The following is a 521579-nucleotide window of genomic DNA, read 5'->3' as shown; positions in this document are numbered from 1 at the left end:
ATGGAGTGTCCGAGTGACGTCACGGATCCAACAGCCAATCAGAAAGTGGGGGTGAGGGCGGGTGTGGCACTTTTCACTTTCAGTTAAACTTTTTTCCTAATTACCTGTAATTAGATACACCTGTGTCCGAGTGACGTCACAGATCAACCAGCCAATCAGAAAGTGGGGGGTTGTTTGGGTGTGGCACTTTTCACTTTCATTTAAACTTTGACCATGATTTTTCCCTAATAAAGTGGCCTGTGATTAGGTACACCTGAAAATGGCGGTGTACCTAATGGAGTGTCCGAGTGACGTCACGGATCCAACAGCCAATCAGAAAGTGGGGGTGAGGGCGGGTGTGGCACTTTTCACTTTCAGTTAAACTTTTTCCCTAATTACCTGTAATTAGATACACCTGTGTCCGAGTGACGTCACAGAGCAACCAGCCAATCAGAAAGTGGGGGGTTGTTTGGGTGTGGCACTTTTCACTTTCATTTAAACTTTGACCATGATTTTTCCCTAATAAAGTGGCCTGTGATTAGGTACACCTGAAAATGGCGGTGTACCTAATGGAGTGTCCGAGTGACGTCACGGATCCAACAGCCAATCAGAAAGTGGGGGTGAGGGCGGGTGTGGCACTTTTCACTTTCAGTTAAACTTTTTCCCTAATTACCTGTAATTAGATACACCTGTGTCCGAGTGACGTCACAGATCAACCAGCCAATCAGAAAGTGGGGGGTTGTTTGGGTGTGGCACTTTTCACTTTCATTTAAACTTTGACCATGATTTTTCCCTAATAAAGTGGCCTGTGATTAGGTACACCTGAAAATGGCGGTGTACCTAATGGAGTGTCCGAGTGACGTCACGGATCCAACAGCCAATCAGAAAGTGGGGGTGAGGGCGGGTGTGGCACTTTTCACTTTCAGTTAAACTTTTTCCCTAATTACCTGTAATTAGATACACCTGTGTCCGAGTGACGTCACAGAGCAACCAGCCAATCAGAAAGTGGGGGGTTGTTTGGGTGTGGCACTTTTCACTTTCATTTAAACTTTGACCATGATTTTTCCCTAATAAAGTGGCCTGTGCTTAGGTACACCTGAAAATGGCGGTGTACCTAATGGAGTGTCCGAGTGACGTCACGGATCCAACAGCCAATCAGAAAGTGGGGGTGAGGGCGGGTGTGGCACTTTTCACTTTCAGTTAAACTTTTTCCCTAATTACCTGTAATTAGATACACCTGTGTCCGAGTGACGTCACAGAGCAACCAGCCAATCAGAAAGTGGGGGGTTGTTTGGGTGTGGCACTTTTCACTTTCAGTTAAGTTTTGACCATGATTTTTCCCTAATGAAGTGGCCTGTCATTAGGTACACCTGAAAATGCCGGTGTATGAATGTTTGTATGAATGAATGATTGTATGTATGAATGAATGTTTGTATGTATGAATGTATGAATATGAATGAATGACTGTATGAATATTTGAATGAATGAATATATGTATGAATGTATGTATGAATGTATGAATCTATGAATGTATGTATGAAAGAATAAGAATGTATGAATGATTATGAATGAATATGAATGAATGAATATGTATGAATGAATGTACGTATGTATGAACGTATGTATGAATGTGTGTGTATGTATGTGTGTATGTACGTATGTGTGTGTGTTTGGAAAAAAAAAAGCAAAGTCATGTAAAGGATGAACACTTTGCACACATTTTTATATTAGCATCAGTTCGTTTATACAGCACATGGGAGGAAAGACAACGCGGTGGGACAAAGCCTGCTCGGCCTTTTAAAGAAAAACAAACTGTACAGCAGCTTGAGAATTGTAACAAGAAAAAACAAAACAAATGCATGGTAATCATACATACATACATACATGTACTGTACATCCATACAGCTGCGTGTGTATAATAAGGAGAGAATTAGCGTTGTGGCTGACAGGCAGGAAGGCAAAAGCATCAACATGGTCCACACGTCCAACTCCTGTGCTGTGTATTTTAAAACTAAAATAAAAACTATTAGAGGAGAAAAAAAAACCATCAGTGCAACAGGCCTGCGTTCCCAATTGATTGCTACTGTCGTCGCATGACAATTTAGTAGATCATTGCATTGAATTTTCTAGATTAGCATCTGTCTCATGATTACACGGACAGCCTCCGGTGGCATGAAAATACCTGAATCTTTGCAATTTGCGGTCTGAACTGTATTTCTTTCCCTTGGTAGGCTTGGTAGCATCAATAGCGGTTCTGCCTTCTGTATCGTTCACATTTTGGCCCAATTCCAAAGTCATTATTGTGAGAAGATATGACAGCTTTTGTGCAAAAAAATCTTCCTAGATTCTCGTGAAAAGAAATGAACACAATGAAAGGTACTTTACGGGCAAGTGGCTTTGTTGATGCTGCCTATCACCTTTGCTTAAAAAAAAAAGTCACATTTAGATTTGACACATCTGTTACAGGCAACCTTGAATACTATAGACAGGCATTCAAAATGAAGGACAGTGGACAGAATAGCCTTGAAAGAAGTACAAAATCAGCAATCATATGAATGCAAAACTTGCTGCGTAATATCTGAAGGGAGGTGTGAGGGGCGCATTAGTGTGTGTGGGGTGGGGGCACACTAGTGGGGCCCTCTGTTGGCTGACAGGAGAACAGAGTGGCGCGCATTAGACGTCGTCAGAAAGAAATCGGAGATAATAATAAGCGAGGAGGCTGTTTAATTGGCCGTGTGTCTTTCCTGATAGGAGGGGGGAGTCATGTTGCCCACTCAACCCCCCTCCCCGGGTGACGTGGGAGCTTCCCATGCCTTGTGACACCTCTCGGCGGGCAGAGCGTGCGGCAATGTGGCGTGGGCCTCATTACAGCTTCCCTTGTGTGCGCGAGTGTGCGTGTGCCTAATGAAACGACGGTGCGCTCTATCAGTGCTCCTCTGGGGGTGGGAGGTGTGAGGGGCTACCCTTGCTCTGCTGAGCTCTTAATCAGGAAACAGCCCTCATTAGGCAGCCGCCTCCTTTTCATTTACATTCTCTCTCGCTCGCTCTCGGCTTTCGGGTAGAATTTCAGGATGAACCTAGTATGCACTAAGTGCAATTTAATTTCGGAAAAAAAGATGGAATCAAGTTTATTTGCTACATATTGTACGTACTGTAGTATCTATTCAAAATTTGCCTCAGGACAAGAAAGCTAAATGGCAGCCTGTAAACCGAAAAAGTGATTAGCTGGGCAAAGCTGACTTTAGATTCCAATTTTTTGGACACGTTTACTGTTAGTCACTCAAGCAAAGTGCATTTTAGGTTCATCCATAAATCGTGCCTCATCTCCCTTTCGATTTCGGTCTGACTACTCTTGTCTGCTCCACTGCCCATTCTTGTTGTAAAAGTGGAAGCTTCCGTGGTATTATGGGATGAGCGAGCGATTGTCAAGCGGAAGCAGAATCTCAGTAGACTACTTCGTACACCGTGGCCTTCTTGTCCCCCGAGCCGGTCACGATGTACTTGTCGTCCGGGGACACGTCGCAGCTCAGTACCGACGATGACTCCTTGGACTGGATGAGGGCGAGGGACACCCACAAAGAGATGTGACTCATCAAATACTCAAAATGCATTTGCAATTCAATCACATGATAAACACACGCTGTCTCATCACACAAGCTCTCTAGAGGCTCATTAGCCGCTAACTTCAATAGCGGTCGTGCCGTGTAACATGGTGGCTAGCGGCTCCAGCAGAACACTCGTGACCTTCAGGCACAGTACGACCTTTCCATCTTGGCTAAGAATTCAGCTGCAAATCAATAATGTGCTTGTTGTGACACAGAAGGGAACAAAAACAACACCTCCTGTGGAAAGTTTGAAGGACATTCAAGTCAATGGGAAGTTTCTGACAGACGGTTAATGAAGGTGAAAGATTTGCTTGCGGATGTAATTTGGACCTGGTGCCGATATTTTAAACTAAAAAAAAAAGGACTTCAATGAGAAAAGTTACCTGAAAGATGCTGGCTCCGTACGGGGTCCTCCACGCATTCAGCAAGTTGTCTTTGCCTGTGCTTACAAACCATTTGCCTGAAAGCAAACCAAAAACAGAATTTGCATGCTGCTCTCAGGGATCAAGTTTCTTCGGGTTTTGAACTAAAAGCTCAAAGTGCTCACCGCAGTAGGCGAACTTGAGGGAGAGCACGCAGCTCTCGTGAAGGTGCAGCTGGTACTTGTCGGGCTTGGATACGTGCAGGACTTCCACGTTGCTGCTCTCCATCCCCACCGCCAGCCACTCGCCCGTCGGACAGTAACCCAGCGAGAAGATCTGCAGGCGGTTCAAACGCAGCACACGACCTAGCCGTTGACTTTTCCATCCATCATTTCTTATCGCGTTCTGGTCTTATCATTGCACAATCTCCCGTATTTCTCTCCTCCCTGCATTGTTCTCCTGCACGTGTCATGTTGGCCTTCTTTCATGGCGCTTATCTTTGCCTCACCCTCATCCCTCATTTCCTGACATCTTCTCCTGTTTTTGCCCTTTAGCTTTCATATCACCACACTTTGCTTTTTTTTTACGCTGCTATTGTTTGGCACCTGGTAACTGTGTGTTGGAGTTCTGCACATGTACGCGTCTTTTCAGCTCAAGGGACACATTTGGTCATCAAAGTAGAACTTGATGAATCAGCATTTTGCACTCTCTCATCCAAGTAAGTGTCAATAATTATCTGCTCATGTTCACCGGCCGTGTCAAGATATGCATCCTGTATATTAATGTCTGCCCAAGGCAATTTCTTTTCTTCGTGCGCGAATAAAACAACTCTTGATGTCACACCGATAGATGTGATCATTAAAAGGGGTGCCGCGCGATTGCTTCATGTATCCGTGTACTCGGCTACCTGTGAGGTGAAGTCGTGCTGCTGCAGCTGGCGTCCTTCCCTCAGGTCCCAGCAGCGCACCGTGTTGTCCAGTCCTCCCGTCCACAGCTTGGTGCCGTCGTTGGAGATGTCAATGCAGCTCGCTCCGTCCGTGTGGCCCTGGAACTGTCTGTGGCGACAAACAACTTCATCAGCCAGATATTAAAAAGATATGAACAAAAAATGTATCCAAGTGTGTTCACGCTACCTGACGAGCGTCTGGTTGTGCAGGTCCCAGACGACAATGTTCCCGTCGCTGCAGCAGGAGAAGCACACCTTGTTGTCGGGCGAGATGGCCAGCGCGTAGCAGGCGGGCGCCGACGACGTCAGCTCGGCTTTGATGCGAGGGGTGGGCGTGGCCAAGTCCCAGATGGACAGCGTGCTGGCCTCGCCGCCCACGATCAACGTGCGCCCGTCGGGTAGGATCTTACAGGACCGGATGTAGTTATCGCGATTCTGATTGAACGAGAGGAGGAAGGAAATGTGTCACGTGATGACATTTTTGCATTTCTTAATATGTTGGGTTTTGTCAAGAGGACGGACCAGGCAGTCGAGCTGCGCCATGGGACTCTTGCTGCCCGGCTGGCTGATGTCCCAGACCTTGACACAGCCTTTGCCCCCCGTGTAGACGTGGCGCGTGGAGGTGCTGATGGTGACGGCGCACACCACCTCGCCGTGGCTCAGGCTGTGGATCTGCCGCGCGTGGCGAGGGATGCCCGGGCCCAGCAGCGCGTCGGGAGGAAAGGGCACCGGCTGCATCTGACCGTCTGCGCTCACGTGGAACGAATAAGCCCTGTGCCAGTATTTAAAAAAAAAAAAAAATTAAAAATGAAGAAAATTATTTGGGTATGTTTTTATTTTTTTAATTCAACTCTTGAGGACTATGTGGGTGTGAAAAAGAAAAAAAACTCACGGCTTGCCGCCAGATGAGCCAGGCAGAGAGGACGACAGGCCTGGGGCCCTCAGGTGAGATCGAGAGTCATAAGCCACCTGGTGGGTGGCACCGGAAAAACAAACAAACAAACAAACAAACAAACAAACAAACAAACAAACAAACAAACAAACAAACAAAGGGATACTTGAGACATTGTTATCACGTTAGCATTCTGTCAGCAATGGCAAACTTCTTTAACTGTCACAACAGAGTCACTGCCTGATAAACTACACCAGCCTACATTGAGCCTTCCATATCAAACAGCAGGTTATAAATCAAACACGGACGTGGACAGCTCACCATGGGGCTTCGGGCGTAGGCGCTGGCGGCTGCGCTGATTTGGGGCGAGAGCGTCAGAGCCCCACCAAATCCTCCGGGACTGGCCAGCTCCCCGTTGAGCCCTGCGTGGGACACCACGCCAAAGTGAGCTGGGTACGAACCGGCCGGCACAGACATGGGGCTGCGGAGTGCTGGGAAAGTGAGGAGGAGGAGGAGGAGAAGGAGGAGAGAAGAGGAAAGGAAACCAGGGAGGGAGGACATGACAAAACACACAAGCACGGTCACAGCAGGGCTGATAAGAACACAAGCACACAATTTTGATCCGAACAACTGAACTAAGTTCAATTTTCCACCACCATCATCATATTTTCACATTTCAAGCTGCAAGATGCGGTCTCACCGAGGGGGTCCGCAGCAGACGCCGCTTTGCTAACCAGGCGAAGGCAGGAAGTGCTTGGACCGGGCGCTCCCGGGGTGAGGGCCTCGCGGTGTGATGGCGACGGGGTGCTGGACTTGGACAAGGGCGACTGGGACTTGTCCATCTATGGATATTCAGAATTTTTTTGGGAACATCACTTATGGGGAAACTCGTAGTATCTTGAAACTAGATGGAATGGACAGTAAAAAAAATATATATTTACCTGTGAGGGATCCTTGGCCTTGCCCGGAGCGGGACTACACGGGTTCGGGGTGGAGGGTGGCTCTGCGAGGCCCGAGGAACCCGGGAGCTCTTTCCTTAAGGCAGGGGCCCGGTCCAAACCGTTCCCACGGGGAGAATGAGGTGGAGTGCCAACTGGGGAATTGGGCTCCTGATGAAGAAAACAACAAAGACGATTTCATTTCACATGAATACTCTCAGTCAAGCATGGCTTCATTCCAATTGAGGCTGCAGAAGCACATGTTGGCACCGTGGTGACCACAAGGTGATTTTAGGCGACTCAGCATATTTGATGACTCGGCAGTGCACAACAGCACATATCGTCCTGCTGCGGAGAATAGATGATGATGATGTCGGCTATTCCGGGATGCTTTCATCACTTTAGCCGAAAACGCTATTGCCTCCCACCCTCGACAGTCTTCACCCTGTGCTTGACTTAGCACTTCTCACCGGGTCAGCAACTACACAGAGCATGAAGCACAGAAGCCCCTCCCCTCCCTCTCCCTGTTATTACACACAATTGTCTACTTTTGTGCCAACAAGGGAGCACTTGTGTTTTATTGAGTCACATGAAAATACAAAGATTTTAGATGAAGGAAAAACACACACCATAGTGCTCGCTGACTGGGAGATGCATTTTAAGGATTAGTTGAATGAAGCAGACTGTAATGAGCAGCGGAGGAGGAATATCGAAAGAAATATTGAGCTCGTCAAAAGAGAATCAAATGAACTCTCGTTTTCTGGACGAACAATTATCTGGACGCGTCGCTTGTAATTTTATGGAACAATAAATGTGACTTGTGTCATATGAGTTAATTACGGAATTAATCAGTGGTGTCAGAAATGTATTAAAAAAACAATAAGGATGAATAACTAATTCGACAACGCTCAAGAATTCCATTACACCCTAACGAGGCTTATTTGTCAAGCTATTAGAAAATGTGTTTACGCCGTCACGTGACTGGTAAACATTCACATTTCTGAAGGTCAAAGGAAGCGCAAGGCGGCTCGGAAGATTGACACACACGGGTGATTGATGAGAGAGGTTTGATCCAATTAGGGCAGCCATGTTGATTTTCAGCGTTCACGCCATCATCACGCCACGTGTGTATTTCACATATGTGGCTTGTGACACGGTGTCACAAGGTTTATGTGACTTGGGGCCTTGTTAAAGATAAAATGCACACGACACGTGAACGGATCCTCAGAGGACAAAGGGTCGCATCTCAGGGGATAGATTTAAGTGCTCACATTTCCAATTACAACAGAAAATAAGCGCTAACTCGCTAAATGTATAGCTTTTGTCCGGTATGAATGCAGGACTTGGGCACTTTTTTTTTTAAATCTGGTAACCAGTTTACAGTCTTCGTTCCATTTCTAATTACAAGGTGGCTCATGTTTTCTAGTATGATTATTTGCTATAAAATACATTTTTGTTCATATTACAAGGTTCTGGAATGGATTCATTGGGTTATTTTGAATTTGGTTTTAGTCAGATTTTTGGGAACGGATTAATTACAAAAAACACAAAAACTTTAAATGCTGTAAATTAACGACATATGTTGTATTTTTTTTCTTTTTTTAGTCCAATTTTGTTTAGTGGTGTGTCATGAAATTGCTCTTAATGGTGTGACAAGGTTGGTAATAACTGAGACAAGTAAACCAACCTCATTGGACACGTCCACCACCAGATTGTCCTCACTTTTATCACCATCGCTGTCCTGCAAGCAAGAAAAGACAATATTTGCTCGGACTTTTCCTCAGGGACACCCAAGAGATACCTTTATGCTTGACTCACACCCAACGAGTTGGCACGCGCACCGATCGATATGTCAATATCTCTTGGCCGCTGTCAGTCAGTCTAGCACGCAGACTCGGACACAATATCTGCTGCCACACGAGCACTCGATTGATTGTCCTCACACACACAAGTTGCTATTTCTCCATCAGCCGGCATTTTTTTTTTTTGGGTCTACTTCCCCACTAGACATTTTCCTCTCTCACTTTCGCTCCCTACTTTCCAAGGCGAGAATGATGGCACTTAGTTGCCATGGCAACCGAGCTTTGATAGCACCGGGGCCTGAGACTCCTCATTGACATCGGTGATGAGTGACATCGGCAACCTAATTAATGTGCAGACGATTGCTGCAGTCGGGTCCTCAAATTGAAAATCAAAGGGAGGTAAGGGGGAAAAAAAATATATATATCACAATATGAGAAATCAGTCAGAAAAATTAAAAGATGGAGAAGTGATGAAAGGTGAAAGGAGAGAAATGAAGCGAGCACGTACATATGAGTGCGGCGCGAGGGGCTCTTTGTCCTCGCAGCGTCTCCTCTTGGCCTCCGCCCCTCCCTGCGAGGAGGCGTAACCGCCCGACGGCCCCTGACGCTCCTCGGGGGGCTGACTGTCTGTCGACGACGCCGACTTACTCTGTAAAAGAACATCACAACAGGAAATTCAAGTCGTCAAGTTCTTCCCAGCATCGCCGTGCTCGGGGATACTTGCTAATAACAACAATAATTCCAGTCCACTTAGAAAGTAAAGAGTGACGAAAATTCCATTTTTTTGGGGGGGGGATCAGATAGATCAGCAATGTAACATGTAAATGTGAATTGGGCTGCGTGAAAAAAATAAAAAATAAAATAATGAGTTGTGTGTCAGATCTCATGTGAGGTACGGCTCTCATGATGAGACGGCGCAGGCATATTTACAATCCGGCCCTCTCAGAAGAGCCGATCAAAGCGTCGGGTTGTTTGGGCAGCCAGAGTTCATTTCGTTTCTACCTCCCCCCCCTCCCCATCATGACAGCAAAGGAAGGAGGCCACCAGGAGGACAGGAAGGAGGAGAGGAGGAATAATACAGTGGAGCTCAACTCCCCTCCATGTCCAATGCAAATGTTAATTGATCTCACCATTTGCTGCCGCTTTAAAGTCCACACTGTATATTTAGCAATTCACTAATGCAGACGGCGGGGAGCTGAGAGCTTTTCTGTTCCGACATAAAAAGCGGAGCAGAGGCTCGGCGAATGCAATACTTGCGTTCTTGAAATTGATTCATTCTTTTTTTTTTTTTTTCCCCCACTTTAGGGGATTTTACAAACGCAAAAAAACCAACCACACTGGTGCAAGTTTGGCAGGATTTGAACAAATTAAGTGGCCGTCACACAATCACACACAGCAAAAATGAATTTGTTTAACTGTTAATTGATTGATGATTAAATGATCTAAGGAAGACCATCGCTTTGTTTTTGAGACTAAATTTTACAGCTGTGGCAATACACACTTTGGCGTGCACACAAACACACACGAGTACTTACCCTACTGGGTGCTCCCTCTGGGATTGGGCCAGGGGAAACATGAAAAGAAGAGGGGAAAAAAGGAAGATAAGAGGGATGAGCAGAAAAAAGGTTGACGTCAGTGCTGATGTTGGCAGCAGCAGTCAGCCAAGGTTACGACTGCTCCTTTTGTTCAAAATGATATTGTGATGCCCGTTCGGCCATTGGAGAATAGTGATTGGACACAAACAGCTCTTTTTCTCCTCCTTAAAAAACAAATCTTTCCAGCCCTGGTTTTATTCATGAGGCTCTTGGCACGGAGCCGGAAACAGATAAGCAATGGCGGGGAGGTGAAGGAAAGTTCATGCGTACAAGCTTCTGCCCGCACAGTGCCCAGAAATCTAGAATAGTTCAAAGGAGGTTCGCTTTGGGATGATAGCGTTCTCATCAATTTGGATCGGCGGCAGTTGAGGTTCACTGTCAAACCAAACATGAAATGATGACAACGCCAAATACATGCAAGTACCTCGGAGATGTTCCGGGTCAAGGTGGTTGCGCTCGTCCTTGGCGGCGAGGTGGGCGGACACCCCCAAGGCCCCCGTCAGCGCCAGGAGCCCAGAGCCCCCCGCGCCCAGAGACAATCCGGACGGGTGCGGCGTCAGGGGGATACCTGGGGCGTGGTGGGACAGGTGCTGGAGCTGCTGCTGCTGTGGCCACAGGGGAAATACAAGAGGGAGGGAGGGAGGGACGGAATGAGGGGAGCAGGAGATTATTATGGAAGCAAGAAAAGTGCGAGAGAGGAAATCATACCAGAGCAAGTTGATAGGATGGTGGAAGAGATTACGGGATTAAGAGGGCGGCACGGTGGATCAAAAATTAAGACGGGAAAGGAGGAAATTGAATCATCAGCAAGCATTAGGGAAGGAAAAGGATGTGGAGATGACGATCAAGCCAGATTTGAGATCATAAAAGAAGAATAAAATACTCAAAGGGAAAGGTGAGCAGGGGGATAACGTGATGGCGGGGGAACGATAGAAAATAAAAACAACAAAATATGACTCGCTGTGGTGAATGTGGAGGCGACTCACCCCGATGATGGCGTTGAGTTCAGCCATGGTGACCTGCTTGGCCCGCTCCACTGCTTGCACCACCTGTTGCTGGTGCTACACACAAACAACATGACTTACTCAAAAATGCACGAGACTCAAATCCGGCACGTTTATCCAAAGTCCCGATGTAATCGGTCACACCCATGCACGCACGCACACACTGTTGTCAATATTGATCAAAGTGACAGAACCGTGACCTCCCCCCCATCTTCATCAGTGCACGCTCACACTTGGACCAAAAGAAACATGATTTGGATTCTGTGCACGCACACGCAAACACCTTACATTGTTTGCAGCGTCACACACGCGGCCTCAGGCAGATTGCTAAATGCCAACGCTTCCTGACCTGAAAAAGGCTAATTTGTTACAAAAGCGCTTTTTGCTGGCGAGGGCCTGTTGCCCCCTAGTGGTTCTAATGGGCACTTAAGAACTCTTTTCTACACAAGATAAAAAATACAGATTCCAAGAGGTGGTGCTCAGGCTCAATATGTATATATATATATGGTGGGATTTAGTGAAGTGGAGATTTATATGTGTGGACTGGAAAAGTTTTTAATCTTTTTTTTATTTTTTATAATTCAATGTTTTACCAGGTAAGCCAATTGAGAAAACGTTCTCATTTACAATGGCGACCTAGAGGCAAGGTGTGTGAAATGTCTTGCCCATGGACACAATGACATGTGACTGTGACAGAGCTGAGCTCGAACTGCCAACCCTCCGGTTACTACACGACCCACTCTACTGCCTGAGCCACAGCCGCCACAAATTGTTGAACAACAACAATTTTGAACATGTGGACACAATTTTCATTTTGATGCTCAGACACATTTGTTCAAAAGACAATTTTATGATTTCCATCAAAACAACTGTTCAAAAAGTTTGGGAGTCACTTAGAACTGTTTTAAAAGTCTAGACAGGATTTCAAACTACTTTTATTAGGGGAAGAAAAAACAACAACAGCAGTGCTGCACTGTTTAAAAGTTCCACAGTTTGGTATCAATACTGTTAATCTATACTGATTGTTAGACAAAAAAAAAAAGCTCTAATACTAAGACATCAATACTTTTGTTAGTCATCTGAGAATGATGCTCAGCAAAAACGGATGAACTTGCTTCGGGCGGCAACGGAGTCCTCCAAACAGGTTTCTCAAGCCCAACTACCAGCACATCCCGACTTAGAAGCATTATTTTTAAAAAACACAATAAGATGTCTTGTCTGTTTTTCTTATCTTTAAAGAAAAAAAAACATTTCCAAGCAACCAGTTTGAAACTGTGGGGGTGCCCATTGTATAACAATCTCAATGTGGCCATAACAAGGGCACAGAGTTCACCCCGCATAAATCATCATAGCAAACCGTTTTTGTTTAAGGAAGTAAAACCAGAAAAAAAAAAAAGTGGAATCTGTCTCTGATTACATTGCGGCTTTGAGGCCGTTGCCAGCCACCTGTAGTTTTGGACGCCACCAGCCTCCAGAGATGGCTTAGTGGGTGGACCGCGTTCTGAACTTGCGGTCTGAATACGATCCCATCGTTTTCAGGGCCAAAAATACAACAAGAGTTGAATCTCAGCGGGAGAAGTGTTTTCCTTTCTCTGTGAAGGGCAGCAAAGGAGACATTTTCCTTGTCGTTTTTTTTTTTTTGCAACATTGGATTGCCAAGAGCATAGAAAGTTTATGTCGCACCGGGGAACGAGAGCGAGGGTACGCCGCAGAAGTCACTCGAGCGTTGTTAAAGGTTCCAGACCTGCTCTAATTGCACAGAAGCATCCAAAAGAAGCCACAGCTGAAGTGGAAAGGGCTTTTCACGCTACAAAGAGTGCAAATGCGGAAGCAGAGCAGGTGATACGTCGCTACTGGCAAGTGCGAGTCTTAGACCTAAATCCTCACAAAGCCCCTCACAATGTTCTGCAATGTAAACTGTATGCACTTGAAGAAGGCCAAGGAAAAATGTGCTGAACAAGTTGGAGAATGTACAAGTGCATAACAAGCGAGGACTAAAGATTGGTCCGCTATATACTTGACCTTTCTCCAAACCTCTCTATTGTGGTTAGAGAAAGAGAAATATTGAATTCGCTACAGACCTAATTTGAAGGTCAATTGGCTGCGGGGAAAAAAAAAAAAAAGCCAGAAGGACAAATAGTTGGTCTAAAAAATGGCCTAAGATTAAAGCAATGAACACCAAGTTGTTGTATTTCCACTCAATTGCGGTGTGTATTAATACAGTACAATAATGTCAAGTGTAGTTTTTCTCATAAAAATCAAAAACAACTTATTTCGTGGGACCCTGAAACGCATTGAAAGCATTTCCATTCATTTCAATGAGCAATGATGATTTGAGTTGGCTACACAAAGAATTACTAACTTATAATAAAGTCAACTGAAATAAAGAAGTCTTTTTTTGCCCCAAATTGCTGCCTTTGTAATTTAAAAATCGCTTTCTACTACTACTACTACTACTTTCTACTAATCAAAAAATCAAATAAACGTCAACAATGAAACTGATTTGCATATAGCACAGTCCAAAGAAATCCAGGTCAAATGTGCCTGGTTGTGTGGCGAGAATGGCACTCACCTCTTGAGAGAGAAAAGGGATGATCTGAGCGCAGATGGCACTGAGACGCTTCACAATCTCCGCCTGTGATGGGAGGAAATGGCGAGAGTGAGCGAGAGAGCCTACTCGATCACATCACATATGGCAAAGTGCACAATGAACACAGAGCATATGATCTGCATTTACAGCACATTAAGCCTTCGCCGCATCAAAGAAACATGCTTCTAATGAGGTTGTGTCGGTCAGTGCAAGAGTGGAACAGGGACGGCTTGAGTGTGCCTTTCAGCAGCCTCACTCACAAGCCATCATATTTCTTGTAGTCTTGGCCCCCTTATTCACTGACTGGACACTTCAGTAGGTACACCTGCACAAGGCTGAACTTTTTGATCATGAAAAATAAATGTCAGAAAAAGCCTACTAGAAGATCTGAAATGCATTTGCGGTTTATCAGAGGCAGTCTAAATGCGATCTAATATGAATTTGAATGAGATTGGTTCATTCTGCCCACAGCCAAATAAGAGGGTGTGTACACTTATGCAACCACATTCTTAGTTTATTTTCCTCTCAAAAAGTTTGGATTTTGTTCTGAGTTCAAATTGTAGGTCATGATAATAATGGGAAAACTTTTTAAATGATTTATTTTGGCCTCATTTTTTATTTTTATTCTTTAAACCCATCAAAACCTGCGGCGTTGTTTCATTATGCAGGTGCTCCAAAAGAAGTAAATGCCGCTCGCTCGTCAGCTCATTTGGTGACAATATATTTGAGAAAGCATATAAATATGCATTCTGATGTCCTAAAACCATTTTGAGATTGTGTTGCTGCACCTCCACAAAGCTAGTTAGCATCCAGCTGCGCACACGCACACAAAGCCTCTACTGTGTGTCTAATTTGATCTGTCTGAGTGCCCTTAGCCTCATTTTGCTCCCTACCTCACTCAGCCATTCTCTCTTTTCCTACAACAGCTCTCAGAGTCGTGATTACGCCACTCGCCTTCCTTCTCTTCTTCCTCACCCCCCCTATGCTTTGACTCATCCCTCTATTTTACTCACCCCCTCCCATCCCGTTGGCCGCTCTGCTTTTTAATTTTTTCCATTATCGGCCTCTCCGTTCATTACTTTCTGGCTTTAATTTTCTAGATCCGTCTTCTTCTCACCACTGGGGATGACGAAAGGATGAGCAGAGGACATGAAAAGGCAGCGATAAAGAGCGACGAGCCGAGGTTGGGAACACAACACACACTCATCTGCGTGATGAGGCGGCCTGTCAGTCACAGCCGGTGTATTTGTGGCCGCCGCCGCACACAGTTGCAAGGACGCAGACTAATTACATCACACATTTGTTAGTGTGTTTGTGTGTGTGTAGAGAGATTTATGCATAAGTAAATCCAGTATTTAGCAAGCTAACTGGGTTTTACTATAGTGATACCGCAAATATTTTTTTTGATATTTATGACACATTTTAGTGTAACACAGAATCAGTTCCTCTGTGTTCATAGTAAAAATTAAATAGCCCCCCCCAACGAACCATTGTAACTTTTCATCTCACAATATACATCAATAATCACACTCAAAGAAAACATTCTAAAATGAACCCGCAGCCTTTGCTTTGTGTAGGCATAAAAAGCAGGATTAAAGAGGATTTAACATTCAATAATCATCAGCAACAACTAGGCTGAGCACAAAATGGGCTGTCTTCTTGAAGATCTGATGAAAGCATTGTAGCGGCGTCACATGATCAAACTATGGAAGAAACGGATCATGTCGCGATGGATGTGTGGAGAACTGTACGGGGATGTGGAAATTAAACTGGCAGTTTTTCCTCTTTGTGCTTTTGAGGCAACTCTTTTTCGACTACATAACCAGAACTGAAGCAAGGAACGAGGGACTCAATTGGTCGAGAGTGCGTCGAGGCCGCATAGTTTTGCTCTTGATAATCATCTGAACAGAGGCTAACAAAGGCCGTGTGTGTGTTTGAATCAACAAACATCTGCAAACGAGCAAGCGTCTCCTACTTGGCAAACGCTCTCGCAATCTGGAAACAATTCAATCAGCCACTTGCCAAACTGAATGAAGACAATAATGGGGCTGGAGCTACGTCATGTTAGCAATTGGGAAGACTTTAGCTTTGGCAAGTCGAGACGGGCTTTTTTATTTTTATACAATGAGAGGTATGAGTGAAACTTCGATACATAAATGATCTTCAGTAAACATGAAAAGTGTTTGCGGGAGGACAATTGGTTTGGCGCACACACTTCCTTCAAAACAAACCATCTAACGTCGGAGAAATAGCAGCAGCAACAGATAAAACATGTATTTATTATTTTTGTTGGGTATGAATATTGGAGGATCAGCGCTGTGGAGCGAAAGCAGCGAAAAAGCCAGCGGGGCTTTTGCACCATCACAAAAGTGGGCTCGGCCGCAACCGAGTGTGCACCGAGCCAGGTGTCACAAACATGAGCAGTGATGCCCGTCCGCGGGCCTGCCAAGGCACAGCCACCAGGGAGTGCTGGCACAGGTTGGATGGATGGATGGATGGTGGGATGAGCGGATGGAGCTAGGAACAGATACAAAGAAGAGAGAGACATGGGGGGAGAGCGGGGGGTGGGGGTGGGGGTGGGGGTGGGGGGTCGATAAACACCTGAGGGCAGATAAGCTGCCAACAGCGCAGACAGGGAGAGAGACAAGCTTGAAGTCGATTTGAGATTCTCCCCAAAAAAAGTGTGGGTGAGAAAACAATAAGGATGGCAAGTATTCAGTGAACAATTTCCTTTGTGTTATTGTCTCACAAAAGGGAGAAAATAATCTTGTAAGAAAATGATGGATACAAGGAGGACACACTGTTCTTGAGGTTGTGCTACATATTAGCGTGTCACAGCCTGAAAAACAAAAACACACACACACACACACACACACAACAAACACACAATAACTGACTGACAGACAGCACGCTCACACTTGTTATTTTGTTCGATCATCACACCCAGAAAGTGTTCATACCATCAGTGTCTGGTTAATGTCGAATACGACCTGGAATGTGTGTAACACACACGCACACGTGTTACAAAAGTGCAACGTTCAATCACAAAAGGCGCATTCATTGGTTTAAGCTGCGGTTGTAGCTGGAGTGTGGTTGCGTTGAAGAGTAGCGAGGATGTGAAGCAACCTGTCAACATTAAGAATGGAAACTATTCACGCCAGCAGCAATGCAAATTAAAAACAAAAAAAAGGGCTTTGTGCCTGCTCGTTCGAATACAACAGAGTTATATTTGACTTGTTAACCACTTTTTTTGGGCTGTTCCGCCGTCATTCCGATTGTCTTGTTTGTCAATTTCCTTAAGCATACTCGACTTTTCCACACCAGTCGCGGTGCTATTATGCTGTGTTTGAAAGGTCAACCGCAGCTTCAGATTGCTGTGATTTTGTCAAACAAGAAGAGTGAGGAAGTCTGTTTTCACACCAGCACCTGGCCCGGTGGACCAGAATCACACCCAGAGTGGAAAAGCTCTCCAGAGCTTACTTTGCTAGTTCTAATATTTCCCCCCACTTCCTCTCCGCCCGCAATGGCTGTCAAAATGGATTCTAGGAAAAAGTTGGATGGGGGGGAGAAAAGTAAGACAGGTGGGAAGGAAATGTACACTTGTGGGTATATTTGAAAAAGTAAACAACAGCTGCAGAGAATGACGTAGCTTGAACGTTCCGTGTCGGCGACTCGGCGCCCGGCGGGCTTCGGGCTCGCCATCAAGGACAACCCGTCGTCTCTCCCGACGTGGTCGGAAAAGAAAGGCGAGTGTTTCATCCCACTCGCTGACTGAAAAATCGCTAACATCTCTTCTATTTCTGCCACAAGGCGCTCTCCTCCTTGTGATCGACTGCCGCAGCGAACACCGTTGACCCTGCGGGAGCTGAGGCTTGCTCAAAATGGCCACCTTTTACTTGCACTGGAAAGGGAGGGGGGGGGCTATCAAATAAATGCCAGAAAATGTCAAATCAATCTGAGGAACTCACAAAAAGGGTTAGCGTGGAGGTCTTCGGAAGAGATCTTTGCATCCGTGCTTTTACGACGCTGAGCGAAGTTGTGTTTATTGTATTTGATGGCGAACGTTGTGAGGATTTTGAAATCACGTTTGTATTTTTAGAATGGTACTTTTGATAGGCATTCGACGTGTATAAAAAAATGAAAACACGGCCCTTTCGAATGATGTAAATATCCCCGAAACAGTTGTGCGAATAGGCTCTATACAAACACGCAGTGACTCTTACGTAATCCCCCCGCTTGCAAAAGGTCAATATTTGTAGCTGCTAACGCGCTAATCAGACACTGATTGCTGTTGGAGGCTCGCAGCACTTCAGTGACATCATCTTTTTCCTCTCCACCACCTTTCATCCTTCTGTTCATTTTTATCTCTCTCTCGGCCACTTTCTTCCTCTCTCGCTTCCTTGGACTTGCTCCACTCTCCCTCTTTGCCCTCCTTCTCATTCTCTCTCTTCCTTTTCTGCCCCCACCCCTCCCCTGCCTCATTTTTCCAGCCCGTCTTCCCTGGCATGACGCCAGCTTCTCGTCCTCCTCCCTCGCCTCTGATTGATAGCCCATGCTGTTATGGAGGGAGAAGCAGGGAAATAAGAAGTAAAAAAAAAAAAACAAGCACACACATGCACCGAAAGCACGAACAATCAGACACACACACACACACACACACACACGTATAAATACAGCTAAACACACAAAATGAGGCGCACGCACACACGCAGCCAAAAAGGGCGCACACAGAAAAGCAATCCAAACAGAGCAGAGAAGTGCACACATCCAGTACAAAGAGATGTGTGCAGAGCAAGCAAAGCCTCCCAGCATGAAAGCCACCAGCGCACACACACGTACACAAAAAGACAAGATTCATAGTAGAACTACGAGAAGACAGGCAGCCCGAGCAGGCAGGAGAAAGAAACATTTAGAAAAAGATGCAACACCACGCAAGTGTTCAGAGTTGGAAGGAAGTCGAGCGTGTGATGAGCAAAGTTTTTCCCACATATACGTTTCTGCCAGCCGCCGGCGTCCACGAAGAGGAATTTGGTGTCGTCATCAAATACAGCTGCCATGATCCAACCAAACGCAAAATAAAAAAAATGCAGATCACGTAGTTTTCTGCTAGTTGATACGTGCCTCGAAAGTGGCTGGCAACCAATCTAGGATGTCGCCCACCTCTCACCTCAAATAAGTTGGGATAGACTTCAGCTCACAAGCTAAAGTTCTTAAGCGAAAAGCTGGATTGTCTAAAATGGAACAGCGACTATGAAATTAGCCTCAAAATGGCCGACAAAGAGCGAAATCAATTCTAAGATGGCTGCGTGATAATTACTGAATGACAGCTCTTGGAAAAAGACACACATCATATTAACAGTTGCATTAGCCTGATCCCTTCATCCATAAAGTAAGCTAACATTAATTACATTGAGTGCGACCATAAGAACGATGAGAATCCTACGTAGACCACCTCTAAAAATACACACGCATTGTACACACAAGGAATTTTTCTAGGGCAAAGTGAGTGTGAGACCCAAATGTTGCGGTGCTCCAGCGGTGGTGGCAGTCTAACAAGCCTCTCTCGCCCTCTTCCTCTCTCTCTGGCTGTATTATAACTCCAGCTATTAGTCATAGCCGCACGATGGCAGCTCACCAGCTTGCACAGACGGACGGCCTGCATACGTGCAGCACAATGCAATCCAGTGCGAAAATGGGAATCATAACTCAAGAAATGAAATCTTCCTTGGTTAGGTTGGTTTAATTTCTGACAGTGATCTAATTGAATTGAAATAAATGTTACATTCTAGATATTCAAAGTATAATGGAGACTTATTCTCCTGCTCACTCCCGCACCCCCCCACCTTACAGAAAATCTCCTCTATAAGAATGACAAAGCCATTATGTTAAAAGGCTAGCTCGATGGGAATCCCGCTTTCTCTGCAGTTAATTTCTCTCCCATCACATTTTTCGCTTCCCTTTTTCTTTCGCTCATTGCCTTTGCCTACTACGTTAATTTGTGTCACCTCTAAAGAGTTCCATCCTGCTCCATCTCTCTTCGTCTCATTATTCACCAATGAGCTCCTTTACACACACACAGGATAGAGAGAGCTATCAAAGCTGCGGACATCTCGAACACACAGACGTTGCAACATGTGCAAAAAGAGTCATCACACATCAGTGATCAGAGGAGAGTGCAACTAAACGGCAGAAATAGACGCACGCAGTCATCTGACCGCTCCCGAGCTAACGTGACCCACACACGACACAGGAAGTGAGACTGAGGAGGAAAGAGAGAGAGAGAGTCCAATCCTATTATGAAAAGATGAGTTGAAATTGAAGGCATCTCTCTCTCTTTTTATCTTTCACTCTCTCGTTCTCCCTCCTTCCCTCCAAATGAGATGAGGATTCAGGTCACAGCGCAAGCCAAATTCTGCTCAACACACACTCTTGACGGTGGGGGAAAAAAAATTGCAGGCACGCCTGAGTGACTCGGGACACACAGACACACACAGAAAGCGGGAAGCAGGAAGGAAGGACAGTCGGCTGTTCCGTGCGTCCTCGGGAGAGGAAAAAGGCCCGGCCCGCGGAGCATCCCGACTGTCCTGTCCGGTTCTTTGGAGAGCTTTGGGCTTTTGTTGCCGTATTCTAGTACTGGCACATTTGTATTCATCTCGGGAGGTGATAAACGGGTTCAAATTAATAAGCAGGTAAAACAAAGCCAAAGTGATACAACGCCATCGTAATGTGAACCACATTCCTGCTCGTTAAATTGTCCCGGGGGGCATTTGCGGAGGTTTTACAAGGACAGACAGAGAACGGTTTGATCTCAGCAATTCAAATGAAAACAGGAATGACGAGTAAATCACCAGCAAATGACATTAAATCAAACGGCAAACACTTCGCACTTATAAAGCACGCGGAGAACCAGTCCATCTTCATTATGCTGGAACTATCCCCATTAAATCAAATGCGTCATGAAAGAATAGGATCGCTGTAATGCTCATTAGTTCCATCTGCAGGACTGGAGTGGAACAGCATGAGCCATCAGGTTTTTTTTCCAAATTCAATCGTGAGTTATTATCTGTGTGGTTGTTGCTGCTAGTGGCCAGCCGGAGGCGCCCTACTCAAGAGTCCCCACAAAGGCAACTTCTGAAGACGGGGAGGAAATATCTTATTCCCTGTCTTACCACTTCTCTTTTATTTTTTCCAAGACTGCACTGCAGTAGTCTATGAGCACTCTTGACTGGTCCAGCAAAGCCTTCCGCCTCATTCATGCATTCACCACACTCCTCGGGGCGTAACAGCACGCACGGCCCGGCCATTGGTGCAACTTGCTGAGCCACCACCGTATAGAGTGCATGTTTGAATTTCAAAGTGTATAGAAAAGAGGGGGGGGTCTGCTCAAGCTTGTCAGAAGAGTCACATGACCGCAGGCAGAAGCAGCGGCGTATATATCCGCTGCCTTCGTATAGTTAAAATCTAATGTGAAAAGGAGATGAAGGCGAGGAAGAGCACTGAGGGAGCAAAGATGGGGGATGTTACGGCTCAATTAATGCCGGGACACGCAATGGCCGCGCCGCTCATGAGGATGATGATGAGCATGAGGAAGACAGAGCGATAACAGGATGTTAAGCGGGAGGAGGAGAGGAAATAAGAGTAGATAGTATTAAATGTATTCATGATTCATTATTCCTCCGCGCGGGTCCTTGATGTCTCTTTTTGGGCTCCCTCCGCTCCTCCACCCTCCGCTGCTTTCTTTTCTGGCTTCATCTCATTTCATCTCTTCTCAGATGTCTTTATCAATCCGCCCCTTAATCTCCATCTTTCCTGTTTACGCAGCCCTCTTTCATCCCTTCAATTTATCTCGATCATTTCCACGTCTTTAGTAGCGTGTTTATTTCCCCGGATACAAGGTAACGTCAAAGTTTGCCTTTTCTTCCTCTGGGCGCTTACGACGCTAATATGTCAGCCGCACTTTGATTGTTTTATGCTCATGGCCTGTTACTTTTTTGTACACGACCATCCATTTTCTGTACCACTTATTCTCGCTAGGTTGCTATCATTCCTACTCTACTGCTGTGTTAGCGCGGGTTACTGAATCAAAATCTTTTTTAATTTCCTAGGAAGTTCTAATCTAATGAAGTTGTAATTTTGAATTTTTCATGTTGGAGGAAAAGTAATCTAATAGACGTATTCTTGCGAGAATGAATGTTTCCTTTAAGCTGCGGTGCTTTTCTGAGGTTCATTTTCCATTCACAAACACACAATGCCAGATTATTTTTTTTTTTTTTTTTTTTTTAAATGCTCATAACTCAACTCAGCAACAAGATGAACTCAACACACATTATCAATCCCTCGAGTGTTTTTTTTTTTTTTTTTCAAATGTGGTTTTACAATCCAAAGTTATGACCTTGTTGGTTTTCTTCTCCCAAGAGTTTCTTTCCCTTGTGCTTCTCTGTCGATACTCGTGTCTGGTGTCAGATTTTGGAATCGACGTAACCCATCCATCTGTCACCGGAATTATGCATGTGTCTTGCTTTACTTGTGCAACAAATCTGTCATAAGAAGTAATTAATGGCTTTCCTGTTTTCAAACGTGATCTTTGGCTCTGCGCACAAAATGGCAGGCAGCCTTGATCGTTGTGACGGACAAACTGCTGCGTTTAAGTGCGGCAACTATTTCGCCGGAAAGTCAGTTTAGACGTTGGCGCGCTATAATTACCGTAACTGACAAATGACACCGTGATTACGGGGTAATAGCAGACTGCGGGAGCACTCGTTTGACTGCAATGGAAGCTGCTTTTCCAACGTTGAGCAAAGTGGAACATTATTGAGGATTACGCCACCGACGTTCGCCGACAAGCGAGCCTGCCGCGGCAATCCCGATTTGCGCTAACCGCGTTTGCGGTTTTGAAGGTGGTCACCTTTGTTGGTTTATGTTGAAACAAAACCGGCGCTAATTATAACCGACTGCATTTGGTTTTCAAAAAAATAATAATGTGATGGCTAATTTGCTGACCTCGTTTTAAAATATGGAGGCGTACGAGCCATTGAGTGAAAAAAAAACCCACACAAAAGATAAGCATTTTTTGTTTGAGTGTGTAAAAAAAAACAAAAAAACAAGTACCACCTTTTCGCCTACACAGTAAACACACACACACAAATGTAGCAATGTTCAGCAAGCAAACGGTGTTAAAAAGACAAAAAAATCTCTCTTACCTGTTTGTGCATCTCAATGTTGAGTCCGTAGGACATTTCGTAATACTGCGGAAACAAACACAGCACGACGCAAACTCATCAGACTTTTTTCATCAAATAATTTGCAAAGTTATACAAATCTGAAAAAAAAAAAATTTCCATTCAGCTACTCAGACGGGTTTTGTCTATTCAAGTTATTGGCCATATTGTATACACAGTGGATATAAAGTCTACACACCCCTGTTCAAATGGCTGTCAAACTGTCATCCAAACTTTTCCCATTTCCTCTCTCTATCCCCCTTGCCAATTATCATTTCTTTCCTTTTCTGTTGAGTCATCATCCTCGTTTGTTTTTAGCTTTTTTTTTTTCCAATCTTTGTCATCTCTGTCAATTTTCTGTCTCCTTCCCCAGCTTTGAATGCGTTGGCTCTCCTGCTTGCCGAGTGCAGTTGCATACTTAGTGCTCACTTCCTGTCGCTCTCGAAGAGGCGCTCGCATTTTGAAAAAAAAAAAAACCCCAAACGTCTTTCACGTATGGAAACACACACTCGGCATATCGAACGTGACAACTCAAAGCTATTAAAAGCTTTCTTACATAAACGTGTCACTTTGTACGGTCTCTCTCACCCCGGTGACATCTTTCATCAGTCTCTCCTTCACCTTTCCATCATTAGCGCCACCTCTCTCTTAAACTCGATTCCTGTCTGTCTATGCTTATTAATCCTCTGGCCATCTACTCTGTCGGCCTCTTCACTGCTACTATAGTGCTACACTCAACTCTCACTCAGGCCATCTTGTCAGGCATGCTTTCATCTATTTGTCCATTTTTTCTCATGAGGGCCGCCGGTGAGCTGCGACGATTATGAATCGAATAAATTGAATAGTTTCATCATAAGAAACATTTGGAAAATCTCTGCATCAGAGACTCAAAGACAATTAGCTCCCTCATGAAAATAAAAGTTACGGCAAATTTTATTTATCAATTTTTTTTTACCTGAGTACATGAGCATAAATTACAGCGGGTTCAAACTAGGATTGTAAAGAACCAAACATCACATGCATTGAAGTAGCTTCAGTGTCCATTAAGCGCTTAGCATTATCGTGTAAGTGCACTACTTGCAATGGTACTTGCAATATTTGTAATACTAATACTGCAGCTAAAATCACAATGCCGAACTATGCTTTTTTTTTTTTTAATAGCTTCAGAACTGCCACCATCCCCCAGCACGTTCCTTTATATAATACCTGTGGTGAGTTGCTGCACTCTGCACTGCATAAGAGCACTAATATGTATGTGTTAATGTAGACCATTCACGTGTGTGTGTGTGTGTGTGTGTGTGTGTGTGTGTGTGTGTGTGTGTGTGTGTGTGTGTGTGTGCGCATAAAAGACGGTCAATAAACCACCTGGCTGACATCATTAAGCACGAACGACAAACAGTGGCCACCCACAGATCACACAAAACGGTGTGTGTGTTTACGTTCCTCCTACTTATCATTGCACAGGAGCTTTGCCATATGACAGCTGTCTTAGCTTGATGCTAGCATCCAAACAACCAAAACACCAACTACGGGAACACGAATAGCAGTGGCGTCACGGTTGTTACAACCATTTAAGACACCAGTATTTGAATACAAAGGGTGGCGCAACACGTGTAGGCAGACAATACAGCAGTACTCATGGCCATATATCTTTCAACCAAAAATGACTGCAGCTCATTTAGTCCGTCTTGTTGAAGTGAATCAAGAAGCATGGCACAAACTGTTGTTTTTTTCATGGAGGAAACTGTCAGAGAAAAAATATTTTTATCGCTGACTTATGTTACGCAAGGAAAGCTGGCGCTTTAAAAGGAGCTTTCTGAGTGTTAAGGTGGTTTATCTGAAGGGGCGTTGATGTGGGTACACCACAAACCTCTCGTGCAAGTCTGGATTCATAAAACATGGTGTGTGGGAGTGCCATTTAAACACGTGTGAATGTGTGTGTGTGTATTTGTGTGTGTGTGTGTGGGGGGGGGCAAGCATGTGTGTAAAAGCTTTTGCAAATGCATTGTTCTTTGGCGTCTCTTGGGTGAGTTTGTCTCGCTCATCTAGCCGCCCACTTGCAGACGCTGACAGCATGTTAAATCATTTATTAGCGGGTTGGTCGAAAGCGCACCGGAGGTCAGGTTAGTGAGCTGCGATTGAGGACTCCATCAGCAGACAGAGAGAGTCAACACAAGCACTAAACGGAGGAACTCGAAGCGAGACCTCTCTGGGTTTTTTTTCCCCCCTTTAATCCTTTGTACCAGCCTTGTTTTAAGACTGGTCAGACTGTTTTAAGACTCTTAAACATCAATCCCTCCCTTGCATCTGGCCCTCTTAAATCCGGAGAACCTAAATCGCCATCCTTGGAAGACAAAAGCAATCCGCACAAATCTCATCCAAACTGTTGGGAAGCAATTTTACGCTAGCCTTCACCATCATCAGTCTTGAATTAAGTCTTGGTCTACGAGAGCAATTATTTGGAGCGATACTTGCTCCAGGGCTTCCCCTATTGGCCGGGAAAAGATGACTTCCATTCCATAATGGGACAAAAAGGCGCATTTATCCGTATATATCAAACATCATTTGCCATTGAAGAAAATGCACATCTCGGAGCAGTTTAATTTTCCCTGCGGCAACAGCGTGTTTTGAAGATGTATGGAAAACTACAAATTAGCATGAGAAAGAGGAACATACGGATTTCCGAATCATCTTGGCAACAGAATAACGCCTGATGTCATCCTGCTCCTCTGCCGGGTATACAGAGATCCAAAAAGTGATGAACAGTAACGGTGGAAGCAGTGCAGCATGGCGAGAAGAGCAGAAAAAAAATAAGCCAATACCCCAACCACAAAAAAAAACAAAAAAAACACGGATGGGCCTCAGTGTGGATGACAGGCCTAACGAGCTAAATATAGCCTTCTGGGTTATCTCCTCTGTGGGCACAGCCAGTCGGTTGTTGCTTCACATTATTTACGTGTCTGTGCATATAGACTCTTCCACACGCATGACGTCGCTATCTTTCACCATTTCTTCCTGCCTTCATCAGTCCCATCCGTCTTTCAATCCACAATTCAGTTTTTTCTCTCCAGCCTGACACTGAGCCATTTTTCTCTCAAGTTATCTTTTCCTCTGAGCCTCAATTTCCCTCCACTGCCTCCGCCTCCTCTTCACGCTGACTGTCATCTCTGAACTCTGGCTGAGGAGCACAGTGCCATGCACAACGGGTAGAGCCCGCTTTGCAAATAAAAGAGCCTGGAGTGTCGCCGTGCTAACCTGGATGGACAGGAAGTGCACGTACATGATGGAAAAATGCATGTTAGATGACCTAAATTCCAATTCCTCCATGACCCTAACGATAGAAAATGGATTTTGCAACCATATCTTTTTTTATGTCGGCATTATTTGTTTCTTAGCCTGTAAAATTTATCCCACCATCTTTTTCCGTCCTTAAATTCATGCCTTCCCATCTGCGCGTCTATCCAGCTTAAAGTCCTGATCCGGCCTGCCCTCCCAGGTTTATGAAAGGCGAGCAGCTTTGCAGACGGTGCATATCAAATTCTACTCAGCTCTGCGTGGATTTTGTACCACAGACAAAGGCTTACAATACACACGAGCCTTTAGTCACACAGACACCAGCAAAGAGGAGCTCAGCCTGCGAGGCTATGAATAAAAAAAAATATATAAAAAAAAAAAAAAAAAAAAAAAACAACAGGGGGGGAAGAAAAAAATGACTGCAGGGTGGAAGAAAAATATACTACAGAACTTTGAAAGGTGCATTCTGAGGGGCATCCAAGGGAATAAAGCGAGCTCAGATCATGCCGTGAGGCCAACAACCATTGATCATCTTTTTAGTGATTTATAATCAGAGCGGAGCAAACACTTGTTCCATTGCCGAAACAAGTGTTTCCGAACCTTTATTGCACCGACGCACATAAAAGCCCCAAGGCAGAATATTAAACATAAATCTCACAATATACTGAAATAACCATCTTGTTTCAATTGATCAAAACTGAGCCTTTTTAGCCCAACACAAAGCGACTGTTCTGTTGTTTAAATGTTCATAGAAAGATTGGATGGGCAATATTTACATGATGAAGTCACACATTTGATTTCTGACAGTCTTTCTCAACTAACAAATGGATTTGGAACTTTTGATTTGGATTCTCCACAGTGGTCTTAAAGTAAATTCACCAATTTACAACTGTAGGAACCGTGAATCAAAGAATATTGATTGACTAGGTAAAGAAAAACCCAAAAAACCACTGAAACTAACAACGTGAATTAAACTCACCATGATGTAGTGCCGCTGCATCTCGGTCTTCTCGCTGGCCAGCTTCTCGCACTCCAGCTTGAGGCTGCACAAGGACACACAAGGATATGCAAATGAGGTGGTTAGCAGTCACAAAACAGAAAAGAAAATTTGCTTCCACGAGTTAAAAAAACAAAAAATTAATGGGGTATTTCAATTTTTCCCGCCTTTAAAAAAAATATGTTTCTAGGAGAACAAAAGACAACATATCTTCAGCCATTGATTGTTTATACCTGACAGATGTACTGCAATTTATTTTGTAGTCCACATGCCTACCTGTGATACTGGGCCTGGAGGAACTGGAATTCCTCCTTGATGCGGTCCAGAGTTTCCAGGACGGTGAACTTGAAAGACTGGCCAGGTTGCAAGGGGACCTTGGCAGGAGAGAAAGGACAGACGTGAAGACGGGATAAAAGACAGACGTTCAGCTGTGTATGTGTGTCACTTGATGCCATGAAACGGAATAGAACATATAACAGAGTATGTGTGTGCGTGCATGCGTGGCCCGTGCCCTCTGGCGTTATGTGTGAGAGCGCCAAGATGAAAGTGAGGAAAGGTCACTTCCTCTTTCCACACATCATAAAGCAGTGTCCTCCGCTAATGACTCTCCCTCCCTCCTCCTGCTCTTCTGCATTAGCATCCTCCCCACTTTCTTCCACGGCGCGCTAATGTATTCTAGCCTACAAAGAGCTGCGACGGGAGGAAACGTCATTTGAATATCGTAGGGAGAAATCAAGGCACCAGCTAAAAGCTAAACAAAAAGCAACAGAACAAAACAACTCTCGGGGGACCAGTTGCCGTCCTCCATGTTTGTCACCAGCTTGGAAGAACAACAGGGAATGTCGGGAATTAGAACAAATTCATCATTCAGACAATTTTTTTCTTTTAGTCGAAGCTATTGGCACAATGCGAAGGTTTATTATGTCCTTATGGCGATTAGGTCGTTAGCCAAAACAAAAAGTTTAGCGGTTTCAGTGGCGAGCTTCATTAGTCTAGACAAGCACAATTCAATTAGATTTCAATTAGTTCGACGGCGGAGGTCAGAGATGCGCGGGCTTCCCTCAGTAATTAATCCGCCGAGCCGAGCTGAGCCGAGCTAAAGTGAGCCGAGACGAGGCGGAGCGGCGAGGAAGTCGAGACGGACGCAAAGTACATCGTACGAGAGCGAGATGAGAACAGAGGATTCTTGTTGCAGGTCATTTCAGCAAAGTTAAACAGAGATGAAAAGGGCCAATATTGACAAATAATAGAGGCGTAAGTAGGCCATAGCAAACATTTGTTGTTGAAGTTGAGCGCGCTCGGTCCCGTGTTGTGACAGATGGCCACGCAGACTGTTTGGGGGTTCCATAGGCTGTCACCAAGGGCCGAAAAACAGCCTCTCGCCTCCTGTATTTTTGTACAGACGGTGTGTGTGTGTGTGCGTGCGTGTGTGACATGCAGCCGTTGTGGGGAATCAGATACCACAAACTGATCCTGTTAATCTCGAAGGTAGATGTGAACGAAGGGGCGGGGGGTTGAAACACACACACAGACACACACACGCCATGTGGGACAGCAGTCAATCACAATTTGGACGAGCTTGGCACACGCAAAGCAGAGAATTAGGGAGGATTATCTATGGCGAGTAGAGGGAGGGAGGGAGGGTGGTAAACAAGGGGAGGGTGGGGAAGGGACGTCTGTTTTGACTTGATCGCATAACGGGATGGTGGTGGCCGTCCGTCGCCATGGCCATCACCTGTCATCTTAACGGCTCTATATTGGACGGATTCAAAATGGCCGAGTCATGCAAAGGCAAAACAACAAGATTAATCATGACGTGTCACGCTCTCGATGGAAATTTTACGAAGTTGGGTCGGGCAGCAATAAAGTCATTGAGAGTGACACTGCAGCTGACGTCAGCACAAATTGTCTCGCGTTCTACTCGGTCGTCTTGAGCTTTTGTTAGTGTCCCTCGCTTGGGCGTTTTTTTTTTTGTAACGCCAAACTTGGGCTCAAATCAGCTCAAGTGCGGAACAGATGCTCATCTGCGAGCGATTGGGTAAGAAATATTTCGATCCATCTGCTCGTCTTCATCCTCTCCCGCCCGTCGTTTAGCCTCCGGTGCGCTCTAGCAACCAACACGCGTGTGTTAGAGGGCATGCCTGTGCAAGAAGGGATCTTCTCCTTTCAACACAGTCATTCTTCACGCCTCGCTCTTCATTTTGTATGAGGACGTCTCGGAGACAAGCAGAGACGCATTCGGATAGAGCATGAAATAATCATCGCGTGATGAAATATTTAGAGGCAAAAGACACATGAAGAGATGAGAAATGCCAAGTGTTGGCGCCCCACGTGAACACGTCTGCAATTCAGTGGGGTTTTTTTTTTTTTTTTTTTTTTTGCAACCGGAGGACGGATATGCTGTTATTTGAGAAACGGTTTCCCAACGACGGGCGCGTCGATTCACATTGCGTTATGTGCAAACACAGTGGGTGAGTCTGGAAAGGAATTTGAAGATTGGCGGCTCAACAACCTGGCGGTGCAACAACTTTTATTCTGACTGTCGCTGGGGGGCAAATTGTTTGCTGAGAATAGACATGACATCAAAGTCTCAAGGTCAAAAGTGCCTCAACTTACGAGTGACCCCACTTTACCCAAGAGACATTTGAACACAAATGGTGGTGAAACACATGAAGACAGTCAACACAATACTCATTACACACACAAGACAAAGCATCACTGTATTTGGGTTACTCCTAATAATCGGGAAACTAGCACCTCTCGCGTATGGTAATAAGGTCACTTTATTGTTACACACTGGCGCGCTTCGGTAGTAGCATCACAAAAACAAAAGCTAAAGAAAAACTTGCTCAGAAAGCTCAAAATTCAAAACTCACAATTCTATTACACGCAGATTCACATATGCCTGGTTCTCATTAATGGCGGGTGTTTTTTTTCCCCCGCCTTGCCACGAGCAAATCTACTCGGTAATTAAAGTTGGACCGAGACTCCATTTATTGTGATGACACAGCGGCCAGCACCTCTCCTCACATCAGAAACGTGCCTCGACGCTTTCATGGGGACGTAAGGACAGAAGGTAAATGCACACATAAAAACATGAAAAGAAGCTCACGTGGACGCAAACATCCAGCGGAATCAATTACAGGGTTGCAAATGCCATCTAACACGTCAGACACCGAGGTGCAAATGCACACATAAAACATGAAAAGACGCTCACGTGGACACACAAACGTCCAGTGGAATCAATTACAGACTTGCAAATACGCCTTCAATATCCAGCGAGCTGTATGAATAGAAGAATCTCGCCTTTTGCCATTTCGTCTAGAAAAGAAATTTCCTTCCGCAGGGACCCAGAAAGGAAAAGTCACGTTCACTCTGGCCGACGGGAAGTCGGACATTTTCATGCAGGGACGCGTGCGTCTACTTGGAATAACAGCCCTCTGTTGTTTCACACCAAGGTTAACGTCACAATCGATTGAATCGCTAGTCAATCAGAAGGCATAGTGACTAACAATATTTGCTCTTTGATCAACTTTTTGCTCGCTCTTCTACTTGGGCAGCGTTCCACGTGCACTTAGCGCATTTGCATGAGACGGAACAACAGGAAATGAATATTCCAGCTGCACTTGGAAAGGAAGATTGCCTAAACAAGAAACAGGATGAACTGCAGTCGTGTTCGGAATAATATCGCGGTGGTTATTTTCGTCATGCGTAAAGTACATTTTTTTATTTTTTTTCAAACTTGCTGTTGTTATTCACAACTTGTGCTGTCTTTGTGTAGCTGTCGACACAAAACACGTGAAAGCGCCCAGCGTGTTTAGATGGATCACATTTCATTGCCGCACCAGAAATAAATAAATGTGCCGGCGGAGGGGCGGTGGTGGGATGTGTGAGATGGGGGGGGGGGGGGGGGGGGGGTCACAAAGAGATGGTGTGAGAGTGGAAACGGCAGCGAGTTACATTTTGGCCGTCGACCTGTTGGATTGCAACTTTATCCCAAAGTCATTTGGGTGAGCGGAGGAGGCTCGCTCCCACTCGCCCTCCTCTCATTTATTTTCATTTTCAAAACATTCCTGCTTTTTTTTTTTCTTCTTGCCCATCTTTTACTTTGTGCCTTTGTTATTTCTTTTTCAGTTTCTCCCTCTTTAAGTCTTATTAGCATTCTCTGCGCACACATAGTTGATTCCTCATGCTTGACTCTTGTGAAATGTCATTCATAATTCTGTGAGATAGTTATGCGTGCGTGCGTGTGTGTGCGTGTGTAAGTCAGTCGGCAGGCTCACACAGCAAAGTGGCCGCTGACCTATTTGTAGCACAGACATGGAGAATGACAAATAAATCTGATTATAGCAAGCAAGCCTGGAGAAGAAGAAAAAAATACCACACTGAGCCAAAGCTGTCATTCACCCTCTAGCTTTTTTTTATTATTATTATTATTATTATTACTACCCTCTCTGCATATTTAACCTTTATTTCACTTTGTACGACTCTGGCAGCCACATTAACGTCAGAGCCTGATTCCATGGGAGGCGCAGCAGGCTTTTTATACAAGTGACAATGGATATGTGGGAATTTAGTTGCTGGTTAAGTAAGCCTTTGCACGGACAAAGTACACACCGAAGCACGTACACTTACTTACAAAACTGTACGACGCAAAATTAGAATTTTTTTTTTAAGAAAAAAAACTTACCGGATGCCTGCCCTGAGGGTACATGATCCCAGGAGAGGAGAGGCTTCCAGTCCGTTTGATGGCCAGGTTAGTCCCCTGGCCCTCCACTCCTCTGCCCTCCACTGGTTCACAAAGTCCACTTCTTCGTCTTCTTCTTCTTGCAAAGTCAATCCAATGCGGGTGTATCCAACACTGTCATGAGAACACACAAGACTTAGTTTCCACGCTCTCCTCTTATCAAGTCGTCCGCCTGCTGCGATCAGTCAAGATCCAAACGTGACAATTACATCCTCTCTCCTTCTTTTCTTTTTCGTGGTCGTCTCCCCCCCCCCTCTTGTTCCTCACGTCTCTCGGTGGCCCTTTTTCACCCGGCCGTCCACTGACAGAAACATAAACACACAGATGGATGGTCTCCCTCTTCTAGCTTGGGCTTCCTCCTCTGTGACACGCTGCTGCAGAATGGAAGAGGAGGGATGAGGAGGGATGAGGAGGACAGAGAGTGAGTGAGCTTTGTTTTTTTTTAAATATGATAGGAAGTATAAAAAAAAAAATAAAAAAAAAAAGAACGAGAGGGAAAACAGGAAAGAAGAGCAGGTCAGTGGAGGATCCAGCAGGCTTTTCAGCAGCAAGCCCTAGACTGTAATATATTGTGCCTGTTGGCTTCAACACAAACAGGACAGGCTGCTAAAGCTGCTCTTAAGGTGGAACTGAGTAGATAGAAGGAGAGCGAGCAAGAGAGAGAGAGCGACATGGGCTTCTCAGTTATGGTCTCACACACACACACACACACACACACACACACACACACACACACACACACACACACACACACACACACACACACACACACACACACACACACACACAGAGAGAGAGAGAGAGCAATCAGTCATGCACAAAGACCGATAAGGCATTGAGATTCCCAAACAAACGCGCCGACATTCATACAGCGATTCGTGACAGCTATCTGTGAGCGCACACACAGGCGCAATATTACTACTCACGCCGTTTCTCAAGGAGATAACGCCACGCCGGCCCGGTTTTTACAATGTATAGTGACATACATGAAATATTTACACTGCACTGAAAAATGATACTATAGACAATTGGAATCTTCATTTTCATAGAAATTAATTGAATTAGTGTCAAACTGTTGGTTTTGGAACAAAAATTAGGGGGGGATGGATTCGACATTAATAGTGGCCCGATGGCCGGCGGCCATGACGCCGCTCTGATGGGCCGCTACCCAACTTTAGATGTTGGCCCCACCGGGGCAGGCTAAAATTATAAATCAGGACTGCCAAAAATAATGCACGAGTGTAATTTTTATTTCGGGACGAATGTCACACGTGGTCACATGATCGAGGGTCAAAGTCTTGGCGTTCATCTCCCGTGGCTAGCTTCTGCGCTATATTTAAAGGGAGTGAGTCGGCTGTGTTTTCTCCTACAATGTCGCAAACTCCCCTTTTTACCCGCATCGGTTTACAAAAATATTGAAAAGAAAGAAAACGAAGCCTTGCGCCCACATGTTATCAAAAATCACAACCTCAAACATGAAGGCCATTAACACAACAACAGTCTACAAACATCCCACGCGAGGACACATCTGCCTTTCTGTTTCTGTCTTGGCCATTACCTTCTTTGCACATGTTATTTACAGGCTAAGTTGCATTATTTAAAGTCTTTCCATGTTGAGAGCACCGGCCTGGCCCAGACGTCTTTTGGAGTGCTTCATAATGACTTTATCCGGGGCAGCTCCGCCTTTGAACTTGATCAAACAGCCATTAATCCCGCACTGTTGAATTGGATGCAGCCCGTCTTGGCATGTGGGCGCAGGGTTTCCAGTAAGGCGTTTGATAACAAGCGGGTCAGCCAGAGGGTAGTCCACAAGTGTTAATTATGGCCACATACAAAACTATACAATGTGGGACAGTAACAAACTACTTCTGGGGAACGCCCCTCCATTCAAGTTAAGACTTCTTGTCTCATAACAAATCTTATACTTATCATGCTTTAACATTTTTAAGACTTCTGGAGGACATTTTCATACCAGCAAAGGCTTTGATTTGGGATTCATTAATTCAATGCCTTTCAAGACGGGAAGCTTTACTAAAGCGCAACTAATAATTTGAGAAGAATTGTAACCTCAGTATTTCAAAATGCAACATATATTGCCCCCAGGAAAAAAACTGATACTAGATTTGCCGTTGATATCATTGACAATAAACACATAACTTCACCTCAGTAAGTCTTACTTTGTATAGAAATTGTATTGAGCTTGCAAACGGACTTCCCTACCAGATAACAAAACACAAACACATGGTTATCACACACTGTAAAATAACAGTTCCCATGGTACTACACAACAATACGGTAGAATGTAGTTCAAATACAATACAAAAGAGATTTCATTTACATTCTATGTCATGACTATGTTTTTTTGCTGGGACGAATTAACGGCATTTCCATTCAGTTCAATGGGGAAAGATGATTTTTAGATATAATTGTTTTATTTTTAGGAGCATGACTTTAATGAGCATCGTTTTGGACAGAGAGACGAGTAAAAAGAAAAAATAGACTGACATGAAAGCACTCGAAACAAATGGTGGGTGATTGCGTACACTCGTGTTCGCAATTATCGCTCAAATATGACCTGAACATGACAGTAATGTTTATCTTAATCTTAAAAAACAACTTTCCGTCATTTGTTACCACAATTATTTGGTTAGTAAAAAAGTAAACGTATTCAATGTTTGAGCACTTGCCTAAAGAGTGGGTTAGTTCAATATTAAGCGGCATTCTGTTTGACGGTGGGGTGTGGGGTTATATCCTGAGGATATTCACGAATGTAAAGAACTAAATATTCACTTATATTCATGAGAAAATATGACATTTAGAGTAGGTCACCTGTCGTAAAGAGCGCCGCGCTGCCTTCCACTTCCTGGTTCAGTAACAAGCTCGGAAAAGCGCGGGAAGATGCATTTACGTCTCAATTTCGGCTGCCGCCATCTTCTCGTTCCACCTTAAAAATCCAGTTGGCCGGGAGTTCCTCCTCGAGCGCTAATTGGAGAAAGCCGAGCCAATAGTCTTCGCTAGAACCCCACGTTGGGTTCCAACGTCATGGAAGACGCTGGCCAATGGGAGTGAGGAGATGTCTGGGAGCGCGAGAGGAGGGGGGGAGGGAAGGGGAGGGCTGAGGAGTCTTGTGGGGATTGTGGGCATTGAAGTTCCAATTATTCTGCTCGTGCACGCACATACACAAGCGAGCGCGCGCATGAACAACACGCACGCTCACGGTGGGCTGTCAGTCACGCTACAAAAACGCTCACTAAATTCCAGCGTTAATTTCAGCCCCTAAAGAACACACATAAAGAGCCAGTAGGCAAACACACCTTGTCGGTTTGTTTTATATGGGCTACATTGAAGATAACACGTGGAGAAAAGGGAGGAAGAAAAAGAACTCCATTCAAATCCGAGGCTTTAGTATTAATTCGATTATTATATAACATTGTCATTATCCTAATTTATTAGGAGACTTTCTTGAAGGATGTTGCACCATTTATTTATTTGCTACAAGTTTATTAAAAATCTTAATTGAAAGTCGAAGTTCATTATGACAAGTTTATTAACAAGATTTTCAAGGTAAAACATACAGCAAGTAGCATAATACTTTCTACGCATGCTGACAATGGGAATATTCATGAATATTTTTAGTTCATGACATCAGTAAGAAAATTAAAAAGGATTTATCTGGTTCTACCATAAACAGCACAATTATCAAACATCCATAGAATCCAACAAATTGCGATCAAAAAGTCATTTGTCAACAAATGGCTTTTTGATTGGCGATCAATAAAATTAGATTACAGCATTTAACTCCAACAATCAGTCGACCAATGCAAAATTGATCCAGTGGATGGAAGGATCGAAAGTCTGGATAAACTCCACAATATAAGCCTCCATACCTGCAGGGGGTGCAAGTTGACATCCGAGGTAATAACTCCAACCAAAACACCATACAGTAAATTTTGTGGGGGTTGTTGGGTGCCATTTTGTGACAACTTGGGCTGTCATACACAGAGCACAAAAATAAGAGAACAAGTGTGTGTGTGTTTTCTTCCAGGTAAATAGGACAGGTTTGGCAGGAAAACAACATGGATTCAGGTTTGCAGGGTCTGGCTCATCACTTTTGTCATTTAACCCACAATTGTCCACACAATTCCATTGGAATGTCCGGAATGAAGGCGGGAGAGGGGTGTTGCCTTTCCTTTCATGCCAGCAAGCAAATATAATCTCGCAAACATTTAACGATGTGTGCTTGAGTGCGTGTGTGTGTGTTTGCTTTGGGTGTTTTTCCCTTTGTGTGATGTTTTGACACGATATATGTGGGACATATGCAGGGACCACGTGCCAGAATTAGCTGCATCCAACTTATTTCCTGCTCCCCAGCAGCAGGAAAGAACTGTGTCGCTCATATGTGTGTGTGTGTTTGACATTGACATATTTTCACATTGTTTTACTCCTATGATGTTCATGTGCTGATGTATTTACTGGATTTATTATTAATGCCATTGGTGCTTTGATACGAGGCATCATCTGGAATAAATAATGTTTGGCTGACATTCTATCCTAGTTTCCGTTCGCCTGTCAATGTCGTTTCGTATTGTATGCTAGTAGTTAGCTCGTTGAATTACGTTGGATAAAATGATATGGTTTGCATGGTTTCATTTCCATTAGCTTGTTTGGTGTTATTATATATGTTTGCATTACGCTAATGGATTCTCATCAGATGAAATTGGCTGAGTGACGAAGAAATAAAAGCTTTTGGTGTTTTCAAGTGTTTTCATACAAGTCTAAAAAGTACTCTTAGCACCAAGGCTAGTACTAAACAAAACATAAGAAGGTAATGGAATGAGATTTTGTCTGATGTCCTCATGTGAAGTCAAAAGAAGTGACAGTGACTCGTCGCGCTATTAATGAGCTTTAACAAGATCCGACAGTCGGGGAAATGAGGCGAGCCGGCACAATGGCGTCGACATCACTCACTGTCCTGCCCTGACACGCGAGGATGTAAAGAAAGATGAGTGGTGAGGCGGCAGCAAGTAGCTCACTCAAGTCATCATTTTAGCCTGAGATGACTAATAAACGCGGGTGGCACGCTAGCAACGGTTAGCCCCTCCAAATTCTGTAGTTGAGGGTTCCTGTGATTGTCTAGTAAGTGTGTAATATTTAATTTAGCCAGGCATTTTGAAGATGAATGCTGAAGTGCGTATTTGTATTCATGCGTGTACAGGATGCAAATGAGGGTGTGAGAACATATCAATGATATCCCGTAATGTGTCCTGTACGCCACATACTGGTGTAGCGCCTTCGTGTGAATTCCGTGTATGTGCAATTGTACGTGTGAGACAAGGGCGCCCCGAGTTGGAATACGCAAAGTCGTTCTGAGCCAACTTGGCACAACGCAGTTGTGCGACTAATTAGAAGTGAGGCAGGGTGAAAAGAATGGACTCACTGCTTGTGAGTGAGCCACACACACACATACACACATTTATATAGTTTATCATAGGTTGACTTAGAGGCCTGGTTTTTGGTTTTGGCTTGATTTGGAAGTTTCGGTCTAGGAACGACATTTATCGGGTTGCCTTTTTCCTCTCTTTTTCTGTCTTATTGTCAATTTGAAGACACCCAGAGAATGAATGCATTATGTAAGCAGCAGGGCTCCTTACAAGCAGGTGCACAGAGAGAGGATGAGAAAGAGGTGAGAGCGCCGGAAACAAGAGCAGATGCGTGTGAGGAATCATGCCCAGGACATGCGTGGCACATGTGTGTGTGTGTGTGTGTGTGTGTGTGTGTGTGTGTGTGTGTGTGTGTGTGTGTGTGTGTGTGTGTTGGCCTTAGTGCAGATGGCGGATGTCAGCGTTGAAAAATTCATGATGCCATGTTTGGGAGAGTCTTCAGGGGATATTTTGATGTTCAACTGCTGGCCTTAGTCAGGGCGCACACATGCTGGGTTGATATGGGATGCTAGCACAGATACCAGAAGCAGTGTTGCTTTGATTAAAAAAAATAAAATAATGGATTGTGGGTTGGGTTCCATACAGTAAAAGTGTCTCTGGCATGGGAGGGGGTACCGCAATAGCTAGCAAAAACTGATGCAAGGAACACTCTGAACTGGATTCTCCCTAATAACATTCTGGATGACAAGACCCCAATGACCCTCGCATGCACGTCTTTAGAATGCACAAAGGGAGAACATGCAAAGTGAATGAACTGATGGGACGGATGGAGGCGGGCGAGTCACTCTGGAGTGCGAGCGCGGAACGGGGTGACTCGATGTCCGACGACATCCGAAGAACAGTTAGGCAGCGAGCGCTAGCCCAAGGGACGCACACACACACACACACACACACACACACACACACACACACACACACACACACACACACACACACACACACACACACACACACACACACACACACACACACATTGATGACAATGCTCGCTCAATGTCACTTTTGCATTTGTGTCATCAAAAGGATGAATTGCTTGCTCGTTTATGCGCACGCATTTAAAACTACAGCTCAGTTTGAGTAAAAATCTGATTGGGGTTGTAGTAACGTGTGCAAAAATATATATTTTTTCCTATCACGTGCGCTAATAGTCTGCCATGAGTCATCGCATTCATCATTTGGGGCCTTGATGACTGACCGGCTTTCTGCACGTCGCAATTACGGGATGATAAACGAGGCTGGCTGAGACAGCGGGGAGCGCCTGAATTACACGGCAGACGGACAAGCGAGCAAGAAAGGACGAGTGGAAACTCACCGGGAGCTGACCGCACGAAAACCACAAAATAATGCTCATGGGACACCTGCGTAGATGGAGATGGGTCAGATGGATCGGAGAATTCCATTAAAAAAAAAAAAAAACAGTTAGGCACTACAACTACTGGATTTGGATTGGCCACCGGGGGGCAGTATAAGAGGACGACTACTCATTGAGAAATCTCAACTCCTCTCAGCTCACCAGTACAATGCAAATACTTGAAAGAATATATGACTGTAAGTAACTCTCTTTTTGGGGTGAATAAAAGAAGGCTCAAATTAAAAAAAAAAAGAAAACAGGAAGAGGCCTGGCTACAGCTATTGCATGCAGTTAGCCGGAGGTGTTTTCACACTTGGGCTGTGGATGATAGATGAAGGTCGTACAATGTGTGTATGAATTAGTGATGAGGATCGTGATGAAACAAACAACATAGCCCAGAAGGTATACGGACTATCACAAAGGAGACGGGCCCTCACTTTTAGATGCTCGCTCGACGGACAGAACCGGCCTGACCTTGGAGTGAACTTGAAAACCCTCAGCACTAATTCACAACCACCTGTGACGCTTCTTGTTTTAGTATTCCGGGTCCGCTTGGTTTGTTTTGACAGACAGCAGAAGTTTGAAAGCGCACTTCAGATGTCATACGGCACAAAGGTTAGCATGTCTGTCTTGCAGTTTGGGAGGGTTCTTGGTTTTGGGGCTTCATCCTGGCGTACCCGCCTTAGCCACCAATTCCTAAGCAGTAACAATAGCAGCAAGACGAATCATCCTTCCTGGAGGATAAAGAATATATGACTGTTATATTGCCTGTCTACATGTGTTGCTACATCCGACTATGCATATGGATATGGAGACAACCAGAAGCGATGGGAAGACAGTTAAAGGAAGAGAGGCAGATGGTTAGAAGGAGATAAAAACATGAGAATGGGAGGAGCAAGAGTGAGAAAGAGAAGAAGAGAAGGTCAGTTGAGTTGAAGAGGAAAGGACAGAGAAAGAGAGAGAGAGTGTGTGTGTGTGTGTGTGTGTGTGTGTGTGTGCTCTCGCTGCTTCCTGCTGCTGCAGAGAAGCAGCTGCCACACGCACACACACATATACATAAAAACACACACACACACACGGTGCTATGGGGATATGTGTAGAAAGCACAGACTGGGAGATTAGAAAAGCAGGCCAAGAGGACGCTTTCCCATGATGCATTAGCAGGAGCATCCGCATTAGACGAGCTGTGTCAACACTGACTGCTGCTCCAGCTGAGGCCGACGCGCACACACCCGCCCGCAAGGACACACAAACACCTGCACACACAGTCTAATAAGGAGCTCATCATGGCATTTTCCAGATAAAAAGGCCATGCAGTGACAGTTTGGATGTCAAGGTTTGTGTCACACAAAGATATCAAATATGAACATGCACCAATTAAAGCTCACCTGTGCATATTTGTGTTGTGAGAAAATGAAGCAATAAATGTCCACACAATGGCAAGCAAATATAGAAAAACAAGTTTGCAGAAACGCACACACAATCCAAAATGGCAAAAGGAGGTCACTCAAATTTAAAGCAAAATGTCCATTAAAAGTGTGACGGGCTGTATCCCAAACAAAAACAAGAAAACAGACACACACATATGTAAGGGACAATGACAGATGGCCTCCAACGCATCGGTAGAAACGTTTTAGAGTTAAAAAAAAACAAAACAACAACAGAGGGAAGCTTTGAGGTTACAAAGATGAATCATGTACGAGTGAAGGAGCGAGGGAGTGACATGTCAGGAAAGAAAGATGGTATACAAAACATCATATCAAGATGGATGGATAATGAAGGGATGGATGGAAGAATGGAGAAAAGAATGGACGGATGGATGAGAGTGACACCCTCCCACACCCCGGAGGAGGAGGAGGGAAGTCACACAGCGTGGTGATAGATAGACTGCGAGACAGGGTGAGGATGGAAGGTTGAATGGAGAGATGGAGTGGGACTCGGTAATCAAGGAAAGCGTCAGGACGGAGGGATGGATGGATGGATGGAAGACGAGTGCGCTCTCAATGAGTCAATCATGATTAATCAATGCGCTTTTCTCTCGTTGCGCATTGTGGACTAAATCATCTGCATTCATTTGTGCTTTCTTTTGGGTTTCAGAAATAATGGCAACTTGATCGACAACAAACGGGTTGATCAGATGTGGTGAAGGAGCAAGTGATTCATTCCTCAAGGTTATTTTAGGACACTCAAGTCTCAAGTGTCAACAACTAGTTGAGTAAGTGTGACAAGCAGAGAAGTGAGAACAGAGTGGCCAAGGGGACAGCAAGTCAGTGAGAGTTCGTGTGCGTACTACCTTTGGCGATACTTCACGTGAAACAAGAGCTCCCCCTAGTGGACGTGCAGGGAACAACAAGCATCTCACGCAGCAGGAATCTAGAAGGAACAAACAGTTTTTGCTCTCAGATGTCTCGGCTCCCTGTTGTTATCTTAAAATGGCCTTTTCCAAAACAAAACTTACAATTTTATGTTTGGAATAATAACAAGGCATTTTTCAAAACTAATAATACGCTTTTTTCCCCCAATCATTTAAAGCTAGTCTCTTTTTTTATACAATGAAAAGTCAATTTTAAGTGAGATTTTTTGACAAAAAATACTATAATACATTTATTTTTATACACACACATCATATAAATTTGAAGATAAGTAATTTTAGAGCTATATTTTTGGATAAGCTGCTTTTTTTTCAAAGAAAAAAACCATGAACTCACAGTGAAGGTGAAAGAAAAGCGCGAGCAAGGCCAATTATGATTTGATTGACTTTATTTGTAAGGCACCAGAAGTCCTTCCTTACTGCACAACATTTCATATTATTTCACATAAATGTCTGCTGTACTTTTGATAGTTTGCTCTTCCCCCCCTTGTTGTTTAAATGTAGGTATGATGTAGGACACAAAACATTTCCACTTTCAGGTTTTACATTATGCACAAAATAAGTATTAAAAAAAAAAAAAAATCAAAGGACCTTACAAAGCTTACAATGCTTGACGCTATGAGCTAAAAAGTTGCGAGATGAGAAGAGGGGGGAAAAGGGGGGGCAAAGATCACCCGCCTTAAACAGCAACAACCATCCAGATTATACTGTATGTACACATAAAGCTCTCTATGCATGCCCGAGTGTACACTGAGGTCATCACCTCCAGTTATGTCAACTAATACATCAGGGTTTTTTTCTATCAGGAGAGCCACAAGAAATGTATGAAAAATATGATGGTTATTCTTATTATTATTTATGATAATGGGTTGTGAGCTTTTTTTGTTTTCATTTTTGTATGGCAGCTTGTGAAGCCACTAAAATAGACGACAATCCAACAAGTGCACTGATCACAAACAGGTCCCTATAAAAAAAAATCAAAAATCAAATTTGCTTTCCCTGTGGATCATGCGTTTCCATGTGTGTGGTATGGCGACATTAAGCACAGCATGAAAGAGAGACGGGAAGATGATGTGCTGCATTCAACAGCAGAAACACAGATGATGCTAAGTGCTAAGTTTGTGTAAAAGATGTCATCGAATAAAGTTCTGGTTGTACGCTTTTGAGAAAAAGGAAACAGGTGACATGTTTTTTTGGGGGGGGATATTCTAGTCAAAAAATTATAAGTCGCATTATTAGAGATAAAAGTGTGAGAATCAAAAGTTGGAAAAAAAAGAAATCCTCAGTGTGTCCTTAATGTGCCTTGTTACATTTTCATTGTACATGAAGGCTGTAGGTGCTGCTGTTTTGCTTAGCAACCAACTTCAAACAGGACCGCTCTTAACGCTTTAAAGTCCATCAGGGTGGACAATAGTGTCTAGAAATTGAGACAATTATACAACCCAATTCCAGTCCAGGGCTGTTTACACGAATCTATAGGTGCTGCTGTTTTGGTTAGCAGTGGAGGTCCAATGTTCAGACACATGCAATTGTAATAGAAAGAAAATTATGGTGTTTGATGGGTCAGATAAACAATTGCCGCACTTACTATGATTGCTGCGTTCAAGAAAATTGGGAAAAGCTGACATTTCCCAAACGCAACTAAAACAATCAGATTATAGGAACATTAGGAATTGGCTAAATTGGACATCAGCTTTTATCAGAACCAGTTCCGCAGGAAAATTACGGCTGAACAACGAATCAAATTCAAATTGACACTTCAAAGCAGTGGGATGAAAATGAAAATTTCAAATCGGCTGCAATTTGGAGGGGCGCTTCATTTCTGTTGCTTGGCGGGTCTGAAATGATGAATCAATTCAAAAAGATTGATTAACCTATTATCATGCCTAATTCTATTATAATGCTCGATTCCCAGCGGTCTTGAATGCAGCGCCAGTGGTGATAAACGTGGGGAGGAGAAAAGAGGGAGGAGGAGCGAGAGGATATAGGAATAAAGAGCAGGAAGCTTCATCATTAAAACATTCAATAAAAAAGAGACATGAAAATATGGAGAAACCCGCAGTCTGGCGAGGAGCTCAGTGGCCAATTTTTTTTCCCGCGGAGAAGAGCGGAAGTCAGGGTCTCGGCGGTGAAACCTCAAGAGAAAGAGAAATAGATAGATAGATAGATAGATAGACCGGGGGGGGGGGGGGGGGGGGGGGGGCACCGCCTAGTCGGACTTGTCGCCGTCCTCCTCGCGGTGGCTGTCGGCGGCATCCCGCGAGGCCTTCTCCTCCTTGGCCAGCTGAGCCTGGGAGGCCAGCAGGGAGGAGAGGGAAAAGAGGCCGGAGGAGGTGGTGACGGCGGGCAGGCTGGGTTGGCTCAGGCCCAGCGGCAGGGGGGTCATGGGCAGAGCCAGGCCCTGGAGCTGAGACAGCTGGTGGGCCTGGAGCTGCTGCTACACGGAACACAAGCGCACGCCACTTAGACTCCAGATGCCCACAAACGCCAAAGCCGCCCACGCCAAGGTGCTAATGGATCATGCGTAATAGTAAACAGGGCTGGACGACAAGGACCAGTAATCTTGAGAGAAGCTCATTTGGTCAATAGTGAGGAAAGATATTTTGGAGCCAAGTGGCCACCGTACCCTCAAACTGTTAACCGGCAATAAACACTTGGAATGAAAAGAATACAAATGATAATGAAATGCCGCCTCCCAGCGATTACCAAGCGCCGGACCAAGCCCACGGGGCGTGGCGGCGGATCATCGTACCCTTATGATGGAGTTCATCTCCGGGGGGGTGACCTGCTTGGCCCTCTCGATGGCTGCCAGGACCTGCTGCTGGTGCTGCGCATGGGCGGGAGGACACAATGAAAGAATAGAGGGGAGGACGGGTTAGATCAATATCAATCTTACAAACACACACCCTGACACACACACCAGCCTGGTGTGACATCAATGAATGGATGGTGTGAAGTAATGGTGATCGTCAACCCCCTAGTGGTGAGATAGATGAGAACGGCTTATCTGAAGCCCACGGCTATTTATTATTACACGCACACCCTCGTATGGTAGGTGGGGGCAGGAAATTGAGAATGCCGAGGGAAGGGGTCAGCGTGGTGTAGAAGTAACAAGGCTGTGTAACAAGAGTGTGCTCTCACGCCTGGATGTTAAGGGTCTCGGTGTGTGTGTGTGTGTGTGTATATACCTCCTGAGACAGGTATGGGAGGACTTGTGCGCAGATCCCATTTAATCTCTTCACAATCTCAGCCTGTGGAGGAAAGGGTAAACAAAAATGAGGTCCATTTTTTTGCAAGATAAAAAATAATATTATGGCTGGGATAGGCGAGTGCACGCTGGCGACACTGGTCAGGATAAGCAGTTTTTTTTTTTTTTTTCATGGGATGTGCTAAAAAGCGGTGAAAGGGGAAAAAAAAACAGAAGATAACCCAACGTTTAACCTTTAAACCCTCGACACACGAAAACAGCCATTTTGTGATTCCGAGCACACGCTCATTGGTATGAGCAACAGCAGGTATGACCTTCTCAAACTCGCACACACAAAAGCGTTGCTATCCTCCTCACACACGGCTCCATTATCACATTTGGCTGCTAATCACCCAATCCGAGCTAGAGATATGCAAATGAGCCCTAATGGTGTTAAAACGTAATCGTGGCAAGATGAGGCGAGAGTAGCGGTTATTAGGCATGCAGAGCACGACTGCCTCCTCCAATCAGGCGCTCGGCTCGGCTCCCACACGCACGCTCACACGAACGTCTTAAAAACGTCTTTGTGGGGACTCGCCGCAAGCTAACAAATATTCCATTTTTCCCGGCGCTTTTATCTGTGCTCCCTGTCATCTTCCCGAGCTTTGTTCCCCCGCCCCTCCCTTCCTCCACTCGTTCCTCTCCGGCAGACTTCTTCAAGTGTTGTTTCGGCGCCTCATCTCGCTGACAGCAGGAATATCGTACGCGTCGGGAAAGAAGAAAAGTGGACGTCAAAAGGCCGGACGGACGCATCGTTTCAAGGATCATTAATTCGGCTCGGAGACTCCTTTACTGCATTTTTTATGCCAATTTAAACGAGGCACGATTGTAAAAAATGGAGGCAGATGTTCACAAGGGGAGAATCAAAGAGGAACACGTGTTTGAGTATATTCGCGTTACCGTACTTGTGAGGACTGACGTATAGTGCAGCTTATAGAGATTGCCTTGGGCTATTATGCTAACGGGCTCTTGTAAAATTTGCTGCATTCATTTCAGGATTTTCTGGTCTGAGCCAGGATTCAAACCCCGAATCGTAGAACTGCGGGCAGACTTACGACCCACTTGTGACCCTGGGCCTGTATATTTCCATTTCTATCGTTTCATAAGATAAAAGTGGTTGTTTTGACAAACGAAGGGATTGCGGAAAAAGGCTCCATTGCGTGTGCTTTTCATTTCACGGTACAAATCCGATTTTCTCAAAAAGCTTCAAGAAACGGAATAGAAAAGTAAAATCACTCCCAGCTCAACCTTCGACGAGCGGCAGGAGAAATGAGGACGATAGAAAGCGTACGGCCGTGGAGGAGGCTCGGGAGTGAAGTCTTTCTTGAATGAAGGACGATGAAGGGGGATCGAGTGAAGGAGAAAACGTACCAGAGGAGGGAAATAGAGTCAGGGGTGGTGGGGGAAGTGGTGGTGGTGGGGGGCGTACAATGGGCCTCGACATGAACGCTCCCCCATGCTCGTTTCCCCACATCCCTTTCCATTTCAACTCTCTAATGGAACTACTGCCTCTTCGCGTCCTCTCACACAAAGAAATCACACACACACACACACTGACAAACCAATATCTACAGTATATTCACGCACACACTCACAACACAGCCTTCAAAAAAAAGGGAGAACAAAAGAACGCACATGAGCAAGTGAGCACACATATCCAGCAGCAGATGTCTTCTCGGAAGGTCTCAAAGGAGATAGATGGCCCCGGTCTTGTAATTGTGATTTATTAGACAATTATTGCTTTTTTCTATGTATTTTTTAAAAATACACATAAAGTGTATGACATAAAAGCTATATCAGATCTATTGATGTTCACGTGTCCATGAGTCAAAGCCAACATGGTTCTCCTCATATGCCTGCCAGTGTGTGCCGTCAATCACGTGAGTGTGTGTGTGTGTGTGTGTGTGTGTGTGTGTGTGTGTGTGTGTGTGTGTGTGTGTGTGTGTGGATGAGGTCCATAATCGCTCTTCTCCCTCCAGCAGCCGAAGCATAAATTACTGCCCGAGCTTCATCCCAAGCAGCTGACATATGAGCAAGCACAGGGAAGTCCATTCCGTGTTACAACTAGAGATTTTTCTTTGCCTTCCATTTCTGTAAAGCTTGTACAGTTTTGAAACATTTGACGGGCAAAATCTGCCTCAAAATGACTTAAAAAGCAGTGGCAAAAATGAATATAAAAAAAAAAAAAAAAGAAAAACCCAGAGGTAGCTAATCACTCTATTTGCAAAAACAACATGCTATGCTAGCCAACAATATAATGTAGCAGAAGCAATGAGTCACCTGTTTGTGCATCTCAATGTTGAGCCCGTAGGACATCTCATAGTACTGGATGGAAATGAGAGGAGACAGACAGTATTGCATCAAACACATTTTGATATGCAGTCGTTGCTTCATGTACAAGTTGAATTCATTCCAGGACCATACATACTCTTTGTTTTTCTTTTTTTTTTTCTTTTTAACTCAAAATACTCAAGCCATTTATCATTACTTAACAATGTGCTTTTTAGTAAGAAAAGAGAAACAAAAACAGAAGGTAAAAAATTATACAGTTTCAGCTCATATTCTTTATTTATGGTTCAGTTCAATGGAAATTGTGCTGCTCCTTTAGGTGTATGTGCATTGGGCAACAGGGGGCGGTATAATACATGCATACGCAGGGTGTTTTTTTTGTGTGGTGTTTTTTAGTATGTTTTTGTGATTTTTGTTTGACTTTTCATGTGGATTTTTTTTAGACAGTTTGTAGTTTGCAAAACTCTTGAATTAGGTCACTCGTAAATTGAGGTTACGGCTATAGGATATGTGAGGAGGTGACAATTATGTTATATTTTTTTTTCATCAGGACATGATGCAAAAACTCGAAATGTAACCTAACATCCCAAAATGGCCTTCAGCGCTCTGACTTACACAACCGACGTTCTGGTAACGATTTGGTAAACGAGCGGATACAAATGGCAAACAGGAAGTGGGCAGGAAAAGGAACGACAATAGACTGACAATAGAATGTTTTGTTTGTGTGTCTGTGTGTGTGTGTGTGTGTGTGTGTGTTATGTGTGCTGAGTGTTAATGAGAGGGCCACCCTCTAGGCGTAAACCCAGTTAATCACTCACTCAGTCTGCAGGAGGGACTGGCTCTGTGACTGGAAAACAAACACACACACACATGAAAAACACCAAACACACACACACACTCTGTTCAATCTTACACACATACACGATCTCTCGCAGGCACACACATTTTGTCTGTGCTTTGCAGTGTAGCAGCACACCAGCCCATGTGGAAGCTCCCTAAAGTAATTACAGCGCTTGGGAAATGGAGGTGCTGCCTACCGGGGGAGTGGGGGCAACCTGATATCGTATTAGAGAGGGTTTTGTGTGTGTGTGTGTGTGTGTGTGTATGTGTGTGCAAGACCAGGCTTGCTCACAGAAGTGATAGAAAAGGAGGCTTTAAGCATTATTTTGTACATTTCTGCTGAATACAATGTACACAAACCAGGTTCTTTAACTAATTAGTGATCAGGAATGATGCAGTATCTTTAACGCTGCTTAAATTAAAAATGAGCTTTTGGCAAATGTACGACTACGTTTGTAAACAATACACCAAAGCATAGTTCTGGGTGTCATAAAAATGATGGACCTGATTGGAAACAATCCCTGAATTTTGTTGAGTCTTGAGTTCCAGACATGACCCTAATTTTTTTTTTTTTATCATTTCTATTTCCTTTGAAATAAAATAATTGAGATGAACAGTTCAACAGAGACCGTCTTGATTTGGGCTGACATGTGATATTAAAGCGCCGCATTGGCTTTGGGCAAAATAAAATAAAAGTGACCTTTTACTAAATAGCACGTGTTTACATAATTTTGCGTTTGACTGAATATGTGTGTGTACATTTCAGTGTGTGCAGACAGACGGGAGGCCTCCAAGTGTGTGTGTGTGTGTGTGTGTGTGTGTGTGTGTGTGTGTGTGTGTGTGTGTGTGTGTCTCATGGTGGCAGGAGCAGTGTGGCGGCGCAGATTAGATGAGATTAAAGCCAGTCAGCGGATCAATTAGAGGCAAAACATCACAGGGCTACATTGCCAGCAACAATGAGATTAGCCCCGAGGTGGAGCATGTGTGCGTGTGTGGATGAACATGTATGTGGGGAGACAAAAAGGGCGGAGGGGGAGCACAAGAGGGAACAAAGGGCTGCGAGCATTTAAAGGATTATCGTGTACTCCGTTTCAACGGCGGTCTTGTTTTTGGGGGGATTGGGCGATTAGCTCGTTGGATCAACTCATTATTAGCGACGGGCAAAAAAAACATGCTCAAGATGGACAAACATGGCATCGTTTTAGCTATGTTGTTGTTCAACTCACGCTGGATGAAAAATGTGTCACTCTTCAATTTGTACACTTTGACTTGGAGTCGGTTGTTGGACAATGTTTGTGTGCGGCCATGTTTAGTTGTACTTTCTTGACACCGATTAGAGTACTGGTTTTTTTTTGGGTTTTATGACTTAGTCGTCTGTTTATGATACTTGGGAATGTATATATGTGAGCTCAAAAAAACTTTGCCAATCATAAAGATGGCCGGAATTTATACAAAATGGCTTCACTCACCATGATGTAATGACGTTGCATCTCCGACTTCTCACTGGCCAGCTTGTCACATTCCAGCTTCAGGCTGCGGAGGAAACAAGTCGAGCGGAGTCAGCAGCGGTCACTTTATCCCTCGTCACCTTCGTTTTCATCAGCACCTCCTCCTTTGTCTGCCATCTTAACCATCATGACAGTCCTCATCCTGACCTTCCAGATATTATAAGCGCAAACCAGCGTGGAAAAAAAAGAAAAAAAAAAGTCTGCTTTCCAAACCAGAAAGCAGGCAAGTCTAGAAATAGCACAGGCAGTAATCACGTCAGCGTTGATGACACGCGAGGCGACGGGACAAAAAGGAGGACACGTCAACAAGTCAGCCAGATGGTAAAATGAACACGACAGCGAGGATCGAGGGGGGGTTGAAATCACCTCGCGTGCGTTTGATTGAAGGAGCCGGTGCCGACACGCCGGTGTGACAAGGTGTGATACCGAGCGAGGGCGGATAAGGCGGAGATGTTGTAAAGATATGCACAGACGCACGGCAGCTAGATCTAAAACCTGCTTGATGCTCTGCGTACATTGATGCTGTCTGCAACGATGAAAGCCGCCTGACAGTTCACGCGCGGTTAAAGCTGTCACATTGCGTATAGGGTAGTGTATGGAGGAGCTGTGTCAGAAAGGTTCCAGGACTGATTTGCATTACATACGTCATCGTCTTGTTCCCGCTGAGAAGCATCTCATCGACTTCCCGCTTCCCATGTGTGCATTTGTCGGCTTTGTGGTGTGTTGTCATGGCAACACCCCCCCCCCCCCCCCTCCAAGTCTACCTGGAATTGGCTGCGCACCTCCTGCGATTGGCGCTCATCAGCCGGCGGGCATGCACCGCTGCTCTCCAAAGACACTTTGATGGAGTTTTATTGCCGATTCTTCCGTCTCTAAATCGCTTGCGCTGTCATCTTTATTTTGATTGATGTATTCCCTGATCTATTTATGCATGGGACTGAGGGAAAGGGGGAATTAGGAGGAGGAGGAGGAAGGCAACAGATACAAAGGCTGCAACTATACCCAGGGGAACGCCTGTTGTACATTTTGCCTTTTAAAAGCTTCCACGGCACATCACTACAACGTTTCCTCTGTGACTGCCCCATTTTAACCCCAAGTCAACAGCCAACAACAAAAAAGGAGCTTTCTTTCGACTGTGCTCTCTGATAGAGGTTAAATGCTGCTGCTCACAATTGAAGGAATCGTAAAAAAAAAATAAAAAAAAGATGCATGATGTCACTGCTACTTTGCAAAGCTGTTCAAATAAAAGGAAAAAGGATCGTGGTGGCACTGAAAATACGCCGGGCTTTCATCTGTCTTTGTTACGCTAGACACAAAAAAATAAACAAGAACAAACCAGGAAGGAATGCAACCCGCACAAAGATGGTTCATCTTTCAGAACTGCCATCAAACACATCAGTTAGCGTTCTAAACAGCCGCTGTGGGGTGGAGACTTCTTACGATATAACGGCGAGATTAGGAAGCGAAACGGTAGCATGACTTCAAGGGGGAGCTGAATGCAATTATAATAGAAAATCCACTTGGGTTTAAAAGCACCAGTGGCTAAAACCAAACTAGCAGGGTTCTTACTTTCTGGACCTGGTCTTGACACCTCAAATTAATGTCTTGGCCAAAACATTACAGGTCCGAACTGTGACAAATTAAATTAAGGCCACATCATTCGTAGCCGCTTGTTTTTACGTCGTCTCACCTGTGGTATTGTGCTTGGAGGAACTGGAACTCATCCTTGATCCTGTCACAGGAGTCGGATGTTGTGAATTTCAGCTGCTGCGATGAAGCCTGCCAAGGGAGGAAGAATGGTGTGAAAAGGCAGGAGGAAGTGGCGGGCCGAGAGGAGGAAAAAAAAAAAATCATTAAAAACACCAGCGCGAGATAGAGGGCTTTTTCAATGAAAGGTTTCGGGCCAGTGATCAGCAGTAGACGGCATAGCGAGCCAATGTGGATCACATCCAATTACACATTTAAGCACAGAATGGAATGATAAATGGAAGAAAAAGTGCCCAAAACACAAGGTATTAACTATGAAATATTAATAGTTGAACCAAAAAGCTGAGTAAGAGCTGTGTATTATCATTTCCAAATGAAGTCTCAAACTAAACATAGAATTAAAAAAAACAACAACAAAAAAACATTTAGAACCAATTAACGACAATTATATTCATTTCAATGGGGACATGCGACTTGAGATAAGGTTCGTGCTACAACAATGCAAAATGAGTCACACATTTGAGCGGTCACGCCTCGCTCGTACATCGCCACAACGCACAATACAAGTAAACAAGGCAAAGTGGAATTGCTGCCAAATCCGCCACGGCAAGTGCGCTCACACCCTTAATCACATAAAGGCTAGCGGTATTAACTATAAATGTTCCCCGAGCGCCACTTTGGATACCGACGTGCACCAGCTAGCCTTCATGTCAGCGTCCAAAGCAGTTTGTCACAGCCTCATATAGAAACCGAGAACAATCACTCTTTCACCAGGCTTGACTGATGCGGTTTGTCGTCATTGTAAATCCGTCCGCATTTTCACCGCGGCGGCGACCCGCTCGCGTAAAGCCAACTAGGGGCAAAATCTCATTATTCCTCGCTAGCGTGCGTAATGGCTCACGTGGGAGAAGGTGACATTTTCTCACTAAAAACAGCACGGCGCTATTAGGAATGACTTGTCCTCTGCTGGCTGAGAAAACCAGGCCTCGCTGCATTCACGTGAGCGTGGCCGCAAAACACGAGACACCAAAAGGTTGAATAAATGCGCCCAGCTCGCCGCACAAGGCAAACGATTAAATACGGTGAATGACTTTGACACAAACGCTAGAGACACAAAAAGTAGTGCTCAGCTGGTTATGGCATTAAACAGTTCATTATCTGGTCTTATATTAAATTTGAAATACTAGTACACAGCTACTGTAAGGTCAGATATTTAGCTGGCAAAAGAGAAGCTGGCGCTATATACAGAAATAACACACATTTAAAAAAATATATATCACACTGTTGCTTAGAGACTGTAAAAGCAAATAAGCTAATCTATTATCTCTCTGGTCCGTGCTGGCGAGGAACAAACTCATCAAACGGCACCGCGGCTATTTGGTGCTGTGCCACGTTGAGCATGTGTCAACACAAGGCACTTAGCTGCAGGCTGCCTCGCACATCACGCTGCGATAACTGCTGCGTGTGTGCGTGTGTGTGTATTTGCATACAGGTTGGCCCTGGAGCCCAAGGAAGGAGTTGCTGCCCCAGATCTTGTTTCCTCCCAGTGTAGCACAGTGTGTGCAACCGTTTTAAACACCACGTTTTTTTTTGTTTTTTTTTTGTGTGTGCGCGTGTGTGTGTGTGTGTGTGTGTGTGTGTGTGTGTGTGTGTGTGTGTGTGTTTTGCAGTCAACAGCCCCCGGGTAGACCTTCCTGTTGCACGCAAACTAAATTGAGTAAACAGAGTTTGGACAGAATCAGACTATCAGGATTGGCATGGAGATATTGCAGGATGTATGTGCGGACATCACCTTGCAGTTATGAGGGAAAGAAAAAACAGCTGTCTATGTGCTCAACAACAGATGGACGGCCATGATGTGAATGAAATACCGACGTGATACGGCGACGTGTGCCATCTGCTGTGACCAAAAAGGTGGCTGCATTAGTCGGGAGCCAAATTGGGTTTGTGCGTTGCCGTTGCTGGCTGTATTGTTGAGCAACATGGTTGCCAACATCCACGATACAAAGTGTGTGTGTGTGTGTGTGTGTGTGTGTGTGTGTGTGTGTGTGTGTGTGTGTGTGTGTGTGTGTGTGTGTGTGTGTGTGGTGATGAGCTTGTATGAGGGACAAATATTCCCTGCCATGACTCATACAGCCCACATACAGATTCTCCTTTGCATGCACAATTTGCATAACATGCGTGGACACACACACACACACACACACACACACACACACACACACACACACACACACACGCAGCACTTTAAATGTAGGACAACCTCTAATTCGATTCTCCCCCGCTCCTTTGAGACGTAATTAAAGCATTAAAAAGCTTTGTGCGCCGCCGAGGCAATTGAGACAGTCTTCAGCGAATAAATGGGATTCGGCGTTTCAGGAAATGACTGCCCCGCCTTCCTACCCATCCCACCTGAATCTCCACACACACACATGGCCTTCTTCTTGCCTCTTTACCCTGCCCTCATCCGTGTGAAATCTACTGTGAGACCTTGTTTTTACACCACCGAACAGTCAACAAAGAGAATGGAAAGAGATTAGCGCGCGCACACACATAAGGAGAGTACCAGCAGGATACATTGGGAAACATCCTCCCCAATATAAATCCTGCCTAAGGGTGGTGGGATCGTATTTCCTGGAGCACTGTGCCTGGCTGTTTACATCTCACTTGGTGTGTGTGTGTGTTTTCGGGGCCTGACTAATGACTGGATGTTATCTCACTCCTACTCTTTAAAGATCCACGCAAAGTGACTAATAGTTGGCCGTGCGGTGTTTACGAGATTCCAGGCTGTTTTGCGGAGCGCCATAGCAACGATTCAGTCAAGGACGACTTGACTGCGTTCGACAAAAGACTCCAGCTTGGAGGTGGACAATGATAATATTCGTGGAAATATACCAGTTAAACGGCAATGATGTGAATCCACACCTCTGCCAGGGTGAAGCTGGTAATGGATACTTTTTTTTTAAAATTTAATTTCTTCACACTTTGGGCTCGCTGTCCATTAGTACACGGTTAGACAACCAAGTGCGGTGTGAAAAGGTATTTTTGAAGTTGACAAAGTGGCGGCTCAAGACCGCACTAAATCCAAATCGGGCACTCGGACCTCCGGTGTAAATCCGTCGAAAGAATAATTCTAGTGATGTAGAAGTCGCAATATTGTAGCTTTGTTCAAGAACCTGGGTCAACGCAGCTGCTTGGAGTATGTGTGTATTTATGTGTGTGTGTGTGTGTGTGTGTGTGTGTGTGTGTGTTTAGGCTGAGGTAAAGGATTGTGTCTTTAGCCGCTCTGGACAGGGGCTTTGGAGCGCAGAGAGAGCCTAATCCTGTTTGGGCCAGGAATTTGATTTTGATTATTATCTCTCACGGACCGAGCCAAGGCTTAGCCCAATCCCCTCCCCCCCATCACCCTCCTCCCCTCACACCTCCCCTTTGCAGCCTGACAGAGTTGACCTCGTTAAGATGCTTTAAAGAGGATTATTCTACTTTTATCACTTGGAGTGAGGTGCCCTTGCAAACACAGACTTGGCAAGGCTCGGCTCCCAGCTCGGCGCGACTATCTTGACCCCGCATGCAAGGCCAGCCAAGCGTGCGGTAAAAACACACACAAACATGACACTCGTGGCATGCTGCCCTGGAGACACGGATGCACAAAAAAATGCGCACACACACACACACACACTGAAGTGACAATGTGGCTGTGGGGAGGCATTTAATAGCACAACCTACAAACACACACACACACGAAGAAAGAGTGCAGAGATTGCAAAACCAAGGGAAATGGGCAATTTGTCAAGAGAGAGAGAGAGGGGGGGGGGGTACGACCGGGTCGACGGTTTGGAGAGTATGTCTGAGATTAAAACCAGACATGTGGGGTGTTGGAGTGGAGGAGGGTGCGCTAGGGGTTAAGATTACACCCCGTATACTTGGGCAGATGATTGATGTCTGCTTGTAAAAAGCAAGGTTATTACTCACAACAACCCACCGGGGAGGGAAAGCAAAAAGATTAATTCGCAAAGTTTCGAGCAAAGTGGTGATAGGCAGATAGATTCTTGTGCACTAGTAACTTTGGATCATGAGCCACATGCTGCTTCACCAAAGACATCGTTCACATGACGCAGCTTAGACTTCATTTGGTATCACGCGAAGACAGGAAGTACACAAGTGGTGTTATCGTTGGAGCTAACGGGGATGAAGCAACACTGTTCCACTCGGGAACGAACAAACAGAGCAACTAATTCTCTTGTCTGCCGCCATGCTGTATGGCCTTGTGTTCTTGAGGTCTAAGAGGGGCTCCAGCGGGGTTGAGGCCAGCTGGGCCAATCAAGCAACCCCTGTGGAGAGCTTTTTGTTCCTGCCCAGAGCACCGTTCTGCACCGGTGAAGGGTTAGCGCGACGCACCGTTGCCGCCAATCTAGCTTGCCGGCAGTCGCGCTCCCCGCAGGCAACAAGCTGCTGAATACTGATGCAGCAAATACACACTCAACAACGCAAATGATAAGTCTTTTAAATTCAGGTAATTTATATTCTGTGAATACATAGGCTGTCAATTTCTTCGGAATTTGTTCAATCTTCCTCCACATCAACATGCAGATGGATGCAGCTCACACTTTCACACTGTTGGACAACAGCAAGAATGACTGCTTTTATGTACGAGTCGCGGTCCTATATTAGAGGTGCAACGATTAATTGAGATCTAATCGGTTAATTTTCCTTTGACTGTCAGATCTGCAATGAACGATTATTGAAAAAGCGCTCTTTCTGCTACACCTCCTGCGCCACAACTTAGACCTGCTCCAAGCTAGTCAACTTTCGTCATTAAATTAAGAAAACATCATCGGTCCACTAGAACACTCACCCTGTCTCCAAAACTCGGGCTCCGAGTGTTTCAGAATCCATTCATGGGTATGTTTTAGCTCTAATTGAGTCCGGGGCGAGGACGCCCCTCCCATTCAAGCCATCCTTGACAAAAATCAACATCACCTGTGACCCGTGTCGTCAACTTGGCGAGTCAAAAGCAAGCCTGCCCCCCTCACTAGTGGGTGGGGAGGTCCACGTTTGTCATGCTAATCAGCTGGCCTAACCTTAATGACCCAGACATCTGCTGGTCCGTGTGTGTCAAGCACCCCCACCCCAAACATACAAAAAGAAGATAAGACCCTTGAGGCTGCTAAGAATGTGTGCCTGCGTGTGTGTGCGTCTTTGCAAGAATTATCAACAAGAGTCTATTCCTATTCACTGCAAATGAACACAGCTCGGGTTTTGGACGCACACACTGCACACAAATGTGATGGGGAGGATTTGAGGAAGAGTGGTGGGGGTTATTTAATGGGCGAGACAGGGGACCCCCGGGATTGAGACTCCCTTCAACACACACACACACACACACACACACACACACACACACACACACACACACACACACACACACACAGCCAGAGGTTTTAGAGGAAAGGCTGGGGGCTGCTCTGTTAATTCAAGGAGGATTTATAATGCCTCTGACCCTCCCACCACTACACCAGACCTGTGTGTGTGCACACGTGCATGTGAGAGCATGAATCTTTTTATGCTCGTGCGGCACAAGATTGGTCTTTGTGTGCACATTTTTGCCCTGAGTCAAGACAAATGCTCAGACAACAAAGTCGTCACACCTCCGCACGGGTCAGGGAGTACAAAATAGGGATTTTAGCCTAGCTAGTATCGATAATATACCAACTGGGACCAAAGGGCCGGCGGTAAAGAAAAGCGTCTAACCCCCAAATACAACAAAAGCACGAGTGAAATAGGGTTCCACGTTTTTTTTCCACTTGACTTGCATGCCACAAGCAGCTTTGTTGAATCTGCATTAGGATTAATCAAGTCCAAAAAAAAAAAAGACAACAATATGCCAAATGCTATCAAGTGGGTCAGGCATCAAAAGAGGCTTTTTCCATCGCCACCACTATTAATCCAATGAACTGTGCCCGTAACCTGCGACTAGAGCGGATTACTAAACTAATTCATTGAAGAAGAAAAAAAAAAAAAGAGGATTGGCATTTTGTGACTTCTTCCATGAGGACACATCAGCTTTTTTGATACATACCTTAAATTAAAAAGCTGCCAAGTGTCACAAAAAGCAAAATGGTAGCTAATTGGCCAGACAAAAAAAAAAAGACAAAGAAAAAGCTAATGGACATTTCTTCCCCCGCAAATGTCGGTTCAGATGCCAGAGATTCATAAAAGGGGAATAAAATGATGCCTGTGAGAAAGGCTGACTTATCTTGACACGCTTATCTATACGAATGTCACAGATGTAGCTCATCTACAAGCCGTGTGACAGCAAAGGTGGCAGCACGCCATGGCGCTAACGGGGAAGCTAACAGGTGCTTTCAGAGCCAATAACAAATTTGAATTGACTAGAAAATGCGCTTCATTCCTGGCTCTCATTTTTAATCATGTGACTCAAATCGTCAAATGGGTGACTTTAAGATTGACCTTTGGACATTACTTATTATTTTTTATGTAGGGATGACACAGTTTGGGTTGGACTGGCGGATGTTTTGCCTTTTATTCAAAGTTGTTGATTGGTTGTAATGTCACAATTTGATGATCGGTCATTAATTGGACCCTCAAAATAAATCCGGGGATGTTCTCTGCTGCCATTGTTGATAATCCAAGATTTCTCTGCATTTACAGTCATAGTTTCTTGTGCAATTTTCCCCCAATATTTTAAAATAATTTCATTGTGTAATTGTCTGCAATCGACATAACATGGATAATTTTGGAATGTCTAAATGAGCACATGATGGGATTTGAATCCGAGATGTGCTGAGCAGGAAGACACCATGCCACCTGCTTTCAAACAATTGACCCCAATGTCAAATTTTCATTTTCAACTCTGACAATATAGCAAAGGCACTTATGCTTGGCCAATGGTTGAGCGCATGCTGTGGACTGAGTCTTTGTTACCATGGCAACGCAAAATTTCCGGCTCCCATTACTATAAAATACATTTGAATAAAATAACATGCACATGCATTTTAACACACACACACACAACAGCGTTTTTTGGGTAATATGTTTGGTTAAACATTTGATTATATAAGAACAATATTGAGCATTGCTGACAAAGCCAAATAGCAAGTTCACCACAAATGTAAAAAAAGAAAATGACTTACTGAGTGTCTTGATTGTGGAAACATCATGTCAGTTCCTTGTTGTTGTCTTTTCGCCCCTAAATCCAAAAAAGCTCTGTGTTGATATTGTTCCTTTGTGCCTCCCCTCCAAAAAATACTTCCAAGTGGAGCTGTCCAGCGTCAAGCTCACAGCTACCTAGCGAAACCCCCCCGCCCCCCCACTCCCCAAAACGCACTCACCCTAACTCAAATAAAAATCCAAATTATGACTTTGGTTTGGACTTGACGCCGTGCTTGGAGCTAACCAGCGAGCATCTACGCTAAGCTAGCTGTAATTCTTCCACCTCCAAAAGCTGTCACTCAAAAATGATACCTCGCTCGGTCGGACATTTGGAATGACGCTTTTACACTCACTCAGCGTCAGCTGTAATAATAATAATAATAATCATACCCAAAAATCAGCTATCTTGGAAAACGAACCAGGTCAAACAAGTTTGCTGGATGAAAAACGTGTGTGGGGGGGGGGGGGGAGAGAATGCCAAAATGTCTGCTGGTTAGTTCAATCTCGTTTTTTACGTCCCAACTCGCGAGAGGAAAACAAGCTACAAAACACAGCGGCACTGCCTGGAAGGGTCTCTAAAAAAAAATAATAAAACGCTGCCAACTTTCAGGGGGAAAAAAAGCTTTTAAAAAAGTCGCATTGTCTTTCCTTGCTGTGGATGCGAAGTCAAGTCTTGAGCGTCTGTCTTCTCCAAACCACGACGAGCTCGCTATGCCTGCACGCCCCTCATAGAACTACACGGGCTAGTTCAGCCGGGGAAGCACAGAGCTACAAGCATAGACCTATATGACAAAGCGCTATAGCAGCAAGATGCTTTTGCGCATGTCTGAGAAAATGGCGCCACTCTGTGGACAAGTCAGTGTAAAAACATAAAAAGGGAAATGATAAAATAATAATGTCCGTTTACATTTTTTAATAAGTTGTGATGATTCGATATGCTAATTCTTAATTACAAAATACTACCACAAGATATAATTTACAAAATATTTATAACTATATATAACTAATGGTGCAAGTATTGAAGAGTGACATGAATGGAATCGGAAGGTGCATGTGAGAACATGAAAAGGAGGCAAAGAAGTACATGTAGAGTATAGGAATATTTTTTATTCCAATTGAAACATTGAAAAGGAGAAGGTTATGAAAGTTGTTTTCATGTTAAAATGAGGTTCAGGCAACAGTGGTTGAAATGTAAAACAAACACAAAAAACAAAAACAAAATATGGTTAAAATACTGTAAATCAATAAGCACAAGCCTTCCCATGAGAGCATGGCTAGCAGACGCCACCCTCCCTGCCAATCACATGCAGTTAAAAACAGCAGATCAATCATCTTAAATAAAGAATAAAACTGTTAATTAGTCACATATTTAGTGTTTATTTATTTTTAAAAAGTGGACCATGAAAGTTCATGGGCCCTCATCCCTCTCCCCCCCACCCCATCTCTCATGACATTGGCACTTAAGTATTAAGTCAAAAGTTTGGCTTTACAAAGAAAGGGCATTGGCACACTCATGGTACAAAATTTACATTTGGTATATTTAAAAAAAAAAAAAAAAAAAAAAAATACATTACTTTCAATTTGTACACCACTACATAGTTATTGAAAAACAAAGGGGGGAAAAAATGTGGAGTGGTTGCAAAATATACACGTGGTTAAGTGTGTCTGCCTTACAAAAATGATCAGAGCTGAACGTGACAGTTACAAGAAAGGAAGCTGAAGCAAAAAAATAAAAAATAAATGAACGCGAGTATCAAGTCATTTCAGTGCTCTGACCCATGGAGACGACACGATCCAATCAAGAAAGGTGGGGGGGCAGCAGATTCATTCGTTTCAAGAACTAGATGGCCATGAACAGTACCTTGACGTCTCAATCGATACAAACTGTTTAGCTAGGAGCGGAACGGCACAATGCTTTTGTATTTACCAATACGGGACAATTTGGGTACGGCACACGAGCCTACCACCAATATGGAACACAGTAGATCAGTGAAAGAAAGAATACAGACTGTGAACAAACAGTGCAGCTCAGTCTCTGGCCAGTGAGATGCTTCTGGCAGTATGTTAAATTTGTTCACTAATTTGATACAAAGTCATCTGTGAGGAAATTGAAACGATTTCTGTACTTTTTGTGACGTTTTTGGGTCGTGTGCTATGAGATTTTTTCTACTCGAGCAACTTTATTGAATTGGTCCCAAAATAATTGACGACAAATAAAATCGATTCCAGCTAAATGTGAGCGGCAGAACAATTCAATGTTCTTCCACTAGCACCATATACCATCATTATTCCAGTAGATATTTTTTCATTTTATTTTAATGTAGCCTTGGCTCAATATAGGTTGGGGGAAACATTGCTATGCAAAATGAGGGATACCTCAGTGAGCGAAAACAACGGTGATGGAAAAAATGACGAGGAAAGGGCGGTGGGGATAGAGTCAAGATGCTTGCTTTTGTCTTGTTAAAAAAAAAAAAAAAAAAAGGCAAATGTGAAAAAAACAAAACGCCATCACAAATATCATATATAGGCATCTGTGGTTTAGACGCCCCCACCCATCCCACCACCACCTCAAAAATCAAAGCCGCTAATAGTAGCCCTTGTGACGACAAGGTGACGACAACTCACCTGAATTCCGTATTAAGAACCATACCGCAGGGCTTCCTCAACCGGATCAACCCAAGAGCCAAATATGAAAGGTGCTTCCCTCATTGCCCGCTCAATAAAATACATCACTGCCAAATACTGTACACGGAACCAGAGCAGGAAACTCATGACCAAGAATCAAAAAGCCCTTTGCCGGGAAACTACGCGCGAGAAAATATCTGAGCCCAGCCAGCATCAGTTTGGGAGGAACCCTGCTCTAGAGAAAAGAGTAAGAACATCAACAGACACGCACGATATGAGATCGGTAGCAACAGTCGACAACTTCGGCTTTCAAATTACAAAAAAAGGAAAATTCAAGAATGCTCCAACAGTAAATATTCAACCAACCACTAGATGTGTTTTGGAATTTTTTTTTTTTTTGTCTTTTAAAATTTTTGCATAAAGCGTGAACCTGAAAATAGAGCCAATGCTGCCGTTCCACCGTTTTTTTTAAAAAGACGTCACAAAGATAAAACACGTCTTTGCCGTTAAAATAGCTTGGATATCTTACAGCAGTAAAAAAGCCAGTCTCCTTGTTTGAGCATGACAGAGAGGAGACCCCACAGGAAGAGGGGGATGAAAAAAAAAAAAAAAACACTTCGGAGTAGTTCATCAAATGTGCCAGTTGAATAGAAAAAAAAAAAAAAAAACTGACGCAATGCGGTTGAATGAGAAGCAAAAAAATGGGGAGGTCGCTTCCACATTTGGAGCTAAAGAAAGCCACTCGTATGTTAAAGGGCAAGCAAAGTCAAAAATGTTCTTAGCAATATTATCGTCTATGCTCCCCTACTCATCTGAAAACGTTTTCCGATTAATAATAAATTGGTGGAATATGAATTCAACACAAATCCAGAGTGGTGGGGTGAACATCTTGCTTTGTAGCACCACTTGCTATCGATTGACATTACAGTTTCCCAAAAGCTCAGCTTGACAACGTCATGTGACCACGAACAGAAAACTGGTGAGCGATGACGTCGTGACCTAAAAAATAGTAATCTGAATTTGTTTTTGTTTTTTTCCATCCTGGTGAAAATGCACATTTGGTAGGCACGTTTATCTTAAGTGGCGTGACGTCTCGGGAATTCCCACAGTACCTTAACATTTGGGTGGGGCTTATGATTATTTTGCTTTTTTTCCTTCAACCAACTCGTCTTAAGAGTTAATTTGATTCCTTATATTTTAAGCTCGTATACAAGCTTGAAGATTTGCACAATATTCCACAAACGTATTGTTGTTTGTCTATTTATGCCAGTGACATATAGCAACAAGCACAACAACTTTACTATTAGACGGCAGAAGATACAATTAACCTACGCAATCTTTCATACAACAGAATATAAGCTTTTGTGCTCATCACATCAGTTAGTGTACTTTTCGTGACATTTTTCTTTGGCGGTATGCTGTGCGCTTTTTCTAACGTACAATTAAGGTTGGGACGCTGCACTTGATGGAAAGGGAAAAAAGCGAGATTCCAATTTGAGTCAGTGTGTGGTACGTGGAATCGGTATAATAACGTAGAACTCTAATAAATCAATTCCAAGTAACATCTGAAGTCCTCGCCCTTGAGATTAATAGGAAACCACAATTTACGGAAATACAGTGACAACCCCCACCCCCCCCACCCCACCCTCTCCGGCGGTTCTCCTAAATTTGACACATCTCAAGAGCCAGAGAACTGCATGGCGGACCGGATCCCAAGTCCTGCACTCAAGAAATACTGGCAATAGACTGGATTTCTATTTACACCAAAAAAAAAAAAAAAAAAAAAGTGAAAATATGGTGTCAATTTGGCAAAGCGACAGTGGAGTGATTTGCAGTCAACTGAGTGGTAGAGTGCTGTCTTCTTAAAGGGGTGTTAACACTTCAAACGCCGAGGGGGCAGTGTGTGTAAGTGTGTGTGTGTGTGTGTGTGTGTGTGTGTGTGTGTGTGTGTGTGTGTGTGTGTGTGTGTGTGTGTGTGCGTGTGTGCGTGCGGCCGGTTACAATCCTTCCGAGTGTAGCCACTGTAATTACAAAGTAGGCAAAAAGTAGATAAGTCATCAATGTGTAAGCCAAAGTATTTACATTCAACAGAGTGTGTGTACTCTGAATTGGAGCTTTTTTATTTTTTTTAAACATCGACAGATTTATTCCTCACAACTGTCGTCGTGTCCAGCATGCACGGCGTACGCAATTAGGGAGAGGAGCCCTTTAAAGCGTTACGTGTTTGACGTGGGCCACCCCCGCCACACGCGAGCACTGCCGATAAATTTCAAAGGTTCAACTATGGATTTGCGGACACTGTTGGGAGCCCCAAAAAAAGAGATAGCGAGTGTCGAGCGAAACCGATGACTGTGTTCCATGCAGACGTGTGTGTTTGCGGTAGTGGATAATAAAATGTGTGTGTGTGTGTGTGTGTATGTATGTGTGTGTGTGTGTGTGTTGCTCTCTCTCCTCTCTCTTTGTGTCACACAGCACTTCACACCAAGTTGTACTCTTTGAGGTTGAGCTGCAGGATGGTGTCTTTGACGGCGGCAAAGACGAAGCGGATGTTCTCCGTGTCGGTGGCGCACGTGAAGTGCGAGTAGATGATCTTGTCGCTGTCTGGGTTCAAGTCCACAAACATCTTCAGGATGAACTCGCGGCCTGCCAGTGGGTCACGCTGAGGGCCTGGCAGCAAAAACTCAATGTTATCAATTGAGACGTATGGGGCAGGGCTTCAAAAACTTTTGAACTCGGGAGAGATCTTTCCAAGGAACCACAAGGAAACTTCCACCTCTAAATTCCTGATATGTTCAATTTACTCCTTTGAAGCTCCCATTAAAAAAAAAAGGATTTGAAATACAGGGGCCATTGTATTGTAGTTCTCCTTTTAGCCACAAGACGGCACTATATGATAACAAATTCATCTTTTCAGGGTTACCAAATCTTGTTCTATACTTCTAGCTTTTTTTTAAAAAAAATTTTTTTATTAAAACCAAAAACAGCTGACAACTGAAATGAGTAACACAAAATGTCTACAACCACAACTAAACTGCCAACATGATCATTAAATGGAAGAAAGCAGTACCGTCAAACTCCGGGAAGTAGTCCACCAGGTGAGAGTACATGATCTTCTCCTCCAGCAGGTCCCTCTTATTGAGGAAGAGGATGACGGAGGAGTTTTGAAACCAAGGATATGTGATGATGGTTCTGAACAGCGCTTTGCTCTCCTCCATGCGGTTCTGAAAAATATGAGCACATAACGTCACGCGTGGTGTCGTTCAGGCATGTAAAATGTCTCGCACCTCGTTGTCCGACTCCACTAGCACTTGGTCGTACTCGCTGAGCGCCACCAGAAACATGATGGAGGTGACGTTCTCAAAGCAGTGGATCCACTTCCTCCTCTCCGACCGCTGGCCGCCTACGTCCACCATCCTGAATGGGACGCGGCAAACACAGCAGAGAGCAAAATGAACAAAGCTTCCATGGAGGTGACGGATCTTCATAGTAAAGCGGCGCATGCGTTGATCAAACTATGAAGGGTGTCAATCAAAGGAAACATGAAGTGAGTGAAATGAATTTAAACACGTCAAAGGTGACAGCAAGGAATGTGCTTTTCATGCAGGAAATAAAGAGTTGCAAAAAGACATCTATCTGTCAAAAAAGATCTAAGCCATCATCATGTTAATATCACATAAAACGAGGCAAAAAGTAATTTTAAAAAATCATCCAAAAAATATTTGATCAATTTGTTTCTTCCATTTCTTATTTCTCTATCATCATGTAAATATCACATAAAACAAGGCAAAACATTATTTTTTTAATGGTTCTCACCCCAAAAATATTTTACCAATTTGTTTCTTCCAGTTTTTGTTCATTTTAATGCCAGGTACCACTAAGTACTACAATGAACATGACAAGATTGTATTCCCATTGATTTTGCTAACTATCAAAGAAACTTATCAGCTAATTTTGTTATCTTCATCCAAGTTTTTTTTCTTCAGAAATTCAAAAATGAACAACACAAAGGAAGTCTAATAATTTTCTTCTGTGACATGTTTCCGAGAAAAGCTTCACATCTGTGTCGCGGTGGGAATAAAAACATTTGACAAGTGAACCGACACCAAGACGGATCATTTAACGCCAGACAGGTAAAAAAAAGCTCGATGACAACATAAAGGGCAAATCAATGAGAACCAGCAAAGGCAAACTGGCAGCCTCTCGAGAATGAGTGACCCACTTTCACCGTAGACTCTCTGCTTCTTTACTGGATGAGCAAAAAAAAAAAGAAATAATGACATTCTCAAAGCCAATTAAAAGAGCAGGAAGTACGACTGTTTATGAAAGGCTGCCTTGTTAGCGTTGGGGGCGGGTCGTCATCCGAGTATACAACATGTGCTTGTTCCTTACCATCTGGCATTGCGGCTGACACGCTCCACATTAACGCAACTAAACCATCATGCGCTTCAGTGAAAACAGACGCACACCTAAAGCGGCGCCTCCCCAGAGCATGTTTGTATTTTTGGCCTGTTCGCTAAACGCAAAAGCCATTGAGAGCGTGAAGTGAGTCACCGGCAGCGGCAGCCGGGGCCGAGCGGAGCGGAGCCTCTCAGCTTCCCTGCTGCCGAGCGGCCGGGAAGCTCTCGAGTGCGACCACATTGCGGTTATTTCCAGCCTTGCCAAGCGTAGGAGGAGGCTGGCATGATGGCTTCCTATCGATTTGCACTCGACTGTAATCACTCTTGCTTGTTCGCGACGTCCATTTTGAGGTTCTCGCTTTTTCTTGCAGGAGAAGGGATTGGAAGCTGGACCGGTTGTGGGCTAAATCTTGAAAGGATGTCACGAGGGGGGGATGGCTCTCGTGTAAAAATTGCGCATCTTGGGGATATTTAGGAAACACAAAATACAGCTGGGTCTCAATAAATTAGAATATTGCCACTTTTGTGGACACAATACGGCGGTACCTTGATTTACGAGTGCCCCGACAGATGAGCTTTTTCAAAATAAGCGCCGTTGCTTCATCTAATTTTTTTATTTTTTTTTGGGGCTCACAGACACAAACACCAGAGACCTGCTGTTGTCGTGACCCGGGGTAATTCTGTCCTTAAGTTCTGAGCTTCGTCAAGTACTAAATTGAACTCGTAAATCAAGGTACCGGCGTATTTGGACAAGTGTAAAAGGGCTTGCTTGGAGGAGATACGTTAGGCATGCTTTTAGGTGTAACGGAACATGCCGCTCGGACATCACGCGGGAAACACGGGCTGGCTGAAGTTAGTCAAAGCAGTGCAATTCTTTTGTCTACCTGAAGATGATGCTTTGCAAGTCGAAAGGGTATTCTATGATCCCAGTGGTTGGGATTCGAACCCTAAGCACATCCTGTTGGGTGGGTAGATAGGAAGATTCAGCGATACGATCCAGATCGCTAAGATAGCTGGAGACAGGATGGAGAGCGGAAGGCGACACAGAGAGAGGAAAGAGAAAGTGCGGCATAAGAGCAGATACAGCACACAAACCCTCCAAAAAAAAAAAAAAAAAAGCCAGTGGATCAGTTCACATGTCACCAAAGGAAACATTCCCGAGCACCGTCAGGCGATTAGATGAAATTTGGTGCTCCAAAGAAATTTTTTTTTTTTGCTTTATCCGTGATGGCGGCTCCCAAAGACAGAATTCCACTTCTTTTACTTGTGTCCAACTTGAGCAATTTGCGACACAACACTGACACGGACTGTAGACCTGGACCGTAGTCTTTTGGGAGGTCACCATCAGGGAATGCATTGACGTGCAGCCCAAAGCTAGCTCATGGCAATAGCGGCGTCGGCGGCTCACAACCGGGCCGACCGGAGACGTCGTGGGCGGCACACGGGCCACCAGTACCTGAAGATTATATTCTCCAGGTCAAAGGGGTACTCAATGATGCCGGTGGTTGGCACTCGAACCCGCAGCACATCCTGCTGGGTGGGCACGTACCCCGACGTCGCTATTCGTTCTAAATCGCTAAGGTAGCTGTGAAGGGAGGAACATGTGACATCGTGGATACGGACTCATCGCGCACGACATCAGGTACACCTCCAAAGTCAATACAGACTTTTTCTTTTTTTTTTTTTATTTAGTTTCAAGTATCATTCGGACAGACATCAGGACCTCAATCGATTCTACAGGTGTACGTCATGTTGTGGCAGGTGAGTGTCATGCAACAGTCCAAAACATTAAATTTTTCAAATGGAACGATGGGACAGGTCATTTTATAGAGCATTTATAAAGTGTGCAAGTAATATTATCAAATAAATATTAATATATTATAAAATAAAATTCTAATATTTATCAAATGCAACCTGATACAAACCAATGTTGGAAAAGGATTTTTGTTAATATCTTAAAGAGTAATATAATAGTAAAGTAATATAATAATCTTAATATCTTAAGACATTGACGTGTATGAGCTCTTCCAACAGTACGTAAAGATAATATATTAATCATACCGCCATTGATTCAAATTGTATAATACGTCAATCATCATAGCTATGGTGGCTAGCGGCGAGGCCTGCCTTGTTTGGACAGGACCTGGCGGATTCAATGTATTCTTTCAAAATAATCCATTCGTTCCCTTTTAAGCGTTGGATGCACATGTTCTGCGAGTGGATGGTTTTATAAGAGGCAGACGTACTATTTGGTGGAGTCAGAGAGCTGGTACTCTCTCCTGCGGTCGTAGGCCTCCTGGATGCCAGGGTCAGCCCACAGCATCTTGATGGCACCGATGTACGGCTGATCGAAAGACGTCACCATCTCCACGTCCACCTCGCGCACCAGCTGCGCATTGTTCTGGAAGGCAAAAAGCATTTTAGTCAGCACGGGGTCTTTTGATTTTGAGCCGTCAGCAAAATTAAATATCCAAAAAGGTGAGACGTACTTTGTTCTGTTCGAACTTGTACGGTATCTTGAGTGTTTCGGTGGCACGGATCATGGACTGCATGGACGTGAAGATGTTCTGGTAGACCAGTTTGGTGAAGCCCTTCTTGTCCTCATCGGTGTAGCCCGAGCCGTGGATGATTCGCATTTGCTTGATAAAAGTGCTCTTGCCGCTCTCGCCGGTACCTGATGAAGAAGAGTACCACAACCACTCAAACAAGAACTCTTCGATCTACGACGGTATTTCTGAGGACAAGAGCAAACTCGAGAATGTGCGGAGGCTATATTACGCTAAGCTAGCTTTTGTTGCTGATCATAAACATGCTGTTATGGTACATGAATTTGATTTTCCAGAAGGCACATTACACTTCATCTTCTTTTTCCAAGTGTGAAAAGGATTCCAAACTGGACATTCTGTCTTTCACAGACTTGTGCTGGCGCAACGCCATCGCGCCGACTTATTTCCACGTGTAGTGTGGCATCAGTTTGCAGTGTGGTAAAATGAGAATTGGAAGCTTCAATGGAGTGATTTGGCTTCAAATTCTTCCATTTTGTTGAATTATCACAGCCTAAGCAGTAATTTATTAATCTTGCCATGGACATCGCATCCACAATCAATTGATAACTCAATTGATAAGAGTACATGAAAAAAAAAAAAAACCAATCGTCAAAATGCTGTCACACTTAAGCTCGACTAAACAGAACATGAATCGTGTGTGTGTGTGTGTGTGTGTGTGTGTGCGCGCGCACAGGTGTGAAATGGCTTCCAAACAAAAGCTCCATACATACATTGTGTATTCATAACTTTTCATTCCAATTCACCAGAGAAAAGTGAAGATTAAGTAGGCCAACCAAAGTAGGTTTGCCCGTAAAAGCATGTGTGTAGATAATAAGAACGAGAGTAACAATCAATATTTGTTTGGGCTCTCACATGGCCTGAAAGAAGCGTGAGATCACCCGTGCTTGCAGCTCTGTGTACGTATGCGCTTCTGTTTTAAGACTACTTTTGACCCCGATGAACCAAACCGGTAGGCGGGAGGAGAGTAACACATATATCATTTATCCACAGAACAGGTAGAGTCGGTGTGCTATATTCGATCGAGACAGCCCGAGTTGAAATAAAACAAAGTCGCTTAGCGACATGATTCAGTTTGCCAGCGGTGAACAAAAGTATTTTGAATTTCAGAATATCATTTGAATTCCACGATTGACGACACCTCGAGCTTGCTTGTCTGCCAGCTCCATCTCCAACCCAAACCATAAATGTGGAATCTCTTGCAGGCATGTCGAGCTCCGTTCAACAGATCTCATTGTTCCTGCGTGCGAGTGGAAAAGCCAGCGGAAGCATTTCTCACGGCCGGGCTACTGTACGTTCGCTGGAGCTACTCCTTAGGGTTCATGCTAGTTCCCATGGCAACCTCAGCTCCGGACTCATAAATACATGGCAGACAACATTGGATGATAGGCTTCGTCATGTCTCCATGGAGCCAAGGCAAACATGCAAGCTTTTTTTTTTGGGGCCGTCTCCATATTTTGCACGGAGGTCAAAAAGTGTTACGTACATGATAACAGACTCATTCATAAAGCGCTTTATGTCACGACACGGACAATGCGCTCTACTGTATGCTATCGGTACATCCGTGCAGTACTCGGCAGAACTGAGTACACTAGACGACGAGCGCTTTCTCGGAAAAAAAAACAACATACAACCTCCTCTTCATGGACAAATGATTTCTATGGGATCATTTTCAATAAGATGTTTATGTAAAGTCGGCCAAAATGTCAGTTCCTTGCCTGAGGGCAGCAAATCTGATGAGACTTCAGTTGAGAAAGCATCTAAGAAAAATCAAATCCACAGGCATGTTTTGTTCCACTTTATAACATATATATATTTAAAAAAAAAAATCTGGCAAAAATGAGGCTCTCGATTTATCCTGCTGTGAAAATCAAAAGCTACGGTAGCTAATATGAATAAACAGCAACGTAATCAAATTGAAAATATCCAGCAGAGTAAATCCACACGGGGAGCTTAACATTCCCACCAACTATTGTACTAATTATTCAGCCAATGAACTAAGCATTAACTCGCAGGAAAAGAAAATCTCAAAACGGTGAGTGGGCAAGGCTAACTGGAGGGCAAAACTCCAAAACTTTTGGCTTCGGATTTACATGAAGATCAATAACCAGGAGCACGGCGTGAGAGATCCACGTTGAAAAGTCAAGAGAGTGGCGAGGGAGGAGGTGCGAAATGTGTCAAAAAATGGTGCCTTGAGTAAATGATTCCCTAACAAAGCACATCAAACAGGAAGCGATATCCACTCCAGCTCGGCGCTAGCTAGCAATGCCGGCTGGGGGCTTTTCTCACTGTACAGGAACCAAATGGCTGTCAAGTGGCCCATTTCGCTTGCGGGAACTTTTCCAGTGACACTTTTAGGAAGTGAACTTGCCTGAAGGAATCCAGGCTTAGCCACCACATGGAAAAAAAAAAAAAGGCGAGCATTTCAAACTAAAAAAAGTGCTTTTCAGGCAGGCTTGAGCCTGCAGGCTAGTCACAAGTGTGTAAGGATCATCCAGCAGCGACTCATTAACTTTGCTCTAACTAAAAAATGCCTTTGGTTATTTAATATTTACATGAAGCACGCCTATTTATTTGCCCTAGTCCCTATTGGCAAGAATCGTATATTCATGTAATCATATGTGGTGACATAATATTGTCATGTCAAATTGAAGTCTGCAGGTTGTTATACTTACAAGAAAAGATTGACCAAACTTAATTGACCCCCCCCCCCAAAAAAAAAATCCAATCCGCAACTACAACTTTTGAAAATAAAAAAAAAAAACGAGCAAACTATTTACAGTGTCAAATTTTGTTAAAAAAACAACAACTGTGCATGGATTAGGAGGAGGAGGGTTTGAGTAAAAAAATTAATTTCCCAAGTTACCGTGGCCAAGAACGAGAGAAGCTTTTCCACCCCCAAATGTCTTCCCACCAAGCGGGGCGGTAAGACAGCGGAGACGAAACCTTAAGGGACAAATGGAAGAAGAGGAAATGGAGAACTGTGGCTACCAGAATTTAAGAGTGAAGAAAGAACAAACAGATTAAGGCTGTGACAATAAAACACAGACCCCCAAAAATATATTCTACTCAAGTGCAGCAATTACAACTGTCCAAATCCTCAGAATTTCATCTTCAACAAAAAATATTCTCAAATTTCTGCAGTCTTCCATCAAAGTAGTGCGATTACCTTGGTTTTTTTTTTTTCTCCAGATAAGACATCTGTGTAAAAACGGCTCGAGAGTGTGCGAATGGCAAGAGCGCAGCACAGACTGCAGTTTTCACAAAAATTCCTTGCATACTTTTCCTTCTTGAGAACTTACAATTAAATTACGTATCCCATTTTGGTTGCCGTTTAATCCAAATGCCTCACAAATTTCCCCATCCGACATCTCTCCAACAAGCAATAACTTCAATCAAGTGTAACTTTGAAGGTACAATTGAATTTAAACAGCCGTGTCTCCGGTGAGAAAAAGTCTACACACCCCTGTTCAAACAGCAGGTTTTTGTGACATTTAAAGTAATACTAATAAATCAGACCAAAATGAATTTCTGTTTCCCCCCCATAATCTAGCCTTTACCTTTGAGAGGGGAAGAAAATTAAACTTGGATATGGTTGCACAAGTGTGCACACCCTTAAAAGTATGCCTGTGTTCAGCTTTAATTTATCACATTCAGACGCATGCTAAAAGAGAGTCAGCACATTCTTGCCAACATTTAACGTGCCTCCAACTATTTCAAAATAAATCTTAGCTATTCCAGTACAATTTTTCTTCACTTTGTAGTATATTTGGGAAATTTGGATACTGTTCGCTGAACCTCAGGATAAACATTTTGGCTGTAATTGTAAATAAAACTGCTCATGACTAAAAGAGAACAGTGCAAAATAGTGAGTCCTATCACAAAATATTCAGGATTCTGCTAGTAAGAAAAAAAAAAGGTCCAAAAACAACTAGTAGAACACCTGGAATTTATTTTAGGTTGGTCAGAGGCGCTTTAAATGGTGGCAGGTGTTGGTTGAACTCCCATTGAGCGCATTCGTTGTTTTCTATGTGAAAGATTCATGTTAACTGGGATTACTGGCAGCGAACAAGCATGACTTTTGAATTTTGTTCATTTTGAACAAAACCACATCTCAATAATTCAGCAGTTTATTTTATTGATATTTTTATGTGAACTGAGTCAAGGAGGTTATAGGTCTTCAGAACTACGGGGAAAAGGTTTGTAAATGATTAATCGTGGTCTTGTTTTAATCACACAAACTTGACATTTGAAGAGGGGTTTGTCAACATTTTATAACCACTGTAGATAAAAGCAATAGCCATCGAGGCTAGCGGTCTCGCAGTCTGACACATATCTGCTGAAAGTCAGGGTGTGTCAATATGAGTTTGCTCAACCAACAAAACTGCCAGACAAATAGTGCAAGGCTACAAACACGTACCTTATTCCCAAAGTGTGAAATGACATTTTGACGGAATGCAAAAAAAGTAGGGCAGTGAAATTAACTTACGATTACACTCCACGCTTACAAAATTGGCATCGTCGAACACATTAGAAATTTGTGTGAACTTCAGCAGCTGCTAATATTACATTGCCAGCTAACATAGATACATCATATGTCCTGAGCTTGCTGGAAGACTGAAAACCATCATGGGCATAGGTTGGCTTCATTCATTCAACAAAAGTAAAATGTCAGCTCTTCTGACCTCTGTTTGTTGGATCCTCTGCATGAGCACATGTTAGCAACTGAGCCCGTCTTTGTTCCTCCAACTTTAACAAGACCAAATGACAGCTAATTGAAGCCTATGAAGTGAGTTGTGTTTCATTAGCGTCGGCACATATTGATGCGTTTACAGTTCAAAGAAGACGTGACATTGGATGAATAGTTTTACACCCCCCCCCCTCATCCAGCCAACTCTTTATATTGAATGTTAAAATGAATGTCGCTCAAGGCAATTCAAATGCTTCATTGGTGTTACACGGGAAAAGTGGAATGACAAGTTTTCATTGTGAACAAAGTGCCAGCACTGGAATTTTAATCCAAAAGGGTGTCTGGAGTCAAAGGAATACATGTGCTACCTTCAATTTACCAGAGGATTAGTCATCACACTTGAAATATATTTTTCCTCTTTTAGTCAAGTGTAACAGACACCAACTCTAGTACTTTGTAGAAACTTTGGGAATTTTTAAGCAGTCACAGATGGCCGAGAGGACAAATAATGTTGCACTCTGGGAAAACGTTGAATCAAAATGGCAAGACGGACCATAAAATGTCTTCTTGTAAAACTGTAGAAACTAGTTGACTTCATGTAGGGGTCAAGCAGCTGTTAGCAGTGTCACCACGACATACCACAGATTTGCACATTAACAAGCCAGTCAAAAGAGTGTCAATTTGACAAGTGGGTGCAATGTTTTGCATACCACAAGTTGTACTAACATAACATGACATGAAAACTGACCAGTTTGGATTATGCTTACCCAGCAGAAGTAGTTTCAGCTCCCTCCTGGCATCTCGTTTGTCCCGCCGCAGTTGCTTCTCGATCTCCGAGTTGATCCGTTTGGACTCCTTCGCCTCTTCACTCAGGCAACAAGCCATCATGGAGTCAAGAGTCATCACCGCATGAGCCAGAAAAGCCCTGCCTGACGGACGAAGGGGTGGGGTGGGGGGTGGAGGTCGCGTCGGGCTCGGAAAAGGCTTTCCAAGCTCAAGTGTATGGAATCCCGTCCAGTCAAATGGGATTTCGCTACTTTCTTTGCTCGTTGTCGGTGACAAATATTTGACAGCGTAAGCCTTAAGTCGTATGCAAATTCGGAGTTTGCAAGCGGGGGAAAAAAAGACTTACCAGAAGACTTTAAAGCGACAAATTAGAAGTAAAATGCCATTTTTATGGTAGAAGAAAAATTGATCTAGTTAAGGTGGTGAAGGTGTTAAAAATGAGATTCCCACTGTGCCAACACTGTTTTAATCATTCCCAGCGCCGCTGCTCAAGTCGTGGAAGTTTAACTACACCCACACACCCTGAAAAAAAAGCCTATTATTATTAAATACTCGTGTCCCGGAGGCAGCGGGACACTGTTGAGCGCCCCTGCCACATTTGTCGGAGCCCTCCCGCGAGCCTAGCCGCCCCGACGCCGACACTTCACGCCCGCGCAGTGGTTGCAACCGCCGCCCGTCAGCCCGTCCATCTACCGCATACACACGTCGACGAGCTCCGTATGCTAAACACTCGACTTGCACATTAGGGGGAAAAAATTTAAAAAGGGAAAAAATATTAGGGGTTAAGTTTTGCGGGAGTGGTGATGGCTAAATGGACGAGCTAAGCAGTTAGCGAGCTATGTTAGCTTGAGCTAGCCATCCCTGGAATTGCAGCAAGAAAAAAAAGCACAAGCAGCTGAGAGAAACTTCATTGCTTGGAAATGAGCTTTGTCCAAACACTCTCTCCGGGGGACCAAAAATGCCCTCAGTGTTGAATACTGAAAGTCAAATCAGGCAATTCATCGTTCCTGGTGTTTTTTTTTTTTCCTGGTTGGAATAGCGCCCCTCCTCGTCATCCACTCCTCTCCCCGTGACGTCACGAGTCATTTAATCTGACTGACAGTCCTTTTGCGCGAATGGAAAGAAGAGAATACTGTAATATGAAGGCGGGACTTTGCATTAGGTTGACATAGCAAGGTTGTGTGAGAAGTCGCCTTCCTCCCTTTCCTCCCTTCCTTTTTGGAGGCGTGTCAGCCCCCGGCCAGTGCTCACACAGCTGTTTCTTCTGGATGGTTACACTTTAAGCCTGACAACATCGCCTTGAAATTGTTATAACTACATTGTAGGCACGCATGTCTCACAATTCTGGGGTCCCGAGTTCGAATCTCAGATGTAGTGTTTGCATATTGTTGCCGTGCTTATGAGGCTGTTCATCAGGTACTTCCTCCAAGTTCCAGCATCCCAAAATGTGCATGTAATTGAAGTTTCATTTGAAATTGAGGACTCCAAATTGTCTGTTGATTGTGTTCAACTTTGAGATGTTTTCTGAACACTCGGTTACACCGGTAACATGACAGGTAGTGTCAATATTTGAATTAGCTTTTCTTTATTTTAATGACAAATGGCAAGACGGAGGCAAGTTGCCTCACCTTTCCAGTAAAGGTGACGTTGCAATAAATAAATAGAAAAATATGTCATGTTTGCTATTCTAATATGGCAGGTGCTAAGTAAACTGACATTCATGCATCTTATGCTGAACTGGTTTTGAGTTAAGCTTTAACGACAACGCCAAAAATTTGCTGAAGCACGTGAGTAATAATAACAATAATAATAATAATGTACGTAATAGAAATAGAGCTATAGAATAGATAGAAAGATAGTAATTTTAACTTCTGAGTTATATGAAGCAGTTTGAGACTCTCAATTGGCTTTATACTGCATAGCAAAACAGAAATTGATTCTATTGTTGAGCCAACGCGACACCTTGTGGACATTTGTTGTAAATGCAATGAGGAAACTGAGACACACCTTCTATGACGTCACACACTTCAACGCTCTCAACAGTTATCTCCAGTAGTCCCTCAAAGACAAATTTGGCCTAAATTTTTTGTTATATTTGAAGACACATTGACATGAAAGTCTCAGCAAGAGCATCGCGTATGGGAATAGGCGACACTAACTTGAGAAATATTCATTGTCTATTATAGTGTTGAATCATGAGTTTGATGAGTCACAATAAAGCAGTTCAGAGAAATCTAGCTGGAATGAATAAGCGTGAAGCTGAGAAAACTTTCAAGTCAGAAGGTTGTGATCTTAAAATAATGACATCTGAGTGGAGCGTAAGATGTCTTCCTTTATGAGTCCATCCAGTTTAATAATTGATCATGGCCCGTTTCCCACAGCAGCCAGACCAGAGGGGACAAAGTCTCCTCTCTTAAGCTTTCTGTCGGACGGATGTAAAGCTTCATCAGTGAAGATAAGGGAGGAGAGCCACCTGAATCACTGTCGGATCATTTACTGTACATTGGAGGTTGTACATGAGACAGCTTCCAGCCTGATGCATGCTAGGAGGTTGAGGCAGATCATTTCCTCCTATGGTCGAGACCACACCTTCTCAAGATCTTGCATTTTTCTGTCCTTTTTACTTTTTTACTTTCTTTTTGCAGTATCATGACAGCCACACCCTCATTTTCCGGGATGTGTACTGCTTTTCAAACATATTGTTTTCTTCCCATTATATACCAGATTGGATCTCTTAAGGCCTTAGTGACTGTCAGTTTCATGAAGAAATTCAATCCGTTGCGCATGCACTTGACTTCCTTTTACTTCCTTTGCTACACGTTTACCTCACCTCATTTCCATGGCAACCAAGAGCTCAGGTTATCTCCGTATGCGTGAGGCTACGAAAGCCCGGACGGACCGGTCCTGCAGGCATAAAGAAGACAAAAGATTGACATCTAAATAAGCAGACCAGCATTGCGAGGAAGGAGGCGTGACTCCGCATTGCTCTCAAAACATTGTGACAGATGACTCACGAAATAAAGACAAATTTCATCATGATTCCCGCAAACCTCAGAGGGTTTCCTCACATTGTATTAGAAGTTTGAAACAACCTAAATACAGTATGTGTTGCCATAACATAACGGGTGACTTGACTTTTCATTTTCCAATCAGTTCACTTCATAATTAAAACACTGAAAATGAGTTTTAAAAAATACTTCAATACGTTAAATTCCCCCTCCCACTTCAAGTTTACTGCCAAATAAAAAAATAAAGACAATTACACTTTGTCTATTTGGAACAACCACAACGCTTGGCCTTTCAGCAAGAGTCGAGACTTCCTGGCAATGGAAACTTTATCCGTTCTTCCTCCCACGTTGGAAAAACAAGCGTGCTAGTTGAAATGTCTCTCTTTCCTTAGGTGTAAATGTAAGTGTGAATAGTTGTTTGTCTATAATATATGTGACTATCACCCAAAGTTGGGATAGGCTCCATATGACCTGCTATAGAACTATAAAGCAATTACTGGCAATCATCTTATAGGTCAACGGGAAAAGGTCAATGCAGTCACAAAGGGGGGGCCCCTAAATCATCTTTGTTTACATGTCAACCAATGGTGGGAAGTCAAGAAGTACAAATAAACTTTTAATGGGCCTACCTGTATTTTTTGGCACAGGCGACACCTGGCTCTGAATACTTTTACAAAGTCTTTTGTTATCTCTGTACAGTTTCAAAGATACTGCACTGTTATTTAGAAGACCCCCCCCCCTCCTCCTCCTCCCACAGACACACACATTGCGCCTCTTCCGGCATCTCTGCGGTCGCTTATCCGCGCTCCTGTCTCTTTCGAGCCGCGCCGTCGCCTCGAGCGCATTCCATTCGCGGCGCAGAGCGTGGACGCGGAACATTCCTGCTGAGGCGAGGTGCGAGGTAGACTCACCCGAGCAGGAGGTCCGTTTGTGACGAAATAAATGCCACCATTCGGCCGCTCGAGTTGCACTTCGTCCGCAGGTGCATCGCACCGGGCATCTACGCAAACATGGACCGCGTAAAGGAGGCGTTGGAACGGGGACAGTGACGGACTTCAAGGTACTGAACTGTTTTTATTTCTCTCATTTTGGTATGGCTTGACTTGTAAGATTAACTCATAGCAAAGTTACTACAGTAGTAACAGAGATATAACAGAAACTGTGAAATGGTTTCTTATTCATTTACAAGTCGCATGTAGTTGATTTCAATCAAGAATTTTTTTTCAGATTACGCAGAGTATCTAAATGCCGGAGGCTTGTGGTTTTAATGTTAAAATGGTCTTAAAAATGTCTTGGATGAAAAATAATATTTGAAGCCTTTAGATATCAATCAAGATTTTTTGACCTTACATTTTTCTATTGTCTGTTTTTGAATGAAGAATGAAAGTAGTCCAAAAAAGAAAGGTCATGTCGAGGTATTTAAAAATTGACTTAGCAAGATGATGAGGAGGCATGGGAATTGATAAGAATTTAGGAATTTCAATGCTTCATCGATTGTCCTTGAGTGAGGCAATAAATCAACAGGAGAAGTCATCGATGTAGACTGATGAGAAATGAGAAGTCAAGTCTGGAAATGAGGAATCATTGGAGAGTGTGCTTGACTAACTCTGTTATTAATATTAGGCGTGTTCGGGCCATGGCGGGCTGCTGGGGTCATTACCGGCGCACCTGCGTGTGTTTCCTCTCGGAAGAGGAAAAGATGTCCCTCGCTGTGGACAAAGAGATCAAGCGGCAACTCAGGAAGCAGAAGAAGATGGAGCGGCGAGAGGTGAAAGTTCTTCTGTTGGGTGAGTGATGCCAAGTCTCCTTTTATGTTACAAACTTATTTGAAACTTTTTTTGGGCCCTTGGATTTGATGCCAAGTCTCCTTTTATGTTACAAACTTATTAGAAACTTTTTTTGGGCCCTTGGATTTGGCTAGCCAATAATTTGGTTCTGTTGAAGTCGAGAATATGTTGTCTTGGTGGTTCAGTGGGTAATGCGGCTGCCCAAAAAAAAAAAAAGGTGGTTTACGTCGGGAAATGCATTTGGTGTGAAACGTGTACTCAAGATATCATGTTGATATGACACAATGTTACTGTGCCCCATCTGACACAAGGAAGTTGTTGATTTTTCTCAGAAAAAGGCCATGATAAAATCTCGAGTTATTTGGACACACAACTAGGTTGATAACCTGATCTCTTGATAGCTTGAACTCATCAGTGTACCACTTGCTGGATTCAAATTTTGACCCAACCTGCTGATCAAATGTACTGGGTCGAAATAAAATGAGCATTGTAGTAATTTCCATAAATTGCCATTTACTTGTGTGCGTCTTCAACATTCAGATGCACGTGCACACATGAGGAGTGAGCTTGCATGAACGGCGTTGAAGCAAAGAAAGAAAGAAAGGAAAAAAGAAAGAAAGAAAGAAAGAAAGAAAGAAAGAAAGAAAGAAAGAAAGAAAGAAAGAAGCACATACTCAAAGCTGTTCAACAGCTTCACTTCCGCAATTGCCTAAAATTGAGCAGTATGAATGGAATTTGTCCCAAACCCATGACATCATAGTCACACACACGCTAATCATCAACGAGCTAGTTTGTCACAATACAAAAAAAAGCTCAAACTTTTTTTAAAACACAACTAAATTATTCATATAGGTTGTAAACCTTTTGGTTGCATCTACACTTAATTTTTTTTTATTTTTTTTTTGCAAATTGCAGCAGGTCTCATTCCATGTCATTGTGTTTCTCAGGCTACTGTTAGCATTAACAATTATCGTCTTGTGGCAAAAACAAGTTTGGCACTCCTGAGTTATGTCGCGTAGCCTGGCATGTCCGGTGGCCCAATAGGAACCAGAAATATGCTAAGCATGTGGCAATATGTCAAGAATGGTTCAGACTGCAATCACTCATCAAGTCAGCAGAGTGGAGAGGAGCGTTCAACAAACCTACAGGCCTCCTTTGCAGCTTGATTGATGACTTTTATAGCGACTGGATGAGCCTGCAGATAAGGCAGGTGCATCTTTGCCTGCACGGCCATAAATGTTTCTCTTTATTCAGTTTAGGTTACGCACGCTATATTGTCTCCACAGTCACAGTCTGTGCATTCGACGGGCCTGCAGGATAACACGATTAAGGAATCAACAGGAAATTGATTAGATTGTTTAATGATTAATGAGGTTTAATGTGAGACAAATAAGTGGGCGTCGCCGTTGATGATTAACAACTTGAGATTATTGCTTCAGTCCGCCAAGATGAAATATATATATTATCTGCAAGGGCAATGCTTTAAATCAGGCTTGAGCGATGTATTGTTTTGTTTTTTGAATATATGACATCACTCTGACTTGTATGACTTGTTCACCTGCAATGATTTTTTTACAGTGAAGGGATTGAAGTTGATGCACGACTTGGTTATGCTTGCAATGTGTTCACAACAATTATAGTGGTGTCGTGTTTGGAGAGGTGCAATTAAACATCCTTTTACGCGACACTGAATGGTGTTTTCTGGAAATGGGACACACCCTGCCACAAATGCAATGACACATTTCAATATTCCTAGCGATTAGTCTGCTGGTTGGTTCTTCAGCTTAATTAAAGAGGAAATCTAAAACAGATCTTACAAGAATGATATTATTATTTTTGATGAAAATGTTATTATATATATATATATATTTTAAATTATTATTTTACAAGAATAGGAAGTTTTATTTTTTGAAGTAAAAATAAAGAGTTTTATTCAAAGACCAAATCTGAGACTGAGCACAAATCAGAATTCCCTCATACTTGTGTTTAGGACAAGCCTACATTTTATATCATTCATACATATGTGTATCATTTATGCTCTTGTTACCTCAGGAACCGGCGAGAGTGGCAAAACTACCTTCATCCGCCAGATGAGAATCATCCACGGACGGGGCTTCTCAGAGGAAGAAAGGAAAGAATTTGCTAAATGCATCTTCCAGAACATCTTCACGGCCATCAAGGCCATGATAGGAGCCATGACCGTGCTTAAAATTCCCTACTCCAACGCAGAAAACGAGGTAGGCTCAACAGCGTACGCAAACACTTTCCGTATCTGGCCCGTTCTTGTTCCTGAATAGATGTAAAAGAAAGAAAATAAAATCTTCCTTTTCTGGTACCATCTTGTGCCTTCTCACACAGTTCTATGCCAGTAAGATCGAGAATGTTTATCCGGCGCAGATCACCAAGATGGATAGAGATTACGTAGATGCTATCCGCCGCCTCTGGGCCGACTCGGGCATGCGAGTCTGCTACAGCCGACGCTGCGAGTACCAGCTACTGGACTCCACAGAATAGTGAGTCCATTTTAATTCAAATAAATATCAATTACATGGGGAAACAAGTCACTAAATCTGGTGCATCTGCTTTCATCTCAGTCAATTATTATTCATATTGATGGGAAATTCCAGGAAATCCCCTTTTATTTTCTTACTGAAACATTTTGTTGACTCATCACATAAAAAAATTAATAAGTCGGGAAGCTGTTCCTGTTTGTCCATATTTGCCAGTAGAGGGAATTAGTTCCCTTCCAGACTCATTTCACTGCCTACGTTCAGTCTCTAATAAAAATAAAATCATATGATATGCAGAGATAAAGCGACTTTGGATTTTTTTTTCAAATGTAGGACTCGATCAAAGACAAGGTCACAGTTTGCTGCTCGTGTTTGTTGAGCAGTGTGCGTGTGCCATAAAGGCATCGTCAGCTCCCTTCTTGTCATTTTTTTAATCACAGTTAATTTATCACTCGTGTTTGTTTTCCACGCAGGTGGGAGGCCATATCATAGCTGCAGTTTCCTGATTTTACTGTTCTTTTTTTTTTTTTTCCTGTGCTTTCAGCTACATGAGCCAACTCGACCGCATCGCAGAGCCGGACTACATCCCCACGGAACAGGACGTGCTGAGGGTTCGATTCCCCACCACGGGCATCCACGATTATGCCTTTACCATCAACAAGATTACACTCAGGTGTCTTACCGTCACTGAGTTTAATTCCTTCCATGACAATGCTCGTAATTCAAACATCTAAAATCATGTTTCTTCATTGAAATGAAATGAATCATTTCCAGCCCCCAAACTGTGTTTTAAAGAGAAAATTTGTTTTTTTCTAAAAAAAAAGGCCCTGAGAGTTGCCATATACCAAAGTATTTAGTGCCATTCATTTTTTGCTTTTCAGCTTAATTCTTCTCAAATCATCAGTTATCATTGAGTAAACATTTTTCTCACCGTTTGTCATTCCGCCCGCAGGATCGTGGACGTGGGTGGTCAGAAGTCAGAGCGCCGGAAATGGATCCACTGCTTTGAGAACGTCACCTCGCTCATCTTCTTGGCCTCCCTAAGCGAGTACGACCAAGTCCTAGAGGAGAAGGACACAACTGTAAGTATCTTTGCTGAATAAAGCCGCCACAACATAATGATTTTGAACATACAGTATATGTCCCTGTATCTTCTTAGCATCACTTTGCTTATCTACCAGCAGGTGTCACTCTAACACATAAAAAAAAAAACGTATCTGTGCATGTGTTTCAGAACCGCATGGAGGAGAGCCTGGCTTTATTCTACACCACCATCCATTCACCGTGGTTCCACGCCACCTCCATCATACTCTTCCTCAACAAAACCGACATCCTGGCTGACAAAATACTAACCTCTGACCTGAAGAAATACTTCCCTGGCTTCATGGGTAAGCCCCGTTCCTCAGGTCGACAATTAAATTTGGTGGTTTATAATTTTACGACAACAAACTTTATTTTTTACTCAACAAATTGTCAAATTAGTTATCCGACTCCTACATCACTCAACATGCCAGGCCCCACACATTCAAAGTCACAGTGTAGAACGTGCCAATGGCGACCCCAAGTGGACATAAATAATACCTGCTCCTCACTTGGAGATTTTGTATTGATTTTATGCACACGTAATGATTTTAAATGAAGTTAAATTACTATTTGAATCAACTACTTTTACATACTCAAACTATTTGATTGTATCTCATCTATGAATGGTCCATATGTCTGTTTTAAAAATCAAATATGGCCCTTGAGCACAAAAGTATTTCTGCCTGTGCTCTACTGTAAAGTACAATATCCTAGACCTCACTTTGAGGACATTTTCTTGGAAACAGAACCTTTTTTTTTTGCCATAATGACAAATGGCAGGTATTACAGGTTGTCATGTTGATTCACTCTCGTCCACTTTTTTTTCTCCTCAATGTGTGACTCATTCACTCTGTCAGACAAGTCGTTTGCAAAGTGAATTCCGCCACTCCCCCCACTTTTTCATGTCCAAAGTGAACCATAATTGGGGGATCTTTTGTCCATTTCATGATTAGCCTTTAAATGACTCACTTCCTTAAAAAATATATATATATTTCACACGTGGCCTTTGCTGCTGGTGTAAATGTCTGCATGCAGAGCACTGCCTTGACACTTCCCATCTTCTACTTCCAGCACCAGTCCCTCATCCTCCTGTAGCCCATGGCAACAGATAGATCCCCTCCCCCCCCCCAAATCCTGTTATGTGTCTTGTGTGTGCAGAGGTTGTGATAGTTGCATGTCAAATAAACATGATCGATTTTGTGTGTCCGTGCGTGATTTAAGATGGTATGAGAGGACCTCTGCTACATATGAGACGGTGATAATGTCTTTGTTTTGACACAGTGAAGCCACACGGGGCTCATTATCCACGAGATGGAGCCAAAGCAATAATAAACGCCATTATTCGGATTTATTTTATATCACATAAGTTACTGTTCAAACGGTTAATGTTGCTTCACTACAGTTTCACTACATTTACTACAAAGTTAAAATGGTTAAAGGGGGAAAGCAAGCTTTTTTAAATGATCACACCCAAATTAGCCGAGACTTTTCTCCACCTATTCCAATTAAAAAAAAACAAAAAAACTTGAGGGCACTCCTCGTTAGGACTCCCGTGGACGTCAATTTCTGTCGACTGCGTTCATACAGTTAGCAAACATACCATTTTATGAATAGTGTAATCAGGTTAGATTTAATTTTCAGTCTAAACAATGTTGTTGGGACTAACACCTTTGTCCTCTTTCCTTCAGGTAAGACACAGGATGCGGAAGAGGCCAAAAAGTACATCCAGAAGCTGTACCAGCAGCAGACCAAGAATCCCAACAGCAGGGGTGAAGGGAAAAACTTCTACCTGCACCACACCTGCGCCACAGACACGGACAACATTCGCAAGGTGTTCAGCGACATTAAGGACACGGTGCTGCTAAAATCTCTGCGGGAGTTTGGCATCTTCTGAACTTTTAAAGGACTTTTTGTACGACTATTTTTAGAAGGACGGTGAAAATGAAGGCCAGCTTTTTATTGCACACGTGAAAGAGCCCGACACAGATTTCTACAACATGTGAGCTGGATGAAGCCGATCCCAGCCAATCAGAAGGCACATACTGTACAACCGAACAACCATTTGAACCCTCGTTTGTGTGTGTTGTGGTCAGAATTGGGTCACATGGTTTTCTTTGGAAATTTTTATCAGGTTGCCCAAATTGGTTTTTTTTTGTACACAATCCCAGCATAGTCAATTGAGAATTGCATTGCACAATCTTTTATATGTAGTACACATTGACATACCATTTTGAAGTACTCTAATCGCCTTGAAGTTCACGCTCAGGTATCAACGCTTTTTGGTGTCAAAATCATAAGCAGAAAATGCAAATTTGTATCGCCAACACAATTTGTAACATCGGAAATTATGGAAATCTGATGAGTTATATCACCATTAAAGGACATGTTTTGATTTTGTGTGTAAAAAGACACCAAAATGACTAAATACTACCTTAACTTGAAAGCAAAAGTTTGGAGGGAAATGAAAACAAACATTCAATTGTTTACAATTACATAGAACAGGGCACACGTAGGTAACAATAGACAATGACCACTGTTAAAACAATAAACACTCTTAGCTAACTAAAGTGACAACAGTGGTGATGATGAATTAGGGTGAGTCATTGAAAAAATATATATGTCAGAATGTGTGCTTTTAATTTAACAATGTACTATTTATGATATGTTTAAGAAAGGAAACAAATTCCTTATTAGCTTCACAAATGTGTCTATATTGTTTATTACATTTATGTTTTTTGTGAGTCTTTTTACTCTACTCATTACTGCTTTTTGTTTTTTAGGTGTTGAATGTTTTTTTTTTGTCTTTTGTCAGGCACATTGTTCACCACATGCACGTCAACTGGGATGATGCATCAGGAGTTTTTTGTGGGCAGACTTTGGTGAAAGGAAGGGGGGGGGGGGTGCTCTAATATTAAAAAAAAAAATCCCAAACATTTGAAGTTAATTTTCTTTCTCTTATTTGCAGAGATTTATTGTAATAAAGTCAGAAGTAATTAAAAATAATCTGCACAATAGTGACCTTATTCAAACTTTTATTTGTGTAATTTGTCCTTAAATGTAGGTCAGTTAGCTTAATGCTAATATATAATGGGAAATGTCATAGACGAGCTAAAATAAATAACAATATTATAGAGTGCTATTTTTTCTCATTAAAAAAACACAGCAACAATTTTTCTTTTTGATTCGCCAACTAACGGCACAGCATGATAATAAAGCGGTCACATTTTAAATTTTAATCTTTCAGCGGCGCACTGTGTCATCGAAAGAAAGAGTTGGCGGGCACAATAATAAGGTTTACTCTGGGCAAAGACGATAAGAGCGGACAATGTGGGAGTCTGCCCCTTTGCTGATAATGAGGTGCTTGGTTTGAGGGAATTTCTGGCGACTCTTTCGTCAAATAGTCATGCTGCGTCTGCTTTGATAAACGCCGAGCTTCTGGTAAAGGCCAGCTTGTGTGATCTCTGGCACATGTGTGCAAAGGTGAGCCGGACCGCTTTATAAAAACCAAAACAAAACAAAAATAAAAAACGATTGAACTGCCTGTTTTAAAGCTATGCTATGATAAGTGCCTTTCAAGTCTTCTAATGTTCTAATGTTCAGATACTGACCATTTTGGACAAGAGCAAACAAACTATTCATAACTCAAAGGTATGGCTTGACAACTAATCTTTTTTACAAAAAACTCATTTCTGATTTTGCTACTTTGCTTGTAAAATGAGGAATTGACAAAGACAAAAAATATATTTTTTTTTCAACATTAACTCATATTATATTATAATTATTATTCAGGGTGTCACGTCTATCGAGTTATGTATAAAATTGAATGAAAAAGTCTTTGCAATCTTGTTGTCTTTTGCCATTATAACGATTTTAATCAATTGTATTCCATTATTTACATAAACATCATTTTTAATGGTAAAAAAATATGACTCTACGAATCATTTAATCACAGAATCTGCACATCCTTAGGTGTTTTCATTATTATTTTGAGATTTGATGAGATTAGTCAGGTGCACCAAGTGTCATTGCCAATTTAATTTTGCCGTAATTAAAACAAGAGTGATATTACTGTAATATGACCACTGAGGTCAGATCCAAAAAGCTAAACCGCTATAGATGATGGATAAAAAGACAAAGAGGAAGTCATTCATCTCCACTATATGGTGTGGTTTTCGTGGCTGCTGGCTCGACACATGCTAGCCTCACGCTGCACCATGTGTATTAATGAGTTTGTGAAAAATGGCTCCATGGCCTTTGTTTTATTAACGTGGGGAGAAAGGGACAGAGAGAGAGAGGGAGGGAGAGAGAGCGACATACAAAATGTTCCCAATTAAAATGAAGAAGAATTGCGGGTGCCGGGTTCCCCTGTCGCAGCAGTGGCGCTTTCTCGTCTTTCTAAAAAATCAGAGGGGTCCTAGACAGGTCATTAAGGGTCGACGGCGGCTCTTTGTGAGAGCTCGGCTCGCCAAAACGTGTTTACCACAAGCCAGCCAGGAGGGAGAAGAACATCTGCAACAATGCACACTTAGGAGGCACATACATAATGCAGCTAGCTCATGGTGCTTTATGTATCATCTTTAAAGCAGCGGTTCTCAAACTGAGGTCTGTGAGCCGTAACTTGGGAAAAGAAAAGAAGGCGGAAGAGTGAGGTTAAAAAAAAAAAAAGATGACAGGCAGCGTATGAACCGAGGCTTTGAGCTGATGTGGTCGCTTTAGAGCGCCTGGTGGGATATGTTCCAGCTTTCATTTTTGTAGCTCAAAAACATCGTTAAATGTAGAGATAAGAAAGTTGCTAGCCAAAGTAGCATCCATTTTCCCAGGCTGTGGGAAATTCCATATTTCAATCTTTATTTTATTCGATGGTACTTTTTAAAAATTTGGATTTGGCAGTCTTTAAACAGGTCATAAATATTTAATTCGATTTTTTTGGGGAAAAACAAGCAAACAATTCCTAATGGGATCAGTCTCAGAATAAAATCTCCCTTGACCCCAAAAAGCTGAAAAGGCCTGACATGCGTTTCAGACATGACTGTGTGGCTTCCTCTGAAGTGTGTGAAGTACACACTTGAACCCACAAACACACACACTCTCCATTCAAGTCTTCTAACACAACCTTGAAAAAATTTCTTTTTCCATCCGGCCAGACACTCAGTGAGCTCCACACTGGTTACGCATTTATCGCCTGGCTAACCACTTAAGTTCAAATCAAACATCGCTTGTAAACTACGAACCTCAGAATGAACCAACTGTGTTTTTCTTTATTAAATTCCTCTTAGCAGCTCACTTAAAAGAAACAAAGACAAGATCAAATCCAACTTTCTTCATCCAACAACACAGCGGCACAAATAAGCAAACTGTGCTGTCTGGAGGGAAAAGTGCCCAATTTATGACTCCAAAAAAAACAAACCCTACCGTGTTATTCTCTTGTGACACCAAATCAACACTTCAACAGGTGTCGGTCCTGTTAGTGATGGTTGCTATGCAATTTTTAATCAGGCCATTTTGGTTAAGTTTGGAGAAATGCAATCAATGAGACGATTACATGCGAGTGCTATAAACAAGAGTTGAATAATAAAATGAATACACCAACTGTAACAAATTCTTTCCCGCTGCTTCTGACACCTTATGAGTTACCGACGTGCCACTTTGTGTGCCGGCATGACTCTATTACCGAAGCTCCACTCCAATTTTTCTTTGACATTTACGTGTCTTGCGTGCGCTCGTGTGACCGAAGAGCCGAAGCTGTTGAGAAGTGTAAGCTCTCCACATCTGAGTGGCTCAGGCTTGTGATAAAAGTAATTACAACACTCAGCCGAGCATGTCGGAAACTCAGGTAAGCGCCGTCTCTCTGACACAATTATCCTCCCCGGCGACGGCTTTGCCCGTCTGTCGCCGACAATTACAATGTGGTGACGAACGTCGCCGAATGAGCTGCTCTAATGTAAATAAGCACTTGTGCTAAGCTAGGATGGCGGAACACATTCTGGACCGAATGATGTTCACGCCGTGAGTGACATTCTCTCGTTAAATAGCCTGCTAACGTTCACCACTGCCTTGAATATCTGCTATTACTCATCCTTTCATTCAGGCACTTCCAGAAACACTGTGTGCCATCATCTTCATTAGAGATAATTAGCCCAATTAAGCCATTGTCGCTTTGCTTTTAGCTGATGAAGCTGAAAATTGCTTGATTTTCACCATGAGAAGCACTTCAGTTCCAAAGAGACAAGGATGCTGCTTTTGTGTGGTTAAAGATGTACATTTGCACTAGTAGACAATTATTAGGAGTGAATAGCAAAAAAAAATCCTGAAGTTATTTCGACATTTTGGTAGCTCCCCCCCAAAAAAAACTCAATGCACCTACAAAAGAATTCCTCCAGTTAACTGAACAGCTTTTGAGAAGAACAAATAAAAGCAAAGAACTATTATTTTGCCCATTATGGAAGCATGAATCGTCAGTCAGTCTCGATGCTAGCCAGGACGATTACGAATAAATGTTTCCTTCCAGAAGGACATAATGATAATGACAATAATGATGGTGTTGGCGCGCTCGCTTATGTTTTCCAGCACAAAAACATTTCACCTCCTGCGAGCTGCACACACACACGAGCACATGAAATAATTCCAATTATTACGATTTCATCTAATTTTATTTCATCAAGCCGTAAATAACGTACGGTTATTCAAAAAGAGGCTTCAAGCTGTTTAATGCCACTCTAAGTTGAAGTTAATTGTCAAGCTAAAGCTTGATGCTAACACTAGCCAGCCTGCAAATAGCAAAAATCCTCTTAAAATGGACGCCCATCGAAATGCATTGTGTTCACTTTCTTTGAATAGATTACAAAACAGGAAAACATTGCGATCCCAATGTGCTCATGAGATAAAGATAATCTCATGAGATACTTATCACCGTCTGTTTTTTTGGGTTTTTTTGGTCTTTGGCGTCTCACTTCCATTGACGCCTCCGGTGAAATAAAGTTTCACCTACGAGGTCTGTTTTCTTTTGTCTAACATTAGCCGCAAAGTTGTTATGGATTAATGGCATGGCGGCCGCATGCAAAATCACCAGCGCGAGCAGCGGTACAGCATGTTAAATGATGAGCCATTATGGCGATTTTATAATGGAGCTGTAATTGGGCCTCGGCGGTACAGCTGCACCATTTTCACCGCAATTATTACGCTTTTTCTGGCACCCGCCTTTTATCTGGACTTCTTTTCTTTCTCGTTTTCTTTCTTCTTGCTCATCCATCTTAATTTTTCCATCAGGACATCTTCAACTTTATCTTTTGACTGTCATGGATGTGTTGGCTCCATTACATCAATGATGATCAAAAGACCGTCAAAAAAAGGTCATCAAAAAAGTTTGTTGATCTCTGAAAGTTTACAATGGATGAAACTGGAAATTTATTTCTTTTTATGTCACAAAAGCATGCAACAAAATGAGCATTTTTTTTTTTATACATGGACTATTTACTATTTTTTTTAATATTTGTATTTTTTTTGTATATTTTATATTTTTTTCCCTGTGGTATCTTTTGAACTGTAAAAAATTACAGTGGACTCCAACCCAATTTTTTTGAGGGGGCACAAAAGCATGTAATTAAGTTAGTTTTTTGATACATGAACTATTGACATTTCTTTATAATATTTTTATGTTTTCTTAATATTTTTCTCCCTCTGGTATCTTTTCAACTGCAACGGTCGATTATAGTTTTTCATGATAACAATTTCCAAAAATGCATAAATTTGCAAATTTTGGGTTAACAGGGAATGTGCCAACATGTGATTAACTAATCAGCGGGTCCCCACTTGGGCGCTACATGACAGGCCGGATGCTGAGTGTATAATCACAAAAATAGATGAATATCAGGTACGTGCGCTTGTGTGTACGTGGCTGAATTATGAGGTTGCGAATGAGCTGTAACCCCGAGCGCATTGGTGCGGGTGGCCTATATTTGCATAAGTGACGGAATAATGGATGTTTGATTGCACTGAGGTGGATCAGCGTGACCTTTTCGATTTACACGAGGGGCTATATGTAAAGTAGCAAACTCAAACAGATTGATGGTGTTTTGGTAGAAAAATACAAAAAGGTCTCACCTCATGTTTGAAAACGTGAAAACAATATCGAAACCATTCGGATTAAAAGGACAACTTAATTGTAAGATTTTAAATTGAGACTTCTTTGAGGTGAAGTCGACGTGTTTACATTTAAATCTCACCCATGTGGTCACTGTGAGATGACTGATAACTCTTTTAAAACATTACAGAGCACTTACCTGTCCCAAACTAGCATGCTAATCAAATTATACTGGCTCTGCTTGGACTATCCGTGTCAGCTCACGGCAAAAGCTTTCCCGATATTTACTACGATTGTATTACTGCATCTAAAAACACTGGCAGGAGTGTTCTGCGAAACAGCTCGACACAATTTCCATATTATGTGTTTTTCTAGGAGACATATTTGAGCTCATTTCAATTTCATAATAATGACAAACTCAAACCGCCTTGGCCTCGATGGCCCGAGCTACCGGCTGTGTAATTTAATTGACGAGAGAGGTCCCAGGGTGATAAATAATAACACAGCCCAATCTTTCGGAGTTTACTAATGTTAAATAACGAGCCACGGGTCGGGTTTTAACTGCTTATAGGAAAAAATATATATTTGAGTGCGAGTCTGGGGTTCACTGGTCTTAGTCCCTTTTGTTTTGTAAAATAAAATGTGACTCCACAGCAACTCAAATGGAAGCTCCGGCGTTGGGAGCACAGTTAAAAATCTACCCAGGGAGACAGGAAAAATAAAAAGAAGATAATTTACAGTGTAAGCGTCCTAAATCAACGCCCCCCCCCCCCCCCCCACCGATTGTGGCTCGAGCACGCTGGGTCCGCATTTGGCTGAAAGATGATCAGATATTTGGCTCTGTGTGCCGTCTAACCGTCAGAGTTGCGGCTCTAACCTGTAAGAGCCAATTAAGGCAAGTGCACCACATGCAGGGTCGTGGAAGTGAAGAACATGCACTGCCTTAAACTGCTTTTGATTTATTTTGCGTTCACCTTGCTCTCCTGACGGTCCTTGACAATATTTCTGGGATCAGGGAGCCATTTATCATAATGAAAAAGTCTTTCCAGCAGCACTAAAATTCCCTGGACAAAGGTGCCTGGGGAAAGTAAGGTCTTTTCTTTTCATCATAACAACAATCTCATTTTTCTGGGCTTTTTGAGTCAGTCTGTTAAAAGATGACTTGTTTTGGTAAGATCAGAATTGTGACAGCTCATAACTTGAAACAGACTCGCTTGTATCTCAAGGCAAGTGCTGAAATTGGGAATGCCTCTCTCGCCTGCCTATCTGAATGCCTCCTCTCAAGATGAGCATTTTTCCATTTGCCTCCCTCACCCTTTCCTCCTCTCTCTCTCTCTCTCTCTCCATCCACCCCCACCTGCCTCCGCCTATCTCGCCGGCTCTTCTTATCAGATAGCTAGTGAAGCGTAACGAAGATGTCTGCACTGAAGACAACAGTGAGGGAGCAAAAGCTGTGAAATGCAGGCAGACCAGTGAAGTGACGCCAAGGGGCATAATTTAAGGCTGTATGCGGGATTTCAAAAAAAAAAAAAAAAAAAGATTATTGGGTGGCCTGGGCATGATATTAGACATTACGAAACGCTGAACATCTCCTCGGGGTCTACAGTGTTGAGAGGCGGTCAAACTAAGCTCATGATCGCTTTTACAATGTCATAATGGAAGCTGAGATGGAGACGTTAGTTTTTCGACATACTAACGGTGTCTGTAACAAACACAGGGGCGTGTAGAGGTGGGGGGCCGAGTGGGCAGCGGCCCCCTGTATCCGTCATAAAACATTAGTCAAAAAACTGTCAAATAAAAAGAATCATAAGAAGTACATTAACATAATGGAGAATAATGATGGTGGATATCTTGGCTTGCAACCTTCATTACTTCAGTGAACCTTCTCAGCCCGGAGCTTCATATTTTATTAAATAGACTCTTGCAAATATTCATTTTATGCCATATGCTCAGCCGTAAGTTTAACCTTTCATTACCATGGTAACAGCCGACCAGTGAGCAAAGGAAGGTATGTCAATTTTGACACCACTGGAAATATTGAAGAGAGTATTTGCCGTGGATACAAAAGTCTACACACCCCTGTTCAAATGCCAGATTTGTTGGGAACCAGCAAAACCTTCAGGAGAGGAATTAAAAATAAACACTTGAGATCCTGTGATCGTACAACTGTGCACAGCCTCTTATAAATCATCATACACCTGCAAACTTTTTAAGTGCCTCGAATGAAATATGGCCAAAAAAAATCCTTCAAACAGACAAAAATGAAAAAAAATTCACATCCAAAGTTATTTCAAGATGCTTGTCACAGATACTTGATTTTAAAGAAGAGTGACAAAAGTGTGTGTTCGTGATTACTTCTTTAATCTCGCTAAATTGCTTTTCTCTGACACCAAAATTGTTTGTTGGAGGTCCAGTTAGTGGGTCGGATAGGTCTTGATTGCTGTGTTCGAGTAAGTGGACGAACTTATTCTCATTAGGTCCTCACTTTCTTCCTCCGTCATTGAGGATACAAGCCTCCTGCTGATTCGCTTCTTCAAAGACATATTTGGCTCGACGGAGGAACTGTACAACGGAGCGTGTGTTGTTTTTTCATGCGGTCAGGGAGGTCAAAGTCGGGAGTCGCCCAATCCAATTATCGAACAGAGCAGAAAGTTGCTGTTAACTTGATTTGAAAATAACACGAGTTAACTTGAAACATTTCCTTGATGAAGCTTGTTGGCTAAACCAAAGCTACTCATTTTAGTAGTTGAATAAATACTAAGGTTTGGAGTCAATGAATAATCGTTTTTTAATCGTGATTTCAATCGTGTTATATAAATGTTAATTAAACGACTGCAGTAAAGGCTCGTTTGTCCAAGAGGGCGTCGAGCTCAAATGCGGAGACATTTAGCCACTCTTCATTTCGGATGACTTTAATTAACTTCCAAGGGCGGTACAAAATGTGACCTTTCCCAACTGACATTGTGAATACCTGTAATGAGTTTCTTTACAGAGAATGGATTTAAACGCCTCTTCTAAAAAGTGCCGAGTTGATCTGTGTAATTTGTTACTTATATTGTTTGTCATTTAGGAAGTAGCAGCTTTGTTGTCACGTAAATGCTCAGCCTGGGAACTGAGGCAGAGTTAATGTGGCAGATTTATTAAGCCCTCAAGCCAAAGGAGTAGATATACTGCCTTGTTTGTCTGCTACATGGAGCTGTGCAGCTCTCAGACTTACTCACAAAAACAAAACAAAAAAAAAAAGCAAATCTGAAGCTAATCCTCCTGTCACTCTGCTAAATCTTCGACGGGATACCATCCGATGCCAACGGGCTCAAGCAGAGACAAGAGCCATTCAATTTATTATATTTGTAAAGCTAACATTCTAGCTAGCTTGCCCGTTCAATTTAAAAACAAAGTTAGCATTAAGGTAGCGGAGCTTTTAAGTCATGTTGAGTTGGCTACATTTTATATGTGGTCAGTTGTAAATCACCTTTTGAGATCATTTTCTGTGTTATTTGTGTTTTAAAGTGATTCAATAATAAAAGAAAATGTCAGCTTCATATTTATGTTTAGCTATAAGCTTGGAGAGCTTAGCTAGCACATAGCTACTTGAAGTTTAGACTTTTATGTAATTGCATCATTTGTCGGGTAAAAAAGCATGTTCCCAAAAAGAGACCAAAAGTCAGTTTCATATTTTTCAAGTCTGATTTCTCATTTCTCGCTGCAGAATGCCCATTTCAAATGAGGGGGGCGCTTTGGGGATTTCAAATGATGAGATTCCCAAGCGTGCACCGACCGCACTGCATTCTAAACATAGCTCAGAGGAATCGATTATCACGTCGCGGCCATTCTTCCAAGACACGCATCGCAATCACACCACCTTTGATTAATATCTTGATAGGCGCTTCTAACTCAGTGTAAAGTGCACAAGTGAATTAGACGAGGCGATATCGGCACCTTGTTTACTCTACGTCTCTCATCGCGGTCCGGCTGAAACCCGAGCGAGAGCGCTTTGCTTCGTTACTTTGAAACCACGGATCAATACGGAGCCGTCAACAGTGATCTGAACTCTGGCTAAACTAATTGGCTCTCGCGCCGGCTGAAAGCACAATGAGTAGACGGAGGCCTTCTCACCTTCTTTGACAGAAACCTGACTGTAAGAGCAGTTCGCCTCGGGAAAAAACATTCCTGGGGGAGTCGAAAGGTTCTAACGGCGGTCGGGGTATTCTCCTTCAGCATGATCTCCGATCCGAATATGCAGCCTGCTATTCCTAACAATAAGTTTGCCTCGTTACCTCCACCAAAGAGGCCTTCAACACCTGGTGCTTGTTTGCTAGCAGTTTTAGCTTCTAGAAAATTCTCCCTCCTTTTATTGTGACAGACCCAAATCCCAATTTGAAACCCAAAGCTCAGTCATATATTGCCCAGGCGGGCGGCCGTGTATAAATAAACGTATGCTAATATTTTTCCCGCAGTTTACACAATCACGCTCAAGGACCTTTGCTTGTGGGTGTATGAGGAAATGTCCATGTAGTCTTTATGAAGAGGCAATCAAAAACATAAACAATGCGCTGGCTTACTGATTGTGAATGCGTGCGAGCGTGTTTTTCTTTATTCGCCGTTTCCGTTCTTGGTCTTTGTTGTGTTAATCGCACCACTCAGATCCAGGCTTGCTATTATCATCATCGTCACTGGGCCGCATTTGCTCGCTTCATCAGGTCGTTCTTTTCAGCCCGGCCTTGACAATAGAGGCTCTTTTTGTATATGTTAAAAGGTGCGGCTTGTTGTACACTAGGTCCTGACCTATGTAGTTAATAAATATAATCATTAATATCTGAAGTAAAATTCCAATAAGCAAGTATATATTAGGGGTTAAATATTGGAGTGGAGCAGATTATGAACAGGTCCATAAATTACACAAGATTTTCAGAGGTCTGCTGGATTTTATTTTATTTTTATAATAATAGAAAGCCTACCAGGACTTCTGAAATGTATTTCTGTCTAATTAGAAGCACTTTAAATGGCAGCACTTAGGTGGTGACTTATGTGGTGAATCCCAGCACACTTATGTGCAGCACTTATGTGGTACACATTTATGCAACCTCATGACCTCAGTTGTTTGTTTTTACTCCCACTCTTTTTTTTTTTTCTTCCAATTGAGTTATACAGATTATGATTCAATTTATCTTGTTGTCATGTCTAAAATATCACAACAGCTGGAGTTTGAAGGGGTGTGTTGACTTTTTATAACGGGCGTATTTTTTCAGACGCTATTTTTAAACTCTCAAATTTGAAGATACTGACTTGAAGTGTTATGGGAGAGTGTGTTCTTTGTGCAAATGACTCGAACCTTTTAAGTGGAGGCGCATAAAAAAAAAAAAAAAAAAAATCCATTAGAGCTACTCGGATCAATCAAGGCATCAGCAGGACTGCCGGCTGGAAGAAAGCGTGACCTACAATACAACGGGCGTCCATGCAGAGCAGAAAGAGAATCAAAACGACACAAAACAGCTTCTCGTGCTTCCGAAACTCATCAGGGGGAATGTGGTCATGTTATATCCTGAGGCGCAGGAACTAAATGAGACTTTTTTTTTTGGTTCAATTCTAACAACCTTACGACTTTTTAAAATAATCTTGCTCAAGAAGAACAAGTTGACATGATGTCATATCGACTCTCAGCTCATCACAGAGGATCAAGAATACGTGAATGTGAGAACTGTTGTCTAAATATGTTTCTGCACCGTTTGTGTTACAAATATCAATTAAAGTATTTGTATGTGGATTAAATTCAACATTTTTTGGAAAGTTATAGCTTCATCGTGAGTCAAAAGCAGAGCACGGGTTTTATGTGAAGCAACCACAACTTGCTCGGGGGAAAAAAAAAACACTCACACACAAGCTTCTCCACCTCTTCAACTCGAAGCCTATCAGACAGATGTCCTTTTCAACGGCAACTCTTTGATTTTCACGCCTTGAATGGACGCTCGTTCCCACGCTCCTCTAATTAAGATCCCGTTGCCGCGGAGCTGATGTTAATTCACAGGTGTCTGCTCCCCTGCCCAGTCACCATGGCAACCAGAAGGTATGCCGTTTAATCCATAATACACACGCACTCACATTTTGGCCCTCATGTTATCGGGATTGATTAATCTGAGCAAACGTTGCTCATTGTGCTGTCGACTATGTGAAGCTGAGAGGGAACGTAAAGCCTCTAAATGATTCAATATTTTCTCACTATGATATAAAAACAACCCAATATCAAGACACAAAAACAATTCACACACATGAAGACTGTTGGGCGGTATTTCTAATTAAACCTTTCAAATGAAACCTTGCACAATACTCATTCAAAGTACTAAACTGCTGAACCAACATTAAATGCAAGAACTCATTTAGTGCAAAAAAAATAAAAAAATCGACTTCCTCAAATGTTAATACGATATTCGGAAATGTTTTCCAGCAGTGTCACCAGTGACACTCTGATGAAGACAGAAGTACAAGCCGAAACATTACATTGCATTACCTATGCAACCTAAAATACCTTGTTTGAGATAAAAAGAACCAGTGAAGAGAATGTTTTTTCATGCACTTTAAAAAATTTGACAATAACAAGCCACCCAACTAGCAGCCTAATATGCCGGATAAAAAAAGTCTGCATGATGTTGATCAACCCGCTTTCATTTCCGAGTAGCCTTTATTGTTTTGTTATGTGCGTGTGTGTTTTTTTTCCAAACCGCCATGTAGGGAATGTTACAGAGATGGGCAAATAAAAAAATCAAGGTGAATGACTCTCCATCACTCCAGCGGGTTTAGTATAAAAGCCCAGCTCGAAAATCGCTAACAATTAGTGTCTCATTAGTTTCATGCTCAATCAATCACTTTGCCAGTCTGTATTTAAGGTTCCCCCCCCTCCCTCGCTTGGATTAAAGGTTCGCCCTTGTGTTGCCATGGCAACCCATGCCGGATAGTCACCTCCGATAATCTGCACAATGCGGATGCTTTAGGGAGCTCTCATGCTTCTTTTTCAGGTTCTTGTAAAAGTTTGTTACACTCTCACTTTTCGCTGAACTAACCTGAACAAGGAGGTTGCAAAGTACCTCAAAGCTGACACAAGAAAATCAGACATGAAAGAATCTGCAGGAACTGCTGGCAAGTATTGGCTGTGTCTTCTGTGTGACAGCAATCACCCCAATATGCGTTTAACAGTCGACCAGCGCAGGATGAATTACAAACGGATTCCCAAAACGTGTTCAGTTGCTTTCGAGCTTGAAGTAGTCACAGTCAAGTGTTGCAGGTGCAATGCCGGAAGGAGAAACTAAAACACTTCAGAGCAATCATACTGGCTGGCAATTTGAACAGCAATACTGAACCTCTCCCAAACACACACTTATTTCATTCCTTCACTCAGAAGGGAATCTGCTCCCGGGGTTGCCATAGCGATCTCAAAGCCAATAACAGCCATGAACCTTTCCTCCGTGTTGCCAAGAAAGCCAGGGATACAAATTGCCCCAATCAAATTTGCCCTCGGGTGTATAGCTTTCCATTCCGTCAGCGCCGCATCTCAGATGGTCGCTCTGCCGCCTCGCCAGATGACAAAATTACAAATCAATTTGCAAGCTGGGAAAGGGATGGAAATGAGCAATGGTGCCTTTTGGGGAAACCAGTCTTTGTTTCGGTAAATCAAACCAAAAAAAAATAAAAATCCCTTTTCAATGTGTGTGTGTGTGTGTGTGTACCCCAGGTGAACAGGACTTGTGAGTCTTGTAAAACTCTTGAGTGAGGCAGCTTCGCTTGAGCTCACTGGCTTGATGATTCACGATGAATCATGTTCATTCATTGAACTACTACTTCTGCTGTGAAAAGACCTTTGGAGGTGCAGGTGATACACACACATAAAAAAATATGTGTGTGTCACACCCGTGAGGATACTCAGCTAAGGAGAAGACAAGAATAAAGTCTTTGGTATTACGTTTTGATATGACTGAGATAAGAACTATGCAGTCCACTTCAAGTTACTCAAGTGATTTTATTTTAATTCATTTAATTGCTTACTTTTTCTGCTACAACAGTTACACCAATCACTTGTCAAACAGAGGTCCACTTAAAATAAAAATAAAAAAATCACATAAGTAGCGCAAACCCAACATTGGCGTAGACATCAGAGTGCCGACACCTACGCTACCGCAAACGACCAGATTAGAATTCTGTCTGGTTGACCTTGTGACTGTCTTGAAGTCTTTGTACGCAAAACTGAGTCACATCAGCTGTTTCAAATGTTCTATAGAAGCTTGGGAGTGAGCTTTTTTTTTTCTGTTTTAGCTCCAAAACACTTACGGATTTAGTTGCATGCGAGTGAGGCCAAGATGCCGGTGCATCACTAGCACAAGCAGAGAAGAACAGTACATACCTTTTTTTTTTTGTTTTTTTTTTTAACATGCGTACATTACACATAGAGAATGAACAACTTTTGACTGAACGTCATGCTCATCTCAGTCATACACACATACAGGCACTCAGCGGCCAAAACATTAGGTACAGTAACAACCAAGAATGAAGTTGTTTTAGTGATGCTTAGCACATCTGCTAACCTGATTTGAATCACTCTTTTCAGGATTTTGTGTTACGTTATTGTAAGGTATGATCCAACTTTTACTCCGTTCTTAAATAAGTATATAATAATAATAATAATAATAATAATAATAATAAGCCTAAAGCATCACCAAATGATCTGCAGGAATTGCTGGCAAGCACTGGCTGTGAGTGACAACAATCTCCCCTAAATTGTCCTAGCCTCGTTTATGGGGAAGGTCATACAGAAAAAGTCAATCTGCCCATAAGGAGTGTCAGAAAAATTCTAGCTTTGTTTTGCTAAAGGTGTACCTAATGTAGTGTCCAGTACAGAATGGTAAGGCTTTAGGGTTTTGGCGCAATATTTTGAAGCAAGCGTTCATGCCATGCAAAACGCTACACTTGCATTGCCGTTTTATTTATTTATTTATTTAGCTTGTTTGTTCCCCTCCGCCCGGATCAAAGCATCATTTGCACATCAGGTCGTGGAGCTGCATCAAAGCAGAGGAAGGTAGACGAGGGGGGGGTACTCACAAAAGCGTCTTTGTCCACGGACACACACAGCTTGTGGCCGAGGCGTTACACAATTGAAATCAGGGCATGAGACACACATAGTGATGTGCGCAGTGAGGGGCGGGGGGGAAGGTTTGGGGGAAGTCCGTACCCGGCAACCTCATTTGTTTGGCTTGAGGAGACACATTGGCTACAAGGGGGGGGGGGGGGGGGGGGGGGGGGGGGGGGGGGGGGGTTGAGAACCAAGAGACATTAGAACTTGCTACTGAGAAGGAATGCTTGAGAAGCACGCTTCACTTAAGTCGGGTGTTCCATTAGCTCGGCCAGCGACTGACTGCCAAATAAAATGGCCGTGGGATGGAAGCGTACGACCCGGTGGAAAGGCCTCCTAACACACGAAAAAGTTGTGGAGCAGTGCAAAGAACTTATAAAGGTCCATGAGTGGATTCTGGTTGCTTTTTTTTTGGAGCCTAGACCCCCGAGAGCAGCTTGCTCAGCAGGACCTCCCGCTCACCCAGCAGAGTGTTCCTTTTGAGGCTGGTGCCTTTGTTGACTACTTTGAGCTTGAGCGACAGGTTCTTGACCTGCAGCGGTCCGACGCCATCGAAGAAGAAGTCCTCGTTGAAGACAGGGTTGCGACTGTTCTTGATGATGTTGCTGCGTTGCTTTTGCATCTTGCCGGGTTTCAGGTAGACGGACACGCAGCAGTTGATGCTCTTGATGTCAAAGTGTTTGTCGTAGAGATTCTCGGCCGCCAGGACGCGGACGCGCAGGCGGGAGGTGCCGGCGTCGTAATGGGCGCTGATTCGAACGCTGCCGCCCTTGTGTAGGTTGACCGTGTGCTCGCGCTGCGAGCCTTGCTCCGGAGCCGGCGAGCCTCCGTAGTGGAAGGACGGGATGTGTAGCCGGCGCTGGACGCAGGGGCTGGGCTCGGCCGAGCTGCACTCGTCGGTGGAGAGGGAACTGTGGCGAGCGAAGGAGCGCTTGGCTTTCGCCACCTTGGCCTGCGTCTCGTGCGAGAAGATCTTGAGCAGCGAGGCCGAGCGAGATAGTAGCGGCGAGCTGAAGGGCGACGACTCGGCCGAGGAGCAGGTGTCGCTCTCGCCGCCGCTGAAGTAGCGGTACGGGTTCATGTGGGAGGAGTTGCAGTCGGCCGGGTTCAGGTGGTTGCCGGCTCCGCCCCCGGCTCCGTCGCCCTTGCCCGGGGTCTTCCTCTGGCTGTTGGGGGAGGTCATGGGACTAGTGATGTCACAGTGGAAGAGCGATTCCTTGCGACGAGTGTGGGGGCTCTCCTTCAAGGTGGTGAAGCCGTAAGAGGTTTGGGTCTTGGGCACGTAGGGGAGAGACATGGCGGTCTGCGACTGGGGGTCAGCGTTGGTGTCCCCGGCGATGACGTCGTCGGCGCTCTCGATCTGAATGATGTGGCGGTTGGCCGATTTCAGGAGGTTCTTTGTGTCTCCCACCATTTTGACCACCAGACGGGGACTTTTGGGGCCGCTGATCTTCCTCCCGCCGCTAATGGTTTGCTCCGACGTGGAAGGCTGCAAGGCCTCCTTGGGCTTCACCGTCTCGGATTCGGGAGGACAGCTGACTAACTTGGGTGGGATGAAAAAGTCCGGGATCTTATCTGGCGTGAGGACGTTAGAGTAGGGTGTCGCCGCGCCTTTATTGTCATCGTTCTCCCCGTGCCGCAGCACGCCAGTTTCCACCGAGCCGCGGATCTTATCCAAAACCCACATGGTGCCCCACCTCCCGGACGGCGGGCCGCGTGGGCGTGAGCGGCAGTGCAATGAGCTGGAGCTGCAGCTAATAAAACACAAGGGGGTGTAAATCACGAGTCTACTGGGAGCACTGACAAAAAATAACAATGGTTTTGTAGCTTTTAGCCTGCGGCACTTGAAAGACGGCCAATCACTTTTACAGGTGACAAGTAACAGACTGACTGTGTACTCACTGATAACTTTTTTTACTTTTACTCCCTACATTTGATGTCATCCATCACTATTTTTGAATCCTGACAAATTCTAAATGGGGGGGGGGGGGGGGGCTGTGCCTCTTCTACTGGCATAAATGTGTACATGCAAGAACCCTACTTCCTGCCCTTGGCACTTACTCGGGAGCTTTTTTTCCCCAGAAGACATTAGGTATCAATGCATGCATGCATGCAAAAAAAAAATAAGAGCCAGTACATAACGTGAGTGAAAAACTCTGAACTACATCATATAAGACTTACTGATATTTTATTTACATTTTAATTCAATAAAATGGGTTAAAATGTGCATTTTAAAATACTTTTATCGAATTAAATAAACAAAATAAAGAATAGAATAAAGTACTTTGGCTTTACTTTTTTCACTTACAATGTTATCTACATAATATATATATATATATAGTGTATATATATATATATATATATATATATATATATATACACCAAAAAATTAGAGAGCTTATATACTCACAATGTTATGGGGGAAAAACGACAGATGCTTTTGGCTCCTCTCGCTTCTTCCAGCCAGCCACAGGTGTTTCCTTGTGTGATGAGAATGAGCGCTTAGCGCGGAGCTCCGGGTGCGAGCTTTATATATGCAACACCACAGTCGGGGTGACCAATCATCTTGAGCCATGTCTATTTGTGTGACACACACACACACGCGCAACAATACCTATTCTTGGAGCATATCAAGTATTTGCTTCCTGCACACAACACATTGACAGCGTTGATGAGGACAATTAAGACACACATTTTTGGATTTAAATCAACAACTAGTAAATAACCAAATATATATTTTCCAATCTTGCAGGGACATCATTTAGGATTATATAATACACACACACACTGAATGTATGTGAGTGGCAAAGAAAAATAAATATGCAAAGAAATTTGTTAAAGAATGGGAAAATCAGGTGTCATATTGTGGCTGTCAATCAACAAGCATTTCTCACTACTATAGATCCATGACACCCAGTCAGCGTAAACTCCAAGCAGAATAATAAACAAACACATTGTGAAATAAATATTTCACAATATTGAATCGTAGGAGATCATATGAAGTGTTTTGCCAGCGTATCATTGGAATAAGTGTAGATGCACCTGCTGTCTTTCAATTTGAGCAACTTTTCTCCCCCTCCCCTCAGTCCTCCACTGTCCAGCTTCTCTTATTTGGCATGTCCATCCCTGCATTTAAATTGGTTTCCCTGGAGACTTTGCTATGGCAACACTTAGATGTGCGCTGGCTTAAAAAACCTACTGACATGGACGCCGCACTGGCAGGGAATGTTTTCTACGGCCTCAGATGTGGAATTACAAAAGGCCAGTTAATTGTGCAAGCAGTGACCGCACTTGCGCAAAGGTCTCGAGCCTCCACCGGTGAGCCACATGCTGCATCACCTGGTCCAATGACCTTCCTTTACTGTACTAATGCCCAAACTTGTTCAAGTTCAAGCTTTTTTTCATTCATTAATGCGTAAAATGGGTTACGGAAAAGAAAAGTCAGAAAAGTGTGACTCATACAGTGAGATTCTATATAAGGAGAGCCTCAAAGTGGGTCATCTGGGTCGAAGGACAGAAACAGATGACAGAAAAGAGAAGGTCGGACATAAATGTCTGGAATGTAGACGTCGCCAAGGCAACATGAGCACAAGCAGCAGGTTGGGTGTAAGCCGGGTCGACGCGGAAATGGACAAGAGCGGCCATATGACGTACAGAGGCTAAAAATGGATTCTGCGACATGTCAATCATTTCACGGGAAAACACTTAACCTCCGACTGCGTGTACTTTTCGCACTATAATCAACAGTCTCAGCCACTTCCCTTCTACATCCCTTGACAGGTTTCCATCAGGTAGTACAGTGAACCTGTCCACTTAAACAAAAAAAAAATATTGGCTAGTTATGTGCTCAGGCAAAAGCCATGTCTAATATAAAAATCTTGCTTTGGCGCCATCTTGTGGCCATGCAACTATTTTGAAGTAAGGGGAGAAGCTTCATTGCGTTAGGCCTATGTAGTCTTTTGTATTAAAGTTTCTTTCTGTCATTTTGTGGTATTTTTAGGCAATTACAACCTTTTTTTGTACCAATATGCAAGTTTGAAACAATCAGTTGTTCAAGATAGAGTTGAATGGACCGCGGGCGCTGCTATATTAATCCGGCTGGGTTTCAACAGACAGTGTAAAGTTTTAACAATGTCGAAATATGTGGATACATTTTTTAAAAAATGTGCACAATATCAGCTAAGTATACAAAGGGAAAAAACCAGCATGTACTTACCTGCCAATGGAGGCGATTGCAGAACACTCCGAACCTGTCATTCCAACACAGACAAGATTAGATGATCTGATGCTGCACCCTAGCGGCAGGATGTGGTCACACATCTTGTCATGTGAGGAAATCGTCTCTGGTCTCCATCATCAGCTTCATCCTGCAGAGTACCCCTCGCACCATATTGTATACAAAGAAAAAAATATATATCTAATATTTTTTTTATTAATCTTTTTTTAAAATATACAAACTAAGAAAAAAAAAATCAAGTGATCATTGAATATATCCACATGCAATCAAGGTAGATCGTAAACAGTCCAGGAAGTCAAAGTTGAGCCAGAGGCACGTTTGTCTTTTCTTTTTTTTCTGAGTTTATCTTGAATAATATTGCAGCTTGTTTAGGTAACATCAATTAACACATAAAATACCTCTTGACGTGCTCATCAAATATTTGCTTGAGCTCTTGTAGTGGCTCATTGGTGCCTGTGCTCAAGTGGGCTCAATTGGCAGCGACATAAAAACAGGAAGCAGTCAAAACAAGAAAAACAGTGAATGCTAAAAAAGGGAGTGACTTCCATACAGGGCTCAAACGGCATCCTCCATTTTTGTGCAAGAGAGGAGGAAGCTATTTTGCATCAATTGCAGTTGGTTCAATCCCATCGAACCTCGTATTGGGGTGTGGGGGTTAAAAAGAATCTAAAAAGACTTGAACTCCATTGACGCATCACCAACAAACAAAAACAAAAGTAAAAGAAAGCAAAGTTGGCGAGCGCCGGGTTAAATGTAGTAGTACTCGTTGTCCGAGTCGTCGTCGTCGTCCATGCGAATGTCCCTGTAGTTGTCGCATTGGCCGTCGTCGTAGTCATCGAAGTCGTCGTTGTCGTACAGCAGGTTGGATCCGTCGTCGGTGGCCGGCACTTTGGTGCGAATGCAGTACTCCTCCAACGTGACGGGAACTTTGACGCCGTCGAGGTCCGCTTCGCTTTTGGTGGCTTGCACCTGCTTCCTGTCGAGGCAAGGGGGGGGGGGGGGGGGGGGGGAGAAAGACAGAGACGGGGGCTGAACGATTTTTGCCATTTTTTGGACCGATAATGTGATTTTGATTCAATTCAAGATTTTCTTCAATTCACTAATACAAACAGTATAATTGACAAACATAACAGGAAATGACATCACATCATCAAAACCTTAAAAGCATACATGTATAAATATGCAATTATATGAAATAGTGTTTGTAAAATATTTTCCCATTTTGTAGATGCGCATTTCATTGTTTTGCCTTTGGGTTTTTTTCTGAGGTACCTGATGATTTCAATGTACTCCTGGTCCTCACCCTTGCTCTCCCTCCACCTGCGGTACATGACGGAGGCATCGACGTTGGCCGGGGAGAAGGTGTTGGGCTCATTGAGAAGGGAGATGACGCTGAGCAAGATGGTCCTAAACAAGATGCAAATCACAAGCCAAGGATGAGGTGGCAATTTGACCACGATTTGCCCTTTCTGATAAATGATATTAATCCATTCCGGACACCCACCAAAAAATAACTTTTGGATTTTGTCAGCTCACCTGACATTCTGCGTGGGGTTCCACCGCTCTGACGGAAGCTCGCCACTATGGGGGTCGTCCACCGGCGGGTGCAGGATGGAAATGCAGACTTCTCCGTTCTAACCGAGGTCAAGAAGAGTTCAAATGTTACAGTATGATTCCGATGGATTGACGTGACCCAAAAAACGTCGGAGCTACCTCATAAATGTTAGGATGCCACATTTTGGTGAGGAAGCGGAAAGAAGGCGGAGAGTACGGGTAGTCCACCGGGAACTTGAGCAGGGCCTGTTAAAGCAAACATATAGAAATGAACAAAATCACAGAAATATTTCGAGAATAAAAGATGAAAATTGACTGCTGAAGATTTGACAAGATGAAAAGTGATTTGAATGGCATGTTATCCCCCACATAGACGAGGAAATGAGATCGTTTCGTGCATTCAGAGCTATCAATGAAACTCGATCACAAGCATCCCTCAATGACAAACAGCTGCAGCCCACGAAGCATTCGCCAAGCAGCTTTTTGAAAAACTGATCCGAGGGTTACGGTGACCTGACGCCATTCGCAAGATGCTCACGTTGTACGTGTTGTGTGAAATCTGCGCCAGTGTTTTCCTTGCAAATGAGATATTTACAGCCGCCTCCATCTAACTTCTGGTCGCCTTTTGCCTGACAGACCTTTGACATCCTGAAAAAAACATTAGATTTTTTTTTGTGCATTACTAAAATATTTTATCACGAAACAAAGTAACAAAAATGAAATAAAGCGTTGATTGATATTATCTTATCTTGAAAATACATTTGGGACGAACAAAAGGGAAGGGAAAAAAATGTTGGGGGGGTGCCCTTTATTTGTCTGGAGATAGTTGCGCCCCTGATACGTTGCCACAGAACCAACTTAGGTCGCACCTAAAGGAACCTTTGACATGGTCTGAGACGTTATTCACATGTTGACAGTCATGAAAGTCGGTAAAGAAAAGAAAAAGTTCATTTAAAAGCTAGCAAAAGAACAATAGTAGCTGTAGTGCTAGCTGAAGTTAGCCACTCACCTTAAAATAACCGCCTTCGTAGTGCGTGTTCGGTGGACCGAATATCGCCACTTCCCAGTTGTACATGTCAGACTCGTTGACCAGAGTGATTTTGAAGCCTTCCACCGGCTCGTCTTGAAGACTTTTCATCTCCAGCATGAGTGCTTTCTGGGAACTGGCTACAGGATTTCCATGCTGAGCCATATTCCAAACAAACTAACGACTTGGACAAGTCGTGTGAAGCCGCCCCGGCAAACGACCAAAACAAGCCGAGTACCAAAACAAAAAAGTAGCAAATAAACTCCCGGACAAGATGAATGGTTTCAACTCTTCGTTTTTGTGAGAGGAAGAACCGGGGCGGCTTTTAGGAGGAAAGCCGTCTTGGGTTTTGACGAACAAGACCCAGTGAGCGTCACACTCCCAAGGAAGGCACCGACACTTTTTTTTTATTCTTTTTTTAAAAAAATATATATATATAGTCGCACACACTTCCGCTTAAGTTTTCGAAATAAAAGATATATGGGAGGATCTAGTTGGAAAACAATACTAAATATAAAACCAGTTCATACACGTGACTATTGAGCTGTAAAGTGCGCAAGTGTATTTGGCGTGAGCCTTTGTTAAATACACGCGTCACGGCTTTATACCCAAACGAAGGGCGACTCGTAACGCTATGTAAAACGCGTAAATCGCAACACTAACATTGTATTTTTATGAGTAAAATATCAAAACTGATTACATTTACTCTATTTCTACCCGTCGAACCCATTCAACACATTTGGCTAAAATGTAAAAATGGGTGATTATAAATTTTAGATCTATATTTAAAAAAAAAAAGCTTTTTCAAATTCTGAGGTGCTTAGACAAACAAAGAGACTGTAGCATCTTATAATTTTTATTTTCTCTTAAGTAGGGGAATCTTTACAGGGAATGAAGATCATTCACATCCCCTTTTTGAAATGTATGACATTGTACAGCTGGAGAAACAAGACGGTACTTTTGGAAATATGTGGTGTGGCGAGTATACTTTCAATGTCGCGGGTAAAAACAAAAAGAACACTACGGCCAAACCGAGGAAGAAATAATATGTTTTTTTACTGAGAGCTCTCAATGCCCTCACCATCCTAATTTCTATTCAACGCCTTCCTCCCCATCATCTGCGTTTTGATCATTTAAATCATTCAACTATACTGACCCCCCCCCCCCCCCCCCCAAAGAAACTGAATGCATAAAACCAAAACCATTGTGGTCCGTCATAAAAAAAAAAAAGGAAAACATGGAATAAAAATTCTGGTGAAATCATCCATGGAAGAAAAGGTTAATAAAAAAGTGTACATTCCTAAATCATGCAATATTCAAATTGTAATGCAATAATATAATGATCAGAAAAATGTGACAATCAATAAGGGAGAGAAACTCCACTGATAAGTCATTGTCGGGAACAGGTAAACATTTATTACTTTCTATGGACATTCCTGCAATTTACAGCTGACCTCACATGTAGTCAGACTTGTGAAGGAACATTTTCACGTTATGGCTGACAAAACAAACATCCTGACAAATGGGAATGAACGGTTAGTCTTGAGCTTGCTACTTTGGTGATTTAAGGTGAAAGCGCTTAATGCAAAAGGAAAAGCGACACGGGTGCGTGAGGTTAGAGGCAGCGGTGCCTAATACTGATGTTAGCATGGGTTGTTAGCGGTGGAAATTAGTTTAGCTTGGGTTGTTATGGGGAATTTTGCTGCAAGTGCACATACATATGCTAATGGATGAAGAGTTTGCAAATATAGAACCATTTGTAATTATAGTTTCTGGTTTATTTACAGTTGAACTACTACTAGTCAAAGAAATGTGCATTTACATTTGCAGATGGTCACTATCAAACTATCCGATTATAGAATTAAATTATGGACAAATGCAAGTGGGTTGGGTTGGGAGAGAACTGAGTGACCCGTGGTGAAACTAATCCATGCGAGACCGTTATCGTGCTTCAATAGGTGCTGCTAATTTGGTTAGCAATTGGTGAATAGTTTCAGCAGCCAAACTTTTTAATTGCCACACATTAATTACACATATGTGCAAATCTGTAACACCTGAAATAAATGTCCTTCAAAAGGCACAGAGAAATAAATGCCTATTGCAAAAAACCTCCGTAAACTAAAGACCAGCTGAGACTTCAGTGTGCTGCTCTTTTAGTTAGCAACAGAGTTCGACTGGGCTCGATAGTTGTCTGTGCGTGAAAAATTGCAACTATAAAGTGAGACAGTTATAGTTTTTATTTTTCTCATGGGGAAAAAGGAGGCATCTATATGTCTGTAATTTATTTTAACAGCAACTCAACAAATTTGTGGGTCTGATTGGTATTGACTAGCGGTGTTCAACCTTCAAGTGTCTCTCCATTTTGGTCCGTTGGGGAAAAGCAGGCAGGGCAGAAGGGATCGGACATCCCAAGTCTGCTAGTTCTGCCTTTTACGCCACTCACAAAAACTAAAATTAAGTTCACTTAGGAAAGGTAATCCAGAAATGTTATCTGAAATGTGGATATCCTGAACTTTTTGTGAGTAGCGCAAGTCGCTTCGGTGTCTGATCTACTGCAGGCCTCGGGGTCAGAAGAGACAAGGTAGTGAGTACGAGTCCCTCTTTTTTTCATTTGAAAGAGTGTCACTTGCTTCAAGGCTGAAACAGCAGTCAGATGTTCACACGCACACACACACACACAAATAGAAGGCGCAAACAGGCGTTCAGACAAAAAAAAATAATACACCTCAATGACAAAATAGTTCAAAAACAGTAAAAACGCAATTCACCCATCAACAGCAAAAGTCCAGTTGTCAACATTACGTCACACAGGGGGAAGAGGAGGAAGTCCAGGAGAAGGGAAATCCAAGAGCTCAGGAGAGAGGAAATTGAAAAGTGGCTTGCAGGAGGAGACGGAGCGAAAACACTGCGAGTCTGTAAAACGACATCAAGTGAGTTGTGCTCAAGACTGTAAGCGAAGAGACGAGCAAAGGCGAAGAAGAGGGCGGATAGATAAATAAATAGGGCGACGGCAGAAGTGCCGGCCGCAGCATTTTTTAAGGTGGTGATGTGTTTTAGTGAGGAGGGTGGAAATTGGGCTACCCTGGGCACAATCAGCACTGAGAGAAGGTCTGTTTGATCTCATCCAGCACGTTCCCGAGCAGCGCCGGTTCGTCACATTTGGCGTCGATGGACACCGTTTGGTCGGACTGCCGGAGAGGGAGAGTCAAAGAGTCACTTGTCAACACGTAAGAAATATTTTTGAGAAGGTGTCTTTCAGAGTGGGTGTACTTCAAACAAAAGGTTTGATCCACTTACAGTTTTGACGAGCAGACACACATGGTGACCCTGGATTGACCTGCTATACATGGAGGCACAGGAGTCCACCCTCTCCACGACTGGTTGAAAACAACAAATCGTTACTGTCGTAAAAAGCGAACTCTTTCTTCAACGTAATATGAAATGGATTGTGTTTTAAGTGTACCAGAGAAGTGGTGATAGAAGCAAATCCTGGCCAGAAGGTGATGGAAGGGCATGTTGATGCCTTCCAGTTTGACAGAGCTGCCCTTCAGGTCACCAGATTCCAACAGCTTTGCAAATGCGTCGCTAGCCAACGAGAAAGTAAGGGTTAGTTTGACTTTCTATTGTATTTACATTGGCGACATCCAAACAAGACTTCATTTCAGCATAACCTATAAAATAAGACGAGAAGTTGTTTGGCAGATTTTGGGCAAATGACAGAAATGATTGCAGGTTATGTGTCCTCACCTGTAGCATGGAGTGGTGATTAGGTAGGAGGTGCAAGTAAAGTGCAGTTTGAAGTCCAGTTTCTCATGAGTTGAGGAGTCTTCATTCTGATCCAGGGAAATAAATAACATGCATTTCCCATTCCTGGTGCTCAAATTGAGTGCCCACAATATATTTTCTAACCTTGACAATGAAAGTGAGCGTTCCCTTCAGTTTCTGTGGCATGACGATGCTCTGCACGGTGAACACAAAGCGTGCTTCATTGGACACCCCTGAGATATAAGGGAGCAGTTGGTTAGCTTCTGTAGAACATCTTTAATTGAAACTCATTCAAACCTTGGCACAAACACAGACTGGGAAAAAGTTTTGGTATTTGCTGATTCAATAGAAGCCCACAGATTGCATTACAAGCAGGAAATTCCTGGCACTGGAGCAACTGACCAGGAGGGAGCTGAAAGGGGACGGTGAGGCCGTCGTGCGCCCCCGCCCCCTCCGGCCTCTGCAATTTGGAGTTGAGGGAGTCCAGCACGTTGAACTCCATGGATTTCAGGAAGCTATCGCATTTGTTCTCAAAGATGACCGACACCACCACCTGGCTACCATCTTGCAGGTTCCCCTGGATGTCGTAAACCTGAGGAGAAAGGCAAATTCAACACGTGAGAAAAATTGCACATTAAACAATATATTTTGTCGCACACAGCATCAACCACACATGGCTCTTTCCACGAAAGCAAGAAAAAGGCAGCAAGGACAGAAAGATTTTGAAAAAAGGAAGCAGCTCTGTGGCACGGGGAAGGCCAATCGATGCAGGACATAAACACAAAGAAACACATCTAAGACAGAAGTTGTAATAAGGTTCTGCCCGTCACAGAACTTTGCGAGTACCTGATCGGCATCTTCCATCATCTTAAAAGAGAGGGAGATTGGACAATGAGACTTGTTTTAGAGAGCTGATGTCCCATAAAATTTGGATATTGATCACTCATTTAATTTGAGATGTTGCACAACGTTTAATCCACAATCAGATGTATTTGGATTCCTGATTACTCACCATCTTGATGTAAGCGTTCTCTGCGAGGAGGCAGTAGTTGGACATGGGCTGGGAAAAAAAAAAAAAAAAGTATGAATAATTTTTCAAAATAATAAAAAAATAATAAAAAAAGATGAGCTCTCGTCTCAGTTACCGGTAGAGGTTCTTCCTCGTCCACGTTGCCGTTTTGCACAGTCCCTTCTTCACCTCCATCGCTGTGGTGGTGATGGTGCTTCTTCTTCTTTTTCTTGTCCTTCTCCTCCTTCTCCTTTTTCTGCTTCTTCTTCTTGTGCTTAGATGACTTCTGAACATTGGAAGGACACGAGCGGGATAGATTAGGTGTAATAAACGGCCACCGCGGCAGACATTTTATTTTATCTCTCCAAGACATTATGACATCATAGGTAGTGACTCACCGACTCCTCCGTCTCGGCGTCCTTGCTCTCGTCGGGATCGGAGTGTGGCGTCGTGCCAGAAGCTGCCTCGGGCAGGGAAACGGCTTCTGCTGCTACTGTTACTGCTTCCTATAAACACAAACAAAACATCGATTAGCTAGAGGCACACCACATCCTACACTGTTTACCAATTCTCTAGTGAGGTCAGTCATAGCAAAGACAAGGATCAGCCAAAGTGAGTTTGGAGACAAAACTACTCCGGGAAAAGCCAGCCAACAAGAAACAGCAGAAGTCAAGAGTGGAATTACGTGAACATGTGCACTGGTTGTCAATTCTTCATGAGAAAATCGACAGACTCAAGTTTTGTTAAGTGAATCCAAGGCAGATTCCTGTTCAACGTTACAAGACGATATCCGTGCTCTTATCGCCGCCACCAAACAACAATGAAAAATATCCACAAAAATGTGAAGAACAACTTTGACGGAATATAGGAAACAAGAAGAGAAACGTTACAACGTACAGTACAGTCGCTCATGCACACGAAAAAAAAAAAAAAAGGCTGGTAAATGAGAAAGGGAATGCGTTGGGCCACCTGAGAAAAAGAGAGCGACTTGACGAGTGGCTGATGAGAGAGGAAAAAATAAAAAGTCAAATAAGGCGGAGTTATGAGGAAGGATAGACGAGTACAACAAAGTCATGAGGGGAAAGGCAAGAGGGTTGCGACTCCACCTGGGCGTGAGAGGGCGCTGGAGCATTTGAAAGCCAGAAATCCAGATCTGAAACCTAGAAGAGCGAGGAAGGCAGAGGAGGTGAGGGGCGGGGCAAAGGCACTCTGTAAGTTACTACGACCGATCAACACGAGATGATAAACCTTTTTTTAATCAAACAATGATTTGACTACATTCAAAGGAAGCCTCAATTCCAAAACAATCACAACTTGGATTGGCATACCTCAGCAGTTGTGGAGGTGGGAGGATCCGCCACCTCAACGGGTGTTTGGACGACGGGTTCATCCGACGGATTCCCGAGAAGATCCACTCCTTTTTCTTCATGTTTGTGTTTTTTCTTCTTCTTCTCTTCTTTGCTCTTCTGCCAAATGGAAATGAAAGAACAATTTCCAAATGTGACGTCATACTCATGCTTGAGGAGTAGTGTGCATTTATTTTGTTGGAAAAGAATGTGATTTTTTTTAGTAAAAGCCAACCTTACCTTCCTATCCCTGTCTTTATCTTTCTTCTTCTCCTTCTTCTCTTTGCTGCTCCTCTTGACCTCCTGCGAGGTGCTTTCCGTATCGCCGTCCGGGCTTTTCAGGACGTCTGCCGGACGATGAGACCTGACTGGTAGCTTCTCGCTGTCTGCAAGTGGCCTGGATAGAACAATATCATACAACACAATCTTCTATTAGTTTTGTACGACAATCAGAGTGAAGACTATATTTAGTAGCTGAATGAAATCAGAACCAAAGCCTGAGAACGTCAGCAGCATCCAGTAAGTGATTTTATGTGCAGAATTTTCTCAACTGCGGTAAGGTCTCAGGGAATAATGCTGATTTTACCAGGCTTGAGAAGGGCACGCTGAATATCATACCAGGTCAAAAGAATGCTGAGCATTTAAAAAAATCAGTGAGTAAAGCTTTGTTAACGAGCCAGCTAATTATAAAGACAGCGAAAGGGGAGAAAAGATGCAGTCGAAGCGGCAGGTCACGTGGCTGAGATGCTACTCACCTGCGCCCAGCCATTTCCACCAAGCTGCCCGCACAAAGTGGGCAGTGATGGGGGTGTGTGTATGCGTAGAAGAGAGGAAGCAAAAAGGCCGTGAGAGTCAGTGAAAGGAGGAAAAAGGGGGCAGAAAGGCCACGGCACATTGGCAGTGTGGCCAGGAAGACCAAAACACACTCAAATGGATTTTGGATTAAGATTTTTCTGAGCAAGGCCACAGAAGGTGTTGACTTACTTGTCCAGGTCGATATCCAGGGCTTTGTGAGGGTCATTAGGATCTTTGTCATCCTCATCACTGGGTAAGGCATTCTGCAGGCACAACAATCAATACAAGGTCAATTCTCTCGTTTTCAAAGAGTATTTAAGTATGACTTGGCTACTGATTTGCTGTTGATCAATATTACCACAACTAAACAATTGATATTATATATTATTATTATATTTATAGAGCCCTTGTGTGTTTTAAATGAAAGGAAATCATTCTGATAGGCTGTAACGAATAAATTAAAAATAAATAAAGAAAAACAAGACAATTTGATTTTGTCCCTGACTATGCCACCATTGAAACAAAATCAGCACGCCCTGCATGAGATCAACATTGTCACCTCTGGCATCTCCTCGGTGACGATGTCGACCATGTGCGCCGGCGTGATGTCCTCCTCGCTCTCCGGACCCGAGTCGTGTTTTTTCCCACGTCCACTACGCTTCTCTTTCTTTTTCTTCTTCTCCTTCTTTTTCTTGTCGGCTCGCTCCTTCTGCCGACGCTCCTCCTCCAGCTTCACGTACTGGTCGGACATAGGCAGGCCTGAGGAAGAGGCGGAGAAACTTGTTTAATCCTCAAGTTCAAGCAGCGAGGTTATTCGAAGATATACTCGTATTAAGATCACTGGAGTCCCACCTGGTACTTTCAGAGGCACACTCAGATCAATCTGAACGACTGGAATGTGCTCCACTCCAGGTGTGTCCTGGTACATCTGTGAGGAGAAAAAAAAAATCTCCTGGTAGACATACACCCAACAGCTACAGATATTTTGAAGCAACAAAGTGACTACAAAAAAACTGAAACCTTCTGAGAAGATGGCGAGGCCTTGATGTAAAAGGGGTTGTTGGCTTGCTCTTGTTTCCTGGCTTCTCTTCTCTGTGAAGGTTAAAAAAAAACAGCCAGATGCAATTTGGTGATTTTAACAAGCAACATGGGAAAGCTACTTTTTTTCAAAACACATTTGTATGCAATGCTGGTAAAAGGGCTATAAAAGGGCTATAAAACGGAAGCATCGTACCCTCGCCAGCTCCTTCTCGTCCACTTCTGTGTGTCTGGGCCGGGAATGTTTGGGCTCCTCCTTTGTAAAAATAGCCTTGGGCTGCTCGTCCTCTGACTCGCTCTCGGATGGAGGTTCGTTGATCCAGGCATCCAGGTCCAGACTAAACACATCCACATGAAAAAAATCAGCTCATATAACAGTTGACTGACAGAATCTTCCAATGTTAAGGGCGGCTCAGGCGAGTTCAAATGTGAATCTGGCTTGCTACGTACCCCTCAGGGACAGGCACTTTCTTCTGTGCCTTGGGGGCTACAGGGTTGAGTTCTCCGGCAAAAAGTGCAATCACTTCCTCGTCTACCTCAACTTCCTTCTGCTGCAGTTTCTGGATGTATTTCACCAGCTGCAGGATGCAAGACGCCTGTGGAGTGGAAAACGAAAAACCACATTTTGATCAGAATTTTCATCATCAGGTTGCCATGGGAACAACTCATCATTTGGGAGCCATTTCATCTTACCCTCTCCTGCACCTCCAGGTTGGCGCTCTGGACAAAAAGCGGGAGGCGGTCTATCATGAGCTGGTTGGTTTCTTGCACCGTTGTGCCATCCGTGTTGTCCTTTTGGCTCTGTAGCACGGTGGCAAACAGCTTGGCGGCGTTCTGCACGTACACGGCTTGGATGTGGCCCGGCAAGGTGGCCACCTTGGGACGCAGCATGGCTTCTAGCGTCTGCAACGGGTTCTCCAGGTGTCTAAAGAAGATTAACTCGAGTTATTTGCATTCTGAATTTGTCAATTAAGAATATTTTACAAGATTAATGTTATAATGATTCCACAGAAACAAGAACTGGAAGCGTCATACTCTGAGAACTCTCCACAGATCCAAGCTGCCGCATACAAAACTTCACAGATGCCATTTCTCTGCATGTTCCCGGTCAAGAGGTGAGCATTGTCCAGTAGGGTGGCCATCTGGGCTACGGCAAATACCCGGATGGCCTTAACCCGGATGGCCACATCCAGCATCTGAGAGGCAATCAGGTGTCCGTGCCTCGTGCCCTCTAATCGTGTCAGCTCTACAAGGATGCTGATGTACCTGTGAAGCGTGCAGCAATACAGCTGAAAATCATGACAAAAATAGAATGTGTGGGCGACTGCGTGGAGGGAAAACGGACCACTCAAAGTTGGTGATGTACTGGTAGTTGCTCTGGCTACAGATGTCAATGATCTTGGTGAGCAGTTCATCCCTGTATGTGGTTCCCTCTGCTTTGTCCACGTGTAGCATCAGCTTCTTCACAATCTCCATCAAGTTCTTTTTGGAGACCTGCAGAGGAATATAGCTTAGGAGCATGCTACACTTGAGGAATATAGTTTAGGAGCATGCTACACTTAAGATACGTTTGAATGTACTTCAATTCATTTATTCTGCATTTCATAATTTATTCAGCACAAGTAACGTTTGTTTATTTTTCTATCCCAGCGGCAGAGCATTGCGAATGAATAATTAAGTATAAAAAAATATATATCACATACCATGCCATAAAGTAGGTCCAAAGCTCTGAGACGGATGGACTCGTCCTTGTCATCCAGACACTGCAGGATGAGGTCCTTGTGGCTCTGCACTGACTTAGGGTGGGTCTTCAGGATTTTGGACATGGCCAAAAGGCCCAGATACTTCACTGGAGGAACAAATTCACACACGCACTTGCTGAGTATACTTACAGACAGATGACTAACTACTATGCCATGTTAAAAAAAAGTTTTTACCACTATCAATGCCTGAGTTTTAAAAATGCTCTAATTGCATCCCTGCTAATACATAAAGTTAACTGTAGCTATGTCCAATCATGTGAGTTATATGTAAATGACTACCAAGGAAAAGATCATTAAAACACAAAGAACAATGGGAAAGACACACAAACACGTACACACAGGACAAAACATTGGCCGTGCGAAACCTGCTGAGTCGCAAAATTGTGTTGCTATCGGAGGAAAGAAAAGCCTCTCACATTCTAATCAATATGAGTGAGCGGTGGTGACTTTGGCTGCAGTGGCCTCAAAGCGGCCGGATGAGTCGGCGAACGCTCGGAAAGTATTTTGGACTGTACATTTTTAGTTCAAATATTTATGAGAGTAATTTTCTATGTGGCTTTATTTAGTTTTTAGCTGTAAGTGAAAATCACGGATCACGCACAGGTTCACAATCTGCTCTATTCACACCACAGGTTACGGGCTGGACTGATTAACTATTTGGTCCCAGTGGTTTTTAGCATTCAGACTCATTAATCAATGTTTTTTTTTTTTTTTACAAAAATGGAATTGTATTTGAGGAAGTACGGTATAAGAATCAACAAATTTGGGGTGTAAACATGGACATAGTTGCTTGTTCCTTTTTGACGACAACTCAGTTTTTAGTGAGGACCAACCAGTACAGCCCACATAGTCAATTTTCAAACTACTCTAGACAACTATCTATTAGTAGGGAATCGATCCAGATAACTCGAATGGACCCTCAATGTGAGGAAAGGAGTACAGGCCCACAAGCACAAAGGTTACGCAATTCGAGTTATCAAGATTCGGGTGGAGGTTCTGAGGAATCTTCTAAAAAGGAGGTGGGGCTTGTGGTTAACAGTGAGAAACACGCAGACAATGAGAAAATGACACACTGCAGGCATTGACAGAGGGCTCACAGTTCTGGTCAGAGTCTTCAATCAGGATTCGTAGTTTCTGGACACAGAGCTGGAAAACAGAAAGAAAGTGTGACGGCCAAATCGGGACATAATGTTATTTTGTAGCGACGCCTTCAAAGTAAATATGAACAAACAAGACCATCTGAAAGAGAATAGATCAATATGAGTACTTGACAAGAGTTGTGACTGAGAAAAAAAACCCAACATGCACTGTGTAAAATTGACGAGATCGCAGCGTACCTGGATACTAGCACTGTGGTTCGGCATCCCAGACGACAAAGAAATTAACACTGCAAAACAGGACACAGTGGCAATCAGACTTTTGGAGACTAACAGGGTGACAGTATAACCCAAATTTGTGTGCGCTGTAATCGTAATAAATTCGAGAAAAAAAAAAGAAAAACGCCAGAAATGCAAATCAATTAAATGGAAAGCCTGCTCCATGTATTACACAAATTAGTTCACCTTGTACGCTGCTACTGTCATAAACCACGGGACTATTCTAAGTACTCACCTGCAATAACCGTGTTCACACACTCGTACAGCAAAGACATGGCAGATGTACTGCAAATTGGAAAAAAAGAGCATAGATTATAAATGTGTGAGTGATCATTTGAAGCTACTTTATAATTGAGTTTTTTTTTCTTCATCTCACCTGTGAATTAGGTTGGTCAGAGGTTCAATCAGCTTTTTTCCCAAGCGAGGCTCCAGAGGAGTGAGAGCTCCAAACTGTAAAAATAGAGCAAATGTCACAAACAAAAAAAATCCCCGAAAAATATTTCAATCCAACTTTATATGCACATTCATTTATTTGACAAAATAATTAGTTATATGATTAGAATGATAATAAAATAAAATGGGAGTTAATGGAAGATGAACTATTTTACATATTTACATTATGGTTTTATTTTCCCTCAAATGAATTCTATTCACAATAATGATATGATAATGAGTAGATAAACTATTCATACTAAATTGTTATGTCGCTGGAGTTTCACGGCAGTCAGCGGATTACGCGCGTGTGTGAATGTCTTTGTCCTGTTGACTCACCAATTTAATAATCTTAATAAGAACCCAATTGTTGGTGGAGGAGGTCATGAGCTTGAAGAAGAGTGGTGCCAGAGACAGGTAGTTTTTGGGATTCCGGCGGGCCAGCTCACAGATCACGTTGACTGCAGCCGACTGAACGCCTAGTGGGGGGGGGGGGGGGGTACATTAGGGTTACTGCAATTACCGGTAGGCCCTCCTTTAATCAGTGTTATGGACTTCATACAAAAAGATTAACACAATGTAATAATTATTATTTTTAACCTGGATCTGGGTCTTCAAGTTTCTCCTTGAGCCTGGGGAAAGCAGGACGGAGGGACTCTGGGTACTTGAGGAACACCTTGTACATAATCAACACCGCTTTTTTCCGGATGTAAGGTTTAGTGTGAGACATCTAGAGCAGAGGAAAGAATGACAAATATTGAAAATAAGTCACACTTCCACTACGGGGTACTCGAATATAATTGCAATAACTACAGCACATTCATTGAAATAAGGCAAAAAGATCCATAATGTCAATCATAAAGATAGCGATGAGAACTGACGACGTGGCTTTACGGCTCACCAGGGTCATAATGTCGTTGGCCAGGTCCCGAGCCAAGTCGGGGGTGACGAAGCAAGACAAGCCTGTGAGGGCGACGCCTGTGTCGTACTGGTTGGGACTGCTCAGATCCTGCGTGGGCCAGAAACATGTTGTTGATCAGGAAGCTTCTTATTACATTGCATTTTTTTTTAATAAAGTGGATGCTGAATCTGTAGAGGGCCGAAATAAACATACTGAACAAACTCTGAGCAGCGCAGCCGCTTACCTTTCGGATCTGATTAGTGGTCAGCATGATGACGTCTGTGCTCTCGTGAAAGCACTGCGAGGCCGCCAAGTAGCCGATCCTCTGCGAGGGAGCAGAATAGCCATCACAAGTTAGTTCGCCGTCTCGTCACGACAGCCGCGATTATCGCCACAGACGACCCGCCGCTTTACCTTGTAAGTGAACTTGGAGGAGCTCATGACTTCGACGATGTTGAAGGCGGCCCAGCTGACGTCATAGCCGAGCATCTGAAGCTGTTTGGCAAAGAAGAGAGCTTCATTATTCAGTCGTGATGGTGCATAATAAATACATTAAAGTCATCCGTGCGTACTCACGTAGGTGAGCTTGCACACGGCATTGGCTTTGACGGCAATATTATCCTGCTTGAGCTCTTGCTTGATCTCGTCGATGCAAGTGGAGATGTACTTGGCCTGAGGACAAACAAGAAAGGGCAGGCAGCAGATCAGATTAGGCGGAACGATATATAGGACAGGACAACAATAGCAAAGCAGCCTACAACTGTATATGCTGCTTTTTCCATTTAATTATACATATGGACAATCGGATCAAAGTATTTCTTTGCACTTGATCAAGATTTTCCAATAGCAAGTGTGAATAAACTGTAGAAAGTGTTTGTTACAAAATGCGTTTTATTCTAGTATCGTGTTTCCATAAAATTTATAGTCCAACATGTTGCCGTGAGTAAGCTTCACAATTAAAAAGTGATACCACAGGCACAACATTCCATCGACAGTGGGAAGGAGAAGCCCAAGTGAGAGCAACCAATAGCAAATGCTTAAAGCTCCGAAGAGAGTGAGAGTGGTTGCTGGTCATGTGTGTGTAGTCATGAGACAGCAGAGTGACAGGGGAAGGAGTGTGTGCGGTTTCAAAACACACACACTACACACAGACATCAGCAGACGCAGGCCAGGTTTCCACGTCACGCACCGCCATAATGGTTCATTCAGAACCAAGTGAAAGAAGTGAAATAGCTGACATGGAAATGGTGGATGTTCAAGTCACATTTGAGACAACTGCAATGATTTGTTTTTTTACTATAATTATGAAACGAGTGACGACGGCATCCCGAATGGACTGTGTTGACTTTGGAGGTTCCGCTACTATATGAGGAACTTTGAACTGTATTCACACATATCCCAAAACATTAATAATTGAACAATCTGTTCCCTGTTGGCTGGACAACCATCACCTTATCTGGGCCTGCAAGGTTGGGTTACCATTGACAAAAAAAAAAAACTAAGACGAGCACCCAACCCGCATTGCACCGTCAAGCATTGGTGAGCAGACACAATACAGCAAATATAGACGCTTCTCTTCAGACAAACACAAACATTTTTGACCCGCGGAAAACCTGTGAGATTCTTAAACCACTCAGAATTTCACACCTGACCCGCGGCTGGATGTGTGTACACAACCTCGGATGTGAGTTTGTAGGGCACAAAAGTTGACAAGGTCGAGCAATAGGAAAATAAAAGCAGTAAGCTGACGTGGATTTGGAGTGACACGGGGGATTGATTGATTCCCAACCAGCATACCATCAAGTGTTCCAGAGTCAATTATCCAACTTGACTTAACTGATCCGGCAACTATTTACTTGTTACAAATAATATCATTTATGCTAGCAATATATAGTGACAAGCAAAATCAAATACATTCTCTTCCACAAGGTTGCAGAGTGTAGATAATTAATAAAGTCAGACATTTACAGGTCTCTTATGTGACATTCTACAAATTACGAACGGCAAAGGGTAAAATTAGCCTGTATTTGTACAAAAACAAAACAGTATTCGATTGCTGAATGGTTTGGACTGATTGAGTCACCATTCTCATCCTTCCTCTAGCTAACTGTCAATTAGCCGCTACAGTCATTAAGCTTCTGTTTTTAAATTTTAAAAAAACGACCTGAGAGTAAAACATGGGGGTAGTTTAATATTCATACAAGTCATATTTTTTTGCGGTTAATGTTTTACTAGAAACACAAGGTCCTGTTTGGGGACAGAGGCGAGCTAAGCGGCTAATATGACAGTTAGCGGTGACGCTAGCATTTTAGCCAGGTTGCATTAATGTTAATTCAGCTGACACAAGTCGCCAAACATAACGGTCATTTACGTAGGGTAGTGAGATGACGTGAGGTGTAACGCGGGGTACGTTTTGGGTTTTATTTTAGTTACCTCATCTTCCTTGTGGTTCCTGATGCCACGTACTAAATCCTGAAGGTTTTTATCGAACATCCGATCGATGCTCCCTTTGACAATCTTCAAAGCCATGCTCGGTGCTTGGCGGCGGTGTCACTGGTACCGGTGGGTGTCGACCGAGCCCGGAGAGGGTGTCTCATCCACCCAGGGGTGATGATAATGCTGCTGCTAGTGCCGCGAGCCCCTGGGTGAAAGGGGCCGAGGAAGCTGCTGAAAGGCCGGAGAGAAACGGAGCGTCCTCGGCTGCTGCGTGCGCACAGACGCCTGGCTGGCAGTGGCTCAATGGAGGAAATGGCTGACAAAATGGCGTCCGCAAGTCAGCTGACCGGGGTATTAGGCGAGATGTGGGAATTAAAGGTCCACGCACACACGCAATGTGGGCAAACTTTTCTTTATAATTGAACTGGAATTATTTAACAAATTAATATTTATAACCATCCAAGATAGCTGATTTAACTTTTTCTTCCAGGTCATCTTTTTATATTCGTATGAAACAAGAACATCAAGAACATTTTTACATCTCTTCCATGTGAGATGCAAATATACACAAATGATTGATGCATGGAAGAGCAAAACCATGCAGAGGCTTTAAAAACAATTTAAACAGGGAAAAGATGGAAATGCTGACAGCACAGCCACCACCTGCCGTTTGTACTGTTTATTATAGAGGGATTTCATTTAAGTCTGCAGCTACATGAGATCTCCACTTTTTTGGAGGGCAATTATGACATCAACACGCCGATTTATCATAAGCATACATTACAGCGAAACAATGGGTGTGTGTAATGCCACAGATTGTTTTTTTTTTTTAGCAAATGTGTGAAAACAAAGCTATAAAAAGTCAGTGAACCTGTCAACTCATTTCATTGCCTTACACATAAAAACAAAACACAAAACAAGTTTACCACTCTCAAAATGTCCAATACAAACAGGTGCTCTTTGTGATGTTTTGTAGCACACATATATATATATATATATATATATATATATATATATATATATATATATATATATATATATATATAAAATTAAAAAAGGATTCATACGGAAGTAAGTCGACAGATCCATCGGGCAGCTAAGTGAAAATTTCATTAAGATTCAAAATTCTTCATACCTTCGTCAGCTCAAATTGAGTTCACAAGTGCACGTATTAAACCGACGTGTGCAGTATGACAGACAAAGGTTAAAAAAAAAAAAACAGGGCCCAGTCATGGAAGAGAAGACATTTGTGCAACTTAAAGACGGGACGTGCAGCACAAACTATCACAACAGTAATAATTCCTTTTTGCGCTGACAAACGGATCTACCCAGAGTGTTAATGGTTGAAAAGGTCTGTAGCGTGGACAGTGACGTATAGCAGGCGTCGGTGATTGTGTCGCAGTGTTGTTGGCTCTTTGTACATCTTCCATCTTTAGCACTTGGTCCACTGCAGTTGTTGTTAGGAGGGCGTCTTTTGTTTAACTTTCAGCAGGGGATACCTCCATATCTGCAGAAATGTTGTTGTTGTTTTCTTGGGTGTATTCATCAGTCTGCTGAGGGCTGGTTGGGATCCGCCTGTGTAGAAAGTACAATTAAATGGAATCAGAATTGCAATTCTTTAAGTTTTGTTTCAGTGAGTCAATGGGCCACATTTTCGACCCCCCACAAAATAGTCTTTTTTTTTTTTTTTTTAGTTCAAAAAGGGAAACTTTTTTCACTAACCTGATTGGACTTGAATTAGTGTGGTCGTTGCTTTCGGCTGTTTTTTCCTCTTCGTCTTTGTCTTTTTTCTCTTGCGACTCTCCGTTCACAGCAGTAGAATCTGTCGAGAAATAAAGATGGTGGCGACTCTTCATGGTGTCGAATTTAATCTCACTTCTGTTCTTTTTTTCTTTCTTTTTAAACCTGTTTCTTTCGTCTCCTTCGCATCGTCATCTCCTTCCTTGTCCGATTTCACTTTAGCTGCCGTTTCTCCTTTGCCCACAAAGCGAAGTTTTAACTTGTTGTACACCTCACTGGCTTTCTCCATGACGGCGGAGCTGGCCTTATACCGCCGAATCTGCAAGGGGGGGGCATACACAAATCATACTTCTCAAGTTAGTTCTCAAGAATTTTCAAAGGTCGCCGTCAGTGGAGGAGACGCACCTTTTTAAGCGTAGCGATGATGTCGGCGTTCTTGTGGAGGATCTGACTGGTGACAGGCACAGCTTCCAGCTCTTCCAAGGCTTGTAGACACCGCTCGATGTCCTACAGGGTGATTTTATTGTCATCGCACACTGAAAATGTTCGTATCGGGACTGTAGAGATGTTACAGGGTGGCCACTTACGGGGTTGTCCACTTTGAGAGCAAACTTGATGTCCGTGTGGAGTTTCTGAAGTTGTTCCTCTGGTGACGGTTCTGACGGGATGCACAGAACAAGCATTGCTATTCATTTCCGATTCCAGTGTTAAACTAAAAGCTTCGGGAAAAGTGCCTTGACCGTGTTCTGGCCTTACCTTTTTTCTTTTGCGGCGGCCTCTCCGATTTGTGCTTCGGTTTTTCAGGCTTGGACCTAAACGAGAGAAAAAAACGCAAGAATTTATTTGTGGGTTATGATTAGCGGAGAGAATGCAGGAGCTGTCGTGTCAAATGTCGGCTCGCCTGGCTCTGGACTTCTCCTCGGACCGTTTGGCTCTCTTCTCTTTTCGCTCCCGCTCCCGTCGCTCTTCCTTCTTTTGTCGGCTTTTGTTTTGGTTGTCCGTCTTCTTGGCTGATCTCTTCATCTTTTTGACAGATACGAAGATTACATACAACCTTGCGTTATAGTAGTTATCAATAGCTTCCGTTACCTCAGCGGGCGACGCCGAATCAGAGTCAGATGGCGCCGGGATTGGCGGCGGAGGGGGTTTCTTGGACCTCTTGAGCGGGTGATCGTCGACGCCTTCATCCGAGCTGCTGCTGTCGCTGACCTTTTTCATCTCCTTCTCTCTTTTCCGCTTCTCCTCCTCCTCCTTTTCACGCTCCCGTAGCCGCCGAAGCTCCTCGGCCTCCTCTCTTTTCCGCCGCTCCTCCAGCTCCTTCCGCCGCTCCTCGTCTCGTTTCTTCCACTCGCTGATACGGTCCGGCTCGCTGTCACTGTGGGGAAAAAAGTGGTTGAGCGTGTGCGCCGAAAGTAGGCATCTCAGGACAACAAAAATAAACATGACTCGAAAGATTCAAACAGCCTTCTGACCTATCGCTGTCTGATGACGACGATGCTGCTCGCTTTGGAGGCGGAGCTTTAGGTTTCCGTGCACGAGGCTTTGGCGCAGGTTTATCTGTGGAGATGGAACAGCACACAAATTATGTATTAAAGAAAAAAAACAAGAAAAAAAACAGCCACTATCAAACTTGCCTGTAGCTCTTTTGCGTGCTGTTGGAGCCTTCCGTGGAGGCGGGTCGGATTCGGATTCAGACTTGGAACCGGACTGAGACTCAGAACCGGACATAGCTGGTCGGGGCTTCTCGTCCTCAGAGTCGCTGTCCGCCGCTTTCTTCTCAGATCCAGATTCCGAGTCTGAATCTGAGTTGGATGAATTTTTCTGCAAAGGCTAAGAGAGAGGTATTGAATTAGGCTCTGGTTTTATAATCAATTGTAGAATTTAATTGTTTCATTAGTTTGTTTTCTTAATCTTTGTAATAACTGAAATGATCATACAGAAGACAGGAAAATGTTGCATTTCTGTATTTTAGATTTACGAATGATGAAAAGTGCTGCTGATAAATAAATTAAAAAAAAGAGGAAAAATCATTAACCTTTTTCTTCCCTCTGCCTGCTGTTGCCGCTTTCTTTCCGCCTCTCCCAACTGCTTTCTTCTCCAGAGTAAAATCCTATAAAACACAAAACAGCATGAAGCCATGATGTCGTTATTGTTTTATTTAAGTCTAATGACCTGGTCGCTGTTCTTGCCAGACTCCGACTCCGAAGGGGTGGCTTCTGACTCTGACGGTGATCCGCTTTCCACCTCTCTTTCGCTGGATGAGTGACGAGCTTTTTTCGGGGGAGGAGGACGCTAAGAGAGGACACCGACACGATGGAGGAGACGTACTTGCAAATAAATGATTGAAAGTGAAAACACAGAATGGTTTAAAAACCAACTCTGCACATGTGTACCTTAGATGCCGGCGGCTTCCTTTTCACCCCTCCTCCTCGTCCCCTTCCTTTATCTTCACTTGCAGATTCAGAATCTGCCTCACTTGCCGACTCTGCCTTCCTGGGCACAGGAACATCTTCATCGTCGTCTTCGTTGCTTCCTCCGCCGGCATCGTTGCCCTCGCTGTCTGATGAGCTGGCGGGCTAAGAAGAAGAAGAAAAAAAAAAAAACACGAGTCAACAACTGTGAATGTCATCGAACGTATGAAAGACTGTAGAAGGGACAACTTACCACAGGTGGAGCACTGTAAGAGGCATGTGGATTGTTCTGGATCTCCCATAAGCCTTCATTGAAGCCTTTCCTTTTGTTGGGCTTTCCATAGCGATCGTTGTATTTTTCATAAGCAAAAAGGTCCTTGGCTGCCAGAAATGCACTGCGCAACAATGTAAAAAAAAATAAAAATTTTTTTTATAATAGACAACCGTCAATAAAACTGGAATAAATATGATATGATAATGGATAACCAACACAGACAGTGTTACTCTCACAACTGACAGTGGCAATTTTGGTACTCATTCTACTAGCATTAGTACTTTCAGCAAACAGTAGTGTACTTACGTTTCATGAGTTCCAAAGAAGAAAATTGGAATTTTATTAGGTGGAGGCTTCACAGCACCATCAGCCACATCTTCAATCTGAATATAAACAGAAAACTGCAGCATTAACTATCCTAATATCGACATCATATCACTGTCGAGGTGCTCGGCTAGTTCACTTCAGACGATGGCAATCATTTTGGCGTTGAGGTGACGAGGAGTTAGGGCTGACAAGTTGCGATGTTTGTGCAAGATACGTACGTTGTAAGCCAGTCCGAAAGAAAATAACGTTCGCTTCGCTCGTAATGTATGAAGACGAGGCCGATATCATCGCATGCACACCGGGCCTCTTCAACCTGTCGTGCATGCCCATAAAGTGGCCAATTAGAAAATATAAAGCTACATAATAGTGATATTGCATGTGTGTCCATCTTGCACGGTTGCAAGGATGTCTTCGCCTCCCCTCCTCCTCAGCCTCCTCCTACTGCCACTGCTGTTAGCTTGCTTACCCTGGCTGGCCAATGGGGGTAGCCCTTCATTTTAGCGAAGACCAGGTCTCCGGGCTGGAAGTTGTGCGGCATGTTCCCACTCCCTTCGGCGGCCTGGTTTCAAAAGTAGGAGTAAAAGCCGCTCGGCCTCCGGCGTGTCTCTCTCGGTACGCGGGGGCCAGGTCGTCACGAAAAGCTGTAAAACGACAGCGTTAGCTAAGTGAAGCTAATGGTGTACGAAGCTAAGCGTTACCGCGAGAACATACTAGCGCAGATAACAACCACGACTTCCGCTCAGGGGCTTCTTCTTACAGTTTCAGAATAAAACCTTTCCTGTAAATGATCAGTATTGGAAAAAAGACCATTGATAAACTGAGAGGACGAACGCTTTATATATTGTAGTCTGAATAAAGTATATATATGTGAAAAAGAAATGATCACAAACAATATTAACAACACAAAGCAAAATGTATTCTTTCTTTATAAAATACGGAAATAAAAGTCAATAATTATTGCAGTGCGGCCTGAAGCTCCTGAATAATGATATATTTTTTTGTGAATAAATCACCACAACCCAGTAGTTATAATGGTTTTTATTTCAAAAAATCTTAAAAGCGTTTAAAATGTCCAAACACTGGTGGTGTTCTAATAATGTTTCATCTTCGCGTTTAACCGGATACAGTCACTCCGAATTATAAACAGCTTCACCACTTGCTTCCAAGCTCATCTTTTGATTGGCCGCATATGCCGGAAACGGCAACCCCCCTGACTTTCGATTGGTTGTCGAAGGCTCCCGTTCCCATTCGCCCAATGACAGCCTTCCATGCGAAAGGCAGTTTCGCTACGGTGACCTCCTCTGTCTTCACCTCTAATGTGCAGCCATGTTTCGCTCTTTTCAACGTGTCCAGCAGCTGCAGCGCAACTTGCGGACTTTAGAGAGGATCCGCGCCGACTGTAAGATCCTCATAAACCCTTGCAGAATGGCCAGTTCGGACTTCAGGATCGAGCGGGACACGTTCGGTGAGCTCAAGGTCCCGGCCGACAAGTACTACGGAGCCCAGACTGTCAGATCCACCATGAACTTCAAGATCGGGGGACCTTCCGAGCGAATGCCGTTGCAGCTCATCCATGCCTTCGGAATCCTGAAGAAAGCGGCGGCTCAGGTCAATAAAGACTACGGTCTGGACCCCAAGATCGCGGACGCCATTTGTCAGGCGGCGGACGAGGTGGCGGCTGGAAAGTTGGACGATCATTTCCCTCTGGTGGTGTGGCAGACCGGCTCCGGAACCCAAACGAACATGAACGTCAACGAGGTGATCAGCAACCGAGCCATCGAGATCCTGGGAGGACAGTTAGGCTCCAAAGATCCGGTCCATCCCAACGACCATGTCAACAAAAGCCAAAGCTCCAACGACACCTTTCCCACGGCCATGCACATCGCCGCAGCCACGGAGGTCCACCAAGTTGTCATCCCGGGACTGCAGACTTTGCACGACGCATTGCAAGCCAAGGCATGTATATACAATTTTTGTTTTTTTTACTTACATAAAATTGAATAAAGATACACTAGAGTGACGTCAGTACCACGTCTTGACACATCTGTATGCTACATATCCATTCAATAATAAAATACACACAATATACAGAAATAAACATGAATTGGCTGCATTTATCATGCATTTCCTTCTGCTGTGCACACCTTGTCACCATCTATGGCATTTTGCTACCAAAATATTTATTACATAGAGCAGCTGACAAACTACCAAAACAATTCCATACAAATAAAACATTGTGAGCCTCTCGAGAACAATAAGAGTACTGATTCTGACTCAAATCAAATTGTCTTTTTTTTTTTTTTACTTCCCCAGGCGGAGGAGTTTAAGGACATCATCAAGATTGGTCGCACCCACACACAGGATGCCGTGCCGTTGTCGCTGGGCCAGGAGTTCAGCGGGTACGTGCAGCAGGTCAAGTACAGCATAGAACGGGTGAAAGCGGCCATGCCGCGGGTGTATGAGCTGGCGGTCGGCGGCACGGCGGTGGGAACAGGCCTCAACACGCGCGTGGGCTTCGCCGAGAAGGTGGCGTCCACCGTTTCCGCCCTCACCGGGCTACCGTTTGTGACGGCGCCGAACAAGTTTGAGGCGCTGGCAGCCCATGACGCCTTGGTGGAGCTGAGCGGGGCCCTCAACACGGTGGCGGTGAGCATGATGAAGATTGCCAACGATGTGCGCTTCCTGGGATCGGGCCCGCGTTCAGGCCTGGGCGAGCTCATCCTGCCCGAGAACGAGCCGGGCAGCAGCATCATGCCCGGCAAGGTCAACCCCACGCAGTGCGAGGCCATGACCATGGTGGCCGCCCAGGTGATGGGCAACCACGTGGCGGTGACGGTGGGCGGCAGCAACGGCCACTTCGAGCTCAACGTCTTCAAGCCCATGATTGCCAAGAACGTGCTGAACTCGGCGCGCCTGCTGGGTGACTCCGCTGTCTCCTTCAGCGACAACTGCGTGTCGGGCATCCGGGCCAACGTCGAGAGGATCGACAAGCTGATGAACGAGTCGCTCATGCTGGTGACGGCGCTCAACCCGCACATTGGCTACGACAAGGCGGCCACCATCGCCAAGACGGCGCACAAGAAGGGCTCCACGCTCAAGAAGGTGGCCGTCGAGCTCGGCTACCTCACTGAGGAGGAGTTCGACCGTTGGGTCAAGCCCAGTGAGATGCTGGGACCCAAGTGAACCCGCTCAAAGTTCATCACGGACGCTTAATTTAATTGATGGGAATCATGTGGCTGGACTAAGGCAGGGGGAACCAATGCTGCATTGAAACAGCACACAAAGGAATGGGAATTTTTTTACATCATGTGCCATCCTAATTGTTTCCAAATGGCCTGTGGTTGATGCAATGTAGATGTATGAATTAAAAAGACATACTGATGCATCCTTTGCAGTTTTTCTTTAACATACTAAACATTTATGAATGAAAAGGTTTTAGTTTCAGAACAGCAAACATTTTGGGAGGAGTAAAGGCGCACTTTATCTTCAAGATGTTTTTGCGTGCGTATGTATATAATAAGCAAGAAAACTAGCCCGACAAGGACAATGAAATATCAAATTAAAGCCATTAGGTTTCTCATTACTCTTAAAAACAGACACTTGTAACTTTAACAGAAAATGACCAAATGTGATCACAGTAAGCAGCATTTAATTGTAAATAGATAAAATGGCATAACATTACGTTCAAAAAACAAAAATGGAACCTTTCTGCCCATTTATTTGGTCCAGCTGACTTTAGGAATATCGTAATGTTCTGTCAGGTTGTCCAGATGGCGATTGAAGTCCTGCAAAAAAAAAAAAAAAAGTTAAGACTATTCAATGCTGATTTTTTTTATCAAACATAACATTTTGTTTGAACCAAATAAATGCAATTACAAAATTTGGATGCTTGTGTAAGAACGTACCTCCACTCGATGCTTGTGTGTCTTGGAGGCTTTGTTTAGAATTCTTTCCATTTGCTGTCAGGAAAGAATTCAAACTCAGTTATGCGGAACTAATATTTTATGGGCGAAACATACTTCTCATCAGAAAATACAAAAATAAAAGCAGTTTATCCGTCATAGTCTTGCCTCAGTTAAGCAGTAAGATGCCTTTCCCGCAGTGCCACAAGATATACCTACCCTCTTTTCTTGCATCTTGTCAAAGGCGATTTGCGCAGGCGTCCTTTTGTCCATGAACGCCCGATTGGCCTTCGTCTCCTCGTCGTTCTGATTGGTTGTCATCTGCTCCATGCGACGCTTGCTCTCCTTGTCCTTCTTCTTCTTCCTGGAACATAATTATAGACATTTGCATCTGATTGACTGTCTGAGATGGGATTAATTTGGCACTAGCTGCATTACGGTAGACCCTCGTTTATTGTGAGAAATATCAAAATCCAAACCCATCTTGGTAAAGGTTTATGCACATTTTAGATATATTTGAATGCAAAACAAGGCTATAGTAACTGTACAAATTGTATTATCATTGTCCTTCACAATCAACTGTCAGTTGAGAGGACTCACAAATTAACATTACATTTAAACTTTGAACAAATACCTAGCAAATAATGTCAGCTAATATTTGAATATAGAACCCCAAACCAAGCTTAGGGGTTTTTAAATGTACGGTTAAGTGAACAAATATCAAGCAAAATATGTCAGCTAATGTTATTGTTAGCACAAAGGCTAACGCTTGGGCGACATTACCTGAAAACTAGTAAAAGCACCACCTCTACCAGGCAAACGTTGAAATGTTTGTTACTAACTAACCTTTGCACGGTACTTACTTTTTGCCAGAAGAAACGGTTCCAGCCCCCTTTATTTTTAGGGCACTTTTCTGTACATGCTCATACTCCGACATGTTTTCCTGAACGATGTTGTCGAAGTGTCTTCTTCTTCGGCTTTAATAGAAAATTGCAAAGCACCATTAGACCTGATTAGCGCCATCTAGACACTGATGACCAGACAGTAAAACTAACTTTCAATTAATATTGTAATGTTCCAATTTATATTTATATATTTATCTAAATCTATATATAAACGCACAATAAGGAGCTTTTTGGTTTGGAATCAAATATTAGATAAAATAGCATACCTGTAGTGTGTCTTTTTGTCCACAAGAGGCAGTGCAGATTTTAGAAGTAGTGTCAGAGTAGCCGGAAGTACGAGAAGTACCAGTATGAATGTCATGTTGTAGGTACGCTAATGTCGTCTGCAGTAAGCAATTTACTGTAAAAATGACCGGGCACACTTTATTTAGCGTCGCATTGTTAACCAGACACATTGCAAATGCGTCACTACTAACTCTCCGCAGGAATAACGCGTTAAACAAGTTACAAGCGTGTGGGTATGCGAAAAAAGTGGGTAAGTAGCTCTTAAGTAAAAATGTATTTCAGTTCCTTCAATGGCGATGTACTGTTTGCAATAACATTTAAATGTCGCTTGCTCCTGCAGTCGCTAAAGGCAAAGGAAAGGGAATGGTTAAAGAGGAGATGCAAGGACCAGAGGTATGCAAAGATCCAGTCAGACTGACTTCTTATGCAGTGGGTGTCAACATCTACAAACAGGGAGAAGACCCCAAACTCAAACCAGTGGAGGAATATCCAGAGTGGTGAGAACCACATATTTGGTTACCGATACAAATAAAGCTGCAAATAAGGGACAGGCATGATTAGATTTTTTGTTCTTGCTAGTTTTCTTCATACATTGTAGTCTAAATTGACAATTTCTTTTTCAGGCTCTTTCAGTTAAATCTCGAGGCACCACACAAGCTTCACGACCTGGAGGAGCATACCTGGGAGTACTGGAAGCGTCTCCGAAAGGAGAATATCTGGCGTCACAACAGATTACATAAAGGAAAGAAGTTTTAGACAACTGGATCGGACCGGGTTGTTTCTATCATGTCGTTTGCATTCAATGACTAGTTTTCATGTATTTGTATTTTATTTTCTAATATCCATCCCTCATTAAATTTACAGTATATACTTTCACCAATTGTGCATTCTTTTTTGCTCTAGTGTGTCTACTGGTATTATCCATCCTAGTCAATTGTCTTCATTTAGCGAAAACATTTGGCAAATCACACAAAAAATATTGTCTTTTGTCATTTCTCATCTCCCATGTACACTTTACTATGAAATGGACGGATATTTAGATATTTTTATTAAGGGGACATACAATAACATTTTAATATAGTGCCAAACAAAGCAAATAATCAAAAAAGTGTGTGTTTAATGTGAACAATTAGGTGATGTGGAAGGGGTGAAAACAACATCCCTCACCCAGCAGAGACCAGCTCTGACTGAGACCAGACAGTTCATTAGGTACACACGGGCAATCAAATGGTTTCCAATACAAGAGCTATTAAAGGAATCTTTACAACGGTAATCATTAGATATTCACCTATCAAATGTGTTAAAAAGCAACCAGATTTTACCCCTTTAATCATTTTTAATATATTCTAGATAATTTAATTTTGAGTCTTATTTTTAATTCCAGAAAAATCCCTTTTAAATGTATTCATCCGTTTTCAATTGCTTACCTTTTTTTTTTTTTTAATTACATTTTGTAATTATGCCTGTGTACCAAATAAACCGTCCACTAAGTGCATAGCTATCTCTGCCATCCGTCACACATGTGCAATTGCCTCTGCATTCCTCCATCTTCTCGGTCACACAAGTACATCTCGGGCTCCGGTTCTGAGGGGCTGTGGTGAGCCGAGCCGGGTCTGCTCATGGGGGATTGGTCTCGCCCGATGCCATGTAGTGGGGACGAGGCGGGAGAGGATGCATGCTGCTCTGGAGAGCTGCTCTCAGATTTGATGTGCATGCCCAGGAAAGGAGGATGCGATAGGGTAGAGGAGAATGGTGGTGAGGAGAAAGAGCAGACCCCGGTGGACATCCTGGGAACAACAGCAACAGGAGTTACCTAGTTATTGTCACCATGTATGGTAACTCTAGTATAAGAGAAAAAACAAAATTGTAACGCATCCTTACCCTTGACTTAAATGAGGGCCATGGAGCTGGTTTGAAGGCTGCGTTGTTTGCCAGGAGTTCACGGCGCCTCGCTGCAGACTCACAGAGTGATAGAAACTTGGCTGGCTGTAGTCTTCACAAAGAAAACTAAGTTAGAGGTCAAATGAAAAGAAGAGGAAACAAAGTGGAAGCTACCTGAAACCCCGGCGGAGGCGAGACCGTAACCAGCCAGGGTGTGGCCAAACAGCCCGGCTTTGCCCGTGGTGCCATGCAGGCCCGTCTGGTACAGGAGCCCCCGGCTCACGGCGGGATTCGGGCCGGTGCGTGAGCCCTGATTGGCCGGGAGGGTCAGAGGCGACAGAGGAGGGGGAGGAGTCTTCGGATGGAGACTTCGGCTCATGTGGGAGAAGACGGAGTAGCCGATACCTACGGAGGGAAGTGAAAAGGAGGATGTGAGCAACTGTGATACCTGTGCGTAGACACTTGTAATGACATCATCACAAAGACAGGTGCAATAATGATTGTAGATGGAAACCAAAAGATGGCCACAGCTGTAAAAAAAAAAAAAAAAAGTCATGCACCGCACACTTCCGTTTGGGTGATTGACAGCTGCACGCACTATTTCGAGTCTAAGGGAACAACTTCTGTGAGGACAGAAAAATGGAGGCTTCTTCTATACCGGAGTGTGGTGACATGAAGGAGGCATGAGCTGCTGCTGGAGCCGGGCTGGTGCATTTGAAGGCATTGTGGGGGGCTACACCGGGTCCGGATGAGACTGGGAAGCTGCTCTCCGACATTAGGAACTGCGCTTCTGGGGAGCGCAGGGGTGGAGCCTGGAGAGTGATATCATCATATTGACTCATGAGTCACTTAACGCAATTCACTACTGCTATTTTAGAGGACCAATCACCTGCATGCTTTCATCGCCATCAAGCTCAGAGGAATCCAGCTCAAGGCCTTTCCTCTTCAGAGTCTGACGATAAAATGCAAAATGAGATCCCGAGATGGGTTGGGGAACGACAAAGCAAGAAAATGAAAACCAAAGTTGTCGAAATTTCCGTACCTCCAGAATATCGGTGTTGGTGCGGCTTTCGTGCGGCTCACTGTACTCGGTGTACTTGAGGAGGACCTTGTCCATGTCGGTGCTGGCGTATTGGAAGAGTCGGTTGGTGCTGTTGAAGATGATGAGGGCAATCTCGCAGTCGCACAACACGCTCAGCTCGTACGCCTTCTTCATCAGGCCGAACTTGCGCTTGGTGAACGTCACCTGCGATGCAAATCATTCTTAGGTTAATTGCACAATTAGAGAAAAATAAATACCTTATTTGGAGTAAAATGAATAATTTTACAGAGCAAATAAATATAGATGAAAATAAAAATAACTCATTTCTGGTCAGCTCACCTGTCGGTTTCTCTGATCCACAATGCGAGAAATTTGTATTTTCTTTCTTCCCATCTTTCCTGCAGTTAGACACCTCTGTGAAAACACATTAAGGACAAATACAACAAAGTGTCTTTAAAATCCAAATCATTTTATTTGGAGTGTTTTTGAGCCACATGTCTCCCCTTGAGGTTTTCTAGCCAACAAAAAGAAAAACAATAAAATGGTTCTGACTAACGGATGTCATCATGCATACCGCAATCCACCCATGTCATCATGTACGCTCCCTTTCTTCAATTCTCATCAGGGCCACGCATGAGAGAAGAGTGGGTGGCTCGTACCCGTTGACAACACTATTTTCCTTCGACTGCCAGCCTCTCACCATTGGGCGACTAACCTTCGTAAAAAAAATGTCATCCGTCACGTACAGTATTTTTAACCCGGGTCTCTTGGGGACGAGCGGCGCGGTCGGCCGCCGCTGCCGGCCCGGCTCGGCCCGACGAGCCAGACAGTGTGGGTGTTAGACTGTGTGGACTTTAGGGGCCATGCTAACTTTAGCCTACGTCGCCTCATGGGGGTAAAAATACAACATGCTTGGGACTTGAGCCACTTTCGATGAATCGAAATCAGCCTTAAAAAAAATTAAAAAAATCATTCGTATCACTCGGGCCCTAATAGTGGAATTGATTGTCGATTAATTGAGGCGAAATGATAGGCAGGTCAGAGGTGAGATTCAAAACTCAGAACCTCCAAACTCTCGTCTGAACCCGTGACCTGTCTGTCTAGCCCGGAGGAGTTTTCGCTGGTTTCCCTTACTCATTAATGCACTTGTATTTCTATATTTAGTAACGCCCCCTCGACTGATGATGATGATGCCTTGGCGGATACGGCGGCAGCGTTTCCCACGACCCCTGACCTGTGCGCGTACACAAACATCTTGGGCATTTAGGGAAGAGATGCCCATTGTATTACCTTATAAAGTGGCGAGATCATCGTATTCAGATCAAGTCGTATCAAATTTGATTTGCTTCGTGAAAATGTGCTCTAAAATGAAAGCAGAGTTGCGCAATGTTGAATAAGCCCTTCTCTCAAACTGAGCAATATTCGGGCCCATGTAAAGATAGAACCATCTTCTGGCTGACATCATTGCACATGAGAGTGAGGTCAAGCGGTTCAACTATGAGGCCTTTGCCAAGTGCAGCGATGTGCAGGAAATATTTGTCTAATTTTAAACAGGAGTTAATTGAATTGCTTTTGATATTTTTGATCGAGTCGACATGGCAACACAAGTGAATCTGCCCACCTATGAATGCATCTGGACGGGATGCAATTTTGCTCAGTCAGCACGCTTCCAAATAAGTTTTTAAAAAAAGATTTCCGCGCACAAGTTAACCTATTGCACCGCTGACGTCGGTTTAAGAATAGCCTGAAATTGCCGAGCATCTCTTTTTATAATCAAAGACTACGTCTTGCACAGCAACACCAGTTATTTCAGCACAGAAATGAAATGTATTCAAATCTCACCTAATTGTTGATCACACTCGTTTGCACATCAATGAAGGCACAGGAGACGTCCGATCCAGAGGATGAAGTGAGTGTGTGAGATGGTTGGTGTGTGTCTCAACGGAGATGACAACCTGATGAAGAAGGAGAGCACTGCCCTCACACAGCTGGGTTGACTCAAACCGCCCTCCTCCTCCGCCTCTTGTCACCATGCATGCAAGCCAATCCAATGCAGACTCCTTTTTTGTTTTGCCATTTTCGCATCAATGGACCACCTAGTAGAAACACACAGAAGACAAATTGCGGCTAATATTTTTTCTGAAAATAAGATTAGAGGTGGACAAATGTTTGCGCTCAAGGGCTACATTTGATATTTTGACATGTGAGCCAGGTTATTATGAAAAGTAAAATATGTTTGTTGAAAATTTTATTTGTTTAAAACAAATTTGGAAAAAAAAAAATAGGGATTTTTTTTTTTTTTACAATTAACCCACAATTCAATTACTATTGTTTAAGAAAAATGAGCCAGGACTTCCTACTTCAAGCTGGTTATTACTAGCCGCAGCATAACAAAGATGTGTATTTATTCAAAACACAACTTAAAATAGTCTGCAGTATCATATGGACACAAAAAGAAAAAAAATATTAGAAAAAAAATAAAATAAAAATAAAAAGCAAACCAGAACTTCTCAACTGGTACTGACGCAGAATGTTGCCATCAAACTGCTAGATCTTGAATTGAAGTTTGAGATCTGCCATTTATTTCGCTACAATTGGACTTGATCACAAAGAAAATAAAAGAGCCTGTTGCAAAGTCAACAAGGATACATATTAACAGTCAGTTGGGAGCCAGATGATTGACTATTTTGAGGATGTGACAATGCGATGCACTAAAAATAAGAAACATATGCAGTTGGATAACACGCAATCTTACATTGGAAGCGACTGACAAAAAAAGATGTGCACTGATGCAATAGTTAGCAACAAACAACCTCCGGGAAATTGTGCACTCGACTCCCAGTGACCTAAGGGGTCGTTGTTGGCCTTCATGGAGATGTCTGTTCAAAAATGTATTTGTGGCAAACATTAACGGACCTTGACGGAATTTGCTACGTGCGCTTTTGCCATTCAGTGAGCGACTTACTGGCGAGATCTTCCTGCCACTTGACTGAAACTTCTCACTTCTACTTTCGGCAAGTTACAGCATGTGTCTAAGCCACAGTCTTCAGAAATAGCCTTTGTGATTTTAATCATTTGTGCCACCACGTCAACTCTTCTTCCATTTTGGCTTTGACATGATTCATTAACAATACTGATATGCCAAATTTGCCTTTCTGTGACTCTTCCAGTCTCTGTTGCAATTGACTTAATTTGACCTCTAAACTTTTGAATGCACGTTAAAGTACGTTTTTGCACAATTTGCGTGTTCATATTTGTCATCAAGATTAAATGAAATCACCCTGTTTGGTTTTATGGAAGAAAAACATCCATTGTGTCTAAGAAATTAATAATCTGGGGATTCGACGCACATCACATGGGTGAGGAGGAGGAGGGACGTTCACGCGCCCTCGGAAACACCACGCTCGACATGTAGACGCACTTTTTGGACTACTTCAACCCAAGACAACTTTTTACCTCTTTGAATCCAATTAGGAGAAGATGACGTACTCTTATATTCAGCGGTCCGTCGTTGTTCTGTCTCTCCTGGGGATCCTATCGGCCATTATGTCCGTTTTATCGGTCATTCTGATCTTCCAGCTGCAGCAACACACGGCCATGAAGGACCACAGCCCCTCGGTCGTACCGACTCACATTCGAGCCTTTCTGCCTTCGGTATCCACGGTGCTGTCGGCTTTGTCACTCACCCTTAACCTGAGCTCGGTGGTAGTCTGTCTGCTCCATGGCTACTTTTCCACCGAGGTGTGTCGAGGGGAATTGGATAAAGAAAGGTAAAAGTTCTAAAATCCACCTGTCCGTAAAGGCTACATCCGGCTAATTTGCACATCACGGTTGTTTAAATTGGACCAAAAAGTAGTTCCGGTCAAGTTTTAACAATCAGGTTTTAAATCCCCGGCGACCGCATTGTAGCCAAATAATATTCTGTATTCATGCGCGCATTTAGTAAATTAGGGGTTCTGCAGAAATTTTGATATTTATTGATATCATCAACCGAAAAGTGTGAGCCAACGTACACGTTATATATAAATAAAAAAAATTGGCCTGTTTAGTTTGACAAAGTTATTTTTCTGTTTTATATGCACAAATGGCAACAGATGGATAAAGGAAAGGGTTTGTGTTTCTAGTAAAAGCCAGGGATCACATTTTAGCTTCATGTTCATAAAGTTAAATGTAGTTGAGTAGTTAAAAAAAAAAAAAAAAAAAGTTGTGAATAAAAAGTTGACAGTATCATGGCCGGGCCTCTCAATTCCAATAAGCCTTCTTTTCATTCCTTAGTCAACACACAGCCTCGAGCTTGCCCTTTCTTACGTCGACTTACAAATCCAGCGAGCCCCCTCCCTCTGGAATGTGTGAAACAGTCTGAATAATAATGTGCTTTTAAATTTGTTGACAAATATTGTACATGTGCAATTGAAGGCGCTGGTTTGTAAACATAGGGGGGGGGAAAAAAGCACCAGTGGGTCAATCTATGAAATTTGTCTCTACAGAGCAGACTGGTTCTTCTTGGACACCAGAGCCGAGCGACATGTGGCCATCGGGTTGTTCTGCCTCGGAGTTTCAGTCTATTTAGCAGGTATAAACCAAGGGTGGGAATCACACAGTTTGAAAGATTGCTTAACAACTCGAAATGTAGTCTTTCATATTAATTGATGGTTTATTGGCTTTTGTTTTGATCATAAACCTAACCTGACAAAAGAAAATCACATTTAAAGGCATTTGCAATCTTCGAGTTATTCAGCTCTTAAAATGGATATAAAACATTACTGTTAATTTGATTTGCTAACGATACATCACAACATTGATCATTTGTCCCACTGTGGTGTCCTCCAAACAAAACGGCTTCTAATGTCCAAAATGTCGGCAGGGAAGTCAACAGCAGAGAAAGAGCACTGCTTGTTCTTGTCCATTGAGCCCAGGAGAACAATGCAGCCTTTGAGCAGCATCCGTGACTTAAGTGTTTTTTTTTTTTTTTTTTTTTTTTAAGCCGAACCTGGCAGAGCTGGGCTGCTCTGTTCCACTGAGCAGCTTGTGCTTGGTTACGAATTGGGATTAGGGCCTTTACCGCCGCACGTCAATCAAGGAGCACAAAATGACTAAATGCTGGGAAGCGGTCACATTCCAGAGTTGTGCCTCTCGATAGCATCCCTCTGCATACCCGAATCCACCGTCCTCTTTCTGCACATAAAATAAGACCAAAAAAAAACTTCTAAGAGACTTCATTCTAAAACAGACAAACCTTTCCTCATCTCTTTCAGCTATGTCCATTTTTATGCTGCTCATATTTGAGGCCGAGACAGGAATCGCCAGCGCTTGCGTCCTGGCCTCCGGCATCTTGATCCTTCTAGTGGTAGTGATCCACTTCCTTGTCAAGGTTTCGCGAGTGGCTAAACGCAACCGAGAAGACCGTCTCCAAACTCTCTTTCGCAACGAGCACAGAAATAGCAGCAACAGTGCCGTGTCTTGGCCCTGCGAGCTAAAAATCGGTGTGGACAAACTGCGAGTGCCTCGTAGAGAGTCGCACCTCCAGCATCAAATGTCGCTCACACCTTCCGGCAGCCCCAGACACCAACCGCAGGAGGAGTACTGCCCGGTCGGAGAAGAACCGCAAGACCGTTCCAGCAACGTTGACGGCTACAGCGGCGGCGGCGGCTGTCCTCGCTCGCACCGGAGTTTATCTTCAGACTCGGTTTTACTAAAAACTAAACCCTGGAACGGCGTCAACAACGAGATGAGGAGTGTCCTGGCGCGTAAATCTGGCATTTCGGCAAAAGACTCAACCCTGGTGTAATGCGGAAGAGGATTTCATTTCATGTAATAGCTTTAAAGATTCCAGACCACCTGGAAATGGAGCTAAAAATCCACTCTGATGACTCCATCATTAATCAACTGATAAATTAATCCAGTGGTGATCATGTACTGTATATAATTTGTATTCTACAATAATGTCATGATTGACAACCTAGTGTGCTGTGAGAAGTTATCAGATGTGCCACAAGAAATTTTAAAAAACTGGACAGTATACAACAAAGAGCCATATGTATAGTTCTGTATGCAATAGATTGAAACAAGTCAAATAGTTTGACATACTGTGAAAAGCAAACGTGATATCTGCTATCCAGAGGCTGATCTGTACTGAGTTTTTGTATAAAGGAGATGTGCCTTGAGTGCAGTTGTCCTTTGAATGAATGCATTTTACAGCTAAACTTTGTCTTTTTTGTAGGAACCAAAATTTGGATATCTCCGCTTTATTCCTTGCATATGTTTGTACACACATCTTTGTTACGGAATGTTGTCCCAAATGTTCTAGCAGCAATATGAATTAAATCAATCCTTGGAAAAATACACTTCTCTGGTACTTGTTTGCCAATAGGAGGAGCTACTGACCTTGCACAAAGCTCTGTCATGAAGATGACGAGGCTGTTGAGGGATGTGAAGCAGCAACGAGGGGACTGGGAGAAGGGTTGGCAATGGCATCATGCAGAATTTATGCAATGTGGATGAAGGTGGTGGAGGGGGGGAACAAAAACTCATAAAAAATGATATATAAAAGAAAAAACACCCTACCAAATGATTGGGTGATGTATATATAAAGAAATAATGGTTACGTATACATCACCGCTGCTTTCTTACCTGCGTCCTTGAGAGCCGCTGATCTGCTCCTTCAAGCTGATGGCTTGTCGCAAGAGGCTGTCGATGTTTTTGAAATACATGCCGCTGTTGGCCATGCCTCTTACGGCACTGTGCAAACAACAACAAAAGTCTCAGTAGACTCCTTCAAAAGTATAGATACACAAATATCCATAATGACAAACCTGCATGCATATTCAACCGAGTAGATGGCTCCTTGACTCTGCTCCTCCCAGCTCTGCATGTCGGTCTATTGGAGAAATGATGGCAAAAGAATATTAGAATCTGTAGTGGCACTAAACATGATGACGTCTACCAAGTTAAAATCTCTATAATTGTGCCAATTAAGTTATCACGGAAAAGATCTTATATGGGATCTGCGGTATCCAATTTAGAGTTTAAGGACCTTTAATAGTCATTAAATTGGGAGGATTGACACACCTTATGTTGCACCAGCTCTGGCAAGGACCTCCTAACGTGCTCCTGCAGTCTGTACAGCGCCACGGACGGTTCGTTAGCCAGGACGTACATGCTCTCCGTGAACTTGTCACTCACTGTAGGTGTATAAAATAATAATCACAACAATAAAGTAATATGAGTAGTAGAAATTAAAACGGTGGCGGAAATAGAAACGTCTTTGTGGCTAACCCCAGCTAGTAATCGGCTAGCAAAAGTTAAGTTCCACTTGACACTTACCTCGTCTGACTTTGAGCTGCATTTCTTGGTCTTCCATAATGAAATATGTAAATTAAATTCACCAATAAAGTAATAATTATGACAATAACACGTCTTTTGACTCTCTGATAGGCACTACTTCCGTGTTGTGAATGATGCTGTGCATCGCCTAAAGCCACCGGACAGGCAAAACAATAGTTCCGCCTTCACAAAATATGAATTCTCTCGAAAACACAATTAATTCAAACCTGACGTGGTGTAATTGGGGGAAAAAACAATTTTTTAAAATGACCACGGGCTCTTTTAATAATAAAAAAATCACCATGTAAATATATATATATATATATATATATATATATATATATATATATATATATATATATATATATATATATATATATATATAGTAAGGCTTTTTTTTGTAAAAAACAAAACAAAACATGTATAGTAAGGCTTTTTTGTAAAAAAAAAAGACCATGTATAGTAAGGCTTTTTTTTTTAGTTAAAAAAAAAGACCATGTATAGTAAGGCTTTTTTTTTTTAGTTTAAAAAAAAAAGACCATGTATAGTAAGCCTTTTTTTGGGTAAAAATAATGACCATGTATAGTAAGCCTTTTTTTGGGTAAAAATAATAACCATGTATAGTAAGTACCTGCCCACACACAAGTCAGAGGAGTGTACCCCTGTCTGGGACAAAACAAAAACAACACTGTGTACATTAGACAATTCATAGAACTGTTTTATTTCATAATCATTCTGAGTGAGTCCAAAGACACACACACACGCACGCACACATACATACAGCCATCTATTTATACTCAGGTACAAATAGATGAATATACACAGATATACATACATAAATCCACATTTCTGATATGTATTCATTTTTTTAACCATGCTATGTCTCTGTAAAGGACTCTTCCTATTGGATGACACACAACACACACACAACACAGCTTGAACAAGTTGGAAGAATCCCTACCGGCTTGCATGTACAGTAAAATCCACCCAACAGCTGCATGCAGCTCCTTCTCACGACCGAGGAACATTACTCAGCAAATCACGCAGATTGAGATCGTCTCTCGGCCAAGCAGCAAAAATAAAACCAAAGAAAAATAACATTCTCCATTTCCGATGGAAAATATATCTGTATATCTTTCTATATATATTCTTTTTTTTTCTTTATGTACACATTCTCAGGAGCACAATGACGAGAAGGAAAAATAAATAGATAAACCGCAGGAGTGAAAGAAAATCATCTAATAAGGCAAATTGAAAGGAAAGGAGGTGAGGACCAGTACAAAATATTGCTGCTATGCTTTCCAGCCGCGATGACGGTAGATTGAATACACATGGTGAGCAACACGCTGGCGTCTGTTACACACAAAACATAAAAATCAAAGAACATTTGTGACGATGTGTTCAAATACGACTGAACCGCCAAAGTCCACCATTTTTTTTTATTTTTTATTTTCTTACTAGGAATGTAGTTTGACCTCTGAGGCGTATTTTTCCCTAACTGGTTGTTGACCTTTGAGGCGTTGAACTTTGGAGGTTGCATTGGATTCCCATTCACACTGAATCGGATTCATATTCAATAAACTGCATTAACAACACTATGCGCTACTTGGTGGAGGGTGACCATGGTAACGGGGGGAGGGGGTGGGGGTCCTGCTTGTTAAAAACTCCATCGTGATGAGAGACGATTTTTACAATGACACATTACCAGGGTCATTTGATTACTGCAGACCGGACTAGTTATGTAGTATTAGGGGTGATGGCATCGAATTAGAAGGCAGGCTACTCTTTGGGGGGGAAAAAAATATGATATCGAAAAGTGCCGCACTCATTGATGCGCCCAAATGATCAAAGCTCTTTGGCTGAAAAATTGATTTTTAAAATCTCGGAACAATCTTAAATAAATATTAAATAAATAAATACATGTGCAGAGTAATACATTACGTATTAATAATTTTCAAATCAAATATAGCTTGCTGCTTTGAGCTGGTTGGCAATATGCGGCAGCCATGTTGGAGAGGCTCCCGCCCAGCATTCTCAATATTATATATATTTCATGTGTCTCATAAACGTCTCATTAACATGTCCCTTCACATAAGTGACAATGGCAACCCACACCAACATGTCCTGCTCCAACATAGGCGCCTCAGGGGCAACTGAAGGCGAGCCCGATCGATGTTTAAGTGAACTAAGACGTATGCGTGTCACGTCAAAAAACATACAACACACGAGCATACTTGTACTATGCCACGTAAACACAAGTATCACATGTAAATGGCAGGGACCTGTCTGCTACGCCACTGTGTTGATTTCTCTCCCCCCTCTTGAGACAGAAAGATTGCATTCGACCGTTGAGGAGGTTTTGGACTTGGGCTGGACGATCCCCTTCATGCCTTTCAGTCAGTAAGCAGGGTTTACTGCAAGGAAATTGATGAATGAAGACAGTCAATGCATAGAAATATAGTCTGATGACAAGTTAGCATTGTATCAGATAAAGTGCTTTCTTACATTATGCTAACAGTTAGCATGATATTATTATTATTGCAAGATGTGGGATCCTTATCACTCTCTTGTGTGAGCGTTCTTTTGATATAGGATTCATTAGAATTGACATTAATTGCCTACTTTTCCATACAGTAGGCATCCTCTCATGTTAGTTATTTTTCTTATTGGAAAAAAAACTTTGGGGGTTTCGAACAAATGAATGCCATTTCCATTCATTGCAATGGGGAAGGATGATTCTGAAATATTTTGGGCTTTTTGCAAAAGTTTCTCTGGCTTTTGTTTTTAAAATGGCATAGCGATCATCTGAGCAGGCTGATGACGTGGCATGGTGCATGCAGCTTGCTACTGAAGAAACACGGGGTGCACTAAACAGTCACTCGGTGACCGTTTGCACCCGAATGAATGCTGCGATGCACGGGGCGGGGAGGGTTTGATGGACCTGAGAAGCATCAAAACTGCTTCACATGTGGAGGATTCTTCTGTTACGGTGTATTGCTTCTCACTTACTGTCTCTCTTTCCCAATCCCCATCTGGCAGGGCCTTAGACTCTGAGCCATAGTGTAGCGGAGAGTACACCCAGGTCCTGTCCTCTGGAGGCTGGTTTGTTTGTTTGTTTTTTTTACACGCCAAACACAGCAGAGGGTGCCAGGGGGACAGAGGAGAGGGCCAGTGGCACAGAGATAAGCGGCGGCGGCGGCAGTAGCAGGCAGGCAGGCGGGCGGGCGGGAAGAAAGATGCAGGAGGTCGCAGGAGGAGAAAAGACAAGACAGGAAATGAAAGTTAGGGGATGCATAAAGGGGGCGAAATGTTGCCTAGACAAGCTCGTGTTAATCCTTCAAGCCAGAAGCGGCGCTTATTGCACAGTGTGTTCGAGTCCAGGGTCTTCTAGGTCATGTGAGTGATGAAAAAGGGGAAGGGTGATAGATTCGAGGCTTTATCACTGTAAAATGCGAAAGTACCATCATGCAAACATCTTTGTCAGGTGAGGAGCCGGTCATGGAACGAATTACGTTCTACTTTGGAGGTTTCACGCCACCGAGTCTAATCTAAAACTGATATCCGACGCCTGGCTGGGCTCACTTACTGGCCAGCCGGACTGCCACTTGCTCCTCTGACGGAGAGGTGGGACCACCCAAGTCCTTCCGTCGGGGAACTGACCACGACAACGGGGGGGAAGGAGATGACAAATGGACAAACGTGTAAAAAGAAGAATGAGAGGGAAAGACGTGACATGACTAAGGCGGCATGCCGAGATGAGAATGAAAAAACAAAAAAACATCCGCTTCAAAAACATGCTTAAGTGTACGCCTTGGCATTTCTCGCTTAACCCTGAATTTTTATCTTCAAGTCAAAAGCAGCAACATGAGAGCCAGTGCTCACTACTATGCCGCCCCGTCCGTCAACATCTCTGTGGGAGAGCATTAAAAGTGTGCTGTGCGGTCTTACAAAGTAGATATCCGTGACCGGCACGTCGTCCTCGTCGTCCACCGAAGCCTGGCTGGTGCACCCTGAGCCCGACGCGCAGCTGGGTGTCTCCGCCGCCGGCAGTTTGGGACTGGACGGAGTGGCCTCGGCAGATGCGGGAACGACGACGACGGTGGGCGAGGAGGAGGAAGCTTCGGGAGCTTGAGAAGCAGCGGAAGAAGCAGCGGCGGCCTCCTGAGCCTCACTGCTGGAATGAAAGAAGCATTTGGTTGCGTGGCCTTGATCCTTTGTTGTTCCTAAACACAGATGAGGAAAGTCCACACTGCTCCGAGGGAGCTTTGTGCACCTGATTGGCTGAAGGGATAAATGCAGATGTTTGTGTTTCTGATGCTCACAAACCTGCGCCCTGCCATCCTTCCAGACACTTTTCATCACTTTAGATTAATTCTCAGCTAGAGAGATGAGATTAGAGCCGCTTTTTTGTACAGCTGAACAAAAATCAGGTTAAAATGTGCCCAAAATGAGGTCATGGTGGCTTTACGGGAACTGCCTCGGGGCCCCCAGGACCACTGCCCTACTTCTTCTTGCTGGTTACCCCAAATTGGTCTCATAATCTCCCGGCAGCACTTTTAGGGACGTCATTCATATTTAGGCTAAATTGAGGTCACACATGGAAAAAGAGCTTTGTGTCTGGTACCTGGGTTCGGGAGACGGCTGCGGAATGGAGAAGGTGGGCTCGCTGTCGTGTCTCTTTAATTCCACCTCCACTGTGATGGTCTGCTGATCTTCCTCGCGCACACGCAGCTCCTCCTGGGTCCTGCGCCCATGAAAACACAACACACACCGATGTAGTCTAGTCTGAAAACCAGGTTTCCGAAATTTCCAGAGCCATACCTTCCATCGTGGCTGAGAGATTGTGTGTATCTCCTGGGGTCAAATGAAACAGCATCAAATAGAAGCAGGAGTCAAAGGGCAGGTCAGGAGCGTAGGGTGCTAGCTAGCTACCTGTAGCGCGGGTGCTCGACGGTGTCACAGGGAGATCGTTCCGGGATGGACAGAGAGGTGGTGGAGGAGAGGGTGGTGGCGATGGACGCCGTGGTGGCCTCCTCGAACGACGGAGGCGTGCACGGGAGATCGGCCCGCCCTAACGAAAAAAGAACATTGGAACAACCGCGAATAAAGAAACAACGCAACTACCTTCGTCTTCCAGCGTGGGGAAACTGCGAGCGCCTCTCAAGTCGTAGATGTTCTCGTCTCTCTCGGAGGTCAGCTGGCTGGCGGACCAGGCTGCGCCGGGACCGCCGCACTTTGGCACGGTAAGCGACACGCGGCCCTTCTTGGATGGAGACGATTTCAAAGCTGCACATGTTACACAAAGCATCTCTTAGGAGCAGAACTCCTCAATAGCAACAACTTCAGACATTCTCCCTCTTGAATTTTTAACGAAGGAACCGTGTTCTTGTGTTACTATGATGGATGGGAATGGAAGTTGACTCCTACTTTGACTAGAGAGCGTCTGAACTCTCCCACATGATGCCAAGCAGCACCGAATAAGGCAGTTTGAAGACTATCTGCTATTTCCTTCCCACGCAACAGCGCTTTGACTATGTAAGGCAGCGGAATGGACTCACAAGAGCTCTTCCTGAAAACAGTGCTGCTCATGAACTTGAAGAACCTGTCGGCGTAGAATCCGGGCCGGTGGACCGAGACAGTGTCCTGTGGGCAGAGATGAATGAGATTTAAAAAAAAAAATAGAATGCCGGCAGATTAACCGATCAATTAGATCCTCTTGTGTTCCATTTTACTAATGTATGTCTCTGGGTCAAGCCACTCAGCAGAGCAAGGATCATAAACAAACACAGGCAGACATTATTGATTCTCCAGCCGGCTGATGGCGGACATCCTTTGGAGGCAGAATAACGCCGAGGCAGACCAAAATGAGTAAGGGAAGCCCATTTTTAGCGTCAAACGATATTGGCGCGTTATTAAAAGCTCACCCCGTCGTGCACCAACGCCTTCCACGTGTGCTCTAGTTTCTTGATCAACCTGCGCAGACAAAGAAAGGCGGGGCGATATGGCTGACGGCCGTGTGAAGCAAAGAGAGAAGCTAACGGCGCCGCTTACCTGTACGACTGTAAGATGTCAATGATGCCCACGTAGAGCAGAAGTCGTTCTCCTTTGCCATTGACGGCAGGGATGCCGCCCATCCTGAAAGACAAATTCGCAATGAAACCGTTTTAGGAAGCGTCAAACGCGACATTTGGTCGGCTCCTCTCACGTGTCTTCGGTGTCGATAGAGCCTCCGCAGGCGGCCCCGCCCTGGATGGACTCCATGGCGGTGGAATAGAGAGCCTTCTGCTGGGCCATGGGCCGTTTCTCGTCGCTGTCGCCTTGGGAGCCTTCCATCTGCCGCTCCCTCTCCGCCTGGTCCATGTTGTGAACTCCCAGCAGGAGGCTGTAGTCCATGATCTTGAAGCTTTCCAGCACCTGAGCAAAATGCCATGACAGTTAGCTCCTAGCATGCTAGCAAATGCCGCGTTTAAAAGTTACCAAACTTACCAAACAGTCCCTCTGCAGCGTCTTGACCAGCGCGTTGAACGTGTCCTGATCCAGCATGAGTCCATCCTGCAGGTCCTGCATAAAGTCCAGGTCCTTGAAGGTGGGCCGCGCCTTCTCGCGTTCCTTCTTGGATGCTCGCCTCTTGTAGGTGGAGCCCTTCAGGTCATACTTGAGATGCATTCGCACCACGCGGGGCAGCACGTTGTTCATCACCACCACGCGGATGTTCTTGCCGCCCGACTGGACGCAGTAGAGGCCGAAGAACTTGGGCAGCAGAGTACGAGGGTTCTGATTCAAGTTCTGGAGGGGGTAGAAATCATCCATCCATTTTTACTTATCAGATTATTATTACTACGGAGCCACGTTAGAAAACAAGTGTTTTTTTTTTCTGTGTGGACTTCAGAAGAGGAACTGAAAGATCATGTTTTGCCCTCAGCGGCCACGCAGAGATGTCGAACAATGCGACACGTGAGGAGGGCTGGGGGGGGGTATGGGAATGCAGATTAATGCGTGCCAAACATAAAAAGGAAAATAAGCTGCTGAGTGTGAGAACGGCCAAAAGAGCGGTAAGAGCTTGCTCACTCAGCCGTCCACCTGCGACAGACATGGGGAGCTGACTGTGGGTAGCAGCGCTCACTAATTGGCTTCTTGTCTCCTTCAGTGTGTGTGTGTGTGTGTGTGTGTGTGTGTGTCTGTCTTGACCTTGGCATGGGTTTTATCTCTTGAAGCAGACCTCCACCGCCAGGGCCGAAGCATTTGTCATCAAGAGAATTGCTAGTATGACGATCCTAGTCTAATGGAAATGATGGTGTCAAACCCGAGGCTCGAGGGCCAGCTCCGACCGGCCACATCGTTTTAAGTGGCCCACGAAGGCAAATCATGACACTTTCAGGGTTTTGCTGGATGTATGACGCGCACGGCGTATGCTCCCCTACCATGTAGTAGCCCGGCAGCAGCTTCTGTAAGAACTCCGCCTCCTTGTGCATGACCGTCTTGATGATGAACTCGTCGTCCTTGGTAAGATAGAAGACGGAGCCGCTCGCGCCGGGATTGGATAGCTCAATGAGTGGCTCGTTACATAGGGAGTACTGCGGAGGACACGGGAAATATTAAACCTCACACTACTTTGACTTGCAAATTAAAATATACAACAAAAAGGTACAGTCACCCAAAATACACATTTTTGGAAGTGGGAGCTGTAATTATATTATTGGACAGTCCCTAAAAACATCTTCAAAGTGCTTTGTTGTAGTAAAAAAAAAAAAGTCCTGCATTTAATGACAGAACTGGCTGCTTACTGAGGAGCATCATCATCATCATCATCATCAGCAGCAGCAGCAGCAGCAGCAAGCTGTCCATCCTTATTCTGACACCCACACTGCTCAAGAAGACCAACTGCCATTTTCTGAACGTGCACGTGCATCCATCCATCTATCATTTACCAAGTAGTCGTCGGGCCTGATGCCAAACAGTTCCCGGAAGTAGCGGAAGGCCACGGGGGCGTACGTTTTGAAGCGGAAGTCTGGGAAGTGATGAGCTGGAGTGAGGTTGCTCCCTTCGCTGAAGACAAATAAACAAAGCTGATTAAAAATATGACTAGGGAAGAACATATTAAAAAAACAAGGGTTGACAACCTCGGGAAGAAGATGCTCTCCACCACGTAGAAGTCCTGCATCAACACATCCCTCTCGGGCTTGGAGCTCAGGTTGCCTACCGTGTAACCGATTCCGAGCTGGATGGCTCCTTTCAGGGCAGAGGAGGTGGTCTACGAAAGGGGGGGGGGGTATGCTTTTCTCAATATTTATCTACTCTACATGCATATATATATATATAGCAACCTTTTTGTAAGTGGTTTCTCCAGAAGCATCCACCCCTCTGTGGCCAATTTTCTTCCCCTGACCGGGAAGGCCCGAGGAGGACGGCATCTGAGGAGCAAAAGAGACCGTTGATGAATTGTGAGCGAAGAAAATGGAAGGACAAAACATAATTACCTCCGTGATGAACGCTTTCCTCGCAGCATCTAGAATCGAGACAGAGAAGAGTCACATTTAATTACGCCAGTCAAATAGGTGACGGAATGAGTGTTACCAAGTGGGTACAACCTGAAAAATATTTTTTTTTTTTATCTGCTGTATCTTTTGTCCCATCAATTAATCACCATCAATTTACAACTCCAAAACATAAAATCACTACGACAACTTGTTTAGATTATGTGGTAAATCTATAGGTGCTCCTGTTTTGGTTAGCAATAGAGGCTCAGCAGTTAATCCTATAACATATGGACAAGGCAACTTTTGTGCCCTGTTTGAAGTCATCCGAAATGAATGACGCAGTCGGGCAGCGCGGTGGCCTAGTGGTCAAATTGGCGCACGGTGTCTGTTGGTGAAACCATGTGAGGAATTTGAGTGAATCAAATGATGTGAATAATGCGAAGCATAGATGTGTAAGCTCAGGAGCAGCTTGAGTGTGCAGCCTTTCTCTTATCTGCCTCTCGTGGAGCGCTCATGTGACCAGGCAACAGTAAAGCCTGTTTTCCGCCCCTCCTCCCCCTCCTCATGCTCTCCTTCGCTTTCCCGCTGTCACACACGGTCACGCAAGAATGAACACGCCGAGGCACAAGCACGTGCAACGGCAGCCGTGCTGCAATGTGAGAAAATGGAGGAATGAAGAAATGTTTTCAGATCACCAAATGTCCGGATGTTTGTTTGTGTCTGTGTTCGAGCTAGCGTGCAAATTGGCTGCTTCAGGTCAAGCGGCCATGTTGGACTTATGCATCCAACTGAAGGTTGCGCCACCACGCGTGTGTGTGTGTGTGTGTAACAAAATGGAACGTTAATGTGGCACAAAAACAAAATCGATAGGAGATAGTCCCAGAGCGTAAGCTAAGTAAGGAGATGTCACTGAGATGATTGTTAATTATCTTGTCAGAGTGATGGAGCATCTGGCGATCGATTTGTCTTCACTTTTCTTGCCAGGACAAAATATTTGGGGTAATGTGCTCCGAGCATCCAGGATGGACACATCCATTGTGTGTGTGTGTGTGTGTGTGTGTGTGTGTGTGTGTGTGTGTGTGTGTGTGTGTGTGTGTGTGTGTGTGTGTGTAGGATTAGGAATTAAAATATTTTTTCATTCTGATTCGTCGATGAATCGGCAATAATAATCGACATTCTTTCGTTACAGCCCTAGACCGGCTTATGCTGCTATCTGTATTCTCCACTGCAGCGGGCCAAAGCTGTATTGTCCTCTACTGTCAGAGCGGATCTCAACCCTTGGATCATACGACAAGTGTGTGTCTGTCTGTGTGTATGTCTGTGTGTCTGTGCGTATGAGAGAGATTTGAGTGGTTGGCCTTTGGCGACAGGGACGCCAGCAGACCTAATAAAAAGCTTGGCGTCTGCAGCTGGTGGGGAAAGAAATGTATTATATATTAAGATATTTCCCACTTTAAAGCACTCAATCCCTTTTTTTTTTTTTTTTTTGCACTAAATAAGCCAAGAAAGGCCAGAATTAGAGTCTTCTCAACCTGGTCACATGATTGGAACTTGGCGCAGGTCATCAATATCGTCTGAAACTTTAATTGCAATTTGCCCTATTGGCCAAGAGATGGCGGTAGATTTTCCCATGAAAGACAAGTAGCAAGATTTTTTAAATCAGCTATTAATGCTGGTGCGTATGACAGCAACACGCCACCAGGAAGCTTGAGGACATCTTGTACTGTGCCCGTGGGGGACAGACGAACTGACAATTTTGTCAAAGGAAGGAGCTAAAATCAGCTCAGTCCTGGGGGCACACAAGGAACACTCAGTCTGTGCTCCCCCTCTTATGCAATTGCGCAATGTTTTTGTTTCATTCCAGAGCTTTACTGAATCTCCAAAATTGAGACAAATGTCCTTTTACAGACATCAGAGAAGAGTGTGGCTAGATGGACTTGAACCTGACTTATTGCTGAGCTCAGCATCCACAGCCTTAAGTCGGCCAAGTTTAATGTCACTTTATAGCCCAAAAGAAATACAAATAATTGTAGTAATTGTACAAATAATAATACAAATATTTTTGCCAGCGACAGACAATCCAATACTGCACAGAGAAGGATGCTAATTGCTACAAGCTAAACTGTGCAGTGTTTACACCTGTCCAAGTGAGACCCAACTGGAGATCATTTAAAATGGACCAATTTGCTGAGTATGAACACACTTTATTTGTATTCCATTAAAATGTGATCAGAGCTTCTATCATGCACGCAACCTTCACTTGAAGCCAAAATGGTGACGTCAAATAAACCGAGTCATCTGCTACATTCTTTAGTGACGTCAAACATCCCGGCGGATGCTCCAAATGTTACTTATACAATTCGGGAGTGAGTTGGGGAGGGATGGAGGCAGAGTGTGCAAAGCATGCAAAAGGACACATCAGGATAGAGCAGATGGAACCGCCGATTTATGCTTTTGTCAGCAATTTTGACACGCCTCCCACCCTTCAGCGGAACAGGAGGCGAAAAAAAGCAAACGAATAAGGATTTAATCAAGAACTTCATTAACTCCCTTAAAGAGGTTTTCCCAACGTGCATACGAAAAGAGCTCGGCAATCCAAAAACGATTTAAATCCTTCTATATATAAGGTGCTCTTTTAGTAGCTTTATGTTATTTTAGTTTGACCAGTAGTTAGTTAGTTCTTACACTAGAATGTAAAAAAATGCTAGCAGCTGCTCCAAACATACATACACATACAGCCACATGCAAACAGCCAGTTTACACACCGGGGGCAGCTGAACTAGCTCAACAGCGCAGCCTACAATTACATTGCACAAGATGTGACATTAAGAGAGCTCAATGGAGCTCTGCGGGCCGCTGCAGCTGACATTTAAACTCAATTCTACTAAGCACACTCCTGTCAGTGGATGATAACAACCATCATCGCTTACTGCCCCCTGTGTTGAACCTTTGCAGCTGGAAATGGACAATATATGTTCAAAACTTTATTATAAAATTATTCCATACTGAGATGGCAAATCAAGTCCATCCTTTTTTCGTACCACTTGGGGTGTTTTTTGATAATTCTGTATAAATGGTAGGGCACGGGATGACAGGCAGTTTTCCCACTTTTTTTTGTCTCCGACACCCGAGTGAGAATAAGGGCTGCAAAAAATGGGATGGATGGATGGATGGATGGACAAAAACTTTCCTATTGCGTAAAAGCCAGCTTTAGTGCTCTTTTCACCTCTTGTATCCCTCGTTTGTTGCTATTGGCTGCACACAGCACTGACACGGAAGCAGCCCAAATTGACCTGGCAATTTTCTGGCTTATTTTTCTTTTGTCTCTTACACAAAAGAGAATTGAGTGCATCAACTGACAACCAACATACAATTTCATACACACACAAAAAAATGAAGGAAGGATGCATGAATAAAAAAACAGGTGTGACAGAGGGAAGACAGGAAAGAAGACAGGCAGATAAGGAGGTTTCAATGAAGGATGGAAATAAGGATGCATGAATAAAAACTTGCTGTGATGGATGGAAGGCAGGAGGGAAGGAGAAAGGAAAGGAAACCTATAGGTGTATTTTAAAAGTGTATACTACAGTATACACTGCAGTATGTGTCTCTCTTTGGTTTAAGATGCTCACAAATCACCCTCACTTAAACGTGCACGTTCTGCAAGCTCATTTACGTAAAAGCACCTTCTCAAATACCTACGTGTCAATTGCAAGGTGTGGTTTATTGCACGGCCAATAATGTGCTGTTATGTGCTCCGAATGTCTGCTTCACCTGTTCTCCTCATCCACTCCGCTAAGCTAGAAGCTACTAGCACAGCTAAGCAGCTAAAGATGAGTCGGTGCTTTTCTGCTTAAATTCCTCACAGAATCCGATTAAAAAGGCAAATGCATGTAAACGACACACTTAGAAAAAAAAACATGACTGGAATTGGTGAAAACATCTGCAGGTCGAAACCTACCCATGTCTCCGGCGTCCATTCCGAAGCTAACCCCGACGACCGTGTCAGCATCATCGGATGATGCGGCCCCGGATAGAGGACTCCCGTCCCTGGCCTCCGACAGCCCGACTGCTCCCTCGGCTTCCATTCAGCCTCCGGGAGGTGCTGGTCCTTGTGGCGGTAGGAGGGGAGAATCGGGTATGCGACGATGCGTACCGTCGGAATCCTTGCAGAAAAACAATGAAAAAAGGATTGTCTAGTCCTATTTGGTGCAAATAATTACTTGGGAAGACATGTTATTCAGGGACGGTGGCTTCATTTGCACGGGCTATATAGCTCGCTGGGCACAGTCTCTCCAGCTCGACTGCACTGCTGCTCGCTGGCACAGGGTGCTGCTAGTGTTGGCTCGTGAGTGAACGATTCGTTCAAAAGAACGACCGTTTTCAGTGAACGAGAGTGAACGAATCACTTCCTATGCAAACTTTAGCTCAGTCAGCTTCGTGTGGGATCGAACCATGCTCTCCCCATCATCGGTTAAAGTTATAAACCATTCTGCCATTTTGTCGGGGAATTTAGGCTTTTTTTAGGTAGTGTATTGTACATAGAGGACGTCTGGTCGAAAAGGAAAAATGGACATGTTCATTTTACGCTGGGTTACATACAAGTGAATGGGGGCACTGCCATCTTGCGGTATCTTGGCGTCATTACATGAACCGCTTCATAAAGCATGATCCGCAGTCTTACACTACGCAAACTTTAGCTCAAAGTCCGCTTCATGTGGGGCTCGAACCATGCTCTCCCGATCACCGGGTAAAGTTATAAACCAGTCTGCCATTTTCTCGGGGCGTTTTGGCTATTTTTAGGTAGTGTATTGTACATAGAGGACGTCTGGTCGAAAAGGAAAAATCTACATGTTCATTTTACGCTGGGTTACATACAAGTGAATGGGGGCACTGCCATCTTGCGGTAGCTTGGCGTCATTACATGAACCGCTTAATAAAGCATGAACGGCAGTCTTACACTATGCAAAATTTAGCTCAAAATCCGCTTCGTGTGGTGCTCGAACCATGCTCTCCCGATCACCTCGTAAAGTTATAAACCATTCTGCCATTTTCTCGGAGAATTTCGGCTTTTTTTTCGGTAGTGTATTGTACATAGAGGACGTCTGGTCGAAAAGGAAAAATGGACATGGTCATTTTACGCTGGGTTACATACGAGTGAATGGGGGCACTGCTACCTTGCGGTAGCTTGGCGTCATTACATGAACCGCTTCAAAAAGCATGAACGGCAGTCTTACACTATGCAAACTTTAACTCAAAATCTGCTTCGTGTGGGGCTCGAACCGTGCGCTCCCGATCACCGGGTAAAGTTATAAACCATTTTGCCTTTTTGCCGGGGAAATTCAGCATTTTTATTAGGTAGTGATAGTACTTAAAGGACGTCTGGTCGGAAAAAAAAAAATGGACATGTTCATTTTACGCTGGGTTACAGACTAGTGAATGATTTTTCTGATTGGCTGTTTGATCTGTGACGTAACTCGGACACTCGATTAGGTACACCACCATTTTCAGGTGTACCTAATCACAAGCCACTTCATTAGGGAAAAATCATGGCCAAAGCTTAACGGAAAGTGAAAAGTGCCACACCCGCCCTCACCCCCACTTTCTGATTGGCTGGTTGATCTGTGAAGTCACACGGACACTCCATTAGGTACGCCGCCATTTAGGTGAACCTAATAACTTTATGCATTTTTTTAGTAATTCCAAACCAGCAATCTAATGTGAAATTGCAGTAGATATATTTGACAACAATATTTAGGCGTGTATATTAATTATTAAATTATTATATATTGAAGTATTTAAAAAAAAAACGGATCACTATGTGTGTGGGGGGGGGGGGACGATTCGTTGAACGATTCGTTTGAACGAATCTTTTGAGTGAACCAATTCTAAAGATTCAGTTCACTTAAAAGAACTGGAATGCACATCACTAGCTGCTGCGGTGGCTCAACTATCAAGGCGGAATGGCTCAGTGGTTGGATTAGTGACGCCCTCTGGCGGTCAAGAAATAAACTGCTACATGAAAGCTGTTTCCCAACTTTGGATGAACCAAGGCTATTGCTGGAAAGTAAGTAACGTACGTACAAAATATACGTTGTTACTCTGCTCCCAAGCCTCTCTCAAGACCATGGAAAGTGAATTCAGAGGTTTGTTTCTGAATACATTGTACATATTTGAAGATATTTGCTGAAAATCTTACTCCAAAAACTGACAACAAATATTTCATGTTTTTAAATCAGCTTTATAGAAAAAAAAGGCCAAGCAAAATCCAGCAAACAAAAGTGAGATGACCAGATATTTTCCCAAGTGCGACACGGGAAAGTGTATTCATCAAATGAGAAGTAGTTGTCCTTTTTTGTTAATTTTATTAAAGTTGTTAACATCTCTTTACAGTTGAATGACAAAATGAGTGTTTCTATACAGACAATGGTACATTTCATCGAGTTGTTCCGTGTCCCCCTTTCTTTCTGGTCCAGAAGAACCAAAGCTCGATGATTGACCCTGGCAGGTTTGCACGCCAATTGCATCGAGTCTGCCTTTTCCGTCAGGCGGCTTTACGGACAGACTGTCATAGGTCCAGGGACAAACTGAACCCACATCCACCGAGACTCAGAGCGAAAGAGAGGAAACGAAACAACGGCGAGATGGTGATCATCTAGGCGTTCAGATACTGAGGAAGATCCTGCTCTACCACCTGCACAAAAGAGATAGATAAAAATGAATAAAAATCTGAGATTAATCAGAATCTTGTGTATTGAAAAGAAAATGTTGATTTCCTCATTAAAAGAAATTCTAGTTGATAAATAAAGAAAATTCCATGGCCAGTTTTTCAAATGTATTTTTTTTACAAAGGTTTATTTTGTTACATCTTTACAACACATATTTGTTATTAAGTTTATATTTTTTTTAAATGCTCAAGTGAAATAATATAAAGCCACTAAAGCCATTTATGTACATACGCTTGGATCATCCATGGTTCCGTATCGTTTCACCACCTGACCCTCTTTGTTGATCAGAAACTACAAAGAAAGGATATCAAAAATAGTTTCATTTTTTTCATACATTTAAAAAATAAATCCAAACACAGCAATGGTACAACTTGGAGTTTTCTGATAACCATAATATTAGCACCAGCTTTTTTTTTTTTTTTTACCTTGGTGAAATTCCACTTGATGCCACTAAGGAGACAAAAAACAAACAAAAACAAATATAATGCAGAAATAGAACGGTAACAATCAAGTAGGCGATGGAAATGACTCACTTTCCCATGAAGCCTCTCCCGTTGGGCTGCTCCTTCATCCACTTCCACAAGGGGTGAGCGTTGGGCCCGTTGACCTCGATCTTGCTGAACATGTCAAAGTGGGCATTGTACGACTGTGCAAACTGCTTGATCTGGGCGTTTGTGCCTGGCTCCTGTCAGTTGACAGAACAAAATATAAATCAGAGATAAGCACAAATAATCACAGCACAGACAAGAGCAAATCGAGTGTACCTGATTGGCAAACTGGTTGGAAGGGAAGGCCAGAATGCGTAAACCTCTCTCAGCGTACTTGGCGTGCATCTCTGCAAACTGAGAGTAGTTTACGGGCGTTTTGCCTCATTTGGACGCTACGTTGGTGATGATGACCACGTTGCCCCTGGAAAAAGAATAGTCACACTTAAGGTGATGACTTTGGAGACTGAGGCCGCACGTGGAAGTAGAGGCTCACCGGTATTTTTCTAGAGAGACCAAATTGCCATCAATGTCGGTGGCTGAGAAGTCATAAATGGAGGTGGCCAAGTTCCAATCCTCTGCCGGGTCACCCTATGGGATGATATGAAGCCACAAGGGTCATGCGTGGGAGTACACCAAATAAAGCAAATGCATATGTACAACACATTAACATGACAGGACACAAAGAAACGCGAATCACTGTGGACTCATTTGCCAAAAACGCCACACGGTCTGTCTAGCTGCCCGTATTTGAGAGCATCAGATTGTTGCATCCGTCGCCCGACTAATGCTGAATTCTTACCAAAGCCTGCAGCAGGACACTGAACAGGACAGTGGAGCCTAAGAGACGCATGGCTGCCCCTCAGCAAGCTCCTCAGAAGGCAGAAAGGGATCCAACTCCTTCCTTATTTAGTGGAATCCTTCGCTACGCTCTCGGTTTGTCCCTGCAGCCTTTTATAAAGCCTTCGAGGGATCAGTGACTCAACTGATAAGCTCCCGTTACCCAATAGCTGATGTTCTGCAGTCCTGACCTGTAATCCACATCAGCTACGCACGAGTTCGGTGGTCCAGAGTCCACCACATTATCATAAGCTCATAAAAGGATCTTGTAAAATAAGAATTTGGAACAATACGTTCTGAGACTGGTTGAAGGTTTCATAATATTTTGAGGTGCACTGGTCTGATAAGTCATGAGTTGGAATTTTGGCTCGTTTTTAAACCTTAAAATATCTCCAAACCTTGTGATAATGTCTACAATCTTTGTTAAGAGCATCTAAATAACTGTTATTACTCTTTAGCTCCCTCTTGTGGTCGCGTTGCCCTGAGCAGGTGCCGAACTTGCTTGTGCTCTTCTTTCCGTAATATAACGCCTTTAAATTAATATTGCACGACCAATTGTATCTAAAAGATACCAATTAGATAGTTTCAATGTTTCTCTGCAGGCAAACAAATGAAATAAATAATGAATGCTGACAGGAGTGCTGCTGCGCTGAGTGACAGTGTGTCAACATGTCTGCACAGATAACAAAAGCACACATTTCAGGCACAAAGATCAACCCTCAAATAAATATTTTACTTTACCGTAGAAGGAATTAGAAAGTAGAGAAGCACCGCCAACGACAGCCCAATAGTAGATATTGCCGCGCATGTTGTTATTAAGCATAACGGCCTCATTGTGGAGGAGCACATTTTCAGCAAAACAATGAAGCCCCTCCGCCTGTCTTGTGTGTTACATAACCTCAATTTACATATTTAATAGTTTTCTACACAAACATTTCTATTTTGTATGAATATAACATGTTGTCAACGTTCCTTGTTTTCCTTTCATGTTTTTGTTGATTTTATTGAAATTGCGCATCCTGTACTGGACCTTGCTGTGACGTCATCAACCAGCGCCTGTAAGTAAACGATCGCGTGCGTCTCGCGGAAGCTGCGACAAAATCCCCAATTTCTGATTAATAATTGAAATATAACTTAACTTAATCTCTAAGGACTCATTGGATAAAGTATGGACGACGAAGAGGAAACTTACAGATTGTGGAAAATTCGCAAGACCATCATGCAGGTGAGTTTTCCGTGTGGTTGTTTTGAAGCTAACGCGTTAGCTCGCCGATGCTGCCATCCCGTCACTTTGACCATTATTAAAGCCGATTTAGTTAGATATACCTGCAAAGGAGAATTCACTGTTCCGTTAGTGCCCACAGTGGGGAAAAAACTCAAAGAAAAGCAGTAATGCGAAGTACTAACTACCTGATATTGACAAGTGATGAGCGGTAATGTCAACTAAGTTAACTACTTCTACTTTACAGCTATGCCATGACAGAGGCTACCTTGTGACCCAGGACGAGTTGGACCAGACTCTGGACGACTTCAAGAGTCAATTTGGAGACAAACCCAGCGAGAGTCGACCCAGGCGGACGGACCTCACCGTGTTGGTGGCCCACAATGATGATCCCACTGACCAGATGTTTGTTTTCTTTCCCGGTAAGCTTCTAAAGATTCGGAGGCGTTAAAAACGCGGAAATCTGAAGAAATGGCCTCTCTTTTTAGAGGAAACCAAGGTTGGCATCAAGACAATCAAGATGTACTGCCAGAGGATGCAGGAGGAGAACATTACACGGGCCATCATTGTGGTCCAGATGGGCATGACGCCCTCTGCAAAACAGGTTTGATTATAATACAACGGGTTGTCCATACAATACTTTTGTGTTTTTTGTACTCACGAGTGTACGTACCTCTTAGTCTTTAGTGGACATGGCACCTAAGTACATCCTGGAGCAGTTTCTACAGCAGGAGCTTCTCATCAACATCACAGAACACGAGGTGAAAACATTTTTGTTGTGGTTGTAGAAATGCAAACACTCTGAGGAAAATAAATGCTTTATGTTCTGTTGTTCAGCTTGTACCAGAACACATCGTCATGACAAAAGAGGAAGTGACGGAGCTCCTGGCAAGATAGTATCCTCTTAATGTACAACACAGATAGTGTATAAACACATAACCAGTCCAAAGGTTGTTTAAGCATGCTATCAAATGAGAAACGGTCCAAACTTTTGACTGGTAATGTATGCATGCATTTTTTTTTGTTTGCCTTAATGTACTCACTTCAGTAAACTCAAGGAGAGTCAGCTGCCCAGGATCCAGGCTGGAGATCCAGTGGCTCGCTACTTTGGCTTAAAGAGAGGACAGGTAAAAAAAAAAAAAAAGCATAGCTTGGAAACATGAGGGAAAGGTGTCATGAATAACAATTAGAGCATGAAGACTTACTGCAAAATGGAAAAAGGTGCGCTGTAGTTCAGTTCTGTTTTCCCCCTCTTGGACTTGTGATGCACCTTTTTTAAAGTCACCTTTAGGCTAGAATGTTTGACAGACTAAAGCTGTTCACGTTTGCAAAGGTGGTGAAAATCATCAGGCCGAGTGAGACGGCTGGCAGGTACATCACCTACAGACTGGTGCAGTGACAGGTAAGAGTCGTCCATATCAGACACAAGTACAAGATTTGGATTATGACCACTAACAGTGACTAGCAATATTTCCAATCCCAGATGTCACCGTGGAAGACTCGAAAGACGTTCCAGACATGCTCATCCCTCGGTGTCCTGTTTTGATTGTGTTACTTTTTTTATTGCTATTCTAAAATGTGAATTTTGTCAAATAAAAATATATTGAAAATAGAGCCAGAGTTATTTCTTCCGCTTAGATCAGGGCTGTGGACAAACATTTCTGGTGCACATGTAAGTTAAAGCCGCTGAGCATTTAAATACATATGCCACTCCTAAAAGAAAAAAAAAACAAATTTTTATTAATACATGTAAAACAAAGTAATATGAATTTGAAATAGCAACAAATCAAAACAAGTGCTGAAATAAAGCCAGCAGCACTTTCAAGGCAATAAAATCACTGAGTGTGCCAATTAAGTCCAGTTAGAAAAAGTTGACCGCTGCTGAAAGCTGCAAAAAAAGCAAACTATTAAAGAGCATTAAAGTGATCATCACACAAATTCGGGCTCTTTGGCTCGGTTTCTGCTGAGCATCATCTTCTTACTACGCAGGCGGGCCAGAAGCACTCTGGAGCGACCTGGCAGCGGCGAGCAGTAGTAATAATTGTTGGACTGGTTGACGTTTAGCTCAGCCAGAGACTCAATCAGACCGCCCTCAACCTCGCCCCCGTTGGAGTCATCGTCCGGAGGTCCACTGGGTGGCGGCAGAGTGCCGTCCAACTCCGGGCTGTCCTGATAAGTCAGCTGCTGCTCTTCATCCGCAACCTTTGCGCCCTCATCCTGCTCAGAATCTGAGTCAGGGAACTGTTCGCTAGATCCCATGGAGCCTGAGGAGATACCCACGTTAAGTCAATGTGAGACATCTCACAGTAGATCCAATCCAAGTAGACATATGCAGTGCAACAACAAAAATGAAAACCAACAAGCAACTCAAAATTGGTCCTTAACGTAGATTGCGTGCAGCATTTGGAAGAATTGATGAAATGAAACTCACCGCAGCCTTCGTCCATTTTGTCCGACTCCGACTTGCTCTTCCTGTGAGGGCCTCCGTCCTCGCCGTCGGCAGAACTGCTGGTCACATCCTCGACCTGAACCTGCGCCATCTGCACAAATGTCATCAAAAGCTCACATCGGCACACAATATGAAATACTAGTGGTAGGTTGCTCACCAGGAGAGCAGAGCTCGAAGCAGAGCGGCAGGTCTTGTGGCTGTGTGCGATCTTGGACTGAAAGATGGAGGCGTAGAAGACGATAAGCGCCTCCACCACGCGAGCCTGATGGGGATAGTCCACCAGAGACGAGAGAGAAATGGTCGCCCCCGTGGGACGAGGACGCAACAGCGACGGCCCGAACACAATCCCCAAGTTACTGGGATTCATCTTGTTCTCCTCATCCAGCTCGGCGATCCTAAGACAAGCGAGATCGTGGGTCAAGGAAGGTGTCGTGGCGCTACGGGGCGGGAGCCGCGGCGTCCTCCTCCTCACCGCCGAAGATGGCGAATCAGATATCGGAGGGTGGCCATGTTGGCTTTGGGCAGCTCCTGCAGAAGCTCCCTCAACTTGTCCACCAGCACCAGTGTCTCCGGCTCAGTTTCGGGGCCCAGATCCACCAGCTGAGTCCCCCTGCTTACCGGGGGCCCGGCGGGATCCTCGTGGTCGGCGTCGGCCTGCACGCTCTCCTTGGCCAAACCCACCAGACTGTTGTAAAGGTGGAACGGTATGATGGGCTCTGGCAACTGGATAACAAGCAAGCAGGGGTTATTGCGCAATCCCAAAGTCAACATGTAGAAATGTAGCAGCCTTATTTGACTGACCTGTCGCAGGTAGAGCTTGAGCACGTTGCTGATGTCATGCGGCGAACACTGCGACAGCTCCACCAGCTCCTTGCCGTTCTCAAAAGCCTGACACAGCTTCTCCACGCGAGTCTTTACGCCGTTCACCCGGTAGATGCCCTGCGGCCCAGCGCGCACGTACGTACAAGTAAGCGACCGTATTTGATTCATGTGACTCGATTTGACACCGACTTATGGTGATAATAATAAAAAAGAAGTCAGCCGAAGGAGCCAAAACACTCTCTCACCTTCATCTTCAGCGCCCGCCTCTCAATCTCCGAGATGCACTTGGTGACGATGAAAGGGATGCCGTCGCTGGCGCAGCTGGCCACCTGCGAGAACTCCCTGCCGAAGAGCTGCAGACGGCCTCGCAGCTTCTTGTGGCCGCACTGGATGGCCAGTGTCTCCAAGCAGCGCTTATGACAAGCCAGGAAGCACTACGAGCACATTATGAAGGAGACCGCTTGAGGAATTACTTTTCTTTTTGGGGGAGAGTTCCTCTGCGACTTCTTCCCTCACCTCCTCACACTCAGCGCCCTGAAAGTAAACGTAGCTGTCACACTCTCGGCACTTGGCGGGAGTGCGCAGCTTTCTCAGGCGGTGCGTCAGGGCGGCTTTGGACAGGCCCACATTTCGGAAAGGTCTGGTGGAGACCACCACGTCGGGGTCCATGCCGTTCATATCTGCGGAAGGATCAAAGACGCACAGTAAAGCACAGAGACTTGCCATCCTACAATCAGGTGAGCAGATGGGTTTTACCCATAACGGTGACCCAAAATGCCATCTTTGGGACATGACCTCCAAACTAAAAGTCTTACTTGGCGTCTCAAACGAGGCAACGTTCCCGTCTTTGTCGTCAGTGTCCTCGTTGGACGACACGGTTCCGGTGGATGACGTCCGGGCAATTTTGCTGATGTCGGCTGGTGACGTGAAAGGAAGCCGTGTGTCAAAACATTTTTCAGAGAAAGCGAGGAACTCGTGTGATTGGCGCACCTGTGCTGGCGACTGGAGACTCCAGGGCGCCGTCTGCTCCCACGCTGTCGTCACTCACCGTGGAACCCCACGACTTGTGACCCTGCCCTATGTTTGGAATATTGAATATTTTCTAGGTGTTTTTTTTTTAATAAACAACAATGACTTATTGTCATTGGGAGATTTTGGTGATAACGTGAGGCGCGACTCACTGGAATGGCGATCCGTGTCCACACCAGCGGCGACGTTGTCCGCCCGGCTCGTCTGCTCCGCGTTGAAGCTGTCATTCCTCGGTCTGAAGACGGCGCTGCGTTCATCGGACACGATACATGAAAAGTGTCACTTCACCGTGACGACGGGCGCCTCGCTTACTGCGACGTGGCGCCGGTGTAAGGCTCGAAGGCGTAGCAGACGGCGGGCTGGTCGGGCAGCTGCAGGTCTCGCACGTGGGCGGCGTACTGCTGGCCCGGGTCGTACAGCTTGCTGCTCTCGCACAGAGTCTGGTAGCAGACGGGCAGCGCCACCGTCTGCATGTGCATCGACTGGTAGTACGAGATGGTGGCCTGAAAGTTGCGGTGAAAATGACCAGTGAGGGGGAAAACCTTGGTGGAAAAAGACATTAAGGAAGAGACGCGCGTTTCGGGGTCGGACCGAGCGCAGCGTCTGGTCGCTCTGTTTGATGAGGTCCTGCAGCTGCCTCAGCGCCGTGACTTTGCTATGCTCCAGCTCCATCAGCTGAACCGTGGCGTCGGCGATGCAGGTCCTGTAGGTGGCCTCCGCCTCGTCCGCCTACAATCAAAATGGAAGTTGCCAGTTGGCTCTTTAAAACAACCCATAGCATGAAGACTATTGTATCGTTTTTGACCAAAAAAAAAATCTATTTTCTCAGACGACAGAGGAAGCAGCGGCGATCACCTTGTTCCGAGCCTCTTCCTCCAACCTCTTCTTTTTGTCCAACGACTTGGCGGTGGCTCCCGGCCCCTCCTCCTCTGCTCGGCTGGCCGCCGCTTTGGCCATGTAGTCCTCGCAGCGCGCCATGTAGCCTTGCTTGGCCTTGCGCAGGTTAGTCTCACATTCCATCTACGGGATAAGCGGCTCACACTCAAGACGCCGTTCGTCACTTGCTCGCAACGTCTTCAAAGACATACCAGTTTTCTCTTTGCTCGAAGCCAGTGCTCCTTGATTTCCTTGCGACGCTTCTCGTGCTCCTGTTTGCGCTGCATCAGCGGCTGCGCAACGACAAACACGCGGAGATGTTGGAGTTTGGCTTTTGGCGACACAAAAATGTATTCTCACAGCAACCTGAATAAAGGTCTGGTTGTGCAGGGTGGCGCTGGCCTGCTGGAGACCCACGCTCTGTTCCTGGTCCTGCTCCAAAGCGAGGGAGTATATGGAGAAGAGGGGCATGTGGGGCTGCAGGGGGGGGGGGGAAGAAATAGGAGCAGCCTTATTGACTGCATTGAGGTGCACAAAAATGGATGAATCGTTATCTTGCAACTCACATGTGTTATACTGTGTTTGCAAGACTGGTATAATCTCTGAAGACCTTTGGAGAATTCCATCTCTGATGGGAGAAAGACATACTTGGTATGAAGGGACAATTCAAATTTAAGGATTTTGTTTTCATAATCCTACTATCCTTGTGATTGTTTTAGATTCACTAGTAAAGTCGCAAAGCAATCGTAACGCACCAAGCGAGGTTCTCTTCTCCACGTAACTGATGAGATCCTTCATGTACTTGGCGATGGTTTTGGCGTACTGGAGAGCGGAGTCAACGCCGCCCTCACTGCGCTGCAAGATCACGTCCACTCCCTCGATGTTGCCTGCACAATGGAAAGATTATGACTTGTACGTTACAAAACGACAACAAGTAGAAAGGTCCAACGGGACGAGGCCGCCTACCCATGTCGTCAGAGTTGCTCCCCAGTCGACCGCCGCCCTCGTGGCCTGCAGCGCCATACAAGTTCTCCATAGACTGCACAACGCAAACAAAGGGCATAATTGTCCCGCTGCCATTGTGACAAAACAACAACGGAGCTGAATGGAGGAGAACAAGTCCGGCAGGCACTCACCCGGCTCTTCTCTGTGGGCAGCAATGAGAGCAGCGTGCTGCTGTCCACCTCGCCCATCAGCAGCTCGGACACACTGGACACAAGCACATCCAACGTTGTACATCTCTTTTAACGTTTACACTTTTTGTTGTTGTGCAACTATAGTTTGAGACTCTTTTTTGCCGGCTTCACACGGTTTTTAAAAGGAGAAATTAAATAAATACATCAAATTAGAGCTTCTTCTAACATTGGAAACATTTCAATTTAACTTAACACAGCAAGTATACAATCTGTCAGGTGCATGCAGTAAGCCAAATTTCATTCTTTATTGTGGTTGGAAACAGATTAGGCAGACGTATGTGCTCGTTTGTTCTCGCATTTTATTTCGAGAGTGTAAACTTGGGCACAGTTGAGTGGATGAGGAAACGAAGCCATCAGACATTTCAACTGTGCGACAGCTCACTTCCTCTTGCCGCTCTCTGACAGTTGATACAGACATGTGACCAGCTCCGACGACAACAAAGACTACTCGATTTATCACATTATAATAAGACTAATTAAAAAGAAACCAAAAAAAAAACATGATAGCTGCTCTGCGTCATTTGCACCCCAACACGGTGCAAAGAACATCCAATTGATCACTTCCAAGCGTTTTGAGTGGTGGCGTACAAGAAAACCACTTCCTGTTGTCGTTCTTTCAGCCTCATGCAAATGTGTCACCATTTACGCACTTCTCCCCCCCCCCGGCTTCCACGTACACGATTTCCAACACACTTCTGTTTTCAGGCTACTCACTTGCTGCTGAAGGCCACCGCGATGGTCTCAATGGCTTTCTCAAAGTCCTTTTTGTCCGAGTCATTGCACGCCTCATAGTGGAAACCTAAAAGAACACAACATAGGTACACAACCAGAATGGTATCAAACCAAATTAGTGTCAATGCTATGTTGAATGGAAACAAGAGTTTAGTCACCCATCCCGTTGGACTCACCTTTGACTTTAGATATGAGTTTCCCGGCAGCGGTGAGGATCTCCACCGTGTTGAGGAAGGGGTACGTGTTGATGACTTGCCGCAAGACGCGCAGAACCTCTCCCAAGCACTCGTGGGCGACGGGCCGCTGATTCTCCGTACCTGCGTGCCAAGCGACTTTTCGAGTCAGTTTATGACCGACATGTCAAGTCAAATTGACTGCTATGTTAGCTTTTTGCGCATGCTAGGTCCCACACGCTTTTCACTTTCACAGGCCCAAAGAGCCCGGGTTAACCCCGTAATGTGCTGTGCAGACATCTTTTTTGGACGAGGAAGTGCGGGCAGATGAGCGAGCCCTGCTGTTAGACGCAGCAGCTTCCTGTTTAGAAGGATGCGAGAACATGAAACTCGTGGTAACACACAAAAGCACAGTAAGTGTATCCATGTGCGTTGCAGGTGACTTTCGGTATGGTAGGTCGGCCAATTTGGAGGGAGCTCAAAGGAATAAGACACTTGAATGGAAAGGCGTTAGAATATTATGCTTCGTCTTTTAAAAACATCAAATCCATAAATTTGACACTGACACTCTCTCTAGGGAACTACGGGGGCACAGAAAAACAGCAGCATTGGATTCTTTGTATAGCTACCTTCAGCCAGCACCACCACGTCCTTCAGCTTCTCCACAGCCTCAGCAAAACGCGCCACGTCTCTGAGCAGGGCAGGGATGTTCTCTACTTCAATGGCGGCGCTCTCGGGACCTTCGGATGATGGCGGCGTCATGGCTCCTTTGGCCTGGCCTTTGGTGAACACCCACGACTGGAGAGTCAAACCTGGAGAGGGGGGGGGGGGGGTGCAAAGAATTTTGGTTGTAAATGTAGGTCAGGGCTTCTAATAGTGCTTCAGTCAGTGGAAAAGGCTAACTACAAACTACTTGTGTCTACTCACCCGCGGCGCTGGCGTGTCGGCTAAGGGTGGTCGGCCGCCTCAGGGTGGCGGTGGAGGATGCGGTGCCGGGTATTAGCTTGGAGTGCTGGGGGCTCGGGGTACCCGGGCAGGACAGCGAGGGGTCCAGGGGCCCCGTGGAAGTTGGGGTGAGTATGGATGAGGATGAGGAGGAATACGCGGGCGAAGAGGAGAGGGTGACGTCACCGCCATCCTTCCGCGGCTGCTCCTGGAGGATGGACAGCTGAGGGGCACAGAGGAGAGACACGCTCAAAATGGCTCATGTTTTGACATCATCTTGTCAGGAGAATTTCACAAGATCCTGCACAGCAACACTTCCTGATTCCAAGGGTGCGGTGGCAAAGATGTGAGGAAATACATCTCGTCTACAATAATCATTTTTAGCGAACGATCTTATTTTTCATACTCACCTGTTTTAGCCACACGTCCAATCGCTCTTTGCCCTTACGGTCCGCTTTCTTTGCCCTCAGACTGATGTTGTAAGGCTTGTAACTGCGTTTGCACCCCCGCTTCATCGTGGCCATACAACCTCAAAGCAGCCCTGACCACTTCCCCACTACCTATCATGCACACACACTTCACTCCACTCCAGTCCAGCCTAACTTGCAACATCCCCATTCACAATACATCATCATCTGAGCTTCTTCTCTAGGACTGAATGTTATCTGACGCCAAACACACGCACCAAAAGTGACAGTTTCTCAACGCGCGCCTACCGGAAGGGTGTTCACTCAATCACACATAAACATAAAGATGTGGCAGCTTTACAAAGTTTTGATCATCCACAAACTTGGATGTGGTACATTGGGTTAGGGATAACCCTAACTGGTACAGTTTGTTCAACAGCAATCACAAACTAATGTGACACATAGAATGAAATGGTTGACTGTCATGTCGAATGATGATTTGCAGAATCAAAAGCCTGATGCAAGTGATAGATTGGCTCATAAAATGGCAGACGCGAGTACTCGAACACAAACACACAGGAAGTTACTATTACGCACAAACTCGCTCCCAGCGCGCACGTACGCACACACATAAGGCATGACCACAACTCCCCAAAACTCACGCCACAAACAATATGGTGCGAAGTGATGGGTTGACGTTTTTTCATAAGCCCCGTAAAAGCAAGCATGCCACTCACCGTGTTTGGTGGTCCAGGACTCCCGCTCCGACTCTTCTTGGAGATGGACGGCGTCTTGATAAGTTCCCGCTTCTTGCGGGCGAACATTTTGAGGGTGCCTCGGCCGTCCATACCGACGTTCTTGACCTTAACGTACAGACCCCCCACCCACCCCCCCACTCTCCACTTGGGGATTGTGCCACCGCTCTCGCTGCTCAGCGGGTAGGCGTCGTAGGCATTCGTCCGAGTCCACGGAAGGTGTCGATGCGACGTCGGTTTCCTCGCGCCGTCGCACATTGAACCGCATAGGTTCAATGTCAACCAGCTTCCGCGCCGCCTGTTTCCTCAAAGGGGGGGTGGGAGGGAATTTGCCGGAAAGGTGCTACTTTATCGAATTTGACTAACATTCAACATGTGTCCCAGTTGAAACGTTGGTACTTCCCTCCAAGACATAAAAGAGCAACAAACAAGGGTCCAACTTTGAAGTCACATCTGTACAAACAAATCAATGATGGAGTTCCAAAGCAATCAAGTCATCAGAGCGCACGTGTGCATCCACGTCAAGTGTCATGTGGGGTATCCTTCCGCCGACCAGCCTCACCTGCGTTGCGACGCAAGTTAGACCCCTATTATTATTATTATTAAGACGCACAAATTGACTGGTGCGTTACTTAGAGCTGCTCGTCAGGTCTGCTAAAATAGAATATAGGCGTCCGTTTGAGGGTCAAAAAATTATTTGCAATAAATTATGTTGTATTATCTTTAAAAAAACATAGGCCTCCATAATAATCCTTGAATGAGATCAAGGTCAAGTACTCAGTAAAAATTTGAAAAACATTTATTCAAAAATAAAAAAAAACCATACTAAACATAGAATAAAAATACATACAAGGTAAAATGAGAATAAACAAAACCCCTCTATGTCAAAGAATATTATGAGCACATACAGTGCGTGTCACTGTAAAGTTCAGTCTTATGGTGATAAACTAGTTAGTCCTTCTTGGCCATAACATTAAATACATATATATATGCCCAGTTTATGAGAACTACCATTAAACAAATGATTAGTATATATTGGGGGCATTTATAGTGAAAAGATTTCCTTTTTCTTGTTCTTTTTGGCCATAACAGTTCCTTGAGGTTTTATATGCGCTTAGCTCCTGGTCCATAGAAAAAGCCTTTATTCTTTAATACAACATTCAGTTAAGACCAGTTTTTTTTATTTTCAAAGTGTCCTATGGTACTTTTAAAGTAAACCAAGTATGTATGGTAACATTTGTTCAATTGGGGAGAACTAAAAAGTGTCTTGGAGTGTCTTTGTTCGTTAAGACCGGAATGTTGGACACACGGCTTGTCTAGAGTTCTGTCGATGGACCCCATTCAATGTCCTCTGTCTCATCGTCGTCATCTTCATCAGAGCTGTTGATACCCCCTCGGATCTGCGTGCGTCTGACTTGTACCGCTTGGTGATGTGCCACTCTGTGAACACATGAAGGAGGCGGGTGTCAAACATCTGCAGATCTATTTCCCCTCCCCTAAAATTAAGCCACATGAGACTTACACGATGAACTGAAGGGCCTTCTTTTCCTCCGCTTGTGTCTGTGGCTCTGCCTGTCGGGCCTGAAAAGAACGAAAAGTTAACTCAAGCAAAAAATATATATATTTTGAAGCTTGACTAAGCGGTGAGCAACCAAACTCATTTCAATTACCTGCTGTATTTTCTTCTCAATATCAGCCAGGCTGGCTTGCTGAGGGCTCTCTGGCTCGTCCCCATACGATTGATCGCTGACAGAGTACCGCGTGGGCGGGTCGGGGGCGATAAAATCCGGGGGTCCGTCCGACGGAGTAGTGGGTCCGACCGCGTCGAGGTGGTTGAAGTCAGAGTCCGAAAAACTACGGTGTGAAGTAATGTCGTCCGGATGACGCAGAGGCGGGCTGCGGCTCTGGCGGCGGAGCGTGGAGAGTTCCGGCACGTCCATCAGCGGCGGGATTTTTCTACCCGGCGAGTACACCTCGTCATAAAGCTCGGGGTCCATCTCCTCGTTTGGACTGCCCCAGGTGGGCTCGGACGAGCGAGCCAAGGCGGTCCCGGACACCCTGGGGCTCCTGGCCGCGTTCTGACCGGGGTAGGCCTCCTCCGGGTCCTCGTTGTCCGTGTAGGCCTCGCCGTCTGTGTAGGGCTCACCGTCCGTGTCCTCCAGGTCACTGGCGGCGCTGAGGTAGTCCGACTGTGACTGATCCAGTGCATCTAGGTCCTGTTCCCCACCGCTCTCCAACTAAACAAGGGATTGTGCAGAATGGAAATTCAACATACCATGACGGACCATGTACGCAAGGTATCTAACTTCATATGTTTGACTTGCCGTGACTTCGGAAACCCAGACTGGTTTAGACTGTTGGTGGCGAATCTTGTCCTTTAGAGCCTGGTACCAAATATTGGAACCGGGCTGCAGGTCAACACGGGCTGGAGGAATCAAAGAACAAATTACTCAGAAGATGCCAGCAGTTGATTGATTTCAGTTCAATTTTGATTTTATACACCCAAGTTAAAAAAACAATAGAGAAAGGGAAAAATCATACAACTGACGTCCGTCATCTTAATATCTACTGCAAAGAACACACGTGTGACGCCGGTTGTTGACGTACATGAGAAAAGATGACTGTAGTCCTTCCTGAGCTTGAGCGCCTGCGTGTAGAGGCGCCTGGAGCTTTTGTTGGAGTCAGGGCTGTAATGCTGCCTCATGGCCTTAACGTCCTTGCGGCTGTGCGGGTCCAAGTAGATCACCATGGGGTGGTACTGGATGTAGTTGAGCCTCTCCACAGCTGTGGGTGTGATGTCCAACAGGGGGTGCTTGTCCTGGCAAAGCAGCAGAAATCCTGAGTGAGCCACCATTGGAGACATTTGATACTTTGCTGCTATCTAGCGGCACACCACTGTCGAGGATCATTAAAACCAGTTCGGTTTTCATCCAAACAAAAATAACGCCATCTTGTGGACATACTGACCTGTAGGAACAATGTTAACGTGCGTCAAAGGGCTTTAGACAAAATTAGTGCTTTGCCACTATCTTAAATTGTTTTACAATGAGTTGAGACATTAGTTTAAAAAGAAAAAAACAAAACACCATTGAAATATTGAAAATTGCTGGGTACTTCTCCAGCTCACCTTCTCAGCTATCTTCCTCACGGTGTCCAGTTTGATAACCGTTGAGGTGCTGTCATTGCCCCCGCTGCGAGGAACCATCTCTGATGAAAGTAAGTGGAATCAGAATCAATTAACTGAATGCATCAGCGATATACATGAAAACAAATATAAGAAGACACTAACCAGCTATTTCATATTCATCAGGCAACTCCCTGGCCAGCTTCTCCATAGCGATATCGTTCAGAGGACCCATAATGACGATGGGCCGCTTGAAATTTGCTTCTCTGAGCAAGACCCTCTCGTAAGCTGGGAATTTGCCCTGAATGGTGAGCTGTAGGAGGTCATCCCGCGAGCGTCGTGGGGTCTTTTCGTTCTTTTTGTTCCCTCTGAGGCCCCGTAGTTTCCAGAACTCTGCCCTGGGCCCCGACACCGGCCTCTCGCCGCTTGCCCTCTGCGCCTGCTCCTGGCTGGCCAGCACTTGCGCTCTGGTTTGGTTGGGGATGGTACCTTTATCGAGTTCGTGGAGGTCGTTGCCCATGCGGATGGCTAGCCAGTTGCCCAGCTTGCCGCGATGCATGGTGTCCACCACCCGGAACACCTCCCCTCGCATAAAGTTCAGCCCGATGGGGTGATCGGTCTCGTGGTCATAGTGCGTGCGGATGTAAAAGTTGTCCCCCAGGTTGGACTTGATGATCTTCTTATAGACTGAAAAGGAAAAAGCAACGACCATGAAGGCGATGGGATGCAGACTTGAGTGGAGCTCGCTGTGGTTCTACTTGACGTACTGTCCATCTTGTTCTGAGTGCGGATTTCCACCTTCTCTCCTCTCTTGATATTAAGCAGGAAATTTGCTGCCTCCTCTCGAGTGAAATGTCCAAAGTCAGTGTTATTGACCTGTGATGAAGGGAGGAAAAAAAAAATACTTTATGATAATATTCCAAAAATGCATCTGTAAAATGTCTTACCATTCTCAAATTTTTTAAATATTTTAATAGAATAAAAATAATACAAATAATTAAAATAAATACAAATTGTCATCGATAATAAATGATTGATTGTGCAGAAAAAAAATAAAGCCCCCATCCTTCACCTTCAAGATCTGGTCACCCTCTTTCATCCCCCGCTCGTAGGCAGGGCTGTTGGGCTGGACCCCTCCCACAAAGATGCCCACGTCATTTCCGCCCACCAGCCTGAGTCCCACGCTGGCTTCCTTGACGAACGACACCGTGTGCATGTTGGAGCTGTACCTGGGTGAGCGGGAACAGAAGAGCCAGAGGTTGAATACGATGCTGCGCGTTGAGGCCGAGACCCGGTTGGGACTCACCCTGGGTGGGATGTCGGGTACGAGTCTGGGGGTAAGGAGTAGATGGGCTCTTCCTCAGGCTTGGTGGGAGCTGAGGCTCTTGCTGCTGCAGCTGCTGATAATGAAAGCGTGTTAAAAGGGTGATTTGTGAAAAGAACCGAAAGCGGCTCTTACAGCTAACTGGTGGATTGCTCCTCACGGAGATCCCGGACCTCATCGTGCCACTTTTGGGAGTCACACCGGGAGCATTGTTGCTGTTGAACATACAATTATATACATATTATGCAACGTCTGAGTTCTTTTTTTAACTTTCTATCCAGAACGGCCGTACCTGCGTCTGCTATTACTGCGGTCCGAGCTGCCCGACCTCCGCAGGTGTGACAGTTCATCCGAATCGGAGGAATCTGAATGGCGTGAATGGAGATTCTGTCATTACACTCACTTGCTCATACATTCACTCATTCATTCTTAAACGAACCATCAGGAGGCGGTTGGACAGGCAATGGGATTCGGCGAACAGGCGCCGGATTCACATTGACCGAAGAGGGTTTGATCTCAGGAGGGATTCTGCAAGCAGCGGGGTGCAGGAAGTTCAAGATGGTTTGATGAAGATGATGAAAAGTATTGAAATTGCTCACCTGTATCGATCTTTCTCTCTGTTTGACTTCTCGCTGTTCGTCGAGTGCCTGCGAGGGACCGCCGTGTAATTGTCCTCTGAATCCGACTCGGATGGAGCTGTTAGGATTCACACATTTGTTACTGCCTCAAAATTAGATCAAGACTAAACATGTTTCATTTATTCAAGAGCTGGATGCATTTTTTTTTTTTACTGCGTAGTCGGTGTATGCTTACCTCGGTGCGGCGCACCACCAACCGAGACACCGGAGGCGCTGTGGCGCCTCGTTTCCGGCTTCGTGGAAACTTCTGGCAAAGGTCTGCAAGAGACAAGAGGGAGGCGGGAGTGAGGGAGGAGGAAGACAAGTCTCAGTTACATTTGGAAGGACGGGGAGTGGGCTTGTGGCTAACATGATGATTACGGATGAGGCAATATTCACCTTTGCGTCTGAGCGGACTCCTCTCTTTGACCGCTTTGTGATGACTATCGATCAATTTAAAGTATGTATGTCGTCAATATATTTACGGTCAGCACATAGCCACATCACGGAGAGGGAGGTGTTGAGTGAAAGTCACTTTTTTTTTTTATTTCATACAATAATACAGCCCAAAAAACACACACAAATCAAGAAAAGCTACAATGTGATCACACACAGTTGATAAAATAAAAAACAAAACAACAATCACAAGACAGAGGATGTAACTTTTTGTGTAACTTCAAAAATAAAAAAGGGGTAAGTCAAAATATTGTTCTTAAAATAAAAGCCTCAGTGTCCCAGCAGGGTGTTGAAGTAGGGGGAGGAGGGGCCTGCGCCTTCATGTGTACCTGTATCTGCTGCTGCTGTACGAGTCCTGACTGTAGTTGGCGCTCTGCCTCCGAGGAGGTGCCGAGCTGCCTTCTGACTCCGACTCGGAGTCTGTGAAGGAAAGGACGACGTGATCATCGGCAGGCGCTCGACTGCAGTTTGAAAAATGATTGCAATGTACTGACCTGGGGGAGGGACTCTCAATGGAGAGTTGACCCTCCTTGGGGGTTCCTGGCGCACCAGGATAGGGGAAGATCTCAAGCTGGTGAGGGACGGATCGGCAGGAATAACTCTGGGACTGACAAGTGACAAAAAAAAACAAAAACAAAAAACAATCAGAACTAGAACAGCTGACTCTCTGACTGATCTTAGCATGAATCAAAGTTTACTTATATCTGTGGTATGAGGCGCTATGGTCTGAGTCTGAGTCCGACACGGGCCTGTGCGGCCTCGAGGACGACGAGCCGGGCCTGGATGACGACCAGTTGGGTGTGGCGTGGGAAGACCTGGGGTTGGGCAGCGTGGACAAACCAGAAAGGCTTCTGCAATTGGCGGGAAGAAAGATTTCAGCTTCTTAATTATCGTGAGAATTGACTCGCGTGACATAACGATGAGACGACAACATTGGAAGATGACTCGCAAGTCGTGTAAGATGCATTTCGTTCAACTGACTTGTATTTGCTGGAGTGGCTCAGACTGTCCGTCCGGGCAGGAGGCGGCGAGGCGCTGCGTTCCGACTCGGAGTCAGACGCGACTGAGAGAAAACCACATGGTCACATCGGACAAGAACCGGACAAGAACCGGACACGGTGAACGGGCCTTTGCGGGACTGACCTCGGTGAATCCCGTAGCCTCTTGCGGGTTGACGAGTCAAAGTGGAGCGCACGGGGGAAGAATCTCTTGACTTGAGCACTGAAGAAGGAAGTTCAGCTCTGCTCCTGGTGTCAAAACCGGGACAGGAGGAAAGATTAACTGGTTGCCGGGCAATCACAAAACACACACACACACAGACAATAAGCTTGTACCTGTGTGTCCGTTTCTCCCTGGTAGGATGACGTGATGTTCTGTGAGAAGGTGAGTGATCATCCAAGTCGGATATATCTTCCCCCCCCACCCAAAAAAAATTTAAATAAATGTCAGATGTCCGTTATTGTTGATCAAAAGCTGATCTTGTCATCTCACCTTCCATCTCAGAGCTACTGTCTCTCCGCCGTCGTCGTCGCTCATCCTCGCTGTTGGGGGCGCTGTCCTCCACCTCCGGGATGCTGACCAGGAACCTGCGGCTGTCGCGGAGCACTGTCATGGTCAGCTTCCCGCGGCTTTTCTCCACCAGATGCTTGGTCTCCAGCAGAGAGAGGTTCTCAGTGGTCATGCCGTTAATCTGATGGGAGGGAGGGAGCGGCTCGTGTCAAAAATACCCGTACCAGTGAATGTTCTCGCGAGACTTGCCTTCAGGATCAGGTCTCCCTCCTGCAGTGTGCCTTCCTTTGCTGCCAGGCCCGTTTCAGTCATGTGCTTGATGAAGATCTGACTGCCCAGTTTCAAGCCGTACTCTGCAACGAGAGCATGATCACGTTACGGCAAATCTACAGCAAATCTTTTGGTTTAACTTACCATCTGAGATTTTCTTTTTAACCAGAGTCGTTCTTAGGGGCTTGTCATCGAGGTCGTTGTGCGGCAACCTCTTGTAGCCCGACGACATCAAAGGTAGCGCGGCTCCGTAGCCGTTGCGATCCGGCGAGGAGCTGCGAGCTTGCGTGTGGTTGCGGTCAGGCGAGGAGCTACGTGCTCGTATGGGGTACCGACTGCCGTCTCTGTTGTCGCTGGCGTCCGAGAAGCGTCGCGTTCTCCTCGGGGGGTCTTGGTCCAACAAATTGGAGTGGGAGGCGGCCCGAGGCCTGGTCGTAGCAGGGATCTGGATCTTGCGAGGACGTTTCACCGTCTGGACAGAAAACATAGTGAGGAACGTAGCTTTGGCTAATTAAAGAAGTCAAACTTTTCATTGACATCTTCATCACTTACAATATTAGCCGTCCTGCCGCACGTCTTGAGGGTGTGAATAGTGAAGTTGGAGTGAACGTTCTCCATGGAGACCCCGTTGACCATGACGATCTGGTCTTTGTTGCTGGAGAGTGAAAAATATACAATCAGACAAAACTAGATTTCACATCACTGTTATTACTTTAAAAGAAACATTTATTGGTGGTCCACTTACAAGAGGCGTCCCAGGGCCGGTCCATTTGGCAGCACGTCAGACACGATCACTGCCGTATCTCCGCTGTCCCTGCCTCCAGATAGGGCAAAGCCAAATCCCAATTTGGAATCCTGTCATGCAGAGTGATTGGAATGAAGGAGTATGCAGGTGGTTGCACATTCCAGCCCGGCCGGCGCTGGCTGTAGTAGGGTGTGCCTCTTGGAATTCAAGTTGAAGGTTTGTGCAGTCATCAAAATTTCGATATTTTGTCATGTTTCCTTTTGTGTTCTGATACGGTATCGCTACATAATTGTCACACTTGACTAACTTGACCGTGTGAATCACTTTTAGTGTATATTGAATTAACAAGGATACCATTAGCGATAGCTAGCCCAAGTACTTTTTGCGCCACCGTTCTGCCACGTCTACTTTAAGCAGAAACTTACTTTGGTTAGTGTTATTGTATGCTGCTCCCATATCGTGAGCTCCTCCATGCCTGGTTTCTGCAATCACAAAACACACAGTAGTGCTAAGAAAAGAAGACATTTAGCGTGATATGTCCTTACGAGGAGCTCTGCAAAATCCGTGTGTGTGTAAAACGCAGAATGAACACCAGTACAATCTGGAAAGACCGGTATGGCGGTGACGGTGGCGGTGTGTGTGTGTGCACGCTCAAGAAACACCCGAAGCGCAACGGTGAGCACACGACATAGAAAACTCTTGATATTTTCAAAGAATGAGTAGTTTTACTTGTATTTACATTTTTTATAAAATGATCAAAAATAAAATGGTTCCCAATGTAAGTGTGTGTGCATTTATAGAAAAAACATAATTCAATAAAGGAACATTTAAATCTAAGTCATTGCTTCAAAATTAAAGGTATCAAAACCACATGTGCAAATTATTTAGTTCACCTAGTGAAAAAAAAAAAAAAAAAAGGAAAGCAAATGGAGGAAGACACATTCCAGAAGGAACAAGTACAGCCAGCTTCTCTTGTCAAAGTGGAGACTACCGATGTATGCCGATACTGACAAGCTGGAAAAAAAAATGCTGGACTCTTAGTTGCCAATACTCGCACAGCGAACAAGATGTGAACAATGGTGCTGCTAAATGTGAGCAACACAGTAGGCCATTTGTATGTCACTTAGTTAATCATCAACCTAAATACCAATAAAGATGACCTGGCTGCTCAAACAAACATTTAGTTTGACTCTTTCAAGTCTCAATTTATTTTAACAACCACTTCTTGTTATTTGAGAAAATAAAAACTCAATTTGATTTTTTTGATTTTTTTTTAAAACGACACAGTTCCTATCAACATCTAAAGTAGCAAAGTAGAGTATGCAAGATAACACAGTTATTTGCCCTGCCCTCATTTCAGAAGAACAGACTGACTACTCAATTCATATTTTCACTAAAAACATGAGCTCAAACAAAATGTGAATGCATCATTTAGTCCAATTTTCCTCAGCGGCTTTATCAGGTCGTTTGGCTGTACTCACCCCTTGGTCTTTGAACCTCACTTCCATTTCCCACTGGGATCTCCGAGCCCAAAAACACCAACAGCACTAAAGCGCAAGCGGCTGATCATATTCCATACACAAACACAACATTTGTGCAGCTTCTGAAACCTGATCCTTCACGGTGGCGGGCAAAAGAAATGACAGGCGCTGGCTGGCATGGGGAAGGAGGTGGCAGGACTCACCTGGAGAAGCAAGCACACCTCCCCCACTCGTACTTTGACCACTCGTGCCGATTCTCTCACACACTCCATTAAACACTGAACGACCCCTGGAATGAGCACCGGGGTCAAACTAAAGACAATATGGTTAAATTTTAAGTCGCTCTGGCACCAAAACAAAATATACAGCTGAGTGACACTGTCATTCAACTCATCGATTTATTTATCTAATTAGGATAAGCGGAATGAACAGAAAAAAAAATCCTGCAAGCAAATTTTGTTCTGTGGCCCACAAAAAAAATATGTACCAACAATACCAACTTACAGGCACCACCAGGAGAGGTGGCGAGGGCTCGGGCGGCACAGAACCAAAGTGCTTCATTAGTTTGATCCGCTGGGTCGCATTCATGATCAAGACGCCCACCCAAGTGGACCTTCAATGACAACCTTGTTGTCTTAGGGGCAGCAAATCCGCAGGAAGACCACACAAAACTCAAAAATGTTTTGTCATTAGTCGTAAAAACATATTCCAAGCTCAGCCGATCCCATTTGGATTCATCCCTGAGATCAGCAGCTCCAAGTCTCAATGGTATGCGAGCGGCTCGGCCCACTTTGAGACTTTTTCTCATAAGACTGTTTTGAGTGCAGCGGGCACTATGGTTACGACGGTGGAATGAGAGCGCTGGACTGTTAATAATTGAAAAGCTGTTTGCTAGAGTAAAGCTTCCTGGGTGCCTTCACAGTACACAGGAAGTCGTAGTTTGTTTGGACAAATGTTTGCTATTTTACACCAACAATGGATTGCGATATTCTTTGGGGAATAAACAGGCCTCTTGATATTTCCGCATTTCATCTCAATTCTTATTCTTAGTCACCAAGTGGAAGAAATTAATAGCTCCCATACTTTGCTCCTGACAATTCCTTGAAGGCATACCTGGCAAACCTGGAAATTCCTAATCCATTCAAGGGGAATAAACAAATCCAACAAGGACTACTGTTACTAAAATAAACACTTAAATAAATGTATGCCGTCTATCGTTCAAGTCCCTCCTCCTATTTACAGCATAATTTATTGTGGTCAGGTTCGTTTTTGCCGACGGTATCTACCCTGCAATAAAATGCAAGATACATCAAAAAGATAATGCAAGGCACAAAAGAAAAGACACAACACTAAGCATTTACAAACGCATTCAGAAGTACGGCTGAGTAAATTAAAGCAGCACAAAAGACACACATGACGCATTTAATAGCCTAGAGGGGCACTGGCTCAGCGTGATGTCATCTATTTCCCACTTTCGACGAGGGTATCGGTAAGAAGCTATGAGTGGTCATGTTACTAGAAGGCTTCAGAGTTACTTAGTTAGATTTACAAGTGTTTAGATTGTGACGTCATTAAAAAAAAAACATTCCTGATGAATCCTCCACAAAATGATCAAAGTGTTATAAACTCTGCCCACATTACTTTATTTGACCTTTTGACTTTATTTATTTTTATTTATTTATTTGGGTCGTCTGTGTTGCGAACCCTGCATTTGAAATCAGATGAAAGGAATTATGTACTAAAGTGACCTGAGATGAATTGGACCCCACTACTGATTCTGAAGGGCCCTTACTACCCCTGAGATGGATGGACTATGACACAAAATGGAGGATTTCACTGCACAAAATGTCTGTCAATACCATTGTTTTACTTTCAAACTTTAAATTGTGGAGGTGGTGCAGAAAAAGGCTCAGGTATTTAAGGAATACAACTAGACAGCTGTGTAGGAGTCGAAACTATTACGAAATTCAGTTTGAGGCTGGTAGAAACCTGCAAGAGCGTCTGGAGAACCCGAAAGGTGAGAAGAGGAAGAGGATGAGCAAGGCAGTGGGCAAACATCACATGGAGCGCTAACTCGGCAATACCTGGACTAATAACTAAGATAAAAATCAGACAAACAGGGCCTGCTAAACAGAAAAACATGAGAAAATGATGAAAGCTACAATTTCACTAGCACTGTAGCACTTTCGTCAGAACAGATTCCGAGGACAATAAACACTTGATATTATTTGAAGAAATTGACATTTAAAAAAAATAAAAAAGTCCAACATGACTTCTTAGCATTCTTAGCTCAACTTAAAAAAATGTTTATATAAAGAGACGACGGTGGAATATGTCAGACGAAACAAGCTGGCTTTACCTGTAACACTTCCGGATGTACAACGATCCAACTTCAGTCAAAATCGCTCCCCGCCGCACGAAATCCTCGATAAAGTGTCACACGCTCACTGTTGTTGCTTTCTGCGATTAATAATGAGAGTTTCGGCGTGGACGTCTTGGTACGACAACAGTGTGGTTACTTTTAAATCTTACTGGCTTGTTCGGACAGGTAAATTTGACATGGGCCAAAATGGGCGTGGCTCCAGACAAATGCGGAAGTACACACACAGCATGTGAATTCTGTATTTATATTGGGGAAATTCTTCTGACAAGGATTATGATACAAAGTGATTGATTTTGACAGTGAAATATTTATGAAATGTGCTAAACTAATTTCCATTCAGGCTAAGAAATATATTCAGGGGAGACATTCAACTGTAGTGTCACATTGCGTCCAGTAGAGAGCGCTACATGAAAGGTTAAGGCAAGGAGTAGTGTTAAGTGGTGAGCGCCCTCTTGTGGCATCTAAAAAATCTAAAAAAGGCTACTTTTTATCCATCCTTTCATTTAGTTGGTGATCTGGAATTTGAAGGTAATTATGTGCAGATTTATGGCCACCTATTAAACTACGTAGTCATTTATTTATTTATTTATTACATCAGTTGTGTTTTCATGCAGATGAACAGAAGACACTTCTGAGTTTCAGCAATCTTCAAGTTTTTATTTGTTTACAAAGATTGCTATTTCATATAGTCCTTCCTTTAATGAGTAGAAAACCACTTTTTTGTTGTCATTTTGTTTTTGAAAAGAATTAGTCAAAAGGCACAATTTTTTACAATATATACATTTGGATCTAAATTATAAATATATAGAAAACAAAAGCAAAAACCCAGAATAAAAGTGCTGAACACAGTTTCTCTTTTTTCTCGTTTTTTTTATACAGAAAAAATAGAATTTGTTTAAAAATACATACAATCAGTAGCATGTTTTTGTGTTATTTTGTTGTTGTTAGCAATAAATTATTTTGAGTGATTTATAGAATATGCAAAAAGTGGAGAAACATGGATGGTTACAGTATACAAATCCATCAAACAAAGAAGACCAGAAGAAAAACAACACGCCAAAGCTGGACAAAGGGGGACAGTCACATGATGATGCCTTTCTTAGTGCAACGTGACAACAGGAAAATAAAAACGGGGTGCTCAAAATAGGTCCAGATGCAGTTTTGGGGGTTGAGCAAACGCTGTGGTCTAGTTTTTTTTTTTTTTTTTTGAGCAGCCAATTCATGTAGTTTGTATCCTTTTTTTAAATTACATTTGGTACAGTAGATTTCAGCATAGTCTTTAGTGAGAAACCCTTGCGAAAAAGCTTTACGGAATGTTTCTGCTTTGGAATATTTGGGAAAAACTAAACTCTATTTAAAACGGGGGAAAAAAAAGATATGACAAACAAATGTTGAATGATTCCTAACCATGTATAACTGTTAAAATTTTGAAAAAACTAACCAAACACAAAAAACGATGATGCGCTGCCCTAAGAAGGCATAAACATGTCCAATCACAAAACAACAGTGGGATGGGAAATCTACTGTCTGCCGGCGTATTTTCCCACGGCCCGAATCCTGTCATCGACTCATACGTTTTCAGAAATTTAAAACATACTATAAGAAAGATAAATAAGATAGCAGAAAGTTCCCCCCCGCCCTGAAACAAAACACCAATAAGAGCAAACAGTACATACAAGTACAAACACGTTGGTTTCAGCACTGTTACGGTGGCAGGTTTTTTTTTTTTTCTTCTTCTTCTTCTTATGTAACCCTCGCCCGTCCACCAACCTTTTTATTTATTTCTTCCTGAGATTGTTGAATGGTAACTTTAGGGCAACAAAAACACTTTGGTATCTCTGGGGGAAAAAAAACCCAACAACAACCAACCCCATGAAGCAGAAATCAATGGAGACATAAGACAGTGCAAACATATTTGGTGGCAGATTTGAATAGAATTGATCTTCCCTGACCAAACGTTTTGACTCTAACTTAAAGAACAAGCAGAAGAACACGGCTAAAAATCCCTTAAATATAAATAACAATATTCTTATCACACCTACAATATAAAGGTGGTATGTAACCAAACGGCAGCGAGGGGGGGATTTGCACGCCCGGTGAGAGTAAACAATTTGTGGTCTGCCAAACTTTTTACTTTCCTGTTTTTATTGCTTTCGGCCGAGCGCGGCGCACCAGCAGACATCGACGACAAAAGCCGCCAAGCGCGACACCACTCAAACACACGCCGGGTACGAGGAAAAGACGTGAGGATTTGGACGATGGTCTCATTTCATGGCTTTTGTATAGATTGATGAATCATGTTTGTGGATAGAATGAAGAAACATTGACTTGAACAAATCAGGTATTGCCACAATTGTAGCATTGACAAAAATGAGAGGGTCAAGTCTAACTCAAACGCTTCATGGAAAAACAGCTGGTTAATGTCATCAAATTGACTTTTTGAAAATTCAGATTTGTTTTTTGACTTCAGATTTGTTTTTTGACATCAATTAATTAATTTTTATTAAGCCTAGCATAGAGGCGGCAACTGTCCAGACACGGACGTCAATAATTTGCAATGCAAGAACCAATTATGTGTGGCGAGTCTGGATTCGGAAACAGGAAAATTGTACCTTTCATTTCCCATTGAAGGTTTGTTTTCATTTGAGATAACCAAAAAGACATTATTGAATACTTAATGACCCAAACTGACTGACACTAACACACGTGTACAAATGGAATTATACAACAAGACCAAAAGCACTTGAGACTTTCCTGAGAAATTTCAAATCAAATCATACCAGGAGTCAAATCTCTCTGTGTCGTCAATTTAAAAGAAGAAAAAAAAAAAAGTGATATTTTTTGGATACCTTCTGCTCACTATGCTTGTTGGTGTTGTTGCAAGCCACGCACACGCAGACACACACACACACATACAGAGTTGAGGCTTCACGGAGGCCTCCCCTTGGAACCCGCCACCAGCATAGTGTAACACGAAGGGACGAAAAAGGTTAAATACAAATATACCATATTTAAATTAAAATACAAATCTATACATTAGGCTACATGGATTTTTTTGTTTTTGTTTTTAAAGACTGCATTTATAGATTCTCAGAAAGGCACTGTTTGCAGACTGCTGCTTTCCCTCTCCTCTTTCCTCAAACACAAACAAACAAACAAACAAACAAACAAACAAAAGGAGAGAAAGGGAGCACGTCGTGTCGTTTGGGGGGGGAGAGCAAACGGATCAAAAGGAGGCATTTCACGGTTTTGTCAGCTTTGATTTCTTCCTCTTGGATCTTCCAGTTTGTTGCCACCTAGCGCCTCGCTTGAATAAAGCAATAATAACAACAACAACAAAAAACAAAAGATTCCAGCGTCGAATCAGTTAAAGGACTTTTGTTTTGTTTCGACAGCTCCAGAAAGAGTTCCCTAAAGTCAAGTTTGCGTTTCAGCTGCCGTGGAGGAGGACGCACGTTGAGGGTGCGGGAATCCCAAATTGGGAGGAGGCGGCTGGCTAGAGGTGCTTTGAGAGAAGACTGTGAGCAGGACAGGCAGTGATGTTGACTGGAAGGTCCCCGAACAGCAGCGGAGGAATGCGTGCTAAAAAATATGCTTACACACACAAAAACCGAGTGGGGGACGTTAAAGCCTCAGTCTTGCTGGCGGTAGTGAATGACGGACTTGCGGTCGGGCCCCGCCGCCTGGAGCATGCTGTTCAGAGCCTCGCGCACGTCCAGAGCGCCCGAGCTGCAGTGACCGTTGGGCAGGGGGAGCGAGTCCGACTGAGGCAGGAGAAAGTTGGGGAAGCGAGGGGGGGGGAACTGCGAGGAAGAGCACGAAGACGGGGGGTTGGAAAAAAGCGAGCTTTGGACGAGGGAGGACGTGGACGAGGAGCTGGACGAGGCGGAGGACGAAGGGCTGGCTTTCTGCACGGGCATCGGCGGCGAGAGGGGCAGGTCGAAAAGGTCCAGCAAGTCCTGGTGGTTGTTTCTCAGGTGGTTGTGGTTCAGAGGCGGAGGAGGTGGCGCCGGGGGGAGCTGAGTGGACATCTGCGAGATGAGCGACTCCAAGTTAAAGTCGTCGGCGAACGGCGCGGCCGGGCCCGTCAGACCGTCCAGAGCCGTCCCTGCCTCGGTGCTGTCCGGGGAGGGAGACGGTGAGCTGATGGTCAGGTCCAGCACCTCCTCGTGGCCCTTCTGGGAAGACATGCGTGCTGTCTGGTGGATATGTAGGGGCTGCGGGAAGGAGGGTAAGAAGGAATGACGGTAAAACTGGGAGAAGTTGGAGCCGTGGACGACCGCGTTGCGCGCCGCCGCCTGGTTGGAGGCGGCCGACTTTCCGGGCCAGCCGCTTGGAGTCACTTGGGGGTTTGGGGGTAAAGACAGAAGACCTTGACCCTGCGTGTGCTGCTGTTGCTGCAAGACAGCCTGCATCCTCTGCAGCTGAGACATGCCCGCCGCTTGCGTCTTCTGCAGCGGGTTCAGTTTCTGCTTGAGGAGCTGACCGTGAACCAGCGAATGGGCCAGTGACTGGGTGGGCATAGCTTTCTGGCTGAACAGGTTTGCCAGTAGGTGCTTGTTGTCCTGCTCCATCTTGCGCATGCGCTCCTCGGCCAGACGCTGCTCCACGGCTTGCTTCTCGCGCTCCTTGCGTCTCCGCTTTACCTCCTCGTCCATTAGCATAAGCTCTTCGCGCACCCGGGCCACGCAGTTCTCTGGGATCTTGATGCCTGGGACAGTGTGGGTTTGGTTAGTTCAAGCTCGTTTGGGTTAACGAGAGCTCAGCAGCTAATCTAATCACGCTCTTGGACACTGACTGTCTTGTCATTGGCACTCACCGACTTGCTTGTTGTGCTGCTTGGTTTTGAGGCGAACAATCTGCAGGATGTTGGAGTTGGTGATGTCGGACACCACGTCGGACACGCGCTTCCAAACGCGCAGCAGAGCGCCGCACAGCATGTGGTACTGGCGCAGACGCATACCCTGGAAGCACTCCTGGCCTTCCTCCACCTTCTTGCATTTGCCGTTCCTGCGGAGAGGCCACGGTTACGTAAACGCAACTGGCGAGCTGCTCGCCTCTGACCTTTGCATTTGAAATGACAAACAGCAGCTTGCATGACTTGCACGCATTGTTGTTGTTTACAAATCGGGTGAAAGTGCAACAAAGTGTCCTGTGTGTTCCTAGTTACCAGTTGGCATGGCTACACTTCTTTAAGGAGAAGCTGAACCGGCTCTCCCAGTAGTCCTTGGCCTCCTCTGGGGTCACCTGAAGAAGCCAAGTCATCCATATTGTCATCTCACAGGACACCTTTGTCCACCCCTCGTTGTGTCATGATCATGTTGTTCCCTTTTAGCACACATGAAAACCAAACGCACCTTCCGATAGCGTTGCTGTAGGTTTTCAAGGCTTTCAGGATGAGTCTGCTTGCCGATGTTGGGCTTGTAAACAATAAAGTTCTTGCCTCTTCCTTGCTCAGCGAGCAACACGCAAGGCTGGTTTCCTCGAGGCTGGAAAACCAACAAGGAGCAGTCAATTTTTCCAGTCGCCTTCTTTTATGATATGCACACTCACCTTCTGGGACATGTAGAAGCCCTCGCCAGCACCAGTGAGACTGAGAAATCTGTTGCTGGCTTCATCCCAAGGCATACCTCTGTCCACACTGATCTGTGGAGGCAAAATGGAAAAGACTTGTCACCTCCAGGAAACATTCAATGAAGACTCAGGACACATCCGCAATGACAATTTAGTCAGTCCTACCTGGTAAAGAACCACCTGGCCATCTTGAGGGTTCCCCACTGTCATGAAGATTTCCTGCTTCTCCTCATAAATCTCATCGTTACCTGGAGCCAAATCTGTGTGCCACCCAAAAGACAACCAAAATGAGAATAAGGCTTTTTTTTTTTTTGGTAGTTTCAACAGTGAACCTAAAGTGCATACCTAAGATGCCCATGTCATATTTGCCCTCTTTCTTGTCTTTTTCTATTAGGTAGTCAAAATTGTCTGTGAAATACTGGAAGAGATGGTTCTGCTTATGGACCTCCAGCCCCAAGATTCGGTTTAGGAATTTGGTAATGCTGCAATCTGGAATTCAAATTAATAAACAAATCAATCTAAAAGTTGCCAAACGATTGGCCTCCTTGAGCAATTGCACACCACTGACCTTTCTCTGTATTGATGCCAAAGCGAGATTCCCGACAGAAAATGCCCACATCCATCATTCCATGTTTCATATCTGGCGTAAAAGGGGGAAGAAAAAAATAAAAAAAAAATCAACACGTTGCGCTTTGAGCACTCTTGAATGTTGATGAGCACCGAGTACCTACCTCTGAAGAACATGGCGTCACCTCCGGGGTAATCTTTAGGCACGGGCACCTTGTTCTCTATGTGCCCCAAGATTGATTTGGTGATTTTATCCAGAGCCTTGGTACCATACTGCAAAGAAGGAGCACAAATTGATTGAGCCATGTTGTGTTGATGTTGCCGTGATGATAAATAAAAGTTGCACCTGCACCTAAAAAAAAAATATCCGACCTGAGGCACCTTACCTTGTTCTCAAAGTTGTACTTGCTTAAGTCTCTGGTTTCAGTCGCCCGTCTGTCTCCGTGTGTTAACGCGCCCTGCGAAGAGGATGAACGTGAACTTTTTTTTTGCTAGGATTAGCATCATCAAACAAATTACAGGAAGACCAACGTGATGCGGGAGTACAAGAACAGCACAAGATGATCCCAGGCTGCAGTTTTAAGTGAGGTCACCATTTTTATTGTACAGAGTTACCAGAAACATTTTTATTGGGTCATATTAGTTTGTGGTTTACGTCTTATGACATTTACGAGTGTTATGATAGTGGCTACAAATTGTTGTTTTTAGTCGCTATATGGCCACAAAGTATTTCTCTTTTGTTTTAATAGTGTTCATAATATTAAAGATGAAGATCTCTAATGTGCTTTTCCCATCTATGTGGATGAATCTCTTCGCTGCTGATCCGGAGTCGGCAAGGGCGCAAAGGTGGTTGGTTGCACACTTCAAGTGCGTGAGTAAACATTTCATAAACTGAGCACAGGGAACGTGGGATATGACCGACGGATTTACCGAACACGCTTGGCAAACACAGCTGTGGCTTCCTGGAATGGACATCCCCGCCAGCCCACCCCCTTGTGTCTTTTTCTGTTATGCTGTGTCACTCTGGAAATAAATGGCTTGTCGCTTAAGTGCATCATGGAAAGTGACCCTTGGCTTGTCATTTATACAGAAAGTCAGATTAAAATCTGACCTTCACATTTGTTAGAGGCCTGATTTTAACCCAGACAAATCCAATTCCATATCCCAATTGTTGCGCATTGACACAGATGAGTTTATAACGTTACAAACGTACACACAGGCGGACTATTTACCAGGCTTTCCAGTCTTTTTGCAACGATGGAGGCGAAACGTCTCTCGCCGGCGAGCTCCGAGATGAGGAAGATGTACTCTGGAGCTGTCACTTGATTGGACCGATGGGTACGGCCTGAAAAATTAAAAAGTAACTAATTAGATGTCATTAGAATAACAATTTTAGGGTCCACACTTTTTTAAATCTATTATTATTATGATTGTTTTAACATAATATGTAACTTCTGATCATTTGTGGGCTTTTAATGTCAGTTCTTCCAAGGTTTTACTTGTTTTTCGAACTGCATGGTCAAAAGCCATATGGTCCCCATCCCTGTTTTAAACCAAGACCATCTGCTTTATTGATGTTTTCTGGCGCCAGGTTTTCATCACAAGGCTCATCATGCATATGTACGTCATATACATGCACACACTGTCATTTATGCTCAAAGCCAGACAAGCACTGCTAATGGAAATAATTAATTGAGCTGTTAGCACAATGGCTGCAAACAATAAATCCATTAGAGACTACGACATACAATGATGCACAATGGACCGAGCAGGCAGTTCTTCTGTCTGAATAATTGAATACAACTTAGTGTCCATAATAGACAGTCCAATGAAAAATGAACAGTCCCACTGCGTGAGATGAATAAAAGCATTTATCTTGAATTGTTTTAGCCAACACAAATGCAACCGCCTCATGCAGTAGAGCCCAGTTGTGCCCACAAGTGATCCAAACTTGGACTCACCAAACTGCTGAATGGCCCTGTCTGCGCTCCAAGGTAGCTCCAATGTCATGTGGACTCGCCGCCGCTGGTTTTTTATCCTCTTGTCCGCCTGCAGGGAAATTCCAGAGCTGGCCGCTTCGGAGATGATGGCCACCAGCTAGGGTGTGAGAGAAAGACTCGAATTGCATTGTGTGAAGAAAAAAAAAAAGCTTTATCGTTTTATATTTGCTCACACATGGATGGAAAAAGAGTCCATTTGATACCTGTTGCTAACCAAAAACAGCAGTACCCAGCTAAAATTCCAATCATAAGCACAAATAAAACTGACCTTCTCTCCACTCATGAAGCGGTCTTTCTCCTTGATGTTGATGTGGTCAATGGTGAGACCCTGCTCAGCGCGTGACTCGTAACGGACGATACCTTCAGGACGTCGCACCACACGACCCTTACGCCCAGTCATCTGTTTGACAATGATAAAAGAAATATATACATATATTTAAACATGCTAATTTTAATTGTAAAGTTGTTGCATGCTTCAGGCTCGCACCTCAGAGACTTTATCAGGACCTCCAAACTTATCAATAAGCTCGTCCAGGGTGTTGAGAGGTAGTTCTTTTCCCAGTTGTGAGATCTTATTGAGGAGACCCTGCTTCATCTCCTCTATCCTGACTGGAAATCCACGTGAGAGGAATGTCAGACCATATCAACAACAGCAAAAACAAAACAAAACCACACACCAGTGTGGCAGCTCGTGTGGTTGACAAAAATGACATCATCGTTGTCCAGCAGCGAGTCCGGAGACGAGTTGGAATCGGTGTCCATGCCGTCAGAGTCGGTACTGCTGTCGTCACTGTTGATGCTTATGACGCCGACGCTGTCCACCGTGTGCTTGGGTACCTTGGGATGGCGACCTCGAGGCTTGCCTGAAGATGACATGAGCAGTTAAGATGATGTCTAGAGACTAAACGGATACAACAAAACAGTAGACAAATGTGGGCTTACGTTTTCTCTTATTCCCGGGTGCCTTCTCTCTCCTCTGCTTCTCAGAAGGGAAATGTTTGGTAACGAGAGACTGGAATACTCCCCTGAAGGGAAGACGGTGAAGCTGTTAGGGGCTAAACAAAGCAGCTCGAGATTCATTGCGTGTTTGTCAGGTACTGGCAGGTAGATGAAAATGCTGTGTGTGCTTTAATATACTAAATTTGCCCAAGGGGGTGTAAAGTTGGTGAATCTCAAACACAGACAAAAATGTGAATACATTCCAAAGCTTATGGGCTCACTCACTCTGCGGCGGAAACAAATCGGTCAAGGTGACCATCATTCTCGTCCAGAACCTCTCTGGTGCGCGACTCCCCGGTAGACTGCAGGCCAATGACGATGCACTGTGTTGGAGAGTAACAAAGAGGTATGAGCAAACATTTTAAACAACAATCTGCAGGCCAATGACGATGCACTGTGTTGGAGAGTAACAAAGAGGTATGAGCAAACATTTTAAACAACAATCTCATATAGAACAACCTAACATGCATGTTTTCGGAATGTGTAAAGAGGCCAAAATGAGAGAACTATGCAAACAAAAATGAGATTTTTTTTTTTTTTCTTCTCTTATGGCCAGCACCATTATGTGCAATTTCTCCCTTGTCTGAATTTCCGTCTGGTTATTTCCACACAGAGAGGAAACTTGCTGACTCTGCGTTCCAGTGATTTGTGCTGACCTTTCCTGCCTCCAGCTCTTTCTTGGCCAACTCCACCAGGCAGCGGACCTTGGCAGCTATACAGAGGTATTTGAAAAAGCGCTGGTGAGACGACCAGAACTGGCCCCACAGGGACTTCCTGCTGACCAGGCCCAGCTCGTCGGCGGCGCGCATGAAGACCTGCAGTGCCTCTGCCCACTAAAAAAAACAGAAACAACGTTAAGTTAAAAGGCAAATGCGTTCTTCGATGTTGGGTTGCGACGCTCACCAATATGGCGGCTTTATTGTAGACCAGCTTAAAGTCGCTGTCCAGTCCGATCTCTTCAATGCGGAAAGACACCCCTGAGAAGCTCAACTGCCTGGCTATGTACATCCCGCTCACTTTCATATCCATGGCAACAATCTCCATGGCGCCCACGCCTCTGTTTACACATAGCAAATATAGGTGCATCTCAACAAATTGACTGGGCACAATTGACTGAATAAAATAAAAAAAAAATAAAAAAGCCCCGACTTGGCTACGATATGAGGAAATAGATGTTATTTTACAAGAACAGGAAACCCGCATGATTTATGAGTCATTTGAAAACATTAGACACCGCAAACCTTTTCTCGATGGCGTGCAGGAAGTCGTCAAAGGCCCTGAAAGGCGTGCCCTCACCCCAGATACCCAGGCGGCTCATGTAGATCATGTTCTTTGGCTCAGAGGCACCTAGGCGACAAAAAGGGTCTTGAACTGTACCTCAGGCATCATCCCAATTCAAAACTCTGAGAAAGGGTCCCATTTTCAGGAAAATGTGTCTCCTAAGTCACAATATATTTTTAAACCTGGCTGCTACAATTTATTAAATATCAAGGTCATGTACAGTGTGATGTCCACATGGTTGTTTTAATTTTCAATATTACTATCATGAATGTTCATCTAGATACCAAGTCAGCATTCCAACCACAAACCTCATAACTGTGACACAGACGTACTAACCACTAGGACACCGCGCTGTCCACACATTTGTTTTGAAATGACAAACACTGGGATGTGACAGACGTCGTTCCACTTTCACTGTTTGTCCAATCAGTTTATGTACCTGTGGCACTGGCATACACCACTCTGGCCCGTGGCAGCTTGTTCTGCAGATCAAGCACCGCCTTGCCCATCTTTGTTGACGTGGCATTCTTGGCTTTGTGGCATTCATCAAAAATAATCTGTGAGGAGGAGAATTCAGGTCAAGGGCAAACAACACAGAGGACTGTGTGTGCGTGTGTGTTCAAAGCACACTGGAAGTGGAGGAGGAATGTGTGCGTCATTGGGGAAAATGAAAGGATACAACTCCGTCAAAATCCGGCTTGCACCAGTCCAGGATCTGTTTAATCCGCGTGCGGTGCTGCCCACCCGCCTGGCTCTCGCCAATCAGCGCAGAGTAGGTCGCAAAGAGAACTCCTTCTGAGGTAGCTGTGTCTCCATACTTAATCTGCAACACAGTCACACGGTCACCCGGTGTGACTTTGCTCCGTTTCGCATGAGCGCTTAGAAAGCACGGCCTTCTTGGTCAACAACCTGCACTCACTCACTTTGTTTAAGGCATGCACGGGAATAGTCGGTGCATCTATGTCTTTGAGATCTCGCTCTGCATCAAATTTCAGGTCATTGGATATGCTGAACCTGCGGGCAGAGAACAGTAGGATTAGTCATTCGGCGTACGCAGCTGGACAGAAGGAGTATAAGCGCATGCAAATCAGGTGATGTTGGCCCGTGCGCATGAATTTTATGGCTGCCGACCGAAATCTGGGGCTGGCTGAGTGGTGAGTTCACATCCTGTCGGGACGTGCCGCACGCACAGGCTACAATTAAGATGGCATTATCCTGAGTCACTGCTCATCTTTGAAAATTCGCTGCAAGCAAACTGCAGCCTCAAAAAACATCACATATACATGACAAATTGAGACAGTCCTCAAATAGAAGCTGCTCCTTGAAAAAAAAAAAAAAAGCGATTTCATCCGCTTAAGACAAATAAATACCTTTTTCCCAAACATATTGAGTTCAGCTCACCATAGTGATTTTTTTCTTCCCTTAAGGTAGTTTTCCAGGATGATTCCCGCAACAGTACGTCCCTTTCCCACGCCGGCCCCATCTCCAATCAGGAAGCCTGCCCGCTGGTTGTTCTGTAGGATGACCTCGTGTTGCTGGCCGTGCAAACGAGAGAGAGCGGGGTCACTCGTTGCCGTGAAATGGAATGACTGCCGGGAGATGCTTCTGGCGTGTGAATGTGTACCTGACAAGCGTAGATGATGGCTTCTAGCTGCAGGGCGGAGAGCAAGCCGCTGTTAATGGTCGACTCGGGTATTGATAGAGTGTACGTGATGTCCGGAGGAGGGACGCTGGACAGAGTGTTGGTCTCCACCACTATGTCGGGATGGGAAATTCCGATAGTGGCTGACGAGGAGAAAGGGGAAAAATAAAATGAAGTTGTCTGAACGGGGCCTCATTTTGCCATGGTTTCTCGTGACCTACATTTGGAAGGCTTGTACTCAGCATACGTGTCGACATGGCCCAGTTCCTCTGAATCCTCTTCTTCTGCTTCCTCCTCTTCCTCTGGGGGTGATGGGGCTCTCTGAGTCTGGCAATACCAAAGACAACGTTCAACAGAGCCATAAGCGCCGCTTGCGTGCAGTTCTGAATTTTGCCTAGGTGATGTTGGCAAAAGGAATGTTAGTAGCCAGGCAGTAGGCGCGGCACAATTAAGGAACACAAATGACAATGCAGCGATGGAAATAGGAGTTAAGGGGAAATATAAAACAATTTGCTGGAGATCAAAATGTTGGCAGTTAACCTCACAGTATGACACTACATAGTCATTTTAAAAAGGTAATAGGGACACAATGAAAATAAAAATGTAGACATATACATACACAGAAAAAAAATGTCATAAAGTAACGAGGACAAAGTAGATTAAGAAAATGAATCATATGATTTTTCCTTTCTAATGTGGCCTCAATACTGCTTTGTAGTTGTCTGTCTCAGCGTTGTTGCAAATAGGATGCAACGCTTACATCATCTGCGATAATACAGAATGCTACAAAATAATAACGAATGAGCATCTGTCGCAATTTTCAGCTCAAGTCAAACCACTTAAGCTACAACCCATACTTTATCTGCATGGGAGAACATTGGAGAGCAAACCACTCATGGAGGTGCGTAATGAGAGAGACAGACAGAGCGTGTTACTCAAATTGATGCGGCTACCTGAAATCCTCCTAAAGGTGGCACGCTGATTATAGCGGTTATATCATCCAAACTGGCCAAGCCCTGAAACCTGCTGGAGCCTTTAAGCTGTCAACAAAAACATTCAATAAACACAAATGGATGTGGAAAACAGATGAAAAGGGGTGAAAGAAAAAAAAAAAAAGGTCACACATTGTGTATGTGTGTGTGTGTGTGTATTGACCTCCAGCTGGTTCTGCGCTGGTGTAGTGGCGGCGCCGTTGTTGGTGGTGGTGGTACTCGTGTTGATGTCCCAGAGCGTGGGCACCGTGTCCAGGTGATCGGTGCTGATGAAGGACTGGGCGTCGGCATACTCGGACAGCGAGTCGGCCGGAGAGGAGAACAGGGAATTGGTGGAGAGGTCATCGATGCAGGACAGATCCTGTGGGTGGAGAAGAGGAGCATTGAGTTTCACCTTGATATCAGGGATGAGTTGATTTTCCTTTCTAAAATGTTATTGCTTTTTGTTCAAAAAGTATGACTGTCGCATGAATTATTATTTTTCTTTATACAATATGAAAATGCATGTCGCAATTTGACTTTGGGTGTCATGTGCTGCAAATGGCAATTTTGCTTTAATTTAATTTACTATATTACAGAAGTTAACCTTTTATGACAGAAATAACAAAACATTGCCCGCATAGTTAATTAGGGATCTTTCTTTCATGCAAGCAGCTTCTTAAAAGGTTATGCTTGCAGTAAACCCATGTCCTACTTTTCGTTCCGATTACGAGGATGGGTCTCCACAGTCCAGGAAGCCTCAGGATATCATCGTGACTCCTTTTAAACAATATGCCAGACTAATTATCACCGCGCATTACGCCACAGTTCCGCCGAACATGTCTGACCGGCGAGAAAGGACAAGACGCTGGGGGCTGTGGGTATCAACATGACCGCATGGTGTGGGAATGAGGCCTGGGTGTTATTTTTGTGCTCTGATGTTACAGAAGTGACTTGCGAAGGGTCGCGTGAAAACAAGCTTGGACTCTCTTTGTGAGAGTACAGTCACTTCTCGCGGGCAGGATCAGACATGAAAAAGAAGCTTTCTGGATTTGTCTCTGATTGGCTGCCTTAAAAGTGGGATGGAGGGTGAATGTTAGTTTAAAAAAGGGGGAGGGCTGGACGGGGGAGGTACGTGTAACTTTGTAGCGCCTCTTTCATCTGTTGTGAGTCTTTATTATTCTATTTCACCCCCTGAGCTGGTTTGGCTGCGACAGATGAGTAAAGAAGGCCAGAAACAAAGGACCCACCCTTCCCTTTTGCAGAGGCACCATGGTGGAAACACACAGATAAGCAGCATATTGTCGTTTTTAATCGAGGAAAACAGGATGTGTTTTTTTTTCCCCCCTTTTCCAAACAGCAGCAAAAAGGCTTTTGTTTACCTCTGGCGCATTTACTGGAGGGGGTCTTCTGTCAAAGTCATAGGCTGATAAATGGCGGCACACAAAATACAGTTTGACTTCCAAATATGCAGTACGAGAATCTCATTTGAAATTCATCTTACATTTCTCCTAAAATGTAAAATGTGGGTTTGAGCAAAGCGAGTCGGGCCGGTGCTAAGCGAGACACCTCCGAGCTCAGCGCTATGCTAATCGAGTTGTCAAGCGGAGTGGAACAGAGGCAGCAGTGTTACTTGTCCCGCGGCAGACGTGTACTCAGAGCTGGTTCATCTACTATTCCTAAAACCGGGCCCTGCCACACAGAGATAAGGCATGAATTCCAACTGCACTGATGCTAATCTGGCTCCTTTGGCAGCACACAGCCAACGCATCCATGCGACCGCTAATCCTGCCTCACTCTCTTCTTAATCCAAATTTCATTAACAAAAAAAAAAAAACCCAAGCCACACAACATGAATGTTTTTCAAATTGTTTCTTTCCAAAATGATTTCCAGGAGATGATGAACATATTCACAGAAGTGCATGTGAAGTCTCGTGTTGTCATTTCTCCACCCATGTGCTGTTCAACAAAAGTACTCTTTCACATCTTTCACTTTTGCCCCAGTTTCCCAACGCAGTCACACGTCTTCTTTTCCCCCCTCAGCGCCGCTTGGGCAATCTTTTGATCAAATGAACTTAATGTGACAAGCAAGTTGCTGTCCTGCACGCAGAGGCAATAAATTACAGCACTCATGCGCCTTGGGATGAATGATAGCAGGGAGGCGCATATTGCTAAGAAGCAATCCGTTTGACACAGTGGTTCATGGAAAAAAAATAATAACAACAAAGCAAATGTGACAGACACACTGCGACATGAAAATGCAATAATGTGTGACTGTCATGAAGCTTTGCAGCTGCTCTTCATAAAAAAAACAGCAAAGTCATTGCTTATCACATGAGCCTTAAGATAAGTTCCAGCACGACCGTACAAGGAAGTCGATATATAAACATAAAACTAAAAATATGTCTGCAGCCCAAAAATTTTTTTTCCACACGGGGATTCTGCTAAATAGCCATAAGGGTTAGACACTGGCTTTTATTTCACACAGACTCCAGGAAAGGTGAAATATTTCACACAGTGAAACGGCTTTACAAAAAGAGATGATTAGATATGTTAAAAATGTCAACACAACAGTACGAGAGACATGAGAGGTAGTTTTTAAATTCCCACTGCTGCCCCGCCATTTATTCACCAAAGGTCCGCTTGTGTAATATCGGGAGTCGGCAAAGTGTAGGAATGACACCCGTGTGTAAGGAAACGCCAAGAGTAAAATCTAACACCTGTCACGCCCTTCTTTTTTTACGCTTGTGTTGAAAGCAATTTGTCACTGTCCAACAAGAATGCGAGCCGAAGCAAATGCACCGTTGTGTGCATATTTCACCTTTGCTGAGTTCTGTATAAAAAAAAAATATCACGAGAATACATTTTTTTTCCCCGAAGCGATGCAGGGTAAACAAAACAAGGATCTAAATAAAACAAAAACAAGACAAGACAAGTTGAATGAGGGAGGACCGGAAGATTGGTTGGTGTTTGGAGATCTAAAAGATACGTTTGTTGAGCCACCCAAAGTAAATGATCTTTGCGTTCCTGCCAGCTAGATTTTAGAATAACTGCTGCTATGATGAAAATGCAAGTTTGTTCACCGGCCACATTGCGGTGAATTTCAAAACGCATACAAGACAGGCCACGTTCAGGGCTTCCCCCGCCTACACACTGCACTCTCGCTCGCTTGCTTTTCCAAGGCTGAAAAGTCAAACGAGTGACGTCACTATTCCAAAGTCTTCCAATTTTGCCCCCCCCCCCCCCCAAATGCTCACATTTGGGCTTTGTTGATTCTGGATTTGGCTTTCAGCCAGGTTCCTCCGCAAGAGGAGGAGCAAATACTTGAAACGTCGGTGAGAACGATGTCGCTGTTGTTTGCAGTGTAAGCACCGGTCCTCCGTGTCAATATCTAAACGGTGTGCGAGTGAAGCAGACAAACTGCGGGCAGTGACATCACTTTACCCGAGCGAAACAAGCCGTATTTTGTGCTCAGCTGTTGACCTTGTCCAAGCAGTCAACACAACTTGCCCCATAGCGTCTGTGTGAGTTCATGGGGTACATCTGGAGGCCATCATGTCTTCATTATTTTCAGTTTAAATCTCATGTGGAAAAGGTGCCACGTGTCCTAACAAGGACTTGTGAAGAAGGAAATCAATAATAAAGTGTCACTGAGCACGTGGGTATAAACACCTTAAGGGTCACATGACAGGAGAGCCAAAATTGCTCAGACGCTGTGCTGAACGAGGCAGATTAACCGTTGTAATTAGTAAATAATAATTTGAAAGATTTTGTAGCGTCATGACCACTCAGTTTAACAGAAGACTACAAAGGTATACAAAAGCTAACATTCTAATAAATGACACGTGCCACTTATTCACTTCCAGCAAACGACATGCCAAAGGTCACGGTTGACGATTAACCGGACAACCAGGAAGCTGACTGTCTCCAGCTTCCGACAAATTTTCCTCCTAACAAACTCGCATGAAGTACTGCAGATATTACTCAAAGCCAAAGTCCGGGTATTTAATGATGCAAGGACAAAAATGTTGACATTGCAAAAGGGAACCGAACACAACACAGGCGACTTTGAATGACATATCGGGTTCTCGCTTTTCTGGGAATAGAATGCGGGACAGAAGCAGCCGTTTGTCATGAGTGGAACGTTGGGCTACATGTGGGGGTCAGTCTTGAGTCAACGCTCAAAGTGGATTCAATAACAAGCGTGTTACAATTAAGTTTTGAAGTGCTTCTCTATTTTGGAAGACATTAAAGCACCTCACAATGTTCCTCATGGAATCGCAAATGTTCTTGAAACAGCAGGTCTCTTGTGCCAATTTATTATATGAACAAAGAAGTCATGAATCCAAAGGCCAAGTCAAAAGATCAACAAACCATCAATATATTCTTTTTCTATTTTTTTTTTTATTATTTTCTTTTTAAGTTGAGCTGGAACCCATCACAGCTGATTTTGGGCAACTACACTCTGGACTGCTCTCCACACAAGCGCAGGGGGCAACTCGAGATTCATTAATGCCGTTTACCGATAAAACACTCAGGTATGCCGCTAAACTCGTTTTGGGTTCTGACCCACAATTCGGGAAAACTCAGAGTAATTCAAGGCAAAGCAAATAATCGTACCTTGGGGAGTGGCCGTCCCAGCTGTGAATACAATTTAGTCCAGAACTGCATGAGCGACATGGGTCCAGACTTTGCTTGAAGGGGAGGGGGGGGGGGGGGGGTAGACACACGCAAAGAAACTCAAGACAGACTCCTGCTTCACCTTGAAGCCCTGACTACAAGATCCATGAGGCTTCCCTTCCAGCCAGTGGGACCCACTCAGCCCTTTCACGGCTCCTCTCTGGTTGAACGCAACACATCTGCCTTCGTTGGAGGTGACGCTCTAGTGAATGAGCCGAGCAGCACCCAGGTCTAAAATAAGGCCGCTAGGGTATTGGCGCTAAGTGATAAGTCATGGTGGTTATGCACTAATAGTTCCTCAAAGAGGTGGCCTGAGAGAGCGAGAGTGAGCGAGAGCGGAGGAAAGGAGGGGAGAGGGAGGGAGGAGAGGAGGAGGAGCTTTCAGGAAATGATGCTTTTGTTGGTAAGTGACTACAGTTACCGGCAGTCAGACCCATTTTACTGTACATGGTGTAACTCAACCGCATTTGTAGTGTAAACAGAATTGCGCTCTGAACCCGGCCACTCCTATCACGCCACCGTTTACTGCTATATTTAATTGGCATCTTTTTTTTTTTCTTTTGAACGATTATTATATTTAGAAAACTAATGCGCTGCCCGGTTGCTGTTCTAAATACATCCGCTTGCTGGTTATTCCCGTTAAGGCTCACTATTGAGACCTCTACTCTTACCAACAGATCTTCAAAATATTATCAAGCCAAAGTGTGATAACGCCCCAAAAATAACCTTTTGACAGAAAAGGCAGCTCAGTCAAATATGAGCAATGCAATTATTTTGATATAAAATGTATTTTACTGATAGCAGATGGTAACATAATTCCCCCTATTATACAATTATCCAAAACAATATAATTGACCTCTTTTCAATCTGCTCCAACAGTTGAACACATTAAAACGTTCCCTTACACAATACCTGCAGTTATACACATTTATTTGTATATTTGTCCTAACGGGAAAAACTGGTTTGTAGTTTAACTCATTCATTACCAGATTGAAGACGTGAGGCAAATTTGATATATCCTGTTGATCAAAACATTTTTCTCTATGTTTAACTCGCACACTTTTTATCATGAGCAATTTCCATTTACACGAATTCAAGGCCATCATGGCAAGAAACAAAATAATTACACGAGCAGATTAAAAACACCTTCAGGCTTTTCTCCAAACATTACAAAAAAAAACATCCATCAGTCCCATTGCTGTTGAGACAAATGGGTCCATTTGCACCCCCAGCTTCCAGGAATCCATGATATCACGTCAGGATAATATACTGTAATATCCATCTTTGTGCGAGTGAAATGGAGAAAAGACTCTCATAGACAGAGTGGCGCCTGTCCATGGTGTCATCATATAAGTGGGAATACTCTGCCCGATGAGTGTGCGTGTGCGCCTATAGTAAAGAAAATGGCACCAGTGAGGCTTGACTATGAATCATGAGCACAGAAAAAAAAAAAAAAGATAAACACAACCAATATCAGGCCCTGAGCCACATTTAAAACAAAAAAAAACTTGTCACTTCCACATAACGGGCTTATCTTGACACACATCAAACATATGTTTGCATGTGGGTGTACCTCTATTATCAGCGGTGAACTTTAAATAATCATGTTAACGTTGATAAAGATGTTGGCTGTACAGGAAACATTTTATGAATGAATTAATCCGTTTTACACTGACCCACGTACTTTCGGTTTACCATTCACAAATTGTAATGCTTTGCCAACCTTGACCGCCATCCCACAAGATGGCGCAATCCCCGCAGGCTAAATAGTAAAATGAAAATTGGTGCCAAGGAAGTACTAGAAATTCTGTTGCACGTGAAAATGTCGCACGTCACCATCGTGCAAGGGCATCGTATCGATCAAAGCTTGTCAAGCTGACCGCCGCCACTCTGTTCATAAATGAGATCACATTAGACAGTGGCAGACGCTGATGTTTATCAGTAGATATGGAATAAGATGTCAACCATGATGGAGCTCCCAGTTTTTTAAAGCGGAAGGGGGGAATGTTTAAAAAAAAAAAAAAATTATGAACGCAACTCTGAGCTTGAACTGCGCTTGAGTTTCAGTCTTGAAGAATGTCAAATTACAGTGTCGGACTGACGACACGTGTGGACTTGCACTGTGGTTGTCTAGACAACACAAGTCTTTAATCACACGTCTCTACGGTACATTAGAAAAGGTGAATGAATTCACACGCGGGAGGAAAACGGGATGATTCTTCCCGCTGATAGGCGAGAGTGACATTTTTGAACTGCTCGCCGTTCACCAACCTGGGAGAAATCGCCATTTCTGGGCCGGTTGAGGCAAGGGAAATCCATGTCTGAGAACGCAGAGTACATGTCAAGGTGCACATCCGGTGTAGTGGCGGCGGGAGCGCTGCTGCTGTTCAAGTGGTATTGCCTGGAGAGGTAGAGAGAGAAAGAGGTCACGTTTCATTTTTCCGAGAAAAAAAAAAAAAACATCTCTGGGAACAGTATAATTCACATGACATTACTTCCTCTGTGAAAGTTTCTTTTGAAATAAGAAGTCAACCGTTGAAGGTTCACTTATATCATCATTGGCTTGTGAACCAGCCACCAACCAAAAGGAATTCCACTTTAATGCGTGAGAGCGGCTCATTATATCGTTCCATGTCTGCGTGCTTCGAAAAAGGTGGAGAAGGCACACACCCAAGAAACCAAAAGCAAACCTTTGTTCAGGTGGAACTGTTAAAGCGCACCACCACTTTGCGTATCCACCAATCACATGCCAGAGCTCAGGAGGACTAAGTAAGCTCTGCCAAAGCTATTTGCAGGATTTTTCTCGGTGTCCTTAAGCACAGGTCAGAGATCACTGGATGCTTTAAAACACCCAAACAGTAAAAGTAAGATAAAAAATAAAAAAATCTGTCAAATATCGTTCATCTCACCAATGGCCATTGAGTGTGAAAAATGTCGGTGCCGATCAAAAATGTTGAATAGCAACATCAAGCAACCCACAAATGTCCTTTCAAGGAATTAATGCAATGAAATAAATGGAATCATTTTCCCAAATTAGAGATCCCCTTGAAACATTTAATTGATCCTTACATTTTAGTTTATGATGCGTAGACAAACTTTATCACACGTTAAAATGGCCAGACACGCTAAACTGGTTGGGTTGCTGGAACACATATTCACGGAACGGAACGTCTACAGCGACAGTGTTGTCTGATATTATGCAAGTGTGACCAATCTCTTCCTTTCAGTCTGCACAATTATGAAATATGAAACCGGGACATTATCAACACGTTGCTATCATCCGTAAAGTCTGTCTACAGGCGTTGTCAACGAGCGCGCAAAGAGTATCCGGCATACCTTGACTGACTCCCGCCCGGCTGTTACAAATACTTGTTTGGTTTACAAATAAATGGACAAAAAAGTTCATGTTTGGAACCACAAAGAAAAAGAAATGTTAAAAAGATTAAATTCTCATTTTTGGTGATTTCTTTTTTTGTTTTTTTTTGTTCTGCAGTGTCTTTACTTATTATTTTTAAATACTTTTAAATGCGCCATATAAATAAAAATATCTTTCCTTGTCTTCCGGGCGTACGGCTTACTTTCAAATCACCTGTCCAGACAAGACGCTTCCACATTCTCAGCAGAGTTGTGATGCGCATGGAGGGAGACCGACGTACACAGGCTCTCTCGTGCTCACGCTACATACAGCCTTTGACAGTAACCTCTAATTCAGTTATGAGGTCATAAAGTCGAAAGACACTGTCAGATTAAAGGCGGTCTCAAGTAAAACCTGGACGCCTCCCTCTGGCCTTTTGGCTATACCTGGATTGACGCAAATAAATAAGACTAAATTAATGATCTCAAATGTTATGATATTAATGTGGACTTGTGCATCTGTCAGTGAAATACATTTAAATGGTTGGCGGTTGCTAATGAAAAAATGAGAACACTTTTTTTTGGGGGGGGGTATGCTGTGCTTGTGGTAAACACAAACAACTCACTCATTATATATACACAAGATTCATGTGTGAAATGAAATCATGTTTCACTTGGGGGGGGAGGGTTGACACCGGTTGCCACGGCAACAACAACAACATTCACACGATATTCAGATTGATTTAGGTCAGAGCTGTCCAAGGTCCAGTAAACAGCTTGCATTCTGTACTTGTAGGCATATTCGAAAAAAATACAATAATATTAAAGGCCAGCGCACAGCAAAAATTTGTTTACTTTTCTTCATATTTTAAAATGTTTTGAGGAGCATTTTTTTTATTTTTATTGTAGGGTGCAAAAAAAAAAAAAGCAACTTACTGGTTTCCGGATTGCATAGGGCAGTGCACGCTGTATCCGGCCTGCTGAGAGAAGGACCTCCAGGAGCCAGAGGAGCCAAAGAGGGAACTCTAAAAAAACACAAAGTTCACATGCAGAACCAAGAGAAGATGAAGAGGTGAAAATAAAGGAATGCTCTTACCTCCATGTTTGAGGGGGCTACAACGAACAAGCTGGTGTCCAGCTGAGGGCCTTCTGGATGCAGGTAGTTCTCCCCGTCCATGGCCAGCGCTGAGGGGAGGGTGGGCATCAGACTGGAGTTACACACATGACCACGAGATGACCTCTACTATGGCCCAAACTGCCAACCCTGCTGCTGGCGCTGTCCCAGATTGTACCTCTCTCACGGAAAAACACTCTCCATGACCTGTAAAAAGACAAAAGCGGGTTCCTGATATTGTATTTCCAGACATGTTAAGATCCTTTTGGCGGATCCACAAAATATCGTCTTCTGTGACAGTATGAGCACTAGACAGTCTTCTTTCGCCAGAAAAAGTGTTATTCTATCTTTTTCCTTTCTTTCGTAATAAGCAGAACACGAGTTGGTTTCATCAAAAACACTGGTGTCTGACAAAAAAGCAGAGAAAATGAGAGCCATTCAAGCACAACAGTGATTTCAACGTTATTTTTCTTGTGATCACCTCAAATTACAAAATAACCAACCAGAAAAAAACATTATGGAAGGCAAAATAATCTTGACAGAAATTCAATAAATAAAAATACGTTGCGATCAACTCTGACTCCCTGCATGACCGAGATTCACCTGGTTTAGCCTCTTACCTTTATCTTGTGAAGATCCTCAATGCTCATTATGTGTAAATAAATGTGCGTGTGAATGGTTGCGTGCCAATATTGGCTGGTGACTCATCTATGTAGACCGGACAGACACCACAGATAGCTACAAAGAAAATGAAAGCTCAACAACTCAAATTCACTTCAACTCCAAAAGAAATCATGCAGCTTTTGAATAATTCTGGCCTTAAGCGTGCCACAAGTCACAGCAGTCTTCTAGAGTATGTTAATTGTGGACTCTTGAAACAGCCTGAAGCATAACGGACTTTTTTTAATGACCCTCAGCAATAACATGGCACAAATCTCACCCAGTTTGACAGCTAGATCAATCCAATTTCTTCATACTCTACAAATTTTGTGTCACTCCCTCGCCATCACCCTAATCAAGCACGTGACCCTCTGCCCTCCCCCAATCTTGCTAGCTTACTTTGCTCTCGTAACAGTGTGCCCCCGCTTTGCCGGGACATATGCCAGGGTGTTGTTCGCTGGGAACAAAGCTAGGGTGATAAAGCCTAATAGAGTTCACGAGGGTCGGAATAAGAGGGCCTTTGTCTGTCTTGGTGCGTGTGTGTGTGTTTGCATATGAGAGAGACCCAATATGTTCACTGTGCACACAAGGAGGCCATTTTACTTTCAGGCTGATGTTGCTTCGAATCGGCCAAAAAAGGTAACATACCTGAGCAACCAAAATCAAGTGTGTGTGTGTGTGTGTGTGTGTGTGTGTGTGTGTGTGTGTGTGTGTGTGTGTGTGTGTGTGTGTGTGTGTGTTATATACATATATATATATATTTTAACAATATTTTTTTTTAAATTGAAATTTTAGCATTTGAGCTTCAGTGAGCTTTCGTTACAAAATTAACGGCGGTTAATTACGCCGACTCGTTGTGCCTTTGTGCAAACAGCACTGCTTTGCCAGTAAAAACTGTCCTTTTTTTTTCTGCCCTAATTGGTGGAAAAATCTGCAAATGAGGTCACTTTGGGATGCAAAAGCCTGATTTCTCTAGGGACTGTGTATAAAACAGTTGAAATACTGGCTCTTCTGTTTCAACTTGACTTGCTGCGATGTAAACAAACGTGCTGGTAAATTCTATGGCTGTCTTTCCTTATGCTTACCACACTCCAGATAATCAATACTGATTGTTTTAAGACTGATCCCAGATATTCTCATCCAATAAACCTCCAAATGCTCTCACGCACAGAGGAAGAGGGAGGTGGTGTGGAGTGTTATCAGTAGGAGGATGGGCGCTGGAGCCAGGCAGGATAGACCAAACGAAATGAAACATTAATAACTAAAACGCAACCATTGAGGACACAAGAAGTATTCACCCCAAAAAGGAGCAAGCAATTCATTTTAGACCCCGCGTGGCTATTTTTAAACAAAACGACGGAAACCACTTCCAAGTGTTATCTTTCAAATCTGTTTATAACCACAGTTCTTCTGTACAACCTTCTCCGGAGTCTCCCCCACCCTCACCCATCTCTCTCTCTCTGGGTGGCCTAAATTTAAGCTGCGTTCAGGGACACGAGGTTAAATGAACTCCACTGTAAAACTCTTTCTAAACTGTAGTACAAAGCAAACACATTGTTGAGATGAATCCCAGACGCATTTGAGAGCATTCGCTGCATTTCGTTTGTGCATGAAGTCGCTGATGCCACTTGAAAAACACACCACGCATGCTGTTGTTGGCTTTATAGCATCCGACGCGTGCTTGGTGAGGAAATGCGGTTGTGCGCCGGTGGTCTGAGCAAGCGTCAATGGGCGCATGGAGATCATCCAGGAAAGTGTGACTTCCTTAAACTGCTGTATCACGCGGAATACTCACCAGGAAGCAGTATGTGTGTGCAATTAATAAGTACATTATTACCGCATCTTAACTGATAGCCCAGCTAACATTTGAGCCACAAGAAATGCTCCCCCGAAGCTCCATGTCATTTCCTGAGAAATTAAGAGCCAGAGTTCTTCAATGTTCAAAGCCACAAATCACACAACCGCTTCCTCCTCGGGTCGTGATACACATTCAGTCGCGTGAAAACTGAGCCTCTGGTTCTTATGTGATCCAGAGAGACTTGAGAAAGCGATGATGACGAAAAAATGACCCTTGACTGACATAAAGTATTTACTGCTAAACACGCTGGCCATTCTTCGCTAATCTGCATGTCCGTCAGCATCGGCGGTAATCAGGTTAGAATTTATCAGGGCCCCAGCTGTCTTCCTGCGCGCCATCGAGAGGGCCGTTAGCTGGTTATGATGGGCCCACCCGCCCGATTCATTAGCCGCTGTGATGAAATATTCATAAAAGGAACCAGTGACTTCCCAGGAAAACACTGGTCGTGCAAAAACAGTCTACATTATTCATCCACACCTTGGGCATCTATTTGCCTCTGAGCCAAACACGCGCCGATGCGTGTCCGATTAATCAGAACAGCCGTCGCAGTTTGGGTCAAAAAACTCATCTGTTCGGTCCCGGCCACAAATGAGCACATCACACGGTGCGTAATGAATAATTGAGCGCGGGCATGTCTCTCGATCCCCCCCGTTCGATTGTCGTCAATTACGGCAAGTGGCTCTTCTGCCGGGGTTGGGTGATGGATACCGCGGTGCCCGCAAACTCACGGGAAGGAGTGAGAAATTGCAGTGATTCAGACCTTTAACGGGGCTCTTAATTCACCTCTCGCGGTAAATAAAACCGAGGAGCAAGGTGAACCGAGAAGCCGCCGAGCGTTGGGTCAATAGAGACACGGAGGGTGAAGGAGATAAGCAAATAATGCTTTGCAGGGGATCAATGGAACCCCACAACATGTAGATGAAAGACCGGCTGGATCAGAAGGGAGATGCATCCAATTAACGGCCACTTAGCTCTCTTTTTGTTCCACCCAGAAGGTAAACACACTGCGGTTATGGGTCCCGTACAGGTTTAGTAACAACATGTTGGTTTGACAATACAAAATGTGACCTTTTCGCCTCATTGTGGAAAACTGGAATGGAACCACCGGTGCTTGCTGTTGTTCCCTGAGGTTGAAATTAGAAACTCAGTACATTTGATACTTTCAAACATAATCCATTGCCTATGAAGTTAATAGAAGGCTTTTGTGTCAAATTTTACGATCGGTATCTTTGGTGGGTTGAAATGTAAACGGCGTGAAAATGTAAGTTGGGTCAAGTGTTAACGCGAGTCGAAAGCCAGGACAACTTACAAGTATGCGGAGATTGTCTGGCCTACATTTTTTTCACTTGAGTCAGCGTCCATTCACAACTGCATATTGCATTTGTGTTGCATATTATAAGAATTTCCCTTTGCCTGGAACACGTAAAATTATGAACGCAGTCTTCTGTCGGATATTTTGTCATTGTAGGACCGCTCAAGTCTCATCAGAGACTTACATTTCTACTTCATATCTCTACCTCGAGCCATTTGTCTCTATGGAGCCTGCTGAGCTATTATTAGGCTATTTTTACCCCGTCCGTTCCTCTGGAGTTGATTCAGGCGTGTAGCGCTGGTTGTTGCCTCTCATCCTGTGTGACACTAACACCCTCAAGGGCTTTGCCGTTGATTGAAGGTTGGGTGTCTCCCTCACCTTCTATTCACACCTTTCAGCCGTGTGTGTTTTTTTCCAGGACCTCCTTCTTAGCACTATTAGCATAGCAAAAGCGTTAATCCCCTGCTATGGAATGCGTGTCTAGCAGTACAATATGAGCACTACAATTACTTTGTAAATGTAGCGGGACAGGCAGGTAGGTATCTACGTTCAGAACCATATAGAGATCTGCTGACTGGATGGCGGCCATGACACGCTTTTCTCGTCTCCTTGCCGCATTTGTTTATTTCCGAAGCATCAACGTGGGATGTCAATTTGTGCTGAATCGCATCCTGTCATCCAAATTTGACACAGTACAAATGCAGACGGGACTAATTATCCCAAAAGAATCTCATTATTCTGTTTGGCGTCACCACAGGAGCTAACAGCAGGAGTGAGGGGGTTGGGTGAAATTCTCCAGGGTAAGACATCATCATAAGTGGTCTTGACAGATGTCTGTCTGTGTGTGTTACTTAGGCATGCTAAATTCTCATCAATCGCATAGAAGGACACACTGTTCACTCGTCCACTGATGTAGATGTAATATTAATCTATTCTTTCCATTGTAGATGACTCATTGTTATTTTCTTTCACAGAAAGATTTTGACACTTTTGTTCCCAGGAACACATTGAACGCTAATCGGGAAATTCTACAAGGCCATCACATAGACCACTTTGAAGAAGAAAAATAAAATCCATGATCTGCTTGCTTGCTTGCTTGTGAGTTTCCTGGAAAGAAAGGCTGCCTTTCCAACTGCTGTTTTATAATGCTCCACATTTGTTTCACCCTCCCTCTATCAAGCCACAGGCTATCAATGAGATTTATCACTGCAAACAATCGGCTGACGTGGGGAGGAGAATGAAGCCTGAATCACACAAGGCAAAAGGGGGGCATGGGCTTACATGAACTATGAATCTTTGTTCTTCTACATCAGCCCACTACAGATTGTGAGATCCAACATAAACAAATGTGTTTCCTTAGAATTATGTTTGTGTGCAGGATATCACTTGAAAATTAGAATGCTGCAACAATTTGCGCAAGTGACAACACATTAATTTTGATTTTTTTTTTTTTTTATAAACACCTATTCGAAAAATAGGCGGTGGGGGGGCTTCAACTATTCGCGAATTTTCCCCCATTCGCCTCCGGGCTTGCTTACTAAAGCAGCGAAAAGCGAGGGGTTAACTGTACTCCACACTCATTTCACGACTCCAACTATGTTTGAGGTCAACTCGAAAATATTTCAGTAAACGGACGGAAAGCGTTTCTAAATGTACTGCAAGTCCGTCAAAGTCACTTTCCCTCTATCGTTGTCGTAGTGAAGAGAAAATGAAGACATCTGTGAGAAGTGAACCACATCTGTTTCCACACAGCACAAAGGAAAGGCATCTCGAGCTTCATTACAGTGTCACTCTATCACCGCTGCTAGCTTGCCCTACGACAAAACCAGCCATCAAAATATACTTTAATACTCACGACTACGCGTCTCGTCGCTAATGTTTGCTTACGATTGACAGACTAGAGACTTTAAAATGTCGAATGGTGTGTTGTGAATGTGAATACCACAAGCCGTAACAGCGATAATGACTAGCTTGGTTAGCATAGCTTAGTTTTGTGTATTGCGAGGATTAACGCAGTAAAACGACGATTATGCTCTTAATTATATACATCATTTGAATTGTTATGTATTTATTCTTCTTTTTATTTTGGTATTATTAGTCGCTAGAGAAATGGTTGTGCTAAAAATAGCATTTATTTAGCTAATCAGGGTTATGCGTTCCTGTTCCTACGTAGTAAGCGGAGCTAGCGTATTACACAGCGACAGCTCCCAGTCGGCTCACTAGTCACGCGAAGAATGTCAATTCATCCCTGTAATAACACGGATATGACTACGTATTGTCACATGTGATACATCCGCGCTTCACAAGACAACATATTCGCCAAATAACAGGCCAAGCATAAAGCAGGCGGCGTAACTCGATGTCAATAACATGCTGCCGAGAACGCATCTTGATGGCAAAGCTGCCGATGTGTCGCCAGCGCTTTCACGCATATTCTCGCATTCCACTCACCCCTTCGTCGTCTTTGCTTCGTCCCAGTCCGAACTCCGAACACGCGGGCAGATGTCGAGCCGCGGCCGACGTCAAATCGACGAAAATGGGCAATTTTATCCAACTTATTCGCCGCTACTTGTTTTCTCTACTTCCTGATTGAGAGGGTGCCATTTTGAATAGCGAAAAAATATTTCCGCCAGTGACGTCAAGATGCCAAAACTGGGAACAGCCCGGGAGGGGAAAAGTCAAATAAAGTACAAATAATTCATTCATTCATTCATTCATTCCGTAAAAATGTAAACTACATACAATTGATACAAAAGATTTTAAAATAAAACAAAAAAAAAAGGTTTAATTAAAAAACAATGACAAGAGAACACCTTGGGGTTGGGCAAATTTTTTAGTTCTTATATATATAAACCATCAACAGCAAGTGTTTTCCCCCTTTATTTATTGATTGATTTATTCATTCAATTAATTACAAAAGGAAACCCTTCTTTTCACATTTTTTGTTTGTTTGAATTCAATTATTTCAGCAAAAAATAATACAGGTGGGGAAATCGTGTTGGTAAAATAAATGAGATAAATCAATTGAATCCAAGAAAGGGTGAAAAAAAAAGCAAAGCAAGAGTAACTCTGAATATTGTCATTGTTCACTTTTTGAAGGGGGAACTAAGTAATCAGATTTTTGCAGGGGGGGGGGGGGGGGGCATAACTTGAGGTATTAAGGCCAAATCACCCAAATAAATAACACACACACACGATAATCACAGTCATAGCATATCAAAGATGCGGTATAAAATGTCCCGATTTGGCATCCATTGGTCCGTCCCACATTATCGAACAGTGCTGGAAGAGCTCCAGTTGTTTCCAGCAAACACACAAACACACACACATGCGCGCGCGTGCACACATGCGCGCGTGCACAGTTTTCCTGGTAGCCCCCCCACCCCTTTTCGCCAAGAAAAGAGGCTGGTGGGAAGCACACCCACAAACAAATGATGAATGTTTGCGTTTAAAAGAAAAAAAAATAATGTTGTTAGTTGTCATTGTTGCTGATTAAAAATATCTGACATCACTGTATGGGGGCTCAAGCAAAATGAGAGCAGGAAGTTAATCCATTTAAAACATCCTTAATTGCAATTAGTGGAATCAAAAAAGACAATGTGACGTCTGAGTTGAACGAATTAAGTTTGCTTTGACATTTGCTACCATCTCGTGTTATATCTGAGTACTGACTCATATCTAAAAACAGAAATAGGAAACTTGACTTTGGCATTCGGCAAGGTCATTTGCATGCTAATCATTACCATTTTAATGTGTTCCAAAATTTAGCATTTGCGCATATTCCCTATGCAAATGATATCTTACACAGTGACATTCAATTGATGCAAATTTTGACCAAAATGGTTTCATAATTCTATTATAGACTGTGATATGAGAAAAATAAAAGATTATTTGAAATACTAGTACAGTATCTCCAGGCACTGCAGTTCTAAAATCCTCATAAATGTATTTGCCATTATCTTTGCCCTTCTGTGGTGGCATTACATCAAAAAGCCAAAGAATATTTTGATGACTTTGAGAAAGAATCCAATTTTAGCTGATCATTCCACTGTAAGACGCAAAGTATGTATGTAGTCGACCTTTTTGCTGAAAACACTTATGCAAATTTCTGACCGGATCAAAATTGCACAAGCTTTGCTCCCCAAAGCCTCTTTTTGTCTTCTGTTCTGGTTCTCCCGTGAAGGCCAAGCCAGGCTGAAGTTTCATTAATCTTCGACGAGAGCAGCCACGCGGTAAGAGCCTACAGGGTTTGAATTTTTTTTCTTCTATAAATACACACAAATGGATTGGCATTGTTGTCAAATTGGTCAAGTCTTTTTGTCTTTCTATCGACCTCACAGAGTTTATTTCCACACCGCCGCGGGTTCTGCCTGGGAGTCAGGGCCGCGTGGCTTTTTGAACCTGAAGCAATGGAGACGCTTGTCTTTCTGTTTTCCTTTTCCGCCCTCGGCATTCTGTACTGCATGAACGCCGTTCCTGCGCTCCAAGAGTAAGTTGTGACCTTCATTGATTTGCTGCCTGTTATTGGCACAAGCTTTTTTCTTCTTGAACAATCACTGCTAAATATTTACTGTGGAATGTTCTCGCCAATATTTACAGTTGGGACCTTCACAGTCCAAAACCACAAAAAGCAGTGTGATTTGGATTTCAGGCCTCAAAATTCAACCATAATATGAAGCTCAAACCGTGATGACGCCATTAGACTGAAACTACACAAATAAACTCTGCTACACTGAATGAATTAAGTTGATTGAATCTAATTAAATTGAACCCATCCTTGTAATTTAGTCAAATTAACCGTACTCAATTACACTAATTCTACCAAAATACATTGAGATAGACCAATTAAATTGCTTAACACTTACAATTTAATTACGTGGAAATTCTTTCTTTAAAGAACTATTTGTTCACTGAAGTGTAGAATCACAACATATTCGTTAAAAACGAGCCAGTGGATTACTGCTAAATTATATTCCTATTACCAATTAGCTATAGAATTACATGAAATCTATAGGACTAATTTATGAAAATATATTTTACCTCCACTAGAGGTCGCTTTGAGATCAAAACTGAAGCTTTGGAAGAGTCGCTTCTAATGCGTGCGTCAAGTTTTCTGCACCCCCGCCCGTCACTTTTGCAATGTTGTTTGCTCTCCCAAGCTCTCAGTTGATTGATTAGGCTTTTTTTTTTTTTTTATAAATCAAAAGTGTGCTTAACAAGCAGCGCACACAGACAGCGAGCGTAGCAGTGAGAAGCAGGCAGCCATCAAAGGATGAACGCTGCAGAATTTAACGAGGTAGAAGAGACGCTGCGGTAGATGGGAAAGCGCGACAAGGGTCAACTCTGTGAATCGGACGGATTTGTGATGATAGAGAGCTTATATAATGATAAAAGTTTTTCCTTGAACTTTTCCCACTTCTCACTCAACATTCAAAACTCATTATGAACCTATTTCTGCTTCAGCCGTACTCAGAAATACCAGAATTGGAGTCATGTATTCTACTTTGTAATCATATTTGGCTATAAATGTTTGTGTTTCTTCAGGCCATATGTGATCCTGGTGATCGGCATTGCCGTGTTGGTTTTGGTCTTCATCTTTTACCTTCTCATCACTCGTGGGAACCCACCCAAAGATGTTCTGTTCTTTGGTAATCTCATTGTCGATTATCCCCCTCACACACACACATACACACATGTTAAATCTTTCTGCACTTGCAAATGTGTTTGACTGCAGAAGTTAATTAAATCCTCCGCCATGAATTTGGGCCAAGCTCTGACGCCTGCTTAAAGAAAAAGAAAAAACAGAAAAAACAGTAAAGGATTTGGAACTTTCGCAACTTTGTGGGAAAACAACAAATTACATTCAGTGTGATTTCACCTGATACGCTGAAAGCTGCTTACGCTCGTCTGGCTCCGGCAGATTTAGCGTGACTCTCCTGTGACATGGTTGACCCAAACTCTCAGGGAATTCATAAACCACACGTAATGAAAATAATAACGATTCACCCATCATGAATTTCAAATTCTCCTCTAATTGTGATTTTATTAAGCACTGTAGATCTTTCTGGAAATAGAAAAGGCCCAAAAGCAATGTGACAGACGGAGTGTTCTAATAATAATCGAAGCAAAGCCGAGACGGGTTCTCTCTAGTGATAGGGATCCATAATCCCCATATCAGAGCTGTCTGATTGCCAGTGATAAACTCGTTTGCCACAAGGATTATGAGGATGGTTGTACACCCTGGCGATGATGTGTGTGTTTTTGCCATGCGAGGAGGAATGTGTTACAGCCGTTTCGTTGTGTATGACGCTCAATCATTTGGCCTTGGCGCGGCATATAATTGAAACTGGGCCTAGAATTGAACTTTGCGGTACGCCACAAGCAAGGGTAGAAAAGGTTGAGCGGGAATAAAACCAATTTAGTGCACCTGCACTTTATTAATTTAGTGGGGTGAAAACTTTGCACATGCACTCTTCATTATCATTATTATAAACTCTTTCGGTTGTGAATTGAAACTTTTTGGGGGACAGTGCTTATTCAAATTTCATCAATTGCAAGTCATTCCCGATTTGTCCCTCGTTCTTTCACGAGTAGCGCTGCACACTTTTTTTTATGTAACACCAAATGTAGAGAAGGTGCAAGCCATTTGTCATGTTGTGACATATGGGGAAATTGCTTTCACATCACGGGAAGGCATTACGCTTATTCTTGGCCACGGGATGAAACAGACGGTTTGCTCATAAAAAAAAATAAAAAATCTGTTCATGAAAGATTATTAAATGGCCTTTCTTTCGACTCAATCTGGAAGAGAACCCTGTGGCCTTTCCGCGGAAGCAAGCTCTTTAGAATGTTTTGTTTACTGTGTTCAAGATGCAAACACACCTCCAACCCCGTCTCAACACTCAAAGCTTAATTTATAATAAACACCGTTGCATAACACATTCATTAGCTTTCCTGAGATAATAACTAGCTGGAAGGTTAGCACCCCTTGCAAAAAATTGAAGTTCTGTTTTTACTTGTGGGAGCACATAGAACATTTTTCAATTGGTTTTGTCCAAGGGACATTATTATTTTATTTTGCACCGAAGGAGGATAGACCTATACAGGTTAGGGTTATTTACATCTTAAATAACAAATACATTTTATTTTAAAAAAAAAAGTTACAATTATTTTCCATTTACAATTTTGTGCAATACCACCACGGACCACTAGAGGGCCGCGGACCATCGGTTGACAATGGTTGGCATAGAACAGCATTAAGTTAACATACTTGGCTTTTCCATGTTTCTACCCTTTTGCAGTTTTTGCTGAGTTTTCCTTCACGTGCATTATTGACTTGACCAGTGCCTTGGAGTACGATGGTGTCATCTCCGGCTTTATGGAATTCTATCGTAAGACCGTAGGTTTTCTCAGTGCCTTGAAGACTAAAAGGAAATGTATCAATCAAAAATAACAGCAAATATTGTGTGTTTCAGGGGGAGCCTTACCTGGGCACGGCTTACGCCATCATGATGTGTTACTGGGACGGAATAGCTCATTTTCTCATGTACCTTGTCATGATCGGCAGAATGGTGGACAGGTGAGGAATGTTTCACGGAGTGTCCCGTGAGTGACAGAACCCTCATTATCTGTGTGTGTCTCAGAAAAGGCTACCGCACACTGGGCCTGTTCTGGGCCGGCTCCCTGTGCGCCAACATGAGCGTGTTCATCACCGGCATTGTGGCAGGTGAGCCTCAAATGCCACGTTTTCGGTCAGGCTCGACATCCCTCCGCTGTCATGTACCATCAGCGTTGTCGTTATCTCCCGCCAGGGAAATTCGGTGCCGAGATTCGTCCGGCCTTCTGGCTCAACTTTCTATTCCTGGCGATGCCTGCGTGGGGGACGGTCACACTCTTTGCTCGGCCCAAAGACAGGCCGTTGATTGGTGGATATAATGTGAGCGCGGTGAAATAATGGCCGTTGATGATTTTTCCACCCGTTGTGATGCCGGTGTCCCTCAACCCGCAGGCTCAGCAGGCTCAGAGCATGAAGCTCATCTGGCGCCCGCTGGATATGATGCTTGTGCTTCTCCTTCTGGCCGCCATGGCCTTCACGGTGCTCCGAGGCCTGGTGAGAGGTGGCGACGTTTTGTTTTTTTTCTTACGCTGTACTTCAGGAAATACTCATTGGCTGCCAGTGACGCCTATAGACGTCAAAGATCCATTTGAACTGGGCTGGCAGCGAAATACAACTTTGTGGTTCTCCCCTTGTAGGTGGCGCTGGACTCCCCTCTAGGAGTGTGTTCCCACTACGTGAAGTACTACGAGCCCTATTTGCGTGATCCGGCGGGCTACCCGAGAGTGATGGTGTGTTCTAATCACTAAACTAACTTACATACCTAGACTGGACTTACTATTGCAGTCAACACGGCGGCATAATTGTTAGTCCATCAGCCTTTCTGTGCAAAATGTGCATATTATACCCATGATTACGTAGGGGACACATTTGTGTATATACTATAATATACTTCTAAATACACAAGAGCCCTTATCGGTTTTCTGCTCCACTGATTAAAAAGCCCTTTTTATCATTACAGACACTATTGCACATTTGTGTATGCACTGCACCGTTGCTTTGTTTCACACAGATAAGCTTTTATTTACGCCGCCCTCTCCGTTTTTTTGATTTCCTCTCAGTAACCCGCTGTGTTTGTCGATTGTGTGCGCGTATGTGTCAAAAGGTTATCGAAATAAGTCGTCCACACACAATTACGAGTCATTGATCAGATGCATGCTGAGAGCTTGATAAGACAATCTTTTTCATCTGCACCTCGAGGGCCACTACAAAATAGACGGCGGGACAGAAAATGGTCCCTAAGCCGCAGTTTGGACATTGAGTACTCCTGTTTACTTTTAATAGATGCTGCATATGTTCTTCTACGGACTACCGCTTCTGGCAGCGTTTGTTTACGGTCTCCTCAAGCCAGGCTGCACATGGATGCCTGACTGGACGGTGTACTTTTCAGGAGCAATGATCCAGGTACCACCACAAGCTCAATAAGGTCATTCAGATGAGGTGAACTCAACTGTGTCTTCTGCTACTTTTTTTTTTTTTTCCCAGTGCCAGTGGGCTCACATCGGGGGGTCACTCCACAATCACACAAAAACCCCATTTCGTATCCAGAATGATGTCTTCTGGCCCGTGGTGGCGGCCAATTTGCTCTACGCCATTATTCCCCTCCTGGTGGCTTTGCGTGTGCGCAGTAACCCTTATTTCTTTCTGAGGGTCGCTCCCTTCCCTGGGCAAACAGGTCTGCCAAATAGTGAGGAAAAAGATACCAAGTACAAAAACAAATAGTGGGATGACTTGAATGCCAAAATAAATGCTTATTTTTTACATCTTGAATGTCTTGTATCAATAATTAAAAGGTCTACCTCGGCATGTAGCGAGTTAGCTGGCTAGCTCGCTGAAAACAGATTCATTAGCTAGCTAGCTAAATTAATAGCTCGGTAGATAAATGGGCTAATTTGGTATCTTTGGTGGAAATGTTCATATTTTTTAGATAGATATGCAATTCATCTGCTAGCTAGCTGGCCAACTCTAGCAAGCAACTATAGATAGTTTTCCAACAAAAATTCTTTATCTCCAAAGAGTTTTTTTCTTTTTTACGCGAAACACAAAAAAAGCATTTTTTTTTAAAAAAAACTCCCAAAATGTGGAGTTTTTTTCTTGGACATCGATGACTTGCAAAAGCCTAAATACACATTACAATAGCAGCCAATGTCTGGGCCCCCTCCCACTGTGCCTTGTGTCTCATCCAGCGTGTGTGGACATTTCATCTTTTCCTCTACATTTGCTCTTTTCTCCCCCACTCTATGTGGGCGGCTTGCTTAATGATTTCATCATTACTTTTTGAAAAATGCTTCAAACGAACGACAGTGGAGCTCTGGATGCTTTTGTGTGTGCAAACAAACACGCTCAATTGACCAGCAAGTGGAGAGGAAAATGTTGGGTTTGTGTGGTGTTTGGAGTATCGCACACTGTGAGCACTACCGATTGTCGGTATGAAAGGCTAGAAGAAAAAGGAGGAGATTACCAACCACAACCTGAAATGAAAGTGTCAAAGTTTTTCACAAGGGCGTTGTTGTGCTGTGTCTCAAGTTGATACTTCTTTACATTCTTTACCACCCATCAGAAGGCAAGAATATGATGTAAGAGGCCTCGAGGACATTTGGATTTAGATCAGGATGTATTTATTCTACCTTGAGTGGGCCGCTGTCCCATCTTTTTTTTTTCCATCTTCTTTTATTTTTATTCCCAGAGGGTTCCTTTGCACCGCCTGTCACCCTCAGGATAGTTAGATCAAACAAATATGAAATATGAGACGCAAGGATGGTTTTTTTTTTCCACCCACTGTAAAAGTTTTGTGTACTTTCTGCTGCTAACACCAAATAGAAAATTCTAAATATATAAACCCCATAAAAAATCTCCAGCATATATATTTGATATTCTAAAATATAATTTTAAATCATTTTCTCCGCCTCTTTGTGTAAAAGTCTAAAGTAGATGGATTTTCTGTTGGCGCTCTGATGAGGCCATTTTGCTGAAACATCATCAACATTATCAGAGAAGAATAAAAGTCAGCCCTCGCATAAATATGTAAAAATTCAACTCACTGATTGCAAGTGATCTCACCATTAGCGCTAGCGAGCAAACAAACAGATGCCAAATCTAGCCAACATTAGCTTGTGGGGAAATAGCTTTTGAAATTGCCCCATCTCTGTGAATGATCCTGTCTGATGTGTTCTGTAATTGGAGTGGGAATGCTGCTGGTGACACATTTTCTGCATGCAAAGCAGTCCATTTGAGGAGAATGCTAATTGGCTAAATTGTGAATGTTTACCCCAGTGAGGGGGGCGCAAGGACATTTGATGGCGCTATGTCAGTTCAATTGAGGTTGCACTGAAATTCCGTGGTCTGCCAGACTTGGCGCGAGGACGCCAAATCCTTTGTTGCTTCTTCTAATCTATTTGAACTTTGACGCCATCATTAGCAGATAATGCAGAATAATGCGAGCGATCCCACATCGATTGGCAGAAGCTGTCAGAGGAGTCTGCTATCGACTGGAGAACAAGGTTACAAACAAGGAGGCGCGGGAATTATCTGCTCATTCGCATCACCTTATCTTTTTATTGCTTGAGTGCTGAGTTTATTCAGGAATTAACTTTGAAAATTAATTTACAATCTTCATTATGCTGCCTGAATGGCTTTTTCTGCCAACAAAAAGTCTTTGGCTGACAAATGGATTCTTCCTAGCAACAAGAATAAGAATCTGAGAATAATTTTAATACATTTTGATTTTTCTCCATAAATTTATGGCCAATTTGATCTAGAGCATTTTGACTGTTCAGTCTGATTTGTGATATAAGTAAAAAAAAAAAAACCTTGGAAAGAATAACAAAACATTAATGCTAAGTATGAATAGTAAAGACAATTTTAAAAGGCAACGAGAACAATATAGGGCAGATTTGTTTTTTTAAATATACAAAACTCACCACATGCTGATGACGTGAAGCCTGCTAAGGTTACAAATGTAGGCGTCGACTTGCTAATCAAACATTTGTCTAGTCCTTCCTCTCACCTTAAGACCCTGCACCTTCTCGTCCATCGCCGTGGCAACCAGGGAACTTGGCTTCCTTCCTCTCGTCACCTGTCTTTAGGCCTGCGGCCACAACCAACTGGAAGAAAATTGTTTGTATAATTTATATCTTTCTAGCTGAGGATATTTTCAGCTATTCCAAGCACATTCAGCTCAAAATGTGCCTGGGATTGAGACAATGCACCTAAAAATGTTTTTACAGCGCTTCCCAAAAAAAAAAAAACATAGAGCCAAGTGACTGATCCAAACAAGGTTGTTTTTTTTAATGATCGTTTGGCTGGAAAAAAAAGAGAATACAATGATAGGACTGGAATTCATATGAGGACAGATCAATAAATATAAATAAATATACACACACGCACACACACACTTACGAGCTTGTTAAAAAAAAGAGCTGCATGATGATTAGCCAGATACGGAGTTTAAAAAAAACAAAACAAGTATATTTACATGGCAAAGAAGATTTGAAACTGAATTTATTCCTTGTCCTTATTCAAATACCTTTCCTTCGAAATTATTCAAATGAATTCTCTGCACTCTTGCCTTAATATGTCACCCTAATTTGTCACTAATTACAATTAGCATGTCTGTGCATGAGGGCAAAGAAGATGTGAAAAGATATGCGATTTCATCATAATTGTGATCTAATCGTGTCATCTCAGACTCACAATCGGCTCTTTACCAGCAATTGCACGATGAAGGCTTGTTTTCTGCTCACAGATAAACTCGAATCGGAAACACGTGTGCGTGCTTGCGTTGGCCTGACGACGGAAAGTGGCTGGATCGGACCCTTTTCCTGCTGTGCGTCCGTCAAAATGAGCCATGCTGCCCCCGGCTGTGCTGCAGATAATCCATTTTCTTAATTAAACACGAAAAGATTAATTAAAGTGATAGGAGTTGTGGGACAGCAGCTCGGATTTTCCTTCTCATTGTCAAGGTGAGAATTAAGACATGGATTCCCTTCAGCAACCTTTTGCTCATGTCATGACAAATCATGGAGGGTGGAGCTAAACCTGCTGCTGTTAGTTGCTTGGTTGACAGAGAATTGAGGAAAAAAATGGAAAATAAGTATTTCTTGGGACCAAGTTGAAGCACATACTTGTGAGTTTCTTTTTTTTTGTAGACTTCACAGTGTTTAACATTGAAAGCAAAGTGTATTCTTGTATCTGCTGAGCACCCAAGATGAAAAGAAAAGTAAAAGGTGGGTAAAAAGACGAGGGATAAGAAAAACTGCAGTCAGTGATGTGGAGTTAATCCCACGAGCTGGTCTTAACTGCCGAATTTGGAGAGAAAGAGACAAAAGAGAGCAAACTGTCAGGAAAAAGAAGAGAGCAAAACTTCTGCTTGTATCTAGAGTCAACTGAGTGAGCGTCATTTATCTCTGACACACACACACACACACACACACACACACACGCACGCCTTTACTTTCACACAGAAACAAAGTGTAAAATGGCAACGGCAGAGCTTTCACACAGAGACACTGCATCCCGCAAAAAGACAAATCCATGATGTCATCGTCACTGTCTGGTGTGACGTATAAGATACATATCAACTGCTCTTAACACGAGTGCGTAAAACTGTTTCATTATCATGTACGAAATTACATCCCAATGATTACGTAATGTACTGTTTGAAATGATATCGAAGAATTTAACAATCAGAGTTTGCAATATCTTTCCTGCAATTTTCCCGCCTGGGCACATGTGGAATAATGACGTGATGCTTTTCACACACGCACACAAGTAAACACCAAACTAGAAAGTCAAGAAAGCCAAAACGAAAAAGGTCCTATTTACAATTTGTACTCAAGCGAGTGAAAATGGGGAGAAAAGGAAGGTCAAAAGGATTACGAAGGGATCGGCTATCATCCCGGCTATTGTCCCGGAATTTCCTATGATACAGCAGGACTCCAGTGTAGGAACGGGCTGAAGGGGGGGAGAGAGAGGAAGGGATAGAAGAAGAGAGGAGGAGAGGAGAAGAAGATTTTTTTTTTTTCTCCTCTTTTGGTTCAGAAGTGATCTTGCTTAAGGTCCCGATCGGCGTCGCGGCGAGCGCCGTTTCGGTGTCCGTGTCGCTTGTGCTTTCTGCGCTCCCGTCTGCCCTTGTGGTGGTGCTCGTGGTGGTGGTGGCGCCGGTACCGGTGGGCCCGTCGGGCTGCTGCGGGGAGAACACAAACCGCCGGAGCCAACGTCTTAAATGATGCTACCCATTCATAAGCTTTTCTTCGCAGGCCGGACTATATGAAATGTCCTGCCTGTCCCTTCCTGGAAGTTGCCAACAAAGAAATTCTGTCTGCACTCAATGATAAGAACATTACAACTCTGGGCTATAGAATTAAGACGAAGAAAAAAAAGGAGAAGATAAAGTGGCGCAGTAAAAGCAATCTTATTCATTTTTAGACAGAGGCGCCTATTATTCCGTGTTTTTTCATCAGTGAAATGACATTCGGGTAGGAATAGTCACGCATGTATCAAGCCTTTATCTTTCCCTAATAGCAACCGTTATTCGACGAAAAGGTTATGAAGTGAACACTGTCACTTTTTAGAACTGTATTAGGGACAACATCTAAATATGAACAATAGAAACGAATCTTTTGACGGCTGGGACAAGCAATAATTAAAATCCTCAGTAAGAGTTTTGTATTTCATGGTGAGTTCATGGTTGGCATGCTCCATCAAGAAGACAATTCAGCTCATTGTCCACTTGTCTATTGTACGTACTTCATTTACATTTGCTAGCAAGCAGAAGAAAATGCCAGGAGTTGTTGTTTGTCATTGGAGGGCCACAAAATGGCCGCCTCAAACTAGAATAGCAGCCTTGTTAACACATTCATAATGGTCTACTCATGAAAATTTTATGCGGCTAACTAAAACGTTTTTTTTTTTTTCATTTAAGAAACTCAGAAACTGAAAGAAAAAGAAACTCACTCACGAGACACCGACTCAGTCGGACATGTCTGTCACAACAAGATATTTCAAAGAGCCAAAACTAAACAGGGATGTCTGCCATTTTGAATTCCCCCCACTCAGCCCAAGTCAAAAGCGAGTATCGTAGACAGATCTTAAATTGGCTAACTAATGAATGGTTGATTGCTATGAAAGTTTTTTCCTCTCAAATATACTCGATTCTACATAATTTAGTCTAAAAAATATTACAGTTATGGTTTTAAGTCTGAAGTGCTTCAAGGAAACTCCGTCTACTTCGCAGTAAAGCTGCGGGCGGTCCGACCACTGTGATCTTTTTTGCTTTTTTGAAGTTGCGGTGAAGCTGAAATTCCACTTTATGAGCAAGCATATACAAGTAAAAAGAAAAGTGAACGTAAAAAAAACATTCGAGAATAGCCCAAAGAATGGTCGCTTGAATTGCTTGGGAGAATAAAACAACTCACATTTTGTGCAGATGATTTTCGGTTCATCCCACTTGCCATTGGCGCGACACTTTGCTGTTGGCACGTGGCGCTGCTGGAAGCCGTCGGCGCACTGGTAGCGCACGGTGGAGTGGATGTCGTAGCGGGAGCGCTTGCGGCCAACCATGAAGGCATTTTCCACTTGAGGAGGCGCTCCGCAGAGCACTGGGGAAGCAAAATAAAGACAACAGAGAATGAAGACGCCATTTAGCTAGCAGCATTTAGCTAGCAATGAGCATAGGCCGGCTTTTAGTGCGGCTAAACACCGCAACGATACAACTTAGAACCGCAAAGTAGCGGGCAACCTAAAACCAGTTGTATTTTGAATATTTCCTTTAGGTCTCTCTTCTTGCTCTTCATAATTCGAAAAGATGTGCCACTCATTCCAGTTATTCGTAATCATGAATCTCCAGCTGTCCTTGTCTGAAAAACTCATTACGAGCCGTGGCAAGGGGAAAACAATAAGTCTGATGAAATGCGTAGCTCAACGTTTACACTTTGAACGTGTTGCGGCGAGACGACTCAGTCACTTGAAACGCAAATAAAAAGCCCAAGGGTTGCTTTTCTATAAACCTCACCTTGGTGCACTGCTGAAACATTTTCCACAGCGCGGGGGGAAGAGAAAAGTACTGAGGTGAGGATAAGGGAAAATGTCATTAAAATGACTTACGACGGCAAATATGGCCCGAAGGAGGAAGAGCGCTTGAGTGGAACTTGATTCCTTAACACAAGGATCATAACAATGTATTTTGTCAAATACTCAGAGGGCTGCGCTTGATCTCTCTCCAGACAGGCTCACGGTGCACTTTTGGTTTCCTTCGGGGTTTGCCGCTGCTTTTACGCAGACTGCGAATGTCGCTCACATAACGTCATGACAAAGACGGTGACAACACATTTGGTGTTCACAGAAAAATCCCTCTTCCTTCCCCGTGCCCGCGGACAAAACAGAAACGATATCATCAGTTGTCTTATCTGTGTCCTGTTGCTATGATACGACTGCGGCTGGTGAGAGATGGCTACATTTTTCATCAAATATCAAGATTATTTCTCGTATCTTTCCCAAAATGTCCACGCGGCTGTGTGCTTTTCTACACGCCACGTAAACGAGACATTATCGGTTGGAAATCCTTGACGTGATTTCGAGTTTAATCGGCTCAGAGGTGTATTAATCGTTTTTGCAGTCATTGTTCCAACGATCGATTTTCCCATCACTTGTATGTGGAATTCCAAAAAATTCCAATTTTAGCTCCGATCGGCAAAGCAGCTTGTTGCTCGTTACATGAGGTTGTTTACATCTGAAACTGTCAAAAATTCTTCATAAAAAAACATCTAAGGACCTCCGCACTTGCTTTATAAATTAAATAATAATAAAAAAAAAGAAAGCTGGTTTTTCAAGTTGAGGACGGAGAATATGTCCATTGCGCGCTTAACTAGAAGCTGCTCAGCATGGAGCCGGTGAACGCCTCCCATTAAATTCAAGATGCTGGAGCGCCTTGGCGGGAAGATGAAAAGGTTGCCGTGATTGTGAGAGACTGATTAAGGTCGAGGGTGAACGGGAGGGACGCTGGGGACCGAGACGCAACAGCTTGCTTACTATCTCTTCTTTTTGTTTAGAACGAGCAAATGGTAAATGAGCTGTCACTTTTAAAGACAATACAGCCATCCATTTTTTTTTTTTATTGTGCAGGTGAGCTGGAGCCCATCCCGGCTGACTTTGGGCGAGAAGGCAGGAGACGCGGAGACGCATTTACACACGTTTACCTTCTGTTCCTCTCCTTACCTGTTCCCTTTTTGCAAACGTAGGGCAGGTTATAGTTGCACGGCACGTCGTTCCATTTGCCGTTCTCGTGAGCGATCATCACCACGCAGTCCTCGCCGCCCGCAAAGAAGTTGTCGGGCTGGTTTGAGCGCCAGTTCTCGTATTGCTGCGTGAGAGCCGGCAAAGAAATTCACTTTGTCGATTGATTGCGTGGCTAAGATCTTACCAGGTCCATCTTGTCGGTCCACTGGAAGTCATCCTCCACTGTGCGGTCGTTTAAGCCGATCCAGGTGTTTTCGTGACTGATTCCTGAGCGTGAAAAAGATGTCCGATGTTAGCTTAGCATCGCGAGTGCGGTTCATTTGTTGACACTGGCTTGTTACTATGACTACCCATGTTCATCAGTATGTGCTGATTTCAAATTCTTCTTTAAGCTTCCATGGGCCGCCTTCAGTGACGTGGCGGGCCAAATTCGGCCCACGGGCCCCATGTTGGATAGGGCTTCAAGGCAAAACCATGAGACAGCATAGCATAGCGCTCACACGTTTTCTTCTCTTTTCATAATCCCTCCAATGTGATGACTACTTTTTTTTGTTTTTGTGAAATCAAAAATGTCAGCGGGATGAGGGTTAATCCCATCGTGCGCCGTCTCCACATCACGTTACATCTGATTAACATCATCAGCGGGCACATTAATCTTCCTAATGACGCTGATCCCCTTATTGCAGGGGTGGAGACGTCTCGTCTTGAAGCGATTAAACGCTTTTTATTATGTTGTTGTTTGTGTGCAGAAGAAATAGCGAGGGAGCTCCATTGCATATGGGGAGTGGGGATTTTTATTTATTTTTTTCCTGCTCTGCAACGGAGCGAAAAATGTGATGCTTTTGCTCGTATCGTAGCCCGTGCGGACACACCATCGATTTGCTTTGCACAAAAGAAATCAGATCACCTGCTTCCAGACCAATGGCGGTGACACAAAACATGACAGCAGATTACACGCTGTGTCACAGACGCCTCCATCAGAACTCCTCCAGATGTTATTGAACATATGAGTAAAGCAGCTCTCGCTAAATTTCAACACTCACCTCCGATGAAGTTCTGCTCGGCCGGGCTGTGGATGCTGGCCAAGTGGCCGCTGTGCTCTCTGCAGTCTTTCTCAGCATCCTCCCACGTGTGCCGGCGGCTAAAGTAGCGGTAGCAATGGCCGTGGAACTTCCTCCACGCGTGCTCGCAGCCTTCCGTGTCTGTACAATAAAGAAAAAAAAAAAAAAATCAAGGTCACAAAAAGGTCTTAAAAAAGAAATCAATGCTCGTCTGTCACTTCTTGTCATGTTTTGATTTTTATTTATTATTATTTATGAGTATCTATTATTATTTATTATGATTTATTTTTTTATTCATTTTTACTTTACTTTGATATTATTTTGGTTTTAAATTGGCCATAGGTGTTTTGTCTTACTTTCCGCTCGTGGCTTGTTAAGGCAATAAACAAACTTTGGCCACATGACCAAATGGTTTTTGAAAGCGAGTAAATAAAGCAAAAAAAGGAAAGGAAAAAAAAAACATCAAGAAAAGAGGAAAAGGAAGATCAAGCAGCATGTTTCCTTCCCTCTCAGATCTCCGGCTTAGTCTCCGCTGATTTCCTCTCGCTCTCGCTGACAAGAGGCAGCCTCAGAGCTCTACATCACATCAACCTCTTCAAATATTTAGACATTATTCAACTTGTCTTCCTTTTTTTTTTTTTGAAACCCTCTTCTGTCTACTCCGTCACGCCGAGAGAAGACCCTAGCTCAATTAATATTCACACAGAATTTAACTGGCAAAAAAAAGAGTAATGGGCTCATTTAGCCACATCACTTGCACTATTTTTATATAGAAAAAGCAATGTGTGTGTTTTAGAGTATTTTAATTGATATTATGAAAAATATACATCTTTTTTTTTTCATCACTCAAACTGATTTCCCAGCTTCAAAGACATTTGAATGCTTCTTGGAATGAAATTTGGCAGTGTTGATGACTTGGTGTTAAATGTAAATTTGTTATTTGTTTTGCCTTTGTCGTTTTTTTAGGTCACTAAAATTTCCTTTATATGACATGTTTGGTAGTATATGCACCAAAATGTAAAGCTGTACTTTTTACTTGGGTAAAATTTTTAATGATCTTTTCCACCTCTACTAAAGTGGGCTACATAAGAGAAAAAAAATTTGGGAATTCATAAATCCAACCTAAAATCCAACACTAGCACAGTGTAGGCGATCACTTCAATATCCCGAGTCGGCAGAGAAAGTGACAGAAAACAAAAATCCACTTTATATCACATCTTTGCAATTTTTATATTTTTTAGACTTGTGTCTATTTTGAGGAATGGAATGCATTTAAGACTTTGAAGGAACGCTGTCACACAGGATTATCATATTTTTTTCCACCCCACGCTGCATAATTCCCGCTTTATTAAGTCTGTGTGACAGCAAACTTGATGCTTCACTGCCAATTTCGCCGATGGATCGGCATACTCGCTTCAGGCTAGAGTTAAAAGGAAAAAAAAAATCTTTACCTTTCTCACACGTGGCGCCGCTGTAGCTGGGCAGACACAGACACACAAAAGAGTTAATCTCATCGATGCAGGTTCCTCCATTGCGGCAGGGGTCCGACTGGCAGTCATCAACATCTGGAGGACAGAGGGAGAGAAGGAGGAGGTCAAGTTAAGGTGAAACAACACGCTGCATACTAACGCACCAGCACAATCCCGGCAGTGACTTTTCAAACGACCTGCCTACCAGATGAGGGGGAGAAAGAAAAAAAACACCCCAAAAACCTTGAGATAAAGTGTATGAAAGATTAGCGAAAGCGTCCGGAAAGAAACAACTTCTAATTAAAGCCAATTGATTGCACGTCATCAGGAATGCACTGGAGCACATCAGGGTAATTGCAAGAGCAAAGGGAAACGCAATGTGAGGAGAAAGTACAAGAGGAATCGCCAGAGTAGAACGCCAGCAGTCACGTAATTCTGAAGCGGTAAAAGGGAAATAGAGTAAACATCATGCTACAATTAATTGTTGTGCTTTGGTAGTGTGAAGGTCTGGGGCTGCTTTGCTCTTCAAGACCTGGACGAATTGGAAAAAGACAAAATGGAGGTTTTGGAGCGGCTGGTCAAACTTTGGACTTGAATTCGATAAAAATGCGCTGGCATTCGTCTGACAGCTGCTGCTGCTGCTTAGTCAGAAGGCAGACTGCTATATAACAGGACAGCAATATGCAGGCTTCAAAGCATCCAAGCATTGGTGGTTCAGTGGTAGAATTCTCGCCTGCCACGCGGGAGGCCCGGGTTCGATTCCCGGCCAATGCAACCTTTTGCTTTGACTTACTGGGGACCTCAGCGTGGGCTGTTCTGTGCCATGTTTTTTCCTCAGCATGTTGGAGGCTGCTTTATGTGACCACATGATTGCATATGCGAGGAGGTTCGAAGCCATTGGTGGCTGTGTGGTGAAAAAAAATTCCCGGCCAATGCATTTGAATGTCTTCTGTATATCTCTGTATTATATTGGACAAGTTCCAAGGTTAACCAGAAGGAGCTAAATGAACGCCTTATGCCGGGTTGGACCGGATTATCGACATTCCCATCTGTTTCGATGGAGAAAGACGATTTGTGTTACAAGTCATCATAGAGAGCCGGAAGGAGGAGGTAAACGAGTGCTCCGAAATACGCCGAGAAAATGCAACAGCGAGGTGACGCTGTGTGACTTGTGCAAAACTGGCACAATCCCGGCCCGGATTAGGGCGGCTTTGCGTGAGTGTGTTTGGCAAAAAGCAGCGTGACGGCATCATTGCTGGAGCGTCGACTGATATCAAAGGACGGATTGGATGCAGAGGCAGTGAGAGACACACACGCTGCTTACTGTCACTGACTCATGGCTTGGCTGTGAGGAGAAATATATCGGGTTGCACCCGTACTATTTTTTTGGAAAGTAATTTGCCAACACTGAGTCGTGATACTTGACAATTCCATGATGTAGGTATGTTTTTTTTATCCGCCTCTTCCATTCCTTACACCAAACCAGAGGAAGAGTCAAGCTTAGGAGCCTTGCCTCCAGCCAACATGCTTGTAAAAAGAGAGTATAAAATAAAAAGGTAAACAGCTCTTTTCCACTCGCCTTCATAAGTGAGACCTCGACCTTAATCAGCAATTTCACGGCTAGGGCTCCTAGCCAGCACTTTCACGGTCCAGGTACAAGTGCAGTAAACGTTCGAGACAAGCAATCGATGCTTTGGCCGAGTACAGCTGTGCATCATGGTACTTTATTTGGCAGTAATAGTGTGTGTGTTTTTTTTAAAAATACAAACCTGTATGTACAAAAAAAAAAAAAAAAGCATTTAAAGAAAGCAGTGTTGTTGAACATAGATGTTGTTGTCATAAATGTTCCTAGCGACAAAATATAATTCGTCTGTTTTGACACGAAAATAGCCGTAATTTTAACTGTGAATTGTAAGAGGCTCAATTCCGTAAAGCAATGTTTATGCTCGTTTTAAACATCAGAACAATTTATGACATGTCACGGGAAAATTGCAGTCATTTGCTTGTCTCTAGCAAAGACACTTTCATGGCCTTCCCGTTTGATAATTTCAAGATTACATGTTATTTGACAAGGCAATTTAGCAGGAGGTACAGAACATTAGCAGCATTAGCCTCATTAGCCTCTCTGAGTCTGACCGATGAAAAGCTGTTACAGAACTCCAGTCATTATTCCATTTGTATTTTTAATTGCAAAAGTCTCTGCTGTGAGATTAAAACCACCGAGTAAAACTTTTATCAGGCAATGTCTCTAAATGTGTCCATTAGCTAAATGGCAGAAAGCTAGCCAGTTAGCCAGACAGATGTGTAGTTTCGTTGCCGCCATAAGTGAAAATCTAAATCTGCGGGGTTGACGTGTTAACTACTCATCCAGCATGACAACCAGGGGGCGAAATCGGTTCTTTTAAATGAGGAGGACGGCGACGTCTTCAAAGTTCCAACGATTGTCGACATTGACGCGAACGGCAAACCAGCAGCGCCCAAGCGACAGCTAAGTGACAGCACTTAACGTTTGACAGCTCACTAGCCATTTTACAAAGGCCAACGTGTCAGCTTGACATTCCTTTAGACCAATAAAAAAAAGTGAACATTTATATATGAAATCTGATACTGTGAAACCCTGAAAGAAAGAAATGAGTTGAAAGAAACTTCCATCTTGAGTTTTTGAAGGAGACTTCTAAAGGAAGTCTATTTCCGTCCCTGCCGTTAAGTGCTTTGGAAAATAGTGACTAGCTGTCACAAAAGAAAGGAGGACAAAAAAAAAAGGCAATTCATTAGGATGAGGAGCATTAAAGGAGTGGAAAAGGAGATAAAGACGGACATTAATGAGGAAAATGCGGACGTTTAGGCAAGGCCGTACGTTTGCCGACAAGGACAAAGGGATATATGTTAATAGCGGCTCATTATGGTCTCGTAACGAATTTGAATTGTCCTCATTAAGTATTCCGTTTAGTTTGTTTATGAAGTTTGAAGTGGGGAAAATGTACTTTGATACCAGGTATGTTTCTGCCTCAAAGGGGGCATATTACAGAAATTAATAACTTGTATACAAGTGGAGTGCCCTTCCCACTTATCGACCATCCCCAAGTCTTTGAAAACTTTATCACACCGATGCAGCGTGGTCGAGTGTGATCATCCACGGCTTTGAGGGATGCTTTTCATCTTTATTTTTAGCCACTCACTCCCCGTTTGTAATTATTTTTTTTTGGGCTGTTTATTACGCTTCCTCCTCCATTTTGTTCTCGGAAGACGCTCGTACACTTAAAAGTACAACGGCTGCTCACGACCGCTTGAAGTGGAACGCTTCCCTAGAGGTTTGAGCGACAGGCCACCTGTCACCATTGTTGACGTACTTTAAGAGCTCACAGCCTTGGCTGCGTCACAATCGATTAATGGCGACAAAAACTATCCTGATGTTGCTTTCTCGCTTCTATTTCTGGAGACGTTTGTGGAACTTTAGAGGTGGAGTGTTAGTGGATGTTCTTCCAAAGTTCCACTGCACGTTATATGCGGTCCATATTCATACAGTTGTGCGTGTGTGTGTGTGTACGTCCTCGTGTGTGACACTCCTTGTGGACAGCTGATAAGACTCCCCCCCCCCCCACCCGTCTCTGAGTCTTCACAGGAGAATCAATTGAAGCCACTTTCTACGTGCTCAGCTTTTAGAAGGTTCATTTTCAGCTTAACCCATCAACCTAGATAAGAGCGCACACACACACACGAAAATATCTTGGACCGGTAAGGTGACTAACGACAATTCAGACTCATGTACACATTTTGAGACAATTTAGAATCTCCAGTCATATTTTTAGAAGGTGCCAGATGTCATACGCAAGCAAATGAGGAACATGCAAATTCCAATCAAGAAGGTTGTAGATGAGGTTTGAACCCTTAACGAGAGAACCACGAGGCAAATGTTCCTTGACACTTTGGTTTAAAAGGTGAGCTCAATCTGCAGAATGGCTTTTTGCAAAGAGATAATAGCACACACAGATACACAAACACACACACGGGGCATGTTTTTGTGCATCTGTAGCAATAGCGAAGGGCTCAGGTGGTCCCGGCGGAGTTGATTTTTGGCCAGGGTCTGGCTTCTGGTGCGCACTCAATCATATGCTGATTGAGGAGCGCGGTAGCCTGGATGAATTAATGAGGCATGGAGAGGAGGAGGCGGGAGAGTGGGCGAGAGGCAGCCAATCAGAAGGGCTTCTTAAGAGCCTCCTCAGCTGGCGACAAACTGTGACAAAGCGCCGCTCATCAATCACGCCAAAGATGCTCGCTGCCACGGGCGCCCATCCCCACACTGGGTTCACGCGAGGTGGCGAGCTGACTTGTTTGTCTAACCGCTATTCTTGTTGTTATTCTCTGAGTAGAATGCGGAATATTCTACCCATCGACTTTCAGCTTCAAGTTCTTTCATGCTAATACACTGTAGTAAGGCTAACGAGGCACAACGGTGCAGCAACGCTTGTAGACAGACAATTTAACAATACTCATAAATCTGTTACACTTCTTGGAACGTTACACGTTGTTAATATTTGCTTGATTTAACACGACTAGTCACATTTACCCGAGAAAACAATATGTCACAGGGTGGCTGAGGTGACGCGTCGAAGCCCAGCCAGCGAGTTTTATTTCTTGGGTCCATATGAAATGTGTAAATGTAAACATATTTGGAGCAGATCATTTGGGGGGGCAAAACTGTCAACCTGAGCATACGGCTAAAGGAGTGTGTGAGTTTGAAATTGATTTATTTTATGCATGAATAGCATCAGGAATTGGAGTGGGAATATTTCTCGTGCCTTCAGGTGTGTGTATGTGTGTGGAGGATAAGGAAATGAAACGTGTCGGAGAGAAGAGTTGTCGGGAGTCGGTAGACAGCGAGTTAAGAGAAACAAGCAACGCTAACCGATAAACCAAAGAGCCTCAATGACTGATGCGGGACAATTAGAGTGAAAGGACAAATGGGAAAATCATGAAAGAAGTCAGAAAATTCCAAATGTTTTTTTAAAAAAAAGGGCAAGAGCAGGGAGGTGGAAAAATGATAGAGCAGCAGCGAGAGGGGGTGGGGGTGGACTTAGATCTTAATCGTTATGATTGAAAAAGTAGCCAGAGAGAGCGGAGAGGGGAGGAAATCAAATCAGTTTGCTTCCTGTCGAGCACAAAACCAAATGGAGGACATGTGCTGGGGGGCGCCTGATAGGACGGCGAGTCGACTACCGGCGGCCATATTTTCATTTGTGTCGGTTGGTTTACAAATCCTACTCGTCGCTCCGGTCCTCACGTCGAGCACGACGAGATGAATACAAATCGGAAAAAAAAACTTTTTGGACCTTTAATACATACGACATGTTTAACGGTCCGGGGCTCATGTCATCAATAAGCTTGAATGCGTATCCGAAGACAACGAGCGAATTATGCTGACGTATGGATGTGCTTGCGCATTAACACCGGGGGGGAGATCAATCAACTGCATCAATAACTCGTGACAAATGTGCATTAAGGACATGAATTACAGTCACGCGCGCTGTGTCCGTGATGATTTGCTGTGCTGCGGTCAATGTGCGTGCGCGTCGGTCGCAGTGTTAATTGTCCAAGGCCTTTGTGGCGAGAAACCTCAATTGACAACAAAATGGACGCCACAGGGCGAGTTGGTTTGTCGCAGCCAAGACGGGTCATTCGAAAAATTACAGCCTCCATCAATCCAGATATTCTTTTTTTATTATTATTAATGAAGGTCCTCGTTAAAATCGCGCTCTGGATTTCTTCCAAAATGGACATTTTCTCTCCGTTGTGATGTTTGGATTCGAAGGCATGACCGACGTTGACCTTGAATTCACTCGGAAAAAAAAAATCTTTACGGCCTTTTCAAATTCGGACGGGGATGGAACGGCTCGGCCGGGCTGGAGACGACCGCCTGCCTCCGTTGTTGTCTTTTCACAGCGGGAGCCGGAAGGGTCCCTTTTGATATTTGCACAGGCAGCGCCCGCACCGCCTGCCTCCTCTCATGATTCACTGGCAGCCTCTCATCCACAACATCGGGCGTACGCCGCTGCCGCTCCAGCGCTTTCATCAGCGTCTCCGCCCCTCACTGAGTTCCAAGCTCCCCTGTGATCGCCGTGTCCTTGCGAGTGTCTGCCGCACACACGGGCGTCTGACACACTCGTACGGTAAAAAAAAAAAAATGGACGTGTTGTCCTCTCAGTGGAGAGATGAAGCTGCTCCCATGAGGGCATAATATATGATCATGACGGTACACGGGCCTTCAGAGATGATCATTTATTGATTTTGGCTCATTAAAAAAAATGGACTTAATGAAGCGGACTTGATGTCAATTCGTTTGGTCTAATGTAAAAACTTCGATTCACCGTAACGGTGATGTTTTGAGTAAAATTTTTACAGTCTGGTTTTGTAATTATTTGGCAGAGTAAAATTCCAATAACCGATTAATCGGCGATTAATTGAAAAAAAAAGTATTTTGACTGTTTTATTAATGATTTAGCAATTCTTTGACGTTTCTATTTGTTTAACCCTACAACAAATTTACAACCTAAACGATGTTCTTTGTCTTGCATTGCAAAAAAAGCATATTTTTGCCAATTCTTTCCGATTTTAAAAGAGTTAAATATCGGCGGATGAATCATTCAAACATTATCGACTGCGTGTTTCGTTTGTCTTTGTGTAAAAGCCAGTGATGCTCCACTTCAGTTGTGTTCACTTTGTGGTCGGTTCAAAGACGATTCTAAATGTATCCAATGGTGTGAATGTGTGTGTCGATGCTTGTTTGTCTACATGGCGGCCGGGATGGGTTCCAACTCAACCATGAAACAAAGAAAAAACAGGACTGTCGAAAATGGATGCACGTTTGCGCCAATCCATTGTGTACCTTCTCGCCCAAAATCCGCCGGGATCGCTTCCAGCTCACTAATTACCCTAATGAGGACAAGCGCTATAGAAAATAGACACATTGACGGGATGGTTTCGGCTAAAGACGAGCAGCTAGCGTGCAAGTGGTGCCCCCTGCTGGCCTGGCATGGTCATTACAGCATGGATTGATCAGGTGACACCAGCTTTACAAGATGCAAGTTTTTTTGTTTTTTTTTTAATAATCGCTTTAGAAAATGCACGTCAGGTGTCTTCATAACATTGTGATGTGGGTCATGTTTGATTTTATTTTTAGAATATACCGCAGGCCAATAAAAAGCGAGCCCTGGGGCCACTGTGTGCAGCGGCGTACAGCTGCTAAATGTTCTGCCAACATATGCCCGCCTATGACTCCATCTGTTGACCCGACCACGGGGGAGGATTGGACTCACCGATTTCGCAGCTCTCCCCGGAGAATCCCTGCGGGCAGTAGCAGCTATAGCCGTCGCCCTCCTGCAGGCAGCTGCCTCCGTGGAGGCACGGGTTGGTCTGGCACGGGTTGCTCTCCACTGTGAAGCAAAAAAAAAAAAGCCTGCATAATTCATTCCTTGACAAAGAAAGAGCATTACGAGAGCGCCGGGGAATGTTGATAAACTACGGCGGCAAATGAGGCGAACGCCTGACTCTTTTCCGACCAGATGTTTAGTGCGTCACGCCACTTTTTAGCGCGACGACTGTTCATCAAACTCTGAGCGAGGTCACGTCGAACAAATGTGCATTAAAAAAAAGCTGCTCATCACATGTTCATATAAGCAATTTCGATTTTTTATGATACATTACTGCCGCGTGGGCGAAGTAATAAACATCATTTATGGAAACAAGTCCGGGGCTTTCGTTTGCGGGAAAAGTCGTTTAATGGAAGACGGCGTTGTAATTATTGCGCTTTTTGAATGTGCTGCGAGGAAAAGGTGATGATTCACTGTCAGATTACGGTGGAAAGTCTTAAATTGAATGCCGGGATCTCGTTGTAACGCATACTAGAGCTCGACCCAAGTCACATGCTGAATGGCAGAGAGGGTCGTCCATCATTGGAAGGTTAATGACATATGTCGGGAGAAGACAGCGTGATTTTCCGCCGAGGGGCGTAAATGTCAGGCCGTGGCGCCGAGGCCTCAAATGCGGTCGGGAATGGTCGAGGGGCCGCTTCATCTCTCAAATTAGCGAGCGGGAGCGAAGGATGCTTACAAATCACAGAATCGACTCACGCTCGGGGAGCCTCGGGGCGGACATGCAGAAAATGTTTCATTGTCGGAGAAGGCTTAGCGACATCAAAATGCTTTTAATGCAGGTGCTTGCTTTCTCTCCGATCCCGGCGGAATTGCGAGTTCTTCCACGGGAGATTAAAATTGCATGTGTGCGACTAAGTCTTAAAAAACAAAAAAAGGAATAGGAGCTTGCTGAATAAAACCGTTTTTCTCTTAAAGTACAACTAAACTGCGGCCATCACGCTCACCCTCCTAAAAAAAAACAAAAAAACCTTCATTTAAATTGTGCACATCTTTAAAAAGTTTTCCAGAGCATTTTCTGGCACAGTTATCTGCACTGCAGTGCCGTTAAAGCTAAGTGGTGCATCTCAACATGTTTGTGCAGGGGGAAAAAATCTCGACAACACATTTTACTCACAGCTCAACCATATTTAGCTGCATTCTGCACATGAAGCATCTGACAACTGTGAGGCAGAGGCTGCTGAGAACAATCGAAGCAGAAATGGAACTAACTGTGATTTAGGAAAACATGTGGATGATCAGTACGATGAATGAAATATCGATGACACGCACAACGCGTAACAAATGCCATCTGTGGCCCGACTTCTGTACCACTTGTCCACTGTCACGCGTAGATTATCAAAGTGCTGTATTTTTGCACTTTTGTCTTTGGGGACCAAATTCAGTAAGGAAGGAGAGAGGGAGAGCCACACCATCATACATTTCTGCCTCGTAAAGCCTCGAGCCGGTGATTAATTACACGCTGCTCTTAAAATAGGACGGCGGCCAGTCCGTTCCTACTTGGAGCCCCCTTATTGCTTTTTCTCTGTACAGAGGGCACAGAATAGTCGACTTTAACGTTGGAGGTTGAAATCTAAAGTGTGCCTGTACGCCCACAGAAGTGTCAGACAACTCAAAAGAGGTCGCCGTCCTCAGATTCTTTGAAAGCGTTCATTCGGGAAATTAGTGAGCATATGGAAGCTAATGCATGTAATTAGGATTTAGGAGAGAGCGTGAAACTGGAAGTATGGCGACGTCGCAATAATCATCTTGTCGGACTTTGTCAGAACTTTTTCTTTTATTCTTGGGATGACAACAGGACCTTGCTAAAAGTCAAACCAAAGTCAGATAGTGCCTATACATGTTTTTTTTTTTTTTACCAGCGCTTATGTGGCTGTGCTCGAACTCAGCGAACCTTGTAATAGCGTCGGAGAGACTGAGATCATGCCTCAGCCAATTCAAGAGCCCCCCCACCCTCGGTTAGAGCCCGATAACCCGAGTCCAGCATTGAGAAGCTAATCCCGAAGTGCGATGCAGCGGAGCGCAGGGGGAACAGCGGCGAGTCGTTGTCGTTTTAATAGAGCCCTCACGGCAATCGTCATGGCAGCCGTGACTCGGTGGGTGAAAGATTGATGTTGGAACATGCATGGCCGACACGTGTTTGTGCACTCGTGATGAGATAGAAAGGGGTGGGTGACACGATGTGGGGAACAATAAGTACATTGAATGAAATCATTTGAAAAAAATAATCTAAATTACAATCGCTCAAGGTCTCATCAATTTTAGCAATAAGCGATAAATTGGATTTTCAAGTAGCTGTGGTCCATTGTATTTAAAAAAATCCAAGGTTCTTTGGAAAGGATTTCAGTTGGCCACAAAGTCTCCAAATATTGTTGTTGTTTGAGAAGAGATGTCCCTGACAGACTGGGATTGATGAGCACTGCAGGGGGAGAGAGAGCCTCCATTTCTCTTAGTTTGTGTGTGTCTGCATACACACACACCTGCGTGTATGTGTTTGTTCAGGCGTGAAACAACAACATTGCATAGAACATCCAAGATCTCCTGGTCCACGTAGCAAAGCATTACAAGTCAAACACTGGAAGAGAGGAAATGAAGGCCGCGGTCGGTGTTGACGGCGCTCATCACAGTTTACATTCACGGCTGAACGCTTGACTCATCTTGACAGATGGTAATAATAAACAGAAAACAAACATAACTTCCGTGCTTGAATGAAAAAGTGGAGTTTTTTTTTTTTCTTCTTGGTCTGGATGAAAATGTTTCATTTGACTTAAGTGTCACACTGACCTTCAAGAAAACATTGCAGTGTGCATGCCACGCCACTAGGTGGCAACGTATTAAGAATGATGTGGCAATCAATTGTGTGTAATATACAGTGCTATTTTCCTTCTTATTATTTTTTTTCCTCTTAAAAATGAGGATCTTTTTCATCAACTGGTGGCCCATCAATTTGTGGCCCTCGAGATCAGTCGAGCTCTGGCGTAGTCGGAGTCAGGTCGTAAACCTTGCTGCACTTGGCACGGCTCAGCCGTTCGTTGTGAGGCTGGCGGCCACAATTGAAAACCTTTTTTTTCCTTCACTATGTTTAGGTTAGTTCAGGACCTGAACAACCTGTCTGGATGCCAACCACAATCCACAGACTGTTCCTGTGTCACCGAGTTCACGGATGGTTCTGACGAATTTGCTAGCTTTCAATTTTGCTTCTAAAAATACGATTGGCCATTGAAATGGTTAATTACAAGAAAAAATAAGAAAAGAAATAAATGAAATGTACATACAGAAAATGGGGAAAAGTGGTTTCTAGTCTGGAGTTAAACCTGCCAAGTCTCAGGTTGTCCTAAATCGACAGCATTATCTGCGATTTCAAGCCGCCAAGGATATAACCCATCTTGGCTCCTCATCAACTTGCATGCTGTCCAACTTTCAAGGCTGTTGTATTTATAATCAGCACACCAACGCATATTTCTGCCTTGCAGCCGAAATACAGGACTGCATTTTTGTTTTTCAAAATTCAATTAACCGCGGCTGTACGTATTAACGTGGTCGAGCACTGTTGGGATTATCACATCTTATAAATGTAAGCGTTTGGTTTGGAGAAGCAAATAAATTCTTCCCCAAACACAAAACTCATCTTATCCCGCTTTTCGACACATTTGCGCTGTTTATTTGCAGCTTCCACTTTTCTTTCATAAGTAGGATTAACAAAGCTGCTTAAAGGGATGATATCATACAGAGGCAAAAAATTCATCACTTGTTCATTTTATATCTTGCAAACAAAAAGAACACACGGACTCCTTGAACTTGTGCAAATGCATGTTTTCCCCTGATGTAATATATATATATAAAAAAAAAAAAGAGAAAATCCAGCCCTGCATCTGAATAAAAAAAGCACAGATTGGGGATTTCAGTCCCTCGCCTGCCTGCATGTTTCCTCCGCTGTGGATCTTAAAAAAAAAAAAAAAAGTAAAAAAATAAATAAAAATTTAAGCCTTTTCGCTGACAGGCAAGCCGCATTAATAAGAGGAACCGCCTTGCGGGTGTTTGCTTGGAGACCTGCTTTTAAAACTCCACAAAGAACTTCACGCGACCTCTCAGAGACACACACACACACACACACACACACTCTTGGTTTCTCAAAAGTCCCTCGAGGATGCCACGGCAATTTGCAAACATGTCTCTTTCCTCTCCGGGATGTAATTTATACCTGCGCGGCATACACCCCACGGGATTTCACCTCCCACCGGAGACTGATCATGTAGGTATGCGTCCCACGCGACCCGCATGAGGAGGGCCCTCACCCATCGCTGCGTGATGCGCTGTGACGGACGCTGCTGTTTCCCGGCCCGCCGGGAAAGCGCAGCAGGATTTCTATGTGGACGTTTGAAGACATATTTAACACTATGCGAGCATGAGGTACAGAGTCCCGACGAGAGAGAAAGACATAATTAAATAGTATGTTATACGAGGGGGGGGGGGGGGGGGGCAAAACAGCATGCGGCATCTGTTGTGTTGCGGAATTAAACGCTGTTTTTATGCACGTCTTCCCTGAAGATCTTTTCGGGAGCCGCGTGTGATGAAAAAGTGCTCATAAAAGAACAGCGAGAACAAAAAATAAAAGTGTTTTCCCTTTCAAGCGGGAGCAGTAAGGATCAGGAGAGTCAGACATTAGTTTGTTTTAATAGTACGTCTGGGTGGTTCGGTCCGTCTGGTAAAAAGACAAAAAGCTTGTGACGGGACTCCAGAGGCCCGATAATCAAGTTGTGTTGTGACAGAAGAGATAATAAGATCACTTGATGACATCATAAACATACCTGTTGAAGACAGCCTTCCTATCGGCTGCATTTCGTGAGGAAATTTACTTTTTACAGGCTGATTTAGCATTTCCTAAAACTTGCCTGTCCAGTTTTTATCGACTATTCCAGAATAAATGAACATTTACTTTAACTGGAATGTCAATGGACCCGCTGATTACGCTTATTTACGCTGACGAAAATGCCTCGCTGAATTATTTAGTGGTTGGGTGGTTTTGCTTTTATCCTTTTATCGCTCTTTTGTAAATATTTGCCTTGTCCTCGTGAGTTTGTTTCAGCAGATTAGCTTTTGCTGAAGTAGCACATTAGCACAAAAAGTCAAACAGGATTGCTAACGGTTTTGAATTGGAGGAGATGACAAGTTGCTTTTTATCGCACGCGTACGCCAAAGCAAAGTTAGTGTTAGCAGCGTTAGCATTTGAGTGTAATGCAGTCTCAAAGTGAGTCAGTGAGTTCTCCTCTGTGCATTCCAAGCTCGTTCTCGGCACTTTGTCTCGCCTCATTAATTCGCTACTTTGTGCATATATCGAGTCAATGCACAGTCAGCACAGAAGAGTTTGCACTTGTGCTTTATTCCTTTTTGCCAAAGGAGTTCTTTAAATAAGCAGTCATATTGTTAGCCAAAGACTGGAATGCCTACTGGACTTCCTGTCACGATAGAAATGAAAAATGAAATGTTCCAAAAAAAACAAAACAAAAGAAAACACAAATGTAACCGGTAGCCTTTGAGTCAGGCTGTGCGGGGTTCAAGAGGTGGATCAAAACACGATCCACACCAAAGACTCAAAGAGCAAAAGAAAAAAAAAAAAAAAAGACACAGGGTCGTGGCCAACAGACATTGGCGGAAAAAAAGAAAAATATGAGCGTCCGAGAGAGGACGGGGCAGACAAATCAATTGGCTTCCCTGAGCAGGCAGGCAAGCTGGTAATAAGCCACTCTGGCTCACCCCTGATTCCATTTCTCTTCACCCCTTCATGCACATGTCAACCTTTCTCTGCTCCTGAATGTAACTCTCCAATTTGTTTGAGGAGCCGGATGGAGGCCTATTGATGTTGCCCGCCGTCTTGGCCCCTCTTGGAAAGAAATAACAAAGTCAGGAAAACTCTCACTGTGATGGATCCCACAAACGACGAGGGAAAAAAAAAAACTCCCTCCGTCATCGGCCCAAGACTGACTACGGACAAAAACGAGACGAACGAGAAGAAGCTAGGCTAATTCTCATCTCAGCTTTTTTCCCCACTTGGCTTTTTTTTTTTCTCTCCATCTTCCCTTCTGTCCCTCCATGTCAACCCAACCGAGTGAGGCCGACCATCGCTGCAGCATTTCTGCTCAAGCTTTCTTCCGCTGTCATAAACCGTTTGCTGGGGAATTTGAGATACAAGAGCTCTATGGTGGCAGGGAAGTCAAGTGAAAAGATGACAAGCAACATTTTGGCAGATGGAAGAACTCTTTAAAAAGGCTTTAGGCTGTTTGAATTTACTGTTAAAGTTTAAGTCGATTGCAGTTTGTGTATTTAAAAAAAACACAGATTTGAATTCTTAGCTTAATGCAAAACGTATCATGTTTTTGCAGCATATGAAAACACCCGCAGTAGTTGTGAAACTCTTCTTCATTTATATCGACATAATTGTACTACAACCGTCCCCATGTGGCCAAATCATGCACACCAATTTAATTCTCATGTGTGCCAATGATGGAGGCCAGACTGACAAAAATCTGAGAACATATAAAACACGAAAAGAAAAATAAGTAAAGAAGGAAAGATGAGAAGAAATAAAGCAGCCCTTGGTGTAAAAAAGCATAAGACAAGGCAAGTATTATTGATCACTGTGTGAAGTTTATATACTCCCACCTACAGTATAACACCTTAGAGGACACGCTAACCTCTCTCTGTCTCTCTCTCTCTCTCTCTCTCTCTCTCTCTCTCTCTCTAATTCTCTTCCTGTCTTCCATCTCGAGCTGCACGCCCCCGCTGCGCTTCCCCTCCCTCTTGTAATCTCCTCTGCAGTACACCTGACAACTACAAAAGGTTACGCCGACACGGGGTTTTTATTCTTGTAATTGTCCGAAAAGTGTCGTCCATTCAAATGTCATCCTATAAGAGACGGACGGACGGGCGGTGGATTATAGGAGGAAAGGTGCACAGAATGTCACATAGCACTTCAACAAGCCCCGCCTTCTTATTATTTGGATATATATTTACAATGGGTGAGTTTAGAATCGTATTTGCATTTAATTACCAAGTAATGCTTTCACGATTATGTCTTATGCGTGTCGTGATTTTCACCAGCCAATTGACCAAAAAAAAAAAAACCCAGCTCCAGAGTGCCATGTAATGGGCTGAACTCACAAAACAGTGGGCAGAAGGCAATGCTGGAAGGAAGTTTCAATTAAAAACACATTGCGGCTGAATATTACACAGACGGCGCCGTGAGAAATGATTTTAATTTTCTCTCTCTGCTTTGCCGCCCCGGTGGCTCGCCCGTCAGCTATCAGTGAAATCAATGACAACACGCTGTGACAAACAAGTGCGGCCCATGTTTGTTTGGCGGAGGCTCGACAAAAGGCACGGAATGAATGAAAAACCATTAGAAAGGGAGGCAAGAGTGCAGTCAATTATGAGGCCCGTCTTGTAAGATTGCGTCTACATTGATTTGTTGGGCGAGGATCTTTGTTTACGCCCACACTCCACCTAATTGCACTCGCGCGGACCCTCTAATTACTCCACTTAGACCCGAATGCTCTTACCTTGCTATGTCTGGACTGATTTCTGCCTCGCGGGTCTCGAGACTGCACTAATTGCAAACCCAAATGATAACAAGTGTGAAACATACCTGATGGGATGAACCCAAAAGCCCAGCTGGGTACCAAGATGCCAAAAGGGTTTCTTGCGCCTTTGCCCTCCGTCACCGCCGGGGTCTTGGGTTCCTCCGACTTTGGAGCGGAGCCCTTGGAAGGTATCCGATGACTTCCGAACACGAAGGACTCGGACGCTGCCAACCTGGACTCCATTTCTGTAACGGCCTGCTTGGAGGCGGGCCAAGCGCTTGTCATCTGATTGGCGGCTGTTGTTGAGGATTCCATTGAGGAGTTGCTTGTGATCTTCTCCATCCATGAGATAGAAATGGATGGTTCCTGTGTAGAGGAGCTTTTAAAGGAAGGCTCAATGGTGACTGAGATGGTTGCAGGAACTCTGCTCGGAGTGTTGATGGTTGTCAGACGCTGCATGGTGGTGATCTCATTGGTGGTCAGCACATCTATCAAAGACTCCGGTCTGGAAGTGACCACCTTGGCGACACCGCGACCAGGCTTTCTTCCCGCACCTTTCCTTGGCTTCTTAAGAACGGGAGTGGAGCCACCACTAGGGGCGCTCTCTCCTCTTTGTGACAGAGAAGAAGAAAAGAGGTTGTCAGTGGGACGGTGAACGTAGATGATCTCCCCCCTGGCCTCCTCGGCTGTTGGAAGCGAGCTGGTGGTGGTTGGTTGCGCCACCAGCTGCCACTGGGACGATGTCGTGAGTTCCGCCACAGTCACGAATTCACTCTGAGATTCAGATTCCGGATTGGGAACGGTATTAACAAAATCGCCAGGGAAATTATTCCCATCACTGCTCCCCTCCAATTCCTTTTTCTGATCTGCGCCATTTATTTGTGCCTCATCTTCATCCCGGTCCCTCCCCTCACCAGAATAGTCCTGACGAAAGGAGTCGGGCAGGGTAATCATCTCGAGAGGACCCGATTTGGCTTCCAGAGTCTCCCAACTGTGGCTTCTGCCAACATTCCTGGGAAATCCCACTCTGAAGCGCCGTAATGACTTGATGGCCCACGCTGGACCTTCTTTGGGAAACTTGACCTGTTCACTTGGGCTTGATTCGCCTTCAGGGACCACTGCAGTTATCCCTGCGAGGAACACAAAGTCAGAGCATTTCATTTGATTGAATTAACAGTGGGTGGCTAGGCGTGGGTTGCCTTTAATTTCATGGCTGTGGAATTAGCAATTAAAACCATTTTAAACCAGCTCCGCGAGCTGCAACGGAACATGCGACAAACTCTTTTGTGGACCGATCCCAAGCCGTTTTTTTCTACCGATGAGCAAAAAAATCAAACGCAATTGACACCACAGCCTTTTGGGAAGTACTTGAAAGATTTTCCTATTTATTTTGTCTTTACAAATATGTGCAAATTGAGTCTCTAACGGAAGTGGTGAAGAAAAGAAAAACAAAGTTTTGAAAGTCAATTGAGCTCTAACGATGAGAAATGCAAGCGTACGGTCTCAGGTTTCTCTCGGTAATAAAAGAGCTTGTAATATAGTGAGTTGTCTCTCAAGAGCTCTCTGCAGTCTTTAAAAACGTGGCTGTGCGGGAGAGCAGTAAAAAAAATATTAGCGTGCAACTGAGGAGATATTTTTCTCGTATATTTTATCCTAATTCGCAAGCGCCAAGGCGGGCGACTGCTGGAGACGTTTTACTGTACATTCCCACGTCGGGATTGATTGAGCCGTTTGAGCGCCATACCCCCAAAAAAAATAAAAAAAAATAAATCACAAAAAGAGGGACAGTGTAAGATAGATTGAGTCATTTCACACTTCTCGCGCTAAGCGAAATAACTCGGCTCTTGTTTATCTAGTCCTAGTGGTCGGCGCTATCTGGCTTAACTGCGCTAAAAGCAGACACCGTCTCCATCATCAATAATTCATCCTGTCATCATTTGTGACTCATAGCTACTTTATGTTTATATAGGCCGGCGGTGTTATGGAGAGGACCCCGCTTAGTCCAACCCCGACGTCATGGCTTATCGAGTGTGTAAACATCTATAGAACAGATTACCACCAGAGGGAAGAACATATACAAATATCATAGGCATGAAATATTGAAAAGGGAAAAAAATGTATTATTCAAAAGCTATTGCCTGATGCTTACGCAAGGTCCGCAAGCACGGGAATCATTACCATAGGAGGCAGGCAAACCTAATTGCTGCTAATATTTTTCAATAAACCCACTGATGCATAAAAAAAATAAAAATTGGGATTAATTATGCAGCAATGCCCCCCCCCTCCTGTCATTCATTCGACGAGACCGCGAGACATACTGTAAATACAAATCATAAATGCTGCCACGCAAAAAAACCTCCAGCGACTCGTCTTCACTGGACTGAGAATCCCTCGGGAGTCGGGCGGAGGTAATATTAAGCCAACATTCCCGATGTGTGCGTTCATATCTAAAGTCATCTCAAAAAGATGGTTTACCTGTTTCCAAAATGGCCACCGGGGGAGGGTGACAATGTGAGAGACGGACGAGAAAGAGAGACGTGCCACCAACACCGCCGCGACTGCAGGTATGACATTTAATATATAAAGAAAAAAAAAAAGGTAGGAGGAGAAGTTATTGCAAGGCTACGTGATTTCATGTCAGGTGCATCTACGCTGGCTGTCAGATCTTCTGTCACATCAATTTGGTCCTCCCGGGCTGGGTGTGTTTCTTTGACCGACATGTGGGGGAAACCAATGCGGGGTTCAACTGTTTTAGATGCACGTTTTGGTTTTGACGAGCCTGCGTGATCTATTTCAATTGCAGCAGAAGAACACTCAAATCCAAAACGCAAATAAATCTTACCATTATCAGGTCTTTTGCTTTCCCGCTGCGTGGCCGACTCCATTTGTCTTTGGTTTTGGGCTGCGGGCAGTATCGGAAAGAGCGGCGTCTCTTCTTTCTCCTGCTCGGACAGACTGTCGTCAGCACTCAGTAATCCACTGGCATGGACCAGCCCGGAAGGGTAAGCGTCGCTCCCGTGCTCCGCGATGGCGTTGTCGCTGTTGCCCTTGTTGTCACTCAGAGTCTGGTTCCTGTTGGAGGTTTCCGCCATCCCAGTTCCAGCCCAGTACTCGAAAGGCTTCATGAGCGTGTTGACAAAGTCCGCCAGTATGCTTTTACCGCTGTGAGGCTGGGAGGTGGTAGAGGCCACTGATGGGAAAGTGTCAAAGGGAGGATCTTCTTCCTCTTGGGCTGAACCGCCGTGGCTCTCCACGCTGCTTTTGGAGTCGGCGGGTTCTTCTCGTTGGGCTCGGCCGGTCGGGGCGACATCTTGTCGGGTATCCCCACCCCGCTCGGGGCTCAAGTGGATGACCACGTGCTCGCCGGAGATATCGGAGGAATTAGACGTGGCCGCTTCCTTCAGGTCCGTGGTGTCGGTTTTGGGAGATGGGTCGCCCGGGCTGAGCGGGGAGTCGGCCTGTGCAGCCGGGATGGCGGCGTGAGGTAAAGCCAGGGCTGCGGGGGCTCGCACATCTGCAGGCTGGTGGGCTAAAAAAAGAGGACATTTTGACACAAATCTCAATAAAAATAGGAACAACAATCAGTTAATTTGGTTAAAAATGATTCTTTTTTTTGTTTTCCTCTGACTTCACTTCTAGTCTCCATTTTAATTCCCTTCCTCTTTCTCGTCATGAACTATTTTGCATACATAGTGTCGGTGAGCTCCGACAAGGGAGTTAGCTGTGTAGCTTGGCCCGTGCCGGTAAAAAGGGAAGGCCGATATTGACATTTTCATCTCCTCTCAGCTTTTGTGGAGAACATCATTTGTTTCAATCCTTCACCTTGTGAAGATGATGATCTACGAGCATGTGTGGTGACAAATGGACCGCCGCTCCATTCCCAAGCTGCTGTTGTTGTTTTGTTAACTCGAAATGAATTGCTATTCACAAGCTTTATGACGTGACGCCTTGGGATAGAAAATGTCAATCATTCTTACTTGGTGGTGGAATTAAAAATACTCTCATAGGAATGAATGTGCATTTATATGGAAATTCGCCCCCCCACTTCAAATACACACACACACAGTACCTCGGTAGCAGTAAGCGTCAAACATGGCCGTGGTGTCGGGGAAGCCGGTGCGATTGGGATTGCTGTAGACGGTTCGCACGCCGGGCTCGTCCCCGCCGCAGTTCCTCCGCGGGACGTTGATGGGGTAGCGCACGCTGCCGTCGGCCAGCCAGCCCGGGTCGCACTGGTCCAGTCCGGCTTGCCAGGCCAGATACAGTTGGCCCACGGTGGCCAGCTGGGCCCCCAGTGAGTGGCAGTGGGCGGAAGCTGTGGCCAGATTCAGTTTCTCCTCCACTGTGGAGTGAAACACTTCACCTGGGAGGGGAAAAAAAAATGATGATGTCACCACTACAGTGCACCAGAGACAAAAACAGAACCATTGGAAATAATCCACACAGCCTAACCGGGCAACAGATTCTTTAATCCTGGTGGCGCTTACCTCTTAGCCGCTTGGCAAAACAGTAGACATCAAATAGCTCGTCCGGGAACCTATTGCCATAGTTACGGATGCCGGGTGAGTCGTCACGATCGCCATAGCAACCGGGCCGAGGTGACTGGATGGGATACCTGCAGAGCGCGGCAAGAGAAGGTTGACCCAAAACAGTTTGCATTTGAACAGTGAGTAAAGCGATCAATTGAGTAAGATGAAATATTTCAAAATGAAACTAATGATTCATTTGGGCCACTTGTTTTTCAGTTTCAAATTTGGATTTTGCGGTGGATGGATGGATGGATGGATGGATGGATGGATGGATGGATGGATGGATGGATGGATGGATGGATGGATGGATGGATGGATGGATGGATGGATGGATGGATGGATGGATGGATGACGGCTCTATAATACCACTTTATTAAGGTTCCAATGTTAAGACTCCTTCCAAGATAAATGACTTTCATTATCTCCTCAGCTTGAATCATATATTATTTCAAAATTAGCCAGAGAAAGAAAATGAAAAGTTCCCGTGCAAAAAAAAAAAAACATCCCCCAGTGGTGTAATAAAGCGCAAGTGCACCATTCATAATATGTCACAACACGCTGAAGGCAATTAGGAAACAACAAGTCGTTCCCTTTAGTTGTTGAATAATTATACTGAACATCCATCTCGGTTGGCGATTGTTTCTAAACACACTTCACACTCAAGGGAGGCCAAGGTGGGAAGTCAGTGAGAGGTTAAAAGCATTTGCTATTCCTCCGCTGTTTTAGTGATCTGTATTTCGGCGCCAGCTTTAGCTATTGTTTCACACGGGGATGATTAAAAGACTTTGCTTGGGCTCCTCAAAGACATTAGATGAAGCAAAAACACAAACACACACTACAGTCTTTCCCAGACACTGTTTGAAAGGGAGTGGTCTCTCCTCCCAGCCCCCCTCCAGCCGATAAATCAATGGCAGCCTCGCTATTAATTGGCCACATGGCTGATGTTCACTTTGAGCCTTCTCAACGCGGACCAATTAGCCGTGTCCCCAGTGGGATCGTGAGGGGTATGACGGGAGGGAAAAAAAAAACAAAAAAACAACAACCTGCCAGCAAGACAACAGTCGAGTCGGTCTCCTTGACGACGGCAGTAAAGTGTAATTAAAATGTAAATATCGGGCACTAATGCCGACGGGCTGGAACGACTGACGGTGTTGGAATGTGTGCGCAAACACGCCGTTAGGGGCAATCTGACGTTCGTGCTCGCAAAATATCAGGTCAATGGCCGCCATTAGATTTGTTGCCGTTGTTGTAATCATTATATAGCGTTGAATTTACTACTTGCTTGTTCTCTAATGAAGAGCTAAGTCTTTCTGTGCAGATTTGCACGTCGGCTGTGAGTCGGATGAGAAAAGAAGAAAAAAAAAAAACGAGCCTCACCGCACGGTCTGGTCCGACAGCCACCCGGCGTCGCAGTTCTCGTAGCCGTCGGCAAAGGCCGCCTGCAGCTGAGCCGGCGTGGCGATGGCGGCGGAGTTCTCGGCGCACACCCTCTTGGCGTCGGCGAAGGACAGGGCGTAACGGTCGGGGGGAGCGCGGTAATGAAAGAGCACGCCTGGAGCGGAAAGAGACGTTCAAAAGTGAGCACCTACGTCCATCTGTGCAACCGCTGGAGAATATTTGCATCAGACAGCGACTTGAAAAAAAAAACAAAAAACAGATGTTACCTTGCTGCATGGCTCCACTCGCTTTTGTTTTCAATGGCGCACTATGATGCATGCTCGTTAGAGTTTAAATCTGGGGATTGACGACTCGTTATTTGGACGCTACGTTCGGCGCGTGTCGTCCTTGCTGACCGACTTTGACACCTGGCCACACTTGAGCTCGTTAGCCACATCTGCAGCGAGGGTTGTTATCCGGCTCGCCTATCAGCCAAAATGCTCTTCAGGTCACGTCTGAGTCGAGCGTTTGCTTCCAGATTGAGTTAAATCTTAAATGCAGATTGCAATTAGGTGCAATTCCCACAACTGTGAAAAGTCACAAACCGGATATTCCGTTGAAATTAGAACGAAATAGCTTTCCATCACCTCGGATATTCGCTCGCAGCTACGTTCCCGTGACGATCGACATGAAACGGGTGTCCGGGCGATTTTATCAGCAAAGATGACACGGATCCGTGTGAAATGAAGAGTTGGGTTGCTGCGAGGCTATTAGCACCCCGGGCTATCGACATTGGAATTCATAAAGGGCTGTACTTTTGCAGAAATATTGAGGCTGTCCAAATCCAACGGCGTGCTTGAGCGAGCAAAGGTGTGTTCGCACACATCATCGTATTTTTCTCGAGAGAAGAGGGCCATTCCGGGGCGGACCCACGGTGCACTATGAATATACACTATGAAGACTTTTTGGCTCTCCGGAGTATAAATATATTCCTGCAGCTCTCATCGGCCATGTAACTTATGTCCTCGGCAACACAATTGTATTTTTAAGTATTTCTCCAGCTCACTGGAATCTGTGGCTCTGATCTACAGCCTGTATAAAATCTCCTCCAAAGCAACATCCTCTCTATTTGAGCATGAAAACGAAAACTTCGAAGGCCTGTACAATTTCAGGTTTCAGGCACGTTGAGACTAACCGAGTGCATTTGTGGGTAAATTGAGAGACAAGATCAGGATTATTTCCGTATATCCCCGTATCGTGACATTTTTTGTTTAGTGGGGTACCGGGAGAATACAAAATACATTTCTTGGCTCAATAAAGGTTGGAAAACAATGCTCTTGTCAATTAGAACGCTATTTCAGCCGAGGCTGCCTGTTCTCCGGTTAAACCGGATCCCCCTCGCGTCACCACGAGGGACTCGCACGATCAATAGCGTCATGTCTAAGAGACATACAATTGACTCGAAAATACGTGCGCTGAAAAGCTAAGCAGCCAAGAGTGAGTGAGGCGTCGGGTGAGAAATTAAAGCGGCAACGTCCGAGGAAATATGTTATTGATACAGCCAAGCGGTATCAATAACTGCTAATGGTTACATTTGAAAACAAGCATTTGCGTGACGAAGGCTAGCTTGACGGCCAATTAAGAGCGAACCGTGGGGACGGCAATTCTTGGCTAGCGACGTAATTGGCTTCTGTGTCAATCGGTAGCGCTCGAAGCTGGCTAATCGACTGTTGGACGTAAAAAAATGGAACATTGGTTTTTCCTTAGCAACGTACATGGCAGCTAATGTTGAGAAGATGCCATGATGAGATCTTTCTGATTTTTATTTATTTTTTTAACACTTGTCGGCTTTCGATTTCATTTCATGCCCGGACTCGGTCGGCTCAAGAGAATAATTTTTAACGGGTTCGAGCTCCCTGGCCTTTATTTCCCTCATTGTCGTGTTATGCGGACCGTAAACAAGCCCGAGTGTAATAGCCGCATTAGCGCGACGCCTCGTTATTATTCATAGTGGCGGACCTCGGGTGCAAAAGGGTCGGCCGCACACAACCAAAGAGCCAAGTGTTAAATTGCAATAATAATTAGTGGAGGCCGAAAAGAGGCGCACTTGAATGACGGTTAAATGGTGTAATTACTGCGGACGTCACCGCTCATCATATCGTAATGACATAAAACACGATAGAAGATCATAAAAAACAAGCCAGCGCGCTGGGCTGTGTTTTAATACCATCCCATTAAGTGTTATATTTAAGACACGGCCATGATTAAACTCCAAAATCTGCTTTTATAGTAAATCAACTTTTCTCGTAATGTTTTACGTCCATGAAGTCTACCTAGCAACAGGCTCCGCCCACGAGCAAAATGACAAGTACTGAGCAGAATTAGGAGATTGCACTTCATTTTTTACATGCAACTGACCTGTGACCTCCAGCGGGACGGTGTCTCGCTCGTCATTTATGCCCACCACAACCTCGCAGCGGTAAAGGCCCGAGTCGCTGGACCGCAAGCCCGTCAGAGCCAGACTTGCATTGTATCGGTTGCCGCTGTAACCAGGCAGGGAAACCCGACCCTGGAAAGCTTTCTTAACCTGACGGATGAAAAAGAAGATGGATTACTCAAATATCAAGAACCCCATTTGTTTTTGTGTGTAAAAAAATACCTTGATGACGTTGTCTTTAGCCACCAGGACCGATTGCTCCTTCAGCGAGCCGTCCGACCCTCGCTGGCCCCAAACTTTGGTCCACTTAAGGCGGGGCGGCTCGTGGGATGGAGCGGCCCCGGGGCGCAAGGTGAAGAGGCAGGGGAGCAGCACCGTCTTGGAAAGCTCCTCGCTGATGACCTGATGGGTCACCTTATGCATGCTCACCACAGGGTCTGCGTCGCCTGAAGATGAGAGGACGGATACCCTGGACTTAAAAACGGTGAGCATGGAGGAACATCATGAGTGTTTGCTAGATAAATATGGCCCAGTGAATTTGCTCGTCATCGTGAAGAAAGGGTCAATTAAGCAGGGAGTAGAGTTCACAGCGGTGGATGTTTAAGGGAGCACCGGTGTCAAAGCGGATAAAGCTTTAAGTACCTTGAAGGTATTAAAGCTTAAGTGCTTTCCATGTGAAAGTCCATTTTACCAGATGGGACAAGGGACCTTCACAGAGGAAGCAAAGCAACAAAACAAAAGTGAGAGTGGTGCATGGAGATCTGCAAAATTATGAACCTCGTGGAGACGATTTGAAGAATACGCTTTAAAATCAATTTGCTTGGAACGATTTCCGTGATCATTTTGTTCAGTCTTTTCAATTGAGTAAAATGTTTACGTTTCAATTGTTATTCTTGTTATTGTGTGGTAAACGTCAAAATGTATTTGAATTTCATGTGATCCGTGTATTTCGTTTTTTAAAATATGAATGAAATCGCCAGAAATGGTTGTATAATGTTGCCAAATGCCTGCATTGCGTCGTCGGCTGTTTTATTCGAAACGTCCTTCGCCATGTAAGGAGAATCGTGGTGGGGTGCACAAAGCAACATGAGACCTTATCTGAAGCACTGACTAATGACTGATGGGAAAAAAAAGGGATAGGATAAAATAAAAGACATCAATAGGGTAAAGAACAAGAGAAAAGGTTGCACCGTGGGAGGAGAAATGGAGTCGGCTGAATTCTCAGAGCGATTAGATGCGTCTCGCAAACATGCCGGCACAATGGCCGCCGAGCGAGGGGTTGGTTTGAAGAGCGTAAACACGGCGCTGGTTTCTATTTCCTGACGACGCTTCTTCCACAAACCTCAAACCACCAAATCACTTTTCAAAGAAGCGAAGCATCAAAGAGGATTTGTGTTGACAATGACTGCTTGTTCTTTCACGACACGGTGAACTTTGAAGTTCAGTGGAAGCAAGAAAGGGAAATCATACACTCATTAATTTCTTTGGAAAAGTCAACTACTGCATTGTATTGATTTCAGTCATGAATACTTTGTATTGAGAATATTTTAATGCTGTTGCCAAGGAGAGCAAGTAAAGATGAAAAAAAACAGTGGACCTCAAGTGGATCCCTGGGGGACACCATGAATTCCTAAAAAAAGTCCTTTGATTGTACTTAATTTGAACATGCACATGATTGATACGAGCTAAATTAAAATTAAGGAAATGACATCAGGTTACCACATTTTAATCACACAAATCTGATCAGAAAAAATTATAAGCTATAATGAAAACCACTGCAAGGATGAGAAAAGAAATCTAGGACTCGCTCTTATGACTTGTCAGATGGTGTGGACTTTGTGGCAAACTTAACACCCTGGCTTCTGTCTCTCTATTTGCTCGGAGCCCCTCGAGGATGAGGCGCCGATCTTTGTTTACCCCATGCTAACACTTGTGCCCCTCGTCATCTTAAACACAGCCATCGACAAACACGCAATAAAAGAGCAGTCCCCTGGAAGACTGCGGTTTTTGAGGGAAGAAAGACAGGTGTAATTTTTTTTTTCCAGCTGGGCTCCGTCAATATAAATTGAATCCATCTGTCGGCGTCTCTCAACCTTCTCCTCTCAACTTTGTGACGAGTCAAACAAACTTTCCAATGTCACTCACTTGTGCACGCCATGCGGGTGTTTATATCTAGCCTGGCAAGCTGTGAGCGGCGCAGTGAAAATCCAATGAAATTAATTTGCAAATTCCCTCCAGAAATCAGTCAATTAAATGGCGGGCGGATGAGGAGAAAACAAACACACGCAGAAAAAAAAAAATGCATTGCTCTTCCTCAGAGGTGATTAACATAAACAAGCGAGGGCACTTATTGCTAGTGTTCGAAATCGGCATTCAGATAGAAAAGTTATCACGAGCTTTAAGGTCTAGAGAGACATTTGAAATGTTAACGGCAACCCTCCAAGTGCGGCCCGGTTTTTTTTTCGCGAGTTTCTGCGAGTCGTCACCCATCTGTCTCTCTGTTGGAGGTCTTTGGAATTCACAATTGACGCGTGGGAGCCTTTCCACGTCTCGCGCAAGGTGAGTCCAAATGGCATTTTAATTTTAACAGCCGCCAGTGTGCTTTTTTTTTTTTTTTTTTTTTGCCATTTTCACCCCACATCGGTCAACTTCATCCTCTAGCCAAAAACGTTAATCGTGCAAATACAACCCTGCCTCGCGGCTATTGGTGCTTGTCGGGAAATGACAGCCGATCCATACAAACAAACTCTAATGACAGACATTATTAATCGGGTTTGTAATTTAGGAGGTACTTGAACGCATCATATCCGTTAATCACCTGGCTGGTATTCATATGTTAATTATAGAAGATGTTGTGGAAAATTGTATTGGATCACAGTGTCGGATTCCAATTACGGGATTTCAGAAACCACATCGGAATTTACGAAGGGGGGGCACGTTGAAGAAGAAACACGAGCCTATCACACATTCACCCGCCCACATATGTGCATGGTATATAAGAAGGGTGGCCTTTTCAAAAGACAAGATCTGAGGCAGCTCTCTATTTAATGCATGTTGAATGAGAGGAGACGTTTGATCAGCGCTGCAGTGCAGATGCTCTTGCCGCATGTGCGCATTTAACCAAAGCACGCCGACGGTCCATAACCGGTGACCTCGTGTGAAGACGCATCGACGTGTTCTGCCGGGTGGACGTCACTCAAGGTTTGAGTTCAGTCATGCTGACACAGTGTCAAGTAAAAAAAAAAAAAAAAACTTTGGAGTTCACCCCTCACAACCTGCTGAGTAGCACAGGCTCTTTTGGGAGCTTTTCAAGTCCCAGCCACCGAATGATTTAAAGGTCTGTCTGCAGTTCTCTCCGGTGTCGCAGCGACTCAAAGGGAAGTTTGCTGCCACCGTCTGAGGCGAGACGATAAAGTTCGAGTGCGACACAATCACAAACATGCATAAACATTCCAAACATGCCCTCGCGACCTCATTGCAAGTCTGGGAAGTCACATTTTCTCCAAACGGCAATTCTATCGAAGAAATGATTCGGTAAATTTTCGGACATATGAGCAATTTGGTTCCTCAGCCCCCCCCCCCCCCCAAAAAGGAACGGCTTGACTTGGCGCTTCTCTGTTTGTGTGCGGTGGCCTAAAGCGTACCACCTGGCAGATGTAACCGCAGGCTTTCCAAGAGTTGTGTTCTCATCACCCTTCTGCCCGGGACACTGAGCCTCGGCTGGCGGTGCCAGCAAGTCTGTCGCTTTTTCTCACTTCCACCAAAAACATAAACAATACGAGGGAAGAACCAAACGAGTTGGAAGCAACGCAGAACACGGAGGCCCAAAGCAGGTAGTAGTTCAAGGAGACCAACCAAAAGACAGTCTTCAGTAAAAGCAAGTCATCTCAAGATTTACAATCATTATTTAACTAACCGACTGCTTATCGACTATCAAATTAGTTGATAATTATTTTGGGATAAATGTTTGATTGATTTTAGTTCAAAATTGTTTAAATATTCAAAAGTTCAGCTTCTCGCCATTAATTTCGGTTACAACAAAAGAAACATGTGCTTTTATTTTGGTAAATAATGATCAATATTTTTGGTTACTTTCTGACATGTAAGAGATCATAGCTTTAACCGGTTCATAATTAATTCGTGTCAATATGAAATAATTACACGTAGAAAAATGTATAGAAATAAAAACATAACAAATATTCATCGATTAATCAACAAAATAATGGGCAGATGAATCAATAATCAAAATCTTTAATTGCAGCATTAAAAAAGGATTTTTTTTGCATGATTTGAATTATCACTGTATGACAAATTGGTGACACTAAATATAGTTTGTGAGTTTGTACATATCAAGTTTGGGGACTGATCTGAAAAAAGTTTGGTAATCCAGGAATGAATAATAAATGTATAAAACTTGCAAGCAGACAAATAAGCTGACAGGCAGCAAAAATGATCCGACAGCGACGATAAGCATGGCATCTCCCTGTCTTAACTTTATCGAGAGTGCAATAAAAAAAAAAAAAAAAATCTTTGAGTTGCTGACAAAATGAGCGGATTATGATTGGAAATTAAAAAAAGAAATAAAAAAATCAAAGATTAAAAAGATGGATGGTTCTCTCTTTGAAGCGCTAAGCCGTCTAAACTCGCGTCTCGCTGGCGAGAGAGCCGCGATGGCTTTTTATTATTGGAGCAAAATGGACCATAAGACGGAAACGTCGAGATTAACTCGACTTGTTTCCGTGACGCTAATTGCAAAGCCGATGACGGCGACCGAGCGATTACCACTGACGTCTCTGTCGATGGCTCTGACTGATGTTAGTTTGCGCCTTCGTTTAAGGCGGCTAATTCCTTCTTCCGAGACGGACTCATAAACAACCGACTGACCTCGTTGGCGTGAAAAAAAAAAAGACCAGGACTGAAGCTGAGTGATTGTGAGGGTTGGGTTTGGACTCACCTCGGCTGACGACGTGAAGCAGCATCAGCAGGAGGGCCAGAAGGTTCTGCGGTCCACACGAAGGCATCGCGTCACGCATCCCGCCAAGCCTGAAAGAAAGAAAGACAGACTTGTCTTTGGATTGACAACTGTCACGTCATTCGTCATTCTGATTTAGAGCTCTGAAGCCCTTTTCAAGGCTCCATTGGTTATTATTATGAGAAGGCTTTAAAAAAAAAAAAAAGGGGGGGGGGGCAGTGAGAACAGACTCGACTGGCTGCTACTGTCATGTTTCATCTCTCTCAAGTGTCATTTGGACTCGAGGCCATTATCTTTATACTTCAGAGGACAAGTTGCTCCCATTTGGATAGTGGCAGCCGACTCTTAATGACTTTTAAAGGCTCGTTTTGCTTTTGTCTTTTCCCGTGTATTCTTAATCGGGACCAGTGGGTGGATTAAACCCACTCTGGCGTGCACTAGCTTCACTTTGATGGTGTTATTTGTTGAAGAATAAGTTCGAATTGGTGACATGAAAGTTTGAATTATTAGTAGCAAAGAGACAACAGAGATTGTCGTAAAAGGATTAGTTGAAAACGTTTTAGAAAACAAACTTATTTCGTGGGCTGCTATTTGAAGAATGAATGCTTATGAGAGGATGACATAAATAAATACGTAGTGAGATTAGAAGTGCCCCATTCTTTGTTTTTAAATGTAAAATTAGTCGAAAAAAAGTCTTTTGTGGATGAAAATTCAATGGGTCTGAAATCTTGAGAAATTTCAAGTTCAGCAGAATTTCACAAAAATAACTTTGAGACTTTGACTGTGTTCGAGTGAGGTTATTTCAAATTCTTGATGACTTCAATTTGTTTTTGTCATGAATAGAAAACTGTCGTATGTCGGAACGTCAATAAATGATGATGACATTTTAAAAATGTGAAAAATATTTCATGGTCGAAGGCATTTACAAACCTTTTCAGTGCGGGCATTTTCACTATGCACAGCAGGACACATTGGAATTTTTTACCTGGTTGTTTAGTTGCCTGGTGTCGAACTATGCAAGGTAATCTCCAGAGGAACGCGTATTTGCTCGGCAACATTGGAAGCCCTGACGACTTCATTTTATTTGGTGTCCGTACCGTTCCATCAAAACGAACAAGATAAAAACCGCATTTGTTAACCAAACACGGTTTGCACAGACAGCGTGAACGAGAGTAACGAGCAGATAAGGGCGAGGGAGGCAAATCCGACATGATGCCGGGATCCGGCGCACGGAGCAGCCGGGGTACGTATATACTGTCAAATTATACAATAACACTAACATTACATGCAGCAGCTATTTATTTGGCAGGCTGACAGGAGGCAAGGCGGTGGTGAAGGCTCTGAGAAGTTATGTAACTGTCAAATTCAGATCTGAGACACGCGCAGGGTGGCTTGGTGCACTGAAATACTTGGATGGTTTTATATGGAGTATAAAAATATGCTTAACACCCCCCCCCCCCCACAAATAATGTGGACGTCTATACTTTTTTGGGGGGCTTTAGCGGTGAGGACCACAGTTAAAGGCAAAGACATGACAGAAGTGGAATGGAGCATATTCTCATAGCGCTTGCCAATGAAGCTGTCAGTTATAGGCCAGTGATTCACAACCACTTAAGTGAAATTGGATCATTTCCCATGGCAAATTATCCACTTTCAACTAATTGCTGCAGAAATGATTATTTATCAACGACAATGGCGCGCTGAATTTCCTCAATTGTATTCCATCAAATAAAATCATCTGGATCTAGTCGATTTAAAAATGTATTTTAGTCCGTGCAACCACGAAATAAAATGGCGTAGATTCAAAAATACAAAACAGAGACTCCGGAAAACCGGGTGTCTATTGTGCGTCTAAGATGATATACGTGTCTCCGCGTTCACAGGACAGCGACCAAATGAGGTGAAATGAAGTCAGGCTTGGATGGCCGAGAGGGCTCTGAGAGTAAATAATGAATGTGGGCTCTCTCGGGGAAACGCGGTGGGCCCGAAGGCAGGAGGCGAGAGAAGATTTGGATGCGTGGGACGGCGGCCATACTGGACACCGATAGCCTGTGTCAGTTACAGCCGTGCGGGTCGGGTCGTCTTACAGGTTCATGTCAGGTCGCAAATGACCTTGACTAATATTTGAGAGTCAGTTCTGGACGGTCGCCATGTCAACAAAAGACTCACCATGTTCCTCATTACAACTCCTCCAAAATATTTGACTCTTAAATGACTACAAATTGCCACTTCAAGTCTCTAAAAACGATAAGCACGATAAGAGAAGGATCTGGCAGCAGGGTAAAGCTAATGATGTAATTACCCTTAGTTTGTTTTGCTGAGAAATAACCAGAGCAATTTTCCCGACCCGTACTTTGGATTGTTGTTGTTGTTGTTTGGACTACGCTCGCTCATTGAGTTGATGACATGTTGTTGTTTTTTTTAGCCACCTCGCCGCAAAACCCCTCGAATCCCTTCGGAACAAATGAGCTGCAACAAATGAAACTGCACTCCACTGCCACTTAATGATTACTTAAAAGCCCCAGAGGATAATCAAAACTATTGTGGCTCTCAGATAGGACTTGTTCGCTTCAAAAAATAAAAAAAATAAAGAAATAAATAACTCCCTCTTATCTGTGTGGGTTTCTGATAAGAGCATTTAGTTTTGTTATTCTCTTACTATATTACTTTTTTAGGCCCTTGAGCTACAAGCCTGTTTAAAAGAAAATAACATTTTTATTTGTACCTTCCAAGTATTGCTATACATGCTAATGTTTTCACGCCTCCATTGGAGCTGCCTGCGCCATTCCTAAGAGTGCGTCAACATTTTTCGAAAACTCCAGAGTATCGAGAGTCTTGAGGATTGTGAACAAAATAAAAATTTGAAATCGATTTAAAACTTTACACGCCGAGCTCCCAAAGGACAAAACCTTTGTTTGAGTCGCACAAGGTCATTTCCAGGACTAAACATTCGGCACAGGCAAGGCGGCTATTATTATTTTATGATTCGGTTGCTGTCGTGATATCTTTCATGTGAAAATGTCAAAATATTCACAGGGGGGGTCAAAATCATTAAGAGGTGCGAGAACGACTTGTTTACGACACGGCGAGCAGAGCCAATTTCAGATCCAATCACGTGCCAACTCCCAAATGCTCACACCGGCGATGTTTTGTCGCATGAGTGTTCGCTCGGACGGGAAATCGTGATCGGGCTTCCAATTTGAAAAAAAAAAAAACAAAACAGGCATTGGATTCACGTTTTGCCATATGTCATAATGAAGTTTGACATTTAAGAAGAGAACATACAGAATATTGTGCAGTGTGTCTTTTGTTGACGTATCGCTTTCCGAGATGATGTTTACGGGATTTTGAATAGAAGCGAAAAGCCACAATGAGTTGCGAAACAGATAAGAACGCCATGAATGATGGCGAGAGGGCCGCTTCCGACAAAAGCCGCTACGCCGAGCATCCCGAGTAAGTTGAAAAGCTTTGCGGAACTATCCAGAAAGCTATTACTTACAGTTGCATGCCACACGGGTCTCTTTTATTCATTCACACAAGCCCCCCCCCACCGCGAGCCACCTCGCCGACCCTATTAAAGGAGAATCAGCCATTACTTTTCTATAAAACATATTACCTCGCTCTTGTGTCCAAGAAAGGCGAGTTCACCCCCACATGAGACAGAAAGAGAAAAGGTGGAGGATGGTGAATTGATGAGAGGTGAGACGGTGAAAAATGAGAGGAAAGCTTTGCACGACCATTTCAAAAAAAAATCTCGTTTGCACGTTGGCCGATTGGAGACTTTGGTAAACTTTGTCGAGACTCGAACGAAAAATGTCCTGAGTCTGCAGGTGAGTCTTTGATAAATGTCATTTTACTTCAGCTTTTCTCCGTCCTGGCTCTCAGTCTGTACTTTTTATTCTGCCTGTGTCGACAGCATCCAGAGACGTGTAATAAATCGTCCGTGTTGACGGCAGGTCGTATGGACTGAGAAGCTAATCTAATTCCACGGCGTGAGGGGAGGAGGGGGGGGGGGGGGCACGTCACCCTAGGGGCAAAAGGTCCAGAAGCAGTCGATAAACCCGCAGCGTCGAACTGGCAGGTTTTCTCCAGATCAGAAGAATAACAGATGTTTTGACCGGAAGCCACAGAACATGAATTCAGGAGGAAGTGGAAGTCTGAAGCTATATCACATTCCAACTGGGCATTTTGTCAGCGAGTCGTGAAGTTAAGACAAAGACAAAGTAGAAACTGCTCATGGCAAAACTCAAAAGGGAAGGTGTTGCTAAAAAAGTGGAACAGTAATTCCTAGCTATTGGGAATGCGCAAACTAAGCTAGGCTATGATATTTTTATTAATTTCTGTCATGATAGACAGGTATAACATTTTCAATTTTTATCTGTGTGAATTGCTGATTTGATTTTCATTTATATTTTGGTTTTATTTGTCATGTCTGTTGTATTTATGAATGAAATCCAACAACATCCTCCACACACGTCCGCCGAGTTCAGAATGTCTGGCTGCTCTCAAATCCACCAAAATTGCATGACATCGCCTACGCCACAACTTAGACCGGTTTTTAACTTGTCTAAATTTGACTTTTTGTTATGAAAAAAAGCCTTTTAACTGCCGGAATGCCAAACGAAGTGTAACACAGTCTGCCAAATCGCCAAACGCAGCAAACCAGACATGGCCCAGCATAAAAAAAAAACTAACATGCACCAGCGCACTTTTAAAAAGCAGCTTCTCACTTCCTGCGTTATCTATTCCGACATTGGACGGGTGCCACTGCTGAAAGAAAATCAATGCAAATAAATGCGCATCGACGACTTTCTTTCTCTGTATATCTTTATAATGCCGTGGAAAAAAAAAGCACTCAACAATACAGGAGACAACAACCTGAATGGAGGGATGAGAGCCATTTTGATATGTAATGACATCTCCTCATGTATTTCTTAGAGGAGGTTGAGAAGCATCAAGTGACAGGTTGAAGGAGAGTGAGATGGATGGATGGCATGGCATGGATAAAATTGCACATTAGAATTGGAAATAACCCAGTTAGCAGAACCCAGCGTCTTTTACCTCTTTCCAGAACTTTTCGGTTATTTTATCTTACTCGTTAAATAATCTTTGAGTAGCGTGTGTGTGTGTGTGTGTGTGTGTTTCAGTAAAGCCCAGCGCCGTCTGCCACTTTGATGTGGCGCTAAATCAATTTGCATCTCATCAGGAGCCATAGAGAAACATACGTCTAGAAGAGCATGTCACCAGCAGGTGAAGCCGGACTGGTGTAGGTTTCAATTTTTCGTACATTATCATTGAATTTGTAAATAAGATTTGTTTTCTTCAGATATGCATTCAGAAACAAATCTAAGTTTTTTTTTAAAAGAGGACATAAAGTGCATCAAGGTGGGTGAGAAGTGAGACGCAGTGGTGACAAGACACCCCGCGGGAGGAATTGGAATGTGAAGATGAATGATGAGTTGGGAAAAAAAAAATAAAAATCAAACCAAGAAAGCGCCAAGAAAAAAAATGCCCAAGGGGATAAAGCGGAGAGAGGGATAAAAAGTATCATCAAGACAGCAGCACCAGCTTTCTTGTCTTAAATATTCCACTTGAGTGGGGTACACGCATGCAATAATTGGAATCAATTTGATTTTTTGGCTTGCTTACATAATAAAGTCTGTTTGACTCGATTGCAACGTTAGCTTAGCGCACAGTTTAGCATTTGCTTGGGTTTCATGTTGGTTTCCTAACACTCCAGCCCGGCTCTTCCTTCTGGCTTTTTGATTTTTTATTTATTTTTTTTATTTCTGCATCGCAAACCCAAACATGCATCCTTTCTCTGAGACACACTGGGAAACCCCCCCCGGGTGTATCGATTCTCCGGCACTCTCATTTGGGCGAAACGCAATTTATGGGAGCTGCCAGCGCCCAGGTTTATTTACTTATTTACCCAGTGACTGCTGTGGGGCCTGTGTGAGCTAGCCCACATCCAAGTGGGACCATTATTTAAGGGTGTGAGAGCACACATGACCTTCATTCAGAGGGTAAATTGATACTCACCAGAGGGGCTTCAAATGATTGTGTTTGTTTGTCTTTGTGTCTGGTTGTCTCAAAGAAGCTGTCAGCGAGAAACCGCACGGGGATTGATTTGTGTTTTACCCCCCGCTGCAAAGTCGATGGTCTTTAAATTGAACTCTGACATTATTTTAGCTCTTAAGTGACAACGGACAATTTAGTGAGGCATCTTCTCATTTTAAAAGAGGCCCTATGACGTAACATCTGCGGATTGATGCCTGCATAAAATACAAAATGAAATATTACAATTGAAAACGTCAAGAGAACCCCGCAGTGCCCAAACAAGTGTGTTACTTGTTTTCTTACATGGACGTGTGATAAAAGGGTCCTGAAGCAGACGTTGCCGAGTGTCAAGAGCCCCCCCCCTCCCCTCCTTCCAGCCAGCTTCCTCCCGATGCTGCCGGCCCCGGAGGAGAGAAGGAAGACAGAGGCCAGACAACATCAGGCTGAACTTTGATCATCTCTCAGTAATTGACAGCGCTCCAATGCTTCAAGTGGGTGACACACACACACACACACCAGATTGACTCAAGAGAATTTGATTTGCTCACGCAAACATGTGTTGAAGATGCCCAAAAAAAAAAAAAATGGATCTGGAACAAACATACATCCAAATTGATTACAATGGCTGTTTTTGTGTCTTAAACCGCAAACCTGGATGTGAAAAGGAAGGCAGCATAGCAAGGAGGAAATGAAAGCAAGCTGCTGTTTGTTTGCTTCATCCATTTCCAATTCCATCCTTTCAAAATTCATTTTGGGCATGCAGAGCTCTCCTAAATAGTCCATGGTGAGAACTATCAAAGGTGCCCAAAGCAAAACCTTCTTTTGAATAGAACGCTGTCCACTTTAACGCAATTGAACGTTTGTGTTTACAAAATCCAAATGCATGATGAGTCTGTTAAGAGCGCACGGTCATGCAATTTAGTGCCCGCTATTGGGCATTGTAATAAATCAGCCCTAGATTGTTCCGTTATTTATTTAAGATGTGCCATTTTTTATTCATGGAGCCATCAGCAAAACAAGTCCTTGTGGCTGTCCTTGTCAAAAAGTGTGGAGCGAGAGAAGGTCTGTTGTTGTTTTTTTATTTTTTTATTTGTCCAACTCGAATTTCTAAGAAAGGTTAACAAATGGAAAAGAAAATCTATTGGGATTCTGGAAGGAAGGAAGGACGGAAGGAAGGTAGGAAGGAAGGACGGACGGACGACAATAACCAATGCTAGGGAGCTGTAGCCTAAACTTTCCACTCTGCGCTGGTCTAATGGACTGTACATGTGTTAAGCATTACGTGTGTAACCGTCCTATCTTCTCCGCAACGTGACATTTAACCCGGTGGTAGACACTATCATTAATCATGCCCGGTCTTTTCGGATGAGTCAGTCGGCTATATGTTAATTGGTTCAAAACAGCCAGTCATTATATGACAGGTTAATAGCACCGCTCACCCACAATAAGAAGCATTAGCCTCCCAGATAAGACAAGCAAGTGAATGGATTACGTGCGACTGATGATAAATAAGTGACAAAAAAAAAAAAAAACCTTCCTTTAAATTTTCAATGCAAGCTAAAATACCGGGAATCCAGATTTGCAGGCAGTCTCTCTCTGCCGTAAAGCGTGGCTAATTTGCTTCCAATTAACCGGCTAAATCACTTTATTACTTCATACTCGAGGCTGGAGTGCCTTAATGTGGCTTTCCATGATGGTAGACGGCGGTGGAAATGAATAAGCACCCACGCGGCAGGCTGTAATTTTTCCCCGGTCAAGCTCCGGGCTTGCAGGTACTTATCGCTTTCATCACGTTAACTCTAAAGTGAGTAGCGCTCTGCTCAGTCCTCCGGCTTTGCGGCATCTATTTTAGGTTTTCATTTGGTTAATTCCAAAGCGTTTAGTGCGAGAAATAATCTCCCCTAAATATCCGGGGATGTTGCAAGCCTTCGGGGTAATTGTCTAAAATGTTTCGAAAGGATTCCCCACGTTTACACATGTTGCTGTTCTGCAGGGGGGGGGGGTAAGAAAGAGATACATTTTTCAGGGGTGTCCAAAGTAGGGAGCGCAGCCAAATTGGGGACGGGCAGTCAATCAGTTACTCTCTAAGCAAAACATGTAGATTGATATGAAAATCCACTGGCGTAAATTCTTTATCCACTGCGAGGAGCCACATCCTGTAAACCTGAGCCAACCTTTTTGTTACATACGCCATCTATAATTAATGCGTGTGCATTTTAATTTGGATTCCAAAATGTAATCAGCTTTTCCTTGATAGTGATTTCTATTCAAGTTAGTTTTAAGTAAGACTTCACATTTCACATCCAAAAGTGATTGCATCTACCCCGATGAAGATAAAAGCAGCGAGCACAAATGATGAGAAAAGGTTCATTTTAACAGAGGAGGAATTGCTTCACCGTCGCACGAAGCACGAATGAGTTTTGTCTAATGGGCTAATACATCTCAAACTAATGGACCTTTAAAGGGCTGAGCGAGGCGGTATACGTGCAGCCCCCCCCCCCCCACACCCCTTTTTTTTTTTTTGCTATTGAGACAGCAAGAGTGACCTTCTGAAAGGTGCCAAAAAAAAGCAAACAACTCATTTATCCGGCTATCGGCACAAAGAGAAGACGCAGGCAGGGGAGCCAGGCGAGTTGGCGGGAGGCTTCGCACTCCGACGTGGACGCATGGGTTGGCCGTTTTTAAACACTAGGCACAGGTATAAATCCATTCTGGTTGGTTGGGGGGGGGGGGGACTGACAGCTAACAATAGAAGGTATGGAAATCACAATGGCACAGCAAGCAGGAGTTCTCAAACAGGTCGAATTTGTCAACATGGCAACTTTCAGTCTGCAAAAATCGAATTTGAAATTCTTTTCGCGTCTGGGGTCCACGTGAGTTTTTCTTAATTGGCATTAAGATAAGACGATGATCACTTCCTGGACCCGGTTTGAGAAACCCCAGCGCTATAGAGTGCAATCAGAGGGGAAAGAGTGGCCAATTAAGGATTTGTTGTTGTTTTTTTGCAGTGCACTGATTTAAAAAAAAAAAAAACGACTGCGGTGGGGTGGGCTAGGTCTGAAACAATGAATAAGAATAAAAAGCACAATCAAGCTGAGTGATTGCAAAAATGTCCTTGTAAAAAGTGCAGCATGTTCTCAGTTGGGACCTTGAATGGCTGCTTCTCTGACATCTTTGATGATGGATGCATAGAACTGAAACAATTTGTGAGCCACCCAGCTTTTGATTGAGGTCAACAATCATCAGAAAAATTAATTTGGGGGGGTCCGCAATAGTGGTAAGAAATATCAACAAATTTGCTCTTGATATTTAAAAAAGGATGGGCCCTAAGATTGACCCTTGAGGAACACCTCGGTAAAGGGTTTGATAGATTGGTTGTCGTCACGCTTTTTAGGTAAAAAAATACAAATTTTAAGGGCAGTGCCTTGGCCTATAACCTGGGTACAAGGAAGTTGAGTCTCAATGATCCACTGAGAGGCACATGAAGCCACACGAAATCCACTTTCAGCTGCACTACTGCTTCCTCAGCACTATAAGTGTGTGTAAAGCTTTAAATCTATAGCTTCTAAAACAATGGAGTAGAAGGTAGGTGTTTAGGAGATCCGCCTCCCGCCTCCCTCTAATAAACCGCCGAGGAGCTTTTAAAAACCAGAGTGAAGTGCAGTACAGCGTGGAGCATCACTTTCTGAAACTTCCACTGGGAGCAGTTGAAGCATACATGGCTCGACTGTTAACATACCTGCCGAGACCTTCCGGCGGGGGTATCGTAAATTACTGTACAACTCCCAACCACTGGACAGCGGCGGTGGTCGTTACGTTTTCAGCCATTTGTTTTGCGCTGCAGTAGCCAAAAGCAACAAAAGTAAAACGTGTTACATTTCCCAAATTCTAATGTATTTTTTTTTTAGCTTTAACAAGAACTAACTTCGCCCATAAAGCGCGTACCGTTGACACGAGCCGGAGAGAAACAAGGAGCTGCTCATCTTTTCGACGTCTCGCTCTAATTCCCGCCGCTCTGTCAAAACGATGAAGGTCACGCTAAGATGGGGCCCAATTAAGACGGGGCCTCAAATGTTCTGCCCGCAGCCTTGTCTTTCCCCCTTGTTGCATGTGTTTGTGTATGTGGGCCATGAATGATTGCTTTTGCTCGCTTTGTACTCGACAGTATCAAGGAAGCGAGCACAAAGGGGGGCGGGCCATAAGCAACCCGGTCCTACGATGACAGCGGAGTCCATCACTGAACCGTAGACCTCATTTGATTGAGCTGATGAGACATTATTGTAGGCGCCGCATATGGAGAGTGACGCACACGTCGGGGGGGGACGCTCTCACTGGCCTCGGATCAATCCATCAGACTCAGCAATCCCAAGGGGGACGCACACTAACAAATACATTTCATTACTATTGTAACGTTCATCATTATCTTCTCAGAGGATAAAGAATATATTCCGGTGCATGTTGTTGGTCTACGCATATTGATGCACAATTTGTGTTAAGATATATGTTGCTTGAAGCATCAAAATGCTAATCATTAGCCAGTGAAGGGTATTTGCCCATTATCTACTAGCATTAAGCTAACAAAAAGTGATGCAGTTGGTTTGAAAACACAACCAAAGTAATTTTTGCTTGCAAGTCAAAAAAAAAAAAAAATTCCGCTAATCATTTGGCCCATTTTCTCCAGTAAACACACCAAAGTTGTAACAGCTTTGAGCGCCAAATATCACTAAATAGGCCCAAGAGCTCTGTGAGTGCTCCAGAAAGCCCTAATTGAGAGTTATTATCTGGATGTTAATTACAGCTGAACACAAGGACGGCATCCATGTGGTTCAAATCTATAAGGAGGTACCAAAAAAACAAAAACATCCCAGTAGGGAAATAAGCAGATGTTTTCGACAAATAGTATTTTGCATTTCTCCGAATTTCCTTTGACTTCGCTGTGACAGTTAATTATAGAAGTGCTAAACTGTCCCTGCAGTTCATTTGGAAAACAGAACAGAATGGTGATCAGAGGGGAATTCTCCACCGAAAGAATGCTCATTGTTTCCTTTTGAGCATCATGGAGCAGAACAGGTGACCTTCATGTTCGGCAGAGCCGCTGGCGATGGGCGTGGTTCCTCATTTGGAAAGCAAGCGGTTGCGTGTCTTGTCTGGCATTGACAAAATAAAACTCTTAAAGGCTATTTGAATGGAAATAGCTCTCTTTAAATGCAATTTTCTTGTAGAAAGGCCAAAGAGACTCGGCTGGAATAACAACAACAAAAAAAAGTTTGAAGACTTCACACTAGGGTAACAAGTTGTCAGTTGGCAGGACATTTGATTGGCCAGCAGGTTTACAAATCTCCATCTTGAGATGTGTTTGGCATATTGGACGAGGCCTGTAGCAACCCGCAATCAAATTTGCTATAAAAAAAAAAACTGCTGTTAATCGTAAACGAGGTTTGGAAGATGGATGCGTAAACACTGGCCTCAAAATATCGGGTGTGATGCCAATTCCTTTGTTTTTGTTGTATATTTGAATTTTGCTGCATTTCCTCGAATCTCAGTGGGGCGATGCTGTCGTTGGAATTCGAAAAAGCAAAGCCGGTGTTATGACCGTAAAAGGGTAGCAGAGGCTACCTTAAAGTTTCTGCCGTGAGCGACGGGACATCGAGATCGATGGGCCAGTAAAGACGTCGTCCGCGACGTATTGAATGCGCCTGATTTAATGACTCAGCACTTTGCTTCTGACTTTGACGGACATGTTAATTGACTTAATGGGAAAATTCCTTCGACTGGCTCTCTGTGCAGAAAGACAAAGATTGTTTTTTTTTTTTTTTTTTTTTAAATCTGTGATTTATTACGGGTGCATTTAAGGATGATGTGTGCCTTGACGGCGAATGAAAATCATTTCTCGAAATGTATTTTAACCTCTGATCCGAATCATGGAAACACAAATACTTTCATTAGTCAGAAAGTCAAACAAAGCCGGAATCAATTATTTCACTCACTTCACTCTGGTCTCTTACTTGTTACAAGAATGTAAACAAGCAGATAAAGCAGCGCAAATAAATACCAAGTCAAAACTGGTGTTTGTTGAGAACAAAGAATTTTTCTCTTTAAAAGCTCAACTTTGACAAAAAAGATACATGGCAACAAATATTGAGCATCTATGACGACGCTAAATGCTAACATGCTAAACCTGTTCACAGAAGGCTTTTACACGTCACACAAAAGCAAACAGCTATGGTTAACGCCATTTTCCCAGACTCTTACAAAAAGTCTTAGAAGTCATTATGCAATTAAAAAAAAAAACTCATTTTCATGATTGACCAGGTCCTTTTATAACGAAGCATCACGGTAATCCATTTTTCAAACTAAGTCTAACTTAATGAATTTATTTTCCTTCATTTTTGTCCAGTTTTGATCTTGAGGTGACGTAACGCAGTTCTGCTCCCCCACAGTGAGGAGACAATGACACTTTTCAGACACTTCGAGTGAACATGAAATTGCTCTGCTCATTCTAAACAGACGAACAAATCTGCACTATTCAATGAATAATAAATATTTTTTTTGCCAGCAATTAAGTGACTATCGACTACAAACAACACAAACAATAACCCCAACTGTTTCCATTGTTCTCATCCCGCTCTCTCATTTCTTTCCTGAATCGAACGGACGATATTCGATGTGTGGATTCCTTTTGTGTCTCTACAAATTGAACAGTTGCTCACGACAACAAAAGCGCTCGTCCTCTTGGGGTTTCGCGGCGTAAGAGTGGGGAAGCGCTGGCCATCTGTACGCATCTTAACCATCTCAACACTCAAATGGTTCATCTGCATCCCATTATGAAAACAAATATCATATTCGTGATAGTTCTTTGCAGGTTTTAGGTATGTTGACTGTAATTATTCCTTATTGTATTGCTTTTCTTAAGCTTGGTCTTTTAAAAAAAATACACCCAAAGGGACACTTAGTTTTTGAGAAGATTACCTCACAGGGAAGGCCAAAAAAAAAAAAATCTGTCATTATGAACATAGAATAAACGTCATCTCCTGCGGGGGTTTACTTCAAGCAAACCAACAGAGGAGCACCTGACAAAGGGGGGAAAAAAAAAACAACAGCAGGAAGGATGTTGGATGGCTGAATGGGAATATAAAGTATAGCCACCAAGCCGCCATCCATTGTTAGCACCCTCCAATCTTGACTTTGATTAATTCAGCGCACATAACAGTTACCAGATGTCATTATTTATTTAGAGTATTTAATAGGCAAAATGCTTCCTGTGAATAATATATTTGGGTGTGGGGTGGGGGGGAGTTCTCTCTTGATGAATATTCACAAGCTGCGAAGGAGGTAAGAGGGGGGGGAGGATGATATTTGGCCCAGCTGCACCACTCGTTCGCTCGGCTACGGTGGCGACGGCGGGATCAATATGGCTCGAGCCACGTGTGTGTGTGTGTGTGCGTGTGCCATTAGACGAGCCAAAGCTGCTCCGAGCCAGTTAGGCTCCTTTCCCTCTGCTGGGAAAAGGGGGCTGTTTGCTGAGCTGTCAATCACTGGATAGCCGGTGTTGTTTTTATTAAGCCAAAAAGATAAGGTGCATATTTGTATGGATTTTTGACGCAGCGACTCATCAGTAATTCATCAGAGATGAAAATCTTAGGGATGGAATTTGTTTGGGATTTTTTTTTATACTTTGTCTCTATATGGTAATGCACCGATTTTTCATCTTCAATTTTCAGCGCAGACATGATTGAAAAGCAATTGACTAAGTTTCGATGATAGTTTCATCCGAAAGTGACAGCGCCGCCTACAGGCCTGGTGTGCCTATTATAGCATTATCAGCATTTAGGCTTTCGTGAAGATGACTAGATGAGCACTTTCCCTTGCAGAAAATAAAAACTTCTTTGATTTCCGCTCACGTGCTTGGCCACGACTCAAGTGTAAAATTGAATCCCTCTGTCTATGTCCGAACTGCGCTTAGCTCAGCCGGCCAGAACGTGGCATCGTTGAAGAAAAAGGGGGACAACTGCAACCTCATGAGAGGAGTAGATAACAACGCTATAAAGACTCAAGAAGAGGATGGAAAGGGAGGAAGAACAAGTCCTCTTGAGGTGTCACCACAAGACCGAAATCAGTGATTACTCATCCGGAAAATATAGAAACGGTGGGGGGAGAGACTCTACGGCACAAAGGAACAGATTTTGGGGAAAACAAAGACATAAAAGGACAGAGCTTGTGATCCACAGCGTGAACAAAAGGCGAACAAAGGCAAAAGCCGGGACCTTCTATAATATGCATGAGGGCTGAAGAAACGGGACGCAATGATACTGATAGGTCACTAATACACAAAGGCCCTCCACATGGCTGATTCAAGCAGGCACAATTCAAATGAAATCCTGATCGATGGAGCCAGGCGATTTGGAGATTCGGGCTTGGGTCATTAGTAAGGACCCGGGGGGGGGGGGGGGGGGGGTAGACACAAGTAAACAGCACAACCCAAGAGGAAGGGGAATGTTGTGTCAAACTTCACTTTCAATTGATATTCTCAGTCTAATGACATACACACAAAACTAGAATGAAAGAGCTGACGGTGAATTGCAATTCGGTATAAGAAAATGTAGAAAGTGCAACTTGGGAAATGTAAAATTACTTAACCATAGTCATGATATCGCGACAATTAGTGTGGTCGATGAGGTTTGGATTTCTAATGAGAGCTGTTCAAATGCTATCATGCTAACAACAAGGATGCTAATGTGAGAATAAAATGCAAGTGTTGTGAATGAACAGGATATTTTGGATTCGGAAGGTTTTGAATTGGTCAAGAAATTGGCAGGTAAATTTGTGAAAATGTGAAAAAATAGGAATGTTTGGAATGTGACTTTCAAAATAATGGCTGAATGAGCTGAACATTTTGAATTAAATTTGCAAAATATCGACATTCATTTCAGTGGGATTCATTTTTCAGAAAGGAAAAATTGAAAACTCAAAAAATAAAAAAATTAATTGATTGATTAATTAATTGATGGTGGCCCGGATGTCTTAAATGAGCTGGATATTGTTGTTGGACTGGTTTGATTTTGAGGACTATGGAAGGATTCAGCATTTTAAAAAAAAAATCTGCATTGATTTAGGAAAACGTGGAATTCTGAAAATCTCTCAATTTAGGGAATGTGACTTTTCAGTATGTCATAAATGATCTGAATAAGTTTGATTAAATAATCAAAGACATAGAAAAATATGAAATCTGCATATTGTGATGTCAAGTTGAAGAAGGACTTAAAAAAGTGTCATGACAATATTTTCTGGGTGCAGAACAACATACAATCTTCACAAAATGTATAATTCTATCCAAAACATCTTTTGCAGTCACAATGCTCGAAAATACTCTCAGTGGCAAACTCACCTTCCGGCAGAGGTGAGTTCCGGTCCAGAGGAATGCAGCGTGATGCTCGTAGCCTTCCTGAAGCCTTTGGATGCGATGCAAGTGGTAGAGAGCTGCAGGGCATTAAAAAAAAAAAAAAAGTCAATAAGAATGTGTGTGAAGGAAAAAAAAAAAAAAAAAAACACAGCAACACTCGTTGTTGGTCTTTATCCGTAAAGAGGTGTCCGTGCGTGACTCCTGGAGGAGGAAGAGGAGAGTGAGTGGTGATGAGGAGCTCCGGAGCGGTGCTCACCTCTCCAGCAGCTGAGCGCTACTGAACAAAAGAGCGCGCTGCAGTATTCTAATGAGGGGGAGGAGATGGGGGCGGTGTAGGGATGCTTACAAAAAAAAAGGGGAGGGAGGGGGGGGGTTATAGATTACAACTTGCTGCTTTTAAGCTTGAATCATGAAATTTGGTGAAGTCTTATCATGTCTTGTAACGATGAAATTTGCCTGCTGCACTCAGCTTGACGTTCCAATCAAATCGTCAAATTATTGAGTGTACATGGAGTTATTGTTTATCGTAACAACAGAAAGAGATGGAAGAGGGTTAGTTTTAAAAGATCCGGCGGAACGTGATGTCATCTAAAGCCAGGCGGCGCTTTGTAGCATCGCAAGTATAATGATCCCCCAGGAGGGCCCGGCCTCCCGCCCGCGTGTGTGCGTGCGTGCAAGCAGGCGCCGGCTTTTGTTCCTCTCCAAGATTTTGTTCTCATTGCAATTTATCTTCAGCTAACAAAACGCCTGCGTGAACATTTAACATCCAGTTAGGAACCCGGAGCTGTCCGCGGTGCTGATCGAGTGTTGACTTGACTTCAATACATTTAGCGGGGGGATTATTTCGATTCATTTCATTTTAAAAAGGTTCAAGCCATGAAAGTGTAGCTTTGTTTTGAAGCGCTGCCTGAAATGACCTGAACCACGGAAAGTGCTCCAAATAATACATTTTCTATTAATTCCATAGCGTCCCAGTTCTTTGGGTTGATTTTGTGTCGTCAGACCATCACACTGGGATGAAAGGCATATTTGATGCAACGGTTTCAAACTCCACGCGTGGCTTGTAAGCGTCCTTTGGCTGGTGTTGATTACATTTTCGGAATCCTTAATTCGACAAAAACGCAGAGAAGAGGGGCTTATTAAAAATACCGTCTAGTCACCCATGAATCCCACTGGAATAATTAATCAACTTTGTCCCTGAGAGGTTTCATTTTGGAGGAAAGGGAATCCAGTTTACTTTCAGCGTAAAGGCCACGATGGAAAACGACGAGAGATGAGCCGCTGTCGAATACGCCGGCGTCTCGACGCGGCTTGTCTACCGACCGACCAACAAGGTCAATTAAAGAGCAGTAAAATCAAGTCAACCTTGAACAAAGGGAGCGATAAAACCCGCTTTGCTAAGACATGTCATTCCAATCAATTATAGTGGATTACAGGTCAATAACAATGTAATTGTCATTGCAAAAGTGCACCCCCCCCCTCCCCCCAAGGTGCAGGTTGAGCGGGCTAATTGGGCAAAAAGGCGAAAAAAGGATACGCGCTTGGATAATTGCAGGCATATTTTATTAAATCTGCTCGCGGCTAAAAACACAGCTCAGCAACGGCGAGGGGGTCGGGTGTGTTAAAAAAAAAATGTGGTTTGAGGTTTTTGTGGTTAGGAGCGCTGATGGCGACTCCGCAACTGAGTGACCTGCATACGACACACACGAGCACTAAAAGGCAATCGACAAATGCACTCGGCCATTTGTCATCCGTCGCCTGATTGAAGGGCTAGATTACCTGCTGGTGGAGGGTGGGGGCGGAGCTTAGAGGGCAAGACGGAGGCCAGGGGGGGAGAGGACGCTAACGGTTCAACCGCGACGGTGATTGGTCGCGGTCGTGTTTTATGGTTTGTATATTTAATATCTCACAATTGAGCATACTGAATGTTTATTAAATGAGATTCAAATACGGTAGCAGTCAGAGAAAAAAATAAAAATCATGAAAAAGGTCACAAAGACAAGATCGGACCTTGTAAATATGAGTTGCTCAAATTAGTTCTTATAAATGCAGTTGAAAGTGAGCATGGGCAAATTTAGCTCGCTGTCAATTGACGTTCCCAACACAATATTTGCAGTAGACAAAAGCCTTTTTTTTTTTCTTCCTCTCCCCCCCCCCCCTAAATATAATAACTGACATAATGCCTTGTGGCATGTCTAGCAAGCAAAGAGGACAGAAGGGGGAGCTGTAGCGTCAAATCTTATACAGATCAAATTTGATGAACATAATGTGCTTCTAACAAGAACATGAAACGGACTGACATGGCCCCAAATCGACTATCGGGCAATTCTTGCTCGAGTGACTCACCGTCTCGTGATATTACCGCGAGATATCCGATTTTGTTTTGTTGTTTGTTATTTATTTCATGCTAGTTTCACACGTCTTTTGGACAAATCTTGTTTTTATCGCCACGCCGCTACGCCCACTTCTGAAGTAAACAGTGATAACTAATTAAGCCACTGATGGATTAACTGCGCTGCGTTGAGCGAGCGCCTCATTAAGGAAGTGCGCCAAAAAATGACGGTGGGAGCGACAGATGATGGGGAAATTAAAGAATGAAATGTTATGCTTTGGAAGAAGGCCAGCGCTAATGTGACTTGGACATGCTTTTAGAGTTGATGAGATATAGTATCACCCAAAAAAAAAAAGAGATTTCGAGGCGCCGGCTACGTCAATTTTAATGATACAAGCCGAACGCGATTTACGGCTCGTGTTCTACTTTTCCCGAAAGTGGCTCCACCGTGTTAGGTGGAGTAGGTAAAAAGGGATTCGTCACGCTGTCGACATCCCACCGACAATCCCCCCCCCCCCGACTGCCTCTCTCCGCACGCGCTCTTCGTTTATTGTGTGACTTACAGTGCAAATGGCGAGATGAGGGCAGCAAAGTGATGACAGGACGGAGACGTTATGGATGTCCGCAGCGGGCGTTAATGCACTTAATGCACCGCGAGAGGCAGAAATGGACTTTGATGGATGACGCCGATGAAACAGAACACAAGTCGTCTGTTATGTTCAATCCCGTTCCGCCGTTCCGATCCGCAATCCCATTGTAGCCTAGCTGGATGAGACACACACATGGAGTCAATATCATTTAAAGCGTTCTTCCACGACTGACCTCCATTCCTCATCCCCTCCACCACCTCTCGAGGTTGTCTCCCATCAACTCTTACGGCAGATCACAACGTCATCTGCAAACATCATAGTCCGCCGAGACTCCCGTCCGACCTCGTCTGTCAATCTGTCCATCACCTCGGCGAATAAGAACGGGCCCGCATCTTTCATCCTGTCACCCCTTTTACCTTGTCACTCCAGCAGCACACCTCAACTTACACTAGTTCTGTTGTGAAGGAAGCCTTTTTTTTTTTTTTTTTAATGAAATGTTTTATATGATGAAATGAGGTGCTAATGGGCAACTAGAGCAAACTTGGTTGTCTGAGGCTGAGACGTCTTTTAAAATTATGTATCGTACACGCACACAAACTCCGTCAACACACTTATTTAAATTACGGACCGAGGCGAGCAGTCGCGGCGTCCATATGGTTGCCTCCAGCTTTTCCGACTTTAATGATGTCATTGGAGAATAAATGTCAAGATTCGCGGGGGAAGAGAAGAGTCTCACAGTGCTTTCTTTAGGGAGTTGGGGTTTTTTTTGTTCTCTCCCAAAGCTTCTACCAACATTGGAGGTAAATGTAACAAAGCTACTAATTTTCTGCATTGCAAATGAGGTAATTATTCATAATCCTTGAAATGATGCTACGTTCCATACAAGTGGGAAGCTGGAAAATTCTAAAGTCTGACTCAGAGGAAGAACGTTTGAAAGCCACCCAAGTCGCAAATCCCACTGGAGGCAAAAATGATCAAATAAAACTGAGGTTAGAGGACGATTTAACAACAAAAGAAGCAGTCCTTCTTCTTGCTGAGCTCCTCAAGTCAAACACAATTCTATAAAAGAGCATTAGTGCAAATAAGCCATATATATATATATTTTTTTTTCATAAATAATACGTCAGGCTCTCTTGCACTCTCGCAGGTGCACGCCTCCAAACTCAATTACTGGCGAAGTTGCGAGCGAGTGTCGGCCGCCCAAGTAATACATCAATGTCGCGCGGCGGCCATATCTACGGGTGGAATATCATTTTCTCATGTTCTCTTCAAATCAGTTCCCAAACAGGTAAAATGAAAACAAACTGCTATTTCTGCCAGCCACGGCCCATTTAACAGGTTCTGAATGGGAACGCTGATTGAAAAAAAAAAAAAAATGAGAGAAAAAAAAAAGAAAGTGATCCTCAACCTAGATAGAAGTAGAGAAAGTTGATTTTCCCTTCTGTGGCATGCCAAACATTTTGGCGGCCATTTTGCCCCCGTGAACAGGTATTTCCGAGCGCTACCAAGCAGCAGCTTCAAAGTAATAAACGAGACAAAGGGCGATGCCTCCGGACACGTTTTCCTGCCAGAAAAGACGAATAGACTCCTGGCAAAGTTTACGTCTGCAGCCGGCTGCCAGGTTGTGTAAACGTATGCTAATGACGGCTAGCGAGAGCGCTCTAATGAGCCTTTATCCCCGCCCCCTGCCACCTTTCCCTGATTAATTGGCCTCCAGGAAAAAAAAAGGCAGCCAATAGCCTCGCCGTGATAGACTTCTTTTCAACTGAAGAGAGCTATTTTTTGTCTCCACTTAAAAATCCCCTTCATGAAAGCCAGCTAGGAAAAAGCTTTTCCATTTTTGAGCCTACTCACAGCAGGGAATTTTTTTTTTTTTTTTCTTTTTCTCAAGAGCCAATGGTGCTATATTCCACGCTCCTCGGAGCTACAAATGTTGCATTCGTGTACTTAAATGAGGCGGGGAGGATGAAAAAGCATCCGAGCATAAACAACATATTCTTTGGCTCGTTTTAACGCGGCGGAGCAAACACCTCACGCCAGGCTATTATGTGCAGGGAAGGAGGGGGGGGGGGGGGGGGGGGGGGAGAGAAAAAAAATGCTAAATGGGGTGAAACGCACAGTAGAGAGAGTCGGCGTTGCGCATACGCGATTAAAACAATGTTGATTTGACACAAAGTGCCGGAAGGTTGTGTGGAGTTAACAAGGCGGTGCACGCACACACATCCATCCCTCCACTGTACTGGACTACAAAGAGTTCGAAGTAGTCCCGCATGAATTGTGGATTGTCTTGGCCAACGTCTCTTTGTCTTTCACCTTTGCCTCTTCCTCCCCAAACTAAATCAAGAATGCACGTTTTCTTCTTGAACTGGCTTCCAGTTTGAAGCTTTAACGTGAAAAGGTTGACGGGAGGTGGGTTGAGGGAGGGACGGGGGGGCGGGGGGGGGTGTTGTCCAATGTCTGCTGTTGGACTAACTCAATCGCAAAGAACACAACAGAGCCCCAGGCTGATTTCCAAAAGGCAAATTGTCATTCCGAGCGGCGAGGCACCTGTCTGCTGGAGTTCATCTCCGGTGCTGTGTTCTCAAGAGAGGAGGGAGGGGGCGTTGTGTTTCAGAAGACCACATGAGGATGGTGGGGCAGAACAATGAAAGTGAAATAGAATCGAAATGAAAAAAAATCCGGGAAGTTCGTATTGGCTGCCATTCACACAGCCACTCGATATAAAACCTGAGCGAGACCTTTTGGACCCAGGAGGTGCGTTTAAAACGGTTTTTCTCCAGATGCGTCGTAGCCTTCAAGAAGCGGTCCAATTACAAAACTGTCGAGACAGATTAAAGAGGCAGCCCGTTTGACGGAAGCTCAACACACAGTGCGCTACATCTCGCCCCTTCGAGAACGCTGGTGCAGAAAACAACTGAGCTGACACGCAAGTACCTCGGCACATCTGTCAGCAGTACTTGACCCCGTCAGACACCCCCGGCACGCTGATTGTCAGCGTGAGGGGGGGGGGGGGGGGGCGAGCCAACATGAAAGCCATTGACGAGCTCTTTTTAATTGCGGCAGAGTCAAAGTTGTTGGCGCCTGTCAGATTGCAAGAGGTGAAAATGAAGCGTGCAACTCCATCGGAAAATCTTTTTCTGTCATTAAATGCGTTCAAAGCCGAGGTGGTAATCAAAGCGTCTGCGGTTGCATCTCTGTCCAACGGAATTTTACCAACAGATGATGATGATGATGATGCTCAAAAGCTTCACCCGAGACTAATTTGTTTGACGGCCAAACTTATCGAAATGCAATTTCATGCTTGAGTGTTTTGTCGCTGATATTGGCGCGTATCGCTGACATTTCCATTTCATTTTCTGAAAAACATAATGGACGTAATAACAACATCACAGAACTGATAATTAACTGGCAGCAATTTTTGACTGATTGGTGGCTTTCAGAGTTCTTATAAGATACCCGTTTAATCCACCTTGGTAAACATTTAGGGGTTTTCTGTCTCAGTTAGAAACGTTTGCGCCGTAGTGGGTGTGAGCACAGCCGACTTCTTTACTGGCTTTCGTTGCCCTTAAAGTAAAACTCCAGTTCAAGTTGTTTTACTCACCACAAATTCCGGAGGGGAACATCTGCCTCTTTAGCAGCTAAATGTTCGCCAATTAGCCGCTAATATACGCAACATCTGCCTGTTGCGGCTGCTCATGGATAACAATGGGAAAATCATATAAGGTTGTTAATGTCATGCTTTTTTTTTTTTTTTTTTTTACTCCATACAGATTGTTATTTGTGACTCTCTGACTTTTTCTTTGGTGCGTCTGCTACGTAGGAGTCAGCAATATTATGACTTGGAACTACCTTGGGAACTTATGAAAGTCTTGACTTTCGTTGGACTTGAACGACATGAGCTTTGACAAATCCTGTTCCTGTCTGAAAATATTTTCAAGAGCGTCTGCTATTCATTTTGAAAGCAGAGTTATTTTTGTCGAGCGCACTCGAACCTGGCAGCCCACCGCTATGCTATGAAGCGGAGTGCAGAGGCCACTGTGTGAAGCGAGCATCATGGAGGGAGATGTGAAGATTATCCAAATTGGATTCAAACGTTGCATTTGGGCAAGGTAAGAGACACAAGACAAAGACGGCTAAGCTAATTTAGCACACAGATAAAATAGTCAAACTTAAGCTATGCTTTATGTTTTGTGTTTCATTGATAATACATTAAAAGACTTTGCTTTCAGTCATGCTGGAACAGACAAAGAAATCAAAAACAAGATAAAAAAAATTGAAAAAAGTCGTTTAATACCTCGGTGGCGCGCCTGGCCACCTTTTACAAGGCGACAAGAAAGTGATCTCACAGACAGAGAATCACATCCATCCCTCACGGTGAGTGAATAAATTACAAGTGATTGTGCTTTGTAATGAAGGCAGTGGTGCATATTGTGCAAACGTGCTGCTTTTTAATGATTTAATTAAAGAGCCTCACTCAAACTGGAGCGGAAAATTTCAACACGGAGCTGAGCAAGACCGAGAGAGGGAAGAGAAAAAACAAACAAAAAAAAAAACAATCCTGTGTTAATTTCTGCGATGGTTTGACAGATGTGCTTTACGTTTTTGGTTTTTTTTTTTCCTTCTCTCTCTCTCTCTCTCTCTCTCTCTCTCCCTCCATGTCTTCCTTTTCCCCCACTCCACAATTGGCTCATTTACCCATCGGGATGCTCTAATTCTCCCACATACACTTTAGACCAGAATGCCATCTGTGGCTTTAGGCAGCTGAGCTTGTGCTTAATCATTAGACAGATTGACTAAATCCAATTTAAATATGTGTAGTCGTGTTCCAAACAGCAATCCTGAAATTAAACATCTTTTTCTGGTCCATTATACTACTTTTTGGAGCAACGTCACTGGAAATCTCAGTGTGTGTGTGTCTCTGACCACACCCCTCACCAACACACGATTGCCTTAAATAGTATGCCACCATCTTGTGGCCAATAGTGGAATTACACTCAAAACCAACAGCTCACGACAGACGTTATAAATGTAGTGTACAAATAAACGAACCCGAAACCCACAATGGAAGGAGGTAATGACCGTATATTTTTGTTTTTAGCAGTTTGGATAGATTTCACCCGACACCATCCCAAGCCATTTTTGTTGCCTTCCACAATGGTGACTCCACTGTAATAAGTTGTTGAACGACAACAAACTCTTGTATTCACAATGCAGCAGCAGAAAGGTCATCCTGCCAAGGCAAAAATCTAATTAGGTCCAGTCAAGGTCCCAATTTGACTCTGAAAAACTCTTCTCCACCTTGCCAAGCAGAATGTAATGTCATTTCTTCACACTTCAGTAAAGACGACGCTACAAAGAGGAATTTTGATGGAGAAAAAAAAAAAAATCAAGGATCTTGCCATACAAGAGAAGAAAAGTCTCTGAGAACATCAGCAAAAGCTAGAGAGGTCTGAAAAGAAACATTGACCATGAGAAACAAATTCACCCTCCCTCACACACACACACACACACACACACACGATGCAAGCAAATACTTTATATAGTTACGGAATCTAGTCGTAGAAATCCATTTAAAAAGAACAACAACATTGGATTAATTGAATGCTATCATTTCAATCTAAACAATCAATCGAGACAACAGATAAAAATCTATCTGATATCAAAGAATATTTCCAGCAGCCAAAAACAGACATTTTGATAGCGGCTAATCATGCTTGCTATTGAAAGGCACCGTTATTTGAGTTTATATCAATGCTTTGTTGTTTCCGCAACCTTCACAGCAGTCATTCTTAAATTGTATGTCTTAAATAATGACAGAAAATGGCTTTACAGTCTTTGTGGAGGAAATCTTGAAATCCCACCACTATGACAATTAAGAAGAGGGTCATACAACGGGTAAATAGTAAACATCACCATTGGAGACGATCGCAATTATCTGAGAAAAGAGGTCAGGGAGAGTTTAAAGCGTTGCCAGTCAAAAATAATTACAGTAGCTATTTTTCCTTTAAATTGGGCATAAAATAAAACACCTTCTAGAACCTCTATGACTCCTGCTAATATATACCTTATTTCATACATATAATACAGTGGACAGACCTTTTGTTGTTGTTGAAACGGTTGCCTGGCAACTTACCTAGGTTCTGAGTTTCCTATTGATAGCGGGAAAAAATATATATATTGAGAGGAATGCACATGGAGGCTCATCTTCAAACTATTGATGGATCCTTGCCTTTCTACACACACACAGACCTTTGCCTGCAGGGCCATTGGAATATATTAGCAATTTTGTTTCTTTTTGTTATGGAACTTAATTAGCAACATTTCACTTTTCTGGAGAAAAGGCACGGGGGGAATATGCAAACTCCACACAGGAAGGCCAGAGTCGGAATCGATCCAAGCAACTCTGAATTATGAGGCGGACGTGGTAACTGGCCACAGCTTTAATACAATTTAAAGGTATAAGTGTTGTATTATTCATGAGGATTCACTACATAACGGCTTTATGGCTTATTTCAGTGAGGCTGCAATTTTAAAGACGTCACGAAGCTGCTGTGCAAGCGTGTATGCAAAACCAGCTAAATAACCTCTCATAAACATGGGGAAGATTCATTTTAGCAAGAAAAAGTTGTTCACTGGAAATAAAATGCTAAAAAATTAATAATAATAAAAAAAGTGACTACATTAGCGTTTTCAGTCCATGGAGCCTTCATTTATAATACAATACAAAGTACTTGACAAAATAAATATCACTCACCCCAGCCGCTGAATTCAATGAGCCTGTTATTAAAAAAAGAGTAGAAATTACAAAAATAGTTTTTAAATATAGGAAGTAAAAACGTTGTCAAACAATTAAATACTCAGGTAACGTACTCTTTTTCGGTAACGTGGTATTTGTATTGCATTACTTACAGCTGGTTACGTTGTGCTTCATTCCCAAATTTTTAAGGAAGTTACCTTTTTTTTTTCCTTTTTGTTGTTCATTTTGTACCGTTGTTAGTAGTGAAGCAAACATTTTGCGTCCTTAAAATACTCAACTTTTTACACGTAAGCTCACACTCGTCAACGACGCTTTTCCGTATTTTGTAATGACAGCACCTGACACCCATCTAGTGGTTGATAATTGTAACGGCAAGTGACAGTGTCTGTCGTAAAATTTAAAAATACGACACCTTATCGCTTGACGGCAGATAGTGCCACAACCAACATGGCTGATTCATTGATATGCGGCGATACTCAATGCAGGTATGTAAATCAAATCACACGTACGTTCAAAAGTATCAGGATGGAAAAAGAACGTGAAATTGGGATCATTTGCAGGGTGAGTTCAGTCCTAAACAGAGATGTGAAGCAGTTTGGAAAGAAGTTCATGTTTGATAGCAACGAGGAGACGTGCTGGAACTCAGACCAGGCAAGTCTTTCTATCTACATGCTGATCAATCAGTTTGACAGTCTTGCATGTTGATTTTTTTTTTTTTTTTTAATTTTCAATAGGGTGACTGTCAATGGTTGATGTTGAACTTCCCCCAATCGGTTAGATTGTCTGAATTTAAAGTTCAGTTCCAGGGAGGCTTTTCGGCCAAAACATGCAAGTTGGAAGGTAAAGTAGCATCTATGCTCAGATTTTTTTGTTTGTTTGTTTAATCGCCATATATTTGTTTGTACAATGGGAACTATATGCAAAACCTTGCTTTTTTATTTTGTATACCGTTCCCAGCTTGTTTAGATTTCTCTTTCCTGTTGTTCTCTGCAGGTTCTTCAGTAGATGGAGACTTCACAGCGATTAGTCATTTTTACCCTGAGGACAACAATTCTCTTCAGATATCCTTATTTATTTATTTATTTATTTATTTTACATAACGGAGGTTGTAACTTGTAACACTCTGAATTGGTTACCAGCCAATTAGGGCTATAATAAGCGCTTAATCACATTGTTACTGAGTGTTTATCATCACCACAGATGATTCCCCCATTGCATTATGACTAAAAAGCAAAAATGATCTTTCCTTAACTACACACCCACTGCTTTCCCATACAGGAGTCGGCCACCGTGGACAGAATAAAAATAACATTTGAGCACAGCACTGACTTTTTCGGGAGGATTATTGTTTATACTTTGGACATCCTCGGGGACAAATCCACATGACCGAGAAGAAATATGCAGGACATCAGAAGATGAATGTGCTGCCACAGCATAAATGGACTGGAATGCTTTTTTGTATTTTTATGGAATTGACACTGCAACCGGTGCTAATGAATCCCTCTCCGAAAACCTTGACGATACCGATACTATGTATCGATACCACTAGCAGTTTTGATACATAAAATTCCCTCCCCAAAAAGTTGTCGAAGATCATTTTTAAAGTATCTCAATATTTCAATATAGAAATTGAAGATGTAATGAAGACTCATGGAGTGTCCAGCCAGTTAATGTTTTGAATTTCTCTCAAATGCCCACAAGTTTATAATTATTATTCTAGCAAAGCACAGCATAAAAAAATACATTTATTTCAAGTTGTTTATATTCATTCTTGCTGATCTACAGCCAAACTAAATAATCTTGCTTCACAGTTGCCCAAAAAAAAAGTTTTCCATGATACTGCCTTGTATAAAAACAAAAGTCGTCTCTCAGTGTCACTGTAATTTATCGGCATGCTGGCTTGTAGAGTCTTAGAATATGGTCCTCCAAAACCTTCTGAACTACAACACACAAAAAAAAAGAAAATACTGTGTTGAAATAAGCACATAACTCTGAAAAGCTGTCAAGCAGAAAGGTTCGAATTACTCTTTTTGTATCCGAGGGCAACAGCCAAGGCCATTGCGCTGTAGCCAGAATCCGACTCTGTGGTCATGTCGGCTCCTTTGGCTCCAAAAGTACAAAATGATAGCTTAGTGTAAAGAAGAAGATAAATGTATAAAAATGAAATAAACATACCCAAAAGCGCCTCGACGCATTTAACGTGATTTCCTCGAACGGCATACAGAAGCGGAGTTCCTCCATTCTGCAATCAAAGGAGGAAGAGGCGGAGTTTTACAAATTGAGGAAATTGATTTGTTCTCACACTATTTTGAAGACTTTAAACTGGTTCTTTAACAAAAAATAACAACTGACAGGGGGGGGAGGGATCAAATAAAACTCAAAAATATGAAATTTTCCCACCAAGAGCAGCTCCTACACAAAAGGTACCCACCCAGTCATAGGTGTTGACATCAACCCCGCGTCTGAGGAGCGACTCGATGATGTCCACGTAGCCTCCGGAACTAGCCAGTGTCAGCGCACTTTCACGGTCCCTCGCAACTATTTTAGGGTCCGCGCCCTGAATCGCAACACCATCCGTAAGTGATTATCCCAATTAACCTTCTTCCGCCTGCCCTCTAACCTTTTCCAAGAGAAGGTCCACCACTGTTTTCTCTCCAAACGCCGCTGCCCACATAAGTGGTGTGAAGCCCCGTTCGTCCTGTTTGCTCAGCAGTGAGATGTCTGTAGAACAGGTGTGCAAGTTAGAATCCTGGACTAATCATTTTATGCTGACAATGAACTTTGGTCAGTTCAAGCCTCACCTTTACTTAGTTGTACTGCTACTTGTAAGACCTCACCCTGGGCAGCTAGCTGATGTATGGACAGAGCTTATAAATAGGAAAGAGAAATAAATACATACGGTCAAGCAATGGGGGGGGGGGGAGATTGTAAAAACTTACAGTCTAATTTTGCCGGGCGGACATTAACTTCATTGCCACGCTGTCTGTTTGTGAGCGTGTCCGAATGGTTGAAGAGACCCTCGTCGTCTGCATCAGCAATTTCTAGAGACACAAAGCCGTTTAAGTAACCACAGTAATCTGAAAACTAGTGAATTTGTTTTCAAATGAAGTCTGGTTTCTCTTTTCACCTCTGTACTCAAATGATTTTTCACTTGATGAAAGAATATTTTGGTCCTCCTCTCCTCCTGCATCCATTATCACCGCTGGAAGAAAAAAGTAGAGTACATAAAAAAAGAAAAAGTTGAAATATAGTCACGATGTCGTTGACTCACCACACCCAATTTACTTCCTTGTAGTCAGCAAAGAGTGGCAAAATACATGAAATGTTATCATTCCAAGAACTAAAAATATTTTTTTTAATTACAAAAAAAAGCCTTACTGTACGTCATCATTTCATGACTAAAAAAAGTCTTACGATACATCATCTTTTTAATATATATATATATATATATATATATATATATTATATTTTATATAAAATATATATTTTTTACAAATAAAAACCTTCCTATACATTTTTTTTTACTAAAAAAAGCTTACTATATGTGTTTGTTTTTTTTTAAGTAAAAAGCCTCACTATACGTAGCAAAACCGCATAAGATGCGATCATATGATTTTGTGTGCGGTCTGTACTCTGTGTTAACAAGAAAAACGCAAAAACAGGCTAGTGATGCACATTATTGATATTTGTTGCATATGTACCTGAACAAAAATGCTGGAACGGGTGCTGTGGAATATATCTTACTCACCTAAATTGGGAACGGCATTGCACTCAGTGGGAGCAGTGATGCTCACTTTCTAACTTTCGCTTCTTTGCTTCTGACATGTTTAGTATCGCAGGGTCAATTTCTTCTTCGTCTACTCTTGTCCCTTTTGGCGGAGCAGCTTCCTTGATCAACGGTAATAGTAGAACAAGTAGCGCCCTCTAGTGTTAAATTTAAAAAGTGCAATACACTCGGGCAAAAGTTGAAGAACAGGCTATATTGGATTCTCTATCAAATTTCAATTATAGTTTTTTTTTTTTACAAAGAAAAAAAGCCTTACATTTTTCAAATAAAAGCACTATTGTTTATATCAGATTTTTTTATGGCTATACTTTATGATTAAAAGAAAAGCCTTACTTTACATTGTCCTTTTTAATAACAAGTCATCAATATAAATACAATCACCCAGCAAGAACATAGAATCACAGTCATTAATCCAAATAAATAATACAATCAAACACACGACAACATAAATGAAGAATTTGCAAGCATAGCAAACGATAAAGAGCTGAAAAAAAAAAAGAAAAGATTTTGGGGTTGTTGTCAGGGGCCACTATGATGATGCAGCTAATCAAAAACAATTTGTTCATAAATAAAATCCTAATCAACCGTGTCCCAAGTGAAGTGCTGTGACAAGACCATCTGTGCAGGATTGTGTGCTGAAGAACCTCTGGAAAAATCTCAATTTCTCAGCATCCATATGTCTAGCTTAAAAGGTTCAAATTTAGTTGAAATCTGTCAAAATATACCCTGACAAAACAAAGCCTAAAATTCAAAGCAAAATGGCAGACTTCTTCTACCTTTTCAGACATCCTCCATATTGTTATGTTTTTTTTTCCAAAATCAACCTTGCAAGAGCGCTTAAAAAAAAACAACAGTCAAAGGAAAGCCTGGAGAAAAACACATCCTCCTTTTGACTCTCATACCGGACTGTCATCAGAGGGCGTGTTGAGGGGGATGGTGGAGAGCAAGGCATGCTGGGAAGATACAGGCTCCGTGACTTTTGGGAAGATCAGGTGCACTTTCTGGTCCTTTCTTCTCCACTCCGAATACAATTTACAGTGGAATCGCAGACACACCTGCACACACATATTATCATTATTCAAATTCATATCTCTGTAAAAAATAAAACCAACCACCAGATAGACACAAACACCAAAATTCATATACAGTAGTGAGAATGAAGGCTGATGATTACCATAGTCCAGAGTATGTAGATGGTGAAGAGGAGAAGGGTGAGGGAGATGAGACCCGTATTCTGCAGCACGCTACCAAGCTGGAGGTCATCTTTGATGCCCTTCAGGCACAACCAGCCCGAAAGGGTGGCCAGCGGCGTAACAAACAGGAAGCAGACCATATCGCAGAACGCCAACCTCCTCTCCTCACGTAAGTTCTTGTCGTGCACCCACTGTGCGGGAAAAAACACATTCAAATTTGTATCACACTTAGCTTAGCTAGCATATTAGCATGATATGGTTGATAAAGTGTTTACCTCTGTGAAAGGTCTGAGTCTACGTTGGATGCTGAAGTGGGCGTTGCACAGCTCGCAGTAGTTGGTGTTGGAGGAAGACAACCAGAGCTCCAGGCAGCTCTTGTGCACGGTAGCCAACGTGCCGGTGCAGTCGCACGGGGACAGGAGACCTTCCGCGGAGCCTCCCTCGTGGCAGATACGACAAATGGGACCATCGCTGCACAATAAGTGTGAGTGAGTTGTGACTTATCCAAAGACAATCGACTTCAATGTATCCAAGATTTGCGATCATACCTTGGCAGAGGTTTGATCACAGAGGATAGTAAGTGTTCATCAAAGGTCATGACCTGCACAGAGCAGTGTGCCGGGCACTCGCCGCCTCCTACTTCTTCCTCGGCGCTCGTTTTAACGTCGGTGACTTTTGCACAGTCGCACAGGTCGCCGCCGGGCTGGTGGCAGCAAACGCCCGTCGTCATGCTTAATGAGTGAGGACACAGACGTGAAGTTTGGACCGCGGAGTAGAAATTCCTGCAAATGACAAATGGATTGATGTAAACGTGCCTACGTGCAAAAAAGTGGAAGTGCTAAGAGGTGTGCATAGCAGACTGATAAACAGCTGGCCACACCACGATAACCCCAACGTGAAGATAAGACGCAGACCGATGACGACAACAACTTCCGTAGACAAATGTTGTTCATAAAACAGAAATGCTCTCTAATCCTGTGGATTAAAAATGTGATGTTATGTTTTTCCCAAGCATGGCAGATGGTGAACAAAAACACCGCTGAGGATTTGAATCACTCAATAATATGTTGGTGATGATGAATTAGGTGGATATAAACATTTAAAAAAATTACACACTGATCATCAAATGCCAGGTTTTATTATAGGTGTTTATTTATGTCACTTTTTGAAAAATTCAAATGAAATCAGTTGTCATTTTATATGTCACAGTTCAGGTGGAAAATGGTTTTGTCTTATTTCTTTATTTCACATAAAATGGACAATTTTAAATAAAAGTAGAACATCTAAATTCATTGCTTATCAGTAATTATCAATTCATATATTAGTTGCTGAAGAATCACTGCCCCTCTAATTCAAAATGAATAGGAAAAAAGACACAGTTGGTTAAAAGTAAAAGAAAAAACGTTATGACGGGAAAAGGTATTGTGATGGTGAAACATTTTCCGTTGTTTTATTTTAAAACATAAAATTATACATTTGTAACAATATCGTTGGCCAAAACAAATTCTTTTTATTTTATTCCTTCACACAATTAACGATTAAGATCTCCAGATGAAGAACTCAACGAACGACAAAAACTGCAATTTGTACAAGCATGATTTCACTATTCAAGTCAAAGTAAAAAAAATAAAAAATAAATCTTTGTCCTGACACTTCACACAAAACACGGCAACAAAAAAAAAACTTACCCCCTTTAATCTTTAATCCAGAGTTTGGCCGGAAAACAACCTGAACGAAGTGTCAGCGAGTTTGACAAGTAATTCGACTGCTACAGACGGCCAGTTCGAATTCCACTTTTCTCACTGGCTTTAGACATCGTACAGGCAGGCGGGGCTTGCATTACAAATCTACCTTGGAAACTCACCCAAGTTGCTGCCAAGAATACAAAACGCATCGGTATTAAATCGGACCACGTGACACGATGGATGACGTAAGCACGCACTGTGATAAGAGAACAGAAGCGGACTAAGACCAAGAACATTTCTGAAGATTAAACATGAAGTGAGTGAATCATATTTGTAATTGACAGGAACATGAATCAACATTGAAATAAAAACAACCTGAAATTTGACCCGCTTTAATATTATTCACTCCCTCATGATAAAAAGCATCATTCGTGTCACACTCTCCACGTCGTCTTGCAATTTTGCCAAATATTCTTAATTTTGATATTAAACCACCGTCTGGCATCGTGACCAGGCTTTAACTAGGAACCCATCAGCGTAATGCATATGGATTTTTTTTAGCATTAGCAGTTCACATTTTAGAGGTAACTTTTTTTTAAAAAAATAATATTTAAAGTAAATGTTGTGTCATAGCAACAAGCAATAGTTCCTGTAAACTACGTCACTCTTATAAAACCTTACTCCCAACTCTGTTCAGGCAATTTTGCTGGGAAACGCCGAATGACTGACAAATGGTTCCAAAAATACATTTGACGTTGGCTTTATTGACGCATCAGCAAATTTCACAAGAAATATCTGACACAAATCCTTCCCTGCAGTGGTCAAACAATTACTGGATGTTGCTCAACAGAGCGTGCGATTCATCATACCATTGAAATGCAGCATTTATCATTGAAATGTTACCAGATGGAAGAAATGTAAAATAAAAAAAGAAAACAATGAAATGATTGGACATGCAAAAGCATAATAGCCGGTCCATTGTAAGCTTTTTTTTTTAACATGAAATCACTTGTCTTGCTTTGGTGTGTGCTTGGAAAAACTGGATGGCTTTCATATTTGGAAGTCAAGATGGTAAACGTGTCTTCTCCGAGACATCGAGTAGAAGTCCACACCTCCAATGTCTGGGAATCGAGAAACTTTTACATCCCCTCACCGTCGCTCTCAAAGCGACTGGGTCAATGGGAATGGGATTGAAGTCAAAGTGAGAGGGAAGAAAAAGAAGGAGAGAAAAAAAAAAAAAAAAGAAGAGTTCACAAGCTCTGGCAGCACGCCATTTTATTCCCTCTCTGTCCGTCGGTGGTGGGTGGCACACTGATGTCCACAACGTTGTTGCCCGGAGAGTCATCGTGCATCGATCTGTCCGATATTTGCTTCTGGGACACAATGCGGTAGATTTCTGCCAAGGAGGAAGACATGCTTAAGGAAAAAAAAAAAAGATTACAGAAATAACAAAAAAAACTCTCCTTCTTACCTGTGAGGATGTTTTTGAAGGCTTCTTCCACATTTGTGGAGTCCAAGGCGGAGGTCTCGATGAATGACAGCGTATTCTTTTCTGTCATGTAAAAAAGCAGCACCGAAAATGGTTTACGTCTTGAAAGAATATTTTCATTCAATTTTTGCTCAAACTCCAAATATTTGCAGACAGTACATAAAATGGGTCAACATTTTAGGGAACTGAAAACAAGTCTTTGGACTTCATCTCAGTCATAAAGAAGTCACATTTATTTGTCTCAAATGTTCGAATTAATCCCGGATTAATCAGTTCTTTGAATTTTAGTCCGCCCAATACCCATTTTTACTCATTTTTTTTCACCGTTAGACAAGTTAGGTGAAAAGCTGTTAAACTTGAAGATCCAGGTGAATTTACCAGCGAAGGCCCGCGCTTCATCGGTGGGCACGGCCCTGAGGTGTCGCAGGTCGCTCTTGTTCCCCACCAGCATGATGACAATGTTGTTGTCAGCGTGGTCCCTCAGCTCCTTCAGCCAGCGCTCCACGTTCTCGTACGTCAGGTGCTTAGCGATGTCGTACACCAGTAGAGCGCCCACCGCTCCTCGGTAGTACCTGACGCCGTAAACACGGTCAGCTCTATCACTCGCAAACATACCGGGCCAAGATGGAAAGTCGGAAAACACTCACGCCGAGGTGATGGCTCGGTAGCGTTCCTGTCCGGCTGTATCCCAAATCTGAGCCTTGATGGTCTTGCCGTCAACCTGCAAGCTGCGGGTGGCGAACTCTACCCCGATGGTGCTCTTGCTCTCCAGGTTAAACTCATTTCTGGTGAAGCGTGACAGCAGGTTGCTCTTGCCCACCCCGGAGTCTCCAATCAGCACAACTGCAAGCAACCAAATACCATGCAGAACAATAGGGGTGAAAAATGTATGGGAATGTTTTCTAATATTCAAACTGAGCATCCCAAAAGATTAGACATTTTTTCATAGTGCATTAGTCTGGTAAGACAGACAAAAGGTCACCGAGTCCAAAAATAAGATCTCAATATTATCCTTAGGGCGGCACCAATTATTACCATTAAATGTATTCGTGACTAAAAGAACAAATAGGTGTGTTCACTGTTATAGAGTTTGTTACTTTAAGAGCCCATGCACCTCGAAAGATTACTTATGTAGGATTTGAACGATTAAATTAGCTCGGGTTGACGACATAGTTCACTATTACGTGTTTTGCCCCTATTGCAAGTTCACTGACGTCATGCAGAGTGCTGACTTATTGTGATCCAGCAGCGTCTACGTTTGCTAGCTACTAGCTGTTTCCCAGAACACTTGACTCCACGGCCTCTAAGGCAATGTTAGTCTAAGTATGTTATGTTCAAACATAACATGGAGTATTTTTTTTCTAACGTTGGGCAACTTGTGTTTTCCCCGTTCCTCAGGGAGCTAACTTTAGCATTACCGTTGCTTTGTGGTACTTCCTCGTGTTACGGGCTATTAACGAGCGCCAGCGTCGAACGTTACTGTTTTTCCGTTCCCTAGGGGTCTTACCTTTGAATAAATAATCGTATTCATCATCTCGGTTTCCCATTTTTTCCTGTGGAAACTGGGGTCTGCCTGTTAGTTTTCCAAATATTGCCTAACAGACAAACTCCGCCTTCAAGCAGGAAAACGAGTGCGTCACCAATACAGGCCGTGACTTTCGACCAATTAGAATTGGACGTTTGTGATTGACAGTTGTGTCGGCGAATCAGATGCTCCTAGAGAAGTCATGGGACGAATCTATGCATGAAGACGCCATTGCGCAGAATCCATGACCCACTTTGTTACATTAAAATTGATTCTATACCCATTTTCAATCCTGCTTTTCATCAAAGTATTATATTACATTATTTGCAAATATATGTTATAAACACGATTAGATGTTTGTGTGTACATGTACATGTGTAGATGCTATTTTTTTTCTTTGAAAAAGTATCATTTAGAGTTTGGCAATGTAAAGATAAGACATTTGGATTTTGATCATTTTATTGTAAACAATCAGTTTTGAAAACTTCAACAACAAAAGTGGCAACTATAAGCAATGAGTGCTCAATAAATACATAATGACAATATTTTATAAATATATTTGGCATGATGCAAAAAGAGGCAAGGGGAGTCACTAATACTGCTTGACTGCATTTAGACTGTTTGGTCTGCACTGAAATGCTCCATGATGGCGGTTCAGTCAACATTCAACGCGTTTCATCGATGACAGGAGAGAGGGGGGGGGGGGGGGGGAAAGTGCTCGTCCCAGGAGACTTAAGTGTGGAGGATGAGGATGAAGGTTGGTGATGATAAAGGTCACAGGTTTTGGCAGCACTGCACTCTGGGCCCCTTGTGGCCGTCGCTGGTGGGCGGCACGCTGATGTCCACCACGTTGTTGCCCGGCGACTCATCGTGTGCGCATCGCTCGGCCATCTGCTTCTGGGAAACGATGCGGTAGATTTCTGCGGCCCGAGGAAAACAAAAAACAAAAAAGAACTGCTATACTTGTGTCTCCATTTGAAAAAAGATAAGATTTTCCAAATGTGAAAGGCTAAAGAAAATCGAGAAACGATTTTTTTGATACGAGTAAAATGGAGTGTGCCCACCTGTTAATATGTTCTTGAAGGCCTCTTCTACATTTGTGGAGTCCAGCGCTGATGTCTCAATAAACGACAGTGTGTTCTTTTCTGTTCAGGAAGAAAATTCTAAGTTATCATTTATTACTACAGTGCAATTGTTTTGCATTGTGTGCGAGGATGTGAATATACCAGAGAAGGCTCGCGCTTCATCGGTGGGCACAGCCCTGAGATGTCGCAGGTCGCTCTTGTTCCCCACCAGCATGATGACAATGTTGTTGTCAGCGTGGTCCCTCAGCTCCTTCAGCCAGCGCTCCACGTTCTCGTACGTCAGGTGCTTAGCGATGTCGTACACCAGTAGAGCGCCCACCGCTCCTCGGTAGTACCTGACGACGTAAACACGGTCAGCTCTATCACTCGCAAACAAAACATACCGGGCCAAGCTGGAAAGTCGGGAAACACCCACGCCGAGGTGATGGCTCGGTAGCGTTCCTGTCCGGCTGTGTCCCAAATCTGAGCCTTGATGGTCTTGCCGTCTACCTGCAGGCTGCGGGTGGCGAACTCTACCCCGATGGTGCTCTTGCTCTCCAGGTTGAACTCATTTCTAGTGAAGCGTGACAGCAGGTTGCTCTTGCCCACCCCGGAGTCTCCAATTAGCACAACTGTTAAAGGGAAAAAAGGAAAATATTTTGTTTTTTGCTGTGGTCACTTATGTATAATGGAAAAACTTTGCTTTGGCGCCACCCAGTGGACGGTTAGTAGAACATAATTTTCCCCTTTCATTAATTCTAATCCAGATGATTTATTTGCTTTTCCTTGTTTAAAAAATACATAAGAATTCATTGAAATAGAAATTGCATGACATTATTTTTCCTAAGGGTTCAGCACTGTAAGAGATAGATAAAAAATTAAACCCATCGGAGAAAAGCCACCTAGGTGTGCGTAGTCTCAGTGACTCACTGGAACGTTTTGGCACTTGAAACTTTCCCTGCAGTCCTTTTCGCCTCAGGCAATACAAACGTTAGTGTCAATTTACAGAGCTGTCAATTTACCATAATCACATCAATCTTTTTGCTGCGGTTAAGAGATGTTGTGCGCCTATGGGACTGTTTAGTGTGTAGAGTTGCCTGCAAGTAAGATTGTTTGCCATTTTTGGCCTTCCGCATTGTGAAAATTATGAAAAGACAAATTAAATTTTTTTGGTTCAACAAATTGATGAATTGAATTAGTCTTAGCAATTAGCTTGCTTGATAATATCACGACACCCCATGTAAAATAAGAACGACACACTGTAGTTCTATGCAAATATAGTGACTTAAGAAGTTAATAGTCGTTTATATAATGTTTCAACGAGATGACATGTTTGACAATAGGATTTAACAGGTCGTAAAAAAAAATCCCAGACCGTCTGGCTAGCATTATCCGATGCCACTAGCACTAGTTGCCTGATGCTAATTAGCACACGTGCTAATCGTCCTATATCGCTTATCAACGCAAGTAAAGAGAAGCAATTTTTACCTTTAAATAGGAAATCATATTCATCGTCTCTGTTCGCCATGTTTTCATTAACGGCCTGTCAGTCTGTCAGTCAGTCAGTCAGTCAGTCCGTCTTTCAGTTGAGCAAGGACGCAAGGCAATGACGTCACCTCTTCGTCACCACCCGGTAACATGAAGTGACGACGTTATCACGTGATATAACCCTGCGAAGCGGAAGCGCCCTCCGTCATCAACCAATTATATAACGTGTAATTTGGAAAGAGCAACATATGACTAAAAGGGCTATTGAGAAATTTAGAATTTGGTTAAAAAAATAGATATAAAGAAAAAAACATTCACAACCGAATCATTTAAAATTGATATTTAAAAAAAGTAATGTACAGTTATTTACTGCAGCAATTGTGATCAACATAAATAGACGTTACTGTTTGCAATTATTTCTTGTTTGAATTGAAATAGAAATATCAAAATCAAAATATCTATTCTAAAAATCTTCCAATCAATGAATGAGAACATCTGTAATATTGAAAGTGGTAACAGCAGCAACAAGACAACGATTTAATAAAATGGGGGGAAATGGAACTATGTTAGATTACTTCGTCACTTAATCTTATGAAAGAATGAGGAGGATGACGATCAGTTTTAAAAATGTAAATATGACAGAATTTTTGATTTTTGACAAATACTGAGAAGACAACAACTACAATCTAGACTCAAGCATCCCGTGCATTCATGTAAAAACTTTGATCCAAGAAATAATGCGATCATTTCAATGTATAATGTTGATGGCTCGGTGTAGAACCAAAGCGAGTACGTCCAGTTTCACTTGTTCTTCAACTTTCTAACATTAAGCAGGTGCTTTCCATCCTTTAGAAAGAAGCCCAAGGGACGTGTTCAAACACACATACACACACACCCTCCCTGGACCAATCCGAGCTGAAAAGCAAACTATATCTTTGGGCACTGGAGTTTCAGGCTCTTAGTCAAATCGAGGACATGCTCTGGTGTGAAAGGTGCTGAAGACTCGACATTTACGATGAACAAGCGACAAGGGCGGCCCTTCAGCGTGATGCCACACTTGTATCATGAAGGATACCTGGAGAAGAGGTCCTTTAAAGACAAGGTAAAATAAATGGATAATAAGGATTAACCATATAAAATGTAAATGGTTCATTTTTTTTACATCGAGTCAGTGGGTCACGTACTTTTGGTTGTTTTGAAATCTAATGCATGTAAACCTGCTGTAGTTTGTTTTCAAATGTATGCATGTGTTTTTTTCTCCAAATGAAAATAGTTTATCACGTACTAAGATGTAATTTTGTTTCAAGTCAAAGGACCAACTCGACCTGTTTATTAATTTACCCTAAAGATAAAAAAGCAACACCACATAAACCTTTTTTTTTTTTTTTTTACATGATGTGATCCGATTTTAAGTATGTATGCTTGCAAAGAAATTCTGAGAATTATTCAAATCAATTTATATTTAAAAAGTTAACAAAACAACATTCACATTTACTACCGAGTTAAAATGGTACTTACTTTCGGAGTCTTCTGGAAGTCAAACCTGGTCGCTGTCTTGGAAAGTTGAGTTGGCCCAATGTTAAAAGGATGAATTGCCGATAATGGATTGATGTGTCATAATTAGAAACAAATCTTGATTTAGACCATTATTCACAAGATGTGCCTTTTTATTATTTCCGCACTTAACTTAATAATGACAAACATTGAATAGCCCGATTTAGTTCTCGGTGGCTCATACGTGGTCAAATATATATATATATTTTTTTTTTTTTTATCTTAACTGTGCGTGGGAACATTGAGTCACAACGTAGTGGCGTGCTGATTTTATCATGCTTCATATGCCAGGAAGCGGTGGTAAGTACATGTGGGTGCCAAACACAGACAATGAATTACTACTCATTGGCTTCTACTTCGTTATTTGAACATCATTCATTTGAAGAAAATAACAAACAAGCCGCTGTCAATCAACTCTTACCACCATTGCCAATCTCTAAAGTCAAGGAAACCTCAGCGTTAGAAACTATTACCGAGCATCTGTGTGTTTATTGTTATCTTTGGCTTTTAGTATATTATTTCTGTCGTGGTGTGATGAATCCACAAAAGAGAATAGAGCAACAAAGGTGAAGGTGGTGCAAGAAACGAACGTGGGATTACAACACGGGACGATATGCGCAATTCTATTGCAGTGTAGCAAAAACAATTAAATGTCAATTATCTACACACACTCATATTAACTAATGTACAAATGACCAAAGAAACACGCCAACAAAATGGCACCTTTGTACAGTGACTTTAAAGAAAGAATATCAAATATGTAGAACAGAGGTGGGCGCACTGGGTTGCACGTCCGCCTCACAGTTAGGAGGGTGCGGGTTCGATTCCACCTCCGGCCCTCCCCGTGTGGAGTTTCCATGTTCTCCCCGTGTCTGCGTGGATTTTCTCGGGGCACTCCGGTTTCCTCCCACATCCCCAAAACATGGCCGATTGGAGACTCTAAATTGTCCCTAGCTATGAGTGCGAGTGCGGATGGTTGTTCGTCTCTGTGTGCCCTACAATTGGCTGGCAAGCGGTTCAAGGTGTCCCTCCAGCACGCCCGCGACCCCAGTGGGGTCAAAGCGGTTCAGAAAATAGATGGATGGATGTTTTTAGGTAAAGCACAATTTAAAAAGATGACATATGAAGCATTTGTACTGCTATAAAAAATATCAAGTACTGTACAAACCAGTTATATTCCATCATAGCGTCTTGGAATAAAACTGGTTTGACTGTCTTGTCTCGACACAATGAGACTTGGAATGTATCCAACCCAACTTGGCAGCTTGAGTAGTATCTGTGGAAATATTTTGTGCAAGTCATGATAATTGACATCTCATTACAAGCCATCCTTCAAAACTAAACAAATGATGATATAAATGTGCTTGTTCGTTACGGGAATAGTTCTTTGTATGATATTTATATAATCACTTCACGTTATCTAATGTTATTTTCCCACGTGTGTCGCTGTAGAAATCTCGCAAGCTATGGACTTGTCTGTGTGGCAACACGCTTTACTTCTTCAACGACAAGAGGGACAATGACGTAAGTAACGTGAATTTAAACTCATCCAACTGATGGTTCCGAGATTCTGATGTTTGTGTGTGTGTGATTCTTTCAACAGTACATTGAAAAAGTGGAACTCACCGGGCCGATCACGATAACAGACGATAATACAATGGATTACAAATTGGACGCAGCCAAACTGAACCTGTTCACCAAAGATAGCGACATCAAATTCTCTGTGAGAAAATAGTCCATGAACATAACGCAAACACTCCAGCAAGTTCATTCCATGACAAAGAAACTTTTTTTTTTTTAATCCAGGCTCCCAATGCAGAGGCACGAGAACTATGGAAGGGCTTAATTCAATCTGTGTCTGAGGTTTGTTTCGCTTGTGTTCATAATATTTCAGATTATCATTTGGTGTGTTACATCAAATGATGATGTCGTTGCAGCTATCGGTGCCGTCAATGCTGAACCTGTTGCCGGGTCAAATGGTCATGCTGGAGGAGGTGGTGAAAAAGGAGAAGGAGAGAGTCCGTAATGCGCAACAATGTTCTCCAACCAATGACATGGAGTCTGCAAGGTTGCCAGAGTGAGTTTATGTTCACCACATGGAAACACAGGAGTCACAGGTTAATCATTAACTATAGGTGCTATAGGTACATCTCCACATACAATGGGGTAATTAACCTAGCAAAACTCCCCACACATGTTCCATCATGTACGTAAATACTGGAATAGGAACTGACTAAACTTGATTTTATGTGCTGTATGTTTTGCGACATACCGGAAGTTCGTACCTGCGTGAGTTATATCATTCTAGTTTGTTTTGATTTGGACTTTTTTAACTACAGTAACCTCAATTAAAATACAAATTGTTAGCATATTAGCATATCTTTCTCATTAGCTGCTGTATCTCAGCAGTATTTAGACGTGAAATGATAAAAAAGATCATTTTGCTCGTTACCATGCCAATTGATAGCACGTTATTATTTGTACCATAGTTGTTTCCACCCGGTGACCCGCATGGAGGCGGAAGTTCTGCTGGAACGACAAGCCAGCCGAGGAAACATGCTGCTGAGGCCCAACAGGGACAGCACCGGCTTCGCTATCAGCACCAGAGAAGAGATGAATGGGTAAATATTTAAAAATACTCACACATCACAAATCAATTGAGTGTAACTGGATTATTATTATTATTTTTTTTGCATCAGACCTATCTTCAAACATTTCCGGGTGATTCGCCGGCAGGATGATGGCTTCACCATCGATGTGCATGATCCTGTGAGTAGGAACTTGGCATCAGATCAATTCTCATGAGCAGCTTATAACTGAAGAATAATGAAGGCCATTTTGACCATTGTGCTCGATGGGCGTTGTTGGACCGCACGCCGTTGAACAAATAATAAAACTGAAAGTGACATTCTTTGTGTATGTGTGTAGGTTTCGTGCGGTTCGTTACTGGAGATCGTCGAGTACTTCTCGGAAGCTACAAATGGAGCTCTTATCCCGCTGACCAGGGAGGAAACGTACGAGCAAAACTTCTGTAAGAACTTTTGAATCTTTTTCTATGTGAGTCGTTGCCTTCTTTTTATGACCTTTTCTTGATTTTGGTTTGTGCAGCTTACATTAGTGTGGATCATGAGAATGGAGAGAAAAGGGTGCGTGGAGCCTCAACGCACTTTACGCTGCCATCCCAACAGGCTAAACAAGGTATAAACATAGCCGGTTTCTCACCAGAAAAGACAGAAAAAAATTAAGAAACAATTTTTTTTCTGAAGAATCCTACTATCATGAGCCTCTTTTTTTTAAAAATATATATTACTGTATACAGCTCTGGCAAAATCTAGGAAATAATAATAAATAAAAAAAAAGCCCATAAAACAAAAGTCACAGGACCTTGATGAAGAAAATTTTAAATTTCATAAATAGAAATATTTTTAAACATGTTTTGTGTGTTGGGTGAGTAAACACAAAAAGAAAACAAAAGACAAATGATGCAAAATCTACAGCATAGTGCAAAACGCATTTCAGAGAGCCTTAAGAGAAGTTGTCACGAATTTACAAATTAAAAAAAATAATAATGACACCTTTCTGATTTTTATTTGCAGCTTTGTCCAGAATGGCGAGTGAAGACTGGGAGGACAATCTCTACGTAAATGACAAGAGTGAGTATCATCTTGTGGTTATCTCCAACAAGCCGGGCTTCATTATTGGGTTCTTACTGACTCATCGTTGTCACGCTTTACAGATCACAAAGATTCCACAGTTGAGCGGCTGCCAGGTGAGTCTCTTTTTTTTTTCTCATGGAAACATTTTTTGGGTTTGTTTGGGAAAGTTTGAATTGGCTGGCCTTTGCAAACAGAGGACAACATTCCATACCTCCCCCAATTGTTCCCTGGCGTCAGGCTGAATCATCACACCTCTAAAATATATAGCATAGCATAAATACATTGCTAGCTAGCTAGCCAAACAAATTAAAAACATCTCTGTGTATGATGCAGAATCTATTAGAACAGATCCTATTTTCGGCCTGTATTTCCATAACTAACAAATGTGATTTCCTGTCTGCGCAGAAGCGGACAACAAAGCGCCGGAGAAACCGATAAAAACTCCAACGCCTATCCCTCGCAAGATTGCGCCACCTCCCGCCGCCAGGACCAGGGAGTCCAGGATAAGGAACCTTACAGACCCCCACGGCCCGAGTACGTCATTCTTTTTTGATGGTAATTTACACGTAACGTGCTAGTTAAGAATTCACAGGATCCAAATTATTTGAAATCTTCAGTCCAATAAAAATACTGCTCATTATGATAAACACAAATAACGAGTGTTGGTGTACTTATTCCTGCAGCCATATCGGAACTCAAACTGAAGCTCGAGAAGAGGGCCAAGTGTGTCGACTGACTGTGTGCCATGGCCGCAACCGATCAATGTGAACGTCTTTGGCGATACGTCTGTCGCCATGACGACCTTCTGCACTTTCCAACCCTTCCCTCATGTCTACAAGCTGCTTGTGGTCTGTTTTTGATATGTAAGAGTGGGCACAGATGTACATAGAGCCCACATATTTTGACTATAGATTTTTACTGAATGTAAATCGTTGGACTTGATGTCAATAAAAGTTATGAATAATTATGTGATTTTTGTGTTTGTCTTTTCTTAAATACACACACAGCTAAATTTAGAATTCAAAGTTAAGCATAATGCTGTTAACTACCAATACAAGACAACAATAGGAGGTGAGGCACACACAATGAAGAACTAATGCATGACTAAAAATAAAATTTTGACATTTGCAGAAGTTTTTTTTTTAAATCTATTTTGTGCTGTTGAGTATTGTTTAACCTTGGCAGAGTCTTCTCTGCCAAAGATTTCCAGAACATTCAACAGATGTTTTACTTCTTTTTTTTTTCAATCTTTATACCTCTTTATTACCTGATAGGCAAAAGATGGTGATTTTATTTAATTTTTTGGTTTAACATATATTCTTTCATATTTTTACTGTGTTCAATCTATAGCTACCCAATTGTAATAATAATCAAATTAATACAAAAACACAAATTGGCGTTCCAATGTGTAATATTTAGTTAGCATGTGCCCTTTGAGCTTTAATTATTAGTATTTCATATTTTTGTGGCTCCCTTCGTTTTCTCTTCTAACTTCTGAATGGTCATACTGATAAAAGCAAACAACAAAGTGTGATATTTGGTGATATTGTTTTAATATTTTTCCTTCATCCCTTCAATCACTTTTTCCAAAGGCGAGACTAAGGTGCTCTCACTCTACCTTACAGAATGGTGACAGTTTAATATGAAAAAAAGAAAAACTATATACAGTGTGCCATGGTTACCGTGTCAACAAAACAAGAATATTCCCAATGGGATGTTTTTTTTGTGTGTGTTCTTTTCTTTAAACATCTACTCACGTACTTTTTATCCAAGCCCAAACATAAAGGGACAGCAACGAGGAAGCAAAACAGAGGTCAACATTCACACACACTAATTCCAGCATTCTATTCAGTACTTGCCAATCCAGTCAAGTCGTTCACCAAACAAAGCCTAAATATACGCACGCAAACCTCAGCTTGATAATTGACCAAAAAAAAATGTGCTTACTGAATGCAGGAATGAGGCTTGGGAAGATTACTGTCATATTTGCGCATCCCTTCTTGGCAAGACATCCAATGTCTAATTCCTCATATCAACCCTGATTCTGAAAGAAAACAAAAGTATGCATGGCAAGAAATGAGACTGAACGTTATTATTTAAAGCCTCTTTTACACTGCCTGTACAAGCTAGCCTTTTTCCCACCTTTTGTCCATATTTTTGTTTAAACAAAAAACAAAACAAAAACTGTATGTACATGAAAACCACCTGGCAATTATCCACCCGATGAAATAACATCATATGGGAAGTTTCACTGAAAGTACTGTGATGCCTTGAGATACAAATGAATCCATTTGCGACTCCCCCAGTTGAGCTTTTCTGTCAAACTAAACATAAAACAAGAAGAATTGCACTTTGTGTATTTAAAACAACTACCCAGAGTAACTTTTTAGTCTGCTAGCTTAATGCTAACACACAAAAAAAAAAAAAACGTGATATGGTGCCATAACCCCTTTAGCAATGGACTGGACATTAACAATGCAGACAGACAATATATCAATACACATATATTCTTTATCCTTCACATAGAATGGCTAATATTAGTGCAGTACTGACAAGCTGAGAGACACCTCAATGAACAGTATAAGTATCTATTTGTTTTCGATTGCTCCAAAGTGGCCAGAGTAATGAACGGATTCATGGCATTGACTGTTGTTGATGACAAAAGTGCAAAGTCAAAGGTCAAAGGTGGATAAATGCCAAGTTTTCTCCACTGCAGTCATTTTTCAGGGCCTCAATGTGAAAGGTTTCTGTGTGGACACGACAGTGGAAAAACAAAGTAAGTTGTTGTTGACAGAGTTGAGATAACGCTGGGTGTTATGCTTTGACCTGTTTAGCAGGCTCAGCGAGGAAGTCCCAAGAAGCGCTAACTGAGTAACTTTGTTACTCTGGTGAACACAGTGGTGGAAATAGCCAACTTTTGCGACGTTTTATATAAAAAATCTGATCAGTTTTGCAGCAGTAGATATTGGCTTGTGTTTTTGAGAGTTGCTGCAGTATAGCTGGGTTTCATGCAAAAGGAAGAATGCCGGGGTCACATTTTGCAGGATCTCGATGTAAAAGGGGCTTTCGACTCAATATCAAAAAATGTTGGAATAGGATACCCGAGCTCAGATTGTTTCTCGGGTAAAAAATGTGTCAAGCTGCAAAAAAGAGCCAAAGTAGTACAAGTCAAAATGAGAGTGATATAAACAGGAAGATATCAGCGTTATGTTCTATTGGCTAGCAAAGAGCGGGTTTTAATTTGGATTAAATAGACTTGCGCACAAGTAACACTAAGCTAGATGTTAACGCAGGAGACAATGTGAAATGGGAAGGACGTCTCTCTCGCAGCAGGTGATGTGGAAATGAGAAGAAAGGCACAGGGAGAGAGGAACACAAGGGGCTTCAAGAAGAGCAGCGGCCAGCGCTAAGTCATGGGACGGAGAAAAGCCGAGAAAGCTCCCGTGCGGCATGCTTTTCGGTCGTGACGGGTCGAATAACACCGCCAGCGACTGAAGGTTTGATCGTGGGCCGGGGAAGTGAGGAGGGCGTCTAAGTGAGGCTGGCGTTGGAGCTGCTGGTGCCACTGTTCTTTCTCTGACCGCTCTGAACGGCGCTAGGGACCTGAAGGCCGGTCACCACTGAGAAGCTTCCGTTCCACACCTGGCGAGCAGAGACCCGGTGAGCCCCGGAGGGAGAAATTGGAGGCATTTATTGAGCAAGGTTCTCACCATGAACGCCGGGATGAGCGGCTGCTGGAATTTAGTCCGGAAGGTGTGGATCAGCTGCTTGGTTTTGGCGTTGAAGAAGGACAGCACGCCTGGCAGCCGTGACGACAAAACAAGAACATTTGAAACAATATAGACTCACACGCTGTCCGTGTTCTTCACTCGAGCGAGTGATCGTGAGAGCTAAAGACGATCGCTGCTTGTGTTAGCTTAGCTTTCGTGACGGATTTTTCCTGCAACTTTTACAATTCGTCGACTCCAATGCCTTCCCCTAACCATCATTGGTATTACAAATTAAATGTGAACAAATTGTTTGTTAACATAGCACCAGAACAATGGAGCACAAATGGGAATGGAATAAAAATTCACAACATTTCAAATATGAACACCCACAGGTAATTACGCTTCTCGCACAGACGTCTGCAGCAGCAGGTGACGACTAAATGACAAGTGCTTATTAAGTCTGTGGTGATGAGCTAACACGTGAAGCTGGTGGGTGTATTCTGGGAATGTTTTTCGTCACTTAAGATAAAGTGCCTTGCAAAAGTGACAGATATATTACCATTCGAAAATTCCTTGCCCTACCACATCATTTACGATCATCTTGTCAAAGCTTGAAGAACATAGTGTGCAGAATGATTTTGGTAATTGTCAAAAAAAACAAAAACATTCCTCTCTATATGTCTGGCTGGAGAAGTTCCACGTAAAAATCACCTTCGTCGTAGTTACAGTAAACTCCTATACTGCTCGGGATGGGGCAATCCAGCGTCCGGGCCTTGTTGTTGTGCTTGGCGGTGAGACTCTGCTGGAGCCAGTTGTTCAGATGGATGCACCAGGAAGCGCTGCTCTTCCCCAGCTGGTCGAAGCGACCCAGGCTGCGCAGGGCCACGCCGACGGCGAAGGCCTTACTCTCCTTGTCGAAGCGGACCTCCCAGTACTGTTGGCCAGCATCGATGGCTGTGTCGGCTAGAAAGATGCCAGTGTCAGCGTTAATCATATCAGATCTGTCTGACTTTTATTTTTTTGTGTGTGTGCTTACCCAGCACTGTGTAGGACTCTGCTGTGAAGCGGTCTCTGCTGGGTCGGGATGTCGGGGCTCTTTTTGGTGACATCAGCGCCGACCTGATGACACAGTAGACAAAACTGTGGTTTGGCTCAAAAGCTCTTGTGGTTGCCAATTCCTGATCTACAGCCTCAATTCTACACATTCTATTTTGTTGCTACCTTTTCCAAATCCGGCCAATTTACTGTAGCAGCAATGTGTTTTATTACTCGAGAGCTCCCTCTAGTGTTAAGAAGTGGAACTTCATTTTCAAACACTGGAATAATGTATTACATGCAAATGTTTGATAGCAGGAAATAAAATACATCAAAATAAATTGGAATATGGTAAATATGGCAAATTGGGCGTTTTAAGTGATTATGTACTAGTAACTGGCAACACATGATTGGAAAATCCTAACAACGGTTGAACATTTCCCGTTGGCAAAGACACACCTGGCTGGAGACTGCATGGGCGAGTTGGTTCGCGTCTTCTCTTTGCGAATGTCCTGGATCTTTCCACCGCTGCCATCCCACTCCACATTTAGGTCCTCAATCTTCAAGTTCTGGTGGGCCGAGGCCGAGTCCAGTTTAAAAGTGAACGCTGGGGGAAAAACAAAAAAGGGATCTAGTTCGATAGTCACAGCGTGTGGTTTTTCAGGAGCCCCTCGCGTACTCACCGTGGGTTTCCAATGTAACGGGCTCAGAGAAATCTCCCGCCACAGCTTTGTTACACGCCCTCACCCTGAAGGTCATGAAACGGGTGTCAAAGCGCAGACCTGACAACGACAACACAGCCACAGTTTTGTTTTCTGTGTGTAATCTAGAACAGTTTCTCATTTCCAAGTTGTGAGTTCATGAACCGACCTGTGAGTGTGTGTTCCATCTCCCGTATGCCTTCCACGACCATCCAGGGATAGTCCTCTCTGATGCGTGGCAGACCCTCGTGGTTGGTACGCCGATGCTCCAGGATGTAGTGGTCTATTTTGTTGTCGGGCTCGACTAAAGTCCAGACGACAGTCACTGTGTTGTCGCACACCTGGCACTCCGACAGCTGTATCTCCGGCGTGGCCGGAACTGCGACAAAACAAAATGGCGGCGGGGCTCAGTCCCTGGGCTTTATTGAATTGCTAATCGACAAAAACATGACACTGCAGACCTGGAAGAAATTTGAGGCCTTGTAGCAGGGCTTTCTCCTGGCTGAAGTCCACCATCAAGTGGCTCATGTTGTCGCTAGCCTTGGCCTTCAGGGAGAGGCGGAAGGCCGGAGCCATGGTCACGCTGCCGACAAGAGAGGAGAGTCAAAACGACAGGACGACACATGGATGCTAGCCAGGACTACCACTGAGCGCGTCCCCTTGACGGGCGCTGGGAGGCGGAGCTAGAAGTGGGAGCATTCATCCAGGGAGGAGGGGTGGTACGAGGTGGTACAACACCACAACAAAAATGAATGGAAAGTTACCAAAGTGCTTATTGTCTAAGAAAATGGTGGCTACACGTTGGAACGCATGCACGCTATCAAACAAAATGGCTGGTTACATAAAAGCTAAAAGAACAAAATGGAAGCAATGGATGGCTGAGTACAATACCTATCCTTAATGTCTTTGGCCGCCTGGTGGGGAAGAGGAGGAGAGAGGGGATACGAAGCGAAGAGACAACTGAGTTTGGTGCACATGATTCTTGAGTGTCACATTTAATACAAAACATGTCGCCGGCAACTTGGTGACGTCACAGAGAGGACAGGTTTTGTTTATTTGATGTCAATTCACTGCAGGCTAACTGCTGCACAACTTACCTGCGTGAAACCATCCGTGCTGGACGAGCAAAGCGTTTGATTGGCCAGCTCCAGCAGCTCCTCTGAACTCTCCAGCGCTTTGGAGCAGGCGCTTAGCTGATTCTTAGTGACGACACACAGACAAGGATAAAGTTAGATATGTATGGGGTATTTATGGAGTTCACAAAGTTATGACTGGTGAGTGTCCAAACTTACCTGCAGCTCGTATGTGCGGCTGGCTCGTTCCTGTTTAATGCGTGTCAACATATTCTCCTTCATCTCATCCAGAACCGAGTGGAGGGAGTTGAACTCGGACTCCAGGTCCTCCTGCACTCGGTTGGAATTGTCCTGGTGCAGGAAGAGAAATGAAGGGTTGACTTTTAGTGGTCAGTCATCCATCACTCGTGTGTTCTTACCTCCAAGTTGTCCAGGCTCTGTTTGAGAGTGCAGACGAAATTTGAGATCTCATCATTCTTGGTGGCCAGCGTGTGGGTGATTTTACGGAGAGACTCCTGCAAAAAAAAAAAGGTTGCACAGCAATTTTACTTTAAATACATTTATTATTAGTCATTGAATGTTAAAACATGAACGTAAAACCTTTGACTTGACTTTAGAGACTACATCTAGGACTAAAATAATCGTCTTTAATGTATTCGCGTGCCCGACTGATGCATTTAGGTGAGTCACGTTGCCTTGGAGGCTCCTTCGGACACGTGATGGATTATCTTTGTCTTGATTGGCTGACGCCACCTGACCTGAGCGCCGATGAGGCCACTTCACGGCCGGAAGGATGCGCATTCATAATTTAATTATGCTGAACAGCCATTGAAGTGGAGCAACCGCATTCAACGACACACCGAAGAATAAAACAAAACAATAACAATAAACATCAAGTGTCTCTTTTAATCTCGCATCTGAATAGCGGGATGATGAGCACTGTTAAAGATTGCGTCCATGTTGGGAGGGGCCATCCGTTCGTGACCTACAACGCCAATGTAATCATATAACAAACGCCAGTGGAAGAAAAACTTTTAAGCAGAATGATTGTCATTCATTTAAGGTTATGGCCAACGAGAAAGTCCGACTTTTCCCCCTTTTTTCCTTTCCTACGCCCTCAAACGTCCTCCCCAGTCGAAAACACCTGTTCGGGCTCAGGCTCACCTTTTGGTCTCCCATCTCGGCGTACCGGGACAACAGCCCTCGTCGAGCCGCAAATCAGTGCCACCGGTTTCGTCTCTGGTCCGGCTCGCTTTCCGGGAATTAGCACGGCGGAGGTGGTACTGATGCTGCCGGGGTGCGACGCATCTTTCAGACCGACACCGAGCGAGTAGAAACGCCTTTGGGCCGCGAAGCGTAATGCGCATGCGTCAGGGGTGGATTGTGGGTAGTTTTTCTGCGGCGAGGGTGATGCTACCTTCAGGGACCTTACGGAGAGAAAAATTAATCAGTAGGGTGGGTAGGGTATTTAAATATTGCATTAAAGTTCTGTTTAAAATTAAAAACAGCCTCTACCGGACTTGTTAATTACGTATAATTTGCTCAAGTATTTAGTGAATAATTACCAAACATAGCATGTTAATGTAAATACTAAAGACTATGAAAATTACATTTTTAGGCTCGATTAAATGTCAGAATTGTTTCATGCACATTCCAGAGCCATTGCAAAGTTACATTGCGGAAACATGACATTGGAAGAAAATATTGCATCACAGGCAATTCTCATTTAAATTATTTTATTTTTCATACAAACAAGTTGACATTATTTCAGCGGGAAGGGACAAATGTGGTGAATGGTCGATTCAGCTTTGCCTAGCCGGTTCTTGCAAGCACAAGCTTCTGGACTTTGGTGGAACAAGGGCTTGCACATAAACTGTGACAGACCAGTTGGGTGGGGAGCTGGATTCTGAGAAGGGAACAAAAAATAAGTGCTTCACATATGCAAAATACTTCATAAGTCTTGTCTACTTAAATAGTGCTGTTGTAGACTTACTTTGGGTGGATATAATTCACACTCAAGTTCTCCCACTTGACTGTACAAGGTGTAATAAGAGGTTCGGCAAAAGGCATGTTGCTTTAAAGGGGAAAAAAAGTTTTGTTAATAACAAATCAAACCACTTTTACTATCCATTAGCATGAACGCTAACTCACAGCTACGTCAGCACAACGAGGTGTGCAGGCAACAAATGTATTTCTGGCCCCTCTAGGACATGTGGTCTCCACCAAGGCAAACTTCAGAGAAATGATCGGTCCAATTGTTGCGGTGGTCTGCGACAGGAAGGACCAGGTGGAATTGAAAAGGACAGTCGGCATGTTATGCAGCAAGCGGCAAAGAAAACAATCATCACCTCCATCGTGACATGGTCCACTTCCATCAGGGTGAAGTAATTTGTGTGTTTCTGCTCTCGGTTGAACTTCACCACAGCATCGTTTACCGCTTTCACGGCTGTTGGATCATCAAGCGGCAACGATTTGGGGCACTCAGGACAAATGGTTACGATTTCCTCATTGGTAAGCTCTGTAAGACAATTGGCATGTGGTCAATTAAATCAGAAAAAAACTGGGGGCAGTAGTTCAAACTCTTGTTTCATTTCACAAACTTAGTTTCAGAACAGATCAAGTTAGTGAAGGGAGATTCTGGATTTGGTTTCAGATGCATGGTTAGAGAAATAGAATGAGACTTGTATATTGTGACCTGGTCTGGTAGTACATTCGTGGCTGATGACTTTGGCCACACCCCACATGACCCAAAATTCAATGCTGCAGGTGGCCACAGCACCCTAAACGTAAAAAAGTTAGCATTTAATCAACATAAAAAAAGGCTGTAATTTCTTTTGTTTCCAGACCAAATAAATATCTACCCGTTCCTCCAGTCGCCAAATCTCACACTGGTTGTCAGGTTTAGGGTTGGTGAAGTGACATTTGGTCTGCGCCAACTTCACATTGACATCAATGTGACAACCTCCTGAAACCTGAATGGAGAGAAGCAAGAGTTAGATTTCCCAAACTTTGACCCAGTCACAAGTTTGGTAGCTCCAGTCAAACATTTTGTTGTGCTATCCCAACCTGCTGATAGTTGCTGCTCTTGACCTCCTGCAACTTGAACCTAAACCCATGATTCTGCTTCCCATTGATGTGTTGGACACCACGCCTTGCTGCCTCTGTCACAGTATCATTGCCACAGGTGATCCCTGGCAAAGCTGGCACTGCTGCAAGGAGACAAGGAAGACCTCCAGTGTACCATAGCAGAACCACAAGTAGATGAGCCCCCATGAAGACTAGAAAGTGGCAGTTCAGAAGAGATGATGGTGGTGGTGGTGGTGGTCACGCACAGACTTTAAATAGGCTGAGGAGCCCAGACGACCAATCACAGAGGAGGATGAAAGCTTGACACCTGGGTATAATGATTGGTTGATTCCATCGGTCACATGGTTTTGCCTCAATCACATCAACTGAGCGTTTACGAGCCAGAACCACATGACCGCTTGTAAGCACGCCCACCATTAATTAGATTCAGATGTCAGGCCTTTTGTGATTGGTCGTCGGAGCTCCTCAGCCTGGTTAAAGTCTGTGCAGGTTCTGTACTGATCTGACAGGTTCTTGCTCAGGTTTTTCATTGGCATCATGGTGCTGCATTTATTTATAGTTTTGCTGTGGTGTTCTGGACATCTTCATGGATTCCTCGCAGCGGCAACTTCAGTCACCTGCGGCAACGAGAGCGTGGCGGCTGTAGTGGCTCTCGGTGTCCAACGAATCAATTCGAGGCAAATGCATGGCTTCAAGTTCAGGCTTCAGGAAATCCAGGCCAGCAAATATCAAGAGGTAAGACTAGTTGATTGGATTCTTGGAATTTGTGGAAAAATATGAATGCTACAAAGGTGCTGTCATAGCATTTTGGTTTTCTTTAATTGCAATGTGTATTGTTCCTCTATTCAGGTTTCAGGAGGTTGCTACATTGATGTCAATGTGAAGCTGGTGCAGACCATTTGTCACTTCACCAACCCCAAACCTGTTGAGAACTGCGAGCTTTGGGAAAAGTGGGATATGGTAAATATTCATTTTGATGGAAAAGATGATAGCTACTTTATGTAGCTGACTTACTAAGTGTGATTGTGTTTTTTTTTTTTATTTTCAAAGGGAGCAGTGGCCACCTGCAGCATTAAATTTTGGCTCCTATGGAGTGTGGCCAGAGTCGTTAAATACAAATGCACCACCAAACTAGGTGACTACTAAACTCATTTGTCCAGAATTTGCAAACTTAAATTTTTTTTGCATACTGTCATCATTTACAGAGCTTACCAATGAAGACTTGCTCAATAATTGTCCCGACTGCGCTGAATTGCGGCCTCTGGATGACCCAATTGCACTACAGGCAGTTAGTGAAGCTGTGATCAAGTTCAACCAAGAGAACCGATACCAGAATGACTTTATGCTAATGGAAGTGGATCATGTCACATCAGCGGTGAGAAGAAGTATTTTCTGCTTTCTATGTTGCATGCCGGATGTCCTTCATGCCATTTTTGTCCTTGTTGCAGTATATCCTGGGATTTGGGACCAAAACCTTTGTCCAGTTTGCACTGGTTGAGACCAATTGTCCTAGGGGGGCCCAGAGTTTTGCTCCGTGCACACCTCGTTGTCCTGATGTGGCTGTGAGTTGGTATTGCTGTTAAAGATCAACTTCAAAGTGCAAATATGTATTTTTGTGCCTCTCACCTGCAGACTCATGCCTTTTGCAAAGTCACCTATAATGTCCGCCAACGAGAACTGGAAGAACTTGAGTGTGAAGTGTATCTACCCAAAGTAAGCTCTCAACCAAAGTGCCACATCAATTTGTACAAGCAGAGAACCTCAATGTTCTTCTCCACAGAAGCCTACTCTCCCTCAATCTGGCATGCCAAAGCCTGTGAGCAAACTGTTCCACAATACTCCAGAGGCTTGGATTTGCAAGGAGCGGCTGAAGAATCCTGAACCGTCCATCCACCACATTTGTCCCTTCCCACTAGCTCTGTCTAAGCTTGTGTAATAAAGAGAAATATCTTACCTTGATTGTCTGTGTTCTGAATTTAAGTTGCAGCTATCATCCTTGACCGTATGCTAACTCAATTGTGTTTAGTTACTAAATCTAATCATTTTAGTGACATAAGTTCAATGATTCTGTTATTGAAACTGCATTTAGCTAGCTCCGATAATTTTCATAAATTTTGATTATCAAGTTGTTGTTTTTTTTGTTTGTCAGAAGTGTCCTTGGCACATTTAACCCATGAAACATACCCTTCTATCTAGTAAAATGTCAATGTAGTTAAATTGATAACAGGCCTTTAATTTGGTTTTGTTTGACATCTGGGGCAGTATGTGTGTGGGGATAATTTTGTGGAATAAAAGCAAGTAATCAGTCTAAGACTTGGTGAGATCGTGTAGTACAATGGACATCTTTCACTCTGATTTCCTTGACAACTTACCCTTAACTAAACATTTTCCACATTCACAAAACAGTCAAGTTTATTTGTATAGCCCTAAATCACAAGCAGTCTCAAAGGGCTTCACATAGACAATCAATTGACAATTATTCTCAAAGCATCCCCTGATCTTGGGCTCCCAAAAGGGCAAGGAAAAACTCAAAAACCCCTACCAGGGGAAAAATGAGAAACCTTGAGAAGGGACCACAGATGGAAGGATCCTCCTTTCAGGATCACCAGGCTGCAATGGATGCAAAGAGGGCACATAAAATACATAATATGGAAATCAAAAAGTGGATGTCCAGGCCAAAGCGAAGAGCTGTCGGAGGTGCCTTCGATTGTCCTGGCAGTGTCCTCTAGGAGGGTATTCCGCTGCAGTTCCCTCATCCTGAATTGGTCCACGAGAATCTAGATAGCCGTCGTCAGCTCGGGTGTCACCTAACCACCTCCCTAGCCGGGGAGGGGTGGGGGGAGTGGGGACAGTCATTTACAAACACTGAAAAAACATCCAAAACTTTACAATGGGCTGCAACACTAACAATGTGCAGGTAAGAGGGAAGTTACAACCTCCAAAAATGCAAAAATGTCCATGAACACAATTTAATAAACTTGTGGCTTAACAATACTTGAAACTACAACTACACCTTAACAATATCCATTATCCAGATGTTTCCAAGAATGGAATTAAATTCACTTGCAAAAAAGTTTTTGGAACTTCTAATTTTGATTTATTGTGTTTTAAATACAAAAAAAAAAAATCAGAAACTTTTTTTTTTTTGGCTGTAAACGAGCCACAATCACATGACCGCTTGTTAACACGCCCACCACTAATTAAACTCAGTTGTCAGGTCTTTTTGGATTGGTCGTCGGAGCTCCTCAACCTGGTTAAAGGCTGTGCAGGTCAGGACCTGATTGTCATTCACCCTTCTCAGGTTTTTTCAGCGGTGTCATGGTGCTGCACTTATTTGTAGTTTTGCTGTGGTGTTCTGGAGCTCTTCATGGAGTCCTCGCAGCGGCAACGTCAGTCACCTGCAGTAAGCAGAGTTTGGCGGCGGCAGCGACTCTCGGTGTCCAACGAATCGATTTGGGGCAAATGCATGGCTTCAAGTTCAGGCTTCAGGAGATCCAGGGCAGCGAATATCAACAGGTAAGACTAGTTGATTGGATTCTTGGAATTTGTGGAAAAATATGAGTGTTACAAAGATGCTGTCGTAGCTTTTTTTTTTTTTTTCTTTAATTTCCATGTGTATATTGTTCCTCTGTCCAGGTTTCAGGAGGTTGCTACATTAATGTCAATGTGAAGCTGGTGGAGACCAAATGTCACTTCACCAACCCCAAACCTGTTGAGAAATGCGAGCTTCGGGGCTATCTCGAACAGGTAAATATTCATTTTGGTGGGGAAAAAAACAGTAGCTGCTGATGAAGATGACTTACTAAGTGTGATTTTTATTTTTCGTTAAAGGGAGCAGTGGCTACCTGCAGCATTGAATTTTGGGTCATGTGGGGTGTGGCCAAAGTCATCAAATACGAATGCATCACCAGACCAGGTAACAAACTTTTTTTTTTCTGAGTTTGAAATAAAATTCTCATCCTGTCAACATTTATAGAGCCTACCAATGAGGAGTTGTCAACAATTTGTCCCGATTGCCCTCACTTGCTGCCTCTGGATCACCCAACTGCTCTAAAGGCAGTTAATGACGCTGTGCTGAAGTTCAACAGAGACAACCGACACCAGAATTACTTCACCCTGCTGGAAGTGGCACATGTCACATCAGCGGTGAGAAATGCTTTTAAAGATTGACTTTCTTCTTCCTACGTTGCATGTCCTTCACGCTACTTTTTGACCTTGTTGCAGAATGTACACAATATTGGCTATATTACCTCGCTGGAGTTTGCTCTGGTGGAGACCATGTGTCCTAGGTTGGCCCAAACATTTGCTCCCTGCACACCTCGCTGTCCTGCTATAGCTGTGAGTTGGTATTTACGCTAATTGCTGTTTAAGATTAACTTTAAAAAAAAAAAAAAAAAAGCACATATGTGATTTTTGTCACCTGCAGATTCATGCCTTTTGCAAAGCGGATTATTACAACAGCCAAGAACAACTGGGAGAACTTCAGTGTGAACTTTATCGACCAAAAGTAAGCTAACAACCAAAGCGCTACATCAACTTGTAGAAGCAGAACACCTCATTGTTCTTCTCAACAGAATCCCACCCCCCACCCGACTGGTGTGCCAGAACCTGTGTGCAGGCCGTTGTTCCACCATAGTCCAGAAGCTTGGATTTGCAAGGACCGGCTGAAGAATCCTGAACCGTCCCTCCACCACATTTGTCCCTTCCCGCTAGTGCTACATTAACTTGAGTGTAATAAAAAGTACCTTACCTTGAATGTCATCATTTAGCTTTTCTTCCTTGACAGTACGCTGTTACTGAATCTGTTCAATAATTTTTGGGGACATAATCGCAATGATTTCTTTGTGAAATGGCAACTTGGGATGCAAAATGTCTCAAATATTGATGTGCCTTATACCAATTAGCAATATAGTCTTAAATTTAGAATGGCTAGTCTTATTTGGTACACTGTGTACCAATGCCAGCTTTCAAGTTAAGTCAAAATTCACAGCTGTCTGTTTTGAAACATGTATGCTTGCATCTGTAAAAGTTTTGTATGCCACACTGCTGTAACCTCAAAGTCTCTGAAACTAGTGAGAGAGAGAGGGGGGGGGGGGGACTAAACACCCACTCCACAATTCTGCATAACTCTTTTGGGTAGTTTGTACCTGCAGACAGGATGAGAAGAAAATGAAAATGTCTCTGAAGCCACCAGCATTGGTGCTACTCACTGGTAAGTAAAAAAACAGCCAAGATTAACAAAAATTAGCATTGGAAAATATTGTAGAAAATTTAAAGAGCATGTGATAGAATTGTGGTTAGCACATCTGCCACATAGTTCTGAGGTTTGAGGTTCTTTACGCTTGTTAGGATGCTCTTTCTGTAAATATCTCCCGGTTTTGACAAACTCAAAACTCAAACTGTTCAATATGAAAAATCACATCTTTCCTGTTGAATAGCTAGTTTGACTTTTATATCGTCAACACAGGATATGAAGTGTACTTCCATCTCAACTCTTATTTAAAATCTAAACCTAATGAAAAGTAAAGGAACAAAGCATAGAAAACTCGTATAAAAACTAAAAAACCCTAAAAAAAAAAAAAAAATAGCTGAATTTGAAAGAATCAAGTCAAACGAAAAGATATCACTGGTCCACTGTTTGAACTTCTAAAAATGTTCTGCAAAATGAAACTTTTTTTTCTTTATCATTGCAGTTTGTGTTGCAGCAGCGGCCAATTGTTCTGCTTTTTTAAATGAAACTCGAGGAAGAGTGGACGTTCTCGTTGGTTCTTCGCTGACTTTGTGCTACCGACTAAAGAGAGGGGCATCAGAAAGATTCCGGATTTGCTGGTATTTTAATCAAGCTGGGTCTTTGTTGGACCAAGCTAAGGAACTCTCTTGCTCAGAGTCCAAAAAAAGTGGGGACAAAAACATGGTGCTCAGCCATACTTTATCCAACATCAGTGAGCGACACAGCGGATGGTATTTTTGTCGCATCCATGTGGATATTCCAAATTTGATCATTATGAACAGTACTGGGACGGAAGTGTATGTTGGTAAGTATTTCCCGCTTCTTTTGTTTGTCTATGTGTGGAAGAGGATTCGGGCCAGTGAAGAAAAAAAAGAGGGGGTGACAGGATTCTGACATTTTTTTTCCACTTAAAGTGAGTTTCACTTTAAAGTTTAAAGTCAGAATTCTGAGAATAAAGTCAGAATTTTAATTTTAAAGTGGGAATTCCCACTTTCTGACTTTCAAGTCAGAATTCTGACTTTATTCTCAGAATTCCCACTTTAAAGTCAGAAAGCGGGAATTCTCACTTTAAATTCACTAAGTCACTGACTTTAAAGTGACAATTCTGACTTTATTCTCAGAATTCTGACTTTAAAGTGAATTCTGAGAAAAAAAAGTCAGAATCCTGTCACCCCCCCTTTTTTTTTTTCTTCACTTCAACTTTTTGTTGAGCCACGTATTTGACATGAGAAAAATCTCACGTCATAACACAAAACTAATCCATCACGCATTGATGTGAGCACAAAGTACTTCAGAAGAGCAATGTATTTCTTGCAGAGGGTGTTTCTGTGCCTTCCGCAGATGTTTCCCTGCTCAATAAATGGTGGTTGTGGATTACCGTTGGAGTACTTGGCCTCATTATAGTGGCCCTGTTGATTCTCTGTGTGGACCAGATCCGACGACGTCAACGACATAAAGGTAACCTCATCATTTCGAGTGCCGTGTCCTTTGGAGCCTTTAAAGTTAAATAAATAAAAATAAATAAAACTTCTCGGACAGAAGGAGTGACACGACGCCATTTTGGCTATACCCAAATATCAGAAAAACGGGAATAGTGATAAGCACTTTGAAATTTGTACTTAGAGAAATAATCTCTGACTTGACTCTTTAGGTTCTTCTATAGTAGCTTCTCCTAAATCTTGACAAAACACAAGATGAGTGAGATTGTGGCAGTTGTGGTTGAACATTATAGACAGAAATGTGTATCGGACACAAGAAGAGTGGTATGTTCTCTCCCGTGTGACCTCGATAACTCATCTAAGAACTTTGAGAAGGGGACCACACGAGGTGTTTGTTTCCTTTCCACAACACGCTGCTGCAACCACACGGCTTGCTTCTGAGACACAAATGTCAGTAGAAACAGTTCTGAGGATGAAGATCAGATCTACAGCACAATTTTAAAAAAATCAACCTCTTTGTTGAAGGAAACAGACTTTTGGTAAAGTCAAGCAAGATGGCTTTTTTTTTTTTTTATTAAATATGCTTAAAAGTGTCTTAACACATTGAAGCTATGATTCCACTGGCGAGCTCATGACTGCTTTTGTCGTTCATATTTTTTTTAGAAGCACATGCAATCTACGTGAACACACATCACTCCCCGCAACCTTCTGCTCTTGTGGACCAGCTCAGGGTGGCCCCCAGCAGCCAGATGGCTCGCACGCCAAGTCCTGCCAGGGACAAGGACCGCAGCAGAAAACAGAGGCCCAAATAGAACCCACAAATGCCATGTTTCTTTCCAATATGTTATTTATACTGAATACAAAATTGTGACTCCAATGTGATCATGTATTTTTATTCTTAGTTGACCTCCCCTCTCCTATTTCCGTGTCCTTTACACACGGAATGTTACCTTTGTTACATGTTGTTGATTTCCATGTTGTTTAAAGTTTTTTTTTTTTTAGCAAAAATTCATAATCTTGCACACACATTGAATATATTGCTCGTGTAACATGCGTACATATAAAAAAAAAATAGATTGTACTGAAAATAAAGCTCAAATTACACCAGAGGCCACTTTGTGAAATAAAAGTCTGCAGGAGCTGTACAAAAAAAAATGTAAAGCACATTTGGAATTAGCAAAAGTCAATGCATAGACGGCAAAACAAGTTCAATCGCAGCCAAGGTGTCATGCAGCATTGTTCACGAAATTAGTACAAGTGAAAATCCATCACATGCAAAATACATGGCTCATTTTCAGAAAGCAAATGTCACTATCAGTAGATGACACACAAAAGTTACAACAAAATAGATGTTCTTTTTTTTTTTCTTCATAGGGGTTTACAGTAGTGTATTACAAAAATACAAAAGAAAATACTGTCATTCATCTAAAATTTATGAGGTGGATTTGAAATACAAAGTTTTGACCTCTACTGGTGAGAGGAGTGTTTCCGGGCTATTACCAGTTGCGGTTGTCCACATAACTGGGCACTGATGCGGGGTACTCGGGCAAGCTGGGACCTTGAGCATTCTGGTCAACGGTGCTGAAACCGCCTCTCGTTGCCGCGCTCTTCCAAGTGCCATCACCCCATTCTTCTCGAGCACGCGTCACGCTACCCCCACTGCCACGGTACAGTTTGTGTACCTGTCCAAGAAGAAGGGTGAAAGGTCGTTTTGTGTTTGTATGTGCCCGAGTTGGTTAGTAACGTGTGAAATCTTGATTTTGAAAAAGGTTCCAAGTCAATCAAGTCCCATGCGTGCGACCTCTCACCTTAATGAGCACCAGGGCCATTAAGACGGTCACCAGTGTGAAGAGAAGCGTGGTGAGAAGCATCACTGAGCCTGCGGCTATGTTGTAATGAAAAACTGTGATGGTGATAAACCATCCACTATGTTGTGTCAGGTGATGAGAAGGATTAGTATAGTTAGTACATCAAACTCGATGCCCGATATATCCATAAGAATGCGTTTGACCTCGTTCCAACTCACCAAACACCCCAGTTAAGGAGACCCAAACATTGAATGACAGCTATCACCAGCTGAAGGAAGAAGATGAAGAAGAAGGCCATGAAGTTGAAGGAGCTATCCGCTCTGTTGCCATCATTAAAGAGACAGAAAACAAACATGAGATGCTTTAGATTTGTTTTTGTTTTTGGAATGAATTGTAGGAACCAGAAAAAGTCTTCTTGTTCTGCTGCTGTCATTTCCAAGTCTAAAAGACAACAGATGGTAACGGACCTGAGAGCTTTATAGATGGGTCTAAACCAGCAAGCATAACTGGCAGGACTGAAGAGAATGAGCCAGAGTAGTGAGAGGCCAAAGTTAGAACCGGAACCCCCAGCAGCCCACAAGGCGATGCATCCGATCACGTTCAAGCACAGCGTCACCGAATAAACTGCAGCGGATGACAGCATTTGATTTGACCGAGAACAGGAAATAAACTTTCATAAAACAACATTACTCACTCATCCAAAGTATGAAGATTCGGCGTACGAGCTGCTGATGTTGGGCGGGAATTTCCTCCGTGATATTTTGATAAAAACATGGCTTCACTTTTAGGAATTTAGGCAAGGGAGGAAAATTGTTTGCTTGTTCTGCAAGAGAAAGCATTTTAAAGTTGTCATCCAATCATATTACATAATTGCCTCTAATTCAATGACCATTTTAATGGCTGGTTTTGAACCATTCGGGCAAGCTTTTACCCTTGGTCTTCAAGTTTGACATTTTGTCTCATAGATACTGACAAAAAGGATTTCAAGTCACAAACCTGTCATGTTCTCCAAATGTCCACCTATAAAGATAAAGTGGAAATAGAGGTAAGGTTCATGTACTGTAATCATTATCCATATGACAGGCTTAAAACTTTGACCCGGTTTGCATATGTTGTTTAGATCTCAAAATGTTAAAGTCGAGTGTGCATGAATGATTCAGAAAGCTTTTTGTTTTTGTTTTTGGTTCATGAACGTTTGCAGGAGAGCCTTTACCTTCTCACGTCAACGTCTGTGGGGTGATCGGCATCGCATATGGGGGGGGATCCGGGACCCACCCGTTAAACTCACGACTGCGGCTGCGCGACAGAGACACGTTTGTAGTTCTGAATCAGTCAAATTCAATGTACTTAACGGCCAATAAATTAAAATAAAACTACAGTTCCCACGGTGGACGTGTGACTAGAAAACGAGAATCGCATGACTCACAACTCCAATGCCGAGTCGCGTTTAAAACAAAAGCACTTCTATTTTCACAGTGTCTTCCAAACAGTAAAAGAATGTCATTTCCCTTGCTTATCTCCCGATTTTATAGTTGAGTAAATAATTGACATTTTATGCAATGTGCTCGCTTTCTTCTTTCTGTTTTGTCCTGTTTCAGTATTCTCTCAGCTCTTTGTCGCCACAAAGAGTGGAAAGTTTAAAAGATACTTGCAAAATAAGTGGCACCATTATGAGATCTTTCTGCAGACTGTCATTTAATTCAGACATCTCTAAATTCCTATTTCTGAGTTATCATGAATGCAGCTTACTCAACTTGGTAGCCAATCGGAACGCGCAATGCAAGAGTGTGAGGCATATAATCAGGGAGCGTTAGTTAATTTAAAACAGTGTTCCCGTAGTGGGCATTAGTAATTATTCACTCAAAAATGCGCTAGTAATAGTCAAAAACACTTAAAACGATGGTTAGTACTGACAGGTAGTAATCGTAGAAATAATAATTTCAATTTTAATATTTTACAAAAGGTGGGCGGTTTATAGACGCGCAGTGTAGTCAAACACAACAAACGCACCGGTTTACGCCCAATGTTCTCCGCCTGACCAATCAGATGTTCTTTCTGACGCAGGCAACATACTCCCGCCAATTCTGACTAGGAGCGCGAGGCAGGCAGCGGGGAAGCTGCGGAGGAGCCGAAGTGAGCACTGGTTCTGGGGGATAGACGAGTAATACATGTCAGCTATCCAGCGATAAAGGGTCAAGATCCCCCATTCGACCGGGGCCGAAACTTCATCCAGCGGAGAAGGTCCTCCCGAAGTTAGAACAGACGGTACAAGGATGTTGGCGGCGGAGGCACCATCAGCGGAGGGACACTTGGCAGCTTCAACACCCCGTAGACGAGGTATGCTAATGTCACTAGCAAGTTGATGTGTATATATATAATGATGTAAATGTCGTTTTTTTTTTTTTTTTTCCCTTTTCCCTTTTATAAGGTGGCACACAGTTTATGTGTAACTTACAAATATGTAAACTCGCTTGGCAGTTTCGCCTTTGGCCTCGCAAAAATGCTAACTTTCGTCGCCTTTACGCGGTGAATCAAAAGTTGTCGGTGAGACCAAACGACCAGCCAAACGTTGACGTTAAACGATACAAGACGTAATTTGGTTTACGTTGGTTCAACTGTCTGAGTCAGTTCATGTCACCGTTTACAACGGGTCTCACCCTTCCCGTACCGGCAACCTATCACCGGCAGGCCCCTCGCTGTTTAAAGGTGTTCGAGCACGGAATAATACAGCTGGAGCCGCCGCTGTCCGGTTGGCCTTCTTAGGCTAGTTTTGCTAAGCTAACCGAATCTTCATTGGATTCGATGATCTAATTCACCATGCATTTGGCTCAATTCTTTTATTCTGTAAATCGTTATTTGTTTTTGTTTTGAAGAATTCTTGATGCAACGCAGCTTTCTTTTCGGCTTCGTAGAGTCAACAGTTTGTCGGTTCATCGTTGTCATTGCACCACTGGGTGGCGGGAGAACAAATCAATAACAAAACCATTTGTTACCAATTGGGCACCATTATTCATGTAAATGAACGTCAGAAGTATTGCAACACCTGCCATGAAAGGTCAAGTTCCACTGAACACTATTTTTTTTTAAACCAAGACCTGGTGCAAATAACATCCCCCATGTTTATTATTCCCTGTATTCACATTTAACACTTTGTATATTTATTTTCCATGTTATTTTTCTTTCTGTGTCTTTTTAGCTATGGATTGTAAACCCACCAAGGCCAACAAGAAACTGGTACAAGGTAAATATGGACAAAATCACTTGATAAGTGGGCACCCACTCCACAGACCCATTTGTACGCAAGCAATTCAAAACTCAATTTTCTATATGTCCTTACCATATTCATAATAACCATTTCCAGTAACTCGACTGTTTTGTTTTTGTTGCACGCAGCTCGCCTCCCTTTCAAGCGCCTGAACCCGGAACCAAAAGAAAACAAGGCATCGCCGAAGCGCCCCTGTGCACATATTTTCCCTGAAACAGGAGTTTCTGACAGAGAGAATGACATAGAGTCCTCCCCTCTCCCCCCGTCCAGTAGACCCCCCTTGGTTAATGGCTGTGGGCCCCTCGATTGCTTCCTCAGCAAAAGGCGCCCTTCAGCCTCAGACGAGAACATTATCGATCTGACCGACGACGGCCCTTCTCCCGTCAAGTGTCAAGATCCTTTCGTCACCCCTCGTCGCACGTTAAAAGACAGACAAAGCAGCAGGGACACGAGCCTGTCTTGCGAGGAATCCACATGCGTTGATTGCACTGCTGACACGCACACGTCAGACTGCAATGAAAACCCGGAAAATAAAGACGACGATATAGTGGTGGCGGCCGAGGAGGTCGAGGAGGATGGGGTCGCACCGCTGGATACGACGCAAGACACCGACAGCGAGCCGGAAGAGCAGAATGCATCAGGAAACGTGTCCAGTGTTGGCAACAAGTCAACTCTATCAAACTTGTCAGATAATTCCACGCCGGAGAGGACTAAAAAAGACGAGCACACACCCTCCAAGACCCCTACTACAGTATGTGCTCGCATGATTGCGTGCCTCTCACACCTTTTCCTAGAAAGGCTCTTTGTTCGGTAAAGAGCAGCTGGCAATGGATGGATGAATTTTCCCCTTGATTGTTCTTTGCATATAATTCATTTTAGGTTTGCAGTTCGAGTGATGACGTGCGAACTGACTGGCCAGCAACATAAAAAATGAAATGTTCCATCGTCTTGAGTTTTGACCAGAGAGATAAAATTTGCACCTTTCTGTCAAATTAAATCAACTTGATTTTTTTCCCCTTCTAGGAACTAACAAGCACTCCTAAAATCCCTGTTGATAGCAAGAAGATAAAAAGACGCTCGCTAAAGGTGAATGAAGCTGGGATCTTATTTTTTTTCTTTCTTAAAAGAATTCTATGTTCTTAGATGGTGTGACATTATTTAGCCGTTACTGTAAAGAAAAATCAAGGTTCTTGTTTGACACCCCCTTTCAGAGTCCTCAAGAGCAAGAAGAGCTACTTCGGCTGCGCCAGGAGAAAGCGCGGCAAAAGGAGGAGGCCAAGTCAGCCAAGGAGAAAAAGAGGGAAGAGAGCCGCAAGCGGAAGGAGGAGCGCGAAAGGGAAAAACGAGAGAAGAAGGAAAAGGAGGAGCGAGAGAAGCGGGAGAAAAAGGAGAAGGAGGAGCGGGAAAAAGCAGAGAAGCTAAAAGCCAAGGAGGAGCAGCGCAAATCCAAGCTGGAGTGAGTCACGCTGCTGCAAGGTTTCAGCATCTTTTTTTGTTTGTTTTTTTCAGCTCAGTGTTTTTAACACATTTCTACCACAGGGCCAAGCTTGAGGAGAAACGCAAGAAAGAGGAGGAGAAGCGGATGAAGGAAGAGGAGAAGCGGGTGAAAGAAGAGAAAGATGTGAGTTCATATGTCGAAAGCGCATTTCTCTCGACAGAAAATTTTGTCTCCTTCCTTTTATCAAAAACTGACTTTGTTTACTCTCTTTTTTTTATTTTATTTTTTACTTTGACTTTTTCAGCGTCTCAAAGCAGAGAAGGCCGAGATCACAAGGTTTTTCCAGAAACCCAAAACCCCGCAGGCTCCAAAGGTGAGTTGAGCTTCCCCGTGAATATGTCACCCAATGGTTGTGGAGATCTCATGAATCTGCCTAACCTTGTCAGACTCTCGCTGTGGCTTGTGGGAAGTTTGCGCCCTTCGAGATCAAGTACAACATGTGCATGGCGCCGTTGTGCCGGGTACAATGCGAGGAGTCTGCCTTGGAGGAACTGGACCGATATTTGTTGCACCCTAGTGACAGAGCGTGTTCACTGAAGGACTGGATCAACCAGAAACCTCGACGCTCTGCCCCTACCAGACCTAGAGTGGCCATCCCTGAGAGGTGAGATATTTGAATGCTACTGTTCCTTTTTGCAGGCTTTGAGAAAGTATTTAACATCGATTGAACTATTTGGCGTTCTCAGCGATAGCATAGCCATCGATGGGCCCAAACCAGAAGGCGTGCCGGACCGCAAACTGTACGGACCGATGAAACTGCTGCTGTTTCGTGAGAACCACCGCCCAGCTTATTGGGGCACCTGGCGGAAGAAGAGTTTGCACATCTCACCACGCTGCCCCCTCAGGAAAGACACGGTAAGACTACATTGCGCTTTCAAGTGCCACACAACACTGCGAGCGAGTCAAAAGCTTTTGTGATTGTAGCGAGCTCATTCATACGGTCGCGTTCCCTTTGAACGGCAGGATTTGTTGGACTATGAGGTGGATAGCGATGAAGAGTGGGAGGAAGAGGAACCCGGGGAATCCCTCTCACACAGCGAAGGGGTGAGCTAGCGGACAAATGAGTTGATGCCAGATTCCATTGCTCAAATCCGGATTCTCTCTGCATCGCTGGCTAGCTTGTGTTACTAATTAAACAGTTCCTTGGAAACCTTCTTAAATTGTGATTTGTGTTACGATTTGTTATATTTGAATTGGTTACCCTTTTCAGGAGGACGAGGATGAGGGAGGTGAGGATGACGACGACAACGACGGGTTCTTTGTTCCTCACGGCTATCTCTCGGACGACGAGGGCGCACTTGAAGAAGTGGTATGATGGTCATCAGTTGGATTTTTTTTTTTTTTAGCTCGCTGACCTAACAGGCATGATCCTCTGCAGGATGGCGGTGACCTGGAAAAGCAGAAACTGCAGCAGAGGCTGAAAGCCAGGGAATGGGAAGAGTTGATGTCCACCAAGAACAAAATGAAGGTGCTCCAGCCGGTGGTGAGGGGCTGCCTCTGGGAGGGCGACGGGCTCTTCTCGGATCTTCTCCAATCATACGCCGTGTGCCTCATTGAACCATTACCCAAAGCTGATATGAGCCCCAGCCCAAAGGAGCAGGCTGAAAAGTGCAACAGAAAAGCACAGTGTAAGTGTGACGGGTATTTTGTTGACTTAGCGGGTTGTTTTTTTTTGTTGGTACCAACTTAACCTGTACTACTTTGATCCACTTTTTCTCAACAGTGCTTTCCCAGCTGTTGCCGCTGCTTCACGGCAACCTGAACAGCAGTAAAGTCATTATCACAGAGTTTCAGGAATATTGTCGCCACAAAACCACGTCCAGCTCGCCGCCCCCTCAACTGTCCAGCCCAGAAAGCTCGGCGGATGTGCCCACTCGGTAAAGCCATAGCCTCTTTACGATGTCTGTCAATTATCTGTATTTTTTTTTGGGCATTTCATAAAGCCAGTATAGATATATATATATATATATATTTTATATTCTGTTCAGCCTGAGCAGATGGCTATTGTATTTATGATTCCCATTTCTCCTCAGAACACAATTGAAGCGTTTAATCCAGAGCAATGCCGTTTATGAGAAGCGCTCCACCTACCGACGCTGCTGCTGGTACGTACACGCGGACGTCCTGTCCCGCTTTGGCCTGGAGGCGCTCCCGGTGCCCGGCAAGTGGTCCTACGTGACCAGCGGCGCACGGGAAGAGTCCCGCGAGGAGGCGGCCACGGGCTCCGAGGGCAACTCTCCCAACACGCCGCAGACTCCTCCCGCCACGTTGGCGGCCTCCAAGAGGAAAAGCACCGGCAGCATGTCCATCACCAAATTCATGAAGCGATGTAACGGCCGAGAACAGGTAACTAATTTGAATAGTTTTTTTTTTTAAAAATGAAAACATTTTTCGCTCACATTGTCTGTTGTGATGTCTGTTAGACAGAAGAAATGGAGACTGACGGTTTTCAAGCTGACGCAGAGGACGATGACGATGATTGCATCGTGATTGGCGTGCAAAGTGGTGAGCCCAAAAAAAAAAAGTCGATAATTATAGAAAAAAACCTCTAATAATGATCATGCTTATTCCTATTATTAATCACAATCAGCAGTTTAGGTGTTTGTTTTTGATCAGTCTATTGAAATGTGCAATTTGGGTAATCAAACGTGGCCGTTATGTTCCGTAGGCCCAGCCAGAGAGAATTCCTTCACGAAGGGAAGCGACATGATGGAAGTCACCCCGTCCGACACCGCCGCTCTCCCAGTGGCCAGCGCTGCTCCGACCCTAGCCACAGCCTAAACAGAAAGCGAGGTGCTTTCCGGCTTCCTTGCTCTGGTCGTCTTTGTCCTCCTCCGTCCGTGAGCATGGTAAGGGAAGTGAAATGGCGCATTCTGCTCACGCCGGCATTGCCATGGTCTCTTGGGCATGCGTGGTGTGTTTTCAAGTTTCAGACAGTTGTGGCGCACCACTCACGATGAAAAGCGTCCAAAAAAAACAGCATTATTTACATTTTAGAAATTGAGTACTAATGTTGTTATGTATATAGACTGCCAGAAGTCAGGTTCAGATTTAAGGTTCCTCCTTTTGTTTACTCTTGTGCCATTTACTCCCGATTCTTTCCAAACCCCGGACACCTCACTGGAGTAGCTGCTAGACCTGTACTTGTACAGTTAGATCCAGTGAAGAAATTTTTTTTATATAAAAAAATAAAATAAAAATGCATTTTGGAGGCATACTTGAATAAGAAATCATTAAACAGAAATAAAATGGTTGCATTATGTTTTCATTTTTCAAAATTGAAATGTCTCAAATACTGTACAGTCAAGTGTCTACTAAAATAAAAATGCAGGATATTACCAGAGGATAAATGCTCTTGTCACTTGTTTGGCAGACAAGAGGGGAAGGAAAACCTAAGAAAAAAAAAAAAAAGAAATCTTGGGGGAAATTGGGTAACAGCTCCTGTTATGTACATTATCTTACGTCAGCATTAAAAATGTTCCAAAGCAATGAGGCTCACAAATCCTGTCCTGATGCAAGCAATTGTTTATTTCAGGCAGAACAGGTTGACAAACCGCTCACCCATTTTCAAAACCGTAGAACATGTGAAATGTGGGCATTTAATAGTTGATTAGCGTTAAGGTGACAATAACCACATCGCCCCGTGACTCACTAGATCTACGTTAGTGTTTGATAGAAAGACGAGCAATGTGAGGTAGTTGTCACCTTCGTCCGCCGCAAGATGGAAGACAAAAAAAACAGTGTATCAACTCCCCTCTAGAGTGTTTGTGTTCATGTACATAAAAACTAAATAAAGGCATCATCAAGTTAAAAGATGAAGTCCAAGATTAAATCAAATACTGAAGCGTGATCGGGATTTCCTTTAGATTTTGCACGAAATTTAGTAGATGTTTGATACAAACAAGAACAATTCACAGACCTTGTTTTTTTTCTTCATTGACACATGCAGCCCCATGGTTCGGTTTGAATAATTGTCAAGTAAGCTGAAATGGAAACATGACTGGCTTTCTCTTTTAGTCTGTTGGATGCCGTGAGCAAAGGTTAGCGCTTGTTAGACGATGAACAACAACGGTATTAAATACGAGCGTAAACGGATCAGTTGCTGAGGGGCGCTTTCGTGCCCGTCCGGCGATGCCAGGTAGGGAAAGTTGGCGTGGACTCGGCGTGCGCTCACTCGCTCGATTCAGCTCAAGTTGCGAATGGTCTCCAGCAATTCCGGTTTGAGGAGGGCTGAGCTTTTCCCGCCTGCTGCCGCAATGTCTGCCTGCACGGTTGCATCCCAGGCTAATGTGAGTAGAGCTGTGGGCACCTTTCAAAAAAAAAAATAATAAATATAATTGACAAATTCTGGATTGAGGCTACATGTTTACATCTCATCTCTTGGTGCCACTCACCAGGTTACACTCGACCAGAGCCACGTCCTCGGACTCTTGCAACTTGTGACCGCCGGGAGCTATGAGCTCGAAGGGCTGCCAGCCGTCCACCAGGGAGTCTCGCACGAAGCTGAAGAGCGCGGGAAGTCGATCCCAGGCGTAGAACGTCCCTGAGGTCAGACGTATGATTTTAAAACCTTGCCGGTTCAATTTTATGACTTGAGCTTCCATCTGTGCCTATTGTGTGACGTACGTACCCTGGAGCAGGTTTCCATCGGGTAGCCGGATGCGGAGCAGAGTGTAGTTGTACTTCCTCCTCTCCCTTTGCTCATCTCGCTCCCTCATGGCTTTGGTACGAAGTATGGAGTTCTTCTCCACTAAGTCACTCCTAACACACATATGAATTAAAAAAGTCTTCATCCTGAAATAAGACTTTCCAAATTGCAGATTTCAACCTCAGCTGCTGCTCCCTCTTGATTTCTTCGGCGCTCAGGTTGTAGAACTCAGACGGCAGCTCAAAGCGGGTTGCGTTGTTGGACGGTCGGAAGGCTTGAGCCTGCCGGTCCAGTTGCGCTCGGACGGGCTCGCCGCGCTGCAAACGATCCCGCCGCTCCTTCATCAGCTCCAGGGCGTCGGAACTCTGCTCGGGCAACACCAGGAACTCCTCTTCTTCTTCTAAACTCCGGTAAGCACAAGTGTGAGAAGAGCTATTTCACTTTTTAATACAAGAATTGTGTTTTGTATTTGCTCGGTGATCGATTTACCTTGACCATCGACAGGAATTATTGTGCTTGTAAATCCAAGAGCCTGCAGGAACTCTCTCGTGCCTTCCACACAGTGCACTTTTTCCTAAAACAAAAACAAACATGGCTGAAGAGAAAACACATGTAATGTAGTCTTTGGGCCAACAGGTGGCAGTATTCCACTCAATTAAACAGGCAAGTCATACCTGAAAGACTTTGTTGCTTAGTTTAATCTTCCTGTATTTCTCTTCTGAAGGATTCTTACAAATATTTTCAACGTATCTGGAAAAGAAGGAGAAAAATGTTGAAACTGTTTTTCTCCTCCAATAGGTGTGTTACATTTTCAGGCATCTTACTTGCTTATGATGTCCACTGCTGCTTTCACCTTCTCTTTGTCTTTGTTGAACGTGTGAATCATCATGACAGATGCTTCCACTTCGTCTTCCTCAAACCGCTGATACCAACAAACAGAATTAATCGTCATGGTGGCTTTCACACACAAATCTTTTTTTAGGCATACCATCAAAATGGCCTCCTTTATGTAGGCATCCCGTTGGCTCTTTGTTAGGATGGCTCCTGTTAGCGGGCAGGTGAAATACACGCCAGTCACCGAGAGATGCTCTTTCACGGCAATGTCGGTTCCCTGGTGGTGTTGGGGAGAACTTGAATATGAATCATGTTATTGTATCATAAATATTTAAGTTAGTTGGTTTTTATTTTCTCAGTCAGAAATGTTGACACAACAACACAACGTACCTCCGCAGTTGTCGCCTTGTCTCTTTCTGCCACAGCGGCGGCTTCGGCCTCCAGCTCTCGTTTCACTGTGAAATATGCACAAACTTTTAATTTTACGTGACATACTTTTATAACAACACGTGGTCATCACGCATTAATACTTCCAGTCTCTTAATGTTTTACAAAAGATTCTATCTTGAGTCAGGCAATTGCAATATTCTATGTAGAGCAACTGATCAGTTGTTAACTTTTACAAATGTTATGACTCATCTTCGTGTAAAATAAAGTGGGTAGTGACTCTTTTTCCCCCACATCTGTGTCGATGGCAGTGCTCTACATATGTCTGACCTTGGTTCCTGATGGCAATCTGGGAGGTGTGGACCTTCGGCCGCTGGTGCTGTTCAATCCTGGCCAGAGCTGCAGCTCCTGCTCGTTGGGATCCCTCGCTGGGAGCTTCACGGTGATGCTGCGTGCCACTGGAGCTCCTATGCCCTCTCTCAGGTGCACTTCTTTGTGACATAATACAGAAAGAGTCTACTAAGCTTACGCTTCCTTATCTCGTTAAGAATCAGAAGCGGTGTTAAGGGGTGATCACGTGACTTAATAAGATTGTGTGGGACTTAACCGTTAGCCACCCTGAAATTAGACGCTTGCTGAGTGCTACGTTGCTAAACAACTCACGACAACAACTACATTAAATGAGGTGTGTTGCGCAGACAAAGTGTAAACAAACGCCGATCTATTCAGTTATAAAGGCGCATGTAAAACGACGCAGCGCTAACGTTTTTAGCCGTTTGGTTAGCTCACGCGTGTGGGGAGGGGGTCCGCCCTTTACCTGCTATCTTCCGTTAGCTTTTTCCCTTGGCCCGCCGATTTAAATTTGATGTCCTTCTTGAAGTCATCGAAAAGCTTCTTCATCTCTTTAAGGGAGGCGAGAACGACAGACACTCGGTAGGGACTGTCAGATAGGACTGGGATGTCAACAAATCGACTTCTTCTGTGGTATTACAAGACGCTTCATTGATACCACTACTTCCGGCTCACGTCTTTGCGAGTGCTGCCCTCATGAGGTAGAGTTAAAAGTAAAAATAAAGCAACCACAGAATACTTAAGTATTTAAAAAAAAAAAACTGGTTTTATAACATTCTTGGTCCCGATTCATGGGTGTTTCAAGAGCTCTCCTTGGAATGAACTATCACGGTTCTTTCCCGGTAGCTTTTATTTTTATTTTTAAACTTGTTATGCAATTTACGAGGCTCATCTGAAGGCAGCATTGTATCTCCGCCCGCCACGTCAGGCGTGACGTAGCGAGAGGTGGTGTCCGGGTTTGTGAGGCGTTCGGACCCGGACAAGAAAGACTCAATTGTGGCGTGTAACGTTCGATTTAGGTGTGACACTCCTACTAGGTAAGTTAGAATAAGAATTGACGCATGTTTCTTAGATTCGTTGACTTATACTACGGCTAACAACGCTAAATGTTAGATACTCGACTATGGTGCGTTGCTGCGACCAAATACAACTGTCAATTGACACATTTTACTCCAAACTTGACCGCAGCGCCGAATAACGTTCTAAACTAAAATGATGATTTACATTGCTTATGTATCCGCTACCTTAGCTTAACCATAAGTTAAATATGAAACATGGCCAAAAGATGTCTTTGTTACGGGGATCGTATGGTGCCGTCAACTTAATAGCTTTGTAAATTGTTGATGAATGATGGTTTTGTGGACTGGCAGGTTGCTTTCACAGGTTTAATGTTTGACTTTGTCTTTTCAGTTCAAGATTTAAATAGACGCGTAGGGTGTGCCACCCATCAATCAATCCGTGCTATAACTACACACTAGAAATGTCACTGTACTACTCAAAGCACAATTTGTCATCACCATCTTATCTTTCTATTGCTTTAATCTTTCTTTTGTATAACAATCATAATACATTTTATTTTCAGGGAAATCAAGGTCACAGTTTTGATCTAGCTCTTCTTATTTGATGAACAACTCGTTCCTCTTTTGAACTTGGGTGTTATCTTACTTAACTAGCAAAGATCAGACATGCGCTTGTACTATTCCATTTTTCTCCACCTTTCCACAAGATTTAAAAACTAATTATGAGACAGATTTTCTCCCCAGATTGTGCAATTCATTTCCATTTAATAATTTACTGTTGTATCCCTTTAGTCTTCATGGATATCAGAAGTGAATAATTTATCGTATGGCGGAATGAAAGAAATTAACAGTATCATTGTATTTCTTAGCAAAGCCATTACTGACCATGGACCCGAATGCCAGCGGACTCCTCCAGAGGCTGACTGAGGCCGGCCAATCTCACCTGATCCGCTTCTGGGACAAACTAAACCCTGATGAGCGTGCCTCCTTAAACCAGGAGTTGCAGGGGATCGACTTCCAGGAGATCAATGTCTTTTTCAAGAGAGCCATGGAGTCATCCGGATCCAGCAGCCAGAATGAGAAGATGGACGGCCGCATGGAGCCGGTCCCCCAGGATGTGCTCGGGAGTGTGACGAGGGACAGGGGAAGTGTTAAACGCTGGGAGGAAAAAGGTAATCCAAATTTTTTTGGGGGAAGTTGATTGACCAAAAACAAACACAAGTGGCGTGTTTGACTTTTGAGTCAGTTTTCTTTGTGTTGCTAAGAGAAGTAAAATGTGGGTCAAAAGTGGCACTTTCTATTTCAAGTCAATGACAGTCTGGATAGTAAAGATAACACAGAAAGCAAAGGAAAAATTATACCGTCTCCCTAAAAGCCATCTTGTTTTGATTATGTTTATTGCGCAACTAGTTTGGTCAGTCAAGTTTTACGTCACACAGGAAGATGACAGCACAAGGGTGGAGGGTGGTTGTGGTGTCGCAGTGTAGTCATCTGGTTTTGATTTCATCTTTGACGTAGACAGAATATGTTTTGTACCCTTGTTGATGAGATCACTTTTCTCTAGCATACGGTGTGTGAGTTTCAAGATTCAAGAGTTTTATTTATTCGCCATGTTTGAGCTTGCCAAACAAGGAATTTGACGTCGGGCCTCTGTTCAACATTTAGGTGACTAACAACACTCAGGACGTGAAAAATGACAAAAAAATTAAGTTTGGGTGGTTAGTCAAAGTCTAGCAGGTCCGCCCCAAGTTATTGTTTTTCTTTACAAGACTAGGAGCATTGAGACTGAAGTCACGTAGGAGCCATTTATGTAAGATAAAACAGAACAGCCATAAACTTTATGAATCCATAAAGCTCTGGAGCTCCATTAAAAAAAAAAAAAAAAAAAAATCAAATCATCAATGTCAGTCCACCTTTTGTTGGAACTACTTTATTTTTTTTGCCTTTTCTTCCGTGTGAGTCATTTTGAGTTTAAAAAAAAAGCCACAACATTCAGCCCAAGAAACTCACTTCAGTCATAAATTCCCAGTGAACCAAAATGTCATGCAGCAGTGCATGATGTATTTATTGTTGCAATTCCATTTCAATTATTAATGAAAGTAATATAAATGTACTATGACCATTCTTACAGATTAGATAGTGTTACAAAACATGAAGTCATCATCATGTTCAACAGTCTAATCTGTGATGTTACATGATCAATATTAACTCCCAGCCCTCCACTTTCAGGCCTGGAATGCATCTCACAGGGTAAAGTGGCCGTCCTACTTCTGGCCGGCGGTCAGGGAACCAGACTCGGGGTCTCCTACCCCAAAGGGATGTACGACGTGGGGCTTCCGTCCCACAAGACCCTCTTCCAAATCCAGGCCGAAGGCATTTTGAAGCTGCAGCGCTTGAGTGAGGAAAAGCACAAGAAGAAGTGCACCATTCCTTGGTAAGGCGGAAGCTCACCTGACGTTAACCGTCCGCCCTCGCTTTGGTCAATAGATCATTGAAATGGGTTGTAGCCATATCACACAATCAAGGAAGTTCCTTGTGGAGTCAAGGGCATGATAAAATAAGAATGACTAAGGTCATAAAAATGACACGTGTGTAAAGACAATCTCATTGATGTCATAGTAGAGGTCGTCACGGACATCTAGGAATATTTATTTTTTCACGCCACCTGGTGGCTCTCGCATCCAGGTACATCATGACCAGCGGCAGGACCATGGACTCTACCAAAGACTTCTTCTCACGCCTTAACTACTTTGGCTTGGACAAGAGCAACGTCATCTTTTTCCAGCAGGGCATGCTCCCAGCCATGGACTACGACGGCAAGATTATTCTGGAGAGTAAATCCAAGGTGTCCATGGCTCCTGGTAAATTGTTGCCACTTCTTTAGCATCTGCTTTTGTGGATTTTGTGCAAAGGAATAAAAACAAAATGGCTTCCTGTGTTTCAGATGGGAACGGGGGTCTATACAGAGCCTTGGGGAACCAGGGCATCTTGGATGACATGCAGCGGAGGGGGGTTGAGTTCATACATGTGTACTGTGTGGATAACATCCTGGTCAAAGTGGCTGACCCAGCATTTGTCGGTTTCTGTATGGAGAAGGATGCTGACTGCGGCGCTAAGGTCGGTTTTGCACTTGTTTTTCTTCCTGTTTTCTTTTTTTTTTCCCTGCTGCCAGATTCATTGGTTGATTTTATTTTTTAATATCATGCTCTTGACATATTTACACTCCTTGGACACTTTATTAGCGTGAGGTAGAATATGAAAACCCTGAACTTTAGTACTAACACTAGTCAACTCGAATGGAAAAATAATAGTGGAATAATGGCAACTTCCACAATCCACCAGCAGGTGGCGACAAAGCCCAGTTTGTCTCCTATTTACGCCCACTAACATAATTATTTAAACTGGTTTTGTTTTTGTTTTCCTTGGTGTCTCTTTATACTTTTTGCTATAAATACATTGTTTATACGCCCAGAAAGTGTTTTATGTGTTCAGTCACATTCTAGATTAGCTGTGATGGAATCATATGATTTAATCCTGGAAACATTATTCATGTATGCCAATCCATTGCGACTCATTATTGGCTCGCTTTTTTTTAGGTGAGTGATTAATATCTGAAGCAATCAACTGCAGTAAACTGTTAGATGATGATACTCAAAAATAATTTCAAGGACGTTATCTCAAGAAATCGAAGATTCAATATTCAAAATATTTGCACTACACGGATGTGCCGGGCCCCATAAGTGGGTTTACCTTGGGCCCCCAAATGACTAAATAAGCCTCCGGGTGGGGTGTAACCTTGGTCAGAGGCAAAATACAGACAAACAAGTATTCACACTCATCTATGGACTACTCCTATCTATCTGGATTTCATGTGCCTCTTTTGCTTCCTCCATGTCTTCACAAGCATCCACGTCACCTAATGTAATAACGTATCTTACAAACACGCATCCAGCTGCTCTCTCGGTCGGTCGGGTTTCCATAAAGTTCCCTCTGGAGTTTATATGGCATCCCGGTGAGCGTTGACCCGGCCCGCTCACCAACCCCCTCATCAGTACTCTGTCATTAAGCACTGGCTGACTTTTTTTTTTCCTCCACTTTCAGTGCAAACTGCTGGAAATATGATCTTTTTGTGGCAGTTTTAACTCCATGTAGTAGAAGTAGTAGGCCTCTCATGTGGTTTTTATATAAATATATATCTTTTAACTGGAATAAATATAAGATTTTTTTGATGTTCTCCACTCTTATCGCAAATCTGGTTCTCAGGTGGTGGAGAAAAGCAACCCGACGGAGGCCGTCGGCGTAGTTTGTAAGGCCGACGGGCACTACCAAGTGGTGGAGTACAGCGAGATCACCCTGACGACGGCCCAGAAGCGCAGCGCCGACGGCCGCCTCATGTTCAACGCGGCCAACATCTGTAATCACTTCTTTAGCTTCGCCTTCCTCAAAGACATAGTCCAGTAAGCCCACCGAGACCGTTTAGCCTTCAACTCGATTGAATCTCATTGTCGCTTTCTCCCATCAGGAAGTATGAACCAAAGCTTCAGCACCACATAGCCCAGAAGAAGATCCCGTTTGTGGACGAGCAGGGTCAACTCGTCAGCCCTGACAAACCCAATGGAATTAAAATGGAAAAATTTGTCTTTGACATCTTCCAGTTTGCCAAGTAAACAATTTGCATATGTTCAAACGCTGCATAATATTACAAGAGAACATTTAGGCCTACTACGCTACTGTACTTTAACATCGGTTGTGATGGTAGTGTTTGAAAAACTGTTCGCTTTAGAGTTTATACAAATGTATTTATCATGTCTAAGATGTAATCGTAACCACGTGTCTCTCAACAGGACGTTTGTGGTGTACGAGGTGCTGAGGGAAGACGAGTTCTCCCCGCTGAAGAACGCCGATCGCCAAGACGGGAAGGACACGCCCACCTCCGCCAGACACGCCCTCATGTCCCTCCACCACCGCTGGGTGTTGAACGCCGGCGGCCATTTTATTGACGAGAATGGCACGCGCGTGCCCGCCATACCCAGGTAAGCGCAGCTGCAAGGTGTGTGTGTGTGTGTGTGTGTGTGTGTGTGTGTGTCTGTGTGTGTGTGTGTGTGTGTGTGTGCGCTGCTTGTTTGCATCCCTTGTTTGTGGATTTTGTTGTTGTTTGTGTTTATCCTCACATTCATTGTCCCACCTCTCCCCGGCCAAATGTTTCCAGAGCTGGAGCAGCAGACCCTGTCACAGATGATGGCATCAGAAAGTAATTCCCTGCCCAAAACCTGCCCCCCCCTGCCCCTCCCTCCTCCACTGGCACCACCAAGTGCATGCAGATGATTTTAGTTTGCTTTAAGGACCATATTTCTCCAAGCATGTACAGTTCGCTCCACTTTGCTCACGTGTGCCAAGATGTCTTGCTTGGAGTAACAACTCGAGATGAAACGATATCAGAGGTAGTTAGAGTAGAACATAATTTTGGTGTCTCAAAGTCAAAACTAGTACTGCTCAAGTACTAAGAAAGTATTCGGTAACAAAGTACAGCGAACTTAACATTTCAAATCTTGCTTAGCTTTTTTTGAAATCAAGGTAACAGCCACAAAATCGAGAGCAAGACGTCGGCATGTATCGCACGCTAATCTCAACTCAATTCTTTTCCAGCCCAAATGTTCTGAAGTGATCATTCTGCCTCTTCAATCATCCGGCTGCTCTCTTTTACTCTTCAATCATCCTACCATGCTCGGTGGGACCGCTAACATGTAATTACTGAGATTGTGTCTTTTTCCACCCGCCTTGTATTGAAAGAAATGAAATGATGGCGGCGTGGCCGCCACTTGCACAGGTGGTACGAATGCGAGCGCCGGCGTCATCATTTTTCTGACATCAAATTCTATCCCTTCTTCATTTTGATGATCAATACTTTCAAAATATAACCCAATTAAAGCGAGGCGATGATTTGCTGCCTTTTTATTTTTTATTTTTACAATTTTGTGACGCTTAATTTCCTTTAATTTCGTTTTTTCCCTCCATCCAGCCTAAAGGACGGAACGGACCTGCCAATCAAATGTGAAATCTCCCCGCTGGTGTCCTATGGGGGGGAGGTAAGACTTTGTATTTTTTTATAGAGGGCAAAATCATTCAAAATAAATGTAATGACATTTTTTGGGAGTGAAAATTCTGAAGTAACCCCTTGTTCAAGTCTACTTAAAGGCAATGTCCTAATCAACGTTGTTCCCGAAAGGGTCTGGAAGCGCTGGTGAAGGGTCGAGATTTCCACCCCACGCTCATCATCGACGAGAGCGGCGTCCACGAGCTGGTCAAGAACGGCGTTTAGGTGGGACCAATCCAAAGACACCAACCCTTTTTGGTTCCTCTAGGAGAAGTTGTGATGTCATCACTGTGCAATAACAAGTGTCAAAGTGCATGTCCACCAAGCAACTTGATGAACAAACCAAGGAGATGAAGTGAAGTATGACGACAGTCCTTCGGGAGGAGCGCTTGTGGGTTTGGTGCATCTATTTATTTTGATGATGAAACTTATTTTTATATATTCTACATATCTGCTCAAGTTTACATCGTGATTTTTATAACTCATTGGAACTGGAATAATCTGGTTTGTGAATCATACAGGGCAGGATGTGGGAGTTTTTCTTCTAATTATCAATGATGGAACTTGACTCAGCTCAAAGTCATGCATATTAAAGAAGAAGGAAAAAACAGTATTTGAAAGATTTTTTTTTTTTTTTGGGTGCCGTACACCTATTGAGGCAAAATCAAGAATGGGCATCGGCAATAAAATTTCCGTCTGTACTTCATTACATTTTCCCTTCCACTATTTTAGGTGCTCACTGATGGTTGAACATCAATTTGTAGCGCCTTTGAGATGTTCTAATTTGTTTCCAGCTTACTGTACATTACAATTGAGTTTTGGAAACACCGCTGTGTTTCTGCTTTTTGCATTACACTTGGTGTCTTCAGAATCAAATTTTCCAGCACGTGATTTTATGTTTAGGATGAGACAAAGCAACAAAGCACCTCTTGCCGTCACATCCTGTTCTGCTAAGTGCATTAGATAGACTTCTAATACTCACACAAACATTCGCTTTCTATTGTCGATTTTTTTTCCCCTTGTTCTTCTGTGGTGTTTTTAAAGGCACATGAACGGAATTGATAGTGGCCAGATGTCATTTTAACGTTCAAGTTGAAAACCTTGCGAAACTTAACTATGTTTGCATTTTTTTTTTTTTTTTGGATGAGTCCACTCTGATGATTTTACAATGCATGATGCCAGTGTAAAACGACTCGCTTTCTGTACATCTGCTTTGACCATTTGTTTCTGGATTTTGAGTCATAACACACACACACACACACACACACACACACACACACACACTTAAAAAAAAAAAAAAAAGCTAGGAAATGCTTGGACGTTTGTTTTTTAAATTCTTGTACGGCAGCACAAGCATTACCTTGACGCGCCAGCGGCTGTCAAAAAGAAAGACTCTTTTCAAGGCAGGAAAGAAAGCTTTCTGATGGAGCCTTTCGGATTCGACCTAAATTGAAACCTTATGTGTGGCATGTGGAATTCTGGGACTTTGGCTGGCTCCCAAGAATCCACAGAATGTGAGGGATTTTTTTTTTCCCTCTTTCTGCCTCTCTTTCTCCCTCTAGTTCCCCCCTTCTTATCCCTCCTCCTATGTGTGCGGTGTTGACTTACATCAGCTCTAGCGAAGGCGCCGCCAAAGTGAGCCAACAAGACGTTTTAAGCAAGCCCGATCTCCCCCTCACTGGAATATTCTTTGGACAAATGCTCTGAAAGGATAAAAGTAAGTCAAAACTTATTTCTCATTTTCTTTAGGTGTGTAACTTCCTGGTTTGGAAGCTGATCATAGTGTTTAGTAGCTTTTCAAGTTGGCTGCTTTTGCAGTGATTGAATGCAGAAGCACAGAATGGTTTTCTCTACGGAACGATTTTGATCGCCGTGCATCAAATGCTGTGTTCTGTTCAAACAACAAATCTCAACTGGGTGCGAACAAACGTTTGCAATCATCAGGTCACACACACAGAAGGACAAATGTGGGATGTAAACTTTAGGGGTACTCTGAAACCTGGATTAGGACTTTTTATTGATACAGCACTTTGCAATTTCTAAATTATTATGGGGAAAAACAACATTGACATTTTCACAACCGAATATTTCAGATTGATCTATGACGTTAGAAGTAACCATAATAATAATAGGCATTTAAATCTCCCCCCCCCCCTTCTTGCTACTTAATCAGTACATTGTTAAGTGTACCTAAACTTGTTTTGATCCTCAAGGACTCGTCTTTTAAATTATATATGTGTCGTACATTATACATAAGCTACTTAAGTGCCACCGACCCGACTTGACAGTAAAGGTACAACGTTTACGCAGCAGTAAAAGTAAAAAGTTAGACCCTTGAACGCCTCTGTAGTCAGGAAGTAGCCAGGTATCGGTCTTTAGCCGACCGACAATTTCGATTTACAATTCGTAAGTCAGTCTTAAACCATTGACGTTCATCATAAAATGACAATTTAAACCCTTTTAAAATGATCTACCAAATCGCTAATGAGTGCTGGCGTAACAGGAGAGAAAGATGGAGACCACGTGACATCCCGACAGTTTTTGCACAGCATTCTAAAACAAACACATCACGGCTCAAAAAGGGACATAAAAATAATGATGGCACGTGCATTAGTTTGTTAGTTGTTAGTAGTTTGTTTCAGAAGTTTAAAATGAGATTTTGGGTTTTAACCAAGTGTGAGTTTTTGAGAGTCCCTTCATCATTTAAAATAGGGAGAGGGGAAGCCGCTTTGGGGTCATGGGGTCAAAGGAAGAAAGCCAGGAAAGTTTTAACAAAGAGAGTATGTAAGAATAAAACAATTGACAATCAAATATCTTAGTGCTTTTTAATTTCAGAGAAACGAACCGGCCACTTGGTAAGAACAACAATTATGTACTTTTAGAACGATCTTTTTGTGGGCTTTAACTTCAGGCTGAGAAGGAGGTCAATGTGTGGTCATCTATCATGCATACGCAACAAACACACACACACACCTGCATGTGACACCTATGTGACACTCACGCAACACCGATGGACACCAAAGGGCATGTCAAAACGTCCACTTTGGACTTTTGTTAACATTGAACCATTGCACTTGTCATTGATAATAGTATTTGCAATTGCAGACTGGGACAACGATATTATGGATATACTTTGAATTGGAGGACATTTGGGCAAAAAGAAGAAAATGAGTAAAGTTGTGTAAGATCAGTAAATATGGAGTACAGCAGAACCTCCAAAGTTGAACACAATCCGTTCTGTAATGCTGGTTGACTTCAGTCCAAAATTCTTTATTGACTGTACAGGAAATGTTATAGTAGTGTTTATCTAAAATCAGGAATATTGCTCAAAGACAAACTCGAGGAAAACATTAAAAAAAAAAGTCGTCGTTTGCGTTTTTAGGTGCTCTCCCGTGTACTCTGCTCTGTGTTGAGTCACGTCGAACTGCACTGACTTATGTAATGATGTTCGTGCGGTCCGTTTATCGGAAAGTCATAGCATGTGTGTGCCACTTGACAGCCGATTCATCCTTGTGATCCACAAATGCGTGTGTGTGCGCTGTCTTCCACTTCCTGTACTGGCTGCCTGATGTTTATTTATATAGAACAGTTTTTTTCCAATTTTTCTCCCCCCTCTTTCTTGTTTAGCCTTAATACTCATCGGTCGTTATGTAATATGTCATAAATTGTTATTGTTATTGCTGAGCATGTGAAAGGAGAATGATGAACCGGTCCATTCTGGCTCGCGGTGTTTGAACTTGGCTCCGCAAGTCATGAAAATATAAATCCACTTTTGACGGATATGGCCAGCTTAGCCCTTTGCAGTTCTTGTCCGCTTCTGCTTTTTAGAGCCGGAACATGACAAAAATTGACCTTTGCACTGTAAATAAATTGGAAGGTTGAAAAGCTGGACAGCGGAAACTGCAAAGTGGAACAGCCTAAAAAAAAAAAATTGGCTTTATTTTTTTATTTATTTGCTTTTTCCACACACAAAAATTCATACAGCAGATGTTCCTTCTGTGTCCCTGTTAGGGATCTTCAAATGTTTTTGTTTTGTTTACTTATTTTTATTTTGGGAAGTTACATCAGGAGTTTTCAAACTTTTGGAGAGCATTTTTTTCCCCCTCATAAATCAGAACATCAAATAAACATAACTGCCGTGTACTTTAAAGGCAAGTTATAAGTCCCATTAAAATGAAAAAAGTTTTCAAATAATTATCTCATTTTTTTTTTAGGATCAAAAGTAAGTACAATATACACTTTTTTTTATGAGATGACAATTTATTGCTAATCATTTTACGGACGCTCCAGCCACTACTTACAGACCTCCACTTATATTATACAGTAGTTCTCTCAACAGTACATTTTATGACGCTTTCAAACTGGACATGACACTTCCTATCGGAAACTTGCCCCCATTCACACTCAATGGGGAATTCTCCAGGTCGAGACCCCAAAGCACACAAGGTCCTTCACGGAGCACCGCATAACGTTTTTCTAGACGTCCGAGCACACACAAGCCGTCAGCTGTTTGGCTTTCATTAACTCCGAGTCGGAGGCGATAGGCAGACAGCTTCAACCTGGAAAAGATAGCAAGCGGCCGTAACCTTAGCGGCCGTCCGGAGAGCTTCGGTTGGTCTGAAGGGACACAGGCTGCTCAGTTTGTCCTTAATGTCTTTGTCAATACTGGTCGCACGTCATCTATTTAAGAGAAGGGGGGCAATTTGACATGTAATATTAATCAGCGCAAGGAAGAAACCAAGTACAAATACTTCATTGCTGTCCTTGGAAAGATTTTTTGTAGCTAGCTGTACTTTTAATATAGCGTTTTAGCTAGCTGTACTTTTAATATAGCACAGTTTTGGCCCATTCAAACTATGGAGCTTTTCAGGGATGCGACTTTTATACCCAATCACGACACTGACCTGTTTCTCCAAACTATCGAAAGCCCGTTTTATTTTCTGTCAACCTTTTTAGCATGCTAGAAAATGTGTTTGAACAGTGCTTAGTTGAAATGTCATTTTATTTATCAACAAAATGGGTTGATCTACTTGACCTCATTTCAAAATACCTCCAAACTTTTTTTTTTACCAATGACAAACTATTGACTCTCAGCATTCACGTGTTTTTGTTTGTTTGTTTTTTGTGTGTATCCAGGTCGAGATCCATTCCAATCCAAACCCGTGTTTGTGATGAAGCGCCCGCGCGATGTCTGCCTGTCGTTGCTGCTCCTCGTGACCTCTCTGGCATCTGTCAGCTCGCAAGTCAACCCAGGTACGCTTCATCATCGCAAACAGTGAGCGAGCTTTTGGTTAACACAATGTCCCTTTAACTTTGAATCTCATTTGACCTCACTTTTGCAGTTTTATGTGCAAATATCTCGCTATTCAATTGGAGTCTGTGGCTAATGCATACCAGACATTCTGACAGCAGGAAAGTCCATTCAAATAATCTTTCTCCGCATGTGCGTGTGTTGAACTCAAAGTTCAATAAGTTCACCAAAAAAAAAAAAGTTTGTTTCCAACCTTGAGGATTTCTCACAATTGTGTGTGTGTGTGTGTGTGTGTGTGTGTGTGTGTGTGTGTGTGTGTGTGTGTGTGTGTGTGTGTGTGTGTGTGTGTGTGTGTGTGTGTGTTATAATGTCAACATACTCTAATGTATGGAAGCAGGATACTTCCACCTCGAGTTATTTTTTCCCACAGCAGGGAAAGAGTCACGGCTGAATTTAATGGAGCCGAAATGGCGAGCCAAGCCAACTTTCCTCTTGTTTAAAATTCCCCAGCAATGGCGCTTGTACCATCCCTGTGTTTTCCATCCCGATCCTGAGTGGGCGAGCGTGATTTCACTCTTGAGGAAAAAGAAGTGTGTGGGTGTGTTTTGCGTATCCAAAAAGACGGACAGGCGCTATTGACAAAATTCAAATGTTCGATCACGCCTCCGCATTTAACGGTTACTGTACGTATATTTATATTTTGCAGACATGCGGTGTGTGTGTGTGTCGGCCGCTAAAGTCGGTGAACAAGTCTACCTTTCAGAAACCCAAACGATGGCGAGAAGGTGGTTTGCGCTCTCTGGGGCTCTGTAACACAAAGCTGGTGTTTTTCCACCTTCTCCTGGGCTTGATATTTTTAGATGCTGCGGTGGCCTGAATGTGAAACCTGATGGGCAGTGTGTGTGTGTGTGGGTGTGTGTGTGTGTGTTTAGGGTGGGAGGTCGATGCGCCGATGCGTGTAAATGACTAGCCGCGCTGCTCACCTCAGGGGTCACCTCTGAGTGGCTCGGGTAGAAAAATAAACACAGCAAGAAACAACATTTGGACGGGCCTCGTCTTAACATCCGTTAACTCGCTCTGCAATCGTGGATGTCCCTAATGGCTGACATTCAGACCTGGATGTCTCATCTCAGCCAAGAACAAGTTTATGAGGAGGATTTTGCTACTTTTGTCTCAGGTTTATCTCAATGACTAAGTTCTCCAACATCTAGTCATGGTGTTCATTAGTATATTTTCTGTCAACTCGAGTTTTGTTTGTTTTCGTCTTTGGATTATTTGGCCCGTAGACCACAAATAGCATGAGAATATTAGAAGAGTCCAGTGGTTTGACTTGATGTGGCTTGTTTCTAACCAGAGAAGTCTGGGGCGGGGATGTAAGATCATTGAGTCCAAGATGAAAAAGTTTTGGTCAAGTCTGCAACATCTGGAAGCGGTTCAGGGTGTGCGGCTATCGCCTCATCAGTGAAGGCTACGAAAATCCTCTCGGCTTTCCGCGTTGAGAAAATATTTGGATGAGATCAGCGTAGAAAGAAAAAAAAAGGGGGGGACAGAGGAGACCTTGAATTCTGCTGTTGCTGGAGTCTTCTCAAAGGAGACCAGGTTCCAGGCTCTCTCTCACTCGCCTCGCAACTTCCGTCGAACGTTCCGGAGATGGTCGTGACTTGTGACTCGCTGGCACACGCACTCACACACACACACACACACACACACACACACACACACACACACACACACACACACACACACACACACACACACACACACTGACTCTTTCATTGCAAATAAGGTTACCTGGCGGTCACATCCTGTCAGGTGGACTCGGTCAACGAGCACCGAGGGAAAAATTCTCCAGCCACTAGTCAGGTAATTCAAAGTGCGTGAGTCACTTTACATTTGTTACTCACTCAAGGAACAAACAGTGAAGAGGTGGAGTGCCTCGCAGTTCTGAGATTCCACGTTTGAACCCCGGGTCCAGTCTTTCTGTGTGGATTTTATATGTATAACAAGCAAGACACCATCAGACCTTAAATCCCCCCCCCCCTGAATTTCGTCGGGAGACGAAAAGAGACCACACAAGAGTAGATGAGGTGGCGTGCAGGAAACAAATGCTATATCCACCGCAATGTGGAGGCGTAATTGGCTCCGAGCGGTCGACTTGACTTCGTGCAGCTACGCGCACGCCTGTTTCGACTGGCACACGCGCATATACACACATGTGGTGATTCCGGTTTATTATTTCAATAACACCGTTGCGGCCCTTTCACGCCTTCCGTCCAACAATATCATTTTTTTTTTTTTTTCAACCGCTGTGCAATATGTGTTTTGTCAAGCAAAAGTAATACAATGGATGCTGGTTGTTTTCCAACTTGATAATTACCTACAATAGCCACAGCTCTTACGATATTCTCCATTGGGAAAATCCCCCCCACACCCCCCCTCCTGAGTAAACAATGAGTGAATGATCATGTGGCCTGCATGACTGGAGACAGTGGCAACTTTTATATTTGTCATCAATTTTGTATGGCTGTATTAAGTGAAATATGGTGTGTGTGTGTGTGTACTTTAGGTGTGTGTCGGTACCCCTTGGGAATGTCTGGTGGGCAGATTCAGGATGAGGACATCTCCGCCTCCAGCCAGTGGTCCGAATCCACCGCTGCTCGATATGGCAGGTAGGGGGTCTCACACAACTATAGGTATTGACCAAAAATTATATTTTATCATATTTTAATGTTTTAGGTTTATTATTCTATAGATTAAATTATTTAAAAAAAAAATAATAAAAATATTCTCAATATTAATGTAAAATTGTAAATAATAGCATATTATTGCATTTAATTTATCAACAATTATTCGTAGTGTTTTTAAGCTGTTGTTAAGTCTAACACGAACCTTCAAAGTCTAACACCAACATCCGCTTCCTAGGTTGGATTTCGAAGAAGGTGATGGCGCTTGGTGTCCGGAGATCACGGTGGAGCCAGACAACCTGAAAGAGTTCTTACAGATCGACTTGCGCTCGCTCCATTTCATCACCCTGGTGGGCACTCAGGGTCGCCACGCCGGCGGCATTGGAAACGAGTTTGCACAAATGTACAAGATCAAATACAGCCGCGATGGCAGTCGTTGGATCTCGTGGAGAAACCGGCAGGGCAAGCAGGTGACAAATTATTTTATTCTACATATTTGTGTCGATTCCATTCGATTCATCATCTGATTCATTGGTCATTCAACAACTACAAAACAGGAATGACGTTTGTCGCACGCAGGTGATCGAGGGTAACAGGAACGCCTACGACATCGTGCTGAAAGACCTGGAGCCGCCTGTCATCGCCCGATTTGTGCGCTTCATGCCCGTTACCGACCACTCCATGAACGTCTGCATGAGAGTGGAGCTGTACGGCTGCGAATGGCTCGGTAAGAAGAAAACAAGGAAAACAGGGTTGCCCTAAATCAAATCATGAAGTTGTTGAACCCCTTCAACTGAACACAAAATAGGTCTTCCTAAGTATCCAGTGCAGGAAGTTGATGATCATCTTTGATTGATAGATGGTCTGGTGTCCTACAACGCTCCAGCGGGCCAGCAGATGAATTTACCGGAGCACATGGTCCATCTCAACGACTCTGTCTACGATGGAGCCATCATCCACAGGTCTGCGTGTGTCTTTGTGTGTGTGCGCGCGCCTGAAAACTTTTCCTCGTCGTCTCTGTTGTTGTTGTCACCCGGTTGCCGTGGTGACAGCAAAGAGACAGTGGCGAAAGGCTTCCAGGTGGCAAAGCCTCCTCATAGGAACAACTGAGTCAGCCTGCAAAGGAATGACATTATAATTGTTTGTATTATAGCATTGTGAATGAATAATGTCCTCCATGACACGGGCCTCCAATGATGGGCCAAGTTCCACATAGCTGAGCTGAATTGCGATCGCTTGCTCGATGCCGCCATCTAGTGGCGGTAGCAATCACTCTGGCTCAAAGAAAGAGGCAGGGAACATTTTGAATGAATGTTTCAGTCCTGTAAAGGACCTTATTATATTTATTTTATATTTATTTTGTCTGTCCTGTCGCTCTCCTAGCATGACAGAAGGTTTGGGTCAGCTGACGGACGGCGTGTGCGGCTTGGACGATTTCACAGACAGCCACGTGTATAACGTGTGGCCCGGCTACGACTACGTGGGCTGGAGCAACCAGAGCTTCCCCGGCGGATACGTGGAGATCATGTTTGAGTTCGACCGCATACGGAACTTCACCACGATGATGGTGAGACATCCCACCATTTGTGCTCCTTCCACGCGAGAATCAAAAGTAGTCATCGTCTTCTTGCGATTCCAGGTTCACTGCAACAACATGTTCACGCATAACGTCAAGGCTTTCAAGCAAGTGGTCTGCTATTTCCGCTCTGAGATGGACTGGGAGGCCACGCCTCTCACCTTCAGCCCCACCCTGGACGACGACGACCCCGGGGCACGCTTTGTCCCCATCCCGCTTGCCAATCACATGGCCAGCGCCATCAAGTGCCAGTTCTACTTTGCAGACATCTGGCTGTTGTTCAGCGAGATCACCTTCCAGTCAGGTACAATAAAAAAAATAGTCCTCCTTATTTCCACAAACATTGGCTTTCACGTTTTAGTCCAAACCGTCATGAAGGCCTATTATGTGAGCAACTGCTAAACCGACTGTTGCTAAGCAAAACAGCAGCACATAAACTGTCTCTTTAGAAGACTTAACGTGTGAATTGGGTTTTTTTTTTAGACACAGCCATGTATAACACAACGCTGACTCCTCCCAAGACGGGACTTCCGCCCATCATCCAACCAGGTCAGTGAGCATCACGTCAAAAAAAACTGACTTCCGAATCATAAAATGATGAATATAGTTAGTGTGAGAGCAATTGAGTTAGCAGTTAGCGTTTATGCCTCCTCGTGCATTTCAAACATCTCCCCCGTTTCCCTCCCCAGAGGACGACCCCACTCATAAAGTGGACGACAGCACGACACGCATTCTGATTGGCTGCCTGGTGGCTATCATTTTCATCCTGGTGGCCATCATCGTCATCATCCTGTGGAGGCAGGTGTGGCAGAAGATGTTGGAGAAGGTCAGTCGCTCGCCAAATCAAATGACTACAAGAGCAGCACACATAAATAACACCCAGTCCGTTTGCCAACATAGAGCGAGACCTTCATCTACAGTCACAACCAGTCGAGCAGCGCCACCAGTGAACAAGAGTCCAGCTCTACTTACGAGCGCATCTTCCCGCTGGGCCCGGATTACCAGGAGCCCTCCCGGTTTATCTGCAACCTGCCCGAGTTGGCACAGAACTCGGAGGAACCTGGTAACAGATACGCCCGACAAATAAAATGAATATTTCTTTGTTTGGATAAGCATCCATCATTGCTGTACTCCAGCTTCCAGCAGCACGGCGGCCCAGGACGGCGTCCCTCACTACGCCGAGGCGGACATTGTCACCCTGCAAGGCGTAACCGGCGGCAACACGTATGCCATCCCGGCGCTCGCCATGGACTTGCTTTCCGGAAAGGATGTCGCGGTTGAGGAGTTCCCGCGGAAGTTACTCACGTTCAAAGAGAAGCTGGGAGAGGGCCAGTTCGGAGAGGTCGCCTATTATCGCCGGACTTTGAATTGGAGAGCCGCAAAAAATAGCAAATGATGAAATACCTCTTCTTGTTTTTAGGTGCATCTTTGTGAGGCAGAAGGAATGCAGGAGTTTATGAATAAAGAGTTTCTATTTGACGTGCCAGAAGAGGCCACGGTTTTAGTGGCAGTGAAAATGCTACGGTCAGATGCCAACAAAAACGCAAGGTAAGGAGTCCAACTTTAACAATAATATACAAACGCATTGCTTTGGCGCCGCCTTGTGGCGTCACGGTGTCATGGAACAAATGAAAGATGGTGGGGGGGCTTCAGACTTTAATTACTTCCAGATTTTTACAATTCGCAACAATCAATATCATGTTTCACCTTTATTTTTATGATGGATCATATTTAAAAGAAAAAAAAATACCAAATGACCCACAACCTGCATTAATTATGTCGCATGTATTTAATGATACTGTGCGTCCTTCTGCATCTTAGGAATGACTTCCTAAAAGAGATCAAGATCATGTCTCGCCTGAAGGACCCCAACATCGTTCGCCTGCTGGCCGTGTGCATCTACAGCGACCCTCTATGCATGATCACAGAGTACATGGAGAACGGAGACCTCAACCAGTTTTTGTCCCGCCGTGAGCCAGAGGGACACTTGGCACTACTCAGCAACTCGCCCACAGTCAGGTAAACGCAGAACTATGAATTCCAAACAAATGGACTTTTTATGATTGACATCTCGTTTCAATAACTCGATTCTTTTTTTTTTTTTTTTCTTCTCTCCAGTTTTGACAACCTGTGCTACATGGCCGCCCAGGTAGCGTCAGGCATGAAGTACCTCTCCTCGCTCAATTTTGTACACCGAGATCTGGCCACGCGCAACTGCCTGGTGGGCAAGAACTTTACCATCAAGATAGCCGACTTTGGCATGAGCAGGAACTTGTACAGTGGCGACTACTACCGCATCCAAGGTCGAGCGGTCCTGCCCATCCGCTGGATGTCTTGGGAGAGCATCCTGCTGGTGAGGACAATTCCAAACTATAACTTTTTTTTTAAGAACACAATAGTGCTTATTTTTGAGTTAGAGAAATGTTAACATCAAAAGGGCAATACTGCCATCTAGTGGTAAGTATTGGTAGTTTTTTTTATTGGATAGATCATTTTAATAAAACAATGTATCTCCTCACGCAGGGAAAGTTCACGACGGCGAGCGACGTGTGGGCCTTCGCGGTCACCCTGTGGGAGATCTTGAACTTCTGCAAGGAGCAACCCTACTCGCAGCTTACAGACGAGCAAGTCATTGAAAACACGGGAGAGTTCTTCAGAGATCAGAAAAGACAAGTGAGTATTTCAATGATCTGGTAACACTGCTTGTCGATGACAAACATTGCAGCTCTGCTTACCTTCAGCTTCTCTACATGATCACGGTTCGGCTTGAAAATGTCAAACGTGTTCATTTATTTCCCAGATCTACCTGCCACAGCCGGTGCTGTGCCCAGACTCGCTCTACAAGGTCATGTTGGGCTGCTGGAGGAGGAACACCAAGGAAAGACCGTCTTTCCAGGAAATACACAGAGCCCTCCTGGAAATACAATCATAGAGCCACTGCGACGTTTCACGCAGATGACCGTTGTGTCCGACGTGATCCAGGCTTTTAAGCTACTTTGCTCGTGTCACCTGCGTTAGCGTTTGGAGAACACTGTGCGGCGGACGTAAGTGCTACGGACCGACCAGAGACAATCGTCCACAAATTCTTACGACACAATGCATGGTTGTGCTACTTCACTTTTAACTGTAAGCAAGTAGCATTCTGCACTTTTCATGTTGTATGTTCAAATATGAAGTTGAAATGTCACATTATTTTTTTTGGGGGGGGTTATTGTTTGGAAGACTGCTTGAATGTAGTGGGGGGGGGGGGGGGAGTGCACCAGATTTCAAGTGTTTCATCTCAGTCTCCTCGTCGAATAAGAAGGAAATGTCAATTCTGAAACGTCTTTTCTTTTTGTGCTGTGTAAAGACAACCAGTATTTTGTATTCCTATTTATATACTGTGTGTTGATATTTGACTGTTTCTGTGTACTTGGTGTAATTGTGTATGAATATGCTCCTTTTTTTAATGTTTTATTGGATTAGTGATTGAAACAAAAGTGGGTGGATGGATGGTGGAAGTTGTGGAAAGTAGAGTTGTTGGACAGGGTGTACGCGTTGTCATAGAAACGGATGGCACGCTGTGTTACGGGTGCCGAAAGGGGTCAGGGATGTACATTTTCAATGTAAGAAATCACACGGGGGGAAGTGGAGACATATTTAGTGGTTTTGTACAGCATTGTATTAAAAATGTTTATGTACAGTACTTGTTAACGAACGTTGTACATTGATTATAAAATAAAAGAGTGGATTCATCCCCCGCGCTTTCGTGATCCTATTGGCTGCCTTGCCTGATGTATCCAATCACAGGACAGCGAGGGCGGGTCAAGTATGACTCATGGTGAGTTCAAAAGCGTAGTTTTCTGTACTGAGAGAAGTATTCGTGCTAAATATGCTACTTGGCTTCGTTTAATGAGGTAGAGAAAAGATGAACAAGGTTGTTTTGGTGACGGGAGCCAACAGGTAAAAACGTTTATTTGCTGTGGAATGCCGTGAGTGGTTGCAATTCGTATTAAAGACGTTATATGTAATGTGCGATGCCATAGATAAATGGTGGACTTTTTTTTTTTTACTTTGTTTACAACAATCCGGACTAGTTTTTCTTACTTCCGCATCACAGTATGCTGGAAAAACTACGGTGGCCAAAAAAGGTCAAACAAACAATACACGACTTTTTCCTCCCCCGCGTATGTTTGGCGAGGAGTTAATTACTTGGCTTATATATTTTCCAAATATACTGAATACTGTAGCAAAAGCAGACCTAGTTTTACATCTGTGCTTGTGTAAAAGTAAATAAAATAAAAACTACTCTAGTGCAGTCACCAAGTATTTTCACTTCATTACATCCCACCACTGTTTGTTTTTCCCCACCCCAGTGGCATCGGCCTGGCTCTGTGTGAGCGTCTCCTCAGCTCCAAGGATGGCGAAGGACTCCACTTGTGTCTGGCCTGTAGGAACATGCGTCGGGCTGAAGCCGCTCGCTCTGCCCTGCTCGCTGCCCACTCTGCGGCCCAGGTGACGCTGCTGCAAATGGACACCAGTAGCATCAGCTCGGTGCTCAGCGCTGCACGGGAGCTTCAACTCAGGTGGATGGATAAACATTTTATATGTGTATCATATACACATTTCAGTGAAACTTTGTCTTCTGCAGGTTTAACCGGCTGGATTATGTCTATCTAAATGCTGGCATCATGCCGAACCCACAGTTTGACCTCAAGGCTTTCTTCAAAGGCTTCTTTTCCAGGTACAATGCATATTTAACACCACTCCGCATATCTTAGCCTCTTTGGAATATGAGGTTTAAATCACATAATCACTCTACTGTATTTTTCTTGATTTATTTTTTTTTTTTTTGCAGCAATGTCTTCACCATGTTGACAACCGGCGAGGGCATCCTGACACAGAAGGACGGCGTCACTCCAGATGGCTTGCAGGAAGTCTTCGCCGTCAACCTCTTTGGTCACTTCCTGCTTGTAAGTTTGTCCGTTCCCTGTTAAACTGGAGTAGAAAGACGTGTTGACATTGGTTCTTTGCAGAGGGAGCAACTCTTGAGGTCATTTTAGCAGAATGCCGGCTACACTGGATATGTCGGTTACTTGAGCAACAATACTCATTAAAAATGAATAGCTTGATTGTCCCTGATGTAAGGTCACGAGCACTTCTAGTCTAACAACATGCAGCCGATTAAATACTGCCCCGCAAACCTCTTTTGATTTTTTGAAGCCTTGTGTTGTGATTATTTAAAAATGTACGAAAGGAATCAAAAGTGAAGTGCGTTTCCTTTCAGATCAGGGAGCTCGAGCCGCTTCTTTGCCAAGCAGGTCGGACCTCTCAGCTCATCTGGACGTCCTCCAGTAACGCTCGCCGCTCGGCTTTTAGCCCGGAAGACGTGCAGCATCGCAAAGGCAGCGAGCCGTACAGTTCATCCAAATATGCTTCGGACATTCTCAGTCTGGCCATTAACACTCATTACAATAAACAGGTTAGCTGTGACAAAAACCATAAAAGAAGAACACCCTTCACTTATTTGAGTGGTAGAATGTTAGTTAGCTGAATTGTTGTGCTTTCCAGGGCTTGTACTCATCTGTGATTTGTCCCGGCTTTGTGATGACCAACCTGACCTACGGTATCCTGCCTTCCTTCCCAGCATTCCTCTGGACCCTGCTTTTGCCTCTCCTATGGCTGGTGAGTGACGTAAAAAAAAAAAACTCTACTGATGTCATTCACCCCAATCCACTTTCTTTTCATGTTATCAGATCAGAGTGTTCATCAATACGTTCACCCTGACACCTTATAATGGAGCTGAAGCTTTGGTAGGAAGAAGCACGTTGGGAAAAAAATAAATAAAAAATTCTGCGGGACATTTATGCATGTGCTTCTGCTTTTGTAGATTTGGCTTTTTAATCAAAAACCTGAAATGTTGGATCCACGGGTCAAATACCACAGTTTAACATCTAGCCTCGGTCATTGCTACACTCAACCACGGCAGGTATGCCTGATAGGTTTTTCCTTTCTGGGATAGTTGAAACAATGCAGCACATTAGGATCTTCTTTGCAGATGGATGTCGACTTGGACACGTCAGAGGCGCTTTATGACGAGCTGCTTCGGCTGGAACGGGAAGTGAGGAGGAAGCGAATCGTATCTTAACACACTCCCATGCAAGGTGTGTCAGAAAAGTTTCAGGATTGGTATCGCTACTGGTAATTATTTTCTTCTGAGGCACATCTGATCTTTGGAAAATGACAAATCATATTCAAGTGTAAAAAGAAGTTAAGCATTGTTGATTGCAAGAAACAATAAAACACTTAATTATACCTGGAATCTGAATGTCTTCGTATTTAGTCTTCTCAGCTCCTTGTCGGACCTAAATGTCAAGAATGAAATGTTTCTCTTCCCTCCTTGAAGATGCGTGACATGTGAGGTTGTCAAATCCATAACGCTCGGGACAAAAGGCGTCAGATTCCAACAGCAGGTTCTCGGTGTCGTCCCCAAAGCGTACGTAGGTGCTGCGAGTGAGCTCGTCCGCAACATCAGGCGTCCCGGCATTCTCGTTTTGACTCTCCTCCGCCCAGCTAACTTTAGGGTTGGAAAAAGCCCACACCATGCCGCAGAAGTACAAGAAGAAAGTCCCCATGACCAAAATCATGAGCGCGTATGACTCCATCATGGCCTTGGTGACAACGGATGTCATGACTGATCGGGATGTCGGGATGCTGTGGTGCGTTTAGGTGATACGAGGGTGGGTGACGTTGTGGGCTGGACTAACGTTCACTCCATCTGTCAACGCTGATAACATGATCTGGACTTTTTAAAGTTGTGTGGGGTATTTATATTTTATATATTGTATCTTTGTTTGTAAAATATAGCCATCCATCCATTAAGCCTTTTACTATTTTTTTATTTATTATTTGACAAGCTCATACACTTATTCTTTTTAAATTGAAATGGTGGAGGGGGTTGTTTTTTAATTAAAAAAAAAATTAAAATAAATTCTAAATGTGCAGGTACATGGACATTTACATGTTTTACATGACCCGTGGATTTACACGCTTGGACAAACCACAACACAAGTTTTACATGATGAAGCTTTTACCAGTTTTCACTTTTGATTTGTACTTTGTCGAAAGTGCCGTCGTCACTTGGGTGATTACACAAACCATGTGAGCATATTATTATTTCAAATTTTGACACAAAGCTGGCTCATGTTGTGAATTAAAGGCATGACGAGTTTCTTTAAAGACTCAAAAACGAGAGAAAATTATATTAAAGCGCGCGTGCACGGCTTCCGCAGGCGAACCACACGAGTTACTGTTGCATTGTGGGTAAAGTAGTTTTTATTGGCGTTTGACCCCACTGCTAGGAGTCCCCAACGGACTACACCCCCCAACCGCGACTATCCAACAAAGTCCCGTATGTCTATCGCGCCGGAAGAGAAGAAGTTCCTTTTCCCAGCCATCTTGTGGCTTCACCTAGCGAAGTGTTCGCACCAAGCCTCGTAGAATCGGAGGAAAATCCTGCTGAAGGGGCGCCATCATGCCCGGACAAATGCAAGAAGGTTTTGGCATCGCCGTAACCAATCGATACGACCAATTATTGGACGATGAATCGGACCCGTTTGAGTTAATGAAGCAGGCTCAGGCTCAGGCTGAGAAGAAGAAGAAGGAGCCTGCCGCTCCCGGTGCCGCCAAGTCTGCAGCCCAGGCGGCCAAACAGCCCAAAAAGGAGACCCAGAAAGACAGAAAAACCCCGTTGACCGACAAAAAGGCGGAACCCCAGGCTCCCGTCCCGCTTAAGAAAGATGGTGAGCACGTTTTTCCGCTTTTCGAACCTCTTTTAGCATAAGGGGGTGTCGGGTGGCTGCTAAAGGCTAGCGTTGTATCAAGGTGCGTAAAGCTGCCGTGACGTGAGCTCCCGCGTGGTTGCTGGGGGGAATATGCTTCCCTTCTCGGGCTCAAATAACCGTATTATAATCATGCCAGATCAAATATTCCGCGAAGAACCACTCGGGAAAATCCGCATTTCGTTCTGGCTCGAGGCCCTCATTGACGGTCCAGGCCCTGTGTTAGTATGACGATCAAAAGCATGTTTGTCGTCACATGTTATGAAAAATACACCTCGAGGAAAACAATGCAGAAATGAACAGTCATGTACGTCCACGTTAAATAATTCAGCGTGCAACTTGTTTACATTGTCAATAAGCGATAAACAGGTGCAAGCACATGCTTCTACCCCGCTGCACTTCCTCGCTTTCCCATTAGCATCATGCTAACTGCTGCACGCAAATCAATCTAAAAAAAAAAAAAAAATACACTGATGTACTTGCATGCTCACGCTAGGCCATAATCAGTATGTGAGGGGGGGTGGGGGGTCAAGTGATCTAGTTGCTGGAGAGATGAGACAGGTGCACCCCTTCGTGTGCTGCATACAGCTGCTCTGTGTTTCTATTTCGGTATACAGGGCAAGTGAAGCAATGTCTCCACCATGTGTTGGCTTACGGCGGCCATGTGCTGCCAAGGCGGTGGTGGTAGTGCCAAGGTGAATCACGTGACGATCATTTTGGGTACCCCCAGTGTGGTTGGGCGCGCGGTTCGCGATGTGTTTTGATCTAGGGGTTTTAGCTTCATGCCGGTCGAGCAGCCCAAAAAAGGGGGGCGGGGATTCCGACTTGGGGCTCACATTCCAAACTATTCATCCACTGCTGCCTCAGCTAATGATTGACAGTGCTGTAATCTCCAGTAGGCAATTGCTCGCCATTGGCTTAACTCCCGCCATGGAAATGCAAATCAAGAACAAATTAAAAAGGCGTGACTTTGGCAACCCCGGGATCCGTCGTATTTGTTCGTTCCCGCATTGATAGTCGTCGCCGTGTCATCCCGTAGGTCCCGGAATGAGGAGAATGGGCCGCAAGCCGGAGGGCGAAGGCCCGAGACCCCAAGGCGGTCAGCAAGGAGAAGGACGACCTCCCGCAGACAGACGGCCAGCGGATTGGCGGCCACCTCGCCGCTTCACGAGGCCCGCCGGCGAGCCTGGCGAGAAGCCCGAGGGAGGAGAATTCTCAGTGGAGAAGTGAGTTTTCGTTAGACGTCGCCTAACGCACCGAAATGTGTCGGCCGTTTGTGATTGTGTTTTTTTGCCGCCCTTCAGGCCCATCGGTGACAGGCCGATGAGGGGCCGCGGTGGCGGAAGGGGCTTCCGTGGAGGCAGAGGCCGCGGCATGGGTCGCACTGATGGCTTTGACTCCAGAGGCAAACGAGAATTTGACAGACACAGTGGCAGCGACCGATCGTAAGTACTGTTATCTGAGAAATCACTGTTGATGATTGGTGGAATCAGTTTGTTGAATATATATATATTTTTTTTTCCGTCAGGGGTCCGAAAAGTGAAGAGAAGCGAGGTGGAAGTGGATCTCACAACTGGGGCACAGTCAAGGACGAACTCAAGTAAGTCCGCCACAGAACAATGGTCTCATTGTGTTAGCTCAGCTCGACGTGAGGATGTAGATAACAAGATGGCACACCTCGACACAGGAAATGCGATTCTTGAGTCATTCACTGATCACCGTTATGATGTCCCTATGACGGGAAGTGTCCGATCCTGGGTTTTGTCCTCCACAGTGAACTCGACCAGTCAAACGTCACAGAGGAGAACCCGGAAGGCGAGGAGCACCCACCCGCCGACTCTGAGAACAAGTAAATTGATCTCGGCACGCCGCGACCGCCTCGGCCGCCGCGATGGCCACTCACGGTGCGCCTCTTGTGTTTTTGTTGAAGGGAGAATGAGGTAGAGGAGGCGAAGGAGGAAGGCCCCAAGGAGATGACCCTGGACGAATGGAAGGCCATGCAGGACAAGGACCGCGCCAAAGTGGAGTTCAACATCCGCAAGGCCAACGAGGGCGCGGACTGGAAGAAAGGATTCGTGCTGCACAAGTCCAAGGCTGAAGTGAGTTTGAAAGAATCATTTCCAAACCTGTGGAAGCTCAAGAATGGTTTTCAGATGTTCTACTTGTGCATGGATACAAATTAGCCAAAGTTCTTTTCAAACACTGTTGACTTCAAAGCTGAACGGAGGGAAGCACATCTCGGAGCGCCATTTTAAAACGCCTTCTAATTGTGGCTTCATCTCGCAGGGTAAAAAGGATGAACTGATAGACTCTGAGACGTTTGAGTCCAAGGTGAGTGTACGCCACGCTTTTTCAACGGCGCGTTGAAATTTGCGCGTGACATGCCGTCTGGCTTCGCCCTTTAAGACGGAAGAGGAACCCCACTTCCGCAAGCCGGCCAACGACATCACGTCCCAGCTGGAAATCAACTTCGGAGACCTCGCACGTACAGGCCGCGGGCGCGGTGGGCCGCGCGGCGGGCGAGGCGGACGTGGGCGCGGCGGCCCACCCCCCGGCGAACGCGGCGGCGACACCCCCAGGCCGTCACGCGGAGGAAGGATCGAAAAGGTGAAAATAGGAACTGAGGGACAATCGGGGACAGACAATAATCAAATTTAAATTAACATTAAATGCAAATTAAGAAGGGTAGAAATGTTATTGCATATTAAATTGGAAAAAAAAACCGATCTGTCTCTTCTTCTCCAGTCGACCGCGATGGTGCCCAACGTGGATGACCCCGAGGCCTTCCCGGCCCTGGCCTGAGAGCCTTTTAGGGCGGGGCCCACAGGAAGAAAGAGCACCTCCGCTACGAGGCTTGCATGTTCCTGGATCCTTCAGCTAAGTGAAACGACGAGAGAAGACTGTCATGAACTGTGGCACTCAATGTGAGGACTGCGTTTTACCCAATAAAAACAAAACCGATGAAAAAAAGGAAAAGAAATTAACCAAAAAAAAAAAAACACAAAAAAGAAAATGGACTTCTTGCTACTCGGGAGCTGCTTATTGATGGAGGTTTTTGTACTTGCAAACAAAAGTAGCAGGGATGCTTTCATACAGTATTTTTTTTTTTTTCAGAGGTTATGCATTTGTCCATCTGTAGAATCTTTTGTAATTTAGAAAAATACGCATTCGGAAAACATCGTTTATGGTTTGCGCCGCTGCCCATTTGCCGGCTACACTCATCGAGTTTTTTTTTTTTTACTTTTTGTTCTGCCTCAGCACTGATAGGTTTTTTTTTTTGTTTTTTTTCTACGCAGGAAGGTCCATCCTTTTAAGAATGGCCTGTAAAAAAAAATTCAAATCATTTTTCACAAATAGTATTATGATGCAAATTGGACTTCTCTGATGACGGGGCTCCTTTTTGTATGGCAAGATAGGTCATTTTTTTTTTAGAGACAGTTTTTCTACCAAATTATCACTAATCACGAGGCTGTTTTTTTTTTTTTTTTTGTCCAGTAGATTCATTTCAAGCCATCTCAACGACTGGGAAGCATCGGCTACTGTTAACACACTCCGTTTCAGTCGGTCTCTGCACTGTCCTGCGCAGGCCGGCCGCTGCGCTGTGGTTTTTATTGGGCACGACACCCACCACCACTCGCATAACTGCTCTGAAAGAAAAAAAAAAAAACAGTCGTCGTTCATTGTGTGGAACAACTGATGTGCTTCTGCTAATGTGTGAATTCCTGCCCTGCTATTGGAGACCTCTGTCGGTAAATAAAGGTGGTCGGTAAATTGGTTGCACTGTCGTTTTTGCACCCCATTAAAACCCACAAAGCTTAAATATATTGATAGAATCATGCTTTTTTTTTTTTGGGGGGGGGACTGATTTTCCCCATCAGATAACATTTTCCATATAAGGAATGAAATTATTAAGCATTCCAAAACTTTGTTGAACAGAGTCCAAAGTACATGAATCTCATGCCATGAATGGAAGGCCAGACGTACAAGCAGGCATGTTCTTCATGTGCGTCATCGTGTGAGCATGGACAGAAGGGAGCTGAGACATCTGCTGTGTGATACGACCAGCTTGACTCCGGGTGCTGAGGGGGCTCGGGCTGTGGCCCACCACCGTGCTGTGCCACCTACACCTTTTAATCATTTAGACTATTAGCTCAATCTAAATGCACGTTTTTGGAATGTAGGGGTTAAGCAGACATACAAACCGAGTTGATAAAGGACAACTAATTGTTTTTTTTTTTTAGTGATAGTTCAAATAAATGTTCTTTATAATAAGTCTACACACCCACAAGCATCGAACTTAACATTGAAGGATTTTTTCCCCTGCTATGTTTTGATATAATAAATCTAAAAGACTTCTTTTACTGTTAGTGCAAGAATCTTGAAGCCACATTGTGCAGTGCAGTTTGCAGGGTGTTGGGGAGGAGGCGGGAGGGGGGGGGTCAATATGTGCACGGTGATGATGCGTGACGTCACGAGCATCCAGCATTAGGCAGCAGCAGCAGAAAAAGCAGGATCGAGCATTTTCCTCCTCTCTCCCTTGAGCCACCATCACCGCCTGTGTCCTTCTCGCCTGCGACATCTACAAGGCTCTCCATTCCGGCTACCAACATGCGCTCCTTCTCGGCATTGCTTGCGGTGTTCCTGGCTGGGTTCGCCGCCGCCGCGTCTTCTCTGGAGATATTTGACAACCAGCTGGGCGACATCAGTTACTGCAAGAAACAATGCCAGCTTTCCATCAAAAACAAAGGCCCCACTAAAGTAAGATATCATTACAATGCGTACTGCATGACTGATTGCGCAACAAAACAAATGGAATGACCGGCGTGTGTGTGAATTTTTGTAATTATCATTTAACCCCCCCCCCCCCCCCCCCCCAAAACCGTAGCGTCTTTCTGTTCAAGCCGAAAATGAGTTGAGCATTGCGGGTGAAAGCGTGCCGTTAGTAGCGCCAGCACAAAAGATTTTACAGCACGGATTTTTTTTTCCGTCTTCTATCAACCCTCAGGTGTGGCTCCATATCTTGCTGCAGGGCAAAAACTCAAAATTCCCGAGCGAGCCAAACCACCGGGACGATTAAAAAATATTAATAATTCAATAATTACATGTGATAAAAAAAAAACCGTGATGTTGTTTAGTGCTGTCGGTAAACGCGGAAATGGTGGAGATGATGACAAGGCTATTATGATAGCTGCATGCGTATTGACGAGGTTTGACCACAAGAGGGTGCTATTTCTAATCAGATTCAGGATTACCTAGTCAGGATGGCATTTTTGTAGACTTTAAAATATATATAAAAAAACATTTAGCGTGTTAGCATTTAGGTCCTCTGTGTTTTCTCAATTGCACTAATGTACATTATTTGCTTGACAACCAACATCTGTTCTTCTTCAAGGACTCCATGATGAACGCCTGCCATCGCGGCTGTCGTCTCTACTCCATCTGCCAGTTTGTCAATGGCAACGCCGGCTTTAACACCAGCAAGGACGAGTGTCAAGGAGGTGAGCGGCTCCATATGTGGCTCCCCGGTTTGACTCGAATGATTTGTCAGTGGAGAGATTGCCCTTTCCTGGGTACATCATAGATGTCATTGTTTAGTGTACCTAATAAAGTGTCCCTCAATTCCCATCTGTGTTCACAGCATGCCAGGAGGCTTATGTCAAACTTGTGGAGCAGGATGCGTGCAGCACCGGCTGCGCTAGCCAGCCCTCGGAACCCGAAATCAAGAGGAGGAAGGTGAGAGAGAAAGAATCTTCGCACATCATGAGATGACATGAGATTTCCCAAAACAGCTCAAGGCCATGACCCTGCGCCCCAAGCCGCCTTCCGTCATGGAGGCCGTGTCCAGTTGGTGCAATGACATTGTCAGTTCCGCCCAGAGCTTCATCTCTTCCACTTGGACCTTCTACCTGCAGGCCGACGATGGCAAGGTCGTCGTTTTTCAGGTACCGTTTGCCTTTACAATACGTTTGGGAAATGAGAGAGCGAGTTGACGCGTAAAGTTTTCTCCAAACAAAATCACACAGCTCGTTAAGAGTTATTTTAAGACGCACCACTTCCTCTCGGCATTGTGAATATCCCCGCTTAGAAAACCTCATGCGTCGTGAAGTACCTCATTTTTTCTATCGGCAGATCTAAATCTGGAACGACAATAAACATTTACATTAAGCTAGTGACTCCAAAGTTGAGTGTTATGCATCGGAAGAGCTGCAGAGAAACAACGTAAAGCGACGAAAATAAAATCCGTCGCGCCTGCCGACCTCAGCGTCCAAACCGGCTGCCTAATTAAAGGATTGCGAGGAAATCGACGGCTTGATGATACGTTGAAGAGCAGCGTGGAGTCGGACAACCTCGACATTACCTCATATAGAGACGCAAACGCCGCAAATGTTTTGTTCTTTGAATTCATTTGTAAACCGATCTTGCACGAGTTCATCTCTGCTTGGAGATATTAAATATGCATGTGAATGAACTTCATCTTCCTCGGCTTCCTCAGAGCCAACCGGAGATGGAGTATTCTCTTCCAGAGCTGCAGGCTCCTCGCTCCAACGTGGCCGACAATCCTTGGCCTCAGGTGCACTCGCACACGCAGAAGCCTCACGGTGAGCGTGGAGAAACAACCTTTTGTCTGGGAGAAATGAAATTAGCTTCTGGGAAAGATAGCATTTTTTTTTTTTTTGTTTTGGACAGGCGTGAGGGGGCGTGGTGAGAAAGTGGGATCCAAAGTCGGAAGCAGGGGTAAACATCAGGTGCAGCACGCAGACGAGAACGCCGCCACCGCCGCCGCTGCCGAGCACGACTTCCTGGGCTGCATGTCCAGGTAGGCCCAGATCAAAACGACCGAGATGAAGGAGAAGCGTCTTCTTAACGATGTAACGTTCATTTTTAAGGCGCTCGGGTCTGCCCCGATGGATTTTGGCGGCGTGCCTCTTCCTGTCCATCATGGTCATGCTGTGGCTCAGCTGCGCCAGCCTGGTCACCGCACCCGACCAGCACATCAAGACGCAGGTATGACCCCCCACTTAGCCCTATTAGCGTTACAAATTGGATTTTTAAAATCGAAATAAAACTTCGGTATTGAAAAACGAGTCGCGCGATACGGTGGAGTCGTCCAATCGGTGTTTGTTCGCAGTTGAGTATCAACAGCAACAAAGAGTTCCTGGACGCCGCCCAAGTGAAAGTGAATCCGTACCACCTGAGCCCCCTGCCGGCCGTATGCATCAAGCGGGCGCCGGCCGAGGACTGCCTGGAGGCGGGGCCTCTGCCGGTCAAGGTGGACCTCGATAAGACGCGCGTCTAGAAAGCTTTGGGGATTCCCTTGACTCAGTCACTGGATTATTATTATTTTTTTTAATGAGCACAGCACCCTCCGAGTCATTTAACGCCATTCTTATTATTGCCCTAACTGGATATCGTTTGATGGACGACCTGTCTGAGGGCGTCCATTTTGTTTTTGAGATTCACATTTGTGAGCGTTGAAGTGGGCAGAAATGATTGAAGTGCCACGCAAAGTCATTGAGCTACCTGTAATGTACATTGTAACCGAGACATAGAGGATTATTTAACGAGGTGAATTAAAGCTACACTGAATAAAATACATATACTATGAGAGAAAGTCATTTTTTTTTTCCATTCACATTTTTCACAATTTTTTTCAACTAAGATATAACTTTAATTTTCAAAGTGTAGGTTATTTTGAGAAAGTTGTTTTTGTTTAGAAAGTCAGGTGCTTGTCCTAATTTTTTTTTTATATATTTTTTTTCAAGTGACATTATTAACATAAATATTAACAATTTTACTATTCTCATGTCATTATTTTCTGGAAAAATTAAATACTATTAAAATGTGACTATTTTAATATGATTGCATGTTTTACGTCACATACATTTTCACAATCTATAAGTGATTTCACAATCATGTATGTCTAAAAAAAAAAGAATTGAATATGTCAGTAAGACCCTTTGTCTTGAAAATTCAGTCTCATAACTTTCATGAACTTTTTTTTCTCGTAGTCTGTGTTTTGGTGCCAGTGTGGCCGTAGTAGTCCTTGGGCAATTCTTGTATAATTCTGATATGTTATCGCCCTGCTTTCACATAAGGAGCTATATAAGTACATGTAGACATTTTTGTACTTTACTGAACTCAAAAGAAACATTTCATTTGTCATGGAGCCGAGTTCCCCATTGCTGGAAACTTTTTGTTTGTGTTTTTTGGCTGTCCTGTAGCACTCTTGGACTCGCCCAAATAAAGCGTGCATGCCGAGTCAAGCTTCCATAGTCGAATCCTAATTGCTCCCCAAAGGCCCGTTGTAGATTTGTGACCATTTTTTTTTGTGCTCCTATATGCTGTAAATATTATGACATCAATAATCATGATAATATTGACAAGGAATGCCGATAAGGACTTGAACAAGAACAATAAGAGCCATTCAATCAATATGTGAACATATATCACCAAGATTTTGATGTGAATTTCTAACTATTGTATTGTTTCCTTTTTACCGCTCTCTTCATTTTCAATCAAACAATTGCATCAAGGAATAAAGTGTTTTCATCAACAAAAGTTGCGTGTGTGTCTTACTGATTAAAAAGAAGGGATAAGGAAGAATTTAATGATAATTCTAAGCTTGGAAATGATTCATTTGGCTTTATTTATTTATTTATTTATTTACAGTCTTGGATGTGCAGCTCACAGCAACACGTAGTGGAACCTGAAATCTGATTGGACACTATAATGATTATTGTGTCCAATCAGATTTCAGGTTCACGATGCTGTGAGCAAAAATTTGGCGGGCGGTCAGCAAGTTGCTTGAGAAGCACCTGTCGTTAAAGCCAAACTGTGCCATGATTTTTACTTTCTGGACCTGAATTTTTGCGTCTCTGGTCATAAGTAGGTCTTATTTACCCAGGAATGAGGAAAACAGACGAATTGGTGTAAGACTCGTTTGAAAAGATAACTTCAACGTCGTCCATTTTCATTTCATAGACGAAGAACGGATCGCGACGTTAAACTTTTGTGCTAATGTGCTAGCATTACGCCAACGGAGAAGACTCAGAGGGTAAGTGCCACAATAACATTATTATTGTTAAAAGATGTGTTGTTAGGGAGAATATATTTTGTTTTTTATATTTATATTGAAGCCAAACGTAATATTACGAAAATATTCACGCCCCCTTCAGAAAACCAATTTTTTCAGAAAGTTTTAATAAAGAATTGTATTTTCTTTCTTCAAAAATTATCTTCCTCGAGTAAAATATATTGAATTCATAGGAAATGGATGGATGGATGGAAAATAAAATATAAAGTGCATTTTTTGACAACCGTTTAGTTGCATTACTCTTTCTGTCCACTTGGTGTCAGCAGAGACAGAAGATTTGTCTCCCAAGGTCAGTGTCAATGCGTCCAGGTTCTTCCCCAACCTTTCTTGAGCCAAGGCAAATATTTCACGTTTACCGCCGAATAAACATGTTACAAAAACAGAGAAAGATATCTAATGGTTGCCAACATAGTCATGTTCATTGTACATTGCACCAACTAGTGAAATACTACTTGGTTGTTCTTCAGTCACGATAGGCCTGCTGTTAGAATTTGTTTGGGGAGGGGGGAACCTATTCAAATTTGCTACACTTGGTGAAAACACCCCCAAGAAGACAAATAGAGGATACTTGTGGGCCTACATACGCTTGTATTTGATGCTGATTGTGTTATATTTCATCCCTCATTATTAAGGATAAGAGAAGAAAGTGCTATGGTTGGCTGGCAACCCGTTCAGGGTGTCCCCAGGCCTACTGCCCGATGACGCCGGGATAGGCTCCAGCCCGCCCGCGACCCCCGTGGGGACAAAGCGGTACAAGAAATGGATGGATGGATGGAGAAGAAGGTAAGATATGTGCTAATATGTGACATTTTCTGTGCACTCTGAACATGTCAATGAATATTTTAACCCCACTAAGCACTTCAGATAATAGATTTAAAATCTATTTAGTTGCTTAAAATTAGTCAAGTTAATAATTGAATGTAAACGACTGAAATCACAGTTTTTAAACCATTATTTTTACAAGAGTTATTTCATCAATGTTACTTCCACTCTCAGCGTGGTGCCCCTCATCACCCTCAGGGGGCGCTATGCACCCAGGTTTGACTTCATTATCATTATTTGTTATCACTCTTATTATTATTCCATTGTGATTGCTTAGTGTGTTGCTCTTATCTGGACTCGTCTGCATACCGCGCTGAAAGTCACCTGGAATTTAAACCACTATTCCTTTTTATTATTATTATATTATGTTCATGTGCACAATCACATTACAGTTAATTCTGTATGTTTACTAGGTTGTACTGAGTTACTGTTTATGTTGGTTTACCTTTATGAGAAGGTCAAAATATTAGAAAGAGTTCATGGCAAGATAATGCTCTTAAAATAAAACACAACCAGAGCAGGCTACCTTTAAGTATTTTCACCCTAGATATGTGCACTTGTACTTAATGTTTCGGTGACCCCGTGTGTATTTAAGCCACGCTGGTCGAAGCAGATGCCCACCCTCCGAGTTGCATGTTAATGTCTCCCATTGAAATCTGGCGCTTAATGAATGAAAAGTGACATGTTTAATGATGACTGGCCCTTTAAATGCATTGACATGACTTCAAGTCATTATTATGCTAATGCACGTGGCAAATATTGAGTGTACATATTGTTTTTTCAACCCCTGGTTTGCAGAGTCACGCCGGCCGTGCGTGACAAGTGTCCAATTGATCACGTTACGTTTATGGGGCGTGGGACAATTCATATCTTCCGAACGGAGGGAGCGTCGACACGCGTGGAACTTTAACTGTCCCAAATCCCCAACCCACCAAAAAAAAAAGAAATCATCCACAACACCCCCAAAAGAGCCAATCGGCTTTGCGGCATCGTCTCCCCCACTCTGTGAGTCCTTCTACACGCGTGGACAGACGTGTATACACGCACACACACAGCCCGGATGCGAGCCGGACTATTAAACTCGGTGCCGGCCAAAAACGCCACTCGCTCCGGCGTGTGTGGCCGGTTTCAAGTTGCCCTCCCTGTGAATTGATTCTACTATGAGGTCGCACCAAGGTGGTCCGCAGGAGGCAGGGGCCAACGTTCGGGAATGTCTACCAGAACCCGCTCTTGAAATACGACAAATGAAACAAATATACATGGAAGTGTTGTTTGTTCACCTACTATGGCATTTAAATCGATGACATTAGCCGCAAACGTATGAAGAAGAGGATTAGCAGCGATGGCCGTTCAAGACACTCCCCCTTTGCTTTTCAGTGGTATGATCCACAATTTATTCCAGGGAAAGACTGACAGTTTTTTGGGTCATGAAGCAGCTGTTCAAGTCAGTGGCCGGTCCCCCCTCCGCTGGAATAAGAAATTAGTCCATTTTCAAGTAAATAACTACAGCTTCTGGGCCGATAAGAAGGAATTACCCAATGGTGTGTGGAGCAAAACAGTTAAATCCAATAAATGTGAGCTTCCTGCTCCCGCGCACCTCCCCTCCGTCATGTTATTATCAAAACAACATGAGGGAGTCTATGTCATAAGCAATTTACTGCTCCTATTTTCATGCGATTGTGGTAAAATATGAAATTTGATCATATTTTGGATGGAAATGCACATGTGCAAAGACATCCAAGTTAGCAGTGGATTCCTCATTTTCAATGCATTTAAATTGTAGATAAGGTTCAAGTCAGTTAAACGATAGGTAAGTCATCTGAGTTTTGAAATAAAAAAGTCAGTCGTGATGCGTTACATTTACTTAAATGACGTGGATGAATTTGACTTGTTCGAGTAGTTTGAATGCAACATTCCAACTATTAAGTATTTTTGTTGTTGAGCTTTAACACTACTTTTACTCAATTATGGATTAATTACTCTTTTTCTGTAAAAATTAAAACTTCTTTATGGAGTTGGAGTGGAATTTGAATCACAAAAGCATTTAGAGTCGATATCAATTAAAAGTAACAATCGGTAATATTTGTTTTCATCACAGTTTTGACTGTACAGTGGCTTGTATTGAGAGAAAAGAATTTCCAACTTGACTAATTTAAAACCAGGTTAATAGCGAACTGAGCAGCTTTGTATTTTCGTTGTGGTGACGTCGCTCATAATTAACCATTAAATCATATCTCGACGCTGTAACGATTGCTGTAAACAAATGACATCTTGATTCCTGTTGAACGTGTTCCAGAACTCTCGAATGCTCGGAGGCCTTCGCTCGAGTGCACGCCATGCATTGTGCCAACACGTAATTAAGCTCCTGCGTAGCCGTATCCGATTAACATCGTGTATGCTGAGCTAATAGTTGTTTCCGTGTCTTTTTTTTTTGCTGCTGCCGGCAGATGAGCAACATCCTTCTCCATTTTTAGATGCCTGAACTGGCTCGTAAAGTTTATTGTGCGATGAAATATGTTGACACCTTGATTAAAAACACGGCCCGCGGTTCCTTGTGGATATTATACTTTTGTACAATGAATGTCAGTGGAACTATAAATAAATGGATATGACTTAGAATGGTAACATTGTACAAACTTGCAATTATGGCGTTTGCGGCGTCGCATTTATTACACAAGCGGCTTAATGAAAATTGGATGTGCTTATACGGTGCAGTAGAATTCCGATTGCTGACCACTTTATTAGGTACACCGACACAATCGTATTCTTGGCACACGAAGCTACAGGTTTAAGAGTCCTGTCATATTTGGTGCAATATTTGATTCAAGCTGTTTACTGCCATTCCGAGTTGGATTTTACGTGACAACTTAAAAGTAGTCGGAGAATTATATGTTGAGTTTAAAATAAATAAAATAAATGTGAGGCATGTTAGACCCGATGTTGCTAATTTCATTGACGGGAACAAGGAGGTATGCGCTGTCGTGGGAGCGGTCACATCTGATTTCAGAAAGTGGCTCCTTTTAAGAGTCTTGACGTGGCGCCCAGTGGAACGTTTAAAAAAATACAATGCAATGAAACAGTGGATTTGATGCTCACATATTTGTGAATGAATATCTAGTACAAGTGTCGGTGGAGCTCACAATTACATTACAATTATTAACAGTTCAACTCTGCCTAAGGAGTGTTGAATGTCATCCTACTGCCTCATTCTTGCGAGAGCATATGTTGCTGATTGCAGAAATTGTGACACAGATGTAGCCTGTGTCTTTGTTTGGCTTCTGTGTGATCTGTTTAAAGGCGCTCGCAGAGTTGGCTGTAAATAATGAGATTTAGCTCAATTAGAGTCCTCTTGAGGTGGCCAAGAAGAGTGGCGGCAGTAATCCACGGCGCTACCGCTCGGCCTGTTGGCGGATTATGTCCTCGGGTCACAGTTTATCCTTTACGTAAACTATCCGCAGCGCTCGGCCCAGAGCGGAGCGCGGCCGACACCTCCCGGCTCGATAACATCTGATCCCTCAGCTACTTGACGAAAACCAGGACACTGCGACTTCCTCCGGAGTCGCGGGTGTCCACTCCATCCATCTTTTGGCGGTTGCTGGGGATATACATCAGAGGAAGGGCAGCTCTATCTATGTAACATGCTGAGAAATGGCGATGTTGCCGTCTGATACACTGGGTGGGCTGCTGACCATATGTGTGTAGTACCACTGTGTGTTTTCTCAAATTGTTACCATCCCTCCAGTGGACACCATGACACACAATTAGTAGCCGGTTCAGTTGCATCGCGTTGTTTAAATCGATAAATAAATAAAAGTCTGAGTTCTGAGTTCAATAGCATTTTTATATTTATATGTCTGCAGATGCTGAACTGCAAGTTGAGTTGCGTGAATATGGCCTTTACGTTATTGTTTCGACCCAACCCCGAGGCCACCGTAGTTTTCAATGATTCGGGACACAATAGCATCTTAGTCATGCGGGCTCCAACAGTCTGAATTATCACTCGACACGCTCATCCTCCTTAAGTGCACCTCAGCGAATATGCTTTGCCGAAGCGGAATGGAATGCCTCCGCTTGAGGTGTGGCCCGTCTGTAGGCCCGCCGCTCTCCTCCCCGGCTTCCATTTTAACGGCGTGTCGGCGAGGCTCGCCGGGATCCGGTTTCAGTCCCCTTTCGGTGGAGCCCGGGCCCCGCCGCTGACAGCAGCTTTTATTTGATGTGGACGTCCCGTGTTGGGTTTCAGCGCGCCGCCTTCAACATATGATCTCCATTATGAGCGCAGGAGGAGGAACGCGTGTTTGCTGGATGAATGGAGGGGAGGAGGAAGGAGAGATGGAGTGAGGCCAACAGATGGAGAATGGTAGAGAAGTGTGTCGGAGGTGGGCAGACTGGCTCAAGTGGACATTGAGAAAAGATTGGGGTGGGACGCTGAATTAAATACATTGTAACCATTAGTCACCAGACTAACTTGTGCGGCTCCGATAAGACCGAGGCGGTAGATGGCAATAAATGGCCTCTTGCAGGGTTGAACTGTAACACACATTAGTTGTCTACTCAGGAAAAAGTAATTGAGATCATTTGTTCGTTGGATGGCTCGCCCATGCCTGTAGTTTTCGGTGAGTTTTCTGTTTTGTTGAGGTTAACATGTCTGATGTCCAGACGTTTGCTGTTGTAATGTTTATAAAGGAAATATGATGACATCCACCACGTGTATCAGGACCTTGATCAAATTCACCAAAATCACTTTATACCCCCTGCGCCACAACTTAGATCTGGGTTCACTTATCTAAAATTTAGTCCACTTTGTCACCAAATTGTTCAGTGCGCCAGGGGCGTGTAAAAGAAAACACTCTTAGCCCAGCAGAATTCCCAAACATGGTAAAAATGAAAAGCTGAGAAAACAATTGTTACAAATAAGTCATAATTTTTCTTAATTTAATGAATTCAACTTGGGGTACGATATTAATTTCAAGCTGCAATTTCCCGTCTAATTAAAGCAAACGCCTGCTTGATTAGAGGATAGAATATGAACGTGAAGTTTGAATGCGGGCTGATATGAGAATTATGAGTGATGACAGGGGGGCGCCAGATGACCTCGTTTGGAGTTGCCACGCTGACGGGCTTCATGCGAAACAAAACAGGAGAGATAAAACCTGCCGTGAACAAAATGTCACGCTAATAAGAAAACCCCAAACAGGACCGACAATAAGAGCAGGAGAAATTAAATTAGTCAATAAAAACTGCAAAAGATGAGTGAGATTTGTGTGTTAATAATGTGACTCAGACAAAAGAAGGAAATAGATATCATACAAAATAGTCCCTGTTGTACAAAATGGGGCAGGGGATAGCAAATATTTGGCGTGAAAATGAGAAGTGAGGCTCTCAAAGCAGCTCAATTTCTGTCTGCAATAAACATGCAAATGGCCGCAGAAAATAATACGTAAATAGAACACAGGACTTCAAAAAACAAAAATATACAGCTTAGTTACGACTGCATCTGATTAACATGTTAACGGTTAGTATGCTAGGTGCTACGCTAGCAGACCACACAGTTAATGGGACACATACTGCGCACGGGCTTTCAGGTGGCTATAAAGAGATACAACATGTCAGGAACGAATGATTTATCCGGACGTGTGTATGCTGCAGAAAAGCTTTTACTGACCATTTTACATGAAAGAATTGTGCCAGCAACTTGATGAATATGGCGGCCTAGGGAGCCAGCTTTTGCTTGTAAAAATGGATCCGTTGCGTTTCCTTCTGTCTTGTCGGCATTTGCCGCTTATACACGTGGCGGACTTCCAAACTTGGGAAGCTAAAAAAAAAAAAAAAAGTTATGCGCAAGGTTGAAGGGTTGTGATTTTGATAGGGCGTGTCGCGATGATGGCTATCTAATGACGCTAATACCAGCTTGCTAATTGCTATTATGCTAATTTAACACAATTAGGAACGTTTCGTACGAATTGTCCTGCTTCCAATCTACACCGAGCTTTACAGAGCTGAAAAGCAGACGCTGCATCTATGTTTCTGATCATATCTTCAAGCGAGCGAGAGTGAGAGAGAATCGTCCTGGTAGAATAAATGCCGCAACATGGAGCTTCTGTCATCTGAGCCTGTATATACAGTCGTGTGGCAGAAAGATGTATAGCCTCACTCCGTGTGTGCGTACGTGTGCGGGTCATTGTGAGGAAGAGCTGGCATCAGCGAGCGCTCTCCTGCAGTCATCAGTAACAATGGAGGCCTACCTCCCTCTACCTCCCTCCCTCTCCTCCCTCTGTCTGTCTGTCTGTCTGTGCTTTGTTCACATACCGTCTCAGCCCAGCGCCTAGGAATGTGTGTGCGGGTGGGCGTATGTGTGCAAAAAGAAGGGGTGGCGGAGGATGAAGAGGCCCCGCAAAGGAGGAGCCAGACAATCCGAAGGTAGTTAGTTGGCCTTTTCCCTGCAGGAAAAGTGCACATGAACCTCCGAGTATATTTTATGATCAAAACACACAAAAAATGGCTCTTTTTACGGCTTTGTTCGAGTCATCTACAGACGCCATGTGAGCTGTGTAAACAGGGCCGTAGATGTTATTTCACGAGTGTTGGGGGGGTGGGGGGGACAAATCGTTCAAGCGTAAGACAAGTTTTATGAGAAAATGATCGCCCTCTCACATTCAACTGCTCCTTTGATAGCAGCTAAATAAGCAAACTGTCAAATTTAGGTTAAACACAAGATCGGTGAAGCATATGATTGACTTCCCTATGGTAATACTGATCCCAAAAATTGAAGAAAATATCGTTCTTGAAATTTCATTTGATTTTTAACATCCATCCATTTTCATCCTCTCAAATACTTTCTGACAATCTTTGTCTTTCTAGAAAGCTCATAAATACAACAAAAATGTCCTCACCTTTTAAGCGATGACCCGCAAAGTTAAAAAAAAAACAATCACGCACATATACACACAGTATCGAGTTCATTCATGAATTGCAGCTTTTAATGGTGACACAGCCTGGCAGATGTAACGACAATGTGTTGAGAGTCTGCGAAGACACATGCGCCGTGAACATCGGCAGCCCTCTCCGCAATATGCCCACGGCTATGAGAGCAGACGTAAGATCGTTTGTGAGAGAACACTTTGACACCACTGCCACCAGCCTGTATTATCACCTGGATAAGGTCTTCAAGGTGTCCACCAGGTGCAATATTCGTGAGAGAAATATATGACATTTTATTGCTATTTTAGATACTCTATAAAAAAAAACCTAACATGCAACAGTTATGCTAATGTATAACGAGTCAGCCATTCTAGTCACGTACAATAAGTTCGGGATTTGAGGAAAACGAGGTAATTGGGTGTCTAATGATCAGACTAGATGCGATGCTAACAAGCTAAGAGCGCGTATGCTAATAGCAAGTTTGCAACTTAAGTTAAAAAAAAGAAGCAAAGGATAATTCGGCATTCTCAGATATTGAATTGAAAACCTGATACTAAATGCTAACTTGCTAACAGTAGACAGTAGTTATATATACACGCATATATGTAATTTTAAGTCACTTATTGGTTAGCCCACTCATGGTTCTTCCAGTTGTTTTAGTAATCTTCCGTTCAAAATGCTGTTCGAAAATGTCAGCACAATGCACGGCTGTGTGTCTGCGGGTCGATCCGCAGCCACCACCCTTCTAATTCCAGCCTGCATCTCGCCTCTCCAAAACAGCGCCATAAACACGCCGCATTAGGTCACAGTTGGTTTCGTAACCACTCTGTGACCTCTTTACTCGCTCTCTCGCTTTTTCCCCCTCCATCCTCCTATCTTCTCTCTTTTCTCTTGCACACACACACACCAATCTGTCTGCTTGGTGGCTCGACTCTCTTTTCCAATCTCGCCCATCTCGCCATCACCCTTTTTTTTTTTTTTTTTTTTATGTGCTCCATCTTCACACTTGGCTTTATAAGGTCCCTGCTGTACCTTTAAATTTCACAACTTTAGGCTTCCAGTATTTCTCTTCTTCTTTTCTCCCGCCTACTATGAATTTATTGTTAACTTTGTTAGTCACAGACTTGGTGCCTAGTGAACATTTTGTTTTTTTATAGCTACTTGAAATTAATTAACATTTTGATAATTTATTAAGTCACCAAAAATTGTGAGGACTACTATTTTATGTATGTTATGTAACCATAAGATACATTTAACTCGTATTGCATTCTGCACTCTCTACGGAATTTCTACACTTCTCGGTTTCCCTCACACTAATAGTAAATATTTTCCACCAGCAGTTATTTTCCTGTTTCGTTCTTCACTTTCAACATAATCCCGTAACCACAACAACAACAACAACAACAACAACCAGCAATGAAATCTAAATCTGCCAAACGTAAATAAAAAATTAAATCACAACTGACCAAAGGATAACACCCGCAGCAGTAACATATTTATGGTTAAGCTTAGATAAGGCGGGTCAAGTCATCTAAATCTGGACCAAAGGGCATCATGCAAATCATCAGAAAATAAAATGAATATTCTCATAAAAAGCTTCTGTGATGGCTGTAATCTGTTTTTCAGTGTGCACACATGCAACGGTTGCATAATGATGAATGTCTATGAAAAGCATATTGCATCATACTTCTTGTAATACCGTATTGTGTTGCTCACTAATTTGCTGAAAATCCCTGCTGAAATTTTCGGAGGGGCCGTCCGATTGTACTTTTTTTTATTTTATTTAATTTTTTTCATTATCTGCCATATAATTAATCGATAACAATCTTCCAGAGGTGAAATCAACTCGACACTCTTACGCTCTAATGTTTGGTAATGTGTCGTGGTAATTTAATTAGTCGAGAAGGAATGTGATGAATCAAATCAATTAGATATCACTATGAAACATAAATTATGTTTTCCCCAGGCTTCATTATCAGCCTTGAGGTGTGTGTGCGTGTGTTTATTTGTACATATGATGTCAAGAATGAATGGTCAAAAAAGGGAGCCATTTTTTCTGCTGTTCTCATAAATACGGATCGAAACGAAAATACAGGACAAACAGCGGATGTAAAAAGTCTACACACCCCTTTTGAAATACCATTGTTTTGGTGATATTGAAAATGAAATCCAGATAAATCATTTCAAAACTTCTATGGAGGAGCTCTTGTGATTCTACAAGTTTTTAGAAACATCATGGGGACAGCTTGCTCAGTAGGGACCACAAATCTGGTAAGCCTAATTGATATGTGTGTGTGTTTGTTTCTGGCATTCTTAACTTTATGGGGACCTCTTGCTGTTTGGGGAATATAAATCAGACATAAAACAAATGGGCTAGCTCTTCTGATATTCTTCTGAAGTTTTTGTAGGGACCAGAAAAAAAAAACATAAAATGAATGCAGACGCTGCAATAGCTACTAGCTACTATCCATGTGAGATTTTTAGCATAAGCACTTTTTTTTTTTTTTTTACACCCTGGTGTGTGTATGTTCTGTGATACATCACTTTATTGGAATAAAAGTCTCTTTACACATTCCCGTCAGCAATCAGGTGAAAAAAAAAACAAATTCCGATGATATACACGTGCATGTCTTTAGCATTGGCACAAGTTGCCACGTTTTCCCTGCGCGTGTCGGTGTGTCGAGCCAGCGCAGCGTGCACACCGAAGCAGAATGAGGAGGGATAAGCGTTCACAGGCGGCAATTATGTGTCATTTTCCCAATTAAAGCTGGCCAAAACAAAGAGGTCAAATTTTACACTCTGGGATGTTTCTAGCGAGTGAGAGAAACACAAAGATGAGTACGTATTTCCGCACAAAAAAAGTCGCATTCGTCACGTGGTTGAGTTTGGTTTTCTCTCCTCATTCCTCAAGCCAACCCGGTTGCTATGGCAAAGCCATGTCGCCTAGTGTGGCTACATGATTACTCACACATTTTATTCCTGTTGATACCACAGAAGTCACAAACATACAATTGCTGACAGTTACTTGCGAGAGTAAGAAAATAAACCTTGAGTAGCGCACCACATGCTGCTTCACCAAGTCATCTTTTTTTTTTTATGACTAATGTTGATGTAGAGAAAGAACTGTTGAACCTGACAGTGCCATTTTATTCTGCTCGTCTTTATTTGGTGCGATCCTTCTTATTGTCGCCATCAAGTTGCCATTAAACGTCGTCCCCGCCGCTTTAGCCCTGGGCGTCGTAATCCCATCAAAAGGAAACAGTATAACAACCTCGGACTAATCCTTCATTAGGCCGACTCCTCCTCCGCCATCTCTTGCACACCCCCAGTCGCCAAAGTGCTAGTAATTAGCTTAGCGCTAACGAGTCGCCGGAGGTAGCGACGGTCCGTGTTGGAGTTCAAAACCTGCCCGACGGAGAATCTGTCGCTAAATGTTTACCGTTACGCAGGTTGTAGCCTAGTTGACACTCTTTTAACGACAATGAAAATGTGATTTTTTTTTTTTTTTTTAATAAATTGCAAATGGGTGAATCGTCCTTGGCATGCTGCTCGCTTATCAGAATCAAACACAAACCTCAATGCAGCTCTGCTTACGTACGGAATTTAACTTGAAGACGAGACCACGATTGTCTATAATACACACGCGTTATAGTCATACATGAGAATAACGTCTGGAAATTGAACTTTTACTTTTTTTTCCCCCCTGCTCAAATCTGCATTTGTGTGTGTGTATGCTGTTTGCACACAGCTCAACGGATAGACATGCGCGGCGCGGCGCGGCGCGGTGCATCGACAGCACGCACTTAGGCAAAATAGATGGCGTTGCTGGTGTGCAAATCATCTATCATTTCCGCCTATGATTAATAGTTGTCCTGGGGATGCTGCTCAGCTATGAGGAGGAAGACGAGGGGGGTGGGGGGGGGTGAGGAAGACGAGGAGGTGGATGAAGAGAGAAAACGGCACAGAGGCGAATGAGATGAGGAGAAAGAGAGCTAAAGGAGTTCTGAATGTCACAGATTTGGAAAAAAACAAAATCTTCATTATGATCATCACCATGATAATCACAATACCAATACAATTAGTCCTAAAAATAATTTACTACGATCCTTATAAAACAAATTTTCACTTGAGCATGTGACTTTTGCCAAGAACAAGATAAATCATCATATAAATTGGTGGATGGTGGGGACCAAAATGAGTCATGCAATATTCAAATTGCATTTAGGCTCTCTCACTTAGGGTGTGTGTGTGTGTGCGTGTGTCCATCTCCAAATTAACTACGTGCACATGTGTGTGTGCGCGTGTGGTCGAGAGCGTGCGTGCCATCTGCTGTGGTGTCGAGACGCTTAACAGCAAACAAAGGACACAATGCAAATAATGTAAATAGCCTTCTCGGTCGTCTCGATGACACAAGTCACTGTTATCCATTTGTGTGTGCGTGCGTGAGAGAGACAATACCGTGTGTATGCTAATAAGAAGGCACACATGGATATGTAGGTCACGCCTGTCGAGTTTCCGCCCATTCCTTCTACACGCGTGTGCACATGTGGCGACACACACACACACACACACACACACTCTTGTCATGCCTACTTTTTCGACTTTCCATTCCCCAGGTGTGTCCCATGACAGTGCGGTACCTTCAAAAAGATCAAATAAATAAAATAAGGTACAATCTCCACAACGTATCGGCGCGGTGCTGAGACTAAAGCTTCACCGAATCCATTTTTGAGACGTTCTCCAAGGCGCAGTTTAAAGCAGAAGTGCCGGAGCGCTTCTCAGGAGGTGCTCAAGGGCAACAAAGCAGATAAACTCGCGTAATTCCTCAAATAGTGAGCCCCAGGCGTTTTACATGTCGTCTTTCTTTGATTGGTAGAGAGAGAATTGTTACATTTGTGCTATAAGAGGCATGGGGAAAAAGGAGCAGCATTGAATTGAAGCAAAAAAAAAAAAAACTTTGTCTATAGTATTTTTTTTTTTTTTTTTTAAAGAGGCTAAAATGGATGAATGACCTTTTCATTAATTTAGGGTTCCGGTCAAGGAGCGCAACATAAAACAAACTTGACTTTTTCCAGTGTCAAATATTTTCCTCTAAAAACAGTGATTACTTGAGGTCAATTATAAGTGGTGTTGAAGAAACACTAACTCCAGTAGCTCCGTCCGTCCTAATCGGCTGGCAAGACAGGCAGCTCTATATTTATCATCCCACTGTCGACTATTTTCAGAGCTTCAAACAGGCGGCAAAGCTCATGCAAATGTCTTCCGTTTTTGGCATCACGGCTACAGCAGGCGGAGGTGCGAAGAACGGGGTTAGAATGGCCGCTTGCCTCTCTTGAGTGTTATTATTCAAGCGGCTGAGCATCCGCCCTCCCCGTTTCGCTGACAATCACCACTCAGACGCACACATCCCAGCCATCGTGTCCGCTTTTGTCCCCTCGGTGACCCCCGTCCATGCATCAGGCGTGACGGAGGAAACAAAGCGAAACATCACTGAGACTCGCGCCGGTACATTTGGTCGACTTCGGGAGTGTCAAACTCATTTTCGTCTTTGGAGGGCCATTATGTCTTATACATGCTACACAAGAAACTGATGAATAATTCGTTTTGAAATTGGAGATGAGTAAAAACTGTTCAAATTATTCTTGACATATGAAGTTGATGCACATTTTGTCTTTGTCACACAAAACGAAAGCAGGTGTGACTGAAGTTGGCCGAGCCTGTGACTACTCCCACAACGGCGCAGCCCCACCTCGCTCAGATCCGCCATCCAGGTCAGTCTTCAAAAATAGCGTCCCAAATGTTACCCATCATTTTGTTGGCCTTGTCTGACTCATTCCCGGTGATTTAAATGACCTCCACATGAAATCACTTCTTCAATCATTTACAGCAATCGTATTGAGAACACACTTTACTTTAAATGTCGTCAAGGTTTTGTATCGTGAACAATCTTCACAGCCGTACCGATTTCTCCTCTTTTAGAGCACAGCAGAGTAGACGACGGCATATCCCCCTGACTCCCTAGTGTGACAACCCCCATTAGCCCGTCTGTTTAAAATCCCCTTCCCCCTACCCTCTTCCACGCACACATGCACGGGACCCCTCAGGGCAGACTGGGGTCACAAGGCTATGTCGTGCTCTAGGATGTGGGAGCAGTGCCAACAATAAATGTAGGCTTGTATACAGTGAGGAATTGCCGCTTGCTAAATTATAGTCGGTGGCCATTTTTCCATACACTCGCACGGTGTTGGCAAGCCACTCCGGCGTAGCTTTAACTGTCGGTACCACCGAGTCGTGTTTTTGGCACGGTAGCGGCGTTCACGCCGATGTTGCAATTTCCACAAGCTTCCTCCTCCCTTCTTATCGAGCAGAGTAGAAAGTGACAGGAGGTAGCGGGGGGGTACCGCAAAGCCTGTTAGCCAGACAGCTAGCGGGCCGCCGTCACCTCGCCTGCAAACGGCGACGTGGTAATTTCACTCAGTGTGAGCACAGCAAAGGCAATATGTCGCGGTGGCCGCTGAAGGAAGCGGAGACGATGACGGGGTGGAGCGTGCCGAATAAATGGAAGGAAGGGTGGCGGCGGGAGAGCAGGGAGAGAGGCATCAAATGAAACCATATGTTTCACCGCTAGCTCTTGTCGCCGTTTGCGGTCGCCGTCTAATACCAAACAGGATGCGGCAAGCCAGCCGTTATTTTCTCCGTCTTCACGGTTAGCAGCCAGTGAGGACGAGGATGTGGCGATGACATTCCAGCCGTGCTTGGGCTGGATCAATGATGGAGGAAATTCCTCCTTCGAAACAGCCATCTACTATTTCACGCGACTCGTTTTCCTTTTACCGTGGCCGACTAGAGGTTAGCATGTTTTGCCTCTAGCATCTTTCTGATGCCAATTGAACCTTTTTTTTTTTTTTTTATAATTTCAGCAAATACCTTCAAACACGTCTTCTGTTTTCATTTCGTTCACTTGACCGGATCTTTTAAAGATCAGAATAACGAGCTCATTTCACTGTGGTTTCTAATTCCGGTGTCGTTTTTTTTTATATTAGTCTTTTTGTCAGCACCCGGGCAGTGGTCTGCCACGCTCGCTGATGGATTTCCTCCAAACTGCTGAGCACTTTGACCCAACCGGGGCCATAAAGAAGCTTTTGAGTCGATGAAGGCCCCATGCTACCTCCCCCCCTTTCTTGCCGTCTGTCCCGCCTAAGTCAAGATGTGGAGGTGAAAAGCAAAGATGGAGAGAGTGCGAGGAGAAAAGGGGGAGGTAAACCCAACATGGGCCAAGGCTGACTCAACGGGCTTGGAGGGGCTGCTTTGTTATTGCCTGTTTTGGAGTTGCGTGATTCTCTTTTTTCTGGAGCAATAATTCCAGGTCTTTCACCACCACGCACACACACGGACTCAAACCATGAGTTCAAAATGCATTACTTGCCGAATTAGTCAAGCTGTGATCAATTTGGATTTGGCTTGAAGGAGAATGTCAAACAGGGGGAATTCCTCTGCCGCTCGAAATTGCGGCTCATTGTGTTTTTCTTTTCCTCGCAAGGCTGGATGTCCGAGGTGGAGTCGAGACCCAACGGGGGTGCCTGGCATCTGACTTCATCGGCGCTAAAGCGGTTGCGTAACGGGGGTTAGGACTTTGGCTCCGCAGATGGCAATGAAGTAAAGCGGGCGTGACAATCACGTCTTTGTCTTTTTGACGCGGTGAAGCAGCATGCGGCTCATCACCCGACGTTATTGTTTGCGCTCGATGTTTCCGAGTTGAGCGAACAGCAACTACCACCTCGTCTACAGCATTCGGAGACGTCAAACATGGACGGTATAACATCGACCGAGTAAAAGTCACGTCGAGGCATTCGCGTCGTATTAACCGTCGCTTCCCGTCGCTTTTTTGTTTTCTGTTTACAATCGTGTTCGGCCCAAAAAAAAAAAAAACATGTCCCACTTTGCTACTCGGCAAGCGCGATGAGTCAAGCCCTGCTTGTGCCGCGTTCTCCATTTGAATAGAAAGTAATGAATAAAAAGTGAGTCACTCGGTTATTATCATCAGATTTAACGCCCACAGTGTACAAGTGAAAATCAATACACGGTCTTATAGTGCACCCCCCCCCCCCCCCCCCCCCCTCCGCTCCTCTCAAAACGCCTCTTTGAACAGACACGGTAGACATTTCTAAGGCATAGGTCAATAACCGCTAGAAATTGTTTTCCCGCGTCCAATGATCCGCGTCAACATCGACGGCAGGTCCCGCACGTGCGCGGACGGCGGAGGACCGCTTGATAAAGAGGTGTGACAGGTCGAGTGACAGTGCGATGGCCGTGAGTCCGCCGGCGTCACGTCAGCCTGAACCCTGTGTAGGTCAGCGCATTTCACGTATCAGCCCTAAATGGAATCCGGCAGCGTGAGGGACTGAGGTTCGGGCACGGAGCGGTGCATCAAGTATTTGCCCTGCCTAGCTAACGTCCGTGCTAAAGCGTTTTTGATCATATTAGCAGTATTACATGATTTGCTTAATTTTTACCGCAGTAGCTTTGGACTCGCCTGTGTGATGTTCTTAATTGTTAATTTGGCTTTGTCATGGTTTGCGTCGACCAATCAGCTGGCTTCAAACACTCGTGTCATGTCCAGGTGTATCTCGATGTCTCAACAGCTAGCTTACCTTGTATTTTGTTGTTACCTCAAAAATCGCTTTTGAAATTGGTCAATTTAGTATTTGGATTTTTGTTTTGCATTCTTATTTGTATTTTTGCTTTGCATTCCTAGTTCCCTGCGCTATAAGTCCACCTTTTGACATTGTCGCCTCCTGACAGCGTGAACGCTAAAGTTAACTTGAGATTTGAACTTAAGTGACTTACTCCCGCCTCTGCAGTTCAAGTTTTTTTTTTTCTCCACCTTGTTGTGCGAGCACTTTCACATTTTATAAATCGGTATGTGAGTACTCCAGTTAAATACAAGTAAAGAATGATGTGGGGGGAGGACAATTTGATCGAAAGCGTGCATAATGCGAAACACGCCACCCATGTTTACGCTCAACACGGCCTTGAGTACAAGCTAAGCGCACGTCGAAGTAGAAAATAAGTAGAACATAAAAATCGATACGGCACCACATTCTCCATCACTCGGTTTCACGGGTTAAAGCGCTTGATGCAAGACATCTGCTTCACTCTAAAGTCTCACTGACTGTGTGTGTGTGTGTGTGTGTGTGTGTGTGTGTGTGTGTGTGTGTGTGTGTGTGTGTGTGTGTGTGTGTGTGTGTGTACCCCCAATGCCTCAGAGCGCCACATAAAACTTGAAAGTGTCTTTGTGTGTGTGTGTGTGAGAGAGCGATGAATATTCATATACAATATGTGCACATGGAATCTAAAGTATGCTTTTTAAGTTCTGGAAAATAATCACAATGGAACCTCCAAAGTGGAACAAGCAAGTTCCGTGACGTTGGTTTTTGTAATTTATTATTTTCCCCTCTTGCCATATAGGAAACAATGCAAAGTGAATTAATGCTGTTCCTGGGTCATCGTCTTACTAACTTTATTAAAAACTTTATTAACAGTGCGAGTTTTAAGTAACATTTTATCACTCCGCAGTCTCAACATGGTCGTCCGTTTTCTTGCTGCCCTCATTCCCCTCTCGGACGATGAAAACTAACGTTAGCTTACTCAGTTGAAAGTTGCAATTCACGGAGGAACAGATCTGACTTAGTCAAAAGGAAATGACATAACACTGGGGGATTGCCGTGTTCAAAGAATTCTAACAATCTGCAGGAATCACAGCAAGTAAAGAAGGGTGCAAGCCCGAACCCGCAGTGTCTTATCAGTCAGATGGCGCTGTGTCGAGATATGTCATTCATCTCCAGCTGATAGATGCACGGGATTACTCTGGACAACTTTTGTCAAGTGAGAGGAGCTCATGTGGACTGGCTTTCTGCTCCCCGCTGTTTTTGCCTGCGACAACACGACATGTCACTTGTGCGTCTGGTTGAAAATAAATTAATAAATAAATAAATCCCAAATTAGCTAAGCGAGCTTCGATCTCGACCAAAATAAATATTTCTATTAATTTTCAATGGGTAAAAATTCATTTGACATGCAGGTAAGCTCCCTCAAATGGCAAAATAAAGTTGCACGGCATTTCTCAATGTTCACATCATGTTCATAGATAAATATTGATTCTGAACTGCTCCATATGATGTAAGCTTCACAGTTGGGTGTTATTATAAAGCATTTTTTTTTTTAAGTATTGACGGGAACTCTAATTGCTTTATGATCGTGGTGATATTAAGAGATGGATTAAGTCTGGTTAAATCCCCACTGAGGAGGTCAAGTACCAAATGGAAGCCTTTTATTGATCTAATAACAATTCTGATTGACAGTATTTCACAATTGTGATTTACCATGACATGTTACAGAGTAAATTGTGGCAAACTATGAAAAAAAAACAAAAACATTCCAGATCTCCTCCTGGTCCTGAGGTCAATAAACAACAAACCAAAAACAAAACGTGTGTGTTTCCCTTTAAGAAGCCCCCACCGCGCGCTCAGCAGAGGGAGGAAGTGCAGGACTGCGGAACAGCTGAGGAGGAGGAGGGAGGGCGGGGAGGGGGGGGTTGGCGAAATCCAGCCGATGACGGTTTCAAGTTCCCCCGATAGAAACTGTGCCTGATTTGTGGCCAATGTTGGAGATGTAAAAAAAAAAAAAAAGGGAGCGAGAAAGAGAGGGAGGAGGGAGCGAGGGAGAAAGGGAGGGGAGGAGGGAGCGAGGGAGGGAAGAAGGGGGAGGAAAACACTGAAGGGGTAGCTATGGAGATGGAGCGTTTTCCTGGCTGCTTTCTTTGACAGGTGTTGAGTGGGGCAAAAGTCTTAAAACAGAATCCAGCATGTACGCCAAAGGTAAAGGAGCCGTGGTCCCTTCCGACAGCCAAGCGCGAGAAAAGTAAGTCCGAGTGTTTTCTTTTTACACCGCTCGCCTTTTCTTAAGGCTGCTTTTACCTGCACGCAGCGCCGATGTGAACTTTCTCCAACTAGCTTCCGTCACTGTGAATTGACAATGTTTTAACGCGCGCCTTCGAGCGCTTTAAAGGTGCACGCGGTAAACTTTTCACTTTTTTCAACGGACTTCCTGCCCGCGTTTTTTTTTTTTTTTTTTAAAGTTCGCTCGCGTTGCTTGCTTGCTTGCTTGCTCTCGCCGGAGAACTGAGCCTGGCTTGCGGGAACTCACGTGCGGGCTGCACGGAGGAGTCAAAAGTTTTTGTCCCGGTAAACTTTTCAGAGAGAGGAAGACGCAGTTTTGCGACTTAACGGTGCGTTTTTTTTTGTTTTTGTTTTTTGCAAGGCATCGGACCAGACTTTTTGTGGGGAAAACTGAAACAACCCCGCGGGGTTCCGGTGGCTTATCGTGCGCCCAAATCACGGAGGTGCTTGTTCTTTTTTTAAATTACTCGTTGGCTGCAGACTAGGCAGAAACTTGAGGGGAAATGCACGTGAAGCTCCCGTTAATTGCGATGTGGCACTTTTTTTTTTTGCACAAGAAACATTAAGATCAGTGGGGTTCATTCATTTTTAACCAGGGTGTGCAATCTATGGGCTGTGGGCCATCTGGAGCTCATCAGAACAGCAGATGAAAAGACTTTTTAATACACAAACTCTCCAGTGTGTCCTTAAAGTATAGACACAAATAAAAATTAAAAATATGTTCAAAAAAATGACATTTGGGATGCAAAAGGTTTTGCAAGATTCACTTAAATGCGATACAATAATTCAACATGTGTGTCCAGACTCTGGAGACACTCTGTAAACATTTCTTTTAAAAACAGAAATAGCATCAAGTTTGTGTCTCATAAATTCCTGCTTTAATACATTGTGCTATGTATGAATGGCTCCCTCTGGTGTGCACGTGTTGGCCACCAGGGGACAGTATAATAAAACCTGTACATAGGTGCGTACATGAAGAGACTGTCAGAACAGCCCAGTTAGATGCACTGTCTTTTTTTTGCAGAGGATAAAGAATATATGCCTGTGAGTACTGTTACTTTGTCTGTCTACATGTTGTTGCTGCAACATTAGTGTTCCAAAATCTGTTGCTTGACAATGTTGGTGCTAGTTTCCTTAGCTTGTACAAGGAGTTACACATTGAATGTTAGTATAAGGTATATGGAGATGTTTGCTTCCTCACTGGGGAGCCCAAGTTAAAAGATGCATTGCGTAGTATAAATAAATTTTCATCAATGGCGCCACATCTGTGTCATGGTTGCCCTCTGAGTGAGGATCAGTCACGGATGCTTTTTCAGTATCATTTTCTTAATGGCAGCTGCAATGAATTATCTTCTTTTTTTTTTTTTTTACCAGCATACTGATGGACATCAGGTTTACAGGAGGTCCCTAGTTTATGATGGAGTTCTTCTCCTACTGTGACGAGGGTCACGCAGCGCAGTAGTTGATTACTAACCTCCCATAATGCAATGGTAAAGTCATAATTCATTCAAAGTATAAAGCGATCCAGTGAAAAGCAGTTTGTCATTTGAGAAATATCTCACGGCGTTGTGCAAATGACTTCATTCTGTGCTGTTAATAAACTCAAAATGTTGCTGTAAATATTGATTTGTAAAACACTTCTAGACTGAAAATCTGAAGGAATTAACTGGAAACAGTAAGAACGGTTGTAACGTGCTGTGCCTTCTTGTGCGGCGTGATGACGCTGAGCCAAACTTGTTGATTCCTTGTAACCTCAAAAGACTATCTTTTTTTATATATATATTATTAGATATATATTTTTATGTACGCATTTGAGGTTGACCATTTCTGAATGGGAATTTTTTATTCTCTGCTATTCGCTGAACACCAATTTGCTGTGTTTTTGAAGAAAATGCTTTGGTATCATCTTGTGGCATCTTGGGGCCAAGTGATGAGATTTGGTCAAGGCATTGCCTTGTCTCATTAAAAAAAAAAAAAAGGGGGTTTTGGTATCTTCTGGCATTTTTAAGCCGTTACAAACCTTTTAAAGTGTGTTTCAGTTACTCACATTGCTCACATATTTTTGCTTGGTCCATAATGAGCCCAAATTGGAGACAAAAAAAAAAAAAAGTAATTATAGTATTGTTGTAATTGGTGCAGACTACTGCTCTACTAAACATCAACACAAGCACTTCCTCTCATAATGGATGTGTTGCCTTGTCAGGTCTGACATTGCATCATCCAGCTCTGACTTGATGTGTGGGCATCCCAGGTGGCCCTACAAACAGCAGGCACGAGGTGACCCTTGAACCCACGTATGATGCCTTAATATACAAATGATGTGAGCAGACACCAAGGATGCGTTGACACCTGTTTTTTTTCTTAAATCCCACCTGAAATCTCACCCGTCAGCTGATCCACACAAAAAAAAAAAAACCCACAATGTGCATGTTCTTCTGGTCATGAATCATCTCGCATGTTGCGGTCTAACCGCTGTCGTCTTTGAAACGATTGTGTAGGAGGAGGATTAATAATTCCGCTCATTAGGAATTCACAGAGAGGCGGCGACATAAATGTTACTGTAATGGAGAACAAAATTGTCGGATTTGTCCATAGTCGCGTGTGGTTTTGCCTTTTCAGATCAGCTGGGTTATATGCAAAACATCGTCATTAATCACACGTGAAATTTCCATCCTCGTTAATGCCGGTGAGTGACGTGGGTGCCGGCGAATGACTCTGTAGAGTTGGCTGTTGTGAGCTCAGGTTATAGTGGCTGACTGTTAACTTGTTTCAAGTTAGCCAATCTAAATGAACCCGTGTGTGAAAGTGCTTATTTTGTATTTAGTTGTGTGTGTGTGTGTGTCTCTCGCCCTCTCCGCCCTCACCTGTCTTGTCACCCTAACCTGCCCTGCAGGGCCGACACATGTTCCCTTGTAAGCGCGTGGTTGAATTAGCTCGTATTTACATATTCATACGGCTCTTTACATATTCACATATTGTAAAGGGGGCGCCAGCGGGTAGACAATTGAACAAGACTGATGTCACCTGTTTCCCCCAGATACAAATGACGGGGTAGCCTTGAACTCCAGGTCCAAATCTCCAATTGGTTTTGAATGCCTACCGTCAATAGTTAAAGCCAAAAAAATGGATTGACCTTCCCATAAGGGAGCTATGTATTATATTACTGTCGTACATTTGTTATTATGATGAAAAACCTGGAGGGCAGATTTGAAATCAGCGCTAAAATCCAACTCGAGAAAGTTTGTGTTGGCAATTGTACACAAGAAGCGAGTAACCCGGATTCCAAACTGTTAACAACTGTGAGGCAGATGTGGAAACCACTAGGCCACCGTGCCGTGCCGCCTCTCCCGCTTTTAATTAAATTAAAGCCAGCACAAGCCGTTCAGGGGCTTTTGTATTAATATCACCTCATTGTTCCGTCACTGGTAACTCTTTGACGACAAATTTGGTGTCTTAATTAAAGCTTCCGCGCTCGCTGATATCCTCGATAGCGATCAAACGTCTTCATTCTGTTTGTTTACAGACATGCTCTCGTGTGATTTGGAGATTTGTTTGGCCTAAAAGATCTTCAAGTGTAAAGTTAATCAGTTTGTTTCTTTACAACCCCCCCCCCCCCCTACATCCCCCTGCTCCTCCTCCTCTAGCTCCGCCCACGTATTTACATGCCGTTTAATGGTGTGTGTTGGGGGGGGGGGGGATCTTCAGGTTTTCAATGCGCCGTTTTGACTCGGCACAGATGGCGCCGCCATCTGCATTTTAGCCTTTTGAAGACGGCATAAAGAGCTGCACAGGAACAAGAGAAAACATTGCTGGAAAAGGGGAAAGGAACCCTTGATTTAGCCCCGGCACCCCTTCGGCTGACTGCGACGATGTCGGGGAAATGACAACAGTCAATTAATGGCGTCGCTGCCGGTGCACGCGCGTGTCAGATAGTATCACTTGAAGTAAAACACACTGTGTAAATATTGGATCTTTGGCTCTCAAGTTATGAATCAGTTTGACATCAGTGCACCGAAGGCCACCATGTGTTGTTCTATTAGACAAATGCAGAGCTGGTACAAAAGTGCATTTGGTGGACCTAATAAGCAATTTGGTGGAATTTTGTCCATTGTGTGGAATTGATTATTGATTAGTTTTGCCTTTGAGCAGTTGAGCGCACTTTGTGTTTACTTTCACTTAACTATGTAGTCGGAAGAACAACACGAGGTCAGCTATGGGAATTTGACTCCTGCTATTTGTGGGCGATAGATAAAATTCAAATTGAAATGCATTGGAGAAAAAACGTTTTCTTTTTTTGGGAAAAATTTTCTCTCAACTTTCAGTCTGTTTTATTATTATATAAAATTTTTTCCTCATAACATTACCACTATTGGCTAATAATTACCCATAATTTTTTGTGTTGTAAAATTCAGGCATTTTGCTATTTTTCTTAACATTGTGCTTTATTTTGGCAACATTCCAATTATAAGTCATGTGACATTATGACTTTTTCATTTCACTTTTTTTCTGTTGTTAACTTCTAACACTTTTCTCATCCTATTTTTATTCTCGCAATTTTCCAACAAACTTTTTCTTGTAATAGTCAAACTTTTTCTTTGTCAATATTTAAACTTTATTCTTGTGATATTTTGATTTAATTCCTGCAATTACAACTTTATTCTTGCTATTTCACGACTGTAATATTTTTTTCCCTCCACAACATTACGACTTTTTTGTCTTGTAATTTTACGACTTAATTCCCGTCGCATTTTCCCTTCATAATATTCCAAATATTTTACATCTTTTTTTTCACCCCCCCCCCCCTTTGTCTCATCATTTTATTAATACTCCTCAGCTCATCAGCTGCTGTGGGAGCTCTTGACTGAAACAGACATTTATGGCGATATAATCTCCCGCTAATCATTCTAACTGCTTTCTCTGTCTCGCCGGTGTGTTGATGATAAACAGATGAACAAAATGACGGGGCACTTTTTTTTTTTTTTTTTTTTTTTGCAGGTGTTCTTCCGTGGTGCGACAGAAGCGCGTGTGGCTCTGCGTGTTTGCCGCTTTATTGACACTGATTTGTTTTGACAAAGGGAGTGCCGTAACAAAGCCGAGCAAATATAAACAGCGTGTGCGGTGGGAATAAGCTTTAGCGGCCACGTTTCACTGTATCACAGAATCCACGTCGCTCAGGCTCCTTCAAACTGCTACATCCATACTTCTCTTATACGACCGTCATGAATAATTAATATTCCGGAAATAATATTTTGCGATTTTCATGTGGCTACAATTGGCGGGTACGGTTTAAATTATGCATGCGACACATCTTTAGTCTTTTTTTTTTTTTTTTTTCCCCTCTCCCCCTGAAAGATAATACTGCCTGTGAAACAGAGGTGCTTAATCCCTCCTTTTGCCAGCACACCTCAACTCACCCTTCTCCTACTCCAACTGCTGAATTATTGAAACAAAGACACGAAAGTTCATTTGCTAACTGTCTACGCTTTAACCGCTAAGCATGGCTGAGAAGCTCTTGTCTCTGGAGGCGAGTCGTGGAAAGGGAACGTGAGGATGGAGCAGCCCGAGGGGGGGGGGCGCTGGATGTCAGGTGTGTTTCCAGGGGACCAGGTAGTTCTTGATGTGTGGTCGAGGAACAAAAGCGTGACTTGAGTTCGTGATGTCGTGGGGATCTTAGAAGTGGAGCTCGTATCGACTTAGTGTCCTTGTTGGCATTAGGATACAGTGGAATGAATGGTGGACATGATCAGACCTTTAATTTGTTTGTCATTTAAAGCAAATTATGTCAGCGCCATCAAATCTTTAATAGTAGGCAATGTTTTAAGTGACACATTAATTATATAGTTGATACGATTAGTCAACAAGTTGAGAACTTAACTACTTTGTATTTGACGTTGATTGATCGCTAATCGCATATTTTTAGACTTTTTTTTTTTTTAGCTTATTGTCTTTGTGGCTCAAAATGTCTGACCCATAAGGTGACACTGTTTTCACTACAAAAATAAGATAATCGTGAAATAGCTTTAGCTATTTCAAGCAAAAAATTGAATTCCATTTTGTCACCAAAAAGTTGTCTAATATTAAACCCATTAAGAGCACAATTGAAATAGAAAAATGACTTTATCCTGTTTTTTTACATTTTTTTATATTGACAGAATTTAATTACATTACAGTACATATGTTGCCTTTTTGGATCAATATTTGCTATCTGCCAAAGTGGGCCAGTACCGTGGTATTGTTTCATTTCTGTATACCGAGGTATTGCCATCATTTTGTGGTACCGGTGCGGGTCGCTTAAAATGATGGGCTCTGACCCCCCACCTGTGTCTGAAACGATCTCTGACACAAGTCACACATTGAAACTTATCCAATCTGAGATGCTTCGCCACGGCTGACGGCCAGATCATACAATCAACATGTTCTACATGCGCTTTCCCGCCTCGTCTCCCTGAGTGGCGTGTGTTATTAGCGCCGGGTTCACCGGGAAAGCCATTCCAGCGTTCCTTCTCCTCATCGGAAGGAGGAGGCTACGACCTTGAGATTCCCACCGACACCATCTCCTCCACCACCTCCTCACGTCTCCTTCATCAGTCAGCCTGGCAAAATGTCCTCACCTCTGTCCGCTTACACTTACCGCATCTGACTGAGTAACAAAAGCTGCGCTCCCGACCCGAACGAGGCTGCTCTAAATAATATATCGCCGCCGGGGCAGGTGCCCAACGCCGGGGGCATCAAAACCCTCAGATCACATCGGGCCATGAAACTTTCATCGCTACAATCCTCACGCGGGTGATCCCACAGACGAGAACAATTCACAGGTTAAAACAACCTCGGATATCTTCTTGACCCACTTCTATTTCTCCAGTCAAGAAACAATCTCTAAAATATTCCTCACGTGCTTTCAACTAATTACAACTCTTTCCCCAATAGCCAGGAATGATTCATATAGCTGTCCAAACAATTAACAAGTCATTACGTTCTCTTTAAGGACTACTTTATTGACAAAACTGGGCCTCCAGGTATACTATAAGTAGCTATAAACAATAACATCTTCTCTTTCAAGACCATAGAATGACAGCCTTCGGTTCTCTAATAATACAAGGCTTTAGTCCTTATGGCAGCCGATGAGACGCCCCCCCCTCCAATATGCTCCAAGCCTCGTTTGCGCTCCTTCTGCTGGAACCAATGTGCTCACAAAAGTGCTTTTCAGTATCCCTTCTCCCAATATGTTGCCTTCGCACCTCTCAGTCATGGAAGTCCAATTCCGCGCTTATATAGTCTTATCGAGACCCGATCACGTACGTCACTCCGATGTAGCAAGGAAGTTTTTTTTTTTTTTTTTTTTTTCCCCTCGTGAATGCAGTGTTGATATCCGGTACTTGACTGCGCTCTTAACGCCGCTCCGCATTGTTGTGCACGCATCCTCGACAGCGGCGGGCGTTCCGCACGCCGCAGGGACGTGGCCGAGTGCCACCAAGGCTCTTTGGCTCGGAGCTGGAGAGCTTTACGGCGCACATTTACAACCCGTCCGTGGTGTATGTTATCTTTATACTGTAAAATCTTGTTTATCCCGCCGTCCTATTGCTGGGATGATTCTTCACCAGTTGCGTTTGGCCCATTTGAATGCATCATCGAGAAGTAATGTGGTCGCTTTAACAAAATAAGAATGAATCAAAACACACTTTTTTGTTTTTCTTTGTGTTTTACAGGTTAGCTTTATACGTGTATGAGTATTTGCTTCATGTTGGCGCACAGAAATCAGCACAGACCTTCCTATCAGAGGTAAGACTTCACTCTCACGTCATGCATAATGTAAACAGGTTGTTCACAGAGACTTGAAGTCTTGCATAATATTTTTTCCAAAAATTTTACTCCAAAATGGCAGCTAATACCAGGGATGGGAAGTGATAAGAATTTAATATTTCCGATTCTATAATTGATGGAATCCAATCTATTATTATTTTTTTTTTTAATAAATAAATGTATTTATTTTAAATGGATTCTTTATTTATTCTTAATAAATAAATACATTTATTTATTTTAAATGGATACTTATTGGGTGAAGGAATGCAATAATGTGTTTGTTCGCATGAACCCTTTAATATCTCAAACTTTCCACATACTGTATCTCCACTATGTACATTCATCATCATAAGTGAAGAATAGCATCAGCAAGCAAAAAGTCATATTAATAGAAAAAGCTCCAAATGCTAAAAATGTTTGTTACGCAAACGCGCGCCGAGCTTTGTTTTCATTCACAATGCTCCCTTGACTCCTTGTTAATTTCAGATAATGTAAACATAGCATCGGTTCAGCTTCTTGATATGATTACCCGCCCTTCATTATTAGGCCTAATTTGTTATAAACGCTGCATAATTAGATCACTTTGACGCGTCGTAAGCGCGCGTCGTTGCTCGCTTTGTGCTACGACATTTCAGAAGCTCATTTCAGATTCCACACGTTCTATACAAAAAAAAAAACTTTCATTAGTACATTATATTTCATTTTCCCCGTCCGCTGTGCCGCTTTGATGTAGACATCTCAAACAGCGCGCCTATTTGGATTACGCCGACAGTCGAGCGTACGTGCGAGTAAAAGCAGCGGCTTGACCTTTCACCGCGACCCCGCCGTTCATGCAGTTGTAGCAGGAGCACATAAAGTGAGTGGAGTATTAGACAAATGGTTGCGAAAAGATACACTCTGTCAGCCATCTGTATTCATCAGTGTTCACTTACCAGGTTTACACTCCGGCTCGTCATGAATCACCAGAGAGAGCTACGTTTATTCCCCCCCGCTCCCTTCCCTGTTTTACTTTTCGCTTGCTTTTGACTCTGATTCACTCTTCGCCGGGGTTTCGTGACTGAGAAGTAGCTCAAACCCAAACAAAACACTAAACGTCCATTTACCGACTCTTTGACCTGGATGATAGCCTGAGAAAAAAAAAACATGGCTAAAAAAGGACATCGACGGCGGCGTTAAGTGAAAAGTAGTTATGTCGGAGGGTTAGGGAAGGTTTAACAGATAACGAATGAAATCATCCAACATTTTGCATATTAGTAGATGACAGTAACATTAAATTGTTTTCATCTGAACTTTTTCTTTCGTATCTATTGTTGCCACACAAACTGAGATGTTCAAAGCGACCTTTGTCGCTAGGTGGTGTCTAATAAGATCACTATCGCCTCGACTCTCAATTAACCTTTGGTCCTCTCGCCTGTATTAGTTCACATTCCCCGAGTACTCGGCGGGACTTGTTTTGAATGGTACAGTTGAATGCTCTTTTCCATCAGCTACATTTTATTCAGTTTGTTGTTTTAAAGCGATGCAAAAACCGTATCGATTTTATTATTTTTTTTCTCTCCGGGTCAAATGTTAGATCAGCGCGTGCATGTTCCTCAGTACTCAGTTTGGCACTGTTTGCAAATCATCTTCCGACTTCCTCCAGATTGTTGCTCGCCAAAAGCCTCCCATCCACTCCCCAGATGCACAAAGAACTCAGGGTCAAAGTTGAGCCTTCCAAATTTTAACCAATTTTCCCGCTAATCAGTGTTGGCTCTGCAGGGACGACGAATTCCCTGGATTCACGGCGCGGGAAGATAAACTAATGGCATTACATGCGATCTCTCTTGCCCCTTGCCATAAATTGGCCCGATGGGTTTTTCACTTCCAATTAGTAGTCACGGGAAAAACGTGAAAACCAAACCACAGGGAGGTTGGTTAGGATCAGTCAAAAAAAAAAAAAGACACAAACGAGGGAGGAGAATGAGAGCGCAATATTTGGGATGTGACTTCTATTCCAAGTCACAGTGCATGTTTGGAGCAGGTAGCCCGTCCACTATCGCGCTCTGAATCTTATCTACACGTCCAGATAGCAGCTGGAGTTCTTGCTGCCGTGTGAGCGCGGCGGGAAGAAAAAAAAAGAAAAAAAAGTCTTCTCTGTCTGACCAACTCAAGTTTGACTGACATTAAAGCAAAGTGAACTCCATTTCTTGTCTCCCTCTCAGATACGATGGGAGAAGAACATCACACTCGGGGAACCTCCGGGATTTTTACACTCGTGGTGGTGGTATGTATATTTGGAGATCCTATCGAATTATGTCAATACACGATCCCTCACACGTTATGACTGTAAGAGCGCTTAGGTGTGTGTGTGTGTGTGTGTGTGAGGGGAAGAGTAATTGCAGGGAATGCTAAGTGCATCATCTGACATATGTTTAAGTGCTCCTTACTTTGCCGCCATTCACCTGACTTGACTTGTAAACACTTTCTTTCCACGCTCAACGCAGCATTGTCCAATAATGTGACATTACATTTGATTTTTTTTTCTCTTCTTTTCTATCCCGCCTCTTTTGAACAAATGCGTCGGGATGGCTAATGCTTCATAAGCAGCGGACAGCGTGTTCCGTTCTGTTTGTCTGTCTGGCTCGGGTCAGCGAGCTTGCAGGCTCGCACTGTTGTCCTCCGAGCGAGCGAGCGAGAAAGCCGTGTTTCCAGCCGAGCTGAGTTCTATGCAGTTTGTGTAGGCGAAAACCGGTCGTTATGTAATTTCTTGAGGCTAGGCCGTACAGTGTGGTCTTCCGATCAAATCAACCTAGAAGAAAATTCTTCTCTGTCTTCCATTCTTGTCCGACATTTAACTTTACTCCAAAGTGGGAATTTGATGAGCTACGAGGAGGAAGTAGTCAGGAAGTGAGCACGCAAAGGTGGAGTATTGTGAATCCTTAGCATTAGCTACGGCGGAATAAGAGGTTTGACAGGACGGCCGCTTCGTTGGCCATTCACGCTCTTCCCGTCCGTATAGCAAACGTGCCGCTTCAGTTGGACCTCAGTGTGTGTTGACACGGCTCATAATGGTCTTTAAAGAGCTCCGCTTGGCTCAGCCGGACGGTGGTAGCAACCAAAGGCAAATATACAGAAGTGTACATTCCCCAAACCCCGGGCGGTGGAGAGGAGGCCGATTATTAGCCGGGTAGGCCTGTGGCGTAAACGACATGGCTAAGGGGCGTCTGTCTGGGCTGCGCAGCACGTGGACACCAAGGACCGACGAGGGGGAGGAGGCGGAATCCCGGGGGTTGTCGGCGGGGTCCACCCATTGGACACCAACCCCCCCCCCGAAGTCCTCTCCTCTCGCAAACCTCCCCCAAAACAAAAGCTCCAGATGGTAGGAAAGCCACCAACCTTCCACATGCCCCCCCCACCGCCCTCTCGCAACCTTTGTCTGGAGGCCTGTCCTTTGTTTGCGGAAGAGAGACCCCCGAATGGATTAACTCTTTGCATTTCAGCCTCTTTTGTGTTAAACAGGCAAATCTAAGACCCCGACCCCGCTGTCACCCTGCACCCCCCCCCCCCCCCCACCTCCCAGCCTTCGCCTCCTCAGCACCTTACTTCTCGCCGTCTCTGTGGATGCTTCCTGTAAGATGGCGTGGGGGGCTGCTTTCGAATACGACCGAGGAAGAGAGCGGGGAGGTGTTTGGGGCTTCTTTTAGTGGGGGGGGGTCACTCATCCACATCTGTTGTTATGGGTGGGAGGATAAAGAAAAGCCTCAGTGAAGGGCTGCAGGTGTTGATTGTGTCATTAGCTCCTTCCCTATTGGCCGCTGCTAGTTGTCTCCTCTTTATCCTCAAATCGATAGCTTTAACCAGTTTTCACTGGATGGCGGCTGAATTCTAAACCCCCCTCTGAACAAACACACACACACACACACACACACACACACACGCACACGCACACACACACACATCACATCATAACAACATCACGGCCTTCTTGTTCTCATCGGATGTGGTTTTTGCTTGGAAACATTGGGATGAGCAGAAAATGGTATTGCTAAGCTAGCAAGGTCGTGACATCTGTTGTGTATGAAACTCAAACGGGCGTGGAATCCTTGGATTAAGTATTAACAAACCAAATAAATGTCAGTTTCTGGCTAGTCTTGCTAGCTGCCTGTTAGCTAGCCACTAGCCAAAGTAGCAGACAGGATTATGGTTCAGACCTGCCAAGCTGTGTGCGTCTGGCTTTGTTTACATGCCTTATTATAGTGCAAAAGCCCCATTGTAACTGATGGCTTTGTCAGACCGCAGTTAATTGCAAATAATTATCGTGATGGCATTTAATTTCAGTAATTGTCTTCTTCTGGAAGTCTGGATGCTAATCCCCCTTCCTGCTCTTTTGCCGACATGTTGGTGTTACATGATTTCTTTTTTTTTTTTTTTTTCTTTCCCCACACAGCTTTTTGTTGCCGATTTGAATAAAGTAATGAAAGACTATCCGTACTTGTTTGCATCACCTTGAAAAGAGAACGGAAATGCGGCCCCCGCCTCATGCGGCTCAAATAACATCGCTTTACATGCCTTTGTACCGAAATACGATGGCAAAGATTAGATCATTAGATTGGAATGATTAGATAATTGGATAGAACTTGAACGAGGAAGGGTTCCCTGGACTCACTCCTCATCAAATAGCTGATAGTAATTAACTACAAATGTCGATGTAACAGATAATCTCCATCTATGTGAAGGAAGTAGAATACGCCTCACATTTATTTGTGTATATAACATCTGTATATTTACGTACCAGTACATCTTTGCGACGGCTGACTTGATGTCACTTCTACCTTTCGGAGACAGACGCTCTCCACACTTCGCTTTTATGCCAAATGGTACTGCATCAAATTCGATAGTTAGGTATGATTGTAAAACGTATCGAGAATATGGCGAATATTCCGACCTCAGAGATTCCACTGTACTTGGCAGGAATCTATTTGCTTCAGATACAGTATGGCGTTGGCTCCTTTTAGGCACTCCTCTAGCCAATTTTTTTTAAACCCACCACTTGAAACATTGTACTTTTCTTCACAATGCAATATAAAGAAGCTTCATCTGTGTCTCCTTCAAACACATAGTGAAGGATACATTCAAGTCTCCAAATAATACCAGCAGAATGAAAGTGTCAGATGATATAGAGACTGACAATGAGATTCCTCAGGTCAGCTGTTCAAATGGTCCTTCAAAGACCAGGAGATCACCCTGTACCTTAAAGCTCCCTCCGCAATGTGCTCTTTATTTATTTTTTCTGGGGGGAACAAACCTGAACCTCTGCGTCCCCTTTCATTTCCCACGAGAGCCGATCGGATTTGTGACGGTCGCGTCTCCCTCGCCGCAATTCCTTTAACACCGACATCGAGATATGATAATGTACACTCATTTTATTGTCATGTGGGACACACAGACGAGCAAATTCGTACACGGAGAATGTGCTCCGTCAAGCTTTGTCTTAGAGGGCACCCTTGTGCTTGCACAGCGCCTCAGGGCACCAACTCTGTCCTTTCATCTAAAAATACTCTTAACACTTCTATTTTAATTCACATTGTCACAAGTCGGAGAGGTCAGTGCTAAAGGTTGAAAAGTGTTTTAATAAATTATTATTATGCTTTTTATTTTTAGAACTTTTAATTTTGGCACTGCTTTTCAAATTACCCTCAAATAACATGTCATCAAAATGAATGGAAAGAAGCAGCGTTTAGAAATAAAGAGGAACGTTTCAGGTTGAATATAATCTTTTGAAGGAAAGCTGCTTGGACTTTGATTTGTCCAAATTTGAGCAATTCCAGTCAAATTGCGGCCATCATAAAACCTTTAACTGCACAAGCAAAATGTTAAAAAGGACACACTTTAGCTATGAAATGGGAAAATGACATTGGTTTGCCAATTTCAGGAAACGTTTGCTGACGTTTTGTTAGCATCAGTGTTGCGATGTTATAACTCTTATAACCGATATTGGAACACAAATGGTCAAGCAGCACAAGTAGACAGATATGACAATACTCACAGGTATATATTCTTTATCCTCTGCCAAGAACAACAAATATAGAAGCCTCCTGCTGGCCTTTTTTAGTCTTCAATATGGTATTTACTTCAAACTTTTTTGGGAGCCTCAGTACCAATTTCCCCCCGGCTCTAGAGTTGAACATTGAAAATCAATTGAACAAAAATGAGACCGACTTAACGGGTACTTGATCTCGGTGTAGTAATTAAGGGCCCGTTTAGAGCCAGGACCCTTTCGTGGCCCACAGAGACATTTGGGATCGGTGCTAATGAGCTAATATCGCTCTGGCCGGTTGGACTCTAAATAACACGAGCGCAGCTGATTGGTCGATATTGTGAGTTGTAAGGGCAAGCATGGAGGGACATTTGGTGACCCTTTTCCGGTGTACTCCATCCATTTTGATTTTGAAGAAAGACGAAGCAATGCAATTCTATCTTTTGACTATATTCCAAAGGCAGAACTGAATTTGCCAGTATCGGTGTGTGGTATCAGAGTATTTATCAAGTACAGACATATGATGCATCTCTCCTAATTTAGTCCAAAATAATGAATTTGGGAGTCATAAAAATGTCAGTTGAATTTAGAGTGTTTGTAGAGTGGCTGTTCTTAAAATAAAATAAAATAAACAACAACATAAGTTTGAGTGCGTGTTTGTTACGCGTAGTATTACATTAGCTTCGATCACTGTTAAGAAATTAAATTAAATGCCGCATCTAAGCTTTTCTTGTTCCCCGGTGTGCGGAGGAATTGTTTATTTTCAGCTTTATGTCTTATCTTCACCAATTGCCATTTTATTAAGCGCGCGATACAATATCAGCCGAGCTTCTTTAATACATTCTGCTTTTTTTCTCTCAACGTGCGTCTGTTTGCATGAAAGCAACACCAAACTCTGATCGCACTTAAGAAATAAGCCCGAGAAGACACTAACAAGAGCGTCCCCAGTACGGCGGATGATCGTCTTTTATTTTGCCGGCTATATTCATCTCTTTTTTTATGTGCATGTAACAAAAAGGTACAGTGGAGCGTGAACCTGTGCCACTTTTGTTTGGTTGTCAAAGTGACACACAAAAGGGGGAGAGAAAAAAACAAAACAACACAAAGCCTCGATGAATCGCAAGCGTTATTGTCGCTTTTGAGTCATCTACGCACGTGTCTCTATTAGATGACAAAAAGCACATATGAGCGTGTTTTTCAATGTTTAACAGACGTTTTTTTTTTTCCCTTGTGTGTGCAGCGTATTCTGGGATCTGTACTGCGCCGCCCCGGACAGGAGGGAGACATGCGAACATTCCAGCGAGGCCAAGGCCTTCCATGATTATGTGAGTCGAGCAAAAACACACCGCAGAAACCCTGTCACTCACTCCGGGGGGGTGGGGGGGGGTTCTTGCATTGATATGCGAGGTGCTACAGTTTGCTTTGCTGTGGTAGAGCTGCTGGGTTCTCTCTTTTTCTTCTTCTATTATTTGTTTTTTTTTGGGGGGGGGGGGGGGGGGGGAATCTGCCTGCAAGGTGGATGTTTTTAAAAATGCATCATCTGGGAATGCTGTCTTTTTATTTCATGGAAGAGCCTCAAGACGTTCATCTTTGAATAATAGACAATCTTTGTGCAGGTCTATCATTTTTCACATGATGAGGTAGTATCTGTGGTTGCCCAAATTGCATCTGGGGAAAAAAAAAATGCCTGGATTCTTCTTGGAATTGGAATGCTTGTTGTTACTTCTTCAGTCCAAGCGGAGTTGCCGCACAACACCCAGCGCAGATTTGTCTCTGTCTGCATTTCGGGTAATCACACGAGCTCAGACGCTTTAGCTCCACGTTTCCTCCAACGATGACCCCTGAACTCTTGACTCTGAGAGGAAACGTCGTCCCGTGATGAAAGGTCACGCCGCGCGCCGTCTTATTTATTGGTCCACCTTAAAGGTCAAGGCGCATAAAGCAGCTGGCTGATCACACAAGCACATTAGCACTCAGACAAATACACATTGCATACACATATGAAATATGTTTAGCTAGCGGTGGCTAGCAGAGGCCATAAAAGGTCACGACCTCCAACCCCCTTGACCCTGTCATCTCGTGAAGAGGTGTGGTGGTCAATCAGTAACACCTGCACACATAGATACCGCATTTCCTTTGGAGCTGTTTGATCCAATTGGGTTTTTGTTCTTAGTTCTTGTATTGCCTATTTCAATATGAACATTTCCTGAATTGATTGTTTGGCAAATTCTTGATGAATTACTGATCAATTTTCACTTTCAGTTTTGATGCAAAGGGTTGTTGTGGTAAAATTCTGTATCTCCGGTGTCCCAATACTTTTGCATTGCCGTGGCTCCATGTGTCACGGCACCACGATTATGAATAGAACAGTTTGCACGGCGCACTTGGTAACATGATTAGCGTGAGCTCACACGTCGTCAGTCCATGTAAATGAGGCCGTTGAATGGGTCGGCTGCTCGCTTTACCTGAAACGGATTACGCTTTCTATTTTTATGCTTTTGCGTTCCTTTCGGGCGCTTTGAGCCCGTAGGCAGTCAAACTCTTGTATGACACTTGACAAGCCAACACATTACATTTGTTGTGCATGTCATACGTGTGTGTGTGTGTAGGCGCCAGCTGACACGTTTCTCTGTGTGTGCATGAGTTGGACCACCATAAGATTAATTACATGGTTAATTAAACCTAGTAGTTAATTAAATCTGACAACTGTGTCTAATTAATCTAAATGCCATATAATTTGCTACACCTTTCTCCAGAGGTAGGCCAGCTGGATACCTGCACGTCAAGGCTTAAACGACAAGCGGGTTGACCCCGACTTGAACGTCGGCGGACCTTAAAAAGCTGCAAGTGCGTTTGAGCTGAAATGTAGACATTGGAATAAATGCCAGTCTCGAGGAGTTCAAGGATACAAGCGATGATGCTTGAGCTTTGACCCCGACTGAAGTTGAGGAAGTCAGTCGAAGAGCGAGTGGGATGGAAGAGTAAGAACTAGTTGTTGGCCTTTCGTTTATTTACACCCATCCATCTCCAAGGTTAGAAATTAGCCAGCACCTCACGGCTACGCGTTTAACTACTTTGTAGCAAATGCTCGAACTTTTAACCCCACACTACGGAGGCTGTACAAAATTTCCAATTGAGCGCAATTATATTTGACTGACCAGTCCGACGTTTTGCCAAGGCTCGACGGTTTGGTCAAGTATATGTATAATAGCAAACCGCTCATCAGCTAGTGTTCAATTTCCGAGGTTCCAGCGGCCAGTAAACAAAATCAAGATGCATGCGCACACCACTGCGATTGTTTCCTTTTGGACGATGCGGGAGAACCGTCAGGGTCGACGTCGTGTGAATCCCCAGGGTGACAAAGGGTCTGTCTGTCTCTGATTAACTCGGGCTCGCCCGTCCCCGCGGATTTAGCGGCCCGATCAAGCCTCCACTTGCCGCCCCTTGCTGATAACGGCTTTAACCCCCCCCCGCTCCCTCCCTCGGATGGCGAAGTGAAACGCAATGCAACTCCCTGGAGTAGTCACGCGCACGCTTCGCCTGGTACGTGTGGAAGTTTCATCGAGATTATTTGATGATGGGCAGTACGGTGTTGCAGTGGTTACAGCGTCTGCCTCAGTGGAGGTTTGCGTTTGAATCCTGTCTTCGGCCTTCCAGCTCGCCTGTGAGCCTAATGAGGGTACACGTGATAGAAAATGAAGAGGCGGTCCTTTATGGCTTTTGTTTTCAGTGTAAAAAAATAAATAAATATATATATATATATACACACCATGTGCGGCATATGTGACATTTAGTCATTTGTGTCCAGGAATTGATTTGGTTGCTTGGCAACAGCATTTTGGCTCTATTTTACTCGTTTGGTAAGCGTGTCTTGCTCAACCCTGCCCTACTCGTCCCTTTGACGTTTTGGACCCTCCAGTTTGGAAAGATAATGGAATATGAAGTGCTAATCCTCAGATTTGGGGATGGGTTGACAGCTAATCCAGGGGAATGTGCTGGGATTGGAGGCCTGGCCACGCTCCCGGAACCCCTGCAAAGTCCTCATGTTGTCATGCCCAAACAATGCAGCCACGCTGGTATGCAAATGATGCGCAATATTGTTTTAACAAAGGGATTAAAGAGGCATTTCTTTCAGAATTTGAATTATTCTACGTATGTAGAGAAATGGCACTCCCAGAGTTTACTGTCATAATAAAAAACACACCAAAAATGAAATGCTATGTCTTCAAACAACCACATCAATGTGACTCAAGAAAGTCCACTTAGCTTAATGCTAACAAATAATGCAGAACAGCATAGAGTGGCTCACGACACTAGCATGGATGTTTCTGTGATATACGTAAGATATTAAGCAACAGATATTTGAGCACATAGTCGTACTCATTTGAGGGTTTTGAATTAAGAGCGTGGTCACGGAACAAATTCAGCCTGTATCTCAAAGCACCAGCGATCAAGTGGCCTCTTTCATCGCGTTAAGTACTGTTGTCTTTCTGTCAATCTGCCTCCATCTTAGTTTTTAATCACTTTCAATTCCCAGAAGAGGACAAAGTCACGTTTTGTACTCCTCTTTTCCGGAATTCTTCAAAAGCACTTTGATTACGGCAACGTCGACACGAATGATTAAAAGGCACGCAGAACGCATTTATTCACACGCACATGAAAAGGAGATGGAAGAACGGCGCTCTCTGTGACATTCGCTTATCGTGACGGGGACAAACAATCTTTGAGGGAGCGCCGCGCTCGAGACTTGTTGTCGCAAACGTTTCGCTCGGGCTCAGCCAGAGGTCACGACCCCGAACATCTGCGATCCGTGCCCGTACAAGGTCGGGACCCCGCGGAAGCGTCACGGATTTTACGCTGAGAGTGCGTCACTGACACGACGGCGCAGAGAACTGTCATGATGAGGGCTGAGGTGCAAGGGCATAATCTGATATTAGTGTCTAGAAATAGATGGTTAAGACCTTGTTCGCGTTTGTGGGAATCTAATCCTGAAGTAATAATCTATTAAAGAAACAGGAAGAAATATTGGATTTTTATTTTTTTTGTCCACATGTGACGCGGGATTTCCTTTTAAGCCTCATCGCTAAATACAAATGCACAGTGTTCTTTTATTAGTACTATTATTTTGTTATTGTTATTATTTTAGTGCAAGGCAACGTTGGTAGAAGCACAACCCATAATGGTGGTTAGTATCATTAGCACTGTGGCTAGCACTGTGGGTCAACCCCCCCCCCTACCGAAATATGGTTGGAGCCCCCAGATACCAGATCAGATAATTGAATTTTTGGTATTTTCAAAATTTTCTGGGGATTTTTTTCCACATTTTCGCTCAAAGGGAATATCTAATCAATCTTAATGTTTTCTGAATAAATCTGTGGATTTGTAAATCACAAAAAACATTGTTTCACAGACCCACTGACATCCTTGGCCCCCCCATGCCCTTTTCCTAAGGAAAAAAAAAAAATCCTAGCTCCGCCAGTGCCTTTCGAGTGCATTCGGAAATATTTTGACTGCACACCAACGGGATGGAAGAAACTGAATGTTCTCAACTCCCGTTTCCCTGCCAGTCCTAATGTCAGATTGTGGAGGAGTTGCACCCTCGGGGAGGTGTCACTCAACCCCTCACAGCTCATGTCGTGTTACGCTTCGCGTCGCCGACTTCTTCTTCTTCTTCAGGTTCAGCTAACTGAAGCAGTACGCCAGCACCTGTAAATTAAGATGAAAAACGATGTCATGATGCGACGGCCGGAGGTGCGCCGTGGGCCGTTGCCAGGGGACGTTTTGGGAGGGTTAAACATTTGTCAGGCTCTACCACAGTAACAGGTGGCACAGGGGGCGGAGCCTCACTCTGTAAACAAGCTTGATGGGCCCGGCCTTTGTGTGTTTGTGTGTGCACGCTTTTCAGGTTGATGCTCCAGGTGCTCAAAACCACCTCCTCTTTCTTTGTCCTTTTTTTCATGGGAGGGGGGGGTAGAATTTACTCATCCATTCCTTTTTCCTGCTCCCATTCCTCTCAAGTCTTTTTCCCCGTCAACAACGCACACACCCCGCTGCTCTGCCTTTTCTTTTCGTCTCTCTTCTGCGCTCCCTCCCCTCCGCAACTCTCCCCCCCCCCCCCTGCCTCCCCTCTCACAGGAGATTGATTGGGTAATCTGGCCGGGTGCCAGCAGTGCCCGCTTTCTCGCTCGGGGGAAGGAGAGAAGCGGGGGCGACATGACGACATGCTGGAATAATAATAACATCCATAATGTAAGCAGAGTAGGGGTTTTTTTTTTCTAGAATGGAGGGATGAGGGAGGGAAAGAGAGAGAGAGACAGTAGAGGAATGGAGTTGCCAGGGCGATGTCTTCTTCTTGTTGCTTTAAGTGCTGCCTACACACCGTTTTCCGTCTTTCAACTTTCCCTCCCCCTCCTATATATCCCATGCAGGCATTTTTGTTGTCGTTTTTTTTTTTTCTCTCTCTCCTCGCTGTCCCTTTAAAGGCCAGGCGGCGTCCTATGCCGCGTGTACACCTTTATGTATCTGAGGCGCGCACCAAAGTGCTGCCCTCAAGCTACGTGCGTGTGTTTGCAGTCGGAGGTCTGCCAGTGACAGAAGCAGAAGATCAAATATTGTTTATGATTCCCTCCACCTGTAGGTTGATTGTGGTTTGGCTTAAAGTGGCCATAAAGCATTTGATCCTCGACTCGGGATAGCGCGTGAGCTCCACGTGATGTGCGTTTGACCGACGTGGACAGAAGGAAGCTTCAAAGTCAGACGACGGGCGGCAAGAGCGGAAAAGAATATGTCGCCGAAGCTCCATTGGAGAACACAGTTGAGGAAGTGTTTCCATTTGAAAGTGTGAATATTAATTTTGTCAAAAGAATGAGAATTACAGTGTATGTAATCCAACCACGTAATTTTCGACAAAAATTTTCAGAGTGCTATTTTTGTCAAATCTTTGGGGGTTGGTGTTCCAAGATCGGTCATGGAACAGATTAAGTCAAAGTACCGCTTGACTTTTCTGTCAATCAAACCACAAAACATTTTAACATTCCTAAGTGTGGTACAAGGTTAACCACTGTTAAATCACGTCATCCGTGGTGTTTGCATTTTCCTGTTCTGCCTCAGCACTTCACTTGATGCTCCACGTGCCACACTCACATGGCTTCAACCCTGCTCAGATAACTTTTTGGGGAGAAGCCACAAGAACCTGGCATGAGGTTATTATCCCCACGCTAACAACACTTTGGGCCTCTCGTACTTTTAAGTCAATTTCAAGGACGAGGGGAAATTCGCTGCTCTTTTCCCGGCTTCCTGCTTTCTTTTGCCGAGGACCAGCTCGGAGTAGCACTCCACTTCTGCTGTTCCTCATTAGGTCTGAAACATTGACGAGTGCTCCGAGGATTGTCGGGCCGGTCCCCGGGAGACTTTCAACCCGTTGAATCGTTGCATTGAAGCTCTTGCAGTGAGCAGAGCTGGAGAACATTTTGGATCATTTCCGTATTTACACTGCTGAGGAAGTTAATCCCTTTAGGTAAACTCCAGCGGGATAATAATAGCTTTGTGTTTAGACTTGGTGAAGCAGCATGTGGCATATAGGACAAGGTTATTTTTGCTGAGCTGTGGACTTAGGTGTGACCTGACCTGTTGCTTGAAATTTTTTTTTTTTCCCCTTGTTCTTGACAATCTTGATTTGTGAGCAAAAAAGTCCAGATGCTAGCTAATAACTTGACAATAAGCAGCATTTGTTATTTTAAAGCTACACATTGCATGTTTAGCTAATAAAAGTTCTTACGAGCAACTTTTTTTTTGCGTCTAGTCTGGAGCGCGACACATTAGCGCAAGTTGACAAATGCGTCCGATAAAAGAAAAATACCAAGCTCAGCACACGTAGCCTTGCTATAGTTTGATTTTTTTTATTTATTTTTTTACAAAGGCTGCAAGTGCAGCACAATCTGATATCTGTGAGAAATGGCAGCAAATCCGGATCGATCCATTGATCGCCTGAGTTGCTTTTCTGCTCTTACGCTTTGGCCACTACTTCTCTCTGCGGAAGTGGGTTAGCTTGTGATTGGCGTCGAAACCTGGCACTGTGTTCGCATGCGTGTGTGTGTGTGTGTGTATGTGTGTGTGTGCGCCGTACAGCCTTGCCAGTCCACCAGTCTCAAGTACCAGCTGAGCACCCAAACTCCCAACCCAAATAAACAAGCCGGCTCTATCAACGATGCTATGGGTGGATGCACGTGTGCACGAGTGCCTTAATTGTTGTTTTTGTGTAATCACACACACACACTTGTCTGTTTCTCTCTGTGTGTGTGTGTGTGTGTGTACATTGTCTCTTGCTCATTGAATAAGGCAGTGAAACAGAGTCCTTGAAATCTGCATTGAAACAATGACTTTCTTTTGTCATTCAATTTCTAGACAAAACAAACCAAGTTGTGTCGCTCTCTTGCCTTTTCTTTCCCGTTGCCTTTCCCCCCGCCTCACGCATCCTACATTTTGACGCCGAGGCTCTCGTTCTTTACCGCTACCGGGGGTATATTTACAGACGGTGCCTTTAATGCTCCGTAATGATTATTTTTATTCAAGGTACTTGTGAAGCCCGCTGGCTCCGAGTGAAATGACTCCCCATTGGCTCGCTGATTACCTCCGCGGTTGCAGTGACACCCGCCCTTCTCCGCCTCTGCCGCCATTGCCGTCGCCACGCTCTTATTTGGACCTTCCTCCCATTCTCGACATTCGTTATTTTTCCTCGACGTGTAGTCATAGCGGCTTTTCAAGGGCTCTGTCACTCAAATTTGACATGTCATGTTATCGTTAACCCAAAGATAGTAACGAAGCTTGCTTTAGATAGCAAAAAACAATCTATACATATTTTATTTTATTTTTAAATGAATTTGTCCCTGGCCCTAATGCGTTAATAACAAAACCCCAAATGTCACCGCTCACACAATTGCGCCTACACGCGTGTCAGTTCTTCGACGCACCCCCCCCCCCCCCCCCCCCCCCTCGTGTGTGGTCAGAGTCGTGTTTATTGTTGCACATTTCTGTAAAACGTTGACATTTGGCAGTGGAGAAATCCAGCACGCTGCACTCTTAAAATGGGAAGGGAAATAAAAAAAAAAGGTCAGTGTTCACTGAATGGAGCCGTATGAAGTCCAAGCAAGAAGTTTTGAAGGCTTTCCTTTCCTCTCAGCTGTTTTTTTACTTCTTTTTTTTTTTTTGGTATGCTGTAATCTCATCGTTGACCAGATTAGCGTCTGCTTCATATTGTGTGGCAGCAAGCAGCGGAGACATCTGGAGGAGACTAGGGCAGGAGGCAAGCCCTGATTTGCTACCACATCAGATTACCTTTTTATTATTAATATTTCCATCTGGCTATATTTGGTTGTTTGTCTTGACTTTTTTTTTTTTTTTTAACGCATGTTTATGGACGCGGAAGACACCCCTAATCTAGATTAAGCGCGTCGGATTTCTTAAAAACAATTTTAATACGGGTTTTCTCAATGTGTGGTTTGCGGGGGACGCAAGTGGTTGCCTCATCATTTTGAGCAAATAAATGGAAATAAAATGACTTAAAATTGAGCACATGAAAAAATACAAATGTGTGTAAATTGTATGTTTGTATGCTGCTTATCAGAACACTTGCTGGTGTTTGGCCAAACTTTTCAGAATTAGTAACTCGTATTTTTCTTGTTGATCCATTTTTAAAATAAATATAATATACTTTCAAGTGACTCGCATTACTGTGCCTAATGGAGTCATATCTGTTTCGATTCCCCCCCCTTGCTAATACTGCCATGATGCACATCCAAATTGGGCCAAGCGGGAGAAAATAATACAATTTTGTGACTTTACTCCTGTGATGCAAATCCTTCACCTTGGGAAAATATCCCATTTGCGACAACAAATGTGGAAAAACAAATCATGGATTTATATCTTCATCCAGATCTTTCTTGGCCCATGCGGAAGCTCTTTTACAAATTTTTGTCAAAACAAAATCAATCCACTTTCTATCATTTGAACATAGATATTGCTTGTCAAATTCCCCTTTGAACTAATTCCACGCATACGTTGGTTTTCCCGCCATCTAAAATTAACATAACTGGCTAATTTTAATTTAAAAAAAATAAAATATATATATATATACAAAAATGTATTTCTGCTCCCCACATGCAGCACGCAGTCTTCCCCTCCATCTTCTTCTGTCTCCGCCGCGCTCTGTGCAGAAATGATTTCCATTCCTGCTGAATTTAATGAGGTTCTGCTGAACTGAGGAAAAGGCGCGGGGAGTAAAAACACACACACACACACACACACACACACACACACACACACGTACACGCAGCCACATATCTACTACAGCCAGATTTAAGTCTGCACTCCCTCTCTCTCTCATAGTAATTCACCGAAGCTTGGTCACGTTCTCGTTACCCCAAACAGATTGTTTTTTTTTGGGTTGTCATTTTTGTTGTTGCTTTAAATCTCAGCCCCAGTAAAACAGACACACAAATATTACAAGCCGAGTCTAGATGACGTTTTAGTGCCCGGCACACACTCGCGCTGACGAGAAACACATTTTGGTTCACCAAGCACGCTGCTTCATGGGCTCCTTGGGGCCCGTGCAGGGGTGGTCACCATGGTAACGCGCTACTCTGTTAAACGCTACCAAATGCTGCCGAACATGTTTGGTGTTGTCGCACAGTTAAATGGGAATTTTTGTTTAGTAGGAAAAGCAAAAAAGTGGCAAAACAGGTGGTACGTAGATTTAATTCCAAAACGGCAACTCACGTGGCGCACATGAAGGAGCATTTAGTCAAAATGTCATAATTGCCGGAGCCATTGTCGCGCGCGCCACTTGAAACCGCCGTCGAGCTCGCGCAGCTAACAAAGGAGCGTCTGATTCCGAAGAGCTGCTTTCCAGCCACCGCTGTGTCGAATTTTGATTGAAAGCTGCTCGAATCTTCAGCAAAGAGTCTTAAGTTAGCAAGATGAACTAGGCTAGTCGGCCATTTTGAAACAATGGTTATCAACTGTTGTCAGACTATTCTTGTGAAAGAAGTTAGAACAATAAAGCTTTCTTCTTGTTGAAAAATTGTTTCTTAAAATACATGTTAAAGAGGAATACAAATCCATACAAATGATCTTTTGATGGCATATAGATAATCAAAATATTTGAGTTTGACCTTTATTTGTTTCTTTGCCATTCCTCCAGCATTCGTCATCACCAAAGCAACCAATCTCCCATTCTCTCATTTCTTCAACCCCTCCCCCCCCCTTCTTCGGGTCCCGGGCAACCAGTCGCCACTCAATAATCTGTTAAATAGCATTGATCACCGCCGTTTAGTTTCCTGGCCGGCTACTTAGGTTGTAAAGCTGATCAATGCATGTGAATGGGAGCCACCTCGATGGCGGATTGACTGCTGGGGCACGCTCGGCAATCAAATCGTTTGTCTTCATTTGCTCCTCAATTATTCGCCATAATGGCCGCTGTCACCCCAAAAAAAAAAAAAAAACAGGCCCGCACCAAGCTCAAAGCCGACGAGCGGTGACCGCGCGAGAGGAAAGCGGTATCGCGTGTCCCGATGTGCTGACGAGGAAACACCGCAAAGTGTTGTTGTGTGTCGCAGATGGTCGATGAGGTCTGACCCAGACTGGACTTCCTGTGTCAGAGAGCCCCTTTTCCTAAAATCATCAATCACTTCTTGTGAGGCGTGAACGTAGCGGTCGGTGTGTGCGTGCGTGTTGTGGGTGTGTTTTTCCTTTCTTTCCTCGACTTGCCTTTCATGTTCTCTTTTCTTGCTTTATTGATGGAGCTCATTAAGAAAACGCATGCTGGAGTCATCAGTGAGCAAATCTTGTACACTTAACGTTTTCTTTCAGCCTTGTTGGCCCCTTTAGAACTCCATATTCTGTATGTTAGCATCGTAAAGTGATTTCAGTGATTTGGTTCTATTATACTTAGTTAAAAGTAATTGCTCTAAAAGACTGAGAACGACGTCGGCGTCCATTTTGGAGAGCTAGCAATACTTCAAAACTGATAGTCGGCTGGCTTTAGAGAGACAGAAGAGTAATCATTTATTTATATTTATTAAAAAAAAAAAAAAAACTTCCCCATTGCAGCCACCATATGGCCTGCTCAAATATCCAGCCCATCCTCCCCAGTCACTACATGATCTCAAAAGTAATGGGGTACCTGTTGATCAGTCACATGACCCCAAAGCGACACATCAGGGCTCTCCGATTGGCCGAGGAGGCCCTCTGACAAAACCTCAGCAAGTTGGCTTCATCATCACGAGCCCTAGCTCATGTTTAATATTGCCCCCTTTGTGACATTTATTAGCCTCTTTGGCTCTCCTTGTTTCCCTCTCTTCCGTGCCCCCCCCCCCCCCCCTTCCCCACTCTTTTTGCTTCTCCATCCCGTCGGCCTTTAACTCCTCCGCCTTCCCCTCCATCGCCTCCATCCATCTCTCGCTCGGGCCGAGGACAAGGAGGTGAAAGCCAAGCCGATTACAGCGGCGGTTTAATCTGGCTGACCCGCCGAGGGATTGCTCTGCGCTTTGCTGCGAGGCTGGAGGGCAGCAGGGACGGCGGGTGGGTGCGGGAGGGGCGGAGGACGGGAGCAGGTGAGCCGTTTGGAACGCCACGTCGGAGGGAATACGAGCGCCACTTTGCCACTAATTTCCTTCCGTCGAGTTGTCCTGCGTGAATGCGTGTCTTCTGAATAGACGCCCTCCAATCGTATTAACGAACAAGAGCCAACACAAAAACGTCCTTGGCTCCCATTCTTTTTGCCTTGTCCTCTGACAAAATGTCCATTTTTCTTTCTTTTATGTTTCACTTTAGCAAGTGTGAACTCTGATTGATCAGGTTCAACGAGCGCTAAATCAGATTGCGTCCGCCGGGGGGGCTACGTCCCTTTCTTTTCTTTTTTCGTTTCCTTATTTGGAATCACTTGAAATCACACATGAATGGCGGCGGTAATAAGACAATTTACATAAAAGAGGTTGGGCAGTGTTCATCTTGGCTGATGTCCTCACATTGACACACGGCAGTCAGGCTGGATTTGCAATGCTGGTCCAAGTGCCCCCAAACCAATTAAACCAGTCCGAGATACTTCAAAATCTAAAATACTGTTTGGTGTATATTTCAATGTAAACAAATAAAGAGCGACAAGGAGTCCTCTTCTCCCTCCTGCGTATTCCTCGCTGCCTTTTCAAGGCTGGTTAAGCCTCCCCCCCCCCTTTCAGAATCAGGACCAGTAGGAAGCTAATCCGCCTCTCCGACCGGACCCCTCCTCCGTAGAGGCACAGCGGGGGTGGTCTGATGAAAGAAGGGCTGATACGAAGGGGTATGAAAGGCATTGTGGAGACAAACACAGACACCCGCGCCGACTGTTCTAGCGTAGCGCCACGTCGGAACGTCCCGTCTCTGCGACGCTACGTTTCACTCCTGGTGGGAGAGGTGCTGCAAATAATTGAGCTTCAATAAGGAAAAATAAATAAATACAAATCGCACAATAAAACAAGCAGAAGCTGTATTTCTTTAATTGGAACAAGTGTCTCCATGTTAACACTCTTCACAACTGTTTTTTTTATTTTTTATTGTAATTCAGCCACCCAATAGTTTGAGACCCCCCCCCACCCCCAATACTCCAAAACTCAGAGTTGAAGTTTTTCCCGTTGCTTGAAAAAGTCGCAAGGACCCAAAGCTGCAATTGAACAGGAAGTTAGCCATTTTTGTTTTGAAGCTAGCATTTCAGGCTAATTACAGGGATCATACTTTGTTGTCCAGTAATGCACCCAAATGACCTGACTTCAGGAGATGGGCAACCCTAAATGCGAAGACTCACTCCATCTTGCAATTCCTTGACTCTCTTGGTCAGCGTATCATCTCCGTAACTGCTACATGGCTACTACTAGCATGCACCTGCTCCATGAGAATAGTTATGTGACCCTGTACCCCGGCGGGCCACCACGGGGGACCTTATTTTGGGTGGCACCAGGTGCAAAGTGGTTTGGGTTGGCTACTTGATCTAGTGGGGGGGGGGGGGGTGTTAAGTGCGTGTGTGTTTAAAGAGGTGCGGTTTTACACTGGGGTCAAGCCTGCCTGTCTGCATACTGGAGTCCAGGAAAGGTCATAGATTGGGTGGAGGTGCCAGGAATAGGAGTGTGAGATGCCTGCGTGTTTGTGGCGTTGAGGGGCACACACACACACACACACACACACACACACACACACACACACACACACACACACACACACACACACACACACACACACATACATACGCACGTGTGCATATGCATGCATGCACAATAAAAGCTGACCAAAGTGGAGCAGTTTGCTCCCAGCCCTCCTCCTTCTCCATCTTCCTCCTCCCCTCCTCATGTAAACACAATGCTGCTTTCTGGATGTGGGATGCCTGAGGGACAGAGCGCAGACAGGAGCCCCGTCACCATGACAACAGCTTCTCCGAGCTTGCCTGACACCCAGACACTATTGGCTGAGGGCTGCGGGGTGGGGTTGGGGGGGGGTTAGAAGAAAGAGGAGGAGGAGAAGAGAAGGAAGGTGGGGTGATTGGAGAAAGAGAGAGAGGAAGTTAAGCAAGGGGTAAAAAAAAGAGGAGGAGGGGTGTGGTGTGGTGCGGTGTTGAGAAAAGGAGATAACGGAGGCAAACGACCCCATTTCTCCTCATGGGGTTGTGCGGCCTGCTGGTGGGCTTGTGTGGCTTTCGCATAAAGAGGAAGAGGTGGCTCAGGGTGCGCGCCATCTTCTCAGGGTCATACGCACACGCCGCTGTTCTGTGTTGCATGTAAATGTTGGCACACGTGCTTCGCTGCGTGCTAATAAGCTTAGCTTCCTCCAATCCGGGAACTTCTGCAGTTGAGTAAATCAATATATATCAAGAACTATAGTGCGGAATGTATGGCGACCATCCATTGATGCAATGACAGCTACACTCTGCATTTGAAGAAATAAATAGAGTCAATGTTCTGAACTCCTGTTTTGAATTCCCCTCTGGTACCACCGAGGACCTTCTAGTCATTGATACCACTCCGTGGTTTTGTGATCTGATGGCAAGAGCATGGCATGGTCAATAGGACTCAAATATTTTGCATTACTGTACCTGTGTGTGGTGTGTGTATGTGTTTGTGCGTGTTGTCAGCCTTCTGGCACTGCTTGAGGGACAAAACAGTGAATGAAATTTCTCTGTGTGTTTTGGAGCATGGGGAATGGGGAGCAGTGTGTGTGTGTGTGTGTGTGTGTGTGTAGCTGCAGTCTTCCTACCGTTGTGTGATCCCTAGCATATTTAGATGAATCATTGAAGAGGGGGGGAACATGTGTGTCCCTGAATATGTTTTGCATGGCGCATTGCTTGCTCTGTGCATGTACAGAAATGTCTCAGGTTGTGCACTCAACATGTCAAAAAGTGTAACCATTTGCAGACACACACACACACACACACACACACACACACACACACACAAATCTAACCACGCTACTTGTGCAGATCAGCCCAAATTTCACCACAAACACAGAAAGACAAGAACACACACAGACTTTCTCTCTTTCTCTCGCTCTCTCCGTTCTCTTTCTTATTGCTCTCTCTCTTTCTTTCTCTTTCGCTCTCTCTCACACACACACACATGCACGAACAGCTCCATTTCTTTGTCTCAACTTCTGGTTTTGATTTAGGAGCCACTATGCGTTCACCACCCTCCCCTTCACGCTTAGTGTATGTGGGGGTAGGAGGGGCGGAGCCAAAGAGGGTCAAAGGGAGGCAAGCGTGTTCCACCTTCCTGCCACTGACTAATACTTGGAGACATCTTCTCCTCCTTCCACAATTGTCTTCATTTTCTCCTTCCATCTCTTGTACGTGTTGTTCCCCGCCTTTGTCGTCGTGCTTCATTTGTGTGTGTCTGTGTGTACAAGTGTGTTGTCCTCTCTTCTCTATCTGGGTGTGTGTGCCAATGCGGCGCATGGCTAGCTGCCGCCGTGGCGCTGGATATTTCTGTCAGCCTCCATTTATCTATTGATGGCAAACGCTGGCTACACGTGCGCTCCATGCGAAGGCGCCCTCCCTCATCCCTCCTCCTCTTCCTCGGCCTCTGTTGTCTCAGAGTAAATATTTGTCAACCTCCATCCCGGCTGACCCGGGAAGTGTTGGCTCGGCGACCTCAGGAAGCGCTTAGGCTCTCCGCCTCGCTTGCCGTTGAATGGCAACAAGTCGTGGCGAGCGACGGGGCCGAGTTGCTAACCAAAACAGCAGCACCTACGGTCGGTTCATTCAAATAGGACGATTTAGTGGATGTTGTAAATAACGGTGGAGATTGAAAGACGTCAGATTTATGTTTTACTCGAGGTTACGGTGATGACGGTCTATCTATCTATCTATCTATCTATCTATCTATCTATCTATCTGTCTGTCTGTCTGTCTGTCTGTCTGTCTGTCTGTCTGTCTGTCTGTCTGTCTGTCTGTCTGTCTATATCTATTTTTGTTGTGTTGTTATTCAAACATTTGAGCGCTTTAGCATTCTCTCCTTATCTCTTCTGTGACTCTCCTCCCTCGCTTACTCTTGCAACTTTCTCCTCTCTCCAACATTTCTACCCTTCAGCAGGCCACGTGCCTCCGGGGGCCCTCCTCGCAGGTTCAGCAAGTCCCACAGACCAGCCATTGTCTTGGGAATGTGGTTTTCAACCCCCCCTTCCTCCCCCCTCCTGTCTGGCAGCAGACAGGGTGAGGTGTTGTTTGGTCAGCAGGTCTGAAGAGTAGAACCTGATTTACCTCGGGAGTGAGGCTGCCAGTAACGCCGAACTTGACATGTATTTCCCTAATATTATGAATCCACCTTGAAAAGTTGCTCCAGTTGTTTTTCTTTGTCGCTCTTTTATCACCACTGCACAATGGGGGAAAATTAACGATCAATTCATCGATTAAAACCGTGAAAACTGTCGCTGTCTTTTTTTTTCTCCAAGAAGCAGTAAAAAAACAGTTTTACAATAACATATTTCATATAAACACACCACAAATGACAGATTTAGTAGCAGAAACATCTATTTATGAGTCGTTTAAGTAATGATGAGTAGCAAACTGCCCATTTAAGACAGCAAAGACTTTTTATCTTTATTTTTTTACTAATACAGGGAGTCAAGCCGCCGATTTGTCATCTTGGTAGTTTCAGAGAGACGCAACCGACGTTGTATTTGTGCATAATGTACGTTGGCTGTTTGGACCCGTCGCAACGCCCTAGCTGCACCTTGGTCGTCATAGTAACGAGTGCCACTCTGCATCGTACAGGCGGCTCTTTTGCCTGAATTACTTCCAGTCGGGATTTATCTACACTTATTACCGGTCATTTAATTGATCCTGATGTGAAATGCTAATGCTAAAGGGGAAAACATGTTGCGGTATTTACGTTTGGGCTCGACGTCACGCGGCGATTGACTGGCCGAGGGGATGACGCTACATGACGCACAATAAAATCGGATCCTCGTCGCAGACCACCGAGTGAATTTTTCCATTTATCAAAACGTTTCAATCCCAAGCTGTCTCTTTGGCCTTTGGAGGTGGAGGTGGTCTACACGCTGCTGCCTCGGGGATATGAAATGGAAATTAGTTGTGTGTGTGTGTGTGTGTGTGTGTGTGTGTGTGTGTGTGTGTGTGTGTGTGTGTGTGTGTGTGTGTGTGTGTGTGTGTGTGTGTGTGTGTGTGTGTGTGTGTCTCATGGCCCAACCCCCCAATGTCTGGCGCTCAAGAGGACTGCTCCTTTGGGAATGCCTCTTCCTGCCTGGCTCCACACACACATTAACACACACATACTCAGACGCGCGTTAAAATAGAAAACGGGTTGAGTGGATCAGACTGGCGTGCGATGGTTTTAAATGTCTCGTCTGTGTCTTGTCGCTCACTAAACATAAGCGCCGCATCCGCACCACGGGTCGGAACGTCCGACCGGGGGGGGGGGGCCGGGCCGCAGGTGGGGGACGTGAACGGATCTTATACAGCTCATTTTTCCCAACATGATGAAAGATGCTAATTCTTGTTAGCATTTTTAAGATAACCACTTAGCGTCAACCATATTGCTGTAGGTTTTGAGCAGATTGGGTTACTTCTACCAAAAGTTGGGTTCAGTATTTTGACCCAACAGATCTGGTCGAAGATTGATTTTTAGTTGTGTTGTAGAGTTGAAGCATTTTTTGGGGAATTGTTGGTGGCGCTTGGATTGCAAAAGTGTGTCACGCCACGGCCCCAAAGGGAATCAAGGTTCAAATCCCGGTCAGGGTGAACTTGGTAACACCAAGTCGGATCCCTCGACAACAACATTTAGGCCAATTGCTGATTCCCAGCCACTGAAAATCCCAAATCTGAATTAAAATAGTTGGTGCCTTTCATTAGGAAACATTATGTACTCTAAGAACAAAAATATCCCAAAATGGGACTGACACATCTTTTTAGGTTATTCAAAAAAAAAAAAAAAAAAAATTCGGGTTACTTTTGACCCAGCACTTTTTTCCCCTCTTTCAATAGAAATGAGAAAAAAGGAGCACAGCAGCATAATAATATGAACGATTGGCCGAGAATAAGGAGGTAGCCATTGCTAACAAGGTTGCCAGAAACTCTTTTTCATTTTTAATAGTCTCGTAGGAGGTCTGGCTGATGAAGTGTTATGTTATTAAATATTGGCCCCAAAAAGTTGGAGCTGCAACACGTTTCAGTCACAAGTGTGGAAGTGTGTATCTGTAGGTTGGATGACACCCGAAAATGCAAAGATGCCATCGGCCGCACTTGGCGCCTGTGGAAATAGTTTGTTCCCACAGTCGAGCTTTTGCCGATCCTTTATTCACTGTTCAAGAGAAAGCTCTCCAAGTGATCTTTGACCATTTACTGTCTCAGTATAAAACAAAGCCATCAGCGTTTGACAGCTTAGACTTTGCAGTTTTTTTGGAAGCGTATCATTCCTCTCGCCCATTGACATCGAAGCGCCGTTGCAAAATGCCACCTGGGAAAAAGTTTGTCTGTACCCGATCAAACTTCAGTTTGAGAAGTTTTATGGCTGCCGCACTGCTTCATGAAGTGCAATTTACATTTAGCGTGTCCCTTTTTTTAATGTATTTATTGATATAAAAGGCTCTTATTTAATTCCCTATTGTTTGCGGCCTCAATAAAATGACAAAATGTTATTTCCCATTCGAAGCAACAGTCACATTTCTTTCATTTTTTGTTCCGGAGGTCAATCGCCAGGTGTGCGAGTGTAATTTTCTCACAATTGTTCAATTCTGTCATAACAGTGAAGGGCAAGTCATTATCACAACAAACAATCCAGTCAAATATAAAGGAAGCCGGCGTGAGCTTCGTGAAAACAACTTTTCCGGCTAGAAATATTTATTTCTTCAATTTGAATATGAACCGTGAACCTCTTTGATACGATTTGCAACATTTGTGATACAAAAGTGCGCCTGGCAAGATTCACATAACTCAATGCAATAAATCCACATTGCTGTCAATCAGAGCAAATTCACTCTTGACGCGTTCAATCAAATGTGCGATTTTACTTCATCCTTGTTTAGCATACAGCCGGAAAAAAAAATAATTCAATCGGTTCTGGACAAGGAGAACATTACACAAAATCTAAATAATTGTAATATATATGATTAAAATATTTAGTTTATGGTGGTAAAAAAATATATGTGGATAAGGGAAACCATCATATTATGAAATGACATTTATATTCTGCAAATGTCACATTCCTTTCAACACATTGTATTGATTTTAGCACAATTATGCTAATGAATCATTTTGCACACTTGTAAGGGCAGAAACGTGACACTATTTACACTAATTCAAATACATTTGATTTGCCTTTGCTCTTCTCATCTCCAATTATTTACATATATTCATAAAGAAAGGTGGCGGGAACATAACAGCAAATCATTCTTAAATGCCACTCTGTATTGCTCGCTAAATGTCATAAAGAGAAGGGCGTGCGCGGATACGCAACGTTCCCACCAGCCATGTTACGAGTGTGTGCGGCATTGGTGAAAATGTTTATGTGTGTGTGTGTGTGTGTGTGTGTGTGTGTGTGTGTGTGTGTAGGTGTTATTTATGATGAGGCTCAGACACTAAAGGCATTCCTGCTATTTTTGCTGTCAATCTCCATACCTTTTGCGGCGCCAACTCTTGCCGTCTCCTGCTTCCGTTTGCACCCTTCCTCGCTTTCTAGAGAATTCCGCTCGTTTGAGATGGCAGCTGTGGAATTTTTCTCACATATAGGCACAATGTGTAAGCATGTGGTAGCAGAGTTTTATTGGTTTGCATTTGTTTTGCAAAGAGCTATGTGGCCATGCTTCCATTCCAATGCCCCCACCCACCCCCCTTCCCATCTTTATGATTAGTGGATGTTAGGGTGAAAGCGCGCCTGATGAAATGTGCGCTTGCTCTTTGATTTAAAGGCGCTGGCGGGTTGTTTTTCACCTCTGAGGATTTATGTCCAGTAGTCCGAAAGGAAGAGGAACAAGAGAACAAGCGTCTCTTTCACTCGGAGAACCGGCAAAATTGCCACAGCTACAGTTAACCCGGGTATCGACCCAAAACCTATTTGATCCATTTATATAAAGCCACAAAAAATAGTGAGGGTGTGTACACTTATGCAACCACATATGTTCAGTTTATTAGTAGTTTTCCTTTCAAAATATTTTTCTTATTTCAATTAAATTGTCACATTACCAGTGTGGGGGGATTGACATAAATTATATTAGTCTAATTGTTTTTTTTATTTGACGACTCAAACATGCAGCTCCTCACAACCGCCTCAAAAAAGTAAACAACTCGGTCAGAGCAACACCAGTGAAATAAGTCGTGCAAACTTATAAGTTATCTGAAAGCAGCGTTTCCTTCCCTCAACGCACACCTTTCATCCCGCCACATTTAGCTTTGTCTCTAGCCTCCGAGCATTCCCTAATTAGCCTCGTTAATGAGCTTCAATTAGGCACCTAGCTGCAAACGCGAGCTCCACTCATAGAGTGCACATAACTGAGTGCGCGTTGGTCCCGAGTCTCTCGTGGCGACATCGAGTGCTTAATGAGGGGAGTGAAAGGGCACGGGCCGAGCGAGTGGCGTGTGTTTCAGTGTGTGTGTTTGTAATTAAAGAGCAGTGCCAGCAGGGGGGACCTGTGTTAGGAAGGGTCGCCCGGGTGAGGAGCAGGCTGTCGGCAACCTCTCGACACTGCCAATAAAGGCTTGACGTGGTGTGTGTGTGCGTCCATGGAGCTACTCATTTAAGAAAAATATCCAAAAGTATTTCATCCTTGTTTAAATTTTAGATAAAAAAAAATGGTCTGGGAGAAGCTAACGTGCTTCCTTGCTCATTTGGAAAGCTAGTGAAGTTGATATCCCCTCGCTATTTGGAAGTAAACACAGCGCTATGTGAACATGCTTCAAACAAAACATCTCTGTGGTGGACCATGAAAAGCACAAATCCATCTGATCCCACTGGGGGGGGGGCTACAATAGTTTACCTGTGTTGTCTGTGTCATGTGTCGCGTATCCGTCTCCGCAGTCTACCGCCCTAATCAATAGCAAGTTTACTGGCAGGCAGCCTCGTTGTTTTTAATGTCGTCCTGTGAATGTATGTGTTTAATTATTTTGTCAGCTCAGGGTGTGAGTTGAACTAGAAGAGTTCGATACCACTTTTTTTTTTTCAGCCCAATAGAAGCACAAGTATTTACTCTTTGAGTACTGCCCGATACCAAATACTGATGGAAAAATCTTGACAATTTTTGTCAAACTTGCTGCTGCTCACCTTGGCCACCAGGAGGCAGTATGATGCGTCAACTTGTCTTGACTTCTCAAAGAAGATAAAGAATATATAACTGAGTAATGTTATATTGAATGTATAAATGTGTCGCTTGGTTGCTTGGTTATACGTCGTTAGCATTAAGCTAGCAAATGATGGCTTTTATCTGGAAAAATTCTCCCTAAGTTGAATCAGTTGTATCTCAAGGCACCACTATATCCCGTTAATAGTTTTTTTTTCCCCTCTCAACATCACGACTCGTCTGCCGCCCCGTCACCCGCCTCTACTTATCACGACGGGATCGCCTCGACTGACACTTATTGTACAGACTTGTGGCTGAGGGAAGTGGAAGTGAAGGAGGGTCGTGACAGAAGGTCCCCGGGATGGGAATAGCGCTGATGACGGTACTCGTGAGAAATTCCCGGCTTGGTCGGTGAGCTTATGGAGACTGAAAAAAACGGCAATTTTGACTATTATGTGCGAAAAACACATTGACAGACACACTTTCTCAAGCACCGGCCGTGTTACAGTGGCCAGCAGGTAGTCGTAGTATCGTGTCGGTCTTCTTGTTTGGAAGCAGATAACAGCGGATCCATTACTCTCCGGAAGCGGCGGTCTGATCCGTGCACTGATACACACTCGCATTCACTGTCTGAGAGCCATCCAGCCAGCCAGCCTGGCAGGCAGGCAGGCAGGCAGGCAAAGTAGCCTTTGGCACGGAGCTGAAGAGCTTCGCAAACCGTGGGGGCCAAAGGAGGGCCGACCCCTCTGTTGTTAGAGAGAGACATCAAATATGAACCGCCTGCTATCCCACTTTTAACCCCAAATGAGTCCGAGTTGTTAAAGTCTTACATCTATCCTCATCTGCGCTCAATTACTCACTCACTCGAGTGTGAACGTGTGAACTTCACCAATTGTCAGTGTCGTCGAATAAAAGCGTGCACGGAATTATAAATGTAGCTGTCCTATGTTAGCCGCTTATGCTAAAAGGTTGTAGCTGGTTCTCCACTAAACGGTGCTTAGCATTTAGATTTTTTTTAAAATATATATTAATTGGCCCAATGAATCATTGATGGGAATTTTACTCTACCAAATATCGGCATTAAAAAAACGATCCATAACGGTTAAGACATTTATAATACTTGAAACAGCGTAAGCTAAAGGCTGACAGATTGCTGCAGCAAAGTGGAGACTAAGGAGTATAATACCGCAACATCCAGGAGCAAGTCACAAATGCAACATTAGCTACAACCTCCTTTTTATTTTCCGCCGAGAGAACCCAGGCGATAACGTTGGACAACAGAGATCCGTCTGACTGCATCTCTCTCTTCTTTTTGCCACTCTTCTTCATTTTCATTTTTTTCTCTCCTTCTCGCTCGCTCGCTCGCTCGCTCGCTTTCCCTCCGCCACCGCGGCCATGCTGTTGATTGACGGCCCGAGGGTTTTAATGGGCACTGGAGTGCAGGAGCTGAGGTCGGGGTAGTCATGGCAACTAGGAAAAGGGGGCCTTTTGCTGCTACTGCTGCTGCTGCTGCTTCACCTGCGTAGTGTTCGAAGCCTTGCACATTTCTTGCAAATCAAATAGTGAACGTCTTGACCCTTTAAGTCCTCTTTGGAGGCACAATTGGACATTGTTTTTCCTTGCACTCAGTTCATTTCTATCCTTCTGTTATAGATCAGTCTCTCTGTGGTATGTTAGCTGTGTTTTTAGGCAGCCTTCCTCCCTCCAGATCTCGACTAACCGCCAGCAATTAGGCGTTTTATTAGGGCCAGGTCGAGGTTAGCGCCGTGTCGCGTCTCGGGGTATTTTCGTAAGAGAACATGAAACAAAGTGACTCATCCCACCGAAGAAAATTCCCAAGAAGAAAAAACAAAAAAACCTCTGTTATTGCCTTTCTCGGATGTCACAACACGTCCAAGATAAACCCGTGGAAGTCATTCTAGGCCGAGATGTGCCTCAAGAACAATTGAGACAAACAGTATGACCTAATACAAATAGTCAGAAATGGCGACTCCCACTTTGGGGAGGTTCTCCTAATTCTGTGAGAAGCTTCATGTATCGTAACGGTTCTCACGACATCCAAGGCAAATGTAGAAAACTTCAAAAGTGAAATACAACTGAACTGTACCAATTTTGCTTTTATTGGTCTGTAGCTCAATTTGCGTCATGTGTGTGTTTTCCAGAGCGCGGCCGCCGCCCCCAGCCCAGTGATGGGCAACATGCCGCCCAACGATGGCATGCCGGGAGGACCCATGCCTCCGGGATTTTTCCAAGTAAGCCCCACGACCAAATTTCACTCCCAAGCTTTGCATCGGACATCTCCATTCTGTCACGAGGCACTATCCTTATTTAATTTTTCCAATGTTCACATTCCAACTTCACTACAGATCGCGTTCCCTCATTCATTCCAAATGTGATTTTCACACCGACATCGCCCCACCCCCTTGACCACCCTTAAACCCAACCTTCTTTATGCTCCTCCTCCTTTAGCTGTCCTAATCCCTATCCAGATGTGTGCCCTTCTCTGCCCCCTCCCCGTCCATATGTCACACGGCCCGCTCGTTGGCTCCTCGTGCACTTTGTAGCCTCTCTCTTTGTCGCCCAACTAGCCATCGCGGCCTCTAAAGTGTGTCAGCGAAGGTGGGAAGAGAGGAGGAGACTGTTCTCCCCGGTTTGTGTTGCTTCACTAATTCCTCCCGTCATCACTGTTCTGTGTTCTCTGAAGGCTGTCGACAGGGTCTCACACGCACACGGCTGTCCCACACGCGAGCCTTTTTTTACAGCACGCTTTACTTTGACCCATATCCGACTAGTTTGGAAGTTTTATCGTAGCGTCAGTCGATGAGAAAGAAGGCGTTGCGGGGAGTTATGTCTTAAAGAAAAACAGAGGTGATCGTTATATAACGGCATGGAGATGAGCATTCATATTTCATGGCTGTTTGTCTCATGGTGGTGTCCTTGAGCACAACTTTAATGGCTCTGTCAGTAATGAAGCATGACGGCGCGCGCACGCTGTCTTCTTTTATCATGTTATAATTGATATATACTTAAGATGTACACCAACGTTTGGGGTCACCAAGGCAAGGTCGAATTTTCTGTGAAAATATGAAATTGTGTGTATGATGAAAAAGTTTGGCGGTTGCTTTGAATTTATTTGATTTTTTTAGATTTTCTTTTTTATATTTCAGTTTTTTTTTTTAATCCATTAGAGACTCCTGGACTTGTAGTTTGGATTAAACATCTTCATTTTATTCCAAAATGTGATCCAAACTTTTGATTGATGCAAATTGGCCATTGAAAAAAAAACAAATGCTGAATGATAACTTTCAAATTGGAATGAAAATGCATTTTGTACAATGTGTGGATCACCATCATTAATGTTGCCCATTATTAACAAAAACATGATATAAAATAAATGAAAATGGATTTCTTAAAAAAAAAAAAAAAAACGACGTAGACTAAATTAATACAATTGAATTCTGTCATAATTAAATAATTACGGTAATCCATCATTCCCGTATTAACTGTGACAACAAAGAGCCAAACACACTTTGAGATAATTCCTGCCTATATTCGTACCGTGTGCAACGCAGCCATTTGCATGCATATCCATGTGCTCATGGATGTGAGACGCGTGCGCCAGCGCGGCGAGCGTGCGTGTCGGGGTCGCTCGGAATGTTAATGATGTATGAGCGGCGTGCAGGCAGCAGGCGGGGAGAAAGCTATCTGCTGGTGTTGCGTGAGTGACACGCCGTTCCATAAATAGACCCCCCCTGCGCATGACGGACAGACAGACAGCATGGCAGAGGGGATGCGGGGAGTAACAAGAGGAATGGATGGATTTAGTTCAAGCACGACCACATTCTCTGCTTTCAATCTCCAACGAGAACACGGCAGAGAAAACGGCCACATGCATTTGTTGTTATTTCCGAATAAGCATGCGTAGTATAGCTGCTAGCATTTTTAATCTCTGTGTATTTATTTATTTATATTTGATTTATTTTCCCCAATTGTCACATTTCATCATATTTGGACTAGTTTCTTAAGTTTTTCCCTTTTAATGGGAAAATAATCGTTTATTTACAGATAAATTCCCCGCTTGGCTCAAGTTGAACTTTGGTGGCAGCTTTCACTCCTTGAACTGCATCTTTTTTTTTTTCCCCCCCTTCACGTTTACGACAAATACTTCCGACTACCTACCCTGACGCATGTTTCGTTTATACTAGGTGACGCGGTAGAAGGTAAGGTGTCATCGCAGAGCCAAGTGGTCCGAAACCAAAGGAGCGATTTATTGTCACACGCTTGAAATAAACGCAGGCGAAATGCTTCCCGCCCCGTCTTGAAACTTCCCAATTACACAGACGCACACACACACACACACACACACACACACACACTACTGTGCGGTAGTTTGAGTATGACATAGCTGAAACCGGAGCTGAAAGCGTACACGCTGCATTCCTGGCGAGCTGACATTCACTCCCCGGTGAACTAATGGCCACTGCGGTTGCCAGCCTTTCTTTCGCACAACTCCGGCTCTTGAAAGGGGAAACATTTTGAAACTCTCACTATATCCATCTAAAGACTCGGATGTGAATCCACGCACTTCTTTTGTCGCACACGCCGTTCGAGGTGACACGTGGCAACTCGCCGGCTCGTGAGCAGTTTTCTTATTTGACTTCCCCGCTGTGCCGGCGAGGTAATTAACACGGGCGACCCGAAGTTTGATTGCGAGAGAGCCAAGGGTGAGGGGCAGAGGTGCTACGAGCCCCCCCTCCCCCCTGCTGCGTGCAAACAGTCGATAGATGAGATGCGCAAACAGAAAATAAGACAAGGAGATGGCGCCAGGGTCCAAACGGGGGTACTTGTCAGGTATATAAGCCCCCTCCCCTCGCAGGCAAAGTCCATCACTGCTGCATCACGGCCCTCTGGGGAGGACAGGCAGAGGGGAGATGGCGGGGAGGGGAGAGCGAATTAATGATAGCAGCAGGAGGAGGAGGAGGAAGAGAGCACACAAAGGCATCGGGAGACTCGTTGGCCAATGTTTTTCGTATGCATAGGCATTATAATCCATTAATTGATCTGTACGAATTTTGTCGATTGTGTGCGCAGTTAAGTGGGTGACTCCTATCGCCAGTGTAATTAAGCACAACACTGGCATGGAAACAGGAGTTCACAACATTCATTTGATGAAAAATAGGCATATTTCATCGATAATTTTGTCAACTGTACCATAATTATAGACACGGTAGCACCTTGGGATACAAGTTGAACCCGTTCCGTGACCTTGGTTGTAACTCAAATCACCTGCATTTTAAATCACTAAAATAAAAAAATCCATTAATACGTTTTAGCTCGCCCCCCCCCCCCCCCAATTAAATTGGAACACATTTTTTATTAAGGAAAAATAATTTAGCATTTTATTAAAACTGAATAATGACATCATTAAATGCAATGTCAAATGTAGTGTAAAAATAGTTTCACAACTTATCAAAAGCACTCAGCTGGTTTAATATTGGCCATTCTTTGCAGAGGATAAAGAATGAATGCCTCTGAGTGTTGTTATATTCCCCGTATACATGTTCTGGATGACATCAGTACAAACAATGTGTTAATTCCAACATCGGGTTGATCCTCTGATCTGAAGTCAAACACCTCTTAGATCTGTCAGTACAAGTGGGCACCAGTACAAGTAGGTTCTTTGGAACCTCAATGTCGCATCCCCTCTTGCCCAAGAAAAAACAAAAAAAAGATCCAAGAGTCGAGAACGATCGGGTTGTTTAGCGCACAGGTGCTTCCGGGACCGAGCCCAACAAGAGGATTAAGTTCGATGACACATTTAAGAACAAGCGGCGCAAGTATCAAAGGCAAATTCAAGGAGACTCTTCAAAGCGGTTACATGGTGAGCACGTGGCGAATTAGAGAGACACCTGCTTTTTTCCCCCAAAAAGGTAAAAGACGTATGTCGTCTCTGATCAGTTGCACCGCTAAGTAGCCTACAAATTCCGCGAGCAAATGTATCCAAGCTGAAAGTTAAAAATGAAAATCCCTGAAAATGTTGTGAAGAGGGAAACATCTCATACGGGCCAAAAAGGTGTCACGAGCCTTCAATGTGAAAACCCACAGAGGAACGGAACCATACTTGACTCTTATCAGTGCTGCTTGTCTTGCCACAAAAGTGACACCGAACGATTCTTCCTCAGGGATTCGGAAGAATGACGGCCACTCGAAACATTTTCTTCTTACCGTCCTTGATTTTGTTCACTCAAGGTAAACAGCGAGTCTTTGCCTCAGACGTCAGTGGAGTTTCTTTTCTACTCTCGTCCCGTTCAGGGTCACGGGAAAGGCTCGGAGTCTATCCTGGCTGACTTATGACCCTGCCTACACCCGGTTCACTATTCACATTTTCCGTTTTTTTTTTTCTGTGGATCTTATACTCAGCTGTTCATACAATAAAAAAACCTTTTCACAAGATGCTACAAAACCCTGGCTTGTAGTGTTAAGTCATAATCGATGTCAAGGAAGTATGTTGAAAGGATTCATCTGGATTTGAAGATCTTTGTATGTTGTGTAAAAGTTAAGTTTAGCTTGGTTAGTTACAGAGTCTCTTCGCCTTGTGGTTATTGTTGTGACGCTGAGGAGCTATCAAAAAGCTAAAGCTAACAATGGAGGTCTCATTGTTAGACAATTGCTGCGGTTGTGACAATTGTGGCTTGGGAAAGCGACGTACACGCTACTTTTTACGTCCTTAAATCATCTACTGTAAGCAATTTATTTTTAAGTGTAGTGAGAGTTTGTGATTTAATTATTACTGTCTAGGAAAAAAAAAACATTTGAGTCATTTAAGGGCTGAAATTGCGCAGAGCAGTGCCGAGAATGCAGTCGACAAGGTCTTCTGACGAACGTGGCAGCAGCTTGTCACACTTGTGCTAAACAGTAGCCGCCTCGTGATGATAAATTGTTGACAGTTACTTGGCAAAGAAGACAACAAAACCAGTCACATGCCACTTCACAAAATCTAAAGCCATTTTGTAGACATCTCATCATACGTCTGTTCTGGTCAATTTCCATTACAGCCATCGAACATCATTGAGTTTATCGTAGAAAGTTAGACTCGAACCCGGAACTTTTTCACTTCTCGCTCATCTGCGAGCTCGGCCCGATTGACACGGATGACTCGCTACCATTCTATCATGTTTAATGTCTCTCATTCAGCCCTGATAGCATGTTGTCATCTTGTCACTGTGCTATATTTATTGTCAGCTAGCTGGAGAGCTCTCTGGAATGTTAGCAAGGAGTGACAATGCGCGTGTGCTCGCTTTATGTGTGTGTGTGAGAGTGAGTGTGTGCGGGCTGTTCCTCCTGGCTTTGTTTGTTGTGTTCAGTGATGCAGGCTGCTTTGTATTCTCGCTGTGTGTGTGCACGCGTGTGTGTTTGAGTGTGTGTGTGTTCCCGCTGCTCGATCGCAGCGACACACTGCCCTCTAGTGGCCATTGAGTTAAAGCCACCAACAGTGGGGATGCTGCTGCAGGTTTGGAATCAGCGTCGGGAAAGCGAGGGGGTTGCGTCGATGCTTTTGTGGTCCCGTGCCAAGCTGTTATCTCCTTAGCCGGCTAGAAAATGATTTTATTAATTGCTTCATTTAACGCTCCCTATGCCCCCCCCCCCCCCCCCACTCCCCTTTCTCCACTCCTGGCCGCTCACACACACACACACACACAGTGTTGGCTTGCGTACACTTCTGTGACAGTTGAAGAGTTCTTTCTCCGCGGGGACCTGCAGAGGGAACAGTGCGGTCATAAAGGCCGTATGCCGGCCCATTCACATGGAATGGCAGGAAGGCCCGCAGAGGCCCAGCCAGGCGAAGAACTGTGCTCCATTATGGTACATTATGGGGGGAAGAGCTATTCTTCATGCTGTGGGGGGCACGAATATGTTTACACAGTGGCTACTCACGCCACTTCCACTTGCTATTTTCAGAGGCAAGAAGCAAGTTGTCTTCATATAAGTCAGTACAGTCTCGGCGTATCAGACCCGAGTTCAGCAAGCTTCAAATTATGATTATACATTTTATAGGATATAGTATTCATACAAAAACGGCGATCTTTGGTGACTTATAAACGACACCAGTGGCTGTTTCCATCTTAACCACCTGTGGAAGGATTACAATTCATGCTAACTAGCGGGGATAGGCTAAATTAGCTAACTGTGATGTGCAGATTTATCCTTTGTCAGTTGTCCTTTTGGAGTAAGCCGGTTAGCTTCTATTAGGTGTTTGATTATTTTTAATTTGGCATGTTTTTTTCATATGCAAACCTCCAGTGCCAGACTTATTGTTGAAATTTGTCATCTTCCGACAATATCAGAGACGTATCATTCCAATTTCATATTACACTAAAATACTGTATAATGAGAATTGTAAAACTTGCACATGCGCGCGTGTGTGTGTGATCATTATATTATCCCCACAAGGCATCCTACTGAACTTTGATTTTCTTTTTTTTTTTTTTGGGTCTACAATAGCTCCTTCTCATATGATACAGTGAATTATTGAAGGGGAGCGTTGAAGGAAGGCATGAAGCAGGAAAATGTCAACGCCGGTTCCTCCTAAGTGAGGGGAAACTAGCCCGTGTGACTATATAGAGAAGAAGCTACATCTGGGTCAGTGCAGCCTAGACCCTGCAGGGGTGTCTTGTTAGACACACACACATACACACACTGGCTGGATGGCTGGCTTGGCAACAACCACAATAACCTCTGAGGTCAGACGGAGCTCGTGCTGCATTAGCCCCAGCGTGAACCTGCTGAGAGACAGAGTGGGCCAGGACAGCAGGTGTTAACCACCCCAAAACACACACACACACACACGAGTCACTACTGTGCCAACACATCCAGTCTGTGCCGCATGTCCAACTAAACCAACATTTTTCTAACACGAGGATAGATTTCAGGCCGGCTGCGTGCTGTTTGTCTGCCTAATAAGCGGCTTTACCGCACTCATCTCATAACAGCGTGAAAGTCAACAGGCAGAGCCAGAGGAAGCACCTGCATTTATTCCTTTAGTGGCTTTTACTTGATTTTGGGATTCCTCTCACCCATTATTATCTTCTTTTTTTTTTTGTAGCTACAGAGACTGCACCTTGCTCACTTCTACCTTGTTTTAAATTGAATGAAATAGTAGTACGGCTCTAAATTATCCATAGGTGTAGGAATGCTTGTTAGTCTGTATTTGCTCTACCATTGCCAAGCGGCCAGTCAAGTCAGTTGGGATCAGCTCCAGCTCACCCGCCCGCCCCTCAAGAGGACAAACTCTATCAAAATGGACGTCGTGATGTCGTAAAGTTTTGCATTATTTGCTAGGCTAAAAGAAAAAATTGTGAATGGTGTAATTGGTATTCTTCAGAAATTATTTATTGAATAAATAACGACAGTAGAAGGAATAAGAAAAAAATATTCGTTTGATAAAGGAAAACAATCATCTCTACCAAAGTGATGTGTGTGTTTTTCTTTCTAATTTGTATGCTCAAAAAATTACCGAGCGCATCCTTATGTGTATGCGTCTGAGAGTTTGAGTGTGTGTGTGTGTCTCAGGTTATATCGCAAGTAATCCCATAATCCTTCTGGCTTTTTGCTGTGATGTTAGATACACACCTGTTGAAGCGTGCCTGCATGCACGAAACATAACACCTTATGAGGAACACACACACACACCTGATAACGGAGTTCTTGACAAAGAGGGTGTGAACACTTTTGCAACCTCTGTTTTTTCCCCCCTTTTCACTTGTCAAAAAAAGGTATTTTAAAACGTCTTTTTAATAAATTAATCACAATCCATCCAATCACATCCCAGTCATAAGCAGGTGTGCGCACTTTTGCAACCTCCATTTTTTTCCTTCACGAGTCAGAAAAGGTTTTTTTTTATGAGGTAAAATGTGTTCAAATGATCTTGGTGTCGTTATTGATATCACAAAACTGACATTTCAACAAGGTTGTGTCGACTTTTTACAACCCACTGTACAACAAGAAATATTTAACCCATGGAATCCTATGGAATTCTGTCTTGTTCTTTATTGACACGGCCATGTGTGTTGGTCTCCAGGGTCCCCCAGGATCTCAGCCTTCTCCTCATACGCAGCCTCCCCCACACAACCCCAGCAATCCCATGATGGGCCCTCACGGACAGGTAATACACACAAATGCACACACACTCACTCACTCACTCACTCTCGCTGGCTCGGGACAAGCAGCATTCAGGACGGCGTGCCGGATGAATAATTTAGCAGCGGCGGGCCGGACTGGAAGGGGCGGTGAGGCATCTGGAGGGGTTTCTCCCCCACCCACCCCTCTCGGCCAGGCACTCGCCGTCCCGGAGTCCATCAGTAGAGCATTAATATTGCAGCATGGCCTGACAACAGCGCGTCTGCTTGCGTGTAAACGCACCATAAGTTGGTCACGGAGAAGAGACAAGAGAAAATTCATTGTAACTCAAGATGGCGTTGCATAACTTTCCATATTCACAAAATGTACAGCTTTTTTTCTTTTTTTTTAACATCTGACACTGAAGTACTTATTATTTGATGAGACATTGTAAAATACAGGGCCTTTCTATTTACGTTGTGCATTTATGTGAGCATAATGTAAAAATCTGTGGACCCCATATAGAGGCTTGTGGAACACCTATATCTGTCTACAGTGATTTCTTTTCCACTAATTTAGCGAGCAACTGTCTCGCCAGATCGTGAACTGCAGCCTACAAAAATAAGCATGTAGCACAACAAGAAGCATAAATTATTTCTAAAGTCAGACTTCACGCAGCAGTTCAGGTGAACCATTGAAGTGGCCAGTGAGTGAACGATGCATGTTATTCCATCTTATTTTCCAAGCTTATGTTACAATAAACACACAATCGTGTTACATAAGAAGCACCAAGCTGCACAAAATGGAAACCATCATTTTTCCTTTTAAACTGTCTGCCTCTTCTTCTTCTCTTCCATTGTTCCTTACACATTTATTTTTTAACCTCCTTCTACTTATATTTGTCTTTCTTTGACTTCATCTAAATGGCTTACCTGAGGTCTTACCATCCCTAAGTAACTCCTTGCTCGGGGAATGTCATGTCGCTGCGAGCCGAACTCCAGCGGGTGCATTGTTCTGAATTACAACAGCTCCCCCTGTTGACCTACATTTGAATTGGCCACACACACTGGCTACATGAACTTAATCCACATCGTCTTTTTTTTTTTTTTTTTTGCAGCCATTTATGTCGCCGCGGTACCCAGGTGGTCCTAGACCCGCACTCCGCATGCCAAACCAACCACCAGGGAGCATCCCTGGATCACAACCTCTCCTGCCAAACAGCTTGGACCCCACCAGACCCCAAGGTAGCAACTGATTAAATGATTCCAATCGAAACATTATTTTAGTGTGGCTATTTGTTTTGTTTTTAAAAAAAGGCTGTTTCTTCGTTTGTCTGCACAGGACATCCAAACATGGGCGGTCCAATGAGAATGAATCCCCCTCGAGGAATGGGAGCAATGGGGCCACAGGTACAAAATATTGAATGAGAGGAGATCCTTGGTAACACAAACTTGCTTTCCAAATTCACTAACCAATCCCAATGCAGTCATAATTACAGTAAATATGCGTATTGGAAAATCTCCGTGACCGCATATTCTAGCACGCTATCGGAAAACAATCCGAAGCGCTGAAGCTTTAAAAAGGTGTCACGCTTGTAAACAACACTTGAAACTTTGCCGTTTATGTTTGCAATTTGCATAGCGAGAGGCAAACTCACTCACTTGGTTCCGGTGCCAATTTGACAACTTTTTAATGCGAGCTTGGTTCCTCGCTGGAATCTGCCCACTCTACACGCTCCCCCCCCTGCCCACTCACACCTTGGGAGAAATATCACATGCTTGCCAACACATTCACCAAAAAGTTGTGCCAACGTGGCCACACTTTGCTTTTTACACTCTTGGCTGTTGCTTTTCTGTCCTGTGTCCTTTTAAATGACAATGACCGGACAGCTGCTTGATTGTGCGGTAGCCTCGCAACATACACGCACATAAAGACACACACAGAAGATGACACAGAGGCACCCGGTGACCCCCTCCCGCCCGCACTGGGGGCCCCATTTACTACGATGCCACCCTTGGCACGGAGCGCACCGGCAGCTGGTGCGGCATCTGCTCGACAAGTGTAATCGTCTGCTGAACAAAACTCCGCCTCGGAGTGGAGCCTCACCCGCTACACACACATATATCCAAAGCCCGAACAAGATCGTAAACAAAAAAAAAATTAATTCTGAATTTATTTTAAAAAAAAAAATTAAAATGCATAATTACTAACAAGAAAGTATGTTTATTAGGACAAATATAATATCATATATCATTATAATAATTACCTAGGTATTTTTTAATTTGCTACACGCTAAAAAAAAGAATAATTAAAAGTAAAAATAATTTATGTCTGTGTAAATTCTTAGTCATCCAGCTCATAATAATCTGCAAAAATCAATTTCAGGTAATTGGAGTCTTGTTCCTTGTGGGGTTTTTTTTCTGAAAATATTATTTGATGACATCTGCAACTATGCCAGGAGAGCAAAAGCATTTAACTGAAGAAGCGCTGGCTGCTGAACTTCACTCACTACTTGCATGTCTTTTGCAGAATTACGGTGGAGGAATGAGGCCTCCTCCGAACTCCATGGGGCCAGGCATGCCTGGCATGAACATGTAAGGAATTTGTTTTATATATTTGTATTGTACCATTGTCTCATTGCGTCCATTATGTTTTATAATAATGAATATATATTTTTGTCTTCAAGGGGTCCTGGCGGAAGAGGCCCGTGGCCGAACCCCAACAATAACTCGGTGAGTGACACTCCCGTTTTTATTTGCGCTGACATCTGAGCTCGTTTGACATGGCAACATGTCATCTCTCCACAGATAGCTTATTCATCTTCATCTCCGGGCAACTACGTGGTGAGCGTCCCGCTGACGTCTTCTCGTGTTTGTGTGTGTATGCGTGTGTGTGTGTGAGACCATGAAGTGATCTGTCACTTCTGCTGAGACGTGTAAGCCGAGGCGTGCTGACATTGCGCTCACTTTACTCTCCTATTTTTTTGTTTTGCTCTTCAGGGCCCCCCGGGGGGAGGAGGACCACCAGGAACCCCCATAATGCCAAGTCCAGGAGGTGACATATAGACTTTAAAAAATATATAATAATACTTGAAGCACAGAGACTGTCCCCAAAAGATTTGCTGGGCTAAATAGATGCACAAGCGGCTAGCAACGAGCTTTGGCTAGCTATTAGGTGCGGAGAAACACGTTGCAGATTCGGGAAACATCGCTTCTATGGCGGCTGCACTTATACTTATATAAAATAAATATATAAATGTGGATTACATTGAAAAAAAAAATATTTTTTTAATCCTCCTGTGTTTTCTTGATAGATTCAACAAACTCGAGTGAAAACATTTACACAATGATGAACCCCATTGGCCCTGGTGGGAACAGACCTAATGTGAGTAGTAAGAAAAACAAGAAACTTTTTTTTTTTTTTCCCCCACTGACAATAATAATACTTTTTTTGTTCTTTGCAGTTCCCAATGGGACCGGGGCCAGACGGGCCCATGGGTGGCATGGGGGCCATGGAACAGCACCATATGAACGGCTCTCTAGGTGAGTGTTGAAAGCGTTAACTTTTGACTGCAAGTCAGATTGCGCCCTCCAGGGGCCGTCTGAGGAAGTGCTCCCTCCTTTTGTAGCTGTAATTAAAGGAGATTAGATGAGTCGATGGTGCAGATAGGCGCTCTTGTGTGTCTAATACTCGCAGCTTCATTCTAGTCTATTAGGAACAATTAGTAGGCCACTCCTAAGCTTTTCATTTTTGTTGTCTGCTCACAGGCTCTGGTGACATGGACGGGTTGCCAAAGGTGAGGTGAAATACAGTCTTTGTTGCATGTGTGAACACAAGACTTTTTTTTTTTTTTTTAAAGCATGTCCTTCTACTTACTGACTGTGTTGTGCCGTTGTGTGGTAGAATTCTCCCAACAACATGGCAGGCATGAACAATCCCCCTGGCACTCCGCGGGATGACGGCGAGATGGCAGGCAACTTTTTAAACCCATTCCAAAGTGAAAGTGTGAGTAGCGCCACATCTTCGACTACATCCACCCAAGGCCACACCAGAAACATTTAAGTCTGGACAAAGCCCGAATTCAATAAATAAATAAATAAATAAATAAATAAATAAATAAATAAATAAATAAATCCACTTTTTATGAATCATCGAATAAAAATGAATTTTGTTATCTGCATGCAACCAATCCCTTAAATGTCAGGAACAGTCACGGTGGATGTTACAGTATTAAGATTGTGATGAATACTTTTTCTTGATTGCTTTTGTCCTAACAACACGGCATTAAAACCAAAGACGTGCGCATGCAAACTGTCATCATACAAAGACGACTGATGATGATGATGATGATGCATCACAATCTCTCACTGCCACCTTCCATTCTCTAACGTTCTTCTGTGGGCTGGCTGCTCTCCTCCTCCTCTTCCCCCTCCCCCTCCCCCTACTGTATGTACGACACTTTGCTTGCTGCTGGTTTACTCACATGATAATAGTCCATGACATGCTGCTCTAAAAAGGGGGGCTGCATATAGTCCAGTGTTGCTTGACTAAGTTGAATAAGAGTATGGGCTTATCTTTTCTCTCCCTTCCCTCTCTCTCTCCTTTTCTCTCTGTTTACAGTATTCACCCAACATGACGATGAGTGTGTGATTCGTTTATTTTTTTTTTTATTTTATCTTTTATTTTACTTTTTCATCTCCCTTTTATCCTCTTCCCCCTCACCCACGGTGCGTCTTGCATTGCCCTCTTCCCCTTTTCCTCCCTCGTCCGTGTGGATCGGCCGGCGCGCAGCCTCTGGGGATGCCCATGGACAGCAGGACCCCCCTCAAGGGCCCCCATCCCAACGTCTGTAAAATGGGTGTAAGAACATGAGACTTTCTTCCTCGCCTGCTGCGACCACTCTCCCCCCTGATTGCTCCTCGTCGTGAGCCTTGGAGCCTCCCCCCCCCAAAAAAAACCCCCCCAAAAAACACCCCCAGCCCATTCAACCAGTCATGAAGCTCAGCAATGGCACAGGCCCCCCAAAAATCTTTTGTGAAATCTTGACATGTTTTGCTGCATTCAAGACCCGCTGGGAAATATCCCAGTCAGCACTCAGATGTTTTCGATTGAAAAATTAACAAAAAATACTCGGCCAGTATTTGTTTTATTGTTGTTGTTTTAAAAAATAAATATCTATATACATGTACTTACATCATGTGTACATACCGGTACAAAGATAGATACATGATGTACCGTGGCTATAAAAAGCCTACTAGAACATCTCAACATTATTTGGGGTTCATCAGTCACCCTTTAAATGGTAGCAGGTGTGTACTGACGCCCATTTAATGTGGGTTTAAATGTGACCGCTTCGTTCTGAACACAGCCACATCCTAGTTACGAGGGTGTGCACACTTATGCAACCTATTATCTCAGTGCTTTAACTTTATTATTCCCTTTTGAAAAGATAAAATAAATCAATAACACTAGATGGACATGATTCAATAAATTGATTGTTTGTTTTTTTTTCATGTTTTTAAAAATCTCAAACACCATTGGACAAGGGCGTGTAGACTTTTTATATGCACGGTACAGCAAGGTACATCGTGATGTCCGCCAAGTCCGTAAGTAGCAACTCTTGAACTGAAGCAGCTTCATCTAGTATGAGGTCCTACAAACTTCTGGTTTGTAGAATCCAGCATATCTTCAAATCAGCCATTCATCCACTAACAGATTTGATCTTATGTGTAAATATTTAACCCGTATTGTTCTTTTTATTCTTTGATGCATACAATTGTGCCTGTAAATCCCTCAAATGTATTTTCCATGCCCTCAAATCAGTTTTTTTTTTAATGTAGTTTAATCTCGCCTCTTTTTAATTCAATTTCGCCCATTGATATGAAGGAGTATTAGCGCCACACTGTAAAAAAAGAAAATAAATAAATAGTGAGAATTTAACAAAAAATGTAGTTATTTTAAGAGATGAAATAAAGTTGGAATAACATGAGAATTAAGTTCAAATGTATGACTGAAATTGTAATTTTACAAGGCCTTAATACTCCTTACATTGACCATCCAGACAATTAGAATGGTGATTTAAAAAAAAAAAAGCCAGGAGATTCTTCCTTAGTTTTTTTCCTTCATTTTGATTTGATGTATTCGCCGGTCTGAATAATGCACAGAATGTTCCCAGAATCTACTATGTAACATGATTCCTCCTGTACATTTGGCCCAATTCCGAAGGGATAAAAAAAAAAAAAGATATTATAACGTATGTGCTGGGTGGATATCCAAGATTTAGCTCCCAGAGGAAGCCAGTGGGGGGGGGGGGGACACACTCGCCGGTCAACATAATGACACCCAACCTTCCCCTTTCTTCCCTCGAGTGTCATCCCCCTTATTATTTTTTTGTTCCCGTTTTTGTAAATACTGTACAATGCATTTTGATATCATGGACATGTTTTGATATGTCAGTCACTACCGATGAGTACAGCTGAGAGTAAATTATTAATGAAACTGTCCATGTTTTCTTTCATAGAGGAGAAAGGACGCCCGTTGACTATTTGGCGCTCATATGTGACGAAATGTCCAAAACAAAAAAAGTTCTAGGACAAAGTGATGACTAGACGTTCTAATTCAAACCTGACCTCGTGTTGCAATTTTTAATATGAAGGATTTTTCCATTTTGAGCCGGTTAAAACAGGAGTTTGTTTTGAAATGAACATGATAAAAAGTGATAAAAAGAAAAACGGTGTCCTTTGCTATGGAGTCCTGTATAGACACTCTCTCAGTCCTCTGTGTATATGGATCATCTCTGTACTTCTATTGTGATGTATAATACTGTACCATTAGGAGTAAGATCTGCTGGTCATGTTGAGTGTGGGAGGGGGCGGGGCTTGGGGGGGTATCATGGGAAAGGGGAGGGACATCATGGATTCTCCTGCAATGTTCAATATGAAGCAGTCTGTCTCCTGGTTTGCTTTGTATTTCATGCTAGGATAGTTGGGAATCTTGTCTTAGGGCCGTAGATGTCTTGTGTAGGTAATAAAGATGTTCTTTGTATGTTTCTTTATATTGTAAAGTTTCTTTAGACTGAAAGGAGGAGGGAAAAAACAAGATCATTTGCTTATCAGAAAGAAGAAACAATGTATCAATAATAAATGTCATTTGATTTTTTTCCCCCCTCATTGTTTGAATCTCTTCTGCAAAATGCTACAGTCACATAGTTAAATTTAAGTTTCATTTTACATCGTTGCCTCATCAGGTGAATTTAAAAAATACATTTACATGTAATATATCACTGAGTCTGTTTTAGTTGAGGATTATGTGAGAATTTTTGGGACACGAGTACAACATTTCCCCAGTTGATTCGGCCGCAATTCTACCCAATAAGTATCATAAGTTAACACGGTAATTTATTACTTATGAAGTAACGTGGTACGACTATTTAAAGAGTTCAATAAAGAAACGCCTGCATTTATTTTGAAAGTCTACGCCGTCATTACCGTAATGACAGGCGCTAGTGAAAGTTTCACCGGAAGTGGGGGCGATTTGTCACCACACAAGAAGGCTGGCTTTCAGTGTCGATTGAATGAAGAGTTGGGCTGCCACCACAAGTCCAAGTGTTCAAAGGTAAGCTATACATCTAAACACATGCGTTAATTTTTGCAGGACGCTATTAAGTATCATAAAACGTCACTAGCCTTAGCCAGTTAGCTTCCAAGCATAAACACATCAAGGCCAGCTGACACGAGACCAGCTATCCTTGAAGGAATCGTGGGAGAACTTTCGGGAAACTTCCAGAAACGTAATGAAGGCTTGGAAATAGTGACGTCTTGTTCACGTTTTATTAAGTTAAGAGTTAATTGTGGCCGCTTAAGGGTACGTTGAGAGGAGAAACTAAGTGATTCGATATGTTTGAAATCCTCACGAACGGGACCTAGATTTGTGACGTCATCAGACGCGTTGTTGATATCGGGGATTAAATTTGCTTTAACGTTTTGCAGCCCACTTTAGCAACTCCATTTTATGACTGGGAAATATAATGGACCCCGTCGATAGTCAGGGCAGTGTGGCGGTTCCGGCCAAGAAGACCTGTCGGGCGTCGTTGCTCGACAGTGGGGAAGACTTTGAGGTCTTGGATGACGGTGACATTGACGACGACCCCCCTCCCCTGGAAGACGCCGGCGGCGGGGAGGGTCGCAAGGAACCCGAAAACGAGAAGCCAGACCCCGAAGAATCCTCCCAGGAATGGCTGGATGTGCTCGGTTAGTGCTTTGCTTCGTACCTATTCGCAAACACCGTAAAAAAGAAGTGTTTAATAATACAGTGGTCCCCCGTATATTTGCGGTTTCGGTGCTCGCGAGTTTTGTTTGTTACCGGGAATCGTTCCGGTGCAAAGCACTGCATGCCACATAAAACAACCGTACAGTGATATACTGGCAACAGAAGATTGGCACCAGGAATTACGGCAATTAAAACCTGCAAATAATTGACATCCCAGTCGGAAGGACAACAGGGACACCATTGCTAGCATGTACAAATTATGTACAAATTATCATAACAAACCACGAAGCTCATAAATAGTATTAGCTAGCATACTAGCCTAAAAAACACATGTAACAAAAATGCAACACGGGCCAATAGTTTCACTTTTTCGCTGCATTTGTTGCATTCAAGGACCACCAACAAAACAGGACATCAAATATGTGAACAGAAAGCTTCAATGTATTAAACCTAACACTAAGATAATACAAGGTAATACTTTGATGTCTTTGACCTATGCAGAAAAACAAGGGCTGTTGCATTTTGCTGCAGCTGTGTTGCTGTACATCCCGTGGCATTTGAAGAGACATATTTTACTGTTTGCGAGACACTTTTGTGTTGTGTAATTGTAATATATAGCATGTTTTGTCCAAAGGAAATGAGCAACTGAAGAAAAAGGTCCTGGTGGCAGGCAAGGGCCAGGACAGTCGTCCAACGAAAGGACAGAATGTGACTATTAGTTTAAAAACATTCCTCAAGGATGAAACACTGGTGGAGGAACACAACGATCTGATGTTCGCTTTGGGGGACGGCGATGTCATCCAGGTACTTTATAGCAGATTCTTTTATTTGTACGTACTGTTTGTCCAGGCTTGGCTTCAAACACCTCCAGTTGTTTTGATATCAGGTACATGTTGTTCCGACACTGACAGTATGCTACAGAGAAAGCTGCCAAGTGTTTTTTTTTTTTTTTGTAGTTTTTTTTTTTTTTGGGTGGTGTTTTTTGTGACCATTTATGGGGATTTTTTGTTTTTAATGGGCCAAATGTTTTATCTGCATCTTTCATTCTGACTAAAATGTCAAAAGGGGACTCCCCTTCCATTGAAATGAAAAATGGCCAGTCCTTGTATTTTGACACCAAAAGACATCACTTTTTCATTTTGACCTCAAAATGTAAGTTGTACATTGTTGCGATTTTTGCAATTATTGCAGTCCGCTGCTTTTCCTCTTTCAGGCCCTGGATCTTGCTGTGCTGCTCATGGAAATAGGCGAGAAGGCGCTTGTCCAAACCGCTGCTACGTATGCATACGGAAGTTGTGGAAGGTAAAGGCAGCTTTTCTCTCCCCCCCCCCCAATCAAATATACAACCTGTTTTTTTTTTCTGAATGTTAAATCTAATTTTTGTGTTTTTGCAGTCGTGAACCGTCCGTACCGCCCAATGCTGAGCTGACCCTGGAAGTGGAGCTGAAGAAAGTCTGCGACGCAGCAGACCTGGAGCTGCTTCCTCCTCAAGAGAAGATCGCGCTCGCCGATGGAAAGAGAGAAAAGGGCAACGTCCATTATCAACGCGGAGACTTTGCTTTTGCCATCAACTCGTACAGCATTGCCCAGCAAATCACGGAATCCAGCTCCAAAGGTAGTAACACCACAAGTCCACCTCTTCGCCCACAAAAAAACGTAACCACCATCCGTCTTTCTTTGATCTCGACAGTGGACATAAGTCCGGCGGAGGAAAATGAGTTGATAGACGTAAAAGTAAAGTGTCTGAACAACATGGCGGCGGCGCAGCTTAAGCTGGACCACTACGACGCCGCCTTCAAATCGTGCGTCGCCGCCCTCAGTCACCAGCCGGATAACATCAAAGCACTCTTCCGCATGGGCAAGGTGATCATTTCACACGTGGAGTCTAGCGTCCTCATTTGAACTGACAGCCTAATGTTGTATTCTCTCTCCAGGTGCTGGCCTTACAAGGCGAATACGGAGAAGCCATTCAAACTTTGAGAAAGGCACTGAAGCTGGAACCCAGCAACAAGGTAAAATGCACCTTAATGCTTTCTTTCGCCGGACATCGGACAGTGGAAACAATAAGTCAAAATAAGACTTGACGCCCCCCTTTTTATATTGAAGTTGCTGTAAAGGGCCCTTAGATGGCGCCACAAGCCAAACTATCACTGGCCCAGCCGCCAGCTCGTCATTTGAGATGATCTGCTTTTCGAGTGGCTTTAAATAGGTTGAGCCTTGCACGCCGGTGCCATCTCGTGCCTTCTGTTCTTCCGCTCTCACAGATGGACATACAAGGTTCTGTGACTGTGGGATTCGGAGGACCCCCCCCCCCCCAGTCCTACATCAATCTGTCAAACACGACTTGGCTTTTTCAGCTTTTTCTTCACCGTGTCAAGTGTAAATGAAAATACATGTTATTTACAGCTGTGAGATCATTTATTTATTTGTTGGATTGTCTTTTGCATGCTGCAATTTGGAGACTGCATTTTTAAAGGCGGTGCTTCGTGTACCAAATTGAGAATGCACACCTTATCCACTAAGGTGTCAATTTTGTTTGTGAAATAAGTTCGTCTTAGCTTCAAATAAGACTCCCGACTCCATAAATGCATTTGGTAGGATTGATGAATGTTCCATTTCTGTAATTGATTACTAATAACAAAAAAAAACACCATTTGTCAGTTTGGCGCCGGTTGTTTGTCAGCTGCATGTGATGAATGATGACATTTTTTTTAAATGAGTGAACTATGAGAATGATCAAGCTTCTGTCATCCATCTGTGCATCACAGGGAAACACATTGTCTTTGGCATTCATCATTCCCTAACCGCCCAAGTATAAATGTCAGGCTGTTGTCCTCTTGACACATTTCCATTACCAATGTTGGCTCATTTGTGACCATTTTGCCCCCTGTAGACAATCCACGCGGAGCTGTCCAAACTGGTGAAGAAACATTCGGAGCAGAAAGGAGCCGAGCAGGCCATGTACAAAAAGATGCTGGGCAACCCCACCAGCAGCGGCCCACACAAACACTGGACCAAAGCGTCATGGGTGAGTCCCTCTCACGTGAGCTCAGTCCAATATCAAGATACTTCACTGTCTCGGCAACTGGGGGTTTTCCAACCTGTGTGAGGGGGAAACCTGTTCAATTGACTTTCATTGTGTTAGGATAAACATTAAAGTGCTCTCCACCCCCTTCTTTTGTCATTCCTTCCACCCCTTTTCCTCTCCAGGGTCTCAGCTGGAAGTGGTTATTTGGCGCCACAGCAGTCGCCATCGGCGGCGTGGCCCTATCGGTGGTCTTGGCTGCCAGAATTGAATTGAATTGAGTGGAGCGTGTGACAATATTTTGTTTCCTTCCTAGATGTTAAATTACTCTACTGTCACTGCTTGATGCGTTGTAGTAAATGTACACGTCCCGCACTGAATGAATCTGCCCTTAATACAAAAAAAATGCCAACAACAGTGACCATTTTTGTGTGTTTGTAAATTTTATAAACATCTGAATAAACTTTTTTTTCTCTGTCATCACATCTCTGTGCTGGTTTATGGTTAAGCGGATGAACACCATTCTAATAGACATACCTCCAGATTATTGGGATGTTTTTTTTGTTTGTTTTTTTAATCTGAATAGGGAAAAAAATGGCTTTCGGGTTTGACCAATTGTGTATTTTAGTCAAATCGGATGTATTTTTATAGCCCTTAAAGAAAAGTCTTAAGGGTTTCAGAGCCTATATGTAGATTTGAATCATTTGTGTAATACACATTTGCTTAACAATGATGTAAACATGATCTAATACCTCCCACACTGAAATTGAGCCTGCCTGAACGTGTTTGTCAACTAAGTGCTTTTTACCGTAATCTTTTTTTTTTTTTTTTACACATCATGAAACAAAGTGAGGGTTTGTTTGACAGATTTTTTAAATTGCTGTTCCAACTATTTCCCCAGTTAGGTCGCTTTTCCCCCCCACCCCCCACTAAACCATTTTAAATATTTGAAAACTATAACTGGATCCATAAGTATTTTGTCCTCTTTTAATTTGTAATCTCAATTTGACGTGCTCATAGGTGGGCGTGTCAATTAGAAATGTGCTGTCGTGACGTCACCGCGTGACGACAGTATTTGACTAACCAATTCTAAAGAAACGGGAATTATCCGTTTACGGCACAAGTGCGCGCGTTCCCCGTGCGTGCGCGTCTATGCTTGTGTGTGCGTGTGTGTGTAGCGGCGGCGGTGGGAACGGCAGCCAAGATGGCGGCGCTGAAAGAGGAGCGGAGCTACGGGCTGTCCTGTGGAAGAGTGAGCAACGGCAGCAATGTCTCCGTCTTCCACGTCAAACTCACTGACAGCGCGCTGAAGGCCTTCGAGGGTTACCGGGGTGGCAAGGTAAGACCACCGCCGGCCCCGGCGAAGCGAGACATTTCGGGTTGAGGTGAGGCAGGGAGGGGGGTTTGTTGGAAGTGTGTCCGCGAGGCTGTGACAGGCGGCGGCGGTGGTAGTAAAGCCCGAATGTGGACGGTGGGAGGGGGGTCGGTCCACTCCAACTTGCTAACCCCCCTCTTGAGCTCCGACAGGCGGCCACACCAGGGGAGTTTAGCGGCCGCACGGTTCTCCTACTGAGCCGCTTGACTTGAATGTGGCAGCTAGCTTTTTTTAACCAGCAACAGCCAGACTTGAGTCTGAAATTGACACTGGACACTCGAGTTTCATATTTTATTTTATTTTATTTGGGGGTTAATTCCCCTCCCTGGCTAGCTTGGCAAATATCATATTTCACTCCAAACTTGTTTCCAGAAAGTTTGTTAAGATGTCAAAACAGTCTGGTGAAGCAGCCAGCAAGTGGCCACACCATCAGTGGTATCTTATTTAAGAAAAAAACAAAACTATTATATAGTAGTGTTCTGACTTATGAGTTTAATTGGTTCCATGACCACCCTCGTAACTCCCTTCACTCATCTCAAACCAAGCCTCCCTAGTGAAATGAATTGAACTGGCAATAATCCGTTCCAAACCTTCCTCCCCAGCCCCCCCCCCCCCCCCCAAAAAAAGTGTCGTTTTAAAACAATGAATCAAATTAAAAAACACGGTGACGTTATTCCAAATGGAAACATTAAGATTTGGGTCTTAAAAAGTTGGTTGTCATCTTCATGACGGCCAGCTGAAGGAAACCCTAAGTATGATGAGGCCCTCAACAAAAATGAGTTTGATGCTGCTGGTTTGATTTGTGGAAATAGCTCTGCCATGCCGAAGCTTCTGCTACTTGCCCAGAAGATTGCCTTCTAACATTTCAGCCTCTATAAATATTTGACAGGGAAAACCTGGCTGATCAGGAGAAGTAGGCCTTATCTTCTCATGCAATGTTTGTGTACAGCGCCACTGACAGCTGATAAGCACCAACTATGAATTGTGGCGACTAATTACCTTCCTGTTTGTAGTTTAGTTTTGAAATACAGTACTGATATTTTCATAGGAGTGAATATTTGTGTCGTGAACTTCACACGGCATTGTGTTTGTTTATATTTTTGAGGGGGAGGTAGTAACATTTCAAAAGCATTTTTTGCAGTATTGTCATGGTGGTATTTTATTTGTTTTGTATTTTACATTGAGCTTGCTTGTGTTAAAGGGACTGGTTTTTTTTGGACAATGTAGTGTTGCTGTCCAGTAGCATTATGGGGGTTGGGAGATTGTTTACGATGTCGTCCAATGTGAAACAGCAGCCGTCAAGCAGTGAGACGACCCCGGAGCGTTTTGATGCTTCCTGTTTGAGACGTGACTGTCAGCTGGTCGTGCCCTCATTACGACAGCAGCGGCAAATGATCCCTTCCATCTCTTGCTATGCCCTCGATTCTACCTTAGAAGGTGGAAAATTGCCAGCTGCACTTTTATACAGACATGCGTCATGTAGTAGGCAGGAAAATAGCAGCTTTGAGTTTACAGCCAGTGTAAAATGGGGCAGCAGTGACTTGTGGAGTCAGATCATTTACTAAAAACATACGCCCAGAACAAAGGTATTCATTCAAAAGACGGAGAGTTTAGTCTGAACTACTGGCCTGTCATACCTATTGAAGTTTTACAATTTTCTAGCATTTTATTCAGGTATGTGTGGACTTGAAAATGACCATGTCGTTCAATCTGAAGCAGCCTCAGAAGTGTATATCGGAACCTCCCACTTGCAAGTTCACCTATTCGCAGATGTCAGATGTTTATATATTTTTTAAAAAATTTCCACTTCGCCCCGTTCCCTCAAAATGTCCCAGGTTAATTCCGACAACGCGCCAATTTCCCCTGCGAATGCGCCTTGGTTTGACAATGATTCCAATTAGCATTGTTGGGGCTTAGCGTGAAATCTGAGTGTCATTGTTGTTGCTTCTTCTAAAGAGCTTTTGTTAAACAAAACATTTGTGACATTTAGCTATAATTTGCCATTTTCAATGGAAACGTTGGAAATGATGAAATCCAGTCATCCTAGCCATCTATGCCTTCATCTGTTTGATTTTCATCAATTGGGAACGTGATACTTTTCATAATACAGACAATAGGCATGATGTGTGTAGCAGTGGAGATGAGCTTTGGTCGGTAGCTTGAAGCGGGTTAGCATGTGCCACTGCAATGGTTATTTAAGGAATGCTGACACTCCAGTTTCAGCTGATCATGGGACAGGGCGAGCGAAAGGAATGACCCTACCCGCTTGGGCCAAATACGACTCGAAATGTCACAGTAGTCCTCGGTCGTGTGGCAACCGGCGATCACGTCACCCCGTCCACCCCCGGGTGTCACGGCGTACACGCCAGCCACACTCCCTGACCCACAACACCAAAGCGGCGGCGCGTATGTCACGCGTTGCCTCGGGCATGCTTTTAAAGCCCAGCGCTCTGCCAGCAGAGTGAGTTTATGCACACGCAGGTAAGCTCTTGTCATTTGAATGATCTTCTGTCACTCATTAGGGAAGTACTAATGAAACAATCAATGGCCAGATTTGTCTTAAAGATTTTGCGTTCTTCATTGGCATAGGCAGAATAAAACAAAAACCTGTTAGAAGTCCAAAAGAGTCTTTTATTTTGCTTTCGAATTTCTTCAGTGTTTTTACATTTTGAGTCACAGCAAAAGATGATGTCGTGTAAAATATTTGTTGAGCATCGCCGTCAACAGAACAGGGCGGGAGATGCGAGCATCGGGTGTTAAATATAACACCTCTGTCCCGGCAACACGGGATTCCCTGACAGGCCAATTTCTGTTAGCGCTTTTGCTACCGCTTCTAGCTGGCAGCCCCATCCGCGGCCTTGTCATCGATCCCACGGTCCAGACCTGTACTCTGTCCCCAAGCTTAGCTCTGGAACATTCTGGGATCAGGTCCCACAGAATAGTGGCATGTCAGCAGCCTATTCAAACGAACGGGCTGATGGTAGCACTATGTTTGCGCAGCCGGGAGGGGGCTGGAGTCTGAACTGCTAAAAGTAGTGCGGCGGCGGCAGCGGCGTTGAGCCTTGACCAAGGAGGGCGGCTCCATGAAAGGCCCGGTGTTCCTGGATAGGTTCTTGATGTTTGCACTGTGCTCAGCTCAAGAAAGTGAAATGCTCTTTTGCCAGAAAAACATTTCTGTGTTTAAATGGCCACAATTCCCCCCTCCCCCCAACTATTTTACATAGAAGTGCAGCGATTAATCGATTACTTAATTTATCGATATTGATTTTTGATTTTCAAAATGTTTTCTGATCCAATTCATTGACTCGACAATAATAATTGGTAAAATTCAAATTAGTTTCATTCCTGGTTTTCTACTATATCCACTAAAATGCAGTGAAGCTTGAAACAAAACTCAGAATTATGATTTAAAAGGCGGAACTTTCAACAAATTTTGACGAGACGTGTTACTTCCCTAAATTCATAATTTCACCACTTTCCATCAAATGTTTGACCTTAAACGAATGAATTGTGCAGTGAATTATGCAAGCAAGGTGCTTTCTGAGCAAGTAGCTGTCACATGACCTGTGGAGTTTGCAGAACCAGCTTCACTTAGCCTGTCAGGAATGTCAGGGCAGGATTTGCAGCCAATTACAATTTCTTTTGTTTTGTTCTCAAATGCAGATGACAGCCAGTAGAAGCTCTGAAAAGACTTCATGACACCTCCGAGTCATTTTGAACAATTTGAAGTCACTTGATTGATCAGACTCGACTCGAGTGACAAGTCGAAAAGTCGTGACAACTCGTGACTACCGTTAACGCTTTTGTCGCATTTCACTCGTGACCTCCATTGGTCAACTATACATTCCGGAAAAAAAGACGATTGAAGATGAAATGGAGTTGATTATAGGCTTGAGAAAAGCGAGAGTAAATGCTACGTATGCCAGAGTACAAAGCGTGATTGACTTGACCTCGTCTGAACTTCGAGTTCATTTGAACCGTGTGGGAGGGGGAGCAGCTCATTTGACTTCCTCTTTGTGAGGTGTGCGTGCGTGTTCTCACTCTTTGCTGGAATATGAGTCAAATTTCTCTGTTTTTTCTGCAGAAAATGTCATTTTAATTGGCATTGACATCAAAATCAAAACTCTAAACCATGTGATTTTTTTTTCCTTCTTATAATGTCAACGCTAACTAGGTCATGTTAATGCATCACACAGAATTAGTTCCTCATTCCATTTTCTTCTTTTAATATGGGTTGTGATTAAGCAGAAAACCTCATAAAAAAAAATCCAACTCGACACGCCGCACAAAGACATAATAAAATCTTTCATCCCCCCCCACCCTTCTCCCTCTCTGGTAATGGTGACAAATGATTACGTGTCACTTGCGGACTAGACTGTGTGTATTCTGCTGCAAGTGTGGCTGAAAGTATTGGGATCATGTCAGCGGTTGGCTCCCACTATTGTCTGCGTGAAGGACCCCAATCATCACTCATGTGTCCCAAGAACAAAATGATTGCAGACTTGCTTGCTTACGTTATGCTCGGCTCCCTCTCGATTATTGTCGACAACTCGTAGATGTTATCGTTTACATACAAATATAACTTGACTGCTGAGCCCATTTGAATTCAGTGAATTGATGATGTTGGTTTAAAAAAAAAAAATTGGTGAATTGTACAAATTGATGACATTTGTCCTTTTTCTTCCCTTATTTTAGGTCCGGTCATCACAACCATTGATCACATTTAAGGGAAACCAAGGGGTAAGTCATGGCAGCCACACATTTGTTTATTTGTGTGCAAGTTTGAATTATTATTTTTTTTTTCCTGTGAACTTCTCATGGGTCACGTTTGTCATATGTACGCATCAGATGCTTTGCCACTTGTTTGTGATTGGCTGTTGGAGCTTATTAATACATCAGATGCCTTCCAAAGTGATGCGGCAGACTCACCCCGTTTGGAAAAATGTGTCGCTGCTGAGGCCAGAATGTTGGGCGCGAGTGTGAAAGTGGCGAAATGACACAGCAGATGCTTTTGCGACACCATTTCAAGTGCTTGGACGAGCGCACGCGTCACGATGGGGAAGGCAAGAATTAAAAAAAAAAAAAGTCTTCAGGCTGCAGGGATTCAGGTAAACCCGTTTATAAGGCACTACGACTCTCGCTTAATATTTCAGTAACGTCGAGCTTTGTCGCTTTTCCGGGAATATGCTGAGTTTCACTCGGCCATCGGTCGCAGCGGCAGTTTACCCCATCTGACCTTTTGTCCACACGGGCGTCCATTGTCGCTCTACTTGTGTGTCTCTTTGGTCGTCTCGGCGGCTTTGGATTTGTCTGTTTTCTAATGAGTCCATCCTGAAAAGAGGTATTGTTTTCTTGATGCCAAGCAGAATGAAAAGATGAGCAGACTTGCAGGCAGGACAAAGCAGGAGGGGGTGTTTGGACAGCCTGTTTAAATCCACTCGTACCAGTAGCCAAAGCTATAAACAGGGCATTGTTTGTCGGCAGGATGTGCTGTCTCATTTGGTCTTCTCGCAATGTCTTAATACTCACCTCGTCTGTTTTGTGCTCGCTGTGAGGCAAAGCACTTTAAGTGCATTTTACTCGTAGCGCTGTACTAAATCAGAATTGATCAAAACAGAGCCTGGTAGATACACAAGTGGGTTTTAACCACTGAATAAAGTGACTCCTTCTACTGGAAGTGGACTTTATTCTTTTTTTTTTTTTTGCAGAGCATAATTTGTAGCTAAGCGTTGCTGTCCTGGTTTGCTTTAAAGCAGCAGACATGGCTATGTCCGCCAGTTTCATAATAGCGGTAGTTATTCTAGTCTCGGTATTGGTGCATTTCTTCTTTCATTCAACATCATTCATTTGGCACTTCCAATCCCTCCTCAATTTGCCTCAGCAACAACTTGGCACTCTTATTCCATTTTCTGAGTGCAGTGCATTCCAACTTGTCTATTAGGCCTCAGCTCTATTCCGACCATCACACTTACAAATTGTACGCATGTTTTGGGCCTGGGAGCCATTTGGTGTGGGGGAGCCTCGCTCTCCACTCATTCTTCAAAGTGAGTCACCCAGTCAACTGCGTCAGTCCCTCTGTGGCTTCGCCTTCCCCGCATCACAATCCCTCTCACGTCCATCCCCTCTGGCTTCTGAGTTCTCCCGACTCAAATTGCAGCATTACATTTTATATCTCGGTAATGTATAGCTGCATCGTCGCCAACCGACACTCACCCACCGCCAATAACACTAAATTACAAACAAACCTGTGCGGTTTATGTCTTTGCACTCGATGGGCCTCGTTTGTTTGATCCGTCAGCGAAGCAAACGTGATATTTCTCAGCGATGTCCTTCGGGTGAGTTCTTTACCTTGTGTTCATTGTAAAGGACACATTCGTCAATAAAGCTCATTGAAAAGCAATTCTTGGGAGTAACAACAAGTGTGTGTGGTGCGACGCTAGCGTGGAGCAAAACAGACTGGAAATAAAGGACATGTATTTATAGTGGGCCACCTGCAGCCTTCACACACGTCAAGCCCTTCGGTAAACAGAGACGATGCCTTCTACACCGCGGGGGGATGAGCAATGTACTGTACGTAACGGACTTAGCGCAAGATGTCGCCGTCAGAAAGTTCTTGCTTCAGTCTTTGCTCACATTTTAATTTATTTTACAGCCACCGCCCCCCCGTCCGGTCCACAAGCTATGAGAAGAAAATTGTGAAAGCATTATGACAAAAGTAGTTGCGGTGTTGTGAAAGCCAATTTTGCTTTGCGGTAAACAAACACAATGCACTCTAGCTTCTTTATTTGTGTGAAATAGAGAGAAATATCTCAAATAGTTGATCGTTTCAGAACAGTGGAGAATGAAAAGCAGTTGTGGAGCTTTTAGAGGCTCTCCGTGTTTTTTCAGTAAGATGAATCCCGGAGCACATTTGCCGTGGCCCCCGGGGCGGATCTTATAGTTATTTCAAATTCAAACAATGACGTGTTTTAATTGTAATGAGATGGAAAAGAACAAATATGATATGCATTCCCACGCTATGGAGTTAGCATAGGTTTTCAATTATTTTGCATTAGGGGAAAAAAAAAAGAGGGCCTGCCATATATCCTTGGATAAGTGTTTTTATTCCCCCTGGTCCTTTCAGTCTGATGGTTGTTTCATGCCGACGCCAAGTTGTCATTTTATTTATTTCATAATGACTTTTCTTCCGTTCCTTTTTTTTTTTTTGTCTCCTTTTCCCTCCTGCAGAAAATTTCAATACCACGGTCCGAGAATTCCCATGAACTGCACACGTTTACTTTCTACCTGTCCAACGTGGGCAGAGATAACCCGCAGGGCAGCTTCGACTGCATCCAGCAGTACATCAGCAGGTGAGGGCCAACACACTCGGGCCGCAAGCACATCATTATAAAACATATCGCAACTCGCTCACACTTTTGGGATGTGTGAATCAGTTTTGTGAATGTTTGTCACAAATTAATCAATATGGAAGCGATTCTCCTATCGTATCTTCCATCGATTAATCGGCATTTGCACAGGGGTGTGTAGACTTACGATATCAACGACATCCATACCAAACTCCCTGGAAGTCAGAAAGATCCTTCGTCCTTGAGCCCCAGAAATTGACCTCTAGTTGTATGCGGTCAAGCACCCTTGACACTTTTCGTACCAAAGCACATCGACACGTCTCATTGCCGTCCAGCTGCGCAGAAGAAATAAAAAAAATAAAATTAAAAAAAAAGCGCTGACTGAATCAAATGAAACTGGAACAGAAGCCAGAAACCAGAAAGGAGACGGCGAGTGTCGAAACTCCCACAGCAAAGCCGGTCACGTGGAGTTCAATCACGTCTCCGAGTGCATCCTTATCAGCTCGCCGAGTCAAATGACGGTGCTCGGCCTCGAGCTGCCGCCGCCGCCGCATCTCCTTTGCTGCCAAACTGTCAAAAAAGGGAAGCGGTCAGACGGAAAGGCATTCGGTGTGTTCGTGCGGAGAAAGCCACAGGCGTACGCTAATTGGGAAAGTAATGGGTGCATGTTAAAAGACTCAAACCATCACGAAATAAAAGATGTTGTTTATTGAAATGCTTTGTCTGTAATAACACGCCACACTTTTCCCCTACTGAGTCTTTGAGTCGCCCCACCCTGTTCCTCCTCTCTCACGGTCTCTCCTTCTTTGTTTTGGCAGCGAGGGTAGCATTCAGCTGGACTGTTTGGGCGCCATCCAAGACAAGATTACCGTATGTGCCACGGACGATTCTTACCAGAAGGCCAGAGAAAGCATGGCCCAGGTCGAGGAGGAGACGCGCAGCAGGGGCGCCATTGTCATCAAGCCCGGCGGCAGATATGTCGGTGAGCGGCGGCGTGCCTTCAGGAAGTTGCCAGGAAAACAAAACGCATCATTAAAAAATGAAAATATCCAAATGCATGGAGGGAGGTCAAAGAGGAAATTGCGCGTGCCGCAACCTCCCAAGCTGAGACGACCACAGTTTAGTACACTAATTATGATGCCTCCTTTTTACTTTTCAGGCAAAAGGGTTCAGATCCGGAAACCGGCATCGACCCTGTCCGACGTGGCGCCCTCGCGCAGGACCTCTCGGCCCGTCATCATCTCCAGCAGCGCGGTCAAGAAAGTAAGCACTCAGCACCGGCCGCTCCGAGAGCGCCTGGTCCACCTGCTGGCCCTCAAGCCTTACAAGAAGCCCGAGCTGCTCCTCAGGTTGCAGAAAGACGGCCTCTTGCAGTCTGACAAAGACTCCATGGACAGCCACCTGCAACAGGTCACGTGCGCTCGCTGATGACCGGTCACTTGATGACATTACCACTGATCTCCTTTTCACCCAATAGGTGGCAAACTTGAATGGCAAAGATAACACCCTCACATTAAAAGACTTTTTATATAAGGAAGTTCTCAAAGACTGGCCCGGATACACGGAAGGAGACCAGCAGCTTCTCAAGAGAATCTTGTTCAGGTCAAGAAAAAGATTTGATTTTTCTGAAAATCGTCACACTATTGCAATTCTCATTATTGCCCTTCATATTGAGACATACAAGTCCCCCGGAAGCCGATTTGAATCTGTTCTGAGCGACGTTATCAGATGTTCCGTCACGCAGACGTTCTAGTCGGAACTCGTGCTTGCGAGCAAACACCTGTCCTTTAAAAATCGAGGCTATTGTGTATCGGGTGGCAACAGAATGTCACAGCTTACGGAGTCACGGTCTCAATAATAATTTTTAATCATGGATGTTTATAAGGCAGCTATTGTATGAGTTGCCTCTGATGAATGACTTGTGACATGTTGTCATTAGAGCAATGAATTATGTTTATTGACATCAAGGCTGTTGGCTTTCTTCCCAGTGGAAGAAATCTGGTTCCTCGCGATCTGCTAGCAAGGAAATGCTAGCCTCCAGTTGGCTATTAATATAGATCAGGCAGCAAACAACTCAACAAAACATGAAAATCATCTCGGAGCGTTCCCTTATTTCAAAGTATCGAAATACTGCGACTGCGGTCGATACCAAGACACCCTCTGTTCAAAACATTTCTTTCCCATGTAGATTATTGTGTGGATTTATTTTCCATTCATGTCATAATTGCAAGACAAGTTAATTTATGGAGGAAAATAAATGGGGGGGGGGAAAAGGAGCAGCGTTTGTTTTGGTGTACATACACACAGCTACTTGACTATACTGCACGTGATGCAACCGAGTTCTAGCACATACTGATCTCTGCAGTAGTCCAAGGTTCGACTCCCTCTACAGTATTCTGGCCCCCAGCAGAGACACAAAAACATTTTGTGCGTCCAAGTAAACTGATTATCAGCTGTGGCTCATTTACTCTGTTATGTTTGTGTGCAAAAAGTACAAAAGCTTAACTTTAGTGGTGCGCTTGCTCAATTTGGCAGCTTTAACGCAGCTCTTGTCGGACCAGTCGCAGCCCATCTGCATCACTGTGGAAACATGGTGTGTCACTTATTGGAAATGAATGCGTTTGTTCTTTCAGGAAGCAGTGCCAGTCTCAGAACAGTGCCGCTCCTCCTCCAGAGGAGTTAGCCAGCAGCTCACCGTCTCAGGTGAAAACACAAAACATGCCATGATGATATGTCATTTTGGACATTTACCAAGTCTGTTGTTAATGTTGTGTTATTTTTGTTTGCCAGAAACGTCCCGCTGCAGACTTCATCGACCCCCTCGCCAATAAGAAGCCGAGGATATCGCACCTTGCCAGCAAAGCCGCACCGAGTCCTATTAATGGCAAGCTCAACTCATCCAACGGCAAAGGGGAGGCAGGCGGAGCGCAGCCGGGACTCGGCGCTCACCTGTCGGACGGCGCCCCGTCGTCCGGCTCCCAGCCGCTCCCCATGCTGGATATCCCGCGACCATTTGAAGCGTTGTCAGACGTCAGCAACGACTCCAGCCATAACGGCAAAGACTGCGACGTCCAGGAAACCACGGCGGAGAGGCTCGGCCAAGCGCCTACGCTTCCTTCGGCGGCGGCGGCCCCGCCTCCCGTCGGCGCGGCTCCCGCTCCGCCCCCCCGCGCCGAGTCGGCGGCCACCGGTAGCAAAAAGCCTAAGAAGAAATCCAAGAAACATAAAGACAAGGAGAAGAAAGACAAAGAGCGAGCCAGGGGTCCAGAAGAAGAGAGGAAGAGCCCACACCCAGTGCCTGAGCCTGACAGAACCTGTGAGATGAGCCCAGAAAACCTCAAAAGCAACAGTATTCCACTCAAAAGCACAAGTGAGTAGCAAGTCTTCTCATCCTGGATCCTTTTCTCCCCTCATTTGTTTTGAGCAGGAAGATCATTAATTGCACTATTATAGTAATAATAGAATCCCGTTTGACAAGTAAGAACTCTCTCATTTGGGCAGGGTGTGAGTCATTACGGGCTGAGGCGCAAAATCCATTCATGATTTGGTCTCATAACATAATGTATTTACATAATTTATTTAGAAAGTAACACTAGGGACTAAAAAGCGAATCAGACTCTCATATTTTGCTTCATTAGTCATCACTCGAATGAGTCATCTTTTTCAAAAGTGCGTGACTCACTGATTGCACAGAGACCTCTGCTTGTTCACCTTCATCCATGTGGTTTGATACTGTTTTTCCAATAACTCAGGAGTCTGGAATACGACGTGAATGCACTTGTTTATGGAGTTACCAGTAAATTCATACAATATTTTTGGGCTTGTGTTTCAGCTCTGAATGGGATGTGCAATAGTTCTAGTATTTCATCGTCACCGGAGGTGGCCGACTACTTATTGTAAGTAGTTCAACGCTGTCACACAGTTGCTGTGTTTTGTTTCCCCTCCACATTTGTTGGTAGAACTTTTATAAACTGAAATCCTTCCTTAGGAAATACACAGTGATCACATCTCCAGAGCAGCGTCAGAGGTATAAAAACGACTTCAACTCTGAGTACACCGAGTACCGTGGTTTGCACGCTCGCATCGAAAGCATCACCAGACACTTCACTGAGCTGGACAATGAGCTGAAGAAGTTGCAGCAAGGCACAGACAAGTACAAGGTAACGTTTCTCTTTTGGAGGCATCGAATATCTTTGTGCAGCGCCAATATTTAAAAAAAAGTGTTGTGTACGTTGCAGACAATCCACAATCAGATACTCCAAGAGTATCATAACATTAAAAAGGTAAGTCAACTTTTTCCCAAATGATGTCACTCCGAGTTGATATTTCAGTGGAACTAAGCATAAAACAAATAAAGTTATCATTGTGATTTGAATGTCTTTAAAGCAACCACTTAACTTACCTACGAACGTCCCGATTTAGCTTAATGCTACCAAACAATGCAAAATGCCATAAACGGGCTGTGACAAATAGTATCAGATTCAAGGTGTGATAACACTTTAACACTAACGGTGAAGCAACACCTGTAGACAGATAGTAGCCCAATACTCACTGGCCAAAATATTCTTCATCCTGTGTGAAGAGCAACAGTACCTCAGCTTCCTGAGGACCTGTGAAGCTGTCTGTATTATACTGCCCCCATGTGGCCAAGATGCACATACACAGCAAAACGTGGTAACTTTATTTTGAAGTTGGAGTCAACATGATTGTGTGTTTTTATAGAATATATCAAGTACTTATCAAAAACATTTTATTTTGTAAGGAAGCTGAATGATAAGTTGGTAAGACAATTTGAGATGAGTGTTTTGTGTTAGGAGTGTGGTTACAGAATGAATCAATTTCTATCTCAAGGTGCCACTGTATGTCAACATTTGTTTTGTTCTCTCTGTCCCTTTCAGATCAATCCCCACTATAGCCAAGAGAAGAACCGCTGTGAATATCTGCACAACAAACTGGCACATATCAAAAAAGTCATCGGCGAATACGATCAACAGCAACTCTGAAAGTAAAAGTACTTATTTGGATGAGGAAAAAGGGGGTGGGAGGGGACGCCTCTGGAATATATCTATTTTTTTGCATTTGGACAAAGATGCTCTCATTTAGGCCAAAGGCTCACGTGAGGACTCGAACAAGGACGCGGAATCTTTGTCCTCTCTTTTCGTTGCGGAAGATGTCCCTGCCGGCCCTCGTAAGGCTTTTTTATTTTATTTTTTTTGTCTTTCCTTTCTTCCAGTGAGATATTAAAAAATCAGGGAATTTAAAAAAAAAAAAAACCCAACATTTCTTTCCAAGGAGATGTCTGTCCTGCTTTTGAGACTTGGAAGCGCAGGCCAAATGTTTGTTTCAAGTTAGGAAAATCAAATGAAACAGTCTTCCCCGCCTTATATATTGAGATGTATTTATTTTCACAGCCACAAAATGACGGGGAATATCAGAGCTTTCTCAAGGCCATCCTCTCCTCATTTTGAACGTCAGCCAGTATTTTATTCAGAAGCTGCCTTTTGCCCTTCATCTCTCTTTAAAGAGAGCCCACACATGTCGATGGAGTTGCACGCTGTGCTTTCCACAAGTCTTAAGTTCCACTTTATTCACAAGCGCTTTCAAGTTTTTGGTGGCCAACACAAAGCATCTGATCCAAGTTACAAATGGATGAAAACATCTTAAGCTAATGCCTAAAACAAGCATTGAACCCAAAAATATTCTACTGAAGTGATGGATTTTTGGAGGAATTTCAGGGTGAACCTAAAACTCACTTTCCAAGTGTTGAATCAATCTCGTGTCACTGTTCCAGTACTTTTTGCACAATTTTCTGTTCTCCCTACATATTTTCACTTGGATGCCTTTCTGTGACTCCTCCAGTGTATCTTTATTGAAACCTGGTAATGACACTCTAAACTCAGTGGCCACATTCGTTTTTGAACAAAATATATTGTATCATCAAAAAGTACTGAAACAGCTGACATGCGTTGAAGTTCAAAGGTCAATTGAGGTTCCTTTGTCAAGTGTTCTAGGTTCAACCCGTGAGCTTTTTATGAAGAGCATATATATCATCGCAATCGTACATTTAAGTATTTTCATTTCCCATCACGTTGCGTCCGCACGACTGTTAACACGAAGCCATCCTCCCCCGTAACAGACCTTTGCCCCGCTACCACTTTTTGCCTCCCCCCCAAAACTTGATGTCAGAGAACTTTTGCATCAGGGGTGGGAAACCTGCAACCCTTGTGTGAAGAAAAATAAAAAAAGGAATCTGGAGCAACTGTGATGAAAAGCCCACAAATGCTCACTTATTTTGTCGTAAATTTAATACAGCCACCCAAAATGGCCACCTGATAGGAAAAAAACATCCCCTGCTTTATGTGAAGATGACAAATCAGCACTTTCCTCAGTCACCCTGCTGTTATCTGTGAGGGTGTTTTACTTATTTTTGTCCAAGTGATTTTTTTTTTTTGGGGGGGTGGGGGGTTACTGGAGCAGAGTGTAACGATTGATGAAAATCCAAGCTCTGCTCCAATGTGATCAATTGAACTCCTCGTGTAAGGAATATTTTTTTCTTCTCCCTTCAGTGCTTTCCTCGTGAGAATTTACAGCACTCTTTCTGTTTGCGTACTGACCTGCCCTGGTCTCGAAGAAAATCCATCGGGAGGGAATCTTCAATTCAGCAAGGCAGGAGTGATTGTGCCAAAATGTTGCCTGTTGTGTATACATTTTCTTTTTCCTCACCTTCTCTTGTCTCGCTGATAAGCAAAAAAAAAAAAAAGGAGGGGGTGAGGGACTCGGGAGGCAGATGAGTCTGGAAATGTCAGCGTTTAAAACCCAAAGCACGCTTTTTTGAAAACCATAAGGGACTGAAATGATAAATCTTGTTTCAATAAAAATTCTTTCAAATCCTAATCGATCAAATTCCCAACCGTATTATTGCTGTCTGATTGTGCGACCTACTTATGATTGTGTGTGATACAAAATAGCAGTAATTTTGGTTTCACTAATTTTGAAGCTTTTTTTCCCTCAGGAAATAGAATGTATGGTGGCTTCTTATTACTTGTCTGTCAAACGTCTTCAAACGGGTGAGTAGTTTTACTTTCTTTTGAATTTCATGATTCAAAACTTGTAGTAAAATAGATTTGCCAAAAGTATTTCCTATTTATTGTGATGTGAACCAGCTTTGCCTCTTGGGGGCAGCACACTCCTTCTTTCAACCAGCTTGGCTCAGTCTTGACAAGTTTTGTTTTTGTCCTAGAAAGCAGCAATCTCTAGCCAAATCTTTTCCACACCACACTTTGTATGCTTCCCTGTCAGCAACATTTCAAGGCACTTTCCACGCATTAATTACACCATATTCAAGAGGGGGCTTTTTCTTTTAATACTTTTTTTACAAGTCTCTTAAATACATCACGTGACTGAGTGAGGATTCCCTGGCATTGCACCAAAAGCCAGCAAGAGACTCGAGGTGTAATCTGACACTGCGTTGAAGGATTTCAGAATTCCACACGGCCGCCGTTGCTCCACTTGGCGTGAGCCTCGTGTTATGCTGCTACTGGCTTGCACCTCAAAGTTGGCCTCATGCTGCACAACTCGGGTGAGGGAGGAGGGACGCGGTCAGTGGGTTCGTCGTGGCACCCCCTGCCATGCCTCCCCCCATACAGTATATGCTGACATGTTTCTACTCATATGGAAACCGCTGGAACGACCCTCCCCCTTTCCACTCACTAGGTTTTATTATTTTGGGAGGAATTGGTGACCTTTGCAGGCATCACACGGTGTAATGCTGTCAGAATGTTTTTTGATTGTGTCATGTGATAAATAATACTGACAATATCTGGGAAGTATTCGTCAAGCCTTTTCATTGAAGGTGTGGCTTGATGTGGTTTGTTGCAACTAGAGTTTTAAGAGTTTAATGCAACTACTTTGATTTATGATGCCCAAGTTTTTTGTCTTTCAGTCATTGGTTCCCTTGAAAGTCTTTTTTTTTTTTTTTTTTTAGCAGAACTGTACTGGTCGCTCACAAATGTTCAAATCTAATGTTGCAGTTCTTAGAAAATGTGTCACTGGAACAATTTCCAGCTGAGCTTTGTGACGTTCCAGCGCTATCACGTGATCACGTCAACTGTTGCTGAGTGACGTTCTGCCTTTAAAATAATTTTACGTATTTTCAAAAAAATATTTGTATTGTTAAGACTCGTCAAGAACTTGACCGTGTGAGGACTTAACGGGCAAAAAGTTATTTTTTTGGTCAAGTAGCACAACGCCATCCGCTGTCATGGTTCCCCGACCTCATTTCGCCATCCCCTTCGGTGACGTCACCCTCCCCTGTGTGTGTGGCCTCCTGCCATAGTTTTTCAATGCCGGGCAAGATGGCGGCCACACAGGAGCGGTGTTATTGCCAGTGGTCATAAAGGAAGCATTTTTACTGAAAAATCGAAACCAAGTCAGACGTCACATTGTGCTTATTCCACGCCTCGACGCCTGTTTGGGCGGACATTTTTTGTTTTTTTCTTGAAAACACGCTTTGACCCACCTCAACATGTTCACGTTGTAGCTCGCGGACAGCAGTCTACCAGCTAGCCTAGCTCGCTAGCCGTAAACCCAAGCCGCCGTCAAGTGGAGAATGGGAGAAAAGCTGGAGCTCAGGCTCAAATCTCCGGTTGGAGCTGAAGCCGCTGGCTACCCTTGGCCCTTACCGGTTTACGTAAGTGTTATTCGTCAACGTGCCGCGAAATGGAAGTTTATTTCGTATGTGTGTGTTTTGGCTTTGTTACCTAGCCCCCGGTGCTAGCCACTTCCGAGCTCGGGCATGCTAGAGTGCTTAGGACAGCCCTGGTGTGTCAACTTAGGACCTGGGCATGCGTTCACCTTGTGTCACCTTTATATCGTAATGTGTCATGTTGATTAGAGCAGTGGTTCTGCAACTGGAGTTGGAACTTATTCGTAATTTGCAATACATTGGGTATTTTGTCCAAGTGGCACGAAAACCAATTTCTCCTCCCTTCCCTAAACTCTCAGCCAGCTCTGGTACTATGGTGGCATAAATCTGTCATCCCTGCATGCATCTTTATTTGTTCAAGTTCTGTTTTCTAATACGTGATAAGAGTTCTCAAAAATGACACACCTGAACCATAAGATGAGTCTGTTTCCTTGTTGTGTATTTGTATTTTGTCACCCAAAGCCTATTCTCAGTCTTGTTTTGTGGATTTATAGTTTGAGGAGTCACTAAGTAAAGCAAAAAAAAAAAAAGAAATTATTGCATCAAAGTCAGTGTTTGCACAAAGCTTTTTTTCTTCCACTTTACATTTTTAACATAGAGACAATTTAGATGCTATTGTTTTGTTCTTAATGTTTTGTTGAAGTGTTTGATCGAGATTTGAATCAGCAGATAGTCAAAACAAAGTCACTCGGGTGCAAAAAACATGTTTGGGTCACTCTGGGTGTTATTACACAACAAATGTCAATGCAATTGAAAACATTTCAGACTGGCACTTGGTTAATGTTTCTGACAGCTTTGGAATTCTGCATGCTTTGTAGGCTTGTTTGTGTGTCCTCAAATGTTTGCGTCATTGAAATAGGTGCACATGGATATGCTGCTCTCATGCAGGCATATACATTAGTTTTTACTTGCGTAGACTGAACATCTGTTTCTACTTCACACACAGTGGCACGGCTGTTTTTGTCCTTAAGGCTGGATTTACACTGTATAGCGCAAGTGTATTCTTAATGCCTATATTTGACACCCATCGAGTAATCGACCAAAATCGATTTTTCATTATTGAACACAAAATGTGCACGTGGGTATTATTTTTGTTCATGTTGCCATGACCTTATCGAATTTGAATCACCCAGTTAATCATTGCAGTCTTGCAGTTTAAATTTAGCGCAAGACATAAAATAACTTGGCCCCTTCTTACTTTCACAGAAACATCCTAAAAGCTGTTGACAGCCATTGGTGTGCTCATTGTCTAGAAGAGACGGAAAAGGAAGTGGTTTTCTTACGTTCTAAGCGAAACTCGTGAACTATATTTCTATTCTGTAGTGATTGCGGTGAGACAGTAAGCAGTAACTAAACAAAACAAAAAAAAAAACTGGAAATTCTCAGAATACCCAAGGGAGGGGGGGAGGTTCTTCTCTTAACGTTTCCTTTCCGCCTACACTGTTAAGTACGGAAACGGAGTGGTGGCAATCATCCACTTCAGGCTGCACTCGGGTGTAAACGTTGACCCTCCCTTTTTACGTTTCTGATAACACTCTCCTAACTGCCCTGGACCGCTTCGCCCGGTTCCTTTTGTTGTGGCTTGCATGGACGCACGCACACACACAAACAAGAACAAGCATGGCAGGAATTTGAGATACGCTCATGCCTGTGTCATGTCATTGAAGCGCACCCCCATCTGTTTTTAAAGGGGCGAGACTTCCTCTCTCCTCCCCATGTCCATATGGTCCACACGACAGAGGGGCAGGGTGGAAGTAGCAGTTGGATTCCAAAGTTCTTTTTTTTTTAAATGTCAGCTAATGGCAATCGATTCCACTCTACGCCAGATGATTGCATCACTCTCACGCACACTGCATGGGTGCAGTGTTGAAAACATTTTCCACACACACACAACAAGACCATTATGTTGTAGTACAAGGCAACTCTTAGCAACCTCTTTGGACGCCCACGTGTGAAGATATGACATTGACAGAATTCATTGTTAGAGCTGAGGAAATGAAAGAAATGCAAGTGGGTTGATTTGCGTCGTGACTTTTGGGGGTTTTTTGGATGTAAACTAGTAAAACAACAAAAACTGGAACAGTCAAATGGCAGCACTGAAGTCATACTGCTTACTTTACGTCACTTCCAGTGTAAATTCTTCTCTCAACAACCCTCGATCTGCTTGCCCAACTGAGTTCAAATGAGGTTCCCCCCCCAGTGGCATGCGTGACTGTAGTTTGTCAGAGCTTTCTGCAACTTTTGAGGTCTCAAAACAGCGCTCCTAGTCCAAATCCCACGACTTTTTTCTGTTGTCCCTCTTTCGGAAAGTTCAGTTCAATTGAGGTAAACATGCAGACGGAACAAAAGGTTTTTCCAGGACAAGGCGTACATTATCGGTTACTGTGGAGATGACGCCACGTGATTTAATGGTTCCCTGAAAGCTTAATGCCGCCGCCACCCTCACGCCTGTTCATTTGTATCGCTGTGCACACAATATAGAGTGAGATAGAAGAGTGTCCCGTCCCCCCCCCCCCCCCCCCTTTCTCCGGTTTATTTTTAGCCGCAGCTCTCTGCTGGTGTTGCTGTGCGATCATGTGACTTCCCTCATGTGGCATCCCGCACACATACCCGACATTTTCTATGTATTTCTGTCCCATCTCTATAAGCGAGGTGGGGCATGCTCGTAAGATAGCCGGTCGTTATGTTGATAATTTACTGCGCCGACAGGAAAAGCCTTTCCTGCATGTATTTGAAAGTGTGCGCGCGCAGCTCGTGGAGTGTTTGGCGGGGAGTATTGCGCGGGAAGTCGCAGCCTGTGTGTGAGCTGCCAGCCCACGCCGCGGAACAGCTGAGAAATTTTCCCCTCAGCGCCTGGGCGTCCTTCACACTTGATAAACTACACTCCTCTGCCTCGCTTTGCTTTCCTCTATTTCACCCCGGTGCCACCTCACACGTTCTCCTTCCCCGCGTTCCCACCGCTAGAAGAACTTCGTTGGACGGGCACCGCAGTGTGAGCGGGGAAAGTGGGTCAGTGGGTCAGCTCGGGCTAACGCTGCAACTGGAGCGCCCCGCACTGCAGTCAAGATTACATCTCGCCCTGCAGATGCAACAGTTTCAGTGAAGATGTCCGAGGATACAGTGATGCTATTTTAAAACACATGAAGGAAAGATTAGATGGAGAGAAGAAAATATCCATTCAAGCTTTACAAGTTTTATTTTGAGGCGTTTCCTCCCACATGATCAAAACGTGGTCGCTAGCTCGGTTCATTGAAGACTTTAAATCGCCCATAAATGTCTGATTGGTGACCAAGTCCATGGAAAGGTCCTCTTACCCAAATTCAGCTGGGCTAGGCTATAATATGCAATCCATCCCCGAATATAACAAGCCGTGTTTGTGTTGGACTCGCTATGTTGCAGCAAGTGTGTAACGACCGAGAAAAGCAAGCATGGTGTTTGTAATCATGAAGTCATTTCCTATTAAGTGCCTTGTGAGTAATGACACGAGGTGAAAGAGTGTACGCATGTGTAATCCTGTTCACTCACTTACAGCTCATTTCTTAAGTGGTTATTTGTCATTCATTGTGTGGTCCCCCCTTTACTGTAGATTTCGATTTGGAGGCACATTATTACAGTAAATGTAAACTTGTTTCTCTTTCCAGGATAAACACCACGATGCTGCCCATGAAATCATCGAGACCATTCGGTAAGTGTCACCCTGACTCAACATAAACACATCTTTTTTTTATTATTTTTTTTTTTATTGCTGATGTGTGTCATTTTGTGACTAAATTGTGCGTCTTTTCCCCCAAGGTGGGTGTGTGAGGAGATTCCGGACCTCAAGCTGGCAATGGAAAACTATGTGCTCATTGACTATGACACCAAGTGGTGAGTCTCGCAATGACTCACAAAATATCACTTCAGCGCATGTCGTGATGTTCAATTTCTGCTCTCCAAATCCCAAAATGATGATCCGACTCTATTTTTGTTGTTTTAATTGAAACAGTTATGAGAGTATGCAACGACTGTGTGACAAATACAACAGGGCCATTGACAGCATTCACCAGCTGGTAAGCACCAAGTTAATTCGATTTGAAATGAATCCAACAGTGATCCAACCCAATCTGGGATTAGACCAGAACTGTTTATTGGAGTTTTGATGAAATGAAGGTCATTTGTGTGCTCTGCTGACCATAATGGATTTGTTCTCAAGTGGAAAGGGACCACCCAGCCCATGAAGTTGAACAAGCGCCCTTCCAACGGGCTGCTACGACACATCCTCCAGCAGGTGTACAACCACTCGGTGACCGACCCGGAGAAGCTCAACAACTACGAGCCCTTCTCGCCCGAAGTTTACGGAGAGACCTCCTTTGACCTGGTGGCGCAGATTATCGACGAGATGGAAATGATGGAGGATGACACCTTCGTGGACCTTGGCAGCGGTAAGAAGACATCCCGCTGCGGTTGTCCGAATGTCAATTCAAATGTTTGCGTTGTGCAGGCGTGGGGCAAGTCGTGCTGCAGGTTGCTGCGGCGACCAACTGCAAACACTACTACGGCGTAGAGAAAGCAGACATTCCAGCAACCTATGCAGAGGTAATACACAACTCGGAACACTTTTTTTTCCTTTTTTTAATGATCTGCGAAAGACTGGTCACCAGTCGGGAGCGTACCTCTTCTTAAGGCTCACCTTTTTTGTTTATTTTACTTGCCATATTTGTGTCGTCAACTTGATGTTACTTCTTCCAGTCCATGGATAAAGAGTTTAAAAAGTGGATGAAATGGTATGGGAAGAAACACGGGGAGTACACTGTAAGTTGTGTTCACATTTCTAAACCAGTGTCACTCTTCGGACGCTCATGTAATCTTCCTTGTTTTTTTTATATTTAGCTGGAAAGAGGAGATTTTCTGTCCGAAGAATGGAAAGAAAGGATCGCTACCACAAGGTTGACATAAACAAAAGTCTGAAATGCTTCATTGACCAATGTTTTCGATTTCTAACACTGGTTACTTCTTCCCTCGTTTGCAGTATTATTTTTGTGAACAATTTTGCCTTTGGTCCAGAGGTAGATCACCAACTGAAGGAACGTTTTGCTAACATGAAGGAAGGTTAGTAGCTTTCTTTTTTTCTGGTCCCAAAAAAGTAGTCATTGAAGTTTTGTTTTTATGAAATCGCAACTCCACTGTCATAAAAAAAAGCCCACAGAAATCCCTTTATTTTTCAGGTGGAAAAATTGTATCCTCCAAACCATTTGCACCTTTAAACTTTCGAATAAACAGCCGAAACTTGAGCGGTAAGTGCCACCTTTTTGTTTTTGACCACATCATCTTATTACCGACCGGTGATTCGTCCCATCACTTTGACACGCCTCTCTGTCGCCTGCAGATATAGGCACAATAATGCGTGTGGTCGAGCTCTCGCCGCTGAGAGGCTCCGTGTCCTGGACGGGAAAGCCGGTCTCCTACTACCTGCACACCATAGACCGCACCATAGTAAGAAGAACTGTTTTACTCCTGACAAATATGACATTTCCCTTTTCAACACTTAACACTTCTCAGACATATTCATGGTCAATTGATTGATTGCTCATTTGGGAAAAATGGTTTCAAATGATTCTTTGTCCCTGATTTTCAGCTTGAAAACTACTTTGCCAGTCTAAAAAATCCTAAACTCAGGGTAAGTACTGATATTCACCCTCTGTTTCTGTGCTGCAGCAATTATTAATAATTTGTGTCCAATTCTTGCAATCTCTCAATGCAGGAAGAGCAAGAGGCAGCCCGGCGACGTCAGCAGAAAGATACTAAGGACAGCAAAAGCAATAGCACCACACCCACCAAAACTAGGGACCAAAACAAGGTAGCATGTGATGTCATTGTTGTGGTAGTACTCCAACTTTTTTTTTTTTTTCTGCACATTGTTAGGAATCACTGATGAAATTATATTTGCTGTTCCAGCAGGATTCCTGTGGGGAGGAGGAGCGTCTCCCTTTGGTGCCTGTAACCAAGCCCCCCGCCAAACCCCGTCAAACAAAACTGCTGGCCAAGGGTCGCAAGCTGAACAACAACAAGAAGAGGGGTCGACCCAAGAAGGCGGCGCCGGCTGCCGACAAGAAAAAGACCCAGAGCGCGTTGGATCTGCTGCACGCCAAGACTCTTTCTGCAGCGCCACCTCAGGGTCAGAGGAGCCAAACGCTCCACATAATCGTTGTGTGTAGCTTTGAGACTCGTGTGACGTGTGCTTGTCGTGTGCGCAGATGCATACCTGCAACCGCGGAGTCCCTTCTACCAACTACCTCCAAAGCTTCAGCACTATCCAGCCAATCAACTGCTGCTGAGCCCAACCCCTCCCGGTCTGCAACACTTGCTAGGTAAGCCAACGACAACGGTGACCAGTATTTTCCATGAACTCGTCTAACCTTTTTGATTGTGTCACCCGGTCTTTCAACAGATAGCATCAAAGTTCAATACCTCCAGTTTATGGCCTATATGAAGACTCCTCAGTATCAATCCAATCTGCAGCAACTTGTCGAGCAGGAGAAGGTAATTTATGGCTGCATTGTTTTTTTTGTTTTTTTTCTAGGTCTTGAACAAAACCGATTTTTTGAAATAATCTACTTGGTCCAAAATGGCTGGTAGACAAGATAGGCGGATTCATGAGTCAACTGTTTGTCCATATTAAGTCTAAATTCTTATTCCCTGTTTTTGTTTTTTTTGTCTTCAGCAAAAACACAGGGATTTGTCCGTGCAGGCGGAGCAGCTCCATTCCATCTGTCAGACTCACAAGGACAAGATCAAAGGTCTCTTTCAGAACAAACTGGATGAGGTGAGTGCCAGCCACATTTGACGCGGTAGCCTTTAGGTGGATTTTTTTTCTGAAATCTTTGATCCAACTCCAAACTTTACAAGCTCTGACCTTCAAGTGTTGTGTAGTTTCTTCTTTGCAAGTAAACATGACACAAACCCACAATGGTGTCATCAAGGACACGCTCGTCTGCCACATTGAAAAGTCATGGTGTTTTATTTTTTTTTGTGTGGTGTTGGTTAGCTGGGAGTGAAAGCTCTCACTGTGGAGGACCTGCTGCAGGCACAGAAGGAGATATCTGCCCACAACCATCAGCTGAAAGAGCAGACCAAACAGCTTGAGCGAGACATGGCTTTGTTGCGAAATCACAGCGTGCTGCTGGTGAGACATCACTGTTGCTGCCAAGTCGCTTTACATTCCCCGTTTCAAGTATACAGGTTGACGCTTGGAGGCTGGATTTTCACTGCATGGGTCAAATGACGACACAATTGTTATGTGCCTGATCAAGCTGTCAAGCCGGCTTTAAAGTTGTGTATCGTGTTTTGCTATTCTGTATGGTTGAAACCGAATTTGGATTGCAGCTAAAGTCTCGATGTGAGGAGCTGAAGTTGGATTGGGGCTCGTTGTGTCTGGAGAGTCTGCTGAAGGAGAAGCTGGCCCTGCGGAGACAGATCTCTGAGAAGCAGAGACACTGCTTGGAGTTGCAGGTAGGGCATCAATTGTCTCCGCATTTTGAGTTTCTTTATATAGATATAGAGATATAGATATATATAGATATATAAAACTTCTCGCTGTTCAGTGAATAATGTTCTCTTTGTCATGTCTGCATTTTAGTGATAGATTCTTGGCCTATTGAAAGATGTCATGGCTCCCTCTGGTGTTTATAGATCAGCATTGTGGAGCTGGAGAAAAGTCAAAGGCAACAGGAGCTTCTTCAGCTCAAATCATACAGCCCTCATGAGGGCTCCCCGTACCGCAAGAACCAAGACTCCCGTTCGTCCGCCGACATGGACGCCTCCAAGTTCGGCCTGTCATCAGTCCCAGCTGTCAACGGCATAAGCCCAGAACGCGCTATCAACGGTACCGGCTCGCCCTCTTTCGAGCGCGGGAACACCAAGACGGAGCTTCTTTCGCGCTATCTGCCAATCTCTCCTGACCACGACGTTGCGGCAGCCATGCCGGAGGCTCGACAGAGGCAGCACGTCTCCCACGCTCTTCCCGACTACACGCGCTTCTCCCCCGCCAAAATTGCCTTGCGCAGGCACCTCAACCAGGAACCCACAGCCGCCGGCCACTTGAGAGGCCCCGGGCTGCCCACGCATAGGTGCGTTAAAAACGCTAAAAGCTCCTGTAGCTTGCTGATTTGTTGTAACACTATCATGTTCTACTTCAGAGGGGAAATGGGTGGCCTTAACTCTCCTCTCGGAGCCAAGCAGGGCAGCCCTTCCCCTCATGCATTGGATGCCCAGAATACTCCAAAAAGCACTGAGAGGGTAATTGATTTTTTTGTGGTGTGCGCGTGGGGTGTTCTTCTGCTTTCTAAAGAGTCTTTTTCTCCCTTCAGGGTGGAAAAGAGAAGAGTCCATCTGTTCCGACAGACAGCAGTATCACAAGCCTTCCAATAAGTATTCCACTGAGCACTGTTCACCCAAGCAAACTTCCAGTCAGCATTCCACTCGCCAGCGTGGTGCTGCCCAGTCGTGCTGAGAGACTGGTGGGTATTGACAATGCACTGAAAGCTTTCACTCTTTTATTCGCCATCACAATATGCTGTTTTTGTGGGGCGTTGCAGAGAAGCACTCCTAGTCCCGTGTCTCAGACCAGCCAAGTTAATGGTAAGGCTTCTGAATGTTTCATTTGATTACAAATGTTGTCACGCAGCACAAGAAGGCCCTTTCAGTTCCACCTTTTTCATTTAATTATTGGATTTGGCATTGATTTCATTTTTATCCAAATATTTACTGTATTTTTTTTACTTCAATACTGCAAGTATAAATACACTGTAATTCTTTTATTTTTATTTTTTTTTATTTTTTATTTTTTAAATATATATATTTTTTCCTCTAGGATATTCATCTAGCTCAGGGCTCATGAATGGAGGTCCCCACCCAGAGGAACAAAATGGTGCTTCTTCATCGCCTCCACACACAAACGCGCCTCTGGCGGGACTCATGAGCAGAGGAGGTCCAATCCAGAGCCCCCCACTCAGCACCGGAGGGGTTCTTCATTATGCAGACGGACCACCGAGGATCGTTTCAGAAGACAGCCAGGAACGCCAAGAGACCGAGTCGGACACTGAGCCCCAGGACAATGAACTGCGGAGGAGAATCTTTTTCTCTTCTTCCTCCTCCTCCTCTTCTTCCTCATCGGGCAGTGGTGGATTGCGCCTCCACCTTCACGCCGGCAGATCCACCAAGCAGGGATACCACAGTAACCACGGAAACCCCAACCACCAGTCACCCGGCACGCAGCGCGCACACACGCCCCCCACGCACACGTCGGCATCGTCGCACTCCACGCACGGCCTCGCTCCTCAAGACGGACGTAAGCGAGGGAGGCGGAAGCGCGGCTCCACGGGGGCCATCGCTGCCACCGGCTCACCAAAGAGGAGGTCCTTCCCCGGCGTCAGTGCGAACAACCACTCCTCCGGGTCCCCACTCAACATCAATTCCATGGTGCGTCACCAAACGACAAATACTTGACCGCGGGGCTTCAAGTGTGACTTTATAACTGTCGCCAACAGGTGAACAACATCAACCAGCCCCTGGAGATCGCGGCTATCTCCTCGCCCGAGCAATCCAGCCCCAGCGCGCCAACCCCGAACCAACCTCCAGTTCTGAAGAGGGAGCGTCCCCTGGAGGTCAACGGCACTGCTCGTTACTCCTCTGCCCCCAGCACTGATGATGAGGACTCAGGATACCCAGTTGACACCACCAACTCACGGTAATGCCATTCAAACCTGGCAATTTTTCAGAGCTAATATTAAAGAGTTGAGAAACGTACAAAGTGAATTTCACAGCTTCATTTATATGGATTTTATTTTTCTGTGTTTTCCTTGTAGGATTGAAAGGAAAATTGCTACGATATCCTTGGAAAACAGAGATGGAGCCAGTAGACTTGGAGATGGTGATAGAGGTAATGAACAATGCAGAATTTGTTTTTAGAATAAAAAAAAAAAAAGGAAGACAACAGTTCAAAGTTTTAAAAACATACCATTATCTTATACGAAAAGAATAAAAAACAAATAGATCCATTGTTACGTAAAAATCGGGTAGAAATGCAGAATAAGCTTGCTCAAGGACACATTTCTAAATTTAAGTAGCTAACCGTGATTTACTTTGTGAGTAAACTTTAAATTTGATGGGTGGGCAAATGGGCAAGCACTCCAGAGACCCAAGTATTAGTTTGAAAGCAATCAAAAAGTCAATACTGCACTTGTCTCCATTAGAATAATATAGATTTTTGCATCTTCACGTTCCTCTTCCTGTGTGTTTTCTAGGCAGGAAATCAGGCAGCAGCAGCGGTAACAGCACAGGCAGCGAGGCCTCCTCCTCCTCGTCATTGTCCTCCACAAGCAAATGGAAGTCAACCTTTTCACCCATTTCGGACCCCAAGCAACCCAACTCCGACCTGAGGCAAGGGGGCTCTCCGTTTGCTATGGGAGGCTCAAACTCTGACGCTGATTACAAACAACACCATCAACAGCCCAGGAAGGGAAGCGACGGAGAGTTATCCAGCTACACGAATCCCAACCCTTTCCTCACCCAAGAAAGCGGAAACCGAAACGCTGGTAGCGGAGGAGGTCAGGCGGGCGGCAGTTCAGACCCCCGCCACGTTTTACAGAAGCAGAAGGCCCCTCGGGACTGGGAGCTAAAGACGAGCGGCGGCCACTCAAGTCAGAACATTTTCATAGCTGCGGCCGCCAGCAGCGGCGCAGGCATTCTGAGCGGCAAAATCGGCGGCAGCCCCGTCACCGTTTCGACGGGATCTTCCGTGGGTCAGTACCTGGGCTCTCAGTTCCCACTCGGAGGAGCCTCGGTCTTACAGTCGTTGTTCGGGGCTCAGACGGGAAGCTCCGGCGCGAGCGCCAACACACGGCTGGTCAACGGACACTCTGGCCTGGGCAGCTTCTCTAGCGCTGGGCTTGCAGGCGGGGCAGCTGGAGGTGAGTAAATCCTGTTGATTTATTTGGTTCTTCCCAGTCCCAACATCATTAAACAGTCAGAGTGAGGGATAGCGATAGCCTCTCTGTGAAAGGGAAGAGAACAAATCTGCTAACAGTGAGGTAAGTGGAGTGCCAAGCTGTTGCTGCTACCACTGGCTGTCTTGTGCTGCCGCGCTTTGACTGGCTGCTTGGCTAACACCCTTGGAAAATGCTGCAGGAAAAAAACAAAACATTACAAATCAATTTCATCTGACTGAAAGTTATGATGATGGCCTTTTTTGTCATTTTCTGTGGGTGTATTTTGGTAGCTGTTTGTCAGAGTCATTTCACTTGCACGCGAAATACAATCGGAAAACTTTTGAAATAGTCATACATTAAGGTAATGCTCCCCATTGACACAAATGGAAAATGATACTTGAAATGAAATTTAATCCAATATAGGAATAAGTAATAATGCACTATGATGAAATAATACCGCAAAAGCTTGATTAGATGTAACTGAGTGAGGAAGCACTCCTGAGACCCAAGTGTCTGCAAACAGTCAATATTCAAAGCGCAATATGTCAGCTGTAAAGCTAACCCAGTTTAAACGGAAGCGGTGCTTTGACTCTGTTTTGCTTTGTGTGTGCTTGTCTGGAGACTCGCTTGGCGCTACTTGGCTCAGCCCTCGCTTCTCTCTTCCTTCCCCCCCCCACCCCCTTCTTTGCTACTTGTATCTGCTTCCCTGCTCCCTCCATTTCTCGCTATATGATTTACAGGTACCTTTCACCACGCGGTTCCCTCTGTGTCCTCACATCATCAGTTTGGGGCGTCGCTGCCCCCTTCCGGAGGCCTTGGCTCTCTGCTCAGTCTCTCCTCCTCGCAACCCGCTTCCGCGCCCTCGCCGCTCCCTCCCTCGCCGTCGCAGGCCCAGCATAGTCGCACCCAGTCGGTGCTGCACAGCCCCTCCCCTCCCACGCTGTCTCTGCCCCCTCCGCCGCCCCTGCACAGCGCCGCCCCCTCCTCCGCAGCGCCACCCCCGCCCGTCAACCCCCCATCGCGTCTCCCGCATTCCTCGCTTCATCACCAGAGGGTGCACACCCTCACTGTCTCCTCCTCTTCCTCGTCTGTCGTTCTCTCTGCCACCTCTTCTTCCTCTATGTCGTCTCCCGCGTCTCGCCCATACGCAGTCCACTACTCCCCCCGCTTGCCACCGCCGCCTCCCGCCAGCAGTTCAGGTGGTGGCGGGAGTATGCGGAGGACTCAGCATGGCATCTTCACCACCACCACCCCGCTCCCCGGCTCCCGACCGAGATAGGTTTTGGGGGTGAGGGAATAGGGGGAAGGTGGTTTTGCGGGCAATCAGAGAAAGAGAGCGCGAGAGAGAGAGAGAGAGAGAGAGAGAGAGGGAACAAGAAAGAGACTTATAGGGAGTCACTGTTCTAAATGAGCAAGGTAAGTTCATCCTGCAATATTAGAAAGGAAATTATTGTTGAGTATGACAGGATGTTTGCCCCTCTTCCACTGCCTAGTTCTGGGATTGGGTCGATGTTGCAGTCATTCATTTTTTACCCCTGCATACTAGCAATGTAAAATCAGTGGAGTCACCGATTCAGTTTTTTTGTCAATATATTGTCATGAACTATTGAGGAAAAAAAAAATGCTGACCCTCATTTTGCTTATTGGAGAGCTAGCCCTTATCTACTGCCACCTAGTGGAATAGAATGGACGTGTGCTGCCTTTTATTTAGGCATTCCTCACAAAACATACGCAGCAAATAAAATAAGTGAAATTTGGTCAGTAGCTAAGGCAACAACGGGCTATGCTAGACTCGAGCATTTGCGTACTAAAAACTCCTAAATAAGTTGAACCGTGCATTAGAATAGGGGCAATTTACTTGTCTGTTTTCATGGGTTGATAAAATGATTAAGCGCATCTCTTGTTTTGTTTGCCCTTTCAGGTAATTGCTGAAAACTACCTCAACATTAAAAAAAACAACAAAAAAAAAAAACCTATGCAAACGTTCATGTGTGGACCCAAGGCACTCTGCTCCTCACTCACTGGTGCTTTAATACGTCATCTATACTACCAGATCGTCTCCAAGACCGGCCTCTGTACTGAGACTTGCACACACACACACACACACACACACACACACACACACACACACACGTGCTGCAGTGATCATCATGAGCAGAATTCAAAGGAACCGGTTGTGTTTAAATGTCAATTGCTGTTGGATGCATTTAGAGAGCAGTCAGAAATGAATTAAAACAGCAAGCACACAACTTCCTCTTTGGAGGAAGCAACTTCCTATATGACCCGTCCATTGATTTCTGCTCAGCCATCACTAGCGTGTTTTTTTTCTTTTTTTTTTTTTTTCTTACATCTGATCAATGAAACAAGATGAGGAAATTCATGTTTTAAGTCCACACTGGATAACAACATACCGTTGCATTTGTAGCATAATGCTTTCGTGTCAGGATCCACCTGTCTTTACATTTAAAAAAAACAAAAACAAATCCGGCTGCTTTAAGCTCACAGAGCTCTTAATTTCCTAACTAACTGGATCAAAGCAATTCCGTGTTTCCTTTTCTCCTCAGTAACATCAGACTTTCAACATATCAGTGGAGATTACTGGAAAAAAAAAAAAAAAAGCGTTTACTTCAACATCTGTTCATATCTGCCTTGTTTTGAAACATTGAAGGCCTGAACATGAATCGATATTCTGCTACACAATGGTGCTCCGTGTTCGCTCTCTGTGGCACTGCTGTCGAGTTAAGTGAAGCTAAATCCAGGTAGATTATACAAATAATAATAATGACAGGAAAAAAACAGGCACTGCATGTGTTTCCGTATTTATTATTATTACATGTTTTTCTAAGTGGCACTACTTTGACAACTTCTCAAAGCAGGATGTTTTTAACCTCTTCTTAAGATGAACTTTGTATATTTATTTGTGCTGCTGGGTGCTGCGGATGAACACCGAGGTTTTACAACTCTAAAATGCGTACACACACAAACAAACACATACACACACTGGGAAAATCTTTTTACCGTTTGCAGCATCTAACTACTGGACTACTTCACACCTTTATTTTTGTGTTGTCTTTTTTGTGTTTGTACTGTGAATATGATTAATTCTCTTGAGTGTACAGTTGTGTTAGATTTATATATTTATGCCCCCCACCCTTTTCTCTTTTTTTATTTTCTTCCTGAAATGTGTTGTACAATGCAATATAGTATGTGACAGTCAGAAAACAATGGTGCTAAATTTGGACCGTGCCCGATACTATTTATTTTCCAGTGAAAAAGCAGCCCCCCCCCCCCCCCCCCAAAAAAAAAACAAACAAAGGCGACACAGAGTGCTGTATATGGGGATTTTTTTGTTGTTGTAAATTCCCCTGTTTGGCCTTTAATTTCTTCTATTTAATATTGTATTGGAGTGTACAACACTTTTGGATAAACAACATTCAGTGAAAACAAAACAAAAACACTGTTTTGTACAAAAGCGCCAACGCAAAGCTATATTTAATATGTAATTATGTATGTTTAAATATATATATATATATATATGAGGAAAAAAAAAAATCTATCGGTGCTGCATTGTGATTCCCACATTCAGTCTTCAGCCACCACATGACCTTAACAAACATGGCGGCACACGACGTGCCCAGGTGCTGTGGCGGAGCGACCACGACGGGATGTTTTCCTGTACTTTTTTGGTTTTTTTTGTTGGTTTTGTTTTCATTTTCTTAAACTCTGCAGGAAAAAAAAACAGACAGATGGTGCTTCTCTTTTTAAACATAAAATTGAACAATTAATGGTGCAAACAAAGCAACGTGTCTTACAGATAATACCTTTTGTGGATTTGGTGGGTACTGCCAGAGCCGCGCTTGTTTTGGAGCGTGTCCGTGACTCCTGTTTGAACACGATTGCCGACTGGTGTGGTGGTGAACCGGTGGTCCGTAGACCACAGAAATACAGCCTAGAAATACTCAATTCATTGCTCAAAAGAAGTTTGAGATGTTGGGCTTCTGGTTGAAATTACAGGTTCTCCACCACATCCTAGTCTTGTTTGTAACCAGCACTGAGTTTTTGTTTTTTTTGGTTAAATCATTGTGTCATTTCTGTCATATTTCTGCGGTCTTACAGATTCCTGTCCTGTTTGTAGAAATGCTAGTCAGTCAAGACAGCTTGGTGCTACTTCACATAAAAAGAGAACGTTTGCAGCTCATCGTTGAAAAACTGTGAGGCTTCTGCCGTTGTTTGTCTCTCGCCGCTAAATCTTCAACGGAGGGCTCGCCGGGCAGCTTTTCAGGATGTGCAAGTGAGAACCTGATTTTACACTTTTTTTTGTAACTCAGCCTAACCAAAGGGATGGTGTCAGAATTTTTGTCATGTTTTTGTTTTACAAATAAAGATTAGAATGTATTCAATTATGTATTTGACATTTATAATCCACCATTTTCCCAGTATGTGGGCTTCTTAGAACCTTATTAAACAAGCCAAGTTAATAATAGCCAAAATTATATTTTAAGAAAAATTCTACTTTTAATTTGGATAAATGTTTTCATTGTAGTACCAGTATCACCTTTAATTAAAACATTTAACTCAAATTAAATAATTCTCCCAATATTTTTTTTATAAGTCTGCTGCATCTCCCTAAGCAAATTTAAAAATAGTCATCTTCACTGACTGTCGAGGAATGATCACATTCCAGTAATTGGATGAAACATCTCTGCATGTGAATAGCCAACTATTGCTTCAGAGCGATCATACCAGCCAAACACGGTCTCAAATACAGTTTGATCGGCTTTTATTTCTCAACTCCAAACTAATTCCTGCCAAAGGTCTTAACTCAGGAACTTTTTTCATGCATCTCCACACTAGGTCCCTTTCCACCTTCAATGACAATCTTCTATTAAAAGTTTTAGGTTCTCACTGGCACATCCGTCAAACCTTAGAAAGCTCCACGAGTTACTGTAACGTCAAACTTAGAAATGGCGTAGACTTTTTCCACGTGGTGGTCCTGCACTTTTGTGTGTTGACTTTTTTTGTGGGGTGGGAGCAGCTTGGAGAAGATGCAATGATAGCAAAGCCCGGTTTGTCGTGGAATCGTGTGTTACTAAAGTGTGGTGACGGTGCTTTTATCCTAAGATGTAATCATGACAAATGGAATATTTGTGTTGCTTTTTCCCCACCTCTGCATTTTATGAATAGTAATAAAAAAAATTCTTATGTTTGAATTTTGCTCTCACCTTTTTTTCTTGTTGTTGTCATCTTCCTAACATGTTATTTCTTTTCTATGTATGTCACTCGAAGTGCAGAAAAATTCCCCAGGAAGTTAACGGGACTATTTTTGGTCTTGTCTAGTTCTGATTCTCTCATGAAATTTCCACTTGGGTGGTGTCCTCCTTCCATATCACAGGTTCTTCTCAACATCAGCCACAACATTCTTCCAATTTTAAAATGAGCTATGTGATGAAGGATTGAGCTTGATGTGTCAGGAACAGACCTCCCAATGAGTCTCCTCAGAAGTCGGACCTCAGCCAATGGGATGTCGTCTTCCACCTGTACTCAAGATCACCAAAGGCCAGAGTACGGTACATATATCATGTTGTGAATCCAAATATGGAGTGTAGCTTGATTTTAATGGTTTCCAAGAATGAGCTTTGGCTGGATGTATCGGAACAGTCGACCTTGACTGTCTGCATAACTGCACTGCAGCTGTGAGATCATCAACACCTCCAAAGGAACAATGTGGGCATTTTAGGAATCAAGCATTTCAAAATACCTCCGAAACACATTCGCCAAGAATAATCAGTATTCTGACTCAAATTTGACTGTTAAATCCAATATGAGGATGTTCACCCTTATGTGAACTGTTAGTCGTTTATTTTTACCCCTCCCCCCCACCGCTGTACAAGTTACAGTTTGTATTAATAGTCAAAATGGTTAATTATAGCCAAATATGCCTGTGTGTTGATACGGCAAGTTGCCGCCAACTTTAATCTATTGATTAATTTCTAGAAATAAGTGGTTTATTTATTGCAAATATTATTTTGCATGCCATCGTCAAATGTTTCATTATAAAATAATAGTTAAAAAAAAAAAGCATCATTGTTTGTATTGAAGTATTTTAAAATTTGAGGTGGAATGAATCTAAATAAAATTTTTTTATTTTTTTTATTCTAGAAATCTACAGTTTGCAAAAATAGCTGTCAGTCTACATGTTGTGTTCCAATGTTGTCCCATTATAGGACCCCTCCCATTCCCTCAAGGACACGAGATCTTCCTATTTTGGCGAGGACAGGAGGTTTTGTAAGAGAGAGAGCTCGAGCTCCCACCCTCTTGATACCTCAACTCTTGATAACACTTGGATGCACATGCAGATGGCAGAGTGTGTGTGTGTGACAGCATGTCTTTCTACTTCTTCCGCCGTGGTCTGATGATCCTCTGCTGTATGGGCTGCTGCTCCTGCGTGGTCCTGCCGGACTCTTCTGGATTACATCCGGAAGCCACCATGACAGGTCAGACTCACGGGATACTTTGTTAGGTATACTTGCATCATCTTAAGTGCATTCAAAAAAGTCTACACACCCCTTATCAAATCCAAGGTTTTTATGATATTGGAAACAAATAAGACCAAGATTTTCTATCATATCAAAAAGATTTTTTTCATCATTGAAATTATGAAGTAAAAATCTTCCCAGGTAGCACCACTGATTCATTGTCCTCGAGTTCCCTTCAAGTTGCCTCAAAATGATTTTTTTTGTATTTGTAGCTACAAAGAGGCCGGTGTCCGGAGAAAGGAGCCCGACCGTGTTGCCGACACGCTCCAGAATGGCTTCCCTTGTCCCTCAGAGCAGCACAGCGTGCTTCCTGGAAGACGTCCTGGCCGCCTTGCGAGAGGCTCTCGAGGACGATGACCAGCTGACGCCAGCCAGCGCCAACTTATTCGGCATGTGCGCGGCGGCGTCTGGCAGTCTCGCAGTTTTGTTGGACCTGGCGAAGGACGCTAAGAAGAAACAAGGAGGTGGGCTGGAGGTCCTGCATCCCACTGAAGGTGATAAAAAACCTGCAGTCATCGTAAAATATTTAACTGAGTGGAGTCATATAAGTGAACACTTGTCAATATTTACTCTCCTCAGTGTTTTTCGTGGAGGATGATGAGGGAGCACTGATGCTTGACTTTCGCATCCCGCAATCTACTTTGCTCCAAGACAAGTTGGTGCTGCTCTTGGCCTTGGAAAGTCCCATCAGTGGAGGCAACCCAGACCAGATCACCTTCACCAGTCAATCTCTGCAACCCAACGCACAGGTAGACCCCATTGCAATTGGGTAGAACTTGTATGTCCAGCATGTTTCTATTGATTTCTTTTTTCCTTTGTTGCAGATTGCGTGCATGTCAGAAGGCACCCAGTATATTCTCCTGACAGGTCCAGCTTCCACGAGACACCAAACATGGATGCTCTCCATTGACTCAAAAGACCCTAACATGAGTATGTCATTTCTTTCTTTGTGATTTGTCAACCCATGTATTTTTAAAATTCATGAATAATAATGATACAATACAGAAGTTTTTTTGTGTGCTCTTCCTCATATCCCAGAGAAAATAATGAAAGAACTCCTTACGGGTGGAAATACAAGAAGAAGCAGGGTGACTCCAGTTCTTCTTTTCTCTCGTGAAGATGACATCAGGTGGTCCCCCCACTCCCTCGTTTTGTTGAGCTCTTAAAATGCAAACCATGATTCTGAAGTTTCATGTGTCAAAAGCACCCAAATTTCCAGCTCATCCCAGCCGCTTTCCTTCCTGTGTGAGCTACGCCGCTTCCTGAGTGAAACCCTTCCTCAAAATCGTGCGGACGCCGCTCCGCTGAAACTGGACTCCCTGCAGGCCCCGCCCCCCATCACACTGGATCTCTCCGCCAGCGAGTCCGTCCTGGCGGAACTTCTCAACTCGACGGCCCCTACCATCTTCTCCTTCACAGGCTCTACGTATCAAGTCCACCGGGGGGAGCTGGCAATGCCCCTCGGCTTACTTGACGAGCTCAGGCACGGTTTGGAGCAGAACCTCGTGCAGATCAGGGAGGTTCTACGAGACAGGGAGGATGGCCAGAGGAACATCAAGAGGCTCCAGAGGCTCTGGGAACTCTGTGCCTTTCCCATGGTGGACCCAGCATCAGGTAATTTGTTTCTTGCGTGAGCTCATGTGATACAAACTTACAACTACTCTTACCACCTCTGAAGGAGAAAGCCAGTACTGCGCCTTCCTCCTATTGAAGGCCATGAAGACGGTGGGTCACGAGATGTTGCCCCAACTGCGCGCCGCTCGTGCGGAGCCCAGCCCCACTGCCAGGCAAGCCACGTGCCGCCTGACAAGCCTCACTGTATCCCTGGAGCGTTTCCTGGTAGGCCCCAACACTGCCAACATCAACAACTGCCACGGCCGCTGCGCCTTCCCGCTAATGAACACCGTAAACCACGCCGTGTTGCTCAACTCTCATATCGAGAGCGGCAACATCAACGAGCGCTCGCCGTGCTGCGTGCCGGTCGCTTATGGGGCCCTGGAGGTGGTGGACTTGAACAAGGACGGCACGTTTTTTTTCACGCATCCGGATATGGTAGCAAAGCAGTGTGGTTGTCGCTAAAGCTAATATACACATGCTGGTGTGCAAAGATCCACTTAACTCGCTTTCTTTTATTTACTGTATATGTATTTATTCACAAATGACACCTCTGGTGCATAAAGGAACATGTCACGCTCCACTCAATATATCTATGATATACTCTAATATAAATACATGCAAGTATGTCACATTTTAATTCATGTCAAGACTTGACTTGATTTTAATTCATGATAGTATTAAGATGTCACAGTATTGCCTTTTTAACCTTTTTCAATCCGAACACATCATTGTTTAGCCGTTTTAGGTTTCAGGACCGCTTTACTCCCCATGGGCTTTTTCCGTCTCCTTATAGCTCCAAGTTCTTCCGATCCCCACCATGACATGAACTTGTCCCACAAGGAGATCTGGATACATTGAAATGCTGTAAGTTCCAATTTTAGTTCCATAATCATAACATGAGGTCAAAATGCTGCATCCCAATAGGCTGCAATTACGTATTTCATAAGCAGACAAATACCTGAGTTATTGAACCATCTTGAATACTTCCAATGAAAGACCTTATCCCTGTCTCTTCTACAAACATGTCAACGGCATCTATGGAACATAACGTTAAGGGAAAAATATGGAACAAAACCTGCCATTTTTAACAGGGGTGTGTAGACTTTCTATATCCACTGTATAAACATTGCATGAGTATAATACTTCAAGTATGTTACTCACTGTGAAATTGATGGACCCCTGCACCCACAAGCAGCACGACCAGTGCCACCACAAGGCAGCGGTTCATAGTGAAGCCCTTCCAAGGATTTGAAGCCTCGTTCAGATTTTGGATGGACAAAATTCTGTCATAGGACACTGAACAAGACACCATTCATATTAAACCATCTTATAAGCAGCATGTGATATCAAACAGTAGACGGTTTGAAGTGTCGTCAAGTCTTACTTATGAATGCTTGTTAGTGAACTTGTGGCTTTAACCTGCAAATGAGAACACTTGATGGAATATTTTTGTACCGCTTTGAACACACGTGTCTTAAAATAGGCCGCTGCAGTAGTTTCAATGAAGAAGGTCTCGTTTTAAAATTCACATGAGAGGAACTAGCGGAACATACCTTGTGTAAAAAGGCTCCAGTTGTGTGTCCACACTCGGTGCACTTGTTGCTTGGGACGACTGTTCTGCACAGGGAGGTCAGAGGTGGCAAACACACTCTGCTTGTTGGTACCTTGATTGACAGGCGCAGATGAGAACCGTTTCCAAGGAGGGAGGGGGGGGGCGTGAACAATTACACTGTTTAGCCGCTAGGTGGAGACATTTTTCACCCGTAGATGTGTGCATAGTATGTACTGATGTCAATCAAACGAGAATCACACGGTATATTATATACAATGATTTTCACGATAGCGTCCCTAAACAAATGGTATTTCAATCATTTCCAAAGTTGAGATAAGATTCGAGGCTGTGTTGTTTATGGGGGAAAAAGGACAAATGTTTATAGTTGTATTGATGCATTCATACTGTCAGGTGATGGAACTAAACTCATATGTAGATTTATCATAATCAACTAAAACTAAATTGAAAGGCAAAACCACACATTTTCAATAACAAACTAAAATAAACGAGAGTGGTTCTAAAATAAGCACTTTGTAGATCTAACTCTAAAATTATAGCGAAATCCTTCAAAATAAAAAACTAAAGAAATAGAACACAATTTAAAAAAATAGAACCAATAAGAAAAATCCACAAATAGTTACAAATATTCTTTGTTTTTTTTTCTGGGGGGTGGAGAGCAGGTTTCATTTCATTTAATTCAGTAATCACCTTTTAAGACAAGTTAAACCTAAATAATTCGTCACGTATTATAAAAATGAATAGCTTGATGTTTATCGTCTGGTGTGTTTGATGATGTTCTCCCTTTTTGCGGTTTGCATGAATGTGGTCACAAGACAACGGACACTCCCCCTCCGCTAAACCCAACGGCATCAGCCTGTTGGCCGCCTGTCAGTACCCCAAAGCGGCCAGAGTAGAGGTGGGAGGACGAGCGAGCGGCACGCCAGTGTGGACGCAGTCCGGATGGTTAAATCGAACCTACAAACGATTTTGAATAGTCACTGCTTTGCTAGAAAAAAAGAAAGACACCTATCCAACATGCCCGTCATCGAACAGACCAGTAATAAACCGGAAAGTGAAAGGTATGTTTTTTTGTTTTTTTTGTGCGTGTCGTCAAAGTTAAGCTAACGGGGCCTGGCGAAATGACGCCGACTATTTCCTGGAGTGGCGCCACTCTACATCACAAATGTTAAAGCTCTATTGTAAAGTATAACATAGGTAACTTTAATAAATTAAAAATAACAAATTCTGCCCTCGCTTTAAAGTTTAAATGTCTCATTTGAATACGATTCCCTAATGTGTTGACGTCAATGTCATGGCAATGCAAATAGCGTTAGCCTGTAGCTATGGGCTCGGTGTGATTACGTCACAATACTGTTGTTTGGCCTTCTGTTATTCTGTTGATGTATTTTCATTTTCATTATTAATTGTTCTGACCGAGAAATATACAGACACGACCTATATACATACGTATACAGACATGTTTTTTTTTCCCGCCCCGTTGTGGTTAATCCCCTACAATGACCTGCTTGCTTGTCTTGTACAGTATTTTTCCATTTGCCATGGAAGCTCATTAGCACACATTAAATCGCCGCGAGGGATTGATTTAATTTCTTTTTCAGCAGGAAGTTGATATAAGTGCATATCAAGTATCTGGTGGTGTTATTGTCTTGTCCACTCGGTGTCAGGTGTTTTTGTTGTCATCCGGTTTTTTAATTGACGTGTGTGTGTTTGGGGGGGCGGTTGGTTAACTGGAATTTTTTTTTACCCAGGTATAATTTGCATTGGTGTGATCGTGCCCATGGATGTTGTCTTTATGGTTTCGCGTTGTTGTGAAAGACTCTTTGGAAATTTCCACTGCACTGCGACTGCTTGGGGGAGGAGGAAGAAGAAGAAGAAGGAGGAGGAGGGGGTGATTTAGTGATGTCATATTAAAACATAGAGGCTTGTTATTCTTCTGGTGCACCCAGATCGTTTGTAAACACATCCTATTTTAGTTTACAGAGTTTTAACATGCATACAAGCATAATAAATGCAATGCAAAAGGGCAAATTCAATTGTGTGATTGGCAATTGAGACTTTTGTGGCAGTCTTATCTCAGAAGCTTAAGCTGTCTAAGCACTGTAAAAATAAATAAATATATACACGCATTTAAAATAAACTTGTCAATCCTAATTGGAATCTCGGCCCTGACCTGTAAAGGTTGCCCTGTAACATTCTTAACTGTTATACAAGTGCTCGTCATTTGGATTTCACACCTCCGCTCCACATATAGCGCGCCGGCGTCATTTACGTAAGTGTGGATGAGCCACGGCACTGCTGCTGTTCATCCGATAGTATGCCAGCGTTTAACAGCACACACACGCATGCAGCGACATGCACAATGCATTTGTACTTGTGTGTCCCAGCTCCAGGGAGAAACATGGCTGCTGTTTGTCCTCTGCCGCCATTAAGGCCAAGTTTGTGCCTCCACTAAAGCAGGCTAATGATTAAACAAACAGTTGGTATTTGCTTGTGTCAGCAGTCAGATGATCATGTCTGCCATGCCAAGACACACAAGTATTTTGAAAAAAGGTCAATTGTACTTGAAGTACAATTGCAAAAAAAAGTTTCTTTTTATTCATTACTTTGCTGCCACACAACTGTAAATGCATTAATATGTTTTTTAAATGTACTTAAATATTTATGCTCAGGTGACATCGGTCAATAAAATGACTTAATATACACAAATTATTGAAATAAAATATTACAAAATGAAATTATGTTTAAAAAAAAATCCCAATTGTGCATAAAATCAATATTTTTATACATATAAATAAAAACATGCAATTTAATCAATACAATCTAAATAAAATGACTTTGGGTTACCTTGACAAAAAAAAAGATGCATTTAGAAATTTAAATACAATATAATACAACTTGAGCATGTTTTTGTGATGATTGTGCTAAAATAAGATGCTTAGTCAGAAGTTCCACAATGTGGTAACAAAACCACTCCTTCCTTCCTGCACGTCCAAAGTTCCTCATCACACTCACGATATGGTCACTCATTAAAGTTTTTCGCCACCGATGAGTTACTAGGCAGTCGTATTGGCTGCCAAGTTCGTTCTTTAAATAAGGAGGAGCTTGTTGTTGGGCAACACAACCTCTGGAGAACTTTCCCGGCACTCATGGCTCCGTGTTCACACGCACTGGTGTTTTTCCACAGTATCTCCAATCCCAGGAGGTGCTCCCGCTGTTGCAGTAACCCGTGTCCGGGGCCTCTGTGGTGCTCCTGATGCCCCTCACCCACCCCTGAAGATCCCAGGTGGGCGAGGGAATGACCAGCGGGATCGCAATCTTTCAGCTAAACTATTTTATTCCGTAAGTGCTTCTCGTGTTTTTCTGGTTCTCCTGCATTTGTAAATGTTTCTTCTTTACATCCACTTTTGTTGTGGTCTCCCCCCCTTCGCTCAGGATGCTCAGTTGCTGGTTCTTGAAGAACCCGCCCCTGCCAACAGCAGAGTGCGCTTCCTGCTCTTTGAGCCGCGCTTTTCCGACGGCAAGAAGTGCGTTTGGAGGGCGGCGCTCAAAGCCGGCAACCTCTACATTGAAATCCCCCCGGGAGCTTTGCCCGAGGGCAGCAAAGACAGGTCAGTTGGAAAACGAGGCTCGCCGGGGAGCTCACGTGTTGGTCCCTAGCCTTTATCCACAATGAATAATCAAATGTGTCTTTTTGAGAGATGACGTCATTATGGTGTGTTGTGCACCCAGTTTTGCTCTGGTGCTGGAGTTTGCCGAGGAGCAGCTGCAGGGCGAGCACGTGTTCATCTGTTTCCACAAGAGCCGTGACGATCGAGGTGAGGGATTAAGGCTTGTGTATTTTGTGCTGGAGTCATGAGTTCATGTTTTGTTTTTGTTCTCCCTTCTCAGCATCCCTGCTGCGCACATTCAGTTTTCTGGGCTTTGAGATTGTGAGACCGGGCCATCCCCTCGTCCCCGCCCGCCCCGACGCGTTCTTCATGGCTTACAGCATCGAGCGAGACTCATCCTCTGATGACGACTAAAAAAAAAAAAGCAGTCGCTCACCTTCCTTTCTCATCCACGTCAACGTATCATAATCAAAGAGGGCATATAGGTCTCCTTTAGTCCCCCGTGTAACAGCGTTTTACTTTCTGTGACGTCTAGTGATGACTTCCTGCTCACCCCTTCATCATCACCATCCTCATCATCCACACAGGCTGATATTTATGATTAAATTTGAAACCACCGTACTCCTCCAGGTAGATTGATTATCATTGTAATTGTGAGTTGATTCTCCTGTTGATATTGATTGTGTTGTTTTCTATGTGTGCATGATTTTCATTTGATGCTCTGATTCACTTGATAGAAATCTGCATGTTGAAACTGAACCGATTAAAAGTGCTCACCTTATACTCACCCAAGTCTTTTTTTTTTTTTTTTAACGTTTGCAGCCTCAGTATACGACGGAGTGCCGTTGCTAACAGTGGGACGTTATCTCGATTTGTAAGTAGGAAGTGTAACAGCAAAGTAAATCCATCTGCACGGCAGCAAACACGATAAGATATGGCACACAAACGTACACGTAATGGCGCTATTATATCATCATCCTTGCTTTGAATCATAATCTGGACTCATGAGCGCTCCTACAATGAATAACATTCACAGTTATGAAATAGTAATACTCGCCCTTTAGGTGGCCTTTGAAAAAGAAAAAAAGATTTGTATGCTAATTTGTTGTGTTCTATAATAACACATTAGCATTAAATAATCATTTTCAATATACCCTGCCAAAAATAAGACACTCAAAAACATTTCAATGTTTCTGATAAATGACAAGCCCTGAACACTTTCCTCTTTTTCATTTATTGTTTAAAACCAATATTTTGATAAATATTTTTCAATCAGACTTGAATGTCACGTGTAAATGAGCTCAGATTGAAGTGAAGCCAGCTGCTCATTGCATGAAAAGAGAAATCCCTCCTTTGTCGCCAAACGCCTGCGTCACTCACGTACATAAACAAACATGACGCTTGTGAATATATCCACTCATCTGGCCCGCTCTTGTCGTCGAGGCCTCCTTCAGACTCCTTGAGGCGCGGCGACAATGATGCCACGACAGCTGTGGGGCCGGCGCGGGAGCATCATTTGCGTAGGAGACCCTTCACTCCAGCCCTTCATATGTTAAAACCCACGCAAGTAAACAGAGGGCGCAATCTGTCATTTAAAACATAAATGTGGGCGGGAGAAAATATTACCATTAAACACTCACCATCTCTCTAAAAATAACTAATGCTGAGATGACGTCATTGAACCTTAACGGCAACATTTTCCAAATGTATTGGTTGTAGGAATTGTTTTTTTTTAAATACACATCATGAGCTGAATGTTTGTCTCAATTTTCATTCAATCGTGCACAATAACATTTGTCTGTCTGTCAGCGTTCCAAATTTTTAATTGACAAGTGAAGAGCTCAACAACAGTGCTGCTCAGATGATGCTGGTTTATTATTTTATTTGCCACAAAAATACCACTGGTGCAGTTAGTGGCAGAAGGGGATGTGCTTCTTTATGGCCACACGGAGGCGCTGTTTGAGCTTGTCTTGTTTGTGTGAAGAGGCCGGAATGGAGTCAGTCCTCAAGTCCGTCTTCATATCTGAGACCGGGGTCTCCTTGTCTTTGTTGCCCCACCGCATCCCGGCTTGGCAGAGCAGCTCCTCCTCGTTGGCCATCTGAGGGCTCTGGCTCAAGGTGACGAACCCGTACGGGGTGGTCACCTTAGTGAGGTGGGGCAGGGAGAGCGCCGCCCTACTGGCCGGGTCCAAGCAATGCTGAGCCTCCGTGGGGCACCGGGGGTAGGACGCCTCTCTCTGCAGGCGGGTCCTCCTGTGCTGCAACGGAACGGAGTCGCTTCTCTCGGCCTTGCGCACCGACAGCTCCAAACGAGACCCCGACGATGACGAAGACGCGGAGGACTCGGTCCACTCTATCCCGGAACTCTGCGAGCCTTCCCAGCCTTCCTCGGGCTCTGTGGGAGTCTCCTGCATCCTGAGGCCGTTCTGCACCAGCAGGCTGGGGATGGTGAACTGCGGGATGCTGTCAGGGGTCAAGATGTTGGGGAAGATGTTCTCCCGGCTGGATCCCAAAGAGCAACCGAAGGATCTGGAGTGGCTCGTAGCCCAAAGGAGCGCACGCACCCCTGCGCTGCTATGCCTTCGTGACGCCGTGTAATCATCCGTCTTGACTTTGCTGCTGATGGCATCGATGCTGAATGTCCTCGTCACTGCGTCCCTCGCCATCTCTCTCAGGCTTAGTTTCCATTTCGCTGGCACAGACCACTCTTATATACTTGTCCCCCAGCCTTTTTTTTATCGAACGCTTACGCAAATATGACAAAAGACGTCAACGGAAATAGTCGCCAATTAGGGAGCCTGCCATCAACAAAGGAAGCTTTTCTCGAAAGCTCTTCATATGCTAATGAGGTTCATAAATGGCTACAAGGTGAAGGATACTTCTTCTGTTTATTTTGAGGATCCAAGCGTGAAACCTACCTATCTAAACATTTATCCATACATTTATCAATAAATGTATCTATACATCTATCCAGTGACATGCTGTGAGGTTTCATGACTGGGGAGTCACTGACGTCCCCCCCACTTTCTGATTGGCTGTTTGATTTGTGACGTCACTCGGACAATCTATTAGGTACACCGCCATTTTCAGGTGTTCCTAATAACAGGCCACTTCATTAGGGAAAAATCATGGCCGAACCTTAACTGAAAGTGAAAAGTGCCACACCCAAACAACCCCCCACTTTCTGATTGGCTGTTTGATCTGTGACGTCACTCGGACACTCCATTAGGTACGCCGCCATTTTCAGGTGTACCTAATAACAGGCCACTTCATTAGGGAAAAATCATGGCCGAACCTTAACTGAAAGTGAAAAGTGCCACACCCAAACAACCCCCCACTTTCTGATTGGCTGTTTGATCTGTGACGTCACTCGGACACTCCATTAGGTACGCCGCCATTTTCAGGTGTACCTAATAACAGGCCACTTCATTAGGGAAAAATCATGGCCGAACCTTAACTGAAAGTGAAAAGTGCCACACCCAAACAACCCCCCACTTTCTGATTGGCTGTTTGAGCTGTGACGTCACCCGGACACTCCATTAGGTACGCCGCCATTTTCAGGTGTACCTAATAACAGGCCACTTCATTAGGGAAAAATCATGGCCGAACCTTAACTGAAAGTGAAAAGTGCCACACCCAAACAACCCCCCACTTTCTGATTGGCTGTTTGATTTGTGACGTCACTCGGACAATCTATTAGGTACACCGCCATTTTCAGGTGTTCCTAATAACAGGCCACTTCATTAGGGAAAAAATCATGGTCAAAATTTAAATGAAAGTGAAAAGTGCCACACCCAAACAACCCCCCACTTTCTGATTGGCTGTTTGATCTGTGACGTCATTCAGACACTCTATTAGGTACACCGCCATTTTCAGGTGTTCCTAATAACAGGCCACTTCATTAGGAAAAAATCATGGTCAAAATTTAAATGAAAGTGAAAAGTGCCACACCCAAACAACCCCCCACTTTCTGATTGGCTGTTTGATTTGTGACGTCACTCGGACAATCTATTAGGTACACCGCCATTTTCAGGTGTTCCTAATAACAGGCCACTTCATTAGGGAAAAATCATGGTCAAAATTTAAATGAAAGTGAAAAGTGCCACACCCAAACAACCCCCCACTTTCTGATTGGCTGTTTGATCTGTGACGTCATTCAGACACTCTATTAGGTACACCGCCATTTTCAGGTGTTCCTAATAACAGGCCACTTCATTAGGGAAAAATCATGGTCAAAATTTAAATGAAAGTGAAAAGTGCCACACCCAAACAACCCCCCACTTTCTGATTGGCTGTTTGATTTGTGACGTCACTCGGACAATCTATTAGGTACACCGCCATTTTCAGGTGTTCCTAATAACAGGCCACTTCATTAGGGAAAAAATCATGGTCCAAATTTAAATGAAAGTGAAAAGTGCCACACCCAAACAACCCCCCACTTTCTGATTGGCTGTTTGATCTGTGACGTCATTCAGACACTCTATTAGGTACACCGCCATTTTCAGGTGTTCCTAATAACAGGCCACTTCATTAGGGAAAAATCATGGTCAAAATTTAAATGAAAGTGAAAAGTGCCACACCCAAACAACCCCCCACTTTCTGATTGGCTGTTTGATCTGTGACGTCACTCGGACAATCTATTAGGTACACCGCCATTTTCAGGTGTTCCTAATAACAGGCCACTTCATTAGGGAAAAAATCATGGTCAAAATTTAAATGAAAGTGAAAAGTGCCACACCCAAACAACCCCCCACTTTCTGATTGGCTGTTTGATTTGTGACGTCACTCGAACAATCTATTAGGTACACCGCCATTTTCAGGTGTTCCTAATAACAGGCCACTTCATTAGGGAAAAAATCATGGTCAAAATTTAAATGAAAGTGAAAAGTGCCACACCCAAACAACCCCCCACTTTCTGATTGGCTGTTTGATCTGTGACGTCATTCAGACACTCTATTAGGTACACCGCCATTTTCAGGTGTTCCTAATAACAGGCCACTTCATTAGGGAAAAATCATGGTCAAAATTTAAATGAAAGTGAAAAGTGCCACACCCAAACAACCCCCCACTTTCTGATTGGCTGTTTGATCGGTGACGTCATTCAGACAATCCATTAGGTACGCCGTCATTTTCAGGTGTACCTGATCAACTTCATTAGGGAAAAATTAAGCTAAAGTTTGCATAGTGTAAGACTGTGGTTCATCTTTTATGAAGCGGTTCATGTAATGACGCTAAGCTACCGCAAGATGGCAGTGCCCCCATTCACTCGTATATAACCCAGCGTAAAATGAACATGTTCATTTTTCGTTTTTGACCAGACGTCCTCTATGTACAATACACTACCAAATAAAAAGGCCGCATTTCCCCAGCAAGATGGCAGAATAATTTATAACTTTACCCGATGTTCGGAGAGCATGGTTCGAGACCTACACGAAGCAGACTTTAAGCTCAACTTTGCATAGTGTAAGACTGCGGTTCGTGCTTTATGAAACGGTTCATGTAATGACGCCAAGCTACCGCAAGATGGCAGTGCCCCCATTCACTCGTATATAACCCAGCGTATAATGAACATGTCCATTTTGCCTTAGCACCAGACGTCCCCTATGTACTCTACAATAATAAAAAAAAAAATTGGCGATTCGCTGGCAAAATGGTTGAATGGTTTCTAACTTGGTTTCAACGCTAAAATGGCTAAATGGTTTATGACTTGGTTGGAGTCCAGCAGCCTCGGGTTCGAGACTTGCTCTTTGCAGCTCTTTCAAATGAAACGAAGCCACACATAAGATTCGAACTCGCCACTCCCAAACTCATGGGTAATGCATGAAAAACCTTTCATCCATTGTAACTCTTACAAAACTATGTCGAGTTTTTGTAATTGAAGGTTACTCTAAACCGTTCCTGAAGACTCCTTCATGATTTGGGATAATACCAACATATCTCAGCTCAACCGGCAATGGTCAAGGGGATAAGACCTTGGGACTCCGAAGATTGCGGTGCTGGTTCGAGACCAGATTCCTCCAAAGCTTCCACATAGCATTTTTTTTTTTTTGTCTGATGACGTCATCACCAAAAGACTATAAAAGGCGTCAAGAACGCGACGCTCATTCTCTCTCTCATCTGACAGCGAGCGCCACGTTGCTCTGGTCCACCTGCTGCACAATTTTAAGTGACATGGTGAGTGTTCAACGTTTGTTAACCTTTTCAAACTAACTGCCTTTGCTCTCTTTTCAGCGTCAACTTGCACTTTGGGCGTGCTTCCATCTTGCAAGCATGCAAGCCAAAATGTTTGCAGAAGCTAGCGTTAGCAGTTAGCGTGTTCGACGACCATCAAAACTCATTCATTTGGCGTGCAACCAAACAATTGAAACATTTAACGGTGGGTAAGTAAATCTCTATTTTCAAAACTCAAGCATGCACCATGTGAAAGGACTACTAACACAATTTTTACACAAACATTTAGCAACGTCTGGACGACAGCGCCGTTTGGCCGAACGTAAGTAGCCAAAGCAGCGTTTGCATAAATCCACCAGAGAATGACAGAAACTGGTATTTCGATGCATCAATGTTAATTTTCTGCTTTCTGTCTGCAGGTGCAAATCTTCAAACTTGCAAGACTGACTTTCTGTGAGTTTTAAAGTCAATCGACTGTTCTAATTGTCTTCTCATTTCTGTCGACTGTTCTAATTGTCTTCTCATTTCTGTCCACAGGCCTGAATCTGGAACAGAGGGAGCAGATTGACTGCAAAGTGGCAAAAAGATTTTTATTAGCAAGGCCTTATCAAATTGACTAAAGCAAACATTAGTTCTTTTCCTTTTGTCTGCAGGGTCCAAGATGGCAGACTTGCAGTCCTCGCATGGCTTCATGAGACACTTACAGGTTGGTCCATCTTGCTCAACCCAATTTGCTGAAAATGTAAAAGCAGATTGGTTGTAACGTTACCGTGTCTTTCAGAGCAGCAAGCTGTGGTTGGAGAGACGTCCGTCAAGCCATCCGTCCAGTGCTGCCTTCCATTCCTCGTTGGTGAAACAGGCACGCGTCAAACATTTCAACTTGTTCTTCCTCCTTTTGTCCACCAGGTGGTGCCAAAGGACCTAGTTTCCGCAGCATGGATCAACAAGGTTTTGAACCTGTGCCATTATCAACTTGTCTGACGTGCTGACAAATGACAATTTACTGCAAACTTGGCATTGTTTAAAAGCCCTTACCTGTTTGTTTTTTGTATGCCTGCCTCTTCCTGCAAAGCAGTTTCCAGTAAGGATACAGTTGGAAAATTGCCACCTGTTGGACAAAGGAACCAGCCCTCCAAAACCATGCAGAGGTTCTTTCCTTAAGTGTGCCTCCATTTTCAGAGTTGACGCTCAAATAAAATGTACTAAATGGCTGCCTGATGGCTCCCTTGTTTGTGTTGTGTGCAGGTATCTAACCTGGAGAGTCTAGAACATTTCAGGAACTCTGCCTGTGCACCAGCGACCGGCCGCTCTAAGTCTACAGGTTAAAATAGTAAACTTAAATAGAGTTGTTCCGTCAATGATCCTTTTTCTTTACAGGTAGAGGTGACAAATCCAGATCCAGTTTGTCTTCTGCCCCTGAGTTTGTTCACCTGGGTCTGTGCTGCCTGAAGAGCCCTCTGCTGGTAAGAGAAGCAAAGTAATAACATTTTACAAACATGTTTCAAAATTAGAATTTTTTGTGTCCAGTGTGGAGCGCCATCTAGTACCTGCTTGCACCGGAAGCTGAGGACCAGAGCACAGCCGCAGACCAGCAGCACTTCAGTTTCCTTGTTACTAAGGCAACTTGAGAAGTGAGATACTTTAAATGCTCCTCATTGCACAATCTACACTTTTTTCCCCCTATTGTCTGACAGGCAGCAAGGAACAAAATCAGCTTCCTGATCATGCTGCAAGGAACAAAATCAGCTTCCTGGTCATGCAGATTGCGATACCTGACATGAATTGTGCTTGCGCATTGGTATGTAACATGCCAAAATATTTTCTGCACGAAACGTTGACTTGACTCTATACTTACCGATCTCTTTTTGACTTGGGGACAGGCACGGAGTAACACTCGTCGCTCTGGCCGACCACTTCACCACTCGTCGCTCTGGCCGACCACTTCACCACTCGTCGCTCTGGCCGACCACTTCACCACTCGTCGCTCTGGCCGACCACTTCACCACTCGTCCCTCTGGCTGACCACTTCAACTCGTCCCTCTGGCCGACCACTTAACCACTCGGCAACGAGCAGACTGCCATCCAACTTGTTACTTTGTGATTGAACATTTACTCTGCAAAATAAAGCTTTATTACAAACACAAATTCAATTCTTTTTCCAACACCACAACTTAAACTTTATAGCAAAATGAAAAATTTTTTTTTCCCAATAATTTTTTTTTTCCCCTACCCTAAAAATGTCTGAATTTTTTTTTTTTTTTGCGGAGTTTTTCAGGGATTTTTTTTTTTACAAATGGGGCGGAATTTTGAGTGGAATACTGTTCATGATTGGCTGAGAGCTCTAAAACTGGGTGGAGCAATGAGTGATTGGTTAAAAAATGGGCGTGAATATGCAAAGGAGGTGCTCTGTGATTGGTTAGATTTAAAATGGGCGTGGTTTGCTCAAAATGAAGCAATCTGATTGGTTGGATGTGCAAACGCTGCATTCTGATTGGGCGTGGTTATGCAAATTTGCGCCGAATTGTGATTGGCCAGGCTGAATTTGGGCAGAGGTAGGAGGCGGGCAAAGTGGCACTTAGGTTTTGGAAGACTCTTTTCAACTTTGAGTTGAGTGTTTGCCTTCAGCTACTGAACAGAGCCAAGTGTTTACTGCTTCTCTCTGTCTCCACATGACTCAAAGTGACTGCAATTATACAATTGCATCACTTTGACTCATGTGGAGACAAAGAGAAGCAGTCAAACACTTGGCTTTGTTGCAGTGACGCTCACCTCAAGGCTGAAAACTTGTGTCCATAGTAGTGGACACTTAGGTTTTGGAAGTGGCCAACTCAAGACTTCAAACAGTACTTTGCCAATGCAGTGACCACCAAGCATGAAAGAGCCAATTTGCTCATAAATCACAAAGACTCGCATTCCACTTGAACAATTTATTGAATAGAAAAGTAGTTTGAAAAGGTCCTGGCTGCATGGAACCAGCTTAAGTGCTTGATGAGCTCAGATACGATGTCACTTACTTCTCGTGGCAGGCACTAGGGGTAGGTGAGCACATGCAAACAGTGCAAACATCTCTCACTGGGACAAAACCTAAGTGCCAGGTACTGCACAGTACCGCCACCACCACCACTCACTTTTTCCATGACACTGACGCAAACCAAGTGAGTTAAATATATGTTTCTGATGAACTTGGTTTGCATCAATGTCATGAAAAAACACATCCAGACGAGTGTGACGATGATATGGTGCAGTACCTGGCACTTGGCTTTTGTGAGATGTCAGCTGCTTGGATGTGCTCACCTTCTCCCTGGTGTGCCATGACAAGATGGCATCGCACATCAGCTCCTCAAACACATAACACTACCAACTACACATTTTTTTCTTTTTTTTTAATTATTTGTATATATTTTTTTAGATTAAAGTCATAATTTTAAAAGAACGAAGTGGTGCACTTTCACTTTTCGTGTGTGCCAACTATGATCAAAAATATACTTTTTAAGTTCAAATGCAAGTACATTTTTCAAAACTATACTTCTTACATTGACATGTAACTTTAACCATTGTAGAGCAATTCTTTTGTTTCTTTTCACTGTGGCCCAAATAATCATCAGGACATTATTCATTTGGAAAATGACAAATTAAAATGTCTTTTGATAACATTTAGGAATATTTGAAGTCATATATGACACGACCTTCTACATTTAAGATTAGGAGGCAAACAAAATGGGGAGGTACCTTTCAAGATATGCAGATTGACGACCAGCAGCCGACGTGGAGCCTCCAGTCTTCAAGTATGGACATGGAAAAACATAGAAAAAACAACGTTCAAGTCAAACGCTTTCCTTGATTATCGATTGATTGACAGCTAGTGAGTGCTACTTGTGGGTGTGCTAGCTAACGCTCCACATTCATGAAGTAATCACGCATAAAAGATGCTAAAAAACAAGTAAAAAAGACCAGCCTTGTCAAAGAAATAATATTCTGTCATATCGTTTGAGTTTCATACAAATGGATGACCAAGTTGTAATGATATGAGCAAACGGAGATCTGCTCATCATTGTTTACGTCAATGTAACATGTACCTCCCTCCGGACAGCACAAGGCGCTGGGAGGAAGGATGGAGAAAATGAAGATGACGAGGGAGACGTAAAACGTAAAACAAGTTTTAACCTAAATGTTTATTAAAACAATAATAAAAATAATAATAATAATAATAATAATAATAATAATAATAATAATAATAGTAGGTAATATTCAAACCAGCAATCTAATGTGAAATTGCAGTAGATATATTAGATAACAATATTTAGGCGTGTATATGCATACACGTTATTAAAAAACTACTGTAAGTGTTATAAAATAAAGATTACCCAAAGCGAATCATAAACTCCCCTCTGTTGCATAATGGCGCATTCTTTCATGCAGTAAAGTTAGTCGTTAGCAAGGAGAAAACGTGCATTAAAAAAAAGTGGTGTTTCAGTGAGTGGTTCTTTCTTTCCTTCGTAAATCTACATTCTGGCTGACATCGTTTACGCCAGGAGGGAGACGCAACACGTTCACGGACTTATCTGTTGATGCACGGGAAGGAAGTCAGTTCACCCATTGACTCGTTCGCAAACGGGAAAGTCAGGATTCGTTCCCTCACTTTAGGAAGTGATTCGTTCACTCTCGTTCACTGAAAATATTCGTTCATTTGAACGAATCGTTCACTCACGAGCCAACCATGTCCGGCACCTCACCGTGTCACAAAAAACGTTGGGTAATGCTGCTCTCGTGTGGCTTATTCATTATTTAATTTGAACTATTTTAATTAAAATCTCATATCAGCAGTCTTCACATAAAAACACTCAATAAAGTACATGGAATCAAAAACTTGAAGCATCCCGGGATCACTAGCACCCCCTGCCATAAAGCTGGAGTACCTTTTTTCGTAGACCCCGTGAAGGTCTCTTTTCAAAGCAGTTATGTTCATCTACAGAAACACGACGTTACAGACAGAAAAAACACAAGATATTACATACACCATCTCAACTACGGAAATTAGTTAAACTAGCCACAGTGTTTGAACACTTAAACAGCGACATAAAGACAGAGAGTAGTTCTGTCTAACTGCATAGCCTGTCAACATAGGCAGCCGTGTGATTACGGAAGTTGGCTCCTCCGAGCGAATCGTCTTCGGTTTTAAAATGATACAAAACGATTGAAATGAAAAGGAAAATGAATTTATATTAAAATCAACTGACTTTGTTTTTCCCCTTTTCATAATGGCAGGGGAGGCATAGCTTCCCCTACCTCCTCTGACCGCTCGTCTCTGGATCTATATTAAACATAACTTTTTGTTGGCTTGAATTAAAATGGCGCCTTTGACGTCACCATTTCCTGATAGGCTGATTTACGTCACTGTAGTTAATTGCTGCCTTGTACCGATTGGCTAATTTTGATTACAACCTGTGCGCCTGTGCCCAGTGATTGGTTGACCGCAATACTCCTGAGGGTACATTTATGCGTATTTGTGAGCGTTGGAAAGTTCAGTTCTTTTTTTTTTGTCATCGAGTCATCCACGCGGTCTTCAACGCGTGTTTGGCACGCTAGTATGATGGCCGATGATTTCCGCAGTGACATAGTAGAGCAGGCCGAGAGTACCGAGGTAACGTAATGTTTCGTTTATGTCCCGTTTGGTCCGCCACTTTTGTGTGTGCTTGTTTCCCACCTGTTTATTCGTCTGAGCAGGCTTCTGTGGAGGTGAGGCGGTATGGGGTGCTTCGTTCCGTGCTGCGGGGGCTCTTCTGGCCCTTTGGCATCGTGGTACGTGCAGACGAATGACCGATAATGGCATGCCTACTATGCATACTTGCATACTTTTTTTTTTAGTTGCTTGAGCATTAATGTTACTTTTGCACGCACGTTTCTAATTTGCATTACGATAGTATGCTGACTTTGCACCCCTTCGCTCAATTTATTTTTCGAAGAAGTCTATTTCGTTTCCACTTCACGAGGTCTATGCAGGCGAGGTTTCTTCATCACGTGACAAGGATCTTTCATCTTTCTTTCACTAAATTTACCAACATCTCTTGTTTGTTGAATTATGATAAAGCAACCTTTGATTTTTATTTCATTTGGCTAAATAAAACCATTAGAACATCACTAATTATATTGCTTTAAATTTATACATCTATATATGTGTCTTTGCAGGTTCATGCGTATCATGGCTTTTGGTGGGTGCTGGGCTTCAGGCACCCCAAGCAGCAGCAGCAGCAGGATCTTCCCAGTCCGCGTCAGTGCCGCAGCGTTCGCAAGCGCCTTCACCCGATCACGCGCCTGCTGCTCAACATCTTGCCCAGCTGGCTGCATGGTGCACTGGGCTACCCGAAGTCCACTGATATTGGCTGCTCCCTTGCTCCAGGTATCTAAAAAATATTCAGCTCTGTATAATTTCGCAGGGCAAAATGAGATCTCTTATTGTTAACTTGACACATTTTGGAATGGCTCCAATTTTTTAAGGTAAAAACAATAACTGGCTTGTTCCCATTGAGTGGAAATTTCAAACCTGATCTTTTTCTCAGATTTACCTGCCCACCGATTCACATAATTCACCCTTGGAATTGAGTATCTACAAATGTTTTAATGCACACTTGAAGAAATGTGTGCAGATTGCAGATATACAGCACGATTCAAGAAGCTTTGATTCTAAATCAAACTTATTCCTGACAGAAATAAGAGTCTCTCCCACAAAACCTTGTGGGAAGGGCAGCAAGAGGAAACAGGATGACTTGGAGGATGAGGATGAGGAGGACCACCACTGGGTGGACGCCCTCACGCATGAGCTCGTTGATGAAGACCCAGAGAAAGATCCAGACTATGAGGTTTGTCTTTATTGTTTGACTAATTTGGGTGATATACCTCAACCACCATTTTAGGAGGCGCCGTTTCAGAGATGAGGTTTGATTGTGTCGCGTAAATGCCCGTTGATCAACATCGATGTTGTTGGTCGTTGACATTTCTCCAGCCTAGTTCTGTCGAGGCAGACAGTGAAGAGTTGTGCTCTCACAACAGCACGGAGAGCGACATTGAAGTGCATGACGATTTGGTCATTATTGAAGATGTGGAAACGGTGAGATTATCAATTGACATGTTGGTAACTTGAAGTGCAGTTTCAGTTGAACACTACCCTAATGCTTTTTTTTTTTCCCCTTCCCTATTTTGAACTTTTAGGGTGTTCAGCAGCACTCGCCTTAATGTTCTCGCCCTGGCCCGCTTTAACATGTTTTGTATATTAGTGTAATTTTCTAAGTCACAATAAAAGTTATTTGAATTTATCATTGGCTTGATGTAGTTGATTTCTTTATTGTACCCCCAAATGAAAGGGTTGACAATCTCCCAAAACATTGGCTGCAATGCTTGCTTGCACTTTAATCCATGAAGGTCGTAAACTTGGCTGATATTTTCCTCATTCTTCATTTCATGAGCCAGTCCCATCTGTCCTGCATAAACTGCTGTGTGCGTGGTCCGCCACTAGGTGGCAGTGAACTCTTTAGTTTATCCCAACAGATGCCGCAAATGGTCTCCATGAGCAGCTTTGAATCTAGTTTACAGTAAATCTTGCACATGCAGTGTGATCTGAATAAAAAAAAAATATAGCTTTAAATTGTGTTTTATGGAACTGATTTTACCTCTGCTGTATTTTGACATTCGAATGTCACTGATACTGTATGGCTCTCCAATTATCAACATATTCAGATGTATCTGCGGGGGTCTCCTGTGGCGAGCTGTATTTACAGTGAGTGAGTAGGTGGAAGGATTAGTATAAGGGCTCGGCGAACATCTTGACGTTGGAGGCTGCGTTACTATGCGTACTGGAGATGAATCGTCATCCCAGAGTTTCTTCTGTACACTCGAGCTATACCGGAGAGGTCAGAAGAAGCTTCTGATCTGCTTTAATCCAGCATGCTTAATGGGGAACTCTGCGCAATATTTCAAGTTCCGCTTTGCTCGGGAGTGTGACTAAGCTTAAGAAATTAGCAGCTCCTTAGCACATTTAACCCCAAGAGGGTTTTTTTTTTTTAAAGGCAAAAGTTCTTTTCCACCCCATCCTCCTATCCTATGGCTTAACAATCTGCTGCACAACAACAATCCCATAAGCAATATATACCTATATTCCAGAACTTGTTACGATTTACCGAAGTATATTTGCACCAGAGTTGAACTTAACCTCGGGCTATTGAAACCGGCAACTTTTTGACTCTTCAGTCTTCACAGATGTTTTCTTCTGAGGTTGAGGTATAAAGGGAGCTGTCGCCCTCCCCCAAGTGGCATAATGTAGTGTGTGCGAAATCCAGCAAAGGCACGGAGTAACCTCAGGGGGCCCTCTGGAACTGTCAGAAGCCGTTTCAAGGTTAGCCTGCTCCGTTGAGGCACTCGCTGACCTCCATCTTTGCTGTTTGTAGCCAGCTGGAGGCCACTTTCTAACGCCAAACTTTTGTTGTTCTTTTTCTTCCTAAGAGCTTTTTTAAACTGCAAGGTGACAACAGCAGCGTCTGGTGGCGGGGCTGTAAATGGAATGCTTGGCCTCAGGTAAGACATTAAGGAGAGCCAGTTTGCCGTGTTTTGAAAAAGATGCAGAGTGATTTAGTTTGGAGGTAGCGGGAATGGGGCACCTTGAAGAAAAGATTAATTCGCTCATTCATTCACTCACTCACAGTATACGTGCAGTTGCACCACGAGAACTTGCTGCCAACCTGAATGAATGACAGCAGGTGCCGACTTTTAGCCCAAGGCTAATATCTGCAACATGTGACACTTTATCATCAGCCAGCAGAAGAACTCTTAACTCACCCCTGTACGAGTGCGCATGCACATGCACGCTTGACTTCACAGCCCGCCTCCTCAAAGCTCGTTCAGCGTGTGTCGCTTTACCTCCAGCCTGATTACCAGCTGGCCCTGCACATCCGGAGCATCCATCATTTTCTGGAGTCGAGGGGGGGAAAAAAAAGGCATGCCATAGTCTATTTTGCTCTCTCCCATTGGAGTTGAGTCTATAAAGTTAAGCCCTACTGTGGTTTTTCGAGATAATAGTTTACGTTTGTCCGTTGTTTTTTTTTTTTCTAGTATTTGGGGCAAGTGATGTATGATGGCAATGACTGCAGGTTCCCTTCACGATAGTTTGGCACATAGGAGGCAATTCTTCAAAAAGGGGCTTTAAAAGCTGTTTAACCATTTGAAGTTCATGGTCTAACTATAATAGCGACTTTTCACCAAACCACAATACTTTGCTTTACTAATGTCTTAGCTTAATGCTAACACACGATGCAAAACACCATAGCGACACTTTGAATTCACAGAAAGTGAGCGACTCTCGCAAACTTCGTTTTTATGCTTGCCCCCCCCCCCCCCCCCCCGTAAATCTATTTGCACATTTATGATTCTATGACCGTTAACGACACGCCGGGGAGGCCGGGGAGGCGGCTGCGAACAAGGACACCGTGAGATTTTAAATGTTTATTTATAAGTGAGAAGCAACTTTTATTAGACGTGTTTGTACGATTTAAGGCTGTGCTGGCAGCGGTTTAATAGAGCAATCTGCTCCACATGATTGATTAAACGTCTGTCTTGACATGAGGTGAAGCAGCATGTGGCTTAATTTAGCAAAAGGCTATTTTTGCCCACCTTGATCCAATTCGTTTGCAATACTCTTGGAAATATTAATAGTAAAGGAAAGTTAATCATGGATTTATTAAAACATGCAAAATTGGACTAGCTGCTTTTGTTATCGTAATGTTTTAAACCCAGAGGAGAAGGCTTGTTGTTGCAATTAAGGCCACTGCAAATGATAGACGTAGGGCAACAAATGCAAACGCAAGGCAATAAAGGAAGAAAAGAATACATCAAATTGGGTGAGTCGCATAAAAGTAATGCTGATTATTAAATGATTCTCAAGGCAATCTTTTCTCTTGTCATCTCACTGTTTGAAATTTGAATCTGTGAATAGTCAAGCTAATGAAAGTGCAGGTTCACCTCCGCACTTCCCGACCTTTATCATCCTCCTGAATTTTCATTGCTCAGCGCTTTTTCAGGCCAAACATTGACTCTATCGGCTGACTTAACACATTTGTTTGACCTGTTCCGAGAGCTCTCATCTTCTTTCAAGGGAACAGGTAAGCTAGCCCTTGCATGATCCCCAGCTAAGTGCTGCTAAGCAACCAGTCTTTTTAGGGTGGAGGCCTCATTTTAGTTTAGTATATTATTTTTTTGGGCTCAGACAGATTTGCATCTTTCATCTTGTTTCATCACATGACACCCTCATTAGCATGCAGCAAATTACCTCTGCCAAGCAGGAAAGCGCAACGGCGCCGTTGTTGTGATTGTCTTCTGTTTGCCAGATGAGGCAAAAGCTATTTTCACAATACTGACATTTTTTGGTGCCGCTCCAACTAAAAAGGTGGCGAGGCAAGAGAAATGTATTTGCTGTTTTCCGCGCCTTGCAAAAATTGCACGCTAAATCGACTCAGTTTGAAATGTTATTGCCTCACCCCGAGGAAAACCATCAAAAATATTTACTGACTATTTCACTGCTACCCAAAACCTTATTGTTGATCTTTTTTAATTTGATTTCTCCTCTCTATATTTCCAAAGACATATTTTCATCACAGCAGAGTGTTTTTAGGGCAATTTGAGATGATTAGCCTCGTCCTAAAATCCTCCGCAAGTTACAGCATCCGCCCTCTCGCTCTAATTACCAGCTGTCTAATTAGCGTCCATGTTACGTCTGTTTATTGCTCCAGAGAAGTTTTTGCTTGTCGGGCTGTTGATGTTGTTTGCTTGCTTTTGCTACACAATGTAGGCCAGACACATGAAAGGATTGGCGGATGTGATTTTTAAGACTCACAAGACAACCGGCGCATCGGCCGGATGTTTTCCAGGTTCTTTTGGGATGTGGTTTTCTCTGTTGTCTTAACTCCAGCTATTCATTTTGTAATGCTCGGTTGCCCCGCAGCTCTGCGTCATCTGCGACTTTCTGTCAACGGGCCAACTGTTAAATGAGTGTGAGCAGCAGTAGAGGCGATGTTAGTTCTTTGATTTCTAATGTTGCAATTTTCCTGGTTTGGAAAGGACCCAAATTTGACACCGAACAGACAAAACGCATCATTATGACCTGAGCAAGTGTTTTTTTTCTATAGCCTTGTGACATTAAACATGATTTTGGTAATATTGTATTGGGCAGCTAGTTCAATTTCCTGTTCTTTGGTTGTGATCCTTTTTTTTTTTTCTTTTAAATCACTTTTGTGGTGGTTTAAAAAGCGGGGAAAAAAGCCAAAAAAATACATCCCCTATCAAAGCTTATGCATAAGAAAGTTGATATTCAATTTACCATTTTTTTTTTATTTTGGACCACATCCAGTCAAATTCCAGACTTGCATATTTCAAATGCCCAGTGGCAGTATTTCCATCTTTTCACCCAGCAGTGCTTGTTCAGCTAAAATCAAAGGTGCATTCCATTTAAGGCAATTCATCTTTATTTATAAAAGTGCCGGCTCGCGGCTAAGCATTAAACTGTCACCATCATTCAGGTCAAGTTTGAAGTCAATATTATTTATATAGCTCCGATTCACAATAGAAGCTACTTGAAGACGTTACTTAGACATGAAAGAGAACCGAACGGCTTTAGCATGAGCAGATACAAGGAAAAAAATTCCCTGTGAGAAAGAAATCTCAAGCAGAACCCTAACTCTACTCTTGAAACGGCATCTTTGTCTATAAATTGTTCATTATTTGCCAAGCTTCTGCGAGTTCACGTCCAATCTTATCTCGAGTCACTATCTCAGAACTGTCCGGTTTGATGGTAGAAATGGTTCAGGGCAATCCATAACTGTTGTGTAGCTCATTTGGTTCACACATCCACTGGCGATCGGCAGGCAAACAGGAAATGAAACAGAGAGGCTGCGAGGATGACGGCGAGGTGGTCATATCTTGCGGCGGGCCGGCAAGGAGAACATTTCCGCCGTTGTCACATTTCCTACGGGTGTCTGGAGATGTTTATTAACTTTTCATTTTGGCGACACTGACTGTGTGCTCTGGCTTCTTCAGCGGCGCTGTGATCGATTCAAGCGAGCTAGGCCGCAGAGAATGCGTTGTGTGTGTGTGTGTGTGTGTGTGTGGGGGGGGGTCCGAACAAGAGCTTCAGCCAGGCTTTGTTGTGTTTATCATTTGGAGTTGACTCAGGAAAAAAGAAGCTTGTTTGGGCCCTGTGAGGACTCCTCAAAATTGACCCATGGTGAGCAATACAGCACTTTGCGGCTCTATTGATTGAGCTTAGCTGGCTGAGGCGTTAGCTTTATCCCAACGTCCTTACATTGGATAACAAAGAGCACTGACCTCCGCAACGGGTTTAACATGCGTCGGTTGCTAAATGGATGACGTCTGCGGCACCTTCTCAAGGTTTTTAATTTTTCCCTCAAATTTCTTTTTTTTCTTGCCCAACTCAAGATCAGTGACGTTAATATTTGTCAACTGTGGGCATGTTTGAGACTTTTTAGTGATTCAGGGCTAAATAAATAAATTTGACTTGAGTAGATGTGACACAGGCCGAAGCATCTCAACAAAAATGTTCAATACAAATTTCTGTGATATTAACAGCCTGTCAAATGTGGAAAATCCTTAACGAGGCTTGGTTTCACATCACTGCTTCTACATACACAACGCCAAATCCAATCAACACTGATTTGACAGTAATATGTTGGAACAATATTTTTTTAAATCATTCATCCAAGCAGTGCTTTTTGGCAGGTTCTCACCCTAATCTACGACGACTCACCTATCATAAAATATTCCGGAATAAAATATCACCTAACTACTGCAGACAGGACGATGTAAAAAATGAAATGGAAAAATGAGCAAACCCACGCAGAAGATGAGGTAAAAATAGTGAGGAGAGTAGCCCGGAGCACCGCTGCGAAAGGGAAGACAATAGATTTTTGTCTTGCTCAAATGTATTCAGGCACCAAACAATGCTTACTCCCACAAAATGTGCAACGGGATGTGGATAAATGCAGGGAATTTAAATTGTAATCCAACGACCCCAAAAAAATGACAGTCAGGGCCGGAGCTACGTGGTGGCCTTGCCACTCTCCGGCCACCCCCACATTTCGGTGAAGATTTTGAATTGCTCTCAATCATAGACCACTCATCATTTTCCACTTTGTAATCCTGCCCTCACATGCCCCCCCCCCTGCCCAAGCCCATGTCCCTCGGGCCTCCTGACATTTGGTTGGGATGTTTGTGCATCGCAGGCCATGGCCAGCTTAACTGGAGCGGCCACCCATCCTAATCGGCTCTCCTGGCCCGCGCTGTAAACGAGCTTACAGAAAAGTGGAGCAGTGGTCAGCCAAAAACAAAAAAAGATATTTGGGGATTGGTGCTTTGTGTTACGGAGATGCTGGGCTGAACTGAATAGTTTCCTAATGTGCATATAAATAAAGAAGCCCTGGATGTATCATTTGCGGCGCTGCATTGTGTTGTTAATCTTATGGAAGAATTTAAGCCGAGCCATTCCAATTTCTCCCTGTCACCGGGGCCACATACAAGTCTTGCTTTTGTGTGCAAGTTATTGCTTTTTATTGTATAGCGCTACCTCCAAGGTCTAAAGTCCCAAAACTCATAACATTTTGGATTTTTTTTTTTTTTTTTTTTAAATGTACGATTTTTGTGTAGTATCATTCTTTCCCTCAAGAACAGGGGAGGGCAAACATTAGCTTACAAGGGCCACATTTGATTTTTAAAATGGATAGATGGGTCATTTGTAGTTGATGTTAAACAAATATTTTTTGAAATAAAATGGATTATTTTTCAATGTACAATGATCATTTTTCAATTAAATAATTGTTCTTCTCTTTCTAGCTTTTTAACTGATATTTGAACACAGGCATACATTATATTCTTTATCCTCTGCGAAGAACAACTGATATGTCTGTATTATACTGCCTCCAAGTCACATACACACACAAGGAGTAGCAGAATGTCCACTGAATTGAAGCAACATTAGATTGTTTACATTCTAATTCATGTCACCATTGTATATTTTCAATAATGTAGCCGTTTAAAAAAAAAAGTTCTTTAAAGGAATGCTTAAAAACGCTTCCTAATCCACCCACAGCGCTCTCCTCAGCCCCCATCCGGATACAACGTGGGAGGCTATTATATGCACTCTCATCTGATAACACACAAGCTCATCATAGAATAAGAGTAGCCCATAAGTGTTATCAAAGCCCGCAATGAAGTGAGGGAGATGATTTATCTCCTCGCCGCATGTGAGCCTGCAGCATATTGCACATGTCAAAAAAGGAGACAAAATGCTTCTTTAGTTCAAAGTGTATCTTGTCCCCAATATAAACAAAATCTCCGTTGAGGCATTTTTAGGGTAAATTATTGTACCGATGATATTTTCTTTTGGATGAGCTTTTCTTCCACTCTGAATGGCAAACAGGAATCCTGACGAACAGTTTGCATGCTCCATCTGTGTGTTTACGTGCAATAGCGCAAATGAACATCCAATTTACTGACTGCGTGTCATGCTTGACCTCACCCCCCCGGATAGCACCAAAATAAAACCGCAAAAGAAAATGTAGGCTTTTTTTTTCCCCCTTCCTCGTAAGTCCTCACAAGCTTTTATAAGCTTTACAGTATGGACGTCACACATTGATGTATTTTTCTGACACGGAGCTGGAATTGACAAGAGCTTAGCCGTTACTGCTGCTGACACTAAGCAATTTGGAGTCACTCCCTCTGTGCTAGCGGTGCACAAAGGTGGAAATGAGTCGCAGCGGAGCAGCATCAGCACCGCTCGCTTAATCCTGCCCTCAATGCCTCGTGGCCGCGTCGTCTTTAGTTACCCCTGACAGCCTCAAACTGAAACTGTGATCACGTTTTCCACACTAGCTTGCCCAGTCAAGTGAATGTTCCCCCCCCCCCCCCCCCCCCCATCCTTCAGGGGGTCATCAGTAGCCGACCCTGCTGTTGTTTTGGTTTCTCAGTGGAACCAACGATCCGTTTGTTGAGACGGAGGAGGCATTGAGAGATGGAGTGGATTTGAAATTGTATTAGGACAAGAAGTGGATTAATCAAAGCCACCGCTGGGTGACAACTTGGCCAACTTGGTCATTTGCTTTTGATTCCTGCTAGGCAGATCAATACGACACCTTTTGTTCCCGCTAATGTCTCCAACTAAAGCACTAACTGAAATACTCAGTAGGATAATCCATTTGATTTAAATATTACATCAATATGACTATAAATTGACTCTTGTCTCCTCGTAAGAATCTGAGTCATTATAAAAATAGGGCAGAAGTTTGCAAAAGAATTGACATTGATGGGAAGGACCAAAAGGATTTTTGTCAACGCATCCACACAACACACATGTAAAGGTCACCAAGACCTTGAATCCCAAAAATGAGCCAAAAATAAAATCAATACTTCCATCCCGTAAGAGCAGTAGTTAAATATACATCCGCTTCATTCCCAGCAGAGAGCAGCTTAAAGTGGCACATGTCCCAAACGCATTCTTAGGAGGATAACACAAAGCCCACCTAAAGCCAACCTACTGCGGCCAGTCAAAGTAGCGGGGCGCACGCTCGCTCACTCGCTCGCCCCGCCCCTGCCCTGTCGCTATGGGCAGCACATCCAGCGCTTGGCTGCCCTTGCAAACGCTCATTAGCTGGCGCAGTAGTACACAAGTCGCCAAGCGGGGAGGATCATGGGAACCCAAACCCATGCCAACCCGGTCACAGCATCCTTGGATCTTTTGAGGCGTCCTTGAAAAACAAAATTAGCAGTAAAAGTTGTTGACTATTACTCCACTATTTTGTTGATATAGTGGTTGACTTTTTTTTTTTTATTTCTCACAGCAAAGCACTCAACAAAGCTTCTGGTAATCCTAACCATAGAACTACAGGATATTGTCAATTTTGAAACGCTCACGTTTTGATTAGAAGAGCTCAGTGTGTCTCTTTGGACATACGTGTGTATGTCGAGTCAACCCTGAGGGGGGCCAGGACAGTGTAATTATAGCGTGGAGATGTGGTGTCAATCCCTATGGAAGGCTTGTATGTTTTGTACACGAGCCTGAGCAGATGGTGAAAATAGCAGTACCGTGATGAGCTTCTCAGTTTCAGGTCCTGTACCCAAAAAAAGAAAATAGATGTAGTATTAGAAGCCGTTGTGATTGTACAGAGTCCAGAATTTATATGGAAGTCGCAATGAGTCTGACAACAGCCCGGGGACAAACAATTATTGTGCATTGGCAGCAAAATGTGCATGCCAAGTGAAAGATATCACATTCATTTAAATCCAATAAGCTTTGGATTGTCTTTTCACCCCTGGAGGAGAACCAGTCCGCTCGTGTTTATGTGACAATCTTTAAAAAGAGAGACTCTCCACCCATATGATTTTAAAAGCCCAAAGCTGGGCAGCTTACAGGTTAAGAATAAATAAAGTAAGAAACAAAATGATCTCCAAAATGAAGAGGAAATAAATAAGAAATGAATAAATAATACAAAACTAAAACATGCCCTATGAAATGTATTTTAATTAAACTAATGAAATTAAATAATTCCTCCACAATTTCACTTTCTGACCCATCTCCCTCCTCTCCTGCTCTCCTTCGGCCATGACTGATTTTTCACCTTCCTCCTGGTTTGCCAACCTCAGCTTGTCGAGGGGGGGACCGGAACACTCACTTGTGTTGACGGACGACATAGGCCCTGCTGGCTATTTTTCTTCATGATGTGTGAAAGCCTTTTCATTTGGAGTCGCGCCGCCCACCGCTGCACTTTTTTGTCAGGTCATTTCTTCTCATTCTGGTTTTCATGTCGCTCTACTTTTCATCTTTTTGTAGCTCTCCCACTTCCTTGCATATGTGCTTTCAAAATGAAGCATTATCAAATGAGTGGCAGGTTTTAAAAAGATTCTCAAGAGATTCTTTTTAAAGTTGTTTTCCAACCTCCTGCCATGACTAGGTATTTTATTTCCCCGCACACCTGTTGCTTTCTTCCAGCCCGCCATGCCAACAATCAATTATTGAACATTTCATTGAAGTGCCAGTCCATCCATCAAGCTAGCATCACCGCCACGTTGTCGTCCAGAGCAAACATTAAACACAAAATTAATCGGCCTTAATGACAGATGCGTCTCAAGCGTGAGACATGTGTCCTATGAGCATCTCTGCTGACATTGGCGGGACGCCACCGGCGCTTTTGTTCCCGTTGACCCTATGACATGGCCCGGAAAGCCGGCGGCCGTCTCTTGAGTGTCACAGAACTGGCGCTGACCCAAAAACATGCTCATGTAATGTTAATGTTACCAAGCAAGTGACAATATCAAGCAATTGTGACATATCTAGTTAGCATCACATCTGTACTAATGATCTCGCCACCTCAGATAATCAAATCCCATTGTTTACATTTTACACTTGGCTGAACCAACGGTACAAGAATCGCCTTGAGCAATGAACCACACGAGACGATACCAAGTCTCAAGACAAAGCCATGCTTATTTTTTTTGCTGACTACATCTTCATCCATCAGTTCACAGGAGAAAGTCGACTTCCCTCCCGCATGCCCACACATCTCCCTCAAGGCTTTCTTTCTTGCCGTTATCCTCTCTCCACTCCACGACCCCGCTAATCCACTTCCATGCATCGTTGTTGTTACTCCTGCTTGGACTGATCTCTGGTGACTCACTAACCTCCGTCCGGGCCAGTAGGCGTGGGACAAACCTACACACGGAAAACAACAACACGCAAACACCCCGCGGCACTCCGCCTTTGTCTGGCCGTGCCATGCAAAATTTCACTTTAAGTCATTGTGATGGAAAGGTGTCAAAAGGCTAATAACACTTCCAATTCATTTCCGGGTCATTCCACACTCATAATCATCTCATTTGCTCACGTTTGTTCCTTCTTTGGGTGCGTGTTTTGCATGTGTCGGTGCCGTGACGAAGGCGTTGGCCCAAGAAAACGTCTGGCGTGTTTGTGAAGTGCATGTGCCAACTCTGAGCTCAGCTCGCCTTGCCTACAGGCTAACGAACGACGTGGCGGGCACATTACTCATGCACACACACACACACACGCACATGATTCAGTAGTGTGTCTGTTCTATGTTTCAGTATGCCGTCACTGTGGTCGCGCCTTCGCAGCCAAAGGCCAGATGGGCAACGCACGGCATGGGGCGACTGGGATCAAGGACACACTCCTCAACTTGAAACTATATGTGTGTGCACGCACGGAAAGCAGGTAAGCACACTCGACTGGTCAACAAGCCCCGCCCCCCTAATACACAACCCGTCAAGACTTCCTTTGCGGCCTGTTTTTAGCCAGCGTGTGATCGCAATGTTGGCTGCTATTTGATCGCCATTCAACACACTGACAGTTGATACTTCAATTCAAGTCCCCCAAACACACACACACGTTATATTATTAACTCAAGGTCATGTTTCATTTGTCATTCCAGTTACACGATGTGTATCATTAAATAATAAGTCAAAAGACGAATGACGATGTTAATATTGCTAGCGTTGGGTTGAATCCTCGTACCTCTAACATCACCATACTAAATATTTAAAGCAATCAATCAGCTAAATGCTAACAAATGACACAAAATACCATAGAGCATCTAAGATATTGAACACAAATGGTGCAAAACTAAATCCACGCATTCATTTTGTCAAGTTCGAATCCATTTGGTGTCGTACTGACAGGAACATTGTTACAAAACGTTATCTTGTGCAGGTGTGGCTTTTGGCATGTCCTGCCAAGTACACAATTCTACACTATTAAAAATTCAACAAAAAACATACATAATGTGTGTAGCCAAAGAGACAGGCCAGGCTTTCAGTCCAGAGCCGCCGTCTCCCTAATGTGTCCCTGCCAAAATCCCTCCTGAGCTGTCAAAAGGAAATTGCACACAGGTACTAAGCTGCCAAGTCATAGATGAATAATCATTGCGTGAGGATATATAGTTTCCTGATAAAATGTCGTGTACAATTTCTGTAGGTCGTCCTCCATAAGATATGAAGCATAAAAAAAAAAAAAAATTCCAGTCGTTTCCAAATGCAGCACGGCATTTCCCCTTGATTGCAGCTCTCACATGAGGCACGGGTGAAAGTAATAAGGGCACTTTGAAACTGACAAACGACTTTTGAGTCCAGAGTTGACGTACAGCCTTTTTCAACCTGCGCAGTTATCGAGGCGCATTGCCTTCATGTTTTATGTATATTGTATTTATCAACATGCGCCCGCTCAATAATTTACTGACGAATAGTGCCGGTGCATTATGCAGGCTGGGAAAGCTACTGGAAGGATGCTAGCATGTGGGAAGCACGCGTGCCTAGCCTGCTTAACGTTTGCGGGGGCCGGGGGGGATTATTAATACTGTGCCTTACTGTAGGGAGCCTCCTGAGGAAAGAGTGGAGGACATTCATGAAGGTCAGCGCACAACAAAGTCGTGCCGCCACCTCTTTGGGTGCCAGAAAGAACAATAATGCTCAGATTCAGCGACAATGTGACACGGTAACGATAAAAGACGAGTAAATAGGGACAAAAGGGATGTTGATGCTCTTATGGGGATGCGATGAAACATGGCGTAGCTTCCATCTTCACCTGAATGTGACTTTCCTGCACCGCCTCAGGCGCCGATTTGTGAGGATGCCTGTAGAATAAGAGACTCCTTTTTTTTCTCCAGACGACCAGAACCAAAGTTAACAAAAGGTGCACACAGAGAGGCTTTAGAACAATTTTGTCTTGAGGGTGAAGAAAGTTTGTTATGATGGCCATAGTTGGGTGTGAATTGATTGCGTTTCCATCGTTTCCTGTGGGAATATTGACTCCAAAGAGTTTGCACTGTAATTGATGGGAGTCTGCAGTCCGCTGATTGTTTTTCCACTGCGAGATGCAGCAGCCCAAAACATAGCCACAAAAAAAAAAAACAGATTGAACTGTGCCCCTTTATCCAATTTTTTTTTCATGCAAAAGTCATTCTTTGCTTTTAACATGACCTCATTTAAATAAATCAAATTGAATCGTTATTGTTACGCAACCCTTGGTCACAAGATCCTTAGAGATGATGTCACAAGACTCTTTCGAAGCTGAGCTGTTGCAACGTCTGCGGTCGGTAAGTTGGTCCTTACTTGCTCTTTATTCATTTATTTAATGAGGGTAATTTTATGCACATTTTACAAGCTAGCTTAAATTCAAATGTAGTCATGCGGGGTCTTGTTCTTTTATTCAGCTTTGCCATCTTCTAACAATGATATTGCATTGATTGTGTCATTGTGCGAACATTTGTTATTCACAAGAACTGTATGCTTGTCGGCAGGGATATATATATATATATTTTAATGATGCAGTGTGTTTTGTAGATGTATATAACAAACTATTGTTCCATTTTTTTTAGCTTTCACACAAGATGTTTTCCGCCGCTCCCTACCAAGTATGTCAGGTGAGTACAATCACATGGTTCTGCCTGTGTGTTGCATTGTAGAAGACAAAGGTATGTTTTTGGAGTCAATAAATCATTTTCTGAACTAATTAAGTGAAACTAGATCATTTCATGAGGTGCACTTGTTGATCGCTCACTTAAGGACTCAGTCATTCTCACATCCATGTTAACGCACTCACACACACATGCAGAAGTGCAAGTGCAGAAGTTCTCCACACAGGAGTCAACAGTGAGATGAATACTGAAAGCTTGTTTTCCCGTCTGCCTTGCAGGACTTGAATGCAGCACACACATTGAGAGAGAGAGAGAGGAGGGGGCGAGAGAGCGACCAGATGAGCCTCACTGAACAGCAGCAGGGTCCTGTTTCAAAAACGCATGCACACACACACTCCTACACACACATGCAAACCAGCATCGGTCCGAGCCGCCGGTGGCTGCCCCTCACCGCTTCTCCCAGGCGCGAAGCCCGCCGGGAGACGACGAGCAGGAGAAGCCCCCCGCCGACAGGAGAGAAAGCAAGAGGAAGCTTGGGGGCTTCTTTTGGAAAGCGCTAGAGGAGAGAGAGCGATTGAGAGAGCTGCTCCGAGAGAACAACATCACAGCATCGCAGCAGCTTGCAGATGTGGAAGGAGCGCCGCTCAAGTTCCCGTCCTGGGTGAGCCTCTTGCTCGTATTTGGCACACTTTTTACACACGCTCGCTCCCATTTTAGGATTATCATAAGACGAGTCTCAGCCACTTTGTTGCGCTTCCTCCACCATCCCTCCTTTTTTTCTTTGCTTCATGAAAATGTACCCGTGTGTCGGCGTTAGTGTGTCGTCAGCCAGCAGCTCTCAATCATACTTTAATGATGTGAAGGCGATGCAGTTTTTGGATGGATCCTTGCAGTGGCTGTGACACATCCAAGGCAGACTCTTCACGTCCCTTTCAAAAGCTTTAGGACACTTTATGTATTTAGCACCAAAAGGATGATGCTGATTGCTTTTGCCCCCCCCCCTTCCAGGAAAAGAGCAACACTACAGTATCTGTATCGTATTGATTGATGGCATCTATGCCCGAGATCCCCCCCCCCTTGTGAGGATTTAACTAATGTCCCTGTCAATGTGTTGATGTGCTCCCTAAGCTGACCAACGCTATGGACAGAGCAGTCTTTAGGATACTTGGAGCTGTAGGAAACATAAGATGGGCTGCCCTTGAGCAAAGCCTCTACTATCCCAAAAAGGGAAAGAAAGCCTTGGTGGTACAAGGATATCCGCAAAACAAAATAAAAATTACAAACCCAAAAATTATTCAAAAAATGCTTGTGACATGTTCTTTATTGGGGATGGGTGGAAATGTGTAAAGAAATTCCAAGAAAAATCAGAAAATACCCAAAAGTCATTTAGTTGACCTGGCACCTGGTCCAAGCACTTTCCAGGAGCGGTTAGTGCCCCTTCTAGCTCCGCCTCGTATGTCATCGGTGTGTTCTACGAAGCCTCCTGACCGATATATTCCAAATCTGATTTGAAATGATGCTTCTGTTTTGGTTAGCGACAGAGTCCAAGCCAAGTTCTTATTGATTGAGCCACTGCCACCTCTCATTTTGATTGAAGGTGTCCCAGACAGCTATGGCATGTCATTATCCGCCCCACTTTGTCGTGGCGTGACGTTACGGGTCGTTAACCAGCTGTCATGAGCCGCGAATGGCCGCTTTGTAGCATCAGCGGGGCAAAGTCGCGATTGGAATGAACGCAAGCGGAGTGTGCGGGGTGCACGGATGATGTCAGTAGTAAAATGTCTGCTGACGGGTCAATTAGTGCTTCAGAGCGCATTGTGGAACGGCGGGCGGCCTCCTCGTCCATTTCTTCGCCCCGCTCTTCTCATTCTGATCCCCTCGGCTGAGCATAAAGCTGTCAGCGGCGCTCAAGAGCCACATTAAGTCCACTTAACGATATCGCTGCCAAGCTGCATTGTTTTCAGCTTTACGGCAGCAGTAAAACACACACGCGCGCGCCGTCCGAGAGACGAGGCCGCCGATGCTACTCCTGCTGAAATTAGAGCCTCGGAGTGACTTTCCCGTGGCCGCGTTGTAAAGGTTTGACAGTCAGCCGGATGGCCGCCGCTCCAAGGCCGTTAAACCACTCGGATGGTGCTAGAACCTCCATGCAGTCACCTTTGTAATGAAGCCCGATCCGCCCTCACAGTTTGTAATTTATTTTTCTGTCATAGTAAATGAAACGTATCCCGAGATGTTTCTGCTCTTATTTACTTTTAATGGACTTTCCTTCTTCAACCACGCACAGAGAATTTGAATATTTTATAATTTTATCACTTTAGATTAGATTTTCCAAAATTGCTAGTTTACCCCTGGGCTTGGATCTCAGCGGCTGATGAAAAAATGGAAGCAATCAAGAGAGTGTTTAGATAGTAAAGTACTGCATTAGCGTTGCACCTCATATATTTAATTTCTCCCGTGCTGAATGTCGCAGAATTCTGTCATCTTTGAGGAGTCCTCGTGTGTTTTCGCTATGTTGCAATGATGCAATTTATGCTTCGGCCTACATTATTCATAATTATCTTAGCCTACATAAAAAATTTATATACCACAGCTTATATTTGACGAACCGACGCGGCGCTGAAACTTCCAGCGGAACCCAAATTCGCACTTAATATTTTGAAGTACATGGCTGTCAGGCTCAACTCGAGAGTGTCAAGTGTTGACGGACGGGATCGTCTTGATGGGCTCTGAAGCTGTAGGTCAGCTCAGGGAGGAGGGGGAGGGGGGGGGCGCTCGGGTAAAGGAAAAAATCCTACTGGTTCTGCGTACTGCATATTTCATATTGCCCTTATGTAATGACTCTAATGGGAAGCGGACACATTTAGCGACTTCTAATTAGAGCTGAACCATTTAGAAAAATAATCAATATTGCATTTATTATTTAATATGGCAATTTTTTTTCAAGATCCTCTTCCCATATTTTTTTTTCCGGATGAACAAACAAGGAATAAATTAATCTGTATTAATAAGCAACATTGAATTGATTATACAGACATTCTTATAGGTTAGACTTACAATTTGAAGAGTCACATGCTGCTTCGCCAAGTCCAAAGACAAATTGCAGACACATACAAATAAATTTCCAGCGGCATCTTAGTCACTCAGACATTTCGGGATTTATGGGTTGTTTTGACAATATTTTTTATATTAATGTAATAAACCGGGAAACAAAAATAGCTTGTCCTTTGCAAGGAAGGAGGAAAAATGCATCGCGCAGAATGCAGTTTACAAGGTCTTCTGACTAACATTCCAACCATGGACCATACTTTTTATGAGTTCATACTGGACAGCTACTTTGGTAGTGCCTGGCATTTCGGAAAAGAGCCATAGCTGCCAATGTAGTTTTCTGGTTTTTTTTTTAGCACCAACAAAATGAGCACACTCACTCACAGGAGCTGCTGTCAGCCCCAGCTCACACTCACACTCAGACTTGTGATTGATGTCACCCGCCAGGTCCTCTTAAAACGAACGTTCCCTCTAGGTGAGTATAAAACAATAGGTGGTCTAGTTTTAGTGCTGTTCCGGTATGATAAACTTGCTGTTGTTGTTGTTGTTGTTGCTGTCTCCAGTTCATTTCACTTTATGTGCTTCCAAAGCTGCTGCCTGGCAGATTGAAATGCTGTGACTAAGCAGCCGTAAAACAATACATTGTGTAGCGCAGATGGGCCACGATGACGGGAATACGCCTGCCCGCCTCGCCATCTGGATGCGACTATTCCCGACACTTGCCTTTCAACAGCCTGGCTCCGAGCCAGTGCCGATCCATACTTGAAAGTCGTCTTCCTCCATCCCATAAGCTCGGCATTTGAGCCATGCTTAGCGAATCAAATATATGAATAAAACAAAATTAGATCAAAGCGCCATTCTCACTTTTGCCTTCTTAGCGGCAGTTTGTGGAACATGGTTTTGGAGACGGCAGCTTCCTGCAATATGATGCCCACAGTCAACCAGACCGAGAGTAAGCTAGCAACCAACGTCAGCAAGCGAACAGAGTAGCTCCTGGAGCTAAAATGACTGCTCAAAGGCTTTTCCGTCCTTCCACTTGGTTTCCCAACCGCATTTGGAGCAGCTGAGCCTGGCAACCACGACATACTGTCCTGTCGACCCACTCGTGTGTCCGCTAGGCCGACTCCAGTCTTGCCCATCCGTCACCGTGCGTAAGAGCGCTTTAATCAGCGCTCTTCAATTATGTAATTACAGCCCCAGATTAGACTCGTTTTGAAGAAACACCGCAAGGGCTTATCAGCTCATTTTGTCTTTGCTTGAAATATAATCACCCCAAATTTGATCCTATTGTGCGCAAAACAGAAGCTGATAATGGTGCTGTAATGTGGTTAGAGTTATGTGAAACTAAGTACAGCACATGCTGAGTTTATGAGCTCGAGAATCACTTGCGACTTGCGTTTGTTTGTACAAGTACGGCTAATTTCTTGACAGACTGTTACCCTCTTGCGGCAAGTCAGCTGTATATTCATGAGAATTTGCTGACCGTGGGGGATTTGAAATGTTAGTCCGCCTCCGTGTTCACTTTAATGATACAGAGGTCAGGCGGCGGTCGCAAAGTCCTTGTTTTCATTACGGCCTTTTTGAAAGCTTACCTTAAAGGCTTACAAAGAACAGCTGCCAGCCGACCAAAAAGATGTCGCATTTGACTTTGTTAGGGAAATGTTAATTGGCGCTAGGCTGCTATTTTCTGCTGACCTTTTGGTTGTTTTTTTTTACTTGCAATAACCCGGTTTTAGGAAATATTCGATGGCTTCTAGCTTATGCGGACATATGCAGATTCGTAAGAACATCCTATTCTCTGGTGTGCAAATGAGTTTTGTATATATCTGAAGTAATCTGATGACACACTAAAACTGTGCTCTTATGTGAGGAACGCATTATATTTTTCCCGAGCTGTCGTCTCAAAGGGCCGTCAAATCCTTGAATCTCTCGCTCCCTTGTTTTCTTTGTGCATGGTTGAAACTAATATATCATCACTTGTGCGTGTGTGCCTAAGCGTGGCAGGCTGGTGTGATGAGATTGTGCCTAACGGACATCCAGGCACACGCTCGCCTCTTCTTCCTTCATCTGGGTTGCCTGTCAAAAGTGTTTGAGAAGAAGTCTACTGGGATTCTTCTGTCAACTTTCTCTTCTGGCTTTGTTATTTCAAGCCGCGGTCTGCGCCGTTGTGAGCGTGAACACAGATGACTTGCTTCACGGTCAATGAATATGGCTCTTTTCATTTCTTTTAAATTCACAATATGTGAAGCCTTAGTAGGGGAGGGGGGGGCAGTGTCCCCCCCGGGGCCCCTCTAGCTCCGCCAGTGCTTGATTGTTTGTGCCAGATGTGTGACTTTACAAGTGGACTGTCACAGCAAAAGAAGATGAAATGAAAATTGGATGAGCAGGCTGCTGCATGAGTGTAATCAAATGTTTGGAATTCATTGAAATGTTGATGGAACTCGTGTGTTGATTCTCATTAGGCTGTACTTAATGAATTGTCTACTCTAGTTGTATGCTCGGAGAGCATCAAGTGTGTAGTCTTATAAATAGCAAGCTTTGGTGGCGTGCCGTCACATAGCTGGCACATGACAGGTGTGCTCAGGATCTTGAGGAGTTGATGAGTGGATGAGTGGACAACATTTCGAATTGATGACATGAGGCAGAAGCCCTTGCAGGCAGACGCTGTCCAAAGGCCGCTCGGCTCCTCTCACGAACGCTGTCATCACGCTTTCATTTCTTAGAAACTCATTGATTCCGTGATGGGTCCGCTGTCATCGCCCACCAGCGGCCTCACGCTCACTTTTGTTTTTCCCCATTTTTTTTTTTTTTGTTTGCCTCCATGGCTCTGTCTGAAGTTGCTGCGCATCGTCTTAGAGGAACTCGTAAATAATTTGCGACGGCGAAGACTTTCTCGTTGGGCTTTTCTGACTCCGAGTTCTTGTTGTGTCAGAACAGATCTGTTTCACATGTTGGCGGGGGCCCAATTACTCGACTCCCTCGGTTTTACCTCCAGGGAGGCTCTTTGCATCGTCGCCATCTTGTCGTTTGCTTCTAAGTGGCGCGGTGACGCAGATTGGTCATCCCGTGAACTGGCATTTCCGACTTTAGTTTGGGCTAAATTTCTCCCTCTGGACCTCCTTGATGCGCCTTCCTGCTTCTATATTTTTTTCCTCCTTGCTACCAAAACCTAATTCTAATTTGTTGAGTATTTCTTTTTCTGTCAATCTGCTTCCAGGCCTCCATTCTTCTGCTTCCTGTCACCAAAGCTGACAACTGCCGTCATGCGCCAACATTCACTTTTGCATTTTGATTTATTTATTTATTTATTTTGGTCTCCACCTCCCGTATAATGGGCTCCCCCTATTAATCAGACAACCATGACGCATCTCCACAGTTCTTAAAGATGACAGGTTGCAACTGTCAGCCACCCGAGCCACAGCGTGCACGCATGGCTGCCGTTTTGCTCGGCTCAAAGCGCCTCGCAACCCATTTTGTCGGTTCTCCTCCCCGCGTGTTTCTGTCAGGATACGTAATCCTTCATCACCTCCTCCAAAGTATTTCACATATCGGCTTCTCGCTGTCACAAAGAAGCGACATCTCTCCTCGCTGCACTTTTGTTGTTGCCTTTTCTTTGGTCGCCGCGCTTCGCTTTACTTAACGTGTTTAAAGGTCAGCGCCTGCACTCATCGCTATCGTTCCGATCCCGAGCTCTGTGTTGCATAGAGCCAATCTCTCCGAAGACGTGACACAGATACAGTCTGGTAGCGCTGAAAGCAAGCTGCTTTTCCAGACAAACATCCCCTCATTACTCAAGCAGACAAAACGCCTCGATCACGATTGCGCCCGCGAGTGACGTGAGGCTTGAAGATAAAGCACCGGCAGCAGCTGTGATCTTTTCGCCTGGCGGTAATACGGCCTTTGATTGCGTGGCAATTCATTTTGTAATCAACAAATTAACATTCCTGAATGTTCAACATTAATGCACCTTATGTGCAAGAAAGCAACAACTTTTAATGGGAACCCCCATCAAATTATTCATGGTGCATTTCATCTTTGTATATCTGCAAATAAGTCATTTTTATTCCCCATTCAGCTAAAAATAAAATGGCCAAGGCCAACATTCAGGAACCTCTTCAAAGGCTGCTACAGCTAATTAGTTTCAATAAAGTCGACATGCTTTTGTTTTTTTTAAAAGCAGATATATTTTATATTTCTTCTATACATACATTTCTATATAAATAACAGCCAGTAATAGTTGTCTTGGATGTACCTCAGCACAAAATAAGCCAATTTCATTACCTGCTCCCTTTCCCTGCTCCATAATACGTTGCATGTATTCTCGCCGAAATTGCCGGTCATCCCTAATTCTGCGCTTCGGATCTCAGCGGCAACGAGATTAAAAATGAGCAAAGTGTGATTGGAAGCCGAGCCGGGCGGTGTTGGCAGCTCCCGTTGATGCAGGGCAGGATTAGTGGGTGCGTCGCTCAAGTAGGCCAGTCGAAATATGGACAGTAGACCACATAAGACCCACAAAAACGGACGGCTCGGCACATTTCATCCAGCTGTCATCATGCGCTAATCCTGCCATCCACGCTGGCGGTCTTTATGTAAATCCAGATAATTATTGGCTTGGGACACTTGTGGATATTAGTTTTCCACCTCAAGGCAAGTGTCCCATGTGCAAAGTCTTGTGAGTATTTCGGAGACTTTCAATGCGTAGCCATTTTCTGTAACAACCAAAAGTAGGAACTCAGGAAGGTGCTTTATGCTAACGAAGCTTATTAGCGCTATGCTAACATATGACCTTTTGGTAAGGACTTCACACAATCCTGAACCGTAATTTTAGTTCTGCTAGAGATGTCCTGGCCGCTCCACCAATTTAGCTCACAAAGGTCATGATGATCTAGCACGGATGATATGTAAGACCATTAAAATGATTTTGAAGTTGCGAACAGTCATCCCGAATCCGCGCTTTTGTCCAGATCCTCACCTCGTGTGACATTTCAAGGGCATTTTCGTTGGCTGTGTGAAATTGGCGAGCGAGTACTTTGCAAAGTCGGGCCTTTAGCGGATGAGAATGAATAGGTTAAAGGGCGCCGTGTTACGGCTGATGGGAGCCCGCATCAAATTTCAGTATCTGCTCATACGGAGGGGCAACGGCTATCATGTCTGCTTCCACGCTGTGACATTCGAGCTTAAGTGTAAGCATTATGTCGGCGGCGAGCTGACGGATAAAGATATTCTCTGCGCCGGCTGTAACACAACTCCCGGGATGGCTTTTTGTCCGACTGCCAGTCTGTCTCGCACCCTTCAAAATACCTCACCTTGCACCTCCTGATGCATCTTCACAGATGGCATCCACTCCACCATCTCACTCCTTCAGCACTGGATGCTGACCAGTACCCTCAAAGTCTTAATATTGAATGAGCCTGAATAATGACTTTGCTGGTAGTAATTGATGGTGCTGTTTTTTTTTTTTTTTTTGGGCATCATTCTGTCTGTCAGTCAGTTTGATACGACACTGGCTGTCAGCCAATCTTCTTCAGGCACACGGCTGGTAGACACCATGTGAAATAGTCTTTCTGCTGGCCTCGTTTAACAGACGCTCCCCTCACACCTGGGACCTTCAGCGATTCCATCAGTGCCGCTTTATTACACACGCGCAACTTTCCCCACCCCGCCGCCGCCGCCGCCACCGTCGAGCCATGAATTATGGATGGACGCCACTCGGGCAGCACCGCGAGCGGCCGACACCACAGGATTACTTTCAATTTGCGCACCGCTACCCACACTCCCTCGCCGAAGTTGTCGGGGCCGCTTCCTCGCGGGACCTCCGGGGGTCTTATTTAGATTAGCGCCTGAACCTCGACGCTAGGCAATCTTGTAAAAAGGTTGGGGAAGGAATTGCCAAGGAACTCAGTGTGAAGTGAGACCAGCACATAGTCTTTTTTTTTTCTTTTTTATAAACAATGCTCAAGTAGTGATACCATCCATCCATTCATGCTGTTTGACAGGAAGCCCTTGTAGAATGCTACATTAGCTTCTCATGCTAGCCTCTACCAAACTGCTGGTTGCCGCTGACTGTGCGTGTGTTTGAACATTGATGGTTGATTTTGTCTTATATTTTGAAAATTACAAATTGGAACCCTTTTCACATTGCACTTAGCAAAGCGCACAGTATCTTAGCAATCAATTTTACATTCACACATCCAGCTAGCAGTTAGCATCTGGAATGACTTCTTCCCGCATCAAGGAACAAATTGCGAACCGTACTGTGATTCTTTTAGAAGTAATAGAAAGTTGCCCTGTCTTGCACCATTGTTGTCCCTTGATAACTACAGTCTAATTGGCAGCCAGTTGCTAACAGGCAGCCAGAAAGAAGTAGAAAGGGACAGACATCCTGTTAATAAAGCCAACTAGAAAGGACAGCGAGCGCCTGCAGGCTTCAAGAAGGCTTAGAGCGCTCTCGGGCTTATGATGCTCAACCTTGAGTGTGCGTAAAGGACACGAAAAGAGTGACCATGCCGGATGATGTTTTGTTCTGTGCCCAAAACCGTTTTCAGTCCTGTAGATCAAGTCCATGCATGCTATCTGTCTGTGTCGTTAAGTGGCATCTGTTCTCTATGCTTTCATTTTTCGAGAAAATATTACCTATGATTAATGAATGGACTCTTAATTACTATTAGACAGCTCATTGGAATCTTTCACGTCTCACGGGGGAGACTCCCATAACAATTAAGTCCGCCGACCGTGTAATAGTTCTCAGTTGATGGGGCGGAGTGATTTATTAGCTAATGGAAGTCAGTGTGTGAGGTCAGCTTGTGTCGCAACACTCGCAGAGTGCAAAGGGTCGCTCGCGTATGTCTTTGGCGGGCCAAATTGTGTCAGAGTGCGTTACGCTGACGCTCGGCGCTTTCCTCGGAGAAGCGCCGTCGAGCTTTACGTCTCGTCGTTGCTTCGGCTCCGTCGTGGTAACTCGCAGTGACTTTGCTGGGAGCGATGAGGTTCTACGGGAATGTTTCCAGTAGATGTCGACTGTAATGTCAGCTAATAGAAAACAGTGATGCTTCAAAAAACTCATATCAGCGTCCCCAGTCACACAAATAATCCTGCAATTTTTTTTAAAATATATATATTAACTTTGGAGTATTAGCGACTCGGTTTGCATAATCTATCAAAAGAAGGTCGCTTTAGTTCAAGTGCATTCTGAAGGGAATAATAGAACACGCTCAGACATTTGCTGATCAATCCCTCGCTGGTGTTTGGAATAATCTCATTTCGATTTAGGGGAGAGTTGCAAGAATAAATGTCATTTATCCAGAACTGCCGCACTGCATCGTAAGAAATTAAATAAAAAATGATAGCCGCATGCTAGCTAGCCAAAACATCAACATTGGCATCTTTACAATGCTAAATTTTGAAGTGATATATATGTTTATTATATTTGAAAGCTCTATATGTTTACGTGTTGTTGTTGCGCTTCTATTTAAGTAGCCGAGGTCAACCTTCCCCGGGTCACGACCGTACCACGTAACTCCCTCCATTATTGAACCGACGCTGGTTCCGAGGCTTTAGCTCAACAAGCTCTGAAACAGTTGCCTCTAATTAAAGATTCATGCGTGCTTGTCAAGACACGTTGGTAGTCACCCCCATTGTGTCCTCTGGTTTCACTCTCACGTCTTGCTTATTGGACACTGGAGTCATTTTAAGGATCCATTATGGTAATGAAGAAGCCACTTGGGACTTTTTTGGAGTGCTGTTTCATATTAATTTGCAAACAATGCTCCAATCAGTCGGGTTCTTAATATGAAAACCGAGTCGTCTTTCTGGCACCCAAGTGGTTGGTTGCCCCATCCGGTTTTTTAATCATCCTTGTTACGATGCGTGACGGCACAGATTTACTCACTAATGAAACTTTCCCACAGGCAGGTATGAGGAGTTTATTTTTTTAAGATGTGGTTAACCAGGGGTACCGAGTCAAGTTGATGGCTGATGTATTATACGCCATAGTTGGTAACAGCAGACCTTTCGTGTTTATTTATTTATTTACTTGTTTATTTATATTTATTTATATTGATTTATTTTCAGACTGCCCACAGTCTCCTCTTGAATAACACACACAGTCTCACTTGTGCTGAACTCAACGGTGACTTTAAGCAAAAGTGTGGCTAAGTTTCAGACAATGTCCCTCATCCATTTTCCATTCCCACCTGTCGAGCAGAAATGTGAGCTGTATTGTATTCTAATTCCAGCCAGTGTGTGGTAGTGTGCATGTGTATTGTGTGTGGGCTCATGTCAGTGCCTGCAGGGCCTTGCAGATTGATGGACACAGGCGACGACCACCCTCCTCCATGTAAATGACTAATGTGTTCCTCTTCGGGATTCGTCAGCACATAAGACGCACACTCGCACACACTGTACAGTAGTCGTGTAGCGACGAGTGGGCACGCGAGAGCGCAGTGTGAGAGCAGCCATTTGAAGAGCCCCGGAGCACGTTGCGCCTCGGCCTCTGAGCCTTTTTTTTTTTTGCTCACCGACACCTACGCACGCTCCCGAGCAAGCTTCCTGCTCATTTGTCTGCCTCGTCGTGTACTTGCGGCGGCGTTCCTTTCCTGACACTCTGATCAGACCTTCTAGGCACTCTCTCTCGCCAAATATCACATGCCAATCTGAGTTATTTTACGATTGAACGTGGAAGGAACATTTCACACATCGCATTAGGTGTACATGCATAACGGAATGTGGCTTTCTTCACTCATTAAATATTACACATTATGTATTTTTTAAATACTTTAAAACTACTCCAGCCTGAAATATACATATGAATTATTAACTAGGTGCAGTTAAACCCTTGTGGATACTGGAGCACATGTTGAGATGCAAATAAATGATGCCCCCCCCCCACCCACTCCCCCTTGCAGTTTCACTGCCCACTCTACTGTCTAAATGTATCTGTCTGTTGCCATTCAACTTGTACTTGAAAGACAGTCCTCCCCCTCCCTCTCAGGCTCTCTTCATCTCTCACTGCAGTGTTTGAATGATGCGGTTAAAAAAAAACTGCCCACTTTGTCATCTGGCTGCAGTTCCATTGGGATACTGTATCTCATTAAAAAAAAGCATCAACAGTTTTGATCTTTAATGTTTTGGAGGGAAGGTAAAGCGCCTTAGCAAGTCACCTACAAGTCAACTTTGATGCTAATGACGACGCTGCTCATTTGAAAACTGTACGACGGTCAAAAGGACACATACAGCTGGACACTTTGATGAAGTCTTTTTGACTGTAATATTTACGGTTTAATTACACCCTCGGATGACATCCCAATTAGCCTTTTTTTTTTTATTAGTGTCTTAAAAATGCAAGGAGCCGCGGGGAAGCTTCATAATCTAATAAAAAAAAAGGTTAGATTGAACTTGCAAACTACACACAGCCGAGATTGAAATTCATGACCTCTAACCACCACAGTTGCTCTGAGCTTGTTAAAATGTAACAATTCGATTCAGTTTGTCAAATCGAAATCAAATTATACACCTCGTTATTTTCTTGTTGTTGTTATAACTTTGTTTTGATTCAACTCTTGTGTTTAGTCTATAAGGTGGTGCAGGTGTCCCTAATATTCTGGTCTGGGAATGTATGTACAGCATGGGTGGAAATTCAGTTGAATTCACATAATACCCCTCAAAATGTGTAAAAAAAATCCGTCGCCATCTGTCTGTCGTCCCCGTTTGTAACGCAGGTAAATAGCCCTAAAAGCAGTGCCGACGCGAGCTCTTAAAGTCAACTCCCCTGCCTCTGGGCCTTTAAGCTGTTTGGCAAGCACGACTGTGAAATGATAGAGCAAGAATATATAGAAGAGGAGAGAAATCTGTGAAGAACAAAGAACAGCAGGTGGACTGGCAGGTGGTTGGCGACCAAGACGTTCAGGTGGTGACGACACACAGATGCAGGCGGGCTGTGTGTGTGTGCGCGTGTGCAATGTCGTATTTCGAGAGTGGTTGAGAGCGAATGAGCGTGAAAGCCAAAAAGAGATGGATGACGAGTGAGTGAGGTGTTTCGAGTGTAATGTTGTCCCACTCCAACAGGGGAACGCGTGTGATCCCATATTTCATTTTTTTCTAAATTTGCCAAATTAGAATCAAGTGGAACTGCACATCCACTCCAGTAGGTGGCAGTGGTGGTGTCATTGATATTGATTATAGCCTTGGCAGAGGGTTGGGGTTAATTATTGGGGCAAAATAATTTCTTCTTCCTGGGGTGTGTAACAAAAAAATATTTTACAAGCAGTGCTGGTAATTTGCCAGAACAGATGGCTTCCACATGGTTATCTGGAGAACTCTGTTTCAAGTAACTGAACTAATTGTCATCGCAAGGTGGTTTAATGTTCAGTCACATGTGTGACAGCATCTGTTGTCTGACAACATTTTACGCACCATTCTCCCCTCTTTCTTTTGAGGAATATCTCCTTGTCCAATTTCTGATTACGGCCTCAACAGTGAAGCACGTATGAACCCGTTGTCATGACAACATCAGTCATAGCTGTCGATCTCTATATGCAAAGTGAACTTTGTGTGCTCATTATTATTCCGAGATATGAGAAGAGTATTTCAAATGTCAACACGCGGGGTTCGTTTTCAAACGTGTTCGTGCAGACAGTCGAAATCGTGTGCAGGTATCGGGTCCTTCTGCGTCACACACCTTGACGTCCTACTTGTCTGACCCCATGACCCCAACTCAATTTATTAATGAGCAATGACTAGCAGATATGCTCTTGAAAGAGATTTTGTGTAGTACAGGAAAGGGGTGGGTGCGACATTGTGGGTATCATCAAAGTTCATCGCATTATTAGGAACAGGTGAATGTCAGACTATTATTACACAGCCAAGATTTTACACCAAAAAACAAATGTCAGCCGGCTGCTAACGTCAAAGCAAAAGTTAGATGAAGTAGATCTAGTAATCCCCTGAAGGTGGAAATATTGGAGAAAAATGTCACAGGTAATTATTCTGATGATTTTCACAGTCTCAGACTCAAAATTAAAAATGTAATTTTGGGGGTGGAAGAAAATGTTGAAGGAACTTGTTGGTTTATTTTTTCCAACTAGCCGCATAAACAAAACAGCGTGTCAGGTCCAGTTACTCTTTGGTTCCGTTATTCTGTCACCAGCATTTGAGTGAGCGCTGAAGTAACGTAATGTGTCAACATCGCTCTCTTCTACTGGGACCGGGCCCCGGGCACCCTCTGACCAGCTCGTGTGGAAATGTGACTAATAAATCATGGCGGTACTTTTGACATGTTTCACATTTGCAAGATGGATTTTAGTTAAAGAGAATATGAAAGAAAATCGAGCTGGAGAGTGATAGCTTTCCTGAAAAAACAAAATAGCGGTGTTCCTTGAACGTCTGTGCCATTTTTGTGTCCCCATGCTCCGCCCCCTCCATCAGCATTTTCAGTCATATAATTTCATTCCATAATCATCTTTGAGTCTAGATGAATTGCAAATTACCGCTTGACGTTGAAGGAGTCATTAAATTGCCTGAAACGGGAGCAGGTGATCATTTTAAACGCCCGTACAAGCCACTTTCCTTTTTTGCTGTATCGTGTCAAACTCATCTGCTCATTAAAAGCATTTGTCTCTATTTTCTGTCCTTGGAGATTTCAACACACTATTCAAAGCGTGTCTGGTGATATTTCGGGAGGGTTGAGCATATAAAAGGATGTGCAAACATCAATCCATAGCCCGATGGATATAAAAGGAAGACTTTAGAATTGTATGCGTCTCAGTTGGGTTGTGTTGTGTGTGATATATATCCAGCCTGACACGCTTTGATCACTGGCTTTTTGGCCTTTAGCTATTTACAAGGCGTAAACTGCCGGCTTCACACCTGCTGTGATAGGTCATTTTGCGAAGTAGCATAGCGAGTGATGTTTTGATCGCTATGTGTAATCAGAAGATCAAATTTATACAAATTGTTAATGCTAACCTGGATAGAATGCAATGCTATGTTTGGACTAAGCTAGCTAAAATTAGATTTTTAGCAGAGCCGCAGACTTTGATTGGGACATGGAATGGGGAGTTAGCCAGGAAAGCTAACAGTTAGCCTAGCTTCTTCGTTTTCTTCCACGACAATGTTTTTTCTTTGTGATATCCGTCCGTTAACTAACCTAGTCCCCTCCATCTTGTTTTCTCAGGTGTTTGGCCCAGTGATTGTAGCTCAGAGGAGGAGGAGGAGGAAGAAGGGGTGCCATGGGGGTCATCCTCAGACAGGATGTGAGTTGGCTCCTGCCGTTCTTCATCCTACTGGTGATGCGCCATGTGTGGCCCGCCCGGGGTCAAGCATGTCCTCAACGCTGCGAGTGCATAGCCAAGCTTAAGACCGTCTCCTGCCACGGTAAGCGACTGTCTGCGCTGCCGGACGGTATCCCGATGGACACCAGGATCCTGGACCTGAGTGCAAATAAGCTGCGTTGGGTGGAGCGAGGCGACCTGCTGTCCTTTCCCAACGTGGAGAAGCTGGATCTCGGTGAGAATATGATCAGCGTCCTGGAACCGAATGCCTTTTCGAGTCTCCAGAGCCTGCAGTCGCTTTCTCTGAGGGGGAACCAACTGAAACTGATCCCCATCGGGGCTTTCTCACACCTTTCAAACCTGACCTCTCTGGATCTAAGTGGGAATAAACTTGTGATTCTTTTGGATTTTACCTTCCAAGATCTAAAGAATCTGAGGAACCTGGAAGTTGGTGATAATGATCTGGTCTATATCTCCAACAAGGCCTTTTTGGGTCTGGTGACACTGAGAGAGTTGACCATCGAGAGGTGCAACTTGACTTCTGTTTCCAGTCAGTCTTTGTCGTACCTTCACAACTTGGTAACCCTCCGGCTCCGCTACCTCGGCATCTCCACCTTAGAAGACCAGAACTTCCGTAAACTGGGAAAGCTGAGGGGCCTGGAGATTGATCACTGGCCCTTTTTAGAGTACATCACCCCCCACAGCCTCCAGGGTCTCAACTTGTCATGGCTGTCCATCACTCATACCAACATCACCTCCGTGCCCACATCGGCCCTACGAAGTCTCTCCCACCTAACCACCCTCAACTTGTCCTTCAACCCTATTTCGGTTCTGGAATCCTGGTCACTGCGAGACCTGCTCCGGTTGAAGGAACTGCATCTGGTCAACACCAGGCTGGTGACAGTTCAGCCGTACGCCCTGGGCGGTCTCCGACAAATCCGCCTGTTGAACCTCTCCGCTAACAATTTGGTGACTTTGGAGGAAGGAGCCTTCCAGTCGGTCAACACTCTGGAGACCCTCCGATTGGACGGCAACCCTCTGGCCTGCGACTGCCGCTTGCTTTGGATCCTTCAACGCAGGAAGACACTGAATTTTGACAACGCCTCCCCGGTGTGTACGACGCCCTTGGAGGTGCAGGGCCGGGCTTTGGGCGCTTTCTCTGACTCTGCTCTCTTTGAGCATTTCACCTGCCAGAAGCCCAAAATCCGAAATAGGAAATTGCAGCAAATCTCGGCTCGCGAAGGTCAGGTGGTGTCCTTCGTTTGCAGGGCGGAGGGTGAGCCCACCCCGGTGATCTTCTGGATATCTCCGCAGCGGCGTCGCATCACTACAAAGAGCAGCGGCCGCTTGACGGTGTTAAAGGAAGGTACCTTGGAAATAAGGTACGCCCAGGTGATGGACACCGGAACCTACATCTGCATTGCGAGCAACGCTGGAGGGAACGACACCTACTTTGCCACACTCACAGTCAGCGGGTTGCCACTCGATGCCGCCCTCGTGGCTAACCGTACCTACTACGCCGGGGACCTTAACGACACGAACCTGAACGACACCAAAGTTTTCCTCAAGTTCACTCTGGACCTGAAGACCATCCTCATATCCACGGCGATGGGCTGCATCATGTTCCTGGGGGTTGTCCTCTTCTGCTTCATCCTCCTCTTTGTGTGGAGTCGTGGGAGAGGACAGCACAAAAATAATTTCTCCGTTGAATACTCTTTCCGAAAGGTGGACGGGCCAGCCACCAGCGGAGGGCAGGGCGGTGCCCGCAAGTTCAACATGAAGATGATTTGATCTTCCAGGAGAGCATTTACTTTTTTTTTTTTTTAATTGCTACTTTGCTCATTCCCGACAGCAATTTTGGACACCTGAAAGATGACTGCCTTGCTTGAGATCACTTAAGATGTGAATGTTGAGAGGACATAAGTCCCCCCCCCCCCCCAAAACACACACACACCGATTGCACTTAATTGTATAGTGTTCTTTTGCCTCATGCTGTTTTTAAATGTCAAGGACATTAATCAGTTGCTGTTTGTGCTTTTCAACATTTAACACATTGCCGTGACATTTTGGGAGAAAAACAGACTTGAGTCATACGAAACCATGAAGAAAGTGTAAATGTGTATATCCAAGTGTGCTTTGACAAGGTGTGAACTGACTCCCTTTTAATGAGTTTCTATGTAATCTGTGCATTCGAAACAGCCAAATAAAATAGAACCAGTTATAAGAGGGTGTGCAAACTTGTGCAACCACATTATCTCAGTTTATTTTTGCTTCCATATGTCAGTTTTTTTTGTCTTGGTATCATGTATAACTAAAAAAATAATGGCATTTGAACAGGGGTGTGTAGACTTTTTAAACCTCAGCAACTGTGTTTAGGATATCAAATTCCTTTTTTTTTTTAAAAGTTTTTTGGGGATGCTACCAGTTGCCAAGTTTATAGACAAATATGAAATATATCATCCCTAAAACATTGAACTCATTATTTCTTATCGCAGAATCAATATTTGTAGGCAAACACAAAGATCAAAATTCCAATGTTTGATCAACAAAAATTTAATTTAAATGGGATCATTAATGTGTACACTTGATGTAGAGGGACTTAACCTGAAGGCATATATCTCTCCATTTGGAGCTTTCCATTAACTTCCAACCACTTTATGTTGCTCTGCTGCCCTCTGCTGGTTTAGATTGTACTGGTTTGGTACAATTTCCATATTACAAATGATTGCATTTTCTTCAGTCTTTTGTTGAAATCATGATGTAAATATTTGAAACGATTGTCATTGGAAATTGTACTGCTGTTTTGTATGGTGGTGTTTTTTACATTTATTGAAAAAAAAAAACCCCGAGTGTTCATAAAGCATGCGATATGATGTCTTGTTCACTGAACCATTTTTATTGCAGTTTTTTTTATTTACTACACTTGCAACACTGTGATGATTTGTTTTCGTTTTTAAAATTGTCTTGGTCCAGTTTTAATGAGTCCAACTGTACAAAACGTCATTTTGGATTGATTCGCCAAATGAAGAGATTGGCCCGTTATTGTTTAATTGTTGGGGGAAAAAAACTGTATAAAATAAATGACACTTTGTGAGCAGACCAGACAAAAAAAATTCACATTTGTGTCTTTTTTCCAATTTAAGAAGACACATCAACTTGTCTTCAATCTTTCGACTGTCACAAAAAAATACAATAGGGGACCGAAAGTAAAACTGTGTGGCTGGATTGACTCTATGCAGCCCTGTTGGCCAGAAACATAATGCTTTGTTTGGCCTTTTTTCTTTTTTTTTTTTTCCCTCTAACCATCAGCCTGCTGTGTACACATAAATATGAGGACGCACACAAATTCATGGATGTGACAGGCTTACTTTGGCAGAATCGAGACAACAAACCGCAAATGGTGGCAACGGCCTATTGTTCTGACCTTACACCATTGTGACGTCACGACTGCACTCTCAGGTAATGTTCAATGTCAATTTAATCCACGAGAGGGCACTAAACACACACGGGAGACATTTGAGACCATTTTATTCTAATTTTCAATCCCACAATATTTGCTTTGTGCTTTGTAAATGTAAAGAAAAATGCAAATGAAGTGAAAAAATAGAAAGAAAAACAAAAACGACCTGTGTACAGTAAAAAGCTGAGATTTTTTTTTTTCAACCGTCCATAAAACAACAAATAAAACTGTTTAGTATTTTGTGTTTTTATTTTGTAGTTCGACAACAGTAATGGTAGGTGACTTTCCTGAGCCCCTTGCACCTCCTCTTTTGTTTTTCTCCCAGGTAGGGACATTCGACATGATGCAGCAGGACACACCTGGGATTGAGATGGGCGTGGACCTGTTACATCACGAGCGGAAAGAAAGAAGGGATGGGTGAGGGAAAAAAAAAAAAACATAATGTCCCCGCCACACTGAGCAGGTAAATG

The 521579-nt window shown here is 43.7% G+C and overlaps 51 protein-coding genes, 4 long non-coding RNA genes and 1 other non-coding gene across 113 annotated transcripts; 28 read left to right on the top strand and 28 right to left on the bottom strand.

Annotated features, from left to right (window-relative positions):
• Positions 1-1674: 1674 nt before the first annotated feature.
• Positions 1675-34959, bottom strand: tle2b (TLE family member 2, transcriptional corepressor b). Of its 4 annotated transcripts, none has more exons than XM_085927340.1 (22): positions 34799-34959; positions 32179-32343; positions 31913-32083; positions 27499-27596; positions 27205-27268; positions 22914-22958; positions 13696-13758; positions 11106-11180; positions 10544-10724; positions 10060-10076; positions 9033-9173; positions 8410-8463; positions 6726-6893; positions 6485-6626; positions 6106-6275; positions 5785-5861; positions 5415-5664; positions 5080-5327; positions 4854-5001; positions 4132-4282; positions 3968-4044; positions 1675-3530 (listed from the first exon to the last, which is right to left on the bottom strand). In XM_085927340.1, the coding sequence occupies exons 3-22, from the start codon at positions 31934-31936 to the stop codon at positions 3423-3425; spliced, it is 2301 nt and encodes a 766-aa protein (XP_085783466.1). In that variant the 5' UTR covers positions 31937-32083; positions 32179-32343; positions 34799-34959; the 3' UTR covers positions 1675-3422. The 4 variants fall into 4 exon arrangements, with proteins under 4 accessions (XP_085783466.1, XP_085783469.1, XP_085783468.1 ...); XM_085927343.1 differs by having other exon boundaries at positions 6106-6206; XM_085927342.1 differs by having other exon boundaries at positions 10544-10721.
• Positions 34960-43330: 8371 nt separating this feature from the next.
• tle5 (TLE family member 5, transcriptional modulator) lies at positions 43331-58666 on the bottom strand. 2 transcript variants are annotated; one of them, XM_085928450.1, is made up of 8 exons: positions 58287-58666; positions 57878-57933; positions 50707-50795; positions 48978-49041; positions 46660-46704; positions 44321-44383; positions 43885-43959; positions 43331-43569 (listed from the first exon to the last, which is right to left on the bottom strand). In XM_085928450.1, exons 2-8 carry the CDS (start codon positions 57902-57904, stop codon positions 43342-43344), a joined length of 591 nt encoding a protein of 196 aa, XP_085784576.1. In that variant the 5' UTR covers positions 57905-57933; positions 58287-58666; the 3' UTR covers positions 43331-43341. The 2 variants fall into 2 exon arrangements, with proteins under 2 accessions (XP_085784576.1, XP_085784577.1); XM_085928451.1 differs by having other exon boundaries at positions 43331-43566; positions 57878-58666.
• A 322-nt stretch (positions 58667-58988) lies between these two features.
• Positions 58989-74453, bottom strand: LOC147047222 (guanine nucleotide-binding protein subunit alpha-11). Of its 3 annotated transcripts, XM_085927869.1 has the most exons (8): positions 72940-74453; positions 67408-67592; positions 67165-67319; positions 66375-66503; positions 65803-65931; positions 63806-63935; positions 63589-63742; positions 58989-63188 (listed from the first exon to the last, which is right to left on the bottom strand). In XM_085927869.1, the coding sequence occupies exons 1-8, from the start codon at positions 73073-73075 to the stop codon at positions 62998-63000; spliced, it is 1209 nt and encodes a 402-aa protein (XP_085783995.1). In that variant the 5' UTR covers positions 73076-74453; the 3' UTR covers positions 58989-62997. The 3 variants fall into 3 exon arrangements, with proteins under 3 accessions (XP_085783995.1, XP_085783997.1, XP_085783996.1); XM_085927871.1 differs by lacking the exon at positions 65803-65931 and having other exon boundaries at positions 72940-74449; XM_085927870.1 differs by lacking the exon at positions 66375-66503 and having other exon boundaries at positions 72940-74449.
• A 2335-nt stretch (positions 74454-76788) lies between these two features.
• On the top strand, positions 76789-83925 carry LOC147047221 (guanine nucleotide-binding protein subunit alpha-14-like). Of its 3 annotated transcripts, XM_085927873.1 has the most exons (8): positions 76789-77026; positions 77590-77753; positions 79806-79990; positions 80112-80266; positions 80808-80936; positions 81216-81345; positions 81498-81651; positions 83035-83925. In XM_085927873.1, the coding sequence occupies exons 2-8, from the start codon at positions 77603-77605 to the stop codon at positions 83238-83240; spliced, it is 1110 nt and encodes a 369-aa protein (XP_085783999.1). In that variant the 5' UTR covers positions 76789-77026; positions 77590-77602; the 3' UTR covers positions 83241-83925. The 3 variants fall into 3 exon arrangements, with proteins under 3 accessions (XP_085783999.1, XP_085784001.1, XP_085783998.1); XM_085927875.1 differs by lacking the exons at positions 76789-77026; positions 83035-83925 and adding an exon at positions 82418-82973 and having other exon boundaries at positions 77047-77753; XM_085927872.1 differs by lacking the exon at positions 76789-77026 and having other exon boundaries at positions 77053-77753.
• Positions 83926-98776: 14851 nt separating this feature from the next.
• LOC147047220 (C2 calcium-dependent domain-containing protein 4C) lies at positions 98777-101111 on the bottom strand. Its single transcript, XM_085928433.1, has 2 exons — positions 100952-101111; positions 98777-100295 (listed from the first exon to the last, which is right to left on the bottom strand). The coding sequence occupies exon 2, from the start codon at positions 100226-100228 to the stop codon at positions 98960-98962; it is 1269 nt and encodes a 422-aa protein (XP_085784559.1). The 5' UTR covers positions 100229-100295; positions 100952-101111; the 3' UTR covers positions 98777-98959.
• Positions 101112-102955: 1844 nt separating this feature from the next.
• Positions 102956-105851, bottom strand: cdc34a (cell division cycle 34 homolog (S. cerevisiae) a). Of its 3 annotated transcripts, XM_085927274.1 has the most exons (6): positions 105342-105463; positions 104871-104980; positions 104492-104578; positions 104315-104412; positions 104082-104185; positions 102956-103754 (listed from the first exon to the last, which is right to left on the bottom strand). In XM_085927274.1, exons 2-6 carry the CDS (start codon positions 104937-104939, stop codon positions 103399-103401), a joined length of 714 nt encoding a protein of 237 aa, XP_085783400.1. In that variant the 5' UTR covers positions 104940-104980; positions 105342-105463; the 3' UTR covers positions 102956-103398. The 3 variants fall into 3 exon arrangements, with proteins under 3 accessions (XP_085783400.1, XP_085783398.1, XP_085783399.1); XM_085927272.1 differs by lacking the exon at positions 104871-104980 and having other exon boundaries at positions 105342-105851; XM_085927273.1 differs by lacking the exon at positions 104871-104980 and having other exon boundaries at positions 103383-103754; positions 104051-104185; positions 105342-105842.
• A 1048-nt stretch (positions 105852-106899) lies between these two features.
• ap3d1 (adaptor related protein complex 3 subunit delta 1) lies at positions 106900-120549 on the bottom strand. Of its 4 annotated transcripts, none has more exons than XM_085927268.1 (34): positions 120218-120549; positions 118361-118456; positions 118199-118279; positions 118029-118109; positions 117785-117892; positions 117484-117613; positions 117223-117362; positions 116828-116901; positions 116687-116736; positions 116413-116462; positions 116173-116221; positions 115016-115161; positions 114658-114806; positions 114348-114578; positions 114006-114237; positions 113763-113908; positions 113509-113650; positions 113295-113366; positions 113127-113202; positions 112834-113033; positions 112464-112537; positions 111720-111876; positions 111462-111596; positions 111240-111293; positions 110532-110639; positions 110270-110419; positions 110137-110184; positions 109971-109991; positions 109527-109716; positions 109269-109357; positions 109107-109192; positions 108823-108944; positions 108657-108736; positions 106900-108547 (listed from the first exon to the last, which is right to left on the bottom strand). In XM_085927268.1, exons 1-34 carry the CDS (start codon positions 120311-120313, stop codon positions 108452-108454), a joined length of 3759 nt encoding a protein of 1252 aa, XP_085783394.1. In that variant the 5' UTR covers positions 120314-120549; the 3' UTR covers positions 106900-108451. The 4 variants fall into 4 exon arrangements, with proteins under 4 accessions (XP_085783394.1, XP_085783392.1, XP_085783395.1 ...); XM_085927266.1 differs by having other exon boundaries at positions 111462-111599; positions 120218-120547; XM_085927269.1 differs by lacking the exon at positions 109971-109991 and having other exon boundaries at positions 111462-111599; positions 120218-120546.
• Positions 120550-121198: 649 nt separating this feature from the next.
• Positions 121199-125701, bottom strand: hdgfl2 (HDGF like 2). The gene is made up of 16 exons (XM_085927271.1): positions 125439-125701; positions 124952-125028; positions 124625-124766; positions 124354-124536; positions 124133-124252; positions 123996-124070; positions 123595-123790; positions 123433-123517; positions 123050-123335; positions 122862-122983; positions 122717-122772; positions 122548-122618; positions 122366-122467; positions 122126-122279; positions 121943-122042; positions 121199-121795 (listed from the first exon to the last, which is right to left on the bottom strand). The coding sequence occupies exons 1-16, from the start codon at positions 125508-125510 to the stop codon at positions 121699-121701; spliced, it is 1938 nt and encodes a 645-aa protein (XP_085783397.1). The 5' UTR covers positions 125511-125701; the 3' UTR covers positions 121199-121698.
• Positions 125702-126213: 512 nt separating this feature from the next.
• fh (fumarate hydratase) lies at positions 126214-128357 on the top strand. The gene is made up of 2 exons (XM_085928660.1): positions 126214-126928; positions 127286-128357. Exons 1-2 carry the CDS (start codon positions 126299-126301, stop codon positions 128153-128155), a joined length of 1500 nt encoding a protein of 499 aa, XP_085784786.1. The 5' UTR covers positions 126214-126298; the 3' UTR covers positions 128156-128357.
• fam32a (family with sequence similarity 32 member A) lies at positions 126943-129883 on the bottom strand. Its single transcript, XM_085928661.1, has 4 exons — positions 129738-129883; positions 129094-129238; positions 128878-128931; positions 126943-128757 (listed from the first exon to the last, which is right to left on the bottom strand). Exons 1-4 carry the CDS (start codon positions 129809-129811, stop codon positions 128689-128691), a joined length of 342 nt encoding a protein of 113 aa, XP_085784787.1. The 5' UTR covers positions 129812-129883; the 3' UTR covers positions 126943-128688.
• Positions 129884-130092: 209 nt separating this feature from the next.
• Positions 130093-130940, top strand: mrpl54 (mitochondrial ribosomal protein L54). The gene is made up of 3 exons (XM_085928580.1): positions 130093-130314; positions 130405-130561; positions 130688-130940. Exons 1-3 carry the CDS (start codon positions 130134-130136, stop codon positions 130818-130820), a joined length of 471 nt encoding a protein of 156 aa, XP_085784706.1. The 5' UTR covers positions 130093-130133; the 3' UTR covers positions 130821-130940.
• A 130-nt stretch (positions 130941-131070) lies between these two features.
• On the bottom strand, positions 131071-136825 carry mef2b (myocyte enhancer factor 2b). Of its 6 annotated transcripts, none has more exons than XM_085928573.1 (11): positions 136674-136820; positions 136444-136566; positions 134830-135083; positions 134278-134349; positions 133327-133401; positions 132988-133191; positions 132835-132897; positions 132604-132757; positions 132120-132350; positions 131946-132057; positions 131071-131851 (listed from the first exon to the last, which is right to left on the bottom strand). In XM_085928573.1, exons 4-11 carry the CDS (start codon positions 134296-134298, stop codon positions 131563-131565), a joined length of 1149 nt encoding a protein of 382 aa, XP_085784699.1. In that variant the 5' UTR covers positions 134299-134349; positions 134830-135083; positions 136444-136566; positions 136674-136820; the 3' UTR covers positions 131071-131562. The 6 variants fall into 6 exon arrangements, with proteins under 6 accessions (XP_085784699.1, XP_085784701.1, XP_085784698.1 ...); XM_085928575.1 differs by having other exon boundaries at positions 136477-136566; XM_085928572.1 differs by having other exon boundaries at positions 136444-136825.
• tmem221 (transmembrane protein 221) lies at positions 136360-139315 on the top strand. Its single transcript, XM_085928579.1, has 3 exons — positions 136360-136757; positions 137475-137560; positions 138243-139315. Exons 1-3 carry the CDS (start codon positions 136468-136470, stop codon positions 138773-138775), a joined length of 909 nt encoding a protein of 302 aa, XP_085784705.1. The 5' UTR covers positions 136360-136467; the 3' UTR covers positions 138776-139315.
• borcs8 (BLOC-1 related complex subunit 8) lies at positions 137943-140462 on the bottom strand. Its single transcript, XM_085928581.1, has 6 exons — positions 140311-140462; positions 140056-140168; positions 139800-139864; positions 139618-139725; positions 139372-139436; positions 137943-138162 (listed from the first exon to the last, which is right to left on the bottom strand). Exons 1-5 carry the CDS (start codon positions 140345-140347, stop codon positions 139388-139390), a joined length of 372 nt encoding a protein of 123 aa, XP_085784707.1. The 5' UTR covers positions 140348-140462; the 3' UTR covers positions 137943-138162; positions 139372-139387.
• A 577-nt stretch (positions 140463-141039) lies between these two features.
• On the bottom strand, positions 141040-153125 carry pip5k1ca (phosphatidylinositol-4-phosphate 5-kinase, type I, gamma a). Of its 3 annotated transcripts, none has more exons than XM_085928598.1 (18): positions 152749-153125; positions 148788-148816; positions 148635-148721; positions 148431-148561; positions 148239-148356; positions 147732-147884; positions 146797-147096; positions 146516-146724; positions 146362-146445; positions 146235-146283; positions 145869-145953; positions 145435-145596; positions 145243-145381; positions 145132-145164; positions 144935-145054; positions 144259-144484; positions 143320-143409; positions 141040-142724 (listed from the first exon to the last, which is right to left on the bottom strand). In XM_085928598.1, the coding sequence occupies exons 1-18, from the start codon at positions 152873-152875 to the stop codon at positions 142722-142724; spliced, it is 2145 nt and encodes a 714-aa protein (XP_085784724.1). In that variant the 5' UTR covers positions 152876-153125; the 3' UTR covers positions 141040-142721. The 3 variants fall into 3 exon arrangements, with proteins under 3 accessions (XP_085784724.1, XP_085784725.1, XP_085784726.1); XM_085928599.1 differs by having other exon boundaries at positions 144259-144481; XM_085928600.1 differs by lacking the exon at positions 143320-143409.
• Positions 153126-155025: 1900 nt separating this feature from the next.
• On the bottom strand, positions 155026-156966 carry gpx4a (glutathione peroxidase 4a). Its single transcript, XM_085927571.1, has 7 exons — positions 156803-156966; positions 156497-156591; positions 156280-156424; positions 156049-156200; positions 155941-155965; positions 155747-155806; positions 155026-155481 (listed from the first exon to the last, which is right to left on the bottom strand). Exons 1-7 carry the CDS (start codon positions 156851-156853, stop codon positions 155443-155445), a joined length of 567 nt encoding a protein of 188 aa, XP_085783697.1. The 5' UTR covers positions 156854-156966; the 3' UTR covers positions 155026-155442.
• Positions 156967-157831: 865 nt separating this feature from the next.
• Positions 157832-159674, top strand: polr2eb (RNA polymerase II, I and III subunit E, b). The gene is made up of 9 exons (XM_085927569.1): positions 157832-157898; positions 157992-158065; positions 158310-158484; positions 158551-158666; positions 158743-158823; positions 158900-158958; positions 159111-159189; positions 159396-159464; positions 159546-159674. The coding sequence occupies exons 2-8, from the start codon at positions 158009-158011 to the stop codon at positions 159459-159461; spliced, it is 633 nt and encodes a 210-aa protein (XP_085783695.1). The 5' UTR covers positions 157832-157898; positions 157992-158008; the 3' UTR covers positions 159462-159464; positions 159546-159674.
• On the bottom strand, positions 158752-167996 carry arhgap45b (Rho GTPase activating protein 45b). Its single transcript, XM_085927568.1, has 24 exons — positions 167429-167996; positions 166267-166507; positions 165969-166151; positions 165343-165483; positions 165149-165233; positions 164375-164447; positions 164205-164277; positions 163994-164125; positions 163805-163866; positions 163605-163715; positions 163451-163531; positions 163218-163382; positions 162954-163091; positions 162675-162865; positions 162515-162609; positions 162324-162410; positions 162149-162250; positions 161850-162013; positions 161579-161767; positions 161313-161450; positions 160984-161234; positions 160669-160906; positions 160494-160602; positions 158752-160326 (listed from the first exon to the last, which is right to left on the bottom strand). Exons 1-24 carry the CDS (start codon positions 167702-167704, stop codon positions 159992-159994), a joined length of 3660 nt encoding a protein of 1219 aa, XP_085783694.1. The 5' UTR covers positions 167705-167996; the 3' UTR covers positions 158752-159991.
• Positions 167997-168223: 227 nt separating this feature from the next.
• On the bottom strand, positions 168224-179548 carry tjp3 (tight junction protein 3). 5 transcript variants are annotated; one of them, XM_085928093.1, is made up of 28 exons: positions 179332-179548; positions 175917-175973; positions 175492-175601; positions 175299-175401; positions 174891-175218; positions 174726-174829; positions 174459-174657; positions 174302-174377; positions 174111-174214; positions 173949-174030; positions 173666-173818; positions 173462-173574; positions 173297-173387; positions 172708-172790; positions 172494-172590; positions 172334-172422; positions 172187-172259; positions 172030-172109; positions 171877-171970; positions 171643-171799; positions 171338-171446; positions 170736-171257; positions 170574-170653; positions 170054-170264; positions 169771-169871; positions 169117-169683; positions 168969-169027; positions 168224-168886 (listed from the first exon to the last, which is right to left on the bottom strand). In XM_085928093.1, exons 2-28 carry the CDS (start codon positions 175962-175964, stop codon positions 168763-168765), a joined length of 3957 nt encoding a protein of 1318 aa, XP_085784219.1. In that variant the 5' UTR covers positions 175965-175973; positions 179332-179548; the 3' UTR covers positions 168224-168762. The 5 variants fall into 5 exon arrangements, with proteins under 5 accessions (XP_085784219.1, XP_085784216.1, XP_085784217.1 ...); XM_085928090.1 differs by lacking the exon at positions 179332-179548 and adding an exon at positions 177477-178363; XM_085928091.1 differs by lacking the exon at positions 179332-179548 and adding an exon at positions 177477-178363 and having other exon boundaries at positions 171877-171967.
• Positions 179549-182751: 3203 nt separating this feature from the next.
• On the bottom strand, positions 182752-208006 carry sbno2b (strawberry notch homolog 2b). Of its 6 annotated transcripts, XM_085927519.1 has the most exons (33): positions 207819-208006; positions 201716-201744; positions 201520-201608; positions 201360-201448; positions 199341-199470; positions 192574-192771; positions 192372-192458; positions 191640-191745; positions 191401-191561; positions 191178-191311; positions 190700-190790; positions 190456-190599; positions 190216-190333; positions 189737-189842; positions 189399-189552; positions 189152-189328; positions 188721-188818; positions 188439-188521; positions 188174-188359; positions 187984-188105; positions 187765-187896; positions 187458-187593; positions 186729-186841; positions 185883-185954; positions 185661-185769; positions 185498-185569; positions 185275-185418; positions 185095-185189; positions 184909-185001; positions 184713-184844; positions 184526-184602; positions 184175-184365; positions 182752-184066 (listed from the first exon to the last, which is right to left on the bottom strand). In XM_085927519.1, exons 3-33 carry the CDS (start codon positions 201598-201600, stop codon positions 182988-182990), a joined length of 4710 nt encoding a protein of 1569 aa, XP_085783645.1. In that variant the 5' UTR covers positions 201601-201608; positions 201716-201744; positions 207819-208006; the 3' UTR covers positions 182752-182987. The 6 variants fall into 6 exon arrangements, with proteins under 6 accessions (XP_085783645.1, XP_085783644.1, XP_085783646.1 ...); XM_085927518.1 differs by having other exon boundaries at positions 201520-201744; XM_085927520.1 differs by lacking the exon at positions 192372-192458 and having other exon boundaries at positions 201520-201744.
• Positions 208007-209283: 1277 nt separating this feature from the next.
• On the top strand, positions 209284-214704 carry tm6sf2b (transmembrane 6 superfamily member 2b). The gene is made up of 11 exons (XM_085928432.1): positions 209284-209599; positions 209708-209856; positions 210912-211015; positions 212669-212766; positions 212843-212946; positions 213011-213093; positions 213179-213303; positions 213376-213477; positions 213621-213713; positions 214267-214386; positions 214468-214704. Exons 2-11 carry the CDS (start codon positions 209777-209779, stop codon positions 214702-214704), a joined length of 1146 nt encoding a protein of 381 aa, XP_085784558.1. The 5' UTR covers positions 209284-209599; positions 209708-209776.
• A 2584-nt stretch (positions 214705-217288) lies between these two features.
• On the bottom strand, positions 217289-278510 carry ncanb (neurocan b). 2 transcript variants are annotated; one of them, XM_085927769.1, is made up of 18 exons: positions 278357-278510; positions 278202-278224; positions 268511-268602; positions 253048-253136; positions 248316-248539; positions 248075-248243; positions 245657-245831; positions 244238-244365; positions 243820-244113; positions 242593-243279; positions 239816-240880; positions 232060-232176; positions 224729-224842; positions 223260-223418; positions 222401-222483; positions 222196-222340; positions 220398-220580; positions 217289-219166 (listed from the first exon to the last, which is right to left on the bottom strand). In XM_085927769.1, exons 1-18 carry the CDS (start codon positions 278457-278459, stop codon positions 219018-219020), a joined length of 3999 nt encoding a protein of 1332 aa, XP_085783895.1. In that variant the 5' UTR covers positions 278460-278510; the 3' UTR covers positions 217289-219017. The 2 variants fall into 2 exon arrangements, with proteins under 2 accessions (XP_085783895.1, XP_085783896.1); XM_085927770.1 differs by lacking the exons at positions 268511-268602; positions 278202-278224; positions 278357-278510 and having other exon boundaries at positions 248316-248562; positions 253068-253126.
• Positions 225450-225520, top strand: trnag-gcc (transfer RNA glycine (anticodon GCC)). The gene has a single exon. It is a non-coding gene; the product is annotated as a tRNA-Gly (tRNA).
• A 69-nt stretch (positions 278511-278579) lies between the features above and the next one.
• nr2c2ap (nuclear receptor 2C2-associated protein) lies at positions 278580-279958 on the top strand. Its single transcript, XM_085928895.1, has 5 exons — positions 278580-278689; positions 278765-278855; positions 278939-279044; positions 279198-279265; positions 279462-279958. The coding sequence occupies exons 1-5, from the start codon at positions 278652-278654 to the stop codon at positions 279588-279590; spliced, it is 432 nt and encodes a 143-aa protein (XP_085785021.1). The 5' UTR covers positions 278580-278651; the 3' UTR covers positions 279591-279958.
• Positions 279930-282066, bottom strand: rfxank (regulatory factor X-associated ankyrin-containing protein). 2 transcript variants are annotated; one of them, XM_085928893.1, is made up of 9 exons: positions 281953-282066; positions 281332-281406; positions 281144-281245; positions 281006-281071; positions 280825-280925; positions 280636-280761; positions 280380-280446; positions 280230-280310; positions 279930-280144 (listed from the first exon to the last, which is right to left on the bottom strand). In XM_085928893.1, the coding sequence occupies exons 2-9, from the start codon at positions 281396-281398 to the stop codon at positions 280089-280091; spliced, it is 666 nt and encodes a 221-aa protein (XP_085785019.1). In that variant the 5' UTR covers positions 281399-281406; positions 281953-282066; the 3' UTR covers positions 279930-280088. The 2 variants fall into 2 exon arrangements, with proteins under 2 accessions (XP_085785019.1, XP_085785020.1); XM_085928894.1 differs by lacking the exon at positions 280636-280761.
• Positions 282067-282338: 272 nt separating this feature from the next.
• LOC147047199 (E3 ubiquitin-protein ligase MARCHF2-like) lies at positions 282339-285932 on the bottom strand. Of its 3 annotated transcripts, none has more exons than XM_085927997.1 (5): positions 284873-285932; positions 283733-283966; positions 283460-283655; positions 283166-283375; positions 282339-283046 (listed from the first exon to the last, which is right to left on the bottom strand). In XM_085927997.1, the coding sequence occupies exons 2-5, from the start codon at positions 283912-283914 to the stop codon at positions 282888-282890; spliced, it is 747 nt and encodes a 248-aa protein (XP_085784123.1). In that variant the 5' UTR covers positions 283915-283966; positions 284873-285932; the 3' UTR covers positions 282339-282887. The 3 variants fall into 3 exon arrangements, with proteins under 3 accessions (XP_085784123.1, XP_085784124.1, XP_085784125.1); XM_085927998.1 differs by having other exon boundaries at positions 283733-283915; XM_085927999.1 differs by having other exon boundaries at positions 285049-285932.
• A 15-nt stretch (positions 285933-285947) lies between these two features.
• Positions 285948-288009, bottom strand: LOC147047198 (ras-related protein Rab-11B-like). 2 transcript variants are annotated; one of them, XM_085928001.1, is made up of 5 exons: positions 287866-288009; positions 287006-287201; positions 286737-286930; positions 286341-286421; positions 285948-286265 (listed from the first exon to the last, which is right to left on the bottom strand). In XM_085928001.1, the coding sequence occupies exons 1-5, from the start codon at positions 287903-287905 to the stop codon at positions 286120-286122; spliced, it is 657 nt and encodes a 218-aa protein (XP_085784127.1). In that variant the 5' UTR covers positions 287906-288009; the 3' UTR covers positions 285948-286119. The 2 variants fall into 2 exon arrangements, with proteins under 2 accessions (XP_085784127.1, XP_085784126.1); XM_085928000.1 differs by having other exon boundaries at positions 285948-286421.
• Positions 288010-288324: 315 nt separating this feature from the next.
• Positions 288325-290598, bottom strand: LOC147047197 (ras-related protein Rab-11B-like). Its single transcript, XM_085927654.1, has 5 exons — positions 290436-290598; positions 289384-289579; positions 289110-289303; positions 288948-289028; positions 288325-288803 (listed from the first exon to the last, which is right to left on the bottom strand). The coding sequence occupies exons 1-5, from the start codon at positions 290473-290475 to the stop codon at positions 288658-288660; spliced, it is 657 nt and encodes a 218-aa protein (XP_085783780.1). The 5' UTR covers positions 290476-290598; the 3' UTR covers positions 288325-288657.
• Positions 290599-291007: 409 nt separating this feature from the next.
• Positions 291008-296617, top strand: LOC147047196 (signal-transducing adaptor protein 1-like). 2 transcript variants are annotated; one of them, XM_085927652.1, is made up of 13 exons: positions 291008-291537; positions 293442-293513; positions 293593-293712; positions 293796-293852; positions 293927-294066; positions 294479-294610; positions 294689-294758; positions 294918-295020; positions 295098-295187; positions 295586-295642; positions 295726-295758; positions 296051-296200; positions 296329-296617. In XM_085927652.1, the coding sequence occupies exons 1-13, from the start codon at positions 291451-291453 to the stop codon at positions 296379-296381; spliced, it is 1164 nt and encodes a 387-aa protein (XP_085783778.1). In that variant the 5' UTR covers positions 291008-291450; the 3' UTR covers positions 296382-296617. The 2 variants fall into 2 exon arrangements, with proteins under 2 accessions (XP_085783778.1, XP_085783779.1); XM_085927653.1 differs by having other exon boundaries at positions 291012-291537; positions 296051-296179.
• Positions 296618-297189: 572 nt separating this feature from the next.
• fsd1 (fibronectin type III and SPRY domain containing 1) lies at positions 297190-303507 on the bottom strand. Its single transcript, XM_085929013.1, has 13 exons — positions 303329-303507; positions 302584-302679; positions 302384-302515; positions 302189-302290; positions 301983-302005; positions 301553-301674; positions 301261-301470; positions 301074-301172; positions 300850-300997; positions 300392-300474; positions 300067-300318; positions 299356-299444; positions 297190-299287 (listed from the first exon to the last, which is right to left on the bottom strand). The coding sequence occupies exons 1-13, from the start codon at positions 303341-303343 to the stop codon at positions 299177-299179; spliced, it is 1482 nt and encodes a 493-aa protein (XP_085785139.1). The 5' UTR covers positions 303344-303507; the 3' UTR covers positions 297190-299176.
• A 376-nt stretch (positions 303508-303883) lies between these two features.
• On the bottom strand, positions 303884-305477 carry LOC147047194 (alpha-2-HS-glycoprotein-like). The gene is made up of 7 exons (XM_085928824.1): positions 305231-305477; positions 305026-305136; positions 304860-304944; positions 304513-304682; positions 304316-304432; positions 304158-304238; positions 303884-304070 (listed from the first exon to the last, which is right to left on the bottom strand). The coding sequence occupies exons 1-7, from the start codon at positions 305435-305437 to the stop codon at positions 303927-303929; spliced, it is 915 nt and encodes a 304-aa protein (XP_085784950.1). The 5' UTR covers positions 305438-305477; the 3' UTR covers positions 303884-303926.
• Positions 305478-305746: 269 nt separating this feature from the next.
• Positions 305747-307210, top strand: LOC147047193 (alpha-2-HS-glycoprotein-like). The gene is made up of 7 exons (XM_085928891.1): positions 305747-305986; positions 306101-306211; positions 306302-306386; positions 306457-306626; positions 306700-306813; positions 306884-306964; positions 307032-307210. The coding sequence occupies exons 1-7, from the start codon at positions 305789-305791 to the stop codon at positions 307185-307187; spliced, it is 915 nt and encodes a 304-aa protein (XP_085785017.1). The 5' UTR covers positions 305747-305788; the 3' UTR covers positions 307188-307210.
• Positions 307211-308524: 1314 nt separating this feature from the next.
• On the top strand, positions 308525-310012 carry LOC147047192 (alpha-2-HS-glycoprotein-like). The gene is made up of 7 exons (XM_085928850.1): positions 308525-308767; positions 308888-308998; positions 309083-309167; positions 309228-309397; positions 309476-309589; positions 309678-309758; positions 309826-310012. The coding sequence occupies exons 1-7, from the start codon at positions 308570-308572 to the stop codon at positions 309973-309975; spliced, it is 909 nt and encodes a 302-aa protein (XP_085784976.1). The 5' UTR covers positions 308525-308569; the 3' UTR covers positions 309976-310012.
• Positions 310013-310354: 342 nt separating this feature from the next.
• Positions 310355-312822, top strand: LOC147047191 (uncharacterized). Of its 2 annotated transcripts, none has more exons than XM_085927921.1 (4): positions 310355-310463; positions 310945-311286; positions 311823-311939; positions 312584-312822. In XM_085927921.1, exons 1-4 carry the CDS (start codon positions 310421-310423, stop codon positions 312730-312732), a joined length of 651 nt encoding a protein of 216 aa, XP_085784047.1. In that variant the 5' UTR covers positions 310355-310420; the 3' UTR covers positions 312733-312822. The 2 variants fall into 2 exon arrangements, with proteins under 2 accessions (XP_085784047.1, XP_085784046.1); XM_085927920.1 differs by having other exon boundaries at positions 311799-311939.
• scamp4 (secretory carrier membrane protein 4) lies at positions 312516-315441 on the bottom strand. Of its 3 annotated transcripts, none has more exons than XM_085927918.1 (8): positions 315155-315441; positions 314942-315024; positions 314725-314748; positions 314423-314551; positions 314196-314352; positions 313947-314048; positions 313729-313846; positions 312516-313602 (listed from the first exon to the last, which is right to left on the bottom strand). In XM_085927918.1, the coding sequence occupies exons 3-8, from the start codon at positions 314729-314731 to the stop codon at positions 313417-313419; spliced, it is 699 nt and encodes a 232-aa protein (XP_085784044.1). In that variant the 5' UTR covers positions 314732-314748; positions 314942-315024; positions 315155-315441; the 3' UTR covers positions 312516-313416. The 3 variants fall into 3 exon arrangements, with proteins under 3 accessions (XP_085784044.1, XP_085784045.1, XP_085784043.1); XM_085927919.1 differs by having other exon boundaries at positions 315395-315422; XM_085927917.1 differs by having other exon boundaries at positions 314942-315441.
• A 166-nt stretch (positions 315442-315607) lies between these two features.
• chaf1a (chromatin assembly factor 1, subunit A (p150)) lies at positions 315608-322565 on the top strand. Its single transcript, XM_085927915.1, has 16 exons — positions 315608-316065; positions 316925-316969; positions 317122-317744; positions 318017-318079; positions 318205-318449; positions 318533-318614; positions 318736-318804; positions 318878-319095; positions 319178-319346; positions 319455-319535; positions 319702-319800; positions 319870-320119; positions 320215-320368; positions 320525-320837; positions 320915-320996; positions 321160-322565. Exons 1-16 carry the CDS (start codon positions 316002-316004, stop codon positions 321270-321272), a joined length of 2670 nt encoding a protein of 889 aa, XP_085784041.1. The 5' UTR covers positions 315608-316001; the 3' UTR covers positions 321273-322565.
• Positions 321790-325362, bottom strand: ubxn6 (UBX domain protein 6). Its single transcript, XM_085927916.1, has 11 exons — positions 325178-325362; positions 324691-324851; positions 324364-324428; positions 324128-324250; positions 323964-324061; positions 323814-323889; positions 323629-323713; positions 323320-323539; positions 323122-323252; positions 322886-323034; positions 321790-322800 (listed from the first exon to the last, which is right to left on the bottom strand). The coding sequence occupies exons 1-11, from the start codon at positions 325258-325260 to the stop codon at positions 322675-322677; spliced, it is 1317 nt and encodes a 438-aa protein (XP_085784042.1). The 5' UTR covers positions 325261-325362; the 3' UTR covers positions 321790-322674.
• Positions 325363-325614: 252 nt separating this feature from the next.
• uap1 (UDP-N-acetylglucosamine pyrophosphorylase 1) lies at positions 325615-332530 on the top strand. Of its 4 annotated transcripts, none has more exons than XR_015067849.1 (11): positions 325615-325748; positions 326600-326902; positions 327960-328164; positions 328416-328591; positions 328675-328847; positions 329994-330187; positions 330253-330393; positions 330575-330763; positions 331377-331458; positions 331750-331816; positions 331957-332019. XR_015067849.1 is itself a non-coding variant. In XM_085927217.1 (11 exons), exons 2-11 carry the CDS (start codon positions 326617-326619, stop codon positions 332047-332049), a joined length of 1566 nt encoding a protein of 521 aa, XP_085783343.1. In that variant the 5' UTR covers positions 325615-325748; positions 326600-326616; the 3' UTR covers positions 332050-332530. The 4 variants fall into 4 exon arrangements, 2 of the variants coding, with proteins under 2 accessions (XP_085783343.1, XP_085783344.1); XM_085927217.1 differs by lacking the exon at positions 331377-331458 and adding an exon at positions 330940-330981 and having other exon boundaries at positions 331957-332530; XR_015067848.1 differs by lacking the exon at positions 331957-332019 and having other exon boundaries at positions 331377-331474; positions 331750-331810.
• A 147-nt stretch (positions 332531-332677) lies between these two features.
• Positions 332678-344551, top strand: ddr2a (discoidin domain receptor tyrosine kinase 2a). Of its 2 annotated transcripts, XM_085927214.1 has the most exons (17): positions 332678-333541; positions 336961-337077; positions 339642-339744; positions 339998-340229; positions 340339-340486; positions 340619-340721; positions 341143-341326; positions 341399-341639; positions 341819-341884; positions 342025-342161; positions 342236-342398; positions 342472-342677; positions 342756-342883; positions 343157-343354; positions 343454-343688; positions 343859-344008; positions 344136-344551. In XM_085927214.1, exons 2-17 carry the CDS (start codon positions 336996-336998, stop codon positions 344265-344267), a joined length of 2508 nt encoding a protein of 835 aa, XP_085783340.1. In that variant the 5' UTR covers positions 332678-333541; positions 336961-336995; the 3' UTR covers positions 344268-344551. The 2 variants fall into 2 exon arrangements, with proteins under 2 accessions (XP_085783340.1, XP_085783342.1); XM_085927216.1 differs by lacking the exon at positions 332678-333541 and having other exon boundaries at positions 336948-337077.
• A 16-nt stretch (positions 344552-344567) lies between these two features.
• On the top strand, positions 344568-347628 carry LOC147047185 (3-keto-steroid reductase/17-beta-hydroxysteroid dehydrogenase 7-like). Of its 3 annotated transcripts, none has more exons than XM_085927222.1 (9): positions 344568-345277; positions 345691-345829; positions 345966-346058; positions 346173-346287; positions 346602-346796; positions 346886-346999; positions 347071-347127; positions 347205-347303; positions 347373-347628. In XM_085927222.1, exons 2-9 carry the CDS (start codon positions 345735-345737, stop codon positions 347460-347462), a joined length of 858 nt encoding a protein of 285 aa, XP_085783348.1. In that variant the 5' UTR covers positions 344568-345277; positions 345691-345734; the 3' UTR covers positions 347463-347628. The 3 variants fall into 3 exon arrangements, with proteins under 3 accessions (XP_085783348.1, XP_085783347.1, XP_085783349.1); XM_085927221.1 differs by having other exon boundaries at positions 344569-345277; positions 345691-345900; XM_085927223.1 differs by lacking the exon at positions 344568-345277 and having other exon boundaries at positions 345372-345829.
• Positions 347629-348662: 1034 nt separating this feature from the next.
• On the top strand, positions 348663-352926 carry serbp1a (SERPINE1 mRNA binding protein 1a). 2 transcript variants are annotated; one of them, XM_085927219.1, is made up of 9 exons: positions 348663-349116; positions 350195-350381; positions 350460-350600; positions 350684-350755; positions 350930-351004; positions 351083-351254; positions 351442-351486; positions 351562-351762; positions 351901-352926. In XM_085927219.1, exons 1-9 carry the CDS (start codon positions 348849-348851, stop codon positions 351955-351957), a joined length of 1218 nt encoding a protein of 405 aa, XP_085783345.1. In that variant the 5' UTR covers positions 348663-348848; the 3' UTR covers positions 351958-352926. The 2 variants fall into 2 exon arrangements, with proteins under 2 accessions (XP_085783345.1, XP_085783346.1); XM_085927220.1 differs by having other exon boundaries at positions 348670-349116; positions 351086-351254.
• A 753-nt stretch (positions 352927-353679) lies between these two features.
• Positions 353680-357696, top strand: tmem59l (transmembrane protein 59-like). Its single transcript, XM_085927224.1, has 8 exons — positions 353680-353913; positions 354548-354653; positions 354794-354888; positions 354945-355097; positions 355649-355754; positions 355843-355972; positions 356043-356160; positions 356285-357696. The coding sequence occupies exons 1-8, from the start codon at positions 353764-353766 to the stop codon at positions 356450-356452; spliced, it is 1026 nt and encodes a 341-aa protein (XP_085783350.1). The 5' UTR covers positions 353680-353763; the 3' UTR covers positions 356453-357696.
• A 256-nt stretch (positions 357697-357952) lies between these two features.
• LOC147047182 (single-stranded DNA-binding protein 3-like) lies at positions 357953-429008 on the top strand. Of its 4 annotated transcripts, none has more exons than XM_085927473.1 (19): positions 357953-358210; positions 358882-359032; positions 371682-371760; positions 384654-384726; positions 386949-387010; positions 392004-392088; positions 414727-414816; positions 422643-422726; positions 423798-423924; positions 424022-424089; positions 425210-425274; positions 425367-425412; positions 425488-425523; positions 425680-425734; positions 425994-426064; positions 426144-426222; positions 426448-426476; positions 426584-426685; positions 427472-429008. In XM_085927473.1, the coding sequence occupies exons 2-19, from the start codon at positions 359017-359019 to the stop codon at positions 427550-427552; spliced, it is 1248 nt and encodes a 415-aa protein (XP_085783599.1). In that variant the 5' UTR covers positions 357953-358210; positions 358882-359016; the 3' UTR covers positions 427553-429008. The 4 variants fall into 4 exon arrangements, with proteins under 4 accessions (XP_085783599.1, XP_085783601.1, XP_085783600.1 ...); XM_085927475.1 differs by having other exon boundaries at positions 427301-429008; XM_085927474.1 differs by lacking the exons at positions 357953-358210; positions 358882-359032; positions 371682-371760 and adding an exon at positions 376757-376909.
• LOC147047181 (uncharacterized) lies at positions 427675-430424 on the bottom strand. Its single transcript, XR_015067862.1, has 3 exons — positions 430168-430424; positions 429509-429754; positions 427675-428582 (listed from the first exon to the last, which is right to left on the bottom strand). It is a non-coding gene; the product is annotated as an uncharacterized LOC147047181 (long non-coding RNA).
• On the top strand, positions 430159-434458 carry fkbp8 (FKBP prolyl isomerase 8). The gene is made up of 9 exons (XM_085927477.1): positions 430159-430294; positions 430669-430929; positions 431583-431752; positions 432162-432250; positions 432343-432563; positions 432639-432811; positions 432883-432960; positions 433842-433976; positions 434159-434458. The coding sequence occupies exons 2-9, from the start codon at positions 430707-430709 to the stop codon at positions 434252-434254; spliced, it is 1185 nt and encodes a 394-aa protein (XP_085783603.1). The 5' UTR covers positions 430159-430294; positions 430669-430706; the 3' UTR covers positions 434255-434458.
• Positions 434459-435076: 618 nt separating this feature from the next.
• ell (elongation factor RNA polymerase II) lies at positions 435077-449588 on the top strand. 2 transcript variants are annotated; one of them, XR_015067969.1, is made up of 13 exons: positions 435077-435312; positions 440044-440088; positions 442576-442697; positions 443513-443676; positions 443854-444104; positions 444172-444296; positions 445328-445397; positions 445485-446064; positions 446527-446590; positions 446683-446854; positions 446933-446977; positions 447593-447882; positions 449261-449588. XR_015067969.1 is itself a non-coding variant. In XM_085928144.1 (12 exons), exons 1-12 carry the CDS (start codon positions 435178-435180, stop codon positions 447695-447697), a joined length of 1878 nt encoding a protein of 625 aa, XP_085784270.1. In that variant the 5' UTR covers positions 435077-435177; the 3' UTR covers positions 447698-449588. The 2 variants fall into 2 exon arrangements, 1 of the variants encoding a protein (XP_085784270.1); XM_085928144.1 differs by having other exon boundaries at positions 447593-449588.
• Positions 449589-449715: 127 nt separating this feature from the next.
• Positions 449716-467572, top strand: dot1l (DOT1-like histone H3K79 methyltransferase). 3 transcript variants are annotated; one of them, XM_085928142.1, is made up of 29 exons: positions 449716-451383; positions 455040-455083; positions 455191-455265; positions 455384-455447; positions 455591-455819; positions 455879-455973; positions 456127-456189; positions 456268-456323; positions 456407-456486; positions 456603-456671; positions 456764-456870; positions 457013-457054; positions 457139-457234; positions 457336-457552; positions 457632-457745; positions 457826-457917; positions 458099-458200; positions 458423-458560; positions 458761-458886; positions 459067-459503; positions 459573-459672; positions 459744-459893; positions 459972-460014; positions 460247-460854; positions 460923-461122; positions 461241-461314; positions 461679-462344; positions 463103-463778; positions 464284-465652. In XM_085928142.1, the coding sequence occupies exons 1-28, from the start codon at positions 451303-451305 to the stop codon at positions 463639-463641; spliced, it is 4707 nt and encodes a 1568-aa protein (XP_085784268.1). In that variant the 5' UTR covers positions 449716-451302; the 3' UTR covers positions 463642-463778; positions 464284-465652. The 3 variants fall into 3 exon arrangements, with proteins under 3 accessions (XP_085784268.1, XP_085784267.1, XP_085784269.1); XM_085928141.1 differs by having other exon boundaries at positions 457333-457552; XM_085928143.1 differs by lacking the exon at positions 463103-463778 and having other exon boundaries at positions 457333-457552; positions 464284-467572.
• amh (anti-Mullerian hormone) lies at positions 466510-471152 on the top strand. 2 transcript variants are annotated; one of them, XM_085928147.1, is made up of 10 exons: positions 466510-466653; positions 467755-467924; positions 468587-468647; positions 468744-468856; positions 469111-469392; positions 469478-469647; positions 469723-469828; positions 469937-470027; positions 470103-470512; positions 470577-471152. In XM_085928147.1, the coding sequence occupies exons 2-10, from the start codon at positions 467879-467881 to the stop codon at positions 470975-470977; spliced, it is 1680 nt and encodes a 559-aa protein (XP_085784273.1). In that variant the 5' UTR covers positions 466510-466653; positions 467755-467878; the 3' UTR covers positions 470978-471152. The 2 variants fall into 2 exon arrangements, with proteins under 2 accessions (XP_085784273.1, XP_085784272.1); XM_085928146.1 differs by lacking the exon at positions 466510-466653 and having other exon boundaries at positions 467787-467929.
• On the bottom strand, positions 471022-472453 carry LOC147047176 (uncharacterized). Its single transcript, XM_085928150.1, has 5 exons — positions 472069-472453; positions 471900-471934; positions 471677-471811; positions 471474-471550; positions 471022-471360 (listed from the first exon to the last, which is right to left on the bottom strand). Coding segments are annotated over exons 2-5 (333 nt in total). The 5' UTR covers positions 471901-471934; positions 472069-472453; the 3' UTR covers positions 471022-471240.
• oaz1a (ornithine decarboxylase antizyme 1a) lies at positions 471644-476483 on the top strand. The gene is given in 6 exon segments (XM_085928149.1): positions 471644-473146; positions 475273-475339; positions 475341-475427; positions 475521-475696; positions 475818-475903; positions 475977-476483. Coding segments are annotated over 6 exon segments (669 nt in total). The 5' UTR covers positions 471644-473027; the 3' UTR covers positions 476111-476483.
• Positions 476177-484001, top strand: LOC147047173 (uncharacterized). 2 transcript variants are annotated; one of them, XR_015067971.1, is made up of 15 exons: positions 476177-476326; positions 476519-476570; positions 477151-477263; positions 481928-482076; positions 482157-482189; positions 482287-482320; positions 482405-482442; positions 482521-482573; positions 482649-482726; positions 482774-482815; positions 482943-483015; positions 483113-483188; positions 483245-483330; positions 483395-483665; positions 483748-484001. It is a non-coding gene; the product is annotated as an uncharacterized LOC147047173 (long non-coding RNA). The 2 variants fall into 2 exon arrangements; XR_015067970.1 differs by having other exon boundaries at positions 482943-483028.
• LOC147047174 (C2 calcium-dependent domain-containing protein 4C-like) lies at positions 477607-478376 on the bottom strand. The gene has a single exon (XM_085928148.1). It carries the CDS (start codon positions 478360-478362, stop codon positions 477607-477609), a length of 756 nt encoding a protein of 251 aa, XP_085784274.1. The 5' UTR covers positions 478363-478376.
• On the bottom strand, positions 482008-487230 carry LOC147047172 (uncharacterized). 5 transcript variants are annotated; one of them, XR_015067974.1, is made up of 7 exons: positions 487105-487230; positions 486784-486833; positions 485597-485646; positions 483723-483981; positions 483415-483639; positions 482637-483327; positions 482008-482412 (listed from the first exon to the last, which is right to left on the bottom strand). It is a non-coding gene; the product is annotated as an uncharacterized LOC147047172 (long non-coding RNA). The 5 variants fall into 5 exon arrangements; XR_015067975.1 differs by lacking the exon at positions 482008-482412 and having other exon boundaries at positions 482444-482824; positions 482903-483327; XR_015067973.1 differs by lacking the exon at positions 482008-482412 and having other exon boundaries at positions 482444-482788; positions 482903-483327.
• A 119-nt stretch (positions 487231-487349) lies between these two features.
• Positions 487350-489177, top strand: org (oogenesis-related gene). Its single transcript, XM_085928183.1, has 6 exons — positions 487350-487508; positions 487592-487666; positions 488054-488264; positions 488573-488724; positions 488868-488972; positions 489074-489177. The coding sequence occupies exons 1-6, from the start codon at positions 487455-487457 to the stop codon at positions 489095-489097; spliced, it is 621 nt and encodes a 206-aa protein (XP_085784309.1). The 5' UTR covers positions 487350-487454; the 3' UTR covers positions 489098-489177.
• A 10876-nt stretch (positions 489178-500053) lies between these two features.
• LOC147047170 (uncharacterized) lies at positions 500054-502834 on the top strand. The gene is made up of 4 exons (XR_015068056.1): positions 500054-500138; positions 501954-502014; positions 502297-502341; positions 502614-502834. It is a non-coding gene; the product is annotated as an uncharacterized LOC147047170 (long non-coding RNA).
• Positions 502835-517607: 14773 nt separating this feature from the next.
• lingo3a (leucine rich repeat and Ig domain containing 3a) lies at positions 517608-519493 on the top strand. The gene has a single exon (XM_085928135.1). It carries the CDS (start codon positions 517608-517610, stop codon positions 519438-519440), a length of 1833 nt encoding a protein of 610 aa, XP_085784261.1. The 3' UTR covers positions 519441-519493.
• Positions 519494-521579: the final 2086 nt, after the last annotated feature.

This window comes from Syngnathus leptorhynchus, chromosome 13 (genome assembly GCF_054491065.1).
Source record: "Syngnathus leptorhynchus isolate UIUO chromosome 13, UIUO_Slep, whole genome shotgun sequence".
In the NCBI taxonomy this organism is placed as follows: Eukaryota; Metazoa; Chordata; class Actinopteri; order Syngnathiformes; family Syngnathidae; genus Syngnathus; species Syngnathus leptorhynchus.
The sequence above is the reverse complement of the archived record's forward strand: the minus strand, read 5'-3'. Positions and strand labels throughout refer to the sequence as shown.

Excerpts from the sequence above, each read along its gene's own strand:
- amh (XM_085928146.1), top strand. The coding sequence starts at position 467,848 with ATGAGTCTCCTCAGAAGTCGGACCTCAGCCAATGGGATGTCGTCTTCC. Across the intron at positions 468,648-468,743 it reads TGGCGAGGACAGGAGGTTTT|CATGTCTTTCTACTTCTTCC; the intron begins GTAAGAGAGAGA and ends TGTGTGTGACAG. Across the intron at positions 469,648-469,722 it reads CTCTGCAACCCAACGCACAG|ATTGCGTGCATGTCAGAAGG; the intron begins GTAGACCCCATT and ends CCTTTGTTGCAG.
- LOC147047194 (XM_085928824.1), bottom strand. The coding sequence starts at position 305,437 with ATGGGGGCTCATCTACTTGTGGTTCTGCTATGGTACACTGGAGGTCTT. Across the intron at positions 305,137-305,230 it reads AGAGCAGCAACTATCAGCAG|GTTTCAGGAGGTTGTCACAT; the intron begins GTTGGGATAGCA and ends CTCTCCATTCAG. Across the intron at positions 304,071-304,157 it reads GTGAATTATATCCACCCAAA|AATCCAGCTCCCCACCCAAC; the intron begins GTAAGTCTACAA and ends TTCCCTTCTCAG.
- polr2eb (XM_085927569.1), top strand. The coding sequence starts at position 158,009 with ATGGACGACGAAGAGGAAACTTACAGATTGTGGAAAATTCGCAAGACC. Across the intron at positions 158,824-158,899 it reads TCAACATCACAGAACACGAG|CTTGTACCAGAACACATCGT; the intron begins GTGAAAACATTT and ends TCTGTTGTTCAG. Across the intron at positions 159,190-159,395 it reads TTGGCTTAAAGAGAGGACAG|GTGGTGAAAATCATCAGGCC; the intron begins GTAAAAAAAAAA and ends ACGTTTGCAAAG.
- ell (XM_085928144.1), top strand. The coding sequence starts at position 435,178 with ATGGCGGCGCTGAAAGAGGAGCGGAGCTACGGGCTGTCCTGTGGAAGA. Across the intron at positions 445,398-445,484 it reads CCAGCAGCTCACCGTCTCAG|AAACGTCCCGCTGCAGACTT; the intron begins GTGAAAACACAA and ends TTTGTTTGCCAG. Across the intron at positions 446,591-446,682 it reads GAGGTGGCCGACTACTTATT|GAAATACACAGTGATCACAT; the intron begins GTAAGTAGTTCA and ends ATCCTTCCTTAG.
- pip5k1ca (XM_085928598.1), bottom strand. The coding sequence starts at position 152,875 with ATGGAAGCCGAGGGAGCAGTCGGGCTGTCGGAGGCCAGGGACGGGAGT. Across the intron at positions 148,817-152,748 it reads AATGGACGCCGGAGACATGG|ATGCTGCGAGGAAAGCGTTC; the intron begins GTAGGTTTCGAC and ends TCTCGATTCTAG. Across the intron at positions 143,410-144,258 it reads CGGTCACGGATATCTACTTT|CCTCCAGAGGACAGGACCTG; the intron begins GTAAGACCGCAC and ends CAAACAAACCAG.
- tle2b (XM_085927340.1), bottom strand. The coding sequence starts at position 31,936 with ATGTACCCTCAGGGCAGGCATCCG. Across the intron at positions 8,464-9,032 it reads CCCTCGCGCCGCACTCATAT|GACAGCGATGGTGATAAAAG; the intron begins GTACGTGCTCGC and ends TCTTGCTTGCAG. Across the intron at positions 6,894-8,409 it reads TGGTGGACGTGTCCAATGAG|GAGCCCAATTCCCCAGTTGG; the intron begins GTTGGTTTACTT and ends TTTCTTCATCAG.
- org (XM_085928183.1), top strand. The coding sequence starts at position 487,455 with ATGATGGCCGATGATTTCCGCAGTGACATAGTAGAGCAGGCCGAGAGT. Across the intron at positions 487,509-487,591 it reads AGCAGGCCGAGAGTACCGAG|GCTTCTGTGGAGGTGAGGCG; the intron begins GTAACGTAATGT and ends TCGTCTGAGCAG. Across the intron at positions 488,265-488,572 it reads TGGCTGCTCCCTTGCTCCAG|AAATAAGAGTCTCTCCCACA; the intron begins GTATCTAAAAAA and ends TATTCCTGACAG.
- fh (XM_085928660.1), top strand. The coding sequence starts at position 126,299 with ATGTTTCGCTCTTTTCAACGTGTCCAGCAGCTGCAGCGCAACTTGCGG. Across the intron at positions 126,929-127,285 it reads ACGACGCATTGCAAGCCAAG|GCGGAGGAGTTTAAGGACAT; the intron begins GCATGTATATAC and ends TTACTTCCCCAG.
- LOC147047176 (XM_085928150.1), bottom strand. Across the intron at positions 471,551-471,676 it reads AGGGGTCCATCAATTTCACA|ATGCCGTTGACATGTTTGTA; the intron begins GTGAGTAACATA and ends TATGTTCCATAG. Across the intron at positions 471,361-471,473 it reads AAGATGGTTCAATAACTCAG|ATCTCCTTGTGGGACAAGTT; the intron begins GTATTTGTCTGC and ends CAATGTATCCAG.
- LOC147047174 (XM_085928148.1), bottom strand. The coding sequence starts at position 478,362 with ATGGCGAGGGACGCAGTGACGAGGACATTCAGCATCGATGCCATCAGC.
- LOC147047192 (XM_085928850.1), top strand. The coding sequence starts at position 308,570 with ATGGTGCTGCACTTATTTGTAGTTTTGCTGTGGTGTTCTGGAGCTCTT. Across the intron at positions 309,398-309,475 it reads TGGCACATGTCACATCAGCG|AATGTACACAATATTGGCTA; the intron begins GTGAGAAATGCT and ends ACCTTGTTGCAG. Across the intron at positions 309,759-309,825 it reads GTGAACTTTATCGACCAAAA|AATCCCACCCCCCACCCGAC; the intron begins GTAAGCTAACAA and ends TCTTCTCAACAG.
- LOC147047199 (XM_085927997.1), bottom strand. The coding sequence starts at position 283,914 with ATGACGACGGGCGTTTGCTGCCACCAGCCCGGCGGCGACCTGTGCGAC. Across the intron at positions 283,376-283,459 it reads GACTCAGACCTTTCACAGAG|TGGGTGCACGACAAGAACTT; the intron begins GTAAACACTTTA and ends TTTCCCGCACAG. Across the intron at positions 283,047-283,165 it reads TCTACATACTCTGGACTATG|GTGTGTCTGCGATTCCACTG; the intron begins GTAATCATCAGC and ends ATGTGTGTGCAG.
- fsd1 (XM_085929013.1), bottom strand. Across the intron at positions 302,516-302,583 it reads AGAGCCTGGACAACTTGGAG|GACAATTCCAACCGAGTGCA; the intron begins GTAAGAACACAC and ends TTCCTGCACCAG. Across the intron at positions 299,445-300,066 it reads TTACTGTAACTACGACGAAG|GCGTGCTGTCCTTCTTCAAC; the intron begins GTGATTTTTACG and ends CACGGCTGCCAG.
- borcs8 (XM_085928581.1), bottom strand. The coding sequence starts at position 140,347 with ATGGAAGACCAAGAAATGCAGCTCAAAGTCAGACGAG. Across the intron at positions 139,865-140,055 it reads CAGAGCTGGTGCAACATAAG|ACCGACATGCAGAGCTGGGA; the intron begins GTGTGTCAATCC and ends TTTCTCCAATAG. Across the intron at positions 139,437-139,617 it reads AGCGGCTCTCAAGGACGCAG|TCCCCTCGTTGCTGCTTCAC; the intron begins GTAAGAAAGCAG and ends CCCTTCTCCCAG.
- mef2b (XM_085928572.1), bottom strand. The coding sequence starts at position 134,298 with ATGATCTCGCCACTTTATAAG. Across the intron at positions 132,898-132,987 it reads CCAACACCGATATTCTGGAG|ACTCTGAAGAGGAAAGGCCT; the intron begins GTACGGAAATTT and ends TTTTATCGTCAG. Across the intron at positions 131,852-131,945 it reads GGCCCTCATTTAAGTCAAGG|GATGTCCACCGGGGTCTGCT; the intron begins GTAAGGATGCGT and ends TGTTGTTCCCAG.
- LOC147047198 (XM_085928000.1), bottom strand. The coding sequence starts at position 287,905 with ATGGGAAACCGAGATGATGAATACGATTATTTATTCAAAG. Across the intron at positions 286,931-287,005 it reads TACCGAGCCATCACCTCGGC|GTACTACCGAGGAGCGGTGG; the intron begins GTGAGTGTTTTC and ends TTACGGCGTCAG. Across the intron at positions 286,422-286,736 it reads TGAAGCGCGGGCCTTCGCTG|AAAAGAATACGCTGTCATTC; the intron begins GTAAATTCACCT and ends TTTACATGACAG.
- rfxank (XM_085928893.1), bottom strand. The coding sequence starts at position 281,398 with ATGGATGCAGGAGGAGAGGAGGACCAAAATATTCTTTCATCAAGTGAA. Across the intron at positions 280,926-281,005 it reads AGCAGTACAACTAAGTAAAG|ACATCTCACTGCTGAGCAAA; the intron begins GTGAGGCTTGAA and ends CCTGTTCTACAG. Across the intron at positions 280,447-280,635 it reads ATGTCAACACCTATGACTGG|AATGGAGGAACTCCGCTTCT; the intron begins GTGGGTACCTTT and ends CTTTGATTGCAG.
- arhgap45b (XM_085927568.1), bottom strand. The coding sequence starts at position 167,704 with ATGTGCGACGGCGCGAGGAAACCGACGTCGCATCGACACCTTCCGTGG. Across the intron at positions 164,278-164,374 it reads TGCCCACAGAGAAGAGCCGG|TCTATGGAGAACTTGTATGG; the intron begins GTGAGTGCCTGC and ends TGCGTTGTGCAG. Across the intron at positions 163,716-163,804 it reads GCAAACACAGTATAACACAT|CCCCACATGCCCCTCTTCTC; the intron begins GTGAGTTGCAAG and ends CCCCCCCTGCAG.
- serbp1a (XM_085927219.1), top strand. The coding sequence starts at position 348,849 with ATGCCCGGACAAATGCAAGAAGGTTTTGGCATCGCCGTAACCAATCGA. Across the intron at positions 350,756-350,929 it reads ACAGTCAAGGACGAACTCAA|TGAACTCGACCAGTCAAACG; the intron begins GTAAGTCCGCCA and ends TGTCCTCCACAG. Across the intron at positions 351,005-351,082 it reads CCCGCCGACTCTGAGAACAA|AAGGGAGAATGAGGTAGAGG; the intron begins GTAAATTGATCT and ends GTGTTTTTGTTG.
- LOC147047222 (XM_085927869.1), bottom strand. The coding sequence starts at position 73,075 with ATGACTCTTGACTCCATGATGGCTTGTTGCCTGAGTGAAGAGGCGAAG. Across the intron at positions 63,936-65,802 it reads TTGCAAAGCATCATCTTCAG|GATGGTGGACGTAGGCGGCC; the intron begins GTAGACAAAAGA and ends CGTCCCATTCAG. Across the intron at positions 63,743-63,805 it reads TAGTGGAGTCGGACAACGAG|AACCGCATGGAGGAGAGCAA; the intron begins GTGCGAGACATT and ends CATATTTTTCAG.
- LOC147047182 (XM_085927473.1), top strand. Across the intron at positions 371,761-384,653 it reads CGCTCAGATCCGCCATCCAG|GTTAGCTTTATACGTGTATG; the intron begins GTCAGTCTTCAA and ends TGTGTTTTACAG. Across the intron at positions 423,925-424,021 it reads GGACCCCACCAGACCCCAAG|GACATCCAAACATGGGCGGT; the intron begins GTAGCAACTGAT and ends TTGTCTGCACAG.
- LOC147047221 (XM_085927872.1), top strand. The coding sequence starts at position 77,513 with ATGAGAAATGAGAAGTCAAGTCTGGAAATGAGGAATCATTGGAGAGTG. Across the intron at positions 80,937-81,215 it reads ATCAACAAGATTACACTCAG|GATCGTGGACGTGGGTGGTC; the intron begins GTGTCTTACCGT and ends TTCCGCCCGCAG. Across the intron at positions 81,346-81,497 it reads TAGAGGAGAAGGACACAACT|AACCGCATGGAGGAGAGCCT; the intron begins GTAAGTATCTTT and ends CATGTGTTTCAG.
- uap1 (XM_085927217.1), top strand. The coding sequence starts at position 326,617 with ATGGACCCGAATGCCAGCGGACTCCTCCAGAGGCTGACTGAGGCCGGC. Across the intron at positions 330,394-330,574 it reads GACATCTTCCAGTTTGCCAA|GACGTTTGTGGTGTACGAGG; the intron begins GTAAACAATTTG and ends GTCTCTCAACAG. Across the intron at positions 331,817-331,956 it reads TGGTGTCCTATGGGGGGGAG|GGTCTGGAAGCGCTGGTGAA; the intron begins GTAAGACTTTGT and ends TGTTCCCGAAAG.
- ddr2a (XM_085927214.1), top strand. The coding sequence starts at position 336,996 with ATGAAGCGCCCGCGCGATGTCTGCCTGTCGTTGCTGCTCCTCGTGACC. Across the intron at positions 340,487-340,618 it reads GTACGGCTGCGAATGGCTCG|ATGGTCTGGTGTCCTACAAC; the intron begins GTAAGAAGAAAA and ends TTTGATTGATAG. Across the intron at positions 343,689-343,858 it reads CTTGGGAGAGCATCCTGCTG|GGAAAGTTCACGACGGCGAG; the intron begins GTGAGGACAATT and ends CTCCTCACGCAG.
- fam32a (XM_085928661.1), bottom strand. The coding sequence starts at position 129,811 with ATGTCGGAGTATGAGCATGTACAGAAAAGTGCCCTAAAAATAAAGGGG. Across the intron at positions 128,932-129,093 it reads ACAAGATGCAAGAAAAGAGG|CAAATGGAAAGAATTCTAAA; the intron begins GTAGGTATATCT and ends CTTTCCTGACAG. Across the intron at positions 128,758-128,877 it reads CACACAAGCATCGAGTGGAG|GACTTCAATCGCCATCTGGA; the intron begins GTACGTTCTTAC and ends TTTTTTTTGCAG.
- tmem221 (XM_085928579.1), top strand. The coding sequence starts at position 136,468 with ATGACGTACTCTTATATTCAGCGGTCCGTCGTTGTTCTGTCTCTCCTG. Across the intron at positions 136,758-137,474 it reads GGGGAATTGGATAAAGAAAG|AGCAGACTGGTTCTTCTTGG; the intron begins GTAAAAGTTCTA and ends TTGTCTCTACAG. Across the intron at positions 137,561-138,242 it reads AGTTTCAGTCTATTTAGCAG|CTATGTCCATTTTTATGCTG; the intron begins GTATAAACCAAG and ends CATCTCTTTCAG.
- sbno2b (XM_085927518.1), bottom strand. The coding sequence starts at position 201,627 with ATGCCCACCCTCCCCTCAGCGCTGGCCATGGACGGGGAGAACTACCTG. Across the intron at positions 199,471-201,359 it reads CCTATGCAATCCGGAAACCA|GCAATACCACTTGAACAGCA; the intron begins GTAAGTTGCTTT and ends CTACCTCTCCAG. Across the intron at positions 188,819-189,151 it reads AAGAGCTGGAGGCAGGAAAG|TGCATCGTCATTGGCCTGCA; the intron begins GTCAGCACAAAT and ends TCTCCAACACAG.
- ubxn6 (XM_085927916.1), bottom strand. The coding sequence starts at position 325,260 with ATGAAGAAGCTTTTCGATGACTTCAAGAAGGACATCAAATTTAAATCG. Across the intron at positions 323,890-323,963 it reads GCAGTGGACATCATAAGCAA|ATACGTTGAAAATATTTGTA; the intron begins GTAAGATGCCTG and ends CTTCTTTTCCAG. Across the intron at positions 322,801-322,885 it reads CTCTGGTCGAGTGTAACCTG|GTGCCCACAGCTCTACTCAC; the intron begins GTGAGTGGCACC and ends TTTTTTTGAAAG.
- LOC147047191 (XM_085927920.1), top strand. The coding sequence starts at position 310,421 with ATGAAAATGTCTCTGAAGCCACCAGCATTGGTGCTACTCACTG. Across the intron at positions 310,464-310,944 it reads AGCATTGGTGCTACTCACTG|TTTGTGTTGCAGCAGCGGCC; the intron begins GTAAGTAAAAAA and ends TTATCATTGCAG. Across the intron at positions 311,940-312,583 it reads ACGACGTCAACGACATAAAG|AAGCACATGCAATCTACGTG; the intron begins GTAACCTCATCA and ends TATTTTTTTTAG.
- ncanb (XM_085927769.1), bottom strand. The coding sequence starts at position 278,459 with ATGTTTGCTTCACTACTAACAACGGTACAAAATGAACAACAAAAAGGA. Across the intron at positions 253,137-268,510 it reads GAACTCACCTCTGCCGGAAG|GCTTGGCGGGATGCGTGACG; the intron begins GTGAGTTTGCCA and ends TCTTTCTTTCAG. Across the intron at positions 244,366-245,656 it reads CTGTCGGACCAGACCGTGCG|GTATCCCATCCAGTCACCTC; the intron begins GTGAGGCTCGTT and ends CGCGCTCTGCAG.
- LOC147047196 (XM_085927652.1), top strand. The coding sequence starts at position 291,451 with ATGAACAAGCGACAAGGGCGGCCCTTCAGCGTGATGCCACACTTGTAT. Across the intron at positions 291,538-293,441 it reads AGAGGTCCTTTAAAGACAAG|AAATCTCGCAAGCTATGGAC; the intron begins GTAAAATAAATG and ends GTGTCGCTGTAG. Across the intron at positions 295,021-295,097 it reads AACGTACGAGCAAAACTTCT|CTTACATTAGTGTGGATCAT; the intron begins GTAAGAACTTTT and ends TGGTTTGTGCAG.
- LOC147047193 (XM_085928891.1), top strand. The coding sequence starts at position 305,789 with ATGGTGCTGCATTTATTTATAGTTTTGCTGTGGTGTTCTGGACATCTT. Across the intron at positions 306,627-306,699 it reads TGGATCATGTCACATCAGCG|TATATCCTGGGATTTGGGAC; the intron begins GTGAGAAGAAGT and ends TCCTTGTTGCAG. Across the intron at positions 306,965-307,031 it reads GTGAAGTGTATCTACCCAAA|AAGCCTACTCTCCCTCAATC; the intron begins GTAAGCTCTCAA and ends TCTTCTCCACAG.
- tmem59l (XM_085927224.1), top strand. The coding sequence starts at position 353,764 with ATGCGCTCCTTCTCGGCATTGCTTGCGGTGTTCCTGGCTGGGTTCGCC. Across the intron at positions 354,654-354,793 it reads CAAGGACGAGTGTCAAGGAG|CATGCCAGGAGGCTTATGTC; the intron begins GTGAGCGGCTCC and ends CTGTGTTCACAG. Across the intron at positions 356,161-356,284 it reads ACCAGCACATCAAGACGCAG|TTGAGTATCAACAGCAACAA; the intron begins GTATGACCCCCC and ends GTTTGTTCGCAG.
- tle5 (XM_085928450.1), bottom strand. The coding sequence starts at position 57,904 with ATGATGTTTCCACAATCAAGACACTCA. Across the intron at positions 50,796-57,877 it reads TTCCACAATCAAGACACTCA|GCTTCATCGCAGCAGCTGAA; the intron begins GTAAGTCATTTT and ends CTCCCTTGGCAG. Across the intron at positions 43,960-44,320 it reads TCCCATACCTGTCTCAGGAG|CACCAGCAGCAGGTCCTGGC; the intron begins GTATATACACAC and ends GCCCATGCGCAG.
- scamp4 (XM_085927917.1), bottom strand. Across the intron at positions 314,353-314,422 it reads AATCTTCATACTTTGGATGA|TTTATTCGGTGACGCTGTGC; the intron begins GTGAGTAATGTT and ends CATCCGCTGCAG. Across the intron at positions 313,603-313,728 it reads TGGCCCTGGTGCTCATTAAG|GTACACAAACTGTACCGTGG; the intron begins GTGAGAGGTCGC and ends CTTCTTGGACAG.
- LOC147047197 (XM_085927654.1), bottom strand. The coding sequence starts at position 290,475 with ATGGCGAACAGAGACGATGAATATGATTTCCTATTTAAAG. Across the intron at positions 289,580-290,435 it reads ATATGATTTCCTATTTAAAG|TTGTGCTAATTGGAGACTCC; the intron begins GTAAAAATTGCT and ends TCCCTTTAACAG. Across the intron at positions 289,029-289,109 it reads TGAAGCGCGAGCCTTCTCTG|AAAAGAACACACTGTCGTTT; the intron begins GTATATTCACAT and ends CTTCCTGAACAG.
- fkbp8 (XM_085927477.1), top strand. The coding sequence starts at position 430,707 with ATGGACCCCGTCGATAGTCAGGGCAGTGTGGCGGTTCCGGCCAAGAAG. Across the intron at positions 431,753-432,161 it reads GGGACGGCGATGTCATCCAG|GCCCTGGATCTTGCTGTGCT; the intron begins GTACTTTATAGC and ends TTCCTCTTTCAG. Across the intron at positions 432,564-432,638 it reads CACGGAATCCAGCTCCAAAG|TGGACATAAGTCCGGCGGAG; the intron begins GTAGTAACACCA and ends TGATCTCGACAG.
- tjp3 (XM_085928090.1), bottom strand. The coding sequence starts at position 177,560 with ATGAATGCGACCCAGCGGATCAAACTAATGAAGCACTTTGGTTCTGTG. Across the intron at positions 172,423-172,493 it reads AGAGAGAAAGATCGATACAG|AATCCCTCCTGAGATCAAAC; the intron begins GTGAGCAATTTC and ends CGCTGCTTGCAG. Across the intron at positions 169,684-169,770 it reads TCTGGGTTTCCGAAGTCACG|TTGGAGAGCGGTGGGGAACA; the intron begins GCAAGTCAAACA and ends TCCCTTGTTTAG.
- nr2c2ap (XM_085928895.1), top strand. The coding sequence starts at position 278,652 with ATGGCTGATTCATTGATATGCGGCGATACTCAATGCAG. Across the intron at positions 278,690-278,764 it reads TGCGGCGATACTCAATGCAG|GGTGAGTTCAGTCCTAAACA; the intron begins GTATGTAAATCA and ends GATCATTTGCAG. Across the intron at positions 279,045-279,197 it reads CAAAACATGCAAGTTGGAAG|GTTCTTCAGTAGATGGAGAC; the intron begins GTAAAGTAGCAT and ends TGTTCTCTGCAG.
- cdc34a (XM_085927272.1), bottom strand. The coding sequence starts at position 105,524 with ATGGCTCAGCATGGAAATCCTGTAGCCAGTTCCCAGAAAGCACTCATG. Across the intron at positions 104,579-105,341 it reads ACGAAGGCGGTTATTTTAAG|GCCCTGCTCAAGTTCCCGGT; the intron begins GTGAGTGGCTAA and ends TTGCTTTAACAG. Across the intron at positions 104,413-104,491 it reads GGCATCCTAACATTTATGAG|AACGGAGAAGTCTGCATTTC; the intron begins GTAGCTCCGACG and ends GACCTCGGTTAG.
- LOC147047185 (XM_085927221.1), top strand. The coding sequence starts at position 345,243 with ATGAACAAGGTTGTTTTGGTGACGGGAGCCAACAG. Across the intron at positions 346,288-346,601 it reads TCTTTGGTCACTTCCTGCTT|ATCAGGGAGCTCGAGCCGCT; the intron begins GTAAGTTTGTCC and ends GTTTCCTTTCAG. Across the intron at positions 346,797-346,885 it reads ACACTCATTACAATAAACAG|GGCTTGTACTCATCTGTGAT; the intron begins GTTAGCTGTGAC and ends TGTGCTTTCCAG.
- dot1l (XM_085928141.1), top strand. The coding sequence starts at position 451,303 with ATGGGAGAAAAGCTGGAGCTCAGGCTCAAATCTCCGGTTGGAGCTGAA. Across the intron at positions 456,487-456,602 it reads TTTTGCTAACATGAAGGAAG|GTGGAAAAATTGTATCCTCC; the intron begins GTTAGTAGCTTT and ends TTTATTTTTCAG. Across the intron at positions 457,553-457,631 it reads TTCTGCAGCGCCACCTCAGG|ATGCATACCTGCAACCGCGG; the intron begins GTCAGAGGAGCC and ends TCGTGTGCGCAG.
- chaf1a (XM_085927915.1), top strand. The coding sequence starts at position 316,002 with ATGTTGGCGGCGGAGGCACCATCAGCGGAGGGACACTTGGCAGCTTCA. Across the intron at positions 316,970-317,121 it reads CAACAAGAAACTGGTACAAG|CTCGCCTCCCTTTCAAGCGC; the intron begins GTAAATATGGAC and ends TGTTGCACGCAG. Across the intron at positions 320,997-321,159 it reads CGTGATTGGCGTGCAAAGTG|GCCCAGCCAGAGAGAATTCC; the intron begins GTGAGCCCAAAA and ends TATGTTCCGTAG.
- tm6sf2b (XM_085928432.1), top strand. The coding sequence starts at position 209,777 with ATGGAGACGCTTGTCTTTCTGTTTTCCTTTTCCGCCCTCGGCATTCTG. Across the intron at positions 209,857-210,911 it reads GCCGTTCCTGCGCTCCAAGA|GCCATATGTGATCCTGGTGA; the intron begins GTAAGTTGTGAC and ends GTGTTTCTTCAG. Across the intron at positions 212,767-212,842 it reads TGGAATTCTATCGTAAGACC|GGGGAGCCTTACCTGGGCAC; the intron begins GTAGGTTTTCTC and ends TGTGTGTTTCAG.
- LOC147047220 (XM_085928433.1), bottom strand. The coding sequence starts at position 100,228 with ATGTGGGTTTTGGATAAGATCCGCGGCTCGGTGGAAACTGGCGTGCTG.
- mrpl54 (XM_085928580.1), top strand. The coding sequence starts at position 130,134 with ATGTCATGTTGTAGGTACGCTAATGTCGTCTGCAGTAAGCAATTTACT. Across the intron at positions 130,315-130,404 it reads TGGGTATGCGAAAAAAGTGG|TCGCTAAAGGCAAAGGAAAG; the intron begins GTAAGTAGCTCT and ends TTGCTCCTGCAG. Across the intron at positions 130,562-130,687 it reads GTGGAGGAATATCCAGAGTG|GCTCTTTCAGTTAAATCTCG; the intron begins GTGAGAACCACA and ends TTTCTTTTTCAG.
- ap3d1 (XM_085927266.1), bottom strand. The coding sequence starts at position 120,313 with ATGGCTTTGAAGATTGTCAAAGGGAGCATCGATCGGATGTTCGATAAA. Across the intron at positions 116,463-116,686 it reads TGTGAACACGGTTATTGCAG|TGTTAATTTCTTTGTCGTCT; the intron begins GTGAGTACTTAG and ends CCTGTTTTGCAG. Across the intron at positions 113,651-113,762 it reads AAAGTGCCTGTCCCTGAGGG|TCTGGACCTGGATGCCTGGA; the intron begins GTACGTAGCAAG and ends GGATGTGTTTAG.
- hdgfl2 (XM_085927271.1), bottom strand. The coding sequence starts at position 125,510 with ATGCCGCACAACTTCCAGCCCGGAGACCTGGTCTTCGCTAAAATGAAG. Across the intron at positions 125,029-125,438 it reads ACCCCCATTGGCCAGCCAGG|ATTGAAGATGTGGCTGATGG; the intron begins GTAAGCAAGCTA and ends GTTTATATTCAG. Across the intron at positions 123,791-123,995 it reads CAGGCAGAGGGAAGAAAAAG|CCTTTGCAGAAAAATTCATC; the intron begins GTTAATGATTTT and ends CCTCTCTCTTAG.
- lingo3a (XM_085928135.1), top strand. The coding sequence starts at position 517,608 with ATGGGGGTCATCCTCAGACAGGATGTGAGTTGGCTCCTGCCGTTCTTC.